This window comes from Daphnia pulicaria, chromosome 10 (assembly GCF_021234035.1).
Source record: "Daphnia pulicaria isolate SC F1-1A chromosome 10, SC_F0-13Bv2, whole genome shotgun sequence".
Classification (NCBI taxonomy): Eukaryota; Metazoa; Arthropoda; class Branchiopoda; order Diplostraca; family Daphniidae; genus Daphnia; species Daphnia pulicaria.
Window position 1 is genome coordinate 3,361,484 of NC_060922.1, and position 429,436 is coordinate 3,790,919.

At 42.1% G+C, this 429,436-nt stretch overlaps 53 protein-coding genes and 9 long non-coding RNA genes across 114 annotated transcripts; 31 read left to right on the top strand and 31 right to left on the bottom strand.

Annotated features, from left to right (window-relative positions):
• Positions 1-7,168: 7,168 nt before the first annotated feature.
• Positions 7,169-14,816, bottom strand: LOC124313944 (vitellogenin-like). Its single transcript, XM_046778808.1, has 17 exons — positions 14,706-14,816; positions 14,280-14,578; positions 13,768-14,191; positions 13,556-13,701; positions 13,338-13,475; positions 13,100-13,264; positions 12,795-13,034; positions 12,177-12,703; positions 11,931-12,099; positions 10,089-11,855; positions 9,800-10,019; positions 9,249-9,730; positions 9,004-9,177; positions 8,658-8,931; positions 8,436-8,584; positions 7,688-8,344; positions 7,169-7,602 (listed from the first exon to the last, which is right to left on the bottom strand). Exons 1-17 carry the CDS (start codon positions 14,728-14,730, stop codon positions 7,459-7,461), a joined length of 6,000 nt encoding a protein of 1,999 aa, XP_046634764.1. The 5' UTR covers positions 14,731-14,816; the 3' UTR covers positions 7,169-7,458.
• A 2,722-nt stretch (positions 14,817-17,538) lies between these two features.
• Positions 17,539-25,037, top strand: LOC124313943 (vitellogenin-like). The gene is made up of 17 exons (XM_046778806.1): positions 17,539-17,669; positions 17,743-18,035; positions 18,153-18,594; positions 18,663-18,808; positions 18,889-19,026; positions 19,100-19,264; positions 19,330-19,569; positions 19,661-20,187; positions 20,265-20,433; positions 20,509-22,275; positions 22,345-22,564; positions 22,634-23,115; positions 23,187-23,360; positions 23,433-23,706; positions 23,780-23,928; positions 24,013-24,669; positions 24,768-25,037. The coding sequence occupies exons 1-17, from the start codon at positions 17,645-17,647 to the stop codon at positions 24,909-24,911; spliced, it is 6,012 nt and encodes a 2,003-aa protein (XP_046634762.1). The 5' UTR covers positions 17,539-17,644; the 3' UTR covers positions 24,912-25,037.
• Positions 25,038-26,877: 1,840 nt separating this feature from the next.
• On the top strand, positions 26,878-29,840 carry LOC124314051 (mucin-5AC-like). 2 transcript variants are annotated; one of them, XM_046779045.1, is made up of 5 exons: positions 26,878-27,212; positions 27,367-27,422; positions 27,622-27,695; positions 27,763-29,368; positions 29,452-29,840. In XM_046779045.1, exons 4-5 carry the CDS (start codon positions 27,770-27,772, stop codon positions 29,689-29,691), a joined length of 1,839 nt encoding a protein of 612 aa, XP_046635001.1. In that variant the 5' UTR covers positions 26,878-27,212; positions 27,367-27,422; positions 27,622-27,695; positions 27,763-27,769; the 3' UTR covers positions 29,692-29,840. The 2 variants fall into 2 exon arrangements, with proteins under 2 accessions (XP_046635001.1, XP_046635000.1); XM_046779044.1 differs by lacking the exon at positions 27,367-27,422.
• Positions 29,841-30,494: 654 nt separating this feature from the next.
• On the bottom strand, positions 30,495-36,761 carry LOC124314301 (mRNA export factor GLE1-like). The gene is made up of 12 exons (XM_046779473.1): positions 36,362-36,761; positions 36,108-36,271; positions 35,828-36,043; positions 35,419-35,769; positions 35,179-35,329; positions 34,841-35,121; positions 34,716-34,774; position 33,086; positions 32,543-33,022; positions 32,119-32,423; positions 31,933-32,054; positions 30,495-31,849 (listed from the first exon to the last, which is right to left on the bottom strand). The coding sequence occupies exons 1-12, from the start codon at positions 36,567-36,569 to the stop codon at positions 30,621-30,623; spliced, it is 3,567 nt and encodes a 1,188-aa protein (XP_046635429.1). The 5' UTR covers positions 36,570-36,761; the 3' UTR covers positions 30,495-30,620.
• Positions 33,345-34,714, top strand: LOC124314245 (rRNA N6-adenosine-methyltransferase METTL5-like). The gene is made up of 5 exons (XM_046779398.1): positions 33,345-33,503; positions 33,569-33,628; positions 33,688-33,734; positions 33,799-34,044; positions 34,109-34,714. Exons 4-5 carry the CDS (start codon positions 33,948-33,950, stop codon positions 34,660-34,662), a joined length of 651 nt encoding a protein of 216 aa, XP_046635354.1. The 5' UTR covers positions 33,345-33,503; positions 33,569-33,628; positions 33,688-33,734; positions 33,799-33,947; the 3' UTR covers positions 34,663-34,714.
• A 213-nt stretch (positions 36,762-36,974) lies between the features above and the next one.
• LOC124313961 (DDB1- and CUL4-associated factor 1-like) lies at positions 36,975-42,358 on the top strand. 2 transcript variants are annotated; one of them, XM_046778857.1, is made up of 11 exons: positions 36,975-37,097; positions 37,276-37,397; positions 37,465-37,612; positions 37,688-38,366; positions 38,440-39,368; positions 39,431-39,679; positions 39,742-39,963; positions 40,026-40,181; positions 40,251-40,564; positions 40,630-41,516; positions 41,579-42,358. In XM_046778857.1, exons 2-11 carry the CDS (start codon positions 37,285-37,287, stop codon positions 42,295-42,297), a joined length of 4,416 nt encoding a protein of 1,471 aa, XP_046634813.1. In that variant the 5' UTR covers positions 36,975-37,097; positions 37,276-37,284; the 3' UTR covers positions 42,298-42,358. The 2 variants fall into 2 exon arrangements, with proteins under 2 accessions (XP_046634813.1, XP_046634814.1); XM_046778858.1 differs by having other exon boundaries at positions 40,633-41,516.
• Positions 42,349-44,523, bottom strand: LOC124314290. Its single transcript, XM_046779458.1, has 4 exons — positions 42,907-44,523; positions 42,812-42,837; positions 42,576-42,725; positions 42,349-42,515 (listed from the first exon to the last, which is right to left on the bottom strand). The coding sequence occupies exons 1-4, from the start codon at positions 43,064-43,066 to the stop codon at positions 42,465-42,467; spliced, it is 387 nt and encodes a 128-aa protein (XP_046635414.1). The 5' UTR covers positions 43,067-44,523; the 3' UTR covers positions 42,349-42,464.
• Positions 44,524-45,791: 1,268 nt separating this feature from the next.
• Positions 45,792-53,601, top strand: LOC124313938 (vitellogenin-like). 2 transcript variants are annotated; one of them, XM_046778797.1, is made up of 17 exons: positions 45,792-45,901; positions 45,969-46,270; positions 46,367-46,802; positions 46,868-47,013; positions 47,082-47,219; positions 47,282-47,446; positions 47,510-47,749; positions 47,819-48,351; positions 48,424-48,592; positions 48,656-49,357; positions 49,394-50,923; positions 50,989-51,208; positions 51,276-51,739; positions 51,801-51,974; positions 52,033-52,461; positions 52,536-53,195; positions 53,260-53,601. In XM_046778797.1, the coding sequence occupies exons 1-17, from the start codon at positions 45,865-45,867 to the stop codon at positions 53,452-53,454; spliced, it is 6,540 nt and encodes a 2,179-aa protein (XP_046634753.1). In that variant the 5' UTR covers positions 45,792-45,864; the 3' UTR covers positions 53,455-53,601. The 2 variants fall into 2 exon arrangements, with proteins under 2 accessions (XP_046634753.1, XP_046634752.1); XM_046778796.1 differs by having other exon boundaries at positions 48,656-50,923.
• A 761-nt stretch (positions 53,602-54,362) lies between these two features.
• On the top strand, positions 54,363-55,434 carry LOC124314355. Its single transcript, XR_006911181.1, has 4 exons — positions 54,363-54,517; positions 54,591-54,692; positions 54,902-55,068; positions 55,142-55,434. It is a non-coding gene; the product is annotated as an uncharacterized LOC124314355 (long non-coding RNA).
• A 350-nt stretch (positions 55,435-55,784) lies between these two features.
• Positions 55,785-56,750, bottom strand: LOC124314328. Its single transcript, XR_006911139.1, has 3 exons — positions 56,530-56,750; positions 56,313-56,401; positions 55,785-56,256 (listed from the first exon to the last, which is right to left on the bottom strand). It is a non-coding gene; the product is annotated as an uncharacterized LOC124314328 (long non-coding RNA).
• Positions 56,751-56,920: 170 nt separating this feature from the next.
• LOC124314310 lies at positions 56,921-58,236 on the bottom strand. 3 transcript variants are annotated; one of them, XR_006911108.1, is made up of 4 exons: positions 57,846-58,236; positions 57,494-57,763; positions 57,277-57,358; positions 56,921-57,038 (listed from the first exon to the last, which is right to left on the bottom strand). It is a non-coding gene; the product is annotated as an uncharacterized LOC124314310 (long non-coding RNA). The 3 variants fall into 3 exon arrangements; XR_006911107.1 differs by lacking the exon at positions 57,494-57,763; XR_006911109.1 differs by lacking the exon at positions 57,494-57,763 and having other exon boundaries at positions 57,166-57,358.
• A 1,287-nt stretch (positions 58,237-59,523) lies between these two features.
• Positions 59,524-61,709, bottom strand: LOC124314202 (chymotrypsin-2-like). The gene is made up of 9 exons (XM_046779336.1): positions 61,131-61,709; positions 60,887-61,022; positions 60,777-60,823; positions 60,614-60,705; positions 60,389-60,518; positions 60,189-60,326; positions 59,963-60,130; positions 59,825-59,901; positions 59,524-59,752 (listed from the first exon to the last, which is right to left on the bottom strand). Exons 1-9 carry the CDS (start codon positions 61,140-61,142, stop codon positions 59,644-59,646), a joined length of 909 nt encoding a protein of 302 aa, XP_046635292.1. The 5' UTR covers positions 61,143-61,709; the 3' UTR covers positions 59,524-59,643.
• Positions 61,710-62,435: 726 nt separating this feature from the next.
• Positions 62,436-64,173, top strand: LOC124314154 (mannan endo-1,4-beta-mannosidase-like). The gene is made up of 7 exons (XM_046779246.1): positions 62,436-62,737; positions 62,793-63,034; positions 63,133-63,302; positions 63,374-63,489; positions 63,561-63,670; positions 63,747-63,866; positions 63,940-64,173. Exons 1-7 carry the CDS (start codon positions 62,488-62,490, stop codon positions 64,063-64,065), a joined length of 1,134 nt encoding a protein of 377 aa, XP_046635202.1. The 5' UTR covers positions 62,436-62,487; the 3' UTR covers positions 64,066-64,173.
• Positions 64,174-66,397: 2,224 nt separating this feature from the next.
• LOC124314150 (mannan endo-1,4-beta-mannosidase-like) lies at positions 66,398-68,149 on the top strand. The gene is made up of 7 exons (XM_046779230.1): positions 66,398-66,700; positions 66,756-66,997; positions 67,106-67,275; positions 67,347-67,462; positions 67,534-67,646; positions 67,721-67,840; positions 67,906-68,149. Exons 1-7 carry the CDS (start codon positions 66,451-66,453, stop codon positions 68,029-68,031), a joined length of 1,137 nt encoding a protein of 378 aa, XP_046635186.1. The 5' UTR covers positions 66,398-66,450; the 3' UTR covers positions 68,032-68,149.
• Positions 68,150-68,651: 502 nt separating this feature from the next.
• LOC124314354 lies at positions 68,652-69,519 on the bottom strand. The gene is made up of 3 exons (XR_006911180.1): positions 69,340-69,519; positions 69,074-69,176; positions 68,652-68,877 (listed from the first exon to the last, which is right to left on the bottom strand). It is a non-coding gene; the product is annotated as an uncharacterized LOC124314354 (long non-coding RNA).
• Positions 69,520-69,930: 411 nt separating this feature from the next.
• On the top strand, positions 69,931-71,272 carry LOC124314227 (splicing factor 3A subunit 2-like). The gene is made up of 5 exons (XM_046779372.1): positions 69,931-70,223; positions 70,285-70,418; positions 70,481-70,610; positions 70,731-70,858; positions 70,933-71,272. Exons 1-5 carry the CDS (start codon positions 70,070-70,072, stop codon positions 71,167-71,169), a joined length of 783 nt encoding a protein of 260 aa, XP_046635328.1. The 5' UTR covers positions 69,931-70,069; the 3' UTR covers positions 71,170-71,272.
• Positions 71,273-73,360: 2,088 nt separating this feature from the next.
• Positions 73,361-82,180, top strand: LOC124314079 (transcription factor Sp9-like). Its single transcript, XM_046779096.1, has 4 exons — positions 73,361-74,137; positions 77,833-78,739; positions 78,860-78,985; positions 79,765-82,180. Exons 1-4 carry the CDS (start codon positions 73,745-73,747, stop codon positions 79,956-79,958), a joined length of 1,620 nt encoding a protein of 539 aa, XP_046635052.1. The 5' UTR covers positions 73,361-73,744; the 3' UTR covers positions 79,959-82,180.
• An 11,769-nt stretch (positions 82,181-93,949) lies between these two features.
• Positions 93,950-95,955, bottom strand: LOC124314236 (ubiquitin carboxyl-terminal hydrolase isozyme L3-like). Its single transcript, XM_046779383.1, has 7 exons — positions 95,774-95,955; positions 95,667-95,678; positions 95,463-95,591; positions 95,264-95,403; positions 94,976-95,193; positions 94,812-94,870; positions 93,950-94,284 (listed from the first exon to the last, which is right to left on the bottom strand). The coding sequence occupies exons 1-7, from the start codon at positions 95,816-95,818 to the stop codon at positions 94,198-94,200; spliced, it is 690 nt and encodes a 229-aa protein (XP_046635339.1). The 5' UTR covers positions 95,819-95,955; the 3' UTR covers positions 93,950-94,197.
• A 1,654-nt stretch (positions 95,956-97,609) lies between these two features.
• On the bottom strand, positions 97,610-102,009 carry LOC124314153 (bestrophin-6-like). 9 transcript variants are annotated; one of them, XM_046779241.1, is made up of 14 exons: positions 101,752-102,009; positions 101,654-101,694; positions 100,791-100,877; positions 99,500-100,728; positions 99,306-99,416; positions 99,050-99,230; positions 98,850-98,970; positions 98,676-98,756; positions 98,483-98,601; positions 98,385-98,420; positions 98,192-98,314; positions 98,017-98,124; positions 97,898-97,957; positions 97,610-97,840 (listed from the first exon to the last, which is right to left on the bottom strand). In XM_046779241.1, exons 4-14 carry the CDS (start codon positions 99,619-99,621, stop codon positions 97,766-97,768), a joined length of 1,137 nt encoding a protein of 378 aa, XP_046635197.1. In that variant the 5' UTR covers positions 99,622-100,728; positions 100,791-100,877; positions 101,654-101,694; positions 101,752-102,009; the 3' UTR covers positions 97,610-97,765. The 9 variants fall into 9 exon arrangements, with proteins under 9 accessions (XP_046635197.1, XP_046635195.1, XP_046635192.1 ...); XM_046779239.1 differs by having other exon boundaries at positions 100,821-100,877; positions 101,752-102,005; XM_046779236.1 differs by having other exon boundaries at positions 99,500-99,768; positions 99,841-100,728; positions 100,821-100,877; positions 101,654-102,004.
• Positions 99,983-100,726, bottom strand: LOC124314549. Its single transcript, XM_046779745.1, has one exon. It carries the CDS (start codon positions 100,724-100,726, stop codon positions 99,983-99,985), a length of 744 nt encoding a protein of 247 aa, XP_046635701.1.
• Positions 102,010-103,126: 1,117 nt separating the features above from the next.
• LOC124314347 lies at positions 103,127-103,815 on the top strand. The gene is made up of 3 exons (XR_006911171.1): positions 103,127-103,152; positions 103,308-103,408; positions 103,600-103,815. It is a non-coding gene; the product is annotated as an uncharacterized LOC124314347 (long non-coding RNA).
• Positions 103,816-106,585: 2,770 nt separating this feature from the next.
• LOC124315003 lies at positions 106,586-108,962 on the bottom strand. 2 transcript variants are annotated; one of them, XM_046780343.1, is made up of 4 exons: positions 108,616-108,962; positions 108,260-108,444; positions 107,747-107,873; positions 106,586-107,322 (listed from the first exon to the last, which is right to left on the bottom strand). In XM_046780343.1, the coding sequence occupies exons 1-4, from the start codon at positions 108,639-108,641 to the stop codon at positions 107,118-107,120; spliced, it is 543 nt and encodes a 180-aa protein (XP_046636299.1). In that variant the 5' UTR covers positions 108,642-108,962; the 3' UTR covers positions 106,586-107,117. The 2 variants fall into 2 exon arrangements, with proteins under 2 accessions (XP_046636299.1, XP_046636300.1); XM_046780344.1 differs by having other exon boundaries at positions 106,587-107,322; positions 107,747-107,870; positions 108,616-108,957.
• Positions 108,963-114,833: 5,871 nt separating this feature from the next.
• Positions 114,834-116,377, bottom strand: LOC124315051. The gene is made up of 2 exons (XM_046780411.1): positions 116,107-116,377; positions 114,834-115,926 (listed from the first exon to the last, which is right to left on the bottom strand). Exons 1-2 carry the CDS (start codon positions 116,110-116,112, stop codon positions 115,561-115,563), a joined length of 372 nt encoding a protein of 123 aa, XP_046636367.1. The 5' UTR covers positions 116,113-116,377; the 3' UTR covers positions 114,834-115,560.
• Positions 116,378-120,244: 3,867 nt separating this feature from the next.
• LOC124315048 (exosome complex component RRP41-like) lies at positions 120,245-121,562 on the top strand. The gene is made up of 6 exons (XM_046780407.1): positions 120,245-120,406; positions 120,472-120,571; positions 120,634-120,840; positions 121,022-121,072; positions 121,140-121,295; positions 121,367-121,562. The coding sequence occupies exons 1-6, from the start codon at positions 120,336-120,338 to the stop codon at positions 121,520-121,522; spliced, it is 741 nt and encodes a 246-aa protein (XP_046636363.1). The 5' UTR covers positions 120,245-120,335; the 3' UTR covers positions 121,523-121,562.
• LOC124315047 (vacuolar protein sorting-associated protein 18 homolog) lies at positions 121,508-125,520 on the bottom strand. The gene is made up of 14 exons (XM_046780406.1): positions 125,412-125,520; positions 125,166-125,352; positions 124,922-125,100; positions 124,707-124,859; positions 124,437-124,641; positions 124,244-124,359; positions 123,952-124,176; positions 123,740-123,874; positions 123,556-123,668; positions 123,367-123,478; positions 123,112-123,291; positions 122,589-123,048; positions 121,714-122,500; positions 121,508-121,640 (listed from the first exon to the last, which is right to left on the bottom strand). The coding sequence occupies exons 1-14, from the start codon at positions 125,451-125,453 to the stop codon at positions 121,580-121,582; spliced, it is 2,955 nt and encodes a 984-aa protein (XP_046636362.1). The 5' UTR covers positions 125,454-125,520; the 3' UTR covers positions 121,508-121,579.
• A 10,280-nt stretch (positions 125,521-135,800) lies between these two features.
• Positions 135,801-166,513, top strand: LOC124314393 (chondroitin sulfate proteoglycan 4-like). 4 transcript variants are annotated; one of them, XR_006911201.1, is made up of 18 exons: positions 135,801-136,794; positions 148,165-148,471; positions 149,162-149,381; positions 155,080-155,964; positions 156,255-156,762; positions 159,141-160,503; positions 160,616-160,718; positions 161,162-161,244; positions 161,362-161,807; positions 161,879-162,496; positions 162,566-162,700; positions 162,768-162,923; positions 162,994-163,482; positions 163,550-164,424; positions 164,502-165,352; positions 165,425-165,524; positions 165,604-166,267; positions 166,338-166,513. XR_006911201.1 is itself a non-coding variant. In XM_046779521.1 (17 exons), exons 1-17 carry the CDS (start codon positions 136,698-136,700, stop codon positions 166,126-166,128), a joined length of 7,761 nt encoding a protein of 2,586 aa, XP_046635477.1. In that variant the 5' UTR covers positions 135,801-136,697; the 3' UTR covers positions 166,129-166,513. The 4 variants fall into 4 exon arrangements, 3 of the variants coding, with proteins under 3 accessions (XP_046635477.1, XP_046635478.1, XP_046635479.1); XM_046779521.1 differs by having other exon boundaries at positions 165,604-166,513; XM_046779522.1 differs by having other exon boundaries at positions 155,083-155,964; positions 165,604-166,513.
• Positions 166,514-167,194: 681 nt separating this feature from the next.
• Positions 167,195-271,068, top strand: LOC124314496. Of its 4 annotated transcripts, none has more exons than XR_006911247.1 (4): positions 167,195-167,215; positions 167,294-167,425; positions 167,799-167,905; positions 271,007-271,068. It is a non-coding gene; the product is annotated as an uncharacterized LOC124314496 (long non-coding RNA). The 4 variants fall into 4 exon arrangements; XR_006911246.1 differs by lacking the exon at positions 271,007-271,068 and adding an exon at positions 168,215-168,339; XR_006911249.1 differs by lacking the exon at positions 271,007-271,068 and adding an exon at positions 168,291-168,305.
• On the top strand, positions 168,618-170,751 carry LOC124314481. The gene is made up of 3 exons (XM_046779699.1): positions 168,618-169,129; positions 169,531-169,645; positions 170,132-170,751. Exons 1-3 carry the CDS (start codon positions 169,122-169,124, stop codon positions 170,555-170,557), a joined length of 549 nt encoding a protein of 182 aa, XP_046635655.1. The 5' UTR covers positions 168,618-169,121; the 3' UTR covers positions 170,558-170,751.
• Positions 171,171-172,638, bottom strand: LOC124314504. The gene is made up of 5 exons (XR_006911260.1): positions 172,598-172,638; positions 172,361-172,502; positions 171,881-171,987; positions 171,386-171,571; positions 171,171-171,312 (listed from the first exon to the last, which is right to left on the bottom strand). It is a non-coding gene; the product is annotated as an uncharacterized LOC124314504 (long non-coding RNA).
• On the top strand, positions 172,807-175,410 carry LOC124314432 (actin-related protein 8-like). The gene is made up of 10 exons (XM_046779617.1): positions 172,807-173,040; positions 173,105-173,328; positions 173,388-173,600; positions 173,666-173,839; positions 173,904-174,131; positions 174,205-174,357; positions 174,435-174,509; positions 174,565-174,714; positions 174,778-174,985; positions 175,051-175,410. Exons 1-10 carry the CDS (start codon positions 172,950-172,952, stop codon positions 175,350-175,352), a joined length of 1,818 nt encoding a protein of 605 aa, XP_046635573.1. The 5' UTR covers positions 172,807-172,949; the 3' UTR covers positions 175,353-175,410.
• On the bottom strand, positions 175,325-178,115 carry LOC124314424. Its single transcript, XM_046779604.1, has 7 exons — positions 177,904-178,115; positions 177,419-177,838; positions 176,813-177,347; positions 176,553-176,748; positions 176,211-176,494; positions 176,006-176,130; positions 175,325-175,944 (listed from the first exon to the last, which is right to left on the bottom strand). Exons 1-7 carry the CDS (start codon positions 178,038-178,040, stop codon positions 175,536-175,538), a joined length of 2,106 nt encoding a protein of 701 aa, XP_046635560.1. The 5' UTR covers positions 178,041-178,115; the 3' UTR covers positions 175,325-175,535.
• Positions 178,182-181,449, top strand: LOC124314418 (peroxisome assembly factor 2-like). The gene is made up of 10 exons (XM_046779596.1): positions 178,182-179,413; positions 179,482-179,828; positions 179,889-179,965; positions 180,040-180,204; positions 180,275-180,325; positions 180,394-180,598; positions 180,674-180,790; positions 180,849-180,926; positions 181,001-181,140; positions 181,226-181,449. The coding sequence occupies exons 1-10, from the start codon at positions 178,280-178,282 to the stop codon at positions 181,366-181,368; spliced, it is 2,457 nt and encodes an 818-aa protein (XP_046635552.1). The 5' UTR covers positions 178,182-178,279; the 3' UTR covers positions 181,369-181,449.
• Positions 180,953-183,693, bottom strand: LOC124314507. Its single transcript, XR_006911264.1, has 3 exons — positions 183,412-183,693; positions 181,193-181,325; positions 180,953-181,127 (listed from the first exon to the last, which is right to left on the bottom strand). It is a non-coding gene; the product is annotated as an uncharacterized LOC124314507 (long non-coding RNA).
• LOC124314467 (retinol dehydrogenase 11-like) lies at positions 182,196-185,535 on the top strand. Its single transcript, XM_046779679.1, has 9 exons — positions 182,196-182,330; positions 183,746-183,934; positions 183,992-184,089; positions 184,153-184,213; positions 184,285-184,342; positions 184,407-184,468; positions 184,535-184,578; positions 184,728-184,891; positions 184,961-185,535. The coding sequence occupies exons 1-9, from the start codon at positions 182,207-182,209 to the stop codon at positions 185,070-185,072; spliced, it is 912 nt and encodes a 303-aa protein (XP_046635635.1). The 5' UTR covers positions 182,196-182,206; the 3' UTR covers positions 185,073-185,535.
• LOC124314446 (Golgi resident protein GCP60-like) lies at positions 185,288-187,412 on the bottom strand. Of its 2 annotated transcripts, none has more exons than XM_046779641.1 (5): positions 187,209-187,412; positions 186,427-187,131; positions 186,236-186,360; positions 185,981-186,149; positions 185,288-185,912 (listed from the first exon to the last, which is right to left on the bottom strand). In XM_046779641.1, the coding sequence occupies exons 1-5, from the start codon at positions 187,303-187,305 to the stop codon at positions 185,683-185,685; spliced, it is 1,326 nt and encodes a 441-aa protein (XP_046635597.1). In that variant the 5' UTR covers positions 187,306-187,412; the 3' UTR covers positions 185,288-185,682. The 2 variants fall into 2 exon arrangements, with proteins under 2 accessions (XP_046635597.1, XP_046635596.1); XM_046779640.1 differs by having other exon boundaries at positions 185,288-185,918; positions 187,209-187,411.
• LOC124314422 (ubiquitin carboxyl-terminal hydrolase 10-like) lies at positions 187,630-192,021 on the bottom strand. The gene is made up of 8 exons (XM_046779601.1): positions 191,815-192,021; positions 191,360-191,504; positions 190,115-191,300; positions 189,264-189,579; positions 188,940-189,104; positions 188,460-188,697; positions 188,332-188,397; positions 187,630-188,209 (listed from the first exon to the last, which is right to left on the bottom strand). The coding sequence occupies exons 1-8, from the start codon at positions 191,830-191,832 to the stop codon at positions 188,028-188,030; spliced, it is 2,316 nt and encodes a 771-aa protein (XP_046635557.1). The 5' UTR covers positions 191,833-192,021; the 3' UTR covers positions 187,630-188,027.
• On the bottom strand, positions 192,977-197,617 carry LOC124314397 (DNA topoisomerase 2-binding protein 1-A-like). Its single transcript, XM_046779529.1, has 5 exons — positions 196,278-197,617; positions 195,110-196,211; positions 194,880-195,047; positions 193,365-194,818; positions 192,977-193,295 (listed from the first exon to the last, which is right to left on the bottom strand). Exons 1-5 carry the CDS (start codon positions 197,435-197,437, stop codon positions 193,082-193,084), a joined length of 4,098 nt encoding a protein of 1,365 aa, XP_046635485.1. The 5' UTR covers positions 197,438-197,617; the 3' UTR covers positions 192,977-193,081.
• On the top strand, positions 197,828-200,941 carry LOC124314421 (conserved oligomeric Golgi complex subunit 7-like). Its single transcript, XM_046779600.1, has 7 exons — positions 197,828-197,938; positions 198,000-198,404; positions 198,461-198,667; positions 198,750-199,406; positions 199,468-199,762; positions 199,834-200,310; positions 200,382-200,941. The coding sequence occupies exons 1-7, from the start codon at positions 197,843-197,845 to the stop codon at positions 200,576-200,578; spliced, it is 2,334 nt and encodes a 777-aa protein (XP_046635556.1). The 5' UTR covers positions 197,828-197,842; the 3' UTR covers positions 200,579-200,941.
• Positions 200,917-205,835, bottom strand: LOC124314401 (structural maintenance of chromosomes protein 3-like). Its single transcript, XM_046779537.1, has 15 exons — positions 205,614-205,835; positions 205,515-205,553; positions 204,942-205,352; positions 204,489-204,877; positions 204,260-204,420; positions 204,015-204,186; positions 203,726-203,947; positions 203,397-203,666; positions 203,104-203,335; positions 202,842-203,041; positions 201,791-202,771; positions 201,615-201,714; positions 201,394-201,536; positions 201,170-201,336; positions 200,917-201,104 (listed from the first exon to the last, which is right to left on the bottom strand). The coding sequence occupies exons 1-15, from the start codon at positions 205,702-205,704 to the stop codon at positions 201,059-201,061; spliced, it is 3,624 nt and encodes a 1,207-aa protein (XP_046635493.1). The 5' UTR covers positions 205,705-205,835; the 3' UTR covers positions 200,917-201,058.
• LOC124314440 (UDP-glycosyltransferase UGT5-like) lies at positions 206,281-208,404 on the bottom strand. The gene is made up of 3 exons (XM_046779624.1): positions 207,370-208,404; positions 206,823-207,283; positions 206,281-206,675 (listed from the first exon to the last, which is right to left on the bottom strand). The coding sequence occupies exons 1-3, from the start codon at positions 208,237-208,239 to the stop codon at positions 206,384-206,386; spliced, it is 1,623 nt and encodes a 540-aa protein (XP_046635580.1). The 5' UTR covers positions 208,240-208,404; the 3' UTR covers positions 206,281-206,383.
• Positions 210,367-213,189, bottom strand: LOC124314439 (UDP-glycosyltransferase UGT5-like). Its single transcript, XM_046779623.1, has 3 exons — positions 212,181-213,189; positions 211,656-212,116; positions 210,367-211,564 (listed from the first exon to the last, which is right to left on the bottom strand). The coding sequence occupies exons 1-3, from the start codon at positions 213,048-213,050 to the stop codon at positions 211,270-211,272; spliced, it is 1,626 nt and encodes a 541-aa protein (XP_046635579.1). The 5' UTR covers positions 213,051-213,189; the 3' UTR covers positions 210,367-211,269.
• LOC124314403 (phosphatidylinositide phosphatase SAC2-like) lies at positions 214,868-220,228 on the bottom strand. 2 transcript variants are annotated; one of them, XM_046779544.1, is made up of 14 exons: positions 220,150-220,228; positions 219,724-220,066; positions 219,385-219,501; positions 219,203-219,283; positions 218,607-219,136; positions 218,216-218,540; positions 217,947-218,139; positions 217,717-217,882; positions 217,489-217,650; positions 217,343-217,413; positions 216,957-217,274; positions 216,605-216,888; positions 216,332-216,529; positions 214,868-216,269 (listed from the first exon to the last, which is right to left on the bottom strand). In XM_046779544.1, the coding sequence occupies exons 3-14, from the start codon at positions 219,479-219,481 to the stop codon at positions 215,350-215,352; spliced, it is 3,345 nt and encodes a 1,114-aa protein (XP_046635500.1). In that variant the 5' UTR covers positions 219,482-219,501; positions 219,724-220,066; positions 220,150-220,228; the 3' UTR covers positions 214,868-215,349. The 2 variants fall into 2 exon arrangements, with proteins under 2 accessions (XP_046635500.1, XP_046635499.1); XM_046779543.1 differs by having other exon boundaries at positions 219,385-219,523; positions 220,150-220,227.
• Positions 220,737-223,332, top strand: LOC124314436 (sphingomyelin phosphodiesterase-like). The gene is made up of 9 exons (XM_046779621.1): positions 220,737-220,972; positions 221,061-221,269; positions 221,340-221,504; positions 221,584-221,811; positions 221,872-222,044; positions 222,131-222,413; positions 222,481-222,753; positions 222,827-223,017; positions 223,094-223,332. Exons 1-9 carry the CDS (start codon positions 220,918-220,920, stop codon positions 223,248-223,250), a joined length of 1,734 nt encoding a protein of 577 aa, XP_046635577.1. The 5' UTR covers positions 220,737-220,917; the 3' UTR covers positions 223,251-223,332.
• Positions 223,443-226,018, top strand: LOC124314435 (sphingomyelin phosphodiesterase-like). The gene is made up of 9 exons (XM_046779620.1): positions 223,443-223,569; positions 223,648-223,844; positions 223,904-224,071; positions 224,137-224,364; positions 224,439-224,611; positions 224,693-224,975; positions 225,039-225,314; positions 225,388-225,581; positions 225,671-226,018. Exons 1-9 carry the CDS (start codon positions 223,491-223,493, stop codon positions 225,822-225,824), a joined length of 1,752 nt encoding a protein of 583 aa, XP_046635576.1. The 5' UTR covers positions 223,443-223,490; the 3' UTR covers positions 225,825-226,018.
• On the top strand, positions 227,458-230,814 carry LOC124314434 (sphingomyelin phosphodiesterase-like). Its single transcript, XM_046779619.1, has 10 exons — positions 227,458-227,576; positions 227,693-228,467; positions 228,535-228,764; positions 228,832-228,999; positions 229,057-229,284; positions 229,364-229,536; positions 229,613-229,895; positions 229,964-230,239; positions 230,310-230,503; positions 230,574-230,814. The coding sequence occupies exons 2-10, from the start codon at positions 228,404-228,406 to the stop codon at positions 230,725-230,727; spliced, it is 1,770 nt and encodes a 589-aa protein (XP_046635575.1). The 5' UTR covers positions 227,458-227,576; positions 227,693-228,403; the 3' UTR covers positions 230,728-230,814.
• Positions 231,092-232,589, top strand: LOC124314456 (innexin inx2-like). The gene is made up of 2 exons (XM_046779663.1): positions 231,092-231,916; positions 231,990-232,589. Exons 1-2 carry the CDS (start codon positions 231,218-231,220, stop codon positions 232,377-232,379), a joined length of 1,089 nt encoding a protein of 362 aa, XP_046635619.1. The 5' UTR covers positions 231,092-231,217; the 3' UTR covers positions 232,380-232,589.
• LOC124314457 (innexin inx2-like) lies at positions 232,733-234,269 on the top strand. Its single transcript, XM_046779664.1, has 2 exons — positions 232,733-233,530; positions 233,599-234,269. Exons 1-2 carry the CDS (start codon positions 232,832-232,834, stop codon positions 233,986-233,988), a joined length of 1,089 nt encoding a protein of 362 aa, XP_046635620.1. The 5' UTR covers positions 232,733-232,831; the 3' UTR covers positions 233,989-234,269.
• Positions 234,682-240,081, top strand: LOC124314433 (actin-interacting protein 1-like). Its single transcript, XM_046779618.1, has 12 exons — positions 234,682-234,818; positions 235,012-235,133; positions 235,205-235,295; positions 235,364-235,511; positions 235,571-235,719; positions 235,786-235,941; positions 236,011-236,276; positions 236,342-236,659; positions 237,009-237,128; positions 237,195-237,353; positions 237,691-237,841; positions 239,241-240,081. Exons 1-12 carry the CDS (start codon positions 234,803-234,805, stop codon positions 239,351-239,353), a joined length of 1,809 nt encoding a protein of 602 aa, XP_046635574.1. The 5' UTR covers positions 234,682-234,802; the 3' UTR covers positions 239,354-240,081.
• Positions 244,473-246,666, top strand: LOC124314468 (neural/ectodermal development factor IMP-L2-like). Its single transcript, XM_046779680.1, has 7 exons — positions 244,473-244,747; positions 245,409-245,475; positions 245,569-245,762; positions 245,862-246,063; positions 246,133-246,338; positions 246,413-246,538; positions 246,616-246,666. Exons 1-7 carry the CDS (start codon positions 244,646-244,648, stop codon positions 246,625-246,627), a joined length of 909 nt encoding a protein of 302 aa, XP_046635636.1. The 5' UTR covers positions 244,473-244,645; the 3' UTR covers positions 246,628-246,666.
• LOC124314460 (alpha-adducin-like) lies at positions 247,496-251,491 on the top strand. Its single transcript, XM_046779669.1, has 10 exons — positions 247,496-247,542; positions 248,900-249,091; positions 249,182-249,270; positions 249,644-249,833; positions 249,905-250,003; positions 250,070-250,201; positions 250,285-250,425; positions 250,573-250,740; positions 250,856-251,032; positions 251,167-251,491. Exons 3-10 carry the CDS (start codon positions 249,215-249,217, stop codon positions 251,224-251,226), a joined length of 1,023 nt encoding a protein of 340 aa, XP_046635625.1. The 5' UTR covers positions 247,496-247,542; positions 248,900-249,091; positions 249,182-249,214; the 3' UTR covers positions 251,227-251,491.
• On the top strand, positions 252,559-262,391 carry LOC124314417 (protein hu-li tai shao-like). Of its 7 annotated transcripts, none has more exons than XM_046779589.1 (19): positions 252,559-252,705; positions 255,249-255,701; positions 255,796-255,983; positions 256,079-256,177; positions 256,313-256,444; positions 256,562-256,705; positions 256,781-256,948; positions 257,024-257,206; positions 257,284-257,420; positions 257,482-257,608; positions 258,427-258,633; positions 258,706-258,806; positions 258,873-258,967; positions 259,042-259,191; positions 259,483-259,563; positions 259,868-259,936; positions 260,320-260,397; positions 260,816-261,035; positions 261,106-262,391. In XM_046779589.1, the coding sequence occupies exons 2-18, from the start codon at positions 255,392-255,394 to the stop codon at positions 261,016-261,018; spliced, it is 2,472 nt and encodes an 823-aa protein (XP_046635545.1). In that variant the 5' UTR covers positions 252,559-252,705; positions 255,249-255,391; the 3' UTR covers positions 261,019-261,035; positions 261,106-262,391. The 7 variants fall into 7 exon arrangements, with proteins under 7 accessions (XP_046635545.1, XP_046635548.1, XP_046635549.1 ...); XM_046779590.1 differs by lacking the exon at positions 252,559-252,705 and adding an exon at positions 252,851-252,986; XM_046779591.1 differs by lacking the exon at positions 252,559-252,705 and adding an exon at positions 253,012-253,294.
• Positions 262,383-263,567, bottom strand: LOC124314472 (tetratricopeptide repeat protein 1-like). The gene is made up of 4 exons (XM_046779683.1): positions 263,224-263,567; positions 262,985-263,158; positions 262,665-262,905; positions 262,383-262,601 (listed from the first exon to the last, which is right to left on the bottom strand). The coding sequence occupies exons 1-4, from the start codon at positions 263,437-263,439 to the stop codon at positions 262,486-262,488; spliced, it is 747 nt and encodes a 248-aa protein (XP_046635639.1). The 5' UTR covers positions 263,440-263,567; the 3' UTR covers positions 262,383-262,485.
• Positions 263,756-264,491, bottom strand: LOC124314485 (mediator of RNA polymerase II transcription subunit 22-like). The gene is made up of 3 exons (XM_046779703.1): positions 264,249-264,491; positions 264,079-264,179; positions 263,756-264,015 (listed from the first exon to the last, which is right to left on the bottom strand). Exons 1-3 carry the CDS (start codon positions 264,346-264,348, stop codon positions 263,797-263,799), a joined length of 420 nt encoding a protein of 139 aa, XP_046635659.1. The 5' UTR covers positions 264,349-264,491; the 3' UTR covers positions 263,756-263,796.
• On the top strand, positions 268,688-269,828 carry LOC124314505. Of its 2 annotated transcripts, XR_006911262.1 has the most exons (4): positions 268,689-268,703; positions 268,782-268,980; positions 269,045-269,297; positions 269,369-269,828. It is a non-coding gene; the product is annotated as an uncharacterized LOC124314505 (long non-coding RNA). The 2 variants fall into 2 exon arrangements; XR_006911261.1 differs by having other exon boundaries at positions 268,688-268,980.
• Positions 271,069-272,566: 1,498 nt separating the features above from the next.
• Positions 272,567-375,213, bottom strand: LOC124314410 (cAMP-specific 3',5'-cyclic phosphodiesterase, isoforms N/G-like). Of its 15 annotated transcripts, XM_046779573.1 has the most exons (16): positions 375,124-375,213; positions 374,950-375,020; positions 371,417-371,508; positions 309,631-309,846; positions 298,234-298,335; positions 298,090-298,169; positions 295,687-295,799; positions 281,933-282,026; positions 276,815-277,164; positions 276,640-276,738; positions 276,382-276,546; positions 275,832-275,931; positions 275,461-275,738; positions 275,122-275,304; positions 274,818-274,992; positions 272,567-274,748 (listed from the first exon to the last, which is right to left on the bottom strand). In XM_046779573.1, exons 2-16 carry the CDS (start codon positions 374,986-374,988, stop codon positions 274,582-274,584), a joined length of 2,253 nt encoding a protein of 750 aa, XP_046635529.1. In that variant the 5' UTR covers positions 374,989-375,020; positions 375,124-375,213; the 3' UTR covers positions 272,567-274,581. The 15 variants fall into 15 exon arrangements, with proteins under 15 accessions (XP_046635529.1, XP_046635527.1, XP_046635523.1 ...); XM_046779571.1 differs by lacking the exons at positions 374,950-375,020; positions 375,124-375,213 and adding an exon at positions 372,526-372,549; XM_046779567.1 differs by lacking the exons at positions 374,950-375,020; positions 375,124-375,213 and adding an exon at positions 371,607-371,978.
• A 1,321-nt stretch (positions 375,214-376,534) lies between these two features.
• LOC124314477 (mitotic spindle assembly checkpoint protein MAD2B-like) lies at positions 376,535-377,685 on the top strand. The gene is made up of 5 exons (XM_046779692.1): positions 376,535-376,690; positions 376,767-376,885; positions 376,960-377,129; positions 377,202-377,382; positions 377,466-377,685. Exons 1-5 carry the CDS (start codon positions 376,660-376,662, stop codon positions 377,589-377,591), a joined length of 627 nt encoding a protein of 208 aa, XP_046635648.1. The 5' UTR covers positions 376,535-376,659; the 3' UTR covers positions 377,592-377,685.
• LOC124314415 (reversion-inducing cysteine-rich protein with Kazal motifs-like) lies at positions 377,149-384,069 on the bottom strand. Its single transcript, XM_046779586.1, has 15 exons — positions 383,370-384,069; positions 383,041-383,108; positions 381,824-381,898; positions 381,092-381,128; positions 380,839-381,005; positions 380,677-380,773; positions 380,154-380,267; positions 379,801-380,023; positions 379,492-379,730; positions 379,255-379,413; positions 379,090-379,175; positions 378,735-379,020; positions 378,480-378,674; positions 378,115-378,410; positions 377,149-378,049 (listed from the first exon to the last, which is right to left on the bottom strand). The coding sequence occupies exons 1-15, from the start codon at positions 383,437-383,439 to the stop codon at positions 377,651-377,653; spliced, it is 2,511 nt and encodes an 836-aa protein (XP_046635542.1). The 5' UTR covers positions 383,440-384,069; the 3' UTR covers positions 377,149-377,650.
• A 602-nt stretch (positions 384,070-384,671) lies between these two features.
• LOC124314405 (metabotropic glutamate receptor 2-like) lies at positions 384,672-400,028 on the bottom strand. Of its 4 annotated transcripts, none has more exons than XM_046779548.1 (18): positions 399,157-400,028; positions 392,049-392,208; positions 391,739-391,753; positions 391,418-391,566; positions 390,780-390,928; positions 390,617-390,674; positions 390,031-390,304; positions 389,779-389,923; positions 389,448-389,713; positions 389,247-389,369; positions 388,493-388,626; positions 388,185-388,374; positions 387,023-387,257; positions 386,263-386,445; positions 385,916-386,176; positions 385,751-385,855; positions 385,398-385,645; positions 384,672-385,320 (listed from the first exon to the last, which is right to left on the bottom strand). In XM_046779548.1, the coding sequence occupies exons 1-18, from the start codon at positions 399,337-399,339 to the stop codon at positions 385,160-385,162; spliced, it is 3,039 nt and encodes a 1,012-aa protein (XP_046635504.1). In that variant the 5' UTR covers positions 399,340-400,028; the 3' UTR covers positions 384,672-385,159. The 4 variants fall into 4 exon arrangements, with proteins under 4 accessions (XP_046635504.1, XP_046635503.1, XP_046635506.1 ...); XM_046779547.1 differs by having other exon boundaries at positions 385,398-385,648; XM_046779550.1 differs by lacking the exon at positions 391,739-391,753 and having other exon boundaries at positions 385,398-385,648.
• Positions 400,029-402,504: 2,476 nt separating this feature from the next.
• On the bottom strand, positions 402,505-405,101 carry LOC124314450 (hatching enzyme 1.2-like). Its single transcript, XM_046779650.1, has 9 exons — positions 404,624-405,101; positions 404,497-404,566; positions 404,397-404,434; positions 404,207-404,321; positions 403,981-404,111; positions 403,795-403,909; positions 403,408-403,507; positions 403,217-403,329; positions 402,505-403,138 (listed from the first exon to the last, which is right to left on the bottom strand). The coding sequence occupies exons 1-9, from the start codon at positions 404,756-404,758 to the stop codon at positions 402,783-402,785; spliced, it is 1,173 nt and encodes a 390-aa protein (XP_046635606.1). The 5' UTR covers positions 404,759-405,101; the 3' UTR covers positions 402,505-402,782.
• Positions 405,102-406,926: 1,825 nt separating this feature from the next.
• On the bottom strand, positions 406,927-411,675 carry LOC124314400 (golgin subfamily A member 4-like). Of its 2 annotated transcripts, XM_046779536.1 has the most exons (12): positions 410,870-411,675; positions 410,607-410,807; positions 410,070-410,533; positions 409,872-409,996; positions 409,666-409,805; positions 408,287-409,595; positions 407,919-408,223; positions 407,682-407,849; positions 407,508-407,612; positions 407,293-407,441; positions 407,095-407,210; positions 406,927-407,035 (listed from the first exon to the last, which is right to left on the bottom strand). In XM_046779536.1, exons 1-11 carry the CDS (start codon positions 411,554-411,556, stop codon positions 407,108-407,110), a joined length of 3,756 nt encoding a protein of 1,251 aa, XP_046635492.1. In that variant the 5' UTR covers positions 411,557-411,675; the 3' UTR covers positions 406,927-407,035; positions 407,095-407,107. The 2 variants fall into 2 exon arrangements, with proteins under 2 accessions (XP_046635492.1, XP_046635491.1); XM_046779535.1 differs by lacking the exon at positions 406,927-407,035 and having other exon boundaries at positions 407,040-407,210.
• Positions 411,676-412,714: 1,039 nt separating this feature from the next.
• On the top strand, positions 412,715-418,869 carry LOC124314452 (cyclic AMP-dependent transcription factor ATF-1-like). Of its 6 annotated transcripts, XM_046779656.1 has the most exons (10): positions 412,715-412,838; positions 413,268-413,353; positions 415,747-415,958; positions 416,064-416,216; positions 416,295-416,412; positions 416,562-416,699; positions 416,847-417,014; positions 417,198-417,307; positions 417,378-417,436; positions 417,506-418,869. In XM_046779656.1, the coding sequence occupies exons 3-10, from the start codon at positions 415,773-415,775 to the stop codon at positions 417,729-417,731; spliced, it is 1,158 nt and encodes a 385-aa protein (XP_046635612.1). In that variant the 5' UTR covers positions 412,715-412,838; positions 413,268-413,353; positions 415,747-415,772; the 3' UTR covers positions 417,732-418,869. The 6 variants fall into 6 exon arrangements, with proteins under 6 accessions (XP_046635612.1, XP_046635614.1, XP_046635615.1 ...); XM_046779658.1 differs by lacking the exon at positions 413,268-413,353 and having other exon boundaries at positions 412,718-412,838; XM_046779659.1 differs by lacking the exons at positions 412,715-412,838; positions 413,268-413,353 and adding an exon at positions 413,462-413,482.
• Positions 418,717-421,513, bottom strand: LOC124314459 (contactin-associated protein-like 3B). Its single transcript, XM_046779668.1, has 6 exons — positions 421,422-421,513; positions 421,027-421,360; positions 420,802-420,956; positions 420,539-420,740; positions 419,598-419,849; positions 418,717-419,521 (listed from the first exon to the last, which is right to left on the bottom strand). The coding sequence occupies exons 2-6, from the start codon at positions 421,034-421,036 to the stop codon at positions 419,091-419,093; spliced, it is 1,050 nt and encodes a 349-aa protein (XP_046635624.1). The 5' UTR covers positions 421,037-421,360; positions 421,422-421,513; the 3' UTR covers positions 418,717-419,090.
• Positions 421,514-429,436: the final 7,923 nt, after the last annotated feature.

The window sequence follows — 429,436 nt, forward strand, 5'->3', positions numbered from 1 at the left end:
ACAAACTTATTAGCAATCTGAATGAGTCATTCATTGTCAGCAGCTTGGCCTGGAGGCTGTCCTGTCGGCTCGTCCCTTTTGATGTTCACCTGTCACTTGACACCATTTGCCTGGGAATCACGAGATATCCATCTCCAACAGTTACCCGCACGCACAACACGGACAGTCGTATTCTTAGACGGCAGCTGAAATGTATTTACTCCGTGTAGAATTGTTGATAAACTGCCAATTCTACACGAATTTCAGGTTTTTAATTCCTTGCCGACACTGGATCATCCAGAGATGACGTTCTGCGGCAGCACTATTTCCGTATCGTATTCCGATTTTAATCATACTGTGCCTGCGTATCACGAGAAGAGATAATTACACACCTGGAACACAACTGGAATCCAGGAACCACTGCCATTCATGCGCATGGGGACAAAGTCATTGTCCTGGCCGAATGACAGCTGATAAACGCTATTTAATTTATTTTTACAATGCGAAGCATGGAGAGACGACGACAGCTGGCCGTGATATTCTTTCACTGCGAAATAAAATGCTGATACCTAAGAAAGCCTGGTTGTTCTTCTCTATCGAGTATGATTTGAGTGGCAATAAAATGAAGGCGAAATGGCGAGCCAAAGAGAGCAGAAAAGAAAAAGAAACGAAACCCGCAACGCAGCCTAAAAAGTTGTTACCGAGTCAATAAAGCGAGACACAATATCATGCTGGCGTTGTTTTGCCCGGGTAGACGGTCGGTATCGTCTGAACAGTACCGGAAGATTAGATAAATCAAAACAAACTTCCATCTCCAACGTTTTCTACCTCGGCAGATGAGGTCGTCGCTTATTTGTGTTGCGGGGCCACGTGTAGGGCCGGCAATCGACTAATATTCGACTGGTCTCGCATCGAAGAAGGAAGTCAGTCCAGTCCTCTTTATTTATTTCCAGCGTTTCTCTTGTTCGAGTCGACGGAAAATAATCCAACATGAGCGCCAACCGTTCCTATTCCTTCAGACTAACCCAACAAAAAGTCTTTCCTTATTTAAATAAGTTTGTGTGGACGGTATGTATATGACCCGGACTGGGAACTAGAATCTATCCGCTCTGGTTTTTCGTTCCCCCCGTGTTTGCTCTGAAGCGGCAACGGTGACGACTTGGGGGTTTCGCCTCCCTTTGGAAGGTCTCGTCCGCGACATCGAGAGTCAACACTCCACGTACTATTTCCCCTGGGAGGATTTTGAAGCGTTTCACAGATAAAGACTCGACCAGTTCAAATGTACAAACACATGGAAGGTATCTTGCTCGATCGCCAATGGATGGACAGCAAACAGTTAAATTACTTGCAATGAACTCATGACATTGCTCGGCCGTTTTACCTGACCACCAAATGTCAACTTAGTGAAAATATTTTAAAACACTGAGAACTCGGCAAAAATGTTTTGACCGAGAGAGCTACACTACAAACAAGTTTTTCAAAATAAATGATTTACTTGGTCAACTTTAAAACGGTTAATATAAAGCCACTCTAAAACTTTGTGTAAGCATCAAGTGTTCCGTTGGATCACAAAGTATTTAATTTTTACATAGTAGTGTTAAGATTTACTCTCATCCATGGTCCTCAAAATATAATCTATATTTTTTCTGGTTTTCATCCTTCATCTATTCGTCAAGATTGATCGACCCACTATCCCGCTAAAAATGGCTGACAGTTAAAGGATGTATTACATGAAATATTGTCTAACTCAGCGATTTTTTATTTTTATAGGTAACCCAATAATGGTTTCTGATTAATGCAACGATTAATAGAAACTTTTAAAAATGTTTCTCGCGTATCGTTCAAAGCCATGTCATCGTGGTTATGCTCTTCCGTACTGAATTACATCGAAATAGTTGTAAGTTAGTAACTGGATCATTACAAATAATTTTTCGGAAATCCAAGAAAGTAGTGTCATCTAGGATTAAAACGTGAACGTCATACCATATTCCCAACATCATCTACACTTCTACAGACGACGACTTAAAAGAGCGTCTCCCGTGGAAGTAGTAAAAGGAAAAAATTGTCTTCAAACAAGTTCAACAAAGAATTATTGGACTTTCTTTCCGAAATTTGATATGTTAATTCGCAAACCTAGAGGTCCATACGGTCCCGTTACGGTGGGAGTAGTTCTTTTGATTGGCAAGTATTTCCTCGTCTTCGATAATTGTTTACCTCTGGCAAATTCTTGTCGCATGCTGACGACTGAATGTCACTTTTCAGTTATTCGATATCTATACATTTCAAAACTGCTGTTGCTTTTTTATTTATAATGTTGAAGGAAGACAATTAATTACTATTTATTTATAGGAGTAGCAGCGGGTTCATATATTTGGGGACCGACGATGCAACGATACATGAATACAGATCCAGAAGTATTAGCTTTCAGAAAAAAATCCCAGTTAGAGCGAGAGCTCAATCAAATTGAGAAACAAACGAAATAAATTTATGAGTGTGTAATTTGAAAATTCTCTAATAAAATTTAGTTTTGATTTGATTTGACATTTGTAACAGATTTGTGATTTTGACAATGCCATTAGAATTTGCTTTTTTTAGATTTTGTATTGCTGTAGCATAGCCGCCATTTTGCTTTCTTCAGAACAGCTGATTGAAAAACTTGTAAGTTGTAACTGGTCACAGTCACAGTCATAGTCGCTATCAGGTGAGATGCTATCGGTGTTATTAACTTATTAACTTTTTTATTCAGTTGTATGAGACTGCTAGTCTCACCAAATTTTGGCTTAATAAAAATAATATTTTATATTTTATAGACATGCTTCGTGTTAAAAGTATAATCATCCAAAGCCGCCGTCTAGCATCTCATGGTCACGGCCCAAGTGGACCTCCTACTACTATCACTGCTCTAAAAGCTATGTAAGTCTTTGAAACTTAGTTTTTTTTCAAATATAACAGTTTTATTAAATCATTGTAATTAAAATAGGATTCCGTCAGCAGTAGGCTATGGATCTGCTGCTGCTGCACTTGGCTTGTACTTCACTGACTGGAAAGTTGTGTTACAATATTTGCCATTCTACAACGGTAAATTTGAAGAAGAATGAAATGTTGGCAGTTTCAGCTGTATAAATGGAAAATTTGTAGATTATGAATAAAAGTTGGAAAAAAGAGAACAATTCTTAAATTTTAGAAGGTAAATGTGATGCAAGTTATTAGTTACTAGTTTTTTAGTAATAAGTACTAAGTAGGCTCATCTGATGTAAAAAGGAACATAGAAGGGACCTTGTTCTTTATTATTTTTAAGGATGCTCAGATTTTAGTTGCAAGTTTGAGTTTGATTAGATTTTTTGTTCAGACAATACAAAATTGAACATAGGATATTTCATATTCTGAATGAGTTCTGAAGTTGCTCGTATTAGAAAATAAAATATCTGTATAGGTTTGTCACCGGTTTGTCATATCTATAGGTGTTTCGGGTGTGAGGGGACACTAAATTGCTCACGTTTATATTCGTTAGAAGACGAGACTCGTACACAGGAACGACACATTACCATGATTAATATACGATGGATTGGAATGTACACAATTTCAATAGAATAAAAACGCTATGACATGGACATTCTAATATCATAGTTATTTTTTTTTTTGGGGGGGGGGGAGTAATACGTGAGTGAACTATCACGATGTGTAAGATGGATTTTAAAAATTAATATAATATAAATGATAAAGAATGAAAAAATAATAAAAAAGATCGTGATTCGTGAAGAGGCAATTGCTGCCTTCTATCTTCAACAGTTCACATTTTGTCCAACAAAAACAGACTGAATTGTCAGCTACCTGGGTTAGCAAGGTAGGAGACTGGAGTATACCGGGACACCGGGTCAAAAGGGACAGTGGGGGGAAAAATAGTAGATGTTCATAAAATTTTAAAAAATTTTAGTATGTTATTTAAATACGTATAATATATTTTGGCATGAAATTTGGTTGAGTTTTGTCAATAACTGCATGAGTTATTGACAAAACTAAAAAAACGGTTTTTTTTTAGAAATTTTTGTCTCCGCCATTTTATGTTTATAGAAACAAATAAACGATAATGGCATGTAAATGTAGTATAGAAATGAAGCTGAATCATTTCTTGATCGTTAGAAACAAAAATTAGAATTTTAGATCAATTAGTTTAGACAGTATTAACTTTTTAAAAAAAGTGTCTAAACCGGGAATCGGGACAGCTGTTTTTGGCTAATTTGGGACAGTTACGGACCAATCAGCGTACAGCATTTTTAAGAGGCTCGATTTCCTCACCTAGCAACGCAGGATGTCCTACTGCTCCATAAGGAATTTTGTTTGTATAAGAAAAAAGGTTCATTAACAAAATAATCAAATTGAAACATTTATAAACTCAAAGAGTCTATGCAGTGGAACACTTTTTCAATTTTTTTCAATTTTATTAATGAATTTTAAGGCGAAAACGGAGGACGTCCCTCACCACCCACCCCAGTGTCCTCACTTACCCCCCAAAATAGGCTCCTCCCATAAATTTGAGTAAACTTTAAAGGTCTTTTATGGGGAAATGGTTTATTATAAAATTATACAAAAAATATGGGGGGTACATTACAATAGGGAATACATTTAAAAAAAATTTTAAAGAAATTAAATGATTAGTTGGGGAGATATAGGCGGCAAACGAAAACCGTCCCGTTTTACTCCAGTCTCCCCCGAAGGGATGTTTTTGATTTTTTTTCCATAAAAAAAATCAAAATAGCATGACCTATAAAAGATTGGAAAAATATTATATTTGATTTCAATATTCATCACATCTTTGACGTGATTTATGTCCAATTTCTATGAGAGCCCAAAACCGCCACTTTTTCAATATAAAAATGTTTTTCAAAACATCATTTTATAAAATAGAAAAGAATATATATAAAACAAATTCAATATAAAAACTGAAAATAATGTAATATAAAAAACAAAAAGTTAATATAAAAAGCAAAAAAAGTCAATATAAAACCCCCAGAAAGTTCAATATATAATCCCAAAAAAGTTCAATATAAAAACGGCAGCCACCTAGCGGTCAAAATAATTACTTCATGCCACATCTTCACCCCCTTTACAGCCAGTTTGAATCCAGTAGTACAAACGGGGATTCTTGCGCGATAAGCGCATATTTGAGCATTTTATTTAATCACCTAATAAAAAACGAGTAAGGGCTTAAATGACGCTACTTGATGCGCGTCGCTTTAAATTAAGATAGAAAAGCAAGCTTATCAGCTCGCCGCGAAGGGATAGTCGTAAGCCAGTTGAAAACTGTCTTGAATGAAAAATTCAGGGCCTATTGTTAAGTCGGACTTTTTGCTAAATGCCTTCCTAATTTTTCCTAATTTTTCTGTAAATTCTATGTTTTTTCTCTGAAATTTTGTGAAAAAAAATTCTATCGCAAAATTTTGATTTTTCTGAGTTATGGTTAACAAAGGGCATGGGTCAAAACAATATTTTTAATTTAAAAAAAAGTAAATCTATAATGAGACTTGAAAGTCTTGAACCATGGCCTTCTTCATTATCATGCCAGCGCTATAACCAAAAATCTATTTTTCGTCTTTTAATTCGATCCATTACACATGACAGTTCTGAACCTAGACTACACATACCCTAACCCATTCACACCGATCTTCACGGTAAACGATATTGGTGGGAGGCGGACTTGAACCAGCCATCTTCGCCACACGAATCTACCACTACAACGACAACTAATTCGGTTGACCAACCTTTTCGCAAGAGCAAAATGGTTTCCGGCGATATATTTGCAGGATAGAGGGATTTCACGCATAGCCTCCGGCGGTAAATTTGCACGACAGAGGTGCACTTTTATCAAATAAAAGATTGCGTCATCAAGGCGATGCTATGGACATCTGGTGGTGATTTATTTTGACCTAAAGTGACAAAGTTGTAGTCGCAACCGCCAGATGTCACTAGTCGTTAAGCAATTATTTTAACAGTTTTTCATTATTTACGGGAGAACTAATTAAGTAAATTAAATTATTTTTGTTCTGGTCGCATCGCATATTTTTTGTCTAATTTTTAAGACAAAAAAGTCCGAAATCTGTCGTAAAACGCCCGAGCTATGGAGCGTTACATACAGACAGACAGACAAAGTGACATGGTTTTTTTTTCTTCTGCGTATGCGATTATTAGCTTCGCCCTTCGGGCTCGCAACAAATGTGAAATATCTACTTTCTAGATTTCACCTTCAAATCCGTTCCTAAAATTTATGTTCATTTTAGGTGCTGATATTGATTGTTGTATTCGTACATGCTATGAACGTTAAGCAAATCTAAAATTTAAGATGAATTTCTTCGAACAAAAATTAGATAAATACAACGTTCGAAAAATCAATGTGGTTGTACACATTCGTTTTTGACCATCATATAACGTTATTAGTATGCGGTGTTTTAGTAGGGATGTTTGGGACGTTTTTTTTTTGTATTTCTTCAACATCAATGCAATCCGTCACATGTAATGAGTTTTCTCTTATAATTATTATAAAATAGAGTATTCTACACTGATGCAACACAAAAAATACCATTATATGTGATAGGAAAGGTCTCCACCACGATTTGGAAATATTTCAGGCTAGAACTTTAGGACGTTAATTTGTTTTTTCTTCAATACCAATGCAACCTGTCATATATAATGAGTATTCTCTTATAATGATTTTAAAATAGAGTATTCTTCCCTGATTCAACACGACAAATACCATTACATGGGATAGGAAAGGTCTCAAATCAGTGTGGAATACTCTATTTTACAATAATGATACCAGAAATTTCATTATATGTGATAGATTGCATTGGATTTGAAGAAAAACAAAAAATGCGTCCCAAACAGCTCCTAAAGGTTTTAATAACGTTTATTTTTCATTTTGGTATTATTGCGTATTGGGACCGTTGTAAAGAGTGGTTCTAGATTACCATCTTGGTTGGTCATCAATTTTCCTCCTCAGACGCAGTTAGAACCCCAAAGCATTGGCAATCTGGTTTATTACTCGTTCATCCAAATTTTGGGTTAAATTTGAGTTTTAAAAGTGATAGTAAATTTGACCAATCTTCAACGTTTCTAACTCACTGGACAACTTAACGATTCGTCTTCGACACAAAGAGTGTTCAAATATATATTTTTGAATAAGTTTGTTGACAACTTTTAAATTTTGTGATGCTGCATATTTATTTATCTCTTTCTTGGAAGTTGTTTTTTAATATAGAATACATCACCCTGGCGATGCGTCAATACAACACAAAAACGCCATAAAACAATTCCATGCCATAACTACTCTCGATATAATGAGAGTCTATTCCAACTTCTAAATTAATATATCTTAGGATTTTCAGTAATTTTCATATGACGTTCGGTTGCAAGGGTCATTTCTAAAGAAGTGAAAACTGCTTGAACAGTTTCCAAACTTTATTCGGCAAGTTCTTATTTATTTATTTAAAAGGGAAGGCAAGCGGTGGGCACCGAGTAGACGCGCACCATATCGACTTGCTTGCCCATAAGCTCATCAAGAGGACGGCTAGTGATCTCCTCATTCAGCTTCTCGGACAAGACATTCTTGGGAAGGCAGTGGAAGCCCAACTATCAGAAAACAGGTTCATTAATAAGATTCACATAAATATTGATAAGGTTGTTTCAAATCGACATAAGTATACACATTAAATACCTTCTTCTCAACAGTCTCTTGAGCGCGAGCTCCCTCGGCGCACTTGGGGACCGATTCGGTGGAGAAGCAGCGCTTGTTATCCTGGACGACCATTTTGTTGCGGTAGACAGTCCACTGCGAAGAGCGGCGGATGGTTTGGCTGGACAAGATGTTCTGTTGGAATTTGGGCAACAAGGGCGAAACATCGCTGATACCGAAAACGGTTTCAGATTTCTCCTTCAAGCACTCTTCTTGGATGCGGCGGAGCTCAGCAATATCTCTAGAAGAAATGTCGCTCTTGCATCCGGCGGGGTATTTCAACTCGTAGGCGACATCCATCAGGTCACGGGGAATAGAGCACTGGCGAGGACCAGTCAAATCGGTGACCTTGTTGCCAGTCTGAGAGCCGCAAAGACCACACAGACGACCGCGATGGATGGGAGAAGCCAAAACGACGACTTCCTTGGCGTCAGTCAAAACGCGGATCATATGAGACATGGGTGAGTCGACTTCAATGAAGTTGTCGGCGGTTTTCTTGATGACGGCCAAAACCTCGTTTTCGGCGTTCTTAACAGTGTAAGATTCACTGCTGACGGAGATTTCCATACCATTTACGTTAACCTTCTGCTGAGCGGGGAAGATTTCAATTTTCTCTTTGTTCAACAGAACAGTCACAACCTAATATTACAAGGAAAATTCCAATTAATGAAATTCTTGTTCAACGGATATAAACCACCCAATATATTTAATAAAGAATTTGACTGATTACCTTCTTGTCACCTTCAACGCGAGACAGAACGGCGAACTTGTAACGGCCAGAGCAATCCTTGGTCAAGACTTGGTCGCAGCCAGCGAAAGAGGCGTTGTAGAACAGGCCATCGAAAGTGGTGACAGTCTCAGAACCAATCAAGCAAACGCCTTGAACGTGTAAAATAACAATAGTCGTTGTAAATTAAAAATTTGCTGAAAGCTCAGTGATAAATAAACCTACCGGGGGCAGCCAAGACGGAACGGGGAACGGCCATGCGCTTAGGCAAGAAAACCTCAGCGACGGGGTGGACTTCGATTCCGCGGAAGAAGACGTTGGACCAGGGTTTGTACAACTTAACATCCATGGAGCCGGCCAATGGGTAGTAGAGACCTTCGATGGTGATCTGGTTAGCAGTGTTCTTAACTTCCACTTGGTTGTCGGACATGTAAGAACCCCACCAGTTGCGGACGAGGTTGGAGGCCTTGACAGTGACATTGCGGACAACAGCGGGCATCTAGTTGCATCAAGTTAAGTCAAGCCGTAAATCCGGTAGTCATATAGAAAAAAAACAATAATATTTTAATACCTCGTTGTAGTTGATGGTCATAACGGCCTTGTTCAAGATGGAAGAAAGGCGGCGAGCAGCGATGCATTCATCGCTCATACTGCGGCCCTGGATCTCCTGTTTGCGGCACTGGGTCTGTTCCCATTTGTTGCGCAGAGTGGGGGACATGTCCTCCTCGCTGCGAGCCCAGGTAGTCTGATATCACCCATTAAATAAAGTTAATCAGAAAGTTCATAGTTGGAAACACAAAAGTAGGTGGTACTTACGGCGACAGTGATCTTGCGATCTTCAGTGCAAGACTTGCCGAAGCCAATCTTGACAGTGGAGCGGCGCTCGGCTTCATCCTTGATGAGCTCTTTGCGCTTGAAGATCAAGTTTTCGGGGAATTGAGCGTCAACCTCGGCGCACAGAACGAAGTTGTTCTGGCCCTCGACTTCATCGCGTCTTTCCATCATGAGGCTTCCGCGGTGGGATTTGCCGTCCATGCCATAGGCAATGGAAGAACCGATACGACGGGCCTTGATGGAAGATGACTTGGGGACAAGCTCAGCGGTGAAATCCAAGGAGTAGCCAGTGGGGTTGGTCAGAGTCTGGAAGACGTGTTGGAACTTTTGGGATTCCCATTGGCTGTCTTGTTGTTTCAAGTACTGTTCATTCTGGATCTGTTCGCCGTAGACGGTGTCAAAGAGGGACTTGGCGTGGAGGTGGCCAGCAAGGGGGGTCTCGAACTTGGAGTCAGATTTGGTAGCTAAAGAAAACATATTGAGTTCATGACATATTTTCTGAGAGAGGTTGGAATTGTTCAATTGAAACTTACAGATAGCGACGATGGTCTTGATGGCCTTGGTCTCGGATGAGGCCATATCGAGCCACAAGCTCCATTCACGTTGGCGGATAGTGGATGGCAGGGCCCAGAAAGCCAGAGTACCGAACCAGTCCTTGGTGTAAGCCCAAGGCTGGTTGGCAGCCAAAGGCTCACCACGCTCAACCCAAACGAAGTTCATGCCGAGGTGCTTCTCACCGAAGACGACCTTGTTCTAATATTAACAACGGAAAGAATTAGACTAAAATTGTTGAATTCCAGGGGACATGAAAATGACAAATACCTCCTTGGGCTCTTCAACATAAGTGATGCGCTTGGTCTCGGCGAGGAGGATAGCGGGGGTGAAGTCGCTGATCTTGCGGATGGTGGTGAAGGGAATAATGGAGTGCTTGACGATGCGGAGCTTATCGCCCAAGATTTCCCAAGCGGTCTGGATCTTGCCAGTCTTGACTTCACCTTCGACGGAGAAGCGACCTGGGAGAGCAGCAGCCCATTCCATATCGACACCGGTGGTGGGGTAAGAGCGGGCGAAGGGAGTCTCAACCATCAGGCGGGTGGTCATCTTGGAAACGATGACGGGCTTCAAAGCACCTTCCAACTTGACGCTGAGAGAGGACATGGCAAAACCACCCTGAATGTTCGACTTCAGGGAAACAAAGACGCTGTGGTGGCTGGCCCATGAGTAAGCCAAACCCATCGAAGAGGGAATGCGAGCGAAAGAGTCCAAAAGAGGCAAGTATTTGTGGAAATTGATCTCCAATTTTCCGGCGTTCTCGCGGAATCCCTTCTGAAGGATCTGTCTCTCGATCATCTTGAAGACGGTGGTAGGGTTGATGGTGAAGAAGCGTTGGTAGTTGTCCAAGAAGTTCAGGTAGATGTAGAGCTCGGGCTGGCCGGTGGCGCGGGCCTCAATTTTCAGTTCCTCGTGGATTTTCTCCAACTCGGGGCTGATGATGGAGGATTCGTCCTTGTTGGCCTTGAAGCGAAGACCGGGTTTACCAACCAGACGGTCGATGAACTTTTCGGCGTGCTTGCTGTCAATAGAGAATTCCATCAACTTGGTGAACCAAGGTCCCATGGCGACGGACCAGCTGCTGTAGTGGTGAGAGGGGATGAAGGACTCGAAGCCGGGGAAGTTGACGGTCTCGGTCAAGTAACCCAAACGGGTCTTCTCGGAGTAACCGGCCTTTTGGTAGTTTAGGGCAGCGTGGGAAGTCCAGAACATGGGCCTCATCAGAGCAACGACGGCTTCAGCGCGGACAGTCTCCTCGCGGTTGAGCGGGTTCTTGTTGACAGCTTTGCTGGCGATGGTGGTGTAGATGAAGTGGGAGATCTGGTCGTTGGGCTCGTACCAGGTGCTCAAAGCAACGCGGGACCAGAAAGCCTGGGGTGGGTTGCTGACGAAGAGCAGGGTCAGGGCGGCCAAGCGGACCTCGGTTTCTTCAGCCTTGTTGAAGAAGATGGGCATCAGCAGAGTGCCGACGATTTCCTTCTTTTCTACAGCCAAAGTGCTCAGGGCGAAGATAGCCTTGGCGCGGACAAGGTTGCATAGAGCCTCATCTTCAAAGTCCTCGGACTCGAAGCGGGACAGGACAATGTCCTCCTCTTCCTTTTCGGATTTCTTTGAGTTGAGGGATTTCTTGGCTTCGATCCACTTCTTCCTCATCTCCTTCTTGGACAAGTTGACCAAGTCGCGTTGGTTGCGCTCATACCATTCGCTCTCGTAGTGAGAGCTGGGCTCGCAGGAGGTGATGAAAGGCTTGACGAAGGGAACGATAATTTCGTGGCCGATGTTGCCCAAAGCGGTCAGGAAAGCCATGCGCTCGCCGGCATCTCTGGCGATCTTAGCCTGCTCGGCCAAGTAGGGGACCAATTGGCTGGCGACAATGGAGTCGCTGGGGTTGCAGAATTCGCCCATAACCAACTTGGGGAACATGTTCAAGCCGAGGGTGCTGTTGACGCAGGCCTGGTAGACCAAACGAGACAGAGACAAGGCAGTGGTGATCTTGAGCTGGCGGTGGCTCTGGACGACTTCGGACTTCAAGAATTCCTGCAATCGTCCCATTCAAAATTAGTCGTGTGACACATCAATCATGAATCATTTAGGCCATATTTTGTCATTTACCATGAAGCTGGTCAAAAGCTCCTTGGTGGGAGTCTCAACAGTAGGGACGAGGGCAGAGATGGCCTGGACGGCTTGTTCGCCAACAATCTTACCCTGGAGGATCCATTCACGGACCAACATCAAGGAAGGATTGGTGCCGGAGAGCATCAGGGTATCGACAACGATTTGGCTGAAAAAAACATGCTTGGTTAACAACCGTCCTGAAACAAAACAAAACAATCTGATTTCATCATAGATTATGATTACTTTGAGGTGCTCCATTCCTTGGTCTCCCAGACCTTGGCGACGAAAGCCATCAGCTCGCTGTAATCCAAAGATGCCAACACTCTGCGGAGCATGTTAATCTTGTCAGAGGTGTTCTTGGTGGCGGGGTCGACGTAGTAAGACTCAGACTCGACGTCGCTGATGATTTCGGAGAGCAAGCGGAGGGCCTCCTTCTTCAGGATCTCAGGCTCGACTTCCATGATCATGGGCGAGTTGACGTTGCGGAGGGTGGGCTTGCCCATAAGAGGTCCGTGGGTCTTGTAGTCATCATCGTAAGAGTAGGCCAAAGTCTGGTAGATGTGAACATCGGCGGAGATGCGGGAAACCAACTTGGAGTAACCAGTAGGGGTGGCAGATCTCAGGGTCAAGTGCTGGATGGTCAAACCTTCAGTGGCTTCGGTCTCATAGCTGAAGGGCTTGACGACCAACTTGTCAATGGACTTGATGCGCTGGACGATGAAGTGTCCCTCGGCAGAGGTACAACCGATGATTCTAACGGTGTCGGTGTGCTATTCAGAAGAAAAAAATAACAAGTTTAGCCAAAAGGTGTAGTAAAATCAATCATTAACTTATAGGGCCTGAAGAAGTAACGTCACATACCGAAATTTTGTTCTCGCAACCAGCGCCGTTAACCAAGTTGCAACGAAGTCCTTGGTTGCTGTTGTAGTTGAAGACGGGCAGAATGCGGCAACTGTCCAAATCGCGGTTCTTCACGATTTCGTAGACGGGGAAGTTCTGGCAAAGTTCGGGAGCGGGCAAAAGCTTGGGCTCAGCCTCGACAGCCTCGATGGGCAAGCGGCTGATGTGGTACCAGGTTTCGCACTCGCCAGTCACGGATCCCTGCGCCAGTAATTTTTTTACTGAGACAAATTCCACTTTCAATCACAGGAAAATTATTCTTTTACCTCCATGGCGTGATAGACGGTGTTTTCGGCATAGTAGTTGTCGTGTTCACCCTGATGGAAGACTCCAGAAGCTCCATCGAGTTGGAGTTGGATCTGGGCGGCCAAAGCGCGCTTGAAGTTGACGATCCACAAGGGCTCTTCTTTGCCAATGGAGACAGTTTCAACCTGAAATGACCAATACAGGTTTGATCAAAATTGCGTCCCACAATGATTCAGCACCATTAAGATCGTTGTATACCTTGCCAGCGACAAACTTGACTTGGAAGGGTTTCTCAAGGTGCTCTTGGTCGATAATGCGAACTTCCTGTCCGGGGTCGACTTCAGAGTATTTCTCCATAACATCTTCGTTGAATTGCTTTCCCTTGGTGGAAAGAAGCTGAATGTGCAACACAAAGTGGGAAATGAAATTATAATTCGCCAACTACAATGAAACTAAGCCCTGTGATTTGAACTTACAGCAACGATGATGGTGCTCTCGTCGACGGGTTCGATAGTCAAACGTCCCTTGATGGATCCACCAGACACCTTGGTGCTAATGCCCATGATACCAGTTGAAGTCCAGCCAGCGTAATCGTATTCGTAGGTGTAACCGGCCATCCAAACTGAAGAGGATAGCCAAGCAGAATTTAGATCATCATTTCGTTAAAACAGAAAATGCGCTCGATTACCTTTGCGAGTAGGAGCGGCATTTTCAAGGGTCAGTCTATCGACGGTGACGGGGCGCTCGATTCCTTCCAAGTTCAGGTTGGAGGGTACCTTTCTTGCGTCACCACCATAGTGAGGGTGGTTGACATTTTCCCAGGACTGTTCTCCGTTCAAGATTCTTTGTTCAATTTTGTCAGTGTTGAATCTTCTTTGAGCCTCGACGATGGTAGATTCGATGGTGGTAACATCTTCGACTTCAGTGGTAGTAAGCAGGCCGCATGCGACCAAACGGTTCTCAGCTTCAGTGTTGCTGATGCGAGCTCTGTCGTCGGGGAGTTGGTGGATAACAACGGCACGACCCAAGATGTTACGAGGGCTTTCTTCAAACAGAGACACCAGCGATGAAATCAGGCTGACGTCAGTGCGGGAAGGCACACCCGAGTAGGTCTGTTTACAAAAATTAACGTTATTTTTTAAAAAATAAAATTTATTTAATTATATTAAATTCTTTAAAAATCGATAGTTTGTTTTTTACCTTGATGTTGCCGATGTAGCTCACTGATCGTTCACTATCGTACTTCTCGGCAGGAGTGAATTGGGGGCCAACGCTATCGCATTGGTTACCCAAAGTAGTTCCTGCGTGGATGTGCAGACCGTGACGACCGGGCTCCAAGCCGTAGATGACACCACGGATCTTGACGGGGCTAGTGATAGAAGCTTGCTCGACCATAAGTTTGCCGCTGATGTCCATACCTTCGATGGTGACGAGGGCACGACGAGGACCTTCAGTGGGCTTATGGGGAGACCTGGCAGCAACACATCCGAGGGCAATGACTGTGTATCATTCATAAAATTTGATTAGTTTAAGCGTTCTTTTTATGATTAAGGGATGCAATATTTTTTTTATAGAAAAATCAATGTTATACTCCGGATAATAATAAATTAAAAATTAAATAATTACCGAAGAAAACTGTGTGAAGACGCATCTTGGAGTGCCCGAACCGCTGGGTAGGGTACTTGGCACGAAAATGGCTTGAACACAAAAGTTATTCAGTCCGTGTTCGGCTTTTATACCAATTGAATGATACTTCGTCAGCGATTTCTATCACTGAATCACAGTAAAAACTAAGATCGGGAGGTGGTTTACACACCCTGTCTTTTTCTCGCCACCCATTGCCACCCATTCACAAGAGCTGATCGCGCAAATTTTCCTCTTTATGTGCAACTTGACAAAACGCCATACAAGTGTTAAGGTCCAACGATTTGCCGCATCAGACAAATAACACTTGGCAACCAACAACGCCACGAAGATTTGGTTACATTTAGTGGCACGACGAAATGAATCTAGTGAAACTACTAATTACATAAGCCTGTTATTTATGTGTAGTGCCAAGTATAAGTACTTAATATGTATATTAAAATATCAATCGAATTGAATTTTTTCTGGACGGAATCAACGTTGGAGTGTCCTAATTACTATTAGTAGTTTTATTTTACTACCATATACTTAATGTTAAATTTATTCTTCAATAATATTCAGTATTATGTAACCATTCCGAATGTGATGAGTGGTTCGATTGTCCTTTACTCTTTTCTTTTTTGATTTGAAGAGAAATGTTAAGCCGAGTAGTCCTATATACATGCAACGGACGCTGTGATTGAAGCAATATAAGAAAATCATGCTATATTTCAATTTTTTTAGTTTTTTTATATATTGTTGGTTTTTAAACAAGTTTGAATTTTTATTCGAAGAATAAAATTGAAAATTTACTTCAAATCACTTTTTAAATTGCAGTGAGAAGAAAAAGCTAGGGAAAATGTATGGATTTTGAGTTAAGTTATGCAAATGTTGAAGTACAAGTAATTCAAGTATGAAAGAAAAATTTTGTGGTATTTCATCAAATTTTAAGCTATACAACTCGCCAACTACGAAATGATAACAAACTGTTTACAAATAAGCCGTCAAGATGACATCCGGTGATGACCACGGTGACGACGGCGAAGTGACTGTGCTGACACCGTCCCTTTTAATATTGAAACATGACTCCATCTGTTGAATACGGGGCCAGTGAGTCCAGCTCGTGTGGCAGCGATAACAACGCAGCTCATATGAACTTTATATTAAATATATTCATTTAATTTTCAGGGAAGATTATCAAAAAGTTCCAGAACACTGATAGTCATTTTTGGAAATATAAATCCATTTTTTTAATTTCATAAAACGATTCTGTCAAAATCGTTCTTTTCACTCTGATGGATAGATTAACAAAAATGAACTAATAGGCTAAAATTTAATTTGTTTTTGTCAGCTCAACGTCAAAATTTTACATGGGATTTACTTGGTAAAGATACAATGCTGAAAAAATGAAACCAAAATCCATGTGTTATAGAGGAACCCAGTTTAGCTATATAAATGCAAAGTGATAATTTGCCCGTCGGAAAATTTCCCTCTATTTCATGTTTCTTTATCTGATAGGCCTAATCCACGATAAAAAAATCTTTAAATTAATTAACTAAGGATAACGAATACGCACTGAACATATTTCATGAGCTATGTATTCTTCAATACCATATGCTAGACTCTGGTTTCATCAACATTGAACAAGCGTCTTAATTTTACCCTAAAATCGTTTGATCTGTTAGAATTTTTAAATAATACTAAATCATTTTCACGCAATGAAGCTCCACAGCTCTTAAATACCATTGTTGATACCAATACCAAGATTTTCGATCTGTCACTATTGTAATTTGTAATATTATCGTTAGTTGTCTCTAATTAACACAGCAGTTGGTAATTTTTGTAATAATTTAAAGTACCCACCAAGCTATTAAGAACAATCCCCTCATTTTGCGTGCTTTCCTATGGCGCTACGTGTCTCAAATTTGAATGGCAAGAGATAGAATTTTTTTCTTTTCTTCCCGAAGAGAAGAAAAGACGATCTACAAATCATACACACTTGACATTGTCGTAGGATGTACCCCCACGTCTCTACACCTTCGTTTACCATAAACACCCCCTTTTCCCCCCATAAGCGCCGTGTTAAAATCGGCTTTTTCTAAAATAAAAAAAATACTTAGAATGGCGCTAAAATAGTTTTCTTTACGCCAAAATATTTGGCGTCGTTTATTTAATGGAATCATAAATTTATTTGTTTAAAAAGAATGTTTTTGAAGACCCTTTCCTATCCTTTGAAATTCCCCTTTAAAAACTGGGCCCCATAAAACACCACTTTTGAGACATGTCCGTTTAAAATTTTATAAGTTTTTTTTTCGATTTCAGCCTGGATGGCTGGAGGCTTATCTGAAATTTAAACGCTTCTGTTTGGGGGTATCACACGTTGAGCCGTGAGAGCTCCCAATAAAATAACCCGTGTAAAATTTTTCTTTAAAATACCGTATAGAACTAATTTAATATTTGCAAGATCTAATTACTGAAAAAGGGTCATTTAATAAACCCCAATATGCATAGCAAACGTCATTAAATAAGCCTTGAAATAAAATGCTCTCTAGCGATAGCCTTAAGTAACACAAACATGTTGTCCCATGCAAAAATTATTGATAATCGGAGTCAATTTCGTAGTTTTCGATATTGAAAAATGCGTGCTTCATACAATTTGGATATTTAAGATGAAAAAAAAAATATATGTCTGCAAGTTGAATAAACTGTAAGTTCGTGATAGAATTTAGATGACCACGCCCTTTTTTACCGGGCTTGCTGCATGCACTGTGACAACTTTGCACACTGCGCTCTTTTTTAGATGAAAAGCGTTTAAGAAATTATCTGATTGCTGAATAAGATTTCTGGTTGATACTATATAATAGTTGAAGGGTATAGGACAAAATTGTAGTTCATTGAATTCCTGCCAAGTACCCTTCACCGAGTGGTTCGGGCTTGATAAAATGAAACTCCTTGCACTCTTTTTCCGTAAGATCAATTTATTGTATAATTTTTCAGAATAATAATTAACTGTTTTATTATTTTCCATCAATTTGAATAGTTATCGCCGTCGGATATTGTGTCGGAAAGTCAGTTGAAGGACCTCGCCGTGCCCTCGTTAACATCCAGGGAAGCGTCGGTGATGTCAGTGGCAAACTCCTGCTTGAACAAGCTTCAATTAATAGCCCTGTCAAGATAAGAGGTGTCATTTACGGACTAGAGCCAGGTCTACACGCCATCCATGCCCACTCTGGACCTTCAATGGGAGCCCAGTGTGAAAATGTTGGCGAGCGACTGTTCGATGCTGAAAAGCGTGAGAACGAGAAGCTGGTTGGCCATCTTGGAAATGTCAAAGTAATAAGAAACAATTTTCTTCAAAAATAATTACAAAATGAAAAAATAGATTCTATTAAGAATTTTTATATTCTTAACAAAGAAAAGTGTAAAACCGATTAAATTTTTAAATAACAGACCTTTACGGGAGTGCCTTCTCGCACTGATATCAGCCTGATCTCTTCGTTGGTATCACTCTACGAAAACAACGCCCGCAGCATCTTGAATGAAGTTCTTGTCATCCACTCCCTTCCCGATGATCTCTCCCTTATCGCCAAAAAGAATGCTAAGGATTTGCCAGAAAGCCACATCCTGGCTTGTGGTTTGATTCTTCCCAACAAAATTGAGGCCTCTCAGTCCATTGAGAAAGACTCCATTCTCCAGGGACTGGAAACTCCTTTCAGAATCAAGAACATTGAACAAAGAATCTTGAACGGCGAACAGTCCTGGGAAAATGTCAACCACCCCCACTACGGTGGTGACGCCAGAAAGGTGCCCTCCAACCTGAACTTGGAAGGAATCGAGCGCCCCGTCACCGTCGATAGACTGACCCTTGTAAATGCCGCTCCTACTCGCAAAGGTAATCGAGCGCCTTTTCTGTTTTAACGAAATGGAGATCTAAATTCTGTTTGGTTATCCTTTCTTCAGTTTGGATGGCTGGTTACACCTACGAATACGATTACGCTGGCTGGACTTCAACTGGCATCATGGGCATTAGCACCAAGGTGTCTGGTGGATCCATCAAGGGACGTTTGACTATCGAACCCGTCGACGAGAGCACCATCGTCGTTGCTGTAAGTTCAAATCACAGGGCTTAGTTTCATTGTAGTTAGCGAATTATAATTTCATTTCCCACTTTGTGTTGCACATTCAGCTTCTTTCCACCAAGGGAAAGCAATTCAACGAAGATGTTATGGAGAAATACTCTGAAGTTGACCCCGGACAGGAAGTTCGCATTATCGACCAAGAGCACCTTGAGAAACCCTTCCAAGTCAAGTTTGTCGCTGGCAAGGTATACAACGATCTTAATGGTGCTGAATCATTGTGGGACGCAATTTTGATCAAACCTGTATTGGTCATTTCAGGTTGAAACTGTCTCCATTGGCAAAGAAGAGCCCTTGTGGATCGTCAACTTCAAGCGCGCTTTGGCCGCCCAGATCCAACTCCAACTCGATGGAGCTTCTGGAGTCTTCCATCAGGGTGAACACGACAACTACTATGCCGAAAACACCGTCTATCACGCCATGGAGGTAAAAGAATAATTTTCCTGTGATTGAAAGTGGAATTTGTCTCAGTAAAAAAATTACTGGCGCAGGGATCCGTGACTGGCGAGTGCGAAACCTGGTACCACATCAGCCGCTTGCCCATCGAGGCTGTCGAGGCTGAGCCCAAGCTTTTGCCCGCTCCCGAACTTTGCCAGAACTTCCCCGTCTACGAAATCGTGAAGAACCGCGATTTGGACAGTTGCCGCATTCTGCCCGTCTTCAACTACAACAGCAACCAAGGACTTCGTTGCAACTTGGTTAACGGCGCTGGTTGCGAGAACAAAATTTCGGTATGTGACGTTACTTCTTTAGGCCCTATAAGTTAATGATTGATTTTACTACACCTTTTGGCTAAACTTGTTATTTTTTTCTTCTGAATAGCACACCGACACCGTTAGAATCATCGGTTGTACCTCTGCCGAGGGACACTTCATCGTCCAGCGCATCAAGTCCATTGACAAGTTGGTCGTCAAGCCCTTCAGCTATGAGACCGAAGCCACTGAAGGTTTGACCATCCAGCACTTGACCCTGAGATCTGCCACCCCTACTGGTTACTCCAAGTTGGTTTCCCGCATCTCCGCCGATGTTCACATCTACCAGACTTTGGCCTACTCTTACGATGATGACTACAAGACCCACGGACCTCTTATGGGCAAGCCCACTCTCCGCAACGTCAACTCGCCCATGATCATGGAAGTCGAGCCTGAGATCCTGAAGAAGGAGGCCCTCCGCTTGCTCTCCGAAATCATCAGCGACGTCGAGTCTGAGTCTTACTACGTCGACCCCGCCACCAAGAACACCTCTGACAAGATTAACATGCTCCGCAGAGTGTTGGCATCTTTGGATTACAGCGAGCTGATGGCTTTCGTCGCCAAGGTCTGGGAGACCAAGGAATGGAGCACCTCAAAGTAATCATAATCTATGATGAAATCAGATTGTTTTGTTTTGTTTCAGGACGGTTGTTAACCAAGCATGTTTTTTTCAGCCAAATCGTTGTCGATACCCTGATGCTCTCCGGCACCAATCCTTCCTTGATGTTGGTCCGTGAATGGATCCTCCAGGGTAAGATTGTTGGCGAACAAGCCGTCCAGGCCATCTCTGCCCTCGTCCCTACTGTTGAGACTCCCACCAAGGAGCTTTTGACCAGCTTCATGGTAAATGACAAAATATGGCCTAAATGATTCATGATTGATGTGTCACACGACTAATTTTGAATGGGACGATTGCAGGAATTCTTGAAGTCCGAAGTCGTCCAGAGCCACCGCCAGCTCAAGATCACCACTGCCTTGTCTCTGTCTCGTTTGGTCTACCAGGCCTGCGTCAACAGCACCCTCGGCTTGAACATGTTCCCCAAGTTGGTTATGGGCGAATTCTGCAACCCCAGCGACTCCATTGTCGCCAGCCAATTGGTCCCCTACTTGGCCGAGCAGGCTAAGATCGCCAGAGATGCCGGCGAGCGCATGGCTTTCCTGACCGCTTTGGGCAACATCGGCCACGAAATTATCGTTCCCTTCGTCAAGCCTTTCATCACCTCCTGCGAGCCCAGCTCTCACTACGAGAGCGAATGGTATGAGCGCAACCAACGCGACTTGGTCAACTTGTCCAAGAAGGAGATGAGGAAGAAGTGGATCGAAGCCAAGAAATCCCTCAACTCAAAGAAATCCGAAAAGGAAGAGGAGGACATTGTCCTGTCCCGCTTCGAGTCCGAGGACTTTGAAGATGAGGCTCTATGCAACCTTGTCCGCGCCAAGGCTATCTTCGCCCTGAGCACTTTGGCTGTAGAAAAGAAGGAAATCGTCGGCACTCTGCTGATGCCCATCTTCTTCAACAAGGCTGAAGAAACCGAGGTCCGCTTGGCCGCCCTGACCCTGCTCTTCGTCAGCAACCCACCCCAGGCTTTCTGGTCCCGCGTTGCTTTGAGCACCTGGTACGAGCCCAACGACCAGATCTCCCACTTCATCTACACCACCATCGCCAGCAAAGCTGTCAACAAGAACCCGCTCAACCGCGAGGAGACTGTCCGCGCTGAAGCCGTCGTTGCTCTGATGAGGCCCATGTTCTGGACTTCCCACGCTGCCCTAAACTACCAAAAGGCCGGTTACTCCGAGAAGACCCGTTTGGGTTACTTGACCGAGACCGTCAACTTCCCCGGCTTCGAGTCCTTCATCCCCTCTCACCACTACAGCAGCTGGTCCGTCGCCATGGGACCTTGGTTCACCAAGTTGATGGAATTCTCTATTGACAGCAAGCACGCCGAAAAGTTCATCGACCGTCTGGTTGGTAAACCCGGTCTTCGCTTCAAGGCCAACAAGGACGAATCCTCCATCATCAGCCCCGAGTTGGAGAAAATCCACGAGGAACTGAAAATTGAGGCCCGCGCCACCGGCCAGCCCGAGCTCTACATCTACCTGAACTTCTTGGACAACTACCAACGCTTCTTCACCATCAACCCTACCACCGTCTTCAAGATGATCGAGAGACAGATCCTTCAGAAGGGATTCCGCGAGAACGCCGGAAAATTGGAGATCAATTTCCACAAATACTTGCCTCTTTTGGACTCTTTCGCTCGCATTCCCTCTTCGATGGGTTTGGCTTACTCATGGGCCAGCCACCACAGCGTCTTTGTTTCCCTGAAGTCGAACATTCAGGGTGGTTTTGCCATGTCCTCTCTCAGCGTCAAGTTGGAAGGTGCTTTGAAGCCCGTCATCGTTTCCAAGATGACCACCCGCCTGATGGTTGAGACTCCCTTCGCCCGCTCTTACCCCACCACCGGTGTCGATATGGAATGGGCTGCTGCTCTCCCAGGTCGCTTCTCCGTCGAAGGTGAAGTCAAGACTGGCAAGATCCAGACCGCTTGGGAAATCTTGGGCGATAAGCTCCGCATCGTCAAGCACTCCATTATTCCCTTCACCACCATCCGCAAGATCAGCGACTTCACCCCCGCTATCCTCCTCGCCGAGACCAAGCGCATCACTTATGTTGAAGAGCCCAAGGAGGTATTTGTCATTTTCATGTCCCCTGGAATTCAACAATTTTAGTCTAATTCTTTCCGTTGTTAATATTAGAACAAGGTCGTCTTCGGTGAGAAGCACCTCGGCATGAACTTCGTTTGGGTTGAGCGTGGTGAGCCTTTGGCTGCCAACCAGCCTTGGGCTTACACCAAGGACTGGTTCGGTACTCTGGCTTTCTGGGCCCTGCCATCCACTATCCGCCAACGTGAATGGAGCTTGTGGCTCGATATGGCCTCATCCGAGACCAAGGCCATCAAGACCATCGTCGCTATCTGTAAGTTTCAATTGAACAATTCCAACCTCTCTCAGAAAATATGTCATGAACTCAATATGTTTTCTTTAGCTACCAAATCTGACTCCAAGTTCGAGACCCCCCTTGCTGGCCACCTCCACGCCAAGTCCCTCTTTGACACCGTCTACGGCGAACAGATCCAGAATGAACAGTACTTGAAACAACAAGACAGCCAATGGGAATCCCAAAAGTTCCAACACGTCTTCCAGACTCTGACCAACCCCACTGGCTACTCCTTGGATTTCACCGCTGAGCTTGTCCCCAAGTCATCTTCCATCAAGGCCCGTCGTATCGGTTCTTCCATTGCCTATGGCATGGACGGCAAATCCCACCGCGGAAGCCTCATGATGGAAAGACGCGATGAAGTCGAGGGCCAGAACAACTTCGTTCTGTGCGCCGAGGTTGACGCTCAATTCCCCGAAAACTTGATCTTCAAGCGCAAAGAGCTCATCAAGGATGAAGCCGAGCGCCGCTCCACTGTCAAGATTGGCTTCGGCAAGTCTTGCACTGAAGATCGCAAGATCACTGTCGCCGTAAGTACCACCTACTTTTGTGTTTCCAACTATGAACTTTCTGATTAACTTTATTTAATGTGTGATATCAGACTACCTGGGCTCGCAGCGAGGAGGACATGTCCCCCACTCTGCGCAACAAATGGGAACAGACCCAGTGCCGCAAACAGGAGATCCAGGGCCGCAGTATGAGCGATGAATGCATCGCTGCTCGCCGCCTTTCTTCCATCTTGAACAAGGCCGTTATGACCATCAACTACAACGAGGTATTAAAATATTATTGTTTTTTTTCTATATGACTACCGGATTTACGGCTTGACTTAACTTGATGCAACTAGATGCCCGCTGTTGTCCGCAATGTCACTGTCAAGGCCTCCAACCTCGTCCGCAACTGGTGGGGTTCTTACATGTCCGACAACCAAGTGGAAGTTAAGAACACTGCTAACCAGATCACCATCGAAGGTCTCTACTACCCATTGGCCGGCTCCATGGATGTTAAGTTGTACAAACCCTGGTCCAACGTCTTCTTCCGCGGAATCGAAGTCCACCCCGTCGCTGAGGTTTTCTTGCCTAAGCGCATGGCCGTTCCCCGTTCCGTCTTGGCTGCCCCCGGTAGGTTTATTTATCACTGAGCTTTCAGCAAATTTTTAATTTACAACAACTATTGTTATTTTACACGTTCAAGGCGTTTGCTTGATTGGTTCTGAGACTGTCACCACTTTCGATGGCCTGTTCTACAACGCCTCTTTCGCTGGCTGCGACCAAGTCTTGACCAAGGATTGCTCTGGCCGTTACAAGTTCGCCGTTCTGTCTCGCGTTGAAGGAGACAAGAAGGTAATAAATTTAATTATTTTATTAAATATTTAGTAGTTAATTAGTTGGAAATATTTTATTAATTATGGTGTTTTCTCATAATAGGTCGTTACTGTTCTGTTGAACAAAGAGAAAATCGAAATCTTCCCTGCCCAACAGAAGGTGAAGGTCAACGGAATGGAAATCTCCGTCAGCAGTGAATCTTACACTGTTAAGAACGCCGAAAAAGAGGTTTTGGCCGTCATCAAGAAAACCGCCGACAACTTCATCGAAGTCGACTCACCCCTCTCCCATATGATCCGCGTTTTGACTGACGCCAAGGAAGTCGTCGTTTTGGCTTCTCCCATCCATCGCGGTCGTCTGTGTGGTCTTTGCGGCTCTCAGACTGGCAACAAGGTCACCGATTTGACTGGTCCTCGCCAGTGCTCTATTCCCCGTGACCTGATGGATGTCGCCTATGAGTTGAAACACCCCGCCGGATGCAAGAGCGACATTTCTTCTAGAGATATTGCTGAGCTCCGCCGTATCCAAGAAGAGTGCTTGAAGGAGAAATCCGAGACCGTTTTCGGTATCAGCGATGTTTCGCCCTTGTTGCCCAAATTCCAGCAGAACATCTTGTCTAGCCAGACCATCCGCCGCACTTCGCAGTGGACTGTCTACCGCAACAAAATGGTCGTCCAGGATAACAAGCGTTGCTTCTCCACCGAATCAGTCCCCAAATGCGCTGAGGGAGCTCGCGCTCAAGAGACCGTTGAGAAGAAGGTATTTATTAGTTTTTATTCAAGTCGATTAGAAAAAATCTAATTAAAAATTTGTGTGACGATATGTGAGTAGTATTAACGAACTTGTTTTTCTGATAGTTGGGCTTCCACTGCCTTCCCAAGAACGTCTTGTCCGAGCAGCTGAATGAGGAGATGTTGACTCGTCCCCTCGATGAGCTGATGGGCAAACAAGTTGACATTATCCGTGTCTTCAATGTCCCCACCTCATGCGTCGCTTTCTAAGCTACGGCAATTAGCACTACAAAATGGATTTAGTTGTAGTTAATAAATAGATAGCATGCGAAATATAATATTTACTAATGAGTTTCAGAAACAATTTTTGAAATACAAATGAAGTATGAAAACCAATTCAATTATCTATCTTCTTATTAAGTTTTAAAAGTTCTTTTCCCTAAGAAACTTTTACGAAATGACATTGAATTGTTAAAAATAAACCGAAGGTGGTACACATTCAATGGAATGGTTTATAATCACTGATGATCAGGGGTTAGATGGTTTAGAAATATGCTGGCCATTACGAATTCAATCAATTGCGAAATCTATTCCCCAATCAGCGAATGTACTCGTTAACGGTTAACGTAAGTTAGGTTCATGTTAATAACTTAGGTTGTAGGTTATAGAGAGTGATGCATTCGCTTATTGGGGAATGGCGGGGAATGGATCAGAGTGCGAGCACTCGCTAAAGAGCCAATGAGTAGGATTCTGGGACCGAGGACCAGGACCATTTCCAATCGTGTCATTTACGGACTTCGACTAATAGCTGCTTAGCCCAAAAAAAACAGACACCATAAAAGTAAGTTACATTTTTGTGCCAAATTATAATAACAACAAAAATGTGTATTACTTTCAACATTTTATTCAAATGGTTGACTAGGAGAAAGCGTATTTTGTGAGTTAGCGCTATTTGCATCATATGAAACATATGGGAAATGTATGGGATGCATAGTGTCCCTAAAATGGTAAACTACTTCGATTTTATGATCCGTTTCTCTTCTCAATATCGCCCAACAATATAAATGTGAAGCCAGTAAATGACTCTGGTGAAGCTATATAGAGGAGAATTACTCGGTTACACTTGTTAACACGAATTGAGTGCATCTAATAAATAGTCGTTAAAATTGTTACAGATTCAACTAATAAAGCTTTTGAACACCCAAATATTAAGTGGCGTAGAAATTGTGAATTGCTGAAATATATCGTGCAACGTTTAATCTCCTGTATAGGCCCTATCATTATTTTACGAACAATACACGCACTTTTCAGAGAACAATAGGCTAACATCCGAAGATGACGGAAATGAAAGTCTAATATTAAACCATACTGCAACAGCAACACATTGCATCCGCTAACAAAAAAGACGCTCCAGGATTTAGGGTGGAGAACAATAACAAACTGAGCTATCAACAAATCCTTCTTAGGTGGTACAGAAAAAAAATGGTTTCCCTTGTTTCGTTTGTTTACTGTTACTCTGTACTTACTCCAAGAATAAATACCAAACAGGGAAGCGAGGGAGAAATGTAGGTCAGTAAGGCGCGCGTGTGCACCGATGCGGAACCTACCGGCAAAGTGAACATAATATATTCCATTCACTACTTTCTTGTCTACTTCGTAGATTCTATTCCGCATGCATCATTGCTCTCCACCCTCCTCCTTTAGCCTACTATATACACTGACAAAGCTGAGGTAATACACATCAAATAACATGAAACGAGCGCGTAACTCGTTTACCTCATTTGGCTCTTGATGTAATGTAATGTACGTATTTATATGGCGCCTTTCCATTATCTGCTCAAAGCGCCTCTATCCTAGTATTTTCTCGAAATAACAATAACTTGAAATGATGTCGAAATAACCATATAATTTTGATCGCATATACTTTAAGTCCTAATTTAAAAAAAAAAATCTCTCCAGTCACGGATACCCAGCAGCATGCAGGCTGGTTGAAATGTTGTCATAATTGTTACTCAAGCAGGCCTAATCTCTTTTTTTCCTGTCCATAGGTATGGTCTACAACCGCGATGTCCAAGAGGAGAAAATTGGGTCAACGTGCTGAAAGTGAGTCAGCCAGTTAGACTATAGCCTCCTGTTGTTATACCAGTATTTCGAGATTCAGGCGCAACTGCTGTGAGTTTCTCTTTAGACTTCCTGACGCTACACATTTTCACGGGAGAGTGCTGTTCTTATATATATTCCCTATCACACTTTTACGGTTTTCAACCTGTTGAATAGTTGAGTCTTTCGGCGCCCCGCCAAGTTCAAGGCTTCATTTGTGTTCAGACATACTGCTGGTGAGTTAGTCGTTGATTACATCCTGGCCAGTTCGGACGCAACTAAAGGTGGTTGTTGAAGTTGCTCAACCGTCTCGAAGATTGAGGGCTGTGGAAAAACGAAAACCGAGCGAGTCTACCGTCTGATATATCAGTGAAGTGTTGGTGGACCTCCGTCCGGAACACTGATGCTTGGACAGTGACAACCCGACAGACAAACTATTTCAACATCAACGAAAAACGAACTTTCCAAACGGTAAATATATCGCTAAATGTTGAGAAGTTTTAGTTATATATAACAGTATACAGAACGGCTGTGTTTGGTATCAGACTGATCGGAGCTATATCAGCACAGAGCAGAAACGGTAATGTGAATAGCTGACTGTTATTTGTTTGTTTTTTCAATGTAGCTGCTGCAATCTTATTGAAAAGCTGACTTTCTATTGGTTCCATTCGAGGGTTTCAGGTGTGTTTAACCTTTGAGTCAGAGTATACATAGATATTCTCTGCTTTTTTCTCGGTGCCTATAAGTAAGACCGTTTCATGTCTGTCTTTAGTGCTTCGTAGATTTTCACTGTAACGCTCTTTTGCTCAAACATAGCAGTCCTGAGAGCTTCTCTTACTCAGCAGTTAATTTCGTCTTTTATTTCGTTTTATATCACCAGATTGAATTTCCCAAACTGAAATTTTGTTTTGATGACCAACAATTGGACTGGACTTAAGGTGTAAAACATTCAAGGTATTTCGAAATGACGCTATTATTATTATATACCGCTTCTCGTTCTTATTTCAAACTACCGTTATAGAAGAAAAATGAGACGGGGCTTTGCAGTTTTCCTGCTTTCGATTTTCGCTATTTCGGCATTGAGTGCTGTCCCAGTTGACATACAGGTGAGTGTGGATCCTAACCTACCCGTGGCACTCTACGAAGGTCCCCAAACTTACCGCCGCGACTCCCGCGGAAGGCCCTTCAAATCCATCATTGTCACTTCCTCAAAATTATTCGGCCTCGGTAGCTCGGCTGGTAGCAATTCCGTGCGGGATAGCTCGACAACTTCTTCGACTACCTCGACGACCACAACGACCACTACGACTCCGGCTCCTCCTCCAAGACGTCCGTTGAATGTTAGCCAAAGACTGAAGCCGTTTATTGTGACGTCAAGACCATTCGGTTTTGCCAACTCTGCTAGCAACCTCGTGAGAGATAGTTCGACGACGACTACCACAACGACGACGCCTTCCCCGCTATTTGATAAAGCCGCTCCAACAATCCCTTTCTTCAGCATATCCTGTACGGTAGGCAGTTCCTGCTCGCAGATTATTTCAGCCCGTCAGACCCAAACGGCGAAGCCCACTTTCAAGCCTTACACGAAAGAAGAAATCAACAAATTCAAGGGTAGTCTAGGCTCTCGTTTTCCACCAAAGGTCACGCCCTCGACTATCAGCTCAGAACCATCGGAGATCAGCACAGCAACAACAGAAAAACCAGCAACAGAAAAGCCGAGCAGCGTATGGAGAATACGAACTACTTCGCCACCGAACCCGACAACCACCGCCATCTCTGCTTCCTCCTTATCTTCCACCACAACGACTAGACCCATTAAAAACATCCCGTCCAGTAATTGGAGTAGTAGGTGGAAGTGGCCGACCCACATCGGAAGCGTTGCGTCCGAAGATCATAAACAAGTTGAAATCGAATCTAGCAACCAGCGAGTGGAAACGGTGACATCTGAGCCGACAACTGTTGCGGTCAAGTCATCACCACAGAAAGGCGCACTTAACCATCCAACACATTTTTCCGAGTTCCCCATTCGGTCCAACACATACAGCGTGAAACCATATACTACGAGAGAAAAATATGATAGCAATAAAGACAATAGTTACCCCAAGCAAAGGCCAGAGGGAATTAATACAAAACCCCCAGTTGCAACTGGAAATAACAATTGGCTCTCTTTACTAGCCGCCTCAATGAGTGTCTTGCAAAACCAGAAGCAAAATCTGAATGCTGCGCAACGACCACAGACTCTGCAACAAACTAAAGGTCATCCTCCTGCTCTTCCTCTTTCAACGCTGTTCCCGGTGAAGACTGCTAGCAAACCTGTCAAACTACGTCCCAACCCAACTACTACCCCAGCACCCGAACAAGACAGGTGGAATTCTCCCGCTTTGACAAATACGGAAGAGGAAAATTCTTTGTCATGGCCAGAAAAGGCCTCCGGATTCACGGGATATTCCATATCATTACCCGAGAATGATCAGGATTATCACCGGCATGAAGTCATTTCCAGTAAGGGAAATAAAATTTCTCTAATCACTGGTTCCTCCACCCGGAATAAACAGGCAAACAAGCCGGTCAAGGCGTTGCAATCCTACCAAAATGCAAATAGAGCTAACCTTCCACCCGAGGTTTCGGTAATATGATTAAAGTTACATTTTAAATAAATGCCCATGTGGTTTATTCCTTATCGCGTTTCATAATTTGTTTTTCTATCTAGGTATCAAGCCATGTGATTGGATTGCGAGTCAAGCCAAAATCACTTGGGGGAGCCACTTTTATCGAACGCGTCCAAGGAGCGACCATTGAAACCGATGGGGAAAATGTGAATTTGAGTGACCTAATAATGAAGCACGATCTCCCTCCTCGCCGAGCTCGTTACTTGCCATACACACAGCGGAGCTTCGTTTCATATGACGCTAAATCCGGATGGCGGCCGGTACGCTTTCCCAACGCTTAATTATGTAACGCGGAGAAATCAAATAACTATAATTTTAATTTCACTTTCAAAACGACAAACTAATTTTACTCGTGCTTTACGCGGTGTTTTTCATTTTTAACTGTGTCTTTTTTTTTGTTTCCTGGAAATATACCCTTTCAGATCGTGAACCACAAAAGCGAAATGTCGTTGTTATTCTTTTGAACTCAATTTACAGTATTTACGGTTTCCTTCCTTGTTCCAACTGTACCTGAATTGTACTAGAATGTTGGTTGCGGGGTCTTTTAAGTACGATGAGTCCCGATGATGAATATTTCAGAAAGAAAACGGTACTTATTATACGCATTATCTCACAGCGCAATCACGAAGATCCAGGACCTGAATACTTCTAACGTTTCTGCTGTTAATAGCAATGCACAAATAACGGATTTCCCCCATTTCATTAGTTCTTTTATCTGCTGCTCACACAATTTATTGATCCGCAAACAGCAAGCCCTTTTCTATTATATCCCTTAAAGGGTAGACTGGCCTAGAAGTGAGGGGCAATTTCGCGAAACGTCCATGAAGCCAAATAAAACATCGAGGAAAAATATTATGCAGCGTGCAGCATACGTTGAATTTTCTTATGCTGAATGGCAAAATAAATCTTACTTGACCTACTACTGGCAAGCGAATATTAAGAATTTTATGAGGGGTTAAAATGGTCAAGGAAAAAATGAACAAACATGATAATATAACAAGATGTTTTCCCGAAGCGTTATTTGTTTTATACGTATTTTAAATTTTTAAAACACTTTACTAAACCGACGAAACAGATAACCATGTTACTATGAATCATTTGTATTCTTTTCTTTCTTTAGTAACGTAAGTTGGATTTAAACGGGGTATTTTAATTGGGTAACACAAAAAATGCATGATACTTTACATAAAACCATACTAGATCAATCATTCTACCAAAACCGGAGAGGAAGTTGGCCAGCAGGGGGTGGAATGCCTCCTTTAGTGATAGACTCCTGCAGAAAGTCTTCAAGTCGAGTAACTGGACCTCCTCCTGAACCTTTTGGGGTAACATTCCGGATCATTGAAAAATATTCGGTGCAGATGAGATGAAGTATTTTCTGAAATTGTTTCCCGTATTCTTTCGACATTGCATGACCGGCGACGGATAAAAATTCAACCAAAATAGCGGCAGTGATATCGTTCCGGGGTGACAGGTTGAGTAAGGAGGCCAAGTATCTCCAGGCATGTTCCAATCCATGAGGGTGAGGTTGATTGCGCCGCGGTAAACTGATCAGAATGGCAGCATACAGACGAACGACGCCAGACATTCTTTTGAGATATGCTGGTTGTTGCTCCACTTTACCATTACTATACCTATAGCCTAAAGATTTGTAGTAATCTTCATTGCTTTGACCCTCTTGCTGTGGGGCATAGTAGGGGACAAGGTAAGGACACTGCCGGTAGAAATGAGCAAGGACCAATCGACCAAAAATAGGAAATTCTATCCAGAGTTCGGTAATTACAGCAGCAATTGGGAAGGCTGCCTTTGGATTAACGTTCACTTGATCTTCTCCTTGTGAAACCATTCTTCTTGCCAGCAAATTTGTACAGTACTCAAGTCCTCCTGGATGTTCTGTAGCTCTAACCACTCTTGATCCAACATTCACAGCATTACCTCTCAGGAGGCTTGCGAGTCTGTCTAACTTATCTTGTAAGTGTTGTCCAGATAGATCTGATATTTCGTTGAGAGGGTGAAGGACGGCCTTTTGCAACTCAAATCGTAATGCCTTTAGTGACAAATCATTGGTAAAAGCGGCGGCACTGGATTCGTATTGGCTGAGTTCTGACTGTAGTTGCGAATAAAGTAACAAATCTTCTCTCTGAACGAAATTGAGGTCTTCATATCCTTCGTCAGTCTCATTAGTCTTCTTTTCAGAATGATTATTGGAATCGTTTTGCTGTTCCTGCTTGACTGCAGGAGCAGGTACAGTGGACTGGGCCTGACGTTTAGCCAACATAACTTTCTCGTGAACAGCAGCATTATTCTTTGAAATATCTTCTTTAATTACTTCAGAAAGGTCTTCTATTTGTTGAACGATATTTTCACTACGAGTCGCATTAATGAGTGGATCGGCATTATTTGCGGTGTTTGCCACCACCTGAAACTGATTTTTTAAAGCTATAGAAAAGAAGAAAAATTAATAAATAACAAATAAAATAAAATTTTAATACAAGAAGATGATGGAATCACAAATAGCTTACCAGTTACTCGATCGATTTTCATTTGAATTGTCTGAAGAAACGATTCCTTATTCAGACACGAAATTATTGATTCATCAAGAGACTTTAACATTAATTCCAACTTTTCAGAGCAAATTCCTTTGCTGTAACAAGAAATCATAATTGTTACTGAAAAATTTAAAAACGATAATGACGAGATAAAGTTACCGTCTTTGAGCTTCGACTATTTGCAATTCTAGTGTTTTCTTCTTTAGATCTTCTTGCAATTCTTTTTCCTGAATAGACTGCACTTCTCTAAGTTTTTTATCTATTTGGTCTTCTTTCTGTTGAATACGTAGTCTCGCTTCGTTTTGAAGGCGTTGTATGGTCATTTCGACATCTATCTGGGACTCTGTTTTTGGCACCAATCTTTCCTCCAATTCTTGTTTTTTTCGCAAACATTCTTCATCATCATTTCGTCGGGAAGACTCTTTGAAGTCTTCCATTTTTTTCATGAAGCTAGATGCCACAGACTGAAAGTTAAAATACATAAATAATTAGTACACACATTTATCATTAAAAGATGAAGTATTGAATGCTTGCATTAAAGCTTCTAAAGTAAAACAACATATATAGAGAAGTTTAAGCTTACTGAACGTTGTGCCTCCTTCAATTCAAACAGCTGCATGATCATGTGATTACTCAGGTTATAGACTGGCGTAGTTTCATCCAACTGGTTGGTATTACGCATCAATAAAAGTTCCTGTTGCCATTTAAACTGGTTTATTCTTTTTTCAGTATGTTGTACTGGAAAGTCCATAAAAAAGCTTGATCTATTATTTAAGCTCAGAGATGAATGGTGTAAAGTTGGCTGATGTGGAAATTGCTGACTGTCAACAGATTTTTCTGGAAAATCCACGGGGTTCCGACTAAAGATATCCTCAGACAGGAGAACGCCGGATTTACTGTTTGATGTCGATTGATTGATGGGTAGCAAAGGAACACGATCGTAAACTATTCGTCCCTTCGGTGTCCTACTTAACGATGCGACAGTTTCTCTCAAAGGAGATTCAGCCATTCCATGTTCGTTATTGTCATTCATTTCTGAACAAGAGTCACACACAAATATCGACTTTAAAAATTGTAAAAAGCTTCGTATGCCCGTTCGCATTTGAAAAAATTACTCTGACAGGACCCTACAAGTATTCCTCCTATTTGAAATGAAAATTGTCGTCTGCACTGCAAATGAAGGCGTTGCGCCGTTGCCTTATACAGTATCGTTTGAAATAGTCGTTGAAACTTGAAAATTGAAATAGTGAGAAATTTTTATGAATTTTTATTTAAATTTATTGCAATATAATTAAAAAGAAAAAGAAAGGTGAACGTCGCAAACGGCAAACCGCCAAGTCGCCAACGAGCCAGCCTGGTTTTAAGTGGTTTGGCAACAGAGCAGCACAGCGACAGATTCTTTTTTTTTTTCAATAAACAAGCGAGCGAAACAAGTAATTTGTCAATTGTCATTTAAGCTTTAGCGTTTACACTTTACACGCTATTTCTTATTTTTTTTAAACGGTAGAAGATAATGACGTTTCAACCTCCTGCAACTCGTCAAGGTATTTCAATTATAAAGCAAAATATTTTGACAGCAATAGCCTAATAAGCTCTTTCGTCTACCAAGATCAAAGCCGTAAAGTCCTAGAAGAAGTTCAACTGCAAAAGAAAATATTGTTGAAACAAGGTATTTTTAAAAATTCATAATAAAAAACTAGTAGTAACCTTTTTTTTCTTTTCATTTAGGTGCAGCTGTCACTCTGAATCCTGCTCCAGTTTCAACTGCTATACCTGTAAGTAACTATATTAGTGCAAAGATTTTGTTTTCACATTCTGATTTTAAAATTGTGTTCACAGAGTACATCTGATTCACTTAACCCAGCAATACGCCATGCATTAACTCAAGCCCAAACTTCTTCGTTTGGATATTTTGTGGCACAAGATTCATCTTTTGGAAACTTTATCTTGCCAGTGATTCCCAGACTTGAACCATCAAAATAAATAGAATGGCAAAATTAATGAAAAGAAAAGAGTTGGAGCAGCATCTTCAAGAACTAGATGGATTTTCAAAGCCAAAAATCCTTCTTGAGCAATATGAAACAAGTATTATTTTAGTAACAAGTATTATTATTAATATTATTTACTTTACTTAGTTTTATATTTAAAGGAGCTCACATTGCTGCTTGCATGCTGCACACCATTGAAAGTGCCTATGGAGATCTGTATCAGAAAACTGTGCTTGATTTGGGGTGTGGGTGCAGTGTTTTAGGAATTGGATCAGTGTTATTGGGAGCCTTGTATGTTTTAGGAGTGGATATTGATGAAGAAGCATTGCAAATTTCAACATCTAACATAAGTCAATTCGAACTAAGTGAAATCAATTTACTTCAAGCAGATGTGAAGCTTTTACCTCAAATGTTGGAAGGGACCAAAAAATTTGACACAGTCATTATGAATCCCCCTTTTGGAACCAAGCATAACAAGGGATTAGATTCATTATTTTTAGAGATTGGACTTCAATGCCTCAACGAAAAAGGCGTATTGTATTCTCTACACAAGTCTTCGACACGAGACTATTTTCATCGAAAAGCCCCTGGCTGGAAAGTGGACGCCCGTGTTTTGGCCGAGCTCCGTTACGATTTACCAGCAACATATAAATTTCACAACAAATCATCAGTAGACATAGAAGTGGATTTTTGGAGGTTTGAAAAGAAAAATTAATTTGTATTTCAATCAATCGAGAGAAGGAAATAAAATAAAAGATAGGCAATCACATGCGATTTTTTATCTTCTTCAACATGTTGTTCTGTTCGAGGGCCGCTTTTCTCTTTCGCTATAAGAGAGAAAATATATGGGTTTCGATTATTGTTTTGCTGAGTTGATTTTTTTTAAAGCATACCATAGGTGTAGCAGCAGAGCCAACAACGTCAATAACTTCAGACAAGGCCTTGGGCCGGGCTGATACGTCTTCTGCTGGGATTGCTGGATCATTATTGGAAAGCAATGAGGCTGGGATCTCTAGTGTTTTTCCAGGAGCTAAAGCTTCATATTGATGTCGTAAAGCTTGTAATTCGTATTCACAAGTTGAGAGACCTAGTTTCAGTTCGTACAAAAGGACTAAATCGCTTCGAAGCTCGTTAAAGTTCTGGCAAATCTCTTCGGTTGGCATTGGATTTAATTCTAAAACAATGCATAAAATATTAATATGCAAATTTTAATATGAAATGTGTGTCGTACCCAAGCCCAGTTCTGTTAGCATTTGTTCTATAGCTTTGGATTTTTTCTGGCCCACACTAGGCGGCAACTTCATCCGCTGTGAGCGTAAAAATACACCACTGGCTTTAAACTCCGGAAACTTAATTCCGCTATTAGGTGTCTCCACGGAGGGCTGCTCATTAAATTTCATGAAAAATTTCATCATTTAATGAGTTAAACAAAGATAAACTATTATAAAAAAAAAAAATAAAGCTTGGTTACCAGGAGCTCAAGTTTTGCTTTAGGTGTAGCAAATGGGGTATTTTTCTTTCGAATTTGTTGTTTTTTGTCGGGAGGTGTGCCTCGATGGGTTGCAGGGGAATGGTCTGCCGCAGCAGCAGTAGCTGAACCTCCGCTGTCCGCAGCAGTTATCAATTTCTGGAGATCTTGTGTTTTTCGTTCTCGATCTTTCTTGCGGGCTTCGATTTTCCTCAACTCTTGGAGTAGATTAGCTTCTTCCTCGACTTGTTCTGACGTACGTTCGAATAGCCTTTTTAACTGCTCTTTACGACGTTTTTCATTGTCGGCATCGTAAGCAATATTCTTTGGCTCTGGTCCTGTTGTATGCCTTGCCTAAAAAAAATATACAGTTATTTTTTTACTAGGTAACACAGACACAAATATCCTTTACCTTGTTTAATATGTTGCAGATATCATAATATCTCTCCTTCAAGTCTTCGATTGACCTTTTTGAGAATCGTGTACTATCCCAGCGGTCCTGAATAACGGTGAAACGAAGATCAAATTGCCGACAGAGGTCAAACAAATGATCTGTTTCTTGCTTTGTCCAATTATCAAGTTGTAGTAATTGATATTCTTGATCAGTGTAAGAAAATATATGGACTTGCTAAAAAAAAATTATTTTTACATAAAAGAAATTTTCAAATGAATTTAAAAAGATGGAAATCAACCTTGTTAAATTTGGCAAATGGATACTCTTTCCCTTCATCTGCAGCTCTACGCCAATGGTGAAATACAGCTCCATCTTTCCGTGCTGGGTTAGTAAAGGGCATCCACTTCCAAGGTCTCACTTTGCGGACACCTAAATGAGCTTTTGCTTGCTTGTATCCTTTACCTGATTGGAAATATTTATGAAATCTTTGGCATACAAATATTTCTTTCCCTTACTGGAAGCACACAAATTGCAGACAGACAAAGTTGTTACCTGTGTCAGTTGGAAATAGAGGAGCTGCATCTTTACTATCATTGACCAAAAGATTGAAAAGTTCTCGTGCCATTCCCTCAGGTTTACGTAAAACTTCATTTTTTGGTTTGTATTTAGGTTTCGGTTTTTGCGTTCCCATAATACTTTCTTTCGTCACTTCTGGAGTTCCCGGTCTCCCTAGCTCCAAGATATCCAAAACATCAGCCATTTTTACTTTATTCGTCTTATGCCCGACGTTTTGATCCGACACGTGTCAACACTTACGACAAGAATGTGAGTAACTTTCAAAGTTCAAACCACAAAATATTTGAAGAAAATGTCACATAACAATCGTAAAAAAAAACGTCCACAAAGATTCACAAAAACTACGACAAGCAGACACAGTTTTTTAAGCACGCTAGGTAACCATAAGAAAACGTATTGTTGTCAAGTTTATTGAAAAATCCAGTTGTGAGAAATATCATTCAATTTGTAATATGAAAATTTTCTAGAAATTTTAAAAATATTTTAGCTATAATTTTATCATTTAAATCTGTATTCTGGAGGTCTAACTTCCTCAAACAAGCAAACAATGGAATTCGCAAGAATTTTCCAAAATATTAATCTGACAACGTTTTTTTCTCAAGTCTGCACATAGAAATTACACAGAACGTGGTGCACACTTTTGCAGCAATTTCAAAGAAACTTAATTTTAATAAGGGAAGTTGTAGTTTCAGATAGTCGTAACAGTTCGAAGGTGAGTTCTTGTTGTTTATAATGCAATAGTTTTTTTTTACTTCTGGTGATGATTTGTGTGACCCATTGAAGTTATTCTACTCGTGTTGTGAAATTGTGATTCGGTTCCAAAAACGTCCTTTTGTGTTTCATTTTGGCGTCGATAAGTTTCGGCTAATTTGTTCTTATTTACATTTAAGTCATCCAGTATGGCGAACGACACCGTAAATCTGACTGAAATGTCAGATGTCAGTGCGATTTTGAGGTTATTTGAGGAACATCATGTAGCACCAACATTTGATCCTGTTCCATATCTTTCTAGGTTTGTGTTATTTGTTTTCTTGCGATATTTTTTAAAATTCTAAATCATGTTAATTTCTGTTTTCAAGACTGGCTGAACTTCTGGAAACAGAAACTGAAAATTACCTAAAAATGGATCCAGATCCTTTTGATGATCGTAACCCTTCTAGGAATCCAAATTGCAGCTTTGGACACATGCTTAAAATCATATTCAAGAAGGAAATTTTTATGCAAAAAGTATTATTTTCATTTACTTGGCCTTGATCTTCATTCTAAATTGTAAATGCTATTTTTTCATTTTCTTAATATTAGTTAGTTGGAGACTATTTACGTGACACTTACTGGACCAGATTAGGCATTTCTACCAGAGATTCAAGAGAACTCAATACAGCTGCAGCTCGTCTTGTTCTAGATTTAATGCCAGGCTTAGAAGTATCTGTGGTGTTTCAAGACACAGAAGGATTGATCAACAGACTTTTTAGTTGGGCAGAAAAAGGTCCAGAACCACTTCAAAGCTACGCTACTGGTTTGCTAGCTGCTGCGATGGAACTACAAGACTTGGCTGCTAACTTTCGTGAGTTAAACGCTCATCTAGCACCGTTAATGTTGAAAAGGTTATGGGAAATCCAAAAGAGATGTGCCGAAGAAAAGAAAAATGACGAACTCGGAAAAATCAAAAGATTTTCAAAATTTTCAAGCGACCAACCGAGTACCTCGAGCAAAACCCCAAAGAATACGGCGAGTAGTAAGAGTCGAGCATCTTCCAGTTCAAAGGTCCCAAAGGATGAAGATGCTGAATTAATGCCTGGACCAGAACCGGCCGATGGAGCCTCCGATAAAGGAAAATTGCCAAAGAATAACAAAGTAAAGAAATTTCAAGGCAGGATTAAAGGTTCCAAAGAGAGAAAAAGTGGAAATGCATCTCTGAATGGATCAGCTATGAATGATTCTAGCAACTCTTCTTGGGCCGAAATGGAATCATACGTCATCGGTAAAAGATTATTCTCCATGCAACAAGTGTGTCTGTAAAGTTAAAAAACTAACACTTCTTACTTTATTTATAGGAACGTATCAAATGCATCCATTGACGGACTCAACTCGGCAAATCTTAATCTTGCGATATTTAACACCCATGGGTGAATATCAAGAGTTACTAGTTCACATGTTCGAGCAAAAGGCGCTCGACCTCATTCTTAACTACATCGACTTTGACGAGACCCAAGATTCGCGTTTATCGTTCGAAGCACTTAAATATCTCGGAGCACTGCTTTGTCACAAAAAATTTGCCATCGAGTTTATCCATCATCAGGGATTGCATCGCTTACTTGAAATTCCGCGGCCGAGCATTGCTGCAACTGGAGTTGCCATGTGTCTTTATTACATTGCGTATTGCGAAGATGCCATGGAGCGAGTCTGTCTCTTACCAGATCACGTCATTCAAGAGTTAGTCCGATATGCTCTTTGGCTACTGGAGTGTTCGCACGAATCTGGACGTTGTCACGCTACCATGTTCTTTGGGACATCGTTTCAGTTCCGCATTATTTTGGAGCAGTTTGACGCCCAGGATGGTCTTCGCCGGTTGTACAATATGATCAGCACTTTGTCAATACTTTCAATGGAAGATGCAAGTGATTTGTTGGATGATGACGAATCTCATGCTGCACGCCAAACCGTTCGACACGTCTGTGCGGCGCTTAAACGATACTTTGAAATTCATCTGGCTGGGAAAGTTGAACATCTTCAACGGATCAGAGTTCGTGAAATGGGTGGTTCTCCCCATCCGTCAACACCTCCCTACAAAGCAATCAAGCTTAATGCAGATCAAATTATCGATCTAATCACCACTGCTCAAGAACTGCTTCCGTTTCGGGCAAGTTGGTCACCCGTCAATGAATTTGTTAGCCTCGGGGGTATCCCTCTGCTTCTACAAGTTATTGCAATATCCTACCTATGGAATTTTACTGGACGTGCCGAGACTGTTCGCAGCGCTTTGGTAAAGAAATTTAATATATTCTTAAAGTTAAATTATTAAATATTTTTTATTTTATTTTGCAGGATGTTTTAGCCGTTTGTTCTGTTTCTTTCAGAGTTCAGATGCTATTTTGTGATCGTATTCAAATTCCGGATGACGCTAATGCTGTAGGCATCAATATTCTACTTGGTGCAGCTGAAGGAGACATTGTAGCTGACCCCGAAGTTCAGCGTGCCGCTCTTTGCGTACTCATTCACTGCGTTTGTGCTCCCGTCCATCGAGTTGGAGGTTCTGTCGGTAGATTTAATGGCAGTGCCAAAAGACGCAGCGTGGTAATTTCAATGATATTTTCTTATTGTAGAATTTATGTATTTACACATTGTGTTTTGTATAGGCTAGTCGAACGAGCGAAGAGGTTCTCAACCAAGTTTGGGAGTGTGTACGATCCCACAATGGAATCATGGTGTTAATGGACCTTCTATCTGTTAAAACACCCATTACGGATGCTGACTCGATTCGCGCTTTAGCCTGTAAGGCTTTGTTAGGTCTTGCACGCAGCGAAAATGCTCGCCAAATCATGGGTAAACTACCCTTGTTCACCAGCGGCCAATTGCAGGTAAATCTTTAAAAAATAATTTTTTGTTTTGTAAATTGATATTAACCCAAATTCTGTCTCAGGTTCTCATGAGAGAACCAGTGTTGCAAGATAAACGTCAAGAGCACGTCAAGTTCCAGAAATTTGGATTGGAATTGTTGGAACAAGTCTCCGGTCGAATTAAGTCCAATGTCAACGAATTTGAGTTATCCTTAGCCAAGATACACAAAGCAGATGTGGTATGAAAAATAATTATAATAAAGAAAAGTTTCCGTTTTTCAAGTATTTGAAATGTCGTGCTCCATCAGGTTGCACAGACGCGTATCCAGTTTAACGAAAAGCAGTTACTGCAGTTGATCCACCAGCATCTGTTAAGCAAGAACATGGTTGAATCTGCTTCAATATTAATGAAAGAAGCTGGACTCCCTCCACTTCCTCTAAAGCAAGCCAGCTCTAACTTCCCGCCTTATCGAGCTACCGGAAATACTCCCTCTACTCCAAGCAGGACCGGACGTGTTAACTCACAAGGAGCTGTAGCACTTCCTAGTACTCCAGTTGCAGTCCCCTCGACATCCACACCGACGCAACAAATGGGAATAATTAAAGTGAATTTGTCTAGCAGGTAAAAAGAGTTATAAAAATGAAATATCTATTTTTTGTTTACTTATTTCACTTTTTTGCGTATAGTAGGCGTTTGAGACCAGGAATGCCTTCACCTGGCCCTCAACCGGGTGTTAATTCTCAGCACAGGGCTTTGCAAAAAGTCACTAACTGGGATTCGCCAACCACTATGAACAAATCACTCGGAGCTGCTAACGTCAGTACTGGTGAAACATCTCGTGGCGTGTCGTTAGACGCAATTGTCACTGAGTACTTGATGAATCAGCATGCTCTGTGTAAGACACCGATGGTGACTTGTCCACAGTTTGACCTTTTCCAACCCCACAAATGTCCAGATGCTAAATCAAAGAACACGGCTCCAGCAAACTTCGCATTAAGAGTTCAAAAGCGAGCCATCCATCCTCGGTTTGGTGGTCTCGATGGAGCCAGAATGGACCGCAAATTGGTTTACTCTCGCTTCCGACCTGTTAGAACGTTTCGTAATGACTCTGAAACGTTTACTTGCTGCGCTTTTTCACCGTGTGAGCAATTTCTTATGATCGGGAACCAAACGGGCGAGTTGAAGCTATACAATGTCAACACAGCTGTAGAAGAAGCAACATACCAATGCCATGAAAACTATCTTTTCAACATTGAACCAAACTGGACTGGTGACCTTTTACTAACGTCAGGAATGTACCGACCCCCTTATTCATGCCTGTGGGCTGTCGGTGACTTTTTCGACATGAAGTACTCCTTTGAGGAGGAAGAATACGTCGAATTTAGTAAGACAGTTCAAGATAAAATTGTTGGGACTAAAGGCGAAACTGCCACTGTATATGATGTGGCCACTGGTAAGAAATTGTTAAGCCTTACTCCCACAACGTCCAACAACTATTCAAAGAACCGTGCCACCTTTCATCCTAGCGATGAGTTGATTCTTTCTGACGGTGTTTTATGGGACGCCGTATCAGGTAACTATTCTATTTTATATGCGTATCGAGCTGTTGTTCAATCCTATTTATCCATAATCTAGGGACACAAATTCACAAGTTTGATAAGCTTAATCAGTCGCTTAGTGGAACTTTTCATCCCAACGGATTGGAAATCATCTCAAGTTCAGAAGTTTGGGACATCAGAACATATCATTTACTACGAACCGTTCCAACCCTTGATCAGTGTCAAGTCACATTTTCAGCTTCCGGTGACGTCATTTACGCAGTTCATTTGGAAGAAGAGAGTAGAGAAGAACCGATGTACGATTCCTCTTTCAAGACATTAGACGCCGGCGATTACTCCTCTATTGCTACGATCGACGTCAAACGGTGTATCTATGGACTGTGTTCCAACAAATATGACACACAAATAGCCGTTGTGGAGAACTCGAGAGAGTTTAACACTCCAAGCGAATCGATCGTCCGGCTGTACGACGTGGGCAGGCTACGTGATGATGAAGACGTCGGATCAGAAGTGGAGGAAGAGGAAGGAGATGACGATGGAGGTGCATCTGAAAATTCGGACGACGATTTAGAAATGCTTGATGAACTGGTTAACGGCGGAGGTGATGAAGATGGTATCGACGTGGATATTGATTCTAGCGATTCATCGGACGACGGACAATTTGGTGATTCAGACGATGATGACGACGACGATGATGATGACTCCAATTCATATTTTGGTTCCTCAGATGAATTCGATGAGGAACTGTTTTCTTTGAACGCTGACAGTAACAGCAGTGGTAGTAGTTCAACGTGAGCAGAGCACAAGTCATTCTGGGTTGTAAGCTTCTAACTAATACATTGTCTATTGTTTTCAATCACAATTGTATTTTGGCTTCTTAAAAATTTGATTTCAGAAGGCTGAATCACAATACTTGTTCTAGTTCTATTTCATCACATTTAAACATGGTCATTCAGCTAGGCCTATTTCCCACCCCTTTCTAACTGGAGTCTGGCTTGGTTTCCACGATTAGGCTGCACCAACAAGAAAAAAGTTAGATACTAATCTATGTGTAATTAATGCATCATCCTTACCTTAACAATGTTTGCATGTCTGGCCAATTCTTCATCCATGAGCTGAGACTCCCATTCATTGCCACTTTCTTCGTGTTCCACAGAGTAATATACTGGAGCAAATTGACGTCTTGCTTGTTTTGTGGTTCTTCTTCTGATTATAATGAAGATCTGTATAAAACATTATATCAAAATTGTCAATACAGTACAATACATATATTATTGGTCAGCGTTTGCCTTTCAAAATTTAAACTTACAATAGCTGCCACGGCAAGAAGGAGACCTAAAAACCAATAATTAAACAAAAAAATTATACACACATTTTCTTTATTATTTTTGTTTTCTTAATTACCAATAATAACCAACGGTATTAGAACAACGCTAACGGTGTCGTCGTGCTCTGCAGATGGGCCTGAGTTTTGATCTAGAGAACTTTCCGTACTGTTTCCAGCATCAATAATTGTAGAATTTTCGTTCGTTAAAACGAAGCTGCCATTATTCGTCTGATCCATGGTTCAGTAGTACACTTGAAATAAATGTGTTCACCAGTTCCTTCTTCGAAATAAGAGAAAAGAAAGTGAACCAACAGTTGTTGTAAGTTCGTGTTGTTATTTATCATTGCATACGCCATCTCGTAGCTGAAACACGTACACAGTTTGTTTCATTTTGCATGCTTTACAGAGTTAGTTGCGTTAGTTTAAAAAAAACGTTAATGCAAACAAATTTGAATAATTAACAATGATAATTAGTTATGAACTCAGTAACAAACCAGAATAATAAATGAAAATGAATAATAATGAGGCTGAGGCCCACATCCAATGAGTCATGCAATGAAGAAATGATCATGAATCAGTGATGACGAAATTTCTTCTTCAGATTTCAAGCTCCACGTCTCCACCCAGCACTGTCAATCTTGGTTACATTTTTATCTTAAGTACTTTTTAGTAACTCAATGCGATCTTTGTTTGATAAAGTCAATAAATGTAAAGACAGCAACCCTGACACTAATGTGTTAATAATTGTGGAATGCCAGCCCAGCTCAAATCTCCGCGTGGAGTTAATTTATTATGGCGGGTTTCGTCTAATAAAAATAATCTGGGTTTTTTTAAATTAAATCTTAAATGTTTTCTTGCCTGTAGGGGGGCATAGTAAAATTGTTGATACGAACTATTTTATGCTAAAATAATCGCGATCCGTTCGGCGGATGTCGAGCGGTTGCGATAAACCCACTTTTATCGCTTTCGCGGTTAAAATTTAGTGAAGGGGTCGATTTTTAGACAGCTAAAAGAAAAGCGTCGTCTGCTTTTTTTGTTTTGTTTATCAAATGAGATGAAGTTTACGGTAAGAAAGCAATTAACGGAAGGATGACATTCGAAATGCAGCTGAAGCCTGAAGGTAAAAATCAATTTGATTGAATATATTGCTTTAGTATTTGTTTTAATGTTTTACAATCAATCCGGAAAGCCAATGTGTTGATTTGTAAAAAGATGTTGGTAAAGACAAAATTTCCTATTTGCTCTTTGCTTTTATAGAGATTAAATTTAAAACATTTCGAGTTTCACAATCATTTTTACCAATCTTAAGTTGTGAAACCAAGATAAGTTGCTTGTCAGCAAATCATTCCAGTACTACTGTTTCTGTAGTAAAAGCACAAGTTTATGTGGAAAACAATAACGTTGATGGCTTGATGATAAGAAAACATGGTAAACATACAATTTTCATATTTTCTTGCAAGTTTTACCATGGTCTATTAGTCAAAAGACCATGATTTTACTTTGCAAATCTGTCTATAGTTGTAATTTTAAACATTTTTAATTTTTTAAAGAAACAACATTGTAATCATTTTCTGACAAACCAACTATCACAATTTAGATACCTGTGTTCACAATTAACTTAAATTTTTTAAAGCAATTGGCAATTAGAAAATTTTATGATCAAACTCAAGAGGAACCTGCCGCCACACCGGCACCTCTTGGTTCCGATAGAGTCATGTTTTCAACTAAGATGGAATCGAAACTATATTAGATTAAATGCGATGATTTACTGACACTGTAACACATTAAAGAGACAAAATGAAAAACAAAATCAGTATCAGGCAGGGTATCAGGGAACGAGATATTTCAGTGAAAATTCAAGGACACATGTGTAATTCTTCCAAAACAAGTAACGCTGATGCAAAATATTGCTGACTCTAATCAGTTGCAAGTCATAAAATCACACTCGCTACATAGTCTGATTTTTTTATGCTTTCAGAAAATTGCCTTCTTTAGAATATCGCCGCCCTACATCAATCTGTTAGATCATAAGAGTTTCAAAATTTCATATGGTGAAACAGTTTAATAGGATTTTTTTTAGAAATTAAATTTTAAGAAATTATATAAAAGGAGGGGGAAATGTACATGTCAGTTGCCCTTTTCTATAGATTAATAGAAATCTTGTGTAATAACCCAAAGAATGATAAAATACCGCTTAGTCATCGAATCTCTTTGTCAAATATTTCGGTTCAACAACCGGACATTGTCAGAAGACGAGTGTTGTCCGATGTGTTCAAAGTGCGCCATTCGACCTCCGACAAATTGTGGACTATTGCAAAAAAAGAAACAGGGTATGGAAAGAGAGAAACACTATAGCGGAAAGGCTTCCATAGTGGAGAGAAAAAAAAAACTTGTTGGCGCAATGTTGTAGAGCGAGTAGCTGAAAAACGAAATGCGATCTGCGATAATGTAGACCGGAAATTAGCTGTTTTTCACAACATGATTCTCCATCAGCGATACAAGTATACAGAGAGGCAACTGAGACTCGATTGCATTTTCAGGTCATGTGATTTCGACGCACATACTCCGCTGCAAGCAGCGTAATTGGAGCTCGATAGAGAAATGAGAAAAATATGCGCGGGAATTCAATTAATGGCGATTTTCATCTATACGATTTTTGCTGGTTTATTCGATGAGGAGATACCTTGATGTGGATACATAATTGGTAAATTGATCTCTAGCAAAGAATAAGTATGGTGTGGTGTGATTTGCCATTCGAGTAGTTATGGACAACGAGTATCATAGCTGAATTTGCACATTAACTTGATTTGTGGAAATCTTGCGATACATGTCAAGCAGTCTCAGCAGCTCACGAGGCGTTTTATTTTCGCATGACCTCCTTGCATACTGGAGGTTATCTGCTGCACAGAGCGAGTCAGACTAACCGAAAATTTCGCTGATGGACCATCTTTGGAAGAGGCTACATAAGCCCGACTTTCTCACGGGCCACAACTGTGTTTCATCCCGTTATCCATTGCCGCAAATCCTTCGGGCACATGGTTACCAAGATGCGACTCTTCGCCCTTTTCGTTGGTATTACACAATCTCATTCTTTTCAATTGTATTGTTCTTCAGTAAATTTGGATATTTACTGTTGCAGTGGTTGCTGTCAGCTGTTGCGCTGGCATGTCAGTCGAAGGACCTCGCCGTGCCGTTGTCACCATTTCAAACGGAGAAATCAATGGCAAGATCGTCTTTGAGCAAGCTTCACTCAAAAGCCCGGTCAAGATCCGCGGCACCATCTACGGCCTAGAGGCTGGTCTGCACGGAATGCACGTGCACGAAGGCCAGCAGCTGGGAGCCGATTGTCATCAGGTCGGACCTCACTTTAACCCGACCGGTAAACAACACGGAGGCCCTCGTGATGCTAACCGTCACGTTGGTGATCTTGGTAACATCAAGGTAAATATGCGCTTTTAATAAATATAGTCTTCGTATTGAGTTAAATGTTAGCAAGTAAATGTGGTTTAATATTGTCAATGAACGATGATTACACAGGCAATTCCATCAACCCCCGTTTCCCGTTCCGAAATCAGCATCCTATCCCAGGTGATGTCACTGTACGAGGACCAGCCTAACAGCGTTCTCAATCGTGCTTTGGTCATTCACGCTAATGTCGATGATTTGGGTCGCGGTAATGGCCCCGAGAGTCTCAAGAGCGGCAATTCAGGCGCTCACATCGCTTGCGGTCTTATTTCCAACGTCAATCTTGAAGAAGAGAAAATCGAAGTTGACGAACAACTGGCCGGTTGCCACCATCATCATGGACACAATTGCCACCAAACCATCAATCACAGTCATCACAGTCATCAACGCTCTGTTGAGATGAAGCCATTGAAAGGATTGGAGGATTGGGCTTCTTTCGCTGAAACCGTCAAACCCGCCAAGCCCCATGACGGTTTTGAATTGAAATCGAGCGTTCCCACCCGCAATGGTATGTAGAACTCCACTTGTGACGCTGAGTAACATTTTCTAAATATTTTTCTTCATCAATTACAGTTTGGAAAGTTGGTCGCGTCTACGAATACGACTACTCCGGCTTCATTTCTACCGGTATGATGGGCATCAGCCCCATGATCTCTGGTGGATCCATCTCTGGCCGCTTGGTCGTTGAGCCCGTAGATCACAACGTCATCAACGTTGCTGTAAGTCACAATTAAAAATAAATTATGATAACAACAGTAATCTCCATGATTAAAATTGTGTTGAACAGTTGAGCGGCTTGACTGGCAAAATGTTCAATGAAGCTGTTTTGGAAGAGTTCGTTAAGGCTAACCCCGGAAGTGATGTACCCTTGATGGATAAGCAGCACCTTGAGAAGCCCATCCAAATGAAGATTGTCAACGGCAAGGTAAGAGATTGAAACACATTTTTCGTGTAACGAATTTTACATATTTTGTTTACCTTCTTCAGATCGAAAGTGTTGCTATCAGCAAGACCGAGCCTCTTTGGACCGTCAACTTCAAGCGCGCCTTGGCCGCTCAACTGCAAATGCAGCTTGATGGAGCTTCCGGTGTCTTCCACAAAGAAGAACTCAACTCTTACTACGCCGAAAATACCGTCTACTACACCATGGAGGTAAAATTTACAGTTATAGTAATGTTTTACTGTCAAGTGGAACTAATTAATTTCGTTTAACAGGGTTGCACCAGTGGCGAATGCCAAACTTGGTACCATATCAGCCGTATCCCCAAGCAGCAGTTGGTTTCTAACCCCAACTTGTTGGCTGTCCCTGAGCTGTGCGAGGGTTTCCCCGTCTACGAAATCGTTAAGAACCGCGACTTCGACAAATGCCAAAATCTGCCAATCTTCAACTACATCAGCACCCCTGGCATGCAATGCGATCTTGTTAGCGGCGCTGGTTGCCAGAACGAGTGGGCGGTAAATCTTCAATCTACATTTGTTTGGAGAATTAATTTTTAAAACATGTCTTGTTCACAATTATTTCAGCACGTCGATATTGTCAGAATCCTCGGTTGCAAAGTGAACGAGGATACTTTCCTCGTCCAGCGCATCAAAACCATGGACCGTTTGGTTGCCAAGCCTTTGGCTTATGAGACTGAGGCTCTTGAAGGTTTGACCATCCAGCACTTCCAGCTGGTTGACATCAAGAACCAAAACAGCGAATACGCCATGATTAAGGTGCCTGCTGACGTTAAGCACTACACTTCCTTGACTTACGCTTACGACGAGGAGCACGCCACTCAGAGCTCTCGTATGACCCAACCTGGTCTGCGCGATGACAACTCGCCGTTGGTCATGGAGGTTACCGACGAAAAGGCTGTCCAAGAGGCTGATCGTCTATTGATGGAGATTGTTCGTGAAATCGAAGGCACTGAATACTACAGTGATCCCAGTGGCAAGTTTGTCGCTGATAAGATCGAAATGTTGCGTAAAGCCATTTCCAACTTGGAGTTCTCCGAGCTGTCCGCTTTCGTCGCCAAACACTTGAGCCAGGAAACCGAAGAATGGAGCCCCGTCGGGTAAGGATTTTACTTGAAATTTTATTTCTTTTCATAAAGTTTAATTCATTTTTTTTTTTTTTTTTTTTGCAGCCAGGTGATCTTGGATGCCTTGATGCTTTCCGGCACCAACCCCTCATTGATGATCGTCCGCGACTGGATCCTTAAGGGCCGTCTCCAAGGTGAACAGGCCGTCCAGGCTATCGCTATGCTGCCCGCCACCGTCAAGACCCCCACCAAGCAGCTTCTGATCAACTTGATCGTAACTGACATTTCCAATTATTTCGATTGAACATCATTTTAAGATCCGTGTGATTTATAATAGGAATTGATGAAATCCGAAGTGGTTGCAAGCCACAGAGACTTGAAGTTCGCCACTGCTTTGTCCGTCTCTCGTCTCGTCTACCAGGCCTGCATCAACAGCACCTTGAGCGCTAACTTGTTCCCCAAGTTGGTGATGGGCGAGTTCTGCTCTGTCCGCGATCCTTTGGTTACCCGTCAATTGGTTCCTTGGCTCACCGAACAACTGAAGAAGGCCACCGACGATGTCGAGCGTATCGCCATGATGGCTGCTTTGGGCAACATTGGGCACGAGGTGATCATTCCTTCCATCCTGCCACACATCAGCAGCTGCGAGCCCAGCAGCCACTATGAAGCTCAGTGGTACGAGCGCCACCGCCGCGCCATGCGCGACGACGAAGAGCCAATGCTCAAGAAAGAATGGAGAAAGAAGTGGTTGGCCTTCAAGAAAAAGAACTCGAAGAAAGACGCATCCGTCGAGGAATTGCTGGACCGTTTCGAGGAGGAACTCCGCAAGGAAATGGAAGAAGAGCAAAAGGTAGGAAAGAGCCATCGCCAACATGACAAGAAGAGCAAGCCCGAACAGAAAAAGGAGAACAAGAAAGACAGCAAGAACAAGGCTAAGTTGAGCAAGAAGGATGAAAAGAAGGAGCGCAAGTCATCGAAGAAGGAAGAGAAAGAAGAGAAGGAAGAAGCTCAGGTAGAAGCCGTTTTGTTGGAAGAAAGAGAAGAAGCTATTAAGATCGCTGAAAAAGAAGAAAAGGAAGAAATGAAATCTATCAAGAAGGAAGAAAAGGACGCCAAGAAAGATGACAAAAAGGACCGCAAATCGATGATGAAGGAGGAAAAACAGGAAATCAAGAAAATCAAGGATGAAATTAAGGCCGAAGACTCTGAATTGGTTAACGAGAACTTTGAATCCACTGATGAGGATGAGGTTGTCATTGCCGATCTCGAAGAAGAGTTGGAAGAAGAAGACGACTCGCTGTCGATGGAAGACGTCGAAGATATGGCTGCTTGCAACATTCTCCGCACCAAAGCCATCTACGCTCTCTCCACCATGGCCGTCAACAAGAACGAAATCGTCGCCAAGATCTTGATGCCCGTCTACTTCAACAAAGCCGAGGAAACTGAGATCCGTTTGGCCGCTCTGTCTCTGCTCTTCATCAGCAACCCACCTGTGGCTTTCTGGGAACGCGTCGCTTTGAGCACCTGGGTCGAAACCAACGATCAAGTTTCTCATTACATCTACACCACCATCGCCAGTTTGGTGAGCAACAAAGATCCCAAACGCCGCGACATCACCCAACGCGCTGAATCTGTTTTGCCCATGATGAAACCCATGCGCTGGACTTCTTTCGTTTCGTCCAACTACCTGAAGGCCGGCTATGACGAGAAGACCCGTCTCGGTTACTTGACCAAAACTGTCAACTTCCCCGGCTACGAATCCTTCATCCCGTCCAACCACTACAACAGCTTGTACCTTAACTTCGGACCCTGGTTCGTCCGTCTCTTTGACATTTCCATCAACAGCAAGCAACCCGAAAAGTTCCTCGATAAATTGCTGGGCAAACCTTTCCTTCGCGGAAAGTCCAACAAGGATGAATCTGCACACAGTCACCCCGACTTGGAAAAGATCCACAAGGATCTCAAAATTGAAGCTCGTGCCACTGGCCAGCCCGAAATCTTCGTCTACGTTAACTTCATGGACAACTACCAACGATTCTTGGCCATCACCCCACTGACCATTGAGAAAATGGTCGAGAAACTGATCCGCAACAGTGTCGAGCGTGGCATCAAGAGCGAGTCATCCACCAGTTTCCACAAAGTAATGCCCATGATCGACGCTTTCGTCCGTGTTCCATCTGCTATGGGTCTCGCTTACTCAGCTATTGCTCAAGTTCGTCTCTTCGCCTCAGTCAAGACTGAATCGAAAACCAGCCTGGAATTCCAATCGATGAAATCGATCAAGGCTCAAGTCGAAGGCAAACTGATGCCCGTCTTGAACTTGGATATCAGCAGCAAAATGACCGTTGAAGTTCCCTTCACCCGCTCTTACCCGACTGCCGGAGTTCACGTTGAAATGTTCCTGGCTTTGCCTGGCCGCTTCTCTGTCACTGGCGATATGGACAAGGCCAACATTGAGACCACCTGGGAATTCTTGGGTGACAAACTGCGTCTAGCTCGTCACGCTGTTATCCCTTACACCACCATCCGCAAGCTGGGTGATTACACTCCTTCCTTGCTCCTGGCCGAGACCAAACCCATCATGCTCCTAAGCAAACCTCTGCAGGTATTATGCCCCGTTTCTACTGTGTTTTGAATGAATTCGTCGTCATAGCAAAGGTTTATTTCTAGACTGAAACTACTTATGGCGAGAAATCTCTGGGTATGAGCCTGGTGGTGACCGAGCGTGGAGATGTCCAGGCTATGAAGAGCCCCAAAGCTTACAACCAGGACTGGTTCGGTTACTTGCTTTTCAGTGCTTTGCCATCCACTCTTCGCTATCACGAGACCAATCTCTTCTTGGACCAAACTAAATCTGAGACTAAGACCATCAAGACCACCTTCTCACTTGGTAAATTCAGTATTTAATTTCATCCAAGCATTTTTTTCTTTTTTAATTCATTCGTTCCTTTATATAGCTACCAAAGAAACTGACGAGATCAACTCTGAATTGTTGAACGAAGAAGAATTCGAAAGCAAGAGCATGCTGAAGAGAAAGAACGAAGAGAGTGTTGTCGAAGAAGCCGAGAGAAGAGAACGTAAATTCCAACGTCTTTTCAAGTCGATGGTCAATCCCGTCGGTTACTCTTTGGACATTGCCATGGAGTTGGAAGGTAGCGCTAAATCCCGTCTGTACGGTACCTCCCTATCCTACGGAATTGGTGATTACGGCCGTTCGCATCGCGGTAGCCTCAAGATGGAGAAACGTCTCGAGTCCGAGGCTGAAGAAAACTTTGTTTTGTGTGTCGATGTTGACGCCAAATTGCCCAGACCTTCCGTCGTCCGTCGTGAAGAGTTCTTGCGTGACGATATCTCTCGTACCTCCTCCATCAAGATTGGTTTCGGCAAATCTTGCACTGATGACCGCAAGATCACCATCAACGTAACTTATTTTAAAAAACCAATATTCCACAAATCATTTAATAAATCGTTTCGTTTTTCAGACTCAAATGGCTCGTAGCGAAGACGAGATGTTTTCAACTGTTCAATCTCAGATGCAAGAGCGCCAGTGTGCTAAACAGGAATTGTTCGGTCGTGGAGTCAGTGAAGAGTGCTTGTCCACTCGCCGCTTGGCTGCCATCCTCAACAAGGGAATTGTGACCATCGACTACAACGAGGTATATTATAATATAATCCATTTTATCCGAAACTTTGCTCAAAATAATGAAAACACAGATGCCCGGCTTCGTGCGCAACATGACCACTAAAGTAAGCAACCTCTTCCGTCGTTGGATGGGCGAACACATGTCCGACAACCAAGTGGATGTTGAGAACACTGCTAACCAAATCCGCATTGAAACCGTCTACTACCCCATCATTGGATCGATGGATTTGCGCGTCTACAAACCCGAATCCAACACTTTCTACCACGGCATCAATATCCACCCATTGGCTGAAGCCGTACTTCCTTTTAATCCTCGTCTGACCGCCTTCCGCGCCATTTACGGTGGTCCCGGTCTCTGCATGGTTGATCGCGATTCCGTAACTACCTACGACGGACTCACGTACAACACTACCATCGAAGGATGCGATCAGCTCATCACCAAGGACTGTTCCGGTCGCTACAAGATGGCCGTTTTGGCTCGCAAAGAAAACAACGCCAAGGTAGGCTACTTAAAGAGTGTTTTCTTTGAATTTAAACAAGGGAATCTTAATTTGTTTAAACGTTTGTTATTTAGATTGTGACTGTTTACCTCAACCGCGAAAAGATTGAAATGAACCCCGCTCAAATGAAGGTCAAGATCAATGAGATGGAGCACGTCTTCAGCGAGGCTGCCCGTGTTTACCAAATCAGAGACGCCGAACAGCAAATCATGGCTCTTCTCCGCATGACCAGCGATGGATTCATCGAATTGGATTCGCCTAGCCACTTGATCCGCGTAACTGTCAGCAAGGAAGAGGTCATCCTGATGAACTCCCCCATTCACCGTGGCCGCTTGTGCGGTCTTTGCGGTTCTCAGACTGGTGACAAGATCACTGATTTGGCCGGACCCAAAAAGTGCCCCCTCCCTGAAACTTTGATGAACGTCGCTTACGAGCTTAGGTACCCTGCCGGATGCAAGAGCTCCCATACCCCTGCCGACCAAGAAGTTTTGCGCCGAGTTCAAGAAAAATGCATCAAAGAAGAATCGCACGCTGTTTTTGGACTCACCGATAGACGCCCAATGGCTCCCATGTTCCAGCAGCGCGTCTTGTCAGTGGGCATCCGCAGCGTCGATACCGACTGCGATCTCTCCCGCAATCGTATGATCCATCGCGGACGTAAGCGCTGCTTCTCCGTCGATCCGGCTCTCAAGTGCTCAGCCGGATGCCAACCCGCTGAATTCGAATCTGTCAAGGTATATTTTCGATCGAGTTGCTGAAGTTATATATCGAGGTTAATAATGATTTGTATACAAAAAGATGGGTTTCCACTGTTTGGTGAATGGCCCGCTTTCCAATGAGTTGAGGGATGCCTTGCCCATTCGTCCGTTGGACGAGTTGGCTGGAATGGAAGTCACCAATATGGCCGTCATGCGCGTGCCCACTTCCTGCACTCCTGTTACTCCTACTCCAACCAAGGATGAAAAGTCGCCTAAGTCGCACCGTCATCATTAAATTCTATACAGAAATATTCGAAATAACTTGGACTAGGGAATAATGACTGGTTCATTAATTAATTAATTGATTATGAAAAATAGTAATTAATGTAATGTGTATTTTAATTGGGGGAAAAAATCTGTGGAAATAAAAAAAGATATACAACGAATCTCTACAAGTAAGTTACTACGTTGGCTGGTTGGGCTTCTATTAAATTCATATACCGATGATATGTTTATGAAGCTCAGTTTAATAACGTTACTTTGCACATCTCTGGAGAAATTTCTCGCTGCTACTACAAAGAAATTTTGGGTGATAGCTGTCAGTTTCTGTTTCAGCAACAAAGCTCATTTGTTAGATTTTTAATAATGAGTTTTTTTCTACTTCCGGTTTTCTCTTTTCAGTCAGTAGTTCAGAAAATATTCATTCGACGCACAAAAGAACCAAATATTCGTGATCCTCGTCAAATTTTTGGTAAAGTTCATGTTTTTTTTTACGTACGGGTACTTCCGGTTCTCGATTTTGATCAAATTTTGGATTTCGTTTATAAAATACCTAATCGACCCCAAATTTCACGAGATCACGAATATTTGGTTTATTTGGTCGGCAGCTCAATGGTTAAGGCGCTATCGCTTACTTCCGGTATACTTCCGGAATATTCGCTTTAAACTAGCAAGTGAGCTTTGTTTTCTGTACAGTTCTAAGGATTGAATGCTATGTTTTAGCAAACAAATAGGCCCTATGGACTTTTCAAGTTTTGTGAGGATCTTAAGACCACCTGCAAATACTGAGTTTTGAAACGTGTCAAATAGATGGCGTGTTGATTGTGTCAGCAGTTATGGAATGGCGGTTTGCTGTCAAAAGTTAAGCTATCCTTTCTTCGAAAATTACCAATGAATTCATAGGTAAATTCGAGTGATTTCGTCTCTTAACTTGTCGCTGATGTGTTCTATTCCGTGTATATGTTGGATAACCTTTGTTTCTCATCAACTTATAGGAGGTAGGCCGTCGTGCAGCCTACCGTCAACTATTTTGTTCAGAATCATTGTATTCTACTGACTGTTCCATCGAAATGATACAAGTAATAACCAACAATTGCTTTATCCATTTCATGTATTGCTGCTGAAACATATACTCTTCTCGTCTTTTATTAGGAGTCATAATTATATTGGACTTGCTAGATCACCCCAGCATAGACCAATCTCTCATTTCATCTTCTCAAGAGAAGATTTGATAACTGACCGGTGGTTTCATTTGTAAGTTTACTTATGTCACTGAACTTTTTCCGTTGCAGTCTAAAATGTGTTTTAAGTATTGATCTCCACTTATGTCCATCTAATGTTTAATAAGAGACACTTTTGAGTGTAATACTGATAATTGTTGATTCTTTTAGATCATAGGCATCAAGCACATTGATGACACAAATTATAAACTATGTGACATTTTTCTCTCTTTTTATTTACAGGATCTAAAATTCTAAACACCAGGTTTCTAAATTTGCATGGTAGACTTTATAATAAGAAGTCATATGTCCTTTCAAGAAAGTCAATAAGGTCCCTTGTTTACTAACCTGTTGGCTGCTACCATTGAATCTCCCTTTTTACTTTCTAAAGCGGGCCATCTTAACAAGAGGTATTGCTTATTCTGTTGCTACAATCTTGTTTGAATATTATTGCCATTCAAATAAATGTTCATTCTGCTACAGGGTAATCCTTCGCTACTTGTCATAGACTTCATCCGCTGGTGAAAAACGGACGAGAGAATGCTACAATTCAAGACTGATAAATTGTTTAATCGTTAGATTCAATTACAAGTGCATATCTGGGCTACCTTCTTTTCTGTGGCCCCGTTTCCCTAACTAACCACTAACCAATGCCCGCCGTTGGTCACTCACCGGTGTGAAACCAGGAGGAGGGGAGGGCTCTGGTCGAACGGGGACTTGGAAGGCGCATGATCCGATGAAAACTTTTGGAGGGTCATGAGTCTAACCCAGAATCCTAGTATGACTACATCTCCCCGGAAAAACTTGCCTCGTACTTCTCTCTTCTTCTCGGTCCAGATACTATCTCTGGGGGCCGTAGACAAATCCTATAACAGCATGTGCGAGTTAAACAAAGCAACCCTCTACCCAATGAAACAAAAAGCTATGTTTGATTTTTTGCGGAAATCTCCGTCAGTCAAGTTACAAAGACTGACGCAGATTTCCGTAGAACTAACCATCGCTTTTTGTCTCATTGCCGCAGCGGTAGTAGCGGGTTGCGTTTAACTCGTACAGAAGAAAAACGTCTTGAACCGGACGCTCTGTTTATTGAATTGTTTGAACATTAAAAAAAAGAAAGAAAATAAAATTTAGTTTATACAATGTATTTTTTTCATTAATTACAGATTTTACATGGTTTAAGTTTAACATTGGTTTATAGGGTTAAGGGTTGGTAGGTGTATGTTTTCGGGGTTTGGAGGATTAGAAGGTTTATGTTTGTGGGGTTTGGAGATTAATTGGTAGGAATACGTTTGTAGGGTTATAGATTAACTGAATTTTTATCCAAACTTAAAATATCCTCCCTCCAACATCCATCACTTTCCTTTCCCAATCCCGGAAACATGTTTATTATTTGTTGACATTAACATCCCATATTTGTTTTTGTTGCTTTTGAACTTATAAAAGGTAAACTGCAAGTCACAATGACAATTTAACAAAATATGATGCAACTTCGGTAACACAACATCAGCACCAAGGAGCGGCCAATTGAACTTGATGTAGAAAGGGCTTCAACAACGTGCCACATCGGACAGCAACTACGCAAACATAAAAAACTAAACCTATAACCAAAATTAAATGAATTAATCTAGATGAATAAATACTTTATGTTATTTACAAGAGTTAAAGCCCTCAGCTGGCTGCATCAAATCCATGTGTACGTTGGGCAGCAACAAAGAAGCTCATACTTTTACCAGACTAATAATCCTATTTATTTAAAAAAAAACTCAATTACTATCAACTATCAAGGAAACAATGTCTTAAATTACAAAAAAAAAATGACAGAAGTTAAAGTAAGCTATGCAAACACAATCCTTAAAGTTGAAAATATTTACCTTCGGAATAGTTCTCAAGTGTTTCTTACAAAATGTACAGCCGCCGTAATTAGGGTTCAGATACTTCATCTTTCTCAACTTTGACGACCGTCTAAAATACATTTCTTGCAAAAATCCAGATGGGTTTTAAGGTTTCCTAAATGATAACGAACAATCAGCGTCTTTTACGACAAAAACTATTTAGTTTAATTGTCTGCACTTCACGTTTTTTGTCAACTATATTGTTGGAGCAACTTGCCTCAATTTTTGGGATCAGATTGTAATTTGTTCTTGACAAAGGACATTTTAAAATTCCGTAGTGGCCAAATGTGCAATCAATTGTTGGAAATGATGGGCTGCTCGAGTAGTCACGCCCAGCTTTGGGTCATGTTTTACGGAACTCCACGGCAATATTTTTATTTATTTATTATCACCGCCGTCAATTTCTTCCAGACTGCCAGTTTCTTCGACATAGATGCATCTTACAATGAATCAGTATTTGCGCCCATGCCGGTCGTAACCCAAATATTCTAGTTTAAGAAAAAAAAAATTGAATTGCGAAAAATATACAGAAGATATTTTTTAAAATACTAAAATAGTTTTAAAAAACTCAAACACAAATAACTTGATCTCATTAATTTAAACACAAAAACCTACTTCATTCTCATTTCTAAATGTCTTGTTGTGCAGAACTTGCCTTCTCTACTTCACACAACACAGTTAATAACTAAACAAAGATTCAAGAAATTTTGTGTGTTAAAGCAATACCATTTCCCATTTATGGCTTCACTACTTGTAATCCACACCATTCCACGGTTCCACCTAAAACAAAATGTTGTAGGCTGGGAACCTAAACACAATAAAAAGAAGCAATTATTTTAGCAGCTTAATAATTAACATTAATTAAGGACATGATAAACACTTGAATTTGTTGAACAAAAATAATTTATGAACACTGCATTTGCAACTACTTTCTTTGCTTTACCCTACATCTTTCAGAAATGACTTTGTATGTAAGAAAGGCCTTGCAAACCATATGTTACACATAGGACATAGCTGGTAATGCCACCATGCTAATGCTAATTAAGAGTCCAATATAAGATGACAAGATAAGTTGGAGCACGTTGGAGTTTGGCAGCCTATGACCTGCACACATCCCGTAGATCCCCTTAGATTTCAAAAAAATGACCCACTTCATTTAAAAATTTATAAATGTCTTGTTGTGTAGAACTTGTCTTCCCTCAAAATAATGTTTCTTTAGTATAAAACATAGTTAACTAAGCAAATATTTCAGAAATTTTGTGTGTAAAAGAAATACAAGAATATTAAGGCCGTACCTATTTATCATTTGCTCTTGACGAAGGTCCTGTCTTAAATTCCGTCGAGGCCAAAATTACAAGCAACTGTTCGAATTGATGGGGCTACTCGAGTACTATTAATTACGTCTTACAGAACTCAAAGGCAGTAGTTTTTTTCATTCTACGACCTACGGTTCTTACTTTAATAACTAAAACTGTGGAAAACTGTTTCCTTCTCCCCGACGAAAAATCGACAATCTATACTCCACGTTTGCACTGCTGTTTAGGTACGGGTATGTGGCACGAGTTATTATCGACTTTTCGTAAGCCGGTAATGATAATCGTCACTTTACCCGACAGTCCGACCGACACCAGCAACGTGGTCGCCATTTTCTTCTCTTCACGTTAAAGAAGGTCTAAATCAGACAACAACTTGTCATTTCTGCAGCGAGAGGGAACCCGACGAGGCGACGATTTCGCCATCTAGGGTGTGGCATTAAAAAGTTTACAAAACGTTAACGGTATAACCTTTAACGGACACGATAGTTTTTCAAGCGATCCACGAATCAAGTAGACCAAAATCCCGGAGCGGCTTTCCTGATCTAAATCCGGAAAAGGCATTAAAAATCTAAAAAAAATATAGCCATGTTCGTCTTCGCACGCCGGATTTACCTGCGTTTGCAGAATGACGATTTTCCCCCCCGTTTAGGAGTTATTTAGCTCTAAAGTTTGGTTTTTTTGAATTTTGTCAGAAAGTGGGGGGGCTTTGACATCCATTTTGGAAAAAGTGGGGGAGCTAGGGAAAAAACTAATTTTTTGAAAAGGTTTATTGCATACTCAACCACCGAAATCCAAAAGGAATTTCCTTTCCGGATTTTATTGGTTGAGATATTACCAATTTAGTGAAAAGATAATTTAGCTGGTTTCCCTCCCTGGCTTGCAGCCATTTTTTCGTACGGTCCGCTGCGCTCCTGGTGGAAGCCAGCAGAAGGTCTTATACATCGGCCTATAAGAAACCTGGGTTCACTATATATGAAGGCCTGTATAAATGCAATGGGTCTAATGTGAAGGCCGATATGTAAGACCTTTTGCTGGCTTCCACCAGGAGCGCGGCGGACCGTACGAAAAAATGGCTGCAAGCCAGGGAGGGAAACCAGCTAAATTATCTTTTCACTAAATTGGTAATATCTCAACCAATAAAATCCGGAAAGGAAATTCCTTTTGGATTTCGGTGGTTGAGTATGCAATAAACCTTTTCAAAAAATTAGTTTTTTCCCTAGCTCCCCCACTTTTTCCAAAATGGATGTCAAAGCCCCCCCACTTTCTGACAAAATTCAAAAAAACCAAACTTTAGAGCTAAATAACTCCTAAACGGGGGGGAAAATCGTCATTCTGCAAACGCAGGTAAATCCGGCGTGCGAAGACGAACATGGCTATATTTTTTTTAGATTTTTAATGCCTTTTCCGGATTTAGATCAGGAAAGCCGCTCCGGGATTTTGGTCTACTTGATTCGTGGATCGCTTGTTAACAATAAGAATAAAATAGTTAAGTTAACAAATATTTCCTTCGAGTATCCCACCCTAGGTAGCGAAGTCGTTGAGCTACTACTGGTTCATATAAAACAGTGCTTTACCAAAAGTGATTGAATGGGCCAACATTTTCTTTTGATTTCATCTGTAGTTTTCTGTAGATCTGTACTAAAGAAAATGTCAAACATTTACTGTTTTTGTGCCTAAAAATGTATTGAAATTAAATAGGAAGACAACAAGGATTTTCTCTGTAGTATTAAAAAGGATAAAATGTTGATAATTCATTCGTGGTTCTCATTCGGGAGTTTTATGCTGCTGTTATTAGTGTTACTGGCATGACTGGAACGTTTTTGCCCACTACAGTCTTGATCCAGTCTACGTAGGCAGCAACGCGGATGAAAAGAGCAGGAAAACGCCTGTTTCAAGAATAAAAAACACGAATAAATTCCCAATTTTTTTTTTAAGGCTAGAAAAATATTTCCGTTTACGGGTCGGCACATCCTGCTGCAGCGCTATTGATTCCAACTTGCAGGCCATTAATTAGCAGTGGGCCGCCACTATCGCCCTTTGAATATTTAAAGATAATTCAAGGTGAGCCAAACATTTTTGGTATGTCTGCAGTTTACCTGGCAAATACTCTTTCCGAATAAGGTGGAAGCACATAACCGTTTCCCATCACTGAGCTCATAATCATGGTAATATAAAACGGAACAGTCCTTTGTGTCGAGGATGGTTACATTGACATGTCGTAAATGGTTAGACGCTGCACCAGAAGACATTGCAGGATGCAAAACCTACCGTTGCGTGTAGAATAAATGTTATTTATATTATTGAATTTGAAATTTATAAAACCTGTCGCGTTCGTCCCCATCCGATTACAGTAGCTTCTTTTCCGATATGAGTTTGGTTGAAGGGATCGACTCGTTCAAGTTTCACGGGACGAATTTCGAAGACCGGTTTGGAAAGGGTAATAACACCAAGGTCATTTTCCTGTTTAATTGGTATTCTTTAGCAATAATTATTCCAAAGTTTGAAACGATGTAGCTAGATACAAAGGAAGTGCTGTTATAAGATGGATGCGTCACAAATTTTGCAGCTTTTCTTTCAATGTGAATAGCGTCCAAAGGGTTCAAAACAGTAGTCCGAAAATAAAGAGTTATCAGTCCCGCTTCTCTTCCCAAGCTATTTTCCGTTCGAAAGACCGTAAATGGGAAAAAGCATCACAAGAAATTTGATTAGTTGTTTTAATGGATCTCTTTTAAATTGAATTTTCTTACGGATTTATACAGTGGGCAGCCGTCAGTACATGAAGTCCACCTTCAAGTAAAGTCCCTCCACAAGTGAACTCTTTTTTGACAAATATGGCCACCTAACGCACGGGAAAAATGGAGCATGAATTACGTAATAAGAAATCGAATCAAATAGAATTTCACATTTTACCTGGTAAGGATAAGCTCCTCTTTTAGCCCAGGCACCACCGACAATTCCTTAGTTAAACAATGAATGTAAATAAAATAATTGGTGATTAAATATTTGAAACATTTCAATACGAGTAAAGTTGACTTTAGTTGTTTCATTTCTTGATGTGCTGTCATCTCCAAAAATGGTAACGTCTTTCGTCACAGCCCCGGTTTTCAGCACTGCCAACAGGAAGGCGTAGACGAACACCGCTGTATAAATCCAACACTAAAATAAACAAAAACACAATTTACCTTTTATTATTCCGAAGGGCATATTGCATGTCTTACGAAGGCCATGCAAACATTAGAGTATTTGTGAAGAACAAAAACTTACCGATCCGAACATTGCAATCGATCGATTGTGACTGCTGCTATCAGTGAAGAAATCACCGCAAGCTTCTGCCTTTGTTTTGGCAGATTCAACTCTTTTGTTGTACCTTTTACGCGTGGGGCAGTCTACCGGTTACGTTACGTGTTTATTATGGCGCCATGCGTGTTAGCCCATTTTATTCGCCGCGATAGAAATAGCCAAAGGGACATTTATATGTGTTAACGAAACCGACGGACCCTGAATGCAAAGCTCCTGACCGAGAAGTTTCAATTCTTTATGTTCTAACCTTGACCGTTGCAACATCAAGTGGGAACCTCCTTTATATGAGCCAAGACACAATTTAGCATCTCTATTTGTATATCTTTTTACTAGTATTAATGCTATGAAAATATTAGCAGTTCTCCAACATTCTGTTCAATAGTCACCGTTTCATGTACGTAGTTTATAGTAAACAATAGCAACAATACCTGTAGGTACTTTGATCATTTCCGGGTAAAAAACTAAAAACAAAAACAAACGTAGTTGGGAAAAGTGTGGTTTCTACTCCTACGAAAGCCATTAAACAAAAACGTTTAATAATATCTTACAATTATTCAAGTTCTTGTGTACCAAACATGTTTGAACTGTTTCCCGCTGAAAAATAAAAATAAGTTTACAAGTAAAAATAAGATCAAACAGGATTCAATGATTTAGTTAAATTGTTTGAGTTAAATTTCTCTTCTGAATACCAGGCCTGGATTAAACAATTTGTTTTGATAAAAGCTATTACCTGATACTATATCGATATTTTGACTTTTTCAGATCCGGAAACTTGAGGAGATTTTTCAGATCCGGTTTCATTCGGATCGAATATAAGTACTAATAACAGTTCAAATACCGGTTCTTACTGTAAACCCCTTTGGCCATTTACTTGCACAGCTGGATTTCAAAAGGTGCACTCAAACTTTCTTGTTTCCATTTATCGTTTAAGCAGACATTTTTTTTTTTTTTTTTGCCCAGCAACTTTACGTCAATACTGAAAAGGACTTATATAAATATATACATACCGGATATACTTGGAAGCGGCCAGCACGCAATATGTTATGACTAATAGGCATCTGATTGGTTTGACTAAAGTAGTTTAAATCCCAACATAGATATTAGTAGCCATATGATTAGTTGACTACAGTTGTTTAAATACCTACGTACATATTAGTTGGCATCATCTGTTTGCTTTGAATGCAGTTGTCAGAGTGTGCAGAGCACAGACTGTAACGTCAGTAACTTATTGAAAATGGGCTTTTTCAACTATATAAGTGCACCCTAAACGCTGATGTACTTTAGCTGTATCTGAGCTGCAGAGTAACGTCAAGCAACAAAAATGCGTCTCTACGAATTTTCTTTGATAGTCATTTTGTTTGTCTCTGCTATAGAATTGGCTCGAGCCAGTCGTCTTTCGGTAAGCGGAAACAAACTCATGTTCAATGGGAAATCCGTTTTCCTTTCAGGTGTCAACTTTGCGTGGAACTCTTATGGGTACGACTTTGGAAACGGTCAGTACACGGCAAACTCAAAAACTACTTTCGAGCAATGGTTAGCTGAGGTGGCAACAAATGGAGGAAACAGCGTTCGTAAGTTACTCAAAAAATGTTTCCAGATTTATAATTCACGATGCATTGTTTATAGGTGTTTGGCTTCATGTGGAAGGCGATAATACTCCAAATTACGACGCAAACGGCTATGTCCTGGGTCCAGATAAGACTGGGACCCTGATTCCCGACATGAAATCATTCCTGAATTCTGCCAAGGCGAAAAATATTCTAGTGATTTTTGTCTTGTGGAACGGTGCCACTCTTAGAAATCAGAAATCCATCAATCTGTACTGGGATAATAGTAAACTTCAGACTTATCTTGACAAGGCTTTGACGGTAAATATTTTTTCGATTTCTTCAATGGCCATGTATTAGTTAACGACTAGAATCATTCGACCCTTAAGTAAAAAAACACATTCTTTCTTAATTATTAGCCCATGGTGAAAGCCCTTGCAGCTCATCCAGCACTAGGAGCTTGGGAAATCGTCAACGAACCGGAAGGACTACTTTATAATAATAAACCTGACGCCAATAGCTGTTTCAACACGGTACCTATTGCAAACTCAGGAGCCGGATGGACTGGAAAATGGATTCCGATGAAACAGTATTGCTAATTTACAAAAAAATATTTGAATTCCGACTAGATTCATTAACGAATGATTAATTGATCTATAGAATCCAGCTATTTATCAACTGGCAGGCGGCAGCAATTAAAGCAGCGGATCCCGGAGCTTTAGTTACCGTCGGTACTTGGTCCCAGTACAGTCAAACAAACGTTTTCTCCGATACAAGTTTGTTGCACACAGTCCAATTATTACATCAACAGATTAAATTATAATTGGAATTCATTTCAAACCGCCAGGAAATTACTATACGGATGCCTGTCTGATTGCAGCTGGAGGGAAAACATTAGGGAAACTTGATTTTTACCAAATTCATACTTACCATCCTACCACGTCTGCACCTTTTAAGGTGAGACTATACTGATCACAATCAGATTCAATAACTGGCTCTAAATATGTGTCTGTTTTGACTGAAACGGTAACAGGTCGTGGCTTCAACATACGGTTTGAATAAGCCGGTTACTATCGGTGAATTTTCTGCCTCTTCCTCTGGAGGCATGACTATTCAGCAAATGTACAATTACGCCTACGGAAATGGATATCAGGTAAGGAAGTCTTGGTTTAGATTTCCGCATTTTTCGGTTAACAAGATTAAATTGCGTATGTGATCCGAAATAGGCGGCCTGGGGTTGGCAGTACGCCGGCGGTCATGACTCCGATTCCAGAGCTACGCTTGATTTAGGAATGCTGCAGCTAAAGGGCAAAAGCGGTTCTGGTGGATTGGTCAACTTCCCTGTCGTCTAGAGATAACTCTTTTTATTTTGCGATTAGTGTACTGCATTATTAGACGTAGTAGTAAAATGCAAGTCAGGGGATTTGGTGGTGGAGGGCTGTGAAAATACACAGAATATTGGAGTCTGCAATGCATTGGTATTTGTTAAATTTCATTTAACTTTTTTTTTAACAAATTTTAATTTCATTTAAACACGAGAACTTTCTTCCTTTTATAGGGTCAGGCTTCTAAAACTCGATTGGAAATATTTCTCCAGAATTTCTAACGAAGAGGTGCCGAAGTGGCAGCAGGTACATCTACCTTTAAAAAAATTCTTGTTGCACTTTGCTTAAAGTGTGTAAAAATATTTGAATTTGATTTTTTACCCAAAGAAAAAATTGTCAGGTACACTAGGTCTGACCTGCAGTGATCAACACATTCTGAGTTATTTAATAAACCATGACTGAGTTAACAAAAACGCCAAAAGAAAACAGTTCCATGCAATCGCATAGATCAGGAGTAATCATACTACGTACAATGTACCGTAACGATTGATAATCAACGCCACCAAATAACCAAAAATATAGAATAGAGATAAATGTTTCCTACCTTTAAGCCCGGGAAATACGGCCAGGCATCCACAAGTGCCCATCCGCAGGAAAGTTGAATCCACCAGGTGGGATAAACTCGACAGACATCGGTAGTCTCTCCAATCAAGATAGATTTTAAAAAATAAAATAAAATAAAATGGGTTTACGAAAAATATTTACAGAAACAACAATTATTTAAAAAGGAAAAGTTGAAAATGAGATAGTGGGTACACTTTAATTGTGCAATAAATCGAAGAATTTAAGATTTCCACATGCTAGACTGCATTTTTGCAAGCCATGAATAATCAAAATATCAAGCAGTTTAACAAAGGTTATTAAAAGTAGCAAAAACCATCATACCATGCATATCTTGTGGTTATGATGGCTGGCTCAGACCTCAAATCTGCATGTAAGGGAAAAGGTTAGTAGTTTTACTATGGCAAACAAACTGCCATGCATCGACAAAGAGCTTACATGATAAACACTAGTGAGGGACTAACATTCCACAAATTTGGAACAGGCTACCATAATCGTTCTATTGGTATGCTTAGTTTTATTTACACGCTAAACAGCATAGGGTGTGTATCAAGCTATTCCACAAAAGAGACGTGACCAGAGTTGACACGACGACAATTTTTTGTGATGTTATTTGTTGTGCTATTTTTCGTGCAACCCCGTACATACATTCCCCAAAAAATGATTTTTCTGTTTTCTTTGAAATCTAACTAATATCTTGGCCTCTCTTCGAAACTTGTAAATACTGTAGGAGCACAGATAAAGACCACCTTTTACTAGTTTTAATGCTATAAGAACGCATAGTAGCTCTCCCATACATTCCGATACGTTCTTTTCAATAATTAGTTACCGTTTCACATGGAGTTTAGCAACAATAGAAATAATACCTAGGTACTTTGATCATTTCCGGGTAAAAACGAAAAAAATTGGAGTTGGGAAAAGTGTGGTTTGTACTCCAAGACTGCCTTTAAACAAAAACGTTTAACGACAGCTTAAAATTATCACCCAAGTTAATACGTCCATTAGCTATTCAGAAGTTTTATTACCTATTCAGAACTTTGTTTCCCACTGAAAAATCAAAAATGCTGTTTTCAAATAAATACAATTAAACAAGATTCTACAAGATTGAATTAAATATCTCTTCGAATACGAGGAAGGCCTGGATATTAAACATTGTTTTGATAAAATTTATTTAATGATATACTATATCGATAATATTTGCCTTTTTCAGATCCGGAAACTTGAGGAGAGTTTTGTCAGATCCGGTTTCATTTGGAAAGGATTTAAATAATACCAGCTCAAGTACCGGTTCTTACTGTAGGAACCCTTTTGGCCATTTACCTGCACAGCTGGATTTCAAAAGGTGCACTCTACTATTTGTCTCCATTCATCGCTTAAGCAGATCTTTCTTTTTTTTGCCCAGCAACTTGTACATTGACGTCAATTGATTACAGAAAGGGTGTAGATTTAAATGCATACCGGATATAGTTGGAAGCGGCTAGCACGCAATGTTATGACTAAGTGAATATCCTTTCCCCCCCTCCCCTTCAACCGTGGGGGCATTATCTCCATACCTGAGGTAAAGGGCTGCTGCACTTACACAATCATAAAAAAACAGGATCCATATGTTTTAAATACCTACGTATTTATTAGTTGGCATCTGTTTTGTTTGGCAACAGTTGTCAGAGTGCACAGCACAGACTGCGACGTCAGTAACTTATTGAAAATGGACTTTTTCAACTAAAAAGCGCACCCTAAACGCCGATGTACTTTAGCTGTATCTGAGCTGCAGAGTAACGTCAAGCAACAAAAATGCGTCTCTACGAATTTTCTTTGATAGTCATTTTGTTTGTCTCTGCTATAGAATTGACTCGAGCCAGCCGTCTTTCGGTAAGCGGAAACAAACTCATGTTCAATGGGAAATCCGTTTTCCTTTCAGGTGTCAACTTTGCGTGGAACTCTTATGGGTACGACTTTGGAAACGGTCAGTACACGGCAAACTCAAAAACTATTTTAGAGCAATGGTTAGCTGAGGTGGCAACAAATGGAGGCAACAGCGTTCGTAAGTTACTCAAAAAATGTCTCCAGATTTATAATTCACGATGCATTGTTTATAGGTGTTTGGCTTCATGTGGAAGGCGATAATACTCCAAATTACGACGCAAACGGCTATGTCCTGGGTCCAGATAAGACTGGGACCCTGATTCCCGACATGAAATCATTCCTGAATTCTGCCAAGGCGAAAAATATTCTAGTGATTTTTGTCTTGTGGAACGGCGCCCTTCTTAGGAATCAGAATTCCATCAATCTATACTGGGATAATAGTAAACTTCAGACTTATCTTGACAAGGCTTTGACGGTAAATATTTCTTCGATTTCTTCATTGGCTATGTTTTAGTCAACGACTAATATAATCATTTAAAGCATTTAAGTTTAAAAAAAAAAAACATTATTTCTTTACTATTAGCCCATGGTGAAAGCCCTTGCAGCTCATCCAGCACTAGGAGCTTGGGAAATCGTCAACGAACCGGAAGGACTACTTTATAATAATAAACCTGACGCCAATAGCTGTTTCAACACGGTACCTATTGCAAACTCAGGAGCCGGATGGACTGGAAAATGGATTCCGATGAAACAGTATTGCTAATTTACAAAAAAATATTTGAATTCCGACTAGATTCATTAACGAATGATTAATTGATCTATAGAATCCAGCTATTTATCAACTGGCAGGCGGCAGCAATTAAAGCAGCGGATCCCGGAGCTTTAGTTACCGTCGGTACTTGGTCCCAGTACAGTCAAACAAACGTTTTCTCCGATACAAGTTTGTTGCACACAGTCCAATTATTACATCAACAGATTAAATTATAATTGGAATTCATTTCAAACCGCCAGGAAATTACTATACGGATGCCTGTCTGATTGCAGCTGGAGGGAAAACATTAGGGAAACTTGATTTCTACCAAATTCATACTTACACACCTTTTAGTGCGTCTGCACCTTTTAAGGTGGGACTACTGATAATGATCGTGTTTAATAATTTCCTATAAATTTGTGTCTGTTCTGACTGAAACGGTAACAGGTCGTGACTTCAACATACGGTTTGAATAAGCCGGTTACGATTGGTGAATTTTCTGCCTCTTGTTCTGGAGGCATGACCATTCAGCAAATGTACAATTACGCCTACGGAAATGGATATCAGGTAAGGAAGTCTTGGTTTTAATTTCCGCATTATTGGTTTACAAGATACCATTGCATCCGAAATAGGCGGCATGGGGTTGGCAGTATGCCGGCGGTTATTGCTCCGATTCCAGAGCTACGCTTGATTTAGGAATGCTGCAGCTAAAGGGCAAAAGCGGTTCTGGTGGATTGGTCAACTTCCCTGTCGTCTAGAGATAACTCTTTTGTGTTTTTGCGATTAGTGTACTGCATTATTAGACACTGTAAAATGCAAGTCAGGGGATTTGGTGGTGGAGGGCTGTGAAAATACACAGAATATTGGAGTCTGCAATGCATTGGTATTTGTTCATTTTCACTTAATTTCAAGACAAATGTTCCCTTAATTTGTACTAACATGGAAAATTCCTCCCTTCCTTCCTTGACTCGGACTTTCTTTTTTAATTCGACTGAAAACATTTCTCCGGATTTTCTAACGAGGAGACGCAAGGAAGTGCCGGTGTGGCGGCAGGTCTCGCTTATTGGTAAAAAAAAAATTCTATAGTTGCACTATGCTTGAAGTGTTTAAAGTTCGAATATTTTTGAATTTGATTGTGTACCCACAGACAGAGTTGTGAGGTACAAAAACAGGCCTGTTCTGCAGTGGTTCTACACTTGAGTTATTCTAATGAACCATTACTGAGTAAACAAAACGGCAAGAGAAAACAGTTTTTCAGTCAACCGCCTAGCTAAGGAATAAAAACACTCCGTGACTGAGTACGTAACGATTTATAATCAACGCCACCAAATAACCCCACCAAAAAAAGAATAAAGATACATACATTTGTCCTACCTTTAATCCCGGGAAATACGGCCATGCCGGGCCAGGCATCCATCTACAAGTGCTCAACCCACAGGAAAGTTGAATACACCAGGCGAGGTAGGGAAAAGGGGGTCCGCGTGAATACACCCACACTCACATGGGTGTACACGAGGACATAGGGGATTTAAAGACAGGGGAAGAAGCGATCCGTAACTCGACAGACACCGGTAGTCTCTCCAATCAAAAGGGATGCTGTTTATCTAAATGAAAAATAAAAAATTGGTTATGGAAAATATTTCCAGAAACATCAAGTAAGGAAAAAGTTGAAATGAGATAATGGGTAAACCCTAATTGTTAATAAACAAAAGAATCTAAGATTTCCATGTAGGCTACTGCAGTTGTGCGAGTCATGCATCTAGCAGGTCACAGGTTAATAAAAGAAACGAAAAACATTACCCAAGCGATGACACTGAGATTGGTGCTGATGACAGGTGGATACCATGCAGCACAAGCTTGCATTTCTTGTGATCATGATGGCGGGTTCCTGGGGGCCTCAGATCTGAGCAAGGGAAAAGGTTAGTATAGTGCAAACCAACTGAACTGCATAAATAGATACATGATAAATACTTGTCAGGAACTCAAACTTCAAGAATTTGTAACAGGCTTCTCTTATTCAAGCTCCCATAATCATTCTTTTTGTACTGTTAGTTGGTTTTATTTACCTGCCATTATGCCAAACAGCATATATTTACACGAGATGACCACATTTTTGTAATAATTTTATTTGTTGTGCTATTTTTCGTGCAGCCTCGTGCATTTCTAAAAAAATTGATCTTTCTATTTTCTTTGTATAATCTTAATCTTCGTCTCCTTTTCATACTTTTTAACTAGTAAAGACTTAAAGAAAAAAGACTAAAGAAAGTCATAAGACGAAAGCAGACGACACTAATCTTCTAATTAGCCATACGGGTATCGATACAAATTATTAAATCGACCTCCCCCAATCCAATCAAAACGCTTAAAAACGATAAAAACAGTTTTTTCATCCGCGCTCGACTGAACGAATCGGGATTATTATTATTTTAGAACTCTCAACTCTTTTTTCAGTTCGATCATCGAAATTACACTGAGCCCCCTACCACCACAGTCCACAGACCACAGCCAAGAAAAAGTAAATTTGCAATAAAATTAAAAAAAAAATAATAAAATAATTTATAAAATGTTGATTTAGCCTTGATTTACAGTAGATTTAGTCAATTTTGTATTGGGCGCGTTTTTGTTCGGTGCGAGTCTGACAAGTTTGTTATTGCTGTTCAGCAACAACCTTCGGCGTCTGCCTAGTTTGGTGTTCTGCTTCCACATTGCACATAGTTCTGATCATAATTTTTGAATTTAGAGAAATATTAGTCCAAAAATAGTTGAATAAAAGTTGAGAGACGTCAATCCTTGACAATGGATTTTCAAAATCGAGTGGGTGGTAAAACGGGAGGTGGTGGTGTAGCATCATGGTCGGAATCAAACAGAGATCGACGTGAGCGTCTGAGACAGTTGGCCCTCGAAACCATTGATCTCAATAAGGACCCGTATTTTATGAAGAATCATTTGGGTATTTTGAACAAACACACAATTGTCAACAAAACATTTTATTTTTATCTTGTTTAATTAAGGTACCTATGAGTGTAAACTTTGTTTGACACTACACAACAACGAAGGAAGTTACCTAGCTCACACCCAAGGAAAGAAACATCAAAGTAATTTGGCTAGAAGAGCTGCCAAAGATGCTAAAGATTCCCCCATTCAGGTATTATAATTTGTTCTGTTTTGTTTCTAGTTTAACAATAATTGAGTAATTTTTCTCTGTAGCCATCATTGGAAAAGGCACGTGTAGACATCAGGAAGTTTGTGAAGATTGGCAGGCCAGGTTACAGAGTCACAAAGCAGCGTGATCCAAACTCTGGTCACCAGAGCATGCTTTTCCAAGTTGACTATCCAGGTATAATTTTGATGTCCAAGTGAATTGTTAACTTTTTTATTAGCTTGCATATGTATTTTGTACCTATGAATTATTATTTAGGCATCTACTAATGGCACATTCTTTTTACCTGTAATACAGAAATCGCTGAAGGAGTTGCACCTAAACATAGATTTATGTCAGCCTATGAGCAGCGTATTGAACCTCCAGATCGTCGTTGGCAGTATCTTTTGTTTGCCGCAGAGCCATATGAAACAATCGCTTTCAAAGTAAGTTTCGATAGACTCATTTAAGTTTTTTTAAGTTTTCTTCGATTTTTCATTTGTTCCATTCTTCATTTCAGATTCCTTCTCGAGAGGTAGACAAGAGCGAAGGCAAATTTTGGACTCACTGGAACAAAGACGCTAGACAATTCTTTCTTCAATTCTCCTTCAAACTGGATGGCCGCAAGCCTTCCATGGCTCCTCCACCTCCTCCGCCCGGAATTCCGCGTCCGCCAGCCAATTTACCCCCTCCACCAGGAGTCATGGGCATGGCTCCACCACCTCCACCTCGACAAATGTACAATTTTATGGGATAAGTTCTTGTTTTAATAACCGACCAGTCTTCTCCATTTTTCTACTCCTATGAGACCCACACACTGGGTGAAAATACAAATGTTTGTCTCCCAGACAACAAGTTTATCTTTTCGTATTGTAGATGGCGGTTGAGTCCTCATGTACACCGGACGGCGTGAACGACTTATTCATTATTTATTTTGCCACAGTAGATTTTGTGCGGGTTACATTTTCTTACTTCAACAAACAGCTCTTAGCCGGAAAAAAAAATGGCTATCGACATCTACGCACTGCCCACACTTTGTTCATCACCCAAAATAACGAAAACGGAAATCTGATTGCCAAATAATCTGTTTTTTTCTCAGAGTGATGGGTCAGCTTTTTGGCCGGGTTATCGGGGCCGATCATCTTCAAGGCGATAAAAGTTTCGGGCCGCCCTTTGTGGGGGGGAGAAGGGTCACTGGCTTTTTTTTTCCCGGCGACGGAAAAAAGAGAGAGGAAGAAAAAAGATTAAAGAAGTTTTAGAAGGTTTAGGTTTTCCCCGTTAAAAATGATGAAACCTTGTCAGTTAAGAAGAAAGAAAGTAGTTGCAAGATAAGGACGACGGGCTATACACAAGGTATTTGTCCACCTTCACTTTGCTTTCGGGCCCAGAGTCGCAAGCCCGCTGCTGCTGCTGCTGGTGTCTACAGCCTATAGATGAGGGGGAGGTTAAGGAGGGGGGGATTTCTTTTTATCACGTCTGTTAATGTTTTCTTAGCTCCGCACGACACACGGGCAAAAGATGCGAGGGAAAATTGTTGACTGTTGGGCGCCAGTGGACGTCTTTTTTCTTCTTCTCTTTCGTTTCTTATCGGAACCTTAAAAAGGGCCTCCTCCATTCATGAACGCGCTAAGAGATAAGCCTAAATAGTGTTGAGGGGCGCAGTACACGGACACACGCCAACTCTCGAGGAGGATTCAACATCTCAACTTGAGACATTGCGTCGTTCCGCCCCTCTCTCTCTCCCAATGTAGTAGAAAAAGAAAAACCAAATTCCCCCCCCCCATTTGCTCTTTGATTTGTTCCATATGGAATATTATTAGCCGGCTCCCGCACGATCTTGCATGTATTCCCCTACTTATAATAATGTTTCTTTCATTCCATTACCTCCCGTGCATTTATATATTTTGATGGACGGAAACGCAATCGTGGCGTTATCCCAGTGCTGCCTTCGTCACGTAGTTGAGAAATTCTACGCCAGTATAGTTATGGGGCGGATAAATAAAAAGCCTTGATTTGTTTATCTTTATAGATTGAAGCATTTTCTTCTAATGGCCGAAAGTGTTCAAGTTGATTGGAAAGGCTTACGGGGACAAGCCCTAATACAACACACACAACGCGTAATAGCACGCGCAACGTTTATTCCCCTCGCCCGTCAATCCTTTTAATGATCTTGTCCCGCTATCCGCACGATCAAAAGTGTTTGAGGCCTCGGCCTCGTCGCGGGATTTTTATCCGTGGACACGCGCGCGCGTCAAACTGTCAGAAAGTGGCTGGCCAAGTCGCTTTAGCTCTGACCCGCTCTTTTGTGTTGTGTTGCGTAGAGAGACGGGAATATCTGCATGGCATCATCATCATCATCTATAAAAAGCCCATCGAAGGCCTTTTGGTCTCTTAACGGTCACCAAAACGACAACCACATTAACAACAGCAACAACAACAACAACAACCGAAGAAAAGAAACGAAGCTGCCAGCCCAGCAGACACAGCACACACGGCCGGATCAGCCGCGAAAGGATTATTAGCTGGAGAAGATGGGAGCCCCGCGGTACTAATTCCGTTTATCTCTGGAGAATAATCAATGAGTAGAAAGTCTCTCGTTCTCTCGTATGTCTTTGCGTATATTTACAGTATAAATCTATCTATTTATTGGATGCATATAAAATGCATAGACATATAAACGTGTGCTGTGCGTAATATCGGTGATGCTGGCGCCCCATCTTGAACGGGGGGGTCTGCACGGCAAACAGCCGATAGTCTGAGACGTAGAAGCCGAAGGACAGTCTCAGCCGAGACTCTAAGCGCTGGGCTATATTGCCCAGCTTCTAGAGGAGGTGTACAAGCATCAGCTAGCTCCAACGCCAACACACACACACACAAGTGTAAAGAGTCCGAGCAAGAGCCGGGTGGTGGGAGGAGAGATGAGAGATGAAAGAGAGAGAGAGAGAGGGGAGTCTCTCAACTCTGTCTGTGCTGTGTGCTGCTGGCAAAAGGCAAAAGGCGAACGCGGTAGACAAGTGGCGCTTAGTTTGAAGTCTGCCGCCCGTCACGATACACACCGCCCAGTTCTCTCTCGTCGTTCCTTATTTTAGGCTTTTGGCTTGTCTCTGATACGACCCCAGCGGGATGATCATGTTGTACCGGAATTCTCCAACAACTACTACCACTACCAAACTCGACCGTCTGCCAACCGTGTGAAACCGAAATCTTTGACAGACAAGTGCACCGTACAAGAATTTTCCGCCCAAAAAAACTTGGTTGAAAGTGAAATTTTGTTTATTCGTTATCCGTTTGAAAAAACCGAATTTTCTTTCGTTTTGCTAAAATCATCGAAAATGTCGGCCTACGACAACGTGTTCCAACGTCCGACGTCGCTGTTCTTCGCGTCCAGCAACAAGTTCCACCACAACAACAACAACATGAACGGCATGTTGAGCAGCAGTAGTCCCGTCAACGGCGGCGGCGTCGGTGGCGTCGGTGGCAACGGCCACAGCAACATGATGATCGGCGCCGCCAGCCTGTTGAGCAACGGCGGCGGCGTTAACAATCTGATGAACGACGTGTTCGCCGACGAGCAAGAAGATCAGATCGTGCCCGATTGCTCGGTGGCCCCCAAATTGGACTTGTCGCCGATGAACGAGCCCTGGGTCAGCGGAGTCGTGTCCAGCGACAGCAACTGCGGATCTCACGGCTTCCTCACCACCGCCGTCCACCTGAGTCTCCAAGAGGTCAGTCCTATTATTTAAAAAAAAAGTCGCCCATTCATTCATTTCATTTCATTCATTCATTGAAACCGCCTAGTCCCATTCATTCTGGTTTTACTCTTTTCTCTCTGCTCGCGGTAATACTACGCGCGCACAATAACGGCCCAGTGCCTGCTGGACGACGGGATTAGAAGTAGGTCGCTGCCGGCCAATGGTCAATGCCATGTTTTCTCTCAATCTCTTTGAGACGCCGAAGAAACGAGCTTTGAAATTTAGAAAAGAGAGAGAGATGGATGCAACTTTCAGGGCGGTCGAATTTTTTTTTTGAAACTTTCGTGAATTTTCAAAAAGGGAATCAAACAAATTGCAATGACGTCGCTTGGTTCTATTTCTAAATTTATCGCGAGATGAATTCGATACGGTGCACACAGCACACACAGAGTGTAGTCCGCGCTGTTATATAGCTGATAAGATTTTTTGGGAAAAAAAATTTTTTGTGACTCTCTGCATGTGTTTGTGTGTGTGTTTACTATTTTTTCGGTTTACTCGTGAAAATTTACGACGATTGCCCGTCTTTGGACTTGGACTCAAAGTTCGCCCTGTCGGATTCAAAGATAAAAAAAAAGGCCCCACCACCACCACCACATAAGAACTTAAGAGGAACAGGAACAAACCGGCGAGAATATAAAAAAGACGGAAAAATATATATGAACATTTTTATTTTATTTCGTTATTTATCTCTCTTATATATCTTTTTCTCACTCTCTCTGGCGGGATATAGTTGCGTGAAAAAAACATATCTTATAGCTCGCGCTGGCTGCAGCAATTCCCCCCTACAGAGATTATGTTGATATTGCACGATGAAAAGTTGCGAGCACGTCCGTTACATATATTTATTTCGTCTTATACATGTTTACAAGATGGAAAAAAACAAATCTGAAGAGAATAAAACAACAAAACAAAATTTTTGTTTTTTTCTTTTCTCTTCGTCCTGCTGGACTCTTGTTGGGGGGGAAAAAAGAGAAGAAGGAGGGGGGTCCCCTGATCGAATGTCCCAACTCCATGTGCGAGCATGTGCGGGCGTGCGTAATGTCTCGCTCAAGTGCGTTGTGTAGACATTTTGTTGTCGGAACGATGACGGGCTGCCCTGCTCTCCGAGATTCCTCCTTTTCTTATGTGTGTGCTGTGGTGGACTGGAGCGTGTGTGTGTGTGTGTGTGTGTGTGTTATGTGTGTGAAATGTTATGACACGGAAAAAAACTCTTTCGCTCGGGAAAAAGTCATAAACATCCCGCCCTGGCGGTCCCGTATAGCACCAACGTTATGCCATCAAAAGAAAAAAAAATCTCAAAAGGAAATGAAAAAAAAAAAAGACAAAAATTCTCTTGTCCCGCTGTGGTTGCTGTTTGCTATTGTTGTTCGTTCGACAACAACAAACAACAGAGCGTAATTCTTTTGAAAGAAAACAAATTAAATTGTTTTGGGGGTAGAAATTTAATCCCAAAATAAATTTCGTTAGAAATGTTTTAGATATTGCGTAGTAGTTAGCCAATATAGTTTGTAGTAGCCAAGTCTTTTCTGTTGATCTCATTCTTTGATTCCAGACCTCCAGCCAATATTTTCTGTCTGTCTGTCTGCGGGAAAAAAACTTTTACAAAACTGCCAAAAGTCGGAGGAATTTATATCCAAGAAACAAAACAAAAAATCAAAAAAAAAAAAGAACAATCGAATTTTTGTTGGGTTCTTATTTATTGATATCCGGCGCGATAAGAAAGATTAGCCATCAAGTCGGCCAATTACCATTATTATTGATCGCCGCTGTGTTGCTCTTGCGCGCTGCTTTTTATCTAGCTTGTAATGCAATAACAATGCATTTGACTTGTTCCCCTTCTTCTTTTTGGTTGGGCTTTTTCTTATTCGGAAATGATGTGAACTTGGTCAATCCACTTGTTGGCCGCCTCCCGTCATCAGCTCTATACACATTTATAACAAGAGAAAGAGAGGAATGTCTTATACAACGGGACAAACAAAACTAATAATAATCCGTTCAGATTATATCCCGAAATCAGGAAAAAGAAAAAGAAAACGGACGAATCAAGAGAGAGAAAGAGAGAGCGCGGTAATAGTACAAGCGGGACCCCAAAGAGAAGGGACAGAAGAAAAAAAAAAAATCAAATCCCGAGGACAAGATGGCCGCGTTCGTATGACTCGATGAAACGTGAAACTTGAAGAAAAAAGGGGCTATGTGGTAGTGGTGGTTGTCTGTTGAGACTTATACATACCCTCGGGTTATATTGGCTCTTTTATCGACTCACGCTCTCTCTCTCCCGAAAAAAAAAAAACTCCCCATGCACCGCGCGCCACCAATAAACAACACAGCGAGATGCGAGAGAGACCAACAACAACAACAACAACGGCGAATAGAACGAAACGGGCAGAAGAACAAGTCTTTTTTTTTCCCGACTGCTCTGGCCTATACTTTTATAACTATTATAAATATCGCCTTTTTTTTCCTTCGTTTGGTTCTTTTCGTGCCTTCCAGCACCGCCATCATCAACGGCAGTCCGGGTGAAATCGTCTCTTTATGTACAAGAATTTCGTCTAGAGAATTGATGAGGAACATTTCATTCAGAACGCACGCGTGTGTATAGTGAGTGTGTCAAAACAGGTGGGACCAGGTCTCGAACAACTTTTTGTTTCTTTTTCAAACCATTTCATCGTTGATTTATCAATGAAATGCCAGAAACACCAAACTAGAAATTTCGGTTGCAGCAATTTCAAAAAAGTATTACGTAATAGTAGTTGGGAAAAAAATCCAGATTTTCCAGATTTGAATATAAGTAGGCGGAGATACCAATAATAATCTGTGAGCTATACATGTAGCGCAAAGTATATACTTATATCGTATAATATTGCCTTCGACATTTTTGTAGACAAGTAGTAATAATATACACCACCAGCAGCTAGACACTTGCTGATGGTTGGGATATGCCTTCCATCTAGGGAGGGAATGGGGGGGGTGGTGTTATACTCTTCACTCGACTCCCGGGGGTCACGCTCAAGTCACAGCACACACAGACACACTCTCTCAAGTGCTGGGGGAAATGATGATGTCAGCGCCTAGCCACTTCATTGAAAGCCGATAGCTCTACACACAGTTAACAGAGTGTACAGACAGCATGTCTTAGAAGGTATACATCTACGGAGCTCATCTACTTGTTGCTGGATCCAAGCGGATATGAAGCGGATCCATTCAGTGGGTACAAGAGAAGAAAAGGCGGGCCTATACGTATAGGAGAGTGGCCAGAAATGTCCGTCAGCGCTGTGCTGGTTGATTCTTTAAAAAAAAAATAGGAATAGATCAGTTTCCCATGATCACTTAGAAATCCATTGAACGAAACCATCGAGTTTGGGGTGTGAAATGCTGAGGGGGGAGGAGTTGCTGCAAGAGGCGTGAAGGAGGCAAATAGGTCACAGCCTCAACTATGTTGACTTGTTCTCTGTCTGTGCCAAGTCATTGCCAAGGGAGAGAAAAAGAATGTTGTAGAAGAAGAGAGCCATTTGCGGCCATTTCCGACTGGCGTGATGAAACGATGCCATTATTTCAAGTGATAATGGCATCGGATATCCTCCTCCCCCCCCACTCTCTTGTTGTCCTCCCAATTGCCCAGCTGATTGATAAATAATCTCTTCATTTATAATTCTTTTCCGGCTAATCAGGGATGCGATTTGGATGCCTATCTGCTCAGCAAGCTGGACTGGCCCCAGCAGCAGCAACAACATCCATTGCAGCAGCACCACCAAGCCGGCGGGCCCATGCCTGTCAACACGGCCACGGCCGTCGCCAACCTGCCGACGTCGGCGTCATCGGTCGGCAGTAGCCATCCGGACGGCGACGACATGATGGGACTGATGGAGTCGGCCCTGAAAGCCCGTCGGGAAAGCGCCTCGCAGATCGACGAATTCTTCGAGGAGGCCGTCGACGACGGCGGACGCGGACTCCTGATGGGACTGGCCGAGCGGTTCTCGTCGCTGGCCGAAAGCCGAGACTGGGACGACATCACGACCAGTCTCAGTAAAATCGATCCGGACAACGCCGAGATGCTGGAACTGGGACAACAAGCGGCGGCGTCGGCGGCGTCGGCCAGTGGCAAAGTGAAAATCGAACCGAGGGACGACCATCCGATGGAGAATTTCGGACACGGTCGATCGGTTCATTGCGATTCGTCTTCCTTCCATCACCACAACCACCACCATCCGGCGACGTCGTCCGTGATGACACCCACGTCCTCCTCTTCTTCTTCTTCTTCGTCTTCTTCGTCTTCCTCCTCGGCGTCGGCGGCGACTGGTAACAAAGGATCCCTCAATCATCATTGCATCCAACGGTTCAACTACTCCAACGGATTTCTGCCGCCCACGCCGCCCAGCTCGGATCCCGGCTCGCCCAGTCAGGACTCGCCGCACCGAAGCAAACCACCCCCGCCGCCTTATTCGACCCTGCTCGGACGCAGCACCAAGCAGCCGTCATCGTCATCATCATCATCATCTTCTTCGTCATCCTCTTCTTCTTCTTCTTCGTCATCCTCTTCCAGCAGCTCATCACAAGAAACCGACAAACCGCCCACAAGTAAAATTTTTTGTTTTTTTCAAATACTTTCACCAACTGTTTTGAATTCATTTTTTTCAAATTTCTAACTTTTCCCGCTTCTATTTATTTATTTGGTCTTCGTCTGCTGCTTTCAAACAGTCAAATACAATCGACGCAACAACCCCGAATTGGAGAAACGAAGGATTCATCACTGTGATTTTCCCGGCTGCACCAAAGTCTACACCAAGAGCTCACACCTCAAAGCCCATCAAAGAATTCACACAGGTTAGTTTGATTTATAAATCTATTATGCTATTATATAAGATTTGAATTCGTTCTATAGCTGCCGAGTTAAATTAAACTCTAGCTAGGCTACGTACACAATCCAAGTTGTTGTATGTATAGAGATAGAGAGTATATGATATTATTCAGGCATATCCTATGTTATGTACGTTGGTGGTAGTATTAGATGTCTCTCGCTGCGTGTGTATATTTATAACCTCGACTGGGTTCTTCACATATGGTAATGGAAGAGTATATTGTACGTACGAAGAGAGAAGGATATGCTATTCGCCGAAGAGAGTGTCTCAGTGGCTATCGATCAAGTCCGAGAGGGACCCCCAATATGGGAAAACTCGATTCATTTTCTTCCGTCTGACTCCTACTACTCCTTTTTTTTTGTTTTGTTTTCTTGATTTTCTTAGACTTTGAAAATTCCACTTGGAAAACATTTTCTACATCCATCCGTTTTGGGTTTCCTTCGAAATTCCATTTTTGCATTTTGACATCATTATTATGGTTTCATTCAATAATGCGCTTTCAACATATTTGTTTATGCATGTAGTAGTAGTGAGTATACTGGGGTAGTATAGATACCAGACAGATAGGCTCGCCTATAGAAAGGGAATACCAACAGTTAGATAGAAAACCGGTGTGTGCTGTATAGACATGATGAACTACTAGTCATATTTCTTGTTTGTTCCCATTTTGATTCGACAAATAATAACTTTCTCTCTTCTATTTCTTTCTTTGTGTGTGGTTCGGTTGTGTTGTCGTTTCGACAGGTGAGAAACCGTACCGCTGCCATTGGCCCGAGTGTCAGTGGCGTTTCGCCCGATCGGACGAGCTCACCCGTCACTACCGGAAACACACGGGCGCTAAACCCTTCCGCTGCAAGGTCTGCGAGCGCTGCTTCGCCCGCTCCGATCATCTCGCCCTCCACATGAAACGTCACCTACCCAAAGGCTCCAAATGCTAAAACAAACAAAAGAATAACGACTACTGTACTGTACTCTCGTACACACTATAATGAGGTTTCGGTTGTTGTCGGTCGTCGTCGACCACTTAATCATCACATCATTTGATTATCACCACCACCTGAATGAACCAAATAGTAGCAACGAAAAGAAAAAACACAAAAGCCAACGATTATTTCCACATTTTTTCGACGAAACGATCGAGACTGCGAGGACATTTTTTAAAAACCCGACGCCTTAAATTTCGTTACATCTTCATCATTTCATTTCTCGAGTTGTACAGAAATCAATTCGCGATTTCTGTGTGTGTGTGTGTATTAACTATTATATTATATCCAGCGGATCTTGTGTTGCATCTTTGTTTGTATACTCTCTCTCTCTCATATCCTGGCGTGTGAAACGTCCATACGGCTTTGGCACAAAGAACCAACTCAACCAAAACGCGGCGCTAGCCAAAATAATCATATAAAATAATACGACGAATTAAAAAAAAAAAAAAAGAGAAAAAACGCGCACACATTAGAATAATCATTTTTCTTTCTTCTTCATTTTGTCGAATGGAAATTTTTAGTTTTTTGGTTTTTGTTTTTTTGGTCAACCCAAAGAAGAAAGAAAAAGTGCCGTGTGCTGCAACGAAAAAAAAGAAATGCGCATTTCCTGTATACGTCTCCATCATATCTCTATACATCTTTTGACTATGACATTAGCGTGTACAATAATCACCGGCCATACATACAAGATTTGTCCCTTTCTTTTTTCTTATTCAATGTATATGCATCGTAATGTCTTCTTTTTCTCGACTTACATACATTTTCTCCTTTTACGAAATGTGCTGTATAAACCAAACGACAAGCTCCTTCGGCACGCCATATTCCAGTAATGTTTTCCCCCTTTCAAAATCGGTCGTGTTTTTTTCTTTTTTTGACCTGTTTATTCCCTGTGTCTCTCACTGTGGTGCTTATAAATGACTCTGTTATTTTGTCATTTCCATTTCGACATTTATTCCTAGACAACAACAACAACAACAACGTCAACCAAAATGAAATAGATTTCAACGCATATATAGGCCCAAGTCGTGTGTTACATAATCAATACCATACAATTGCTCTATCCTTTTTAGAATTATGATGATTTCTTTTCTTCGGTATTATTATATAACACTGAAGAAAAGAACTGCTCACTTGCTCCGGCAGCCTTCTCGACTCAGTCCAACTCACGACAAAACTCTTTCATCCATAAATGCATGAAACTTTTGAATCTTCCGCGCGCGCTTTTTTCAAATTCAACCAAAAAATTCGGACCATTTTTTCTTCTTCTCCTAAAAGAAACACCTGGACATTTTTTTTTCGTAACCTTTAATGTTGTTGTTGTTGTTGTTGTTGTTGTCGGTGCGCGCGCGCTGGTGACATCACGCACGAAACGAAAACGACCCTGATCCTTATTTGAGGCTCTTTCACGATTACCACCACCATTTCTCTATGCCCATGTACGGCTGATTTCTTTTTTGTTATCGACCCTTGTATTTCCCCTCTTTAAATGACGTCCTTCTATCGTCTTATTTTCTCCTCGGTTTGTATTAAATAAAAATTTGATTTCCCTTTTTTGTTAAAAAAAAAATTGAAAAAAACCCAAAATGTCTGATGTGATGATGCGAGTACGCGCGTTTTTATATTCCAATTGGGGTGGAAAAATAATTCTCTGAATTTCTGATTTTTTAATGAAACGCCTGCAAATATTCTGAAATATGTGCCAATAATATTTTTGTTTGTATGTCCCCCTGTTTACTTTTTGACACTATATTGGTCGCACTGGCTAATCAGTTTGTGCCGTGTTACAATCTCCACAGTTCCCAGTTGCCTATTACACACACACAACTACTACCTAAACTAGTATAACTATACATATACACCTATCCTACTCACACCAATCAAGTATATATACATACATGACACACAAACGCAATATTCCTTTCTCTCTCTTTTTCTCTTTTTTTTACTCGGACAAAAAGAAACAAAACAAAATAAAAATACCAATAAAACAAATTTTTCAATAATAACAACCTGTATTTTTGTTTTTGTTTTCTATACTCTATCACATCTTTCTATCCACTACGTCATGCGTCTGGCCAAAAAAAACAAAAAACAACAACTTATCGATATACATATTATACATATATACATTTATACTTTTGACACGTACCAATAAATAACAAACAACGCTTTGATTGATTTTTCTTGTCGTTCAATTGATTCTCCGCTCAGATGTTTTGTTGTTTTTTTCAATTTTTGAATTTTCGCGCTAAATAAATCAATAATTTTAAGAACGTAGTTATTGGGAAATTCCCATAGTTTAGTTATTACATATTAAGTTGATACTGCACACAATAGGAGAAAATGAATAGAACAAGTGACGGTATAAAAAGAACTTTTCTCTTATATACAAAAATGGCCGTCTCACTCTTCCGACGAAAAAGGCCATACACTTATTCCTTTTCTTTCTCTCTGTGTGTGTACATATAGGTATGAATGTTTATCTTATTATTCTTCGGTTGGAGGATAATAATCGAGGAATGTGCTGGCGTTTTCTCTCTGTAAACCCGCCAACAACAATTCCACCGTCGTCGGTCGTCCGTCGCTTGGCGCATCGAGCACCATTACATCTTCATCTTCCAGTCTCACACAAGCCGAGGGTATGAGGCGGGAGAGAATGTATACATTCATTTTTCCCCGAATGGGTAAAAGAAGAAGAAAAGGCAAAGCACATCACACGCGTCTATATAAAATGCCTGGCGATCAAAGACGAACGCGTCAAGTCGAGTTGGTCGATAGGAGAATCGCGTGGTGGTAGCCGATGCCGAGAGATTTTCCACTGCGGGAAAATCACATTTTTTCCTTTCATCATCATCTCGGTGCTGTATAGTAAGGCTGATAATATAACACACAACACTGGGGGTATATCATCGGTCGGGATATGTATATCCACGTCGAGTGGGAGTACACGATGACGGACAACCGAAATGTGTGCGCCTACCTCTTTTCTATTCTTCTTGGCGTTTCGGTTTCCATCTTGGGTGATGGACACTACGGATAGCGTTCTATTCCTTTGTCGTCCCCATTGTGAATGTTTTATACAAGAGACTGCCTCTTCTCCGGATCTGTGTATAGGCTCTACACACGGAGCTGTGCACGCGTCTAATTATTCACAAGAGCCTGTCAAGTTGGACGCTGCGAGATTTTTGAATGGTCGGGGCCTAGAGACGACCGTATAGCACCGACGAATAAGAAAAGAAAAGAAAAGAGAGAGACAAATATTCGGCCGGATGCGTGATTGAAAATTCGGCATCGGTAATTCTAACCAGCGGGGTATATTGTGCGTTGTACATCCATCTATACACGAAAAAAAGCGCAGTAAATTTTTTCGAATATTTCTTTTTCTTTCTTTTTTCTTCAATGGGCCATTGGCGTATTGAGATGGAGGCTCTGCAGCAAATAAATGTATGCACATATACACACAGACGGGGGGGGGGAATATAAAATGAAAGGGGCTTGATTATGGTAATGAATTCGGTCATCGTTGGAGATAGCCAAAAGTTATCCGGCGGGGTAATATTGCGCAACAGGGAAACCTCTCTCTGCTGTATGTGTGTCTCCGACGACCGATTTCCTCGAGACGTTAGTTCGTCGGTCAACCTGTTGTCGCCGTCGTGAAAAAATAAACGGAACCGGCGCCGAGCGTCTCCTTGTAACGGATGTATTAAATCGCGCTGAAAGATATGGCAGGCTACGAAAAATAATAAAAGAACAACGGCCTAAACGACGACGACGACACTTCAGGGCCGCATACGTAAGTCGTCTCATCTTCATATTACGCCAGCAATAAAATTGGGAAAAAATAAATAAATTTATACAGTCAAATATTCTTCCTTGAAAATACAACCAAATGCGCGCAAAAATGTTTTTATCTCTTGACGAGGTTGTCGAAGAGATTGCGGAATATCTCCCGCAATGTACAAAAAGTTGGGCTTGAATTTGAACATGCATTTGCGGTCATGAGTGCATATAGTTACATAATGGGGGCCACTCCTTTTATCGGAGTGAAAAGTCTGCCAGCAGTCTCTAAAATGCTGTTGTACTTGTCTACCTTTTTAGCACTACCAAACGATAAGGAAACGGCGGATGGGCGGGCATGTCGACATGCTTCAGGTGTCGACCCAAAACTAGAAGAAGAAACAAAACGAAATGAACCAATAAAAGCCCTGCAGTAATCAAAATGTAAATGAGATTATTAATTATTAAAAAAGAAAACCTTTTTATTTCTTTTATCTTTTCGAAGCGGATTTCCGGCTCCGCAGAGAAAAGAAATATAATATTATCTTATCCACGTATGAAATAAGTAGAGAGAGAGGAGACCATAAGGAAAGAAAAAAGTTTCGTGAAAAAAAAAACTCATCTCTCCGGAAGTGTTTAAAAATATAAAAAGAGCCAATGAGAAATCTCCGTCGTCGTTGGGCCGGTCATAGTTTGTGTGTGTGTCGTACCCACACAGTCAAAATGTGTAATAAATATCTCTACTACTCCTCCGTGTGCGGGGGTGGTTGTATGTGACTTCTATACGGCACACGCAAGTAATAATAAGGAGGATGTATCTTTTTAAAAAGTCGTAGAGAAGAAGAAGATGGTGTCTATGTGATAATGCAGCAGGAAGTACCCCAGTGTCGTGGCCCAAAAGCCAAGAAGAAGAAGAAGCTGCTGCTTTGAGTTGATGGCTATACCATGCCGGTCATTTGCATCGGGTGCGGGACTGTATACGGGAAAGAAAACGAGAAAAGAAGAAGAAGAAGAAGAAGAGAAAGATGGCAAGTAGGAAGAAGAAGAAGAAGAAGAAGAAGGAGAGAGGCGCTCCAAGGTTAAAAGTTCAAGTCACGCAGCATCGGCAGGCGGCTGCTGCAGCTGTATCAGCAGCCCAACAATAACAGCATCACCCGCCTAGCAGCAAACGGGAAAAAAAAAGTTCAGAAATTCACGTCTGGCCGTCTCCCTCGAGACGGGAGGAAATGAGAGACAAACGGACAGGGTCATCGGTAAATACGCAGGCCTATTGGTATATGGATATAGGAATATATAAGGCCAGTCGGGCCATTATATTTCCAATTTTATTGAAATTACCACAACAAGAGGAGAATTATTTAAAAGACACACGCAGAAATATAAATATCTGTCCTTGATCATTTCTTCTTATTCTTTCTCTCCTTCTCTCTTGTTCGTTTTTGTTTTTTCTCGTTTTTCCAGCGATTCATCTCTTCATCATCGTCGTCTTCTGAGATGTGTACAGCGGGGATCCGCGCGTCCAAGGTGAGCATATCTATATAGTCCCGCACCCTCACCTTTTTCCTGCCCTTCATAGACTCTCTCATCTTCTTGTGTTGTTGTTGTACAACAACAACACCAAAACCGTTTAGCTCGTTTAATATCCTGGACAGAAAGAAAAAAAGAGTTGCGCGCGCGCGCCGTCGTTGCGGTTCATCATCCGCCGGCTCGGCAAAAATAGGATCCGATTCGTTATGCTGATGCGCGTTCTTCTTCCGCTTATGTGGAAGACTGTTGTTGCGGGAGTCCCTCTATCTATATTGGATTAATCCCTGTGTGGCTCACCTCGTTCACAATTGTTTTCTTTTTCTATATTCTTATTTTTCTCTCCTGAGCGCGTGCCTGCCCAAACACTCACGGATCTGTGGGTTCTCTCTCTCATTCATAAAAATAGAACCCAACTAGAATAACCGCCATCTCCTCCTCCTTCTCCCAATCTTTTATCTTTCCTTTTTTTTTTTCAAGGATACGTGTGCATATAGCAAGAAAGATTTTTTTTTTTTTTCCCGAACACGCAAACCACGGCGAACCGCCCAGTCAGCCAAACTTTTAACACAAGTTGCGCGCGCATGGCGAAATGTCTAATCATAAAAATGAATATTTTTTGTTTTCTTTTTCTTTTTGGTTTGTTTGAAGGAAAAGAAGAATAGAAGAAGAAGGAGAAGAGGAAATAAAAATAAATACCTGTCTGATGTGTGTGTGTGTGTGTGTGTTGTTGCTGTGTGTGGCATTCCTTATATCGCCCATTCATTCAGGCCCAGAGAGGAGGAGAGAGATGCCTCGGGCTCTATACTCACATGCGCTGTTGTATATATACACTCGCCATCATCTCATTTGCATCGCCAAATTTAGGCGTGATTTCATCAAGACCCCCTGGGCATCGGAAGAAGGAGGAGAGAAGAAAGAGGGAAAAAAACACATAGAACATGAGAAGAAGAAGAAGAAGAAGAAAAATGTTGGATCACAAATATTATAAAGAAGATATAAATAAAGATGCATTTCTTTTTCATTTCATTCATCATTTTTACTCACTTTTTCTTCTCGCACTCGCTCGAATTATAAAAAACTTGTACGAAAAAATCTCTCGGCGCCAACACGCAAAACCGCCAAATGAATCAAGCGATTTGAAGAGAAATGCGCCGTGAAATAGTCCGAATTTAAAAAAAGATTTGTGCTTTTATTTAATAAATGATTTAGCCTCTATAACCTATTTCGGTTTCATATAGGCTGATGATCGACTGGCGATGGTTTTCATTAGCTTCGCCTCCAGTGACAACCTGTTTTGAACAATAGGGTTGGTGCATGAATAAGGGATTCCTATGAAACAAATCTCATTAGAATCAGTTTTTCACGCTGATTCTCACGGTATTTTTTTTTTATTTTAAAAATAATAATTTCCGGGACCCTAGACTATAAGGACCGGCCCTGGACGGGCTAAAATTTACTAGTACATGGCTACATGATACATGTGTTATATGTGATTCGATCAACGGTGACTGACCATACATATAATATTACAATCTCTCATTTACTTGAATCGATTTATTTCGCCATTCCCCCTGAGTGTTTGGCGACAGCGGCGAATCAAATTCTTTTTTCAATAAAATAAAATAAAAAGTTTAAAAAAAATGGTTAATGGTTTTAATTTTTGTACATTTCTTTTATTTGTGTTACCGTTATTATATAACATATGACACGCCAAAAAGGTAAAAAAAAAAGTTTCGAATAGAAAAAAAAGAGCGGTGAAAAAGGAAGAAGGTCGTGATCGCATTGAAATCAATATTGAAAAAGAGATGTCCTAAGCCAACTCTTTGGCTCATTTGGAGAGCCAAAGAGTTGGCCAAAAACAGCGGTAAAAATCAGTATCGTTTGTTCTCTCTCAATAGTCAATACAGCGTTTAACTATTCTCTGAATTGGGCCTGAAAATGGGAAAAAGAAGGAACTGGTGAGTGGTGAACGAGCTTCAGATTTCAGCTGATTTCCAACATCGAAGGTGAAACAATAATCTAAAGAAAACCCACGTTCCTACTCAAACCAGCATCAACCATCAACAACAATAGTCACTCCAATTTCGTCCAAAGGCGGGTCTGTTACTAGATGAGGAGGTAGTTATCGTATTGCAGTTTATTCACGCCTGCGTTTGTTTAATATTGACTTGTCAAACGGGCAAACGATTCAGAGTAGTCGGTGATGTCGGCGAGTCAGCAAGTCGCAGCAAATGCGGAATTATTTTCCACAGTTGCTGCAATTTGAGTTTGATTGCCACATCACCGGTGCTCTCAAAATTAATTACGCCTACCCGCGCCTACCTGAAATTAATTTTGAATTAATTTCAAAAAAAAAACTTTTGGTTGGTGTCGGCGAGTCAAGTGGCAGCAAGTGTGGAAATTCCGCACTTGCTGCCATTTGAGTTTATTGCCATACCACCGAAGTTTGTGTCGAAAAGCCGGAAAAGGGCAATGCTGTTTTTCCGGATTGGATGCTGTTCTCGTTGGTTGGCGGGAATTTTTGAAAGTTTGAAGATGTGTGGGAAGGGTTCTGATTTATTTGAAGTTGCGGATTATTCTACTTGTACTAACTCGGATAATAAAATAATGTATTAAGTTTCTCGATATTTAAAAAAAATAGTGTTGCAAAGTTTCTTAAAGTTTCAAAAGCTTCTCAAACTTTTGAAAAGTAATTTTCAAATTATTTTTTTTAACGTTATTTTTAATTATAAGAAGAAACTCAGTTGGGAGGGAGGGAGAAGAGGGTGATTTTTCTACCGGGGAGGGGGGGCCTACCCCCGCTTCCCTAAGAAAAAAAAAAGAGAAATTTGCGGAAATTTGAAGAGGAATTTGAATTGAATCCGTAACAAAGAAATTAAGCCGTTAATAACATTGTTATTCAAGAAAATTTCTTCTTCTACATTTAAGATGCATGAATAAGAGCGACTTCGAATAAGGAGAGGGTGATGAAAAAATTCTTATACAATGCATTAGACGAATAGGCTTTTAGATGTCTGATTGAAATGAATGAATGAATGAATGAAATTGCGGAAAAAAAATCTTGTAGGCCTATTTTCCCGTCAAATTGGCGGGAATTTTTGAAAGTTTGAAGATGGATGGGAAGGGTTTTTTTATTAGGGGGGAGGGAGGGGCGAAAGCGGAAGCCGGCTTTCATGGAAGTCGAATTCCACGTCGTCCAGCGGCGATCACCTCAGGTCTTCGACGGCTGGCAGCTCTTCCGATTCCGTCGACTTTTTCCGACCCAACAGAAACGGTTCCGTTTTGGAGCGGCTCATCGTGAAAGGCGATCCCAGGGCGATGCTCGTCGGTCGTGAAGGTTTCGCCGGATTCGCTTGCTGTTGTTGCTGTTGTTGTAAGGCTTTGTTCCGCCGGACGGGACGTGTGGGGCTGCAAGAATCGGAATCGCCCACTTCCTTGGGAGTTTCTTGTTGCTGTTGCTGGATGAAGGCGTCGTGCACAAATGTTCGCGGAGGCTTTTTAGGGGCTGGACCGGTCGGAAGTGGGGCTTTAAGGGCCTCTTCTATCAACGGATCGGCTTCGATGTTTTGTGGCTCTGGACTGAGATTGGGTTTAGAGGTTCGATCGACTCCGGGCTTCCGTCTGAGATTTTTCTACCGGGGAGGGGAGGGGGGAGGCTACCCCCGCTTCCCTAAGAAAAGAAAAGAGGAATTTGAAGCCTGAATGTAGGAAAGTGGCACGGCTTGCCATACAAAATCTCTTCAATTTCATTAAATTTCTCGAGAAAAAATGAGAAAAAGTTAGAAAAAGCGGAAAAATTTCTCGATGTGCACCTTGAAAAAGAGCGGGCTTAAATAAATTCTTTAAACAAAATTAAATGCAAGGCTAACAGGTTCACTATTGGTAATATGCATAATGTGCACATGTATTGTGAGCATGATTTTAAGCATGATATTATGAGAATGATTTCATTCTAAAATATTAAATATCTGACGTAGAAATACAGTATATCAATAATGTATGTTTGACACTTGGAATAAATATATGTATAAAAAAAAGATCCGATACAATCAGAGCCAACTCTAACTTGCCACCACGAAATTGCCCAAGTTTGTTTCAATTTTTCTATTTGTTTCTCTGAAACGAATATGAAAAGGAACTGCTGTTTTTCGGATTGGCGGGAAATTTTTGAAAGTTCGAAGATGTGTGGGAAGGGTTTTTTATGAGGGGGGAGGGAAGGACAGGGGGTTGGTGGTCAAGGAGAGGGTGATTTTTCTAACGGGGAGGGGGAGGAGGCTATCCCCCTTGGGGGGAGCTAATCTCAACTTTGAAGTGAGATTACGGGGGAAAATGATTACGTATTTTAAAAATAAAAAAAAATACCATGAGAATCAGCGTGAAAAACTGATTCTAATGTTATTTGTTTCATAGGAATCCCTTATTCATGCACCAACCCTATTTCGGGTCTCTATGTGCTGCCAGCCGGGGCCGACCGCGGCTGGCACCTGTGGGTCTGGTCCGCTCTCTTCTCCCCAATTGACAAATCAGACACGTTGGACGACGAGTGAGAGAGAGAGGAAATCGAGAAAAGACGATAAAAGGTGTATAATAGTAGAATATCTAGAAAAGAGCCTCCTCCTCTCGCGTGCCTAGCCTCAGGGACACGACATCATCGCTGCAATAGACTCCCAGCGTGCAGGACCATAAAGTCCCGAAAAAATTTAACAAAAGAAAAATATGTACCTTCCCCCCCCCCCCCCATTCATTCTTCTTTTTCTGCCAAAAAATAAATCGAAGAATGAAACAGGAAAAAAAAGGAAAGAAATAACAGCGCGTCCAGGTGTTCCAACCAAAGTTACACACACACACACACGGACATTTCCAATCACACGAACGTTCTTTTTTCTTTCCCCCCGCTAGACACTCTGGCAGCTCGACGAATTGCCCAAGAGATTGTGAAACGCGAAACCTATTTTCCACAAATTTTATTTCTTCTTGGTCAAAACACATTCTTCTTTGCTGGCCATTATTCTTTGAGCGAATAATATGCCCAACGCCATTGAAAAGAGACACCGTCTACCTTTTTTTGAAAGAATAAGCGATAAGATGTAACACATCCGACACACACATGGGAAGTTATACACATCGTCTATAGTAGTCGCTTAACTATTAACTATACATATATATGTTGGACGGACATAATTCATTCGTTTGTCTAGAACGAGTCCATTTCCCCGAATTCATCGACAGGAAACCCGACACCTTTTTCTTCTTTTTCTCTGCTGCTGGTCGGGGCCGTTTTTATCCCATCCAGCGTGTGTGTTTGTACAGTGACGCAATTGATGTGTTGGGAACTTGTTGTTGCTATGGCGGGTTGAGCGGGTCGTCCGTGTCTGCTCCGTTGCGCAATCTATCGAATTCACGAGAGAGAGAAAGAAATAAATGATTCAGAGGAAAAAATGAGAAAGAATTATTCTTATTATATCCGTTTAGGATCTAGCGTATATATAAAAGATGATCATTTGAGAACTTTTGCTGGGGAAGCGAGTTGTTGTTGGGGGTTTTCTTGGGTTGTTGGATGGGGTCGAGTGGGACTTGATCTGCGTCTCGGCGGATGGGGGTTATAGGACGTCCCGCGGCGTCGTGTATAGTTGAAGCCTCCGAGCTCCATCTACGGGACTAGAAAAGGGTGGACAGATGAGGAGATAGAAGAAGATAGAAAGAAGAAGAACCAATGGCGGGACTACAGCGAAGCAGCAACAACTTTTTTTTCTCTGTTTTGTTGTTGTTCTCCCGACCAAGGACCCCCCTCCCATCACAGGTCCACACAGTCACAACCACCCAACTCCTTCTTCTTCTTCTTCTTCTCCATTCATGAGAGTTTTGGGCTGCTGCTGACTGACTGACTTGACTCTATGAGAGAGCCCCATCCGCCTACGATTTCCGGTCACCTCTAATATCCATCTCCCGCGGCTTTTGAATGGGAAACTTGCCAAACAACCACCCAAAGAAGAAGAAGAAGAAGAAGAAGAAGAAAGGTCTTTTTAAAAATAATGATAAAAATTCCCTTTTTATTATTAGATTTCTTTCTTTTTCTTTCTTTCTTTTTTTAAAAGGATAAGAAAGAAACACACATTCATCCAATCACGATGAAGCCCAGCACACACACACACACACCGTCGAGTTTGCATGATGAGATCATCCCGGCTCCTTATATATTCTCCCTCTCCTCCTTCTTCTCAACCCCCCCTTCTCATAACCACCTGGGGGATACGTGAAGGATAAGAATGAAATGAGAGAGAGAGAGAGAAACCTCCCGCTCACGCCACGCTGGCTGGCTGGGTGGCTGGAACGCAAAGTAACGGCAGTGCGTGAATCGTGAAAAGTCTTATGCAAATTTTTTGGTTTTTCTTGGGTTGTTTCATTTCTTTTTCTTTTTTAATCGGTAAAAGAGTGGAAACAAAGAGCAGCAATCCGCAGGTGTGTATTATCAAAGGCAATACGAAATATAGACAGACGCGGCGATAGAACTGTGCAGCACAGCCAAATATATTTATAAGAGAGGCCCAGCGAACGAACGATTATTCCAACCGGTTCGTATATACTCGTTCCACCGATTCCCCCCGTCGTCTCTCTCTCCCACCGATAATCTTTTTTTCTTTCTTTTTTTTTCGCCTTTTTCCATAGGAAAATCATAAAAAATTTTGGGTTTTCTTAACCCTTGAAATCCTGAATGTAGCGAAAAATCTTGTCTGCCGACCGACCGAATCTGATTTTTATAGGTGTTTCGCTTTATTTGGCGTTATTTCTCTTGTGCTGCAGCCGGATGTGTCGATGAATAATTCATCGGATGTATCGATGAACATAATAGTAAAAAAAGAAAAGAAGAAAAATAAAGGAACTTTTTGGAGAAGAAAGAAAACGACACTCACGAGCGGGAAAACGCAAGACACACGTCTCAAAGTTGAGAAAAATAAAATGGCAACCATCCACTACAAGTACAAAGAAAGTAAAGAAGAAAAAAAGAGTTAAAACCATCAGCTGTGTTTGTTTGTTTGTTACACAGCGGATCGCTTTTATCGCTGTATTTTTTGGGCTGGAATCAAAAAAGAGAGAGAGAGTGCCAGTGTGAGGGACAGCCATGCGATTATATACGTTGTACTACCCCGATAGTTGTTGTGTTATCGGGTTGAAGAAAACCATCCAGCGATTTGTTGTGTGTGTGTTTATTCTTTAGAGTTTCCCACTCTGGAAGGGATGAAATAAACGAACAGATCCGTCATTTAGTCGTTTCACAAAGTTCCGTCTTTTTGATATTCTTTGTTTTCTTGTTGCTTCACGGTATCAGTTGAGTGGCCTGTGTTGTTGGTTAGATTTCTCCACCGTGTAGTGTCGGTGTCAGACACCCCGGCCCCAGCTCACTATACCAGTGCGCGTGACGACTTTTGAGAAATATCCCGAGACTACGTATACGTACAATGGCTAGCGCTAGCGCGCGCGCGCTCGATTTAGACTTGCAAATGATCCGTCGGCGGTCCGTTGGATTATCAATCAAGCCCTTTACAGCCGCGGCAGAAGCCCAGCGTCCGACCAAGAACATCGACAAGGTTTTCTCTCTCTTCTCATTGCCGAGACTCTTGTAGGAAAAAGAATAAACAAATTTCTTGGACCGTCTCTCTCTCTCTCCTCTTTTACTTATTATTATTATTATACTATCATCATTTATTATTCATTGGCCTCTTTTGGCCCACATAACGCTAGTAGTAGTGAATAATGTCCCAACTGGCTTGGGCTAATAACTCCCGACGTGGGCAGTTTCGACTTTCGGTTAAGGCCATTTGTTATCAAGCGAAGAAAATGCGCGAGCACGAGACACGCACAATTCTATTTTATTCAATTTTCTTTTCTTTTTCCTTTTTTTTATTTTTTATTTTCTCTGCTGTCGTCTTGTAATTTTCGCCCGCCCAGCAATTCCGAGGATTCACAGTTGTATTGTAATCACTCAGTCAGAAAGAAAGAAAGAAAGAAAGATAAAATAAGTGTGCGCATTTTACACAATCCTCCCACCATCGCTCCCGCGGTTATGGAGAAGAGAAGAAAAAAAAAAACCTTGGGCCGAAACCGCGCCGGGCGCACATCGTCGCAACACGAGATGATGATACGGCAGACGACGACGGCCATGTTAGTGTCTGTCCCGTCTTAAGTTGCCCACTTTTAAGGAGCGACCACAGTTCAGCAGCAGCCAGTATCTCACTCTTTCTTTCTTTCATTCTTTCTCTTCTCTCGTCTGATGGATGTACGCGAAATAATTGAGATCTCTATAAAAGGTTAATCGGATAAAGCGTGTTATATAGGGAAACCGGAAGTCGGATAATAACCATAAAATAACAAACAAACACAACAGTTGGACTTTGAATGGCCCTTTTTTCTCACTCCTAAAATAAAATAAATTTTTGTTCAAACTTGGAGACCCACAGAGAAAAGTTCTTAAAAAAAGGCGTTTGGAATCCAATACTTTTGGTTACAAGAGATAACCAGAAAAATTTGAAAAAAAAAAAGCCTCCCGGCTTTTTCATTCAATGAAATCCTGGATGCCCTGGCAAGATAACAAGAAAGGCAGACGGTGCTAGTAATATAATAATAAAGTCATTGGCGTGCCGTGAATTTTCATAACGGATATTTATTTCGTTTATTACGGCGGATCATAATAAAGCAAAAAGAAAATATCAGTTAAGGAATGAACTTGGTTCAACATCAACTGAATGAAACATTACATCATACATTTCTGGATAGAATCTTTTAAGGTTGAACGAAAAAAAACGAAATTGAACCCAAAGAAAAAAGGAGAGAAAAAGATAAGCGAAAAGTGTTATTTTCGTTCTTGGAGTACAGGCGCGACCCTGGCCGTTCACTCGGCGGCAGTCAAGGCGACCAACGTGAAATGAACTTCTTCGGGATCGACGGCCATCAGTTCGCGGCATACTTTGGCAGCGTCCTGCGTTTACACAAGGAAAGACAAGAAGACGAGAAAAGAACAAAAATTCAATATGAGTAGGCATTAAGCAAATAATGAAAATGACTCAAAGATAAACAGTGGAGATGGGAAGCGACGACGCCTGTTGATTCAACAGCTACCCGATGTTGACACGAGATTTCTGTCACTCCACCGGTAAAAGCAATCGACTACACCGAAAAGAATTATTGACGTCTCGTTATATTCCCACAAGAGAACAAACAAAAGAGTTTTTAAAATGTGGGACCCGAAAAACCGGAAGCCACGCAGCTAAAGGGAGAAACCGAAAAAATGAAATCTTTGCAACGTGCACGACACGTGAAAAAAGTTTTCAAAAAGCGCCCAAGAGAACCTGACGTCGAGGGAAAAAACTGACGAGAAACAAAACAAAACAGAGGAGTGTTTGGCGCATCAAAAGCAATAGGCCACTGATGAATTTTTAATGATTTCAGTGTGGGTGTCATATTTTGTTGTACTTGGTTAAAAGAAAAAAGAAATATTTCCCCTACCTCCAGAAAAGTTTCCCGAGTGGTATTTCCGTGCGGGACTGGATGGGGCTTGCGGCCATCTATCCACAATCGAAATAATTGAACGTTAGAAACACGATTTGAATTTTTGTTTTCTTTTTCCTAGAAAAAAGTGGGTGAGATATGTGTGATAACCACAAACTAACCCAGTTCATATAGCCCGCCATCTTTCTCGACCAAAGCGATGAAATGCAAGTTAACTTTCTCGTCTCGACTGGGAGCCTCAGTTTGGCCTCCTTGAGCACTCTCTTCATGAGCAGATGATAGTCCGACGTCGGCTTCCAACTTCACTGCCCTCTCATCCGGAGAGAGGTCCTTGGTGGCGTCCAAAAAGTTCTTCAAATGTCCAGTGGAAACATCAATCCTATGACACAAAACAAATTAATTAACAGGGGTAAAATAAAACTTGCCTCAGTTTGAGTAACGTGGGCTACCTGTCCAAGTTGTTGGCAACAGCATGGATCAATGCAATAGTACCACATGCATTGCCGACAGTCTGCTTCAGGAAGTAGACATTGGGAGATACAGTTTCAGATTTCTTGGCTTCTTCTTGCTTCTGGAAATAGCTTTCAAACTGCAAAACAATGCTGTTATCCAACACGTCTAAGCAATGTCTCTGAACATCTATATTACCTTATCGTTTAGAGGAAAGAGCAAGAGAACAGCCAAAGCGGGACTAGGAAGGGTGGCCAACAATTCAGAATCCAGGCCGTACACATCATTGATTCTCCACTTGCTAGATACCCCAACACTTGTAAGAAACTGTATGCCAATTAAACATGCAATTCAATCATTAACTATTCAAACAGCTTGCTGTACATCAAATAATGTGCTTACCTTGTTCATCACCTAATAGCCAAGAGAGACACCATGAAATAGAAACAAAAGACATTTTACTACATGGACTAAAACATAAATATGTTGATTGCTTAATTTTAGATTACCTCTGGGTTCGACTCGAGTGGGATCCAGCGCTGGTTGTCTGACATTTTAAGGTAAATTACGGGATGAAATACTCAAAATTAACTCGACTCGTAGCTTGTAGCTTCGACGTAGACAATACGAGAATGAGAAAACTAGTCGTTAGGTAGTGACGTCGAAAGCTCGAAACCTGTGAAAGTATGGGAAATCGTAAAAGCAACGTGACAAATTTATAGACTAGACCGTTACCATGGCAATAGCTTGAAGCCCAAAATGCAGCATAGAAATACCGCGTGTACTAATTGGAGTATTTTTTTTTTCTCATTTTCATACAATCCAATTTGAATGGAAACGAATAATTCTTGGTATTTTACCTGATACATTTTGACGTTTGCTTTGCGATTTTAATTTTTCAGAACCCATTTGAACAATTTTGCGAAGAGATGGCGTTGTTCTAACCACAACAAGCCCACTTCATTTGAAATTGAATAATCTCAATTTCAGGTATTTTTCTTGTATTTATTACCTTTTGAATTGTTCATCCTGCTGGTGTCACCAAGGAATGTTGTTTTACGCTGTCTCAGCTTTTCCTATACAGATTATTAATACTTCCGTAGTAGTTTCTTAATAGTTCCGTTGAGCGCTAGACTTTTCTTATTACTGGAAAGTTAACAAAATAAATTATTTAATTGAACACGCATTTCGACCCAGCTTGAAATAAAAAACTATTTTAACAAATATTTGTTGTTACTTTCTATGGCATATGCGTATGCGAAGCTGAAACATTTATTCCAAAATGTCATTTATTGATCACATTCTAAATTTCCATGAATAATTTACAATTAGTAAAAGTAGCGCGCGCAGCTATAGGCCTATGGCTTTAGAGAAGACTTAGTGCGATGCCAGGGGTATTCGAGGAAGCATTAACTGTTTGTGTATTTAATTTAACGTTATTGAAGCAGGTTTAAGTTAAGCTTTTTGCATACACTAACGTGTCCGTTAAACCGTTAACGGTTTTTTTTACTCAAATGCCTGCCCCCGAGCTATACATCCGTTCTTCATAGACGATTCGCCATCTAGGGTGGGACGTTTAAGTAAAATGTTTATTAAACTGTTAACGGTTTAACGGACACGCTAGTGTATGCGTGTAACCGCCAATAACTTTACAGTTTCCGTGAAATGTGGCACGAACGGCTTGCCATTAATGCAATAATTCATCGGATATTTTGTTGATCACAATAGCTTAATTAGATAATAAGCTATATACATTCAATTTTGACGTGCGTCGCATGTGTTTTATCCTCTGACAATCTGAGATCGTAGGCAAAAATATTGCTAAGCTTGTAACTTGATTGTTGCATATCTACAAAAAGGAAAGGACAGATTATGATTGATGCTGAGCTTGAAAGTTTATATCAGACAACACAGGCTCGTGCTACCACTTTCACTTTGTTCTATTTCGGTATAATCCTTTAAATTTTATGCTCAGACGGCCAAATCAACTGCAACTGTTGACAACTGTTTACATTTATTATAAACTTCTAACTTTTCGGAGAAGAAAAATTTAATTTGGTGGACCTTTTTCAAGTCGGGAAGATATAATCTTATGGTCGAAGAGATCCGTATAAGGTGTTAGGTGGCACCATCTAAATAAAACATGATTTTAGAAGGCCATTTTTATTAGGAAAGTTAATAAATGCTGGCATTCTAGCCTCCAGATGGGCTGACAAAACAAAATAGAAACAAGTGACCTAGAAGTGTATTTGATCTTTACCTTTTTATACTTTAAATTAAAAAACGTAAAAAAAGCAGCATAGGTGAACGGATAAATCCTAACTAAAGAGTAACATGTTAATTAGTGAAAATGTCGTTATTTTATTAAAGCGTAGGTTAATACACGGTAAATTACAGATTGCGGATTGACGATATACATTTCAACCATTCGTCACTTAGGTATAACAACCCGAGGTCGACAGCAGCAGGTACGTCGTATTGAATTTGTGCCAATAAGGTATTCAACAGTAGGTCTCCGAAAGGGCTGATTGTAGCGCTACTTGCTGAGCATAGTCAAGTTTAAATTGCTTTTGCGGCTGAAAATGCAAAATGCAAAATTACTTCTGCAAGTATAATGAATGAAATCGACTAACCAAGTTATAGAACACATCTTCCAGTCTTTTATTGTAAAGTTCCGTCAGCCGCAAGGAGTCCTACATGCAGTCATACTGGTTAACGCAGTTTTGATTTGATTAATATATTAATAGAATACCTGGATGTGGGCTTCACAAAGTTGCTTGACGTCAATGTCGGTGTCGTCATTTCCGAACGGATTAACGGCCGCTCTTCCGAAACTCAGCCAAGCGATGAAGACGAAAAACTGCGTGAGATGCAAAACGTCCAAAATGATAGACTAATTAGCTAAATGAAAGCTGATGAGGTCAAACCTGAATGTAGGGCATCACAGGAAAATATCCGATGACATGCCGAACGATTTCGTTATCAAATTTTGGCAGATTGCGAGCCATAGCCGTGACCAATCCGAACCAATAAACCACTATGATGACGGCCTTATTAAACGAGGAACCATTCATTAATAACATACCTATGAAAGTGCAATCTATGCACCCTTTTCTTTACCTGAATCACGGCGTATGGAATGTTTTGCGTTGAGAACTGATGGAAAATTGTTCAACGTTTATAAAAGCTTATTTTATCGGTGTAAAAATAAGGCATACTTTAATTACGTTGCTGCAGTTCTTCTTGAATGTCATGATGGCTTCAACGTTCTTGTTGTGGCTCGATTTATTAATGTATCGGCCCTGTATCAAACATTCCTTTAACAGTAGAAGCATCCCTATAAAAGAGATTGGAAGATTTTTATTTTATGTTCGAAAAGAATTATCGACTAGTCTAACCGTAAGGCCATACATTCAATAACGATCAAAGGGCGTGGTGGTGGAGGATATCTTCCGCGCTGAAGTATATGCTTCTCTTCCTCCAGAAGAATCCCTACAGGTCATAAAAGACCAAGCACATAAAGAATGAATTACTGCTGGTCAAAAAGTGAGCAGATTAATTTAGTAAAATGAATAGAGAATTAACCTGAATTTTGGATAGAAGTTAAATTTGGAAATTTGTCTCGTAAAGGTTTGCACACGATGCGAAATGTGAGTATCCACGCGAGGACAACCCAACGAGCGTACTGGTCAACAATCGCTGGACCCTATTCCCCAATAAATGTAATTGGGATTATTAGATTCAATTTACCCACGTTATACCAACATTCCCTATGGTCGTCATACTTCGGGTAAATTTGGTTTCAGCGACATGAGGAAGATGGTGGTCGTTCTAGCGGTCCCTGGCGTATTCATTTGCATGGTGAACAAGCGATGCAACGCCGTGTTCGTGAAGAATCCGAGCATAATCATCCAGTTAAACGAGCGCGTGTAGCGGGCGAAATAGGCGGTCAAAGCCTCAAAGTGTCTACCATTAAAAATTCAGACTATAAATTGAAAACTCATCTCTTTAAAAATTTGTATAGAAAAATTTGGGATTTACTCTTTCTGTTTTTCGTTCAAGCCGAAATTGTATAGGGCGGTTAATGAGAAGTAAACGACTAGAAAAACGAGTGAATGCCTCCAAATCATCTTGTAGAGACTTCTCTTCCACCTTTAATAAAACGTTGCGGTTAAATAAACATTTGTTGAATTTCTAGACTGCACTAATTGAAGAAATTTAATGAATCGCTTTACCGGAAAAGAATGTTGCAACTTTCACCGAAACGGATGGCGTGAAAATAGCTCTTTTGTCCAACTTGGAAAGCTTCATCCTTGTTACTGCTGGTCATATTATTATGCAATGTGGAAAATAGCATGTAGTTCACGCGGAGACGACGGTCGAACTGCCTCCATATAACAGTGTCGCGGGAAACGAATGTTAAATTTTTGTTTTTTCCTCCTTTTCGCCTGCGGCTCAATTGATATATAAGAGTTAAAGACGAAAAAAAAAATGACTCGACGACCTAAAAGGATTAACAACCAACCAGTAGACTTTAACCTATAATACTAAAACAGATAAATTGAATTTTATGTACCAGGCTGCTGGATAACAATCTTTATTTTGCCGTTTTATTGTTCAACTCTCTCTGAGACTGCATTGACACAACACACATATGACGACACCAGCATGATTGGATAAGATCAGTGATAAAAAGGCGAACTCTTTTTTTAAATATTTCAGATTTTGAGTGCCATCAAGTGGCCCACTCTGTGCCCTGGGATATTGGCCAATGGAAAGTCCTCGTCGAACTTGAATTCGGAATACTTAACGGTTCTCAGAATGTCGAAGCCAAACTTAGAGGTCACTTTTGCCGTATACTCACTAAGGGCTTCTGTCCAAACTGCTCCCGCACCTTCGGCCCGCGCAATTCCCAGCGAAAATTCCACCAACTTTGTAGCTAGACCTTGGCGAGCATACCCATCATCCACAGCCAGAATGCTCAACTCCATTTTTAAATCCGTTTTGTAAATGTCAAAGACGTTGACATCTCGGTTGATGTACTCGAGCACAGCCTTGTGCAATCGGCCGACGGGAATCTGAGCTGGGTTCGAACTTTTACTGGCGTAGGGCTCCGATGATGGGCCAACATCCGTCGAATTCTTTGTCTTGAATTCGTTGATGGCCACTGCCACGATTTGCTGGTGTCGGCAGACATCCCGCACGAGCAGCGAATGAGGCGTTTTGACGCAATCACGGACGAGATCTTGTATCCATTCAGGTCGCTTGGCCTCTTCCGATTCGTCATACAATCCCAGTTGGCGGATGGGTGCCAGCGGAAAGAAATGGCGTAACAGAAATTCAAATATCTCGTCAGCTTCATCCGCTCGTGCTATGTGGGTAATCAACCGCTGTTGTCTGTTCCCGTTCACGACAGGCAGCTCCAATTCGAGTGGAAATGTCAACGCGTTGTCTCCTGTCATGTCTGAATATTCAAAATGGGAGAAAATCAAACAAGCAAATGTAACAAATAAGTCTATTAAGAACCCATTTTGTAGTGTGAATTATACTGCTGACCTGAGCGTACGGAGTATTCGATGCGAACGTTGTGTCACAACAGATGAATGCGGAGCACTGAAATTTGACCAAATATGTTTAAGATTTAAAACCAGAAACTTGTTATAGGGCGACGATATGTAGGACTGGACGGGATTTCCATAATAAACGAGGAGAAGAATATAGGTCTGACTACGATCCAAAGTCTGATTCAATCAGAGTCAAAGTTTACAAAAAGATTGCGGTTATTACGCTACGACCATAGCAACAGACTGTTATCAGCTATAGTTCAATATAGGAATCACTGTTTTACGAGTTTCATGTTCAGTATTATCATCACAATTGTTTCTTTATACTCAATTGTACAGATAGCCGAAAATCAGAAGGAAATGTCCTCGGTGCTTGAAATGGTATAGCTTGCGTCTAACATGTTTAAGCCAGAGTTTAGTAACAAGTAAACAGGAAAAACGACACTTGAAACTCTTTTCCTTCGCCGCAAATCGACGGAGATGCGCTACCCCAGAAAAGGATCCTGCGTATCGCAAGTTGGTATAGCTCATCTCTCACGTCCGGTCGTCGGACAGCCGGCCATGAGATTCTTTGCAGTACTACCAATTAAGGGATGATAAGATGCAAGGATTTTTATTTTCAAGAGATCAGACTTCATTTCTTTGTTTACCTTGTATACAGTTCTTACTACATTTAATGCTCTTTGGATCCTACTCTGATTTCGTAACGGGGAATAACGTCAACTTACATTGTCAAAGGTTGGAACGGCTCAAAAGTGACAAGTCACAACGACGAAAGTCAATATTCTAAAAATGCCAATGCTCTTCCAGATAATAAATACATACCGATTTATGAAGTTCGTCCTGTTAAACTTCAGGTCAACCAGCTAAAAAAAAACTCATGACCATGTTGCGTTGGGCAATAAAACCAGAAATAAACTCACCAGTCTTTCACTTATTCCTTACTTGGTCGCACTGTCACGCAGATCAAAACACTGACGACCAATCACTTTTGCATTCCACTTGTGCCACAGTTGTTTTTCTCTGTCTGATGTCGCAAGTTTTTAGTTGCCTGCAGCAAAGTTAGCAGACTAAATATCTTGCCTCGGCCATCTCTCATCGGCATCATTGCCATTCAGCTCGATGCTATCGCCCATTTCTGACAAATGTTTGGAATTTCTTTCTGTGGCTGTCACGCTGTCAGACGAATATCTGCAAGTTTCAAGTTGATCATTTTTTTTTCAGCCAAAAAAGAAGAGATTGGTATCAATTTGAATGAGACGAACGAGACGGAAGTTTTGAATTAACTGATGATGGCAACGCTTTGAAAGTATTACACAAGGGAAAGGTGAGACGGCGCGCGGTTTCAATTGCATTTCCGGACACACATAGTATATAAGTAAGTACTGGCTGTTTAAAAGAGAAAATGAAAACTGAGAAAATAAGAATGATGAGACATTGGGTGTCCGATTGGGTGTCGATGAATTTTTACGGAGGCTGCTTCTCCATTACGTCTCTATGATTATACTGCTCTTCGAACCACGTGCTTTGTTGGCCAAAATAATCAATGGCCAATTTGGGTTGCCTCTTAATTAGAAGCGATTTATTTTTATTTTCCGAGAATTGCTCTAAATTTGTAAACTACTGGCAGTCGCCATGAATTTCGTATATTCCAAGTCTTGTTGATTGATTGCCGACATCAATTATTTTTGGCTGTTGAATATTGACCCTTGTGATGACTTGTTTGTCATGTTTTGATTAAATGATGATGGATTGGGTTTGAGATAAGACTAGGCTACTTCCCGTCTTTTTCTTATCGATTGCGTCGAAGGGCCTGTGTTTATTTTCTCTTGGCTTACAAGAGGGTCATGGGGGGTATAATTAGGGCGGGTTTTCGGTCTTCTTGTCGGTTTCACACACATTTTTATTTGTATCTTCTCTGTCCAGGGTGGGCTTCATCAACTTGGGATTAAACCGCTTTTATCGTTTTTTGCGGTTTGTTTTTTGGGAAGGGGTCGATTTTTTGGGGTGGGGATCAGTCGAGATATACCAAACAGAAATGGTATTAGATTTTAATTAAAAATTATTCCTTAACTTATTCCCTTGTCGTTTTGGATTTTAAGGGGGGGGGAGGGGAGTTTGATTTTTTATCATTTCTAATTTCTATCGATATCGTATTATCGCAAATCGAAAGCATGCTGATTAGAAGAAAATTGGACAAGTTTCGTCTGCTAACTCTGCTTTGCTTTCGTTTAGTTGAAAATTTAAAAAAAAGTCAGAGACACAGGTTTCTATTGTTATTTTATTTATTTTTGATAACCGCCATACTCCATGCTGTTTAGCGGGTAAAAAAAACTAAGAATACTAATAGAATGATTGTGGGAGCTATAGAAGAGTTAAACCTGTTCCAAATGTCCTGACTAGCATTTATAACCACGTGAATGCCCTGTCGATGCATGTAAATTTGTGTGCACTATAGTAACCATTTTCGTTTTTGCAGATTTGCGGCCTGAGACAGCCATCATAACCACACAATATGCAAGTTTTTTCTTCTGCAGGTGTTAACCTGTCATCAGCCACAATCTCAGGACCATCGCTTGGGTAATGGTTTCCTCTACTTTAATTGACCTGTTACCTACTAGATACTTTAATGCTGCATTACCTATTACATGTAAACCTTCCATTCTCCCATTTATTGAAAATTTGGGTTTAACCATGTCTTGTTTTCAACTTTCCCTGACTTGTTGTTTCTGTGAATACTTTTTGTAACCTATTTTTCTTTTTTCATTTAGATACACAGCATCCCATTGCATTGGCAAAACTACCGATGTTAACCGAGTTACGGATCTCTCTTTTTTCCCCTATCTTTAAATGTCCTCGTGTACGCCCATGTGAATGTGGGTGTATTCACGAGGACACCCTTTTTACCCTATCCCGTCTGGTTGTAATTTAACTCTTCAGCGGATGGATGGAGCAACTGACGAAGATGCCTGGCTGTATTTCCCAGGTATAAAGGTAGGACAAAATTGATCGCTATTCCTTTTTGACAATTTTGGGTGGCGTTGATTACAAATCGTTACGTAGTCAGTCACGGACGATGTTTATTCCTGAGCTAGGTGGTTGACTGCAACTGTTTTCTCTCTCCGTTTTTGTTTTTCTCTGTTAGAGTTCACTAAAAATCTCATTTGTCGAACGACTGCAGATTAGGCCTGTTTTATTTTGAACCCCACAACTTTTTCTGTGAGTAAACTATCACATTCGAAAATATTTTGAACTTTTAACACGTCAAGCAAAGTGCAACAAGACAATTTTTTTAGGCCAAGAGGGACCTGTCGCCACATCGGCACCTCCTCGTTTTAAAATGTTTCGAAAATCGATACCCGAATCAGGGTTGCATATTTTGGTTTAGTCTACACAGCCAACCTAAGCAAACATTTATAGCTGCAATGCAATGCCTCTGATTTCGTCTTGCAACGTGTCACTTTATTATTAAATGTCTGAGCCGGGCCGCGTAACCCGAAATCTGACAAGTTCAAATGAGCATAGATTGAGTGTTTGGACTTTGGAATGAAATTTTGTATTTGTAAAAAAAAAAAACGCTGTCACGACACATTTAGGACATTCATCACGTGAGTTCCAATTCTATTCTATAGACGACGAGCCATAAAAACTGCGACGGGATGCTCGGCCAGCAGGTCCGTGAGTTGGGCTAAAGGCTTCTCACCTTTGAATACGTAAGTTGCGTAATCAATAGTTCGGATCGTCTCCAGGCCGTTTTTGGCAGCGACTTTGGCCGCGTGTTGACTAACCGCACACACTTTGACAGCTCCGGCGCCATTGGCCTTAGCCAAGTCCAGCGACAGACTGACTAACGTGGTTGCCAGGCCAAGCTGGCCGTACGATTCATGCCATCATGGCCAGAGCCAGGATTTTCTTCGTGGCGAAGGTTGTGAACAGATCAATTCCCTCCTCCAGGTCGCCTAGCAACGACATAATCAGCCGTGGCTTTTCGTTTGCTGGTGGGGTGAGAGCTTCGTGATGAAGGGCCCCTGGTTCTTCTAATTCGTTGAGTCTCACAGCGGCCAGTCGGCCATCCGAATCGCGTACCGTTAACGAGACCGGTGGATCTTTGACGCAGCCCGATAAATACTTCTGCAAACCGGCGTCGTTGATCGGTCCGTTGCTGCGGTTTACCAAATAGCAGTTGGGCGACGTCGAGAAAAAGTGCTGCCTTAAGAATTCGACCACTTCGTCCAAATCGGCCGGACGGGCGAAATCAATCGTAAACACCTGACCGTTTCTTGCGACAAAATTTCTTGGAAACGGTTCCATTATTTTTGGCACTGTAATTGGTTCAATTTTGCAAACGAGAGCTTATACGTATTCATGAATTTCGAAATGATGGGGGGGGGGGGGGGCTACAGTCGGTGAATAAAGAAAAGCCCTACCTGACGACGAGAAATCCTGGTTTGTTGCGTGAAGTAATTGGCCAGCTATATAACTGTACGATGGTGTCTAAAAATAAGATTTCTTTCACCGAGAATGCCTGGGGAATGAGTGACTAAATCAGTCTACGTGACGCCCTGCCAGACACTCACAAACGGCCCCAGGAATCAAGGGTGGAAAACATACCGAACAGGAAATCTTGGCGATACAGTAGTGACCCACTTACGACATGTTTCTCCGATCGATTCCATTCGTCCGCTTGGACTTTGGCATTTTCATTTCTGGTTTGTGTGGTTCGATCTGAAGCTTTAATTGCAGATCGCTAGATGGCTCCATCATCCGTACGAGACTTGGTTTTCTTATCAATTGCGCAAATTTGAAAAAAACAAAATGTTTTATCGACACTACTACTACTCATTCGCAATTGATTTATCATTGCTATTGTTGCACAATCCAATTAAAAAGCTGCCATCAATCGATCCTGCGCATATCGCATGACGTAACGCTCGTCCGCCCCGACCTTGGATAGATCATCGGTTATTAAAATTAGATGGATATGCTAATAGATACCTGCGAATGATGCGCCCCTTCCGAAACTAGGCCGAAAGATTTCGATGGCCCAGAGAAATGGAAACAAATTAAATTGGGAACTTCAGTCAAACAATTTTGTCGATTCACTTGACTATAAAAGAGTAGGGAACGGTCAAAACGCAACGCAGGGAACTGTAAGAGTGTCGTATAACCGTGCGGTTTTGTTCGAGCCAATTATTGAATCCATACCAACGCATTAAAGAGCCGGGGTGGAGGGGGGGGGGGACTAATCGATTACGAATAACGAGGCCAGCAAAGAAACCATGAATAACGATGAATTTGCCTAGTCGCTGCCCCCATCACTATCAAGTAATTCGAGCCGAGTTTCCATCCGAACGATAGGAGTCACGTACGATTGTTCAGCAGTCTATAATCGAAAATTCCTTCCATTGCAAATCTATTATTTGCTCAATTTCGTGATTGTCCACCGTGGGATAAACGTTCCGTGTGTTCTTTGTTACGTTTTGATGAACGGTCAGCATCAACGTCGTCCGCTGTAGACTCGTTTTCCGTCGTGTGGAATGTTGAATCCGGCGCGCGCGGAAGTATCCAGTTGTTGGCGTTGGGGGTTTCGCTGGTGCCAGGTTCGACTCTGCCCATGAGAATTCTCCTATTGCCCGTACGAGTGTCGGCGATCGTCTCCCTTTTACCCGAGTCTTCCCTTAAAAGTTGTTTGTTGCGGACGCTTAATAGTTACCATAGGGGAAAAACGAGTCCAGCGAAAATAAGAATCGGACTCGACTTACAACCAAGCGATCGTTTAGCATTTCAAGCATCCTTTATTGAGTTTCTTTTGATTGATCATGAATTTGACATCTTTTCTGATTGATTGGCGCGGGATCGCGGGAAGGCGGCACCAGCAAACACACAAATTACAACGAAAACAACAACAACAACAACAGCAAATTATTGCGGCATTCAACAGGAGAGACACAACAGCACTCAAACAAACAAAACAATCCGGAGTCGTTGGGAATTATTTACTATATTAGCTATATGTGGAATAATTGTTTTAATTTTTGTTTTTTTATAATCGTTAATTTAAAAATTTGGAGGAAAAAAATAATTGTGGTGATGGAATCATATCGCGTCCGCTGGTCAAAGCAGAGAATCAAGACAAAACTATTTGTAAAAATCGAAACAAGAATTGGAAGCTCTCAATTTCACGAACAAACAACAATCGTTTTGCGGAATAAAAGGTACTCTGAAGTGATTGGCAATTTTCCTTTTGACAACAACAACAACACGGGCAGCATCTAAGGCACACGTCGGTTCACAGGAATTGCAGGTTGCTGTACTGAGGCGTTCTGTAGGTGGGCAGGATGGTCAGCGCGTCCTGTTCGAAAGATTCGTTGTAAAAGATTTCGGGAGTCGAATCGGACGGAGTCTCCGTTGTCGACAGCGGCTCAGACGGTTGAGAAATCCATTCCATGACATTAGCTGCGCTCAGATCGGAACTCTTTGGCAACTCGACTGTTCTGTAAAAGATATATAGACATTTTTGTTTTTAAAAAGGGAAATTATAAAAATTAAAATGTCTGGACGGTTTGTTATTGACGAAAAAGCTGCGCCATGACGCACTGCAATTCGACCAGGACCCCGAAAAGAATTAAATTTTTTAAAAGCAACTGGGCCCCCCACAAGTCGCTGACTACTTTGTATCCGTACGTGACACCCCCTCTTACAGGAGCGTGAGTGGTATATTGGCCGTTAAAGTCGTCCATTCCCTCAGTAGAGTATGGAGCGGCTCCTTCATGATTATCCATCACGCAGAGTGTACTAGCTGAAATCTTATTACTAAATGGAACTCAAATGGCGAAAAACTTGCCCACCCATCGTGCACAGAGGTTGTTGTCCTGATTGATGCGAATTTTTGTGATTTTAAATCATTCATTTGCTTACGTTTGATTCCTGACTTCTTCGCAGAAGCTTTCCAAATCTTTCTGGGTGCAGCCAACTAGACAGCATTCGTTTGTCGTGGGAGATCGACGATTTTCCAGTTCCTTTTGCGGTTTCAAATCGTTGCCTACTGTCGAATAGAAAGTAGAACAAAGACAATCGAATAATGAATTTGCGATCAAAGAAATCAATTATGCATAATCCTATATCCTTGGACATATTTTTAGAAGAAAACTTTTGATTCATTCAAACTCGATCAAAGTTCATTTATTTTGCCTCCGGTTCACTGGAATGGCAATCTCGTTTTAAATGTCAAACAACGCCCTCTTTTCTATTCCTCAAAGTATATTACTCTCTTCATTAAATAGTCAAATTGCCATTCATCCCAAAAAAGGACGGTATCAAAATCAATATTTGTGATAAAAGTCTAGACAGAAAAATCTAAAAATGCCTGTACCAGCACAATATGATAATGTTCATTGAATGAAAAGTATGACCTTTAATTGAAACACTTACCTTCCGTAGGTTCGGCGGGCGTGACGGGCCAATAACTCTTGTAGACGGCACAGACAGCTCTTAAGGCCGTGCTAAATTCCGGGCCGCACCATTTGGTTTTCCCGCTGACGTTGCGCTTGTGTATGGGAGTCGACTGCGTCAAGAAGGCGAGAGTCGCCAGCACCAGCAACAAAGCCATCCAACACCTGTGTGAGGTAGAAACACGACAAAGAGAGTGGCCAGTTACTATACTTTGTCCAGCACTTTCCCCTCGTGCGCCAGGAGGACAAACCGGCAAACATTTTTGGCTAACCGGCTAAAAAGTTGAGGGGCGTTTTGATGGAGCCATCAAACGAAATGAAAAGACCAGCACTTACCTCCCAACTGTTGATGGAATGATCATTTCAGTTCCGCTCGTTTCCTTCCCTTTCTTTGTTTCAAACCAACAAAATATAGGGGGTTCGTGTTACCCTACAGATCCAGCAGCGAACACAGCAGCACGTATTCAAGCGATAACCCGAAAAAATAACAACTGAGCGGCGAATGAGAAAGAAGGCTAAATGCTTTAGCTTTTTTGGTCCCACTCTTTGATTTTGTTTTTATTTCGCGTTCAACAATTTCGTTTTTGGCGAAAAGATTCAAATCAAGTGAGGAGGGCGTTCGTGCGCGATGAGATGCGAGTGGGCCAAGCAACTGAGACTCCATCGGCGAGCGCTTCCTCTTCTTATTTAATATGTAGATCGACTGTCATTGGGTCGCTTTGGTGTTGGCGGCAGCACCGCTGCGCTCTCTGTCCAGCAGCAGCCCCGTGGCACCATCAGCACTTGCTATTCAGTTGGTATAGGATATAGAAAGCAGGGCCAGCAGCTGGAAGAGTGTAATTTTAGCAATTTAGATCAGATAATCAAATAAACAAAACATCGTTCAATAGTAGCCAATCAGGTGGCCCTTCCGGGTATATTAGAACGGGGTGTGTGAGAGAAATAAAACGTGTTTGTTTTATTTTTCTAAAGCAATTATATCGAAATGGAAAGGCGATAACAGTTCACTGAGAACGGATGGCCTTATTGGGAATTCAAATCAAAATATAAATACTACTCCAAGTCCCTTTTCAAAAGTAGTAGCTAGAGCTATTAGATGTATACACTACTACTGGCTACAGATGAGTGAATGAAAGGCACGCCCTTGTTTCTCGGAAACTAAAAGAATCCCGTTTTTGTATAATGATATTCCCCCATCTGGTTTTGGCCCGTGCGGACGAGAAGCGGACGCGGGCGAGTTGTGGTTGGGCTTTGGTCACGGATGATGTTGAAATTTCGATCAATATTCGTACACGCGCGCTATCGGATCGTATCTTATCGGACGTTGAATTTTCCTTTTTTTTATTTTATTTTTTACTTAAATGTTCCATTAAAGAAATTTCGTGTGTAGATGATGCGCGGCATGCACCAGCAGTCATGTGTTTCCCAATTTCTTTTGCCTTTTTGGTCGATGGAAAAGTTGAAACGATTTCAGTTTAAACTGCGCGAAATTCTCTCATTCGCTGGCCGGTGTCGAAATCCGGTTGACGAACGGCGGATCTGATTTCGTGACAAAGTCCCTTGGCCGGCGAGCGGTCCAACAAAAGAATTAGAGCCGCAATGACACGCCACGGAAGGCCGCCAGAGTAGTCTTGTGACGAAATCCCCCCCAATGCAGCGCGCGAACACCTTTGAGTGCCGACGAGCAAAACCGTACGGAACGAATGAAAAGCGACAACCCATTTCACGGTACCGACGACTATAACACAGGGCCAAAGAGAATAAGAAAAAAAGAGACGAACAGACACCGGTCGGCCACTGATTGATAGTCGCCGATTGACCATAATGGCTTTCTCGAGTCTGGCTGCAAAAATAAGCGATTTTTGCTGTTGTCTAGCGGGCGGCTAAAACGCTTTGAGCTCGTCGTCCCTTTCGCCACCGTGCAACTATCAATTAGCATAGAGCCACCACCACCACCACCACCGAAAAACAAAAGAAAAGATTTGAAAAATAAAACTAAAAGATCCCGGCGATTTTTTTGGTTTTTTTATTTTATTTTACGTTCACCGACATACGGCGAACGCGGCAAGGTTGGCAGAAATGTGTGACGTCATTTGGGCAACAAAAAGATTTAAAAAAAAAACTTTCTCTGAATGGAATAGCGTGGTTCGTTATCCACGAAGAAGAAGGCGAAAATTCAACAAATGACGCGAGATGTTCAAAAATATGAGTTTACTATTTTTATTTGACACTATCGAACGCATTTGATACATGGCATGAACGGGAATATACAGCCAGTAAATTGCTATGACTGTTCATCGTTGAACCGGCCACTTATTGGCCGCCCGAAACAAGGTTACACATATATCCCAGCATTTATTCCCCTACCGAGTTATTTGATTTGAGTTTAATTTTCTTTCTGGGTTATCGTATTAATGACGCCAAGTGATAAACAGCGGCTTTTTAACGACTTGACCTCCCACACGAATCCGGCTGATATTCCAATCGAGTCGACAGTCCCAAAATAGATCCCGCCAACATTTTGATTCGTCTGCTGGTCTTGCAATTTCCGAGGAAATTCGAAATTTGCATCCATCAGAGTAACGCGATGGGCTTCTTCGGACTTCGAGCGCATCTATATATACTGTGCATTAAGCATCAGTGTTGTGATCAATTCGGCACATGTAATGACTCTCGCAGAAATCGAATTTCAGCAATTCTATTTATACGAAAGCTTATTCCTGGTATGTCATCTGGTTACCGAAAATAATGAGTAAATCTTATGTCCAATGTCGAATCCTTAATGACCTGTATGCACGTGTGGTTTGAATTACAGCTGGTGACCGCCAAAAAAGTACACGCATGTGTACACGTCAATATTCAACAGAAACACAGAAATAGGATGACAAAAGATTGTTTTTTTTGTTTTTTGAAATTATGATTATTTAGAGCAACAACAAGGTTATTCATGTTTAGCTGGGTTAAATCTCATTTGGTAGCATCAGTTTGCTGGCTAAGAAGAATTTTTAAATAGCGCTTGATGGCGTATGCTGCGTTGGCTGAAAATTCTACTCGGATCGATTGAGCAAATGGCAACAGTGGCGCTTGAATAATTATTATTCAAAAGATTGGTAGATTTCGCGGTTGTTGAATTATTTTCATTTCCTATTTTTTTTTTTTTTTTTAAGTTTTCCAATCCCGCTCGACTATTCGGTCAGTTGCGTGGGCAGCAGATGGCGCGGGATTCGAATAAAACTGAAAAATTGATGGGCGCCAAACTTTAGATCTCGAATGTCCTTTTTGTTTTCCGATGATAAATTTTGAGTAACCCAAGTCAGAGTTTCTAGCCGATATAGACTGGCGCTGTGAAATATTCAACATTTCATCAAATCAATAAAACACGAATGAGCTCAACAGATGCCCGGACCGCATTTATCATTGGGGAAACAAGATCATCCAAAATCTACTGGAGCGAGGAAGAAAAACTCTCTAGAAAATAAGGAAACGATTCCATCGTATCGAATTCAACATTTAATATCAACGAGAAAGATAAGCCGGCTTGCACGTCCAACTTTTGGCTGCTGCGGCTTTTTATCAATTTTCAATTACTCTTGCGACCCAGCTTTCATCGGCCGTCCAAGATGTTTGACGATCTGACGTCAGAAATGTCGAAAAACTTGTGTGTGTGCAATCCAACCAATATTGCAGGTATGCTCTTCTTAAATTTAAGGAGACCAATGCGTGGGCTGTGGCATCACGTAGACATCTGTTAAATGCCAACATTGTCTAAGCATAACCAGCGCATGTAATAATATCCAGCTGCATTTTCTCGTTGCAGCAAAGTAAATGAAATGGATGAGCGACAATCAACAGCAAGAAATTGCGGTTGTTGTTTTCGTGTTTTGGGCCGCGTGCCTTCATCATCAGCCCAGCTGCTGCCCCATTCATTTCGTGCCAATCATTTCCGTCCCGGCCGGGAAAAACAACAACTTGTTACGCCACGGTAAAAAATGAAAGGGAAAGCGGAACTGAATTCGAAATGAGCGCAGAGTGGGGGCCAGCAGCCGTCAAAGTAGATCCGTCACGAGATGGGCGGGGAAGAGCCCTTGAGTGTCTTGTCATCCTGGATGAGTCACGCCGAAAAAGCCTTTGAGGATAACCCGTTCGAATTTTTTAAAAGGAAAAATGTGTTTTTGATTCAATCAAGGAATCACCTACTACTTGTGTTGCCTGGTCCTGTTGTGTGTGTAAATATGACGCCCTTTGAGGACACGCGGGAGAAACCTTCAGACATTGAAGGCGGGGCTATGGGAATGAGAGAAGAGTTGTGTAGACTGGCTGGCCGCCCAGCTCAAGGAAAAAGCCATATTATCCACTTGGAACGCTGTCGACGATTCGTGCCCGTCATTGCCGTTAGAGGTTTTTTGGGGTTGCATTTTATTTGGTTGAAATTTATTATTATTATTTTCTTTTTTTAATTCTTTTGAAATCCGCTGGTCCTTGGACTGGTTAGATACGAAACCCCTATGATGTGTGTGTGTGTGTGTGTTTAGGCCAGCGCTGCGTCGTCACATCTATTTAGGACTCTGGCGGGATTTTGAAAACTCCCGCCATATCGTTTCAAGTATAGCTTCACTTTCACGCAGCATTTGAGAACTCGCGCAAAGCGATTAAAACAAAAAAGCCAGAACGCGCCAATCCGGTTTCGGTCGGTTCGTCCGAAATCAAAAGCTGCTGAACTAGTTGAAATGATGAAGCCTTTGCGAATTCATCCTTCGGTACATACTACCACACACCAGTTTTGGGTTGTTATCGACGGCTCGATCGAATTCTTACGAAGTGGAGCGAGCGAGAAATAATCCTCGAGAAAATTATTTCATTTGCTCTTAAGGTCGTCTGGAGAGACGATGAAGCGGATTCGACCAGTTTATCCAGGGATAAATGCGCATCGTGAAGGCGAAATGGATTTCACGTAACATTATTAGAATGTCATCAAATTCAATGGCCTATAATCTTGAAGTTTGAAAGAACAACGAGGAAGTCCTTGGTGCACTCTGCCGTCGACACACACGTGTGTGTGTGTGTGTTAATTGAATAGATTATAGAGCGGCACTTCCTCGGATCTTTATCGCGATCCGTTATAGACCCACGCACAGGTGTGTGTGAGTTTCCGGACCCGTACTAGATGACATGTGTATACCCGCTCGTTAGAGAAAGAATATCAAGATAGATCTATATGATATCGTTGATATGGAGAACAAGTCTATATTGCCTCACACCTCTAAACCAAAAGGCCAACGACTTTTTGTGTGACTAACAAAACACGCAGAGGCGGTAGCGGCTATGCTGACGCATATCATTAAACGAGGCCTATGGAAAAAAAAAACAGAAAAACAAAAAAACAATTTCGTTACTTATAGGATTTTGACCCCGAGCGGCATTGTGTTTTATACATGTCCGGCAAATGGAACCTTGAATAAAACAAACAGGTTTAGCAGCCAGGATGCAGGAACTCGTGTGGGTGAAATCGCCAGAAAAGAGCAGGAAGTTTGGCGGGACGATTCGAATCGAGACAACAAGAATTGCGGAAGGAAATCCAAAGGTTGTTGAATGGCTTCTCTTATACATATATACCTGGTGCCAAGCTTTCTTCCGTATTCAAACAATTTGCCTATCGTTTTTTTATTATCCTACTGAAGAATGTCCAAGTTCGACCTTGGATGATGGCCACTTATTTGACGTAACTGTCGTGGAGAGAGAAAAAAGAGGAAAAGGCAATTTAGCGATGACCTAAACGCATACGGGTATAATACAAATGCCCCTAAGGGCGTGCGGATGAACCTTCATCGTCCTTTTATAGAGACAATAGCCCAAAAATGTATAGCAGACACACACACACTCAACTGTGTCGATTATAGTTATAGAGCGGCCTCCCCTCACGAAAGTTTTCTTGTGCAAATGATTACGTATTCATCTTCTTCTTTCTTTCTGTTTGTGCTGCTTTCAGAAAAGAGAAGCCAGCCTCAGCATCTTAAATAACCCGCCGGTCCTTGACTAGAAAACCAACCGAGTCCTTGAACTGCCAATTTTTTTTTTGTTCATCAGGCGAGATGTTGGGAGGAGTTATTTCTTTGAGTTAAATATCGTCGTGGATACATGTTCACGTTGTGTGCCCTTTTTTTTCTCTATCGCGGGAAAATATGACGCGGAGAGATAACCACAATCAACTCGATGTGTTGCTGAAGCCAAATGATTTCCTCGTCGCGGCCAAAATGCGCGTAGTAGTTCAAATGCGACATCATATCCCGTCATCAGAACGTCACTGGGAACATTGGGAAATTTTTTTTTTTCAAATTTAATATCTCCATGGCCTTTGGGTTTTTAATTCCGTGGTTTTAATTTCCGTTTACACTAGTGACGATGATACATAATCTATTGTTTTTTTTTGTTTTTTTTTTTTTGGGGGGGGGGGGGGGTTTCGGGCCTTGTCTAAAAATATTCTAGAAGGTGTTTGTTGTTGTTGTTGTAATATAGCTTTTGGGATTAGAATTAGAATAATAACCCGGACAAGATGATTTGTTTGTTTGTTCGTCACAAGTTTTTTTATTACGACATCAAATTTGAAAGTTTACATTATGACAAAATTCCATCGTCCGCGGACCGGTCGTAACGAATAAAAACCGTTTCGAGTTGAGGACATAAACTTTTGGTCAAATTACATACATTATATAGTTTAGTTGTGTGTTGGGTGGGAGAGAGTTTTTTTTTCAAGTTTTTTTTTTTTTTTTCAGACAGGAATAAATAGAGAGATTTGAACAAGATGGGCGCAACACATACACTAACCAGGAGGGAGCTTGCTTTGGCAAAGGATTTTTCTTTTGTTTCATGTTTCTTCTTTTTTTTTCTCCTTTGTGAACTTTCTTCTCTCTTGTCTTGAGTCCACTTCTTGACACTTTTCCTAGTAGTAGTAGTAGTAGTAGTAGTAGTAGTTTTCTTTTTCCTTTTTTTTTGTTTGGCTGTACAACTTTTCCCGTTTTCTTCCGGGGGGGAATTTTGTTTTGTGTTATCTTCGCGTGGCGTTTAAAAAATTTTCTTTCTTCCAGGCCCAGGTGACAAAGGAGTTATGTGTGTGGTATGCAAGTGTGTCTGTTTGTTTTTGTTTTTCCTTCTTCGTGTGTTTTTGTTTGCGTGTAGTAATGGAAAGTTAACAATGATGCTGCTAGATATACAGTGGACGAAATCTTGCTAGCTTCATTCTTCGACCTGTGATGGATGTCGGCTGGTTTTCTTCTTCTTCTTTTTCTAGCGGCAGAATTTGGAAAGAGGCGGGCAGCCTTCGTTGGGACAGCACTCCTTGAGGATGCGCCGGATGTAGAGCAACTCGATCTCCTTCTTGACTCGGCTGCCCGACTGGTGGTCGTGGTGGTGGAGGTCGACCACTTCGTCCAGCATGTTGGTCGACAGCCGCTTGACGGTCGGGCTGAGCACTTCCAGCCCCAGCAGTTGCGAGTTCTCCGACGAGTGGTAGGCGCACGCCCGGCGCATGATGTCGCGGACGACGCGGAAATTGCAGCCGCCGTGACGGGCCCGGTGAGCCGCCACCGTTCCCGACGCCATGTAGCTGCCGCCAATCAAGAAGATGACCCACCAAATTGTTAGAATTTTCGCCTGCATTCAAACAAAGAATATGAGTGAATAACAGAATGAATGAATGAAGAAATAACGACAAATTTCGAGGGGATTTGTTTTAGTTTTTTAGTTTTTAGTTTGTTGTATTTCAAACGGGACTGTCGGGATTTGGGGTTGTTGGATATAGTTTTTTGTTTGGAAAGAGACAGATTTCAGTACCTGCATCTCGCTTTTGTATTTAGTGATCTTTGGTAATTGTTTTAAAAAGTCTTTTTTCCGTAGGAATAACGGAGGATTGGAGAGCTAGTGAGATCTCAAAGTGGTGATGATGGCGATCGAGGAGCAGCAACAACAGCCAACAGGCAAGGTGGCATGTGCGTATGACTCTGCGAGATGGGGAGGGAAGAAAAGAACAGTACGGTCAACGGCGACGTCGGTCGTCGAATATGTGTCCGACTCTCGATGCGGATGATTTTTGACTTGTTCCGACGGCCCGGACGGCGTTTAAATAAAAGCCGGCGACGGTGGCGCTGAAGGGCGGCGGCGTCGATCAACTGTGGCCGCCGTCCCCAACGAATCGTCCGGGACCGGCCCCCTTCCCTTGCCCTCCCTCTCTCTCTCTCTCTCTCTGCTCCTATATACGTATACTCCACTTCTTTTCTTTTTCTACCCCCACTCTCTTGCGTGTAGCCAAGTGACGTAAGCACTCCTCCTCTTTCTCTGCTGCCTCTCATTCTCTTTTTATTTACATAGATAATCAATTTCGATACAAATCCCCATCACAGAAAAACCCCTCCCAGCTTTTTAAATCGTGCGGGTCTGCGACCTTATGTAACTCCGCCTCCCATTCAAAGCAAATAGGCCTATCAGTCGTTGCACACGTCTGGCTAGGTGTCGGCACCACCACACGCCACAGGTTGCCGACTCGAAAAGCTGAAGAATCCGGCGGACGTGAACGAGTCTGAGAGAAACAAGAAGAATGGGCATGCGAGGATTTTGTGGGAACTATTAGAGGGATGCCCCCTTTTTATATTGGATTCCGTTGCACAGTATCTCTATCTACGACATTGGGTATGTTATAATGGTTGACCCTTTGGATGGGGCTCCGATATCTCTCGCGCCATATAAACCAACCCGACCAGACGTTAGTACATATACGTGATAACTCGATCGAACTGGTTACACTAGACACTGCGGGACCATTAGTGGAGTGTGATCACGCGGCTGAAACTGCTGCCCGTCGCTTGCTTCACACCACACATACGTGGGAACGGTTTTTTTGTTTTGTTTTATATTATAACAAAATCTTGGATCACACTTTTAAATTTTATTACTTTATTTTTCCTATTTCTTCATTCGCCCTTCTCTCGGCCATCGTCATCAAATGGGTCAATGTTGTCCATTTCAATTTATAATCTGGCCAAAAATAAAAAAATAAAAGCGGTGGGTTGAAGAAGAAATAAATAGATGTAGTGTATTCATAAGGAGAGCTCTCTCTCTATTTGATCGTTTGGAAAAAGGCGGACTATATCAGAGAGAGAGAGAGAGAGAAGGGGGTCGAGGATGTCGTATGCTGCTATATCGGTCGTCTATATCGTTTGACGTGGGCTTGATTCGGCAGAAGAGAATATACAAGGACTCGTTTTCTGATGAGCGGAAAGCCGGCCGGCCCCTGCTTTTTCGACTCGATGACAAGGAAACAAATAAGAAAAGAAGATCATCTTTTGACCGCCTTCAAGTGCTGTGGGAAAAGGAACGCGAGTGGGCCTGGGCCATCTCGGTTCCTTCCACACACTCCTTACAAGCGCATCAAACGGCTTGTCTAAATACGCGACTGTTTCAACAATGGCGTGCCGTTATACAAGTTGGTTGGTTGGTGGTAGCTGTTGCTTCGATGAACCGACCCTTCGCTTCCAAGTCGAAGCAGTTTGAACCGGAAACCAGTTGTCCTTCTTCGAGCTGACAGACGCAACACAGCAAGAACGCAGGCACCACGGACGTATATACACACACTTGAGAGAGAGAGAGAGAGAGAGATCCGTGATAGTATATATACGTGGCCAGCCACGGAACAGTGTGCAACAGCGCAGCAAAAAGGGCAAAGAGAGAGAGTCTAACTTTGAAGTCCTCGAACTTTCGGAAAAACAGGATTGAATCGGTTTGAACTACCGAGCGGGGGCTACGGAAACCAGATCGGCAGCTCTCGGCTTCTGCTGGGGCTGTGAACAGACCAGCAACACACGTTGATACATTAGATATATCCTATATATACTGTAGATCTCCTTCTCTCTCTCTCTTTCTCCTGACTGGGCTGGCTGACAGGCAGGCTGCTGCTGCTGGGGGCTGCTGAATAAACTGCATGGTCACTATCATGCTGACTTGAGCTCTTTCTGCCGGGCTATAGCTAGGCTAATAAATAGCAGAAAAACCCTGCAATAGATTGATAGATTATCCATCTCACAGCCTAGAATAAATTGCCCTTTGTGACTTTGGGACAAAATATCCTTTGACCAGGATGCCAAACTTTGCCTGGACTTTTATAAGGCAACAAAGTCTGTCAAACTATCGATTTCTTCCATTTGTTTCCGATAAAAGATAAATATTTGTTTGGGGTTGGGGAATAAAAAGAAGAGAGGGCCTCTAGTGGCGTGACGTGATGTAGCATCAACTGCATCATCACTCGAATATAGTCGAGTGACGAAGCGCGTTCCCGATGTCCGTGCTCCGATTATTCCGTCCGACATGAAAAATTGAGGTTACAGAAGCGATACACGATACAATCACTACAGCACAGCCGTCACATCATGTTTCGTAAATAATTTCTTTGGGTTTTGATTTCAGCCTATGCACGCAGACGATAGACATTAACAGCATCGGCCGCCGCACGAGTATCGCTGATGATGAGTAACTGCCCAAGGTTCTTTCTCTTGTGTTGGGACATTTCCTCTGATTTCTTCCTAGAATCCCTAGATTGTCCCAGAATTTCTAGTCTCGGACGCTGCTGAATAGATCTCGATTGTCGTGTTTTCAAGATCAAGAGCAATATAATGGGCGGCTGACGTAAATAAGTGAACGTGGAGACGACCTTGTCCCGCGCCACCGCTTCCCTTCCGTGAATAATTCAAGTCGAAATCAAGACTCAAGGATTGGCAGATCCTTGAGAGAATATGAACAATCACAGATCTAGATAAAAGCAAATCAATCTGTGCGACTGAACAGCATCAGTAATAAGCAACTGGCGGAGATTGTGTATACATTCATATATTCTCGCATGCTTACGCAATAGAGGCTAAATTCGGCGCTACATTCTGCCCTATTTTTTCGACAGAACTCGGAGAGCGGATCTCTATTTGCGGAACTGATCTCTACATAACGGAATGCCCAAACTGCGGACTTGTGACTCCGAAGGAAAATTTTTATCTTTTTTTCCCTTTCAATTTGAGACTTGGCGTCGCCGATTTCCCGTGAAAATCAAATCCATCACAGCTGATGAGGCGGCAAGGTTGCGCTAAAGCATCGTGATCTTTTTCCAGTTGATTCTTTTAGCGGGAACAAATTTGCATACGGACAGCACGTCCTTGGTACGTCCCACTAAAGAAAAAGAAACACAAAAATGAATGGCCAGTTTGATATTCGATGTCCTCGTCAAGGTTTTCTTCTTACACCCTGTCGGCTCTTCTCTTCTTCTACAAGACAACAACAGAGAACTGAACTGGGGCCGCCCATCGTCGTCAGGTGTAAAAATCGGAAAAGGCCAACGCCGTTTAAAACAACAGCCCGTCATTTCGCACGAACCTCTATTCCTACAAATTCTAGAGAACCCTGTTGTTCACATAAATCTCCGAACATTCACGATGACAGTCACGAAGTAAACGTTAGGGAAATTTCATGGCCCTCCCACCGCCGCCTGTACAGTCGTTATGGCGGCGTGAAGAATCGACAGGTGTCTGCAAACTTTCTCTGCTCGCGGCTCGCCATCCGTCTGTTTCATTAGTTTGACACCGATTTCCATTTGCGGGTCATATGCTACTGCAGAATTACCTACCGAAACTCGAATTCCCCCCTATATGTGCCCGTCGATTCGGCTAATCGATCATGATCTAGACATTATGTGACATTGGGAGCTCGCGACTTTTTAAACCTTTTAAAAGAGCCGAATTAGCGAGAAAATCACGATCGGCTAAACATTGACTATTCTCATCATGGACAAAGTCTCTTCCATAAAATGTCAAAATAATGGTGCTATCATTTAAATGTAGTGTGAAATCACGAATTCGTGCGTCATTCAACCAATTCAACATTCAATATTTTCGACGTTTTCGATTCCAATCACGCACACGTTTCTGTGAAAGTGGCAACTCCGACTTGATGTATGAAAATTTCGTCTGCTTCAACACGTTTTTGAAAACTTTGCCCAACATTTTAAAACAGCAGTATAAATTATAAACATGTCAGGCAATGAGCTTTTATCCGATCAAGGTTTAAGGATTGATGGCCGAAAACCCAACGAATTGCGCAGGTGGAATAGTTGACTAACATTTCCACATCGTTTATTGAATAACCGATTCTCAACTTTCGTTTCAGGATTCGCTGCTCACTTGGCATTTTCTCTCAAGCTGATGGTTCGGCTTATTTGGAACAAGGAAATACTAAAGTTCTAGCCGCAGTTTACGGACCTCATGAAGCAAGTCACTTAAAACATTCCTTCTATAACCATAAAATAATTGTTGGTCATTGCTGTTACAGATTCGGGGTTCAAAATCAAAAGCGTTGCATGACAAGGCATTTGTCAACTGTCAGTACAGCACAGCAACTTTTAGTATGGGAGAGAGAAAGCGCAGACCCAGGGGTGATCGTAAAAGCACTGAAATGTCAACACACTTGGAAGAGACCTTTGCTGCCGCTATAAGGACTGAACTGTATCCTAGATCTCAAATTGACATATTTGTAGAGGTAACATATATATTTCGCTTTTCCTTGAACGTTATATGATACGGGTCGTCAAGGTCAAAGCGTAGGCTGAGTTTTTTTCTCTATAACTCTATATTGTTTTAACATGAGATTCGTCCTCGTCATACGAGTGAGTCATATGAGAATGAGATTATAAATTTATGAAGTCTATTTCCTTCTACAGGTCTTGCAAGCCGATGGGGGAAATTATACAGCGTGCGTCAACGCAGCAATGGTAAATATAATTCCCCTCAAATAATAGAAATTGTTCAAGTTATATAACCATGTAAATCTAATTTTAGATGGCCCTGGTCGATGCCGGCGTTCCTCTGAAAGACACTGTTGTCTCTTGCACTGCCTCTCTGGTTAAGGACGTCCCTCTTGTAGATGTAAATCATGTCGAACAAAGTGGAGGTAGCCCGGAATTGGTCGTTTCCATTCTGCCGCATTCGGGAGAGGTGAGATTATTAACTTTTAATTTTTTGTATGGCAAATTATAAATGTGTATTATTTCAATCACGGTTTTCAGATAGTTTACATGTCGCTAACTCAACGATTCCATATCGATCACCTCAGCAAAGTTTTGGATACTGCTATCAAAGGATGTAAGGATATTGGTGCCATTTTGAATGAAATTATGAAAGGGCATCTAACGAAATTAGACACTTCGTTACAAGCATCTTGAGAACCAAAAAATAAAAATAAATGAATGGAATTTGAATCACGAAAAAAAAACGATCAATTAGTCAATTCCGTGAAATGCCTCGAGATCATCTTCAGATGTGAAGGGCGCATCAATTAGCCTGTAGATTAGATTTTAAAAAGAAACGTTATTAAAAAATCATCACAGGTAAACTGGAAATGATTCTGATATACTTGATGACTGCTTCACCACACAGGATGCAATCGGCGGCCAAGATGTCGTCCAGATCTTGCAGCAGTTGCTCACGTAAGCCAAGTGAAGATGAAGCGAGTGAAACGGAATCTGCGTCGTTATTGGGCAAGGAGGCCAGTTCCCTTTGGAGATCAGCTACGCGCTCTCTTCGCATTTGGCTCATGGTCGCTAAGACTCGAGGCAGAAGACAATCACCGTGGAACCGATGGCCGCACGGAAAAAGGTAAGCTGATCGAGTCAAAAGTGGAGATCGACACAAATGACAGTGGTCTCCCGCCTGTACCACGATCGATTTGTGGCGGAACGCTTGAATTTCGTGACGCAAAGCGTCGGCCGCTTTGGTGGCCTCCTCCATCTCTTCTTTGAGGGTGTCCAAGTGGTGACTGTACTCTTGGAGCGATTGGCTGATTGCATCTTTGAAAAGATCGATTGTTGTAAAATCGGGGAAGAAAGGTAGCACGTCCTCTATTTTGAGCAAGTTGCACTGCTGTAAGACGGCCATGGCCCGTTGAATGTCGCGCTCTTTTTCGACGACGTGTCTGGCAATGCGCAGCCAAAGCTTTTTGCGGAGCTCTTCGTTGTCTTCCGGCATATCGGCAGTTTGGCGAGCCAATGCCGCGTCCACTTTGAGGGCCATTTCCACGGCCGGCTGGTAAAGTCCCATGATTCGGTAAAGTAGAACACAGGCTTGCAATTGACTAGTGTCGGCCGCCAAACACAATCTCAATGCTGACTGAGCATCATACGGAACCGTCTTGATATCTTCACCTATTCAATTTTGTTTTTCATTCAAACGATAAATGGGTGTTTTTAAAAAAATGTTTAGCTGAAATGAAATTTTTAAAATTGAAAAAACCTTGTCCGTTGAGGTAAGATAAGGTTTTGTCCGGAGCGTATCGGATGTACAAGGAGAAGAGCAGCGTGTGGAGGGATCGATCCTTGCAATTCAGTTCGTAGGCGCAATGCTCAACGAAGCGAATAATTTCTTTGGCTAATCGAGCATCACCGTCGGATAACGCGGCAAACAGAAGCGGAGTAACTCGAGTCAGTTCCAGTTTGTGGGCTTTGTAGATTAGCATGTCGACCGTTTCTTTGGGCTGCTCTTGGAGCAACACGGGGCAGGCGCTGTAAAGCAATTCGGGATCGGAAGATTCCATCAGGACGTTCAACGCCTCTTTGTAGTTGCGATCGAGTAAATGCTGTTCCATGATCCGATGGCTGTCTTTGAGCTTGCCTGCCAAGTGGAGCAGCACGTCGTGCAATCCGTGACTCGACAGCAAACTGTAGACCGCTCCAAGATTGGATTTGATGCAATCCTGTCACATTTTTAAACGTTTTAGTTAACAAGGAACCACTTTGACATCAAATTCCATTCTCACCATTATGCGCCTTTGTTCGGTGAAGCGATCGAGAGTGTCCCAACTGCTCTGATACTGTGGGCTGTCCGTCTTGATCCCAGCATCTTTGAGAGAGCCTAATTTGCGAAGCATCAACTCTAAAAGCCACAAAACCAACATGGAGAGTTGCATCCGCTGATCTCCTTTCAGTCGGGACGCTTTCTATTTTGTATCAAATTGAATTTGCTTTTTTTAAAAAAGAATTTTTTCAGCGCTATATGCTATAAGGTTGTATACCTCGAGTAAAAACGCCTGGAGGGCATCTTCTTGTTTGATTTCCATAAACTTGAGAGCCACTTCTTCGAAGGAAGCTTCGGTCTGGGCGTAAAGTTTAGCTGCCTTTTCGTATCTGTCGTTTTGAAGCAAAATTTTTATGTTTAAGTTCTACACACTACTTGAAAGAAACTCTTTTTTTCGGGAACGTACTGGTGTTTACTGAGAAGGTGATGAGCCTGCTGCAAAAGAACTTGCGACTTTTGGCCATTGTTGTTTCCGCAAAATTGCAAGGCCAAGTCAAATTGCTTTTGTTCCATGTACATCTAGAGACCAAACATTTTGTTTCAATTGTACTGCCCTTTAAAAAAAGAAAACTATTTGATCTGGAAAGTACCTGCCAAATATGGCGAGATTCATCAGTGATTGTATAACGGAAGAGAGCGTAGTCAGCGAACGACCACAAAACGGGCCCTTGCTGATTTTTCTTATTCCTTCCATCGCATGTTAATCCTCGAAGCTCTCCGAAACTCTGCGTGATATTTAAAAAAAATATTCGTTGGTGAAAACGACGAATAGATTTTGATGCATACACGAGAGCGATGCAACCTGATCGTAAGTGTCCTCGTAAACCAGTTGCTGATTAACGGTGCAGATGATGCGCAGACGGTCGTAAAAAACCATGGCTAAATGGAAAGGGGTGAGGGCCACTTCGAGTGGGAATTTGTGATGCCCGCGTTTCTTGCCCATTTCCAACGGTTCAGAAGGCGTGTCGGGCAGCGGATAAGGGATCATTCGGTGCTGCGGGCTCAGCACGCCGTCCTTGTCCGATAACTATAGGGTTTCCAATTTATCGATTGCCTAAAACACTTGTTGGCATTTTAATCACATTATCATATACCTGCGCTAAAAGCACCCCGTTGCCCGTCATCCAAGCGACTTGTGTCGGCTGGTCGTTGGCCAAACAGAGGCGCAGTCGTGACACGGGGAATTCGCTCGGAATTTCAATGAATTTCTCTGATAATTTGAAAATGAGAAATTGATTTGAATGAAAATGTTTTGATTTAGCGATTAAATTTTTGCTGAGAATTTACCTTTAACGTTGAGATAGGCATTGAAAATCGATTGCAGTAAAGGTCTATCTTCCATCCGATTGACGAGATTGCCTTGAAATTGGTACAGTTTCGTCATGGTCGTTACCAAAACTCCAAAGACGGACTGGCCCTCTACTGCTGAACGCAGTCGAAAATATTCCAAGCCAGTAATCATTGTACCTGTTCCTCTTCCGATATCAAAGACCTGACCCCCCGGGAAGACATTTTAATCGACCATTTTCATGCCCAACTTTTTTATATTTATCTTACTTGTTTCCAGTAAACTTCTGTCCCACTCTGATTGATTTCAGTCTCATAGATGAAGCCCTTGGAGGTTCCAAGAAGAATAGGGCCGGTTGTTTGACTAGTGTTTGATATGCACCATCCGACTGCAGTGATAAAGTTTCCTTTGGTTTTGGTGACCTAGTGGTTCATAAATATTACAGTCTGCCACTCAATGAAGTTGAGATGTTTTGTTTGAGAACCTGGCGTGGTTTTGCTGAAGTGGCATGGACATAGACAAATTCTGCATTGTTATCTTCCCGTTCTGGATCTTTTTCCCTGTCTTTGTGCACTGCACTGACTAGGATGTGGCAGCCAGTTGGATCAACAAATAATCTCTGGATTTTGTAGCCTGTACTTAGGTATTTGTTGAGATCAAGCTCTGAAGAGACGGGAAATTGTATAAAGACTGTTTAGTATTATTAGGCCATTTGCTTTCTTGCTCACCATTGATGTTGTCAGGTAGTTGGGTATCTATTCTCAGCAGAGTGTTGTTAACGAGAACTAATGCTATACGGCCCGACTGAGCGCACATGTGATGAACGGGGTATTGGGGCGTGTACGCCACTTTTTGCTTGGCGAACATGGGGCGTTCATTTTCTAGGAGCGTGTTGATAAATACCGTCGTTCCAGCCTAAAGGGCAATCACGAATTCCAATCCGTCTTTATTTACAATGACAACAACGAAAATACCTGTTTGCTGGCTTTCTCATATTGGTCGAGAATGGATGTCATTTTTCTACCAATCACGGCAACAAACTGCAGAAAAAAGTTTTCCGAATGTCTTGTTTTGACAGCTGACTTGTATACACACTCACTAGAGCCATCTATGTCTGGACGTTTGAATGACTTGGGTTGCTCACAGAAAATCGGCGAGTTTGATTGTTAACAGGGGAAAAAGACGAAAGAAAGTAGTAGTATATCTATAATAATAATGGAAATAATGATGGAAAAAGAAAATCTACCGTTTTCCTCTTATTCCACTGTGATGATCAGAGCGATGATTGATGAAGGCAATTCCGAATATTTAATGGAGTCCATTAGGATTCCTTTCAGAATCTAAAGTTAAGGTACGCGTATCGAGCTCTAACCCGCTACCAAGTGAGGGCAAAATCCATCATATCTCGAATCAAGTGACATCGTTAACCGCTACTTCTCCCTATTCATTTCCCTTGCCCGTGAGCGTCGTCCGCATTAGTTTGGTTTCTTTCACCTTCAATGCTGAGCTGAGCTGACGATCACCAGCGCATATGTTGCTGCTCATCAAGGCAAAAAGCAATCTTTTTTCCTTATGATTATTTCCCCCCGCAAGTTTTTATTATTATTATTATGATTATGATTATGATTTCTCCTCCTCTCCTGACGAAGCTCGTCATTCAGCCGCGCACTCACAAACTGCTGTTGAGTTTGAAAAAAGCTCTTGTGTGTGGGGAGCCCAGCAGGTCTTCATTTCTTTAGCTCTGCCTTGTACACAAGAGTCGTAGGAAATTTCAGAAAGATCCATCTTATGTCTGCGCGACCTCTTTTTCTCTTTTATTCTTTCCCTCATACTTGTCCATACTTTTTCCCGGATAGCTATAGCTGTGCCTTTCTCGCTCTAATATTCTCCCCGTATGTCTGTCTGCGGTCGGAGGCCTGCGTTGCGTTATTTTATTATTTTGTACACGGACAAATTTTCTTCTTCTTCTTTGGGATATTTCCCCCTTTTTTTTCTTTTACGAGTGTAGACGCTAAAGAGAAGAAAGGATATGGCTCACAGTCATTTCTTTCTCTCTCTCTCTCTCGAAAGAGAAAAAGAAATGGGATAAGGTACACAGCGCGTGTGAAACACTCTCATCTTTAGGAGGCAAGAAAAATGACACAGACAGAGCGATACTTGGAAAGTATATGAAGTGTTTCCATATGTAATATTACCGGTGCCGTGGAGGCGATGATGGATTTTCCCCGGCAAGTACATATAACGACTCGGGCCGTGTGTACAGTAAAAAAAAGGAAAAAAAAAAATAATACTAAAGAGAAAAAAGAAAAGAGGAATATAATGGGATGACGTATATGTGCTGTTTATTGTCGACGGAATATACAGTGGTGAGGCACATTCAGTCAACGCTCTAGGATGGGAAAAAGGGAGAGGAAGAAAAGACAATAATAACTAAACGAATCGCAATTGTTCTTCGATGGCCATTTGCTCTTTGTCGTTCCTCTCTTCCGTCGTCGGCTGTCCCAATATCCGGCCCCGTCTTCCATCTTTTATGGCTCGTAATATTCGCTCTCGCGGGCCATCCAGTGTGTGTGTGTGTCGGCAGTAGGTAGACACACAATGAAAGACGCGACGGACAGGATGACAGATACGATTGAAGGCACCAAAATGTGAGTACGTAGACAACACACACGTTGGTCTTGTAGTGTTTTTTTGGCCCGTGCACGAAATTGCGACGGAATTCTATCAGGGGTGAAAAATCCTCGGGCGCGAGGGGTAGTGACCATTGACCAATCAGGCCGGCCGTAACGGTAGTGTATGGAGTAGACAGACGTCAGAGAGAAAAAGAAAGAATCCATCAGTGCCACCTCAAGAGATCCTGCCTTGTCTTCTCTCTCTCTCCAGCAATGATCTTTAATAGATCTCTTTTCGCCCTCTATCAAGTCGTAGGCCCTTTGACTGTTGTTGTTGTTGTTGAGCCTGGAAGGCCTATGGTTGGGGGATCGACACCTCCTGAAAACAATCGATCTGATGTTACGGTTCACTTGTCTGTGCCAGACTGACTTGCACGAGGCGAGCGACAATATCAGAAACTGAAAAAGGGAAAAATCCCGAATGTCCCCCAACGACAGGGCAAAAGCTCAACTCTCTTTTTATTTAAAAAAGTCTCCGCCCAATCGATCGGCAACAGAAACGCCACATCAGCATCATCATCGCGATGCTCTTATCTTGATATACACCCAATAGGGGTTGTACACAGTTATGCTGGATAATACCAGCCTGCTCCTATACATGTGCCGAGAGAGAGAGGATCCATCCGTTTGCACCCCACCGGGTCATATCCCTTTTTTCTCGGGCATCTGCTGATCGCTCAACCAATCAATCGATCCTTTCAACAGCCAACCCACTCGGGGGGATTCTCTCTCTCTCATCCCACGGCCTGACGATCCTGCTTGAGCCTATATATCTCTATATCAGCTGAAAAGGGGTATAGTACAGATTGCCGTTACTACTAACCCGCCACATTTTTTGACGTGAATGAATATCCGTTGACTTCGTTTGGTCTGTCGACACCTGACTCCACTTTTCCCTCTCACACAAAAAGGGAAAAGATTTTTCATGTCGAGAGCCCAAATCCTGTTTGGTATCCATCGGAATTTTTTATTTTTTTTTTGGTTGTTACCGAGCAGATTTCTTTCAGCTTCAGACCCCCCCCCCCCCCTTCCCTGATATGTAGCAGTAGTACTTATTACTTCCGGCTCGTGCGAGCGTGTAATACGCCCGAGTCAACAGCACTCGAAGTTGTATTACTTTAAAAAGAGGCCTGACATTTGCATAGCGCACATCAGATCAGCTTTCAAAAATAGTCACCGAACCGGAAGTGCATCCAGCGAAAATAAAATAAAAAAAGGGGTGGAAAATCCCCTTTCCAATTTTGAAGGAATTATCATCCGCCGGATGATAATACAATTTTGTGTGTGTGTGTCGTTTTTTTTCTTTTTGGCATTGTGCTGCACATCTGAAAATAAATAAAAACTAAATGCCGTCATCCGTACTGCGGAAAAAGCGAGGTGCTCCGATGAGTCGCACATGAAAAGATGTATACGCACATTTGTGTTTTGCATTATGCGAGAGAGAGTACAAATATAGTGAAGAGTTTCGCTGGAGTCGGCAGAGAGTAAGAAGGAAGAAATCTTGTCAAAAAATGCACAAGTGCACATCACGTCGAGGAAATCCCTTCTCCTGAAAAGTAGCCAGGGAAAAGTGGGATAGAGAGAGAGAGAAAAGAATTGATAATATTCTCCCCCGTTATACGCGATGTTGTCTATCTGCTCACTACTACCCTGTGTGTGTGTGTATATAAGTCTCGTGAGAACTCAACCGGCTTGAAAGTCTGCTTCTTTTTTGGTTCACTCTCTTATACTTTTCTCTCCAATAAGAGTCTTTCCATTCTTATTCCTTATAGATTTTTGTTTCTTCTTCTTCTCTTTCCACTTTTGCCCCTTCCCCCCATCTCTCTTTACCCACCCCCCTGATGGATTTTTATGTACAACGTGAGTCGAGAGAGAGAGTTAAGCGAAGAAGAAAAGAAAAGTCTATAAGAGATCAGCCAGAGAGTAAAACTACAATAGCTAGAAAGAGAGAAAGAGAGAAAGATAGAAAGAGAGAATATAAGAAAGTAGGAGGAGTCTTTGGAGGCAATTCAACATGATTGGAGACCCCAATCCAAATGTTTCGGGGTTCCCTCCTTTTCCCGATCTGTTTTTTTCCTTCCTCCGGGGCTGCTGGTTCTTATGCCAGTTACCATCATTGCGTTAGATCTGCTGGGGGCTGCCAGGACGAAAAGAGATGGGGGATATCCATCCGGAAGAGGGGGGTCGACCCGGCCGCCTGCCATGGATCTAGTCCACGGCGCATCGCAAACGACGTCCGGTTTCACGACGAATGTCAGTACAGCGTCACAGGAAAGCCGAAGAAGAAGAAAACAAAAGAGTCTAGCACAGCAAACTAGACCCCATCAGTGCTTCTCCTCCTCCTACGTATATATAGCGCGTCCGCAGCACAAACTGTAATGACACCACAGGCTCTGCTCGCCACTGTCCCTCATCCGATCCTCCTCCGAGTACGGATCAGCCGATTGAATAAGCCCCCGACCGACATTAATCCGGTTATTACTTCTTTATTTTTTGGGAGTGTGTGATGCACACAAAGAAACACGTCTGGCCTGTATTTGTGTGTGTGTCTACAACTAATCCCATTGATACTTTGGGTTATTGTTATTGTAATGGAGAGAAAGGGGGGGGGGGGGTCGATCCGCGGGTGATGGAACTTTGCCCGATAGCCGGGCGACTGTGCCATCTGATGGGGCACAATGAACGGAGAGGTCAGCAGCAGCAGCAGTCAACGGGCTGGTGGCGTTTGGCTTTGAATTAGCATCACTAGCGTTCAATGTCGCAAAGGAGATGAGAGACGGAAGGGCCCCCCTATTGTCCCTTTAATGGTCAACGCCAAAAAGGATCGCCCGTGAGAAGCGCGCCAGGATCGAGGACGATATGATAAGACCCGCTCATTGTTCTTCTTCTTCTTCTCTTGTTACAGAAGCAAAGGGCGTGGTTTTGTTTGTACAGAGAGAGAGTAACTCGACTTGATCTCGTGAGCTGGACCTTGCTGTGTGTCAATCGGGAAATAAAAAAAAATATTTAGTTTCGTCGGCCATTGTGGTCTCGTAATTTTCTCCCTTTTCTCTTTTAAAACGAAAGCGATAACGAGAGATAAGACTCTCGGCCGACTTTGCAGGCAGGCAGGCAGACAGGCAGGGGGGTTAAAGGGAAACTAAGGGTCTTAATACTGTTGTGTAGAGAAAAGGATTGATGGAAGGATGCGGAATGAAAAGGAAAATAAATAGATGATACCATCAGCATTCCGTATGATGGGCGCCAAAAGGAGAAGACGAAGACGAAGGGATCTCTGATCTTGTTGGTAACAAACGTGGAGGAGGAAAGAAAGAAAGAAAAATAAAAGAGATAGACGCGAAGGTTGGCGATCGGGAGACATTGAACGATGATGTCGTCTTCCTCCTCCTCTTCTTCTTCTTCTTTTCACGGCGTGTCGTCGACGCGCCGTGGTTCTTCTTTTTCTTCTTCTTCTTCTTCTTCATTGTTCTTTTTTAGACGTCGAAGCTGTACGTATACAATCCCTGGCCGACAGACCCCAGTTGATCAGCAGGGTCTACACGTGTGGAATTGAATCATTTCGCTTCGTTTTATTCTTCGCATCCCTCTTTTACCTGGGAGCCTGGACAGTTTAGTGACGGACGTGAGGGGATATTCCCGGTGAAATGAATTGGAATTCCGTCAGGTGATTTATGTTATTATAAGGAAACGGGCACACAATCCAGCCATGCGAATGCGCCGAGTCTGTCCTGAAACTTTTTTTCGTTCGTTTCCCATCGATTTTTTGACGGTTTGATTGCCACTCCCGAAAAGGGGGGGGGGGGGCTGTAAAAAAGTGGTGTAGAGATTGGATGGATGGAGCTCGGTGGCGGCTCCCGGTTGAATTGTGATTATAATCACACAATGGACGACCTCCCTGCCCCAATCTGTCGTTGTATTTTTATTGCGGGAACTCGCCGATTAATTCAATCAAGGTGCCCAAACGACCGGAACTTTTTCTGATCAGCTAATACCAGAAAAGGGAAAAAAAGCCGAGAAGAAAACTTTTCTTTCTTCTTCTTTTTCTACTTTTTTTCTTGTGTTGGTTTTCCTGGAAATAAAAACGGCACAAACAAAACAGAAAACGACAGGGGGGGGGGGGGGAAATCGTCAAACAGATGATGGAGGAACATGGGCGAATAATAAGACAACCCCACAAAGATGACACGTCACGTCGTTCGCAAAGGCCGGGTTTCGTCCTCTATGAATAAAGATGATATCAAACACATTCACGTTTGCTCTTTTTATTTATTTTTATTTCCTATTTTAGTTGCGGGGGTGGTCTATCCACCCCCGTTCGTCCCGACGCGGTTTGCCCATTGACAGAACTCCGCTCCCATCACGCTTGCGGTTTTCCTTCCTGACAGGTTCATTTCTTTTCTTATTTCTCTCTCTTTCACTTTACACAGATCTTTCTTTTTGTCTGTGTGTCGTGTTTCTTTTACCAGCTGTAAAACCTTTTTTCTTCTTACCGCCGACGTCGTCGTGTGTCGTCTGCAGCGAAAAAAGGAAAAACATTTGGGGGAGTTTTCGGTTTATTAGCGGGTTACGTGCAAATTTTTACTTGGATCTTGTCCATTCAGGGTGAGCTTGATGAAACTCGCTGAGACAAACATTTTTATATGTAAATAATTCTGATCTGTCCAGCGGATCTTGAGCGCTGGCGATCAAACCGCATTTATTGTTTTTTGTGGTTTGGTTTTAGGGACGGGGTTGATTTTGTTTGATTTGAGCGGGTGTTGGAAGGCGGGAAAGGGCGATTTTTAATATCGATATCTTATACGGTGTTTATTAGAATATTTGCGTCGTCTGCTTTTCATTTGTTTCACAATTCACAGAGATTCACACTTCACTTCACAAGTTCACAGCATTAGAAAAAGCAAAAAGAGACAAAGTTTCAGATACATTTTATCATAGAAAACAGAACAGATCACTGGTTTGATGGAAACGTGTACGTGGCTGCAAAAGAAATAGGCAAATAGCAGAACAAAATAGAAATGTGGTCGTCGTGTCTCCATGCTCCCCACTCCATGCGGTTTCTCAGGTAAAGAACTAAAGAAAACTAAGAATACGAATGAAATGATTTTAGGAGCTTATACCGCTTATACAGAAGAATTAAACCTGTTGCAAAGTTGGTGCCCGCGACTACAGTTTCTAGCATCTATCAATGTATGCAATGGCAGATTTTGTTTGCTCTATGTGTAACCTTTATACCTTTGTGCAGATTTAAGGCCTGAGCCAGCCATCGTAACCACTAGATGTGCAAGTATTGATACTGACCGTCATCACCAACAATCTCAGCATCATCAATTGAGTAAAGATTTTTGTTTCTTTTATTAACCTGTGTCCTGCCATGTATTTTAATTGTGCCTGAAACTTTACTAAAAGGGTATTACAGGTAAACCTTAAGTAATCCTGTTTATTATCAATAAGGGATAACCCACTGTCTTCTTTCTAACTTTTCTTTCTACTTATTGTCTCTGCAACATTTTTTTCGTAACCCATTTTTTATTTTATTTTTTAGATAAACAGCAACCAGTTTGATTTGGAAAACTCTGTCCTCGTGTACACCCATGTGTAAGTGTGTGTGTATGCACGATGACCCCCTTTTCCTATCCTGCCTGGCGTCAACTTGACTGAGGATGGAGCACTTGTGGAGGCCTGGCTGTGGATTTCCCGGGCTAAAAAGGTAGGACAAATTATATTTCTTACTTTTTTTTTTTAAACTATTTGGTGGCGTTGGTTACAAAAAGTTACGGAGCACGATTATTCCTGCTAGGCCTTTGACTGCAAGTTTTCTCTCTCCGTTTCTGTTTTCTCAATCAGGGAACCTTAATTAAATAATTCATTTGTAGAGCGACTGCACATCAGGCTTGTTTTATACCTCACAACTTTGTCTGCCAGTAAACAATCAAATTCCAAAAATTGTTTGATTTTAAACACTTCAAACAATGTGCGAAAAAGTCTATAAAATTGTATGTTCAAGAGGGACCTGCCGCCACACAGAATCACCGGGTTTTATCTCATCTCTCGTAACCTAACAGAATTGCCTCGTCATGATGAAAGAAAAAAGAAATCCTCTTTTTTATTTTTTCTCTCCTCCTCCTGTGTCTTGTACACACTACTACGTCTAGCAATGCCAGATAGATATAAATTTTGTTCTATTCTTTTTATTTTTTCGTTCTGGCCTTTTATGTGTGTGTATACCTTTTCCCCCTCTCTCTCTCTCCTTTGGTTGCCATGTACTACGGCCATTAGTAAGTAGTCGTGCTAGCACTGGCTCTTGTGTGTACATCAGTCGAGAGACTCGTCGAAAGAAGAAGAAGAAGAAGAAAAGTGTTTGGAATCTTGACGTGTGTTCCTTACAACAGGCCCAACTCAACCAAAAACGGCTGATGGCCGGACGCTTTAACGATCCGCGTTACAACAAAGTTGGAAATTCCGTTCACGTTTTTGTTTAAATTCTTTTTCTGCCCACCGACGAGGTGTTTGGAAATGCTTGAGTTTGCATAGGACGGACGGACGGACGGACTTTTCGCGGGTACGAATTTATTCCATTTTTCCGCGTATAGCCGGTCGTTCGGTTTTCTGTTGTTGTCGCGTGCGCTTTGGAAGGAAAGCTAACCAGACGGACGGCCTATGCATAACGTAGTACAAGGGGCCCTGTGAATTAGCATCCAGTCGGGATGATTATCCTCTCTCTCTTTCTTTTCTCCCCATAAGAAAAGAACAGATGGAACACCCAACCGATTCTTTTAACCTTTTCGGTTCCAAGTTTTTCCTATTTTTCTTTTCTTTTTTTACGTCTTTCAAGGCTCTTTTTTGATGGATTGCCTCACATTTCTTCGTGCTCGCTTGCGGAACTCTCCTCCTCCTCCTCCGCCGGATGTTTTGACTATTCGAATCATTAAAAGAAAAAAAATTTCTTTTCAAGTATCGGTCGGACGCCCATCTTTTTATTTCAAAAAGGGAATTACGGTCATGTCTTGTAGTAGATAGATCCCGGCGTCGGACACGGAAACATTCCGCGACGTCCCCGACGCTGCCTTGTGCTGCCTCCCCTCCTGGTTCACATGTTTTCTTCGAACCCTCCGATGGAAGGAATAAGAATAAGAAGCGGCTAAAAGGAATGATGGTGGAAGAAAGCTATGGGGGGGGGGGAGGGTATAGGGGGTAGACCTGGCGATATTACATTCCGGACATTTTCTGTCCGGCCATTAAGGACTATGTCATCTCATGACACTGGGACGCAGCTGTGCCTGTGAGGCAGCACAGCACAACAGAGCTCCGTCGTCTGTTTTTCATTTTTTTTCTTTTTCTATCCTCCCATCGTTTTCTGTTTAAAAGCTGTTGCGATTATTACATTTCTTTCACTTTCATTCTCTGCGACAGGCATGCTCGTCTCTTTTTTTTTCACGCCCAGCCGAGACGTGAGTACGTAGGAACTCGGGAGTGACTAGAAACACCGGTAATAGTACCATCATCCGCGGTATTATATGATCCGCCAAATATTCATTTCTCCCAGCTGGCCCTGGATTTTATATTTTTTCCCTCGACTGTACATATGAGTTGGAAATGTGCTGAACAATGGCCAGGCATTGTATAGTACAGTAGTATTTCTTTTATTCCTTTTTTGCCACCAGTAGACCAGCCCACAGGCAAACACACGGGGCTATTCTATTCTGTCGCTATTCTCACATTTGTCACCCTGGCTGGACTCGGGTAGCGGACGTACGTAAAACATCCATTGTATGCTAATTCCGTCGGACGGAATATTGAATAAGAAAAATAAAAAATGGGAGAGAGAAGAGCTCGAATCCGACGTCGCGACGTATGTACAATGTGTGCAACTTGCTGGCCGATCGATCTGTTCGCACACAGCACACACACAGAGCCACACAGAGACAGACGTCAGGAGGCGACTGTGATTGCAAATATTTCACGAGTTAATCAATTCGTGCACGACGACAGTTATGTTGACATTCTCTTCATCCGCCAGTTCCCAAATTGAATTTTCTCCTTTCTCCTCGGCGTTTCCGTAATTAAGTAATGCGTACAAAACAAGAAAAATGGGGGGGGGGGGGGTAGTGTAATTAAATTTTAAAATATGAAAAAAAGAATGTCGTAATCGTCTATTCTAATTTCCCTATTTTGTTTATTTTTATTTATTTCTGGGAAGAAATCCGAGACGAATGTGACAATGGCACCATAAATTACACGGGCCTTGAAACAAATTTGACTCTGTTGCAAACTCAGTGTGTTACATTCAAATTGTGTACGTATTTATGTTGGAGCAAATTCAGGGTCAGCAGCAGTTCGATTCAATAAGAAACTTTTCTTTCTTTTCTTATTTTTAAGTTATTATTATTCTTTTTAAATGAAAAGGAAAAATTTATCGAGTCAAAATGTTTTCTTTTCATTTTTTCGTGGAAGAATAAAATAAAAAAGGGAAAAAATAGGCGATGGCTTGTTGTTGTTGCCGTTACACAACTGGGAAAAGGAAGAAAGAGGAAGAGTGTGATACCCGCCCCCAAATTCACCTCCTTCCCCCCTCCGACCATCTCCCGTTCCTTCCTCCTCCCCACCCGTACAACAACAACACACACACAGAGTCAGTAGACAAAGTTTTCTAGGCAGCCCGTTGCTTGCCACCAGCTCAGTCGCCTTCAGGCCGTCTGGCTGGCAACACGTCCGTTCGGCAGTTTCCAACCGAATTTTTTCCCGTTCAACATCCTCGCCGTTTTGTTTCGGTTTAGCCAGAAAACGAACCCTAAAGGACTCGGGGGGCAACACAAGTCCCGCGTGAGTGTTTTTTCGTTCACGAAACTCGACAACTGTTTCTGGCGTCCGTGTGGTTGTCGTTTTTGGTTTGTTTCAAAAACTGTCGGAATAGAAAAATTTGGTCGAGTCCGTTTTTCTGTCGGCCATTGACACCAAACGCGATCAAGGCCGATTACAACCGACACCGTACAACAAACCACCACCACCACTGAGCCGGCCAACATTCGACCAAGAGAGAGAAGAAAATAGCCGGCCAGCGTGAAATGTGACTGGTGGCTGACGAAAAATAAAACAAAATTTTATTTTTTAGTGTCTGTTGAAAAGACGTTTCGTGAAACTGAACGACAAAACCGGCAGAGTATTTTTTTTTTTTCAGAAGGAAAAACTGTCGTTGTTGTTGTTGTTGTCGCGGTAAAAAAAGAAATCGAAACGGGCAGTTTTTTTTCTTCCGGGCCGGCTAGAGAATCCGTCAGCCGCAGTTTTTATTTTCTTCATTTCTTATTTTATTTATTCGTGCGTGACTTGTGTGTTCATTTCGGTTGGGATGTTTTGTGTTGAGCCCGTGCAATGACTTGCGAGGACTGTCGGCTGCAAAGTGTTTTGTCCGTCGGACCGGCCGTCCAGCGCTGACCGAGAAAACAACCCCCCCAAACCACCCAACAAACTGAAACTGAAAGAAAAATAACTAAATTGTCGTGTTCGTGTGTGTGTGTGTTCCTCTCGTCTAGAGAGAAGAAGAAGAAAAATTTAATTTTGGTTTTCGGGAATACGAGAAAAACTATCGGAGGAATGAAGATGGCGAGAATTTTAATGGCCATGTCAAATCATCCCGTCACGATTATTGTGGTGGCACTTTTCTGGATTTCCCTCAGCGTCGCCGGCGCAGGTATGTAAATGGCTCCCACTTTCAACTATAAAAATGTCGCGGGATATATTACCCCTACTTTCTCGTTCGACTATTCCACAACAAAATTTTCTAGTACCGAAAAAATTCGACCCTCCTTTTTCTTTTTTAAATTTCTTCTTCTTCTCCCGCCGAGAAGAGGAGGAGGAGGCCGGCCGGTCTGTCGGTCATGCTTCTTCGTTATTATCAAAGCGTGAGTTCGTGCTTGTTGATGCGCATCAGCTGTGTCTGTGTGTATTTGTTTTTCTCCCGAAAAACATTTTTTTTTTTTTTTTTTTAATTCATTTCCTCCCGATCGAAATCGATTTCAAATTGAACAACAATAGTCCCGGCTATAACCAACTCCCCGTTTATTTTAAATAAAATAAAAAGGGAACGCGCGCGGTTTTATTTTCTAAATGTCTTCCTCGAGGCTTCAGCTGTGTGCTGTGTGCACTCATCATCACCATAAATTTCAAAGCCCCACACACAACACTTGCCCCCAGTCTCAGGATATGCTTACTTCTCTCTCAATAACAATAAGATGCGAAGAAAAGAAAATGGACATGGCCCGGCCCGAGTGCTGCCAACCCCGTCTTACCCCCCCCTTTTTTTTCTTTTTTGGGTCCTTGTTTTTCGGTACTACTACATGTTTCCCGCAACAGCACAAGGATTGCGTCTAGTTGTCGGCCTGCTGATAGTTTCTTTCCGCCTACTAGGGCCAGCGCTAGTCAGTAGCGGTGTAATAACAATTTGATCTCAATAGTACCGTAAGTCCGCAACCCATTTACACCGTCTGCTCTTTGCGTTTTCATTTTCTGCGGATGCATAACAGATCCAGCTATATTCTACGACCCCTCCGGCTTCGACCAGCCTCTCTCTCTCTCTTTTAGCTATATAAAAAAAATAACATGTCACGATTGATGTGTGAAATTTTTGGACGTCTAAGAGATATGAAAAAAAAGAGCTGCAGACACTTGTCCGCTTCAACCGCCGCCGGCCCTCGACAACGACAATTGACGTCGTCCATAAATTTTTTCGTTTATTTCTTTTTCTCTTTTGCGCAATGATGAAAGACAAACTCTTTTCGTTGTGACGTGATAACAATACATCACACAAACTGTCTACCAGTCTACTAGTGGTGCAGTAGTAACACGTACGTACATGTACATGTACATAGACACTACCAGGCTGGCTGCTGGATGGATGGATATAACTGGATCGACTTTGAGAAATGTTTCCCTTTCGTGACAGCCAACTGCTGGCGAACGGCTTTTGATTTTCTGTTTTGTTTTGTTTCGTTTGTTTGTTTTTTTTACATAAAAAGAGAGTGGGGGGGGGGGGGGAGTAGGCATTTGATTCACGGGCTGATGGTTCTCCTCCGTGTATGGAGCATTGGAGCCATTATGTCATAATCCCGCCGAGCGGGGCGGGATAGCGCTGGCGGCCGCTACTTCTTAATGCAGACGACTTTGTTTTGTCATTTCTCTCTCTCGCCACTCTCCCCTCTTGCTCTCTCAGTCTCTACATTATGTGACTGTGCGTATTGTTGTTTGATTGATATTAATTCACGCTCGAGCGTCGTCGCTGCCGCCGACGTCGGCTGGCGACAAATCAAAAGGAATTATTAAGATCGACCACATTCACCCGCCCATCAAATAATTCATCTTTTTCGCTATCTGTTCAAATTATATAAGCCCCCCGCTCTTTCGTTTGATTTATTAATTAATGGGATACCGTGTGGGGTCCCATTTTTGATTATCATTTCCTATTGGGCGGCTGTTTGGATGAGGGGAGAAAACACACAGAAGAAACAAAATAGAAAAGGGGGGGACAGTTGGTCCCATTTCCGGCAGTCAAAACACACAGACGGACGGATCTCCCTTTTTTTTCATTTGCAGCTTTTACCCTCTTGTTTCCCCTCTAACAAACACAGAGAGAGAGAAACTGAAAAGCTGCAGGACACACATACACTCAGCCGGCACAATATAACCGGTCCTGTGTGTAGTAGTGTGTCTAGTACTTGAGTTTTTCTTCTTATTTTTTCTCGTGGGGGTATTTTTTGGGGGGAAGTTTTATTTTTGTTCTCCGCTATATTTAAATACAGAAATAGAAGAAAAATTTGTTTGGAGGGTGCAGCAGCGGAGGAGAAATAGTTTTGTACCAGAAGAAGAAGTCTGAAACTTCCACCCTATTTTCAATGAGGGGGGAGACAAGAAGGGCGCGGTTTCGAGTTACAGAAATATGTCCTCCTCCTGTCCCCCCCCACTCACCCCCAACTGTTCATATTGTTGGTAAGAAGAAGTAGAAGAAGAAAAATTTTTCTGGCGAAAATAAACAGTCAGAAAAGATCTTTTGAAAATTTTTCCAGTCATTTGACGTATTCTCGATTGGGAAAAATTGTTTTTACTTTTTCCATTTGTTGTTTGGACGGCCCTTTTGCCCGCTCTGTCGGCATACAAGGTAGGGGGAGATTGAACCTTAACTTGGTCACAAGGGTTTATAAGGTTTAGACACAATAAATTGCATTAGCTCAGAAGGAAAACAAGTGACTCTGCTGCGTCTCCTCTTGTCTGTACACTGTAGAACATGTGTGCCTGGATAGAGAGCGTCCGTCTTATTTTTGCCATCAGAGAGAGCCTTCAGCGAAATGTCTACAAAGGCAATAGACAAACCAAACAACATTTAAATATCTCTCTCTCTCTCTTTCTCTCCCACTGTCTTGTGATTCTCTCCCCCTGGGAAACTGTTTGGATCCATCAGAAGGAGACCAGAGTGAGTCTGGAAAACAAAACAAAACAAGCTTCGATACATATAGAAATGCACAGAGAGAACAGTCTGGATAACATGGCGTTGTTATTTCTTGACAACTCTCTTTCTCTCTCTCTCCGCCATTGTATGAAATCGAGTCGACAATTCTTGGACATCAATTCCATCTCCGTCATCCGGCAAAATCTGATCAGCTTTTCTTTTTCTTCTCGACAGCTTCGTTCCGCTTGTTTTTTTCGGTTTGAATTTCTTGGTTGGAGGAGGGAAAAAGGGACGGAGCTGATTTTCTGACGTGCTCATCGACGTACCTCATCTGGTCTCATTTCCCCCTACCACTGTGAACTGTGTGGGTAGGAGAGAGAGACGAGACAAGACAACGGGGCTACTATCGAATCTATTTACGGCCCTTAAATGTTGAGGGCTATAACCGTTATTGCCTGATTGATTTTACGACATTCTATGCATTCAAAAGATCTTGCATATGGCCGGGTATGATTTGGCTTCCCATCTATCCCTCCCTTTTCGGAACGAGAAAGCTCAAAACACATGCGCAATCTACCGATGGGAGATGACAAGCTAATTGGTCGATGGATAGGTTGTCCTATCCGTCCGTCGAGCTGTGAATCGGTGTCATAACCATCAACTGAATCAGTTTGCTTTTTTTTTTGGTTTAAAAAGTTATTCCTTTTGCTTTTATTTTTTGGAGAAAGAATTCCCGACCAAAGGGGCGGCTCTCTCCTTTATCACGAGGAGAGAAAGACGAAACGGCCCAAAAAGTCCAGCACGAGTTTGTTTTTTTCTTTTCCCCTCGTAGCTGGTTCAATCTATCGCCGCCCAGAGGAGGAGGAGCGATACGAAAGATCGTCTATAAAGGAGGCCCCAGTAATTGTGTAGCTGGAAATAGACACTGCCACGACGGACTCACTCTTGTCTACTCTGTGTCCGTCCATCTCTCTCTGTATATTCCATCCCGAAATCAATTGAATCTAATCCGATTATTAGGCGAACGCCCAGCACCTCCCGACGACGGATGGAAAAAACAAATCTCTTGTCCGCTAACATTGTGATATAGAAACTCTGGGGGTGTATATAAAAGAAACAAATGAAAAAGGACAAATGTCCTTATTTAGTAAACAATCGAAGAAAATGAAAATACAAGTGAGAGTTTCTTCTTTAAGATGGACGAGACGGGCCAAAAACAAAAAAGCTCGTAAATCTCTCGACAACTCTCGTTCAGTTATATATATATTTTCTCTTTTGTTTCGGGGGGGGGGTTTTCGATAGTTATTATTATTACCGTCTCTCTCTTTCTCTCTCGCTCCTCCCAGCAGCGTCCGTCTTGTTATCGGCGCGTGTTCCCGAACGCGCCGTCGATCCTTTTCCTTGTTGTTGTAGTATCCGCTCGAATCTGTGGAACGATCGTTGATGTCTGTTGAATCGCTCACTCGATCAAAAACAAAAAAGGGCAGCCCCACAGACTTTCTTGGCCGCCGTTGGGGGGGAAATTCGACGGGTTATTCAATTCGTCTTCGTCCACTACCAGCTCAGCATCACGGACTTTTTAATTACCATTTTTCCTTATACACTGTAGACGAGGAGAGGAGAGGCTAATCTTTTCGATATCTGTTGATTCACTCAATTTGATTTGATTGTGATCGTCCGAGACGCTACGTCATCCATCATGGATGAACACGAAATTCTTTTTCTTTTGGGGGAGGAAAAACTTTTTTTTTCTTTTGTTGTTTTTTGTTTCTTTTAGAAAAAGAAAAAAGGAAGAAAGAATGAAAGAAAAAAAGGGTTGAACAAATAAAAAGAAGAGCTCAAAGTTTATTTGTTGAATGGGAAAAATGGTAAAATTTCCCCGCGTCGAAAAAATTTGAATTTATGAATTATAGGTGACTCGCTCGGGTTATGGGGATTTTCGAGACGTTGAACCTGCATTATTACAAGCAATTGGAATGTATTAAATTTGACTGTCTTATTATATTTATACTCGATAAGCGAAGAAGAAGAAGGAGAGGATTTTAATGGCCGTCATCGAGGTTGTGAGGGACGATGGGGAAGAAATCGCGGTGGTGCAATCTCAAAACAGCCACAGCCACACACACGCGCGCTCATTTTTCTTAACTCGTATTTTATCTCTGGGAAAAGCAAATACCGAAAAAAGAACTCTCGACCCTTTTTAGAAGAGAGAAAGAAAGAAAAAAACAACACAAGACGGCAAGAATGTATTTATATATCATATAATGAAAGAAATGTTAAAACCCGTAAAAGACCGGAGAACACGACTGCCTGCGTGTTGTAGGGGCTCAACGGCCCCGCCAGTTTCGAGTTCGTGGGGGGTTATGAATCACGATTATGACCGACGCACCGTCGCTCGGGTAAAAAAAAAATTGCTCCAGGGGGAAAGAAGAAACTAAAAGAAATATAATCAAAAAAGAAGAGCCCTCATCTTTCTTTTTCTTTTTTAACCTGCCGGTCATCGTTTACACGATGGCTACTGGCCGTCTTACAATCAACGGTCGTCTAACCTATTCAGCGGCCTTTTTTTTTCAAATACGTTTTTGCCGTTTTGTGTGTGTGCGTTAGATCATCTTAAAGTTATTATAACTTATCTATTCGACGTCGATTAGACAATCAAGGCACGCACCAGACGGCCGCCGGCCATCTATACACATTTGAAATGTGAAGCGGGAGGTTATAGACTGCGGGACTAGTTGATTCAACGGCCAGTTCTCAGTCGGAAACGCTCGGCTGACTCCTTTTCGCTTCATTGAGATTTTTTTCCCTTTTATTTTTTATTTTCAAATGGGTTTCCAGTGTCACAAAAAACCGAAAAGAAGAGAAAAGAAAAAAAAGGGAGAATTTAAAAAAGCCAAGAGTGTTGTATATAAATAACTTGGTGAAGCGACGCCACATAGCGAGTCCCGTGTCTCCGGCTGCCAAAGGCTGGCCCACCACAAAACAACCGAAAGAAAAAAGCCAAACGCTCACCCACATTTGTGATGTCTTTGCGCCAGCGTGAACCAACACACACACACACACACAGCACAGCACAACGCACGTGTGTCGCAGAGTCACCGGGAAAATGACGGGAGAGAAAAAAGAGAAAAAGAAAGAAACGGGACGACGATATGCATCAGCATTCAAAAGGGGAGAAAAAGGGTTGCTGTTTGAAAAGTGAGGGGAGGAAATGGGGTTGGAATGTTTAATAGCCGCAACACACACACACGGAGTAGAGAGCGCGGTGCAGTCCAGCACCACAAACAGCTCGACGTGTTTATTCACGCTAACGATGTGAATCGCAGAGTAGAGTGCAACACGCTCTCGCCCGTCTACATACATGTGAATGCCATAGTGGATATGGCCGAGAGAGAAGGGAAAATAAAATAACGTGCGGGATGCAGCAAACCAGCGCGCACGGTCACCTCGCAACCGAAGCCGTTCCAGTCGGCGTGACTCGGTTTCCGCCCGTCTCCCCCCCCCCCCCTTACCAGTCTCTCCTCTCAGCTGATGGGCCTTTGTTGGCTGGGTTTTTTCTATTTTTTAGTAGACCGTGCCCGGCGTGAATCGACGACTCTTAGTCAGGCTTTTTTTTTTTAATTTCCTTTTTTTTTTTTCTTTTCCAAATGGCAATAAAAATCCCGACGCTCGGTTGTTGTTTTTTGGGGTTTTTAAGTTTGTTTTTCCTCCCCTCGTTCGTGTTCGAGTACGTGGAAACTTTATTTTATTTTTTATTTTTCAAGCGATGGGGGGAAAGTAATAGATTTCTTATTTCCGTTGGTTGGATGGTGGTGGAATAAGTTCCTTTTTTTTTACGGGATATACGTACAGCAGCCGACTGGTTGCAGCAGCCTATGAATGCAATTTATAACTGTTGTTGTAGCTCTTTCGTCTTTTTTTTTTTTGGTTGTTGGTTGGATTCTTCCGCGCAGTTCCGGCTCTGCTAATGTGACTAGTCGTCACTCAATTACCGAACTAGCTGAATTACTTTTTGGGCTGGATTCGGCATTCCGCGCGTTGAGAGTGTCATAGTCTAGTTGTTGTTGTTGTGTGGTGGTGGTGATGTTGCATGTGTACGTTTTTATGGTTGTTGTTTTTTCCCCCCCAACTTCTTTGTCGTCTCTTTTATTCGTCGTAGAATTTCCTTTTTTTCCCGGCCGTTTTGTCTTTTTTACTAGCCTCCCAAAAATGCCATTAGGAGCTATACTTATAGCTGCTTTTCTCTGAAATGGACAAAAACTCTTTGCCATACTTGACTGATCTTAAACTTGAAGCCCAGTTTAACGTCACTACTATTTTTCACTGGATGGTTTTTCGTAACACCTGGAATAAGTCGATAGATTCGGTTAATAAAAGCGGATGTTGTTGTTGGAATGATTTGTTCCAAAATGGTTCTGGGCGGGCGACTATATATACTCTATATTATGTGTCCGTGTTGGTCAGCCGGGCTCGTTTCAATTCAATCATGACGCCAGCAACAGCGGCACGTTCGAGTCGATGGTCCGTTGTGAGCGACTTCCGAGCCCTCCATTTCCGGGACAATCTAATGGGCAGACGCAGAGGAGACACACACACACACACACAAAGAGTCCCAGACTGCTGGGATCCCGCCACTGTTGTGCGTGTGCGTAGCTAGTACGCCCGTCTGGGGAAGTGAGAGAAGAGGTGCAAGTCTCTTTCCATCTAACAGTCGACTTCATTTCCGCACCCAATTGGGACAAAAAAAAATAATATAAATAAATAAATGAGAGAAGAAACTTTCTCTTCCGGGCCAGCAACAGAGAAAGAAACCTTAGATCCAATACGCTGTCGACCCCGTTTTCCCTCTTAAATAAAATTTATTTTTAAATAGAAAGAAAGAAAGAAAGAAAGATGATTAATTTGATTTCTTTTGGAAAAACGACCGTTGGGTTTGGGTCGTTAAAAGAAATACGGTGGCCCAAGATAAATCGATTTCGCTCATCATCGCAGTCGTTAATTGGGTTGATGCAACCACGACCACCACCACCACACGTTCTATATTAACAGGGGGGTAGTGCAGAAAAAGCGAAACTATAAGGGTCGAAGAAGAAGAAGAAAATAAAAAAAGAAAACGGGGAGTGAGCTTCTAACGAGCGAAAGGCTTCCATCGCCAACGAGTCAAACCTCATCGTCAGTTCACTTTGTAACTTGCCATGTCCTATGTGTTACGTGTTGTGTATAGACACGCAGACGTTAGAGAAAACTCTCTCTCTATCTTTCTGTTGTATACATATACAAGTATACCAGTATATTTAGAAGGGAGAGAAACGTTTTCCTTCGCCGGTTGGTTGCACACCCAGACGGCGGGGCGCTAATGGCTTTTTCGCGGCTAATTCAAAACTTTGGGGGGAAATGTATTTCTCTGACACTAGCGTTTTATTATAGACACACACACATTTCCTATAGTTGTTGTTTCATTTTGAATATCCTGAAAAGCTTCTAAGACGTTTCGGTCTTGTGGAAATCCAAAGCGGCTTTTATAAAGTTTTATGGAATTTCCTGGAAATCGGCGCCATTTTTGAACGCACACACATGCAAAACACGGAGAAATACTAATACTTGTGTAGACATATGTATAAGAACTTTTTCCTGTTTCTCTCGACTAAGCTGCGACTTTTCGACGGCGAATATCGGTCGAGTTGATTCTACAATTTGTTCCAGACATTGGACGATGCGTGTGTGTGGTCTTGTGTATGTCGTCGAGCTACTTATTGACTTTGTTTGCTTTTTTTTATTTTAGCCCCTCCGTTTAGATGAAAGAAATGAACCCTTTTATTTTTATATTTCCCCTTTTTTGCACGCGTTTCGTTTGATCGTGGACGAATGATTTCTGCAATCATCACGCGGGATTGACATTTTTTGTTTGAAGATTTTGCTCGTTTTTCTTTTTCTCCGAATTAGTAAATGTCCGGTGTTTCGCCAAGCGAGTCGCAGATGAAAGCGGAAATGTTGTCTTTCGGAATGCCATTGACAAGCCAGAGACTTTTTTATTTCATGCCAGAGTGAGTGGCCCAAGAGGAACTGCTGCTGCTGGGCTAGTGCGTGAAGGGTGGAGAGTGGAGAGTGGAGAAGGGGATGTCAAGGATTTTCTTCTTCAACTTGAAAAACTTTAGCGTCCTCCTGCTGTTACTGGCGTGCGCGCTTGAGAGTTTTCTTCTTCTTCTTCTTGTGTGAGGGAGATGAGGGCGAACAAGTCGGTTAAGAAGCTGAACTGCTGGTCTCGGGCGACGGAGGATCCAGCCCCGAACGCGCCGGACCCTTTGCCGAGACGGTGAAAGATGGCTCAACCAGATGGCCATATTGAGAATATTTATTTTTAGAGGGAAGAAGACGGCGGCGGCAGCGGAGAAATGAAACTGGTGTGAAGAGAGAAAGAGAGACTCTCCTTCGATTTAGCCTTCATCTCTTTCTCTCTGTGTGGATGTGTATGTGTACAGATGGACGTGCCTTTTTTTACGACTTTTCTTTTATTATTTTTCTCCCAAAAAATTGTTTTTTTTTATTCGATTTATTTCTTCTTGCTCTTCATCATCATCAACAGTTTCGCTGGCCGCCAGCTATCGACGCAGCTGGGAACATACACACAGGAGTCGAGCTTCTATTTGACTTGGCTTTTCTGTCAACAAAGGCTCGTCGGCCAAAGATAATTCTGCAACCTCAAAATATTCATTTTTCTCTTTTTGCACTTTTTTCAAACTCCATCTGGTGTGTGTGTGTGTGTGGCTGGCCCGTTGCGGTTGGACATATTGGGCGATTGAATTAATCGGCGATTCGATTAAGGCCATTATTTCCCCCGTCCCGTCGCATCGATGTACATAAGATGCGTAATAATAATAATACTAATAATAATTCACCACCACCCACATATTTTGGCACAAGTGCCACATATCGATTAGTCCAGCAGGAGCAGCAGCTTCGTGTGACAAAACGAGATCCTATATATCCCTGCCCGGTCCTCCCTCTAGTCGCCCATCTCCGCCGTGTCCGCTCACCAAACGGGCACGGAGAAAGAGATTCCCTTCTCTTTCCTTTTAGCATGTGACTTTTCCGATGTCTCTGCGTCACCACACACTCACACACACAGACCGGATTTTCCTTCTCCTTGTTGTCCTTTTTGGATGGAGGACGGGGGGAGAGATGCAAATGCGTCCGCCCATCTTTCGGCACCGGCGCGTGCCAAGATAAAAAAAAAGGACCGGGCAAACAAAAGGAGAGACGGTGGCGGCGTCGGAGGGGTCGAGAGTTGCCGAGTTTGAGGGGGCGAAACCCGCCAAAACCGACGGCCCGATGAGAATCTACACAAGGAAGAAAAAAAGGAGCTGAGCCCCTTTGGCAGATTATCACGCTGCTCCGCCGAGAAATCCTGCCCGACCCACACACGTCGACGGGCGGCCTGGCTCTGCCCGACAATTGTTCCGTCGGCTCAAAGTGCCGGATCGCCAAACCCAAAAACCGGACGGTGCGGAAAAGAGAAGAAAATGAAAAGACGTCAGCTCTTCTTCTTCGGTTGGCCAAATATCGACGGAATAAAAAGAAAAAACGACGTCAAAAGGAAATCAATCGAAATTGTCGCCCTCCTCTTTTCTCTCTTCTGTCTTGTGATTCATTTTGCTGTGATGACCCAACGCGAACGAACGAACGAACGTCACATGGCGCGGACGTGATGGCTCCCCCCTCCACCCATATAACTGCATTGCGAAAAGAAGCGGATGGATAGCTCCTCCGCCGCCGAGGCCCGGGCTTTCATCTTCCACAGTTTCGGAACGTGTCGACTCTCCTCTTCAGTATTTAACGAAAGAAACAAAAAAAGATTTTCTCTTCTTCTCTCTTTTTTTTTTTATTTTTCGTTTTGTTTCTTTCGTTCGCAACGGAGGAAATCGAATTTCTTCATCCGAGAAAACTGGGAAATATCACCGCGCTGATGCGCATCGTCTGTCTTTGCTGGATAGATCCAATAGTCTGAGAGAAAGGAGTGAGAGAGATGCAACCGTCCGTCCGTCCGATGATTCCGCTACAGCGACGAAACTCGTCGGGACCGAGTGTCTTTTCACGTTTCACAATTTGGAAAGAGTCGCAGCCCGGACGGGCGGGCGGGAAAAAAGAGAAAAAAAGGGGGAAATAATCCATCGGAAGCGATGACGCGGATATGAATATAAGAAGGAGGAGGAGGCGGGTGTGGGCAACACAAGGGGTGGTGGGGGGCTCGTTTTTGATCTGCGTTCCCCCATTCGATATTAAAGGTCCGGATGAGTCGGCCATTGTTGACGCCGAAAGAATTTTGTATCGCCGTTGTTATGGCAACCGAATTTGGAAATAAATTTCTCCCCTTTTGATTCCGTCATTTTTCGACAGTCAGCAAAATTTAGCATTTCATCTTTTGTCATACCATTGTCATACATTACCCAGCGGCTATGAATTAAACACTGACTTTGATCCGACCGGAATTAGACTACGTTGTGAAAAATAAAAAAATGAATCAATTTCCAAGTTTAATGGCGTCCATTCAGCAGATTGATTGATCATAACGGTGAGAAGTACTCAATCTAATTTTTGTTTTCATTTGATTTCGTTTGATTGCAGCGTCTTTTTACGGATCGAGTTACATCGCTCTGCCGCTGCAGGAGGCCCGCTCGACGACGGATCTGAGCTTCCGGTTCCGTACGTCGAGGCCGGACGCTCTTCTTTTCCTGGCGGCCGGACGGACCGACTATTGCCTGGTGGTGCTGCAGGCGGCGGCCCTCAAGGTGCGCATCAACCTGGGAGCCGGCGAAGCGGAGGTGGCCACCCCGCGCGGCCTCCGCCTCGACGACTTGGCCTGGCACGACGTGCGCATCCACCGCAAAGACGCCGATTTCACGCTGACTGTCGACGGCCTTCACTCATCCAAGTAACAACAACAACAAAAATCTAAAATAAAATGACATAATCGACCGTGACAGATTTTTTATTTCTTCACCCCATCTTCTCTCCGCACATCCTCCCGAATTCAACTTGTTCCAACAATCCCTCGCTTTATTATTTATTCATCCCGTCTCTCGGGCAACACATCCATCTGTCCCACCCTTTTTCCATCTCCGCTTCGAGGAGGAGGATGGAACACCCTCTGTGTATACATTCAATTACACGATATATGCCCGTTGAAGCCGCGTCAGTCGATTATAGCCTATTGAAATGGCATCCGACAGCGGCGAGAAAGGCTCGTTAGATTGCATTACACCCAACACGTCTCTGCCCGTCTTGCCCGTCCTTTCCTCTTCCTCCTCCTACACACGCACAGATATTCAGTTATTCACACTGTTGAACCGTTTGCCATTGCCTATTCGGTTGAGGGCCGGGCGGAAGGGACTCTGCGACCTTCTGAATTTGATTTGCCCGTCTGTATGTGTGTGTGCTTATGGATGTACTAGACGCGTTAGAACTGCCCACGTTCATCTATCTCATTTCACATCACCCAAACTCCCACGCTGATAGAAATTCAAACCCCGGCCCGTTTAGATTTCCGCTCCAACGAGCCAACCGACGGCGGCCATGCAGTCTCCATCTAATAATAATAATCGCGTGCGTTTTTATCTTTCAGGTTGAAATTGCCCGGCCGTTTCTACGAGCTCAACATTCACTACGGACTCTTTGTCGGCGGACTCGGCGACTTTCGCGAAATTTTTCTAGGACTCTGGGACAACTTTCGCGGATGTCTCAACGACCTCCAGTACAACGGCGTCGACGTTTTGACAAAAGTCAAAGACCGCGACAAGACCATCGCCGGCGGCGCATCATCCACCTCGACGGCCGTCGTCCAGGTAAACAGCAACCTTCCCTATTATTTTATTGCGCATAAAAGAATTAGGATATCGATGCGTTTTCCCGACTGGGGGGCGTTTAGAGAGAGTAGACGGTAGTCGTCGTCGAGATGCGCTTGTCTGTGTGTGTGTGTACGTTTCAAGCTTGAACAAACAGGCGCGCATCAGCAGGATGAATTGCCCACACGATTTGAGGCCCGGCTCTCAGCTCTGCGTGTGTCTGATATGCTGGAAATGTGTGTGGGGGTTTAACCATGGAAACCCCCCCTCAGCTTCTCTCGTTTCCAGTCGCCGGACATACATAGAAGCACGCGCTCCCCAATCGTCAATTTCCAAATCAGATTTCTCCCATTCAAAAAACAGGAAAAGGAAAAAAGGAAAAAATTTCCCAAATGATAATAATAATAACGTCACAAGATGTGGAGGATGTTTTCAACGGGTTGGTGAATCTTTCACGGTAGCGGTCGTTATATTTTCCCAGCGCAGCTTGTAGACGTTAGACGGTCGGTTAATGGGCAGCCCAGACGGATCGTTTTTTTAGAGAAAAAGAAAATAAATTCGTGAGGGGTTCAAAAAAAATCAATTTTTCATTTTCTTGTTGGTCCTACACTTTTTCGATTTCTCAGTTAAAGAAGAAAAACTGGGAGGAGAGAGAAGAAGAAAAAGTGAGTTTATCTTCACGTTATATATACACACGCTGGGGGTAGGGCTAGGCTACTGCTATCAACTGTCTGGCGGATGTTGTTCAGCTGTGACTCGATTACCCTCCCTGACTACGCTTGGACCAGCCCAGCGGAGAAATCTCTTCTTGGCAATGCTTATAAATAGATCTGCCTAGTAGTCTCTACTCTCTCTCTTTCTCTCCTTCCCGAACGAGATTTTTCCCGTCGTTTTTCCCGCAGAGCTCTCTCTCTATAGGCCGGCACGCTGTGAGTACTACTTTGACTTCTTCTGTGTGTGTGTGTGGGTCCGGCTCCGATAATTGAAGAAGACATTCAGTTCAATATATTCGACCGAGCGTAGTAGAGAAGCGGACAGCACAGTCCAATGTGCAATTCCTCCACACAGCTGCCCACCATTTTGATGTGCGTATCGTATCCCGAGCTCTGGACGCTCTGCCAAACCGGAAGAAAAAGAAAAAATCAGGGAATTGCAAAATACCATCTGTATAATATACTATACAGAATAGAAAGGGAAAAATATATGTTTATGATTACGATTATGATTATTATTATCTACAACTTATCCCCCCGTAGCGGAGTTTATAGAATGGCGAGTTGATGAAGCGCAAAAAGGGCGTTCGGGAAATCTTATCTTTTCGTCCTCCCATCTTTTTCCCGGGTTCCCGGCATGTCGTAGATTTAACATATCCGTAAAATGTCGAGATGTCGATTGGATGTATATCCCCCGTCTTGTTGCATCACCTTATTTTCGGTTATAAAACCCCCCAGAAGGGGAGGAAGGCAAGAAATCTTCTTTTTTTTATTCAATGGGGTTTCTTATTTTTTGTGTCGTGATATTTCGTGGAATCTCTCAACTCCGAACTTCCTCCTTCGAGTCTGTATCTTGACGATGTACTCAACACACGGCAGGGGGGGTAGACACAACCATAACCATAACAATTCCCCAATTTCGTTCGTTCCATCCGTTTGTTGCCGTTCCTTCTACATCCCCTTGCGTCGTTGTAAAGCGAAAAAATAGAAATCGATAAAGTTCGTTAAAAAGATGACGATGAAAACTAGACTCTGGGAGGGTAGATTCTAACCTGGAACCCCATTGGTCCCACCATATTTATGCAGTTATAGGAAGGAAGGAAGGAAATAAAAATGAGAATAAAAACACGGAGTGGAAGATGAGCCAGTCTCCACGATGTTGTATCGTCGTGGAATCGACTTGATAGTGAAATTGTACACATATTTTATTTTGGGGGGAAATTCTAGTAGACCTAGCCTGGCTCTGCGTATCTCGTCTCACAGAATCTTCCGTCGACTCCCGTCGTGACCCGGGCCGATGGGCTATATTTCTACAACGTTCTATAGCCTTAATAATAAACACTAGTCGGCCTGACAACTAACTGAGTACATCTCTCCTATCCGAGTCACAAACACATGTATATAGGCCTTGCTTCCTTTGCGATTGTGTTGATTCTATTCCGTAGCTCAGAGTAACTCATTTTCCCCTATATCCATTTTCTATTCATATACCTTCGCCCATGTTTTTCAATGGTCGTCAACGAACTTTTTTTTATTCCCGAGCTGCTCCGGAGCTCCAACGACATCCCGGAGCAACTGTGATGGCAATATATAGAAACACACGGCCGTGTTGATATGTAATAGATTATATAGCGACTGACAACATAGCAGAGTTGGTAATAACTCTGTTGTTTTGTCTTTTTGCTCAACTCGATTTCTTCGTTCGACTTTTGGCGCGGGTTTATTTGAACTCTATAGATATATCGGTGTGCGGGATTGTTTTTCTCCCGTTTGTTTTCCCTCGCCCATGGATCCTTATTTTTGCTGGGGTTGCGTCTCTTCTGCCAGACTGTATTACACGTCAACACATCCATCCAGTCGCGAAAGCGGGGTCCCACCGCTCTATATAAAAGCTGTATAGACACAAAGGAGTTTGAAAAGACACCCGTGTGTGTCTAGAGCAGCAGCAGCTAATCCTGGCGTCTTTGTCTTGTATTTTCTTCCCTTTACGGCACGCACCTTGACAACCTTCTGTCTCTTCTCCTTCTTCTTTCTAGCTGCTGGGCTAGGAGAGAACAAATATACACAACGGCCGGATGCGAGTGGTGGTAGTGGTGGTGGAAGGGGGTTTTGTAAGTAATGGCTCCCGAAGATGGGTGTTCAAATTGGACTCTCGTCTTTCAGTCGTTTGACTTTTTTGGGGGGTTGGTTGCTGTTACACATTTTCCCGGAGCCGGAGAGCGAGACAACCGGGTTTCTTCATTACAAAGATGGAAAGACGAGTATGGCGAAATCACTCGAGATTGGCGGACCCAAAAAAACAGCAACAGAGTTGAGTGCTGCCCTGCTGAAGGGAAAAACAAATAAGGAAGCCCAAAGCCAGCGGAGCAACACACACGAAATGAAGCGGATTCCATATCCAATTACCTGGCTGCTCTGCTCCTCTTCTTTCTCCCTCCACGTCGCGATCGCCGCCTTGGCTTTCACGTTGTGCTCCAAAGTCAAAGGGATAGCCGAGCTCAAGAAAAGAGCACACACACACACAATGACTCGATAGATAGATAGATAGATAAGAGCTGTGTGTGTGTGTGTGTTGCTCTGCTTTGTCGTCGTCTACATTACAACCCCGGCGCCGTACTGTATATGTTGGACGCGATACACAATTACACGTCGTCCTCTCACGGTCTCACGGTGACGGTTAAGAGACTCGGCTGATACTCTAAACTCTCTCGCTTCCTTGTGCGCTATTAGATGGACGAGTTGTTGGGATATACAAGAGTCTGGGCCGATCTACAGTAATATAGATCCATACAACCGTCCCAGGTCCTAAAATTACCCCCAGCCGTGAAAGGATCTCTCTAGAACAAGGGGAAATGGCGAATTTGCTCTCGAATGTACCTCACCTAGAAACGGCGAGGCCCAAAACAGTTTGCCTATCCACCGCCCCATTGTCTGACTGGACTACTGCCCATACGCACAATGGGAATCAGTTGTCTGAAATTCTGAATGGCCTTTTGTCTCTTCTTACTACACATCAAAGACTATAGAGAGATGTGCTAGATTGCGCAAGTTGTTGGATAATAATCAATCCTCATTACGGTGAGGGCGTGGGTGGGAGAGAAGAAAAAAAAAGGAGGGGGTTTCCGCCCGCGTCTCGGCTGCTGTTGCTGGCCTTTTTTATTTTGCTGACGAAGCTGTGCAACCGTAGACGCCGAACACGTGTGAACACACAGCGCTCAACAACAACACAGCAGAGGCCAGCACTCTGAGCTCTCCTTTGCTCACTATGTCAAGTGGAAGGGATTAATTACTTCCATGTACAAACGTAGAGCTGCTCTAATACGACGGTTGCTCTTTCTGCTGAGGCTGCCTTATTAGACGAGTTTGTGCTCCTCCGTCTCCCAATAGTCTCTGATTCCTCCTCCGGTCTCTACGGCGTGTCCAGCGTCCGGCACACGCAAGTTGATGGGCGCCTACAGCGGTCACACAATCCAATTCGGAGAGATAGTCTGATGATATGCTGATGCGACGGCCATTCCCTCAAGAGAAAACGCGGGCCGGCCAATAAATAAGACTCGGGGTCTGTCTTTCTCTGTGTGTAGACTCACACAGAGATGTGCATCATGTTGGCTCCTGATGCTGGACAGTAAATAGGAGGTAAATAACAGCGAGTATCCCGACTAGTTACTAGAGTGTCGTCGCCGTGTAGACTCTCTGGCTGGACGGGGGCCGGGAGCGATTCGACTCGTGTTTAGACAAATATACAACAGCAGACTGGATAGACGGGAATGGATGTGACTCGGTCCGTGTACACATGTATATACTATCGATTCCCGTCTGTACATTTTTCTGGCCTAGAGCTCGGAACATGCATCTAGGGATTTGGAAGCTGATCCGGCGGACAGAATAAGAGGGGAGATCTTTGTGTACGTATACAATGGGAAAAGCAAAGGTCTTCTTCTTCTTGGTGTGTAGATAACAATCTAGAAATGTATAATTGAAGCTGTCGTCGTTGTCGACGGCCTTATTTAAACTATTCGCACGTGTATGCACACACACAGCACACACATCTACAGACGGCCTGTTGCAATTTGAATAGTTCCGCACCGGAAAGCAGCGAAATTGAGGCCGTCCTGTCTAAAGTTACTTTTTCCAGGAAGAAAAGCTGTTGAGGTCGACGACGACACGACAGTCTCTTGTAAAACAGCGTTCCAAACCAAACCGGGCAAGAGGAGGGGGGTATTAGTGTGTGCTGTATTACACCTTTATTGCTTTCTCCTTTTTCTCTCTCTCTTGTGTCGAGTGTGTGCGCTCGTATGATTGATTTATCTCGACAGCTACACAGTTGTGAAGCCGTTAGCCAATTTGGTTTGACTTGTATTTCGGCCCTATGGTCCATTTTCGTCCAGCTCTTAACAAACGAAAAAGAGGGAGAGAGAACCCGAGACAGGATTTTTATTGGAACTTTGGCCCGGGATTATGTAAGCACATAAAAAGCTACAAAATATAAATAAATCCCCGTTCAAGATCTTTTCCCCCCAACGGTGCGCCAGAGAGAGAGAGAGCGATGTCTATGACAAATAGCCCATGAAACAGCTGTAACCGCTTACATTATTAAGCATGGCAACAGCAGACAGGTTTATTATCGCGTCCGTCTCTCCTTTTGAGTTTTCGAAAAGAAAAAAGAAAAAATCTCGGCCGTGTAGCCAAAACAATTCGGCTGGAACCGAGGCCCGTGTGTGTGTGTGTGGGGCTTTGTGTATTCACAACACATGGAACACACGACACACGTCGGTTGACTCAAAACGTCGTAAAGACGACCGACGACTTGAACCTGATACTACTTTTTTTTGTGATTAGAATATTAACCCAGGGGCCCTGGGTTTGTGTGTGCTGCAGATGTTTGACATGAATGGAGTCCTGACATTTAACCCGTTTCTCTATTTCTCCCCCTTTTTTTCTTTTTGATTTCATATGACGGGCCGTATTATTTACATAATGGGCAGCAGCAGCAGCAGCAGACGGACGGAAATGCGGCGGCCGCCTTCGCCGTCAGCTGGGATTGCAGCGCCGAGTTTGACGCCACATCCGAGAAGGACATGAGCTTCCTGTCGGCCGACTCGTACGTCTCGTTCGGCGGGACGGGCATCGCCAAAACCGGGTCCACCTTACGATTCCAGCTCAAGACGCAGAGCCGCGACTGCGTTTTGCTCTACAGCAGCGGACCGCCGGCCAAGCCGGACTTTGCGGCCGTCGAACTCGTCGAGGGACATTTGCGAGTCAGCCTGGACGCCGGCGGCGGAAGCGCCGTCGATCTCTTCAGCGATCAGGCCGTCAACGACGGGCTCTGGCATCAGGTGGAGCTGCGGCTGGCCGCCGGAACGGTTGAATTGAAGATTGACGGCAAATCCAGCTCGAGCAGCAGCAGCAACGTCCGCGATTCCGGATTCTTGACGTCGTCGCCGTCCAACAAATACCTGGAGCTGAGCGGACAAATCTATTTGGGCGGGGTGGAAGTGGCCCGTCACGCCCGGGCTCTCATTCAGGGCGTCCGGACGGCCAACAGCAGTCTGCGCGGCTGCATCCGGAGACTGGAATTGGACGGCCGTTTGTTGGGTCTCCGCGACGCCCGGGTGACGCGTCACGTGGCCGCCGATTGTCAGTGGCATTACCCGTGCACTTCCATCAATCCATCGCCGTGCGTCGACGGGGCCCAGTGCTCGCAGGACGGGCTGGATCATTTCCGCTGCGAGTGTCCCCAGCAGCCGTGCACCAAACCGGAATTCATCAACTACAAGGCGGCCGTCACCAGCAGCAGCACATCCGTCATCACCGGGCCGGCCTTGGGTCCCGACACCCATCCGCCCGTCCTCAATCTTTCGCCTGTCCAGGTCAGTCGCACCACCACATTGTCACATTTATTTTACCCAAATGTAAATGCGCCGAGAATTGATTTCAATTATTGATACAACTGTCCAGCCAGTTTCATTTCCGCCATTTCATACGCCATTTCAAAAAAAGGCCCACCGTTTTCTTGATGAAGACGTGCGGATCAAATGTTGGGCCGGTCTCAAATTTCCGGTTCACGCCGCTGTCCATTCACGTTAGGTCCATTGATGATGAAACTCAACCGACCGCCTATTCACGTTTCTCGTTTTGTTTGGATTCAATTTATTTGCAGGTGACGGAAGGAGGTTCCATGACGCTGACGTCGCGCCACCTGCAAGTGCAGCTGGACTATGAGAAATTCGGCGTCCGTGAATCGGGCGTCATGTTTCACGTGGTCAGACCGCCGCAGTACGGCCGGCTCTTCTCGACGCTTTGGCGACGGGCCGACGAGGCCACTTTCACCCTGCTGGACGTCCATAGCGATCGTGTCCGCTACGTCCACGACGGATCCGAGACGCTGCGTGATTCGGCCCTGCTGGAACTGGAGCTGGCCCCCCGACAGGGATTCCTCCTGCCGGCCTACCTGCAGAAGCGCCAGCGCTTCGTCCTCCACTTGTCCGTCAGTCCGGTCAACGATCCTCCGGAATTGTCGCTATCGCCGGGCAAGGCCGTCCTCCGGCTGGTCAAACACACCCGCAAAGCTCTGACGCCCGACCTGCTGGCCGCCTTCGATCCGGACAACCAGCCCAAAGATCTTCTCTACTCGGTTCTCAACTCGAAGAGCGACGGCGACATGGAAGGTAAGAAGAAGACGATCGTTAATATCCCTCCCTCCCTAGCCCAGTCTTCCAGCCATTAAAATATTTATTGGCCAGTCCGTGAAAGACGAAACGAGTAGATGAGAACCATTTGAAAACGTAAACGACGAATTAGCGATGAAACGCTTAACCGGAGATAGTTACACGCTTAACGAGCGAACCGAGGAATACCAAGGTAATCAAAAATGAATAGAAGGCGGGAGGGGCCGGCTGCTGGACTGTCGAGGAGTAGGGTGGTGGTGGGGTGGAATAGGAGTGTATGCTATAATTGATGTGGGTTTATAACACAACCCAAGCGAAACGCAAATGTAGCATGCAGAGAGTCTGATATGGCACAGTTGAAACTTGCTCTGATTTCGCGCTCTTAATTGTCTGCGTTTTATTCCGCACAGCGCGCACACACCATGGGCAGGGCAGGGCCGTCGTCGTCGTCATTGAGGCGCTCTCATAATCAAAAGCCCTGAGCAAGCATATCTTTGCCATGGAGAGGGAGAGGGGGGCCGGCAAAGTTTCAAAGCTCTCTCTCTCATCGAGTAACTTTGTGTGTTGTGAGAGATTGCCAGTGTACAGCTCTGTAGAGAGAGAGAGAGAGAGCCGCACTGGCATGCTTAAATGGCCGTAAATCGCTGACGGGCTCGACTCCACTCGAGCTGCTTTTGGTTGGTGTAGTATACGTAGTAACGTCGGGGCATGTAATATGCCGAGTTTGGGCCATTTGATACTTTTGAGAGACAAAGGAGAAATGCTAGATAGCCAAAGAAAGAAAGGAGGAGGGTTGAAAAGGATGAATAGCTGCTGGACGCGCAGGAGAGGAGAAGAGAAGAGCATTGCACAGCAACGAAACGCACCCGCGAGGAGTTGCAGTCAACTTTTTGGCTCATCTACGGTCGAGATCAGAGTTGCTTGAAAAGGCAGTCGAGAGTTCAAACAGCTTCATCCATATGCAAGTCTCTTTTTCCCTTTTTCTTTTTCTTGGACTGCTGTCGCGACTAATCAATTTTATATATAACATACTGAAGCGACTAGATGATGCACGCGACAGGCGCTCACCTCCCCGCCTGTCGTCACCCGCAACGGACGAGATGCCAGGCCGTCAAACTCGGAAAAAACTGAAACTCTATTCTCTCTCTCTTTTTCTCTCTGTGTATTAGATCTCCCCTGTAATTCCCCAACTCTTTTTCTCCGTTTGTTGGCCGTCGTTTTCAACCGCCCACAAAAAAAGTCTGGACGGATTCCGTGTGACAGGACACAAATTTTCGGCTCTACAGTCCGCGAGTTATGGCTTCATATACTTGAGCCGGTAGAAATGCTGGGGGGAAAAGAAATTCGGTGAAACACAACAGAAATGTTGAGACTCAAAATTTAGCCCGACACGGAATTCCGGAAGGGGGGATATCACAACAAGAGAAACGATATGAACGTGAATGACGATTGAGAAGAATTTGGAAAATTAGCTGTTGGCCCTGTAGTAAAAAAAAAAGTCGCCCAGCTGCTGTCCCTCCTGTCTGCGTGTAACAAGTGCGAGATATGTCTCGTCTACGCCATTCCACACTATTTTTCTCTCGGGCTGGACTGGGTTTGCTGGGTCGTCGTGTGGCTTCTCACGCGTGATTTCACTTGGCACATGAATGAATCTTGGCAGCGCTGGCTATGAGAAAGAAAAAAAGATTTTTCTTTTTTCTTTTTTTTACGATCTTCCTCATTGATGGGAAACGGCCTGTCCGTCCCGCGCGCCTCGCTGAAATCTATTTGCGTCCGTCAACTTGACAGAGCCATCTAGTGGCCGTCTATTTGACGCAACAGATTCACAACAACAACACTCAATCGACTAAGCTACTATTACTATTTACTACTTCGTGGAAATGATCAAAATAAACATTATTCCTCGAAAGGAAATTTGTTCCCGTACAGAAACACGAAGAATCTCCGTAATTGGGCAATTTGAGTCGCTGTTGATTTCAATTGAAGTTCAAAGACAGCGAACTTTGTAGTTGTACGGATGAATATGTTCATTTGCTGAAGGAGGGAGTTGGAAAAACACCACTCCACCCGCTCTACTAGATGTTGTTCATTGAACACTTTTGTTTAGTTTCCACCCGAAAAGTTGAGTCACGCTACGCTGGAGCTGACATGGATACACTTACGCAACTCTTGTGCATTTGGAGTTGCTCTCGTTGGCCGCCTTCGACAGCGTTTGTTGTTGTGCTGAGCTTCTTTTTTCATTGGGGGGGAGTGTCGCATCAAAAAGTTTCTGTAATGTACGCCGTTGCTGTGGCGATTCCTTTTCCACGCCATGGATAATCATAAAATCAATCCGCACTATAATAATCAACTGATTTATTTTTTGTTGGCAATGGCAGGTTCCATCGAGAATAAAATGCAGTCGGGCGTGGCCATCAGCAGCTTCACTCAAGAGGACGTCAATCAAGGGCGCATTTGGTACGTTCATCGCGGGTCGCCCAATGGCCGGCTGGCGCTGCGCGTGTCGGACGGAGCCGAGAGCGGACCGACGGCCGTCCTGCGGATCGCCGCCTTTGATCTCCAACTTTTCCTGGCCAACAACACTGGGCTCCTGGTTCCCGTCAACGGGTCGGCCGCTTTGACGGCCGCCAATTTGACCTTTAGCACCAATGCCCCGGATCAAGAGCTGGACATCCGCTATGACATCACCCGGCCGCCGCAGCACGGGCAGATTCAAGCCTGGCGATCTGGGCGCTGGCAGTCCATCAACTGGTTCAATTCGGGTCAATTGCAGCGGGCCGAGCGCATCCGCTACGTCCACCTGCCGACTGGATTCCAACCGCCGGCTAGCCAGGACGATTTCCAGTTTTCAGTTTCGGTCGCCCTGGAGGTGGCTGAAGTCTTCCGCTCGCCCATCATGTACCAATTTCGGTTCCAGCTGCTGGACGCCGTGTTGCGCGAGGAAAACAATCGCGGACTGGCCATGACGGGCGGATCAACGCAATCGGTTGCCATCGGGTCGGCCCAGCTCAAGTTCGTCGTCGAGCCTCAGTCCAGCGCCGAGGAGGAAGTGGTTTACACTCTGCTGGACCCGCCGCTCTACGGCTCACTGTGGATCCAGTCGCAGTCGAGTCCGCTGGACACGGGCTCCAAGTGGTCGCAGAGTCTCCTCAACTCGCAGCGACTCCACTACCGTTTGGCCCGTCGGACGCTGTCGTCGCTGGGCGATGGCTTCACTTTCCGCGTGGCTTCGTCGTCGGGACTCGCATCGTCCGACCTGCATCGCTTCGAGATCAACTACGCACCGGGCAACGACACTCCCACCACGGCCGCCGTGACTATCGGCGAGTTGTTGGTGAACGAAGGCGAAACGGCCGTCCTGCAGGCCAGCCTATTGGGCTTCTCGCTGCCGATGGCCATCAATTACTCTGTGCTGGAAAAGCCTCGCCACGGCCAACTCAATTTGCTGGACGTCGGCAAGCGATCCGTGATGCGTAAAAACATCAGCTGGTTCGGCTCGGACGATCTAACTGATCAAAGGATCGTTTACACGCACGACGACAGCGAATCCATCACCGATCAATTCTTGTTTCTCGCCCGTCCACGACTCGCCCCCGATGATCCCTCGAAGGATTTCCAATACGTTGGCACGTTTCCCGTTCGCGCTCACATGAAGAATGATAATCCGCCCGTCCGTGTCGGCGATCAAGTCCTCCGCGTCGTTACCAATGGAGAGCGTCGACTCAGTCCCGACATCCTAAGGTAATTTTCCTTCGTACTTTATCCGCTTACGCGCATTTTCCTCTTTTTTTAAATTTATTTCATTCGCAATGCAATTCCGTCTTTTTGCCTTCCCTCCTCCCCTTCCTTACAGATACATCGATCCGGACGTGGAAACCAGCCCGGCCAGCATTGTCTATTCACCGCGCGGAGTGCCGAACGGGGCCTTTTATCTGACGGACAGACCAGACGTTCAAGTAATTTTCAACAATTGGACATTCCACTTAGATATTAGAGACGAGAGCTCCTTATTCACAAGTGCCTGATGCAGTCTTGCCAGTTATTTTAATATCGATCAACTCAAACAAAAAAAAACAATTGCCAATTGTACAGAATCCCCCACCCACCCGTCATCTTATTTGGCTTTTGTTGAGGAAACTCAACGCGATCCTCTCTCTCGAGTTGACGAGTCCGCACTGGATTCAGCACTTTCGACGAGTGTTGTTCACTACCATTCAAAACTCGTCGTCGAGAGAGTGTGTGTCGAGAGACACACGTACAGTCGGCCATTTGACAACAACAACAGGCCATGGCTTATTTATGTGACGCTTGTTGTTGCGACTGTATTTTCCTGGTTGTTTTTTTGGCGCATAGGCGCGAACCTTATTTCATTTTTTATTTCTCTCCTCTTTTGTTTTAGGTATTCCAGTTCAGTCAGGAAGATGTGAACGACGGCAAAATTCTCTTCCGGCACGTCGGCAGCCCGTACGGACGCACTACGCTGTAAATAACATTTATTTGTTGTTGTTGTTGTTCAAAAGTTTCGCCCGTCTTAAAAGCGCATTATCGCTAATTTATGCTGATTGCCGCTCAACTTATTCAATTGTCCTCCTCTGTTAGGTGGGTGACGGACAATCAGTATCACGTTACCGGAACGCTGGAAGTGCAGGCGTCGGAGCCTTTCCTTGAACGGATTAACCAAACGAAAGTGACGGTGCGGCGCGGGCATTTTGTTGCTTTAGGTGTTGCCCAGCTGGGCATGGTTTCTAATCTCGACTACGACTCGAACGAGTTGGCGTTTTACCTGCTGGACCAGCCGCAGCACGGCTTAGTGCAGATGAACGGCTCGACGATTTTGAAGATGGAATCGTTCACCCAGGAGGATCTCCTGGCCGGCAAAGTTACTTACGAGAACAAGAATCAGACGGACGGCAAAGATTGGTTTAAAGTGCGCGCCGTACTCAGGCGGGTGGAGTACGAATGCGTCGTCGAGGTGCGCATCTACCCGGAAACCTATTGGCAACCCATGAAGGTGCTTCAAAACGAATTAGTCACTGTAGAAGAAGGTGAATTGGTATTCATATCATTTCTATTTCATAATTCCTTGCGAAATTAACACTTGGGACACATCTGACAGGTACAAGTTTCACCATCGACTCGTCTTCGTTGAAAATCAGCCACCCGCAAGGCGTCAACCGGCTAGACGTGACGTACATCGTCCACCAACCGCCCCTTCACGGCTATTTGGAGGTAGACCGAGACGAGCACGAGTACGAGGACCTGGTGACGGGCCGCAGTGCCAACCTACTTCCGCCCGAAGTTCACCTCTTCGACCAGAGTGCCATCGACGAGCAGCGCTTACACTACATCCAGTCTGGCGCCAATCAGAGCTCGGATTCCTTCGTCTTCGACGTCACCAACGGCGTCGTGACGCTGACCAATCTGACTTTTCAGCTGGCCATTATCCCCAAATCGATTTACTTGCTCACCCGGCCCATTGAAGTCCTCGAAGGCGGACATTCCGTCCTGACCGTCTCCGACCTCAAAATCGTGACTCGCTACTACGCCGACAAAGTCGACAGTTTCCTGGTCGTCAAAATGCCCGTTCACGGCCACCTCCAGCTGAAGGGCGTCTCGGCTGAGACCGAACCCTTGACTCGCTTTACTTACACGCAATTGATTGAGAAACAAGTTCTCTATTGGCACGATGGAAGTGAGGAGGCCAACGATACACTGGAGATTGTCGCCCTCGCTGGTAATTGCCAATCCAATGTGATACTATCATCAATAAAAATTTGACTCAATTTGTTATGATTTCTTGCAGGTAAAAAGGAAAGTCTTCCGGCCACTATTCAGATTCAGGTGCGACCGGTGGACGATGAAAGGCCAACGCTTGTCAACAACACGGGCATTTTGGTTTGGCAAGGATCTACCACAGTGCTGGATAAATCCCAACTTGGTATTTAGGATTTAATTGTTTGTTGAAGATTTGTCTTCCAAGTTTGTTATTTTATTTGTTGAAACAGGTGCATCCGATGTCGATACGCTTCCGCAGTCTATCGAGTTCTCTTTCGGGCGTGCGGATTGCGGCTACATGGCGTCGGGACCCAACTTGAGTGACCCAGTTACCACCATCACTCAACATCAAATCGACCTGCACCAAATTGCTTTTGTCCATCAAGGTTAGCATCGAATTGTTCGAATCATTTGAGTTTTTCTTATCTTAAAATTCTTCATTTAAATCACTTCCAGGGAGAACCAACTGCACTGTCCCTTTCAATTTGACGGACGGCCAGTCGGCAATGCCCAGTCAACATCATTTGCAGATCAGCGCTCGCAAGATGCAGGTGCGACTGGTGCGCAATCAGCGACTCCACGTTTTCCCGATGATGCAGCAGTCAATCACCTCGGTTCAATTGCTGGCCGTGACCAGTGGCGACATATTGACGAACCGCCAGCAAAACGTCCCCCGCTTCCAGGTGACTCGCCCGCCACGACTTGGGCGGCTACTCCTGGAACAAGCCGACGGTTCCACCAAGCGAGTCACCAGTTTCACCCAACGCGATCTCAATCAAAGTTTGGTCATCTACGAACACACGGAACCGTTCGCCGACGTCAGTGTCAACGACAGCTTCGTCATTGACATCATGTCCGATCTCAGCTCGCCGCTTCAACAGCAGCAGTTTAACATTGAAATTTCCGTCGCCACCATGGCCGAAGGTGGACTCGACCGCTATCTTGGTATTTTATAAACACATTTTAATTGTTACACGCCCTATCGTTAATGCGGACGATTATTGTTTTTCAGGTTTGGTTGCACTGGAGACTGAAGAGGGAGGCACAGCAATTATACGTGAAAAGAATCTGAACTTGAGCGGAATCGTCCAGCTGATTAGCAGCTATCAGGGCGTGCTGGCCACCCAACCGCCTAGATTACGTCTGGTATTATCGCAAGCCCCACAGCACGGATTCGTGTCCGTGAGCGGTCGACGAGTGGATCTCGGGAGCGAGATGACAGCGGAGGAAATCGCGTCTGGCCAAGTGGAATACCAGCACGACCATTCTGATACCTTGGAAGATTGGATCGGCCTGACCGTTCTGCTGCAAAGGCCGGAAAAGGGATCCGATCGACCGGACATTCTTCTCTACAACGGAACGCTGCGCGTCAACATCTTGCCCGTCAATGACCAAATCTTTCAACTGTTGACCAAAGCTCCGGCAATGACGGTAGTCGAGCGTCAATGGAGAGCCATCACAGCCGAAGTTCTGCTGACGGAAGACGCCGACACATCCGCCAAGGATTTGATCTACGACGTGATTCAAGCGCCGCAATTTGGCAAATTGGCCTTGACGGCTGAAAACGCCACAACTTTAGCTATGGCCGGAACTACGATTGGGCCGCCGCTGGTCCGTTTCAGCCAAGATGATGTCAACCGAGGGCGGGTTGTCTTTCTGCATGACGGGACGATGGATCCGCGATCGACATTTTTCATTTTCCGCGTATCGGACGGCCATTTTAAAGCGGACAGCGGTGTTTTCAGCATTCACTTTGAGCCGCTGACGCTCCGTTTCGTCAACCACTCCGTCATCGGCATCCAGCAGGGCCAATCGACAGCCATCGTTGTTAATTCTTCTATGGGTGCTGAATCGAATGGCCAGCGCCGTCACATTTTTTACAATGTGGTAAGTAGCGTCTTGAAAACTTTTTCTCTCAGTTCATTTCTTGTTTAAAAGCTCACTGCTTTGTTTGGTTTCTGTAGACAAAGGAGCCGGAAAACGGTAAACTTTACATCAATGACTTTCCCGTCACCACATTTGGCCAGTCGAACATCGACAAGGAGGAATTGCTTTATGTTCAGACCAACATGACGGCTTCGTTTGACTGGTTCCAAGTGACCGTTTGGAACATGGCTGTTGTGTTGGAGAGGCAGATGTTCAATGTTAGCGTGATACCACTTTTGGCCAACAATCCGAGTGCGGGCAAACGGCCTATTCGCGCAATTGCCGGAGAGAAAACGGCCATCACTTTGGCCATGCTGGACGCCGGACGGTTGGCCACGCTGACAAATAGCAACCCGACTTTCACTATCATCCGCAAACCACGCTACGGCAAAATTCGTAAAATTGTTCCCTCCTCCAGTGGCAGTGGAATGAATCGACTCGTTAAACGCCAATCGGGCAACGGTGGGGGCAACAAGGAAAAAGATACTTACGTCTTCAGTCACGAAGATGTCCAGAGTCAATTCATATTTTACGTGACGCGAAAAATGGACAACCTGAATGAGACGCACGTGATGGACAGCTGCGAGTATCGTCTGACGGCACCCAATGTCCAGCCGGCTATGGGTGTCGTCGAATTTCTTCTTTTGCCCAGCGGATCCGCCGGCTCTACTTTAGTTGCGGCCAGTAAAAACAGCATAGACGTCATTCAGGGCCAGCAAACTCCGAACCACAATTTCGCCAACCCGCGCCATCCATCGTCGCCCGACATTGTCACAGAAAACACTCTGGCTGGCCTCGGTCTGGGCGTCATGACCAACGATATTTTCCTCATCGTCGGGATCGTCTGCGGCATTTTGGGACTTGGCCTTGTCATCCTCATCACTATCAAGTGAGTCGCAAGGTTGCCGATCTGCTATTTCAAATGTTTTTTATCATTTCTTTTTCTATTCGCATTCCCAAGGTGTCGCATGAAACCGCCGATGCACAAACATCCCAAAAACGATCAAAACAATCCAACAGCAGGAGACATGCAGCTTTATCGCTTGTCTGGGACTCTGAAGGTAAAACGCCGAAGCTTGTCATTTACTTTCGCCATAAAACTGAGATTAAACAAACATTTTTCCTTCTTCTGTCCGAAAGAATTCTCACCAAAAGGGTGGCGTTTCGGATTTCCAAGTGACGGACGCCTATCGCATCCCGGCCAACATGCACCATCACCCTCGCGATTTCGCCGACACGGACAGCGATCCTGAACCGCCGCCACCCCCAAGGCTCGACTATCTGGATCCACCCTTGTCTCCTCGCCCATCACGAGCCCTGCGCGGAATAGGCGCCAGCCCCATCAGCGCCTGTAGCACCATCAGTTCGCTGAACGGCCGACCTCGAGGATCTTGGCATCAGCCGCAGCAGCATGACTTGTCGTCTGGATCGTCCATGGGTCCTTCGGTACCCCAGTGCAAGATTATTCCACTACTCAATCCACTGCTGTCGGAGCGCTCTGAGTCAGAGACGTCGGAACTAGTCAATGCCCGTTATCCATACGGGATAGCCGACGAAAGTATGGAAGAGTGGGCCATGTTGGATCCTGACGTTCAGTGTAGCAACTCCACTTATTCCTCGCGTACCACCAACCCAATGCTTAGGAAAAATCAGTATTGGGTTTAACTCGATTTGACAGCCTATTTACACGTAACAAACTTCAGTTGTGTTCCCTTTAGCTTGTAACAGTTGTTTCTCTATAAAAATGGAAAGAAATGGCTATATCTGGTAAATCTATTGTACGGTCCAAACATATTGACATACGGTATGATTATTTTTGTTCTTATATTGTACAGTGTTTTATGTTAATTAGGTTTCAATTGTAATCTAACCAGTGACGGAGCAAGACGGAGACGGTGTTTCTTTTCCTGGGTACAATAGGTAAATAGCATCCAGGTTGAGCAATGCTGAATTGAAGATACTCCACGTAAGCCTATCTTTCTAATGGTAACGTTAAACTGTAAAAGCCAAATGGAGATATAAGAATACACATGAAATTATCAAGTGAGAAGCAATGCTCATGTTAATAGAAAATGTATTTTTTTAAAGACTTTTAAAGACTCATGGTTTTTCACGATTTTAGCATTATTCAATAGAACCGACCCAAAAATTTAACGAAATCGCGATTATTTAATGATCTCAATTGACGTCTGTTTAACCATTGAAGCAGTTGTGAATCGTTGTTGTTCCCGTCGTTTAAAGTCTCTTTTTTATAGTTTCTAATGGGACAACAGTTGTCCATTGTCCAATTATGTTTTTTTGTTTTTTTACGTTCGAATATGTTTAGTCTACAGGATTCGTAAACTTTTATAGGTGCGCCAGAGCTATAGAATACTACTGGGTGCGCTACTGTATGTAACAGCGGCTAACTGTTAACAGTCTGGGTTCAAATTCAAAAGTAGAGGTGACGTTTGACAAAGTGGAATTAGAGAACACAGAAAAGTCAGAAATTAATTTTCGCGAAGGCGTAGCAGACTAGCAGCATAGATAAAGACGTCTCTATCTGTGCTAGGGTAGCCGGGTAGCAGCTACCAAATTAGTGCCAAAAGGAAAAAGAGGTAGTAAAATCTGGCAACACCAGGGTGCAGACGATGAATTGTTTTAGTCATTCGTTTCTCGTTTCCGTTCCTAGACACTCAGTGAGGACGTATGTTACAATGTTTATGCATTACAATGTAATGGTGTTGCCTACTGGAGCATTTCCATTATGAAAGTTAAGTTAAAAAGATTATGTTTCGGTTCGAGACTGTTATGGTTGCTGAACGTAAAATTTTTACATGTTTATTCACAGGAAATCTAGCCTGTAATTTCAAATCTGCCAAATCACCTTATCAGTTATCACGTGTGGCCTGAAACCGATGTCGTTGATTGCTACTTGTATCGGTTGTATGTATAACCCATGCAGAAACACTTGACAGCCAAAGTAAGTGTATTAAATGTTAACCGATTTCCGTTCAAATTTAAGTTAATTGTTGACAGAGTAGATTTAGATCCTATTTTGTTGTAGAATTGATTGTGTTGCTTCTTCAATGGACATGTGGTTTTACGATTCAATTTCCATGGGGTTGAACTAGACTTTAAGTTGCCAGTAGGAAAGTTTTTCCAAGTGTAGATTCTATTGTAAAATTTACTGAAAATTTATGTTAGAATGACAACATGAGCACAAATTCCAAAATTGAGCATCCTTGTAGTTTCGAGGGACTGTTTAGTTCAACTTTATGCCTTTCATTATATTACATCACACAAGACATTTCCTTCTCAATATTAATTTAATATTTTTTCAATTGTTTTAACAGCATCCAAGTATGAGCTGCAGCCAGTTGGTGGAAGGTGTGAACAAGTCAGCTGTTGTATTCAGTTTGTGAGGCATCCCATGCAGAAACCAGAAAAGATTCACAAAAAGGTAACTATGTTATTTAATTTCTCTTTTAGATAAGAAAGCTTTAGATCAAGTAATGGAAGACCAAAAATAGATCCCTTTGCTTCAGTATTGCAACTTTCAGTGAAGTCTGTAGACATGTGGTTTTACATTATTTGATTTTCATCCTTTTAATTTTTTTTTTAAATTGAAAAACTTGTTCACTATAGATTTTTCTTTAAAATTTCTAATATCAAAATAATTTTGAGGGGTTTTGGTGATTCAACTTTACAGTCTTTACTCCTGTCATCTTGCTTGCTAATCTTATGCAAATTTTCGGGAATATGGCGCTAGGTAAAATTTTGTCCGCCAGGTGGTGGAGTGTGTTCATGAGCGACGAAGCCGCCATATGCAGATGCTTTTGAGACAGCGTACGAGAATGTGTTGCTGCTTAATGACAGTGTTCTTCGCTTTTAGCCTTTTACATTTAAAAATATGTTTGTAAGCCAAGCGATTCGAAAGTGAAGAATTCTAAAGCATGTAAGTGAATTGTGAGAGTTTTTACTTTTCGAAAAGTTCATTTTCTAATCTATATTTATTTATTTTGTACAAGCATGTCGGTAGTTTTTGCTTTTCTCCACGTTATCGCTGCCGCGTTATGAAGATGCGTCTTTGAGAGGGTCTCTACTTTACTGCAAGACAAAAATGTGATGATAACAGAAAATCTGAAACGGTAATAATGTACTTTAAAGTTAAATCAAGTAGGTTAGCATTTTGTTCTTGATGTCGAAAACGAGTGATATCTTATTTCGTGGTTTAAAATAAGGCAGCTTTTGTGGAAATTTTTTTGTCAGTTTCTAATCGATCAGTACAGAAATTCCCCTTCAACTTGAAAAAATTTGAAGAAAATTTTCACAAAATGATCTTTGGTCACCTTTATGATTTCTTTTTCTCTAGTAATCTAAATTTTAAGTATATCATTTCCTCAACTACAACATGTTGCACAACAACTTAAGATACAGTTGCATAAAGTGTGCAAAATAACAAAATAGTGTATTCTTGTAGTTCCCAGGGACTGTTTAGTTTAACTTTATCACTTTCATTATATTACATCACACAAGACTTCTCCTTCTCAATATTAATTTCATATTTTTCCATTGTTTTAACGGCATCTGAGCATGAGCTGCAGCCAGTTGGCGGAAGATGTGAACATGTTAGCTGTTGCAATCAGTTTGTGAGGAATCTCACGCAGAAACCAAAAATGATAAGGTAACTATGTTCATTTATTTCTCTTTAAGAAAGCTTTAGATTAAGTAATGGGATACCAGAGAGTAGATTTCTTTGCTTCATTATTGTAACTTTCAGTGAAGTCTGTGGACGTGTGGTTTTGCATTAATTGATTTTCATCCTTTGCATTGTTTTTCACAAATTGGAAGTTTTAAAGAAAATTTTCACAAAGTGATATTTGCTTTGGTCATCTTCATGATATCTTTTTCTCTAGTAATCTAAATTTGAAGTACATCATTGCCTTAACTACAGTACATTGCAACCATTTATTGATCTTGCAACTATCTGCAAGATAAAGTCAATTATCATATGCATATAGTTTTCGTGTTTTGCTTTGCAATTTTTTTATTCATTTTACTAATCTACTTTAATTTTGTGACAAGCATGTCGGAGATCTTGTCTTTCTCAACGTGCGGTGCCATGTCAACAAGATGTCTCTTTGATGAGGTCTCTACTATATTGCAAAACAAAACTGAAGAAAACAGGAAATCTGAAATGGTAATGATTTACTTGTAAGATAGATCAAGTGGGTTAGGTTAGCATTTTGCTTAAACTTGTGTCTACGTTTGTGTGCTACCTATGCGTGATCTTTGTTTACAGTTTACCTCAGTTAAACATTTGGTTTATTAGATGAAATTTGGCTAATTCCTGCTTCTAAATAAGACAGCTTTTATGAAAAGAACATCAGCTTATGAAGAGACGTAATTTTTTATCAAACAGAACAGAAATTCCCTTCATTCTCAAAAACTTGAAATGAAATCATTATCTTTGGTCATCTTTTTGATTTATTTTTCTCTAGTTTAATCTAATTTTGAAGAAAATCTTTGCCTTAATTACAAAGGGTCTGAAACATTTATTTTACGATTGTAAGCTAAAGTTGAACATCACTTGCATTTTTTCTTTTGCTTTGTAAATTTTATTTTCTGTTATCTTTTTTTACATTTCAAAATGTTATTGGTTCATTAACGTTCTTTTGCTTTGTAGGATTCTATGGTCAGTTTGATGTTTGAGCTGTTTATGGTGTTGCTGTTTGGTGTGAAGTGGGTTTGCTGTCATTTTCCATTTGAGAGATGCGCTGAAATGGAGCTTCGTCAGACTTGCAGTTCAACATCATACTTCAATGTGTTATTTCCCTATGTTTGTGTCCGTGCAGTGTTGAGCTGTTGGGCAAAACAGTCATTGTTGTCTGATGGCTGTCGAGGTATATTTTATCCGCTGCATTTTGTCAATATGTCGTCTCTTGCTACCTGTACCTGCCTGTACGTTGAGGTAGTGCTTGATGAACAGTATCATTTAGTTTTTCAGTCGTTATTGCAGCCCAAGCTGGTGAAAGATCTTTTTGCATCAAGTAAATCTGACTGTTTTTTTGTGTTGTTGGAGTGTTACGGAAGTTGCGTCATTATTGTGTAGTATTGTCATTGTGACTACAGTTCACCGTTTATAATTAAGGAAGGGGAAAAAAAACATAATTATGGGGAATTTATGTCAAACAAATAATAAACTTGCTTTCGGGATTGGGAAAGGAATGTGGAGGTTGTCAGGTGGCAGGGTGGTGATTTGAATTTACATATCTCAAAATATAATGAGATATGTTAAAATATACTGATGTGAAAAATCAAAAATATAGATAAACCACATACAACATAAACCACAACAACTACTATAATGGTAAAAACCTATTTAATTACCCTAAATTCATACAACATCTAAAATCCTTTTACTCAATAATTTTACAATCCCATAACACACTATCCTAAGACAAAATACTCAAACCATATCCTTACAACATGCATATTCCTTCAACCTATTACCTAATATATCTAAAAACACAACTGTTGTATGATTTTTGGTCAATTAAATAATATGTTATAACATTATTAAAATTTTAGTAGATTTAAATTTACATTAGATTTACAGTTACATTACATTTTAACCAACATTAATATATTTTAATTATGAAAATACAAGTTTACAACCTGCCTTAACAAGTTGCCAACTAACAACTACTACATTTTATTCCCAATCTCGTAAACTTATTTATTATTTGCCATAATTCTTTTATTTTCTAACTATGAACGGCAAACAGCTAAGTAGGAACCCTCTCAAAGACGCATCTTCATAACGCGGCAGCGATAACGTGGAGAAAAGCAAAAACTACCGACATGCTTGTACAAAATAAATAAATATAGATTAGAAAATGAACTCTTCGAAAAGTAAAAACTCTCACAATTCACTTACATGCTTTAGAATTCTTCACTTTCGAATCGCTTGGCTTACAAACATATTTTAAAATGTAAAAGGCTAAAAGCGAAGAACACTGTCATTAAGCAGCAACACATTCTCGTACGCTGTCTCAAAAGCATCTGCATATGGCGGCTTCGTCGCTCATGAACACACTCCACCACCTGGCGGACAAAATTTTACCTAGCGCCATATTCCCGAAAATTTGCATAAGATTAGCAAGCAAGATGACAGGAGTAAAGACTGTAAAGTTGAATCACCAAAACCCCTCAAAATTATTTTGATATTAGAAATTTTAAAGAAAAATCTATAGTGAACAAGTTTTTCAATTTAAAAAAAAAATTAAAAGGATGAAAATCAAATAATGTAAAACCACATGTCTACAGACTTCACTGAAAGTTGCAATACTGAAGCAAAGGGATCTATTTTTGGTCTTCCATTACTTGATCTAAAGCTTTCTTATCTAAAAGAGAAATTAAATAACATAGTTACCTTTTTGTGAATCTTTTCTGGTTTCTGCATGGGATGCCTCACAAACTGAATACAACAGCTGACTTGTTCACACCTTCCACCAACTGGCTGCAGCTCATACTTGGATGCTGTTAAAACAATTGAAAAAATATTAAATTAATATTGAGAAGGAAATGTCTTGTGTGATGTAATATAATGAAAGGCATAAAGTTGAACTAAACAGTCCCTCGAAACTACAAGGATGCTCAATTTTGGAATTTGTGCTCATGTTGTCATTCTAACATAAATTTTCAGTAAATTTTACAATAGAATCTACACTTGGAAAAACTTTCCTACTGGCAACTTAAAGTCTAGTTCAACCCCATGGAAATTGAATCGTAAAACCACATGTCCATTGAAGAAGCAACACAATCAATTCTACAACAAAATAGGATCTAAATCTACTCTGTCAACAATTAACTTAAATTTGAACGGAAATCGGTTAACATTTAATACACTTACTTTGGCTGTCAAGTGTTTCTGCATGGGTTATACATACAACCGATACAAGTAGCAATCAACGACATCGGTTTCAGGCCACACGTGATAACTGATAAGGTGATTTGGCAGATTTGAAATTACAGGCTAGATCGGGCTAGATTTCCTGTGAATAAACATGTAAACATTTTACGTTCAGCAACCATAACAGTCTCGAACCGAAACAAAATCTTTTTAACTTATCTTTCATAAAGGAAATACCACAGGACTTAGGCAGCACCATTACATACGTCCTCACCGAGTTTCTTCCGGAAACGAATGTGACTAAAGTTCGTCACTCGCTAATAGACACTCCACCACCTGGCGGACATTTTAGTCACCTAGTGATTACTGATAAGCCACAGATGGCGATCGCAACTGGTCAGATTTTGAATAGTTGCCTACATTTGACGATAGATGTCTAGGCAGTACAAGCTACAGGCGCTACAAAGTTGTCCGGCCTAGTTAAAAATTACTAATACAGTAATACAATACAGCCCTTGCTGGATTTGTTGTTGTTGTCTTATTGACATGTTAAATTGATTTAAGCAAAACTTTAAAGGAATCATTCAAAATGTCTAGCAATACGACTGGCAATATGAGAAGTATTAGTCAATCGAATGCTAGTGTTCCAGAACAAAACAAAGGCACTGTGGAAACCCTTGGTATAAACAATAAGTGGAATTGTGTGTCATTTTAAGCATTATTTTTTAAAATTATGTTCTGTAGCTCAATCTTCACATGCCGTGAGTGACACACAAGATGAGTTTAAAGTGATGGGAAGCGCATTAACCACAAAAAAATTGGTCATAATTCATCCTGGCTCAAAACATCTTCGGATTGGCCGTGCATCTGATGTTAATCCACACACAATCCTGCATGCAATTGCTAGACCTAGACGAAAAAATGGACCATTACACAGAGATCCTGTACTGATTCCAACTGTAGTATTGGTAATTTTGTTACTTTTATGCTATTGAACACAAGTAATTTTTTCTCTTACCCTGTGCAGTCTAAAGAAAATAAAGTACTAGTCGATGAAACATACCAGTCAATGAGGGGAACTTTGCAATCCTGTTTAAGGTCAGATGGTACTCCTCGTCCTGCTACTTCAGTCCAACAAGTAGCAACATCAAACAAACAATGTACTCCCATCCAAGGTTCAATATCAAAGTTACAACTTGTAACTAAATCAGAAGTTGAAGATTACATTATTGGAGATCAGGTATACCACTTCCATCATTCATAAATCTTGTCCTCAGTTATATTTTAAAATTCTGCTATATTCAGGTATTGTATGCTCATCCTATGGATCAATTTAATGTTCACTTCCCTTTTCGACATGGAGATTTGAATATTCATTCTGGTGTGGGTGGATCCTTGAGCTCTGTTCTTGCAGATTTGGAAACTATTTGGGGTCACTGCATTGTAAATTTATTGGAAATCCCAAAATCTGAATTGAAGGTTCATTTTAATTATTCATTTTTTTCCAACTGTTTGTTGAAATCTTATACATTTAATGTTAAAGCACTACAGGGCTGTGCTAGTCATTCCAGATATTTACAATCGACTTTTCCTTAAAGAACTGGTCAGTTTGTTACTTACTCACCTTGGATTTGGAGGTTGTTTTCTCTTACAAGATCATGTAGCAGCAACATTCGGAGCAGGACTTGGAGCGGCTTGTGTTGTTGATTTGGGCGATCAGAAAACATCCGTTTCGTGTGTAGAAGATGCATTGTCTCAAAGAGCAACTCGAGTAAGAAAATTTTTCTTTAATGTGGCCATTAAAATTTCCAATTTCATTTATCATCTTTAACGGCCGTTTCCAGATTCGCTTAGATTATGGAGGGTCCGACATCACACAATCATTTCACTATTTATTACAACGTGCTGGCTTCCCGTATAAAGAATGCCAACCTCAACATCCGTTAGACGGTGCTCTATTAACAAGAATTAAAGAAGGATATTGTCATCTGAATCTCGTAAGGATCACTAGGCAGTTCTGTTTTTGAATTTGAACCTTTAAGCTTAAAATTAAATATTCTTGAACTTTGTCTAGGATTTCTGTGGTCTAAGAGACGTTAACTTTGTGGTTGAAAGACCAGGAGTCTCAACTCTTCGCTATCATGTCAAAGTGAGATGAATTGTTTTGAAAAGTGGTGTACTTAACTGACTGCTTGAATTTTAAGGTCGGCGACGAACTTTTGTTAGCTCCTTTGGGACTTTTTAACACGGAAGTGTTTGCACTAACTGGACAAGACAAACGTGGACAAGGGCAGGCAAATGCTTCTGGTGATCCTGAAGATCCTCACGATGCAAACTATTTACGAGAAACAAGTGTGAGTTTTCATTTCAAACTGCTGAAATTCCTAAGCCTCTTATTGGAGAAATGGTTATTTTAGAGGAGAGCTCATAAGGAGGCGCTGGAAAATCAAAGTGCTTCAGCAGCTTCAATGGACACAGCTGAGAACTCTACGAATACTGGCGGTCAGGGAGAGGAAGATCTAGTAGTGGACAGTTTAGCCGCAGATGCAGCCCCAGATGACCAACCTCAGCAACAACTTCTGTACAGTTTGGACCAAGCCATTCTTCATTCAATTGAGCGTTGCTGTGAGTTATCGTTTAGCAGATTAAAAAAAAAATTTGTTTTCAAATTTTACCTTGTTTCTTAATAGCCTCCGATGAAATGAAACGTCGAATGTATTCATGCATTCTTCTCGTTGGAGGTGGGGCCAAGTTTGAAGGATTGTCGACATGGTTGCACAATCGGTTGTTATTGCAAATCCCGTTCCAGTTTCGACCGGAGCAAACAGAAATTATAGTTGGACCGAAAGAAATGGATCCTTCTATGGTAGCGTGGAAAGGTGCAGCTATCATGTCTTGCTTGGAATCTGCGCAAGAGTTGTGGATTCGACCCGCTGAATGGAAAAAGATTGGCGTCAGACTTTTAAGAGAAAGGGCCCCATTCTATTGGTAGATCCATTCAGTCAACTGTAATCCATCCATTCGTACAATACATTGCATTGGACTACTGAGTTTGCCGTTTCATCCAACTTTAAATTTAAGGAATATTCTATCACAGTAGAGCTATGAAAGAATATGTAACATTAGGATTTGGAAAGCATTGATAAGTAGCACATCAAATTTAGAAAAATAATGGTTAGAGTAAGGATGACTTGTAGTCGTATGGTACCACACAAACTCGGCTGTTACAATGAACTAAAATTTCACGGTGGAGGAAAGGCAACGTACTCGATTCATATTCCAAACTCAATTGATGAGATGCTTGGATATCAACTGAAAAACTAGGTCGTTTTGGAGTCACGACCTGCAAAATCTGTTTTAACACCTTAGCCTTGTGAGATTTGGGAATATTGACGACACAAAAGAAAGCGACTAGATACTGTAGCTTTACACAAAGCGTAACCATGCGATGAGTAAGGACTTCTGAAGTCCATTTGAAAGGAGCCTCATCCGAAGGTACAACTAATCCCAAACGAATGAGAGCAGGGCATTGCTCAATAGAGTCCAATAGTTTTGCCAATGGTACCATGTTGCGCTGAAAAATGCTGAATTAAAGGCGATAAATTTATCAGGATATTTACTTTTTAGATTTGCCATCACTTTTACCTTAATGTGTTCAGTTTTCTTGCGTTGGGAAGAGCAGCGCACAGGTTTTTCGTGAAGCAACATAAAAGTCGTGATCCAAGATTCTTTAACCTTAAGCTTTCAAGGTGAATGCATTCTTTGAAAATCTTGCAGTAGTCAGGTAAGAAAAATAAAAAATATACGGTTAATAAATACCTATCAAACATTTCTAAAAAGTATTAACCACCTCTTCCAAAAATACGCCATCAGTGATGTTAAAGTTGGCAAGGGTCAATTTCTTAAGCAATTTGCATTGCGATATGTTGGACAAATCTTCCCCATCAATACGGCCAATTCTTTCATCTGTTACATCGTTGAATGTACCAATTTCCAACTCTTTGATTCTAGAACAGCTCTTGATAACTGTTTCAAGTAAATGCAATTCTTTGTGCGGATTCAACTCGGCAGCTTTAGATGTATTAGGTTCACCAAACCTGCGCTTTTTCACTGGTCTTTGTGCTGGCTTTTGTTCTAAATCACACGAATGTAAACGGCTCAAATTGATTACAGCTATATATATTTGTATTACCAATAATCAATAGAGATGGCTCGATGGATAGCACTTCGAGTTCAGATAAATTTTCCCAGGAGTTGGAGTTCCATTTTTCACTTACGACTTGATTCTTGACTCCGCAGAGAGCGTAACCCCATTCATCGTGTACAGGTGGTGCTTGCAATTTTAATACCTTCAGATGAGGATGATTTTGACAAAAATCCGAGAATCCCTAAAATAATAAAGAGGCAATGTAATCGGCAATTAGTATTGACACAAGTTATTACTTGTATTACTTCGTTAGAATAAAAGCAGGAGATCATTTTAGCTTGAGGGGCCTTCAAACCTTTTTGGATAAATATGGGACGAGGTTCTCGCACGCTTCTAATGTGATTTAAATCAATGTTTTCTAGGGGATCATTCACATACCAGCCATCAGCCACTAACTCATCATCTACCCAAACCATTGCGCGATTAGGTAAATTTCTTTCAGTCCACCAAACTTCAAACATTCCCTTCGGAATTTTTAAATGTTTGAACGTCAAGGCGGAAAATTTGTCGTTAACAACAGGACACGGAGAAGCGTCGTTCCAGTGATTTTTTAAATTCGACATATCTATCTTGAAAACGATATAATCTTGATATCTGTGGTGTGGAGGTTGTCTCGAGAAACGATATAAACCGCGGTCTTCTTCCGGGTTGACTACTATCAAAGAATCCAGGATGAAATTCCCTTCTATTTTACTATATAGCTCATTTGCCTGACAATGAACATTTGAGTTTTGATCTTTTACAGGTATCAAAACAAGCTCCTTTAAGTTATCACAGATACTATAGGTGGGAGCCAAATAAAAACATTAATAAGTAATAAGTGTGTAAGTAATGTGATAGCCCATGCTTACCTTAAAAAAATTGTCATTTCTTTCAGAGATGAACAAAACATAACTAATTCCAATTTTAAAAGATTCTTCAAATTATCACAACAATCTTTCAGACAAGATCGTAGAATTGCATTAGAAGCAAGTTTAGGGCCAGTTAACTTCAGGTCACCAGTAGATAAAGTCAGTGAAAGATCAGAAATTTTCTTACATTTCCCAAAAATGTGCGCTAAATTTGCACAGCTCAGTTTTGTTTCAGATATTTTCAGTACTTCAATATTTGCACACTTTTTGATAAAGTTTTGCAGTAATATGGCAGGAAGCCAAAAGCAATTGTCCAATCTACATTCTGTTAATAAGATTGGATCGATGCAAAAGGACAAATGTGTTTTGAAATCTTCTATTACAATTCCAGTCTTCCAGCAATTTTCCAATCGGAGTAACCTGATACAATGGTAATGAAGAACTGATTTAATGTACGAAATAAACCTTTTTCCATTTTTAAACACCTGAGGAAATTACGACAGACATCGGAAAATCGCCTACAAGTCAAAGAAAAACTTATAATATCTTTCCCTGGTAGAAAATCCACGAGGAGGACCAAAATTTCTGAAGGCAAAAGCAAAATACTACAATTTTCGCTCATAATTTAAGATTTTACCAGCGAATCTTCTCTGAAAGAAAATAACCACATCAGAGAGAATAAGTTCCGGCACGTGCTTTAAAATTCGTCTGAAGTGATTTTATTTACTTTTACGTCGTCTGCTCGTCGTATGTTGAACAAAACATTGAAAATGTCTTGATTATCGTTTCGTTATCACTTATCAGTTTGGTTAATCACAACATACAGTGTCTTGTTTTTCAACATACAAGCACAGCAGCAAAATGAGCGTGCATGATATTGAAAGTTTTGTGAAAGTTGTGACCTACAGTTTAATTCTTATATTTAAGTTCCGTGACAAGCACATCACCTCAAAGAAAATGCAAATATTTTTTTCGAGCTGTCACTTTTTGCGCCTTGTTCGACAATTTATATTGGCTGTTGATGCTGAGATGCATGAAATTCCAACTGACTTAATGAAAAACATCTTGAAAAAGTATGGAAAAGTTAATGCTCAATTAGATTTAGAAAATGTTATGATTTTTGGGACAGACGTTTTGCCCAAAAATGAAAAGCTCACAAATTGGTTACTTGTTCAAACATCCTATGGCACTGCTCGCTGGGTGTGCGCCATAAACCTTCCTATCAAGAAAATGGGCAACAAATGTTTTTGCAGCTATCAACTTTATCACAATCTATTTAACAGAAAACCTAAAACACCCATCCAGGTTTTCCCAGAAACCCTGCAGCAAAGCAGTATTCCATGGGCTAGTATTGCTCGTGTTTCATTGTTAAATTCCAGTCAAACTAATAATGACATTGTTGAAAAAATGAAAAAATTCTTCAGTTCAATAAGGTATGTTCAAGCAGGTGACTTGATTGAAGTGGACAAAGGTCTTATGGTCAAAGTAGAATCAGTTGTTGCTTCAAAGTCTGTGAAAAAGAATATTGGATACTTTGTTGAAAATCAAAAGTCTTCTTTATTTCAACTAGCTAGTGTACCTTCATTAAAATTTTCTGTTGAAAAAAAATTAAAGACAAACCCAACAAAATGGAACCTAAGAACTTATGAAGAAATCGAAAGTTGTATAATGCCTAATCGACCTCCTGGCTTGACTGAATATTGTGATATTTTGCAAAAGGTTTTAGCACCATTTGTTGATATTGGCACTACTGATCTCTTAGCGAATTGGAGCTCCTCCGTAGCACTTCCAACATTTTTAATGATAGGGCCGTCTGGGTCTGGCAAGCGATTAATTGTTAAATGTGTCGCGGATTTCCTGGGTCTTGAGTTTGTTGAAGTGTCCTGCCTTAGTCTACTCGGCGAATCCAGCAAAGCCTCAGAATTACGGATTCGCAGCGTTTTTGAAAACGCTCGTCAAGTTTCTCCGGCTATTCTATACTTGACAGATATTGAAGTAAGTTCGCTAGTTTTTACGTGTTATTTAAAACGTGATGTTATAAGTATTTACCCTTGATTTTTAAGGTTGTCGGTAAAAGTCGCGAGGGAAATGTTGCAGACTTTCGAATTTTGCGCTTCTTTGTCTCTGAAATCCGCCAACTTCAATCGGAATTGACAAAGATGGATTCTACATCTCCACTTTTCATAATTGGAAGTTGTCGAGATAGAAATAAATGCTCATCGGATGTCTGCGGGGCATTACTGCATCATATAACCATCGATGGTCTTAGTGATGAAGAGAGGATTACTACTCTTGGATGGCTCCTTGAAGAAAGTTCTTCGGTAGTCGGCACACCTTTGGAAGATCTAGCCCGGAGAATGCATGGATTCCGACTGGGAGACCTGAACGCTGTCATCTCAATTGCTAAAAGGTCTCTTAATTTGCCTACAAATAAATTTTCGTTCATCCATTAACAGATAGCTCAATACAGGCATGCTACTACGAACATTAATAATGCCACCTCTGACGTAACCGTGATTCCGTCGTCTTCCATTGATCATGCTATAGGTAGCTTCAGTTGTTCCATTTCAATCTGCCTAATTCTCTGGAGGTAATACTTACTTGCTTTAACTTGTGGAAAGGTCTTGTTCGCCTTTGGCAGAGCAAAAACATGAACGCTCCAACTATTCCCGAAGTTCGTTGGGAGGATGTTGGTGGATTACAGCACATCATCACTGAATTACTTGACACAATCCAACTTCCGCTAAAGTTCCCAGATCTAATTCAAAACGGACTTAAGCGATCAGGTTATTTTGAACTATGATTTATAATGTTTTTTTAAGAAAACTCAAACGGAACATTTTTCTTTTAAATCAGGTGTTCTGCTGTACGGACCTCCTGGAACGGGTAAAACATTACTGGCTAAAGGTAATACGATGGCATTTAAACCAACAAAAGTTGCTTTTAGCTTGATTTTCCGCTTAAAATGACCACAGCTGTGGCCACTGAGTGCAATTTGCACTTTTTAAGTGTCAAAGGCCCTGAATTGCTCAACATGTACGTCGGTCAAAGCGAAGAAAATGTTCGCAACGTATTTCAAGCAGCCCGCCAAGCTTCACCATGTTTAATCTTCTTTGACGAATTGGATTCCTTGGCCCCTAATCGTGGTCGTAGTGGAGACTCAGGTGGAGTGATGGATAGGTGAGTAATCTTATCAGTAAATTACATTAACTGTCCTCCCATGTTTTTTAAATTTCATGGTCCTCAAATGTTTAGAGTTGTTTCACAATTGTTAGCTGAATTGGACGGCATCAACAAATCAGCAGTCGTCTTCGTAATTGGTGCTACAAATCGACCTGATTTGATCGATCCAGCTCTTTTAAGACCCGGCAGGTTAGTTAATAACTAGTAGCAATTTTGTTTCAAAATTTAAACGTATTGATATACGTAGGTTTGACAAACTTCTCTTTTTGAGCGTTAACGATTCAAAGGAATACCAGCTGTCTGTCTTGAAAGCACTTACTAGAAAGTACGTTAAAAAGTCAAAGTACACTATTAAAATTTTAAATATTTTAATAATTGAAACACTTCATCGAAACAAAGGATTCAGTTACATCCATTAGTAAATCTTGAAGATTTCGTTCAGCAGCTTCCGAAATATTTAACCGGTGCCGATTTATATTCCCTTTGTTCCAACGCCATGCTTAAAAGCGTGGAAAGAAATATCCAACTTATAAATGAAGGTGAAGTATAACTTATTAAGAAATGTTATATAGATTTTTTTCGCTTTGTTACCTCAACTCCAAATCTATTCTGCCCTTATTTCAGGTCATACGATATCCGAAGGAGATCGAATGTTAGGTACTGTAGATTTCGAAACAGCTGCCCGTCAATTGGTTCCTTCCGTTTCTGCCAAAGATCTGTCGTCCTACAGAGAATTGGAATGCAAGATCAATCAGTCATCCCATTAGTAGAGCTCTTATGTTTATTGAGTTCAGACATGTTTGTCAAAGCATTAGCTATATCTAATAAAAATCTATCACTATCATCAATGGAAAGATTTTGGATGACTCAACTTTTTTTTACAATATTACTTATTCTACAAGATCCTTGCACTTACACATGTGTAGAGCGTATGCGCCATATGTTGATATTAAATTTCAAAAATTTTGACGGTAGCCTTACTTATCGGGTCACAGTTTTTGCTATGTTGCAGTGTAATGTCAATTCACCTTGAGCCAAAGCCAAGGTCTTATGTTCTGTTCTAACTTAGAACTGATGAATAATAAATAAGAGAGTTATTCGGGGGTCATGAAGTCCGCTAGATTAGATAGCTCGCAGTTGAGAGGTCTTTGGGTGCACTGATCCCGAATAGCGTCTTGTTAGAACACACCAATTAAATAAAACGTTTTCCAAGCTGCTGTAGTACTTAAAAAAAAAATAATTCTAATAGTGACCGCAATTTACAATTTAAAACGTTTTCCAGTAAGGTAAAATCTTTAAAAGGTTTAATGATAGCGCTATCCCACTGTATGTGACATCTTGCATGAGTCGTATATGTTTGTTCGATACGGTCCTTCGTCAACGAAAACCATTGGTACAAAAGCTTTTTTCCGATAACTCAAAACAGGAAATGGTAAGGGAGGGTAGGCTTGTTTCGACCAGTATCGAACAATTAATAATCGGGGAAGCCTTGACAGAGCGTATCGAGTGACTAGTTGACGCAGTGGTGTTGGGTTGTGTGGCCAACGAATAAGAAGCCTTTCTGGTGGTCAAAGTGGGTTCAGTCGCACTTGTTCATTCGTCGTGATGCCACGGTGGTTTCAGGGTCCGCGTTGTACCAATGTAGTCCGATTGGACGGAAAAGTAGCGGTTATTACCGGAGCTAATACCGGCATTGGTAAAGAAACTGCTCGTGAACTCAGTCGTAGAGGTAGGGAAGCAAATAAATTTTAACTCAATTCTATTTTTTCGGTCAGGAAAATTGTTGTAAACGTGGTTGTTATGGTACTCTACTCTACTGTGGTCTGTATGCCTACATAGTTATAAACCCCCCAGGACTCCTTTTCTTTCTGCGTGACTGGTTACACGTGTCGACCCTAAAAAAAATTTACTTGTGACTAGTATACTTCAATGAGAATAGTTAAGTTAAAATTCAAACTACACATTCATAACACCAGTAGGCCAAAAATACTGTTTTGCCCAACATATTGCTCATTTTACATGACTACAGTTGAACCCACCCGTTTCAAAGAATGTTATGAAATTCAAATTGAACCCGAGAGTCGAGATTTCTATTTTTTCTTTAGTACTATGCGGAAGTAACCTTGGAGCTCACTCAGAAAATCGATAAATAATCGATAAACCCATCTAGAACCGGAGTAGTCTCAACCCGGAAACCACGCAATACGTTCCATTTGCATTAATTTATAGAATTAAAATACGCATGAGATTAGACTTGGCGTAATTGAGAATATAGAACGGATAATGGCCATAATGAGCGAGAGTGCCGGTGTAGCGGCAGGTCCCTTTTAGTCATAAAATGTTCTAGATTCACTTAGTATTTAGAGATTTAAGTTAAAACATGTTTGAATTTGAAAAGCATTCAAGATTGTCGTCAAATCATTCCAGTGTTGTTCCTCCCAGAAAATAAAAATGTTTAAAATTACAAACAATGATACATTGGAAAGTAACACTATTGAAACTACAATCATTCTTACAGAAATGTGAAACAGTTTGAGTTTGAGAAAATTGTAAGAAAATTTGAAAATTCTACATTTACGATGTTTCTGATAACTGTTTCCTGCAGGAACAACACTTGAATGATTTGCTAACCAACAACTTATTTTGGTTTCATTTCTTAAATGATTTTCAAAGCAAGGTGAAAGAGAAAATTTGTTGATATTTTTGCATGAAAACACAACAGCTTTAGCTTTCCAGATTGATTTTATACATTACAAATAGCAATATTTACACTTAATATTTCAATTTGAAATTTTCAAATTGACTTTTACCTTCAGGTGAATTTCGAATAACATGATTCCATTTTGCTTCTTATCTTAAACTTCGTCTTTTGTCACTGTCAAACACAAACTGTCCGTCATTTTTCAAGAATACAAGAGCAGACGACACTTTTCCAACTGTCTTAGAAATAGAAATTGAACAAAAATCGACCCCTTCCCTTTATCAAAACCGCAAAAACTATAAAGCGGTTTTCTGCTAGAGTTTCAAATAAGCGCCGAAAACAAGCTCATATCCTGTTTTTATCATGTGGCTTGTCATATGACGAGTGATTAAGACTTGATTTTTCGATGTCAATTTATTGATTTCTATTTGCAATCTTTGAAGGAGCTCAGGTTGTTATAGCCTGCAGAGATATTCAGAAAGCTGAAGATGCCGCTAGAGAAATCTCTTCGGAAACTAAGAATTCTGTTACAACTCTTAAATTAGACTTGGCATCTCTGAGTTCAATTAGGACAGCAGCACAAAACTTAAAAGTTCAGCAACCGAAAATTCATCTTCTAATCAACAATGCTGGTAAAATAAATAACAAAAGACAAGTTGTGTCAAATTTAATCAAATATCAATTTGCAGGGATCATGGTATGCCCTCAATGGAAGACGGAAGATGATTTTGAAATGCAACTGGGCGTTAACCATTTGGGCCACTTTTTATGGACGCTTATGTTACTCGTATAATGAATAAAAATTGGTAAATAAATATAAAAGTCATCAAAATTAATTTTTAAAATGTAGGACAACGTAAAACAAGCTGCCCCATCTCGAATCATTAACGTTTCCTCTATTGCTCATACAAGTAAACGACCAAAGTATTTCGTTGCTATGCGATAACTATATCATGAGTCACAATTTGAAATATTTTTTAAGGAGGAAATATTGACTTTGACGACATCATGATGGAGAAAAATTACGATCCCACTCGCTCGTAACCATTGTTTTTATGTCTAACAATCTATTTAGATTATATTAAAATTCTTTATAAAACATAGATACTGCAGAAGTAAATTGGCTAATGTCCTTTTTTCTAAAGAACTGGCAAATCGACTCAACGGTATGTGTACTTCCGCAGCCCTAGCAATAACTATAACAGCTGAATAAAATTATTTTGATTCACAAGGTACTGGAGTAACCTGCTATTCGCTTCATCCTGGAGTTGTTCAGGTATCAAAAAATATTTTTTTAAATGTGTCACGACAGCATTTTATCTGTTAAGTGACACCCGACGCCTCCCGACGTGACTCACAGTTCGTTGGAGTTCAATTACGAAATTCCACAGGAAATTGAAACTGCTACTCTTTATTATTAATTAGACGGAACTTGGTAGGCATCTGCGTGTGACAACCAATCGTTTGGTGGATGACATGTTCCATTGGTTTGGACAATACTTTTTTAAAACACCCGAAATGGGTGCGCAAACGACTATATATTGTGCAACCGAGCCTTCCCTTTCCAGTCGGACCGGCCTTTATTACAGGTAACACCTTATATTGTTAGTACAATCGATTAGTTTATCAAAGATAACACATTTCCCCGTTAATTCTAGTGACTGTGCGGAAGAGAGACCAGCAAGACAAGCCGAAAACAAAGAGGCGGCACGTCGCTTGTGGGAAATCAGTGAGAAATTGGTGAATTTCAGCTATGGCTCTTCTAATTAATTGTCGCATTATGTCATGACACTGAATAAATGAAATTTAAAGAAAATATTGCTTTTAAATTTGGGTTTAAAGTCCAGTAATGCAATGGTTAGAAGACCTACAATTAACTTGGGTTCTTCCTGGAAACCTTATCAATAGAGGCCAAAAAATCAACTAGAGAATGTCTTCCTCCCTTTTGTATGCCATAACTTATAAAAATACCGAAGAAGCAGGTATTAGACTAAAAAATATTTGTTTATCCAAAGCATGAAAATTAGGTCAGTCAGAAGTACAACTGGAGAGATGAGTGCATCTGTACAAGGTAAACCGATCGCTGAACAAAAAGAACTTTGGGTGTTGTTTTTGGTATGGTAACTTAAAGAAACGTGTTAAAGATAAAATTTAAGTTAGCGTGAATACATGAAGATGATGTAATACTGCATATCAAGTCCGGTGATCTAAAACAGAATCAGACCAAAAATATGTTGCGGAAAAAAAACCGAACAGCTATTATAGTCGCACATTACTTTCACGTCAAGATCGATTTACTGTAAACAACATAGCTATTGAAGTTGTATATGAACAGACAAAGATGGCAGAGGAAAATTTGTGTCAAAAACATCGGAATCGTTCAACGAGTATAATAAACTCTGTAGTATAAAGTTTTAGATCGCCAGAGACTGTAAGAGTTATCAAATTTCAAAAGATAAACTCCTTGACCAGGATATGTGTGGCTGCCAGCGTATACTTCTTCTTGACAATCACGCCGATACACCGGAATGACGATTGAGATCGGAGGCCTGTTTGAGTCAATAAGAGCTGAATGGCTTGAGTTGTTGCCTCCTTGCTCCACATCGTCTTCTATAACTTGATATTACATGATATTAATCACAAGTCGTTAAAATAAATATTTGTTCAAGCAAAATTACCATTTTCGTCATCGTCGTCATCTTCATCTTCGCTGTCTGAAATATGAACAGACACTTGTTCAGTAGGTGATTTTGTCCATTCAAAAAACAATCCAAATCCAATATCATAATTATCAGTTGCAAATTCCCAAAACAAACAAGACCCATCTTCGTGAGTTGGAACTCGAACCTGAAGCGAATCACATTTAGTTAAATAAATGAAATAGCTATCTATATTTTGCATAAAATGTATATAGCGCTTAAAGTCTAACGAACCGTGACAGTTTCGCCGTGTCCAACTTTGATAATAGAATCCTTTCCTTCTTTGTAGACTGAATCTTTGAATTCCCGTATATCTTTACGTGTCCACATAGAAGCAGCTACGATATCGGCAGCAAGCTCTACACAAAAAAATCAATAATTGGATGACAGTCCTTTTGAAAGGAATTTTATGAATAAAAACATACCTTCTTCATCATTACCACTAGCTTCAGAAAAATTGTCAGGTTCTAGTGGGATTTTCTGAATACTTGCTAAAGCATTTAGTGCTGCAGCTTCAACATCCAGTGGTAACTCTTGAGAAAACTCACTGTCTTCAGCCTTGGTAATGTTCTGTGATAGGATTTGCTGCTGATATATCTGCTGCATGTACTGAATGTAATGTTGCTCTTGTAACTGTCGGATCAAAATAGCTTGCTGATCTGGATTTTCTGGATACTGCTGCTCGGCATAAGTTTTGAACTGGTCATAGGTTTGTAAATTCAGAGCTTCTTTGATTTGCTTTCGTTTTTCTTCCTGTTCTTTCATTTGAATTTCTCTTTTAGCATCTTCTTCGGCTTCTATTTTCAATCTCTCTACTTCTTTAAGTTGAAATTCTAAATCTTCTTTCTCTTTTTCAGCTTTCATTTCAATTTCTTTTTTGTGAGCCTCAACACATGCATGGAACAAAGGGCAAGCTGAATTAAGAATTTCAACAAAACTTAGCATAGCACTTTCTCTGCCTATGTCTCCAAGCTTCTGCCAAGCGATTTTTCGATCTTTTCCTATAACATCAAGTACACCCACATTTCCGTGGAGATCAGGGTTGAATGGGCCATTAGAAACTTGTTGGGTAAATGCCAGAAGCTTACATTTCTGATCATAGCCTAAATGAAAAGCTTTTCCTTCTTTATCTGTTGATAAAAATGAAGATACAAAACCATGAGAACAGATGCACATACAAGGTTTAAACAGATAAAACATATATTACCCTTTAAGAATTTAATCCCTAGTTTGTACAAGGTCTCTAAATCACAACCCCATTTCTCAAGAAATTCTGAGCTGGTCACTGGGCAAGGCTTCTCCATTATAGTAATACAAGAACTTGTTCTTAAGCAATCCTCAATTGTGCCTTGCTGGCAATAAAATAAAGTAATTCTGTCTGCACTCAGGGAGGAAACGTCACAAAAAATTACTGAAAAAAAATAACAATATTCTGTGCGACGTCGCCAGTTCGACTTTACCTAACGATCAAGAGTTCCAGCGCCCGCAGCGCCAGCCCAGCGGTTCGCCGGTTCCATATTTTTAATTTATGAGTTCTTTCTACTTTTCTAGTCGCTCAACTCGCATTCTTTTCTACTACAATGCAATACACTTATTATTGAAACCTAATGAAAATCTTGACTCAGAAATTTAACTTTAGTTAAGTTTATTATATTTTTGTACAAGAAACGAAGATGCGGTGGTTTCTAAACAGTACAAATACGAAACGTACCGATTTCATTTGAAACAACACATAAAAATCTGCTGACTACAATCATCCGATCATATTATATCACGCTCAATCCAATTTTCGAACACAAATACCACATTAACCAACGTCAAATGAAAGCAATTAAACATCAGACCACTAAGGGCACTTCCGACCACATCCACAATAAAAGGTCAAGGACACTCGCATAACAGGAATATGCAAGAAAAAAAAACGACGGATTCATTTCTCATACTGGAGAATACCACGAAGATATTCTTTAACAGCATCTATTACAAGAAATAAACCGCGCGACTTTTCAATATTAGCAAAAAAAAATTACACGTTCAATTTCCTGTAGAGTAACAAGTACGGCATCCTCGGCAAATTATATTTAAAGGGTTGAGTCTCCACAACACGCACAATGCTATCGTCAAAACGAAGCCAACTTCCAGTCCCACTGTGATGCACTTCAGTTACATAATGTCCTTTGGTCGCTTCCTTTCCATCGTGATAAACAACTGTAAGAAAATGAGACGTTAGAATGAATGTTTCTACAACTAAGCTAACTTGCTTATCATAATTCACAGAACTTATTAACACAATGCATGAAAATACATAAAAATAAGACACAAACACTGACCTGCAAATAACTTGTACTGTCGCTGTTTTTCTTTGAGTTTACTTTTCTGGCTTGGTGACAGGAAGTCTTGACATGAAAAGATATAGTTGAAATATATATATATATAAAACACTTTATATTCTGAATACCTTTACTCAATTCTAAATCGGAAGAGAAGTCCACTCTCTTCATCAGCTTTTGACATCCACCAGATTTGTCATACACGAAACACTTTAAGTGTAAGATTAAAATAGGGGGCAGTTCTTCAAGAGTAGTCTGTCGAGAAGCCTCCACCTCTTGACCAGTCTTCGGACAAATATAACCGGTCAACGGTTCTTTGCTTACCAGACAGGCCAACGCGTCACGGACGGAATTAACCTTTTCATTCTGTAGAAAAGAAATTTAAAAACATTGTAGTAGAACTTTCTATGAAACTAGCATAAATGATAGCCCAACTCTCAAGCCTTCAAACGTCGCCAAGGATGTTTGAATGCCAATGCCAGAACGGCACCGACACCCTAATCCTATCAACAATTAATTTTCCACTGAAGTAACGCTACAAGTACCAGTTTAGACACGCAGCTGACTTTTCAGTGAACCATAAAAAGAGCTTATGTAGAATATAATACCTGAATGTCTAGTTGCAAACTGAAGAACGGCTGCAGAGTAGCTGTGGACTGCGCTCCTGCGTAATGTAGGGCAGAGCGCATTTGACCGAGGAACAAGTTCGATATTGGAGTCTTGCTGTATGTAGTTATGTGCGTTACACATCCTCGATTCTTTGGACCAATAACCTACCAAAAGAGTTGATTAGACAAGTGGGTAAACAAGAATATATAAACCGAAACTGTGCAGTCAGGTAAAGGAAATCTTCAAAGATAACTCAGAAGAGGTGTCAGAATCCATAAACTCATCATGCAACACAGTAAAGTTTATAACATGGCAATATTTACCTGCCAATCTTCGTCATCTGATGTACCAGGTTTGCCTTCGCCAGCCTGAACAGGAGTTTTGCCAGCAGGAAGATTTGTAGCCTTCACGATATCGATCATTTCATCATGCAGCCCATTTAGAAGACAGCTCAGAAATTCTTCCGCGTCTTCCTGGCGACCTTCCACTTTGAATGTTTCACTTCGGATTTTAGGGAGCATTTTATAGATTGAGGAAGGCTCGAAACTTGTCCCAAAATGTGGCTCCTCCTTTTTGGCAGATGCTCGTTCTTTGCCGATGCGAACAGGAATAACTTCAAACTGGTCGATGAATTCGATCCTGAAAGAAAAAAAGAAATTTTTAAGTAAGCATTTCACACGACTCCAATACATAGATAACATTGCAACTGCCATTGTCGTTAGTGCCCTCTAAAAGTGGGTATCCGAATGACAATTTAATCCTCAGAAAAATAGAGTATCACAAATGATTTTCGACAGATTAGTCTGAATTGAGTTTTGCAGTAGCTAAACAGTGCCAACCACAACTCGCAGATTGTACTAAAAAAGCAAGCTACAGAGGCTGTTCCAATCGTATTTGGAAGTTTACGCCTAACCCACAAAGGGCATCATGGGCAGATAACATTCCATTCGATACTCTTTCTATTCCCCTGCACCTTCGCAAGAAGGTTGTCCGGCTAGAACATGGAACTCTACAAACAAGAGCACAGCTTTTTCTCAGACCTTCCCGAGGGTTTGAATGAGTAACGAGTACTCTGTATGTGACCCACACGTGCGAGATTGTCGTTAATCAAATACATGAACACTCTAATTCATCATAGGGAAAGTTATACTTGAAAAATTTGAATTGTACTTACACACTATCCATTATCGGAGTCGTTGATTCTTCATGCTTGCGTCCAGTAAAGCGCTCCAAAGACTTGACCAGATGAACGAATGGTGAACAAGCAATAAGGGCTTGCAGTGTTGCGTTTATGTAACACCAATTACTCTTGTTGATTAGACCTCTTGGAAGAAGGGCCAGGGGTATCATCGACAATTCACAACTTGTTATATGTTCTGCCAGACGTCGAGTTCTGACGTCGACTAATGGGCGAGAAACAGCTTCAGCCACCGCTGCTGCCACAACCCCCGATGGAGTGAATGGTTCGACTCGTGCTGTTGGTTTTTCTGCAGATGCAGCAACGACTGGAGCATCCTTCTTGAACAAGCTAGCCCATGATTTACCTTCGGAAGGATCTGCGTTTTGAGACTTTTCTTCTGTTACTGGCGTTGTTTCGACAGGTGGTATAGGCGCAGCTGTTTCCAAAGATTGTGAAACTTCCACTTTTGGTTCCTCTACAGTCTCCGGATGTACGAGAGGTGCTCGAGGCGAAAGAACCGGAGTAGGGATATTTGGAGGGATATCTTCGTTTGGTATTTCAGTGACGGAAGGAACGAAAAAGTCCATTTGTAGATTACTTGCCGATGGAGCAAACGTCACCATTGGATACATTTGAGTAGTGTTAGCTGCAGTAACTTGGACGCTGTGAGGCGGGACGTATGACGGTACAGACTGATGCATGACAATTGGCACCCCAGTGACTGCCTGTACTACATCACCAGAGAAACATGGCCCCATGTATGATCCAGGTGGTTGGTAGACCATATTATACACATCACCAATGTGGCCATTTGAAACATCCTTCCTTGGTGAATATTTTGCACGACCATTCTTCCTTTTGGGGTTGTGGTAATTTAAAAGCTGAGGATTGAGAATGTGGTGAGGAGGACTAAAGGAACCAGGGTGAGGGACACCAGGACTATGAATATTATTCACATAGTAATTGGGAGTTGATCCAACAAGATGACCTCCTGGCAACATTTGCATGGGGTAATTCATTATAGGTTGGTAGGGGGGTATAGAGGGGATACATACATTCTGCTGGTACAATGGATGGACCGAGTTTGGAGCTGAATATGCTACTGGAACATGTGGCCCCAACTCCTGATTTTGGTGATACGAGACTATGGTCTCAGGAACCCCATACACTTGATTCAGTCCTGCAGAAGAGAAATTAACTAAATTTTTTTGAAAATCCACATAATTTTAATTACTATACCTTCAGTTAATTCACATGTTTGTTGCTCAGACACAAAAGAATGACTTTCGTGAGGACCATCTTGCTTTGCCGGTCCAACAATGAAACTCTTCAAATTTTGAACCTCATTCTCAGGGAGGTCACTCAAGTCCAGGAATTCTAGTTCCTACATAAAATACAAGTTGTTAAAAAAATAAAAATAAATGACAAGCGAAAAAACCTATTGCAAGATGGACGCCACGTGGCGTTCGAAAAAAATTCTTGCTATACTGTGCATCATATGTTAAAAATTACCACACAAGTCTTAAGCAACATGCTATTTTACTGCAAATTAGAAACCATGTACATTTTAAGGAAAGGTCTATTGACACTTCTCATTAAGAAAATAAACTCAATGGTGTCCATCGTAAACCCTCGAAACGCTGAACCTTGCAAGGAAAAACCAATACACAGTAGCAACCAGATAAATTTCTTACCTGAAGTGTATCTTCCATGGTTGCATTGGTTGGGACTTCAAATGCATTTCAAAGTTGATTGTCCATAGTATCTCCGACTTTCGGCCTTCTTCACCAGAACGTTCTTCACGTTTCAGATAAGTTAACCCTCCACGTTCTAACTTTCAAGATTAGTGAAAATGGAGACCGGGCGAGATTGACGAAAACGGAAAAAAGAATATTTAGAGGAGGGGGTGTGATCTCCGGTGAGGAATATACACCACATTGCCAAGTATAATAACAATACAGGAGGAATTAACATTTTTTTCTCAAAATTTTTATTATTTTTCATTTAATTTTTTTTTATAACATAATTTAACTTAAAAAAAATATGTATCGTAGTATTATTTAGGTTTCATCAAAATTTTTGATTGTCGCTGTGGTCTCTTTTCTTCCACAACACTGTTTCACGCTTTAATTTCTCGTTTTCGTCTGCTTTGGTTTCTGAATTTAGTTGATTTTTAGTTACTGAAAAAAGGTCTCAATCAAAATCAAACCAGTAATTCAGTAAAATAATGAAATAAAAAGATAATTTTCTATAGCGATAAAACTTCACAAGAATCCTAATTACGTAAGTTTATAATAGAGTTAAGTCTTGCTTAGATACGTGGCGCAATCCAAAAAATTATTGCATTTGCACTACTCATTATTATCTTTTAATGTAATTCATGTAGAGTACTGAAAAATGTAACAGTTTCAAATATTTTTACAGCAGATTCACGATTGAAATGGATGCATTGAGAAAAATTGTAAGACCCGTGTGCAGCAACCTGCAACAACTCTTTATGTTTTCACCTGCTGTTTTCCCTGTGACAGTGTCAAGAACATTTAGTGCATTATCAATGAGAATTCCCCAAACTCTGAATGTGCAAAATCAACTGTTAACTCCTACTGTTCCTACACTAGTTCCTAGTTGTGGATTCAAAGTTGTGGGGAAACCGATGAAACGTTGCAAAGACTGCTACAAAGTGGTGAGACAAGGAAGGGTTCATATCATTTGTAAAACTAAACCAAGGCATAAACAAATGTCAATGAAGAAAGATGAAGACAAAACCTGGATACTTACATCTGCAACAATGGGGCCTAAGCGTCTTTGGTAGTTTTGTCATCATTATGTACTAGTTATCAATACAATTCTGCAGGAAACTAGAAATGATTGTATTTCATGGACTTATCTAAGTATCTTTAAACATTTTCTTTAAAAAAGGGTATTTTTCACATTAGATTATTCAAATAAAAAGAAAGATAGTTAAGAAGAAGGCATGTTTTCGAGATAAGGAAGAAATTCTTGTAAAACAGACTTGCTCCATTTTAACTTCTTGTCAGTAGCCAGAACAAGATTTCTGAGATAAATCAATGGAACGCAATAAATGCCTACATTGGCAAACGATGACAACTGCAACTTTTTCGCTTCGCGAGAATCCAAAATACACAAGTTCGTCTTCTTGTTTTCCAAAGCCGAACTAGAAGAAACGTATAAATAAATGTAAATAATGAAATTACAAAAAACTCTGACGTCCTTATTATCATACCCTTGGTCAACCACCTTTCCGCCACCAGCTTCAAGTAAACGCTGGAAAGAAGCATTTTTCTCACGAAGGTATAAAACAGCGGTAATTCCGTGAAAAGGGCCACCAGATACTCCTTGACTGCGATTAATACGCCAATAATGTGCAGCCGCAGCAATGTTAGCTTCGTCCTCGGTAATGGATTCGGATTCTGGGTAATCCACCGTGGCTTCTGGATTGCCCCATTCAAATTTAGCTTCCTCAAGGAAACGTTTTTCTTTTTCGCTTTCACTCAGCCATTCTGGATGAAGAATCCATTTTCCAGCAGCGATCGACGTCAACAATTTTTCATTAGATCCAACTTTGGCGACGACAAGGTGAGTACACGTTGGGTCGTATTGGTTGGATTCAAGAACGGTTCCTCCCAACTCTTCGATAACAGCAGTACAGCTGTCACGATCGTCTAGTGCCATTCCAGAGAACATGACACGATACGTCTGAGTATTGTTTAGCTGTGAACCGGTTGGCTTTTGTGTCTCGTGAAGATCCCACACAATTGGAGCAGATTGCGAATCTACCGTTTCCAGAGGTTGCGTTGCGGGAACAAAGACGTGTTCAGGTCCTCTACCGTTTCTAGCCCCCGAAACGTTTGTAACCTTTTGCAGAGGAATCTGCTCAGCTGAACGTGATAGCACTTGGTCTAGTTGCAAAAGTTCTTTGCATGCTTCTTCCTCTACGTCTGGGACGACAAGATTCTCTTGTTCTTCATTAGTTTCAAGAAGGTCGTTTTCACGTGGCTCACTATCAGATGATAAGCGCTTACGGGAAGGAATTCTAGGAGTACCCGTTTCGCTGGAACTGGCAGGAAGGCGTCGCTTCTGGGTACAACTAGACGGCGGTGCAGGTTGCGAATTGAAATTCAGTGACAAAGCCATTTTCGGATTCAAAGATGGTGGATAATGCGATTCTTCTAGACGATTCGAAGTATCTTCACAGTCAAAGATCCATTGTGGTGAGACAAATTTCTGGTGCCAATCTTTTGCGCTTCGAATCTCTTTTGATGCAGCTAGCTTGCCCTGATATATGAAATGAGTTACCTCCTCGCAGTGTTGGAAACGAACCTTGCCACCTAGATGCTCAACTGCTTTGGTTAACTCGGTTCTTTGGTCTTCAACTTTCTTGTGTATGAATGCCACCACTCCATGAAAAGGTGGCTTTGGTGGTTCTAAGGGTGATGCTGCCGCTGAATTTTCCTCATCCGGTTTCCACATGGCTTGTGCTTCAACTCCATTTTCATCAAGACGTAATTTTTTCCGTAAATTCAGGAAATAATCTGAGTCTTCGGGGGAGACCACAATTTCTCCTTTCTGAATATCTTGTGGGGTAACGTTAAGGGATTCGTCCGCGCGAGGCGTAAAACGAACTCGATTTTCCAATGCATGTTTCCACACTTTTCGAGTTTCGGGTGACGGGTCCGGCTACAAAGAAAAAAATTGCTCATTCCATTTGACGATAAAAAATTACAAACTAAAACATTACGTTTAAAAGCCTTCCATATGGTGTATCGGGTGTAGGCATGTTAAAAAGAGATGGTCGAGCTTGAGGTGTTCTACCAATATTATTTGCACTAAACGGATTCTGTTGTAAACACGTAGGAGTGTCAGAGACAGCCGGCCGTGGGGGCATGGTAGGAGTCGCTGAGGTCACCTGATAAGGAGAACTATTAGAAAAAATAATCCAAAAATAATTTAAACAATAACAAATCATACTGGAGTATGCGGCGAAGACATATCAAAGTGAGCCGGTAAACGGCGGGCACTAGGTGTTTCTGACTGTTTCTGCTTCAAAGTCTTCAAAACGACAGACTCTGCAGGTTGTCGAGAGGGCCTGACAACAGTTTCCGGAGTTGGAACAGACTCTTCCAGTTCTTGTGGCTTAACAGGTTCACCTGTCGGAGGATAATCTTCTTCCTTAGGTCGTGTGCTAGAGGTGGCACAAGCAATGACCCATTCAGCGCTGACGGCCGGAACCCCCCACTCAAGGGCCTTTTCGTATTTCCTTCCTTCTGTTTTGGCGCAAACGAGGTGAGTAGAGCGGTATACTTTTTTTTCTTCCATCAATTTGCGAGAAAAAGTCTCTTGTGGTCGACCACCAAGCTGGACGATTAGAATATCTAGCAATTCTCTCATTCGACCTTGAATGCCGCTGTAAGAAACGGTGTAGCCGTCCAGAATTAGTTTGTCTCTGACGTTGATGTGGTGGTGATAATTTTCGATGTCCACTAAGCGCTCTTCATCAACGCAATCTTCAATCCACAAAGTGTTGACCACAGTATACGTTCCATCTTGATCCACAAGCACAGCGGTGTGGCTAACAGGTTCGGTAACTACGTACCTTCCGTTCTTTGCTACCACACGACCACCGTTGCTTAAAATAAGATCAGTCATAACCGAAACAGTTTCAGCATCCAGTGCAAAAAGTTGGAAAGTTAAGCCAGAAAATATGCCTTGAGGGCGGTTCATTAATGATGCAACCTCTTCTTCTTCTGTATGGTCTGTTGTCAAGTACTGCTGAACCATCTGTGAATCCTCCTGAAAGTTATTTGACGGTTCTGGTATAGATTTCTTTGAGGCGTTTTCCTTATTGGGAGCGATCACGTTCTTAAAATCGGGATGCAAAAATGCAGCTTCTGGAGCGGCTCTTTTTAATCTCAAACTCTGGGCAACCCATTCTACAGTTACGACGTAAGGCTTGTGCATCAACTGTTGGAGTTGTTTCCAATCCTCTTCAACAGTTTTTCCAACGATGACGTGAGATAGTGATTCGCTGATACTGTTAAAGCGAGCTACACCAGCATTATTGAGAATACGCCTGCAAAATTTAAGAAAACATCGGTTAGTAGAATGTAACTTATTACTAGCGTTAATTAAGCCATACCTTAGTTTTTCCATGTGTGGGCCATCAAAACCACTAATAAACACTTTACAGCCATCCAGAAAAGGTCCGGCTTTCTTAGAAATAGCCAAGTCTAAAGTGTCGAGAGCTTCTGTGGCTCGAGAATCGGAATGTTGGATGGATAAATTAGAAGTTGTAGACCCAACAGTTTCGTCAATATATTGAACCCGGCTCTCGTTCATAATGGTACTGTTGATACTTGAGTTGCCGAATTTCATGACGGAATGATCTGCTTCTGGAGTTGAACATCTAGGAGGATTAGTAGTCTTGGACTCCATGATGAAAGAGTCTGGATCAGCAGCGTAGCCTTTATTTAATGAAGTGTGGATCCACTCTGGTTTAAGGCAACGTATCTTCCAACGTTTAGCATAAGTATATTTCTCTCCTTCGGCCGAGGTGGTAATAAGAATATTCGTTTTACCCAATTCGAGCTGGCCAGAGTATCTTCCACCGTTAGCTTCAATGATCTTCTTAAGGGCTTCGCGATCCTTGGCTGGAATCTGGGAAACACATATGACCAATCCCTGGAATGGAGGGCAAGCATATCTGGCAAACATAGGATCTGTTCCATGGACACTTTCTTTGATACTGGCATTCCATACAGCATCAACCCAATTGGGAATCATGACAGGGATGTCTTTTTTTATGGCCACTTTGAATTTCAAACTAAAATCAGCTACACTCTTCACAATGAGATGGGTGACATTTGTAGAAAACGCTGATGAGTAAAGTCCACCCATGTATTGGACTTTCTCTTGAATTTCCTTCTTCTCTTGAGGGGTGCATCCTGTTGTGGTGACAATGATTCCCTTCATTGCAACAGTGAAGACTGGTGTAGGGACATCTGGGAGAGGTTCTCCTTTAATAACAGAAACCAGTAAGCACTGTGGGCCAATGACAGTGCATTTTAACTGTCGAAGAAACTCAAACAATGGCCCAACAAACTCGGACAAGATAAAAACATCTTCTTTGCATGGCTTTAACTTCATACAAGCTTCTTCTTGAATCCAATTTACATTGAAACCATTTTCCTTGCAACATTCGTGGGCTCGAAACAAGTCTTTGGGACAGGTGGCCTCGGTGGAATTATTGGGCATTACACAAAAAATATTTACGCAAAATTGACTGTTTTCGGCATCCATTTTCTTCTCAATTTACTATCACGAAGTACAAAGCATCAGAATAAAATTGTTCACTTCAAATGAAAGGTTTCAATTTGTGGAAAGAAAAAAATCATAGTTTCTGTAAATATTGCCCGCCAAAACTCCACTGTCTTTGCTATCTCGTGGATTCGTGATCGTGAAGTCGACTAAATTTCAAAATAGATTATATCGATATATAGACAGTGGCACAGTGCTGTCTTTTCGCTGTGGCGGAGTGTGGCCCACTTTACATTTTAAGATAATTTTTAACACTTAGAAGTAAACTGTTGAATTATTTATAATTTAAAATGAATTATTTATTTTGTAAGCCTTATCAAAATATTTTACTTTTATTAGTCCTATTTCAATATTTTCATTTGTGCTAGTTCTGCACTCCTGCCACGTATGCTATTGCTATGCAGACGACGAAGAATTCGTTGTTTTGAATCTGATTGTACGTGTCAATTGAATGTTAAAGTGGTTAAAGTAAAAAAAAATATGGTAAATATAGAAGTTGTATTATTAAGAACATTTTGGGCTAATCAAATATGTTTTATTATAGGATCTTTCAGCTTTTGCCAAAGAGCATTTTTCAGCCAAGGATTGGGTCAACAACACTTTCCGACAATCTGAAGCTCAATCACATGAGAACTTTGCATCGTCGATTGTCATGAAATTACAGCTCGCTATTTATGAAATTAATAGCAGCCTTGAAAATACAAGCACTTCAGTTTTGTCCAACCTCCCTCGACTTTTAAGGGACATTGAGCTTCTTCAGAATGAAGTAGTACATTTCCAGAGAAAGCTTGTCACTGTTGAACATGAAGTTTCCAAAGTTGAGAATGAAACAACACACTCTCTGGAGTACATTATCAAACTTGATGCAATAAAAAATAAGTTGAAAGCAACATCAAAAGCTTTACAAGAAGCTGATAACTGGACCACACTTATGGCTGATATTGAAGAAGTAAATCTTATACTTACTTTGGTTTTTAAATTATGTCAACTATAAATTTTTTTTAGTTATTTGAATCTAATGATCTGATGGCCTTGTCACAACGTCTGAATAGTCTGAGACAAAGTTTGGATCTTCTTAATCATGTAAGTGACTATGGTGAAAGAATGATGCAGCTTGACGGACTCCGTAATCGTTTAGAAGCCCTCGCATCACCTTCCTTGGTGTCGGCCATATCTACTGGAGATGCTGCTAAAACAACTGTTATGGTGCAGGTACCAATAAACTTCATGTTATTTTTTATTATACAGCCTCCAACAAAATCAATTCATTGTTAAATATGATTTCGGGTAATAGGTGTTCACCAACATGGACAGACTCGATCAACTGTTGCATTACTATACTAAATGTAGACGTGGTGTTATCTTACACCAATGGAAAGAACTGTGCGAACTAGACGATTTGAATGCAGTTGAAGTAATCAGTCGCTTTCACGAGCTATTGCTAGACGATCTGCAAGAGCAAACCAAATGGTATCAGGGTGTGTTTAACCAACACTCCACCAACAGCAGTCGCGTCATTTTGCCTATCTATTCACAAGCTATGTCAGCGCTCGATCCTAGTCCTCTAAATAGTGTTGAATCTTTGATTAAAAAACCTGCTGCCGCCGAAGGTTTGTTTATGCTGCAACAAATCAAATCATCAGCCGACAGGCTCTTTCAAGGTGTAGAGGCCCACTTCAAAGATATTGGTCCCATCGAAGATGAAGTTTTTCGTCAATTTAGCGAATCACTTTATCAGCTTTTCAGACTTATGATTTCCAACAAGTACAAAGCTTTATGCCTTCAACATCTCCTAGAACAATTCTCGCAACCTATCGACGATAACAGTGAGATCACCGAAAGCATTCACAGTTTGAAGCAAAGTCATTCGAAAATCAATAGCCTCATGGAGTCTACGCTAAACAACTGCGTGGTACTCACTCATGGTTACGGTCTTGAGTTGTTAATCGAGGTCAGATAATTTTTTCAGATTACATTAAAATAGATTTTTTAACATTAAAATTTATTTTTAGGCTTGGAATCGATTTTTGGTTCACCATTTGCAGCAATACAAAAGTGTGCTTCAGAAACTTCAAAACTTGGGGCAGTCCGGAGAAGACTCTTTACACACTGCACTATCTTTACTTCAAACGCTGGGAGAAATGCTGCTCGTGCTGGAGGAAAACGATACCTTGTTTGCGGATAATGTAAAAACTTGTGGCAAAAAATTGAATCAAGCCGAGGTTCCCCTTAGCTGCTACAAAACATTCTACCTTGAATCACAGCCACTTCAGCGACTTGAACTTCTTTTTAAGGAACAGGAACAACGTACTGGAATTTTTCGATGTTGAATTCTTAGAAATGATTAACTTTCTAAATAATCTCTTATTTGTTTTTAGATGAAAGGCGCTCCTATTTAGGTCCGACGGTATCTGTAGCTCTGGAACTTAATTCAGAGATTCAACGTTGCATTTATGACACATTGATGAGCCCGATACTCCAACAAATCGAATTGTTGGGCAGTCGAGAGTGGGCTGAAATAATCAGCAGCAGTGGTTTAACAGAAGATTTGCCGGAATTCGGCCTTGCGCCAATGGAATACATAACACAAATTGGCCAGTATCTAATGATGCTGCCGCAGCACCTCGAGCCTTTTGTTCTTCAGGAAAATCGAGGACTTACCCGGGCTTTATCGGAGCACACTTTCCCTCATGGACGTCCCCCAGGTACAAGCCTCTCTCAAACAGGGCAGCTGAGCGCCACAGACTTCCTGTTGGGTTGCGTTGCAGCAGCTTCCGCTAACGCCTTGAGTGAAGCAATTCTTCGTATTGAGAGTGTGGGTTCGAAAGGAGCCAAGCAACTAGCCGCTGATATAGGTAATTATTCAAATGTTGACTGGCCTGCACATGGCAAAAATAAGTTAATGTTTTATTTTTTTATTTATTAGATTATTTAGGCAACATCTTCGAAGATTTAGGCTTAGTGCTACCCGTTTCTTTGATGGAACTTGTTGAATTGTTTCGTGCTGCAGCAGCTTCAATTTTATCATCCGATGTTACAAACTTTAAATCTGCATCGAATGGTAAAGACCATCGTCTCGTAGCTGCCGTTAGATCTATCACGAATCTACCGTCAAATGACTGAAATCGAAGCAGTTTTTCCACAGTATTACTATCTTAATTGTTGGATGAGTACATTATTGTAGGGTAAGGTCGTGACGAAACTTACCCTTGCGTGTTTTTGTAGGGCATTCATCGGAGTTTATTAGCATAGCTCATTAAAACGTATATTTGCCGTTAAGGAATTATTATCTAATGAAATGTAATCAAAACATATCCTCTAAATTTGAAATGAACGAATGAACCATTCTTTTAATGGTCGATCCAAAATATTTCGGGCCATAAATTTTCAAACCCTAATATGCGTACAAGAGTGCTAAAATTTTAATGTGCTTTTAAAAATTCAAATGTCAAACAAGTTAATATACTGAAAGCCTCTTTGTTGAAATGTATTTAAACATAATTTCTGACACGATGACACGATTGCAAAAGAAACAAAACATACGCATTGGCGAATGGGCTGGGAACGTGTTTGTTTTTCTTCAGGAAATAGCCGTGCGATTTTTTAACCATGGGTTTGATCGTCTTCAACGAAATCATAAGCTTCCTCCCTAAACAAATTATTTGCACATCAGCATAACCTCGTAAAAATTTAAAACTTCAATAGTTAGCTTACCTAGTGACGCACTCGACGTGGCTGACTTTGTTACGGAATTTAACTCCGTAATATTTGTCTGAATGTTCCAACAATTCCGGTCTGAAAGTGGTGGTAATAAACTGAGCGTTTTTCGAATGCTCGTGGATCATGTCAGCCACACCTTTACGATGCTGGGCATCGAGGGCCTTTAAAAAAATGAATGTTAATATAAAACCACAAAAATTTTGAAACATTAAAATTACCTGATCAATTTCATCAAAGAGGTAGAATGGAGCAGGATCGCATTTTTGAATCGAGAAAATCAATGCTAATGCCACTAACGATTTCTGACCACCGCTAAGTTGGTTCATGTCCTTCATTTCCGCATTTTGTCCACTAAAGGAAACTTTAAAAAACACAAACACAATTTTTAATACACACATCTTGCATTTGCTATGTACGGATCTAATTATTAGTAGGTTACCTTTAATAGCGACACCGGTGAATTGATCAGTTCCTTCTGTATCGCCGAATGAAGCTGACGCATCCTCCGAGTTGCCTGCTGCATCATTACCTGTGTCCATCTATAAATAAAATTTCATTTATTTTTAAACTTGAGGTAATGTAAAGACATGCCAATTGAATTGAAATTATACTAACCTTTAAGTAAGCATGTCCATTGGGCACTAACCGCTGGAACACTTCCGAAAAGTACTTTGACACTTGTTTGAAAGTAAACTGTAAAGCTTCGTACTTTCGATACTCTAATGTGCTCATCAACTCTTTGATTTTGTCATAACCATGATCCAGCTCTTCTTTACGCTCTAACAGTTTGGATTTTTCTTCAGAAAAGGAAATGAATTGGTCCAATGCCTTTTTGTTGACGTGGCTATATTTTTTCAATTCCGAATTTGCCTTTTCCAATTGTTTGAAAAGAAGTTTCGTCGCCATAGATTGGTATTTGTCGAACGAGTCGCTGGGTAACGACCCCAAGTCACGAATCTTCTCCGTGCACTCGGTAATCTTCTGCTGCAACGCTGTTTGCCTCGAAGCCATCTTATCAAAATCTTTAGCACTTTCTGCAAGACGTTCATCTATGTCCTTTTCCTTGAAACGTAACTTTTCGAGATCAGTCTGCGCTTCTTTTTGCTTCCGACTCAGATCCGAGACTTTCTTTTCCACATCCTTTAGCGCATCACTCACGTCGTCTAGTCGCCGTTCGACTGTACCCAATTCGGAGCGACAGTGATCCAACTTACGGTTGCGATCTTCGACCGAAATTTCTTGCAGAGCTTGTTGCAATTCATCTCGCCTCCGTATCAAATTGTTGGTGAGCAAATTCTCCAATTTGTTCTTATCTGCTTCCAGTCTCATACGTTGAATGAAGGCGTCCTTGTTTTCCTGTGTTAAACGACGAATATCATCGTTTAATCGATCAACTTCTAATTGGTCAGTGACCGATAGCTGCGTCATCAACTCTTGATGCAATTCCGACTCTAGACCCTCCTTGGTCGACTGCATAGCTTCCAGGGATGAACGTAACTGAGCTAGTGATCTTTCTTTTGGCTGCTTCGACCGCTCGATGTTGTTCAACTCTTCACGCATTAATCGAATGTCTGCTTTAACCTTCTCGAAAACGTCCTGTAAAAAGAATATCAAAAGTTTTAAGTTAAATCAAATACGACAAATGAAATAAGCATCAAGTTATCACCTTTGATTTGCTATTTTTAGTTTCTGTGCGTTGGATTTCACTGAGCAATTGGTTGACTTCACTTTCAACTTGTTGCAATTTACTTCGACAGTCGGCAAGCTCTTTTTCTTTTTCGGCTACTTGTGCGTTTAGAGTGGAACGAGTTTTGTAGATCTCCAATCTGCATCTGGACGTATTGACATAACCACCCGTCAACGAACCTGGCGAACGGAAATTGGTATTCATTCGTTAACCCAAACACAGAAAATAAAAGACTTAATACCTTTTGATGAAACCTGATCTCCATCGAGAGTAACACAATCTAAACCAGTTGTACGCGCAAGAACACTAGCTACTTCCAAGTTACGACAGATCATTGTTTTTCCAAAAATGTAACGCATAGCTTTGTCAAAACGGTCCGAGTACTGTAACTTGGTGACCATTGGCAAGGCATCCTCAGTCGGGGGGTAGTTCGTCTCTCGAACGTTTAGACGATTCAGCGGCATGAATGTTACCTAAGCAACATCGAGTGTTACGAATTCCGAATGTCATGGAAGAATAAAATGTCTTTCTTACCTCGCCAGGAAGCTTCTCGTGGTTCATTTGTTTGAGAATCTCTGTGCCAACACGATCCGATTCCACAATATGATGAAACATTCTGTTACCAGCCGTGACTTCTACTGCGGTAAAAATGCTCTTGTCACAGTCAAAGTTTTCAATAACCAGTCCGTGGTATGAATCAGCAATTTCAGCCATACGGCCACCCTGGGACCGCATATTATCTAAAACTTGCCGTACACTGTCTCTTCCGTTCAGGATAGGTTTGCCAGCCAAAGAGCGTAGTACCTACACTCAAGCAATGAATTAGTACAAAAATAGATTGTAACAAAATAAAGTTGTTTTACTTGATCTGATTTGGCAAGTTCTTCTTTTGACGAGGCTAAATTCTGTTGAACCAAAGTCTCATTCCTCCACAACCCACTTCGCTCGGTTTGTAGTAAATCTTTTCGTTTCTTCATATCGTAGAAGACCTTGTTGTGATCGTCGATGCTTAACCGATGGTTTTCCATTTCACTGGTCATTTCTTCAATTTTTTTCTCTAGTTCCACCCGTTTTCGAGAGTCGCGCTACAGATAATTTTTTCAAAAATGAGAACAAATGAATAACAAAATAGAGTAGCAATTATAAAGAAACCTTCAAATCTTCTTGAAGTCGCTCAATTTGCTCGTTTTTCTCCTTTATGGCTTTGGACAGAGATTTGAGTTCGTTTTGAATCCAAGTGTCACGCTGATCTCTCGATGTGAATTGTGACCCTCGACCTTGTTTGGCATACAATTCTTTGCGCTTTTGCTCCTTCAGGGCAAGTCTAAAATATGTATATTTTTTTATTAACTATAAGATTTTAAAATTGCTTTTCATTTCAACAGAATTAATCTTACTCTCTAGTGCATTCTTCTTCACGTCTCTTCATTTCTTCATACTGTGGCTTAATACGTTCTAATTCACCATCTTTTTGTGCAATAGTCTCGTGAAGACGCTGGAGTTCTCGTTCGGCTCGCTCTTTCGATTGATTATCTCCTTGTACTTCGTCACTCAGATCCTAAAATGATTCATGTGCATTTATGGAAATGTACAGACAATTTTAAAAAGGAGGTAAAAGATACATACTTTTATAGTCAATTCTAATTTGGATTTTTCCTTTAGAAGTTGCTGTTGTTCTGCATTCAATGTGTCGCGCTCTTCTCTAGCTGCCTGGGCGCGATGTTTCAGGTCTCGTAGTTCTCTGGATGCAGATTTGCTGTTTTCTTGAGCACGCTCCAACTGCTGTCTCAATTTATCTTGACGATCACCAGAATCTTTACGCGTGTTTTCCATGTCGTCTAATTTTTTCCTTGTTTCTTTCAACTCTCTATCATGTATGGTATATTCTACAGCACGCCTGATTTTATCCCATTTTTGATATTCTTTTAACTCCTCTTTTTCTTCCTCTAGCGTTTTTAGTCGGTCTTCGATCGTTCGTAAAAACTCTTCAATCTTTTCTCGTTTGCCTTGCGTCTCTATTTTAATAAAATACAAAGTTGATAAGGGCAACCTACAAATGAATAACAATAAGTATATTACCTTTCATAATAGTTTCCGATTCTGCTTTCCGTTCATCGTATACTCTTGTTCCTGCGACCTCTCTTAGAAGCTTTAAGCGGTGAGAATCGGGGGCAGTAGCCATCTGATTAATTTTGCCTTGCTTTACGATGTAATAGGGGTTAGACCGGGAAAATCCGGCTGATTCTAACAGATTGACCACATCTGCTTTGGTCACCATTTTTTTACTAAGGAAGTATTGGTCCTTCTTGGAACCAATCACACGTCTCAAGCTAACTTCTTTTTTGTCTATGGGAAGCCGGTTGTCTGTGTTATCAAAGATGATTTCTACATAAGCAGATATCACTCTTGGCCCTGTTCCTTCATGAAGCAGAGCTTGCCTTTGCTCTGGTCTCAAGTGATTGAATTCATCACTAAGTACAAATTGGATGGCTACATGAAATCGATTCATACAAAAGTGCCAAGATTAAGTTTTAATTTGAACGAGCTATGAATAATAAGAAAGTCGTGGTTTAAATATTAAATGTTTTGAAGTTTCGTTCATGAAACTAATTTATATGGAAAGATATGATAAACACAATGAAAATTGCTTACCATAAAAAAAGTTGCTCTTTCCCGAACCATTTCGACCAACTAAAATACAAAGAGTGTTCAATAACAATGTTGAAAACATAAACATATAAGTGCACGTACCGACAACATTGTGTCCTGGGTGGAAAGGCTCTACCACCGTTTGCTCACGATAACTTTTAAACCCTTGTATAATAACTTGTTTGATATACATTTTACACTCAGAGAAATCTAAAACGTCTATTACTTCATTCGAAAAACATCAGTTTCTTATGGGTAAAACAAACGATAACGGGTGGCTTTCAATGCCGCCATAAACCAATCCAGTGTGTGAGTGTGTGAGTAAACTGTCAACAACAATGAGAGCCCGCCAGACGCCACTAGTTCTACGGCACTAACTCGCCGCTAGATGGCCGAAATTTCCCGCGATTGTCATACTAGTTTAATTTAAATAGACTGCATCCAGCCACCGGTTGATCTTCGATCACGAGTATTTCAGGAACAAATAACTAAATAAGTCCAACCGCCAGACAACATCGATGAAGCGTCAGCACTGGCGTAAGTGTTGGCTTCCTAGCATCTTGTGTCTTTTACCTATTACGTCTTAAATTCAATTTAAAAAAAAATGTGAAGAGGAAGGAATTTGCAGCTGAAACTACATTTTCCAGCCAGGAGCCATTTCCACACGTTTGACAGCGGCCAGCCGGCCAAGATTTTTCATTCGTGTAGTAATGCCAATTTGCTGAATGAGAGTGAAAAAAATTTTCAAATTATATATTTTCATTTATTTTTATATCTTGATATGTTTACAATTCAATCAACCTTTTTACATTGGGTGTTAATACTTTGTTTTTTTTTCATTTCACCGAATATCGAATATAGTGTTCAAATGTTTAATCGTCTTTTTTGTGCAATCCAATCATCATATCTTTCCAACGGTATAATGTGGAGCAAAAAAGACAAAGACGATAGGTCACGTAGATCATGGAAAAAGTGAAAATAAAGACAATGCACATCACATCTAGCAAGGCTCGTTGGGGTAGCATAAGATCCCTGGATGCATTCCGTAAATGTGGCGCGCCCTGATGACGGATGACGTATTCTATCCAGTAAATGGCTCGGTCCATTGGTTTATCAATCTGGTCGTGCATCAGTGCAGACACTTGCTGCATTCTCTTGGCATACCTGTACACACACATACATGCAAAACAGATTTAGTATAGGGCATGGATTGCAACAACTATTTAACAGATGTTGGTTTCATGTCAAACTACTCAAGGTTTCACTTTGACCACCACCATATGTAATAGTAATAATAGTATTAATTGTAACCTCGGATTAGTCAGAATAGCTTGGATGGCATCGTAAAGTATTTCCTCGGTTAATTCGTCCCAGCACAGACGAATGGCGTACCCATCGTCTTCGGCTTTTTGAGCATTGATCGGCTGGTCAGCCCAGACCGGTAAAAAGATGGCAGGTACACCGTGAAAGACGGTCTCCTGTTTACTGAGGAGTCCGCCATGCGAGATGAAAAGTCGAGCATTTCGATGGCTCAACAATTCCTTTTGCGGCAACCAAGAAATGGTTTTGACATTGGACGGGATCAATTCTTCGCCATTTCCTAATTTGCTTTGATCCTCCCATTTCCACACGATTCGTTGGGGCAGTCGGGCGAAAACGGACAGAAATAAACGGCGGAAATCTTTTGGAAGTCCGTCGCCTCTCAACATTGAACCGAAACTGACTATGATGAATCCAGCGTCACCAGAACCGTCGAGAAACGAAACCAAGTCCTGTAAATGTACAAACAAGGAATTCAGACGTTAGAGAAAGTAGTCACTATACACACAAAAAGGGAAAGGTGTGTTTGGCACATTACCTTTGGTAGTCTTTTGAGCTTACCACCCAAGTGCAATCCACCGACTTCTACAACGGCTGGTGAAGTAGGGAACTGGAAATTAATGCTGAAATGTGTGTTGGTCATTAAAAGACTCAAGTGACGACTTTGAATGTCTACGATGGACGTTAAGTTGTGTTTGCCTAACACTTGTGATGCGACACGATCTATCATGGGCAGGATGTGCCAACGGTAAATGAATAGTGCACCTACGCTGGTCACTGTGTTGAACGTTCGCTGCCACAAATCCATCTTGTCTCTTGTTCCGGCAGGATTTGGGAAGTGATCCAGGGCCAGTGGCGAACCGATGGCGTACAGAAGCCACGGTGAAGGAGGGAAACAGTTCAGGTAAATAAATGGCACATCAAAGACTTCGGCCAACAGTAATGTGCAATCGTTGGAAAATCCGTCGAGGATAATAAGATCGTATCGCTCCTTCGAGTTCATCAGCCAATGAAAAATGGGATCTTCATAAATGGCCTTGCAATATTTCTCAAGTGTGCCCGGCATTCTGAATAGGAGACGAAATGGGCTGTCACGATCGTTGAAATCGATTTGATGTTGGCTGTTGAGCCTCACCAGATTCGGAGAAGTTAAAAGTCGCATGTTGGAGCTGTTGGTCGTCGTCTGATTGCTTTGAATCACCGAACTCGATTTGTCTGATTGCAATAAGCCGTTCCAGTAAGTAACAAAGTGGCCACGATCGGCCAACTCGGCCACCAGCGGTTTGAACACATTGCTGTGGCTGGGCGTGGTGATGGGCGTTAGGACGAGAATATTGTGGGCCGCAGCACCGGAGCAGATAATTGTTAACGCAAGTAAAATACATCCGGCAATACCTGGGACGAGCATTTTGTTTGCGTGTTAAGAAAAAGTCAATTGTTTAAAGTTCTTTTTGATTATGCTCAGTTCCACCGTGGGGATCCTGCAAGCATCCACCGCCACCGCCTGCTCAACAATGGCGATAATAGGAATTACACACGTCTAGTAATGGCAATTCCCTTAGCTCCTCCTTGACATCCCATACACTGAGTGACGTAGAGGTATGAAAATGCATATGAGTGAAAGTAAGATAATAAGTGGATGAAAACTGGTCTGGGCCCTCGAAACTATCGCCTTCATCCTGTCGAGAATTCGCTTTCGTGCAAAGTATAAGTAAAAAGTAAAAACATACAGGTGTGGAGCTTAGCAGACAAGCCAACTTTTGGAATTAGTTTAACCCAATATAATATGGGCTACGTTTCGTCGAAGGCTCTATTTTAGAAAGGCATACTGTAAAAAACAGGAGCATGCACACACGAATCAAAAAGGTTAAGGTCGTAAAGGAACTAAGCGAAAAGAATTTAGTACGTCAAGTCCTAGACAGATTTCCAGACAACCCAAAATCTTCTTGAGTATGTGTATTTGCAACTTATTCGGAGATATATAATACCGCCTAGGAAAAAGATACAGTACATAATAATCAGTCCGTTGTTCTATATATATTCCCTTTACATTAGCTTCCTCGCTTATCTAATTAATTCTGGTCGCCTAAACGATTCGAGCTGACTTGGAGTAGTCCTACGCGATCCTACCTCATTTAAGAAGAACGAGTGAGGGCTGAAGGTCTCGACTGTAAAGTTTGAATGATAACAAAGCTCGTTAATCGAAAAGAGATTGGCTTATCCGTCGTTACATAATTTATAAGAGGTGAAAGCTGCTCAAGTTTAATGTTGATGGAGAGCTACTAAAATGTGTACCTAGCGAACTTCTAGTTATTCGAAAGTGAATTTACCCCATGTTATTCGTGGTAAAACTTGCCAACGCTTTCCAATTAACATTTTGCGCGAGATAAATTGGCCATGCAAAATTCTTTCACGTACCTGTTTCCCTGTTTCGACGCTCCTGATTTTCAATTAACCATTAATAATTGGCCCCAAATGTTTTTAGGTGTGTGCTCTGGCTCTGGGACAATTATTCCCAAATGAAGTGAAATATATTACCTGTTTAGTTGGATTTCACCCTGTGCAGAATTTAGAAACTGATTCAGGTATAACAAACTGGCTTTTTTTTAGATGCCAGTAACTAAGCAACAACAACAGTTTCCATGTTGTTCTACCGATATAGCTGCGCGAGATATTGATTTAACACACGTATACCAATCTGCTTTACCTTTTCCGAAACCCTTTCGATGAAACTTGTTATTCAAATGCATTAACACGTTTGCAATTTCGTGCCGGGTTGCCCTAGTTAAAAATATTCGTCTAGGAAACGAAACCGAGGGTAAAACTTGTTTTGAACACCACCCAAAAAAGATGTTGCGACAAACGAAATCAATTTCCCACTCGCCGCATCAGGTGACCTGTGTGGTTATCCTTCATTCCATCCGACGTAATTCAAGATATTTATATATTATTAACAACAGCTCTATTTTGCTATCGATTCTTTTACGTATTATGAATTTTAGTAATTTAGAAAAATGATTTGGGAATTGGGAATTTTCAACGACAAGAAATGGCGTTTTGGGCTCGAAGTCTTGGCTAGAAACTCCCGGGAAAAACCTCCCCGTTCAAAAAAGGAGATGTTTGCCACTCATTTGACGCCAAAAGAAATCGAATTTATTAACTGCGAATAACTGCAGGGCTAATGTTTTAACGACTTTCTAACTTGTTATAGCTTTTTTTTTTTAAATTCACCTTTTAAGACAAATATTTTTGTGAGGAAATAAACTTGTACTGAAAGTGTGGAATCAGTTTCACCGCCAAAAATTGTTCTCGGTTATCGGATAAAAAAATATCCGAAAGACGTCCAGTCCAGTTAATCAGAAATGGACGACGGAAAACCAAAAGTGTTATAGTTTTCTCCATTTTCACTATCACAAATTTGTTTCGTTATTATCGCTTTTACGTGGCGCAGCTGAGGTATGAAATCGAGAATGCAAATTTTTTTACGACGAAAATAATACTTATTACATTATAATTATTTTCATTCCGGAGGTGGTGCCCCACTATACTGATTGTTTATTGATGTCATGCATGCACTATTTTATTTTTTCAACCTTGGGTTACAGGTTAAAATATACGAGTATTAGATTTTATTATTCATATCCTCGGGACGAAAATGGGAATTTAAAAATCCCGGCATACACAGCGCAGCGCGTTTGTTTCCAAAGATGAAGTTTCGAACACGAAGGTTGTTTTTATTTTACATCAATGAAAAGAAAAAAAAAATAAGACATTGACAAATGACGTTGGTATACGAATTCTTGGAAGGTTATTTATACGCGAAGAAGAAAAAAAAATATACCCCACGTAATCAATTCAGCATCTGCGTTCTGCATACAAACAAGTTCTACGGTGATTCTTTTTGGTTTAGAATAACCGCTATTCAAGAAAATAGGACGAATGTATCACGCGGCCTTTATATGACATAAACAGGATGAGGCGATACGCAATCGAAAACCTTACGAACTAGGTTGTAGATAATTATGCATAGTATTTGAGAATAATTGGCACGTGGTTAGAACTGGGGAAGGGGGGGGGGAGAGATTGGCGAATAAATAATTTCACATTTGTCCAGCACGTGATGACGAATGAAGATTTTCTCCGGCACGAACTGCTGCGGCATGATGGATCAGCCCAGATGTTAAAAGTTTAGTAAAAGTATTTTTGTGTCGTATTCAGTTTTGTGTGTACAGAACAAAAAGTGTTGTTCGGTGAATTCCCGTACGTGCTTAAATACAGCCTATTACAGACACACTTGTTCATACATATCAAAAACTAGTTTTACTTGAACGAAAGAGAAATATTTATAAGTATACGAGCTAGAGTATGAGCTTTGCTCCATAGCCTTTGGGTTGTCTTCTGTCGGATTCTGCTGTAAACAGGTTTCATAGACGGCTAGTTACTCACCTTTTTTGTTCAGATCAACAGCCAACTTTTTAGAACCATATCGGGAGTGGCAAACAGCAGCACAGAGATAGACGGCTCCGTAAGCCATCAGTAGACAGGCGGCCAAAATGACGAGAAACACATCGAAAAGGCCGCGCTGAAGGAGAAAAAGATCCCTGGATGCATTCCGTAAATGTGGCGCACCCTGGTGGCGGATGACGTATTCTATCCAGTAAATGGCTCGGTCCATCGGATTGTCAATCTGATCGTGCATCAGAGCCGAAACTTGTCCAATTCTTTTAGCATACCTTCATCACAGACAGACATGGGTATCGATATAAAAACGTGATTGAAATAATTCGCTGTATACGTGAATCACGACCGAGAAAGTTATAATACCTCGGATTAGTCAGAATAGCTTGGATGGAATTGTAAAGTATTTCTTCTGTTAGTTTGCCCAAGTCCAGACGAATGGCGTATCCATCGTCTTCGGCTTTTTGGGCATTGATCGGCTGGTCAGCAAAGATGGGCAAAAAGATGGCAGGTACACCGTGAAAGACGGTCTCTTGTTTACTGAGGAGTCCGCCATGCGAGATGAAAAGTCGAGCATTTCGATGGCTCAACAATTCCTTTTGCGGCAACCAAGAAATGGTTTTGACATTGGACGGGATCAATCCTTCTCTTTCTCCTAATTTGCTTTGATCCTCCCATTTCCACACGACTCGTTGGGTTAGTCGGGCGAAAACGGACAGAAATAAACGGCGGAAATTTTTTGGAAGTCCGTCACCTCTCAACATTGAACCGAAACTCACAATGATGAATCCAGCGTCACCGGAACCGTCGAGAAACGAAACTAATTCCTGTATCAATAAAGATAATTGACGATTAAACAAATTCAGAAAATGAACTTGAGAAATTAAATACCTTGGGAATTTCATTTCGAGCTTCTCCCAAGTGCAATCCGCCAACTTCCACGACGGCCGGTGAAGTAGGGAGCTGGAAATTAATGCTGAAATGTGTGTTGGACAAAATGAGGCTCAGGTAACGATTTTCAATCGCAGCAACGGAGGTCAAGTTGTTTTTTCCGAGCACTTTGGATGCCACCCGATCGATTTCAGGAAGAACCAGCCAGCGGTGAAAGTAGACGGCAAAGACACTGGTCACTACGTTGAACGTTCGCTGCCACAAATCCATCTTGTCTCTTGTTCCGGCAGGATTTGGAAAGTGATCCAGGGCCAGTGGCGAACCGATGGCGTACAGAAGCCACGGAGAAGGAGGGAAACAGTTCAGGTAAATAAATGGCACATCAAAGACTTCGGCCAACAGTAAAGTGCAATCGTTGGAAAATCCGTCGAGGATAATAAGATCGTATCGCTCCTTCGAGTTCATCAGCCAATGAAAGACAGGATCCTCATAAATGGCTCTGCAATATCTCTCAATCGTGGCTTGCATTCTGAATAGGAGACGAAATGGGCTGTCACGATCGTTGAAATCGATTTGATGTTGCCTGTTGAGCCTCACCAGATTCGGAGAAGTTAAAAGTCGCAAGTTGGAGCTGTTGGTCGTCGTCTGATTGCTTTGAATCACCGAACTCGATTTGTCTGATTGCAATAAACCGTTCCAGTAAGTAACAAAGTGGCCACGATCGGCCAACTCGGCCACCAACGGTTTGAACACATTGCTGTGGCTGGGCGAGGTGATGGGCGTTAGGACGAGAATATTGTGGGCCGCACTCAAACCGATGACTGCTGATAATACAACTAGAAAACACTTGGCCGAAAATTGGGTTGACATTTCGGTATAAGTTCCTCTCCGGTAAAGAGATTTAATTGTTATCGACGGATCACTGAATCGACCCTTGAGCTGCTAATTATATGTGGTTGCTTTCTAGCGTAGTAGGAAGTAAACTAAGGCAGATGTAACAACTAAATGGATGAGATCAGAGTAATGGTCGAATGAACTCCACACCATCACCTACTTGACGGTTGGAGAAACGTCTCTGCACGAAGGAACACGCAGAGACAAAACAGGTTGTTGGGAGATCAGCAAAACAAATTCCGGTTTGACTACATTTATTGTAACGGTATTCTGGTATGCCCACAGAAAAAGGAACGAAGGGCAAAAAAGATAAAAGGAACGTACCAGAAAAAAATGCGACAAAAAAAACATGATCATGTTTTCAAAAGGAATCACAATGAGATTGGCTTTTTCTCGATTTCAAACCTGGTGGGAATTTCATTCATTTGACAGGTTATAAACATTTTTCAAAAATTAGAGAAAACTTATTTTTTCTTGAATATTTAATGAATCATCAAAGCGATTTTAGAGCTCAAATTTACAATACACTGTGAATAATTAATTTATACATACTGTTGGTATCATCAAAGAATTTTGTCGGTTTCGCACAAGTACGATAGTTTAACCCAACTGTATTTGGGACTGGACATAAAATTACTATAATTTCATCCGATTCTAATAATTTCAAATCAGAACTGGATGAAACCAGACAACGAACCTCGTAAGACGAGATTTCTCTTATACTCGGTGGCAAATTCATATTATTTTGCGTTGCAGATTTATTCGCCCCTTGGTTTTGTTGCCTTGTGGGGTCAATCCTACGTTATGCTCCCAGGTCGTAAATAACATTCGATTAAAATGTTAGAAATTCAATTTTAAATGTAATGTAATGTAATGTAATGTACGTATTTATATGGCGCCTTTCCATTATATGCTCAAAGCGCCTTCAGTTTCCAATTTAAATGTGATTGAACACACCGCAGTATATTTAACGTCATATCCTTGAAAGCAATCAAGAATCCTGTGTTATGCATGCTGCCACATTAATCACATTAATCAGGTCAGCGAATCTCCGTTTTAAAGTTTGAGCACCCAGGAACACGGAAAAATCATGGCAGACAGTTGGCAGACGTGCGCTTGTCCGTTATTAAAATTAAGCGATAATAATGTGTCGACCGTTACCTAAAGCAGCGCTCACCTCGGTAAGTTATGGTAGAAAATTCAAGCCTCTATAGTCCTAATGCAATATACTCTTATATTAATTACTAGAACAAGAAATTCGAAGGGAAAATATTTTGGAACAAACGGAGCAAACCAAGGACCCAAAAAACCTAAATTTTTCCGCTGGCGATTGCAACACAGTGACACAAGCCGCTACACAAGGCGCATTGCTGGGCGTTCAGAAACCTCAATCCCCCACCTCTCCAATTATAAAAAAAAATTTTGAAAGCTCTAAAGAGACACTCCAAGCATTTCATAATAAGAACAATGTCATTAGCGGCAAAGAATAAGCTAATAAAGAAAGATCGGTAATTTAACGGCTGATTTGTTGCTAGCCACTGCCCACTGATAAAACAAGAAGCCAAATCAACGATATCTGTCTCTCAAGCTGCCCCAGCGACACCTTCCGTTGATCGGACTCTGCAATTTTTAGCGAAGAGACAAGTTAAACCCCAAAAGTCCCGGAGGGAAACTGGCGACGCTAGGTGCGCGGCAACATTTGAATTAGGAATACAAACAATTTGTTAATTTAAAAATTAATCAAATTCAAATAAAAATACATCAACATGAATTAAAACGGGAATCGAGTTCGATTGCGCGCATAAGAACATGTATTTCAAATCAAGATAGGAAAAAATTTAATTCAGTGAACACGCACAATGTTACAACGCAAGCTATACATGTTCGTAAAGCATGGTCTAATATGAAGTGAGTATTAATTTTTTTTTTCTAGAACGCCCTGTATCATATATTCGATTTTGACTCAAAAGCAAACACAGAATTGATGACTAGACATCGTGAATTGCGATCTCGCAGAAATACTGATATCTTCCATCAATAATAAGGGCCTGAGTGGAGCTCCAGCTCCTATGTGAGAGCAGCATTTTGAAGATATTTGCATGTCTTTCGCAGCATAAATTACTTACTAGTACTGAGTGGACCAAGATATAAAACATTAGACTACTACGATAATATCTGAAATGATAGAGGTGAGAATGCTAATGGAATGTTCGATACAGCGATACGTTTTAAAAGCCACGTTTCGCTAGGAGGGACTGCGGTGCAAATTTGGTTATTAGAGACGAATAATTCTAGTGTTTGTGCAGATATTCCGCTTCGTTACATCTTCATCCTCGTTATCTTTGCTGGTCGATGTATCTTTCTTATTAGTGTCCAACATTTTTCTAGGGTCAAGATTGGCACCTAGATTCTGGACACCTTTAGCCAACATCACAAGTGGATTTCCTTTAACGCTAGTAGGCGACGTGAGAATCCCCATATTGAACTTTCCGTGTGAACTAGGGATTTTAAACGAGGCCAAAACGTTGGTCCCGACTGGAAGTAATCCTTCGTGATTGGATTTTGAATTTTTCATTTCTACGGTGATTGGATTACTGCCCAAGCTCGTCTCGGAGGAGGCACGGAGTAGATTGGACTCTTCGGCTGCAACACCTAATTCAATGCGTTCCGACGAGTGAGATAAGTGCTTCAGCCGTTGGACGGATGCTTGACTGGGATTTTCTGCGCCGTCCGTTGTACTGATCTGAATTTCTGGTGTTACGATCAAGCGAATATGCTCGTCGAGTCTGCCCAGCTCTCCATTGCGCTTCCCTTTCGGCAAGCAACGGCTATCAAATTGTCCAGCGCTAACACAACGGAGTAAGACTTTAGGCTGCGGAGGTTTTTCGAGCGGCTTCGTTTCTTCAAGCAAATGGTCGGTAACCTCTAACCGAACTTCGTTGCCAGTGAGGAATAGGACGCCAACTGACGGTAAATGTAAAACGTCCTTGATTACTGAAAATGATGTGAGATCGTTCAAACTAGAATAACTAGAAGGCATTCGCAATTCTGGGTTAGGTAATCCAGTTGTTGGAAGCTCTATCGCTTGGTCGGAAACTTCCTTCTTTTTACTGACTGAACGGCCTAAATTGCGTGATATTGCTGAAGGTTTCAAACGAGAAAAGTGGGAGGTAACGCTGGATAATGCCTTGTTGCCTAAAATAATAAAAAAGATATTGGTAAATGAATATAAGAACACATCAGTTCCAATAACTTACCAGCTTGTTTAAACGCAGACAGCTGCCCTTCGGATGCATTTCGTGGGAATCCACCCTGCCAAAGCGGTACTTCAATGTGCCCAATTTTTGTAGTGGATTTTAGTGAGATTTTTTCCAAAGTCCCGACCACATAGGGAATCGACAACTGAGATATATCCATAGTAACATGAATGGTTTCGGCAATTGCCTTTAATGACTCTGCACCATAAACGATTCAATAAGAAGTCGTTATCAACAAGTAAACAAAAATCAAATATTAGTCTAGTAGCATACCGTTCATATCCTCTGTCTTGCAAATGGGAACAGCCATGTTGTTAAAAAATCTTAGTCTGGTCGAACGAAATTGTAAAACTTCTCCCTCATCCGACGAATTTCGCACATGCACGCGCATGAAGAAAGTCGGCGGAGAAGCCGCTTCACGCTTAGGGGACTTGAGGAAATTCACGCCAGCATTTGACAACAAGTTTGATTTACCTTCTGATCCGACTTCCAACTTCGTCAAATCAGCCAGAGAGAATATTTTACACGCTCTGACGTGATCTACGTCATCATCGTACCTAAAAATGGTCACGATATTAACTTGGGACTAATTCAGACAACCAACTGATGTGATAGAATGACTTACGAAACCACGTAAAGGTGTTCCCGTGACAGAATGACAATAACATCCATGTCAACCTGAGTGGGATCTCCAGTGACGGGATGGGCATCGACCAATCCCCAAGAACCGACAATGATTTCTTCTGGACTAACAAACTGTTTGCGACAGTCTTCGATCACCTGACGAACTCTATCGGCTGTCTGCAAAACAACTTCTTCGTCATCTTCCATCATGTTACTCTGGCCGCATAGAATATTCAGTGCATCTTCCGGCTGGATGTTCCCGAGCACAAGATCAATCGCTGTCTGTTTCAGCGTATCCTTGAATCGATTAAGGTAATACCTAACACCAAAAATGATTGATTAAATTAAAGTTCATTTATAACACGATCCTATCCAAGAAGCTTTTACCTATTAGCTGAATTCATCCCGTCTTTCATCATTCCCGCAAGCCTTCTTTCACCAGTTCTTGTAAAATCACCCTATATAATTAGAGGAATAATTATATCCCATAAATACACAATGCTAATTAGTTTAGTAGTTTCACAAAACAAAACCTTTAGAGCGTTTGTCCCAGCGTATTGCCGGCTCAGAACATCACCATTGTTGGCCCACATTGTATTAAACGCTGTTTTAAGCGCTGGCCAGAACGTGCCTTCTGGAGGAAGGATTCCTAATTTGCTTAGTTGACCTTCCAAAATTAATTTTCCGAAAGCAGTCTGATAAAGCACAAACATAAATGTAACCGCAATTGATTAAAATTTTAACTGAAACATGCAACACACCTGGCAAACATTGGTTCGATCGAGGCAGTCCATACAATTTATTCGAAAAGTTGACTGCTGTTGACAAATGATACCGTGCGAATCGATCCACGTATACCTCATATCGTGAAGCACGTCTTCCAGTCCATTTAAAAGACGTCCGACATTCTCAAATCGCATACCACGGCTAGGAGGAACTCACGATCAGTTACAAAAATAAACATTGGAAAATTTTCGTCGAAATATCTCACCAATGCTCGTGGAAATCAAAAGTTACATAGGTGATTCTTGCGTCATTCAAATGAATCATCTGTTCTGTAAAAGCGTCTCCGATAATCTTCTCTTTTCCATTCTGTTCCACTAGGCTAACGACGCACAAATTTCCGTAGATGGGCAACTCACGTTCAAAATGACGTTGAAACGCAACCCGAGTGTCTTCCACGCCTATACAAACAAGAATCAATGCATCTATTCTTAACACACGATTTCAATATTTCATGTAAAAATGAAAGAAATTTACCTCGATCAATCTGAGGAGGTGGACGATATTTGAATCCTGGTTGGGACCAAAATACAGGAACTGATCCTCGAACTTGCACGAAAGATAAAATGTGATCTCCGAAGAGGAGACACTGTTCCGTTTCCACATAATTTGCAACGTAACCATTTTCGTCGACTCCACGGCGTTTGTATCGGGTTCCAGCTCGATTTCGTGAACGACGTGAAATAAGTAATAAAGTCAAAGGCTTATTGAAATTCGTTACCCCATCAAGCACGACAGGTACAGCATCAATATGGATGTAGCCATGAAGGATAGGGATAATCCAGGGATCAGCTTTGGGATCCTACAAATAACAAAGATTTTTAGTCGTAAATATGAGGCCACAAGTTTCAAAAGTTGACTCAGTTACCCCCAAATCAATCAATTCTTTGAGAAGATATTTATTCCAGAAGAAACGGCTGTTTGCTGATCGCCAAGAAACATTGGTTGAATTATAGCTCTCACCCAAAACCGGGATAGAATTGGTCAGATCGACAGTAGGAGAAAAATAAAAAGAATCTGCATGAGTGAACATCTTTTCCATTTCATCCCAAATTTTCCTGGCCCCGCGATCGCCTTCTCTTCCATCACTTCCAATTCTTTGAGCGGCTTGAACAGTTGTACTTTTAAATGATTTGGTAGCGGACTTTATGGAACCCCAAGTCTTGGCTAAAGCTTCCTGTTGCCTAGAACTGTGTGAGGGTTTGTTTCCTCCGTCATCCGATCTTTGGTTGAATGCGACAGAATTGCTATGTTTCGAACACGGATGAGTAGTGATTTCGGCTTCTTGCTGACCCAGAGAAAGCAGGCCGATTTTGTTGATTTTAAAAATAGGCTGATTTTTCCAAACATAGCCAACAAGACTGCAGCTTTCTATAACTAGTAATTGAGGATCTGTGTCTACAAATAAAGCAGAATTTATGGCAAAATTCTTCACTAAGAGATGGTAAAGATTTTGATTTTTACCAGGAAAAGAATTTAATTTGCCGACTATCCCATGGACAAGGCCCATGCAATGAGGATCATCAGCTTTTGTCAGGTCCCAGGCTAGACAATAAATGAATTAAAATAATGAAACAATGAAAAATTCACCAGTTAAATAAATTTAAAAAAAATTGAAATATTTATCATCTGATTGATGAACTAACCTGTTCTCGGTTCTAAATGACCAGTTTTTCTGTTACACCATAGACTGTGCTCTCCTTGTCGAAAGATGTAATATTCAGTAGTTTTAAAGAGTTCCATTTCAGTTTTCTTTTGAAATTCTTAAACAGTGAAAAGAAAAATCTGCAATATGGTGGAATTTACAATACCATCAATGAAATAATTTAGGTGACCAATATAATTTAACAAGCTTTGCTTATAATTACTTATACATAACATTTCTTTTATGTATGCAAAATTGAGGATGAGGAATAGATATTATAAAACGACCTTTCAAAACAAAGAAACATTTCCCTCGAAAATAAGGTAATGGCTTAACTTACGGATTAACGACGAGGAAACTTTCGAACAATCTTCTGTCTGTATTGAAAGAGAGAAAAATTTACATTGATTCCCAAATAAAAAGCTAAAATGTTTGTCATTAAAGAACCCTATTTAGCTCAGTCGTTTCTCACGATAAAAGACAATTAAACTGCACGAAGCAACTTGAAATTCATGAAATTCTTCTTCAATTCTCCATGTTTTGACAGAAAATGGCTGCTAAGGGCTGAGGCACTGTAAAGTGTAAACAGTAGACAGTAGGTCGACTTGTCAAAAAATTGCATTATTTGTTTTGATTTTTTATTGGGTTCTGCAACCACATACGTTTGGGCAACTTCACTTGCTCTTTTCAATTAGAAATTAAATAAATCAGAATTCAGAAACAAAAATTAGTTTAATGGAGTTAAGAACAGAAATAATTCTGTTACCTGAATTATTTATTTTGGGCGTCAAACGGAAGTCCTGAACGAACGCAATTAAATGTATGCTACTCTTTCCGTTTCCGCAGAGGCAGTCAAACAAAGCAGAGCTATAGACTCCAAGAGTCTATAGCTCTGAACAAAGCAGCACAGATAAAGACCTTATGTCCTAAAGTGTTTATCTGTGCTAGCACCTAGCAGTCACATTATTTTGTTTAACTTTTGTTTTCAGCTGTTCTGTTCTCTAAAAAATAATGTTGAAGGTTGCGTACTTGCGTAGGTACCAATCTTTCTCAAACAGACTGTCTGAGCGACACCGACTTTCTGCTAGGATCGGCTAGGATTGTGCTTCAGCGCCACACATCCGCTAACGCGTTAAAATTTTTTAATATTTTTGGAAATCCGTGTTGCATGGACAATTATTTATATTTGCACTGTTGGATGCAATTTTCGATAAATAATCTAGTGGGATTAGTCCGAATAAATATTTTGTGGATAGTTTTTAACTTAATCTTTCGTATAAGTATACTTTGTACTGACACGCACCAAAATTGATACAGAGGCTTATAATCCTAATACATTGATATAAGTATAGCCTACGTTATTGATACTAAAATACTATCTGCGACTTTCGTCCACTATCGGTTGGAAATTTTCAACAACATCAAACAAAGTTATTCTTACACACATCAACAGCTGAAAATTTCATAAACACGGTTAGTTAAGTCAAGTATAGACATATTAACAGACAGTCCGTTCCAGTGAACGCAAAAAAAAATGAAGATTCACCTTCTCGTATTTAGCCTGATCATTTATTCATCAGGAGTTTTTGGTAAGTATTTACAACGAATAAGAAATTAAATAAGATGCGTCCATACAGAATAAATATCATAACTTTCCTCTCGATTCGTTTGATACAGCTGCACCTTTGGAGTATTCGCTGGTAGATTCCAAGTCAGAAAAAGGACTTATAAGCTGTTCCCTTTGTAATTCCATCATCTCCGATGTATTCACGGGATTTGAAACTGGTCAGACTGACGAGGAAATCTCGGCTGGTATAGCCCAGCGATGTGAAACGCTCAATTTGTACAATTACAAAGTTTGCTACGGAACAGCTTTCATTGCCATGGTATTAAAGCCGATGCGAAACATCAATATTTATTTTATGAAATTGCACTAAAATAATGTTTCACACTTAGCCAACTATCAGGTACATCTACTCGCTGGGATTGGTAGAAGGAAATATTTGCGGCATGTTGTTGCAAACCGAAAATTGTGGATTTTCTGATCCTGGGTTGCTCGAATGGTCAGTTACACCCAGTTCGATTCCTAAACCACCCGTCACTGAACCTGCTTTGCCACCGGTACTGTTTCATTATTAATATTTATCTTTTTCAAGTTTTATTTAAAATTTTTAAAAATTGTATAACTCCCGGCGTGAAGGATGGTTCTCCAACGCTGAAAGTGTTGCACTTGTCCGACATCCATTGGGATCCGGAATATCTTGAAGGATCGAACGCCGTGTGCACTGATCCGATGTGTTGTCGAGCCTCGTCCGGAGATGTTGTTAACGCTACAGATGCAGCCGGATACTGGGGAGACCGTCGCGGATGCGACATACCTTGGCGGACCATTGAAAACGCCGTTGCTCACATCGCCCAACAACATTCGGTATTAATGTTTTTATTGCTGTCCTATGGAAAATCAATAAGGCAACGCATTATTTGACAGGATGTGTCTTACATCATTTGGACGGGAGATTTGATTCCTCACGATACCTGGTCAACCGACAAAGATGAAAACCTTATGATCATTGATAGTTTGATGACTCTAATGCAGCAATATTTCCCAGGAGTTCCTATGTATCCGACTTTAGGAAATCACGAGTCCCATCCAGTCAACACGTAAGTATAAATAACTCTTATGAGAATTAAACAATTCCTCTTCCATTAATTGAAATTTAAATATTATTATTTTTATAAATTCTTAGTTTTGCTCCGCCTGAAATTACTAATGTTGAATTCAACACTGCTTGGCTGTATGACGAAGCCGATCGACAATGGGCTCGATGGCTCCCGGCTGAAGTCTCCTCAACTGTTCGTTATGGAGGTTTCTACACTACACTGGCTCAACCGGGCCTCCGTATCGTCTCGATGAATATGAACTACTGCTACATTTTCAACTACTGGACTTACTACAAGTCCCAAGATCCAGCCTCGATTCTTACCTGGCTTAATCAAGTCCTTGAAGATGCCGAATTAGCTGGAGAAAAGGTAATAAGTGGTTGAATTAATACAAGCACTAATTTGCAAACGGTGCTGATACAAATTTGTCCATCAGGTTCATATTCTCAGTCATATTCCACCTGGTAACGGTGATTGCTGGACGATCTTTAGCCGAGAGTTTGCCAAAATTATTAACAGATTTGAATCAACGGTGGCCGCCCAGTTTTACGGACACACCCACAACGACGAATATAAAATCTTCTACGATCTGGTCGAATTGGATCGAGCCGTTAATGTGGCTTTCGTCGCACCCAGTCTAACAGCCTCGTCTGATAACGCTGGTTATCGCATCTATACTATCGACGGCCCGAGACCCGGATCCACTTGGGTAAATGTTTGAATTGGCGCCCTTTATCGACATGACTATTTAATACATCAATTTCAATGACGTGTGAATATAGGCTGTGCTGGACCACAGTTCATGGATCATGAATCTGACGGTTGCAAATGCAGATCCTTCCATCAGTCCCGTCTGGTTTGAATTGTACCAAGCCAAACGAGATTATGGTCTGACTGACCTGAGTCCCAGATCGATGGATGTCTTTTACCAACGACTAGTGACTGACGACGTCCTCTTTCAATTGTATTTTGCGTAAGTGATTTATTGAAATCATAGAATGCGTCTTTCCTATAATGCGCTGATCAAACAAACTTTTTTGCTATTCAAGGCATTATTACAAAAAGGCAGAAGAAAGGCTTGAAGAAGGATGCGACGCTGATTGCCGCACCAAGTTACTGTGCTACATCGTCACAACCGATCCACTCGATCAAAGCCGTTGCCAAAATATACGTCGCCAGCTTTTGAGCCAGCATCCTGAATTCTAAACAACTATCGTATATGAAAGCCATTCCGCTTGAAAATTCCCATCTGTTGGTTATCGCGCTACAATACAAATTATTACTCTGCCATTTTGAATTTCGCAATTCCGCTTTTTAAAATGATAAAGTGTTCCCGCCGCAACAACTTTAGCGCTAGAGGGCATTACGCCCGCTGTAAACAAACCAAAGTGTCAAATTTAAGAACTAAAAAAATTAGTTAACTCCCACTTCTTTTAATAATAGAGCATGCCCTTAATAGTGCAGCAAAACCTATTTGTTCTGATTTTGTGTTTGATTGTATTATTGGACCGTTTAACTCAATCACGTACGTAACAACTAATTCTTGCAAATTTTACGATTTCAATTTAAAAATTACACATAATTTGTCTATTTGCGTCTGTAGATGGGTCGATACAGTCAATAACTGATGACAAGAGCACTTTGAAGTGTGCTCTTTGCAATGAAATTGTTGATGAAATTTTCAAAGGCTTTAACAATGGGATGACTGACAGAGAAATTTCCTTTCTGATTGGCCAAAGATGTGAAACCCTGAACATCTTCAATTTTAAACTCTGCAATGGCACAGCCTCAATTATCATGGTAATAGTAATAAAATCCTTTGACATTCTCCGATAAAATCAATTCTCTTATTTTGACAGCCAACTATTAGGTATATGCATACCAATCAATTGCTCATCCAGGGCAACCTTTGTGGTATTTATCTGCAAGCTGACAATTGCTCCTTGTCAGATCCAGACAATTTAGAGTGGAACATCACCTCTAGTTCTGTCTCCAAGCCACCAATCGCGCCATTTGTTCTACCATCTGTGAGTATAAGACAAAAAGAAAAATTAATTACAACACTAATCCGCTAATTTCTTGCGCTTAAAAGGTAGAATCTCCTACGATCAAAGTGCTACATTTAGCGGATCTTCATTGGGATCCGGATTATGTTGTAGGATCGAATGCGGTATGCAAAGAACTTGTCTGTTGTCGCGCTGATTCGGAAGACCTTTTGAACCAGACAGACGCTGCCGGATACTGGGGAGATTATCGAAGCTGCGATTTGCCATGGTACACCATAGAGAAAGCAGTGGCCCACATGGCTGAGAAGCACTCGGTTTGTGTTAATACTTCAAGTACTGGTATACAAATTGAGATTAACATTTTGTTTTTCCATTTCTACACAATCAGGACGCTGCTTACATCATATGGACAGGTGACTTGGCTCCGCACAATGTCTGGTCGACAAACAAAGAAGAAAACATTTACGTGATCGAGCGCTTAATGAATTTGATTCAGCAATACTTTCCGAAAACGCCAGTGTATGCGACTCTGGGAAATCATGAAGCCCATCCATCTGACACGTAATAATTCATATTTCAGGGGGATGTTTAAAACTGCGTCTATTTATGTAATTCTTTTGTTGATTCCAAATGTATTTGCAGTTTTGCGCCGCCGGAGATAACAGACGAGGAATTTAACACTGCCTGGTTGTATGACGTTGCTGCTCGACAGTGGGCCCGATGGCTTCCGGCGGAAGTCGCTTCCACCATCCGTTACGGAGGTTATTACACAGCCGTGATCCTGCCGGGGCTTCGCGTGATCTCACTAAACACAAACTACTGTTACACGGGCAACTGGTGGACATTGTCCAAGTCGCAAGATCCTGCTTCCAGCCTCCTTTGGCTGAATAAGGTCCTAGAAGATGCCGAACGAGCCGGTGAAAAAGTATAATTTTATTAATTACTGTCAATCAATCCTTTACGACATTCATTGATTAAATGTTGACAGGTTCACATTTTGAGTCATATCCCGCCTGGTAACGGTGATTGCTGGACGATTTTCAGCCGAGAATTTTCAAAAATCATCAACCGCTTTGAATCGACAGTGGCCGCTCAATTTTACGGACACACCCACAAAGACGAATTCAAAATCTTTTACGATCTCGTTGATAGAAATCGGCCTACAAATGTCGCCTTCATTGGGCCCAGTCTCACGCCATTTACTGAACTCAATCCTGGATATCGAGTTTACACGATTGACGGTAGTCGTCCTGGTTCCACTTGGGTTAGATCTTGATTACTTTTTGCCAAAATTATTATTCCCTATTTTAATATCATCGTACACCGCCGTGATATAGGCTGTGCTGGACTTTGCCACTTGGGCTATGAACTTGACTGCTGCCAATCTTCTCGGTCCAAGTGTTGATCCTGTCTGGTTCGAACTCTACCAAATGAAACAAGAATACCAGCTCGATGACTTGAGTCCAAATGGAATGAGTGTTTTCTTCCGGCGGATGTTGGTCGACGATGCCCTCTTTCAGCGATATTTCCAGTATGCACCAGTTATTTATTCGATCCGTTTTTACCCAGTTGCGCAATAAGTAAATATTGAAACAAATTTGAATGATTGCAACACGTCAGGAACTATTATAGGAATTCGGACAGGAGAGTGCCGCAAGGTTGCGATGATGATTGCCGGTTGAGGCTGCTTTGCTTCACCGTCACAACGGATATCGCCGACCAAAGTCGCTGTGCGCAAATTGCGAAGCAAATACTAAAGCATGACGAATTTTAACAAAATAAGACATTGTGCAATTGAGAGATTTCTGAAAAACTTGCCATGTTTGGATTGCCCGTTTGAATTGGACCACTCTAAAGATTACGCAGCAGGTTCATTCTGGCTGTCGGCTATACTGCCTTGAAGAAAAAACATTTTCTGCATTTTCTTAAGAAAATAGATTTTTTTTTTTTGTGTGTGTGTGTGTTTTTCATTAATTCTTTTACTTGAAAGACGCCCGGCCTTGGACGTATATGGTCAAAATACTCATAGTAATTGGCATTTTATAAGATTGGCCAATAGCAAGATAGTTAGAAATTTGGGTTTTTGGCTTTCACTTTCAATTTAACTTTTGCCGAGTAAACCCAAAAATGGCCAAACAATGTTGTATTCCTTTTTACATTTACCGACTGTCCGAATTCATGTCATCTAGATACATATCTCCAGTCATTTCCCGCCTGGTATGCTAATTGATGGACGATCTTTAGCCGGGAATTCGTTAAAAATATAATAAGAATTATAACATTAAAAAGAGAAATAAAACATTTTCTATGAAGCAGCTGCTGACGTCACTCGGTCTGTTAATGTTTGGCCTTCATTGCACTTACTCTTGTCACCATTTTATACAACCTAAATCCGGTGGTACCTTAACTGACATCATCGATGGTCAACGGTTTGATTCAAATTGGTGTTGTGGAAAGTTTCAGTGACGTATTTCTGATATCGTCATAATGTATGTTTTACAATTAAGGCCGTACTAGATTCCTCACACATGCCCATGCTCGACGCAAACTTTAGAAGGTTCAGAAGTCGACCCGGAGTGCTGAATGACAACGCTCTTTCCCCAGACTGTCTATTTCGAGCAAGCCAACGGAAATCAATCAGCAATGCATTTGAATTTGGCGCTATCACTTTCTGAGTCATTGGTAAGGAAATAACACACCCTCAGGTCTACTAGGAGAAATGAGTTATATACACACCTGATTTGAACAATTGCAATAAGGGAAGTTCAGACGTGCGGAATTTCACTTAGGAAACAAACCTATAATGCTAACCACGGGCTAACCACGTCCTTCTCGGGAATGTATAAATACTATTCGATCAATGAAGCAATCAAAACCGCACTGATTGAAATGAGTATATTTTTACATCAAGGTTATTTAGGTATCCTTGTAGTTCAAAATTAGAGCTTAAGAACCGTAAGGCAGGATAACTTAAATACATTATCGAATTAGTCGTATATAGTTGGCGTATACTTGGTTTTGTTACACTTGTGTCGAGGTAAATTTCCGGGGAAAACCAACAATTATATGCCATTAATACTGCGTTGATATTCAATGCTGTGTGGCGCTTTAAATAGCTTTATATGTGTTTTAATAGCTTTGATGTAATTTCTCGCCTACTGGACCGTGTCGCTGTAGCAGATGGGATCACAGTTTTTACACATTGTGTACTACACAGATGTGGTTTGTTAATCTGCAGAGTTTTCTATTTGATTTTTTCTCATGCAATATTACAATTCGTAATTGTAGCGCTCCCGTTCCGACGACGCGCTTTCCCCCACGTTCTCTTTGTTTGTTTGTTTGTTTTCACACACGTGAAACCGGGAATTGGAGCGTGATGGATAAGAAACTGGTATAAAAACCCAAGTAGAAGGATACTACTGACATCAGTCGACATTCAGCGGACCAATCAAAAACATTCCTCCGGTTTTAGCTCAAAGGACGAATTCGTTATACCCCTTCGTGCAGAATGGAAATCACCGTTAAAGTAACGAAAATGGCGTTTTTTATTTGAATGTTTTATTGGACATTTCCATATTTTAATAATTTGACATTTTCGGCTAAACAATTTATTTATACGTATTTCGTATGTGTTACATCCAGGTCGTATTGGTGAAAACCCCCTAAAATAATTCGCGTCCATTTGTATTGTGTTGTGTGTCCTCCACCCTCGTGAAAAAACGTGACGACACCTTTAAGAACCGAGTGACGCGATATAACAAGGAATGGCGACTCTACGGATACGGGCATGGCGATTAATATCTTCTTAGCAAAATGAGGAAACTTCTTCTACTTCGGACAAGTTGGCGCCTCTGCAATAACAAGACGTTTATCTCTTTTTATTTTTCAATTGGTTTGGAATACGCCTGATTTGCTTTGTATTTCGCTTGATATTATCTTTTTTACCTTGGCAAAGCAACTGTAAATGAATCAATTAAAAAAAAAAGAAAATCAATTTGTGGGTTTGGTTGTCCAAGGGTTTGTCTGCCGATGACGTATATCACTGGATCGATAACAGTTTGAGTCAACGGAAAATACGCGATAAGCTATACATTACGGATGTCAAATAAGACTGACATTCGTTCCACCTGTCATAAACACGTGATAATCTATAATCCTAACTCCAGACGACGGGTAAGAAAGATAGTCTGAAGATATGCCTGTGTAACATAAGTACAAAACAAGCGAAAACAAGGACATCATGATTGAGTTTGATAATTTATACGAAATAGGGATACGCTAGTCCGAGACCTTATAACTTGTCCTGATCCTTTATTTTCGTGACTGTTTGTCATAAGTGGTCGTTGACGCTGAATGATGCGCTGGTCCTCGTTAATCTTCATCGCCCTGTTGGGTGGCTCCTTTACACTACTCGAAGGTACATACAAATTATTGGCCGAATTAATTTCCATCAATCCTTCAAAACCTGTTTCGTCTTCATATAGGAGCGCCAGCTCCCGAAACAACCAAGTTGTCGCCATCTACTGAAGATGAAGACAAGAATATTTTTACTTGTAACCTTTGCGAGGACTTTGTCAACGATATCTACGAGCTCTTACGAAATGGAACAGTAACCGACGAGCAAATTGTCGAGTACATTGTCGGAATCTGCATCCGATTGGATATTTTTGCCAATCCCGATCAAGTTTGTGGTGGAATGGCTCGCATCGCTCTGGTATGGTCTTCTGTTCTAATCAAATTAAATGGTTATTAATTGAATCGCATTTTCTCAATTGCTGCAGCCAACTATCAAGTACATTGACAGCACCGACGTGGTCAATGTCGGCAACGTCTGTGGAATGCTCCTGCAGGATCAAAACTGCCAATTTTCCGATGTGCAACAGTTGGAATGGACCATCAACCTCAACGCCGAAACTAAGCCACCAGTGAATCAACCAAGCCAACCTCCGGTATGACATAATTATCTTTATAGAGATTGAATTCTTATTCATTATCTTCTATTATAGGCAGGTTCACCAACTGTCAAAGTGCTACACTTGGCCGACATCCATTGGGATCCGGAATACCTGGCTGGATCGAATGCCGAATGCGGAGATCCGCTCTGTTGTCGTGAAACTTCGGGGGAAGTTGTCAACGCCACAGCCGCCGCCGGTTACTGGGGGGATTATCGCACCTGTGATTTACCCTGGTATTTAGTAGAAAATGCAGTTTCTCAAATGGCTGAACTACACCCGGTAAGAATAATGGCTTTAGAAAAATATTTAAACCAAATTAAATCAACGAGAGAATAATCGCTATTGATAACCATTTCAGGATATTGCTTATATCATCTGGACGGGAGATTTGACTCCTCACGACGTCTGGTCAACCGCTAAAGACGAAAATATCATGATCATTGATAGTTTAATGACTCTGATACAACAACACTTTCCCGGAGTTCCTGTTTACCCAACCTTAGGGAACCACGAGTCTCACCCAGTCAACACGTAAATTCTTAGTTAACTTAATTTGAAATGTATTAGCTACAAATATTTGATATTGTGTTTTTATTAACGACTATAGTTTTGCTCCACCTGAAATTACTGATGTTGAGCTCAACACTGCTTGGCTGTACGACGAAGCTGATAGACAATGGGCTCGATGGCTTCCGGCGGAAGTCTCGGCTACCATCCGTTACGGAGGTTTCTACACTGCCCTGGTCCAGCCCGGTCTTCGCATAGTTTCGATGAACATGAATTATTGCTACACACTCAATTATTGGACATATTTCAAGTCACAAGATCCAGCCTCCAGTCTTCTTTGGCTTAGTCAAATTCTAGAGGAAGCGGAACTTAATGGTGAAAAAGTACAGTATACATTTACACTTTTGATTTCGTTCTAAAACAACAGTTAAAATTAACGACCATATCATAGGTTCACATTCTCAGTCATATCCCACCTGGCAATGGTGACTGTTGGACGATTTTTAGTCGAGAATTCGCCAGAATTATCAATCGATTCGAATCGACTGTGGCAGCTCAATTTTACGGCCACACCCATAAAGACGAATACAAAATTTTCTACGACACGGTCGACGTCACTAGGCCTGTTAATGTGGCCTTTATCGCACCCAGTCTTACCACCTATTCTAAGCTCAATCCCGGGTACCGGACCTACACTGTCGACGGACCAAGAACCGATTCCACTTGGGTATATGTTGCGCAAACGTTAACGAAACAACAAAATCATTTAACAGCCCTAAATTCCTTAATTATTAAAGGCCGTACTTGATATCAACACGTACATCATGAACCTGACGGACGCCAATCTAAAAGGTTCAGAAGTCGACCCAGTTTGGTTTGAACTCTATCAAGCTAAACAGGAATATGGACTTGATGATTTAAGTCCGCAGTCAATGGACACACTCTTCCAACGGATGGTGACCGATGACGCTCTTTTCCAGCTCTATTTCAAGTATACACGCAAATTAATTTGATAATGCATTTGAATTTGGCGCCGTATAATTTGAACTTGGTCTTTAAAGGAACTACCACAAGAATGCGGATCAGGTTGTAGCCGAGGGTTGCGCAGGCCGCTGTCGCTCGAATATGCTTTGCCGTATCGTCACCACCGACATTGCCGACCAAAGTAAATGCGATCAGATTCGTCACCAGATTTTCAGCCATCCCGAGTTTTGATGAAACTATAGCTATAAACCACTGTCTGTATTATTTGTCTACATTTAATAGCCTATCGTCCAATAAAAATACGAGTTATGCATGTCAGACAAAGCCACTTACAGAATCAAATATTGTAATAATTTTTAACGTCTAGATAAAAGAAGTTAAGAAAATAAAGACATTTTACAGATAACAGTCTGTAAGGTAAGTGACGGAGGAAATTATCTTCCATGTTTGGTCAGCTATGTATTTAAATGTACACGGGAAGTGACGCTAGACGATTTCTGACACGTCCATTTGCTCACAAGTAGTTGCTCAACGTTTATCACTTGGATCTTATCAGCTGAGGGCTAAACAATTCGAACGTTTGCATTTCGTATCTGAACTAGAAAAGCCACGAACCAAAGAAACTCAAATTGTCTAGTATCCATCTTGGGCGAGTGTGCATCGGATTTTCCTTTTTTTCCACCTGCTTTTCTTTAGTCAGGGCGACACATAACGACCGAAAATGTTTCCAGATTTAATGGCCCTGAAGGGCCTTTTTAAAATTGATCCCATTAAAACCGATAACAATATATTTCGTTGCCACTACAAGTTGACGGTGATTTTTTTAGCTGTGTCGGCGACGTTGGTTTCCTTGACTCAATACGTCGGTGATCCTATCGATTGCTTCATCAACGCCGAAAAGAGTCCGTTTCCCAACAAAGTTCTCGACAACTACTGCTGGATCCATTCTACTCATACTCTGCCGAATCAGCCGGGCATCAAGGCGGACGGATCCATGCCCATTCCCGGTATTGGTACCCCAAAAGAGGGTGAAGAAATGAGATACCACAAGTACTACCAGTGGGTTGGATTCTTCCTCATGTTCCAGGCCATCACCTTCTATTTGCCTCGATTCATCTGGAAATTCTGGGAAGCCGGAAGGATGAAGACCTTGGTGGAAGATTTGAGCTCCTCCGTCATGCCGTCAGAAGTTGAAAAAGCGGCGAAAGCGAACCTGGTCGAATATCTTTTAGTCAATGTCAATCAGCACCAAATATACGCCTTCATCTTCTTCGGCTGCGAAGTGCTCAACGCCATCAACATCGTCGGTGAGATATTCTTGGTGGACACGTTTCTCGGTGGCGAGTTCACTGAATACGGCGGAAATGTTCTCGCCCAAACCGGAATGGATCCGGAAGATCGTGTCGATCCAATGTCATACGTAAGGACGAAGCCCATGACATCTTGTAATTGTTACATAATGTTTTTTAATCACGTCTCATTTTGATTTAAAGGTATTTCCCAAAGTGACCAAATGCTTGTTCAAGATGTACGGCCCGTCTGGAACTGTCCAACGCTTTGACGCCTATTGCGTTCTACCCGTCAACATTCTGAACGAAAAACTGTTCATTTTCCTTTGGTTTTGGTACGTCATTCTCGCCGTTGTGACCGGCATCGGCCTATTGTACCGAATCTTCACTCTGGTTTTGCCCAAACTTCGAATGTTCCTCCTGCGGAGACGAACCGGACGCGATTTAAATGTCCGCCAAGTCGAAACCGTCTTCCGCCGATGTCAGATCGGCGATTGGTTTGTCCTGATGCTCGTGAGTAGCAATGTCAACCAGTGGATCTTCCAGGAAGTGATAGACGAACTCGCTGAAAAGTTCAAAGGCAAAGACATTTAAAAAATAATTATTGCAATTAAGCGTATTAATTTGCAATTATAACGCGATGATGAATGCGTCGTTATTTTTCTATCAATATAATCTTTCGCCATTTGTATAAATTATGCGCGACGTTTAATGCAAAATTCAGCTTTTTTAAAACGAATCGCGCGTCTACTGTGTGTAGTTTTTTTGAAATTGTATACACGGAAAGGTTTTTATTTCTCATAATCGCCTTTTTATTATTTCAAAGTTCTTTCCTCCCAAGTTCAGACGTTAATGTTTGTTATCTTATCAGCTTGAACAAGTGGAGACGAACATCCCCTAACGTTTTTCTTTTTTATCTTAAAGTTGAAGAATACAAGTAGGTGTATAACAAACAGTGTTTATAGTTTAGCCACCTGAAAGAGCGTGGCAACTGGCATTGTGGCTTCTCTTCTTTGCATTAGGCTACAGCGTTTAATACCAAGAAAATGTTAGCGGAATTAACCACACTCAAGGGGATAGTGAAAGTTGATGTCGTCAAGATAGACAGTAACATTTTTCGTTGCCATTACAAGTTGACGGTGATTGTTCTTACGATTTCTGCCATGCTCATCTCATTGAAGCAATACGTTGGAGATCCTATTGATTGCATCATCAACGCCGAGAAGAGTCCTGTTAAAAGTGACGTTCTCGACCAATACTGCTGGATTCATTCTACTCATACTCTGCCAAATCAGCCGGGCATGAAAGCGAATGGATCGAGACCGATTCCTGGTCTCGGGACTCCACAGGAAGGCGAGCAGATGATTTACCACAAGTATTACCAATGGGTTGGATTCTTCCTCATCTTCGAAGCCATCACATTTTTCATACCTCGGCTGGTCTGGAAATTTTCGGAAGGCGGAAGGATGCGGACTCTATTAGAAGATTTGCGGTTTTCGCCAGTGGAAACGACAGTGCAGAAAAATGCTAAAGCTAGTCTAGTCGACTATTTGTTCACTAATGTCTGCCAACATCAAGTCTACGCTTCTAGTTATTTTGTTTGTGAAGTCCTGAACGCCATCATCATCCTCGGCAATATTTTCTTGGTGGACGCGTTCCTCGGGGGTGAATTCCTCGAATATGGCGGAAACGTAGTGGCTGCTTCTGTAATGGATCCTGAGGATCGCACCGATCCTATGTCATACGTATGCATCCTTGTATCCATTTCTATTTGAAACTGATTAATAATTATTTTATTTTTACTTATTTCTAGGTATTTCCCAAATTAACCAAATGCTTGTTCAAGATGTACGGACCTTCTGGTACCATACAGCAGTACGACGCCTTATGTATTTTACCTGTGAACATTCTGAACGAGAAGGTCTTCATTTTTCTCTGGTTCTGGTACGTCATTCTGGCCATTCTGACCGGCATCGACCTTGTGGTTCGAGGCATCACTTTGCTTTTACCCCGAGTTCGACTCTTTTTCTTGAAGAGACAAGCTGGACGCAATATTGATTTTGATCACGTCGAAACTGTGTTCCGCCGATGTCAGATTGGCGACTGGTTTGTCCTGATGCTCATCAGTAGCAACATTAACCAGTGGACTTTTCAAGAGATTTTACGTGGACTTGCCCTAAAGTTCAGAGGCAAAGACATTTAAATAATAAAGGAATTAAAATTATTCTCAGATATTTCTGCTTTCTGTGTAATCACGATTTATTTTTTAAATTTTTGGCAGCTTTAATTATTGCGCAATTTTTCGCTATTTCAAATTCAACAGGGGAAAACTGGTGTTGGCTAATGAATCATTGTGTCGCAACATGCTCTATTGCACTCATGTGATCATGTCATCTTACGCATTCTATTGTTTCACAACATTTCGTTTTCTAGTTTTACCTAGCTCCTTCGCTTCAAGAAATAAACTTATTTCTCTATCATTAATTTCCTTTGTTGCAACTTGCAGTGATACAATAATATGTTATCACGCTATAAGTATGTGTATAGACCGCTGATAATCGTAGCGTAAAACTGCAGGTGACGAGACATCACGATTTTAGAACAGGAATGTTTTCATAACCAAACAAACTGTTGTCACAACTTTAGAAATAAAGAATTCGTGGTTAAACAAATTTGCCGCAAAAAAAAGCACAGCTGACCGCATTTGTTTAGAAATACATGAAACTATATAGTCTAGATTTATCGAATTGATCTGATTATTTAAAAAAAAAAAAGATCCCATGCCCAAATTTGGGTGTATAATTTTTTTTCTTTTCTTTTTCCTGTGACGTCACAAGAGGTGGGAAGGGGGATACGTGTGGAAATAAGATAAGCCGCCTTAAACGCCCCACCCTCTCTTATAGAAGTAGCAGAAGAAAAATTCACTATTTGTCTGACTGACGGGCTGTAACGGCGTCTATCTACCTCTAACTCTATACTCAACTCGCCGGCGTGAGTGTTTGACTGCCAACGGAGCAATGTCGTTTACAAATAGTAAGTAATACTGAAATGTAAATGAAAAATCGATTGTCTCTTCAGGATTTCAACGTTTTCTGTCAACAGTTGGGTTCTTGGTGCAACGGTTATGAATGATTTACTAAGCTCAGTGAAAGTCGTCTAACTTTCCCGTTTGTCACAAGTTAGTCATTCTGTTTGATTGAATAGCCTCCTTTCTTTTTCTCCACAGAGGCTTTGTTTGCTTCCTTGCCCAGGACACAACGGGGGCAGCCACTGGTTTTGGGTGGAGATCCCAAAGGGAAAAATTTCCTGTACACTCATGGAAACAGTGTGATTATTCGAAACATTGAAGTAAGTGACACACCTCGATGAATCATACTCAAGGTCCAGGCATAACAATTTTTTCCCCCGTGTTATTCCAGAACCCTGAGATTGCTGAAACTTACACCGAACATTCTTGCCAAGTGAATGTTGCCAAGTATTCCCCCAGTGGATTTTACATAGCGTCTGCTGGTAAATAACAGGATACAAACAAAGCATTAGCATACCATTAAATACTAATTGAAAAAAAAAACTTCTAGATCAATCTGGCAAAGTCAGGATTTGGGATACTGTAAACAAGGAGCATATCTGCAAGATTGAACTTCAGCCATTTGCTGGACCAATCAAGGATTTAGCCTGGTCTCCTGATAATCAGCGAATGGTTGTGGTTGGAGAGGGCAGGGAATGGTAACATTCTTTTAACATTCCTTTTTGATAAGGAATTCATTTTTCAACATTTTTTCTAGTTTTGGTCATGTTTTCTTGGTTGATACCGGTACTTCCAATGGCACGATTGGTGGGCCTTCCAAGCCCATCAACTCTTGCGACTTCCGACCTGCCAGGCCATTTAAAATTATCGCCGGAAGTGAAGATAACTCGGTTACTGTTTTCGAAGGTCCTATCCTGCGTCATATATATTTTTCAGATGTGTTATTTCTGAACTTTTCCTTTGATGTTACAGGTCCTCCATTCAAGTGGAAGATGACTAAAACTGAACACCAACGCTTCGTTCAATCCGTTCGCTACTCTCCAAACGGCGATCACTTTGCCACTGGTGGTTTTGATGGCAAGATCTTTGTTTACGATGGAAAGACATCAGACCTGATCGGCGAATTAGGTACGAAATCGCGGAATCTTTTCCACCATAGGAATTTTAACAAAATTCCAAATATTTAAAATTTAACAGGTAGCCCAGCGCACAATGGAGGAGTCTACGCTGTTTCTTGGAGCCCGGACAGCAAAACTTTGCTGTCCGCCTCTGGTGACAAGACATGCAAGACTTGGGATATAGCTACCATGAGCCTCATTACCGAGTTCCCTATGGGCACTGCTATTGAAGATCAACAGGTCTCTTGTTTATGGCAGGGAAAACATATGTTGTCCGTTTCTTTGGCGGGGCACATTTCTTACCTAGATCCTGCCAACCCAAGCAAACCTCTTCGTGTTATTAAGGTGCATATCATTTCATGCAATCCTATGGTTTATGAATTAATGATTACAATTTTTTGATTTCCTAGGGCCACAACAAACCGATAACAGTCATGACGGTGAACAAGAATCGTGACACTGTGTTCACTGGCTCGCATGATGGTTACATTACCAGCTGGGACGTGGCCACTGGAGAGAGTAATCGAATTGAAGGTGTTGGGCATGGCAATCAAATGAACGGCATGGTCACTCTGGGCGAATCGATTTTCACTTGCGGTATCGACAACGCCATCAAGGAGGTCAATGTAATGACTAAATCCTTCACCAATACCAACATCAAGTTGGCGTCCCAGCCCCGAGGATTAGCCGGGGATGGCACTACTCTCATCGTCCCGTGTGAGAAGGAGGTAGGATCTAAAAACACATAGCATTTTCGTTCTTTTCCAGAAGATGGCACGAAAGTAGCTGCGTGTCTTTCAAATAAAGTTGAGAAAACATCCCACAATTCTGAGAACTTAACTGGAAACTTTTGGTTTGATTTAGGGCGATATTTTAGTTTATTTTTGCTGATATTAGTATCCTATATCTTCGATCTAAATTAAGAACAATATTGCTGAATTTGCCAATATGTTTAGTAATTTTTTGCATACAGTATGTAAATTGATCTAGCATTTCGCTTAAATTAGAAAAAAAGCATTCGCCAAACTTCGATTGAAGGTTAAATCGTGATTGACTGACGGACTATTTTTGAAACAGATTGCAGTTATTCAGGACGGTCGCCAAGTATCGAGTGTGAGCGTTAACTTTGAACCATCCTGTGCTTCCATGAACGGTCACCATCCGGATGTTGCTGTTGGCGGAACTACTGACCACAAGGTTGAGGAAATTGACACACTAACACGAATGGAAAGTTTGCAATAATGTTATCGTTGCCGAATTTAGCTCCATGTGTACATTTTGCACAGCGGCAACTTGACGCCACGAATGGAACTGGACCACAGCGGCCCCATCACGGATTGCGCTTTTTCGCCCGACAACCAATACCTGGCAGTTGCTGACGCCAACCGCCTTGTCACTCTTTATGGATTGCCTAGCTATGAGGTAAGTTACTTAAGGAAATTGAATAAGCACACGCGTCAGACTTTTCAGTCTCCAACAATGTACCGTAATTCTATTTGGGAGTTGATGTTGAGCCCGGCTTGTATTAACACAGTTTGAATGCCATGGAATAGACATCCATCGATCTCGTGTCGATTGAAGCCATCCAATTCCCACTATGTTATTGGATGGCAATGGAGTTAGTTACTTGATGTAACCTTGTGATCTTACAAGCGAAAGGGTCCCGGTACATGTCTCCTATTTGTTTAGATTTGTCGACCTTCAAGGGATTCCGTCGGTCGATAATATTCAGTTAACTCGATTTTCTTGTTTGTCACAGGTGGCTAGCAAAGAAGTTTGGGGTTACCATACTGCTAAAGTCAATTGCGTCGCCTGGAGTCCTGACTCGACTCTACTAGCATCCGGAAGCTTGGACACTTCCATTATCGTTTGGAGCGTGGAGAAGCCGAATAAACGCCTCATTATCAAGAGTAAGTCAAATTAGGAAATAATTTGGGGAAAAAAAGGAACGGAAACGTAAGGTTTCGTCGTTTCTGAATCTATGGGATATTTAATTGTCCGAGATAGGAACACGCAACCAGACATGTTTTAACTCGAGAGATGAAACGTTGGAAAAAGGAATCGAGACATTTGTTTTTTCAACTTTCATTTACCCTTTGACCTGTCGGGCTATCAGAACGGGAAAATTTTTCTTTCACAAAGTTGTAGACTTCATGTCTTCATTCAAGTATAATCATTCGTCTGCTGATCTAAGCATTTTGAAGAAAGCCCGTTCGATTTTGTCCCATCTTGGGCTAAACGGAAGTCGTGAATCTTTATGAAACTTTTATTTTTTCTTAAATAATACCCGGAATTCGTCCGAGCAGACATAATATTTGATGATAGCAAAATGCGTGTTAGACTGCATCAATAGTCCATCCCACTACAAAAAAAAAAATTGGCAGACTTGAAGGGGCACATTATTTAGAATTGCGTTTTAAAAGTTCAAACAAAAAGGTTTTGGGAATTTTCCGAGAAATTTGAGAGGGAGTCTTTGCCGTCTAGCGTGAATCGACTTAACTCAAGCCGATCCTTGTAAACCCACCCCGATCTCTTTGCAGTGGACGAATGAATTGAAGGCTTTGTGAGAGTTCAAGGCTGAAAACATTTCTTTTAGCCTTCCTACTATTGGATTAGAAGGATGCATCAATCGCGGATTGGTCCGCTCAATGTCGGATGCTGCTCGCCTGCTCCCATTTGAGCAGCATCCCAATATTTCACATTTCGATCGTATTACAGAACATTGCGCGCACAAACACTTCTTTTTCACCCGAACAGCCACCGCGTACACTTGTGTTCACGTGATTTCTTACTGGCCTCCTTTTCTGCTGACGCACATTTTCAGTCAAATAAAAAACAGAAACTCGCCCTTTATTTGGCTTAATTTGATGCAAGTCTATACAGAACGTCTACCCCTCGAGATTACACTTTGTATAAACACTTGTTACATTGTTAGACGCAGTAGCTGTTGGCGTTAATCCAAATCGTGCCGCCGCTCGTGTGGAGCCTATTAAAATGCGTCCATTTTCATCGCAAACATATAAACGGTCGATGTATAAGCAATGTCTGACCGCTGTTATATAAAAAGGCGTTGTAATTGGAAGCTTGTCTATATGAACTTGGGAGCTGATCAGGAAATGGCCTCTTTGTTGAACCCTGTTGGTTTTGCGTCACCAAAATGTGATATTATCCCAAGGGCTGCGATAGTGGATTGTATTGGTAGCGAATGTCCAGAAGGACCCAATGCACTCCCGTACTGTTGCTCTGTTTTTCTTTTTAATGAAATTGTTTTTTTGTTTACTGATCTTGTTTCGTGTTCTTGATTGATAGATGCCCACCCACAGAGCCAGATCACCGGTATTGCTTGGTTGGACAACAACACAATCGTTTCGGTTGGCCAGGACTGCAACAGTCGCTACTGGGACATCCGCAATTTCCCCTGAAACTGTTGAACCAACAACAAAAGATTAAGGGGAAATTCGACCAAGTCATGATCATGGTTGATTGCTATTACATTATTATTAATTTACTACTACTAAAAAAAAAAAATTTACTACATCAGTACTACTATTTACTTCCGTTTCCCAGTCTGTCTCTCTATCCCACTGTCAGCATACGTCATTCGCTGGTCCATATTCTTCCTCCCCCTCTGAATCAAGCAAGCACCAGAGTCTTAAATAATTAACAAATAAGAGTGGCCTTATTGTATTATTACTATTATTTTGCAATGGTCTACCAGTGCTATTTAGAATCGTGATCGCCTCTAAGCGTCTCGTCTATTACCCGCCCTATAATAGCCACGAAACCACACCCTCACCCACCCACCCCACCCTCTTTTTTTGTTTTCATTTGTTGTCTCTTTGAAGGGACATATAGTCTTCCTTATTATTTTGCCCAGTTGTTTTCTCGGTTGATTGGACCGACATGTTCAGGTTTCGTCTGTATGTTGGCGAAAGAAAGAAAGAAAAAAAAGAAACAACAACAAACAATATTGGTTATACGTAGCTCTTCCCCCCACCCTTCTTGTTTGGTTGTCTCTGCGTTATTCCATTTCTTTTTCACACACACAATTATTATCACCATTTTTCTTTTGTTTGTTTGTTTTTTTCATTTGCGTGTTTTGCTGATTCTTTAATTGCCTGAGAATTCATAAAAAACTAATGTATCTGAAGTGAAAAATTATGACCTTTTATTTATTAGGTAACAACGTGCGATGAGTCAAGTGCGTGTTTACATACGCGACCAATTTGACCTTCTGATACCGCTTATCCATACCGCTCTACCACCACTGTACTATGAGTATCGAGTATTATGTGGGACTCTTCGGACGATGCGATAGTCATTGCGAAATCAATTCATCAATGGTGGATGAGTATGTTACTCGTCACCGGAAACTGGCAAAGAGAACGAGCCGTCAGATGTATTTTAACGTTCCCAATAGTCGTGTGACGTACTTTTAAAACTAAAAGTTGTTGTTCTGTTCACAGCGGATGAATCTCATTAAGCACAGTCATGCTGAACTGAGACTTTGCTGTTTTTTTGCATGAAGATGGGATTTTTTTTTCGTTTTACTTATAGAAAACCGCAGGAGGAAAGAGGGTGGTGTGATTGTGGACGTCACAGTAATCAAGCTGATTCGTGAATTTTCGTCTTTTTTTCATTTTTCCCGCCATGGTTGTGATAGAGTAAACGACGCAAGAGAATTCTTGGGAAATCTTCCGAATGTTGTTGAGATTTTGGCCGGAATTCGTCGGTTATTGAGGACCAGTAAAAACGGGACGTTGACTTTGATGCTGATTTGGTTGGTCGAAATATCGGCGGATGCCACGAGTCGTTATTTCGCTAACGAGGCAAGATCGATTAAAGGAGTTTAGCAAATAAAACAAGAAATCAATACAAAACGAGAGGAAGTCCATCCTCCTTTTCTTTGCAACGATTTGACGTTTCAGATGAACTTTTGACCCGGAAACTCCCCAACCTTGACAGCATAATGTGTAACAACATCAACCGTTACAAAAGCGGACGACGTTTTTTTACGATCGCCCACGCGATTTTAACTGTCATGATGATCGAGTCTATTCCTCAGTGAATGAATAATTGATTTTTTGAATTTTCTCTTGCTTGGTGGGTATAAATGCAGCCCAGGTCAAAGAAAATCGGTTATTCTTCTAGTATTAGCTCGTTGAAACAGTAACATGCTGAAGAACTTGGCACTGCTGGGCAGCGCAGCATCTTTAATTGTTTATTTACGCTTTAAAAAATTCCCGGTATACGTGCGGTCTCTCTTTTTAAAATGTTAAGCTGGTTAGGTGTCTAGACAAGCAGTGGTTCAAAGTGACTTGTTCCACGAATTTCGTCTTGCATATATCGCAAGAACCATTTCATCACGTAGGTTTGTTGACGGACGCCTTTGTCGCATCCCGAGACCTTTTTCCCCTCTTGAACAGTGGCCAAACCCCAACATCATGGGGGTTTCATCTGCGTCTTTGACCACCGAGATCATCACCCGACACCAATATCAATTCCAGGGAAATAACCTAATAACCAGAGTTTGATGTTCTTTAATGCGCGATGTCTTAAACCAAGGACACAATTTCACATTAAATTACAGCGTATAGTCTTTAAACACATTAGTGTTCACTAATGTGTGTGTCCCACGTGTTAAATAAAGATAAACTATCTATAGTTGTTTTAAGTCATAATTAAGTATCTAAGGTTGTGGTCGAAATGCTGGTATAACTCGGACTGGCAACTCGAATTGGCGAACAAGAGAAGGCCGTTTATCGTGCGACTTGTCTTGTTCGCCATTTCGCGGCAGTTTGATTATTTGAGTTTCGATAAACCATAAAACTTTCGCAATTAAATTGTCAGGGCCAATGACACGATCATCTATAACCTCGGTCTGCATTTTAGAGTTTTCATTTTAGCTTGACTGCCAGTAGATGTTTGAATGTGGTTGTGTATGTCGGAAAAACAGACTGTTTTGACTAATGGACGGCACGTGCATGCATGTTATTGAATTTTGGTACGTTTACAGTTGAGAGTTGGTCATTTTACATTATATTTCATTTCTCAAGATTCTTATGTGGTCTAAAATATCTGATAGTTGCGTAGCTGGCGATTTAAAATGACCCTTTGCCATATTTGAAGAGGATGCGAACCGGTTTATAGTTGAGTTCATGATGTGCATGTTATTGAGAAAGAAGCACACTCTGCACCGCTCACTTTATTTGGCTGTACACTGTACAGTTTTCATTCCATACAATCACAACTCCTTATTCGTAAAAAAATTGCACGTACGCAACAAATCAGCCCATTAACTATAGTGCTGTTCAGATTAGAATTTGAATAATTACAGATGACCCTTTGTTGGTTGTTGACAAGCGTGTTCATTTTCAATGACTATGGGCCCTTTGTGGTTTGCAGCTGTCAGGATATGGGGTCCGATTAAAATTGCGCATGTTTTATTATGCGGAGTGTGAAGTTTGCTTGGTTTTGATCACTTTCAAGACATTTTTAATTTTTAAGGACTTGATCAAATGTGCGCCTCAGATATTTCTCTATTGACGTAATAGACTCATTAGTGGAAGATGCGCAGTGGCCAACAGATGGATGGTGATTTCTTATCGGGCAAGCTGACCGCGGCTGATCGCACTTGTCCGTGACTGTGCGGCTTGCGCCTGCAACTTCAACAGGCATTGCCATGATGGCGGCCTTATTGACCACCGAGTGTGGTCTATATAGGGTATTAATCTGCTATACATTTTCGCTGTTTACATAAACAACCAACACACTGTCTAGCAAATGGTCTTCTTCGAATCGGTTTCGAAATGACGTACAAAATCCAGCCGCTCTTCTTACGAATTTTGTCGCACTTGTTGGATTTTCTCTGAAACTAACAGTTAATCGGCATGGAAACGATCAATTTGATGATTAGAACTAGCCAAAGGGTAACCCGATGCTTTTGAATCGCCAACGGGCTGATCAATGGACGGTTGTATAGGCTGCCTAGTCAATACATTAGAATCTGCTTGCTGCTGCCCCCATAAAATCAAATCCGTCTAATCAAAAGTGATTTGAAGACTAAGGAAGCAGCCCATTTTTTATCCTGTTGTTGTCACAAGGAAAAAAAAAACTTTGCGCAGCAGCGGAGCTTATTTGACAATCGCCTAAAATCCCCGCGATACAAAATGCAACGATCGTCACTAAAAAAAAATGTTTTTGCCTTTTTTAAAATGTACCAAGTCAAAGTCATTATCTAAAAGCGCCCTGTCAGCAATGAAATGATTAAAATACGACGATAGCAATGCTCAATTGAGACGAATTAGCTTTGAAATAATATCGGGTTCAAGAGAAGATATAATTAACCCAAGCATCAGATGTTGACATCTGTTTCGCTATTTTGGGTTCACGCAAATTTTATTGCTCTATTTATTTTTACGTACTCAATCCTAAAGTTCAATTCCACAATCTTTGATTTCGGCGCTGCAATTTCCAATAATCAACAAATATAAGCAATATGTTTTTAATTAATTCAAAAGTTCTTCATTGACGACTCGGACCGTGCTGAATTAATTTCTATAAGGTAATGTTTTAGCCTGCTTGCGTGCTAGTCTCCAGCCACTATGTAAGAAAACATTCTGCCGCGGACGTTGATCGTATTTAACTTGATCTGCACACGAGTGGAGATCAGAGAGTCTACGGCTTTATTATGACGGGGGTGAAACTAATAGCCTAGAGATGTTATCGTTTCATAGAAGAGGAATAAATGCATACATTTTGGTTGTCGGCCCTAATATTCATTTCAGACATATTAGACTCCCACAGGGTTGTGACCCTGGTCTACATATAGCAGCCGCAAAAAGTTCAATTTTTTCATATGCCCTTACAACCCGCTAAAGTCTATAGGAATTAAGTCTAAAGTTTTTGTGCGCAAAGAAATGTCAGTGAATTTAATGATGTACAAACAAGAGCAAGTCAAATGGGATGCGCTACATTGTACACCGCAAGGTATTTCGTGTGTGCGTCAGTAGTAAAGAACATGTAGTTTTTTCTTGAAAGCTTTTAAATGCAGGTTGCATGTCGGAATCCACCTACACATTGCTATATGTCATTGTAATGTTTACTATTGATTTTATTTGATAATAATAAGAAAAAACTGAAACACGCGCAAATGCATCAAGTCGTAGATGATGCAACAGGTTCACTAGATAAGCTGGAGAAAAGGTTTCATTTATAGAATTTTACCGGTGGAAATGCAAACTGTTGAAGAGCGACAATCGACAATGACCCGATTACATAAATGTAAGGTGTTATGCAAATACAAGAACATCTCACCAATGATGAAAAAACAAGTGAACCTTTTTGAATGCAGAATTTTTGAATGCAGGTACCGCGATCTGACTTGCCATTTAGGTGACACTATTATTTATTGTGTGTACCAACATCCAACAATGCTGAATTCCAAACGACGAATGAATATAGTCTTCTCGCCATGGAATAAGTTACTACTGCGCAGCGAGCCACGCCTCTATGGGATCCTGCCACAGATATAAAAAGGAGACGGCACCGTCATTTCTGATCAAGTGTTGCAAGCCATCGACAGCTCTCTTCTCTCCTTATTCAAGCGCTTTTTCTCTTTTTTCCCAAAACACAAGTCCCAAGTTGTTGGACACTTTTTTTTGCCTAGCTCACTTTGATTTCAATTTTTATTATATTTCAAAGAAGATTTAATCATGAAACCCACCGGAATTTTTACCAACGTGTTTTTATTCCTGGCCGCATTGACACTGGCCGCAGCAGCCTCCTTGCCCCTCCGCAGAACATCCATCTTCAGGGTGAGTTGATTTAGCTTGAATTCATTTGATTCACCTTTAGCTCTATAAGGTATAGAATGAATGACAGTTGCTGGCGCTAAATTTTAAAATTAAATGTTGCAAGTAAAATGCATATGTAGCCACTGGTTGATGGGGGGAGGGGGGGGGGTGAGATATTTAGTTTTGTCAATTTATTGCTTGACTTGACATAGTGCAATGTCCGGAATTTTGTTGTTGTTACTCAATCCCCCTTGGAAAAGTAAAGCGACCGGAAGTGCTGATAAAATCTAGGGTAGTTTAAACACATCAAAACTGGAACGCGTGCGGCTGCTGCTGCTGCTGATGCAAAGATGGCGAATGTTTTTCTCGAATTCCTGGAAAAGGGCAAGATTAGGGCTGGATGGGGTGAAAAACAAGGTCCTCCTCCTCGTGCAGAAAAAGAGATGAGACTATAGGAGAGAGTGACAGGCGGTCTAACTAATGACATGTTTTCGTCAAAAATCGCGCGGACATCATCAATTTCGCTCACGATATTCTCCCGAGAGTCTTATACAATGTACATAGTTGAAATGAATGAATCGTTAGTGCGTGGGTTTAGACCGCATCCGAAAGAAGTGCAGAGCAAATCCAATTTCATTGAGGTCATGTTTATATCTTATTTTGACTTTTTTAAAAATAACAGGATAGCGAGACCCCTCGACGCCAGTACGAGGAATTGATAGCCAGTCGACAAATCCGCAGCAATTTCGGTAAGTGATACTATCACACGTTTTTCTAAGTTTTTCATTCAGCTCTCACTCGAGGTGTGTAACCATATACCCTTTTTTTTTCATTTTTATCAGAATCGTCAACATCGGATGATCAAGTCGAAAAATCATCAGCCGCTGGCGAACCTGCCGGAACGTTGAAATTCCACATCAAACCGCCTTCACAATTAACCGTAGCCATGAACGACCGTTTGGAATTGATCTGTGACGTTTCCGGTTCTCCTCCTCCGGCCGTCTACTGGCTCAAGAACGGCATGCCCATTCCTGAGGTAATCTAATACACCCAGCTAGCTACTGCTACTCTCTTGTCGAAGTGGAAAGATAATAATAATAATTAAAAAATAAAAATTCCCGATTGCCATACACAGTCGCCGTTCGACAGAGACGAAATTGAAGAAGCGTCAAACAAAATCTCCGAGATTGAGTCGCTGCTGCCGACCAGAGGTTTGGCTTCGACCAAAGCCCGTTTGCTCATCGATTGCGTTGATGGCGACGCCGAGGCCATTTATACTTGCGTAGCCCAGTCGGTCAACGAGAAGATCGTGTCCAGCACCTACGTTCATATTGAAGGTAATAATGTCGAATTGTGCTGGATCAATCGGGGATGAAATTAACATAATTTGATTTGATATAATGAAGGTGAAGTTGCTTATAACGAAACCACCTGCACGTTGAGACACGAGACGGACTCGTTGCCGGCCATCGTTTTCATGTGGTCGGGTACCTACATCGACGTCGAAGGTAGAGATGCCGTCATCTTGTGCCGGGCAGCTGGTAATCCCTCGCCAAACATTTCGTGGTACACTGGTGACGATCGTCTCATCACCTCCGGACGCCACTATCAGGTAATAAGAATTAAATTGAAATCAATTCATCCTCAATTCACTATAACATTCTTGTTTGATATTTCTAAAATCAGATTTTGCCCAGTGGCGATTTGAAAATTTTCAACCTCCGCTGGAACGAACACATGGGTCTTTACAAATGCCGGGCGGAGAATGAATTCGGATTAGACGAATCGGTCACTTTTGTTTACCCAGTTGTGGTAATAAATTAACATGACTTTACTGTTTCTTCGTGATTAATTTTACAACGAATTTTCTTTTTCACCCTTATTTGCAGCCGGAGAGTTAAATGGATTGTTCAGAAAGCCAAGTACGTGAGGCAAAATTTAAAAGCTTGTTGGTCGGAAAATTGGACCCGCAATCAATTTCCGATCAAAATCGTTTTAAGCCCAGCAACACACAGTCGACTAGAGTTCATCAGTTGCCGTTTTATATGTGTTATACACTACAACCGCGTGTACAATTAATTACGAGACCCTTATTTTCTGTACATTCCGTTCCACCTCCTTTTCTTCGTCAATCGTAAACTTAGAAAAGAACTACTCTGTAGTGCTCCGGACCCGCCGTAAATTAATGTATTATCCGCTTGCCATCACGATGACTGACTGAAAATCTGTTTAACTCATATGTTATTTACCACAATTTTGGTTTCCAAAAATTAATTTGATTATTATTAACGTCCTTTTTAAATTGATGTTCTTCATACTGTAAGATCTATACACACATATATCTAATATCTAATATAACTCGAATGAAAGCGCAGCGCGTCTTTCTTTACTCCGTCCATGAAACTGGACAACGCTGGAATGAGAATATCCAACAGGCGGTTGTTTGTGACTGGGCATAGCTTTGCCTTTGCGGGTCACGGTGGGGGTCTGGTGTCATCCGGTGTCGAAGAGGTTGTCAAAAGATCCTGAACTTTGTTGGTCGCTTTTCAAACAGGCCATCGGTCGAGCGTTTGAGTTTGTATGGGAGCTAGATTAGAAATCGCCGTTTTTCCATGGAATCCAACATCAAACTTCTGGGAATAATGTATGTCTAAGGTAGTAGTTTACCATATTGCGTTGATGTTTTTCCAACAAGTGCGCAAGTCATCATTTTATTGGAATGATGATCCCCGTTTTCCTTGGCCATCTGCAATCCAGTTTGATGCGGACAAGCAGATGTAGGACATCATAAACAATCGCGTGGGCTCCTGTTTACTGTAAGTTTCTTATTCATTCTTATCGTTTGTCGTGCATAATTAAATAGCAAAAAGCTTGGGCTTTCAACTATTTATCGTCTAAACTAGCAAAGGCATTCTTCGAATCCGCTCTGCAGTCGATAAAAGATTACGTCATTTCAATTTTACACCACCCACACATAGACTAAATTGAGGACTCACAAACAACTCAGAGATTAGGTCTATTCATAATTTTTCATTTTAACGTATTTTTCAATCGAGGCTGCTGGAAGAAGTTAAAATTTTTTAAAATTTAAAAAAATGGAATAACGCGAATTTACAGGAAGACGGTTTTGCACGAAGACCTTTGATTCAACTCCCTGCAAACCGGATGACTTGCTGACCCGGAAGCAAGGGGCCGGCTAACCTTGAAACGGTTGCAAAAAAATATGTAGTAAAACTCTCAACTGACCCTTTCCATCGGTCGCCTACGCGTTTGATTGTTGCGCCCAACCAGTCGATGATGATAGAAGGTTCTCGAATATCAATGCATAGTAATATTCAGCTTAATGTATACACGCGCTTCTGCCGAAGAAAAGACTTTGTTGACTGCTAGCAGTTGTGCTTAGTTATCAATACGTTTTTACGCAGGACGCACTTCAGACCATGAGTCCTCCTTGGCTGATATCGCACAACGATGTTGATCACGTAGCCAGAGTGCAGACGTATCTTAAACGAGTTGAGCGAGATATTGCGAAAAACATTTTCTTATTACAAAAAACGTGATTCTCAGACGCGTGTTTGGTTGAATTTAATCAAAGATATCCGATCGGTTAATTAATAAATGACCCATCGTGGTAGACATAAACTTTTTTGACAACTTTGATCTTTGCAATGTCATTTGCAATTTTTTTTTTAAATATCTCGCGGACTATGTACTACGCCTCCATATGGTGTTTCCATGGCTGTGACATTTTCATAGATAAATGTAAATTTCCACGAATTTGAAATATTTTCCAGACTAATCAAGATTCGCTTGATAGAATTTCTAACTTTTGGTTTTCAATATTTCTAGAAAAAACAGTCGGACGATATGAAAATATTATGGTCAAGGCTAAATGGGGGCGGTTCTATTACTTCCACGATACAAGTTGTAACTTGTATTTAAGGTTGTACAGTTAAATACAAATAATATCGACAGGTATGCGGTCGCCGGTGGGTAAATACAAAAGAAACAAAATTTTCATAAGTGCGGACTTTTTTTAAAAGCAAAGCAGGATTAAGTTAATGTACGTTCATATTATTTGATTTCGTTTGATTTTTTTATGTAACTCTGTCGTCTGTCTCGTCCTATTATCTCTACTCCACAAATTTAAAAATATTTTTTATGTTGACTTAGCGAGGTCTTACGGGATCGCAAAGGATAAATGATATTATCTTTGATTATTTGCCCTGCAACGGTCCACACAGACACACAGCAATCGGTTAAACAAATAAACAGTTTCCATTATCTCAACACCAATTTGACTTTCAGTCGACTTTGAGCCAAAAGACGCACCAGATTCGTCCAGGAAAGGTGTGACAGTTTCAGGTAAATTTTGTTTTCGCTAGTGCGTATGTTGTTGGTAATTGCATTTAAAAGGACAACTTTACAATTAATTGCTGATTATTCAAATTCTAGGAATCAAACGAGTCTTTTAAAATTGACCGTAAGATGGCAACTCCCGCCGGTGATAACGACTCTATTCAAAACGGAAGTACGCTAAAAAGGTTAGAAACTTATAAAGTTCAATTAGAGAACTACCAGGAAAATAATGAATCACTAATAAATCCAAATGAGCTTCAACGGAATTACGATTTAAAAAATGTGTAGAAAGTTCAATTAGAGAACTACCAAGAAAAATTATTGAATCACCAAATCCCAATGTGTTTCAACAGAATTGCGATTAAACAAATTTTCAGTTTAATTAGAGAACTACCAAGAAAATTTTGAATCACTAATTCCAGATGTGTTATTCAACGGAATCACGATTACAAAATTTTGTAGTTTTTAATTAGAGAACTACTAGGAAAATATTGAATCACGAAAATCTAAATGTAATTCAGCGGAATTGCGATTGACAAAATTTGTTTACGCTTTCAGGATTCATTTCCAAGAAGAGGGTCATCGAAGCGGTTACATTCCGCGAGGAATTATTCCCGTCGATGACATTGGAAATATCGAACCAGCTGGTTACGCTCCAGGAGAAAAGGAATTGCGATGTAAATTGGCCGCGCTTTACAGATTAGTGGATCACCTTGGGTGGTCCCAGTCGGTGTTTAACCACATTACTGTATGACCAACTTTATCGATGCTAAATGTTTTGATTAGATCGTAATTATTTGCCATTAACAAACTAACCAGGTTAAAGTAAGCGAAGATGACCATCATTTTCTCCTGAATCCATTTGGATTGCTCTACCATGAAATCACCGCCTCGTCACTAATCAAAGTGGACGTCCAGGTATATCAATCAGCAATCAAATTCTTTTCTTTTTTCAATTTTTACTTTTGTTTTCTCATCAATTAGGGCAACATGATTGACAAAGGATCCACCTATTTCGGTGTGAACATTCCTGGTTTTGTTCTACACTCGGCCGTTCATTCGGCACGTCCGGACGCCAAATGTGTGATTCACATTCATCACGCATCCTGCATTGCTGTATGAAATGAAGTCGTTTCAACTGGAAATCAAAGCGCCTGTCGCTAATGTCGCCATTCGTTTCCGTGTAATATTATATATAGGTGGCTTCGATGAAATGCGGCTTTCTCCCGGTCAGTCAGGAGGCTGTACTCGTCGGCAACGTGAGCTACCACGATTTTTATGGCGTTCTGGTCGACAGAGCCGAGCGCGAAACCATCATTAAAAATTTGGGCAACAATCATGTACGTACACACATACACAGTTACACACACGCAGTTTATATATAGCCGTAGGGTGGCGGGACGACATTAAATCATCACCCGCTCTCACGCAACGCGAGCACGCTCTCTTTTATTCCTGTATTTTTTTGTTTTGTGCGTGCAATTTAGATTATGTTTTTGCGTAATCACGGCTTAGTTGTCGCCGGCCGCACGGTGGAGGAAGCTTTTACCCGTGCCTACCACACGGTGCTGGCGTGTGAAGCCCAAGTCACGATGATGTCCGCTGGTCTGGAGAACCTGATCATCGTTTCCGAAGAGGCCAAGCAGCGTTCCATGGTTGCATAATAATATTCCATTTTTTTACGACCACTTGTTTCCTTTCTAGTTTATGATAGTAGTATCAAGACAAATTTGTTTTTTCTTTCTCGCTTGTGGCTCGTGTGCACAACAGGAAGTTGTTCGTCGCGCTCAAGAAATGATCGAAGATGGCGCCCTGAAAGAAAAAGCGGGCCAGCAGCAGCAACCATCATCGGGAGACGTTGATACTAAAGAGAAGAAGGCGCCTCAAGTCAGGTGGAACCTCGGCGACCTCGAATTCGAAGCGTACATGCGGATGATGGACAATGCCGTAAGTTCAACAGACCGACTTTTTCTGTTTATTGCCAGCACAACATATTTAACAAACAATACGTAAATTTACATAAATGTGAATATCCTGTCATTGTTTTGTTTTTGTTTTTTTTCGTTTCTGAAACGCTTCAGGGATATCGAACGGGATACCCGTACCGTCTTCCATCGTTCAAGAGACCGACAGAAAATTAAATACTCTTTAACAGACAAAAGCAGCTCACGATTTCAAGGTGCTGCGTGACACTGACAGCAGCAGCCCCCACGGGCTAACTGTTTCGGAGGAGGAGGACAGCTCCTCTAGTGCATGTAATAACTTTGTAATTTTTTTGTCTGTCGTTTTACGTGCAGACATTTTATATATCTACCGCGGTATTGTGTCTGTGTGTGTGTGTAACTTGGACCTGTAGGGTATGCAGTAGTAGAAAACTATGCTATTACACAGAGGGTTGAAAGGTCGTCGCGTATCGAGTGCATGCAACTTAAAACTATTTTCTCAAACAAAAAATGAAAAAGTGTTAACACATCTGTGTAACTGTAACAGAGTGTTAATGCCCTCTTGTAACAAATGCACCCGGTTATTTTGTCTAACCTGCACGAACTAATCTTGAAATATTTTTGATTATCGATTGTAACGCAAACATGTTCTCGATTTGGCAGCAAAGGTCAACCCAGCCTCGATCCCGTGTTTCATTTCATATAATCAAACGTTTCAGTCTCTATTTGATAAAAAGGAAGGATAAGTCCACTTTTGTCAGCAAACTGTTCAAAAAGTGGTTATTCTTTTGTTATAGACTACTGCTGTCGACAGGTAAGTGAAAATTGTTTCTTTTCAAACAACAAAGAATAACAAAAAAAAAATGTCTTCTTCCGAATGAACAATCGCTTTCTCCAGCTGAGTTTCAGTTCTGTTGTTTAACGGGAAAAATGTCACGCATGTTTATGAAGGTAAACTTTCCCAGACGCCCGAGGGGGCTCTATGGCATAAACACATAGGTCGAATGCACCGACCAAGCTCCTCATACGGTTTGTCTGTTATACCGGTACACGTCAAACTTTCCATTCGTCTTGTTACCAAGAAACTGAGAAAGAGTCAAAAAAGCTCTTTTTCGGTGCAAGGGTATAATGCAATCATATTTTACCTCGGGGGCACGAGCCCGAATAAACGACGACTACGTCACCCAATAAAGGAAAGACGATTGTTGTTGCTATAGTCGACCCATTCCGTCTATCGTTATTGAACAAACATCCCAAAAGTTACATATAGGCAGCGGCCAACTGGTCCTGGTCGTCTGGATTCCCCATCACCAGTTTTGACACTTTTATTTCTCATTTTTCCTATTTCTTTCTCAATTAGTGAACAAGAACGTCTCGTGGTATCAAGTTACAATTATTTCCAGTTGGAAGAATAGTCGGCTAATAAAAACGGGAATATAAAAAGAAACAAGGAAAAAACCAAAAAGAACCAAGCATCAGATGAATGGAATGTTTGCGAGTCGGCGTAGCGGGTGGTGCGAATAAAGTCGATGTGGCAACGCCGCGGCCGCTCATTTTTTCCACTCCTCTCAGCGACTAGTGTTTCGACCGGCCGCCGCCGCCGCAAGTCGAGAGCAGCAGAGAGTCGTGGAGAGTTGAGGACTTGGTGTTTTGTTGATTGTGTGCCTGAACTAAAAGGTAAGCCAGCTATCTATTCATTTCACCTGTGCCTTGTCGTCCACCCCGAGACAGAGCATTGCCAATTAGGATTGCGAGTGCGAAGAATTCACGCGCAGAGATTTGTCTTTAGCTTGGCTTTTGAGGGCCTCGGCGTTGGCAGGCGTCTCTGTGGAAATTGTGTGTGTCGACTGCGTCGGCGGGCCATAGCTTTAGAGAGAGAGAGAGGGGTGGGCAGATGCACCACACAGCAGACAGGGACTTGGGTGTGTCCCGTGCTGATCAGCACACCCGATTTTTTGGTGGGTTCTTTCGTTCACACTGATTGCTCTCTTCCTTCTTTAATTTCCATGTCCGGTTTATACACACAACAGAGCAGCAGTGTGTTTCAATTCAATCGACGATTATCGTTTGACCCGTGCTTGTGTGACTACGTGTGTCTGTGTGTGTGTGTGTTTGTCTACGTGTGTTTTAAAAGGTGCTGCCAGCCCAACGGTGGGAGTGATTGTTTAGCTCGAGTTTATCAGTGACAGATTGGTTTTTATTCACAATTTCAATCGTGGTGTGCCATTAGAGCTGTGTGTGTGTGTGGATGAAACACGCCTGCAGGGTTCGTGTGTGTGTGTAATGAAATTATTTTATTTTGTCTTTTTCCAATGTCAAACCTCGAATGAAACCAGCAGAGAGAGGCTTTATCGTGGTTTTCCAAGAGAATGCCAACGCTTCGTTGTCATTGTTACACTCGTTTCTCCAATCTTGCGTGTGCTGCTCTCGTAGGCGATAGTCAAAAATTTCCATTTTTTCCGGTTTTCGTTGAGAGTCGAGTCTGGCGAGGAGAGATGGGCAGGATATTATATACTAAGCAAGCGAAACATTTCTCTCTCTTCCTTTTTTCGTGTGTGTCTTTCACAAGGCATCTGCAGAGTGATGAGGGAGGGGTTAATGGCCTGTGTCTTATTTTTATTTTCTCTTTCCTACTCAATTGTTCTTCCTTGTTTTTTCTCAGAAAGTCGACCGCAACTGTAATCTATGGTCGTCTCTTTTGATATTTTTTGATTAGGGATGGGCTGTAGATCGCTATTGTTTACAGCAGATCCCATCCCACAACTATCATTAATCGATTAAGGTCGACAAAGTCAAGCAACTCGATTTGCCCTTCAAATAAGAACAAAACAAAACAAAACTAAAAAATACTGCTGTTGTTGTAATAGCCCGCCCCGATTCATTTGTTGACCAATAGAAAAGACTAATCACCGGCACCAGTCCTAATCGAAACCTTTTTGGTCTCGTTTGTTTGAAAGACTAATAATTTAAAAAGAATAGCTTTCTCCTTTTTTTTTGTATTTGTTAAGCTCCTGAAACCGAATGTTTGAAAGCTGAACTCTCGACGGCTCCTGTGTCGATCTATAAACAAATATGTGAAGGTGGAAACGACAGGGAGAGAGAGACCCGTTTTACTAACTCGTCAATATCTCACAATTCCTTTTCCCCCTCACTCACCCGATCCTTGAAAATCCCCACCCTATATATTTATACTTTTCCAGCAACTGCCACTATATTTTTTCGTTGAAATAACATGTAGAGAGAAAACTGAACCCGTTCAGTTTGGGAGAAAAAATCGGGGTAAAGCCAGAGAGAGAGAGAGGGGATGAGTGAGTATGCAGTGCACATATGTGTAGGACTACACACACACACACACGGTAGAGTAGTTGTCTAGACAACGACACAACGAAAAGGAAGCCTTGCGTGATCTGACTTGTTTGGAAAATTTTCGTACGGACGCCCTATGGAATAGGGGAAAGTGGCAATTCGGTTTTTGAGGATGCACACATAGGAATGGAAGCCAGAGCCCCGGAAAGAGCTCATTGTGTTCGGCTTGCGGAGTAACAGAAAAAAAAGGAAAATCGGTAGGAAAAAAAAGAATAGAAAGGGAAAAAGAGAGAGATGGGCAAGCTGCCCAGTTCCAGAACGTCTGGCTCTAGCTAGCTTTTTAACATGACGTCATTATGATACCAGAGATGCGCATTTTTTACCCGACTGGCTTTAGGCAGTTTTTGTTTTTTATTTTGTGTATTCAATTTTCTGGAAAGAAGGAGAACAAGAAATTCAAAACCAGCTGCCTGTATTTCTCTCTGTCGTCGAGACGGAGTGAATTTTCCCTTTTTCCACAGTGGGTGGGAATGGCCAAAGCAAAAAGGAAAGGGGAGGAGGCACCGTGAGAGTGCGAAAACGATGCCCGTCCGCAAGGAGTGTCTTCCGTGCGGCACGTTCTTCTACCTCCTTGTGCAGCTAGCGTGCATCTGTCTAGGCGGTTGCGCCGTTGACCGTATCGTGATATAAATAACCCGTGACATCAACTTGGGGCACCCTTGAGGGGGGGCATTGCGCTTGTCCGAAAGTGAAAGACACACACAAAAGCTGGAAAATATAAAATGTGCGGTATTCCGCCAATAGAAAGACTCTGTCTGCTATCGTGTGAAAGCCCAGACTCGAGCGCGCGCTCATTTCGAAATGTGCCAATGTTGTAAACTAATTTTTCTTTTTGGTATTTTCTCTCTCGACAGGTTGCGACGATTGATATTTTTGGACTCCGTTTGTTGTGAGCCGATCGCAGACAGGAGCTTCGTTTATTTTGCTGGGCCAAGAGGAGGGCGATAAACGAAAAAGGCAGCTGGACAGAGAGAACAAGGACTCGTGCCGTGACAGAATGGCAGCCGAAGCAGCTACTACGATGGCTGCTGCTGAACAAAAGTTGAATGGATTGGACGAGCAGCAGCTCAACGGTTGCGAATTTGACCCCAACGCCGTGGTGGATGAGGACGATTTAAAGAAATTACGGCCGCCAGATATCGACGCCGACGTCCGCGACATGGAACGTCGACGAAGAGTCGAAGTCATGATGGGCAGCAGGACCTTTCGCGATGACTTGGAGAGGATCGTTGACCAGCAGTTGAGAGAAGGAGGGGCTGCCGGACTCTTTGCTCTTCAACAGCACATTTCAGACTTGACCGGAATGGGTAACACTCATCCGTTTTTTTCTCCCCACCCCTCATTCCCGTAAATCATCTGGGAATTGCAGATAATAAAAATATGTTGTCTGGGCGGTAATAGGTACCCATCGAGGGTTGGGCGGCGGTGGAGGTGGTGGAGCGCGTTGCGTTATCCCCATCAACGATATTAAAGGCGTGGATTTCCCCAGTTACGTTAAAGGAGAAAAGATCATTCGGTGCAAGTTGGCAGCCCTCTACCGGCTGGTCGACCTTTTCGGCTGGTCGCAATCTATTTACAATCACATTACGGTACTGGACGATATTATCCTCCTCTTTTTTTTATGTTTACAATCGTCTATTCCATCTTGACATAAAACGTGAACGATTCCCTTGTCGTCTGGCAGGTTCGCGTGAGCCAGGAGCAGGAGCACTTTCTATTGAACCCGTTTGGTCTGCTGTACAGCGAAGTAACGGCCTCTTCCCTGATTAAGGTCGACATGCAGGTAAAAAAAAAGCCAATGCCGTGCGGAGAGACTTTACGCCTTTCGATGGCCGAGCGCATGCGACGATGCGTTTGGTCGATTTCCCGTTGCTGGAACCCCATAGACTCCTTTTTTGTTTTCTTTTCGTTATTTTAGGGCAATGTGGTCGACCCAGGAACAACGAACTTTGGAGTCAACATTGCCGGTTTCGTCCTACATTCGGCCATCCACGCTGCCCGCCCGGACGCCAAATGTGTCGTCCACATCCACCATCCAGCTTGCGTCGCCGTGAGTGTTGTTTTTCTCGAAATTTTCCGATGATGGATGAGTGGCTATAATTGTAAGGGGGTTTTTTACCCCCCTCCCCGTTCACTTTTGACTCATTGGAACATTCTTTGTTGTCAGATCTCCGCCCTGAAATGCGGGTTCCTTCCCGTCAGTCAGGAGAGCGTGTTGATCGGGGAAGTGAGCTACCACGACTACTACGGCATTTTGGTGGATCCTGAAGAGCGTGAGTCGATCGCACGGAATCTCGGCCCCTTGAACAAAGTATGTCAAGGAGCATCCTCCTCCCAAACACTTCCAGGTCACGGTTCTAATACGGGATTGATGCTATTCTTGTAGGTGATGTTCCTCCGCAATCATGGCCTAGTCATCCTTGGCGAGACCATCGAGGAGGCATTTTTTCGCGCCTGCAATACCGTCCTGGCCTGCGAGTCACAAATCAGAATGATGCCCGTCGGTCTCGACAATTTGATCATGATTTCAGAGGACGCCAAACGACGCTCTCAGGTACCACCGTCAATTCCATTCCAGGATTTGTCTAATAAAAATACCCAAGTCAATCACGATTACATCTTTTTATAGGAGGTAGCCAAGAGAGCCAACGAGTTCACTAGAGCCGGACGCAATAATGTTACATTGACTGGAGTCGAGACTGGAGAGCAACCCGAACAAGAAGAGGTTAAAGAGAAACCTCGGACTCGCGAGGTCAAGTGGCGACAGGGCGACATGGAATTCGAAGCTTACATGCGGATGTTGGATAACTCTGTACGTCTAATTTTGAAGTGCCTTGTTTGCGGGACTTGTTTGTGTCATTTGCCGCTTGTTTTTTTTCTTATTTATAGGGTTACCGAAGTGGATATCCGTACCGCGTCCATTCAGTGAGAACGGAACTGCCCAGGCAGAAACATGACGTCGAAGTCCCACCGGCCGTCTCTTCCTTTGGTTATTTGATCGAGGAAGACGAGCTATACAAAAACAGGTATTTTTTAATTGAAGCGTCCAGCCGTCGCACGACTGACCTGGTTCACATTTTTTTATAGCCCACTCAGAAAGTTGCTAGACGGACGTCGAACCCTGGATAAGAACCGCTGGATCAATTCACCCAACGTCTACCAAAAAGTGGAAGTAGTCGAGCAAGGAACGCAGGATCCCAAGAAGATCACCAAGGTAGTTTGATCCCCCAAGCTCCAATCCTTAACAAAAACAAACAAACAAAAAAACAGACGGAACATGAAATCCATTATTTGCTTGCTGGTAGAACCAAAAAAGAACGCACTATTTCCTTAAATCGGTGTTTTGGCCCACAGCTCCATTGATGTTTTTTTTTCTCTCTCTCTTAATTTTCTTTGACGAAAAGTGGCTTTGACATTCGACTGTCGACTATATTGGGCTTCTGTAGAATCCAATAATAATCCTCCCTATCTTCTTAAATGCATTACTGAAAGCTTGTAACGCGGTCATGTTCTCCATTCCCTTTTTTGTCTGTTTCGTAGAATCTCTTATTTGAAAGAAGGCAACTCTCCTAGTCTTTTCCTCTCTGACATTTTTTAAAAATCATTTTCTAAACCGTAGAGCCTTTCTCTGATGTCTTCATCAGCAGTGTAGAGGTCGTCACATTTTCTTTTAGCCAACTATACTACTTAACTCTACAGAGTTTTGATTATAATTTTACTTTCTTCTCCTTCATTTGCATGGGCTGGTTTTAATACACGCTGGCTCAACACTAACACGTTGTTTTTTGCCCTTTCGACCTGTTTATCCTTAAAGAATTGACAACGTTTTTTTCTTTTTTAAAAACTAGCCAGCTTAAGTATGATCCACTGAAATTGGATTAAGACAGACACAGAGAGAGGGATAGAGGATTGGATGTAACTTGTATTGGCTTAGGATAGCACTCTAGGATAGATGACTAGGAAAAAATTGATACGATGTGTTTAACGTTTTATTTTTATTTATTTTTTGCGTCTCTCCGAAACTAAATCTAGTGGGTACCCGATGGCTCTCCGACTCACAGCAGCACTCCGTTCAAGTTGGAGATTGCCCACCAATTTGTTCCCATGGGCACGACATCGAAGGAATTTAAACAGAAGCAGAAGCAGATCAAAGAGAACCGTCGCCAAGGTGGCATCAGTGCCGGCCCCCAGTCGCACATTTTGGAAGGTGTCAGTTGGGACGAAGCTCAAAAATTACAAGTATAACACTTCAAAAAATGATTGTGAGAAACGTCAAGTTAATTTCAACTTATCGAATGGTGGTTTGGGCAGGACGCTAATACAAGCGGCACAGGCGACCATGTAGTTGTTGTCGGTGCAGCATCAAAAGGCATCATTCAACGTGACTTCCAGCACCACGCCATGGTCTACAGGTGAATATCGATTACTGATTTGGATTCTTTGTTACGAATTTACAATACCTTTTTGTTCTATTTTAGAACTCCGTACGCCAAGAATCCCTTTGATTCCGTCTCGGATCAAGAGATTGAGGAATACAAAAGACAAGTGGAGATGTCTCAGAAGGGTATTTCAGGCAAGTTACATGATCCACTATAAAGTCAGCTAAAGTTGGAGCAAGTCATAATTGATTCTCTTAAAAAACTACAGAGGAACACGAAGTCAGTTACTCAACTACGGAAGCTCCCACGATGGAGCCTCTTGTAGCCGAGTCTGTCGTACTATCTCCAAGTGGTGAGCCAGTCCACCCCGAACGGAAATCATCACCAACATCGCCACGGCCGCTAAGTGACGACGAAGGTACGTCTTTCATATCAATCATCTTATTATTTGGTTGTTTCTTCTTCTCGTTGTGGATCGATAGCGGTGGTGGTGGGCAATTTTATTCGTATACTCGTTTTCTCTATTATTATTATTTATTTATTTTTTTTTTTCGTCACTTCCTGTTAGTCGTTCTTGTATTTTCCTCTTCTTTCCAATTCAATTCACTGTTGTTTTTGTTTCCCTTGATTATTATTTTTTTATATATGTTTCTCCTCTTTTTCCGTGTTGGGTTTTCGGGAAAACACACAAATACCTTTCGTTGAGTAGCAAGTCCACGAGTAGTTGAGGTGGCTGTGAAACACGTGCCGCAAGAAGATCACGCACAACGCCAACTTCTCCCGGCAGACGGTTAGTTTGTTTTTTCTCATTTGTCTTTTTATTTTTCCTCGTCTTTCTATTCTCTCTATCCTTAGCTGTTGTGGTTCCAAATTTAGTTAGTAATCGAGTCGCAGTCAAGCATGTGTTTTGCATGATGTCATGGCCAGAATTGAGAATGCACATGATGAATGAATGGGTGTGGTGATGACTGCTTCGTGCTGTGTGTCTTTTTGTGTCGCTGCATGTAATCGTGGATGCGAGAAAAAACTAGCCACCCTTTTTATTATTTTTTGTTTGCTGTTTTGTTGGCTGTTCCCTCCGTCTGCCCCGGTAGATACCACAGGGGCCGAGTCGCCTGAGCCTTTTGCCGAGCGCTCGAAATCCGCCCGCCTTCCGCGCGACGGTGAGTGATGAGCCTCTTTCTAACATTATAACCCTCTTGATTATAAGCCAGCAATGCGGCCTATAATTTTATTGAATGATGTAATTTTTTTTTTTAAACTTTAGCCTGTAACGTCTCCATTTAATTTCATTTAAATGCTTGGCATGCTTAGTAATTGTCAAGAAATTCACCGCTTTAAAAAAAAACCAAACAAAAGAACACAGATCTCAGACTGTACATTGCTTAAGACGTTAAAAAAAAACTAACGTGAATTTCTAGTCGATTTTTAAAGACGTTATAGACCAACATTAAGGCTTATCTGTTCCTTATAGTTGTCGCTTTTTCTGTTGTGTGTTTTTTTTATTTCATTGTTTTTTTGTGTGTTGGGCCGTCGTGTGGATTAGGGTCGGGCGATGCTTGGGACATGTTCAAGCGTCGCTCGTGGTCGCTGGGCCGCGACAAGAGGAAACACCAGAATAAAGGTTTGCATTCACACATTACAGTCGTTTCTCATCCCAGTCCCTCCGCTTGTTTGATTATTCATTGTTGTTTGCGGCTTGCTAACTTCCCTTTTAGTTTGTTTGTTTTTTAACTGTGTAGCACTGTAGCTAATAGTTGTTGTTATTTAGTTGAACTAATACCTAAAAACGTTTCTTAAACACTCTCGATGAAGCCTGTAAGACCCGGGTCTCTAGTCAGTCAGTTGTGCCTCGAAATAGGTGAATAACAAACTACCAGATTTAATTGAAGTTTTTCTAACAACCTGGGTGAAGTGATTTTTAAAAAATAACTTTTAAAACGATTTTGAGTGGCAACTCGTGCTAATAACCCACTGACATTGATGATGACACTCGAGGACGTGAATAAACTAATGCGTTTGATTGCAAACAATTTACACAGGCGCTGAAGTGAATGGCGACGAAATAGACAACCCACAGAGCCAGGTGTCGCAGAGTAGCCGCGACGAATCGTCAGCTCGCGACATGTCGACGGAAGATTCTCCCTCCAAATCCAAGGACAAGAAGAAGAAGAAAGGACTTCGAACACCATCCTTCCTCAAGAAGAAAAGCAAGGAGAAGAAGAAGCCAACACCAGAAGCTTGAACAACTACTTCACTTTCGTACGTTTTCAAAAATGAAGTTAGTTCTCTGTCGTGTGAAACTCATCAAAGCTTTTTCATCTATTTGCAGGCTTTCAGTGTTCGGAAATAATCTATAAATGAGAAACAAACTCTTTTGGGACTCTTTTGGGGACAGCGCACTGCCACTCGAGTGTCGTCGGGGTTTTTCTCGTTTTTTTTTTTTTTTTTTTTTTCCTTATTTTTTCTCATCTTAAAGAAAAAAAAAACCATGAATAATCTCTTCTATATACTTCAGCTACTCTCCGGTAGTCCTCTTTGGTTTGCGTCAAGTATCGTAAAAAAAAACTAATCCGCCTTGCTTTAGATTGGAGAAGAAAAAAAAAAGTGTTTGGTTTTTAGTATCTCTTTCTCCGTTACACTCTTGTGAGACCAGAATCTCTGATTCAAGGATTGTGGACGACGAAAGGCACTTTGCAGAAACTTTTATTTGAAAAAAACAAAAACACATTAAACTCTTGGCTTCTTTGTACCACCTTTCTTTTCGACCCACTACGCTACCCGGTAGACAATAATTGGAGATGTCGCGCGCTGCAATTGTGTAAAGAACGTAGGGGTCTTTGGGAGATCGACGAAAAAACCTGTTTGTTTGTGTTGGGCTTGGTTGGACATCTTCGGACTGAGACATACAATAGAACCAAAATGGATGAAATGTGGCGTGGGGTTTTCTCGATAAGTGTCGATTTCTTAATCGCAGTGCGAGGTGCTTTTTTCAATTCAAAACCTAAATCCTGTGGATTGACTTGATGTTAATACTTCGTTTTAATTTTCTTCTGTCGTCTTTTTCTTCCCCACCGTTGGCCTCTTCATTTTGTTTCGAGTTAAGATTCGTCAGGTGTGTCTATCCCCCCCATTATTATTCCTTTTTGTTAATGTAGTACTAATTCATCCGTGATGTGGGCCACTTACTTTCTTCCTCAATCCCATGAAATTTACTTTCTATATCCCAAATCTTGTAGCACACACATCCCCCAGCTATTTTGCTATCTTATTTATATTTTACCTTTCTATAAACCTGGCAATTTTCTTCAAATCCTTTCCATCTATTCCTTTCTTTTTTCGACTTTTTTTTCTAGATTTGTTAAAAAGCGTTTTCGTTGGTTTGGTATGCTTTTTTTAAACTGTGGAGAAAAGGTAGCTTGAACACACATGCCAGCTTGACCAGCAGCTTAACATTAAAACAAAAAAAAACCCTTTGACTACCGATTTTTTTCTTCTGGTATGCAGTTCCGTGTCATTTGAAATCGAACGAAAAGTGTACTATGATGTATCACTATATAACTGTACTGCACGTGGCGTCTGGCCGAAAATTATACCTTAATCTGAATGTCCACAGAACGAGGAATTTATTCAAATTATTTCCAGCTTTACAAATTTTTATTATTGACATTTCTTTTTCAAATAGTGGCCTCCATGAGGGTAAGCATATAAATCATTTGGACATGTTAACTGAGTAAGAGCCTGTGGCTGGATCTTGATTGATTTTGAAATTATCAGTTGACAATCCAAAAGGTTTAAGAAACATATTTCCCAAATCTTTCATTTTTCCTGCACAAAGTATTTTGCACAGGTTAGTAACAAGTAAAAAAAAGGTGTAATTTAAAAGCTTACCAAACATTTCTTGTTTGAGCTTTTCTGTTTGCTCTTCAATACGTTTAGGCAACTTCATCAAGGCAGAATTAATTTCCACATTGTTGGGCTCTAGTCCATGTAATTCTTTATAGTCAGCTAGAGCCTTGTCAAGTTGATCTAATTCTTCATACAGTTTGGCTCGTCGCATAAGTGCTTTGAAATATGCTGGATTCAGTTCTAAAGCTTTTGTGCAATCTTTCAAAGCACTTTCATTTTTACCCTATATAAGAATGTAAAAAGAAAATTCATTTCTTCTTAAAAATTGGGAGGTCTTGAGGAAAATCAATGAGTGGCCCTACCTGTTTCACCTTTGCAGCTGCCCGATTGTTGTACAACATTGATCTTTCTTCTGTGAAAATGGAAGGACAGATTTTCAAGGCGTTGGAATAAAGATGGCATGCTTCGTCATGGCTTCCACACCTAAAGAGTGTATTCCCTTTCTCCTTGATTTCCAAAACTTTGGTTTTTCTCTCCTGAATCCAAGATACAGTACAGTCAATGAAGTTTAAACCATTGCTTGAACCGCTCTACAACTCACCTCAATCTCTTCCTTGCTAAGTTGTAGATCTTCACTGTTTGTTACAACATCACAATCTGACTCATCTGATGAGACGTATGGAGTATTTTCTCCTGAGGGGCCTAGTGCATCTTGGAATTCAACGTTTTCATCGTGCTCTGAAATTTCAGATTTGCAATTTGTGATATCCAAATCTTTGATCAAATCCTCAACTATCTTTTCGTTCTTTTCCGCCATAGAGTTTTATCTTCAAGCAGATATTACAACACAATCCTTGAGATCCACCACAAGTTTGTTTTGAATTGTTTTGACGTAACGCAATCTAGAATTTTCAAGCCATCTAGCGAACATTAAAGTAATGTAAGAACAGATTATGGCCATGAATGACGAGTGTAAAAGCCTTGCCCCCCCCCCCAAAAAAAAAAGAAAAAAAAAACAACAATGTTTGAAAAAGAAAAGTATATCCAAATTTTTGTGGGCTATTGAAATTGAAAACCTTGAACTGAAGATGAATTTTTGTTTCTCAAATCATAAATCAATAATAGACTAGCCATTTTGTTTTCAAAATAAAGCAATATATTTCATAAAATCCAGCTATTTGAAAGGTGATGAATAATATTCTTCTTCAAGATCATACAGGTCTGCAGCTAAATCATCTCTGAGAGCCATAAGTTTTCTATCAGATTCTTGTTGCATTGACGACATGTTTCGAGCAGTCTGACCAATAGCTTCATTGGCAGATGGAAAGTCATTGAGGATCAAATATTGCTTCAGGTCTGTCACAAGTTTCATCAGAGATTCCCCAGCTCTGACCTTGAATAAAAGAGATAATATTAAATCTTTAGTTTATAAAATAAATGAATTAATAAAGCTTACTATGTTCGAGGCTCGGACCAACATTTCAAAATGATCTTCTTCACACTGCGTCATTCTGGAAACTTGCGTTTCTTCTTCGACTCTAGCAAGTTTGATTATCTCTTTAAAATACCATAAAAGAAAAATAAATATTTAACCAATTAAAACTTTTTTAAAAGAAACATTTTTACCGCTGAAGTTATCAAGCAACGATTTTACATCGTCTTTTAGCCGTTTATTATATGATTTGAGTAGTGCTTCTTTACTTTGTGGTAAAGCTCGTTGAGCCATTTAAAAATTTAATAACGATAAAGCAGTGAAATGTGACAGTTTCAAGATTCAAAAGTATTTCTGGCACCAACAAACGGAAATTCGGAAAGTTACCAATACCAAGCAGACGACCGCACATCAACAGTAGCCGTAAATAAAATAATGGAAGTAGGGGGCGAAATAAACCATGAGCTTCGCGATAAGCTCAAAAGATGGCGTCGTTCGAAACCGGAGGGGAATTCGAACGGGATAGCGACATTGGGACTAATAACCACAAGGACTAATCGAATGCGTCACTAGAACGCGACACTAGAACGTCCTTCCGACACTAGAACGTCCACATTTTAGCCACGACATTAGAACGGAAAAACCTCTAAATTCCGCTGCGACACTAGAACGTCCACATTTAAGTAACGACAATAGGACGGAAAACCTCTACATTTCTCTGCGACAGTAGAACGGATTTAGCGACATAAGAACTTGGGGAATGATTCTTTTCCGCTAGATGTATTTCGAATGCGTCACTAGAACGCCCACCCGACACTAGAACGTCCATATTTAAGCGACGAAACTAGAACGGGAAAAACTATTGCGACACTAGAACGGCTATAATAAAATAAGGTGGGGTTTCATTCTTTACCGCTAGATGTAGGGGATGTATAAAGTTTCCGATTAGGTTGCGCGAATTTTAAAACATCGAATGGATGGATTGGTACAGCTAACTCGCAGCTAACAGAGAAAAAAGACAGGATAAGAACGGCAAAGTATAGCGAATCTTATATTTTAATCCCTAAATAGACTAGAACGGATAGGGGTAGGGATAGGGGAAACTATGAACGAAAATCGGTCTTGGAAAAAAAAACGCAGTCTTCAATTACTCCATTACAAAAAAAAATTTCACTAACTTTTGCTTCTGCAATCCTTAAGAAAACTGCGTTGCTCTTTATGCAAACGCCGCAAAAATAACGTGCGGTACACAATCTTATTCCTGAAATTGTAACTGAATTATGAAAACTCACCGGACAATTGCAAGCATCATTCCTTCAATCTGGTTATACACCTAAATGCTCTGCAGGGTTGTCGTTCTTGTTATTACTGTTTTCTTACACATTCTTCATGATAAAAATGACGTGCTCGATGAACTGCGTATGTGATTTGTTAACTACAACCTGACCAGTGTGATCAAAAAACTTTTCCACGAGTGCCTTAATTTGGTCAAAGAGGATAGGGTACATAGCAGCCTGGGCCATTTCGTGGCCTACTAGTTCCTTGATGTTTCTGGATTTGAGCACAAAATTTTTCGTTGACGCACAACAACAGCCGCAGAAGGTGTCCCACGAATGAAGTTACCGGGCAGTAGCTACTGATTATTATCTTGCATTTGACTTAAATTGTTCGCCACAAGCTGCATTAAAAACAAGAGTTAATCAACATCGTTTAAATTAGTTGTGAGCTTTAAAGAAATTACGTTTGATTTCCGATCAATTATTCCGCCTGAAGGGGTAGACGTCGATGATAAAATCGATCGGGGAGAGCGTCATCGCATATACAAACGCCTCCGAGCGCACAAAGGAAGCCCGTCACGTTAGCCCACTCGTTGACTTGATCCTAGTTTGAGTAACAATGTAATAAACATGCCTCGGGTATTTTCCCAACAAAAAAACCAACCCTCAAGTTCCGTTCGTGTTCCGTGCTCTAATGAGATGCTCTCCGGTTGCCGGCTGTTCGGTGAAAATATTCATTGGTTTGCCCTTCTTCCGGCATGCGAGCTTTCGGATTAGTTCCTTAATTGTAGACGTGGTAATCAACGATTGCGGCCATTAACAGCTCGGCGAAGATAGAACTGGAAGGAAAGTGAACTACCGAGGGGTGTGCGGACAAATAATGGAAGGGATGAAGAAGATAGGAAAAAAAACGGGTTGGGTTGAAAAAAATGAGAAGCATAATACATTAACGGAGCTAGACTATAACACAGGCCTACCCTCGATAGCGCCAAATGTAATAGTGTATAGCTCGCCGTTTTTTTTTTAAACAGCCTCCGCTCTCTTTATTACGTAAGCCAGTTTGAATAATTTACATTCCTATAGACTATAGATGCGCTGGGCGATTTTGTGTGCAAAAAACCATACTCTTAAATGATTTCGCTTTTGAATCTGTGCGAAACTATAGAGACGATAGCTTGGGTTTCGTTTTCCCATGTCGATAAAAAGTCAAAGATTCTCCTTTTTTTATCGCGTTATTTTATTCGATTTTATTAACATCATCGATTGTTAGCGTTGAGCAGATAAGCACAGACCCGGATATAGGAACCCCCCACGCTCCTTGTACACACATAATAAGAGAGTCATCACAGCCAAATTGGTGTACATAAAGCTTCTTATATCTTCTCATTACTTGAGATTTTTTTCTTCTTCATCTTCGGTGCTGAATAAATCGTCAAACCCAGTGTTGTTTACCTTCTTACGTATCTTCGTCCCATGCTGGCGCGTTTTTTCTATAATATTACATGGGCTGCACACAGTGATAAGTGTTGGTATACTGTGTATGGTTTATATTACGCGCGACAGCCAACATTATGGTCCTTCAAGAAAGGAGGGGATGAACATGACGTAACGCCTCAATTAAGTATTCAGCGTGATGCGGATAATCCAACGCGCCTTCCGCACCGCTTCAAATATACAAAAGCGACGACACCTTGTTCTATTTTATGTATTTCGACCTGCTGTGGAAATCGCGGTGGGAACAGAACTTCAACATTCCGGTCGCTAATTAATTCAAAGACATCATCGCCTCTCTGTATACCTTACGACCTTACGGCACACAGCCTTTGATAGTATAAGAACTAGGGCCGACAGGCTAAATCACTTTAGATTCCTTTTATTATTCTCATACCTCTTCCTTTGTGTAATATAGGACGCAGAGTTGCCGCAGGATCTTGTATATCCGAAAGTTGGAAGCTCAAAAACTCATGTCCTCTTTGCTCGCAAATTTACAGCAGCTCCCGTGTCCGGCACTTGTTTTCCCCCCTTTCAACGCCCTTATATTGGCAAGCCATCTTTTATTAGGATATTGAATAAATTATTAGGCCCCTATATGTGCTACAAAAAGGGGAAGAGTCAGCATTTCGGAGCTTGGCTTTTCGACTATAAATGAAAATGCAAATAACTGTCAAAGTGTCAATGGGCATCATCGGAGGCGAAAGCCAAAAAAAGAGTAGAGGACTCACCGTTCCAACTGGTCAACATTTTATCTTCGAAATAAAGACATGGTCTTCTTGACGGGCCTCCCGCATTTCATAAGACAGTCTCGAGCAATGGCTGCAACTCTCCATTCGAGCGGAAATGTTATTTATACCCTTGTGGTATGCAGATGTAGTATTCGATGTTTTAAAATTCGCGCAACCTAATCGGAAACTTTATACATCCCCTACATCTAGCGGTAAAGAATGAAACCCCACCTTATTTTATTATAGCCGTTCTAGTGTCGCAATAGTTTTTCCCGTTCTAGTTTCGTCGCTTAAATATGGACGTTCTAGTGTCGGGTGGGCGTTCTAGTGACGCATTCGAAATACATCTAGCGGAAAAGAATCATTCCCCAAGTTCTTATGTCGCTAAATCCGTTCTACTGTCGCAGAGAAATGTAGAGGTTTTCCGTCCTATTGTCGTTACTTAAATGTGGACGTTCTAGTGTCGCAGCGGAATTTAGAGGTTTTTCCGTTCTAATGTCGTGGCTAAAATGTGGACGTTCTAGTGTCGGAAGGACGTTCTAGTGTCGCGTTCTAGTGACGCATTCGATTAGTCCTTGTGGTTATTAGTCCCAATGTCTACATGCCATTCGAACAGCAGTAGCAGACGATTTTTCCCCTTTGTAAATTTGTCATTTCTCATTAGTGTAGGCATAGCCTACTCTATATAGGAAGCCGAAAGGTTTGGCCTTTTTTTGGAAGCCAATTTGGGTTCCCTTCCTCTTATTTGGCTCCGCCCTAAGTGGACCCACGGGAGCCAATTTATCGTCTAGTGGCGATATTTGAAAACACAGATTTGTTTACGTTTCTATCGATATGATTGTTAAATGGCTACGAAGGGCCATTCACTAAACAATAATGTACACCGTTCCATGTAACATTGTCATGGAATCCCTCACGGCAACATATTAATGGTGCGTTCATAAATTACAGGGTAATCCCCCAAACCATAACATTCGAAATTTCGGAGGGCGTGTCATTATTTCGCTCACCAGATGGCCCCCCTGGGTCCACTTGGAAGATGCGAAATCGGAGGAAAGGTGAGCAAAGTAGGCTTCACTTTTCCAACACGCGAGAGATATCCTTCCTTTCGGCTTCCTATATAGAGTAGGCTATGGTGTAGGTAACTGTGGTACGTATGTACATGTGGTTGTTTACTTCAAGAATGATGATGATTCAGCCTTAAGTTATTTTAACAACACACTTGTAGGATCCTGTAAAATAAAACACCAGAAGATCCAGAATTCACAGAATTTTGGGAAATACTTTCCTTTTCCTATAACCAAAAAGATTTGAGATAATGATGGATCTGTGCAAAAACATATTTCAAATGAAGATGCCAGTTATGCAAAGGAAGAAAACCTGATTGAAAAAATTGCACACAAAAAAGATCTCAGTGATTTCTAGAGGTATGTTTGTTGTATTTTGATGTGTTGAAATTCTGTAATTGTCATGAAATGTTGTGCAATCAAGTCCAAAATTGTAGGTGGAGAAGAAAGCAGTGATAAACTAGTAAAACTGATTACGAAGAAAGAAAAAACTCAGAAAGACTACAGGCACTTGAAAGTCAGGGGATTTTCTTGTCAAATTAAAAAATAAGACATGAAAGACTTTTTCACTCCCCTTAACTTGGATTCAATCTGGCTCCCTTCCAAAGTGAAAGGTGTTGGATTTTCCTCTGAAAAAGACATGAAAAAAGCTTTGAACAAGGATTGAAGTTTCTACGGTAAAAACAGTAAAAAAAATTCTCTTTAGACATTGACATATTCATTCATAATACTCTATTTCCTTTTATAGTTGGTCAAGAAAAAGTCCCAAAGAACCCTGGGAACGAGAAGAAAACGATGTGAAGAAGGTAGAAACTGTTGCCGAATCTGACAGTGCTCATACCGCCCTCGAACTCGTACCGTACCATATACCATGAACTCATACCGTAAGCAAGTGAACTCACCAATAAAAAAATGATGAGGAAAGTTGTTAAAAACAGACGCAGTAGGTGGAGATAAGAACTTTATTAATAACCTATAATCCTACAATTCCTCATATAATCCTATGACCTATTACATATGATTCCTTAAACACCATTAGCAATTGTTAACCCTTTTCAATGTAACACATAATTAGCAATATAAACACGATCTAAATATTTATATGTAACAAACCTTTTTTGTGTGTTATCTGATAACAAAAAAGAAATTTGAACAGTGTTTAAATTTTTGTACTTCTTTCTTTAACATATGAAATTATAATCATCTCAGGTATTAGCATGTTTTTAGAATCATTTAATAGAATCATTTAACTTTTTCATTAATCTCTTATGGCCATCTGTCGCTTATCAATTATCAGTAGGTGACTAAAATAAATGTCCGCCAGGTGTCGGAGTGTCTATTGATTCGCGAATCGCGAGTGACGAATTTAAGGAATTTTGGTCATTCGTTTCCGAGACACTCAGTGACTGAGGGAAAGTTAAGTTAAAAATATTTTTTTTCGTTACAAGACTGTATGGTTGCTGAACGTAAAATTTTTACATGTTTATTTACAGGAAATCTAGCCTGTAATTTCAAATCTGAAATCACCTTATGATGTCGTTGCTTGCTACTTGTATCGGTTGTATGTACAACCCATGCAGAAACACTTGACAGCAAACGTAAGTGTGTTATGTCAACTGATTTCCATTCAAATTTAGTTAATTGTTGACAGAGTAGATTTGATCCTATTTTTTTGTAGAATCGCCTGTGTTGCATCTTCAATGGAGTGAATGGACTTGTGGTTTTACGATTCCATTTCCATGGAGTTTAGACTTATTTTTGTAAGTCGGGAAGTCTTGCCATATGTAGATTCTATTGAAAAATTTATGATATTAGAATGGCAACATGGGCACAAGTTCCAAAATTGAGCATCCTTGTAGTTTCGAGGGACTGTTTAGTTCAACTTTATGCCTTTCATTATATTACATCACACGAGACCTTTCCTTCTCAATACTAATTTAATATTTTTTCAATTGTTTTAACAGCACCTGATGAGCTGCAGCCAGTTGGTGGAAGGTGTGAGCAAGTTGGCTGTTGTATTCAGTTTGTGAGGCATCCCATGCAGAAACCAGAAATGATTCACGAAAAGGTAACTGTGTTCTTTAATTTCTCTTCTAGATAAGAAAGCTTTAGATCAAGTAATGGAAGACACGAGAATAGATCCCTTTGCTTCAGTATTGTAACTTTCAGTGAAGTCTGTGGAGTATGGACATGTGGTTTTACATTATTTGATTTTCATCCTTTTAATTTTTTTTTTTGTTAATTGAAAAACTTGTTTACTATAGATTTTTCTGTAAAATTTCTAATATAAAAATAATTTTGTGGGATTTTTGTGATTCAACTTTACAGTCTTTTACTGTAAGCTTACGTGCTAATTTTATGCAAATTTTCTGGAATATGTCGCTAGGTAAAATTTTGTCCGCCAGGTGGTGGAGTGTCTGATCGTGAGTGACGAAGCTGCCATTTGCTTTTGAGACAGGGAATGTGTTGCTGCTTAATGACGGTGTTCTTCGCTTTTACATTTTAAAATATGTTTGTAAGCCATTCGACCAAGCTGAATCAAAAGTGAAGATTTCTAAAGCATGTAAGTGAATTGTGAGTTTTTACTTTTCGAAAAGTTCATTTTCTAATCTATATTAATTTATTTTGTACAAGCATGTCGGAAGTTTTTGCTTTTCTCCACGTTATCGCTGCCGCGTTATGAAGATGCGTCTTTGAGAGGGTCTCTACTATACTGCAAGACAAAAATGTGATGTGAACACAGGAAATCTGAAACGGTAATAATGTACTTTTAAGTTAAATCGAGTAGGTTAGCATTTTGTTCTTGATGTAAAAAACAAGTGATATCTTATTTTGTGCTTTAAATAAGACGGCTTTTGTGGAAATTTTTTTGTCAGTTTCTAATCAATCAGTACAGAAATTCCCCTTCAACTTGAAAAAATTTAAAGAAAATTTTCACAAAGTGATCTTTGGTCACCTTCATGATTTATTTTTCTCTAGTAATCTAAATTTTAAGTATATCATTTCCTCAACTACAACATGTTGCCCAACAACTTAAGATACAGTTGCAAGCTAAAATGAGCAAAATAACAAAATAGTGTATTCTTGTAGTTCTGAGGGACTGTTTAGTTTAACTTTATCCCTTTCCCATTTATTTTTACTAATCAATTTTAATTTTGTTACACCCATGTCGGAGATCTTGCCTTTCTCAACGTGCAGTGCCGCGTCAACAAGATGTCTCTTTGATGAGGTCTCTACTATATTGCAAAACCAAACTGTGAAGAAAACAGGAAATCTGAAATGGTAATGACTTACTTGTAAGATAGATCAAGTGGGTTAGGTTAGCATTTTGCTTAAACTGGTGTCCACTTCTGTGTGCTACCTATGCGTGATCTTTGTTTAAAGTTGCCTTCAGTTAAACATTTGATTTCGATAAAATTTGGCTACTTTCTGCTTCTAATTAAGACAGCTTTTATGAAAAGAACATCAGCCTATGAAGAGTTGTAAATTTTTTTGATCAAACAGAACAGAAATTCCCTATAGACACTCCGACACCTGGCGGACATTTATTTTAGTCACCTACTGATAATTGATAAGCGACAGATGGCCATAAGAGATTAATGAAAAAGTTAAATGATTCTATTAAATGATTCTAAAAACATGCTAATACCTGAGATGATTATAATTTCATATGTTAAAGAAAGAAGTACAAAAATGTAAACACTGTTCAAATTTCTTTTTCAAAATCACTTTTAAATCAATTTAGAAAATAAATGATTTACTCCAGCTTCTGAGATAAATACATTCACACTGCATGTCACAATTCTCGTAAACCTTTAATCGTTAAGCAGCAAAAGAGCATACTTTTTATTTACTTAAAACGCACAGGCGAAACAAGAATTTTTGTCCGCGCCCAGTCTAAGGATTTCCTTTATAAATTAGGATTGATAAACGTTCGTTCGGGGAATCTCTGTACGTGTGTGTGTGTATTTGAGAAAGGTATCACTTAAATATACAAATCAACCTTTATGATATCTCGTGGTAGACGGGAGTATAACGGAGCGTACATGCATGTTCATGTTGTGTTTTTTTTGTTTTGTTTTTTGGGTTTTTTTTGGTTTTTTTGTTTGTTTTTGGTTTTTTGTTCAATTTTGGAAACAAGGTGAAAATGTGCAAGAGACGGAACTTGTTGGTTTTTGAGTTGGGTAAACTAACGGATACAAATGGATGTACAATGGAAAGGAATACCAAACTAAAACAAGGTTCCAATTCAAACTAATATTTTAGCCAATCATCCATTGAATTTAGGGAGGATTGGGTAATGGCCAGGAAAGGTTAGGATATACTAGATGAAATTTTGGTTAAATCTGAGATGATGAACCAATGCAGATATACATTTTAACAAACACGTTTAACACACCAGAGCCAACATTTACAACGGTATGAAGATTCATGTATGATACAATCATCGCAATTACCATATATATATATATGTATATATATATATACACAAAACTATAGATTAATGATATTTTAATTTTGTGTATAATATTAATAATAATAATGTACACGGACGCACCGTTCATATGGGAGTGGATGAATTACTCTCTAACCCAATGTTCTTTTGCATGGCGGAGGGCTTTCTATTAAAATCATGTTGCACCGAGGCATGTGATATAATACCTACGTATGTCATAGCGAAATAAAGAGTTGGATAGAAAACAACAAAATATAGAACATCGAGTTGTTGTCGCCCACCAGGTAATTTCAACTGTGCATACACTGTACAAAAATCCATTTGTTTTAGTACAAAACAAAACAAAACAAACAATCCCTCATCAAAAAAAGAGGACCTGAAAAATCCACTCTTGTGTACAGTACAGCACAGTATCGTGGCAGGAGGGAGTGAATAAGCTGCATCGTCGAGAGGTTTCCAAAAACATGCCGAACAAAATAGAAAAAAACAACAATAATAATAGTAGCAAAAAAGAAAAAAAAAATATAGATAGAATAACAACAGGTTTATGTAAATGTAGATGTAATGTAAGCTTTGGCAATGGCCGACGATAATTGCTCAGGGTATATCGAAGTGAGATAGAGCTAATGTGTCTAGCCGTCTCTCAATTATTTTGGCGCCCGATTGATTTCACGTTTCACTCTGAAGGAGTTTTGAAACGCGAACAAGCACTCTGTTACAGCATTTAAACGTTGTTTGTTTTGTTTTGGTTTTTTACTCGTCTAAATATGTTCTAAATGCCTTTTGAATATCCCCTCTCTTTCCCAGGTCGAACAGTACCAGCTGCCTTTTTTGTGAGGACTAGGGTAGGAGAGAAATATATATATATATACTGTATACGTAACGAATAATTTCATTTGATTTTTTAGATTTCTGTTCAACTTAAATATAAATATAGAAAAACCAGTTCAATTTTGAAACCAAATCAGTAATAGCGATACAGAATTTATAAAGTACCGGCGCTGTTAATCAAAAACTAATGCACAGGAATAATAAGTATTTCCCTTTCTTTGCATTCTCATTTTTCTGTAATATAGAGAAATACGAATTACTTCCTCTCTCCTTTTTTTTTTTTTTTAAATTTTACAAATACAGTCAATATAATATAAAGTCATTAATATTATCTTAAAAAGAAGAAGAGCCATCACTTGAGTTTTTAAGCGTACGAAGATGTGGTCGAAAGTCAAAATGACCCACAGCAGCAGAGTGTGCTCTACCCCGACAATCCGGAAGGTGATTTTTTTGTTTGGTTTTTTTCCCCCTTAAATTAAAAGTGTGATGTTTATAGTATGTAACTGATGATGATTATTTTTGTCACGTTAGCATTAAAACGTGTAGATACGTGTGAGTGAGAATGTCATCAAAGTGTGACGAATGCCTGTGTGTGTGTTTCCGTGTTTCTTTGTTTGAATCTGTGTGGGTGGATGTTGAACGATGTGGTACCAGAAGAACTCGACGGTTCTTTTTTAGTCGTCTTCTTCGTTGCCGCTCTCGCCCTCTTCCAGCGTGATTTGAAACTGGATGCGTTCAGAAGGGACGGACAGAGCGTTGCTGGAGCGCCAGTGACCATCTTCGCTCTCTATTCGGTTGACGTCGTCAGCCTCTCCCGTTTCCGTGTTTTCGCCCGTATCGTCTGTGCAAAACAAATCGGCATTATTCGTTGGATGATCTTCAGCAATGATAATAATCAGTGATAACTAACCTGATTGATCGACAGGAGTGTTGTCCGACTGAGCGGGAGGTGGTGAAGGAGGTATCATGCTAAAGTACCAGTCGCGATTATCCTCTAATCCGTCGAGTATGTCCTGAGCGTCTGGATGCACCAAATCGGCCCAAGTTTCCCAAAGAGGATGCACAATGTAATCGATGAAGCCCACCTACAAAGGAAGTAGAGATGAGTCATTCAGCCTTTTACACGGTCGATCTCATTTTGCTGCTTAACAAATCTTCTTCTTTGATAATTGTACTTAAGGTTAGAGATCAATGGGGCAAATTTGAATGAGCACCTGCGACTTTTCGATGGTAGCATTCTGCCTGTCACACATCGGGCTGACATCGAGGCCTTGTTCACGTTCACGGTCACCCTGTTGGAAGAACTCTTCCATGATAAGCGATACCCAGCGACGGTAAATGTCCAATGGTTTGGTTGGATTGCTCAAATCAGCGCAGTGCACCATGTTTTGAAGCACCTACAATCGTGTCGTGGCAAAAGCAACAAAGCAGAAACCGGACACGTCAGTTTACATAGTAAATGAAACCAACTTATTGCTATATCGGCTGTCACCTCGGCGGGTTAAATTCAGCCGACAGTGATCGATGTGTTGATGCAACACGTTAAACAATACCTGAATGCGATCGGTGTAGTTGTCCAGGAGTAGGACACCCGAGCCGGCCACTTTCTTCGTTTCCACCATCGTTTTCAAATCGGCCAGCAAACTCATGTGCTTCGACATGTCGGTAGCCAAGACCATGTCGATGACCATCTTGCGCAGAGTTTGCCGCTGCTTCTTGTTCAAATTGCTGAAAATGTCGCAATCGGGGCTTTGCAACAACTTGAACGCCACCGCCAGATGATGATTCTCCAGCACGGATTCATCGTTATACATGAGAGCCAATTCGGAACCTGATGGAAAACGAAATTGTTTTTTGTTCGTTATTTCATAATCGAATTTCAATTACGCCCAGAGAGTGATTACGTATTAGTGTCAAAACTCACTTGTATTGATCAGAAATTGATTGGTGAGACCGGGGTGATCGACGTCGTGAATAGTTGCGGCGAAGATGGCCGCCATAATTTCCAAATTGGTAAACACCGACTGCAAAGTAATAAGTTGATTGCAAATTACTTTGTGTGTGCGCGCGTTAGATGATGAAGAACAACATCCACAGGATGAAGCCCTTAAGGGCAAAAGTTGTTAGAAAAAGTGTTCCATTCATTTCCAGATAGAAATGGGAAGGAAAGTAAAATAATTTGCTACACAATGGAATCATCAATAAAGACTTTGCTGAACATCGACGCTTTGAATAAATTGGCAGCATCCGCCGAGACCCCGGAAAGCTCCACCTCTTCTCCCCTCCGCCCATTTCGTCTATGACGTCTTTTCTCACTTTTGCCAGCTCCCGCACGTACTGCTGCCACCCTTTTTTTTTTTTTTTTTTAACTTGCTACGCAATTATGGATTGGCGTCACGTCGTCGCGTCTACTTCCCAGGCAGCACAGTCGACCTCTCTTGTGCTCTATAAGCTCTCGCGATTTTCCTACTCACCTCTAATGCAGGAGAATTAAGTAGAACGTGGGTGGACTGAGTGACATCAGCAGCGTGAAAGTGATTATGGTAGGGCACCTCCTTGCCGTAGTGATCCTCGAGCGTCATCAGGAAAGAGACCAAAGTCTTGTCGGGTATCTTGAAGGCGTTCATAAGACCGCGCTCCTGCTCAACCAAACAAAAAATGCGTATTACATATCGTGGCCCACATCTGGCGGAATTTCATTTCGTCCCGCCGTTAGAGGGTTATGCACGTACTTTGAAAATGGCGTACGTCACGGCCGTCAGCGGTCGATTGCTGGACAGTTCCGCTATTCTGAAAATGTCAATACCCCAGCGGTCGACTTCGTCCAGAAACTGCAAAAAAGATTAAACGTCCCGGATGAAATGGATGATTAGACGAGCGGGCATTGGGTTGCGTAATGTAGGGTACCTTTCCGAGTTCATGTTCATTGGCTGTGTCCACCCCGTATTTGGCCACCTTCTCCGAGGTGGTGACACTGTTCGAGTGACTCAACGGTCTCTTAACGCCGGATATGTGTGACATGGCCCGGCCCACGTGACTCGACGACGCCGATGACGAGGCCGGAGTAGCTCCACTTTTAGCTGACAAGGCGACCACTGTCCCCGACGATGATGACGATGACGTAACAGATCCGCCCAACGTGAAACCATCCTTGCCACCATCCTTGGACTTTCGCGGTCCCGAGGCTGATAAACGGGCCTTTTCCGTCTCTGAATCGTCGACGCGCAGCGACGGCAAATCCAACTCTTGTTGTTTATCTGCAAACAGAAAATGGGTCAAAAAAATTGTTCATAAGTATTACGCAAAGGAAGTATTAGGCTCATGATAGAGAGCAACCAAGTTGAATAATCCGCGCAAACTTGACAGGATTCGCTACCTTACAGTTACAGTTAACTTCGCCAAGCGAACCTAATTGGATTCCGCTAATACCAAGATGCATAATGGATTACAGCGATGTTGGGTATATTGTGTCCTACTTTAGACTAATTTAGGTGTACTCAATGATGATTTGTAGCCTAGCTTGTTATCGAACTAAACGTCTAAGAGCTTAGGAAGCGACGCAAATTCCATCGGGCCATGAGATGTGCCATTAGGCGCCTAATTAGAGGCGATTCTACACCAATGCAAGATGATAGAAGAAATCAAAATGGACAAAAGAAGAGCGTGTTTCTTCAAGGCAATTACCAGGAGGTGATAAAATTTTCTATATCACATAGTTCGTCAACAAGTTAAGCCCAACAAGATAAAAAGTAAAGAATTTGCACGAAACCCGCAGATATTTAGTTCCGGCACCGAAACAACCAGAAAAAGATCCTCCAGGACCCTCTTGACAGCCGAGAAGAGGGAATAATAGTCTCTCTCTGTGTGGGAGTTTAATTCAATTGAAAGTAGAACGCGCGAGGGGAAAAGAAGAATGCAGCCTGTCGTATAAATATATGTACGTGTACAATGTAAACATTGCGTTAGGTGTTGTGTAAGGCTGCCACCGCGAGTCGGCCCCGTTGTGTGCGCGTCGTCGGGTGATAGCTGGTCGAGTACAATCAATCGCCTGTGTCAACAGACACAAAGCACAATTTTAAAAGTTCCACGAAAGGTTAACCGAAACAAAAAATCCGGACTTTGTGTTTCTCGGAGGTATTCTGTAACAAGTTTGTTTGTCTAGCTCATCCTTCCGCGCAGCAAGTAATATATATTTATACATCCTTTGCCGGGCTGCACAATTGCCGTTCCATTGTATTTTTAATGGGTTTCAATTTGTATGTGTTAAAACCCCCTCTCCCTCCGCTCCTGCCATGCCAGCTATTTCATTTGCACCGGGTGTGTACAACATAAGAGGAATTCCGACTTTCAATTCAAACCCGATTTCAATTCGGATGCCAAACCCAGGCCTCTTTTTGTTCTCTAATCTTTTCTCTTTTCCCTTTAGCCGGCGATGCGGTTGTTTTATACGTAGGAACTGCACGAGCGCTTCCGCATAACTGGAGATCCAAACGGAAAATTTTTCTTTTTCTTCCTTCCCATTTTTGTTTTCCTGTTTCTCCGCTCCTTCTCTCCATCCTTCGTGGCGTCCAGGGATCTATATCTCTATATATAACTGTTACGGCGCCATTTTCAACTCGATGGCCAACACGTCAACACACACGCAATAGGAGGCGATCGAACCGTCTCAAAAAAAAAAAAAAAAAAAAAAAAAAAAACCTTCGTTACTTGTAAGTTCTCACTGTCGTGTCGTGGGGCGAGCGAGCGACAGTTTTTCTCCTCCTATGTGACGGAAAACGCAAAAAAGGAAAAAGAGAAAAAGGTATTCCGAAAAATCCATTAACCGCCCATCGTGAGCAGTGGGGAGAGAGAAAAGTTTAGCGATGACACACGAGTGACCAGCGCAGCGGCTCCTGTCGGTCAAGTATCGCCATCGTCGCCGCCGTCGTTGCTGGCTGCTGGCGAACGGAAAGCGATCAATAATTTCTTTACACTCAACGTTTCTTTGCCCAGCACTAGCCAATGGTGTGCGTCGTGGCAACGAGGGAAAAGAATCCAGACACACACACACTCCGGAACCCTCTTATACCCAGCAGACAGTCGGTGTGTATGTATTTTAAAATATGAACGCACACACTCCGTCTGCGCAAAATGAGAAAGAGATTGAGGGAGACAACGATGAAAAAGAAGAGATAAAATAAGAAAAAAACAAACAAAAAACAAGATGAGGATGCGGAATTTGTGGGTGCGATGAGAGCGGACGTCACAGGGAGGAAATAGGGGCAGTAACCACGCCCACATCGCCAGCCGCCATTTCTCTCTCTCCGCTGTTCTCCTCCATATCTGTAAGGAGTCGAAAGGGCTGGTGCACTGGTCCACCGTCGAATGAAGTAAGGACGAGCGGTTGATCGATCCATCGATCCCAATAGCCTCTCAGACCCTATAGTCCGTCCACCAGCATACACACAACGAAATGCGAAAACAAAGGTCGGCGCGGCTGGGGCCAGGAAGGAAGAAAAGGAATGATGAAAGCATCGAATATACTATATAGCAGTAGGGCCAGCAGAAAAAGGAGGATATTGGTTCCAAGACTAAAAACCCAAAAGAAGAAGAAGAAGTTTCAAGTGAGAGGGATAAAGAGAAAGAATATGTGGCGCTCGCTGGCCGAGAGAGTATCATCCGCTCTTCTTTCTTCTTTCTTTTCTGGCCGGTTGACAATTTCCTTCACCCAGCGCACAGCTATACCTTAGTAGAGTAGTATATATCCTATACGTTTTCCCTCCTTTTCCTACTCCTCGGTCGGTCGTCTCCTAATTCTCTTTGCTCCTCCTCCATGACGACATGCTCCCGAATATCTCTCCCGCCCCAAGTCTGCCGACTTCGCTCGAGCTCAACGTGCATAGTTTGTCCTTTTGTTTATTCAGCACAACAAGGCAGAGCTCCAAAAAATGTTACCGCCAGCACGCCGATGAAAAACCAACGTCAATATATCGACTGGGGGGTGTATATTATATGTGCGCATCGCCCACCGTTGCATCCATCATCCGAAAACTCACGTAGTACACGACGACTAAAATTGACGCACTTTCCAAGCAGGAGACAACTCCCGCTAATGAACGACGACTCTTTCCCCCCCCCCCTCTTTTTTTTAATGCTAAACCATTCGCCCACTCGTCCAACAGTTCAATCTTTTTCCCCTGTGTTTTTTTTATTTATTTTTAAAACTAAAAACGAGAATTGATTGAACGACGGATATCCTATTATTTACAATTTGTCTGTCTGTCGAGAAATACGGGCTAAAAGAAAAGTTTTGTCCTTTTTTTTTTTAATTTCCGGAGTTTCTCCCGGGGAAAAGGACAAAATGGCCGAAATGAGACGTGGCTTAAGCAAAATGGCAAAGATATAGCCGGGAATGTAACGAATACACAACGCCCGAACGTTGTGTATGGGGTCTCTGGCCGACCAAAGGCACCAATACTGGCAATACACAATATTATAAAGACGTGGTAGTGACTTTTTACGGCTTGGTCTGGTCTGTCTTTTCATCCGGCGACAGATTATTATAGCCTCTACTCGGTTGACACGTTGTCAAGTCACTGGCTGAGTGTTGGCTGATGCCCGTAGTCGATGACAGTCTTCTTCTTTTCTTTCACGCCGTCTCGCGACTAACACAAATACATTTTGGGCTTGCTGGCTGTTGCTATAGGGGACCCGGCAATCACGGGGCGCCGTCGATACTAATTAGGTGAAGAGTCTCGTTGCTGCTCTTCTCTCTGGCTGGTATACCTGATTGCCGGAGAGCCGATACGGCCCGAAAATCTTGTTTTTGTTTATCGATTCCATATACCCCTTAGACTGTGTTTAGACGTTTAACATATAAAAAAAGAGCTTCGTCGGGTTGTGAACGAATCCTGGTCGGAGACCAACGTAGACGATCCCTTCCTTCTGATTGAATGGACTTGAAAGGAAACGGGATGACGCGTCTCTCTCTCTCCCTCGTCTACTACATATGCGCGGTTATTATATTAAGTATCAAATTGCGTTTCGACGTGGAGCACAAAGGCGCCCGTCAAAACACACACACACACACACAAGAGTTACTGACGTCACACGCATGGCTCGTTTTGGACGGAGTGGTGGGAGGAGGGAAAGAGAAACGCTAGGCCCGACGCCATTGGATGAAATGGGAGATGCCCACACACACACACACACACACAGAGATTAACAAGTTAAGATGCTCCGTGATGACGCGTGGAAAAAGATTGGCCGATATAAAACCTGCGACGAAGTTCTTACTTACTTCCTTGTTACTAAATCACATTACTTGTGTAATATATCCACTCGCAGCATGTGAAAGCACGTGTGTGTATATAGCTCAGTGTGTGTAGATGAATCGCATCGAGTCTGTGTGGAAAAATGAACGGATGGAAGGGGGGGGGATAGGGCGTGAATGGGCGGCTCTAAAAATGGAATCCGCATGATATTGCGCCTCTCGTTCAGCTGCAATAACAATTCGCTTCGGCCCCTCCTACGACCGACTGCCGTTCAAAATCATTTTTAAAAAAAGAAAAGAAAAAATGAAATTGGCAGAAAAGAAAAATGAAGGAGAGAAACGATCAAAGTCGATGGCGCGCAAACAGGCCGGGACGAAATTAGCTTCTCCTTTTGCTATATCTCTCGGTCGCACACACACACATATATATTTATAGGCGAAAAAATAGATATAGCCTTCTCTCTCTCTCACTGTCTCGGACACGAATATAGATCTCGCATCACCGTTGTACAACAAAAAACACGAGACGGAAATAGCCACAAATCAAGCGTTCGCGTGCCCCTTTCAACGCGCAAACAGCCAGTGGGGGGGAATGCTACTGACAGGAAAGTGTTCATCTTATTTCACTCCTGTTTGTGTTTATATAGTAAAATTCCGGCGTGCTACTGCTGCTGAGGTCCACGAAAATAAGAAGACACGCAAAACAATAACAAAAGCCATGATTAAGAAAGAAGGAGAAAATAAGGGCAACGCAGTCCGTCGCTCCAACTTACCCAAGAATGTCGAACAGATGTACTCGGAGATCTGGTTGCCCGATCGACTGGATTCGGAAAAATGGCTCAGCTCTTTGTTCAGCATCCGTTTGAACTAGGGAAATGAGAAATGAAAAGAAAATATTAAAATGAGAACAGTTTATAGATTCACGATTTCGTCTATATTTTTTTAGTATTTTTGAACAACTCCATGCCTATGCAAATTTGGGACCCGCATCATCGGATAGGTGTTGGGGGTCGGAAAGAGGGGCGATATCCGTCGGTCATTCACTAGAGTGAAATATCACTTGCCCTTATTCGTCATTTTGCCGAGCTCTTTCGATCGCATTCCAAAATGGTATGGTCGACCACAATCGCCACTGAGATTTCATTCGAGATTCAAAAGGGGGTCACGGTCGAATAGCTTACCAAGAAACCGGCATCATCCAAGAGTTTGATGGCCATTTTCGTCATATGGTTTCCAAAATAAAAAAGTCACGCTCGTAAAAACAAACAATCAACAAACGAACAGAAACTGACACCAAGAATTCACTGGATAGCTTGAAAATCTTGTCCACTAATCTTCCTCAAGACGAGCCACATCTTTGACACTTTTACGTATAGACGTTGCATGTGCGCGGAGCAATGTGAATAATTAATCAAGGAGGGGACGAGTTGTAGTAGTAGTATGCCACCGGCCACGAGTTCTGCCAACTGCGTCTGCTTCGTTTGCTGGCCTCGATCACGACTACTATACCGCTACTACTACGAGAGCATATAGTATACGCACAGCCAAACTGCTGCTACCACCACCACCACCACCACTACCGTTCAGGGGAGTGTCAATTTTTTCATAGTAGAACCTCCCCTCCTCTTTCTACCACCCCGCTCGACTAAAGCCTTTGGCTTTGTTGATTTTTCGCTTTGTTTTGTTTTGACTTTGGTTTCGCCAGTTTGGCACGCTCCTTTTCTGTCATCGACGGATGGGCCACAGCGGGACCATAGTTCTTTGTCGTCAATCACCAGTGAGAGACAGACGAGGTTAAGAGGAGGGAATGAGGGCGGTGAAAAAAAGCGCCAAGAAGGACGACGCAAGAAGAAAAATAAGGAGTCGAAACTGCCGCACACGGCGATGCGATACGGCCAAGTTGGCGACTGTTGATCATCATTGCGCCGGGCCAGGCATTTTCCAACCAGAGGGGGGAGATAAAGGGTGGCGCGTTTGTTTTTGGCCGCCGTTTTCGTTCCAGCAGTCGTGGGACGGGCGCGGTCGCCTCGAGCGCGCACACACACACAGAAGTAGCAATATAGAATCAGCTGGTCTTCCTTGCCAAGAAACATTAAAGAGACAGTCGTCGCTGCTCCAGCGGTGGCAGAGAGCTTAAAGGGAGGTGGATGAGAACGGACTGGAAAAAGTCTAAAAGAGATAGATAGACACAAGATGGAGATTGACGAGTATGATGCGACACACTGTACTCAATGAACCCAACGACACACACAACAAATCTCGACAGTAATGTCAACTGGGAACTTTCTACGACCTCCTGGGTTTTGGCGAATTGAAGTATAACCAACCAGCATCGACCGAAACTTGTGTGTTTGTTGCTCTGTCAAGCAATCTACTTTTTCCGTCGCGGACTCAACGGACCCAGGAGCATTTCAACATTGAAAAAAAAAGCTAAAAAAGGAAACTTAAAAGTTCCCGTAATCACGCCAATGGTCCCATATTGCATATTCAAGTCAAAAATAAAAATAAAAAAAATAAATAAAAAAATCGGCGCCACCGAAGCCGCAGCGAAGGATAGATGCAGACGGACAGGAATGCGGTGTGCAAAGATTTCGCGCGCAGCAGAAGAGCAGCAGCAGAAGAGACGCGACGCCAGAAAGGGTCCCCCGGTTTATTTCAAGAGTTCAGAGATCAAAAGAGGTAGTAGCAGACAGTACCAGTTGATTGGGAATGTCGCCCGATTTTAAATATAATTCATTAGATGACGGCAATCGTACAAGTAGTGATGGGCATCCGTGATGGCGGGGCTCAGGAATGTCACGCTCATATTCTTGTGATCACGACGTCTCCGCCTCTTGGGCTCTTCGGTCCAGAAAATGCAACAACAACAACAACATCGCCCCCGAAAAAACCAAAAAAAAACAACAAAAATCTGAAAGGGGAAAATGGCCGCCGTTTGTTTTGCCTGCGCATACCGGGTCACTCACTCAGTGGCGAGGCGTGCGTGGCGTGAGTGGCAAAAGTCAAAAAGTGTAAATAAAATACAAAAATACAGATGCAAATATAACGATTTCTTTTTCTTTCATTCGCCTAGATTTCTTTCATCTTTTGCGTACAAGTTGTTGCTGTTTCGGCTGCAGCCGAAATAACTGCGCGCAGCTGAGCCATTTTTTTGGTTATTTAAAAAGAAAAAAGATGATAGGCTTTGAGGGATCGAATCGTCGCGTGAAAACATCAACATTTATTTCCGTTCCACATCCCGTTTGGGAGAAAGAGACTTTAGGGTTTTCTATACAACCAATGGCGAGTTGTGTGTGTGTGTGTTGTAACACTGGACTCGTCGACTGGACTGCGTCGTTTTTTGGAGTGGGGGGGGCTTTGGGTGCATCCATTTGTTATTGCCGTCGGAACAGCAGGACGCTAGAGAGATGGCCAGAGACGGGCGGGACAACTCATTTCTCTCAACTCCCCCCTTTTTTTTAAATCTTTTCCGTCTTCCTTCTTGTCTTGTTGGCATTTGCCAACTAGTCAGTCGCCGTAACAGCATTAGTCGATGACGGCGATGGGGATGAAAGATTCCTTGGTGCACACACTCGTGATCGCATAATGCGATCACGTCAAGGATTGTTGCACGCAAAATGAGGCTTGAAAAAATCTCTCGTCTATTCGCTGATTGGAAATCTCCGTCGACTCGCTCTCTGTCCAATTCTCATCATTCTATTGTCTCGCAGGCGTGTGTAGACTCCATCGGAGCCCCCCTTGACATAACTAATAATGAATTCCCGTCCTTAAAGCCAGAAATAAACCCCTCCCAAGTCATATAGATGTAAACGACCGACGTCGGAGGGTACACACACAAGTACATGGGGCGTATATATCTTGCGTCGGACGTTTCTTTTTTCGGAATGCTGCCCCCCTACCTTTTCTCTATCTCGACTTTTTTTTTTTTTATCTCGTCGTCTGGCGCTTGGAGTGAGTGAGACCGAGCGAAAAGAAACCGAAAACCGCGCGACGAGAGGAGAGAAATAAAAATTAAGACAAAAAAGAAAATGTGACGAATAACGACGCAACTCTCGAGCGCAACATTTCCGACCACTTTGCACGGATGGCGAAAGAAACCCTTCAGCTAGATATAGACCGAACGCAATCTGTTATCATTTCGTGACAGACACAGCACTCTGAGAGCATCTTTATCACTCGTTTTTCTCCTCCAAAGATTTGCCAATGATACGACGTCGACGTCAAACTTGCTAATAGGGACCGCCATAATCCCGATTCAATTGTCGCCGCCACGTAGAGGCGCGATCGAATATGATGCGCGTCCGTCAGACGGAAGTTGATTCTAATTTGGTTCCTCCCGATGATACACTTGCAACGTTGCCAAAGGTCAGAATCTCCTGTACACTGCTGGTGAACTTTAACCCTCGCATTGATTATTAATGGCCTACACCCACAGAGCAACTATAATAAGCATCACATTAAGTAATCCCGACTCTACGGCCTTAGTCACGAACATATGGGCACGTCGCATGGGGGGGGGGGGGCGCAGCACGCTGCTGAAAGCTTTTGAATACATCCCCCCAAGTTGGACGGCAATTACTCGCGGCGGGCTGCTGCCGGGTATTACGTACGGGGCTCTGCACAGAGACGAGAGAGAGACGCATAAAAATTGCAGTTCGCCCTGGCCAAAACGAAATTTGTTAACATTAAAAACCGCTTTTGTGCAGACATATTCCCGTCGCTTGACACCGAGGCGGATGATCTAAGGCGACGGACACGGAATTCCGCGAAGCGGCGCAAAGGGTATTCGCCACGTTTTCCAACATCCGATTAACGACGGATGTTCCGTCCTGACATCAGGAGGAGAGCTCAAGAGCGCCAGCACAGCAGCACAATGGTATACATACCGCGTACTACTACTACTACTCGTGCCGGCCTTTTTTTTCTTTTTCTGCGAAATAACATTACTTTCTATTTTAAAAATGGCGCCATGTTTTTGTTTCGGATAGCGACCAAGGAAGCTGTTGACAGCTCCATCCTTTTTTTTCCCCCATCAGAGGAAAAACAGCCACACTTCCCTGGTGCTTTCTCTCTCTCTCTCTTCAGTCTGTATAGTGTTGTGTGTGTGTTACTTTCTTTGCCAAGGAGGGCGATTGCGACCTTCGTTAGTGTTCCGCCCTCAGTTTGAGACCGTCGGTCGATACTCTACGAAGCAGCACGTGCGCCCCAGATAGGGAATCAACTGAACAAGCACCCCGAAAATCTTAACAAGCGCCCCCGTATTTTTTCAAACTTTTCAACGAATACGACGGAAACCTTAAAATAAAATCTCAGAAAAAAAAAAAAAAACTTCAAGTGCGATCCTGTTATGTATCCATTTACATTTTTCTAATAAACGTAATCATTAGACAACCGACGACGGGTAATGGTTACATAAGTGTGTTATCATCGAATGTCGAAAGTTTTATGAGAATCTGATGAAATACACACACAGATATATGTGTGTGTCGGTGTTTGGTGTAAACAGTCTGCTCGGGAGTAAGAGAGAGAAGGAAGACGCCTAGGAATGAAAGAGGTGAGAATTCCCCCCCACCACCGCCAACTTTGTCGGACGGGGTAGACGCTGCGTCTCAACTTGGGCAGGGAACAAAAGAGCAAAAAGACCCTGAGGACCCAGTGCGTCTGGCACTGGCTGTTGCCACTAGATAGAATAGAGAGAGAGAGAGAGAGCGGGAATTATGCAGATGCTGGCTGTATTTGAACTTGGCAGAGTAGTAACGCATGCAATCAGTCTACAGAGAATGCTTTTCACTCGCTGCTCCTGCCGCTAGTATATACATCCACTATGCATGTATATAGCGGCGCGGAGCTCTCTATTACCCAACTGATGGTAATGCTCCAATGATTTTCAGCGGCTGGGCGCTTGCCCCAGACTTTCTCGAGTGCCAAAAGTATAATAGTGTCAGTTGCATAACCGCAGCAGACAGGCAGCAACAACACAAACCGAAATATCGATTTCCACGCTATGTGTACGTGTGTCTATATGCACTAGAGTATTACCCGGGCTCAAGGTGCCTAATCAAAGAGTAAAAGCCTCCGCCTGGATTTGAAGCCTTAGCTTTGAAAGCTTGCACACAGCAACAAGGCTCTTCTAAGAATAGTTTACAGGGCACGGGCCGTAATGGATTACTGATGCCCGCCAAATTCTGCTCGACTCTCACTACCTGTTTGCACTTCATGTAGCGCAATTTGGTGCCGACAGAGTCGGACTGGACGTCGTCGGCGTCCGTCGACGGCGACGAGGATATCAAAGGCTGGAGAGAGCGGCGGACCAACTGGGGCAGAGAGAAGGCGGCCGGCTGGGAACTGCGTCTCGACGAAGTCGACGGCGGAGTCGACGGTGCGGTCGTTTCGGCCGCTCGCGTTGGCGGCTGGTGGTGCCTTGGTTGGTTGGTTGCCACCGAGTGAACGGGGTCGGCCGGCGGAGCGGCGACACAAGACGTGAAAAATGACGAAGCCGACGATGTGGGAACCACCGAGCTGGAACTCGATCGTCGCGGGTACTTTTTGCGCCAATTGAAGAGACCGGAAGAAGCCGAAGAGAAAGCGGAGGATGAGGATGCTGCGGATGGCAACGCTGGCGCCGTCGAGTTATGATGATGGTCGACGGACGGATGTCGCCAGATTGTGCTGCTGTTACTGCTCCGGCTGCCGCAGTTATTGTCCTGCTGTGCATTGGGCGAACGCGATCCTCCTCCTCCTCCATCGCTTCTCTGCTGCTGCTGCTGCTGCTGATGCTGTTGGCATCGATCGTCTACTTCACCTCCACGCTGCTTGCCGGACCTGCTGCCAGGCCGGAAGGGCGACAAGCTGGCAGGTCGATTTCGAAATGTCGCGCCAAAAACGGTCGTCGATTTGCCGTCTTCTGGCAACGAGAGACGCTGCTGGGAGACCGACGCCGTACGGTAATGGTGACGACCGGACCCGCTGGTCTCGTCCACATCGTCATGGATGCCACCGGATCGTCTCCTCCGGCTGTTGCTACTCGATTTCGAAGAGTGCAACGGTGGCGGACTTCTCGGCTGTCCATAGAAATCGGGACTCTCCGTGCCTCTCACCGTCTCGGTCATATTATCGATACGCAGGAAATAACCTCGTCAGCAGTTCAAAAAGGGCCAAGCCAAAAAAGAAATTCCTTCCGATGGATCGATAATGGCTGAGGAAGATGCTGATGCTGCTCGGAATCGTGAGTGAGTGAATGTGAGAGAGAGAGACGAATCAAACTAAAACTGGTGGAGGTAAGAGTTATCACCCATCAGCCACCGCCATTGCCGGACTTGTGATGATGATCCATCGGTTCACGATCCACAAACGGACAAAATGGCCGGGCATTTGACAGGACACCAGTAATCTGGTCACACGGCATTATAGGTGCTGTATCCTTTCGTTTTTCTCTCCGTCTCAGGTATAATAGAGCTTGACAATAAACGACACTGTTTCACGGAGGGACCACTGGTGACGGACAAACTCTACGTGTGTGTGAGCCCAGACACGGCTCCTAGGCATTTGCACCGACACGCCAATTTGTCGACGACACGGTTAACGTGTTTAGCTTGAGGTTCGTCCAGAGAGTGGAGACAACGGCAGGACCCAACGACATCACATCTATTGCGCGCCTCAATACTCTTGACAGACACACACACACACCGGAGTTGCTGGGCTCGATCGTCCTAACCTTCTTTTCTTTTTTTAGGGGCGAGATATATATTTTTTTCTTTTTCTTTTCTGGCGTTGGTTGAGCGCCCTCCACACTGGCGGATGGATGGCGAACGACTGAGGGTGCCTGCCAACTGAGAGTAGCTGTACTATGGGTTGTCGTCGTCCCTACTCCTTTCTCCTACGCTTGCCACAAGCGTTGTGTGTTCCACAGCAGCTAGCGCACCAGCTCTATATAGTTAGCTGCACTGAGTGAGGGAGAGAGAGGGGCTCGGCTCCTGTAGTGTGTGTGTTGGGCTATACCGGAATAACAACTAGAAAATAAAAGCAAAGACAACGACAGCCAAAAAAAACTGGCCTGGCATTATTTTTTCGTTCAAAGATTTTCGTGGTCTGGGAGAGCGACACACTAACGTAACAACCGCAACGAGGAGGAAAAGGAATAGATAAAACCCAAAGAAAGAAAGACAACAAAAAAATCAACAAAAAAACAGTTGATGTGAACCGTTTCCGTGGAAAATTCGAGACCCAAACCAAATAATTTTTTAAATACCGAAAATACTTTGAAGCTTGATTGAAGCTTAATCAGTCGAAAACATGTTATAAAGTCCCGTCTGCACAAGTGCGAAGGTCTAAAATCGATGGGAGCGAGTAGTATTTGACACCGCTTTCCGGTTGGGTCACGCAGAGGCCGATAAATTCCATGTAGAGAGTTAGGAATTCTTATCGAGTAAATCGAGCCGGATAGTATTCCATGTGGCGGTGATGGGATCGTTAAAAAGATGAGTGTATAAAGTATTGACGCATCTCGTTGAGACGCTATTGACTGGTAAACGAATCGCCATACAAGTATAGAGAGACTTGTGTGTACCTCGTCTGGAATGGCGACGGCGGTGGATATCAACACACACGCCCTCCTTGCTCTAGTAGTACACCTCTTGGCTTCATTCGATCAATAGCGAGAGAATATATGGAGGAAACGGGGAGGGACAACAAAAAGGAGCCAGAGAAAGAGAGAGAGAGAACCCAACCAACATACAAAAACGCAGCAACAAAATCAAATAAAGCATCAGCGAGAGCCCAGGAGGGATTGAGAGCCCGTGTGTGGATGAAAATAAAAAATAAAAAAATAAAAATAAAAACCCCCACCAACAGCAGCAGGAGCAGAAGCAGGAGCAGCTCGGGCAACTAGTCTATAGACCTCTAGGCTGCTCCTGTTTCCGCTCCGAGTCACAGACACTCGAAATCCGCTCTCGCTCTCACAAGCCCCGGCTGTTTCTCTATGCAATTCGACGCTCAAAAAGAGGAAACAAAAAGGCAAACGGAATAACTGGAAACATGTTTCAACTGCTACACCGGTGCAGTTGCAACTCTCGCGGGCTTGGGCTTTTACGCAATCATCTTCCCCCCCCCCCCAAAAAAAAAAGACAGACAGAACGGAAAAGATGTGGAACGGAACGGGAGGCGAGTCGCTGAAGAGATGGATTGAGTAAGTAAGTGCTGAGTGAGCACCGGGGGTAAAGACGGAGCAGTCAGAGGGGGAGATAGGAGAGGATGTTGGAGGGGGGATTGGATTAGAGATGATTACATATATATCGACACAAGGTTGGTGGCCTATTACGTTCTTAGCCAGAGAACGACACACAGCCGACAGCCGAGTGACTGGTAGCGTGATGGCTCGGCTGCCGGTTTGTACGCTCGATCTCCTCATATTTCCTCACTTCTTGTGAGTTCCAGGATCCTAAACAAAAAGGAAGCGTCGCCAGAAGGAGCCCAGAAGCAGCCAGCCTCGGCTACGAAGAATGAAACGGAAAGAGAGCGCCAGGCAGAAAGAGAGAGAAAGACAAAACAAGTTCACTTCTGCCTTCTATACTGCTGATGGACGATTCCCACCAATGAAAATCTAAGGCTCTACCTCTGACGTCATTGTGACGCACGAACGCTGTCCCTCCCCCTCCATTCCGAGGTACCCGACATACTACTATTACCCTCCCAATGTCTCTCAGTTAGTCGACTCTTCTTCTTCTTCTTCTTCCTCTTTCCCTCCCAAACATTTCTCCGTCGTCTATTCTCCTTCGTCTTCTTCATACTTTCATCTCGGTCGTTCAGAGTCGCACGCGCTCTTCTCCACACACACACACACACACACACACACAACATGGAAATGGGGAAGAAGAAGGAAGAAAAAGAAGGAAAGAGCTAAGAGACCATCAGCCCATACAAACAATCAGTTCCACACACGACATCCCCAAATAGCAAGAGACGATAAAAGATTTTTCGGGGAGGCAGGGGGGCTATTTTCCCTAGACAAACACGTGCGCCGGAATATGAGCAGCGCGCCAGCAGCTGAGAGAGAGCATCGGCAGAGAAGGATTCAACTCGATATCAGACCAATCTCGTTGGGCCGGAGAAGAACAAAGGCCGCCGAAAGACGGTAGACGGCCAGATTACCATCAACCGACCAACACGAGTCAAATGTTGATCTTTAATGTCTACAAATTCGCAAACGGAATCAATCGATCCCTCCCCCCGTGACCAGATCGGCTGGACCTGCGCTTCAAGTATTAGCAGGGCTCAGCATCATCGAGAGGGAAATGTTGAATAAAGCAAATATTAAAAGAAATAACCTTTTCTCGCTTTTCCAGCCTTAAAATACGATCCGCCGAGAATAGGCTACTATACCCTTTTGAAGCTCGCTTTTTGATAGTTCGCTTCTGAATTGGCAATGTGGAAAAGTGGGGGATCGTCTAATACGACGAGTTCTCGGGATCTCTAACCCACCTACCCAAAGGAATGAAGGTGCTGGGGGGTGGGGGGCAAATAAAAAAGCGGGGCGACACACAAAAGAATGACGTGATTATATGCAGATTGACGATTTCGATACTGCCAAGTAAAGCAAATAGCGACTGAAAAGGCGAAACATGCTGTTCATTTCGTGACTTTGTCGATGCATTTCATCAGCAGGAGTCTGTGTCGTCGGCGCTGTCGTCAGCGATTTCGACGTGTACGAGGCCTAACACAAAGATGCCATATCGACCACCTATCGCATTTTCCTGGAGGGCCATCAAAGTCAGATCTCTCTCTCCTCTGTGCCACGCATACAAACCTATTAAAACGCGAGTCTAAATGTCGAGGTGTGGGAGTCGACAAGACGAGAGAGAGAAAAGTTGGATTGAATCGACGAAAGAGAGATCAAGAAACGGGAGAACAGCAATCCCAATCCCTCACGCAGTCGAAAAGTTGATAAAAACCACGGCAGGATCAATAATAGGAAAGGGGCGAATGATGTGCCGCACCATGGCCGTGGCAGATGAGATGGAAGGGAGAAGAGGGGGGAAAAAATGATAGAAAATCCAGTCAACGTTTTTGGGGGAGAAAAAGGGATCAAGTTGCGTGAGTCCAAAAAAAATAAAAAATAAAAAATAAGGAAGAGGACGGCCAGGAGAAAAAAAGAAAAAACTTTTCTTGGCTCCAAAACCTGGCGACCAGAGGCTAAGGAAGAAAGGTTATATTGACAAATCGATCAATCGATTGTACAACATATACAAACAGACTGGACAGGGCAGGAAATCGCCTGCCAACACGCAATATACAGCAGAATACTACGACGTAGTAGTACACATACCTTTGAATATGGAAAGGAGGAAATCGTGTATAGGAGCTGCGAAGTCACGCGATTCTCCGCCACCCTCTCCAAACCAACCGGCATAAAAGCGTCGGTAGATATTTATATACATACACGTATTAAAGTTGAAAGATGGAAATCGTCCATCGGTTGTCCTTGAAAACTGTATCGTGCACTATTCTCTCTCTCTGTGGCTGTGCACACACACACACACACACAATGGGGTTGGCTTCAACTTGGCTAAACCTCAAAGACACATAATAACTTGGGGCCGGCTACTCTTCAAACTCGGGGAGGAGTACTACTAGCTGCCGCTTCTTTTTTTGTTTTTCCTTATTCTTTGCCAGGCGTCGTTGTCGTCCCCATCATTATCCCATAAATCTACATACTACAACGTTTCCCCTTTCCGCTCAAATGCTTTTGAATAATGATGATGCGCGATGACGATTTATAGGCACAGATATAACAGTGACTATAAATAGCAACTACTACACAAGCTTGGAGATTCCATTCATCATCACCAACGCCGCGGCGGCGACGGACTCTTAAGCCACAACCACACACACACGCAAGCGGGGAAACAAAAAATTGCTGATCCAAGACGACAAGAAGACGGACGCACATCCAACGCAGCAGGCAAAGCCTTCAAAGCGGCAATAATGCATCTCCTCCACCACCACCACCACCACGTCACGGGATTATTATGTCGCAAGACGTCTCGCAAAAGAAAAGGAGGGGTTAAAAAAAAATCCCGCAAGAATCCAGCATCATCAGCAGTAGCCTAACATCCGCACGCGCGCGCGCCCACCCCGACTAGTCTATTAATTCCGCTGGCGCCAGACGTCGTGCAGCGAACAAACACAAAACACACACACACCAAGACAAACAAAATAGAAATCTACCAAATATAAAAAATAAAGGTCGGGAGGGCGGGAAAAATACAAAATTAAACGGGGGCAAGGTCTTGCGAAGACACGGATGCTAGATATTGCATAATGCCGGCGATAAACGGCGCACTGCGTACGCGAATTAATTGTAAAAAGAGCTCGTCATTAATCTGCTTGTCGTCAACCCCCGTGTTTCTCTCATCGCTCGTTTCCATTGCTCAAGTCGTCACTAATACCAGTCACGTACGTGTTTCTTGTCGACTTATTTCGTATAAGCTACTCCAGTAAAAAAAAAAGAAAAACAGGAGAGACTATAAAGCCGGAACCGGATAGGTAGAGCACATCAAAAACACGGACTCACTATAGATGATTGGATAGTTGCAAGATATCGATCCCGCGTTTTTATCTTATTTTTTTTTATCCCGTTGATTATCTTGAATTCATCCCTCGACGCCGAGCTGCTTGACCTGGGCCTACCCTTGCTGCTGACTAGATATTTGGATTTCAAATTGAAGTGTTGATCTGATGCCTTCAAACACGGCAATGTCTATGACGTACACACCCACATGAAACGGGATCCTGTTTCTCTTAATCCAATTGTACGTCAGTCAAGTTCAATCATGGAAATGCCGTGCTCAACACATCACAGGGGGGGTTGTTAAAACACTCGGGCTCTCTCTCTCGTCCTCTTGTTCTTCCTCCTCGGGGCTGTGTGCAACGTGCATCCTCCTTGCCGAGGACATCCGCTCTCGACTCGACCCGACCATGCAGCAACTGAATAAGGAAGGCACGGCACGGGCGACAAATGATTCGGTCGTGTAACGAGATTTGCGTGCGCCAGAGTTCGACAAGGGAACTCGTCGGCAGTCGGGAAAATTCAACGGGGGGGACCGAGGAAGAAAAGGTCAGATCCGGGGAAAAAGAAAGAGATGGATGGTAATAAGATGAAAGCACACACGATGATGACGTCAACAAGGCAACGCCGAATTTGACATGTAAAGCGACCATAGTTTGGAAAGCGTTTTAATTAGCCTGCAACGTGAAATTGGTCGCGCCCAAGTTCCCCGTTCCGATATTCCCCCCATCACATGTCCTTCTTTTATTTTTATTTTGGCAAAGGGCAAAAAAGTTACTGCAGTCCAAGGGACATTGCACAATGTTCCACTCAGTGTTATACAGTAAGACATTCACAGCACAGACTCGCAGCCGGCGAATGCGGAGATAATTTTGTTTTCTTCTTCCGGGAGAAATTGAATCAGTCTAGAGCAGCAGCAGCAGCAGCAGCAGCAGCAACCAGCCAGCCAGCCAGCCAGCCAACCCATCACGAGTTGCTGGTGCAAGAAGAAAATGAAAATGAAAATGAAAAGGAAAAAAAAAAAAAAAAAAACGACACCCAAGTTCGTTTGGAACGGCTGGTGCAAGAATGCAAGGATATCGGGGGGACTGATTGGCGGATGAGGGAATACAAGTGGAACGGCGTGCAGTCGAATGACACGACAAACGGAAGAAGCCAAAAATCAATCGAAAATAGTAGTCGTAGTAAATCGTTGCTACGAATGACGACGCGAAAGATATCAAAGAATAAAAGGAAAGAGGAAGGAGGAATATGAGAATCATAAGACGCACAAGAAAGAAAGGAAGTAAAAAGGAAAGAAAGAAGAAGGAAAAAAAAAAGAGAGACGACGCTCTTTCTTTCTTTCTCTCTTTTGATTCGGGCGATCGATAGTAACGAAGAGAAGCGACCGTCGAATATATAAGAAATAACCAAATAACGGCCAGCTAGTATATATGTAAAATCACGGCGCAGAGCGAGAGGGGGGAGAAAGGATAATAGAAAGGATTGAAACTTGAACGTACCCCGAAGAAGAAATATACACAATCGCATAAAGACTACGTGGAAGAAGAAGAATTAATACGACTTTTTAAAAAAAAAAGAACGTTTGACGATGAGAAGGGGGCCAAAGAGAAGAAGAGCGCAGCAAAGCAAACAAAGACGAGAATGATAGGCCTTTGATCAAAAACCACACGAATAACAATAACCGAAAAAAAAGAAAAAATGGGTTCCCGCAAAACCCGCACGCACGGCCAATCAAAGTCGAATTTTGCGGGGGATGTAGATTCCAATTGTGATGACGGGTGGGTCGGGAAAACGCCGAGAATTGTTCTCGTTTCTCTCAAATCACTTGGAAGGAGATGACACAGGCACTGCCCAAATGACGACGACACCCACAATAATCCTTCAGGCGCAGGCCAACGCCTCCAACACGATGACGCACGTGTGTTTTCAAAGAGGAAATAAATAATGTGAATGTTTTCTTACCTTGCTGGATGCCATGTCGCTGACGGAACGATGCGTCTGTATCGTCTCCAACTGGTCCAAACACCAGTCCAGCTCCTCGAGCGTTTCCACGGCCAGTCGGCTGTACGTTTCATCTATTGCCGAATAGAAAATCCACTTAGAACATGTTTACAGCTGCAACGCAATAGCACGAAAGGGAAATCGAGCGCATAAATTGAAACGACATTAACAAGACGCCAAATGGAAAATCAACCGGACGTCAAAAGCAATAAACAACTACGTTTTACGACAGATTATGCATAAAGGTCTGTCGGCTAATTCATCCGGATTCCGGGCTTGTAAAATAGACAAGTGTGCTGTTTTTTTCGCCAATGGAAAACGAACAGCGCCGTTGTTTACTTTCGGTTTTAATCGGTTTTGTTTCTCGTTTTCTTTTTTCTTCTTTCTTTTACGATGATGAGTCCCGGTGGGTACAAGATTAACGACCGCGTACCATTTCAACTTGTTTTCATTCGCCGAAAGCTGCAACAGATGAGTTAACATGTTTCCAAACCGACGTGGAGGGAAGACTCATAACAGGATAGCAGTAGTTATGGGGATATGAGGAGTTTTCGAAAATCTGCATAATACACAGCAGTTGCATCACGTAACTGCTGGCAACTAAATCATCCCACCGTTTCCGGTAATTTTTACGCGGCGAGGGTTGCAGGGACGCGACAGATGGGCAACTTTCCCAGAGCAACGAAGAAAACTTAACAACAATAACCAAGGTAACTGTAAGCGACGCAAAACGGTAGAAATCGAGGGACGACGTGCGAGCAAAAAATTCCAAACAGAAAGAAGAAGAAGAAAAGAGCAGATGCGATTTTATCTATTTGAAAAAAAAAAGAGCAAGTCACGATCACGCTGACGTCATCGGCAGGGACTTAACTGCCAACACTATTACGTCAAAGAATGTCATCGAAGATATCTCGGAATGCTTTGGAATTTGATTTTTTATTCGAGTGAATGGTTGGTGCTTTTTTCTTTTCACGCGCTGATCATTTGGGAGGACGGAGATAGATGGATGCGCAATATTTTTAATGGTCGGCTCTGTTGCTGGATGCGGGACATTTCTTATCTTCTGGCAAAAAAGAGAAGGTCGGTAGTCAAAAGTCCCTCTGTTGGCCGCCAGGATAGATGGAAAGCATTAATATCCAGCGGATAGGGCACTGTAGGAGGTAAACGCCTCCTGTAGATGTCCTCACGAGTCTCACAACAAACATCCGCCGCCAACGTCCTAGTCCCGAACGCTAGGTGGTGATGGTATCTCTCCCCCCCATACAAACTTGCCCAAGTCCATTCAGAACCGTTTTTGCTCGCCACGGGACGAAATCCTTTTTTAGGCTTTTAGGATATTAAAACAAAACAAAAAATTTCAGGAGAAGAAGAAAAAAAAAAGATAACGAAAATCCCCGGCGACCCGATGACTTTTTTTTTCTTTCTTTTGCTCGTAAAATCCACGAGAGGCGATGAGAAAAGGTCATCAATATTCAAAAGGGGTGTCGGTCGTTCTTCTTTTTCCGCCTTTGCATTTTTTCTTGTTCCAGAGGATCAGCAATGAAACGCGAAGGTGGGAAATGGATACAGGACTATAAACTATAGATAGGATGACCCCAAGGATTCATATCATCGCCCTTATACAAAATACATGTACAAAAAGGGAATGCAGATATCCCGATAAAATATACATAATCCTTTTTTCTCGAGCGTCATATGTTGACAGTCTGACAAATGAACGAAAATGACGCACGAAGGCCGTAGGACCTCGAGTCTCAATCACAGCAAAGCGGATTGCACTGGTGATGGTTAAACGTTATTCCGAGTTTACAAGCCCAGACGATGCGATGGAATGTTTTCTATTCAACGGACGAAATTGGAGAGCACGACGACAGGTGATGAGTCAGACTGAAATGAATGTTGTCGGCAAACATTTCGCCACTAGGAATTAAATTCCAGAGACAAACCGATCAGTGGAGGGACATCCCAAAATGTCCACGTCGAGTGCGTCAAACGAGCAGGACACACAAAAAAAAAAGAATGGAGGAGAAATTTAACAACTGAGCGATACATTACGCAGACAAGCCAGACAGACATAGCCGAGAGAAGGGACGATGGGAAATGAATTGATAAACGAGCGTTCGCATTCTGTCATGTCGGCGATGCTGACGGGGCATTCATCCATCATGTCGACAGTAATAAAAGTCTGTTTGTCATCTAGAATTCATTCACTGTGCGTTCAATCTTCTAATTAGGGGCTTGTCTTACATTGCCCAATTTGACGAGGTCGCTCATTGGCTTACAGAAAGGGCAACAACCAAGAGAAACAAGCCGCAAAAAAGCAAAAAGCAGACGTAAATGTTATTGTTATTGTTGTTTGCTTACTTTTCTGAAACTCACCTCCCGGCGTCAGATTCTTGGGTTGCGGGGTGGACACTCCAGTTGACTGCGACGAACGTCTCGACCTGTGGAATGTAAAAATTAATTTTTTGGCTGACGAAGACACATCTAAGCGTATAAGTAACTCACCGATTGATAGGGATGCTGGTCAAGCAGATGTAGTTATTGCGAACGCTGCGTAGGCTGGCCAATATCTGCGCGAACGGAGTGACGATCAAATCTTCTCCGTGCCTGATGGTCAAGAGACAAAACAAATAACAGTTAGGATCATACGAACGACATGAGCAGCGCCAAAATCATCACAATCCATCAGAAAATAACGTCCTTCCTTTTCTTTATTATGACAGGGCGACATTTCCCGACGTCCTGTCATCACTAAACATCGCAGACGTCCAATAAACATAAAGCTGACGAAACTTTGTTTTCTTATTTTTGTGGAACAGGATTCGATAGGGGTGGGACGCTGGAGGGAAATATTAAGGAATAAATTCCTCCTTCAGAAATGTTCAAGGAAACATAAACACTGAGACGCTAGGATGACGGCTATATGGTCGGAAGGATAATAACAAAGTTGTTATTCCACAGTCCTCCTGGGTGCGCGTTTTTCTGGGGTTTTTTTTCTCTCTTATTCCGGGACAGATGCGGATAAATCTCACTGCAAATCTGGAATACGAATACGAGTTTCAGAATTCCTTGGGTTTTTTCCTTTTTTTTTCTGTACGAGCATTAGCACGCAGATGCCCTACCAAGGGCAACTGGCCATCAACACAATGCAATTTCTCATCAACTATAGCCGGGCCGGGCCGGACAGGAACAGTAACAAATAAATCAATGCGAAATAAGGATAAAGGAAATGAAGTGGATCGATAGAGTATGTGGAAAAAAAGATCATTCCAGTGGAAAACGAGCCAAAGTAGCGTCACGTAGCATATGTTTGTGTTTCTCTAACTAAATCCACTGATGCGGCAAATCAATTTTCTAGTCTGTTTTCCCGTTTCATCATCATCTCCCCCCCCCCTTTTCTCGGTCGACCAGACTCCTCAAGTCTTCCATCCCCACCCATCTTGTGGTGGCCATAGAAACCCCTTGTATATTTGATATGGTTGGTATATTGTATACTGTATACTGTAGCTTGTATAGTGTATCGAAATTGTATACATCAGTCCACAGAGGCTGGTGGGCAAACACACACACAAAGAAAGGGAGAGAGAGATGATATGATACAGAATGGGCTGAAGCAGGCTGTTGCTGAATGGGTTGAGAAATGGGTCGACTCAACAACGATCCATCAACGTCCCATGGAGTGTCTCTTTCTCTACTTCTGTATCTGTTCGGAGTAGTAGTTGTACACTATTCTTTATATTAATGGTTGTGGACGCTGTCGTCTGGCGAGTCAGCGGCAAAAAGTTGCCCGCACAGCCAATCCAGCTTCGGCGACGAAGATTCTTCACTTTCAAATATTTCTCTTCAAATTAATCTTTTACGCTTCTCGCTGGCACAAAGGGATATAAAATACCAAAGAAAACGTGCAGCACAGCTCCCTATTGTCGCCTTCGCTACTTTGTCCTAGGTCATGGGGGCTGATCGAACCGGATAAAACCAAGACAAAAGGAACGGGCGATGATGAGCATGTAGAATTGTAGAGAAAAGAGCCAAAATACTAGAAATGAAAAAATACCAGACAATAAGACAATGAAAAGTGGAAGCGAAATTCCGCCATCTGGGACAAAATAAAAAAAGCAAGTCGGCTGCTGCACATTTCCGATATTTTTTCTGAAGTGCGTCGCACTCGATAAACGAAGAATCTGAAGGACACCGGAGAAGAGATGAGGTATGTGTCATGTGCCGTGTGCACGCCCCATCGCGATATCAATAACACAACAACAACCCAATAACACGCAATCTTGTTTTCTCCTGTTATCACGCCTCGGAGAGGGAGTTTTTGTACCTTTTCTCCCTTTGTGGATTTCTTTGGATAATTTAATTTCCACCGAACATCCAAACTTTTCAAAAGAAAAAAAAAATACGTGCAAGTGTGCAACGGCACGTAATTTAACTGGTGTTGTACAACACCACCATAGCACACAGCGACATGATTTGTAGAGATTGTATAGTCAATCCAAATACCCGCCCAATGTTATCGATTACGACATCGATCGCCACTGGTAGAGACTAGAGAAAGACAACAAAAAATAATAATGCGACGCTATAAAAATGCGCTGTGCAGACGGGCATGAAAAGCGAATGAAAGATGACTTTAAATGGAAAATATTCCATTATACTTTGCATATCAATGCATGAGCCAGTAATATTGATGATCTCCGTCCCGTTTCGGCGTCGTACACACAAAGGCGATCGGAACTCTAGGTGGGAGGGTTTTCTATTCGATTAAAAATAGAAAAGTCTTCATCGATCTTTCCCAACAGCCTGGCCGCCCCTCCCTTCCACCTTCTTTTCTCCTTTTCTTTTTGCAACATCAACGACCTGATAAATAACGAAGATTGCTTGCGACAGTATATGAATCCTGCATACTTCGACAGTATATTTAGACATCACAAACTTGTGAGCTGAGTGAGCTGTAGACTCATTAAGTGGCTCTGGAGTCGAGCAAGAATCCTGGCCAACATCAGCATCGTCAAGGGAGAAGAACAAAAAAGAAAAAAAGACCGGGGAAAGAAAACGGGACGTCCTCCAAAGTATCTCCTCCCTCCTTTGCGCCTATACTATTATGTACGTTACGATCCAATCTTTTATGACCCGCTTTTGTGTCACGATGAGAATTTCTTTTTTAGCCTTCCCGCTTTTTGTGGAAAAAGAAAACCCCCAGCAGTTGTTGACTTGGTTCGCCGCTTCTACTGGAATGGACTGGAAATGTTGGGTATATCGTCGAGGGCTGGCGACGGAGATGTATGAAGAGACGACGGTGGGGCGCGCACACACACACACACAAGGACGACTCACGCTAATCGACGATGATTCTCGAAGAATCGCTCCCAGAAGGAGGACCGGTGTTTGATGCGGAGGACGCTGGTGCTGAGCGTCCGCGGGAAATGGCGTTCCTTGGCCGACTCCCTTTGCTCTGCGTCGTTGGCATGGACATGCTCCAGCATCAAGGCCGACAAACTCTGATGCATATCTGGGTGGAACTTCGTACTACCGGGAGAAGACATCTTTCCCTTTCAGATTGTGCTGTTGCTTTATTTTTTGTCAATCACGAAAAACAGCGTCTAATCAAAATTGACTCAAAGTTCGGCAAACGAACAACGGAGGTGACAAAAAGAAACCAAAACCAAAAGGCCAAGAATCTGACGTTGAGTGACGTTTTTTTTTTTTTACGGCACTGATATCACACTCGAAGATTATCAGTCACGAATGATGGTGGGGTCGGCAGAGAGTGGCTTAGTCAGAATCATGAGCCAATCAAGGCATCCAGTCAAGGCGTATTCAACCTGGTGGCAAAATAAGAACCAGGGACGGCAACGAAATAAAAAAAACAAGATCTTTCACTCTCACTCTCTAATTCACTCAATCAGTGGCGAAATTCCCTCACCAAGTGCACTTGACACATACACACACACAGAACACAGGCGGACTAAGAAGTCGAGAGAGAGAGAGACACACACAACCAACGACTCTTCTTGTCAACGCCAACGTTTTTCATCCCCAATTCACTTTAGTTGAGTGTTGCGCACTCGGGAACGAAAGAAAGATCACTCAGATCAAGTCCATCGATCACTGCACGGGCTATTTTTCCCCTTTTTCTTTTTGGCGTCACACGGAATTATGGGCGCCAATTGGATCTTGTGGGGAACCAAGATGTGGAGCAGAATCACCGCAGCGAGAGTCTATGGGAGAGAGAGAGAGAGATAGAGAGAGAGCGAGCGCGTTCTCAACTGAACTTACTCCAAGGCCTTCCCGCGGTATTATAGAGACGAGCGGGAGGAAGAAGGAAGCCACACACACACTGGGTGGGGTGTGTGTGTGTGTGCGTGTACGGGTTGGCGGGGCAACGTTCGGTGGGTTCTAGCGCCAGAAGTTTTTCGGCTAAGCGAACTAAACTCTCGCCGCCACTCTTTTTCGTGAGTTCCTAAGGCACGAGGAGAGTCTCTCTATCGTTAATGATGAACCGTAAAAGGGCAAGGACGCGAAATCAGGGCCGGCGCATCAGTTCATTAAGGGACTAGTCCCGCTTCACTCACAAGACACACACTATACTAATAACGGTCGACTCACGCAACAAAAGTTCGAATTACACAACACGTCTAGTTCACCCGACGACGGTCCTCCTTTCTTCTATCCAGTTGTTGCACCGTCAATGCCCTTGCAATCTTCTTTTTTCTTCTTTTGTTTGACAACTAAACTAGTCCTCGAATGTTTGTTTTGTATTTCCCCCCAAAAAGTTCAAATTCCAAACTCCTCCTGCACTCGTGAGTTGCCAGGAGACTGGCGGGCGATGTGGGTGCGAGAATCAAGTGAGCGACTCCCGGAATTGCTCGAGAGAGAAAAGAAATTTCTTTGCCAAAATAATGAAATTGCAGCGCAGTCTAAAACGAGACGGACGGATTGAATGGGCAGATAAAGGGGCGGGGTTGTAGGCGGCCCGCGGTCAATCGATTTCTATCAGACGACGTGATATTTGCACAGGCAACAACACAGTTACGAGTTAGTGGCTTTCAATTCTTTCCTAGCCGACTGGAACACGGACCGAGTTGCTAAGCACACCAGTAACACATTTATGTAAATAACTTTTAAAAAAACCCACGGATAAACATTGACGAGCTTGTTCAAAGTCCTTTATCTAGTCGAGAGCGCACACACAACACACACACAAAAAGTTGACTAAATTTTCTTTTCGCTTCTGCTGCCTTGTTGTAATTTCCCTTTTGATTCCGCCCGCGGGAAAATTCTGATTCTGTTGCCAAGCGAAAGGCGTTACAGTTTGATGTTGACGCGCGTCCGTTCCACGTTCTCCTTTTTTTCCCCCGTCCCCTTTTGTCGTTATTGAATGGACGGCCCGCTCTTCCTGAGCTGCGCAGCAGTTATGACTGTAAAATCATTTCTGAATTTATCGTATTTGCGCGCGTCAGGGCAGTAAACGGACAAGATACCATCATGTCATTTTGAATAAGGGCAACGGGAATTTCTTATTTCTTTTTCCTGGTTTTTTGGCGTGCCGAATTCATAGGCGTTGCACCACCCAGGACCAACCCAGTGACGCCGTCCTTTCTTTAATGATGAAATAAATTCGCAATCTTGGCTGTTTAACACGACGACAACCGACTGTTGAGAATACAAATGGCTAGAGAGAAATCACGTCGCGAGGAGATGCAAGAGTGGCACTTTGTTATTCGTTTAACCGAACGACAGACGACCAGCGTCGAAAAACACGACACAGTACTGGTAATCGATGACAACTGTCGGATAGAAGCAAACAATCTCTCTGTTTGTGTGTGAGCGCGTTCACTTTGGAAGTCCGCTTTATTCTATTTCTTTTGGCGTGAAAAGTGTTTGCCTTTCTCCCCGCTTAGGCTAGCGCGAACGAAATTGCGGAGTGTGTGTCGGAAGATTCGACTGTGTACTGGAACGCGTCGGCGGCGGCCCTGCACCGTGGAACACAATGCGCCAAATCAAACACGTCTAGGCTAAATGTGAAAACGGCGCACGCGCAACACTTGACGGGCGGACTGGACGAACTCGGTCGAACGCGATACCGAGACACGAGAAAATCACGGAACAAACACACCTCCCCACCCCACCACAGTAGAGTTACAAAAAGAAGAAGACAAAATAAAATCTAAAAAAGAAGAGCAAAATGTTCCCTTTCTTCTTTGTATTGCATAGCGTGTGCCAGGAATTTTAGGCCGCCGCCGCCGCCGCCATCCTAGCTCCTGCTCGATATATTTATATGCGTGCATGTGGGTGGTTCCCTGGCTTGTTGAGGGGATCTTTTCACGTTGGCAAGAGAGGGAGGAAAAAGCGAACATGAAGAGGCTCCTTGAGAATCGACTTGATGATGCAATGATAGAGAGAGTCGACTAGACGGGCCACACTAGACGTCATGTACTGCGCCATTTTCCCGACTGTCGACGACGACAGCGTTTGTTGTTATAGATCCACGCCAATCCATCGTGACGTGCCCTTCTTTATTTTAACAAACTTTCGTTGAGTTTAAACAACAGCTGCAAAGTCGATCCATTTTTAGTTCACTCTCTCGGAAATCACTTCTAATGAGTTTGTTTGTACGCACAGGCACACACACACACACATAGAAAATGAGAACGGCCTAATGCGCTTCAAAGGTTCAAGACGGCCCAGTCAGCCAAAGTTGAGCTTTATCCGGTGATTCCGGTGGGCGCCGGTATTGAATGGCTCTACTACGTCGATTCTCTTACTACTTTCCCATGTTTTTCGACTTTCTTTCTTTTGTCTTATTATTTCCTTTTCCCAGTCGATTCCTTGTTTCATCAAATCGTCCATGTCTAGTTTTCTTCTCCGTCAGCTGACGCCCATCGGCTATGTCAGCAGGATCGAGCGGCAACAATCAGCCGATGACACATCTACACAAACAAACCAATTGCTTTCGGTTCGCATGTAACTGATGGGCACGCGAGACTAAGAAATGGGAACAAATCGAGCGGACAAAAAAAAATATGGCCAGCCAATATTCACAGACGACCGCCTCCGTTAGCTTTTCTTATTCCTAGTTATCCCGAGCTTCTCTATTCTCTAGAGCTGCTGAATGACAAAATACAAGGAAGAAGAGGAAGAGGAAGCAGAAATGTCCAACTTGGCACATGGGGTCTAACGTGCCAAAAAATGGGAGGGTTTAAATATGGCGCGCGAGGAGCTCCGCAAGTTTCTCAAACATTTCCAGTCGGAAAAAAAAACAAAAACAAAAAAACAAAACGAATCTAAGTTTAGCTATGAAGTCGCTGGCATGGCGTTCGAACAATACAAAGGTTTGTTTTGGAGGAGGAAGTATGGGCGGAACCAAAGTTGGTCAGGAGCAAAACTGGAATGGGACTCTTTCTCTTTATTTCGTCTATCTCCACGGAAATAAATCTGACTCGCAAAGATTATGAATAGATCTTGTCGAGTTGATAGGGAAAGAGATCAACTCGACGTATTGGCTTGAATCGATTGGCTGTCTCGAGTGCCACTTCCTCCTACCATTTAGTAGCTCCTTCCTTTTTTAAGTAAAATTGATAGGGCAATGAATCACTCAATCTCTTCCGTTTAATCGGACGACAAGTCACGATCAGATGCCGTTCGTCCTTGACGCAGAGAACCGAGTTATAGGTGAGAGAACGAACGGCTGTGGTTTTTATGTTGTCTTCTTCCAAGACAATCTTGACGGTCGATATCAGATAATTATCGACTAAAAGGAGCGATGAAGGACACCATTTTTTCTTAATAGGGACTCGTCGCATCGGGTCGTCGTCAGGCATTAAGATAATAGTCGATACCCTTATTTTTCGCCCGGCTCTAATCAGATTGGATCTTCCGATTGTTCCCGGCCCCTCTATCTTCCGGAGCGGACGCTAAATGTCGACGTTTATTTTCACTATTCGCGTCAGGTTTCGATTGTCTCGTGCTTATCTCCGCCCCATCGGAAAGGAGAAAAAAGATTATCGAACGGAATTTTTCAGGGCGTGAGCCGTGCTGGCCTGTCCCACAACTGTCACGAACAAGAGTCCGCTAAAACATATATCGCCCTGTTGAAACCCAAGAAGCGTGGAATCGCCTACAGCTTTCCCCCCCCCCCCCCATCTCTCTCATAAACCTTAAGATTTCGTTTACTCAAGAGTTCCAGTTTAGACTCTCCGGGGAATGGGCATCAGTAAGTCTAGCAGCAGACAGCTCTCATAACATCATATCACCCCCCATAACAAAATGAAAACGGGCACCGAAATGGACAAATACCCGACCATGGGCAGGGGGCCTAACACGCCAGTCGCTGGCGTCATTTTTCTCTGTTTGTCTTGTGACCGAGTCATGACGTCAAATAGCGCACGCGGCGGCCTGACTACATACTGATACTGGACCGCTTTTCTCCGCATCGAATTCATCGATCCGGCGGCTCCTAACGGACTTTCTCGTACTCTTGATTTTTTATTTATTCTTTCTCTTTCTGGCTTTCGCTCCTTAATGAGCTCTCAACCTTGTGGTGTGCATCGAGTTCTCTGTCTTTGATGATCAGTCACGTACGACGAAACCCGATATAGGCGTATTTGTCCGGTCTCTCATTGTTAAGCCCCCGTAACGTAAATACAATACAACAGAAATATATAGAGATATATACATGTAGTATTATATCTATATAATGATAATGATATCGAAATGTTTGTAATTGTTGATGGAAGATGAGACGAGATGCGAATGCTGAACCCCCTTTTTCCTTTCTACCTTCCTGAAGGTCGGCTGATTCTCTGGCGCTTGTGTTTATTCTTGTCTTTCGAGCGCGAGCCTTGATGATGTCGAAATGAGAAGTTTGCTTCAAATAGCGGAGGGGCGTAATTCTAACCATCGCGACAAAAACAAAACAAAAAACTCCCAAAAAATTCTGCAGGAGATAAACCATTGATCCCGGCCCAGTGGTAGCGGTCGGTGGGCCAAACAACTCACAACTGGATGGGGCCATCGTCGTCGCCTTTATTGGCACTGGGCCGATGCCAATCGAACGACTAACAAGGAATAAAGTTGGCACCAGTCAACTAACGTAGAAAATTCTTTTTTATCGGTATACCTGGAAATGTCTCGTTTGTTTGTCCCTCTCGAAAAATTCAGGAAAAAGAAACAATCTAACGTCAATCAGTCACACAGTCAAGTAGAAGAAGAAACGAGTTTTTATTACCCGATGACGCGTCACGTGCACTTTGCTGCAGGAAAATTTGAAATTTCCCAACCAATTCCGACCCGCATTCGTTGTGTTTTTCTTTTCATCTCTTCCCGGTACTACTACTATTTGTGTTGTGCCTTTCTGTTTTCGTTTTCGTTTTGCTTATATTCTCTTTATCCACACAGAGCCCTCTGCTGCGTTATTTGGTGCGACTGCCAATGGTCGGCAGCTTCTGGCGATGATAAGATAATTATGTTTGCGCGTTTCACTTTTATATTCTACTCGGCTGCGGCAATGACACAAGTTACGCCCGCCTTCCCTCACGCTGATGTGATCAAGTAAGTCGATGTAAAGCCAACAAGGAAAGCTAATCCTACCCCTTCGTTCCAATAAAGGCGCCCTCTGCCGCGACGGCAGCAGCAGCACTTTTAAATAGAAACTACTAAAAAAAAGCCATCACTCCTTCATTGTCACTTTAGTCGACGGAGCGAACGTCATTACCGTCGGCTGGTAAGTGTCGACCACTGTGACTGACGTTTGTCCTCGCCGTCGACTCGACTCAAAAGGAAAGGCAAATTTCCAAGCGTCGCCGACAGAATTTTCATCCAACATTTTCACGCCTTCATCAGAACAGAAATTGGACGGGCCTCTTTTAATTAAAGGCGAGAGCACGCAGTAAAAAGGGGGGCCCCGCCTCGCTCACGACAACGGAAAATTGCAGAGATTCCGTACAGATGTCCGCAGGGGGGAGGGGGGGTAATATGAATCCCGAACAGATGTAAAAAGAAGAAGAAAAGGTGCGCGTGACGACCACACTCGCACCTTGCTGACAAGGTGAATGTTGTGCATGTTGGTAGACGAACTGACGATTGGCCTTCCCCAACTTCAACTTTTCTGACTTTGACTAATAGAGCGAGTCAATGGTTTACGTGAGGTTTGTTGGACCTCGGTCAGTCTCGGGAGAGTTCTTTCCGAGAAGCGAACGCAATGGCAGCCAAAGTAGCTCGTCTACCGGTATCAACTCCCGACTGCTGGGTTACTAACCATATAACTATGGGGTCGAGCAGTGGTTTACGTGCGGCGTCAGCGGCATCGTCGTCTGTCTGCAGTTCCTCACGTTCCGACTCAATGTCGCGACTGCTGCCCGATGCCGACCTCTGTTGAAACGATGAAACTTATTCCCCTGTTATTCGCCAATCACCACACACACCGAGAGGAGCCCTTTCAAACCAAAGAGTCGGCCCCGAACACCCAAATTAAGGAGAGATGCTGAGTGTACATATCTACATATGCATAACCTGTGATTATCCGGCACTGACGTAACGGGTGGTTTTATCTCACTGTCGGGCAATTTTTTGTTTTTTTCTCCTCTTTTCAGCTGAATTTCGCCTCCTCCATCACGCTTTCAGTCGTTTGACTGTGACTAATCGCCCAGACAACTGATTGATATGCAAAAATAGTCGGCAGGTACATAAAAGAGTTACGACCGTTTGGACATATTCCATCGATATAAAATTGCTAGGCACAATTGACGTTATAGGGCCTATAAAAGGATCGATCTGATATCTAGACAGCCCTACAAATGGACACAAAAGATCTCCCCTGCAAACGTCTCCATGCAAATCTGGCTCCAGGCAAAACATGGCAACGAATCCCAACTTTCATCGTCATTTTTAGTCACGCTATCAAGAGCGATCCGAGTAGGAAATAGACTCCTGTCGACCCAGAAATTGTCTACTAAATGCACTCTGTATACAAACTCTGAACAAAGTTAAAAGTGTGCACACAAAATACAACCAAAGGGGGGTACGAAAATGTCCATGCATGGCTCCAACCGCAAAAGCAAATAGTTCTGTTACAATTGGTGCACATACTTGTGCGTTCGAGCCAGCAGTTTTCAAATTCAATGAGCACTTTCTTATTCGACCGCACGCAAGCGTTACAATAAATCCATTCAAAAGGAAAACGGAAAGTTAAATTTTAAAAAAGGAACTCTTCCGCTCCGTAGGGCACGGTATTTTCGGAATGGTGGCGTTTCAAAAAGAGCTAGGGGAAAAAAACTGCGCATGCGGAATCGTATTTTAATTACGCATTCGTTCCCGAAACGATAAAAAAAAAAAAAAAAAAAAAAAAAAAAGATGGCCAACGAAAAGTGGTAAAAGCGGTTTAATTTTAACGCGAGGCACTAAATGTTTCGTTATTTTTATTATTTTCTTCAACTCGAACCGACTCGTTTTAAGAGTGTGCGAATGCGCAAAAATGTATTGATGGCCCATGAATTTTCCGAGAACCTCCCGCGGCGATTTCTTTCCTGTCCCGACAAATCCCCGTGCGGGAAGAACCACTCGTCAGCAAAATTTGGTTCTTTTCCTTCATTTCCTCGAATTTCCTTTTTTTCTTTCTGTATTTCGCTGGATGTACATCGTCGTTTCTTTTCCCCCTCTTTCGGTCGCCCGTTTTATTGGAATTCCTCAACGTTTATATATTTGATTACGAGCTGACATAAACCAGCGTGTGTCTCGTTCGTCCGCTCAGCACGGCGGATTGTTTTTTTTTTAGTGCCGGCTACATCGGAACGGCGTGTCGTGGTAATCTTCTTGAAACAAGGACGGCGGGAAAAAGCGAAGGAAGATTGGCGAAAAAGAAGAAAAAAGGAAATGTACGGAACTGGTACTCATGAGACTTACCCTTCTGAGGCTAAGGACGAATTTCTGGACATGGATTTGGGCGACATGTCCTCCTCGCGGTAGAGAAATGATTCCCGACGTTGCGGCATGTTCTGCAAGACGAGGGCCGCTCCCGATGGCGAAACTGCACCATCGTTACCAGCCAGAGGGCTCCGACTTCTTCCGCTGCCTCCCACTCCAGCGCCACCTGGCTGACCGCCATTTTCAACGTCGAAACTGTCACGTCAATCAAAGAGAGAAAATCGGTTAATAAAGGAAGGAAATTTGAGCCATTGAAATCAACGATTCCAGTTTTCATTGGTTCAAATATCTACACAATCAGGCACGTAATAAACGTGCCTTCTTATAAAGCCAGAGAGCACAGCTCCCCCACTCTGTCAGCCGACCGGGCAGCCAATCCGAAACCAAAAGTAATTAAATCCAAGCCGGATCATAGTAGTAGATGATAGTAGATGATTAAGCACGAAAAACCAGGGAGAAAATACCATGATTTAAACAAGAGATAATATTATATGATGGCCCTTGACATTTAGGATCAGTAACCAGCAATCATCGAGGCAACGGCCGGGGCTCTCGTCGGACGCACTCGGCTTGAAAAGGGAGGAGGATAGACGGAATGGACTCGAGCCCAAAGTTTGAGCGCGACGACAAGAGAAATGGCCAGCAAACATTGGACGGCAGAGGAGAATCAGAGCGGATGTAGACACAGAGATTCGAGACAAGTGGCTGGAAACTGGAAAGGTTAGAGACGCAAGAAACAGGAGAAGACGATAAGAAGATAAGTAGTTCCTTAAACTATGCCTGTAATATAACGGGAATCTGCAGACACAATCTTCTAATCGCTTTGTTGTGTGAAAAGAGAATCCTTTTCTAGGAAACCTAAAAATACGAGATATGATCTCAAAGTAATCAATTTGATGTTGAATATGTGGAAAACTAAATGGAATTTATGTTGCCAGGACTTTATCCCGTTCAGACATTCAACTGGCGTATCGCTGTTTAATGACTCCCTTTTTTCTTGTGTGAATAATACGGTTTTGTGGGTGGTACACACATTGACGGAGATCCCGCTCAGTCTTCTCCATGGTAAAATAGTCTGGGTTTCTGGCTACCGTGACAACGTTGACATTTTCACATGTTGTATACAATCAAAGTGGAAAAGAAAGACGTATAAAGGCTTATCTCAAGGGTCGTAAATCTCTTTAGACCGAGAGCGACGTACTGTGTTACCTACGACGACTATTGGGTTGCATTTGGGGGGCCTTTCTCTATTTTATCCTTGGAAAAAGAAGAAAGACGAACTTGTTCGGCTCAAGGACGGGATTCTCTCTGATAGACCATCTGCACACAACTTTAGACAAATTGTTTGCCACAAGTTGAGATCCAGTAGATGATGATGATGATAATGGTTTCAGAGTTACTACGAAAAGTAAATTTACTCTGGGCAATCAAAATATGTATGCTGCACAGTAAATGGAATTGTAAATTGGCACTGCCATTTGTGCTAAAAATACAACTTCGACAGGGCAATATGGTACCACACTGCATTGGCCAACAGCAAAAGGTAAACACAAACATAAAAACTTGGGTAATCTACTGTACTGCATTACTTGAGGATAAAAGTAACCTCGTCTTTTTCGCTACTTCCAGAAACTTTCTTCACGAAAGCTTAACGATACATGAAAAATGCATAGCCAAAAAGTAGCCAAAATGCAACTTGCAAAGGAGAATGCCTCACCATTGTCTTACATCTAATGGAAGCTACTGTCTAATACATATTTATAAGTCATCTGTGTTGTTCTGTTCTAAAACCCTAAAATGAATACACTTTTCTAGTAGAAATCAATTGAAAACTTACGTTCACGGTCATGCGTCAGACCACGTTTTAAGGAGAGATGTTGACTGCACACGTGATAGAAAGAAACTGTGCTGTCCTGTCTGCATTAAATTGCAGGTTTTCCCGCTAATTTCGCTAGTGTCTTTGGTGCTACTTTTTTCAGTTTTTGTCACCCCTACCCTCTACCCGTGGTGGGGTAAGTACTTTGTTAAGTCTCGCCAAAAAGTAGGGCCACATATACTAGCGAAACTAGCGGAAAAGTGGTCGAGTTAGAAATGCAACTGGCCTCAGTTTTCAATAGTACTATTCTCCTGAAGTCCTGATACTTGCAGACATAATAAACGTTTAATTCATTTCAAAAAGAAAACGCATATTATTTGTTCCAAGAGTAGGGAGTGTTATTATTAAAAAGAGATGAATTATAAGACTCGGAAACGAAATAAGATCTCTCGGCAACACGTAACGGAAGCAAATATTAGCTAACCAGATAAGACGGAATAGCATATAAGAAATACGAGTAGAGGCTACTCTACCAATTGGCAAGACGGACATCAAGAGAAAGGTAAACAAATAATAAAAAAGGAGGAAAAAGTTGTTGATTGGATCAGATCTTTTGAGTGTCGGAGCCGAAGCTTCCGCGTAGAAGAAAAATAAGATCACGGACATGATCAGACGGAGCAAAATAACTTGCAATTCCCCTTGTCGGAGGATGCTGACACAAAGAGAGAGAGAGCAGTGGGCAGCGATACAATACGCGTACGATCTTTTCTCTGACGGCTCAGCTGTGCACTGTGTTGTAGGCTATTCATTTCTTCGGGAGAGAAAGAGATCTCTTTGACGTCATTCTAGCCAATTCAGTCGCAAAGAGCACGTCTCTCAGCCGACATCTTATGTCGGAGCCTCGGTCGGAGCGAAGAAAGAGGAAAAACTTGGGTCACATGTGCCGCTTTTCCCTCTCTCGACAATCAAAGTCAATATAACCGACAGGCTTGGACGTCCGCGCCCGTACGAAAATGTCTCAGGCCTTCTCATATGAGTCTCCTATATGAGAACCGTATGAGTCCCAAAACATAGCTGATTTCTCATATGAGATGAGTCACTCAGTGAGTTATCATTAGATGAGAAATCATATGAGGATATGCGAATTTATTCATTCATCCTCCTCACATGAGTTATGTTTGATGAGATATCATATGAGGATAGGAGTTTTCCTTATTTCATGAAATGCATGTGAGTTTTCATATCATGAGAAATCATATGAGGATATGGGAATTTATTCATTCAGCAACCTCACATGAGTTATGTTTGATGAGATATCATATGAGAATAGGAGTTTTCCCTATTTTATGAAACGCATGTGAGTTTTCATATCATGAGAAATCATATGAGGATATGCGAATTTATTCATTCAGCAACCTCACATGAGTTATGTTTGATGAGATATCATATGAGAATAGGAGTTTTCCCTATTTTATGAAACGCATGTGAGTTTTCATATCATGAGAAATCATATGAGGATATGCGAATTTATTCATTCATCCTCCTCACATGAGTTTTAGTTGATGAGAAATCATGTGAGAGTAAGAGAACTTTGAAACTTCCTTATCTCATGGGAGTGCTTGTGGGTTCTCATTACATGAGAAATCATATGAGGATATGCGAATTTATTCATTCATCCTCCTCACATGAGTTATGGTTATGAGAAATCATATGAGGATAAGAGATTTTGACATCCTCGCTCTCCCATGAGAAAGCATAATATTTTATTTGGGTGTATGAAAAATTAGTGAGTCATCAGTACACATGAGATATCAGCGAGTTTTCAGTAATCCTGAGAAATCAACGTGTTTTCAGCTTACACGAGGATTTAGTGAGTTATCATTCCATTTGAAATTCAGTGAGTTTTTAGTAAACGTGAAAAACTAGTGCTGAGTTCTCAGTAAACAGGAGAAATCAGTGAGTTCACAGTAAATGGGAGAAATAAGTGAGTTCTCAGTAAATGTGAGAAATTAGTGGGTTTTCAGTAAAATAGAGAAATCAGTGAGTTGTCGGTACATCCAAAAATCATGCCATGGGATTATTTGTTCTCTAATTTGTTGAAGCATTTTTAACCGTTCAATAAATTAAATTATTCGCACTATTCTTACATATGATGATCCCAATATATGACTGAGTTAGTCGTGTGGGTTAAGTCACCAATTCTGGTTGTGAAAGACGAAGGTTCAAATCCGGGATAAGTTTATTATTTTCAGCATGCCGTACCAATGGTACGGCACAATATATATGGAAAATTTAACTGATGCAATAGTCGATGCATGGCTGCACCGAAACTTTCATGATTGAATTGAAGCTGCATCAGTATCGAACCTTAATACCCTCAACATTAACGTGATTGTCTAAATCGTTAACCATTATACAATGATGAGGTTATTAACATTGTGAGTAGGAGACAATTGAACTTGAAGAGCGACAAAAGAGTCGTTAGTTCTCTGAATTCCTTAAAAGGCAATTTTAATTTTCTTGTTATCCTAATAATCATTCTTACAACAATTCATAACATATCTGTATCGCCTTGGTATGGCACGACGGCCACCTGGGTTCAAATCCAGATAAAAAAATTTCATTTTGCCAAAAAGCAACTTTTCCCAAGAGCCTATAACAAGAAAGCCATTTATGACGTCTGTGAGATGTCCAAATTATCTTTCCACGTGATAGATGAGGACGACAAGGACTTTAAATTTTTATCATTTTAACTGCTAATATTAATTTAGAGATTTTGAACCAAATACTGTTGAACAGTAAGAGCATATGGTGAAGTTGGTAGAGCACTGAGATACCACTCTAAAGAACGTGGTTTCGTGCCCACTGAGGAACGTTTTTTTTTCTTTTTGCTTAAATTTTCAGAGAAATATTTTTTTCTAACCCAATGTGTATTAAATGTCATTTGAACCCGATTATTCATTTGAATCCGAATTTCCAGGATGCTCAGTGAATGCTATAAAGATATGCCAAACATATTGGGATAAGAGCAATAGATTTCAAAAGAGTACTATTTTTCACGACAATAAACTGAAGTCCGATTAAGAAACTGCAGGAATTGGGAATTGAACCTTATCCTTCCGCATACAAATGCAACGCTCTACATGCACGCCACAACTTAAGTTTGATTCTTAATAAGGTCACATATTTTAATGTTTAAAATTTTATTTTTACAAAAAAATTTATGAGGGGGTGGTATTTTTTTCTAAATTTTTAAAAGTGAATCTTCTTTCTTGGCAACCATGCTTATGTCAGATGCCATATAAAAAGGGTAGATTTTTGTTCAGGAGGTTCACTTGTCGTTCAGGTGTTTGCAGTAAGCGGAGTGATCTCGATCCAGGTATATTTTAAAATTTGTTATTTCATTGTTTAGTCTGTTGGTTTTCTTGTACTTTTAATGTAATTCCTGTATTTGAATGTTTTAAAACTTTATATTTTAAAAATTAAGAGGGGGCGTTATTTATGTTTCTATATTTTTAAAAGCAAATCTTCTTTCTTGGCAACTATGCTTATGTCAGATGGCATATAAACAGGGTCTAATTGTGTCAAGAAGTTCTCTTTTGGTCAAGGTGTTTATTGCAGTTCGCTGTGTAATCTCGATCCAAGTTCTTTTCGTTTTTTTTTTAGTCCGTTAGTTTTCTTTACGTTGTAGCCTGCATCGTTGTTTTGCAAGGGTATGTGGTTAATTTTTTAAAGTCTTTAAGTTAAATTTCGTATTGCTGCTAAAGTAATTTGTTTTGTGATGACAGTACCCATTATTTTTTACATGGTGTTTTCAAACCTTAGTGTCTTCTCTCTCTCTCTAGTGCCTTCGGTCGTTTTGCGTGTCTTGGCAATATTTTGTGAAATTTCATTTAATTTGAATGCTCTAATGTAAATTTCGACACTTGTATTTTTTTGTATGGTAATTTTGATCAAATAAAGATATTGTTACATAACTTCTCAAATTCACGTTTTTTATTTTAAGAATCTGGTTTTCAATCATGTGGGATTGGGGAACCGAACCTTCAGACTTACATATAGTATCCGCTTTGAAATCCGATGTGATACGCTTAAACTATACTCGGATATATAATTGTTTGCATTCTCTGACGACAGATTCTGAGTTGGATTACTCCAGTTTTGACGTAACACTAGTTTCGTACGATTCTTATTCTCAAATAATTCGCATGTGAGAAGCATGGTTTTGGAATTAGTTTTCGCATGAATATAGCATAATTTCTCACATGGTATTCACACAATTTCACGAGATTTAATAATTTTTTGCATATGAGTTTCTCACAATTTCATATGAGTTTTCACAATTTTTTGCATATGAGTTTCTCATTATTTCACATGAGTTTTCACAATTTTTCGCATATTATGAGTTTCTCATTACTTCACATGAGTTTTCATGATTTTTCGCATATTATGAGTTTCTCATGACTTCACATGAGTTTTCATGATTTTTCGCATATTATGAGTTTCTCATTACTTCACATGAGTTTTCATGATTTTTCGCATATGCGAATCTTAAGTATTTTGCATACGATTCTCACACATAACTCACACAAATACTAGGGATGATTTCTCTATGATTTACGGCGTCCCAAAATATCATACATTTCTCATATGAGTCCCGCATGAGTCTCATATCATTCTCAGTGCAAACTCATACGAGACTCATATGAGTCTCATATGATTTCGTATGCAATCTCATCATGAGAAATTTTCGTACGGGCGTCTACACAAAACATCCAAGGGAAGTAATCGGGATTGGCCGAATCTGATTGATCAGACCCTACAGACACCGGGACAAAGAGAATACGGGCTAAACAATGTGTTACGCTGTACTCTACTCTTCTTCCTATTACTTGATTGACTTGGAACTGATTAAGTGAATCGACTTGGAAAGAAACTATACGACATTTCCGAATTATTTTAATTAAACGGGATAACGAAATAGATGGCCTTCTGAATCAGCAAACATTCGTTAAATTTTTATTTTCACGAACTGGAAACGAATTTTTTTTTTTATTCGGAACGGAAAATTTGGAATTCACATCGCCAAAAGTGAAAATAATAGTTGAACAATTTGTTTTGCATCCAGAGACCGAGAGAGCCCTCTCTCCGTCGATTTCCACATCGTTTGGTTGAACATGCGGCGCGCGCAACTCAACTCTGACGTGCGGAAGGTTTCATAATCAATGTATCCATGGATACTCTTCGTTTATATACAGCCAGTCATTGTGTATATTTACACACAGAGAATTCATGCCGCTCCAGCTGATGATTGTTTTCTTTTGAAAATCGAACTTTAAAAAAAAAGACAAGACAAACATAAAATAAAAAAAGCTGTTTGTTCATGTTCACATCTGCAAGATGGTAGAGGCGGATGGTATGTATATACGACGCGCTGACTCTATTCTAGCTAACAATAAGTTCTGTTGATAATCGATCGACGCCTCACAAACAACCCGTGAAAAGTCGGCCGGATATAACGCTCCCTACTTTATTTTTTCCTATGTATATACTGATTCACTCTAGAGCGCACTCCCCCCCTTTGTATTCTAGCATATCCAGGCCGTATGTCTATCTCTATATTGTAACGACCAAAGTGAGTCCCAGCAGCAGCAGGGCAACGTAGTCTGTTTTATGTCATTCCGGGCGATGCAACTACGATACGAAAAAACCGCGTAGGGCGTTTTCACTCGGCACTAATGGCAATTTACGAGCCTGTTCATCAAACAGAGAAAGAAGAATCAATTAGCGCGGATGAATAAACAAGAGAGTCACGCACCCAATCTAAAAAAAAAAAAAAAAAATCTATACATAATAAGAGAATATGATATTTACTTATTGCGTCGTCGCTGCATGGGGGGGGGGGGGATGAAACCACCGTGGAATTCTGGTGCGCATAGGATTCGTTGGTTCGTTCGGGGGAATAAGAGCTGTCCCCCGACCGTATTTGATAGCCCCTCTATAATCTTCGCCGTAGAGATGTCAACAAAACGGTCGGCATTGTGTTGCAAGCCGCTTCAACCTCATAAAACTGCCCGCCGATATTATTGGACGGGTGGGGGTGACCCCCGGCTTATGCCATGAGAACCTCGTAATCGTGTGCACGTCATATCCCGATGCCGCGTACGTGGTACAGCGCAGAATATCAAGCGAGCCGAGAAAAAGTAATCGATACGAAAGGAAAGAGAGAAGTCGTATATATATAGAGAGAGAAGCAGAAGAAGCGCATTTAGGCAATATTAGGTTAAACCTAAAAGCCAGACATGCGAACTCTCCCCAGAGATATTTATTGATATAAAACAGAGAGACATGTATAGAGAAAGAAAAGGCAACTGATTACATCATTCCATTTCGAGGTCGATGTCCAATATTCGGCTCGATGTTCTTTCAGATAAAATAAAGACAAAGCCAAAAAACAAAAAGCAAATCGAAAAAAAATGACAATAAATCCGCTGGGCTCTTTGCCCGCGTGGTCGAATGTATAAGGGTCAGATTAATGGTTGTCTCTGTTGCGACACGTTTTGATTGACAATGTCCAAATGTCTCAGAGTAGAACGACAGACGTCGCTATGTAAATAATAGAAAGGACAATGTTCATCATCAGAGTATTGCGCAGAAATAATTCACGATTGCGTCATACGACTACGACTCGAGTAAGACAACAGCAATATTGAAATGCCTCGAGAGTTTCCAAATTTATAATTGATTCCGCAACAATATTCTAAAAGAATGCGCCGTCCGTTGGCTGCACTGCTCAAACAACAAGAGCGCTAGGGAGGATATAATACAAAAGCGAGCGAGATCCTGCCGGCGACAAAAACGTGCAGCTACGAATGTAATCAAGGTGGGAAGGAGGGTCTTCCCACATCAATGGCGCAGTGTCAGATGAGTGAGTGACACAATAGACTTAATGACATAATCCCTTCTGCTGGCCCATTTTTATTTTTCTCTGGCTTTGTGAATGGAGGCAAAAGTGTAGTTGACATGCACTAGGAACTAATAGAGCTTCTACAATTCAATGGCGTATTGATTTCCCGATGAATTCGGCGTGGATGTAAGCTGGAGTGTGTGGGCTGTGTAGGCTGTCTAGTTGTTTGGTTGGTGGGACTGAGTTGAGTGAGTGGAAGTCGGGTGGGTGGTTCGCTTGTATACAAGAACCTTTCTGCTTCTGCTTTCTGCCGAGCTGTGCAGCGCAGCAGCAGCAGCAGCAGCAATAGTGGAGTCCGGGAGCGTGCACACAATGTTGACATTTCCTTATATTCTTGACGGGGTCCTGTCACTTTGTGCCTGGTTTGTTTGGTTTGCAATTTCCCTCCTTATTTCCTTCCCCCAGGGTCTTTCAGCCTTGAAGATCGCTTTTATCGGCCCACTCGACGAGTGGCCGTTATAAAAAGAGGAAAAAATAAAATTATTTCCCCCCCCAAAAAAATGATCTAAAGAATTGAGGACAACAAACGAATCGTGACATTGACGCTCTCTGGTAAAGGCAGTCATGTTGAAACTGAAAGTTTGCCCTCGTCGCCCGTCAGATTCATCGTTATACGACAGCGAGCCGCTCTCTCCAAGAGATGGCGCACCACGTCGGCACTAGATTGCACCCACAAGGACAAGGAACAACGGGGAAATCAATCCCCGAAAAGATAAATTATGATATCCAGTCGAGCAGCTATATAGTATTGAAACCCCCAACAGCTGAAGGAGCTCACAAGCGCAGACGTGCCGGACGCTGGAAGCAGCTCTTGTAAGAGAGAGAGTGCGGATGCTAGTGATTGGCACGGTGCATTGGCAATTAGTCTTAAGCCTCCCGCTCGTGCGCTTATCCCAACTTTGCACACAACAAACTTGAAAGACAGAAGCGGAGCTGCCGAGTTTTCTTGACTGACCCAGCAACCCACCCAAGGACGTGGAAATGTCAAAGCATTTCTTGATTGTATTTTCTCTTCTCTCCCAAACTTTTAAATCTCATCCCGTCAGTCAGAATCTCTCGACTGGCTGTTTCACCCCTAGAGCGATTGGCCGCCGACGCTGGATGCCTCATTTCCTGTAAACGATAAACGGACTTGAAAGGGGCATTAGATTTGGCGGAAAAGCATCGACAGAGTTCAACCGTTCCGAGAGCCAAACGCTATGCTTGAACTGTCCGTTATATAGTATATGGTCAATAATAATTCGCTCTCTCTCTCTCGGTCCCTTTGAACATTTTCGACAAGAGTGGATAAGCGCTATACACTAAGTCGCATTAACCATAAACTGGAAGCCCACCCACCACGATGGCTTCTCTCCAGCTTAACCGCCATCGCCAGCGTTCGATCGGATGCAGAAAATAGCTCAATGGCATTCAAGGATCCTAGTTTAGGTCCTTCTTTTTACAGCTGCACATACGCACTACTACTACTCTTAATGATATTTGTGGATAATATACTTGTGCTGCTGTCGCCGCCGGTCTGAGAAACGCTGGGCATCTTCACCGCGACGACGTCTAGCCCGTTGGGGGCCACTGTTGCCACCGATAGGACCCCCAGCGCTGCCGAGATTGGACGGACAACCGAGCAGACCCGGACTGAGTCCGGCCGAAGTGGAATGACGACGCGAGAGGACGGAATTTTTGAACAATTTAATCGAGTCGGGCGTCCGGTTGGCGAACGAACTGCATCCGATGGGCGGCTTAAACAGAGTCGTCGGTAAAATCTGTTTGGATTGCGGCAAACTGAAAAGCGACGAGGCGATGGCCGCCGATCCGGGCGGATGCGGAGACGGAGGCGACGACAACGACTCGGACAGCGTCGAGTGATGGGTATTGACTCTGAGGCTGTGCACGTTGACGTGCTCTTCCTGCTCGTGTTGACGACGACCGGCGTTGTTTACGGCGGTGACCAACGACGACGACGACGGAGCCGTCGAAGCGGCGCCGCCCGACACGATTGCGACATTAGCCGCTGGGACGGCGGTCGCTGTGGTCGATAATTCGCCAGGGCTACTGTTATTGGTTTGGTGGCGAACCTTGTCTTTGTTTTTGTTTCGCCTTCCGGACAACAACTCCCACAGCAACATCATGACACCACAACAATAGGTCACGAGCGCGTGACATTCAAAGACAACATTGACAGCAAACACGGCGACCGCTAGTGGACACACGAACCAACGACACCCCCACCAGACAGCCAAAAAGTCACTGGAAACCGATCGAACCACAAATGGAAATGAGGCAAATGACAGAGAGAGGGAAACAACGAGATGGGGTTGTTGGAGGCTCTCCGCCCAGCCGTACACTGACAAGCGCTTTGAGGAGTGCAAGCCGAATGAAACAAGACCAGCCCAGCCCGGCCCAGCTGCTTCAGCTGTGCAGGGAAGAGCGTAGAGGGACAAGTCAGGAAGGGGGAGGGAACAGCAGGGAGCGCAGGAACAGGAAAAGCGCGGACAGGTTGCGTGTGATGTTCTCAAGAGAGTCGCTACTGCTGCCGCCGCCGCCACCGACTCGGCACTCGACACACACACGATTGTTTGCTTCTTCCGCTTCTTCTTTTTCTACCTCCCCTCCGCAGATACCAATCCAATTCCAGGTAGATTGAGAGCTACGAGCGTATCAAACCTGTGTATACGCTTGTTACTTCGTTCTTCTTTTTTCTCTCTCCTATTTTACGATATTTTCCTTCTTCTTTTTGGCGTAGCCGCCCGTTTCCCAATAAAATAAAAGCCCCGCCCACTTGTCGTTTCTACTTAGTATGGGCTATAGGACGCTATTAAGTCGAGCTTACGTGTATTACATTGGGCTGGATGTCACCAGACACTCCCAGAAAACCCAGCCGACCGCCCTCGACGCAGGACGGCAGAAGAGACGAGCAGCCCACTAGAAAAAACTTTCGATCGAAGCCGACAGTCAACGAGTAACAGGCAAGTCAGGAGGGGGGGTAGAGAGGGGGAAGATGGCAAGGTAACCTCCAATATAAAAATCTATAGCACCGTGGTGTCCACGGACGGAAAAAGAAGAAGAAAGCGGAGGCAGCAGCAGCACAAAATCAATCAACTTCTATTATGAGGAGGACGGCCTCATCATCAGACTTTTATATTAACTCGGCGATACGCTTCTCTATATGTAGACCTTCATTAGATGATGAAAGGAATTTTCGGCATCAAACTTTTTCCCGTCTCCACACTCTCTACCCCCCTTTTTTTGTTAAATTTTCCGCAGACTATCCGCACTTGTTCAAGAGTTTGATCAACCAACCGATCGGCAATTATGCTGTTGTCATGGCACAAGTGATCTCAAAAGTTTGGTCCCCCCCTCAAGTCTCAATTTACATGTCATCCATTTCTCATTTTGCAAAATTATCTTTTAAATGAGAAATGGGGTCTTGAACTTTGCCCGCACTGCAGAATAGATTTTATGTCAACTTCAAACGAACTGACATCGACAATTTCGCATTTTTTTCCCCTCATCGCTCAACAGAATCTATTATTCCATCTTCTCTCTTCTCTCTTTTATGTTTTCCGATTTAATGCGCTGCCAAGATATTCATAAATTCAAATACGAAAAAAAGTTGCTCGGCTTCATTTCATTCCTCCTCCCTTCCCGTGGGTGATTGCCGGGCGCCGCCCAACCGTGCGCGTCTCCGTGTATATGTATTAAAAATAAATACCGTACACGATGTACAGCCATATGTACATATACATAACATTTTCACGACGGGCAAAGAAAAAAAGCTGAAAAGAGAGACGTTTGCTTGGTATAAACACGCGCGCGCGCGCCGCGCTTATTGGCCCAAAATGAAAAAGATCTCCCGCACGGGAAAAATGGCCTCCCCCTCGAGCGCACCCTCAAAAAACCATAAATCAAACATATTATCTCAAAGAAAAAACAACACATACGGGGGTAGAACAAATAGAAATCATCTCCTCTACATATCCAGCAATTTGGGGGGGGGGGGGCCCAATGGCCAATAATTCAAAAATAATGATTTTGAAAAAAAGGGCCTTGCACAGAGTTATTAGTTGTCTTGCATAAACCTCCCTCCATACTTTCAAAGCGAAAACAATAAACAGAGATCAAAGACTCGAGTCACGAGTGAATCACGGCATTGTTGTTGCTGCCCCGACGCTGCTGCTGAGCCGCACAGAGTTCGCATTCTCTCTCCATCATCATCATCATCATCTTCATCATCATCCGCTGCGATACACAAAAGCCCTTACCATTCTTTTTTCTTTTCTCCCGAAAAAAAACATACTATATAAAGTCGAACGGCTGCGGGAACACACACAAAAAAAAAGATGGAACACTATATAATAATAACGAACGCGCTGTGCACGGCTTTCGGCTCATAAATATTGAGCGAGCGTGTGATTGTGCCGATGATGGAATCGCTGTAAATTCATTTACCGACAAAACGTGGCGATTACAATGGAAAGAAAAAAAAAAGTGCAGAGCTGCGTTCGCTCGTCGATTTGGGATTCAAGAATATCTGTGGGCGGTCGCCCAGCATTTTTTGGTTGGGAAAATAACGTCAGGGTTCTAACATCCCGACATCAACAGACAAGGGGCCCGGCACCCGGGATGAGATCGAGAACCAAACGGGACGAACGAACGGACATGTGATGGGCTAGACGGATTGGACGGATCAGGCACAACAACCACACAGCCGCAAAATAAAAAAAAAAAATAAAAAAAAGGGCCAGGATGATTGAAATCAGATAATGATGGAGTGGCTGCTGTGTTGTTGCTCGGTGGCGGCTTTAGACATAGGCATCGCTAGGAGGAGGCGGCAAAGCGGCATCGGATTTCGGCTCAATAGACGTGTAGTACATATACGAAGGATAATGGGGCTGTTGTTGTTGTTGTTGTTGGAATTTCATTTGGAAAACCAAAAGAGAGAAAGGAGAGTTGGGCCAAAGCTATCATCCTCCATGTGTGTGTGCAGTAGACATGGCCTCACGCAACTGTTGTATATAACGCCGCACGTCACAGACAAACATAAAAGAAAGGAATGAGCAAACGAAGAGATGGAGGAGAGAGAGAGAAAAAAAGAAGAAGAAGATGGACTGACACATACAGAAGAAGAAGAAGAAGAATAAAGTGCCCAGTGTGTGTACAGTTGTACACCTGGCGGGAGCCATCCAACTCGGAATAGGAGAAGAACGAATGTGAGTAAAAAAAAAAAGGATGAAGCGCAGAAGAGAGATGAAAAAAAAAACAGACCCGTGAAGTCACGTCAGGAATTATCGAGGAATGCTGTGTACCGTCTGCATCTAATAACGGAAGAATGCCACACACACACAGACAGCAACGAAAAAGAGATTCCATCTACAGCTCCAACTGTCTGCCTTTTGCAGCCAGCCGCTCTGCTGATGACGATATTATCAAGGACGTCCTTATTCCATCCTCTATCGGAATGTCACGATAGTCTCGGAAGAGGAAGAGTCTTCTCTTTAGAGCTTGAATTATAGAGATAGATGGAGCGCCCGTCCAAGCATTAACGGCTCCAACGATTGGTTGAATAATAACAAGTTGGACAGAAGAAGAAGAAAAAAAGAAATTCGAGTGAAGCCTCATGACGGATGACGACAATATCAGTGACTCGTCTTTCTTCATCAAGAGAGAGAAAGATGAGAAAGTGAGAGCACGACGACTGACTTCATTATCCATTAAATCAGACGTGCAGGCGCACATCTCCCGAGCAGACTAATTCAGTTAATTTAGCTCCAGCTGCGCTAATGAACTCTTTGTCTTGCAAGCACAGTCTTATTTGCCTACTAGTCAGCTGCATTTGACATTTAATAGAGACGAGTAGGAAAACGGGTCTGCCATCAATCTCGTTCCTAATGACATCAATCACGACATCTCCACAGTGATTATTCAAAATCTACTCGGCAGATTAAGCGCACGATACCAAATTAGACGGAATCAACAGAGACGGGGGGGACTTTTGTCAACAATAAGCCATCCATCATCTGCAGTCAATTCACCTTCTCTCCAGGGCACTTCTATGCATTATTGTGTTTTGTTTTGTTTTCTTCTTCTTCCTCTTTGACCGACTCACGACGATGACAATGCTCAACTCGACTCGCAGCTCCCCGTTCTACGCGGCGCCCATTGTCTTGTCTTGCCGTCTGGCCGTCTGTGATAACTTAACCGCGATTGTTTGGTTTGGGTTTTGATTCGTTCTTTTTGGGTTTTGGTTTTGTTTTTACCTGTTAAAACGCTGGGCGCCGAGTCGCATCTTACTGGGAGCGCTGTACCGTCGCCCAGGGCCTTTGTTGCTAGCCAACATCATCGAATGGTGAATCACCGTCACTTTTCGCTTGCGCTGCTCCGTTTCCATTTGGAATTTCGGTTATTCAAAAAACAAAACCGCAAAGCACAACAATGTTTTACTGCGTTAATCGCCCGGTTCTATGGCGGATCACGATTTCAGAGAGATAGACAACACACAACTTTCCAACTGCCTGACGGTGAATTAAGTAACCTTTGTCAGACAAAGGTAATTGTGTTTTATAGATCTGATAATGGGCTCAAGATGAGACAAACCTCACGTAAACACACAAACATCGTCGCGGCGCTTTACACTTTGGGTTTTCTTGCTTCTATGACGAGCTCGATATAAGTTTAATTTTAGAGCGTTTCACATATCGTTGGCGACACACTTCCACACCTGAGAGCGGGAATTCCTGACAATCTCTCGTCCTTTTTTTTTCCTTCTTTTCCGAACAAGCCGCGCCCTATCGTCACGCGCGAGAATACGAAAAACAGCACGAATGAACGTTTCCGCTATCTTTTTTTTATTTGCTTTCGCCGACTTATTATTCAGAGTTGCATATTTACAAAAAGGCGACAAAGGAATGTCACGAACCCGGATCACCCAGTAAGTGCTGATTGTCGACACTTTTGAAACTGAAATGACGAGACAAGCGTCACGGCACCACCACCCATGTTCTTTTTTTGTTTGCCTCTTTGTGGGTGAAACTCGGTGGGTGAAGAAAAAAGAAACAAAACTGAAAACGCTATCTTTTTATTTGAGGGGGGCTGTCAGATTCGATTATTCAACCGCCGAGTCTCAATTTCACACAACTAGTGTATTCACAGTGGGACGGGATGAGACGGGACGGGACGATGCTGGGAGGACGTCGCTCTCTGACGACCGGACCGGATCGACTGGTGTGGAGTTTTTCAAACGAGCTCGGACTTCTTTTATATACGCACCAACACGCGGGGAGGCAGCAGCCAACCGACGATCCGACCGAAACCCAAACCAACCAACCACACATAAGAGACAGACACGCAAGGAACCACAGCTCACACACGCAAAGACAATAACGGCGGAACGCCAATGCCCATTCAGTTTTTGTTTCGCCCAAAGAAACGTACACAACATAATCACAACTAGAGAGTTAAAAAAAGTGATAAAAGCAAGACTATTTCAGGAAGGTGGAGGGGAAACGTTTGGACTCTGAATAATGGCTTCACACAACTGCACTACTCGATTTAGAAATAACTCTGTAAATAAATAAAGAAAATTTGCTTATTCGGTCTCTCTTTGTAGAGAGGAGTGGCTGGCGGTAGGAGGAGACAACACACGTATAGTAGGAGTCTCACGTGTAGTATTGTGTATTCTATTCCCCCCTGTTTTACTCTTTGAACCCGTTGACTGCTCCTTTTCTTTTTTTTCCCCTACAGAATAATACAGAGAAGATGCTAAAATGGTTCCGTCTCTCCATCATCTCCGTCGAAAAAGGTGACGCTAGTGGCGTCCAAGACAATTAAAGTCGAACGGAGTGAGCCGCAATGGTGTCAAAGAGGAATGAAAAATGAGGCAGAGCTGAGCATTCAAAAAACAAACAAAAGATATTCCCTGGACACCCCATTATTATACCGACGGAGGAAAACAAGAAAAACTATTTTTTTCCCCTTCTCTCCCTTTGAGAATTTCATTCTAGAGCTGCCGTGCAAAACCTTATCCTTCGTCTTTGACACCCAGACAACAAACCCGGCCGTCCAGTTTTAGTCCCCCCCCCCCTCGTGTGTGTGTGCGCTCCGCTGATGGTCGTGTCGCCTTGTTGGTTCTTCTTCCAAAGAAAAAAAAAAAAGTCGTCGTTGTTGTTGTCTTCTTCTTCTTCTATTGTTTTATTTTATTTTATTTTTTTGAATTCAGCGGGTCAACCGAGCGCGCGCATACAAAATGAATTCTTTCTCTCTCTTTTCGTTCTATCTCACCGGTTTTCGTGTGTGACTTGTCTCTCCTCTCCTTCTCTCTATTTGTCAACGGAGGTCACAGCAAGCGGTGGGTTTCGTTTGTTGTTTATTTATTTTATATTTATATTCGTTACGTTTCTTTGCCTTTTCGTTCCGTCACCAATTCTCCTCGCTTATATTGCGACACACACACATCAACCCCACGGGAAAAAACCAAAAATCGCTGTATATGGGCTTTGTCTTGCGCTATCTATCCATTACCTTGTTATCTTCTCGTTAGAACAGACAGTCTGTCATTGTACATCAAAGAGACACACGGGACAGATACACGTCGATGTCAAATAAAAAGCGATACCATCCCATCGATAGGACATGTCGTCGCATAGCTGATTGATCAGTGATATCACTCGGAGCAACATGTTTCAACGGTCGATAATTGTGCGACAGTGTACACACCCTTCGCCTTTTTAATGATTTCGAGTGAAATTCATTAGAGATATCATTCGGGCGGGGTTTTTTGGACCAAATTAAAAGACTTTTCGAAACGATGACGACAACGACACACGAGAGAATTGGGCAAAAGAAAATCTCCCTACGCCCATAAAATGTGTGTTGTGCAAGTGAGTTCGCCTTTTTCCCATGCGGGGATCTATGAAATAAGAGGATTCATGAATTGATTCATGTTTATGGTCGACAACAAGATCCTTTCTCCAAAAGAGCACACAAGTCAGAGCTAGAGGAATAGAAGAAAATTGGATACAGAAAGATTGACGATGACCTAATGGAAGGCACAATTCTGTGGCATCTCCCAGGAGGTAGTCGACAAAAAAACATCAGCAGCAGAAGGAGAACACTGCGTCACATTGTCTCCTCTTTTTATTTATCTCCGTCGTATAGGAGCTTCTGTACAGCGTCCTATTACTTGATGACTTTTGAATGCATAAGCGACAGGCAGCGGACAAGCCTCAAAGACGATTTTCCAAATAAGTTCGGGAGAGAGAGAGAGAAAACACACACATGAAATGGATACGACGGCGGGAGTTGAAAGGCTGAAATAGCGCGCGCGCCTACTGTGCCAGGCTGTGTTTTCAAGAAAGAACGAAAAACCCGGCCAAGCCAAAGAGGAGCCCCCCGACCAAACAACAAGAGGAGGCGAAATGAAAGTCGTAATGGATTCAACACGCAACATCACAACTCTCGCATAGGTAGTAAAAACCTTTTGGATGTTCGACAGAGAGAGAGAGGGCCTTTTTGGTAAGATGGGGGGTTTTTGGGAAGAGGACGTTTAATAAACGATGTTTGAAGAGAAAAAAAGAAAGAAAAGCAAACAGCAGCCCGCCGTCGCCGCCGCCATTTGCTGCGTATATTTCGGTTGTTTTCTCTGAGAATTGGTCAAGGAATGTGTCCCGTGTCTCTCTCACGTTTCCCTCTCGTTATATTGCGTCGACGGTCAATTATAGAAACGCAGGCCCGTCTCACACGAAGCCGTCTCTCCTCTCCTCTCTCTCGGGATTCTTCCCTTTCGAGATCTTTTAAGCTTTTTTCTCTCTTCTTCTTCTTTTTTATTCTCTTTTGCAAACTACAGGAGGAGAGAATTCGAGCAAGAAATAAAAAAAGAAAAAAAAAAGTCGTGACGGAATGACCGCATCGAGCAAGTGCGCCCTGGCGTCAACTTTCTCTCGTCTTCTTCTACCTTTGCATTTTCTTTTACAAAACTTGTTATTTAATTGGATGCAACAACAACTGAAATTATTTTTTGAAGCATCATCCTTGACTCGCTTTGGAATCGAGAGTTCCCGTTACCAAACATTGCGCACCAAGCTACAACAACCAAACACGCAAACGCAACATCCTTTCCTACGGGCAAATGCTGGACGCCGAGAAGGAAGATATAATAAAAACAACAACAACAACAAAACAAATACAGTTGATTGGGAAAAAAAATAAAAATATAAATTGCTCCGCTGAAAATCGACCCATCCCGGAACCGAATTAAAGTCAAGAGCGTTATAACCCACTTTTCTGACTTGCCCGTCAGGCCGTTTGTTTACTTGTTTTGCTGTTTGTTTGTGCTAACATTGTTTTTTATTTATCTTGTTAATGGTGAAGTTGTCAGTTTTGCAGGTTTCGTTCCATCATCATGTCGCGCCATTTTCAGCTTCTTCAGTTTATTTTTCCCTTTTTCTGATATCCCTGACAACATCAAAACGTGACCGGAGGAGTTCGCCGAGTTAATTCAACATCCAGTCGAGAACTGAAAGGAGAATCAATCAAGTAAAGAGAAAACTACTGTTTCTTATCTTTTTGCAATGTGATATCCTTTGGAATTCCAGTACGCTGAGCCATGAAACCACCGAGTACCTGCAAGCTACCTTCAAACGTGTAACTTTAGATCAATCGAATCCTATCTGACCGAATCCATCAAAAGCATCAGGCACCAGTGCACCAGGGGTAACAACAGTGTACAACATGTAGTACAAGACAGGGACAAATGACTCACGCTCCAACAAGCTTGAATGCAGAAATGTTGAAAAGCCACTCACACACACACACACAGAACAAACTATGCAAAAGAAACGAGGGACAAACTTCACGGAGCTCGGAGCTCGGTTGCTAATTTCGTTGGGTCGTCAGAATTTGATTTATTTTTAATTTTTGGGGTGGAAAAAAAAAACTGAAACCGAATTGGAACCGAGAGAAAAGGCTTTTCATTTATCATGTGGAAATGGATATTTTCAAAAAAGATATAAAAATAAGAAGAAATGCTACTGCTCTAAATGTCAAAAGTCTTTTATAACTCTCCATCCATTCGAGTCGGGTGTATATTTTTGGGTACGCGTGTGGGTAGATGCTGGCTTACGAGTTTAAGGCCGTTTCAGAGCGTGAAATAGAAACAATAAAAAAGAAGATGAGAACAAAAGGAGAAGAAAAGAGAATTTCGTGCAGCGGAGATTTAGCCGTCCGCTAGTCCGCTAGCGGGACGGACCTTATAAAGACAAACATATTACGCCTCAATTCAAAGAGGGATCAGCTGAACGAGCCATCACCGCGTGTTCCGTTCAACCGCTAGAGATCGTTCGTGAGTCCATCGCTTGCAATGGGTACACATTTCTACCGCTAGACAGAGCGGCGTGTGTTCCCGCGTGAGTCGTCGACAGAGTTACTCACGGATCAGGGTAACCTCCAACGGTAACAGTTGTAATCACCTGCCCATAAAATTGACGTTGGCTAATCCAATCCAACGCGTTACTCCGTATTTGTGCGTGGCAAAAGGTGAGCCAGCCATATCAGGTGCACAGCAGATTGGGGCAACAAGAGAACTCAAAGCATCGGAGCAAAACAGATCGCGTGGGTGGGGTCAATCTTTTGGTCTGCCAAGAACCATGTGCGCCATTACCTGCTTCATTAGAGCCAGTGAACACGCATCACTGCCATCGTCTGAGCTACGCCGCCTCCGCCTTCCTTTTATTCACTGCCGTTCCGCTTCTCTTTCTTCTTCTTCTTCTTCTTCTTCTTCTTCCCATTTTGTCTCTTTCTCTCTTTCTATTCCCAAAGACATTTATCCACCACCGCGAATCACGAATGAGACGCGTGATAAAGAGAATCAACCAATCCGAATCCGTAAAGAACCGGTAATTTCATCACAATCATCATCATCATCGCTAAACATCCGGATGAATGGACTTGCTCACCCTCCAAATCCGCTCCCGAGAAAAAGAAAAAGAAGAAAACTGGATACTGTTTAAGAAAAAAACAAAAAAAGAAAAAGGGGATGAAACATGCAATCTAGCGCTCGATCGATCAAAGCTGAAGACGACGAAAACGTCAGCTGCGATGGGCGGAGGATTATGTAGAAAATGGACTCGGGAGGCGAACGGGAGAAGGCGAGGAAGTCCATCAGCCAATGATGATGAGTCAGTCGAGAGCATACACACGTAGAGGAGAAAAAAAAAGGTATAATTATAGGGTCTTGTTGATGGGAAGCAAAAGCGGAAAAAAAATATCCCGTGGGGGAATAAAAAAAGTTGATTGTCATGAACGTCCACGACAGCCGCACCTTCCCCCCTTAACATGGTCAAACCAGATGATTCATCCAGCTAGACGAATATGAGCCATACCGGTCTGTTCTGTACATTCTTTCTATTGACGACAGGACGAAAAAAGCAAAAGGAAAGGCCATTCTTCGTTCGGCCAATAGCTCCTCATACGGTATTCAGTCTGGAGAGAGACGGAGCCATTACTTTTATCTCGTTAGAACTGCACACACACACACACACACAAAAGACGACGTCATCCAGGCCCCCGCACCGGTACCACAAACAAGACAAACAAGAAAACGAAAAAAAGAATAATAATAATACAAAAAAAAAAAAGTTGGAAAAATATGCGCGGGAAAGTTTGCGTGCACGCAACGACATTTTAAACACGGACGTGACGTCAACAAGTTGACACCAGTCATTACGAATCCGAGTGCCGTATTTCCCGTATGATTCAATCTGAGGCCACCTTGAAGCATCGCCTTCTACGACGTCCAACAGGTGATTTGTGTCATGAGAGCACGAAAATAAACGCGAAAAAAGAAAAAAAAACAAAAAGGGGAGTCAATAAATCCCATAAGAACTTTTCCTGCTAAAGAAGGAAGTTCGAAAGAGATTAGAGAAAAGCAGCTCACAAGCTAAGCTTCAAGAAAAACTTGCAGATGCACATAGTTGATAAAGAGATGGGAGTCAGATCAACGGAGAGAGATATAACTAAGACAAACAATCCAAAAAACAACACAAAGAAAAATGTGGGAAGATTTATATGAATCTTGTCATGTAAAGGCAAAAAAAAAACAAAGGCTTGTTACTTGGCATCTGCCTATATAAGGCAAGGAAACTGCTCAACCAAATAATCAAACGAAGAAAAAAAAAACTATACACGTGCGCTTGGTCTACCGTTGTGCTTTATATATATGCAATCTACACCTTGATAAGCATCATTTGAATCTCTCAAATTCATAAAATAGGGCGTGTGTGTTTTTTTCCTTCCTCCTTCCAAGTTGTAATTCATTTTATTTTTTTTATTTTTGGGGCGACAGGTTCGTCATAAAAACCCATTCATGCATGATGTCATCCATCTTAGCGGAAGGTGAGGGAAATATACAATCGACGAATCAACAGAGTGCCAAAAAAGCCCCTAAAAGGTCAACCGATACATTTCTGGCACCGTCGAAAAAGACCCAAGGAAAAAAACAAAACAAGCAATTACATTGGGGATGTGGGGTGTAGTGGACTAGAGCGTCAACACTTTGGAAAAAGGCAATGAGGCTCTGGTTTCGAACCCCAGCTGAACCCGTCATAAAACTGTAAGTAGCGCCCTTGAGGCAGCATGCATAACACAGGATTCTTGATTGCTTTCAAGGATATGACGTTAAATATACTGTGGTGTGTTCAATCACATCTAAATTGGAAACTGAAGGCGCTTTGAGCATATAATGGAAAGGCGCCATATAAATACGTACATTATTATTATTATTATTATTATTATTACCAAGACTCTCATCGAGTTAATTGAAAAGTTTCCGGTCGTTTGGTACGATGGTAATGAATTTCTGTAATTCGTTTTCTACGGGGATTTGAAAATAGCCCAATAACTTAATGATTACCGGAAAAGTAAGATTAACTGCGTATGTGTTTGTACACGAGAAAGCGATGATGTAAAAGTAAGCCAAATGAAATCACGAAAACGACAATTGTTATTGCAACAACAAAATTTATCTGAGACTTTTTGGATTTTTCGGATTGCAAACAAAAGAAAATATGAATGCTTTTTTTTCTCCTTCCGGGAAAAACGACCATTAAATCGAACGCAACTTGGATGGCGACAAAGAGATCAATAAAAACAAGAAGTCCGTGAGTTGAAATCCGATATGTATGGCGAAACGCGAGCGTGTCTCATCGCCAAAGTCAACAGCGCAGAACAATAATCACTAGTCCTTAGACAAGAGTATTGTACCTTTTTCTCCATTTATTAATAATAGATACAGTACGCGCATCTATGGATAATGCAATACGTTAATAGAAACGCTATTCGGGAGGGTCGTTGCAGGCTGCCTAATTGGATAGGCTAGGTATATACTAAGAGAGGTATATATCATCGGAAGCGAGGGCCGTGCAGCGTTAAGGCGATCAAGTTTCATTAAATTTTCATCATCACCCTCGCAGATAGGGCGGCCCTTTCTTAATTACCAGGTAATAGCATCAAAGAGGAGAGAGGAGTGGGGCTTTAAAAGGCTCACGAACAGACTCGCCGTGACGCACGAGGAAAGCGCGAAAAGGGGAAAAAATGTCGGATGGAAACATATTCGGCTTTCGACTCTCAAGGACGGGGCTCAAACGGGTAAACTTAAACTGCGACAAGAGTCAGCAGAAACGAGCCGTCACTCTTGCACATACTAGGCAGAGAGAGTTAGTTGTTTTGACATCCGCCACTCTTCGGTATTAGACGTGAACCTCTCGTCGTATTCTTCTTCTTCTTCTTTGAGCTTGCCTTTGGCCCTTGTTGGCCGCCTACTATAACAAGTCCAAATAGGAAAGACAAGTATTCAGAAAACAACAACAGAACAACTAACAATAGAGCCTGGCAGAATATACGCGAGAGTGAAAGAGACGAAAGAGCTTTCCGGACCGACAGAGCTCGTGACGCGATGCAATTCATCTCTTGCAGATACGGACCGACGACGCATGCTACTATACATGTGTGTTTGTAGTCTAAGCTACAACAACACGGAACAAAACAGTTTTTTCCCCATTTAGCATTTGGACATGAGATTGAAGGGAGAAAATAAAACCTTTCGCAGCTTCAAAGATGAGGAGCCAGATGGGAGAAACGACTCAAAAGAAATATCGAGGACAAATTAAAACTCGGAATAGAAAAAGAAAGGTAAAAAGAGAAACACTTCTATATCCAATATATCGATGCCTTCTTGTTGTTTTCTTCTTTAGGTGAGGGGTTTGTTTACGCCAAAAGGAGAAAGAGAGAAACGTAATCGACAGATGGAACGAAGAGTGGATGAAAATGGGAGGAGAGCAGAGAGAAAGAGAGAAAGAGAGAAAAGGGAAAAACTTTGTCTGACTTTTATTATTCGTCTGTTTGGAGGCGAATGAGCCAAAGGATCACAGGTCCGTCTCCCTTTCTTATTTAGGATTCACTGCACACAACACATAAATCAAGGAGCCCCCCTTCTCCTTCTCTCTACTCCAAACAAAAACAAATCAATAGAAGCCTTTCTCGGGAGTCTCCAAGTCTTGATTTGGACAATAAGATGGAAAGGAACTTTTTTTCTTGCATTTGGTTATGCAACGATACGGATAGGAGGCAGGCGAAAATGAGTCGGAAAAAAGGGTCAGCGACTGCATCAACGGTTTTTTACAACAGCACCTTTCGCTTAAAATACCAACAAAAATCGACTTTCTTTTCGATTTATAAAATTATTATCATCACTATTATGACCAAGACGAATATAGAAAGGAGGAGCTCATCTTCCTTGTAAGGTCACAACCAAAATGAATTAACGTCCGCGACCCACAAAAACCAAAAAAAAAAACACAATTTTCAAAAAAGGAATGCCTCATTCAAACTCGCCCTACAAAAAAAAAAAAGATGTCGACTACAATGTTCACCAACTTTATTCGATTTCTTTATGGCCATGGTCATTTTTCTTTTGTTTCGTCATCTATAAAACGAATAAATAATTTAAGAGCATAAAAAAATGGACACGCACAATCTGTGGCCAATTTTTCCACAAAATAATAATAAAACAAAATTAGGTTATTTTATTTTCCCTGTAGCGACTTTAAAAAAAGACTGGCTAGAGGTGGCTTTCCAGCAGCTCCGTCCGGATCTCTCTACCATTTGAAATGTCGACATTTTTTATTTCGTTGTGTCCTCCCCTAGTCGCCAGTTAGTCCCGTCGTTTCATCGTCTCGTGACTCAAACTGACCTTCGGGCAAAGGGGAAAAAACACCAAAAAGGCTCGTTTCACGTCGACAATAAAAATGTGGCAACCGGATGACAGTTGCGAAGCTGGGCTATAGCTTGTTCAATCCAAAAAAAGCGCCCGTCACCCGTGTCGTCCTATATCAATGCTGCATATTGTAACTTTCCTCAACAACCGAGACCCATTTTGAATCGCTTGATTCCACCATCTCACAGATGCGAGTCGGCGATAAGCCAACAACAAGCGACAGACGATTTCAAGAATAGCAACCAAATCTTGACGAATAATCTTGGGGGGGAAAATTGTGCGTAGTTACAGACTTTTGTTGTGTGGGGAATTAAGTTGCCACAACACACTGGGAATACACAATCAATGATTCAACGACAGAACAATGCTGGAAAAAAAATAAAGGGAAATAGGAAATCTCTTGAATTAATCAATAGTCATCTCCCACACAATACGTTGTGGGGAATTTTCGTTATTTCTGTTTGTATTTGGATCACTGCTGTTGGCCCTGTGGTGAATCGATCGACTCGATTGAAAGTAGATTTCAACATTTCATCATTCAAACTGATTGAAGGTTGGATATTGGGACCATTGATCGATACGTAACGTCAACCAATTCACGATAACAAAACAGCGCGCGTCTACAATTTTGTTAGGCCGTCGCACGACCCAACAAATATTTGAAGACAACCGAAAAGAAATGATGGAAGGAGAGGGGGGAAAAATGATGGATTTTTGGATCGGATGGATGGATGGATGGGCTGATTGGAAGGAGTGGAGCAACACGAAATGTTGGTCAGCGGATTTTGAGCGATGATACCCGCGCGAGACCCTAGTCCGTCAAGTTTTACGTGTGTAGGGTTGAATTTATTTTTGGGAGATTTTTATTTCTACTCACGAAGTTGATCCGCTGATCATTTCCGACATGTTGGACGTGGACGAGTGGCGCGTGCTGTACCAAGCGGCGCTCTCGGTGAACGTCGACGACGACACGCTGCGTCGAAAGTGGGTCGACGTCAAATTCTCGTTGTGGCGCCAGCTATGAATCGACGAGCTCTGCACCTCGCGGTAATTTTCGGCCTCATCGGCGGCAGCGGCTGCTGCCCCGCCGTCGGCTTTCGAAGAGCGCGGGATTTTCAATTTGGGCAAAATGAGCGTCTTCCCACGCCGGTGGCGCAACGTCGACGTGAAGGCCGACGTGAAACTCATCTCCGATTGTTGCTGTTGCTGCGCTTGGAAAGCGGTCGAATGTTGGGTGATTGACGACGTCGTCGACGACGGGCTCAGCAATTCCAGTTGGAGCGTCGACTGAGAATTGCTGGGCGAGAGACAGTTGTGGCGCGACAGGTGGTGGTGAAGTTGTTGCTGTTGTTGTCGGATGGGCGTTATCAAAGTCGAAGCCAAGCTCGACGACGAAGACATCTCCGACGTCGAAAGTTGCATCATCATGTCCATCGATGACGACGACGACGTCGTAGTTTCGCTGCGCTCGGCCGACTCGACTACAATTCGGCTCAACGGCAGAACCAGCTGGTGCCGGACAGGACTGGATTTTGGGGTGCTCGTCTCCATTGCGCCAACCGACCCTTGATTTTTCTTTTTTTTCAATGGTATACGTGTGTGTCTACTCCCGTCGGCCGCCTCCTCCTTTTGATTGACGCAACAATACAACATCCGTTCAACAATACATGAGTCGCGATTGGAATCGTGTTCCAATTCAGTTTCAAGGTATTTGTCTGAAGGAGCGGGGAATCGATTATTTGTTGCGAGAGACTCTCATTGACGACGGGATAAAGTTGGGTGGAGGGCACGAAAGATGAAGTTAAAAGATTAACCGGGGCCGGGAACGATCAAATAAAATTCCCTACTCCTCCCTCGCAGTTTGGACTCGAGTATCGAACCTGAGAGCGCGCACGCGCATCATTTAGGACGCAACATTTAAAAGCTTTCTTGGTCTGTGTGCCCTGCAACACTTGTCCCCAAGGCTTACTCGTCGTTTGTTTTCCTTAGGTGGGCCCAGCGGCAGCTCAGATTCAAACTTTTCCTTCTTCTATCTCAACGACTAACTCTTGTTGTTACCGTCCCTTTAACGATCCTTTTCTCTTTCTCGCACTTTTTTTGTATTTTAGTCGATACCCAAGACAATCCTGAAAATAACGACGACGCAAGACAACAAACTATTTTAAGCTGATGGAATAATAACGAGTCGATGGTGCTGTCATGCATTTGTATACATACACCCACACTCAGCGGGGTAAATAGCCAAGTCAACGGTTGATGACAAGAAATTGGAATGCCGCATTCTCGCTCACGACGCCACCAAAAAATATAAACCAACAACTGCAGTCGTTCTCTTTCTCGCTTGTCCAGTGAAAATAAAAATAAATAAAAATAAATATCTGTTGCTGTCGTCCACGGTCGACTAATTCCGTAGCCTGTCAGTCGACAGTTTTGTAGACCGTGAAAAAAACCTTATAATCCCTCGTCTCTCTTTCCCCCGTATTCCGTGAGCCAAATAAAAAGAGCGTCCGTTAAAAATCGGAAGAAAAAGGGAAAGAAGAAAGCAAACTAAACTTTTAGAGCATCTCTTAAAAAAACCCAAGAAGAATGCAAAGTAAATGAAAATATAATATGGCCAGGGTTTGCAAAGGGACAAGAGAAGATTAAAGGAGGAATCTCGGAAGGAGAAGAAGAGATTGGAGACTGGATTTCAGACATTCGTCGTCCTATTATTGACGAAAGAAAGTTCCCGAAAAGGAAGGAAACTGCTTTGGATCGATGACGACTGCTACCTCTCCTGTCTCTCGGGCTATAGCCTACATTAGACGTAACCCACCCGGCGTGACAACTGTCATCGTCGGTCGATAAAACAAGACAAAAAGGGTTAGAATACAAACAAAACGAATATAAGACGGCCATTTTTTTTCTTCCTTTCAGATATTCCCGGCATTTTTAATGACAGCTCTAAAAAGGAGCTGCCAGTGAGTGAAGACAAAGTCAATAAGAAAAAAAACAAACAATCTGAAACGAGGTACCTACTGTGTCGGTAAATATACGACACGTCGATGTTTTCCCGTCAGGAATGAATTTAATTTGTCGTCTGTCAATAGATTCGCCGCTATCGTCTTTGATTCTACACGAAGAAAATGAATGTGGGTGGCAAAAGTTTTGGACATGTGCTGTGTGGGTCTGAAAACTTGCGGGACTGGATCAAAAGCTGTCGTGACTGAGGATCGAGTTTCGCCCGCCGGTTGCGAGGAAACGGATGCCGTCGGCGGGCGCTGCTCCTGATGGGCTCGAAATAAAAGGGACTTGAGAGGGAGAAACGAGTGAACAGATGCACTCGAAATGTCGACAAAACACACACACACCGATATTGAGAGAGAACTTTCCCAGTTTCTCCCGCAGAGTGTGCCGGGTGTGTGTAGTCCCGAACAGAGAGTCTGGCAACGGAACCCCGTTCACTTTGGAGAATGCGCAAATTGGATAAAGTTGGAAGGGGATAAGCCAATAAATAGTTGAGCAATAGAATATGTACTTCTCTATACGTACAAATAATCAAAGTAATGCACACTGCAATACAAAGAGAACGAGAGAGAGAGAGTGAGAGCTGCAGTGACTATATATACGGGGAGAGAGAGAGGAAAGCATTTGTTCCGGACGGGAGAACTGATTTGATTCGATGGAAACTATAGGAAATAAAAGGAGGGAAAACTGAATGAGAGATAGAGAAAAGAAGAAGTGGCGTAGATAATCAACTCCCTTGCTTGTCGCTGGCTCTACCCTTCAATTTACTATGTCGCAGATCTATAGTCGATCGGGTAGGGGAGAAAAGCATGTGTGAAAACGAGCTATTAAAATGAATGCGAATAAAAGGGAGCTAAATGTTTCAACGTCAAAGAAAGGCGTTTGAGAAAGAGAGACAAGAATGAACGTTTAATGGTCGAGTATATGATTTTTCATTCAAGATTGCCAGTGGCACCACAAAGAACGACCATTGCAAGTGGCTTCTAGTGGATCTCGTCGATCCCGATGACGGTTCTCTTCTCTTTCATAGCGGCATCGATTTTTTTAAGTTATCAGATTCGAGCCGGAATACTATCACATCTGGTGAGAGGGCGAAGGAGAAAAAGCAATAAGTAAAAGAAAAATAAGAGTTCCTTCCCTGGTCCTTGTCTGGTGTACTTTGTCAAATCCTATCGGGCTCCCCCTAGTTCAACCCCAAAAAAATGAAAGTATTATTATCCGCTACATTGACCGGCTTGATCAATCCCTTCCATCATCATGGCTTCCCATTTTGTTAACGTGATCGATCCGCCATCCGATTGCTAGAGCTGTTCTTCAATGCCTGTTTCTGCGAGCTGACGTAACAAAGCATGGGCACCCACACGTTCCGCTGTCAAACAAATTTGGAAAACATGCCGCCGCCCCACGTCGGCGGCGGCAAATGCAAAAGTTCAAGTTCTTTTTTTCCATCGGCTACGAGAATTCGCGGTAATATATATCTCGTAAGAGGGGGAATATGAAATGGATTTCCACCCGAGAAAAAGAAGATGGCCGGGAAAGAGAGAGATAGAGAGGGGAAAAAGAGATAAATGCTGAAGCAAAAACTGGATTCCAATGCTTCCAGCAGTCGATTCTACTATTCAATTCCAACGAGATTGGGTCGACGTTCCGCATGCCAATGAGAGTCTCAATTCGTCGCCCCGCTCCTTCGTCTCCAACAACCTGAATTTTCTTCTATTATTTAAAATATAGATACTAAACTAAAGTGTACAAGTTTCTACGTATGAAACTCAAACGCCAGACAGACGAATGAGTACAAAAGTTGAAACCGGAAAAAAAAAATTCCAATCAAAATTAAGATGTAAAAATAAAAAAATAAAAATAAAAATCTGGTCTTACAAGATTTGTCGCGTGCCAGAACTCAGACAAGTTCAAACAAAAGAATGTCGAAAACGAACCAACTAAACTATATAACAACCTGCAACCGGTGAGTTCAACAATCGTCTGGGCTATCAATTAGCCAGTTGCAAAAGCATTTAAAAGTAATCCGGCAATCAAAAGCGGGGCGTGAATATTACTTCAAACAAACACTAAAACGCATTAACGTCTTGCAAATTTGACTGTTCCCTTCTGCATTCAAATGAGCTGAACTTCTTATTCTCTCCGCGAGTATCCGGGCGTTTCGTTAAAAACGAGAAACAACAAAACGATCGCACCGCTTCACTCGAGTGTTTAAAAAAGAATGTCACACAAACTAGTAAACACGGATAGAAACGCCAAACGAGACCAAACACAAGAAAGTTGATTGAAGGAGGGATATATAGATAAAAAGCCAAAAGCAACAACTGTTGTGTGGCTCACGGCACGACCCACGATGGAATGAGACGAAAAGCGGAACAGCCTGCCCTTATTACGCACACAGGGGAGATGGTGGTGGCAGCAGCCAAAAAAAGGGGGGGGGGGGGAGGGAGTCCTGTTCAGAGATGCTTTACCTGTAGAGCGCGCACCATTCGATCTCCCTTTTCTTGCTTATTTCTATCTCTCTCTCTCTCGTTCCCCCCTTTCCGTGCCGACATGACACGCACGATCCCGATAGCCCCTCCATCCAACGGGAAAAGGAAATTCGTGACTTGGTGCGCGAGTCATCTGTCGGTCGACCAAGGCACTTGGTGTCGACGGTACAACTCGCAAGAGGACAGCTCCATCAATAATTTCCGGTCGGCTCCACCATACTACTACTTGCTCAGTTGTAATAATCATATTCTGTCAGCTTCTCCTTGTTTTGGTTGTGAATAATTTCCTTTCTTTTTTTATTCAACTATTCGCCAAGAAACATTTCATCGCTCCATCATGTTCAAACACGCCACGCAGATTCATCATCGCCCACCGAGCCGCCTCAGTGCTGCTGATACAGCCATCACGTTGTCAGTCAGAATTTTGAGTAGCTAACAAATCAATGAGTCGGCAAAAGTATATTCTTACCCTCAAGACTGCACCCCCCCCCCCCCCAACAAACGTCAAACAAAAATACTTCTTCCGGAGCGTGTGTGTGCGCGCGCGCGCCTTTTCCAAGTTTGAAATTAGTCGCTCGCATCACATAACACGGACTCCCAAAGATGTGATGTATTAGACAACGCCATCTCATCGATGCGAATCAAAGAGCGAGGAGCATCCGTGTCAAATGAGTCTCCATCTTTGCCAATCGTTTTCGGGGCTTGGCGTCGTTAGATGTATAATATGAAGAATACGTGCTTCAACCAAGAACGATGCGCTCTATTAGCGAAGGATGATTACAACATCGTGGAGCTTTTGTGATTCGGCGCAACTACAAAAAGGTCTGTCTCGAGTCATTCTTCTTTGGGCAAAACACCATCATCATCGACTAAATCGGCGCAACGTAGATTGTCATCACAGAAAAAGAAAACTGGCTTCTTGAAATGGCTGGATAATCATTTTTACATTTTTCATTGACATATGTCATCTTCGTCGTCGGCAATCTCTAGAAATATGGAATTGATTTCTGAAGAGACATTCAAGAGATTTCAATCATTTAGTCGAGAAGAAAAAACTCTCAAAGTCAAGCAGGATAGAAGAAAGAGAGAGAAGCACTCTGCAACCACTTTGCTCGTTTGCACACAAGAGCGTCGCGATCGTTTGCCCTTTTACCCGCGTCGCACGGCATCGCATCATATTTTATTTTTTCTCCGAGGAAACGAAGTAAAAATAGCGGATTAATGCATCCACTATGAATGAGGAAAAAGAGCAGAAAAGTAAGAAAGCTCTTTAAATAATGCAATGAGTCGCAAGCCGCTAGAGAATAGCGACTCCCAAGTTCCGGGAGCAAATAAATCAAATGGCTCTTAGATAATACAGTGAAACCTTTTTCTGTGCGACACTCCGAACTTTGCCCACTCTCCGTCAGATCACGTAATACTATCGCCCATCAAACATGGGGAAAAAAAAAAAAATAGTAAAATAAAAATAAGGCGTCGAGAAGAATGCCAACGAGTTAAATGGGTGGAAGGGGCAAAGGGAAATTGATGGAGGAACGGCCATGGTCGGTATTCATTCCAGCAATTTAACGAGCGATCACGTTCGACGCAGTGGGATAGACGAGGATGGCGGCGGCACAAGTTTATCACCCAAAAAAAAGATTGGAAAAATCTTTCGGTGCAAAATTGGCAACTACAACAAATCCTTTGCCTCTTTCGATGTACCAGACTACCAGTGTGTAGTGAACGACCCCAAAGCATAATTCTCTTGTTACCGTTATATCCTCATGTTACCTGTACTATGAGAACACGTGTTCAACTATCCAGTTGAAGGAATCCAATAAGATTCAAGGCAAAAAGATCCTTGAAAAGAAGAATTGCAAAAGAAAGCCGACGCTCAGAGAGAAAATGTGGAAAAATAAGACACGCAGCAAGAGTTACATTGGCCACCACATTTTCCAGTCATAAAAATCCCCTTTCGAAAAAGAAGAAGAAAAAACACGTGTTTAAATCAGCCCGCATCGTTGGGTTTAATTTCTCTTCCCTCAGGTCCATCGAAGCGAGATGGCAATCACAAGGCTACAAGACAACGGAATGTGGCGTCGGCCTGTCCCGACGTCACGGAATTCGGTAAAAAGATGTCGGGGGGCCATATAAAAAATAAACTAGCTGAGTGAGAATTGTCAATCAGGAGGATTATACGACTGGGCATATCTACCATCGCCGCCGCCAAAATTCTCATCAATATATACGAGTAGAACTCTTGTTGACATGGATGGGAGGTTATTGCATTTCCGAGAAAACTCCTCATGTGTGAACGACACAAAGTTATACAACAATGGAGACGGAAATCAATACCCCCATTTTCTACTTTGCCACATCACCGTCGTCCATGTAATCGTCGGGGAACCTCCTTGCAGCTCTTTCTTGCTATTGCCCCCCCCTATGTTTTTCATACACGAAGCTGTTATATGGCCCCCACTTTTGACACCACAAACAAGGGAGTCCCGCACGGTAGGTGGGCAAGGTGATAACTGATAACGCAAGGGGGAGAGACCGAGAGAGAGAAAAGTATATAGCCCACACTCGTATAGACTGTCCCGCGTGTGTGTGTGTGTGTGTTTGTGTAGAGTAGACTTACGGCGCCCACTTGAAAGTTATATTACACGTAAACACAAGCCGTGATGGAAAACTTGGCGACTTGAAGAGCCATTTCTGCGCTTGATTGCCCACCTCCCCCCGACTATAAACATTTCGCATAGCCCTCGTGTGTGTGTTGAAAGCAATCATTATTCTATTCTGCCGTCTTAACAACCTTGATTGCAGACTTATTGATTTGCCCATTTCCCAGACACCCTCCTCCTCCTCCTTCCGCCTCCTCCTTTTTCTTCCCCTTCCGTCGTCTTCCAAGATCCATTGACAAGCCAAATCCAGCTAGCTAGAAAAACTTCCTCCTTCGACTTGTTCCATCCATCGTCTTTCAATAGACCTATTAATTCCAACTAGAGCTGCCAGCGCCGTGTCGACAGTCGTGGTAATATCAAACTCAAATAGTTGTACAAAGTTTCCCAAGACCCAGGGAGCTATTACACTCCCGGCCGATTCACATAAAGAAGAAGAAGCAAAAAGACTGGAATCGAGAAAAGTGCTAGGTGGTAACAGATTGCGAGAGAAGAAGAAGAAGAATAGAAGATAGACGCTCCTCCTCCTCCTCTCGCACACACATAACTCGTTTCCACTTCAATTCACCGTCCGTCTGTCGCTTTGCTACAGACTCGGGACCCCTTTTTCTTAGATATATATCCTTATAGAGTATTTTCCGTGGTTCAGGGGGCGACACACATCACTTCACACGTGACGTTACCCGGAGTTTCACGACGTCTAGGGGTGGAAATACGGCGAAAAAGGATAAAGGGAGAAAAGATGGTTCAGAGAAAGAGAAACGACTAGAATGATATTCCCACAATTCCAGTAATTCGCTTTCGCTCTCTCGCTCGAGTACAATTTCCCGACCGACAGGCTTTTATGTGTGTGTGTGTGTGTGTCGGGACCAACGCACTGTACTCTATCGGCGAGTACATTTTAGTATCAGTCCCACAAATAAAGAAGCGAAAAGGAAGGAAGGAAAAAAATAAATAAATACAACACCCCCAAAAGAGTTCACGTCCTAAACTGATGGCGGCGCTACCGAAGGGCCCAGTCAGTTTTTCCTTTTTCTTTCTATTTCACCATTGCTCCGTGTACGTACGAACGCACGTACATAAAGCCGTTTGGGTAAATCCGGAAAAGTCGGGATTTCTTTCATTTCCTTTTTTTTTTTACTTTGAGCAATTCCATAAAAATCTTGTCGTAATACACGGGACAATAAAAAACACACAGAAATGTATAAAATTGCGTATGGGTGTATATAGTAGGGTATATAGATACCCCACACACACACACATACAATGGTTCCGGCTTCTATAAAGGGAATGGTTGAATGAACATGGAAAGTCACGTGACGACCCATGACTCAGGTTATTGTTATGGTAACGTTAGCTACCCAAATTTGCATATTGAATACCGTGTTGGGAGATGGAACCCACAGCAGACTTGAGGTGAAGACAAAGAACAAGACCACCCACTAACCATACATGGTTAAATTTCCTTTTCAACAACAGAAAAAGAAATGCATATTTTCCTCCTCGTTCTGGGCTCTCACCGTTGAGACTGGCAAAAGTTCGAATGGCGAAATAAGAAGAAAAGAAACGTGACATTTGACGATTTATGGGGGGGTCAAATGTTGGGGTCAAAAGTTCCCAGCTTCATTAAAGTACCATAGTTCGGAGAATAAATCAAATAAATCATCGAATAGCGTAAGCGAGTTATTCACCTCTTTTCCTCACCGAGTCATTACTTCCATTCAATTCATTTTTCCGGGTATCTCGTCTAGACGGTGGGCAAATAAATATTCGAGAAACCGGAATGAAAAAAAAAGAACGACAATAATACAAAATAAAAATAAAATCGATCGATCGACTTGATTTTTCTCGGATTTTTCCAAAACTGGGATTGCGAAGAAGAAAACAAAATTGCAGCGACTCTTTGGCAGTCGGAATTTTCTTTTTGCCGTAGTTCGTGAGAGAAACGAGTGCTAATCTCGGGACTTTGAGGACGGACTCGCACAAAGAGCGAGCGCCAGTGATTCACATCCGTAAAGGAAACGGAAGACAAGATCAAAATAAATACACGAAAATAACGATAAATATTCCCCTTGCAGAACCTTGTTATGTCAAGTGACACGAGCCTGTCCCATCGGAATGATGGACTACTATAACCTCCCTACTGCCTTCTAGTAAAAATATTTATCTTCATCCTCTCAAGTTCCCAACGAGGATGGTATTATCTCTGCAGCTCTGACGTCACGAAATGAGAGCTCGTCCGCCAAAAACAAACACAATACACTAGACGGCCGTCGTTATATTGAGCTGGCGCTCGTCAACTGTCCGATCAGATTAAGTCTTCGCTAGGAGCTGCTGTACGCCAGGAGGAGAGCATTAGCGAGAGAGAGAGAGAGAGATACAAGTTTTGCACGTCGTCCCAAAGCTGCTGCTACTGCCCGTCAATCTTATAATAGAGAAGCCTATAAATGCGAGAGGAGCAGCTGAAAGGTGGAGCGAAAGCGGTTGTTCAGCCACCGCCGCCATCATCATCATCATTGCGTTGAGTAATAATACCCCAACATTTTGCAGCCACTATGATGGATATGTAATGCAGCGGGATACTAGATCCACTTTAATCGCATATCCATGAGACGCCATCCTGGATGGGTGAAAGCGGGCCACAGCCAACTGGACTGGCGATATCTCCCAATATGGCTGACAAATACACACAGCGTGAGTATTGCCCCGTGCAAGAGCTTACGGCGAACTCGTTTCCTTTGGCGTCCCGCATCATTTTTTTTCCCCCGCCAGCTCGAATCCATCATTTCTGTGTTTTGACGGGAGCGCGCGTGAAATTAGCAGCATCAAAGCCCACCGCCCGCCGGGCAAATACCACGGTCGACATAAAGAGCTCACGACCGAGATCAGCTGTGTTCTCATTAGCTTTGATGGTCAAAAAGTGAAATGAGAAATGCGATTGATGATCCAAGCCCACACAAACAACAATAGCAGACAGCGTGTTTGCCTCGGTGTTATGGGCAACTTTTGTCAAATTAGTCCGCCCTGCCTTCTTTTCGCTTCTATCTGAAAAACAGATTGTCCTCATGTAAAACAAACAGACTAAGGGGGGAGGGGAGGTATAACGAGACATTCGGGAGCCGCACTAATTGAACGACGACTGCATAATATGAATCTGCGACTGCTTTACTTAGTCCGGTAATAATAAATCGCTGGCTGTTGTTTAACATTCACATTTCCCGTTGGAGAAAAGCGTTTCTAATGAGCGCGGGAGAGACTTACTCCATCAACTTTCGACGAACCAGAAAATGTAGGACATCATAACTCACGCATTGCCTAGGAAATTGTTGGCTGATGATGATGAGTTACACGAACAGAACACAGTCTGTGCAAACATTTCCCTCCCAGAAAAGAAAAAAAAAATTCATCAGCATAAAAAAGGAGAGAGTTTTACAACCGAATGTAAAAATGTTTAAGGGTCCTTCATCGTCGCTCCTTAGGGTTAATGAGATCGACCGACATTTCAATACAGTCGTTTTTTAGTGGGGAAAAAAATCGATTAAAAACAGGAGAGAAATTGCAAATGAGTTTTTGGTGAGCCGAGAATTTACATATCGCTTCGAGGCTCGAGATATTAAACATGAAAATCTCTAAACTATTCGTCTGTTTGAACTGAACAACAAATACGAGAGTCGAAAGCTATTGGACACAACAAAATAGCCAATATATATGGGACACTCAAAAGGCTAGCACTGAATAAAGGGGGGTACTCACATTTGAACTCGGACGTTGTTGGTTGATCGCCTTATTTGCATACCAAAAGATGAACCGATTTTCAGGTCCGTCGCACTCGCGGCTCGTACAGACGGTCAATAAATGGACGATACAATAAACGTGAAGGGCCATTTCTTCTGTCGATGACAATTTCAGCAACTCGATAGCGTCTTAAAAAAGCCACACAGTTTGTATCTCTCGAAACAATTAACAATCGAGACAATTCGCATCAACGCCACACGTTCAATAAACACACTCAAAGTGAATAAACACAGAGTCATTAGTTTCGATATTTCCCAAGTCAGATGGAAATAACCGGAGCGAAATGAGCGTGACCGTACAGCACCACGAATATGACTAGACTAAGACAAAAATTTCGCCACATTTTTCTAGAACAAAGAGAAGAGAGGTTAAGAAATTAAATGGGGTGTGGGTTGATAAAAGCGTCACGTGGGCCTATTCCACCGGAGGGGATCAAACCTTGACATGTCTAGACATTTTGTCTCCCAGCCCTTTCATCAACAAAATATGCAAATTTCTTTTCTCTACATCTTGTCCTCCGTTTCACGCTGTCCAACTTAACTGCAAAGACGTATATATATGATATATAAATATATATACATACAACATTCGATTTGATATTCCTGTGCTTCTCCATCTCTTTTTTGGTCCAGGGAAAAAGTGCCCGACTGGCTGCAGCCGCTGCTGCTGTCGGACCCTGGGCGCATGCATTACACATGAGCTTGCACTCGAGGAGGACTGATGGTCGCTAAAGTCAGTTCCTTTATATTCTTCCACGTCTGTGAGCCTCTCTGTATTATAGAGTTCCGCATATATATGGAGTCTTAACCCAGTCTTTCATATATCCACCGGATGGAAAACCGGCAAACCGACGAGCTTAAAGTTTTTCCATCCGCCGTCTCTATAGGGCCGCACCACCGTACTATATAACTGCACAAGTTGTGTGTATGGTATCTCGTTAGCGACGGTGACGCCGAGTTTGAGTTCGGAGCAACTTTTGCCAGTGGATGAACAAGCTCAACGGGACCGAGAGACGAGGTCGGCTGGATCACATCCGACGTTCGGAAGAGCAGCCGGAAAGAAAAAAGTGTATCCATCCATACACCCCACCCACGTCGTCGCACGTTTGTCTCATTATGATGACCGGAAAGAAGAAGCTCATCTGCTATTGACCCAGTGTCCCAGGTTGTAAAACGAGATTTGATCCAAGTTCCTTCTTCATTACCCCCTTTTTAAATCACCTCCTTGACGTGAATCGGATTACACATCCAGTTGAACAGCGATGCAAAACCGTGCAAAACAAAAGAGCCGAAAGGTTTGTCTAGTTCAATTACAACTGACCTCTTCAAGGTGATTGGAGAATCGATCAACAAAGGTACGTAAAACGGATCTATACGAAAAGCTGAAAGTCAGTTGAAGCGGTTTTATAGATCTCTTTGAGAAAATGTTGAGAGCATTGGGTGTAGACGTCCGGCCGGGTGCAGAGAGTCCAGGAATAAAAGAGAAGGAATGGCACGAGCTGACTGGGCAACCTTTTCATCGACGTTCAAGATCCCCCCGCCTTGGTGACCATCTGGCACACGTACGCCAATGTGTTGTCTATTGAATCGAGGAAGGCACGACAGCCGGAGGAAGTTGGAACAACAAAGACAACACAAGTAAATGAACAGGCGGACAGAGACGCTGAGCTCCTCCATGTCGGCCTCTCTGTCTGTGTTCAGCAAAGAAGATGCTCAAAACAATCCAACGTTTGCTGTCGCCAGCACAAACAAGAGAAAAGCGAACGACTACCAGGATCGGATCGACTCTTTTTAATACGAGCAGATCGGCCGCCCGGATGTCCATTGCACATTTCCGTGTCACGATCGATAAATATATAGCTCTTGCTCTCTCTATCCCCCGGCTTTTATATCCTCCATCATCACCACACCCCCCTGAGAGTCTCGTGAAAGAAAATGTATAAACAAGTTCACCCCCATTTCTTTTTCCAATGGCCTATATACGCATGTGTTTACTGCCTATCGATATATCTCTCTCTCTCTACGACTAGTCGACTAGTCAACTTTTTCCGAAAAAAGAAAAATCAAATAAGCAGCAGCCAAACACTTACAAAACGAAATTCTTATTTCTTGAGAAAAAACCCAGCGAGCGCAGATTGAGCGAGATGGCGGCATCGATTCTTTTTTTCAACCTCGGCTAAACTTTTGCTTCTTGTTTTTTTCTTCTTCCCCTCGTTTTAGATTTCCCTGTTGATATCCGCTAACGGAAAGAGGAAATATTTGCTAAAGCGTTAAACAAACTCTTTCCGAGCTCTTTGCGCATGCAAACGTCAACACGGCGCGCGGATAAAATGAGATAGGCAACTGTTGGCGGGTGGAATAGACGACGACCTCCTTTTAAAAAAAAACCTTCCAAAAATTTGTATTCGCTCAAAAATAAAAAATTGAACGAATGACGGAAGCAGTACAAAATAGGGCAGCAGCTTTGACAAGAAGTCTTCTTTTTTTTTAGAAGATGAAGAAGAACTCCCACGAAGAGTTACGTCATCAGAAATCTCGCTACTACTTATTCTATTGTTGATGAACACAAAAAGTCAGCCAGCGCGTTGCCTTACGCAACAGTTGAAATGAACCATCATCATGTTTTTGTGAAGAACGAATGAGTGGTCGGTTCCATTCTCTGCATAATAGAAAACAAGACAAGGCTGACACAAGACCATTGGCTCAACAAAGAGCATTGTGTCTGATACCCACCCACCCAACAGATGAGAGTCTCTTCTGTCCAACATTTTGAGCGTCGGTCGCCGTCGACCCTCTGTGTTGTTGTTATTTTTATTTTCTTGACACGCTCCGGCGTCTAAACAATGACGAGATGATGGGCGTCGTCAAAAAATCAGCGGCGGGACATCAAAGAAACATTTTCTCTTTAAAAAAAAAGAATAATAATAAAAAAGATCCTCTGAAAAAGTCTCTCATCGGATACGATCGATGAATACAAAACGACATGTGAAAAGGAAAGAAACCTTAAAAAAAAAGGCCCTTTACTGCTGATGGAAAGAAGGATGCACCGACACACACAAGTCAAAGTAAATGTATAGTATAGTAGTAGTAAAGAAACACACCAAACTTTTCTTTATTTTTTCTTATGGGACGACGAATCGGCGCGGGTGCAGTGAGAATATCATCAATCGCGTCTCTTCTTCTTTTTGACTCGGATGAGATTCAGACGTACGGATACAACCGCGACCTGGGGTTTTCCTATAAAGAACCGAAAAACCGACGGAGGGATAAGCGGGAGCAGGGCCGACAGGAAGGCCAGCAACAAGACATGTGAAAACGGCCTGCGAGTTTTCGCTCTGCTCTCTGCTCGGGACACACACAGCACACAAGAGTTTAAAGGCAACTTGTAAATATTATTTTTTCGTTTTTTTTTTTTTTTTTTTTTTTTTTGTCTATATTCCGACACACATCCACACAGCAAAAAGGACGCCGCCGCTTCTTTCGTTTCTGCTGGCGGCCCAAAGTTTTCACGACTTTTGGGCGCTTTTGACAGGTCGACATAACTCATCAGGAAGACTCTTTATTACTGCCGTGTCCTGCCTAACTCTAAGCACGGCACGTAAAGACGTCAGAGTGAGAATGTAACACACGGTAGGTATAGCATTATCTCTATAAAAGCCATGGCTACCATTTCGTCGGAAATTTTTCCTTCTTCTTCTTTCTTGTATGCACCGACATCACGAAGAAAAGTGGGTGGATAATTCCAAACACTGACTGCTGGTTGTGTGTGTGTGTGTGTGTGTGTGATGGTAGTTTTTATCTTTGACAATAATCTTTTCAAATATTTTTTTTTTCTTTCTTTCTTTCTTTGTTACATCACGGATTCCGGACATTCCTGGGAAAATGATGCTTGACACTCAGACACACACGGCACAGACGGCGTCGACGGCCAAATTGTTTCAACATTCCAGACCGGTTAAACGTGTTATTTCTTCGTGTGTTGGGCACAGGAACGTCGCAACGAATCAAAATGCAAATGTGTACGTGCGCAGCAAACAGAGCGGAAAATTGAAAACACATTTTTTTAAATTTTGATTAGGAAATTTGATAGTTCAACCAAAATTAAAATTTCGGGCGAGAGCAGCAGAGAAAGAATCACCTTTCTATAGTGTATAAGAGTTTTCCAGTTATAGATTATAGTCTATAAAAACACGGCATCAAAAAAAAAAAGATATTGGATATACTTTTCTTTTTTTAATACTGTTAATAGTTGTGGGAAGGAAGACGGCACACCCTTCAATTCCCCAAGGCGTATTGTGTCGTAAATAACAAAGTACAGAGTGTACATATACCGCGGTCAGTCCAAGAAGAATTTCGTTACGAAAAATAAGAAAAGTTGTCCATTCTCTTCTTGAATAAAAGAACATCAATGTCACCACCAATAACGGGAAAACGGCCCGCAAAACCCCCCCCCAGTACTACGTATATCATAATAATACACATACCACGCAGCATTTACCCAAATAAAATAAAATACCAAGAAAAGCAGAATGGTACAGTACAGTATATATATAACTCATGGTCATACCGTTCACTATTATATCGGGCCGGTTGCTGTCAGGAAGTCTCTTACCCCGCCCTGTCATATCGACGAATAAATCTAGATCATAGAAGGTATAGATACTTATATAGGCTACTATCCTACTATATGAATCTATGCATATAAAAACCAAATCGACCGACGATCTTTTTACTTTTTACGAGGACATTGCTGCTGGGTTAGGACGAGTTTTTTTTTCTAGCCCCCCCCCCCCCCCCCTTTAACATTGTGGCCGCCATCTGATCTTTTTCTCATAGCCCGGCCCTGTTTTACCCCATTGTCCCGCTCCGTCGCCTTCTCTTATTTGGCGAGGATATAGACATTGCAGATACATCAGTCTCAGCAGCCCACGACGAGAAATATATAAAGGGAGCAAGGGGTTATGTTCTTGGCCATCTCTTTAAAAGAGTGTTTCCTCTAGATCATTCCGACGGACGGATTTAACCCTCACTCAGTTGGCCGTCTACAAAATCCTCCGACGCAGCTGGGAGCGATCCTTTTGTGATCCAACTGCAGTAATCAAAGGACCAAAGAGCTTCTTTTTCTCTCTCTCTCTTTTCTTTTCTTTTTGACGAATAGGTCTTCGGGCCCAGTCGCGGGATGCAACAAAAGGGGGAAATGACGGATTGGCATTATCATTTTCTATTATGCAGTTCCGTATGTTCGGCTCGTTGATATTCAAAACTGCCGATGGCCAAACCAAACCGACGGCGGCCAAAAAGAAATGGGGGGATTTAAAAAGAAAGAAAGAAAAAAAGTTGATTTGTTTCCATTTTAAAACTGGCGCCAGTGAAAAAAATAAAGAAAAGGAAATTTGAAAATAATTTGTTAAGCAAATACAACGAGAAAGATAAAAAAAAAAAAAATACCGACGAACAGAGATAACACGACGCAAACATGTTTTTCTCCTCTCTCGCTACTACTACTACTACTACTCCAACGTGAGTTTGAGTTGTGTTTTAAATTTCCCTATATTCTTCTATTTGCTTAGTGCACGATATGAAGATTGAAGATTATTACGGCGGGTAATATGCAAGCTGGCAAGCTGCGTGATTGAATGCGAAGAAGCAAAAGGGGACCACAGCACAACACAGGCAAAAATCAAAAGCCATAAATTATTCCGCAAGTTTTTTTTTCTTTTTTTGCTTCTTCGGAATGCGAAGACATCGCAGCAATATCCCCTCAAAAAACTCTACACACACACACGCGTAGTAATAATATAAATAACATGGCCGCCCGCCGCCGTTTTCTATATACCTTGTTCTCCTCTACTTTTTCTTTGCCCATCTCACACAGAGAGATGCAAAATATAAGAAAGAAAAAAGAGCCTCCGACGCTATTATATAGTAGACAAGGTACCTGCAAATCCAGCTGTGCCGTCTGCGGGGAACTTGCCATGGGACGGCCAACAGGGACGACCCGAGTCCTCCCGAAGTGGTTGGAGTCGCACTGCTCATCATCAGCTGTAGGGCTCCCTCGCGTGGCAGATTGCCTCGATTCTCGTTCTGCCCGTCGTCGTTGTTGTCGTCATCGTCGCTCATCACGCACCACGTCAGCTGCTGCGGCTTCGGAGGCTCCTGCTGGTGTCCGTCTTCGTGTGGCTGCTGCTCTTGCGTCTCCATCGGATTGTTCCCGTCGTCGGCACAATCGCGACTAATGCTGAAACTACAGTCGCCCAGCAGCTCCTCCTCGCCGGCCGATGGATCATCGACGGAGTCGCATTGACGGATCATCGGCAAACTGATATCGCCCACGCGCACTTCGGGCACTAGCCAACTCATTTCGGACGGGGTGGAGTGGTGGGCTGGGCTGGGGGTTGCTGCTACTGCTGCTGGGCCCACAGCTCCTTTTATTTTGATTTTTTAATTCAATTTTCTTCCCCTTTCCGCTGTGGGACTCTTCCCTTCTTATCTCACAAGCGCAGACATGCACACAAGGAGCCGGGCAGGATGACTCGACCATCCACCATTCAAAAGGAAAGAGGGGGGGGGGGGGAGTGCACAACCGACAACGTCTACAATAACTGCATTCCGTCAGGGTAGTCTGACAGATAAACGGTATTGAGCCAGCGACGGCGACGGCTACCAGCGCAAGACATCCACCGCCAGTCCGGCGGGTCGATCATCACTCGACTCGACACACGGTTCAACAGTTCCGCCGATAATAATGAACGCTCACAAACACGAAGAGAGCTGATTCACTGGCTCTCCTGCTCGCCGTCGTCCCTCTTTGAAGCAACAACTCATCACGGAAATTCGTTTCCCAGGAATTTTCGACTTTTGGACGTCCAGGGGGGGGAGAGGGGAAGGGGAAAAGAAAAAAACAACAACAACCTTACGTAATTAATAACAATTTGGGTTGACTCTTTAGAGGACGAGGGGACGGGGGGAAAGGAGCCGCCGCGCGCTCCCGCTGGCCTTTGGTCGGCGAACGTGAGCGACAGTGAGACGGTGGTGGTGGTCGGTGCTTGTGTCGTTAGAGAAATAATCAAAACACTTTGAAGTCCCTTGTTGCCCTTTGGCCGTCCTCTCTTCCTCTCTCCACTATTAGGCGGAGGACACAGAGAAGCGGCTTCCGAGCAGAAAACGGGGATAGACACGGATGCACATCACTTTGAACTGCTCCTGCTGCTGCTCTCTCGATTGATGATCTCTCGTAACACAAAAGGGTCAGGTATATATATCTAATAGAAAGACCACTAGCAATAGAATATCTCGACCAGCAAGGGTTTTGGGGAGATGAAGTCACGAAGAATTATAGACGACGGCAGAGAGAGAGAGATGTAGAGATTCACGAGCGAGCGAACGAACGAGAGAGAGAGAGAGAGAGAGAGACAGGCCAATCCAGTTAGGAGCCCAGCCAGGCAACGACTGGAGAAGAAAAGACGTGAACACCCGCCCCGTAGGAGGATGACGGCGCGGCAAGTTCTAGACGAGAGCTCAGAGAGCTGTGGGTTACATCAGCACAAGGCAGTTCCCAGTGTGTGTGTGTGTGTCAGCGTACGGCACTCTCTTACTACTACGTACAGCAGCAAACTTAGCAGGCGCCCATTTCCCCCTATAGCTATATCGTATTGAAAAAGACGCCGCACTGGCGCTGAATGCAAGGCGCACGGTGGAAATCAAAAAGAAAATGCCGAGTGAAAAAGAGAGAGAGAGAACAACAAGCCCCCTCCTGACTGAAACAAAACAAACAACTGTTTCGACTTGGGCTTTAGCCGTGTGTGCTGTGTGCGTAAAGACGCCGTCTGTATAAGGCCAAAGGCTCAACTATACACCGAGCTCATATATATTTTCTCGCTACGCATACATATACCTACACTCATTCGCCTTCCCAACACACTTCTGCTACTGTCGTTACGACGCCTACATTTCTTGATTTCTTCTTCTTTGGCGACGTCGTGCGCTCGACGCCTACGTCGTCGGGATCATCCCCCCCCCCTCCCAACATTCGATCGACTCCTCCGTTTGAATTTTGTTTCTTTGAAGTTGAAAGTTTGTTAAAAAATTCAAATGGGGGGGGGGAGACGAGGAAAGAGACAAAGAAGGGGAGGACGTGTTGTTTGCTCTTTTCCCTTTTGGGTTTTTTTATTAGGTTTTATTAGGCGATAGGATAAGCAGCGACACACGTGGAGGGGCGCTAATTCAATTTCGGTTACTCGTGAGTCGAACCTCGAATTTTGAATAGCCATGTGGGGCTTCGAGCTACTGATTCTATTAAAAAAAGCAAAACAAAGTGTCGATGGCAGTCCATATAACAAACAAGACCCCCACACACACACAGACGCTGGCCGAATAGGGAACCTCTTTATTCCAACACTTGGGGGCCTTCGTCCGCCATGGGTCCAAGACCCCGCGCTGAGCGTTCACAGCCGCCGGCACCACCGTGTGTCCACCTTATTCAGAGCAGTAGCAGCACCAGCACCAGAACAGAAACAGACTCTTTGACTATACAAGGAAAACCATAGTAACCTAAAAAAAAAAAAAAAAAAGGGAAATTATAGATGCAAACGAGGCTGCTGCTGCTGCTAAAGAAGAAGCTAAGTTAGCTTGCTGCACTTTCAGATTGCAGCTGTTTCTTCTTCACTAATCTTTCCTTCGGGAGCCGGCCGTATTTTTCTCAACAACGGCCCATCGTGAAAAGGACACGCAAGGAAGAAAGAAGAGAAGAGAGAGCGACGTCACCACCGACACACCGAACAGATTTCCGAGAGATGACTTGTCCTATTCTTGGGTTGTTTTTTGAAATTCCTCCAGCACTGAGCGGAGCAGAACGGACAGACGGCTGGCGTTGCGGAGGCAACCGACATAAAAGGGACCCCCAAAGTGTGGAAGGAAAGAGATATAAGAGTATAAGAGCCCAGAACAAAAGGCAAAAGGTAAATATATAATCAAATAAAAAAATCAAATAAAAATTGCAATCAAAAAAAAAAAAAAAAAAAAAAAAGAAATGACCAAAGTGGATTTGACGGTCTGTAAATCTGGTAACATTGATGAGACTTGATTTGAAATCGAGAGCCTTCGTTTCAGTGACTCCAGACAATAGATTTAATGCTCACTCTTTTTAAGCGTTGGCTTATTTTGTCTTTCATCATGGCTCGTGGGGCAATCTTCGACTAGAATTACAAGGTGGAAACAACCTCGTCATAAAAGTCTGATGAATAGAAATATAAAACCAAAGAAACAAATAATAAAAATAAAAATAAACAACAAAAAATGGACTTTGCCAACTTTGTTATATGTTCAATGATTCAGATTTGTGTTTTCCTTTATATCGTAGATATACCCCTTCGTTTGGCGCACGCAGCCTTTGATTCCTTCCGTCCTCTTTCCTTGCGATGCACGAAAAAGTTGCAGCCGGCCATCGACGCCTGGGCTTTTGAGCATTCTTTAGGGCTACTATACAAGTCCACCAACCGAAACTCTTAATGGATTTCCAGCGCTTACTAGGCAATGCATCAGGATTCCCGCTGAGCTGTCTTCCATCCGTGATAGCAGCAACTTGCTTAGAAAACTCGCTCAAAGTACACAGCCATCCTCCTTCTACCCTCTGCACACGTTGGAAGTCGGGAAAAAATGAAAATGAAAATGGAGGGAAAATCAACCCGTACATATACTAAGTCCTGCGGGTTATCTCGGTGCGGATTGCTGACTGCAGCAGTCCACAGCGCTTTTTTTCTTCTTTCTTTCTCCAGACTATTAGGCCTTGGCAATCCATATAGTCCCGCAAGATAGTGGGGGGCCTGCCAGGTCCAGACAATAGGCCTATCGATCTCTTCAGCGCCTCCCGTCTTTTAGCGGCGGCAGCGCGAAAAGAAAGAAGAGGATCCATCCATCCAACCCTCCACCGAAAATGTGGCATAGTAAATCGCGCCACACACACACAGAGAGCAGGAAGCTTAAGAAATGGCGATAAGGAAGGATATGGAAGAGAGAGAGGAGAGGAGAGAATGGGAGTGAGGCGAACCTAGTGGTATAGATAAAAAAGGGAAAATCGGAAATGAGAAAGAACCGGAATCGCTTCGCCATCAACTTATTTTTTTCTCTTCTTCTTCTTCTTCTTCTTCCCTTTCTTGCCTTCATCCGTCCTTTTCTTCTTCTTCGAGACGAGGAAGTTGCGCATCGTGACGACACGAGGGAAATAATAGATAAGACCAGTAGCCTACACATGACGGGCTAGCGACAGGAAACCATTCAAGGATGTTCAAGCACACAAAACATGGTTAGGCTACCACTTTTTTTTTTTTTTCTTCTGGTGTGTGTCTTGTATTATATAACTCCGTAAAATTGAGTAAATATAATCGGAGTAAAAAAGGCAGCAAAAGTATATAACAAAAGGAGAACAACTCTGGGACGGAGAGATAGAAATGACTCAACCTGGAATTGGAATGGATCATTTAAATGTCAACAAACGAACCAGCCAAAAGTTCAAATTTCAGCTATAGAGAATCCCATATCGGTTGGTTGATTCAGATCCGATCCGAAGTCGCTTTTTTATTAATATATACATGACCTTTCTGTGGTTTGTCTATTCTATCCCTCTATTGGAAGCCAATGTGGGCCAGAAGCGTTACAAGTGCAAGTAATAGTACCGGTCCGGAGGTAACGCTGGGTACGAATTCCGTATAGAGCTTACTGAGCGTGTCGAGTTCCATACATCCAGACGGGTGCCCGTATGCTGTCAAGTCCGCTAGACAAAGGAAACATCAACAAACGATAACGAGAACATAAAAATAATAATGCAAAAAAACAAAAAAAGATGCACGGATCAGTTGACGTAGTTGTGTTCATTAGGATTTCCAATCTCATTACAAGGTTTTGAAACTGAATCTTACGGCATCTATACAGCTGAGTGAGTCAGGTATAATGCGTTATTACAATCAAATCCACTCAAAGTCAAATGGGTTTTTTCCTGAGATTTCTTCCGCTATACGGGATCATCGTGGAGAAGGGATCGATTCGAGTCGTTGCAAAGTCGTTGCAATATTTTATTGGAGTCATTAGAATAAGTCGGTCTAGAAATTGAGCTATGCGGGATTGGGCGCAACGCAAATGATGAAAATCCAGGAGATAGAAACGAAAGAATGAAATTGGTTAGATGCGCTGGTATTCATTATACGGCGTGAAGCTAACAAAAGAATTGGCGTGTAATTGAATTTTTAAATTCGCATCTCATTTGCATTCGAATCTTTTTCATTTCAACTTGGAGAATAGGACTGAAATAAAAAGGGACAAAAGCGCTTAATATCACGCATTCTATCGCAGAAACAATCTATCCGAGATTATTCATTCAAACCCGGTAAATCAAATGAATAAGCCTTCAATTCTACTGATTTGAAAAACCATCAAACCTTTTATTTGCTCTTGTATCTGCTTACATTGCCGTACTCTACACACAATCATTGGCAACATTCTTGACGTTCCCAAAAAGGAATTCGCCATTCAATAATAGATAGCCCTCTGGCGAAATTCGATGCCCATTGATCTCGGAAATATTTATGATTCAATTTCGTGAGCCATAAAAACAATTCCGAGGCAAAATCAAAAGCGATCGAATCAATACCGCAAATTCCGCCATTGATGATAAAGGTAAGTTATACTCCTCGGTTTAGCTCTTAACGTTGGTTTCTTGACACACAGCTCGAGTAACAGTGGGGAATCAAATAGGACTGCCACCTCTTGGTCAATAAGTGAGGCGCACACGCGGGAATGTCCCGCGTGACAACCACACCAGGGATAGATGGCGTCCGACACGAATTCTCCTAAAGCCACGGCAATCGATTGAATATAATATCCCGCACACAAGAAAAAAAAATAAAGAAAAGAAAAATTTTTGAAAACTTTCATTTGAAACGCCATGGCGTGCCAAGCTTTTGTTGTCGCCGAACATATCAAATTGCAAGCTAGATTTTTGCTGTTGCTGAAAAGCAGCCCGATAAGGAGACAAAGAGACGTATAAGAAGATTATCAACAACACCTTACGCCAGCACCAAATCCAACTTCAACTGCCATAGTGTCATACATCACAAGTTTCCTCATTATCTCGTTCAAGTGCGTTCCGATCGAGGGGGTACGCCCTGCTGGAATATCGACAAACGTGTCCCCTTAGTTGAACCGGCGACCATCGATTCGAACTATTGCAGAGACGTAGGGGGAAAAAAAAAAAAACGAAGAAAAGGCGCATCTAGAAAAGGGAAGATCGATCGATTCTTTTATATTATATTGATTGTCGTACCGCCACTTGGCCAATTCTCTCTTGTTATGGCGTCAACTGCCTTTGACGTAGACATGACTCATTGGCACTACTTTTTTTTTCGGGTCTCCCCGCCCCACTATTGGGGCTCACCAAAGTTGTAACATCTATAACAAAGCGACAACTTGAGGGTGGAAGACGCAACAAAAAAAGGAGCGAGAAAGATATCGATAATGATAAACAGCGGAACCGCAAAAAAATAACCGTTAATGTCATATAATGGAAGGCTTTATTGGGCTCGTTTCGCCTTTTTCCCAGGAGGTATAAAACAAGTTGATCGATTTTCTTTTCTCCCCTTTTTTTTCTTCCATAGAATGGCAATCTTGTGCAACTGACGGAGAAAACCTTCACTGTCTGCTCCATCGCGTGAGTGATGGAACGATTTCCTGCTAAAATAAAATGAATCCCCGCCAAACAATAGTTTGTTCAAACCATTTCGACCGGGGTCGATACGTAAGGCTGACCGTCACATCAATCAAGTAAAAAAATAAAAAAAAAAACCTTTGCAAAGTCGAATCATAATCATAATTCGGTACAACAACAAAAAAGGCCGGGAAAGTGTCCGGAATAACCGCGAAAACGGTGTCAAAGTAGAGCTGCTTGGGCGCCACCTGTTTCGATCCTTCGACCCAGACGACTCGGTCGTCGACGGACGCATAAAATGTCACGAGAACACGTCGTGTAGAGGTATAACTCAGAGTAAAAGTTTGTGTTAAATGTCAATGTACGCTCCATCCATCTCACTATATTGGATGGCTTGGTCTTACATAAACAGCCAGGTTGAATGTCAACACCTTCGAGATTGCGAGCTGCGTCTCATTGTTTTCCTTATGCACGAGCCCCTCCAGTGGTCTGATGATATTCCCGCTGCCGTGGTGCGCAACAGCTGTGTCTCACTCTTCACTTATACAAATCAATAGATCCATAAACTGAATACCAGCACACAGAGACAGACACACACATACTAACGGATACGGTTCACAGACGTATAAGGCGCGTATGTATATACACACACGTAGACAACGAGAGACCCTTTACGAACCAGCCATCGATCCTCTGGTTGCGGGTTGATTGGACGGGGCGGAATTTCATCCGCTTCCACTCCTTTTAACGGTGACATGACGAACGGCCAGGATCCATCCAACAACAAAACGCTCATCCACCTTCCCCCCCATGAAAAATGGAGAAATTCTTGGCCAACAAATAATAAAAAAAAAAAAACCTTTTCTCCTCTTTTGTTGGTCGTTGCAAAGTCGTCGACGAATACGCAGATAATGGAAAACAATCCTCAAAGGTAAGAAGACAAAAGACAGAAGAAAAAGTCTCCACCGTATCTCCTCTCTCTACTAGCTAGTAGGTAGTAGCGTAATGCATCACTCTTACCTGGCAGCGACAAAGGCCAAAGTGTGGCGTCGAGTGCGTCCGGATCGTCCGTGATACGACTGCAAGTTGATGATGCTGCCTCGTTCCCCCTGCATCTTGATGGCTTGTTGTCCGTATGTACTCGCTTATCTCGTTTTTTCCTCTTTTCCCTCCTTCTGCTTTTTCTACTTCTGGATGTGTTCGTGATTCTCAAAGCGGAAGCGAAGCTGCTGCTGCTGCTGCGCGCTCCCCGGAATGACTTAATCAAGTCACAACGGAGACACCAAAACGAAACAACTGGCAGGCAGTGTCAGAAAAGTGGCAGGAGAGAGACCTTTCGCCTCCGTATTTATACACACTCTCTGGAGAAAAGCACAAACACACAAGAGGCAGTGCCGAATAAGAAACTCGGCCCGATTGTGATGGGCTTCAAGAGAGAGAAAAAGCCTTCGTCGTTGATCAATCGTAAGTTGCTGCGACTCTTTGTCTACCAAGAATAGCCGAGATACTCGGAAATTCTCTCGTAAATGCGGTGATTTTTTGTTTGTTTTTTTTTTTTTGTTTCTTTCTCTCCTACTCCTTTCAGCCAGTCCATTCAATCCATCATCTACGACTACTTCTTCTTGTTGTTGTCACTTGGTCACGTCTATAAATTTACGCGGCAAAGTCCTTGTTGGGATTGCTATGTCTGGCAACTGGCCACCTTTACGGACACGACACGAAAACAAGCGGTTGGCACGGCTGGCAGCCAATCCAACACACCAACAACCACACACGCGAAATTTTCTTTGATTCTTTGAGCTGCAACACCAGACGACGTCTTCGACAGACAGAGTCCCGGCAACGAATGTTGGCCACAGGACACTCGACCAACGTTTTCGTATAATCTCCCCCCACCAACACCTTGGTGGTGTTCAGAGGTGGTGAACACTCGAAAGAGTCGCAGTGCAAGAAACTAAAGTCAACGAGAGAACAGCCAGCAAAGACTCGGAGAGACTGGCAGTCGCAAGGGCAACACGGCGACTGTTGTTTTGTTCGATCGGTTTGTAGGAGTGAAGTTGGCACACAGAGAAAGAGATAGACGGCGGAGAGCCGCAGTAACTTGGATGTTTGTCCTTTAGCCGGAGAACTTTGCGCCCGCGCTTCAACACTCGACAATCCTTAAAAGGAAAAAAAGTCGGAACCGACTAAGACTCAGCGGTTGGCTGACGGAATATTCATTTCCCACAGTGCGAGAGGCAAAAGAGTGAGTAACGTGTGTGGATGAGCGAGAAAGAACACATCCGCATCGGGGCTGGGTCGCCAAGGAACTGAAACTATGCCTCCCGTACTCCTGACGCTGAAATATAAACGCACTACTACTACACCTACAGACCCTCCCCCCCCCAAAAAAAAAAAAAAAAAAAAAAAAAAAAACAACAGAAGAGACAGAAAGATTTTTTGGGGCGTGTTACTATTCTGTTCTATTTTGTTTATTTTCCCTTTTTTAATTTTTAAAAAATTCTCCAAACTTCTTCTGTATTGGAAAACAAGCGAAAGCCAGAAGGATTGATAACCAAGGGGGGGGGGGAAGTAGCCTATTTTTATTTTCGGTTGCGTTTGTATCTTTTCTTTGAATGTACTCTAAAAATGTTGTACAAAGAAATGCTGTTGGCGGACTGTTAAAAGCCTTCACGGAACAGTGTGTGTGTGACTGCGACTATAGATAAATAGAAGAGCCTCCGTATATATACTTAAGTAGCAGATATGTCGAAAAAAGGGGATAGCGGATGTTGATATTCACACCGGACCAGCACTACCCGCTCAATATTCCGCATTGCCGAGTGGTAGACGAAAGGCAGAGTGAAAGAGCACGGCAGGAATGAACCAAGGAGGCAAAAGAAATTGCATTTTCATGTTTTATTTTGAGATGATGTGAATTTAAAAGAAGGAAAAGAAAAATATTTCAAATTACGTTTTCAACTTTTTTTTCTCCTATTTTGTTTTGTTTTTTTATTATTATTTTTCAATGGCGTATGTGGAAAGAGGAGCCATAGCATCCGATGCCATCATTACTGTGATCAAAAACACACAAGACGACGCATTGCCCCGATTTTTTTCAAGAACCCTCTCTCAGTCCTACCGTTCTTCTCGATTCAGTTCGTCAATTCAATGCGTTTGCTTCAAAGCAAGAACGAGCTAGGGAACGTAAAACCATGGAAGGACAAAACGGATTTACAAGCCAACCAAAATATAAACCCATACATCATCGTTTGAACATATTTCTTAAAAAAAACTTATTTAAAAGGAAAAAAAATGTAAGAAAAACTATTGTGCACGGACCGAAGATCTTATATATGTCCTATCTATTATGTCAACATGAGAAAAGTCACGAAATTCAAAGTGAAAGGCGAATATATTTAGAATTTTTTTTTGTCCATCAAGCCACTAGACCATTCCTGCAGTGTCCATATGGGCATGAATTCAAACAATTTGATGGGAAGATTATTTTCAGATTCTCCGCCAATTTCTCATCTCGTTAAAAAAAAAACTGCGCGTAATGTCGGAGACAGGGTCAACGGTATACTTTTCCCAATTTCCCTAATGGCAAAGACAAATAAAATCTGAGACGCTAGCTGGGCCATTCCTAATCAATCATTAAGTTCTCCCATTCTAATGAGGTTTTCTTCGAGCGGAGGCGACTCTTTGAACTATACACGCCGGTTAGAATTCACACAAGACAAATGAAGATTGACATCAATAAAGCAAACAAGGCGTTTTGATGAGATCTTGGAATCAATGAGAGTCCATTATTTCTATTTTGGGGTTCAGACACGTGTGATACGCTGCAGTCGCTGCTGTAACAAGACGAACTTAACGTTGGACCCTGCTGGGTTCATCAATCGCTATTGGTTTCATCGAGGCCAATTTAATGATCGAGTTGCGTTCCCCACGCACGGGCCCATCGCTCTCCCATCCCAGCCCCGATCCGTATCCATTTCGACGAAACGAATAATTGAATGGAGGCGTTGAATAAAAGTTCTCGGCCTCACGTAACTTGATAGAGAATTTTTAAAAATATACAAAAGTTCCTTAAGTGCCATGCCCAGCAAAGTGAGGAGGAAGACAGAGTAGTGTAGATGATAACCAACCCCGCCGATTCCTTTTTCGTGCAATGTATTTATGCAGGAGAGGCGGCGTCGCAACTCTTAAAAGCAACATCGAAAGACTTTTTAACTGTTTAAGAGTCACAAGTCACATAACAGCGAGATTCTTTCGGTGTAACTTGTGAATCTGGGGACGAAACAAAAAATGCAGAAACTTGGTTGCCGCAACCAGCTGTTCCCGTCAGCTTTTGCAGCGTGTGCACAGTTGCAAATCCAAAACGGTTAACTAATGCGATTTTGAACGACTCCGGATTATAACGGGAGTACATCAATGTCTAGGATATAGAAAAATAAAAACAAACAAAACGAACAATCTAGTATGACAGGAGGACGAAGTCAGACTATTTATAACGACAGTTCTTAGCTTTATCCTCTTTATTCCTAGCCATGTTTCTGTGCCTGACCTCCTGTGCGTGACACAGATAACATAATGGCCGGGGAGTTACAAAAGAGTCAAGTTTGTGTGTCGAAACAGTTTGCCATTGCGTCACAAGAAGAAAAAAAAAGGAGGCACACAAATTACTACGCTCCCACAAAAGTTCGCTTTTAAGTCGTAGCCTATCTCAGCCGCTCTTGTCACGACACACAAAAGGGGGTAGTCGTCCGTTAACTGCCGCCGATTCTCTCCTATCTCTAGAGTGTGTGTGTGTGTGTGCCAAGACATTGGCAAAGAAAAAGGGGCAAAAGAAAAGAGAATTCTTTATGGCGTCCGCAGAGGAATGGATCAAAAGATTCGAAGGGGGGAAAAAGGCCGACAGTAACAGTGCACACCCTTCGAAAGCGACAGCAAGACGGGAACAACTACCCAGATTTCCAGATGATTGCAGCATGAAATTGGCTGAATTCTTTTCCACGTGTTCCAAAATCCCGAGCGAGTATCTAGTAATCCAGTGGGATGGGGCGCGGCGTAGATCACGTCGGACCAGGTTTTCAAATGGCCGCGCCACGGCACACACAAATATCGACCGACTGCGGCGCGAAATAAAATAGAAACGTTACTCACGCAGCCAAACCGACCGATGTGCGGCTGATTGTTCATCGGACCACCACTGCTGCGAAAAGCAAGAAATAGAAACCCAAAAATTGACTGCCCTCCTCATCCCAAAAAGAATGGGGGATGAAAACAATTGAAGCAATGTGTCGACAACGACACGGCGAGTGTTGGATGGGTTCACGAGGCGTTGGCTATTGGCGGCCGTTGGAATGAGAATGATATCCAATCCAATCAAACAACATGAGCGTCGTTGGTGCTCCTGTTTGTTCTAGAATTGTGTACAGCGTATCAACTGTCAAAAAAAAAGGAGCGGCCCTTTCCGTAGTATTAGGAGTGGGCAAAAACATCAATAGACAGAAGAAGGCAGAGTTTGGTGTAAGAAGCAATTCCGGGCGGCGGTTCTTGTTGTTTTTCCTTCTATTTTCTCAAAATGATGAAAAATAAGCGTAGGATATCCATCAGAAAGGTTATACTACAACCAAGTAATATGGTACAGGAAGGGAGGGGGGGGGGAGAACAACAGACTGTTGGGACTGAAACCATCAAACATACTGCATGTATACGCCGCACCGTCCTATAAATACGTGAAGAGGTGACGCTAGCGCGATTGCAATTACTCGGAGAGGTCTTTTCTTCTTTTCTTTTAGTATCCCGAGAGATAAACGAAGCCGGACATGATTCGTTTCCACTCCTTCGCCCCGCTACAGCACCGCAACACGGCAGACAATCGCGAATGATGCGTTTTTGACGAGAGTTTGAAACAAGTGCGCAGTTTGCCCAGAGTTTGTCGTCACAAGGGGTGGAAAAAAGATCTGTCTTTGGTTGCGAGGAGAATATCAACGAAGCTATACGCCGGCGTCTCCTGCGCTCCACACCGTTTGATAATAAACTGACGTGAATGCACTAATCACGCACGTCCAATCACTGTCACGTCACTTCAGTTCGCCTCCATTCACACAGACACACGCATAAACGCACACAGACAGACAAATACGGCCATTTCAACTCCCCTCTGAGTACAGGCCTCCACTCATCAGCTTGATTGCTCCGCTAGCACCTCATCTCTCTTCTAATTAGCCATTTTTTTGTTTCGCAAAAAAAGTGATCGATATATAGGCAGCTACGCAGCAAAATCGGCGTGACGTCAAGGCTTAGACGAACATGTATACGGATCATCATCATCAGCTGGAGAGATCCCCCAAAGAGATTTCTACCAACATTCTCTCCTGATGACAACCTTGGGAAGGAGAGCAGCCACACAAAAGAAATGAGTCTGTCGATAAGATGGCATCAGTCGATCAACTCCGCCGTATCGTTTTCCGACGGCAGTCACCGCTGCTGGCTGATCCCGCAACGCCATTTCTTTCGTTCACTCCCACCCATTTCCCCTTATATCAGATCCTTACATGGCTCCTAATGCAAATCAATACGATTATGCACAGCTCATTTCAGTCAGAATCTTGATAAAAGAGAACGAACTTTTATTTAATAAGAGATGAGAAATCCTTCCAGTCCAATAGACAGAACAAAAAAAGGTGGAGAACTTCAGACAGACTTGCGCGCGTCCACCCTTTCTAATTGAATAAGTAACAAGATAATAAATAGTAAGGGACGTATAAAGTGCGCTAGAGTGTCAAGCCCGAGGAGTAATCATGAAAGATAAATCACCCGCATATCCATCCAAAGAATCATGAAAGTTCTACGTAGTTTCACAGTGAATTTCCCTAAAGTTCAATTGCATAACGACACAGAGTATCCAGCGTATTGATCCGCATTTCCAGTAACGCCTACATGGCGTTGCTATACAACGTAACGATATGCATAATCGGGACAATTCAATGACGAATCAAGAGTACCAAACAACGTTATAGGTTAATCCATCCATCGTGATCTATGTCAACAAACACCGCGTTCACATAGTTCCCTGTGTCCTTGCGAAAACCAATTTCAATCACACGCATGACTACCTATCCCAATAACAAGTGTAATAAGACTGGCATGTTATGGCTTATGGGATGTGGTAACCAACCGAAGGAAAAAGAGCAAAAGGAGCACACAAAAAAACTTAAAATAATAAGATAAGCAAAAACACAAGAAGGTAATCGGCATAGCCAGAAAACGAGGAATAAAAAAGATTGATCCGATTTACACAATTCGACCTAAGTAAGTTTACAGGAAACGATTGTAATGCAGGCCGTGAGTTGGGCCACCGCTAAATCGATATTATACTACTGTGGTGAATGCCAACGAGCGCCAAATAGGCGAATAAAGAAAAGGTGATTTTTAGCGACAATAAAAGAAAACCGTCTTTCTATTTAGTTTCTTACTTGGCAATGGACATTAAACTTTGAAAAACCGAGCGAAAATGCCTAACTTGACAGTAGTCATTCAGGGCATTTACCAAGTCAGAAAGGGCAGTGAAAATCAAATGTTTAAAGAATTGTAGGATTCTAATGGAATTCTTTTACGTCTTTATGTGGGACCGGTAATACTATTTCCCTTATTACTGACGATCAAGGAAGCTTTCCCTCTTTTTCCCCTGACAATCTCGTATGTGATCGATTTACCAATACACCAACGTGTGCCAAAAAAGAAGTAGGAGGCCTTTGAGACCTTGAAGCCTGAATGAGCATCGAAGCAAAGAAAATTATAATATTTAATGGTTGTTACGACGGCCGAACTAGACCAGTATTTTATTCGGATTCAACGTAAACGATCGAATAAAAATCGGAAATCTAGGAGGGGATTCTTGGTCAAATAAAAAAGGGGGATGTAACATATCGTCAAGAGAACGTGGCAGACCAATTTGAAAACAGTTCATGGCCAAACTTCTTTCTAGATCAACTGCATATCTCGTAGTTGTTCGGTTATTCTTGAGCGTTCTTGAGCGTTCTTGAGCGGATCAAGATACATTTCAGACGTTCTTGGCGTAACATAACTCTGAGTAAGCCAACGTACCCAAGAGACGCACTCCCGAAAAACGGAAAAGCCAGAATTGGAGCCTGTCTCGTCGGTTGCTTTCGAGCACGAGTATGTCTAATAAATAAATCGACGTGAGAAAATACCATGCACTGTGTGGAGACGAGAAGGAAGATGATCTAATCAAATTTCGGAGAAAGGTCAAAGACGAGAGAGAGAGAGAGAGAAGAGCAATAGCAACAATTATCATACTACATTCGGCCAAAATGGAAATTTGCACGAACTCGCATAAATCAGGTAATTTTCCGGAAAGTAACATGGGTTCATATTTAAATTTTAAATAGATGGTGCTAACTGAAATCTTGTATCCAAATTCGTTTCGAAGAATTGTCGCTAGATGGTGTACGACAACAGAGAAACAAATCCCAAAGCAAAGAAGACCAAAGAGTTCCACAAACGACTCCTAGAAGGCCCTAGGTGTCGTTTATAATTTTTCCTGCAGGAACTTCAGGATCGAGTCCAAGGGTTACCCCCAATCATAAAAGAACATCACCTCGCGGCCAACCAATCGTTATTTCTCTCCTCCAAGCTTCATTCAATGCCCTAGCGTGACATTAAGTTTAGGCTGTAGACCGACTAGGCGACTAGTTCCAGAAACAAGTTTTCTTTTCCTGCAATTAACAGTATCCAATCGTTTTACGATCGGCGGATGATCCTCTTTGACTCTCCCGTATTTTTTAAGTCAATTCTAGTTAATGTAATCCATTTACGTCGGGAACGGTTTGAATTAAGAACTAAAGTAAAATCCTATTTACATGCAGAGAATATTTCGTCCTCGCGACTTGAATGACAACAACAGCAAGGGAATGTCTGTTATTTGCTAAATCGCAGAGCTTTTGTTTCTGGCTCAATCAATCAATATATTCAAGCACGCTAGCAAACAAGTATTTCCAACCAGCAAATCTTGGTCGTTAGCGACTAGAGTGTGTTGACATTTCCAGCCTATCAGGATCTTAGGGGCAAAAGAGAGGGAGGGCGGAGGGAGAGATGGATGGCAAGTAAACAAGGAGAAAATCCTTGTCAAGTTAGGTATTGTCAACTGAGAGAGCGAAACTGAGCGCAACTTTAAGTGATAATCACAAGGGAGAAGGGATCAATAACTTAGTACACCGTCCGTCAAACCCAAATAAACAAACCAAAAATGTGGAACCATTCGGACTCTTTTTTGTTGTTGTTGACCATTAAAGAACATGATATTTTCTCAATTGTACACGATGTTAGTCTGCGTACAGACATATACGTAGTATATCCTACATATATATTTGTAATGTAAACTAGCACCACCGCAAGTCTCGGATGATTCAACAAGGACTTCGGGGAACAACTTCTCATCCTTTGTGGCCCTTGCCCAACTCTGTGTGGTCTCTCGTCTCTTTATTGTGCATGATAGAGAGTAGGACTCTAATTGAAGATTGCCTCCACCACCAGACTCTCCTTCTTGCACCGTCTTCACCGAGCGCTCGAGTGGTACATACGCACGTACATACACACATACACACACACACATGGAGAGAGAATCGTAACCATATCCTAATCGTGGGCAAGTAATCAACTCCTAGGTCTTTCCTACCACTTCTTCGTCTTCTTTTATATAGCAGGTACACAATTACATCCGACTGGGTTATGACGTGCACGTCTTGTCTACAACAATAGTCTGCCTTAAAGAAAACAGCGTTCGGAGCTATAGATAGACCTATCAAGCTGTGGGAACGACAACAGCTGTTCCAGGAGGAGGCGACACGCTTTCCCTCGAACTTTAAGGGACAACAAGGTAAGCACGTAAATTGAAACAAATTGAATCGAAAAAAGTGGAGAAAAACAAATCAGGATCGATGGTGTCGTTGTAAGAGTTGACACGAACAACCCAATAAAATCCGCACATAAATGGCACAGGTTCTTCTTCGCGTGTCTTTTGCAGACCTGCCATTTAATGCATTTGTTTTCAGCCTTATCAAATTCATCGATTCTCTCGGTCACGGTAATCGCTTGGAAAAATTCAATCAAATGCACAAAAGAGTCATGTCATGACTATATGTAGGCCAAACAAATAAAAAATCAAAATGGGGTAGATGACGTCATCCAGCTTAACGATGGCCATATAGTTGACTTTGGCTCTATAGGCCGCATCTGTTACTACAATAACACATGCTATATGAGAAAAGGTACGCACGCATTCGATGAAAAAAAAAAACGACAATAAGAGACTTCCCCTCTAGCTCTTTCACGGTTTATTCGATGCAGTGACCCACACCCAGCCAGCATCGGACGAGTTTTAATGTCATCGAGGAGAGTCTCATCGACGAAACACAACCAGACCATCGACACGCCATACCACCAGGAAACCAGGAAACCAAAAAGACCAAAGAGGAAATTGGGTTCGTTAAGTACAAAAGAAGGAACAGACCAGAGGTTTAACGTCGCCAATTTCTCGTTCGCAAAGCGTGCTTCATGCTCATTTCCATCTCAAGTCTATCGGAACTGCACACATTCGATTTCATCGCGCCCGTGGGATATTTGACACGGTATATCGCGACCCACAACAATACACGGCTTCGAGAACAACGTCAAATTCCAATTAGTTTGTTACTCTTATTGAACGCAAGGGGGGGGGGGAGTTTTTCGTTTAAAAAGATCAGGAGAAGGTCCTCCCGGGGCGCAGACTCGTGATGTATCATCGCGAGCATGATTGATCCAACCTACCACACGAGACGAATTATATACCTCTCTCCCCCCTTTTTAATAGATTGTTATTTCTTTGATTTTTTTTTTATTATTATTTTTATTCTGTCTGAGGTTACGAAGGAGGTGGTGGATCCTTTGTACTCCTCATCTGAGGGAATCCAATCAACCAAGTGATGGAGAAAATCAAAAATATAAGGGATGTTCATTGCTCCTGTTTCTCCACTGCTTTAATCAACTGTAATCCCGTTGGCAATTATCGCACCGTGACCAGCAAATTGCGGCCAATGACACCAGCAGTGGTGCGTCATAGGGCGTCAACAGACACTTATACACCGCCTTTATTATGTCGGATGATATGTTCGAATGCCTGGCTTCTATTTTTCTTTTATACACTTCCTTTGATCTAGAACGTCTTCACGAAATTGGGGAGCAAAAAAAAAGAAGCAGAGATGAGATATTCAGCAAAGAAAGTTTAAGGAAGAATAATTTCGTTCGGATCGTTCCAAGCGGTTGGACGAATCCCCAGATTGGACTTTGCTGGGTTGGGGGGCTCCTGTGAGTTCTTTCCATTTAATAAATAGGGATGAAAAATGTCTGCATATTATATAGGCCAACTCCACCCTCTAACTTTTCAATAGCCACACGAATATATTTCTAGCGATCGATAATAAGCTGATCAAATGGCAGGATAGAAAAGGAGAAGAGAACCAGAATAAAAAAAGGGGGACGTCTTGGTTCACCACCTGGACTTTTTCCACGCATTTGTCGACCGGGTTTTTTTTATCAACATGTCGGTGACGCATCCGATAGCAATTTGATCAACACACGAGATTCGGATTGAGTAGACACCCAAATTGAGATCCACATTTCTTTTCATGTTGCGAGGGGCCATTTCAGGCAACAACAAAAAATGCCAAGAATCCCGAATCAAAAGGGACGAAAAATTATTTAATGACTGCAACGTAGTAACGCTCGATAACGCTCCACTTATGGCGTAAACATACGCCAATCCAGAATGGTTTCGTCAAAATAAAAAAAAAACAATCCAAATGACAGGAACATAAATCCTGCTCACCTAACTAAAAAAACAGTTTCTTTCCTAAAACAAGTAATCTTGAGATTCAAGGAAATAGAACAATAGGTCTGTAGTAATTGGAAGACATCCCGAGTGCCTTTAAAGTTCCGTGTTTTACCCTCGACACCTTTACGGATGGTGAGAATGTGCATTGTAAATCGACACTCGATAGAGCTATAATGATCCCTCTTGGGTCCTACCTTTGATGAGGAAGAACCGGCCAGGATCGACGAGACTTTATAACGAGCATCGTCCGTGGAAATCCCAGCATGGAGTGACTAGATCCCATCATCTAAATGAATAAAAACCTCATTAATACACTGTAATTTTCGTGCGACTATAAAAAAATATAAAAGACATCGAAGGAGGCAAATAGGAAAATAGACGGACTTGCGGAGCCGATGTTCGCTTCGTTTGTTTGCCCATAATCGAACCTGGTGGATGCCACAAGTGGTTGTGGCCATCACCACTCTGCTCCGATAGAGCGCGCTTACAACTTAGGGTCCCCCTAGACCACATCCAAGCTCTAACTGATTGATTGTAAACGGATATGTGCGGAGCTGATAGACCATCAATGGTTTCACTGTGAGTCAATCTTCGAACACCTCCACCACCTCCACCACCACTGCCGGAAGCGTTGGCAGTCGTCACAGTAAACGGATACATTCCACGCTCAAACGAGTCTCCCAATTGAAGTCGCGATCCCGGCGTTGGCGACGGACTACGGGATGACGGATCAGGATCCATCGCAGCACTTGGTCACTAACCGCACGACGAAGCAACAACTCAAACAAGTCGAGTGGATCAAACTTGCAACTGATGGAACTTGCACGAAACAGTGAGGATCCGCACCGCTGTGGATTTACAGAGGTATCACAATCGACTGCTGCGTCACGCTCAACACCAAAGTAACTAGTTGGCTCAGATTTTACCATTCTCATGGCTCCCCGTCACAATAGAGTCGACGAGGAGGCGCCGGCGCACACGCGACTCACCTCAGATAAACCGACATCGGTAGCTACTTTCAAAACATTCATTCAAGATACACTTGCAACTGCCAACTTAATATTGCAAACTGCATATTTCAGCTTTTTTTAGATTGTGAATCTTCCTACTTGCACTATAGTTTCCTTGTCATCCATCAGCACTTCCACTCGCACTTACGGTACCAAATTATAACTAGCGTTTTCATTGCTACGAGGGAATGGAATCAAACAAAAAATTCAAAAGCAAAACTTTAGAGGCGCAAATGAACGACACGACGTGGAAATAAGAACACAAAATTGTACGGAAACGAAGAGATAATTACGGTAATCATCTTTCGGTGGCAGACACGGATGGAGGAAAGCATCGATCGGAGAGGAAAATCTTCTCAATCACGCGACGCATGATTGCTACAAACTGGGTGGAGAAGGGATGGCCTTTGCACTCGAAAAGAAGTGGGTTGGAGCCATAACAGCATTTCGACTGGATGTCTTGGATGCACACAAGTCGTCGAACACGGGTCGTTCTGGAAACAAACATAAGGACGAGACTTGAAAATGCCGGTATGAACGAGAACGATTTTACAGGGAGAACAAAAATTCTAGGAAACATCCATTTCCTAGATTCGTCATTTTAAATAAAGCTTTTCGGTCCAGAGGGATGCATCTTCCACGGGATTAAAAGTTTCCCTATGTATGTCGGGGTTTGCTTATAGGAAGTAGCAGTAACTGTAAAAGTTTGAGATAGAACTTTGCCCCTATAAACTTGGTAACTTTTAAATGTTTTGATATATCTCGGGTTCTGTTTACGGTGAAATGAGCGGCAGAGAAGAGTTTTGCTCGAAATAGGAAGATGATCATAAAGAGAACACAGTCATAGGTGATGATCTAATCTTTCCATGGAAGAAAGGACGAAGAAGCCGGAAGAAGCCCAACATTTTTAAAGAGCATAAGATCCTGGGCATGGGCCTGTTTTTCTTCTCCTCTATCCTTTTTAGCAACATTAAAAGACTCCTAAACGTATTCTTTAACAAACGAATAGATTTCAGCTGGAAAGTTCTTTCTTTTCTTGAATTTCTCTGAAAACAACTCTTGCGGAAACGTTGGCAATTCAAGTTTTCTAATAATAACTGCAGACAAACGAGGTCTGACTTTTCTTGAGTTTCGGCCCAAAATTTAATTGGCCAAGTTTCGTAACCAAGCTTTCGCTACTGGCAAGTCCTTAATCGTCAAGTTTAATGCACTACTCGGAAGTTTAAACATCAATAATTAATCAGTCTCTCTCAACTTACTGTAACTTCCCTCTTTTTTTCCCTCAAAGCGTTGTTGATTACATTCGTAATGGAGCAAAGTGGTGGCCGCCAGAATAAAAAGTAAATTTCGCCTCTTTTTCTCGACACATCTAAAGAATGTTACTTCTTTTGAGCAGGAATAATAAAACGAGTCTTTCATTACTCCCAGAGGGCAATGAGAACGACGAGACGTAGTGAAACAGTAAGCGAGTCGAAGTGCTAAGTCCAAAGTAGAGTACAGTTCGATGCTCCTGCATGTTTCACGTGATTGTCAAGTTGCGCACAAGAACAAAGACAAAGGTGCTTAAAACTTCGTTTGCATTCTTTTACAACTACAGTCGATTGCTGAAGGCAATTACTTATTCAGCTTGAATTTATTAAAAATTTAAGACAAGTGATGGCGAAGATTTCTACAGACTTTTAAATTTATCACCCCGTAACTTGTAGCAACGCTTCCATCCCACAACGACATGACGTCAAAGGCAATCGGATTTACGAAATAGCTACAGGGCAAGACTCTGAACGACCAAGAGAAGTCGTGGGTACGAGTCGATCCTTACAGAAGGCAGGTTACTCGATTCTATCCAGTCGTTCCTACAAAATGAGCACGGAAACATGACGGGCCTAGCTGTTTAACACTTTGTTAAACTCAATGTCCCCTTCGATTCAGACGAGAGTAGCAGACGTGACAGTCTAGGGGGCTGCTTTGAATAATCAAGTGATTGAGAAATGTCATCATAGTCAACGATCTGTGTCAGTCGTCCCCACCCCTCCCACTCAAAAAAAAAAACAAAATAAACTAGAACCTAGAAAATGTCATGTCTACAAAGAGATACACCAAACCCTTAGGAATTGACCACCAAACGACTTGTACACTACTAGAAAAATTGTGTTGGATGAACGGCCTATTTTTCGGACCGCTGAGCTACGAAAATAAAGATGCGTCGTCTTCACGTTAAAACTAACAAAAATAAAATCTTCACTTTAAAGCTAACAAAAATAAAACAGAAAGGATATGCTTGAAAAAATAAGAAGTACAAGACGATGCGAGGCTCTTGAGTTACATCGTCACGTAAAGTGTCTATAACACTGAAACAATGTTCAGGAAAATGCTCTTGAAATGTTTCTCAGCTACCAAAAACAAGAAGAAGCACGTAGAAGTGTACGTCCCAAGTCCCTGATCTCGTTTTCGGTGAACAGAGCGAACACGAAAACAACAAAGGTGGAAAGCTTAAACTTTTTGCTGAACACAATAAAGGGATCTTAAGTTAAGACGAAAGATTCGCCAAAAACCAAAAGAGCACAAGGTTACCCTGGGGATTAGTGACATGGTGGCAGTGGTCGATTCCTATATACGGTATTATCATAAGACTGAGCAGGCTGCAGGCTACATTACGACTCGGGCAAATCCAATCTAATAAGAACATAAAAAAGGCTATGCAGCCGTTGATCACTCACCCTTTGATGACGACCTAGACTATGGCGAAATGACCACATCTTGCATGAAGAGCGTCTTCCCCGGAAACGACCTAATCATAAACGATTTACATTCGCGTGGATGAATGAAGAGAGCTAGGGATATCGTAATCAGATCTGTCCACCACCACAATCTTATGAAGTATTTATACATACCGTTTTTACGCTGTCACAGTCTCTCTTCCAAGTAATATTGTATATTTTACGACGACCAGCAGAGTTTCTCCAGTCCAAAGAATGTTGTTAAGAGCGAAGTGGTGCTGGAATCTGGGGCCCCCGTTAAGAAAATATTTGTTTAAATTTTCATCGTCACGTATTATAACTTAAGATAGAGCAATATTGGTTCACTATACTCATTAATACTCAAACTACAAACAACCTAGCACAACGAAAAGTGTGTTAGGATTTTTCGAGAATACAATGTTCGGATAACAAGCTATATTTCAAAAGAAAAATTCACCATAAACTCAACATATACCTTATAGCGCCTTATAGTTGCAGGATTCGCTACGTCAGAGCGGAAATTCTTTTGCAACATATCAACCCCTTTTGTGAAGACTCCATACATTGTGTCCTGGATGATAGAAATAGTGATTTATGAACAATGTTCATGTTAATGAATAATACTTTCCTACATTTAAATGAAAACCTTTCTTAATAACTGCAAGAAACTTATTTTGTATTATCCATTACTTGTATTAGCCTCACTTGGATGCCATATATTATTCAAGAAACTTGAAAGGAGAAAGCAATGAAGTTTAAAAAGTTGCAAGAAATTTTTTTGATCAATTTTAAAGCCTAGTGCACAAGCTGCTTGGTCATACAATAAATGCAAGGGGCAACTTTTTGGTTCAGTTTGAAATTCTCATAATATGAATAATTTCTTAGGCTACATTTCAAAGAAAATTGTACAAAATAACAATAGAGTCAAGGAAACAATGGTAATAATTGGCTGACTGGTTTAATCATTTTGAATGGCTTTTCAAGGGTAGAATGCCAAGGTAAAAGCACCCACATTTTACCTGCATGGATGTAAGGCCTAGAACTTTTCCTCGTTGAAAAATATCGAATGAAAAGTATCACAATTCACAATTCACAATATGCCTCCTTCGAGCACGCTTCCAGCTCGACCGCATGGTCAAAATTTATAACCGGTCTGAAATCTTAATGACTCTGCTGTCTGCTGGTTCGTCTGCATAATTAAAGTTCACTTTTTCAGCTTTTTGCCTTTTTTATTATAGAGTTAAACGTAAAACAAAGATCTTTTACAAAATTATATTTATCCTAGCAATTAAAATTCCCAAGAGGTGCATCATGCTTACAGTTAAAGCAAACAGAATAAGAAAATAATAATATTTAACCAAAGCTTGAAATTGAATTTTTCGTGGGGAATAGGTACAAATTCATTACTTTTGATCAATTTTCTTTTAGGTTCTTTGTGCAGCATTTCTGTTAACCTTAATTACTTTTGTAGTTTTGTAATTATAGTCATTTGACTCCTCCGGATCCACCCCTAAGGGAGGAATGGACGAATGGTTGTGATGACGACTGAGACGACAGCTCAGCTCAGCAACTCGTCGTCTGCTGCTTGTTTGTTGATAAAATAAATTGTTTGAGTGATATTCGATGCAATCCGAGAAATATACCAAATGTATTATGCTTAACTCACGAAAGCTGAGACATTTCTAATCCATGAGTCTTTCTTCCAGCTGTACTCGTGATGGTACGTACACTCTAATACTTATTTTTTAATGTATATTCTAATATGTAATATTCTTGAATGTTCATTTTTCAAACAGAGTGCATACGGTTCGTCGTCGATTTCTTGGAAGTATCAGTTCATCAGATTTTGTGGACACGCAATTTATATCCAAAGGAAATTTTCAGGCAAACACAAATGTTTAATGTTTTGGTCTACGTGAGTTGCAAATAGTTTAGTTCACAATATTCAAAAATAATTTTGATGGTTTCTTTTACATATTTCTTATTCAGAAATCAATCCATCCTGAGGTTAACAGTTATGTAAATAATACCCTAAATACCATTAAAACACTGTTATCAAGTGATTTTGTAGAGAAATTGGTAATGGTCATCAAGGATAATGGCAAACCTATTGAAAGATTTGTCTTTTCATTCCATTGCTACTACAAGACAACTCCAAGGTAATTTTTTTTAAATCATTAACCAACACTGTTTATGCTTGATGACTGTGATAGAACATTTTATTAATGCAGTGGAAAAGTTATATTGAATGTGACTGAAGTCCGGCAACAAGCAAGAGCAATATGGTTGACAATGATGCAGAGATTTGGTTCAGAAATTCAAGGCAATAGAGGGGACTGTACATTCGCGTTCGAAATCCACACAATGAACGTAACTTATGACAAGATTCTCGAAAGGGAGTCAAAGACCGAGGTAAGACAACTGTTATTAGATGAAAATTTAGAAATATTTTTTCTTTACAGACATTATATACAATTGATATTACATTAATACAGGACTTCCAATGGATTGTGGCTGATAAAATAATGAATCCCAATAGTGTGGTTCCCATCAGGAAATTAGACAGCCATCCCTTCTGCATAGACGTTTACACAGAGGATTACCGCGACGACGACTCGTAACATGAAACGGTGCTGCTAAATAAACGTGAACTTTCACGCTGTAAATACGATGCTTGATTTTAAATAAATCTCAGCAGGCTGAGAAAAAAAGGAATGATATAGATGGATTGAACATGATTTGCGAAAACGCCACCTCTACCACCACTACTCAGCGTGTGGGTGTGGGAAGGGTGAAGCTGGACGAACTGAACTACCTCCGCCAGTAGAATGACGTCAAGCTGAACGTTTAAAGTAACCTGAGGGCTGCGGGTATCAAAGAGCATAACAAGCTTCTCAGCTTCGGCACTACAACTGGCGCAATGCATCTGAGAATGGATAACGGCAAGTAATTCTCCATCAAAGCTGTGGAAGACGCTGACGTGACAGTGAGAATAAGCTAGTAAGTAACGAAGCGATTGCTCCACCAAACTGGCAGAAAAGATGGTTGACTTGTTGGTGCTGCGGCTCAAGCGATCGATCTTGTGAGAAAAATTGAGCAATTAATTTTTGTAATTTATATTTATGTTTTTAGACTTTATCTCACTTGTTTCTGACTGTAGACCAACTGGATAACAGTGTAGCATTCTGGTGCAAAGAATCCGTCGGGCCCTTCTTGCGGGCAGTGTTCTAGAGGCTCGACTGCCGTTCCGTGCCATTGTGCAACACAAGTATTAAGAAAACGCTTTCCGGAGCTGGTACAAACAGGGTTGGGTTGAAGTGGGCAACTCCAGATTACGGCGCTAGTACCAGATGAGTTATCACATCGATACCGAGTGCAAATTAGTTCACCGTAGTGGCAAACACATTGATTGCAATCATTTTGTAATCGAGTTCCGTGTTCTGAATTTTAAATGAACGATAGGATTTAGCTTCCATTTTATTTTAGAATTGCAAATATCAAGGACGAACCGAACTGCTGTTGGCCCACCCGACAAGCCTCAAAAGGTTGTAGGGGCGGCGTGTGGCATTGCTGTAATTCACCTTTCCCATTACAATAGCACACTTCGTTACAGCTGTTGTAGTAACAGGAAGTCGAAGGTGTAGGGAGTTGGACCCAGGATTTTGGAAAGCCTAGCAACTTTGATCGGTCCCCGAATTGACAACCTGCAAAACAAACAAAAACATTAAAACAAAACTCAATCACATTCTTCTTATTCGTCTTACCTGGCAAACAAGAGTAGCCGTTGGAGCTGCGGTGATCAACAACGCAAACCTGATCGGTTCGACAAGTGTTGTAGCGGCACGGCGCCACAACGGCGACAGTTTTGGGTTGAGGGGCCACATAATCTTCTAGACTAATACAGGCCCCTGTAAACGACTCTGGTGTCAAACGATTGCACAATTCGACGGCCAGTGTGGCGTTGTATTGCGTCATGCATCCGCTAAGCAATTTGATGCACGAATTCCAGCAGATTGCGGTCCGCAACATATTTCGTCGGCATGGTTTGAACTGTCGAAACAAAAGAATTTGGTTTCTTTTCTTGATTTATGTCTCTCAAAGTGCTGATTAGTGTTTTACCTGAAGGGCGCAAGCTAATGCCTTCCATTGAGGCATCATGCACGTTGATGGGCCCCATAGTTTGACGTCTTGTCTGCCTGTCAAACCTGTTGATTGAATAGCGAGGTTTAGACTATTTTTAAGGTGAACGAAATTGATTTTTTTCTGAATATAATCTGCCATTACCTGGTAGTACGACGCGCGTCATTCGTATCCATTCCTGAAAAACGTTTTGAGCCGCAGCATCTGCTTCGGGATTACAATTTCGGAATAGTTCCAAAGGTCTATTATTGAAACTCGAGCAAAAGGAAAGATTGGAACAACCCGGTTGGCAAGGCTCGTCAACTGTCGGAGACATAATTCACATATTATTGATCAAACGTAAAGTACGACATTTAGTTTTATTTTTTATTCCTATAATACCATCTTCAAAGCAAGTGGCCACTGCAGCCTCACTGGGTTGAGCGACACAATTGTCCAGCTCTTCCGTTTCGGGGAAGAACTCGTTGGTGTGAGCCATACGGCAGAGGCGATAACATTGCAGAGTCCCACGATCGCAGCAACTAAGTTTAGCCGCATCATAACTGCTACGCTGGATCGCTGTTGTCGTCGTGATTGTCGTCGACACGGTCTTTGACGGATCGATTAAACTCCTCGGCTTACTATTTATTATTAAATGGAATAAGATTTTAAAAAAAAACAGGAATGAAACTGTATATAAGGAGGTTATACCTATTTCTGATATCGTTGATGGCTCGGTCGTTGTTGTGGGCACTTTTCTCCGGTGAAGAAGGCGGCGATTTGCTCATGAAGCATTTCCACAATGGCTCCGTCAGCAGTAGTTCGCCACAATCCTTGACCATTAAGCCCACTGCGTCCGGTTCGCCAGCTTTAAGCGCCGAACGGCACGTCTCTTGGCACTGGAACGTTTTCCCCTTATCGCAACACTCTAACGCTGTGTGGATCCCAGGAATGACGCGCGAAGAAGAGTCGGTAGTGCAGTAGTCGTAGTAGTAGAACATGAAAATATGTTAAAAAACATTGTCATCTCTCTCCGGGTCGACAAAGATAATGGTAAATTTTACTAGAAGTGCTGATTGGTAATCGGTCGACTTTCAGCAGATTTTTGGCGCACTGCAGCACGTTGGATGAGCGGGAGCACGCTGTATTGGCCGCGTGCCTCAGCGTCCCATTAATGCCTAGAAAACACACAAACACAGCACATGCATTTCAAGATAATTCCAGTGTATCCATATGCATTCACTTCGTTCAGTTCATAGTACATGAACACACTGAAAAAACCAGTTTCCGGGACAAAGAAATTGGAAACTAGCTAGTTTTAATCGACTGTTTTAAAAAAGGTCATGTGGGTCGGTGCCGATTCTTGGTTCACCATCAACTTTTTTTTTGTTTCAGTTTTCTTTTTCCCAACTTTCAAACAAAATCGAACGGAGGGGGGAATAAAAGGCGTGCTGGTGAATAATCATCAAACACACGAGACGATCCTTAAATAAAGCGTTGTTGTTATTCAACGTGGGAAGTCGCGTCGGTCTTTTGTTTGAGTTCAAATTTGTTGGTTGGAGAGCAATGGCGAGAATAAAAACTTACCAGCTCCGGAAGCGGATGTCGCCGTGGCGCTGTAAACAGTGGAGCATGCTTTTTTGCATTTGGAATCGGCCGATAAACTGCAACATTCTTCTCCTTCCTTGATTATTATTAAATGACGGTTTAATCGAATCTCCATTGCATTGAGGAAATGATTTTTCGAACCCGAATGAGATTGAGACACTGGAAAAGCTGCATGTTGTCGCTCTTGCGGCACTCGCTGGCCAGATCCTCCGAGTACTGTTTGGCCCTGAGGCAGGCCGTTTGGCACCGGTGAACGGGAGACAATGAACAACACTGTCGACCGAGGTAGTCTCCGTCATGCTTCGGTCCTGTTTAAAGAAATCAGCAAATAAAAAAGGTTCGCGTTAACATCATTCGAATCTATATCACTTGAGAGTAGTAACACCGCTCGTACCTATGGTGATGTTGAGACACTTCCAAAACACCTCCTGCTGAGAATACAAAACAAGAGATGAAGTACATGCGCCCGTTCGCCCGTGAATATAAATAAACAAACAAAATCACGAAGAAGATGCCGTTTGTTTTTCTTTCTGGTCACAAACTTCTAAGAAACCAGTCAATCTTTTCCCGTTTTTCTCGGAAAAAGAGACATTAATTAGCAATGACGAGTTCTGCGTGGTACGTATATGAGGGACTCTCTCGCTCAGTTTTATATATTTATCGATTGATCAACATCAGAGAAATTAAGTCGAAACAGATTTTTGAGTTGTTTCTCTCGTCAGCTTGAATAAATTCTTAGGCAGGGCGTTTCAAATATTCTTTGACTGTTTCTCTTTCTCTCAGCTAGTAGTACGTATACATCTCTTTTGCGACTCGTTAGAACCGCCAAGTCTATTTTTGTAAGAACCAACTCGGTTAGGTTATTTCAGCTTGAGAGAAATGGTGACAGTTTTACAGCTCGTTGATGAGGACGAAACTGAGAGGGGGGAAAGAGGACGACCCGAGGAATCTTTTTGGATATTTTTTTCGTCGTGTGGCTTTTTTGGCCGACTCGACTCCTGGCTGATGACAGGAGCGAACTTGTTCTTGCTGCTGCTCATTTGCCAGCGAGTGCGGACGTATATAGAGGCATTCAGAACATGGCAGAAAAGAGAGAATCAATTTTTGGTGTCGGTTAATTAGTTACCATTGACGGAGGACAGTGGGACACCATATCCCGCTGAAGTTGAGGATCGGTCGGAGGGAGAAGGGTGTGATCCATCTGCAAGACAAAGAAAGTGGATTGTTACAATACTAAAGGATGAGTAGGCATGACTTACACAAAACAGAGCGTTCTCTGGCAAACACACAACAAGCTGATTAAATCGTATATAGTGTATACAAAAACACAAAAAGAAAATGTGTCAAACGGAAGAAACTGGAAGGGAAATGACGGAATGGTGCTGGGGTGAAGAGGTGGATGGTTGCTCTTTGGATAAAGATCGACATGCACACACATCCTGATGATGGAAAATTACATCAGCGGAAGCAAACATTAAGAAGAAAACAAAAATAACGAAATAACAAAAAGTAGAAACAGTTTCGGGAGGAAATGAGGGAGCGCCCGTGATTTGATTTTTGATGAATGAGACAGCAGAGAAAGTTGAAGGATCAGCAACAAACAAGCCGAGAGAGAGAGAGAGAGATGGGCGATGTGACCAGTAAGATCAAATGTTATAAGAGAGGTCGAAGAGGTTATTTGACACTGAACGAGTGCTGGGGCGGAGTTGTACATACATATACATACAGTCACAAAGTCACCAAAGTCATTCCCTCGAAATTGAGGCTGGGAAAATGAAATTCAGGAGCGAATTTTCTGAGAAATCGTCAAGAAAACTGCACATTTGTACGTGACGTCCCCGGGTTGTATAGGCGAAAGCCAGTGACATACTACTTGTAAGACTCGGACCGGAATGTTTTTGTTTTGCTTCTTCTTTTTGGGTGGGGTGATGGAAGGAAGGGATAATTTACATTCCAACCAATCAAAATTCACGGTCACAAGGTTACGCCAGATTGCAGATTGGTGAATAAGGTTATTCTGCAAATCGACAGTTCATTCCCGAAGAAAACAAAAACGTCAGAGGCAGAAGCACGTCAAAAAAGACTGTACGGTCAGCGTTCATTAATTTCCCCGGTCAGTGATAAAAATAGATACACACTAAACGCATATTCCGGCTGTTAAAAAAGGCGCGGGGTTTAAGGGCTTTGCCCGTAACATTTTTTAAATTGCCCAGAGAGAGAACAGTTGGTGCAAAACCCCACAGTGCCAGAATCAACTTCATTAATGAATGGAGTGATGAATATATTATATTCGTGCAGCAGCACCCGAAATAACACACAAACGAGAAACGAAAACTCATTTACTTGTTGGCAGTAATTCCGGCACGCGTCGGTCACGGCAGTCGCGCAGCATGACGGCATCGTTGTTGTTGCTGTTGTTCCCAGTTGATGGAAAACAATTCGTCAAAACCAAAAGAAAAAAGAATGAATGAAGTTACTTAGGCACAAATGCGTAACGAAGAATTGAATGAATGAAACGCCTATAACGGATTGGACACGAAATTATGAGCTGATGGCGCCGTGAAACCAGAGATGGCCGGCCACGGCCATGCCCAGCAGAGTCGCGACTTTATCAATGAATTGAAGAATGAAAAGACAAACTTGACACTGAAGGCGGGAATATATAAACTTACCAGTCTGCAGTCCGTGCGGTTGTACCGACTGGAGCGCGGTCAGGAGCAACAAAACGTGACGGAGAAACATGCTGATTCGCAATGAAGTCGATGTCGATCCGCACCAAATTAAATATCGCCAATTTTTCGGGAGGAAACCGCTGCGAGCTGAAAATTCTTATCACGCGTTCTCGAGGAGAGATAGATTTGACAAACGTCACTTTTTCTTTTTTTTTTTTCACGGTATTTCCACGGCCAGATGTAATAAGCCAACGGGACCTAAGCGGAGCCTTGACTGAACTCGATCGAGTCACATGGTTGAGTCTGATGGTGATGGCGAGGGAGTCTGGTCGAAATTCGAGTCCCGCTCATTTCTTCGCTCTCCCTTTCACACACACGCACACACACAGACACACACAGAGCCGCACTCACATAAAGGCACTTAAAACTGTTTTTTTTTTTCCTTCTGGCTTGTTTCTTAAGGGATGTTGTGTAAATTCTCGGTCTTATTCCTATATGTGTCCGTTAGCCAGCCCACTCTGTCGACTTCTAGAAGTGCACAGGAACTTGGTCAACGAAATCCTACTCTGCTCCGCACTTCTCAAACTGACTGACTGAGAACTCTTATCGGGGGACCGCCCAGTTTCTCCAGTTTTTCTCTCTTTCTTCTTCTTCATCTTCCTTCCTTCCTTCTTCTTCTTCATCATCATCATCTTTGACTTTTCCCTGCGACTTTTGACTTTTCGGCTCCTTCTCTATTTGCCATACTTTAAGTCAGCGTTTCTCATTGGCTTTCCTCCTTGTACAGTTTTCTCCTCCAAAAATTTGACCGCGTGTGTGTGATGGAGAGAGAGAGACTTTTGGGTTTCTGATGCTTTTGCGCTTAGGAAAGAAAAAAAAAGGCAGAGCGAAATTGGAGCTGCGGATCATTCAGAAATGGTCATTATACACAAGCGCGAGCGTCATCCGACACCCCAGCCACTCTCTAGCTGCTCCCTCGCGTTTCCTCCATACAAGAAGACTCGGTCGCGGTCTCTTTTTTCGTTTCCTTCATTTTAATTTTCCGTTAGGGGAGAGCGGCCGAATAACAAAATAAAACATGTTCCTCCATGAGAGTCGCGACAATCGGAGCTCTTTGTCTTTTGCCGGCCAACGTCGTCGCGACTCGGTAATGTACATCCCTCCGTCTAGTTTTCTTTCCCATTCACCCTCGGCTTCAGCATCCAAAGTTCGTGAACTGCAGTGCGCGAGTTCACATGGAAATTTATGGACTTCGGCGACTAGCAAGCGTTATTTTTTTTTCTCTTTCACTTTCAAGTCAAGTGAAACGAACTGACGGTATATTTTATCATAACAACACACTCGAGAAACAAAAAATGAAAAGAGGGAGACTTTAGGGCCATGCGGCCCAGAGATAAACGACAACATGATGTGTCCCCCAGTCGCAGTTTTTCATTTCTCAACATCCTTTTCAAAAAAAAATGTCATTTCGTTTTTTTTTTTTCTGTTTGGGTTGCAACTGTGTGTGCGTTTACAAAGCTCACACAAAATCTTGTGCCATCTATTGACAAACAAGTTCACTCGTGTGAAAGGGAAAATTTCAAATTTAAAGAGGGTCTCATGCAATCAGGAATCGTTGATTTGTATCAGTTCACGTCTTTTTTCTTTGCGATTGAGAATCATTGGTTGACGTTCATCAGGAAGAGGTAGTCAATGTTTCCTTTTATAGTATAGTATATGTAAAATGGGGCTTACATCTTTTTGGAATATTGTTTTGGTCCAGTGTGGCTGATGGTGGACAGGGATAGTGATCAGTCTATCGATTTCGAATCAAAGTTGTTGCATTCGTTGTCGACTTTAAGTTGTTGCTGCTTTTGTTGCTGCTGATCTATTACGTCAATGTCTTCACAGTCAAAATGAACGGTGCCTTTGCTGGGTCTCTTCATTTTCAGGGTGTAAACACTCGACTCGCCTGTTGTTGAAAAGAAAAGAATTCGATTAAGATTGACATCAGAACGACGTCAAAAGACGCAGAAACGGTCGACGTACTGACGGTGTCATCGGGCAAGTGCAGTTCACTGTTGTGAGGTGTCAGCCTCATTGTGTTCTCCTCACAATCGGACGAAGCCCCAAGTAAGTGTTGAGCTTGAATCGATTTTCTCCGCTGTTGTTGTTGATGATGACCGTCGGCAAACAACTCGCCGACTTCGGTTCCATTTGCGATCGTCAGCTGGCTGCCCTGGTTGTTGTGCAGCGGATGCAGCGCGATGCTGGGCGGAGTGGCAAGCGCATACGAACTGCTTCGTGATTTTAGTGGTCATGTGCAAATACAAATAAATGAAACGTTTAATCTCGGCTTTGTTTCAGATTTCGTTGGAATTTCAACAACTGATTCGATTTACCTGGATCGATGCTGGGCCATGACTCCCGTTCGAGTGTTCTTCTCTGGTTTGCAAAGGACAATGTAGACTTTGGGGGCAAAGAGACAGGCCAACTGGACAATTCCGCTAGTTTCGAAATAGAAAAGGGTTAAACAAAATCGATAACTGATGTTGGATGATTGCAACCTGATGGACATGGACATGGCGAGCGTGACGATTCGCAGTGTTGTGGTGGGCGCAGTCAAGAAGAGCGGAATAAAAGCCATCCACAAGACGCAAGTGGTGTAAGTAGAGAAGCCGATATAGCGGGCCTCATTAAAACCGCCGGGACACTTGCGAGTTTGGAAGGCGTAGACAGTGCAGCAACCAATTAGAATCAGGGGATAGACAAGGCCGACGAGGTAAGTGTAATGATCCATACCCTCGCAGATGAGGACTCGCTTGTATCTGCGTGCAAGAGAAACGCAAAAATAATTAGACGATCGATTTCCAAATGGAACAAAGAAAGTGTTTTTAATGAATTGAAATCTCACCTATCGGGAAAGATGTGAGTGGTCCTGGGTGACTGATAAATCAGCCAGGAAGCGTTAACGAAGACTTCGATCAGAGTCAGAGCGCCGGTGATGGCCAGTTGAGATCGCGGGCTGATGTATTTGGCGCGGGGGCAGGTCAGCGACGTTGAGCCCGTCTTTTTCGTTCCGAAAATTCGAGCAACTCTGTGTTGAGGTCATCCGCAAAACAAAATTGAGGACAAAGTCATCAAGTTCCTTATTTCACTTTTTTTTTCTGTATGTACACATAATTTTCTGAAATAGACACATATGTTTGAATCGAATTTCGCCCGCAAATTGTCGGAAGTCGTAAAGCTGATTAAGTAGAAATCACTTCTTAAAATAGACACCGTTCGATCAATTTGTTCGGCGAGTCGAAGCCCACCATCGTGACCTCGCTCATCTTATCACGTTTCGATGGACATGGCTAGTGACCCCCTTCGCCATCGATATTCTCGACATATATTTTTAGACGGGCTCCCGTTTCCGGAGTCGATTCATTAAATTCTTACCCATATCTCTCTTAAATAGTCCATCGGCCATGACAGCACTCGAAAAGGCCTTTCGACATTTCTCCAATGACAACAATAACACAAGATAACGGCTCAAATCTTATTGACATGTTATTCCACAAACAGATGTTATGAGAGTCTAGACAGATGCTGGTGTTTCTTTTGCATCAATTCCGTGTGTTTTTCGCTGAAAAACAAGCACGCTCGACACATTTGATTTGATCTTTTACCTGTTAGTCTTGACTGCGATTGCTGCGAAGGCGACAGTGTGCGTGAGGCCGAGTGAGAATCGAGTCACCCCGCACTTGAAACCGGTCGGACGTGAGGCGATCAGAAAGGTCATGGCAAACGAGCAGAGTGTCGCCAACAGTAGGATGGCTGATAGCTCCCGTCCCGAAGCCTTGATCACGGGAGTTTGTCGGTGGCGCCAGAAGATGAAAGCCACAGCCAGGGTCAACAAAATCCCTTAAATATGAAAATTAACTCATTAAAAAATTTTTTTAAAGCTTTATTCAAATGTAAGAAATTAGATTGAATTTATTGGATAAATTCTATGCGTTTGCTATAAAATGGGCAAGTCTCTACGGCTTACTTTCAGTCTATAAACAGTATAAAGGAAAACCCTGTCCTACCTCGCACTCCATCATGCACCTTCTTAAAAATTAAACTTTCAAGGGGGTTGGGGACTCGTTAAGAGCGCCATCTTGTCAACGAAAATCGAAATTGTAAGACTACTAATCATTTCGGTTCAGTGTTACTACTGTATGCTATGCACACTGCTGGGTCCGTGATGGAGCCTCGCTCTTACATGGTGATTAAAAACGTAAGACTTTCTAACAGCACTTATATTTGCCATCGATCGATCTACTCACCGAAGTATAGAGCACACAGATTCCCCGAGAGCTTTCATCCATTTTTTAACACACTGTCTCTACTAGACAAACTGGAGACTACAGCACGGTTCCTTGAACTAGGATTTGCGGGTACATTACAGTTCAGTCGCTGAGCAGTAAGTTGATTTTATAATAGCTTTAGATTCCCAGAAAAAACATTTATATCACACTTAACGTATAAATTATTCGTTATCTCTTCAGACCCAGCACTTTGTGAATTTAAATTGACTTTCAAGCCTAACAGTATAAGTGACGGCAACAGGAAAAAAGGGTACGTGTGCAAGATTGCACTTAGTTACCTATACAGCTTCATTCAATTTACTTTCTTATCGATTGAAATCCCAGTTTTTAAGTTATTTTCTTTGTCCACCTCTTATCAAATATTGAGAACCCATCAGAGTCGCCAAGAAGTAATATGAGCCGGTCGGCGCATATAGACATAAAGTCCGGAGTCATGGGAGTATATACAGTCTCGGTATCACAAAATGTAAATGTTTACCAAATAAAGCGAAGGCCATGGAACCGGCTGCCCAAGGGTTTCGGTAGTCGATGATCTGCTCGTCGATCGAAACGCAGCGCGAACGATTCTCGTTGGGCAGGAAGCCGTTTGGGCACGGTTGACAATGTCCACCTTGAATCATTTCAAATGGTTCACATTTCTTGCAGTCTGGACAACAGCTGTTGTTGCTCTAAAGAAAAGAAAAGGAGCAAAAAAGAGGAAAACATAACATTAATGTTTTCCTTATCTCCGCTATATGTGTTCGGCGGCCACAGTTATGAGGCAATTACGGATTTAAAAAAACATACTTGCAGATAGGGTACGAGGCCTTTTTTGGCATCGCAATGCTCCTTGCACGTCGAGTTGGGGTACAATTTTTCATAGCGGCGATATTGCAACACTTTGCGATCGATTTCCAATTTGGGAAGATCATCTGCTCCAACTGTGCGAGAACAAAACCCCATCAGGTCCACCGTCATGACAATCCGAATAAAGAAAGAAATGAAAATGAAACTATAAACGCTTCGATTCTGCAGCAAAGAACATGAGAAAAGCATCTGCTGATCACGTGCTAGATACTTGATTTGGACCTACACGAATCCCAACGCCAACAACAGAAGCCATCGTGAAGCGCTTTGACAGAACAAACACGTGTTTTTTTGTGTGTGTGTGTGTGTTGACTGTAGGTTGAAATCCTGAGGTTGACTCTTTCTCTCTTTCATCGTCGGGCTTCATCTGATGGCTGCTAGTGTCGGAACTATCGAGCGCACCCGTCCTACCGCACTGCACTCTATAACAGCATTCTTATAAACTCCCAATCTCGTCTTTGAAGTAGACGTCACCAATGCATATATGGTACCACGTCCAATGCCTGCTATGTACACCATGGAATTTAGAGCCCCATTGTTCATCGTCGGGATTCTCAATTCAATTTTTCATTACATCCACAGTCCACACTCAATCTTCCGGATTCTATTAGATTCTGCACCCCGCTTTTTTTTATTTTTATTTTCTAAAGAAACCTAAAATGATCAAAGAAAGAAGATCGGAAAAAAGACTCACGATAAAAGATTCCAATCTCCTTCCAGATGTAGCTGTCGTCATCATGCTTTTGAAAATTGAGGACGGAATAGCGCGGCGGACCGTCGCCGCCGTGGTAGAACTTAAAAACTCGCTTATTTTGGTCTGTTAATGGAATAAAGGATTAGACGCGCGTAAATCAATGATCGGGCGAATAAGGAAAATAAAAGTTATTCGATTTACCAGTGAAACTTGCGCCCTCTAGGTAGTATTTGAGAACGCTGCCTTCGGCGTTTCGCATTTTCTCGCAGACGCCGGGACGACCTTCGCATTCAACTTGCCACTGGTTGTGTAGGGCGTGAGCGTAGGCGTAGACTGCGTCACGAATAAATTGCAGGAACTTGACCGAAGTGAGACGCTTGTCGGTGATATGAAGTCCAGGCTTACATGGATCACTGTACTGACTGGGCATGATGCCCCTGGGTAATTGCTCCAACTTGAGCCGGCATCTAGTAGCGATTGAAAGCGTCCAATTAGCAACATGTCAGTAACTGTATTCAAAATGGAAACTTGCTTGAAGAAATCTTGCCAATACTCGGAGAACCAAGGATTCCGGATGTTGGTATCCGGACGGAGAGATTTGAAGTAGGTGTCAAAGCCGTCCAAATGGCGAACCAAAGGCTGGACAGTAATGGCGCCTTCGACGATCGTTTCGTAACCTAATACAATCAAACTGAATTCAATTTGCGTCGCATCATCAAGTACGGCAAATAAATGATATAAATGAATCAACACATCAGTACAGGCTGTTGCCAGGGGGGTTTACCAGCAGTGACGACATCCCGACTGGACCATCCGTCGCATCCGACCCAAATGAGGGGTTTAGCGTGTTTAGTGGCAACTCGTTTTGTGGCTGCCATCAGTTGGGTGGCGCAAGATTTGCCGCTGAACAAGACGACGATGCGAGATTGCGACTGAGATTGCAGCTTCCCTAGTACCTGATCGTAATCGGTCGTCTTGAAATGTTTGACGTCGACGCGGATCTGGGCCGCGAAACACACGCCGTACCTCGAAGCCAGTCGCAATAAAGTCTCGTAACCCTGTGAAACGGAAGGAAAAACTGAGCACATTTTCTAGAAATATTTCAACAATCGTCACCAGAGTTTACATTCTCCGAAATTTAGTTGGTATCAAAGAAGTCTTGGATATTACATAGAACAAATTCCTTGCAATGCACAGTGCTCCGTGTGTCAAATTAAAAATGTTTCGCTTGCAGTTAACAAAAGGATTTGAAAGCAGAAAATACTTTGACGTGAGCACGTATGCAAAGTAGGACAAGAAGTTGACGAAGAGTTGGCGTGCAAATTTCAACTGGAATTAAAATCCGATTCGTATTATGTATAGAACAGTACCTTGACGCCGTATTCAGAGTCCTCGTAGACCAGCGACGCAAACGTCCAATTGAAATTCCTGAAAGATAGAATACGTAAGCAAATGGTTTTGCGTCACTGGTATTGAGACCAGACCGAGAGCACACAGTCCTTTTGTGCCCTGCCCCGCTTGCTCATTGTTTACCGCAGGATTTCCAAAATGGCGTAGGCTTGCGTCACATCACTCGGCACTGTGCGGAAGAAATAGGCGAAACGCTCCCGGTCCGACAGAGTTGGACTAGTAGATTGATAGCTGATGAGCGGAATCTTGAAAATCCTTAACAGACTCGTCACCTGTTCCACAAGAATAGTCGAGTTTAGTGGTAAACTAACGTGAATAATTTGTAAGGGCACCAAGTTCAAAGAGATAAAGTCTCTCCTATAAAGTACTAGAGTTGGACAAACAGGCCGGAGATCATTTGCGATTACTGCTCTGCTAGCTGGCAGTGGCGTTGATGGAATAAACACATCGTTTACGCTGAAATGATGAAAGAATACGACGCCCTTACTCGTTTGTGTATACACCACCGCGTACAAACACTGGCGTAATTCCCGAGACCACTTAACGACGTTTGGTCGTATCGATCGTCGTTTTCTCAGCTCTAGTGTATAATACAGTAAAGTTGTCTATTCTAGATAAAAGGAATCATTGATGACGTTTTAAGCAAAATCAACTGAACGCAAATGTAGAAACAACAAAGGAATGCCAAGTTCCTTTTTACAACTGTCAACCGCGAGCTCCTCCTCTATTTAAAATTAAATTTAGTTGTTTGATTGCGTTACTTGTATGGTTATGTCGGAACTCTGGTCGCCGATAACTCCCACCACGGGCTTCTGGGGACTGGTGAGTTTCGCCAGCAAATCGTCACTTGATCCGGCCGAACAAGCTTCCAGCTGAATCCGCTTTTCCTCTTGTATCCTTGTCACGAAACCTATAAAATAAACAACAAATGTTATGCACTTAAAATTATTCAAAAAGCTTATTTTGTAATTACAATAAAATATTTCCAGCGGGCTACATAGTTTTCAAATTAATTCAACTCGTCTATTGTTACCACATCAGCCTCAACATAATAAGAGAAGAGAGGTAGAGAAACGACTTACTCTTTTCCACTGTGCCTGTTGTTGTCGAACGTGTGAGAAAGATTGAGATGATGGAGCAGCGTGAAAATAAAAATGAGACCCAACACGGTTCATGCGAGTATACAAGCAATTTAGCGAATCAATAGTAATGATGATGGATGATGAGAAAGTTCCACTCATCCACCAACTGCGCACTTCCTTTATTCATTGATGAATTCAATATCGTGACAACTTCATTCATCTTGAATCAGCCCCGATGGTACATATTATATAGCTCTATACGCTTAGACTGTTATTGAACCTCATAATAAGGGTTCGCACACGCCAATACCTTTGATGAAATCGAGACACTGGTCCAGCGCATTCACGATATTGTCGCAGGAATCGAAGGCCAGCACTCCGAGAGTGATGTTGGGCAGAAGATTCGGGTCCCTGTTGATTTGATCCAACGTGTAATGAAGTGCTTCTAGTGGCTGGATTCCATCATCGCCCTGAGTAGATAAATGGTAGAGATAAATTGGATTATCGGATCAAGGAATTTCGCCCAACATGAAGGAATTTCGCTACAATCATTTCTGACTAGTCTGCTACACTCAAACGGGACTTTCAAATTCAGTGTGACTCTCAGTCGCTCTTGAATAAAGCAACAATGAAATTCAATTATCTAGGTTCCTCGCATTACGAACATGAGGAATGGCGGATAGCTGCGTCACTGTAAGGCGCTTTTTTGGGGACTTGAAAAGGCGCGCTTACTTCGAAGAGCGGTTCAAACATTTAGGCCGAACTAGTTTATTTGCTACATAGCACAGAATACAAACTGAGAGAGAGAGAGAGAGAGAGAGAGAGAGTTTAACTTACAACTGTTGAGGACGAGTGAGATGACTAGTCTACTTATGAAGGGTGCGACGGGAGTTTATATACAGACTCCCGCGCGGCAATTTGGGAAGGGTTGCGGGTATCGATAATTAACGTAGTTCCAATCGCGGGACAAAACGATCCTGTATTGGAAGAAGTCATTTACGCGGGGACAACATGATCGTGGCTGTCAAAAGGGGACAACATGATCGTGGCTGTCAAAAGGGGGAGAGCGAGAAGGGGGCGGGGTTACAGACGATACATATTAAACAGTATGCACTCTTGGTCAGCGCTGGGCAGCGCATTACATACCTCCTTTCTTTGAAAAGACACGCCCTCGTGTCTATACCAAATTTCTTACACATTTTTCATAATATTTGGGAACTTACGACAAGATCAACGAGAAAGCAAAAATCATTACTATTAGCGAGTATAAATGCATAAACAAATTGTTCTCGCGATGCTTTGCGTGGAGATCGTCTTGTCTTCATGTAGCGGGTTTCCGTGGTTCTCCACCGATAAGAAAGTACCATTTTATACGGATACGTACTCTTCCTTACAAAAAGAGTAACGCCGACTGATCTGAAGTCTGGTATTACGGCGCCTAGTTTTAGGAGGGAGTACAAGAGATATACTGAGGGGGAGAAATGAGAGGGAGGATAAGAGGGAGAATGAGAGGGGGGATAAGAGTGAGAATGAGAGGGAGAATAAGAGGGAGAATGAGAGGGGGAGCAAGAGGTAGAATAGAAGGGAGAACACACTGGGATCCTGCACGGCAGTTACATTCATGACGTCACATTTATTTAGCAATCACTGGGCGGCCATCCGAAGTGGGCATTCAAGTACTGATGTACATAATTTTATCACTTTTTTCGATTCCGTTAACGGTCCCATGAGTCTGTAACAAAGTTGGTTAGACATCATCTGGGGGAGGGGATCGGGTAAAAGTGGTTTTGGATTGCTCTCCTGCTTCTCTTTGAAGCTGATCTCGTATCCACGAACGATTTGATTTATTTACCAATTAGTTCCAATAAAATCTAAGTTGAATCCGTGCCGTTATCTTTCTCTTACTCCTTTTTTTTTCTTTACGGATTCCTGTACCAGTAGTCTGTCAGCTTGTGTGGCGATTAAACTTTTGTCAAGCTCATTGATTTAATCGTTGTCATTGAAGACGTCGTTAACTGAAAGGTGTACTTGGTCGCTGTCTCAGGGGCTGTCATCGATTGCATTGTCCTTAATCGACGTTTCTGTTTCATTATTATTCTTCTTTGTAATTTCTCATATTTTGCGCGCGCATTAACAGTACTTAAACTTTTCCTGTTCATCTGCGAAGTTTATGTTTGATAACGCGTTATTCGCTGGCGGCTGCTCAGGTTGCGTTTTCAGTTTGTCGTAGGGATCTGGAATTATGTAGGTTCCGTTCGTTATTCGTTTTGTTTTCCAGATTTTTTTTTCAGTCCATGACAATATCACAAACTTGCAGGCATAAAGCCCATCTAGCAAATTTTGCAAATTTCCTTTTATTTCTTCATAAATTTTCTAACGGCTTGTAGTTGCTCAATGCTTGATTTTTCTTCCGTTTCTCTACGGGGAATTAGCTATACCGCTTGCACGATTGCGGAAGCTTTTCTCGACATTTATCTGAAATGTCACGAAGTAATAAGCAATGGCGAAAAAATTTTCATTTCACGCAAATTTGTGTGCGTTTGGCTTATTTAAACTGATACTACACCGTAATTCTTGTCGCATCATTATGAATATGAATCTCTCGCGAAAAGATTCGGATAGCGTAAGATTGGTGGGCTGATCAGGCACTCCGTTAAATAACTGGGAAGATTTTTTTTTTAATTTTCTCTTTTTCTTCCTTTTCTTCCTTTTCTTCGGGCCCTTTAACTACGGATTACTTTTCCGTGTCTTCTTCTTTGTGGTGAGCATTTTTCAGCAAAATTTTATGTTTCTGGCTAGTCTGAGGAGACAGATTTATTGGCTATTGGTTTTTTTTATCTTGCATCTTCTTCTTTTTTTTTTGTCACTTGGTTTCTTCATGTTTTAAAATACATATAATTTTCTTGCACTTTCATTACTTTGCGATTTTTGTTTCTAACTTTCTCCTTTGATGCAGCTATTCTATTACTACGATTATATATACTACAAGCTGTTGATGTGTTTTTTTTTTTAGTTTTCGGCTTTCTGTTGATTGACTGACATACTTTCCAACTTCTGAAGTAGTAGTTTCAAGTTGTTGACTTCTTCCGACATTTCCTTACTTTCCTTTGCTGCTAACATGATGGCAGTGGACAAGTCATTATTTTCCGTTATTTTTTTCATTTCTACAACTTTTTCACATTCTTCGGCCGATTCTACAGTTTCTGGATATGTTTTGTCGTTCAAATTGGGCCTATTCCAGACTAGATCTGCTATTTGCGGTTTTAGTCCGTTAAGCAATACGTCTTTTAATGTTTCATTACGCAGTGCTACTACGTCTGCGTGACGACTCGTTGCTGCGTTTACGCCGTATGCAATTCTGTAGGTGTCGTCGATTCTGATTTTAAAATCTCTGACTCGTTCTGTTTCTTTTTGTTTGAGGGTCTTCAGTTGTTCCTTTTTCCTTGCTTTTGTTGTATTATCTGTTAGGCCGTCTAGTAGTGCCTGTTTCCATACTGCATAAGTAGCTTTTTCGGCTACTGTTAGTGAGTCGTTAAAGTTAGCGGCTGATTTGCTCATTCGTTCTTGGAAAAAACGTAGCTTTTGCTCGTCTGTCCAAGCTGCGTGTGTTGCTATGCGTTCGGCTATTTTAAACCATTCTTCGATTGCCATTTTTCCATCGATTTCTCCAGTGAAAGCTGGTATTTCTTTCTTTACGTTCTGTGCATTTATGAATACTAGTCCGTTTTCTAGAATTTCAGCTTGCCTATCTACTGCTTCTTGCCAAGCAGTTACGGCTGCGTTTGTTAGTGCCATTTCGTCGTCGTCGTCGTCGTCGAAAATGTTTCCAAGTGTGGGGGCTTGTGCTCCAATTCTTGCTACTTGCTGATGAGCTTGGGCTAGGTGCTGCGTGGGTGGTAGGTGTTCACGTCTGGGAGGTTGCGGTGGTACTTCTTCTTTTGGGTTGACTCGCCTTATATTTTCTTTTGGCTGGTTTTCCTTCAGGGGTTGGCTGGTGTTCTGTTCCTGCTCTTCCTCGTTGCGTGTGTCTCTGTGTGTGTTACACTGCCTACACTGTTCTTTGTCAGTTGTTATCGAGAGTGTTATAGGGGCGTGACACTTTGCGCACTCTGTCGTTCGTTGCTTCACCTGAGTTGGAAGGGCTGTTGCTCCTTCTTCAATTTCGTCGATTGAATCGAACAAGGTTACTACCGGTGATTTCGCTGGGGCAACTTTAGGTGGATTGGGCTTGTCAGGGCCCTGTGAGCTTGCTCGGTCAGATTGTTCAACTACTTGCTTCTTTCTTTTATATATGGTAACTGTTGGGTCTATCAATTCTGCGTATTTGGCTTTTAAACTTTTTATGTCGTTCTCTAGCGTTTCTATTTCTTCCGGGTCTCTTTCTTTTGGTCGGGTGGTTCTGTTTAACAGGTATTGGATTCTGATTTCTGCTGTTGATATTTCTGTTTTAATCTTATTTTTTAGTTTATCTAATTCTTCGGGGGTCAAAATTTGTTTAGTCGGGGAAACTACAGAGTCGCCTTCTTTTGTCTTAGGCTTACGAAAAAAATTTGGTATTTTGTGCATCACACATTTAATCTGTTCGGGTTGGCACGTTCACCAAATGTAAGGCGCTTTTTTGGGGACTTGAAAAGGCGCGCTTACTTCGAAGAGCGGTTCAAACATTTAGGCCGAACTAGTTTATTTGCTACATAGCACAGAATACAAACTGAGAGAGAGAGAGAGAGAGAGAGAGAGAGTTTAACTTACAACTGTTGAGGACGAGTGAGATGACTAGTCTACTTATGAAGGGTGCGACGGGAGTTTATATACAGACTCCCGCGCGGCAATTTGGGAAGGGTTGCGGGTATCGATAATTAACGTAGTTCCAATCGCGGGACAAAACGATCCTGTATTGGAAGAAGTCATTTACGCGGGGACAACATGATCGTGGCTGTCAAAAGGGGACAACATGATCGTGGCTGTCAAAAGGGGGAGAGCGAGAAGGGGGCGGGGTTACAGACGATACATATTAAACAGTATGCACTCTTGGTCAGCGCTGGGCAGCGCATTACAGTCACATTTCAATCTCCATATTGCCAGAGGATTGCAGACATTTTGACGTGAGTGAGTCACAAGAAAGGATGTTATTCCGACATAACGTAATTTAACAAATAGGAGGAAATGCAAGGGAACGAGGTGGGAGGAAACACATGGCGTCGTGAGAATCAAATCAAACAGCGCAGTTATAGTTGACCAATTAGTACAATTTTCTTCATTCCCATTTCAAGTTAATGTTTTTCGATCTAAAAAAGGAAGAATGCCATCGACATACGGCATCCTAAGGGTTTGCTGACAATAAGCTTCTTAAGAGATATACTACATAATCATTGGAGATTTATATCGCGCAATCCGGTTCACTTTGCATAGAAACAAAGCACATAATTCAATAATGGGAGGTAATATCATGGACGGCGATATTGGCTTCCATCCAGCACTTCTTGGATCTGCACGGTCATGAATCTTGTATCGGATAGTAATAAAAGCCTTAATATTCCATGTAGAAAATTCTACTCCATATTACATTAAAGTCGATTTGTGAAATCGATAAACCAATTCCGCGAAATGCAGAATCCAGAGTCTGCCGTGACTAAAAGGGAGACATGGTGTATTTTAAGCTTCACGTATTATGTGACCAAAGTATTTTTAAGTTAAGCACTATAGGAATCTGCCATTGAAAAAAAAGCCTGAAAAACTGCCGTGATGACTCCCATCTTTTCCCGTCTACTGCCTTCTAAAGCCGCTCTCAGTCAGAACTTTTATAACAACAAATCGAGTTGAGCTACGAATTTACGAGACCCAGAGACCGCGTCGAAACTGTTTTCTTTATTTTCTATACAATATGACGTGCGTTGTACATAGTTGTGCCTGAACTGTGTGCGTCATATTGTTATTTCTTTCTGGGAAAAATTTTCGGTTCAATACATGCTACCTTTTCTGTCAATAACTTACATGCCCGAGGTAACACATCTTTAGATTGACTACTGCCACACTTAACAGGTGCATAGGCATGGAGAGCAGTTAAAATTGCGTGATATCACCACAAAGGAATTATTAGTCTACTACGAAGATTGAACATGGACAATTGGACATATACCGAAACATTTGTGCCATAACAATAACGTTTTTGCTGATAATCTAATGAATAAAGTCTAACTTACTTAAAATTGGCCAGAATATCCGATGGTACACGTGACGTGAACACGTGACGTGAACACGTGAATAAAAAATAGCGCGAAAATGAACACAAGCACCTGCTTCGTCAACGAAAAACTTGACAATGAGGAATTTTTGCATACGGTGCTGTGTTGCAATTTTTCAAATAATGGTTTTTCAGAGATAAAAATTACCACAAATATTTTTGAATAAAATGCTTTATGATATAATTAATTTAAAGATTTTGATGGAAATATAAATAGTTAAAAAATAAGGAATTTTATTCAAACACACTTTTGGTGGTATTTATCTTCGAAACATAAATTATATTTAATCATTTGCAACATAGCTCAGGTTAACTCAGGCACTGTTTTGTTTACATTTGACTTCATTTGACTTTACTTTTTGAAATGAAGTAAAACAATAGTTAAAGTTTAGTTAGGTAACTATTCTGGTAACCACGTATAGTAAGTAGTACACTTTAACCCTGTTTGCCTTTTTCTACCATTGTTTATAGATGAACCGATATAGATGAACGTTTCGTCCGCATAGATGGTCGACTCGGGTCCCTATTACTTTCATATGTATATTATGCAGCGTATATAGATCTAAACTGTATTTACATGCCGGTATGAACCTTACATAGAGATGACCTAAATGACGACCATATAACTTTATCCCGTAGGCTATATAGGCTTTACTGCACTGTACGCGAAAGATAAGAAAGAAAGAAAAAATACAATATCATCGCCCTGTTGATTTATGATACAACTACTATAGGCCTACACGGCATGTCGGTCGGTGGGAGATGTGGGTTGATGGCTCGATATTCTTGGTATCACCGTTAAAGCATCGTCTCATTTCCTCCCCGGATCAAAAAATGTGGCTAGGCGCTTTAAAATCTTGAAAAAGAAATGGTTATTCAGCTTATACATCTAGGGCTACGTGTATTTCCTCGAATTGTTTGTCCCCTTTCTTGACGTCACTGAAAACTTTTATTTTTTTCTTTCCACCAAACCTTTCAACTAACAATAACCTCCTGAGGTAAAACACACTGACAAGGAAATCTGTGCATGTGATGTATACATGCAGGAACAGAAACAACGAGAAAGAGAAAGACGTCAATGAGTATGGAGTTGCTATAGCATTGCAGTATTTCTGTGGCTTTAACTTAAATTCAATCTTATATTGCTAGGCAGCAGCTTTTATATGTATAGTACTACCTGAAGAGATCCACAGCCTTCTGGCGATGAGCCTTTTGCGTGAATGGGAAAAAGAGCTCCGAGCATGATGTCTCCGTCTTGACGGCTGACCACTTGGACCGATCCCGCCGTCATGGACAACCAGAGGAGAAGAACTACGCGAAACACATGTGTCGTTTTTCGTAAAACTTTGAACATTTTCATCTTTTTTTAGTTTTTAGTTTTTTTCAGATGGCGTGTTCCCCCTCACTTTTGTAACTTGAACGTAGTCGATATTTTTTTATTATTATTGGCACAGCTAGCACACGACACGAACCGCATACCGCACTTGCGTTCACCCGTTAGACGTTTCTGATTACAATAGGGCTCACTTTTATATTTCTTTTTATTTAAATGTCACCAGAAAACCGCACGTCAACTTTTCTTTTTTAATTATTTAGATTGAAACCGATGGCGGATGTTGACGCGGGAATTCCGGTCGACTCTGTTCAGCGGCGTGAAAATAGAGGTGATAAAGGCGCCGTTCCGCAATAAAAACTCCAAAATGACGATACGAAAGGTTCAAATTGGGCAGCAGATAGAGCGCGAGGAAAAAATAATAACTTCGACAAAAGTTGACACGTCATCGAAACTTTTCCATTCCTCGCACCCCCCGTTCAATAGCCGCAGCAATTCGATTCAACAAGACCAAAAGAAGAAATCACTGGATCAGCGAAAGCTGGGGGGTTTGGAATTTTGCACACTGATTGTAATTTGGCGCGTGGCTTAATGGAGCGAGACGACATGCGGAATACCGCGTGAAACAAAAGATTTCTCCTGCCAGCCGTGGACAGAAGAAAAAACAAACAAGGCGCAATCAAATTCCCACCATATCTCAATGGAGCATCCGGCAAAGGGAGATTGACGCTACTACGTTGGATCGTCACTCGGGCCGCCTTACATACTTGCTTTATACCCCCCAACCCTATGCGCGTCTTGTTTGTTCTTCGGTCGTTGAATCCCGGAACGCATGCGCAAAAAAACCAAGCGTGAAAATACGGAGAAAAACAAAAGGTTGCAATGAAGAGGGAATGTATACGTCTAGCTAGTGGAAACCGTATCAAGTCTAGACTGAAAATGAATTTCATTAAACCCCAACAAGCGACGCCTATAGTTGATCATTTCTGGCGCTTATATATTTCCTATACAAAAGTCGGTGCTGTTATGTTCCAACTCGATAATCGCTTTTATTTAGTCATTGAATATGGTGGTGAGGGGCTAAGTGCTTATTAAAAGTCACGGCACGTGCACCACGCTCCATCGTTATGACTTTCACGGTGGCGGAACAATTAGAACTGCCTATTTGATTTCAATCACGCCCATCTGGGTCTAACGCGCTTGCGTGCTGGCACGCCATATTACGCCAGCAACGGAAAAGAACTAAATGAGCGTGCGGTGTCCCACGTAGTAGATCCCACGGCAAACCAAAAATATCTATAATTATCCATCGATCTTCTCACGCATTAGTTTTATCGTTAAAATACGAAAACGTAAAAGAGGAACAAAAGGGACCGGCTCTCATAATTCTTCGATGGTCTTTCAATATTACAAAAGCATCTCGTCGTCAACGCGTGCGATGGCTATTTATCTCACCGGATGAGAATGCAAGCCATCTGTGCGGAAGAAATAAGGACGCGAATAAGAAGGAGCGGGTGTTGTCGGGAGTGTGGATATTGCCTCGGAGATAGGTCGAGATCGTGATGATATGGGCATGGGAAAATAAAAGGGAGGAGCCGCACGTTCCCATAGCAGGACAAAAAAATATAACTAAATACCAGCAACAGTATAGTGCTGCTGTGTGTAATATCTTATCCTTTTCCTTGTTGTTTATTATTTCGTTTTCTTTTTGTTTTCGTTTATCGCCTTTATTATTTCGATCTTCCCTCCCTTTTTCACGTCGAAAGTTGATCCGGCGGGGCGGAGTCGTAACAGTTGCGAGGAGATCGAAACGACGACACACTGTGTGTGTGTGTGTCTGTCCATCGGCTTGAGGTCGGAAATGAGGATCCTGTGCGCCGCAGGTAATTGAGCAGCCGCTCTAAAGACGGACGATGATTTTGTTTACTCAGTATACCGCACGTCCGCTCCGTGGCAACGATTCGCCATCGGACGTAAAGGCCCTTCTTCTTCTTCTTCTTTTTTCACCCACGCGCGGACTCCCTGGCACGGGGCGTGAAAATCCATTGGGCAAAGTGCTGCTGGTTGCGAGGCTAGCGCTATTTTCTCACACGTCGCAATGGCGATCGTCGTATACACACTGATGCCGTGATGCGCTTTAACTTTTATTTTTTCCCTGAATTCTTTTCCTTCTCCCTTGACTTGATTCTTATTGAACTTCCCAGCTGCTGCCATCTTCTTTTTCACCGACCACTTCGACTAAGTGAGATTGGGGATTAAAAGCACGTGTGACGTGAACTTGAGCGAGGAAAAATGCGCTGTGCACTTCTGTTTTATGTTGCCCCCCTATCGATTTAGCGCTGTACGGTCTCCTAATTTCATTTGAGTCCTGGCAAATTTTTAAAATGAAAATAGATTTCAACAGAATAACTACCAATCCGAGACAAGGCACGTGATCCAGTCTCTGGTAACTGGATGAGATATGTTAAACTAATTCGACGCTGGAATAAATTCAAGCGCGGGAAATTTGAATTTTAACCGTATTTGAGTTTACACGTTATTAAGCTGTCGACGTGTACGTTTACGTATGTGGTCAAGCGCGTCATTTATCAGGGCGTTCGCCAAAATGGGCTGTCATGTAGTTATCGGCACTTCAATTCCTTTGAGATATTTAAGTGTAGGAGGTCCGCCCGAAGACAGCGGCGGACTAGTCGTAAACTTTTTCAGACCTAGCCATAAAGCGCTGGGAAGATTCAAAGACCAAGACAAGAAAAAATGATGGAGATTGTAACAATCGATCGATTCCATCACAATTGCATAATGGATCAACCGATCAAGATTGCGTCATTTTGATCAACTGCAAAAGGGAAACGCATAACGAAAATTGCATGTCGGGCGCTGAACCCAATGCTCTTTGGCTTTTAACTTATTTGTGTTGCAAATTTATACAATACTAAAAGAGAAAGGTCCAAAGTCATCCAAGAAATGTAACGTAAAAGGCAACAAAACACGTGTTGCTGTTGCCTGCTGGACACTCTTCCTTCAGAGTCCTCCATGACCCCAAGTCAGGAGAGTTCACACTCATAAATAAATCTGTAAGCCAACTGAAAACGGTTATAATGTCGTAACAAGTTATATAGACACTGTAAGATTGCCAAGATATTGTTTCTTATAACCGACTAGGCTACTAAACCAAAATTTCCGAGACATGCATTACGTGTTGTTGTGTAATGTGCGGTAACTGCGGTTACATGTATTCGATTAAATTTTTACAAACTTCCGGTGGAAATCGGTTTGGCTGTTTAATCGGGAATCAAATTCGTTTGGTAATCAACTATAATCAGGTAATACTAATAAGCGAGTTCTAACCTACGCGTTGTTATTGGCTGGATTTCGAATCAAATCTAACATTTTACCGATATTGATTTTTCTGCACGTATTAAAAGTTAAAAAAAAGGAGGAAAGTTTGGAAACTATGTGACCGTGATTGATTACTCGGTATTAACCATGTGCGAAATAGTTGTGCCGTTCGGACGCTTAGTCGCTGGGCAGCAAATGGTGGCCCAGGGCCAGTCGCAAACGAAAATTAAAGGATTATAGAACAAGCCCTCTGGGCACGGCATCCGGATGGGTTCTAATCCTTGGCAAACATAAAATTTGGTGCAATCCGTCGGATCTGCCAACGTTGGACGAGTTTCGCCAAAACAAGTCGGGGGACTCGCCGTAGGGTCGCAGCCAGTCTGTCCTGTTGGGGGCTCCGTTGTGCTCGAACAAGAATAGCGAGCGTTAAGTCGACGGATATCTTTTTCGCTGAGATGGTCACGATTTCCCAATTCCAAAATCGAGTCTGTAATTATATGTCATTTAGCGAATTATTAGTTTGCCTTTTATATTAATTTTAGTTTTTTTTAATTTGTTTGTCTACCATTTCTAGCTGTAAGCGTCACAAGCGACGAGTTGATTGTGAAAAGAGTGTTACTTCCGTGCAGCAAACTGTCGTAATCGTAAGACTCGTTGTACATGGCCGCATCAGTTCCACTCCACATCGAAACACAATCGGGCGGGTTATTTAAACAAATTTAACTGCTGGTCTGTATAAATCTGCATAAATCTTACTTGTATTTGATTAGATAGTGTCGCTTTGTTTCGTTGACATTTTGCCAGTGAATTCTGATGGCCTTGTCGCGATCCGGTCGATTGTGCTCGTGCCCAAAACCTATAACAAGCAATCGCAGTAGTACAAAGCCTTATCTAATTTTCAATAGGACGGAAACAAAGGGCGAAAAAAAAAAAAAACGAGATCATAGTGCTGCCTCGCTTCTGGAATTGTAAATAGCAAAGTTGTTGATACAGCGATGCGCAGCTCGAGCTGTCGAATAACAAATGGAATGCCCAAATAGGACGGTATTCAAACATTCATTTGGGATTTCAGATTTATGCTCAGTGAACTCTACGTTGGAAGCAATACGGAATATCATCATGACATTTGCATGCAGTTTTCACCTAGGGAGTGAAGGATCAAGTGCATGACTTTACCAGCACCATCGGCTGTGCACCTTTCTGCCTGCAAAGAAATCAGTTGGGCGCCACCTTGACGACCGATAAAAGAAGCGCAGCCCTAGAAGCGAAAAAACAAACAAATTGAAATTGATCAAAGTTGCATAACTTAAATGATATCGTTCGTCATACTTCCGAATTGTTGAAATAGAGATAATCTTTTGGCCACAAGTTGGATTCGTGAGAATAAAGTTCGCGAAAGCGCAAGCAAGACACTTCGGAGAATTTAGAAATCGATGTGGTGATCACGCGCGTGTAGTTGGCTAGACAATTCGGCCGCAACATTATTTACAATTCAAATAATGGTTCATTAACTAATTAGATTAGAATAAAAGTTTCGCATGCTTCTCTTAATTACCTAAACTAGGATCGATGAAATAAGGAATCTCTTGCGGATTCCACAGCAGTTTCGGATCGCTGTAATTGACCCAAGACGGATTCAGAGACTCTGAAAACGATTCCGTTCGGCTTTTCTGTTACATTTACGTAAGAGTTAACTTAATTTAATAACCAAGAACCAATTTAAAAAAAATGTAGGGTGGGGTTACCAACGACACGAAGATGTCATCATCCGCGTACGCCGGCACTGAAATCGATCAATTAAGTTAGCAATATGCTCCAAGTCATAAAATATGAAATCCAACTTACTCCCGCGGCTCGAACTCGACAGTTTTACATCGTTAATGGGTGGTTTAGCTAGAGTTGCTTTCGGGAACGACTAGGAAATGAAAACATAATTCACGAATCAATTTAACACCAAAAAGTTGGTTTCTACCTTGGACTCGGTTGGCGATGAGTAAATCGCGAGAACAGCAACCGCCAACCAGAGTGGCATTGCATTAGTAAACTTCATCGCGATGGCAATGGCTTCGACTAAATAAATTAGAGTGTGACATGTCGAGCCCTTCATATAAATACGAGAGGACCGCACGTTCAATCAGCTTGCCATCGCTTTGGCGCCTTATCGAGTTACGTATATCAACTTTGTTGTTATTTCAGTGAGGAAACAAAAAACAAACACACCGGCGGTGAGAGGATCCGCAATCAATCAACAACAGTGTGGATGGGGGGGGGGGGGGGGGGTGTCGAGAACATCAGCTCTCCAAACCTTCTGGTGTCTTTTCTAGTTGTTTTTTGTTTCTCTCCCGCTCTTATCTGATGCAAAGCAGCTGGAACAACTGTCAGTGTAGCTCACACATTTTCTCCCCTAAAATTGCCTTGATAAGGAATTTGAATTGTTAGCCTTAGGGCCTACTTGTGATCACAGAGAGAGAACGAGAGTTTATTGGGTGCCATATTATAAACGTGAATCGCCAAGTCCAACATACCAAGCGCTCCGCGCTGCGATTGCATGAGCAATATTGATTCCTAAAACTCTGTCTACTCACTGTTGACATTCACGGAATACTTGGTCATCAAACAAGGAGAACGTCCACTGTAGTAGACGATTGGCAGCGTGCTTTATACGGCACGACACAATCGATGCAACGGGCCCGAGAGGCATTCACAGAGACAGAAGTTTGAACGACTGCCAAGGAAAGATGAACGAGCCTTTTCTCTCTTCTGTGTCGGGGATTTGAGCCAGGAAAAAGGGAGAAAAATAAATGGAGTTGAAAGCCATCGGTAACGGCTGTTTATAGAGACTTATAGAGAGACCCCATCTTTGTCCATGGTTTTACGGTATAAATCCAAATATGTTTCGGTGGTTCGGGGGATCCCACTCCAAAGTTCGACACGACAAATACATTTACACCGATATGGATTCTTCCATGGGCAGAAAACACAAACTTCCGTTATACTGGTATCTATTTTGGCCTCTTTTCTTTTTCCATTTCTTGTAGCTATTTTTGGGGGCTGTTGGATCAATGGATAAGTTATAGATTCAGCTCGGAAACAATATAACTATTTAGTGCTAGTAAACTAAAAAGGTGTACTACTGCCGCTTACTGTATGTCCTAAAAAAGATGTTCTTTAATGCTTGATAATGTCACGGAGAGAATTTAAGCTGTTTGACGAGCCATACAAATTTGGTGTTGAACTGCATCGTGTCTCTTGGTTCATCTTGTTATGCCGCTTTCCTGCTCAAGTCTAAAAATCTATCCGAAGTTATAAGTAACAACGTTATTGTATATCCTTCTCGAGACAGCCTTTCTACTATATCCTATTGAGAAAGGATTAGGGAGATAATTCCACGGCTTGAAAGATGTGAAAATGTCAAATACATTTTCGGATTGGAACCGATCGATCGATAAGACGTCAGACATTTCGTTGATGTCTGTTGTTATTTTTCTAGTTGCTATTTTCGTCGGTTGTTTGATCATTGGCTATCCAAGTTTTCTGTTTTCGTTCGGAGGCGAAGCAATCACTGGTGTGTCCCGCGCCTAGTTTCTCGTGAAAGGCAATGCGTTCCTTTGGGGGCTGGTCACGTGAACAGCATATGACTATGAATCCTGCGGATCTTAGATCAGCAGGAAATGATGAGATTCTACAATGCAACCAACTCTTTTCAGTCTTCTAGCCATCCATCTCTTTCTCGCTCCTTGATCCGCCTGGCTTAATCGAAACAAACAGCGTCCTCTCTCTCTCTCTCTCTCACGACAGTCTTCTTTCCTCCACGTGCACACGACCAATCGGACATTGTTGTTTGTGAGCTCCGGCGAGATAGTTGTTTCCCTACGCATCTAGAGAGAGAGACAGCGCGCGTCAACGTTCAAAATAGCGACGATGGAACAACTCAAAGATCGCTGTCGTGATTGGTTCGCGAGAAATCAAGTGAACCGGAAACGATCCCCGCGTTTCACAACCCATCACTTTGGCGAGGTACGCGTAATAAAAAAAACAAAAAACAAGACAGCGTAGGAAAAAGGGGGAGAAGGCCGGAAGGATCATTCTTGCGCTGTGTCTTCGATACACTCATCTTACCACCAGCTTCATGAGGATGAGATGATTGAATTGTGAAGACCTTCCTAGCCTTGCCGTGCGCAATAAAAATAGTTTCTCTGCCGACCCTGTTGGGCTTCCACTACGGATAAGGGAATGTTGTTACTATGGCACTCTTGAGAGACATTTACTACTTACAAGGCCGTATAGCAAATGAAAGAGGAATCTATTGGTTTCTCATCGTTCCCTGTGCCTCCTTAGGGAGGGTTTGTATGCGGCGGCCAAAAATCCATTGGAATGGGAAAACCTAACAAATTTGAATTTTTATTATTCGGCTTTCATGCATCAATTCAAACACAACAACACATTCGGAAACATTTCAGTCAGTTGAAGGCCGAGCTTCGATCGCCCGTCTTCTTTGGCGCCACTGTTTCGCGATGTAGCGCATCCTTTCAATCGATATGATGGCAAAAACGGCGACCCTGAAACCAAATTTGTTCTTCCATTATCACGCCACCGCCATGACAAACAGAATTACAACTAATAGAGCCATCCATTGTATACCTGAAACGACGTAAGGGATTCTTCGATGCAATCTCTATCCGCCGGTTATGATTTTGATCCCACTCACAAACAATTGCCGAGAGAAACTTTTTCTGATAAACTAAATTCTTTCGAATACTCTCCAATTTGAGAGCGCGATACTGGTGGAACTGACGATACAGCAAAATAAATTATGGTAATAAAAACAAAAGTTAAATAAAAAGTGTGGAAAATACCTTGCTGGCTTGTTCGGGTGGAAGAGATCGGTACGCTGAAATTGATTTTTGAGGTGGTTGGGTTTTTACCGGCTGGTTTCTCTGTTGCGCAAGCAATTGCATCACCTGGGAAAGTCAACAAAACAGGATGACATTATTATTGTTTTCCATTATCCCCCAGTCGAGAGATTAAACCTGTTGTTGTAGGCGAGTATTAGTTGTACGCTGATCTTGCAACAGCAATCTCTCCATTGCGAGTTCCGTTCTGAGCAGCTGCACTTTCTTTGTCAATTCAACTTCAACTGGATTAATTGTAACGACAAAACTGTCCCCGTCAGGTTTCAACGTTGTCTCGAGATCATCCTGAACTCAAGAAAAATTCTTACGTCTCACAATCCAATCGATGAGAAAATAATTACATTAAAACTATACCTCTACGTTCTGATTGGTTGCTGGTAATCGGCTTATTTTCTGCTGAGCTGCGTTCTGTTGCATCTCGAGCATATGTTTACCAAAAGCCAAAAGCTGTTCGCTTTCTCTTTGGACCTCTTTAAGAGCCGTTTTCCCCATCATGGAATTGGGCAAAGACAAATCATTAAAGGTGCTGAATTCGGCCGTACGATATGCCGGACTTCCGTTACGAATGGAAGTTGCTCGACTGCTGCAGCGGCTGCTCGTCGCACTTCCCAAAAATTCTACAAAGGATGGTGCCAGTAAATCGGGCGGAGCTGTTTGACCTACAATGAGAAATAAGATTTTTGAAAACCAAATGAAATCAATAAAAGAAAATAAGTGATTACCTTCTAATGACAAATCTCTGGGATCGGCCGTTCGAACATGTTTCTCTTTCTGCTGTAGCTGCTGGGCCTCTTTAATCGCTTCGACTTCACGTTGCAAGTTTTGCAAAGCTTCTTCCACTTTTGCTTTGCAACTGTCTGATAGTTTCAACTTTGCTTGCAAATCACTGAGCGTCTTTTCCTTGGAATCCAGCTGAGCTTTTAATGCTGAGGACTGTTGTTGGGCTGTTTGTTGGTGATATACCAGATCAGCTTGTAATGAGGCGCATCGTTGCTGAAAAATTTCTACAGCTGTGATGGTACCACGCTGAGCTGCAACTTCTGTTTCAAGAGCTAAACACCTTCGACGCATTATGTCGTATTCCTGAGTTAAATCTCTTTGATTAGACAGATTTATTTCCAATTCTTTGCAGTGTTTTTGCAGTTGATCGATCGCTGTTTCGCTGGCGAACTTCTGATCAGAAAATTCCTTTTTCAAGGTCTTGCATGACAGACGTGATGCTTCCAACTCCTGTGTCATAACCTTGTGCTGGTTTAGTTCCTTCTCCAGGGCAACACAACGTTCTCGAGCGATTTCGAGCTCCTGCAACTTATTTTGACAATCTTCCCAATCCTTTTCCAGGCGAGTACAACGCGCTTGATACTCATCTTTTTGTCGATCGGCTTCGTCTACCATGTCATCTAACGCGGCATTACGAAGCTCAAGCGATTCAAGTTGAGCCAATCGACTGGCGTTACAAGCCGCTTCGTCTTCATAAACCTGCCGCTCTCTCTCCGAATTTTTCAGTTTTTCTTTGAGCTCACCCAGTTCTAAGGTGAGTGCATGAATCGTCTCTTGATGTTTGAACTGGGCTGCAGGGTGGTTTTGATGCTGCATATGATGTTGGTATATCGGACTGAGAGGAACAGGGGAATTTTGGGCGCCGAGTTTGGACCAGGTCATGCTACCGTCTTGGTGGGGAGCATCCCTCAAACGTTCAACACTGTTTTGGGAAAAGTCGTCTTGGATCCGCCTGGAAAACTCTTGTTCTTTTTCTTTTTCTTGAACGGCTTTCATCAGTTTTTCAATTCGCTCATACAATTCGCCCATCTCCTTTTGCATATTAGTAAGAGATTCTTCCTTCTCTTGAACTATCAAGCAAAGTTGCTGCTTTTCCTCCGAAAGGGCACGACACTTTTCGGCGTGAATATTTTGGGATGCGCCAAGCGCAGCTGACCGTCTTTGCTCTTCAAGTCGATTTTCCAAAGAAGAAATACGTTTCAAAAGATCGGTATGCTCCATCTGAAGCTCATGTTTTTCGGCATCGACATCCTATGAATGAAGCAAATTTATTTGTGATTTAGTATTAGAATATGTATAGCAATGGTGTCTGGTTGCTTACCTGTAGCAATAATTGATGTTGCTGATATTGTTGCTCCAATTCGGCTGCTCTAGAAATGCTACGCTTTTCCGACTGAGATATTCGTTGTAATTCAGCCTCCAGATCTGCTATTCGTTTACAGGCAGCCTCTTCTATCCGACCTATATAAAAACAAAAATTAATATATTTTTTCGGGACTAATTTAGAGAATCGAAAAAGCATTATACTCAAAACGGCCAGTTTTCCATCTAGCTGCTGCAGAAAATTGATGGCACGTTCTGGATCATTTTGGCAGTTTTCTCCATTAGTCGGTGACGGACTATTGTCACGGATATCCCTGGGATGTCTATCCCTATTCACACGGATTTACAACAACAAAATGATTCACTGAATGGTGACAAAAATATTCTTTTAACGATTATTACTTGATAGATATATCCTCCGTGCTAGTTGATGGAGTTATATGAGTTCTTGGGCTCAGTAAATTGTTGTTGGTTCTCTTTTGTTTAGTTGCCTGAGCTGCTTCCAGCGCTCGCGTGCTGTTGTCCACTTTGTGAAGGAGTCGGAAAATTAGCTGCTGGAGTTCATCAAACAATGACGGCATCTCGCCGGCTGTCACTGGAAGAGAAGTGTCCACTACATCTTGCAGTGTTGAATCAGCTTTATGACTCGCAGGAACGTCACTTTCTCTTTCCGTCTCCGACTGAGCATACATATGATTTTCCAATTCATTCTGCAATGCAGTGATTTGTTCGGATTGAGCTTTGAGCAATTGATCTTTGACATCTAAAACAGTTTGCAAGCTACTGTTTTCTTCGTCCATTTCGGCCTGGTTATTACGTAAAACTTGATTGTGTTGCTCTAAACGCTGCTGAACAGCGAGCTGATCCTATGATATGAAGAAAGCAAAGGTTATTTTCAAAATTTCACTCTCATTATACGCAAACGTTTTAAAGGATTACCTGGAGAATTTGATCTTTCTCTTTAAGAACTGTTTGAAGTTGTTGAACATCATGGGATAGTTGGGAAGTGGAGACTTTCATCCTTTCGCATTCCTTTTCCTTTTCCGCTAAGAGACATTCTAGTTTTTTCTGTTGTTCACTAGCCTCTTCTCTTTCTTGCTCTCTTTCGATCGCTTGCTGCTCCAAAAACGCACGATTCGACTAATCAAATGAAGCGAAAAAGTATTAATTTTACAGCCAACACGAACAGATTAAAATAATACCTTTAATTGCTTATCTGCAGCATCAAGCTGGTCTGTTAAATCCTTTATCTGCTTCTGAGCCTGATCAGATGCCACAACATGTTGCTCAATCATTTGAAATTGAGAGGTGTACTGCTGCTGAAATTCATTGGCTACTTCCAGAAGTTTTCGATTGTAGAGTATGTGTAGCTCTTCACATTTGTGACATTTTAAATCATCTGTTTGAATACTTTTTGAGCCAACTGTAACTGGCGGATTTGGCTGCTGTTGAATATTTCGTTTTACTTCTAGCCTTTCTATGTTGGCAACAAGACTTGTCAATGGTTGTTCTTGCTGGTCTGAATACTCATCACACTGGGTTTCATGAGCAAAATTAAAACCGGGTATTGGTCCCATACTTATACTTAGGTCATCTTGTGAAGTAGAAGCCTGCCGAGAATTAACTGTAGACATAAGTATGTCTGGCCTGAAATCTGCATCTGGGGAAAATGCAGCATGCAAATTAACAACTTGGCTGATTTCTCCTCCAGTGATTGAAGAAAGAGACAAGCTGCCCATTACATGGTTCACTTGGTTTCTGGTAGGTGATATAAAACTCGAATCCGATATGGTATAATGGTTGGGTTCGTTGCTAGCTTCATCACGGCTGATCAAGTCTGCTGGTCCCATTGAAATAGATTTTTCACTGTCATTTGTCGACTCTTCCATTTTTTAAATGCAATAGTTTGGATGCTGAGTGAAACAATTAGAAAATAAATTATAACTTTGAGACCAAATGGCTCATAATGATGTATTGATATGGTTTCACACGGATTCGAATTTCCAAGCGTCTACAACATCAAAATAAACAAAGACAGAATGGGAAGTCTCTTCTCACTTGTGACGTGGTTCGTATTTTCTGCGGGTCAAAAGGACCATTCCATTTCAAGGACCATTAGATTTCTTGCCTTTGTTTGAGAATAGAGCACTAAAAAAAGCTTGCCAACGGTATTTTTTTAGAAATTTATTAAATAACCACAAGTGTTCTTACGAAACAAATTCCATTTATCATTTTCTAGTTTACAACAGTTGCGCCACAAAGGAAGACGCGTTGAGTAATATCTAATATGTAGGCCTGCGCCTGACCGTAAAGGGGTACGAAATAGCTATGCTTGCATGAGCAATCTAACAAAGTGCAGCTTTCGGTTTTTAGACCTTATAGTTTTACAAACTGCTCAATACATGTTCGTGGAAATTACGTCACGCTTTGTATGAAATAAACGCAATGCTCTAGAGACTCGTCTTGCCAAGGGAATACACGATTTTTTATCGTTTAAGTTGCATTATTTTTAGTACATCGGATTGAACTAAAGACTAGTATCTTGGAGAAAATCCAATGGATTTTTAAGGTTTTTTTGCAGAAGCGGCAAGCGGAACAACCGAACAACACGATAAATCGATACAGATAGAAGTTTGCAAATATTTCAACCTTTTTCCTATTCCAATCAGTTAGCTTGAATTCAAATGTATTAAATTACTTATAACTACGGAAAGTATTAACTGTGGAAAGCAAAACGTCTTAACGAGAATATTAGAAAGAAATTAAAATCGAAGCAGAAAAATGGATTTAAACAGATAGGGCACTCACTACAAAGTAAATGTTGCGCCCCCTATCAACTGACCCTGGAAACTTTGCGTAAACAAACCGAATAAAAGCCTTCTCTGCGTTTCCATAATTTTAACTATTTTTAATTATTTAAATGAATTATTGTTCTTTCCTTATGGTAAAGATAATCAAACACTTGTAGGAAAATGAAAATAAATCGTGACGAATGCGCAACACGTAGTTTTAGGCCTGTTGGAAAACTATTGGATTGACATGTGTTGTTGATGGTTAGTCTGCTAGTCTTTGGTTTATGAATGTTTTTGTCTTTTTCGTCTACGAATCAGGGATTTTTTTAGCCACATTCAAGCTCATCCAAGTAAATTGCTTTGAAATTAATGAGAAAAGGTAAGGATCTTTAATATATCTTATTGTTTCATAGAATAAGAAGCTTAAACAACATGACTGAGTTTGAAACAACTGATCTGAGATTGTCCCACGTCTAACAACACGTGGAATCACCAGAAAGAACGACGATTGCTTAATCACAATCTTGAATCTGATCAGGTATATGGCCGTTAGTGAATCAATTTTCAGAGTTGGAAAAACTGTCTAGCTAGGGGGTTTGTTGTTGTTGTTTGTGACATAGGATCAAATTGGCAGGAAACAAGTGTTAAAAAAAAACCGCACACATTTCAGAATTGCTTTGCTGCAGTTATTCTCGATTTTCTTTCATTTATTAAACTTCATTGTTTTTTTGTTTTTATCTTTAAGTCATTTAAGGAAAAAGCCTAAGGATATCAGCAGACACTGATTGCAAATTTATTTTTCCAACAGGGTATCATTGAAGCAGAATAATTTCGCTGTCAGCTTCGGTCAGTGTAATAAGCTACTGAAAGTGATTATTTTAAAACCATGAGAAGGTAACTGGTATTCCAATTATTTTTAGATGCCTTTCAACCATTTCAATCTGCCATAGAAGTCAAAGATCTATGAAGAAATACCCTTGCTGGTTCCTGCATACCTTGAATTGCAGTTAATTTAAAGCTCCGGTAGTTTATTGATGACATTTCCCTAGTAAAAGCGTAAAATAATAGTACACAGCATTTGAAATAATGAATAACACCTTTACCCTTTAGCTAGTCTACAGGGCGCATGCAGGGCGCATGTTTCAAAGCAGACAGACGAATTTCGAAGGGTAACGCCCAAAGTTCTGTAAAGATGGCGCAGGCTTTTTAAGCGTGTCCTATCTATACTATCTCTGTTTTCGGGTGTAGGCGTTCGATTAGTCGATACTTTGCGAGTATATCGATTGATGTTGCTGTTCTACACTTTCAGTTATTCAGTTCCTTAGGCGTTTCTGTTCAAGATTTGTTGTTTTAATCACGCTTAAAAAAAGACTGCCGAAATGATGCATCGTGCCCATCGTGACCAATCGAGTTGAAGGCCTTGAAGCCTGTCTTTCTCCTTGCGGGTGCGTGTCGTGAGTAAGCAAACGGCAAGGGAAGCTACGACTAGCTCTCGTCGTCGAAGCGTCGCCTCCATCTTGCTTTCTGTATGTGCCTATGTGTGTGTGATGTTGTTGGTGGGAGGAGCCTTTAACGAAAGCTTGAGCTAGCGCCATATCGTTGTCGTAGCGCGCGTGAGAGGAGCCACAGGCTGATATACGTAACGAAAAGTTGAATACAGACGCATTCAGTGACGCGAAAGCCTCCATTTTGACTTGGCTGTGTATGCGTTTACGTGTCAGTCCCGCGTCCGCGTCGGAACGGCTGTCCAGGGTTGGTCCCCTCCCGACCACCACCCTCTGTAACCACCCCCCTGTGACGTCGTCGCCATCTCTTAATAACTCTCTCTCACCTCGGGTAAGTTTGTTATAACAAACAGTAGTAATATAGAAATATTTCCGAAAACTAGTTCTACTCTCTGCTTTTGCCTAATATGGATTCTAGCAATAGGACTGGTGGTGGTAGGCCACTTTCATTCGTCTATATTATACCCTGCCAGCTACCACCACTGTTCACTATATAGGCGATTGATTTTTCTTTTCAACCTAAGCCAACCCAACACACACACACACCGACATTGTGCGGGAGTTATTTCTAGTTCTGCCCGTCTCGATTCAATAGCATTTGACTACATGAAAAGTCATTTTTTTGCATTTGGCACGAAAATGTTTTCGTATCGAATGTTTGCTCCCGTTTAACATTGTGCAAACAATCACGAGAGAGAGAGTCCAACCGAGGCGCCACTACAACAAGAAACACAGTTTGTGTAGTCTGCTGGGTGTTGTGTGTGTGTGTGTGTGTGTTGATGACGAACTTGTCTCCATTTCATTCTACCAACGTTCTCAGCTGTGAATTACGACCCAAGAATTTTTTTTTTTCTTTTTCCTTCTATCCAATGTGCAATCCCTTTGTTTTCACGTCAGACATTTTCACACGATTCCACCGGGTAATCGGGAAAACACACGATGACGATATTTTGTATAGATTCACTTTTCGTTTTAAAATTGAAGACGGTTCAATGTTGAGTCAGACGTGGAAAGAAATTTTATCCAATTCGTTCCAGTCTGAAAGAGATAAATAATTTGTTGGCCACAAACGAAACAAAAGTAGACAAACTAAAAAAAAAATAAATCCGGCTCTGTTATTCTCGCTTTTTGTGGTTTTAAACAAAATAAACTTTTTAGTTTAGCTTATCCTTAAAAAAAGAAAAAAAAGGCTGTAGGGAGAGAGGAGAGAAAGAGGCGGCGAGGTGGTTGGTACGAGTAATGAATAATACGGTGGGAGGGTTGTGTGCGTCAGCAGATGACGTCAGCGTGACGTAGGTATAACAGTTTCCGGCTTCTCTCTAGCGCCTTTTTTTCTCTCTCCACTCCTGCTGCATAGTCCCGCGATCGTGCGGTCGGTCCAGGCGGTCGTGCAACAACAGTTGTAATACACCAGCCAGTCGGCTTTACTGCGCCTTTCACCTTCACCAGCATCAGTTGGCCAAACGCTCACTTGTCCACCCTTTTTTTTTATTACTCATTTCGGTAGTAGTGAAAATAAGGAGAGAGAAACTGTTTTTTTTCTCTGATTGTGTCTGTCTCTGCCATCTTTTGTCGTGTTTTCCCAGCGAACCTTTTAAAACAAAACAAAAAAGTGCTAAGGTCCGTCGGCAAAAATGTTTCCAAGGTGCGTCCCCCCTACTATATTTTGACCGGCAATCGTGTGTGTGTTTGTATGGATATCGAGATGTGACGTGTCAACATCATCATTTGCATCTGGTTTTCTTGCGGTTTTCTTATCGTTTCTTGTGTGTGTTGTTACAGATCAGCAGGTCTTGAGTTGAGGTATCATGGACTTGGTGGATGCCAATGACGGATCAGGCGAGAGTGATCCTCACAACTCCGGTGCAGCAGAAAGTTCATCCCTGAACGGTGGAAGAAGTAGCGGCGGAGGCAATATTGGCGGTTCCAATCCCAGTCATTCCCAATCCTCGTCCGCCATCAGTATTGTTCACGTTTCTGTACCGCAAGCTCAAGTAAGTTACTATACATTGGTCATTACCCTGCGCCTCCTATCGTCGTGTTTGTTTCATGCTATCTTTCAAATTTGAGATGCTTATCTTTATTTCCTTCATTTCAAGGTGCAATCGGTGATACAGCCAACGTCCGTCATTCAGAGTACGCCTAGTCTACAAGCCACCTCCCTACCAAAAGGCAACATCATTTTAGTTAGCAAGCCAAATTCCGTCATACACACAACCGGCGGTGGCGGAGGCTCCATCCAGACATTACAAGTAGTCCTAAAAATAACTTTTACTCTGTTGGGAGGCGGGGAGTTCCTCTTACTAATGGTTGTTATTGCTTCTTCACAGGTGATTGATAACAGCGGCTTGCACGAAGACGAAAACACCAAAAAAAGGCGCGAAATCCTGGCACGCCGGCCGTCTTACAGAAAAATTCTCAACGAGTTGGGAGGTTGCGAGATTTCCGGCAAGTTTATCTCCTCGGGACTTCCTTTTCCCTTGTTCTCTTTTTTTCCTTTTTTGTTTTAGTTTTTTATTCTTTTTTTTTTGTGTAGTGCATTTGTTTCCCTCCGTCGATTCTAAACGCATCATTTATTTCTCTCTTTTTCATTGTAGAAGATAAAGGAGACTCGCCGGGAATCGATTCAGATAGTAGCAGTTCGTCTCCCGCGCCCCCTTCTAGCCATAATCAAAGAACGGCCTCGTCGGTTGCTATCTCTGGCACGCATTATCAGACTGCAGGTTTAATCAAAGGTATTATTAGACCCAGAATCTTGGCTCTCTTGCCTTTTCTGTCTTCTCTTTGTTGTTGCTGTTTTTTCTATTTCTCTTTCTTTTCAAACGAAAACCCATTTGGTATATTTCCACAATTTTCACGCAATCTTCACTATGACATTCTAGTCCTACCTGGTGGAACCATCCAACTGGCTACACCAGCCGGCAATACTAGCCAGGGTTTGGGCGATGGTGGTGGTCAAACACTATCCACCCTCACTATGACAAATACGCCAGGAGGAGGTGCTATTGTCCAGTACGCTCAGAATCAGGACGGCCAATTTTTTGTGCCAGGTTGGTTGTGGAAAAACATAAAAGAATCAAGTCACCCATCCATCCATCTTCTATCCTATCCACAGTATATATGTCGTCCCATCTAACCTTATCTCTTTCGTCTGATAGCACCCTTACCCTTTCTGGCCACGTATCGACATTTCACGTTTTTTATTTATTTATTTTTTGTATTGTCGTTTTCAGTTTGCGTCACCGGTGACCTACAAGCATACGCTTTACGTCCCGTCACGACCACAGCCGGCCTTAATTCGACGGGCGTCGTAGTCGGCAGTGGCACCGGACAAAGCTTACAGGTATGACCAGCTGTCATTTATCTTGTTGAAATTATTTTTCGTGACTCATCAGCATCATTTATTCTGATAGAATTCCAAACTTTTGGCGGAAGAAGCGTCCCGAAATCACGAACTACGTATGAAGGGAAAGTGAGTAACATGATTAAACCAAAATTAAATAGAGACCGTTGCTAATTTCTAATTTGTCTGATGTTGCAGTAGCGGAAATCACAGCGACGAATGGGACCCGTCGGAGCCATCGCTACAAAAGCGAGAGCTGCGACTGTTAAAGAACCGAGAGGCGGCTCGAGAGTGTCGCCGGAAGAAGAAGGAATACATCAAATGTCTGGAGAATCGAGTAGCTGTACTCGAGAACCAGAACAAGGCCTTGATAGAGGAGCTCAAGTCGCTCAAGGAACTCTACTGCAGTCAGAAAACAGACTGAACATTTGTGGAACGGTGTGTGCTTTTAGGCCACCAATGATTTGAAAACTACCAAGCGCGCTTCACCTTTAATTCCCACATCCTCTTTTTTAAAACATCGTCCTTTTTCCATGTTGAAAATCCTTTTTTTCTCTGTCAGAAATCCTTTCTTCTATCATCACCTCAGTTTATTTCTCTTCTCTCTCTGTCCTCTGACTGCTGGAACATTTGGCTCCAGTTTCCGACCTTTGAAATCACTGGTAATTTAACCCTCCTTTTTTTCTCGCGCAGTTTTCATATTTGTTTTAACTTTGGTTTACTCCACTGGAAGAAAAACAAAATTCAGAAGGAAAGAAGAAAAAAAACGCTCGCCCAGTGTAGGAAAAGGCGAGTTGGTGAATTTTTTTTCCGCTCTTTCTAATATTTGTACATCAATCATCTATGTTAAAAACTTTTTGGATATAAGATTTGTTTTCCTCTCTAATTCATTTATCGTAGAAACAGTAACAGGAAAGCAAGGCGCGGGTTTATTTGGCTGTGGCGGTTCACGGTACACACAAGCTTACATTTCTGGCACTTTTGTCTACGTTTGTGGGGGTTGAATTATTTGTGAAGTGAGTTAATGAATTGTACATATAAAGAAATTATATCAGTAATAGATTTTGCCAAGGCGAGTTTAACAGGAGAAAAAAAAACGTCGATCTTAATCCACATGATTGGGTGTATCATGTTATCGTAGACTGTGCTGTTTTTGACGCCATTTTGTACGACTTTTATCGTTAGATTTTCCCCCCTTCCCAGCAAATTTCCCTTCAATTCAAACCAACATCTCTTTCCTACTTTTCTTTCCTTTCCTCTTCAGACTGCCTTACGATGACTGATAAGAAGAATATTTAATCGCCATGTTTTTCACCAGCCCGTTGCCATCTCAGTCTACCACCATTTCGACACGTAACTTGATCCTCATTCAGAGCCCATGCTTGTTTATGCCCCTCGACTTGTACGTGTCGTCCCATTTTCACTGGCTCCTCCTCTTTCTTTCCTTGTTCCTCTGCAGCATGTAATACGATTTCAACTGAATCTTTTGTAATTTTCCACCTGTGGTTTTTGTACACACAGTATGCCTTACACGGCATTACAATACACTTTTTGGTGTAGAATGAAGACCGTTAATTGAGTTTCTACCATAAAGACCCATCCCACTTTAGGAACGACAGTGGCGGTTTTATTTTGCTTGGTAAGCGATAAATCATGTTACATTTGTGATGAAATTGTTATTTTCAGACAGATTACAGGCTACAGGATTCAGAGAACCACTCAAAAGAGAAAATATCGTGTGTCTTAGAGGTATTAACTTCACGAAATTATTTTTCTGGACTTATTAAAATACGCTTTCTTCAAGTAGGAAGCCAACAAAGTGTGTATAGTGATAATCATCATCATAAATTGTGCCAGCCTGTAAATACAGTCTAATTTGGTCGCCCGTACGAAGTTGCAAAACAGATTTGAGCGAAAAAGTTTCGTATTGATCGTTGCCAAAACCACACCCAACGCCTACACCATTCAACTGTAACTGAATATGTGAGTCAAAATTATTGACAGAATTACTGATACCCGACAAAGCAAAAAAATATTTTCCTGCTCTTGGAGCTACGAATGTTCCTGTCGCAGTGTTCATGGCATTGCCCACGTTTAGTCTGCTGATTTCAAATGGGACAACACTGTTGGCTGTTAAGTAGTTAGTTTTTCTTTGTATGTAGAAAAACACAGGTGACGATTTTACATCAGTAAATCCTATCCACGTTTGAAAACCTAGATGCGAAATTAACAAGTAATTGTTATTGTTGTTTGTGTTTGAGTTTCATTTAGATAAGGGAGAACCACCAACCTTGGGATGTGGGTAGTTTACTAAAGTCACAGTAAACTGTCTCCACTTGAGAAACACCTCTGATCAAATAAAGGCCGCTGAGTACATGGCCGATCTGCCACAATTCCGTGCATGAAGTGGGCATTCCGTTAACGACTATCTGACCGGAGCATTTTAACTTTCCCAGCGTATGAATTCCACTTGATGCTTCCGGGGACGTTCTTCCGAAATTCAGCCGCGAAACTGGAAGATCTTCTTTCTTAGTTATTTCACCTTTATACAGTGGGTAAGTGGTAGAACTTTTATTTCAATTATCAAACACATTTTTCCCCACTGAATATATCCCTGGTAGCACACTTACATCCATCGTCTATCATATAGATGTCTTAATGTCTAAATCAAATCTGATCTATCTGCAACCTAAATTGGATATCACATGGATACTCAATTTACTACGGCCTTATGCTATCTTCGTATAGATGTCCTATAGATCTACGTTTCTCATACGAACACGGACATCCATTTGTGTCTAGAAATTAGACGCTTAACAGACAGACGTAACATGACGTCTATGAGATGTCCAAATTATCTGTCCACAGGATAGATGAGGAAGACAAGGACTTTACATTTTCATAATTTTAACTGCTAGTATTAATGTAAAGCCGTTGAACAAAACACAGTTAAAAAGTAATATAGAGTGGTGTAGTGGGTAGAGCACTGGAGTACCACTCCAAAGAACGTGGTTTCGCGCCCATCGAGAAACGTTTCTTTTTTTCTTTTTGCTTAAATTTAAGTCTTTTGAAGACGGCTGTAAGCCGTACCCATTTGGATGTCTTACAGCGCGACATTAGTATAGACATAGGCAATCCTATGGACGTCGGGTTAAGACATCTCACTCGGCTGCAAAAGATGGGCGACGTACATCCTATAGATAGAGGCGTGCTACCAGGGATGTGCCATACCGTCGTCGGATAAGTTGCTGGGTGCGTAGGAATCGCAGTTGCATTTGATGTTAGAGTCAACGCAAGAATTTTCAATGCCGCACTGGCACGTATGAGTAGCATTGTTGTTTCCCGACCAGTAGTATTGCGCTTGTCCGTTTTTGTCATTCCACCAGGAATAAGCGATCTCGTTAAATTCAAGTGGAGCCGAAAAACACTCATACTAATAGTCATAATCCAAATCGTAAAAAACAAGCCATTATAGAACTTTTGATGACTAATACCTTGATGGATTGTCGACATTCATCTGAAAGTTCGATAAGCGCAGATATTTGTCTTGACGAAGCTTCGTATGCGATTGATCTCGTGTAACATCCAGGGTCCAAGCAGTGCCCAACATTGATTGCCGACTCACTATTATGCCCAATTAATGTAATTCCTGAAACCAAAAATCAGTGAGGAAAATTGCATCATCTGAAAAAATTAATTCATTCAAAAAATTAAAATACCTGACGACATATCACAGGTGACTTGGATTGGATCTTCTCCCACACCCTGGCCGTCTGGGTCGATCCAGTAAACGCCGGATGTCAACGAGGGATTAGCCAAACGGGCTTCGTGACAAGTCCTTGGTAATCCACTTTTGGTTTCGAGTCCCACCTTCGCCCCATTGTTTAAAACTACTCGGTTGTCAAGCTCTTTCGCTTCTCGACCAAAGTGGGATTTACACGACGCCAAAAGTAAGTCTTGTTCTTGAACCTTTAGCTTAAGTTGCTGCACTTCTTCACTCAGACGACCAAATTGGACTTTGACAAAATTTTCAAATTGGTCCTTGAGAGTTTCCTTTGGTGTAATTCTTTTGATATTTTATTATGAAAAATTTAATTATAATATTTAAGCTTACGTAATCATTCCTGAGAACTTTGTTGTCTTCAGCCGACAAGTGGTTTTTCTGACCGCCTGCTACACCTAATGCAATTACGAAAATGTTAACACAGAAAGCGAATAAGTATTGTGTGACAGTGACACCAACAATGCACGCCAGTTATATACAGGCTTCGCGATGTATTGGACATTGAACCAAATCATTCGATTTACATTATATTTCCAAATTTTTCCGTGTTCCGATAATAATTCTTGTTCGAGCGGGAAATCCCATTCGAGATACGAAATAAGCTAGAAAACAAATATGTTTTTCTTTGCTGTTTGTTTATGCCTCTCTTGTCTTTGTCCTTTGTAATGTGGATTTAAGAAGACTTGTTTTATCCGCTTTAGATAAAGGAAGTTGTTCCCGTCCCGAAAATGTGTATCAAAATAATTGAATATTAAATTAAATCAAATCGCCAGAGCTATAGTACCCTTGAAATCGCTAAAAAAATAGCTTAACCATTTGGTCGAACAGTTGAGTTTTACATTAAATTTTAAAAATATATGTGCTTTTTCAGGCTAATCATTTCACGGTTAACCATAATTTTATTTATTTTCTTTTAATATAGAAAAATAATGCGAGTTTTTATTATTGCATTTAGCAACTTGGCAAAGGAGCCATTCAATTCGAACTGGTTAGACTATGGTTTCCATTTCGTTCCGCCAGTTCCCGTCCAGCAGCAACATCCAGCAGCCGGAATACGGAATTCCTTTTTTTTTCACGAATAACCATTGTGCCATCTGTCGGACATCATAATTTTAGCCACCTAGCGACATGCAGTGAAGGCGGTATTGCTTTCTGATTGCTCAACTGCTACATCTCTCATCAAGTCATCATCGATCATCGACTATTTTTATTTTGGTATATAAACGAAAACGAAAAATAAGTCTTCAGATACAAATCAATATCGAGGATATGATAATGATGTATAAATAAATACAGTAAATATTTTGAAAAAAATTTTGAATAAATACAAATCGCTTAAAATATAGCTAAGCTAACCATTTGCGACCATTGGTACGCGCCTTCGTCAGAGATGGGAGATAAGAGAGGATATTTTCTCATCTAATAATTGTGTGGTTATAGATCTTATTGCAATTCAAAAGTGACTTTTGAATTGCAATAAGATCTATAGCCAGCTGTCTAATATGTTTTGAAAAATGTTGGTTCATATGACACATTGTTAAATAACTCTAATGAAACCAAAGTTATTCTGATTTCACACTCCAAAAGATGATAAAACACTCGGCAAACGTGCTTGCTTACAGATGCCGCTGGACGTGCGGCTATATATATACGTCGTCCGTTTCATTGTTGGTATAACTATATTGCACGCATGATGGCTAATAACGATACATCTATCACCGCAACCGGTTTCAGCCAGGCTCTTAATTACGACGACGGCCAATGCGCCATATGTCTGGGACCTCATGCGTATAAATCTCAGTTGCAATGCGGCCACTTCTTTTGTTATCATTGTCTCACCGAGTGGTGTAAGGTCAAGTTGAAGTGCCCCACTTGCAAACGACCCTTCACTTGCATCTTGCACAATATTGGATCAACGGACGGCCAACAGATTCACACGCCCGACCCGCCTCTCCTCGGTCTGGCTAGCCATCACATGCGAACGTTCGGGCAAATGTTGAGCGATCCCGAATTCCGCCGCGGACTAACCCAACCCGACATAATCCGTCAAGTTGACGATTTCCGCCATGTGCTAAACGATGCTCAAGTTCTCCAAGAATTCGACGACCCCACCTTTCGTACCCAGTTGAACGATCCCGAATTCGGTCGGACGTTCGACGACCCAGAAGTGAACCGCTTGCTGGGCATCCCCGAATTTCGTTGTGCCATGTACGAGATGGCTGGCGAGGTTTTGGACGACGAACAGTTTCTTTTTATTTTGAGCTCCCCTGATTCACGCCGGTTTTTCTTGACTGATTGGTCTCTAGTACTCAACGGCAGTTAAACGAACCCATTTACCGCCCACATGAAACAACACCAAGTATATTAGAGGGAATAGCAGTCAAATGCTTTTAGCGTCCAAGATAACACGACGAAATTACCCCCTCGATATATAACCTCCCCATAAATTACGTGAGCTATTTGAAAATAAAAATGTCTTTCCAATAAATATTGTCCTTGTCTTAGTCACTTTGTATCCAACGCACTAGATTGAATGACGTACTATATTCTTCTTATAGGGATTAATATGACGTACGCAAAAGCAATCTCGACCACTTCACATTAATCACGATTAGACGTCAAGTGTGAAGGGAAATCTCACCAGACCATAAAACACTAAATTAATATCAAGTACAGACTAACATTCAGACACACAATTTAATTTCTCTCATTTGCAAGGTTATAGTAAGAACGCAACAACTTTAACCTTCGGATAGTTCAAACCTTCCGTGCAAGAAAATATTAGCTTATTCCAACGTCTACCAATATAATGACATAAATTTAGAGATTCATTCGATGAAATTGAAATTTGAATTTGAAATTTTTGAGGCCTTTGAGGAAGCGCTGGCAATATAACCGCTTTTATCTTTTTTTGCGGTTTGGTTTTAGGGAAGGGGTCGATTTTGTTTGATTTTTTTATTTTGGCGGGATGTGGGAGGCGGGTTGGGGGGGGGGGGGGTATGTAATTAGAATATTTGTGTCGTCTGCTTTCTTTTGTTTCAGCACAGTTTCGAAAAAGCAAAAAGAGGTGAAGCTTCAGAAATTTTTTATCATTGAAAAATTGAACTCATCACTGGTATGGAAACGTGTACGTGGCTGCAGCAATATAAAATAGCAGAACAAAATAAAAATTTGGTCGTCTCTCCACTCCATGCTGTTTCTCAGGTAAATAAAAATATACGAATGAAATGATTTTGGGAGCTAATACAGAAGAGTTAAACCTGTTCCAAATGAGTGAAATGTTGGTGCCCGACTACATTGACTATTCAACATGCACGTTGTCGATGCATGGCAGAGTTTGTTTGCTCTGTGTAACCTTTATACGAGGGGTTCGACACTCAAAAAAGACCCACACGCCTGTCCCTAAAAGTAATATAAAAACGCGCGAAACGGTTTTTTCCTCCCTCTTTTACCAGATTTTCTTATTGTTTTCTTGCCTCCAAAAATTTCCATAGCCACTTTTTGTCTTCCAAACTCCCAGCTTCTTCCTCAAAAAGTGGGAAATAACTTTTTTTTCTCCATTTCTACTTTTTTTCGCTTTTTCCCCTATTTTTCACTTTTCTAATTTTTTTGTTTTAAAAAACACAGACCATCTGAAGTGTAGTGAGTCGGGCTAGTTTATTTTGTCCCTTAATTATGCAGGATCATGCCATGTCCTTGAGAGAATTTGACAGTTGGTTAACTGTTGAATTGGTAAAAAAAATTGTTTTGAACCTTGGGCATCACACCTAAATGTTTGAGAAGGACAACTACAAATATGCGAAACACGAGGGTGAAAACCCTGATGGACATGTACGTACTTCAATTAATTTTCCCAAAAATACAGATTGATTTATATCTAATTTATACATACACAGAGTCGCACAGAGTACCCCAACCTCATGGTCTTTTTGATCAACTATCCGTTCAAACATGGAAATAGATTTTTTAGTGTTAAAGTATGTAAAAGAGAGAACTCGCCCCAAAAGAAACATTGCTCAATCGCCGAACTTAATTTTTGCAAAACCACATGACCGCGCTTTTTAACGAAAATTTGCGATCCATTATAAATGATACTAGCAAAAGCGCTAGACCCAAGCTGGCGAAAAACCAAATACTCCTTCAAAATTGGAAATAAACACTTCATAAAATTTACGACCACCCTGAATATAGCTTTACATGGCAAAATGTAATAGTCCAATATCCTTGTCGTAGCGATATCCACCGTTTTTTTTTTTTTTTTAATTTGAACGCTAGCTTGAATGTTCAAGCGTTGAAGAAATGTTCTTCTTGAGCTTGAGTCTTTTGATTGCGTTTTATGGGCAGAGTACGTACGACTCACTACTGCTGTACGTTACTAAAAACCTGGCTCTCATTAGAAAGCAAGCTTTAGAAGGTTCCGACCAGACAGTTTCTGCTGGCGATTCTCCGGAGCAAAGTTGCATATCACTTTGGCCTTCTGAAATATTCGCACGACTTACGAATCTCATCACAGAATCTATGGGAAGAACAACTATAGGGCTAACTTCTTGTAATCCTCCGTTCATAGGCATATCAGCCAAGCCATCAGCACTGTTATTTTTTTTTTCTCTGACACTGATGAACTGAAGGTAGACGCTCTCTTTCTTTTGCATCCTGATGAGTGATAACGGTAAAATGTCATAGGAAAAGTTTTCTTGACTTCGCGCTGTTATTTTTTGAGCAGTGTCAACAACATCAGCAATTAAAGCTTTTTCTCCTGGCAACTGGCATCATAAAACTAAACTTCAAAGGAATTTTGCAAACATCTCGAAAAATGCTGATTCTCTCAGCTTCGGATAAGTCAGCAACGTAATCTATATCAGCAGATCTTACAAAATGTTCTAATTCAGCACAATCGGGATTTATTCAAGGCAAAGTACGAAAAGAACTATAACCGAGCTTTAATAATATGCACTTAATTTTAGGGATAACATCTATGTCACATTTTGTATGCAGAATAGAAAAAACACAGTTTTCCCCCATTTTCGTCACTCTTGGCACTAGATCAAGAATGCAGGTATTCAGAACCGCACGACAAAGTAGTCTACCTTCAACTGAAACAAACCAAATAAGCGAAAATTCTACTTTTTTCCCGTAAAGATTCACTTTTTTCACTTTTTTTCACTTTTTTTCACTTTTTTACCTCTTAATTCCCAAAGTGACGAAAAATAATTTTTTTGTCGCCACTTCCCCTTTTTTTTCATTTGTACTATATCATATTGGGGCGTTTCAAGCATCTTTTTCTTCTCTTTAATTTGTAGAACTGATTCCCGCGCATCAAATTTTCCCATTTTCTAGTCCTTTTTTGAGTGTCGAACCCCTCGCCTTTATACCTTTGTACAGATTCCAGGCTTGAGTCAGCCATCGTAACCATAAGATGGTGTGCCATAAGTTTTAATACTGACCTAACATCACCAACAATCTCAGCATCATCAATTGGGTAATGATTTGTATTACTTTTATTAACCTGTTACCTGCCGTATATTTCAATGGTGCCTGAAACTTGCACAAAAGGACACATAAACCTTAAGTAATCCTGTTATTAACAATAAGGGGTTACCCACTGTCTTTCTAACTTTTCCTTACTTGTTGTCTCATCTGCAACAATTTTTTCGTAACCCATTTTTTATTTTTTGTTTTCATAAACAGCTTAGCGGTCCTCGTGTACACCCATGTGAAGGTGTGTGTATATGCGCGATGACCCCCTTTTCCTATCTTGCCTGGCGTCAACTTGACTGAGGATGGAGCACTTGTGGAGGCCTGGCTGTGGATTTCCCGGGCTTAAAAGGTAGGACAAATGTTTCTCTATTCTTTCTTTTTTTGACGATTTGGTGGCGATGGTTAAAAAACGTTACGGAGTACGATTATTCCTGAGTTAGGCTTTTGACTGCAAGTTTTCTCTAGCCGTTTGTGTTATCTCAATCATGGTTAATTTAACAACTCGTTTGTAGAACGTCTTTAGATCAGGCTTGTTTTATACCTCACAACTTTGTCTGCGGGCAAACAATCAAGTTCCAAAAATTGTTTAATTTTAAACACTTCAAAACGATGTGCAAAGTCTATAAAATTGTACGTCCAAGAGGGACCAGCCGCCACAACGGCACCTCCTCGTTTTATTATTCCACGTTATTCATAAATCAGAAGCCAGTAGATCCTACGGTTTATACATAGTGCCGCCATACAAGGCGATTCATCAAAACGTAAGCCAACTTTGAATAATTTATGTCTTCCTAGCCTCCTGTGGGATTGCGTCTATGCTCAAACTTGGTACTGTAAATATATGGTCAATCCTTATTCCTACGCATAAGCGGATGGACTTTGCTCCCCACAGTGGCTTCATCAATTTCATCCGGTTGTTTGAGTTCCAAAAAACATTCTGAACTGCATAAATTCAATTTAAAAATGTCGTCTTGCGGGAATTGTAGACGATATACTTTTCCGTCATATTTCAGCCGAGTTTTATCAATTCGCTTGTGGTCCGTTTGATTTCAATGTGCTTGACTGAATTAAATCGCATCCGCCTAGGAGTCAATTGGGTGGAAATTGCATGACATTTGGAAGCCGCTGGACTATCAGCAGTCCTCCCGTTTATGAAAGAAACTGTGTCATTGTCCGTGTTGTGACGTAATTTTGCCAAGCGTACACGCAACGTGATCCAGCCCCGTCCATCCCATTGGCCATTGCATTCATTGTATTCCTCAGCAACAACTATACCGCATTGCTGATAACAAAGACGCTATTCCATTAAAGTAATTCATTCAAACTTAGAGTAGTACATCAGCCCTTGTTGTCTGATATTGCTCTGCTGCGTTGGGATTTTTTTGTCGATGGTCAATGGATTGGTTAATCACTTCCGTTTTTTCTTCAAAGTGAAGGATCGGCAAGATAAAGAGTCGGTCGTTTTTTATAGGCAAGTCAATAACATTTGATTCTTTGGCCTTGTCAGCCCTGATGGAGAAGGATCACCAATATCAAGAGAAAAAGTCGTAAATTTCAGTTGGCCCGGATGTCACGACCATTCTACAAAATTTCGGGTACATGTAGTTTAATTTTTCAACAGTCTGAAAGGGAATCGAGTCCGGATTGGGTTTAAATTCTTAAACTTAATCAGAAATCCGCCTTGTACTTTCAACACAAGGCAACAAAAGGCAACGAAATATGTATAAGACACACCGCCGTTGGGAAATGGGAATTTGTTCTTGTAACTTCCACGAATGAGAACAAAACGAGTCGTACATTTACATAATAATGGTATATTGTTCCTTTGACGAGTAAACTGGATAAGGAATGAAGGAATATATAGATCTTGATGGATGCCCTTCCGTGCGATGTTGTTCGTGTGCTCATCAACAAGTTTTAAAGTAAAATTAATGGGCTCCTAAAAGTCTGATGATGTAAATAACACGAAGTACTTGTGCATAATAATTTGGGAAATGCAATCAACTATCAGCTGGGAAATGTTCAGGATAATAAGGGCGCGTCGCGACAAAAAAATTCAATGAAAAGGCCGCAGGGATCGTTTGTGTCATGTCGGAGTCCCTTTGAACTGGTAGAGGATCACCAAGTAAGTAATTGTCGTTCCAATTAGCTATTTACAAGGAGAGAGAGCACAAGAACGCATATATTAGAGAATGAAAGTCAAAGGCGCGGCAGCAAGTCAAGTAATGACGCACATGTGTGACACACTCGAACACACTCGAAAGGATAAAAGGGCGGGGCTCACCTTTGGCAATAATTGACGCCTCAGATGGAACAGACCGTAGACGTCAAACGTCGGCACCGTTTGTAAAACTTGACCGCCCAACATGAGTTGCTGCTTTTGTGTACCGTCGACACATTTTCATGTCAAATGTCATTCAAGTCGATATAATTTAATTAAATAATAATTGCGCATATACCTGCTGTTGGTGTAGCAAAGAATGGCTCGTGATGTGATCGCTTCCTACAGACGCCAGCGTCTTCAAACAAGCCAGTGCCTGAGATGATTGCCCAAAACAAATTTTAAATGGGCGCCGGAATTAATTAAAATGAAACGGTTTGGCTCGTCACCTCGGATTGGATGCGATCGCAGGCGTAGCCGAGCAGAGCGAGACGTGCCACACATTCCAACTGGTAGAGGACGACTTTAAGGAAGGAATACTCGCCAATGAGCAACATGAACGACGTGTTGACGAAGCCGGTGAAAGCGAAAACGACGTGAATGAGGGACAAGGCCTGGAAACGGCCATTCAGTTGATCGACGGCCTGACAGACGAGGCCGTGATTCGCTCGGATGTCGGCCAAGTCCAGGTTATTGGCCGCCTTAA

What these genes read in the sequence shown, in the direction of transcription:
- LOC124314301 (XM_046779473.1), bottom strand. Translation starts at nt 36,569, where the DNA reads ATGGCTGATGTTTTGGATATCTTGGAGCTAGGGAGACCGGGAACTCCA. An exon ending in CATTTGCCAAATTTAACAAG is followed by an intron (nt 36,044 to 36,107) that starts GTTGATTTCCAT and finishes ATTTTTTTTTAG; the next exon opens with CAAGTCCATATATTTTCTTA. An exon ending in ATAGTCGAAGCTCAAAGACG is followed by an intron (nt 32,055 to 32,118) that starts GTAACTTTATCT and finishes TTCTTGTTACAG; the next exon opens with CAAAGGAATTTGCTCTGAAA.
- LOC124314485 (XM_046779703.1), bottom strand. Translation starts at nt 264,348, where the DNA reads ATGGCTCAACGAGCTTTACCACAAAGTAAAGAAGCACTACTCAAATCA. An exon ending in GTTGCTTGATAACTTCAGCG is followed by an intron (nt 264,180 to 264,248) that starts GTAAAAATGTTT and finishes GGTATTTTAAAG; the next exon opens with AGATAATCAAACTTGCTAGA. An exon ending in TGGTCCGAGCCTCGAACATA is followed by an intron (nt 264,016 to 264,078) that starts GTAAGCTTTATT and finishes CTTTTATTCAAG; the next exon opens with GTCAGAGCTGGGGAATCTCT.
- LOC124314393 (XM_046779521.1), top strand. Translation starts at nt 136,698, where the DNA reads ATGAAGATGGCGAGAATTTTAATGGCCATGTCAAATCATCCCGTCACG. An exon ending in GAGCGACGGCGACATGGAAG is followed by an intron (nt 156,763 to 159,140) that starts GTAAGAAGAAGA and finishes TGGCAATGGCAG; the next exon opens with GTTCCATCGAGAATAAAATG. An exon ending in GTCATCCTCATCACTATCAA is followed by an intron (nt 165,353 to 165,424) that starts GTGAGTCGCAAG and finishes CGCATTCCCAAG; the next exon opens with GTGTCGCATGAAACCGCCGA.
- LOC124315003 (XM_046780343.1), bottom strand. Translation starts at nt 108,641, where the DNA reads ATGATCATTCCATCAACAGTTGGGAG. An exon ending in GCCCGCCGAACCTACGGAAG is followed by an intron (nt 107,874 to 108,259) that starts GTAAGTGTTTCA and finishes TCTATTCGACAG; the next exon opens with TAGGCAACGATTTGAAACCG. An exon ending in GAAGAAGTCAGGAATCAAAC is followed by an intron (nt 107,323 to 107,746) that starts GTAAGCAAATGA and finishes TATCTTTTACAG; the next exon opens with AACAGTCGAGTTGCCAAAGA.
- LOC124314460 (XM_046779669.1), top strand. Translation starts at nt 249,215, where the DNA reads ATGGCAACTCCCGCCGGTGATAACGACTCTATTCAAAACGGAAGTACG. An exon ending in TAATCAAAGTGGACGTCCAG is followed by an intron (nt 250,004 to 250,069) that starts GTATATCAATCA and finishes CTCATCAATTAG; the next exon opens with GGCAACATGATTGACAAAGG. An exon ending in ATCACGCATCCTGCATTGCT is followed by an intron (nt 250,202 to 250,284) that starts GTATGAAATGAA and finishes TATTATATATAG; the next exon opens with GTGGCTTCGATGAAATGCGG.
- LOC124314457 (XM_046779664.1), top strand. Translation starts at nt 232,832, where the DNA reads ATGTTAGCGGAATTAACCACACTCAAGGGGATAGTGAAAGTTGATGTC. An exon ending in GCACCGATCCTATGTCATAC is followed by an intron (nt 233,531 to 233,598) that starts GTATGCATCCTT and finishes ACTTATTTCTAG; the next exon opens with GTATTTCCCAAATTAACCAA.
- LOC124314422 (XM_046779601.1), bottom strand. An exon ending in AACATGTGAATTAACTGAAG is followed by an intron (nt 191,301 to 191,359) that starts GTATAGTAATTA and finishes TCTCTTCTGCAG; the next exon opens with GACTGAATCAAGTGTATGGG. An exon ending in ACAGTACAAGTTATTTGCAG is followed by an intron (nt 188,210 to 188,331) that starts GTCAGTGTTTGT and finishes ATTTTCTTACAG; the next exon opens with TTGTTTATCACGATGGAAAG.
- LOC124314446 (XM_046779640.1), bottom strand. Translation starts at nt 187,305, where the DNA reads ATGGAGAAGCCTTGCCCAGTGACCAGCTCAGAATTTCTTGAGAAATGG. An exon ending in GACACGGCGAAACTGTCACG is followed by an intron (nt 186,150 to 186,235) that starts GTTCGTTAGACT and finishes GATTCGCTTCAG; the next exon opens with GTTCGAGTTCCAACTCACGA. An exon ending in TGACGACGATGACGAAAATG is followed by an intron (nt 185,919 to 185,980) that starts GTAATTTTGCTT and finishes TGTAATATCAAG; the next exon opens with TTATAGAAGACGATGTGGAG.
- LOC124314202 (XM_046779336.1), bottom strand. An exon ending in AACTAAAGTCAACTTTACTC is followed by an intron (nt 60,824 to 60,886) that starts GTATTGAAATGT and finishes TGTTTAACTAAG; the next exon opens with GAATTGTCGGTGGTGCCTGG. An exon ending in TCGGAAAGAGTATTTGCCAG is followed by an intron (nt 59,902 to 59,962) that starts GTAAACTGCAGA and finishes AAATATTCAAAG; the next exon opens with GGCGATAGTGGCGGCCCACT.
- LOC124314477 (XM_046779692.1), top strand. Translation starts at nt 376,660, where the DNA reads ATGAGTCTTTCTTCCAGCTGTACTCGTGATG. An exon ending in TTCCAGCTGTACTCGTGATG is followed by an intron (nt 376,691 to 376,766) that starts GTACGTACACTC and finishes TTTTTCAAACAG; the next exon opens with AGTGCATACGGTTCGTCGTC. An exon ending in TACTACAAGACAACTCCAAG is followed by an intron (nt 377,130 to 377,201) that starts GTAATTTTTTTT and finishes TTATTAATGCAG; the next exon opens with TGGAAAAGTTATATTGAATG.
- LOC124313943 (XM_046778806.1), top strand. Translation starts at nt 17,645, where the DNA reads ATGAAACTCCTTGCACTCTTTTTCC. An exon ending in ACTCCTTGCACTCTTTTTCC is followed by an intron (nt 17,670 to 17,742) that starts GTAAGATCAATT and finishes CAATTTGAATAG; the next exon opens with TTATCGCCGTCGGATATTGT. An exon ending in TTCCGTCTTGGCTGCCCCCG is followed by an intron (nt 23,707 to 23,779) that starts GTAGGTTTATTT and finishes TACACGTTCAAG; the next exon opens with GCGTTTGCTTGATTGGTTCT.
- LOC124314417 (XM_046779589.1), top strand. Translation starts at nt 255,392, where the DNA reads ATGGCAGCCGAAGCAGCTACTACGATGGCTGCTGCTGAACAAAAGTTG. An exon ending in TGCGGATGTTGGATAACTCT is followed by an intron (nt 257,207 to 257,283) that starts GTACGTCTAATT and finishes TCTTATTTATAG; the next exon opens with GGTTACCGAAGTGGATATCC. An exon ending in GCCGCTAAGTGACGACGAAG is followed by an intron (nt 259,192 to 259,482) that starts GTACGTCTTTCA and finishes TTCGTTGAGTAG; the next exon opens with CAAGTCCACGAGTAGTTGAG.
- LOC124314227 (XM_046779372.1), top strand. Translation starts at nt 70,070, where the DNA reads ATGGATTTTCAAAATCGAGTGGGTGGTAAAACGGGAGGTGGTGGTGTA. An exon ending in TTTTATGAAGAATCATTTGG is followed by an intron (nt 70,224 to 70,284) that starts GTATTTTGAACA and finishes TGTTTAATTAAG; the next exon opens with GTACCTATGAGTGTAAACTT. An exon ending in CTAAAGATTCCCCCATTCAG is followed by an intron (nt 70,419 to 70,480) that starts GTATTATAATTT and finishes TTTTCTCTGTAG; the next exon opens with CCATCATTGGAAAAGGCACG.
- LOC124314452 (XM_046779656.1), top strand. Translation starts at nt 415,773, where the DNA reads ATGGACTTGGTGGATGCCAATGACGGATCAGGCGAGAGTGATCCTCAC. An exon ending in GCTCCATCCAGACATTACAA is followed by an intron (nt 416,217 to 416,294) that starts GTAGTCCTAAAA and finishes GCTTCTTCACAG; the next exon opens with GTGATTGATAACAGCGGCTT. An exon ending in CGGCCAATTTTTTGTGCCAG is followed by an intron (nt 417,015 to 417,197) that starts GTTGGTTGTGGA and finishes TGTCGTTTTCAG; the next exon opens with TTTGCGTCACCGGTGACCTA.
- LOC124314468 (XM_046779680.1), top strand. Translation starts at nt 244,646, where the DNA reads ATGAAACCCACCGGAATTTTTACCAACGTGTTTTTATTCCTGGCCGCA. An exon ending in GCAGAACATCCATCTTCAGG is followed by an intron (nt 244,748 to 245,408) that starts GTGAGTTGATTT and finishes TAAAAATAACAG; the next exon opens with GATAGCGAGACCCCTCGACG. An exon ending in ACGGCATGCCCATTCCTGAG is followed by an intron (nt 245,763 to 245,861) that starts GTAATCTAATAC and finishes TGCCATACACAG; the next exon opens with TCGCCGTTCGACAGAGACGA.
- LOC124314236 (XM_046779383.1), bottom strand. Translation starts at nt 95,818, where the DNA reads ATGTCAGACAACCAGCGCTGGATCCCACTCGAGTCGAACCCAGAG. An exon ending in TCTTTCCTCTAAACGATAAG is followed by an intron (nt 95,404 to 95,462) that starts GTAATATAGATG and finishes ATTGTTTTGCAG; the next exon opens with TTTGAAAGCTATTTCCAGAA. An exon ending in TGGCGGGCTATATGAACTGG is followed by an intron (nt 94,871 to 94,975) that starts GTTAGTTTGTGG and finishes GATTGTGGATAG; the next exon opens with ATGGCCGCAAGCCCCATCCA.
- LOC124315048 (XM_046780407.1), top strand. Translation starts at nt 120,336, where the DNA reads ATGTCAGGCAATGAGCTTTTATCCGATCAAGGTTTAAGGATTGATGGC. An exon ending in AAACCCAACGAATTGCGCAG is followed by an intron (nt 120,407 to 120,471) that starts GTGGAATAGTTG and finishes CTTTCGTTTCAG; the next exon opens with GATTCGCTGCTCACTTGGCA. An exon ending in AAATTGACATATTTGTAGAG is followed by an intron (nt 120,841 to 121,021) that starts GTAACATATATA and finishes TTCCTTCTACAG; the next exon opens with GTCTTGCAAGCCGATGGGGG.
- LOC124314434 (XM_046779619.1), top strand. Translation starts at nt 228,404, where the DNA reads ATGATGCGCTGGTCCTCGTTAATCTTCATCGCCCTGTTGGGTGGCTCC. An exon ending in GAATGGCTCGCATCGCTCTG is followed by an intron (nt 228,765 to 228,831) that starts GTATGGTCTTCT and finishes CAATTGCTGCAG; the next exon opens with CCAACTATCAAGTACATTGA. An exon ending in CTTTTCCAGCTCTATTTCAA is followed by an intron (nt 230,504 to 230,573) that starts GTATACACGCAA and finishes TGGTCTTTAAAG; the next exon opens with GAACTACCACAAGAATGCGG.
- LOC124314435 (XM_046779620.1), top strand. Translation starts at nt 223,491, where the DNA reads ATGCCCTTAATAGTGCAGCAAAACCTATTTGTTCTGATTTTGTGTTTG. An exon ending in CCGAACGAGCCGGTGAAAAA is followed by an intron (nt 224,976 to 225,038) that starts GTATAATTTTAT and finishes AAATGTTGACAG; the next exon opens with GTTCACATTTTGAGTCATAT. An exon ending in GTCGTCCTGGTTCCACTTGG is followed by an intron (nt 225,315 to 225,387) that starts GTTAGATCTTGA and finishes GCCGTGATATAG; the next exon opens with GCTGTGCTGGACTTTGCCAC.
- LOC124314418 (XM_046779596.1), top strand. Translation starts at nt 178,280, where the DNA reads ATGAGCGTGCATGATATTGAAAGTTTTGTGAAAGTTGTGACCTACAGT. An exon ending in TATACTTGACAGATATTGAA is followed by an intron (nt 179,414 to 179,481) that starts GTAAGTTCGCTA and finishes TTGATTTTTAAG; the next exon opens with GTTGTCGGTAAAAGTCGCGA. An exon ending in GTCATCTCAATTGCTAAAAG is followed by an intron (nt 179,829 to 179,888) that starts GTCTCTTAATTT and finishes AGCTCAATACAG; the next exon opens with GCATGCTACTACGAACATTA.
- LOC124314403 (XM_046779544.1), bottom strand. Translation starts at nt 219,481, where the DNA reads ATGGAACTCTTTAAAACTACTGAATATTACATCTTTCGACAAGGAGAG. An exon ending in TCATTTAGAACCGAGAACAG is followed by an intron (nt 219,284 to 219,384) that starts GTTAGTTCATCA and finishes TTTATTGTCTAG; the next exon opens with CCTGGGACCTGACAAAAGCT. An exon ending in CAAATTAAATTCTTTTCCTG is followed by an intron (nt 219,137 to 219,202) that starts GTAAAAATCAAA and finishes CTTTATTTGTAG; the next exon opens with ACACAGATCCTCAATTACTA.
- LOC124313938 (XM_046778796.1), top strand. Translation starts at nt 45,865, where the DNA reads ATGGTTACCAAGATGCGACTCTTCGCCCTTTTCGTTG. An exon ending in GCAAAGAAAACAACGCCAAG is followed by an intron (nt 52,462 to 52,535) that starts GTAGGCTACTTA and finishes TTTGTTATTTAG; the next exon opens with ATTGTGACTGTTTACCTCAA. An exon ending in CTGAATTCGAATCTGTCAAG is followed by an intron (nt 53,196 to 53,259) that starts GTATATTTTCGA and finishes GTATACAAAAAG; the next exon opens with ATGGGTTTCCACTGTTTGGT.
- LOC124314153 (XM_046779241.1), bottom strand. Translation starts at nt 99,621, where the DNA reads ATGCTATTTTCCACATTGCATAATAATATGACCAGCAGTAACAAGGAT. An exon ending in CCCTTTGATCGTTATTGAAT is followed by an intron (nt 98,602 to 98,675) that starts GTATGGCCTTAC and finishes TCTCTTTTATAG; the next exon opens with GGATGCTTCTACTGTTAAAG. An exon ending in TTCCATACGCCGTGATTCAG is followed by an intron (nt 98,315 to 98,384) that starts GTAAAGAAAAGG and finishes TCGTTTAATAAG; the next exon opens with GCCGTCATCATAGTGGTTTA.
- LOC124314150 (XM_046779230.1), top strand. Translation starts at nt 66,451, where the DNA reads ATGCGTCTCTACGAATTTTCTTTGATAGTCATTTTGTTTGTCTCTGCT. An exon ending in AAATGGATTCCGATGAAACA is followed by an intron (nt 67,276 to 67,346) that starts GTATTGCTAATT and finishes ATTGATCTATAG; the next exon opens with AATCCAGCTATTTATCAACT. An exon ending in AAACGTTTTCTCCGATACAA is followed by an intron (nt 67,463 to 67,533) that starts GTTTGTTGCACA and finishes TCAAACCGCCAG; the next exon opens with GAAATTACTATACGGATGCC.
- LOC124315047 (XM_046780406.1), bottom strand. Translation starts at nt 125,453, where the DNA reads ATGACATCCATTCTCGACCAATATGAGAAAGCCAGCAAACAG. An exon ending in ACTACCTGACAACATCAATG is followed by an intron (nt 125,101 to 125,165) that starts GTGAGCAAGAAA and finishes CCGTCTCTTCAG; the next exon opens with AGCTTGATCTCAACAAATAC. An exon ending in TCCAGGCGTTTTTACTCGAG is followed by an intron (nt 123,292 to 123,366) that starts GTATACAACCTT and finishes GATACAAAATAG; the next exon opens with AAAGCGTCCCGACTGAAAGG.
- LOC124314245 (XM_046779398.1), top strand. Translation starts at nt 33,948, where the DNA reads ATGGCAAAATTAATGAAAAGAAAAGAGTTGGAGCAGCATCTTCAAGAA. An exon ending in TCTTGAGCAATATGAAACAA is followed by an intron (nt 34,045 to 34,108) that starts GTATTATTTTAG and finishes TTATATTTAAAG; the next exon opens with GAGCTCACATTGCTGCTTGC.
- LOC124314467 (XM_046779679.1), top strand. Translation starts at nt 182,207, where the DNA reads ATGCCACGGTGGTTTCAGGGTCCGCGTTGTACCAATGTAGTCCGATTG. An exon ending in TCTTCTAATCAACAATGCTG is followed by an intron (nt 183,935 to 183,991) that starts GTAAAATAAATA and finishes ATCAATTTGCAG; the next exon opens with GGATCATGGTATGCCCTCAA. An exon ending in TTCATCCTGGAGTTGTTCAG is followed by an intron (nt 184,579 to 184,727) that starts GTATCAAAAAAT and finishes ATTATTAATTAG; the next exon opens with ACGGAACTTGGTAGGCATCT.
- LOC124314410 (XM_046779564.1), bottom strand. Translation starts at nt 336,246, where the DNA reads ATGGAGACGAGCACCCCAAAATCCAGTCCTGTCCGGCACCAGCTGGTT. An exon ending in CATCTGTTCGACATTCTTGG is followed by an intron (nt 277,165 to 281,932) that starts GTAAGTTGGAGC and finishes TTCTGTTTGCAG; the next exon opens with ATAAACAACAAGAGTTGGAT. An exon ending in TTAATTCTCCTGCATTAGAG is followed by an intron (nt 275,932 to 276,381) that starts GTGAGTAGGAAA and finishes ATTACTTTGCAG; the next exon opens with TCGGTGTTTACCAATTTGGA.
- LOC124314415 (XM_046779586.1), bottom strand. Translation starts at nt 383,439, where the DNA reads ATGTTTCTCCGTCACGTTTTGTTGCTCCTGACCGCGCTCCAGTCGGTA. An exon ending in GTGTCTCAACATCACCATAG is followed by an intron (nt 381,006 to 381,091) that starts GTACGAGCGGTG and finishes TTCTTTAAACAG; the next exon opens with GACCGAAGCATGACGGAGAC. An exon ending in ATCAACGATATCAGAAATAG is followed by an intron (nt 379,731 to 379,800) that starts GTATAACCTCCT and finishes AATAATAAATAG; the next exon opens with TAAGCCGAGGAGTTTAATCG.
- LOC124314481 (XM_046779699.1), top strand. An exon ending in AAAACAGGAAATCTGAAATG is followed by an intron (nt 169,646 to 170,131) that starts GTAATGATTTAC and finishes TTTGCTTTGTAG; the next exon opens with GATTCTATGGTCAGTTTGAT.
- LOC124313944 (XM_046778808.1), bottom strand. Translation starts at nt 14,730, where the DNA reads ATGCGTCTTCACACAGTTTTCTTCG. An exon ending in TCTTCACACAGTTTTCTTCG is followed by an intron (nt 14,579 to 14,705) that starts GTAATTATTTAA and finishes AATGATACACAG; the next exon opens with TCATTGCCCTCGGATGTGTT. An exon ending in AGCTTTTGACCAGCTTCATG is followed by an intron (nt 11,856 to 11,930) that starts GTAAATGACAAA and finishes GGACGATTGCAG; the next exon opens with GAATTCTTGAAGTCCGAAGT.
- LOC124313961 (XM_046778857.1), top strand. Translation starts at nt 37,285, where the DNA reads ATGGCGAACGACACCGTAAATCTGACTGAAATGTCAGATGTCAGTGCG. An exon ending in CCTGTTCCATATCTTTCTAG is followed by an intron (nt 37,398 to 37,464) that starts GTTTGTGTTATT and finishes TCTGTTTTCAAG; the next exon opens with ACTGGCTGAACTTCTGGAAA. An exon ending in AGATACACAAAGCAGATGTG is followed by an intron (nt 40,182 to 40,250) that starts GTATGAAAAATA and finishes GTGCTCCATCAG; the next exon opens with GTTGCACAGACGCGTATCCA.
- LOC124314290 (XM_046779458.1), bottom strand. Translation starts at nt 43,066, where the DNA reads ATGGATCAGACGAATAATGGCAGCTTCGTTTTAACGAACGAAAATTCT. An exon ending in AATACCGTTGGTTATTATTG is followed by an intron (nt 42,838 to 42,906) that starts GTAATTAAGAAA and finishes ATTGGTTTTTAG; the next exon opens with GTCTCCTTCTTGCCGTGGCA. An exon ending in GACATGCAAACATTGTTAAG is followed by an intron (nt 42,516 to 42,575) that starts GTAAGGATGATG and finishes TTGTTGGTGCAG; the next exon opens with CCTAATCGTGGAAACCAAGC.
- LOC124314397 (XM_046779529.1), bottom strand. Translation starts at nt 197,437, where the DNA reads ATGGATGCCGAAAACAGTCAATTTTGCGTAAATATTTTTTGTGTAATG. An exon ending in CCACACATGGAAAAACTAAG is followed by an intron (nt 196,212 to 196,277) that starts GTATGGCTTAAT and finishes TAAATTTTGCAG; the next exon opens with GCGTATTCTCAATAATGCTG. An exon ending in GGAAAGGTGGTTGACCAAGG is followed by an intron (nt 193,296 to 193,364) that starts GTATGATAATAA and finishes CGTTTCTTCTAG; the next exon opens with TTCGGCTTTGGAAAACAAGA.
- LOC124314405 (XM_046779547.1), bottom strand. Translation starts at nt 399,339, where the DNA reads ATGAAAATGTTCAAAGTTTTACGAAAAACGACACATGTGTTTCGCGTA. An exon ending in AAGGCTGTGGATCTCTTCAG is followed by an intron (nt 392,209 to 399,156) that starts GTAGTACTATAC and finishes TTATCTACTCAG; the next exon opens with GGCGATGATGGAATCCAGCC. An exon ending in ATCGCAGTCAAGACTAACAG is followed by an intron (nt 386,446 to 387,022) that starts GTAAAAGATCAA and finishes ACCTCAACACAG; the next exon opens with AGTTGCTCGAATTTTCGGAA.
- LOC124314433 (XM_046779618.1), top strand. An exon ending in TCGTCCCGTGTGAGAAGGAG is followed by an intron (nt 236,660 to 237,008) that starts GTAGGATCTAAA and finishes TTTTTGAAACAG; the next exon opens with ATTGCAGTTATTCAGGACGG. An exon ending in TAAACGCCTCATTATCAAGA is followed by an intron (nt 237,842 to 239,240) that starts GTAAGTCAAATT and finishes CTTGATTGATAG; the next exon opens with ATGCCCACCCACAGAGCCAG.
- LOC124314400 (XM_046779536.1), bottom strand. Translation starts at nt 411,556, where the DNA reads ATGGAAGAGTCGACAAATGACAGTGAAAAATCTATTTCAATGGGACCA. An exon ending in CTGCAGATAAGCAATTAAAG is followed by an intron (nt 410,808 to 410,869) that starts GTATTATTTTAA and finishes TCATTTGATTAG; the next exon opens with TCGAATCGTGCGTTTTTGGA. An exon ending in CAACCAATCAGAACGTAGAG is followed by an intron (nt 407,850 to 407,918) that starts GTATAGTTTTAA and finishes TCTTGAGTTCAG; the next exon opens with GATGATCTCGAGACAACGTT.
- LOC124314436 (XM_046779621.1), top strand. Translation starts at nt 220,918, where the DNA reads ATGAAGATTCACCTTCTCGTATTTAGCCTGATCATTTATTCATCAGGA. An exon ending in TTATTCATCAGGAGTTTTTG is followed by an intron (nt 220,973 to 221,060) that starts GTAAGTATTTAC and finishes CGTTTGATACAG; the next exon opens with CTGCACCTTTGGAGTATTCG. An exon ending in GAGTCCCATCCAGTCAACAC is followed by an intron (nt 222,045 to 222,130) that starts GTAAGTATAAAT and finishes ATAAATTCTTAG; the next exon opens with TTTTGCTCCGCCTGAAATTA.
- LOC124314456 (XM_046779663.1), top strand. Translation starts at nt 231,218, where the DNA reads ATGTTTCCAGATTTAATGGCCCTGAAGGGCCTTTTTAAAATTGATCCC. An exon ending in GTGTCGATCCAATGTCATAC is followed by an intron (nt 231,917 to 231,989) that starts GTAAGGACGAAG and finishes TTTGATTTAAAG; the next exon opens with GTATTTCCCAAAGTGACCAA.
- LOC124314450 (XM_046779650.1), bottom strand. Translation starts at nt 404,758, where the DNA reads ATGAAGGGCTCGACATGTCACACTCTAATTTATTTAGTCGAAGCCATT. An exon ending in CATCGCCAACCGAGTCCAAG is followed by an intron (nt 404,567 to 404,623) that starts GTAGAAACCAAC and finishes TTCATTTCCTAG; the next exon opens with TCGTTCCCGAAAGCAACTCT. An exon ending in GACGCTTACAGCTAGAAATG is followed by an intron (nt 403,139 to 403,216) that starts GTAGACAAACAA and finishes ATATAATTACAG; the next exon opens with ACTCGATTTTGGAATTGGGA.
- LOC124314154 (XM_046779246.1), top strand. Translation starts at nt 62,488, where the DNA reads ATGCGTCTCTACGAATTTTCTTTGATAGTCATTTTGTTTGTCTCTGCT. An exon ending in AAATGGAGGAAACAGCGTTC is followed by an intron (nt 62,738 to 62,792) that starts GTAAGTTACTCA and finishes CATTGTTTATAG; the next exon opens with GTGTTTGGCTTCATGTGGAA. An exon ending in AAATGGATTCCGATGAAACA is followed by an intron (nt 63,303 to 63,373) that starts GTATTGCTAATT and finishes ATTGATCTATAG; the next exon opens with AATCCAGCTATTTATCAACT.
- LOC124314459 (XM_046779668.1), bottom strand. An exon ending in AATGTCGACAATCCATCAAG is followed by an intron (nt 420,741 to 420,801) that starts GTATTAGTCATC and finishes TATGACTATTAG; the next exon opens with TATGAGTGTTTTTCGGCTCC. An exon ending in CAGCAACTTATCCGACGACG is followed by an intron (nt 419,850 to 420,538) that starts GTATGGCACATC and finishes CACTGTATAAAG; the next exon opens with GTGAAATAACTAAGAAAGAA.
- LOC124314549 (XM_046779745.1), bottom strand. Translation starts at nt 100,726, where the DNA reads ATGACAGGAGACAACGCGTTGACATTTCCACTCGAATTGGAGCTGCCT.
- LOC124314051 (XM_046779045.1), top strand. Translation starts at nt 27,770, where the DNA reads ATGAGACGGGGCTTTGCAGTTTTCCTGCTTTCGATTTTCGCTATTTCG. An exon ending in ACCTTCCACCCGAGGTTTCG is followed by an intron (nt 29,369 to 29,451) that starts GTAATATGATTA and finishes TTTTCTATCTAG; the next exon opens with GTATCAAGCCATGTGATTGG.
- LOC124314421 (XM_046779600.1), top strand. Translation starts at nt 197,843, where the DNA reads ATGCTATTGCTATGCAGACGACGAAGAATTCGTTGTTTTGAATCTGAT. An exon ending in TTATGGCTGATATTGAAGAA is followed by an intron (nt 198,405 to 198,460) that starts GTAAATCTTATA and finishes AATTTTTTTTAG; the next exon opens with TTATTTGAATCTAATGATCT. An exon ending in GCAACTAGCCGCTGATATAG is followed by an intron (nt 200,311 to 200,381) that starts GTAATTATTCAA and finishes TTTATTTATTAG; the next exon opens with ATTATTTAGGCAACATCTTC.
- LOC124314439 (XM_046779623.1), bottom strand. Translation starts at nt 213,050, where the DNA reads ATGTCAACCCAATTTTCGGCCAAGTGTTTTCTAGTTGTATTATCAGCA. An exon ending in CTCGAAATGAAATTCCCAAG is followed by an intron (nt 212,117 to 212,180) that starts GTATTTAATTTC and finishes TTATTGATACAG; the next exon opens with GAATTAGTTTCGTTTCTCGA. An exon ending in GCTATTCTGACTAATCCGAG is followed by an intron (nt 211,565 to 211,655) that starts GTATTATAACTT and finishes TCTGTGATGAAG; the next exon opens with GTATGCTAAAAGAATTGGAC.
- LOC124314424 (XM_046779604.1), bottom strand. Translation starts at nt 178,040, where the DNA reads ATGAGCGAAAATTGTAGTATTTTGCTTTTGCCTTCAGAAATTTTGGTC. An exon ending in GTCTGTCGTAATTTCCTCAG is followed by an intron (nt 177,839 to 177,903) that starts GTGTTTAAAAAT and finishes CCATTGTATCAG; the next exon opens with GTTACTCCGATTGGAAAATT. An exon ending in GCCATCTCTATTGATTATTG is followed by an intron (nt 176,495 to 176,552) that starts GTAATACAAATA and finishes CGTGTGATTTAG; the next exon opens with AACAAAAGCCAGCACAAAGA.
- LOC124314440 (XM_046779624.1), bottom strand. Translation starts at nt 208,239, where the DNA reads ATGCTCGTCCCAGGTATTGCCGGATGTATTTTACTTGCGTTAACAATT. An exon ending in AGCTCAAAAGACTACCAAAG is followed by an intron (nt 207,284 to 207,369) that starts GTAATGTGCCAA and finishes GTACATTTACAG; the next exon opens with GACTTGGTTTCGTTTCTCGA. An exon ending in GCTATTCTGACTAATCCGAG is followed by an intron (nt 206,676 to 206,822) that starts GTTACAATTAAT and finishes GTGTGTGTACAG; the next exon opens with GTATGCCAAGAGAATGCAGC.
- LOC124314472 (XM_046779683.1), bottom strand. Translation starts at nt 263,439, where the DNA reads ATGGCGGAAAAGAACGAAAAGATAGTTGAGGATTTGATCAAAGATTTG. An exon ending in TTAGCAAGGAAGAGATTGAG is followed by an intron (nt 263,159 to 263,223) that starts GTGAGTTGTAGA and finishes TCTTGGATTCAG; the next exon opens with GAGAGAAAAACCAAAGTTTT. An exon ending in GCTCAAACAAGAAATGTTTG is followed by an intron (nt 262,602 to 262,664) that starts GTAAGCTTTTAA and finishes TACTTTGTGCAG; the next exon opens with GAAAAATGAAAGATTTGGGA.
- LOC124314079 (XM_046779096.1), top strand. Translation starts at nt 73,745, where the DNA reads ATGTCGGCCTACGACAACGTGTTCCAACGTCCGACGTCGCTGTTCTTC. An exon ending in AACCGACAAACCGCCCACAA is followed by an intron (nt 78,740 to 78,859) that starts GTAAAATTTTTT and finishes GCTTTCAAACAG; the next exon opens with TCAAATACAATCGACGCAAC. An exon ending in CCATCAAAGAATTCACACAG is followed by an intron (nt 78,986 to 79,764) that starts GTTAGTTTGATT and finishes TCGTTTCGACAG; the next exon opens with GTGAGAAACCGTACCGCTGC.
- LOC124314401 (XM_046779537.1), bottom strand. Translation starts at nt 205,704, where the DNA reads ATGTATATCAAACAAGTTATTATACAAGGGTTTAAAAGTTATCGTGAG. An exon ending in AACTTGCCAAATCAGATCAA is followed by an intron (nt 203,667 to 203,725) that starts GTAAAACAACTT and finishes GCTTGAGTGTAG; the next exon opens with GTACTACGCTCTTTGGCTGG. An exon ending in TCTTTGATGAAATTGATCAG is followed by an intron (nt 201,337 to 201,393) that starts GTAATTTTAATG and finishes ATTTTTTTAAAG; the next exon opens with GCCCTCGATGCCCAGCATCG.
- LOC124314432 (XM_046779617.1), top strand. Translation starts at nt 172,950, where the DNA reads ATGTCTAGCAATACGACTGGCAATATGAGAAGTATTAGTCAATCGAAT. An exon ending in TGTCTCAAAGAGCAACTCGA is followed by an intron (nt 174,132 to 174,204) that starts GTAAGAAAATTT and finishes GGCCGTTTCCAG; the next exon opens with ATTCGCTTAGATTATGGAGG. An exon ending in ACTATTTACGAGAAACAAGT is followed by an intron (nt 174,715 to 174,777) that starts GTGAGTTTTCAT and finishes TGGTTATTTTAG; the next exon opens with AGGAGAGCTCATAAGGAGGC.